General features: G+C 36.5%; 96 protein-coding genes, 2 long non-coding RNA genes, 10 other non-coding genes and 10 pseudogenes across 172 annotated transcripts; 64 read left to right on the forward strand and 54 right to left on the reverse strand.

The window, feature by feature from the left end:
• Nucleotides 1–499: 499 nt before the first annotated feature.
• LOC111811717 (putative beta-1,3-galactosyltransferase 2) lies at nt 500–4070 on the reverse strand. The gene is made up of 11 exons (XM_023698732.2): nt 3678–4070; nt 2917–3013; nt 2769–2842; nt 2480–2691; nt 2333–2396; nt 2183–2255; nt 1986–2106; nt 1475–1562; nt 1277–1402; nt 1074–1183; nt 500–950 (listed from the first exon to the last, which is right to left on the reverse strand). Exons 1-11 carry the CDS (start codon nt 3785–3787, stop codon nt 802–804), a joined length of 1224 nt encoding a protein of 407 aa, XP_023554500.1. The 5' UTR covers nt 3788–4070; the 3' UTR covers nt 500–801.
• Nucleotides 4071–6141: 2071 nt separating this feature from the next.
• Nucleotides 6142–10535, reverse strand: LOC111811856 (uncharacterized). The gene is made up of 5 exons (XR_015412010.1): nt 9961–10535; nt 9670–9798; nt 8677–8727; nt 8529–8593; nt 6142–8404 (listed from the first exon to the last, which is right to left on the reverse strand). It is a non-coding gene; the product is annotated as an uncharacterized LOC111811856 (long non-coding RNA).
• A 2052-nt stretch (nt 10536–12587) lies between these two features.
• Nucleotides 12588–13277, reverse strand: LOC111811831 (uncharacterized). The gene has a single exon (XM_023698873.2). The coding sequence runs from the start codon at nt 13144–13146 to the stop codon at nt 12772–12774; it is 375 nt and encodes a 124-aa protein (XP_023554641.2). The 5' UTR covers nt 13147–13277; the 3' UTR covers nt 12588–12771.
• Nucleotides 13278–15855: 2578 nt separating this feature from the next.
• LOC111811641 (aconitate hydratase, cytoplasmic) lies at nt 15856–23867 on the forward strand. Its single transcript, XM_023698593.2, has 20 exons — nt 15856–16336; nt 16734–16838; nt 16959–17119; nt 17216–17308; nt 17711–17896; nt 18083–18244; nt 18373–18517; nt 18605–18747; nt 18830–18886; nt 19004–19083; nt 19212–19287; nt 19419–19604; nt 19798–19865; nt 20390–20508; nt 20660–20781; nt 21633–21731; nt 21816–22295; nt 22956–23054; nt 23151–23393; nt 23503–23867. The coding sequence occupies exons 1-20, from the start codon at nt 16063–16065 to the stop codon at nt 23569–23571; spliced, it is 2967 nt and encodes a 988-aa protein (XP_023554361.2). The 5' UTR covers nt 15856–16062; the 3' UTR covers nt 23572–23867.
• A 3763-nt stretch (nt 23868–27630) lies between these two features.
• Nucleotides 27631–31041, forward strand: LOC111811687 (protein DETOXIFICATION 40). Its single transcript, XM_023698682.2, has 7 exons — nt 27631–28080; nt 28156–28787; nt 29936–29992; nt 30210–30448; nt 30525–30643; nt 30719–30805; nt 30904–31041. The coding sequence occupies exons 1-7, from the start codon at nt 27748–27750 to the stop codon at nt 30967–30969; spliced, it is 1533 nt and encodes a 510-aa protein (XP_023554450.2). The 5' UTR covers nt 27631–27747; the 3' UTR covers nt 30970–31041.
• Nucleotides 31042–32052: 1011 nt separating this feature from the next.
• Nucleotides 32053–35046, forward strand: LOC111811680 (protein DETOXIFICATION 40-like; annotated as a pseudogene). Its single transcript, XR_015411891.1, has 7 exons — nt 32053–32456; nt 32534–33165; nt 33994–34050; nt 34123–34361; nt 34425–34543; nt 34613–34699; nt 34816–35046. The product of XR_015411891.1 is annotated as a protein DETOXIFICATION 40-like (transcript).
• A 592-nt stretch (nt 35047–35638) lies between these two features.
• On the forward strand, nt 35639–37917 carry LOC111811691 (protein DETOXIFICATION 40-like; annotated as a pseudogene). Its single transcript, XR_015411907.1, has 7 exons — nt 35639–36018; nt 36100–36731; nt 36822–36878; nt 36978–37217; nt 37294–37412; nt 37664–37750; nt 37852–37917. The product of XR_015411907.1 is annotated as a protein DETOXIFICATION 40-like (transcript).
• Nucleotides 37918–40102: 2185 nt separating this feature from the next.
• LOC111811685 (protein DETOXIFICATION 40) lies at nt 40103–43409 on the forward strand. The gene is made up of 7 exons (XM_023698681.2): nt 40103–40622; nt 41498–42129; nt 42227–42283; nt 42363–42601; nt 42687–42805; nt 42888–42974; nt 43059–43409. The coding sequence occupies exons 1-7, from the start codon at nt 40278–40280 to the stop codon at nt 43116–43118; spliced, it is 1539 nt and encodes a 512-aa protein (XP_023554449.2). The 5' UTR covers nt 40103–40277; the 3' UTR covers nt 43119–43409.
• A 474-nt stretch (nt 43410–43883) lies between these two features.
• On the reverse strand, nt 43884–45780 carry LOC111811801 (large ribosomal subunit protein uL6c). Its single transcript, XM_023698835.2, has 3 exons — nt 45620–45780; nt 44616–44924; nt 43884–44332 (listed from the first exon to the last, which is right to left on the reverse strand). Exons 1-3 carry the CDS (start codon nt 45667–45669, stop codon nt 43996–43998), a joined length of 696 nt encoding a protein of 231 aa, XP_023554603.2. The 5' UTR covers nt 45670–45780; the 3' UTR covers nt 43884–43995.
• Nucleotides 45781–47190: 1410 nt separating this feature from the next.
• Nucleotides 47191–49173, forward strand: LOC111811848 (uncharacterized). Its single transcript, XM_087117880.1, has 2 exons — nt 47191–47679; nt 48690–49173. The coding sequence occupies exons 1-2, from the start codon at nt 47356–47358 to the stop codon at nt 48864–48866; spliced, it is 501 nt and encodes a 166-aa protein (XP_086974006.1). The 5' UTR covers nt 47191–47355; the 3' UTR covers nt 48867–49173.
• Nucleotides 49174–52196: 3023 nt separating this feature from the next.
• Nucleotides 52197–56842, forward strand: LOC111811655 (homeobox-leucine zipper protein HDG2). 2 transcript variants are annotated; one of them, XM_023698635.2, is made up of 11 exons: nt 52197–52394; nt 52463–52674; nt 52807–52924; nt 53025–53213; nt 53863–54315; nt 54405–54506; nt 54590–54790; nt 55066–55240; nt 55329–55600; nt 55857–55952; nt 56161–56842. In XM_023698635.2, exons 1-11 carry the CDS (start codon nt 52290–52292, stop codon nt 56533–56535), a joined length of 2298 nt encoding a protein of 765 aa, XP_023554403.2. In that variant the 5' UTR covers nt 52197–52289; the 3' UTR covers nt 56536–56842. The 2 variants fall into 2 exon arrangements, with proteins under 2 accessions (XP_023554403.2, XP_086974036.1); XM_087117910.1 differs by having other exon boundaries at nt 52197–52389.
• A 2328-nt stretch (nt 56843–59170) lies between these two features.
• Nucleotides 59171–61947, reverse strand: LOC111811834 (protein translation factor SUI1 homolog 2-like). 2 transcript variants are annotated; one of them, XM_023698876.2, is made up of 6 exons: nt 61829–61936; nt 61656–61727; nt 61059–61169; nt 60748–60953; nt 59620–59673; nt 59171–59528 (listed from the first exon to the last, which is right to left on the reverse strand). In XM_023698876.2, the coding sequence occupies exons 3-6, from the start codon at nt 61093–61095 to the stop codon at nt 59484–59486; spliced, it is 342 nt and encodes a 113-aa protein (XP_023554644.1). In that variant the 5' UTR covers nt 61096–61169; nt 61656–61727; nt 61829–61936; the 3' UTR covers nt 59171–59483. The 2 variants fall into 2 exon arrangements, with proteins under 2 accessions (XP_023554644.1, XP_023554645.1); XM_023698877.2 differs by lacking the exon at nt 61656–61727 and having other exon boundaries at nt 61829–61947.
• A 1544-nt stretch (nt 61948–63491) lies between these two features.
• On the reverse strand, nt 63492–65551 carry LOC111811833 (protein translation factor SUI1 homolog). The gene is made up of 5 exons (XM_023698875.2): nt 65394–65551; nt 64453–64569; nt 64153–64358; nt 63825–63878; nt 63492–63732 (listed from the first exon to the last, which is right to left on the reverse strand). Exons 2-5 carry the CDS (start codon nt 64487–64489, stop codon nt 63688–63690), a joined length of 342 nt encoding a protein of 113 aa, XP_023554643.1. The 5' UTR covers nt 64490–64569; nt 65394–65551; the 3' UTR covers nt 63492–63687.
• An 821-nt stretch (nt 65552–66372) lies between these two features.
• LOC111811794 (Ubiquitin-like superfamily protein) lies at nt 66373–67434 on the reverse strand. The gene has a single exon (XM_023698826.2). It carries the CDS (start codon nt 67181–67183, stop codon nt 66440–66442), a length of 744 nt encoding a protein of 247 aa, XP_023554594.2. The 5' UTR covers nt 67184–67434; the 3' UTR covers nt 66373–66439.
• A 1151-nt stretch (nt 67435–68585) lies between these two features.
• On the forward strand, nt 68586–74659 carry LOC111811845 (zinc finger CCCH domain-containing protein 13). Of its 3 annotated transcripts, XM_087118123.1 has the most exons (12): nt 68587–69033; nt 70422–70520; nt 70766–70799; nt 71252–71390; nt 71481–71537; nt 72133–72230; nt 72334–72405; nt 72491–72705; nt 72965–73158; nt 73452–73649; nt 73937–74031; nt 74453–74659. In XM_087118123.1, the coding sequence occupies exons 1-11, from the start codon at nt 68904–68906 to the stop codon at nt 74006–74008; spliced, it is 1308 nt and encodes a 435-aa protein (XP_086974249.1). In that variant the 5' UTR covers nt 68587–68903; the 3' UTR covers nt 74009–74031; nt 74453–74659. The 3 variants fall into 3 exon arrangements, with proteins under 3 accessions (XP_086974250.1, XP_086974249.1, XP_086974248.1); XM_087118124.1 differs by lacking the exon at nt 74453–74659 and having other exon boundaries at nt 68586–69033; nt 70422–70517; nt 73937–74212; XM_087118122.1 differs by lacking the exon at nt 74453–74659 and having other exon boundaries at nt 73937–74212.
• A 587-nt stretch (nt 74660–75246) lies between these two features.
• LOC111776446 (B-box domain protein 30 pseudogene) lies at nt 75247–76085 on the reverse strand (annotated as a pseudogene).
• Nucleotides 76086–77298: 1213 nt separating this feature from the next.
• Nucleotides 77299–80098, forward strand: LOC111811692 (glycosyltransferase (DUF604)). Its single transcript, XM_023698688.2, has 4 exons — nt 77299–78168; nt 78360–78890; nt 78998–79224; nt 79808–80098. The coding sequence occupies exons 1-3, from the start codon at nt 77350–77352 to the stop codon at nt 79106–79108; spliced, it is 1461 nt and encodes a 486-aa protein (XP_023554456.2). The 5' UTR covers nt 77299–77349; the 3' UTR covers nt 79109–79224; nt 79808–80098.
• A 1341-nt stretch (nt 80099–81439) lies between these two features.
• On the forward strand, nt 81440–82368 carry LOC111811787 (antimicrobial ginkbilobin-2-like protein). Its single transcript, XM_023698816.2, has one exon. It carries the CDS (start codon nt 81464–81466, stop codon nt 82226–82228), a length of 765 nt encoding a protein of 254 aa, XP_023554584.2. The 5' UTR covers nt 81440–81463; the 3' UTR covers nt 82229–82368.
• A 937-nt stretch (nt 82369–83305) lies between these two features.
• On the forward strand, nt 83306–84241 carry LOC111811791 (antimicrobial ginkbilobin-2-like protein). Its single transcript, XM_023698823.2, has one exon. It carries the CDS (start codon nt 83306–83308, stop codon nt 84053–84055), a length of 750 nt encoding a protein of 249 aa, XP_023554591.2. The 3' UTR covers nt 84056–84241.
• Nucleotides 84242–86515: 2274 nt separating this feature from the next.
• LOC111811792 (antimicrobial ginkbilobin-2-like protein pseudogene) lies at nt 86516–87423 on the forward strand (annotated as a pseudogene).
• Nucleotides 87424–88823: 1400 nt separating this feature from the next.
• LOC111776447 (proline-rich family protein) lies at nt 88824–89985 on the reverse strand. Its single transcript, XM_023655881.2, has one exon. The coding sequence runs from the start codon at nt 89690–89692 to the stop codon at nt 89099–89101; it is 594 nt and encodes a 197-aa protein (XP_023511649.2). The 5' UTR covers nt 89693–89985; the 3' UTR covers nt 88824–89098.
• Nucleotides 89986–90688: 703 nt separating this feature from the next.
• LOC111811656 (putative pentatricopeptide repeat-containing protein At3g11460, mitochondrial) lies at nt 90689–93102 on the reverse strand. Its single transcript, XM_023698636.2, has one exon. The coding sequence runs from the start codon at nt 92972–92974 to the stop codon at nt 90812–90814; it is 2163 nt and encodes a 720-aa protein (XP_023554404.2). The 5' UTR covers nt 92975–93102; the 3' UTR covers nt 90689–90811.
• A 75-nt stretch (nt 93103–93177) lies between these two features.
• On the reverse strand, nt 93178–93250 carry TRNAA-AGC (transfer RNA alanine (anticodon AGC)). The gene has a single exon. It is a non-coding gene; the product is annotated as a tRNA-Ala (tRNA).
• A 194-nt stretch (nt 93251–93444) lies between these two features.
• On the forward strand, nt 93445–94972 carry LOC111811720 (STOREKEEPER protein-like). Its single transcript, XM_023698735.2, has one exon. It carries the CDS (start codon nt 93496–93498, stop codon nt 94702–94704), a length of 1209 nt encoding a protein of 402 aa, XP_023554503.2. The 5' UTR covers nt 93445–93495; the 3' UTR covers nt 94705–94972.
• Nucleotides 94973–95494: 522 nt separating this feature from the next.
• Nucleotides 95495–97185, reverse strand: LOC111811757 (transcription factor bHLH117). Its single transcript, XM_023698783.2, has one exon. The coding sequence runs from the start codon at nt 96916–96918 to the stop codon at nt 95959–95961; it is 960 nt and encodes a 319-aa protein (XP_023554551.1). The 5' UTR covers nt 96919–97185; the 3' UTR covers nt 95495–95958.
• Nucleotides 97186–98240: 1055 nt separating this feature from the next.
• LOC111811629 (histone-lysine N-methyltransferase ATXR3) lies at nt 98241–110833 on the reverse strand. 2 transcript variants are annotated; one of them, XM_023698566.2, is made up of 20 exons: nt 110537–110832; nt 107952–110323; nt 107789–107845; nt 105842–106966; nt 105140–105510; nt 104502–105056; nt 104320–104420; nt 102594–103647; nt 102406–102477; nt 101896–102006; nt 101685–101785; nt 100924–101023; nt 100721–100816; nt 100337–100504; nt 100136–100261; nt 99825–99878; nt 99296–99543; nt 99107–99215; nt 98717–99019; nt 98241–98640 (listed from the first exon to the last, which is right to left on the reverse strand). In XM_023698566.2, exons 2-20 carry the CDS (start codon nt 110209–110211, stop codon nt 98464–98466), a joined length of 7188 nt encoding a protein of 2395 aa, XP_023554334.2. In that variant the 5' UTR covers nt 110212–110323; nt 110537–110832; the 3' UTR covers nt 98241–98463. The 2 variants fall into 2 exon arrangements, 1 of the variants encoding a protein (XP_023554334.2); XR_015411909.1 differs by lacking the exons at nt 98241–98640; nt 98717–99019; nt 99107–99215; ... (3 more) ...; nt 100337–100504; nt 100721–100816 and adding an exon at nt 102104–102192 and having other exon boundaries at nt 100985–101023; nt 110537–110833.
• Nucleotides 110834–111445: 612 nt separating this feature from the next.
• Nucleotides 111446–112149, reverse strand: LOC111811838 (uncharacterized). Its single transcript, XM_023698880.2, has 2 exons — nt 111865–112149; nt 111446–111697 (listed from the first exon to the last, which is right to left on the reverse strand). The coding sequence occupies exons 1-2, from the start codon at nt 112116–112118 to the stop codon at nt 111640–111642; spliced, it is 312 nt and encodes a 103-aa protein (XP_023554648.2). The 5' UTR covers nt 112119–112149; the 3' UTR covers nt 111446–111639.
• A 3113-nt stretch (nt 112150–115262) lies between these two features.
• Nucleotides 115263–116908, forward strand: LOC111811709 (scarecrow-like protein 32). The gene is made up of 2 exons (XM_023698720.2): nt 115263–115727; nt 115853–116908. Exons 1-2 carry the CDS (start codon nt 115339–115341, stop codon nt 116739–116741), a joined length of 1278 nt encoding a protein of 425 aa, XP_023554488.2. The 5' UTR covers nt 115263–115338; the 3' UTR covers nt 116742–116908.
• A 1118-nt stretch (nt 116909–118026) lies between these two features.
• TRNAS-CGA (transfer RNA serine (anticodon CGA)) lies at nt 118027–118108 on the reverse strand. Its single transcript has one exon. It is a non-coding gene; the product is annotated as a tRNA-Ser (tRNA).
• A 382-nt stretch (nt 118109–118490) lies between these two features.
• LOC111811704 (BTB/POZ domain-containing protein At3g22104) lies at nt 118491–120836 on the forward strand. Its single transcript, XM_023698713.2, has 3 exons — nt 118491–118749; nt 119220–120122; nt 120191–120836. The coding sequence occupies exons 2-3, from the start codon at nt 119241–119243 to the stop codon at nt 120632–120634; spliced, it is 1326 nt and encodes a 441-aa protein (XP_023554481.2). The 5' UTR covers nt 118491–118749; nt 119220–119240; the 3' UTR covers nt 120635–120836.
• A 667-nt stretch (nt 120837–121503) lies between these two features.
• LOC111811853 (uncharacterized) lies at nt 121504–141268 on the forward strand. Of its 3 annotated transcripts, none has more exons than XR_015412008.1 (8): nt 121504–121739; nt 121826–122011; nt 122355–122517; nt 123153–123230; nt 123757–134409; nt 134491–134716; nt 139402–139580; nt 140863–141268. It is a non-coding gene; the product is annotated as an uncharacterized LOC111811853 (long non-coding RNA). The 3 variants fall into 3 exon arrangements; XR_015412007.1 differs by having other exon boundaries at nt 140896–141268; XR_015412006.1 differs by lacking the exon at nt 140863–141268 and having other exon boundaries at nt 139402–139979.
• A 1385-nt stretch (nt 141269–142653) lies between these two features.
• Nucleotides 142654–144774, forward strand: LOC111811766 (xyloglucan endotransglucosylase protein 6). The gene is made up of 4 exons (XM_023698792.2): nt 142654–142884; nt 142958–143058; nt 143146–143339; nt 144249–144774. The coding sequence occupies exons 1-4, from the start codon at nt 142728–142730 to the stop codon at nt 144679–144681; spliced, it is 885 nt and encodes a 294-aa protein (XP_023554560.2). The 5' UTR covers nt 142654–142727; the 3' UTR covers nt 144682–144774.
• A 2866-nt stretch (nt 144775–147640) lies between these two features.
• On the forward strand, nt 147641–149496 carry FLA21 (FASCICLIN-like arabinogalactan protein 21 precursor). The gene has a single exon (XM_023698761.2). The coding sequence runs from the start codon at nt 148265–148267 to the stop codon at nt 149342–149344; it is 1080 nt and encodes a 359-aa protein (XP_023554529.1). The 5' UTR covers nt 147641–148264; the 3' UTR covers nt 149345–149496.
• On the reverse strand, nt 149497–150214 carry LOC111811803 (uncharacterized). Its single transcript, XM_023698838.2, has one exon. The coding sequence runs from the start codon at nt 150197–150199 to the stop codon at nt 149510–149512; it is 690 nt and encodes a 229-aa protein (XP_023554606.2). The 5' UTR covers nt 150200–150214; the 3' UTR covers nt 149497–149509.
• A 762-nt stretch (nt 150215–150976) lies between these two features.
• Nucleotides 150977–155389, reverse strand: LOC111811639 (G-type lectin S-receptor-like Serine/Threonine-kinase). 3 transcript variants are annotated; one of them, XM_023698589.2, is made up of 8 exons: nt 153491–155384; nt 152909–153412; nt 152643–152789; nt 152323–152534; nt 152032–152242; nt 151708–151945; nt 151471–151621; nt 150977–151390 (listed from the first exon to the last, which is right to left on the reverse strand). In XM_023698589.2, the coding sequence occupies exons 1-8, from the start codon at nt 154884–154886 to the stop codon at nt 151082–151084; spliced, it is 3168 nt and encodes a 1055-aa protein (XP_023554357.2). In that variant the 5' UTR covers nt 154887–155384; the 3' UTR covers nt 150977–151081. The 3 variants fall into 3 exon arrangements, with proteins under 3 accessions (XP_023554357.2, XP_086974116.1, XP_023554358.2); XM_023698590.2 differs by lacking the exon at nt 150977–151390 and having other exon boundaries at nt 151475–151621; nt 151719–151945; nt 153491–155389; XM_087117990.1 differs by lacking the exons at nt 152643–152789; nt 152909–153412; nt 153491–155384 and having other exon boundaries at nt 152032–152264; nt 152323–152502.
• Nucleotides 155390–156377: 988 nt separating this feature from the next.
• LOC111811668 (Outer arm dynein light chain 1 protein) lies at nt 156378–160162 on the forward strand. 2 transcript variants are annotated; one of them, XM_023698661.2, is made up of 5 exons: nt 156378–156574; nt 157316–157772; nt 157866–159084; nt 159169–159315; nt 159402–160162. In XM_023698661.2, the coding sequence occupies exons 2-5, from the start codon at nt 157722–157724 to the stop codon at nt 159998–160000; spliced, it is 2016 nt and encodes a 671-aa protein (XP_023554429.2). In that variant the 5' UTR covers nt 156378–156574; nt 157316–157721; the 3' UTR covers nt 160001–160162. The 2 variants fall into 2 exon arrangements, with proteins under 2 accessions (XP_023554429.2, XP_023554430.2); XM_023698662.2 differs by lacking the exon at nt 156378–156574 and adding an exon at nt 156590–157009.
• An 82-nt stretch (nt 160163–160244) lies between these two features.
• On the reverse strand, nt 160245–161259 carry LOC111811808 (universal stress protein PHOS32 pseudogene; annotated as a pseudogene).
• Nucleotides 161260–161269: 10 nt separating this feature from the next.
• TRNAD-GUC (transfer RNA aspartic acid (anticodon GUC)) lies at nt 161270–161341 on the reverse strand. Its single transcript has one exon. It is a non-coding gene; the product is annotated as a tRNA-Asp (tRNA).
• Nucleotides 161342–161433: 92 nt separating this feature from the next.
• Nucleotides 161434–165085, forward strand: LOC111811706 (uncharacterized). Of its 2 annotated transcripts, XM_087117992.1 has the most exons (5): nt 161434–161822; nt 162053–162261; nt 162728–162835; nt 163732–164463; nt 164956–165085. In XM_087117992.1, the coding sequence occupies exons 1-4, from the start codon at nt 161531–161533 to the stop codon at nt 164422–164424; spliced, it is 1302 nt and encodes a 433-aa protein (XP_086974118.1). In that variant the 5' UTR covers nt 161434–161530; the 3' UTR covers nt 164425–164463; nt 164956–165085. The 2 variants fall into 2 exon arrangements, with proteins under 2 accessions (XP_086974118.1, XP_023554483.2); XM_023698715.2 differs by lacking the exon at nt 164956–165085 and having other exon boundaries at nt 163732–164577.
• On the forward strand, nt 165014–169800 carry LOC111811648 (S-locus lectin protein kinase family protein). 2 transcript variants are annotated; one of them, XM_087117991.1, is made up of 3 exons: nt 165014–165150; nt 165393–165557; nt 166805–169800. In XM_087117991.1, the coding sequence occupies exon 3, from the start codon at nt 167159–167161 to the stop codon at nt 169634–169636; it is 2478 nt and encodes an 825-aa protein (XP_086974117.1). In that variant the 5' UTR covers nt 165014–165150; nt 165393–165557; nt 166805–167158; the 3' UTR covers nt 169637–169800. The 2 variants fall into 2 exon arrangements, with proteins under 2 accessions (XP_086974117.1, XP_023554387.2); XM_023698619.2 differs by having other exon boundaries at nt 166808–169800.
• A 1132-nt stretch (nt 169801–170932) lies between these two features.
• LOC111811793 (transcription factor MYB106) lies at nt 170933–172395 on the forward strand. Its single transcript, XM_023698825.2, has 3 exons — nt 170933–171229; nt 171628–171757; nt 171842–172395. The coding sequence occupies exons 1-3, from the start codon at nt 171097–171099 to the stop codon at nt 172320–172322; spliced, it is 744 nt and encodes a 247-aa protein (XP_023554593.2). The 5' UTR covers nt 170933–171096; the 3' UTR covers nt 172323–172395.
• A 1301-nt stretch (nt 172396–173696) lies between these two features.
• LOC111811805 (cytochrome b6-f complex iron-sulfur subunit, chloroplastic) lies at nt 173697–175848 on the forward strand. Its single transcript, XM_023698840.2, has 5 exons — nt 173697–173857; nt 173947–174188; nt 174454–174571; nt 175287–175469; nt 175584–175848. Exons 1-5 carry the CDS (start codon nt 173789–173791, stop codon nt 175683–175685), a joined length of 714 nt encoding a protein of 237 aa, XP_023554608.2. The 5' UTR covers nt 173697–173788; the 3' UTR covers nt 175686–175848.
• Nucleotides 175849–176875: 1027 nt separating this feature from the next.
• Nucleotides 176876–178573, reverse strand: LOC111811754 (putative GPI-anchored protein At4g28100). Its single transcript, XM_023698779.2, has 2 exons — nt 177682–178573; nt 176876–177392 (listed from the first exon to the last, which is right to left on the reverse strand). The coding sequence occupies exons 1-2, from the start codon at nt 178324–178326 to the stop codon at nt 177078–177080; spliced, it is 960 nt and encodes a 319-aa protein (XP_023554547.2). The 5' UTR covers nt 178327–178573; the 3' UTR covers nt 176876–177077.
• Nucleotides 178574–182538: 3965 nt separating this feature from the next.
• On the reverse strand, nt 182539–183884 carry LOC111811747 (transcription factor MYB41-like). Its single transcript, XM_023698771.2, has 3 exons — nt 183702–183884; nt 183476–183605; nt 182539–183396 (listed from the first exon to the last, which is right to left on the reverse strand). The coding sequence occupies exons 1-3, from the start codon at nt 183832–183834 to the stop codon at nt 182646–182648; spliced, it is 1014 nt and encodes a 337-aa protein (XP_023554539.2). The 5' UTR covers nt 183835–183884; the 3' UTR covers nt 182539–182645.
• Nucleotides 183885–189827: 5943 nt separating this feature from the next.
• LOC111811760 (protein THYLAKOID FORMATION1, chloroplastic) lies at nt 189828–192495 on the reverse strand. 2 transcript variants are annotated; one of them, XM_023698788.2, is made up of 5 exons: nt 192148–192495; nt 191589–191856; nt 191132–191348; nt 190461–190576; nt 189828–190157 (listed from the first exon to the last, which is right to left on the reverse strand). In XM_023698788.2, the coding sequence occupies exons 1-5, from the start codon at nt 192344–192346 to the stop codon at nt 190061–190063; spliced, it is 897 nt and encodes a 298-aa protein (XP_023554556.2). In that variant the 5' UTR covers nt 192347–192495; the 3' UTR covers nt 189828–190060. The 2 variants fall into 2 exon arrangements, with proteins under 2 accessions (XP_023554556.2, XP_023554555.2); XM_023698787.2 differs by having other exon boundaries at nt 191589–191862.
• Nucleotides 192496–195096: 2601 nt separating this feature from the next.
• LOC111811841 (uncharacterized) lies at nt 195097–195800 on the forward strand. Its single transcript, XM_023698885.2, has one exon. It carries the CDS (start codon nt 195313–195315, stop codon nt 195565–195567), a length of 255 nt encoding a protein of 84 aa, XP_023554653.1. The 5' UTR covers nt 195097–195312; the 3' UTR covers nt 195568–195800.
• A 1310-nt stretch (nt 195801–197110) lies between these two features.
• LOC111811840 (uncharacterized) lies at nt 197111–197512 on the forward strand. The gene has a single exon (XM_023698884.2). It carries the CDS (start codon nt 197193–197195, stop codon nt 197448–197450), a length of 258 nt encoding a protein of 85 aa, XP_023554652.1. The 5' UTR covers nt 197111–197192; the 3' UTR covers nt 197451–197512.
• Nucleotides 197513–200371: 2859 nt separating this feature from the next.
• LOC147789354 (uncharacterized) lies at nt 200372–201019 on the forward strand. Its single transcript, XM_087118016.1, has one exon. The coding sequence runs from the start codon at nt 200481–200483 to the stop codon at nt 200757–200759; it is 279 nt and encodes a 92-aa protein (XP_086974142.1). The 5' UTR covers nt 200372–200480; the 3' UTR covers nt 200760–201019.
• A 290-nt stretch (nt 201020–201309) lies between these two features.
• Nucleotides 201310–215071, reverse strand: LOC111776448 (zinc ion binding protein). Its single transcript, XM_087118015.1, has 23 exons — nt 214781–215071; nt 213886–214098; nt 213645–213784; nt 213127–213222; nt 211864–211931; nt 211633–211734; nt 211054–211198; nt 210597–210740; nt 210387–210506; nt 210206–210262; nt 209913–209972; nt 209247–209354; nt 208749–208891; nt 208434–208512; nt 207141–207203; nt 206905–207035; nt 206056–206161; nt 205327–205515; nt 204752–204979; nt 203225–203380; nt 202814–202975; nt 202458–202574; nt 201310–201740 (listed from the first exon to the last, which is right to left on the reverse strand). Exons 1-23 carry the CDS (start codon nt 214941–214943, stop codon nt 201567–201569), a joined length of 2964 nt encoding a protein of 987 aa, XP_086974141.1. The 5' UTR covers nt 214944–215071; the 3' UTR covers nt 201310–201566.
• Nucleotides 215072–215987: 916 nt separating this feature from the next.
• LOC111811674 (external alternative NAD(P)H-ubiquinone oxidoreductase B1, mitochondrial) lies at nt 215988–220786 on the reverse strand. 2 transcript variants are annotated; one of them, XM_023698669.2, is made up of 10 exons: nt 220598–220786; nt 219745–220006; nt 219137–219343; nt 218771–219021; nt 218404–218623; nt 218135–218239; nt 217590–217850; nt 217390–217511; nt 216525–216644; nt 215988–216430 (listed from the first exon to the last, which is right to left on the reverse strand). In XM_023698669.2, exons 1-10 carry the CDS (start codon nt 220684–220686, stop codon nt 216343–216345), a joined length of 1725 nt encoding a protein of 574 aa, XP_023554437.2. In that variant the 5' UTR covers nt 220687–220786; the 3' UTR covers nt 215988–216342. The 2 variants fall into 2 exon arrangements, with proteins under 2 accessions (XP_023554437.2, XP_086974354.1); XM_087118228.1 differs by lacking the exons at nt 215988–216430; nt 216525–216644 and adding an exon at nt 216684–216729.
• Nucleotides 220787–223203: 2417 nt separating this feature from the next.
• Nucleotides 223204–226315, forward strand: LOC111811750 (protein TIC 20-IV, chloroplastic). Of its 3 annotated transcripts, XM_087118103.1 has the most exons (4): nt 223313–223438; nt 223770–223930; nt 224346–225015; nt 226176–226315. In XM_087118103.1, exons 1-3 carry the CDS (start codon nt 223335–223337, stop codon nt 225002–225004), a joined length of 924 nt encoding a protein of 307 aa, XP_086974229.1. In that variant the 5' UTR covers nt 223313–223334; the 3' UTR covers nt 225005–225015; nt 226176–226315. The 3 variants fall into 3 exon arrangements, with proteins under 3 accessions (XP_023554543.2, XP_023554544.2, XP_086974229.1); XM_023698775.2 differs by lacking the exon at nt 226176–226315 and having other exon boundaries at nt 223204–223438; nt 224346–225283; XM_023698776.2 differs by lacking the exon at nt 226176–226315 and having other exon boundaries at nt 223204–223438; nt 223776–223930; nt 224346–225283.
• Nucleotides 225804–225875, forward strand: TRNAD-GUC (transfer RNA aspartic acid (anticodon GUC)). Its single transcript has one exon. It is a non-coding gene; the product is annotated as a tRNA-Asp (tRNA).
• LOC111811701 (Core-2/I-branching beta-1,6-N-acetylglucosaminyltransferase family protein) lies at nt 226042–229072 on the reverse strand. 3 transcript variants are annotated; one of them, XM_023698706.2, is made up of 5 exons: nt 228836–229072; nt 227719–228437; nt 227574–227649; nt 227365–227480; nt 226042–226655 (listed from the first exon to the last, which is right to left on the reverse strand). In XM_023698706.2, exons 2-5 carry the CDS (start codon nt 228350–228352, stop codon nt 226144–226146), a joined length of 1338 nt encoding a protein of 445 aa, XP_023554474.2. In that variant the 5' UTR covers nt 228353–228437; nt 228836–229072; the 3' UTR covers nt 226042–226143. The 3 variants fall into 3 exon arrangements, with proteins under 3 accessions (XP_023554474.2, XP_086974228.1, XP_023554473.2); XM_087118102.1 differs by having other exon boundaries at nt 227719–228525; XM_023698705.2 differs by having other exon boundaries at nt 227719–229072.
• Nucleotides 229073–230729: 1657 nt separating this feature from the next.
• Nucleotides 230730–234113, forward strand: LOC111811800 (protein ULTRAPETALA 1). Its single transcript, XM_023698834.2, has 3 exons — nt 230730–231328; nt 233364–233688; nt 233754–234113. The coding sequence occupies exons 1-3, from the start codon at nt 231121–231123 to the stop codon at nt 233926–233928; spliced, it is 708 nt and encodes a 235-aa protein (XP_023554602.1). The 5' UTR covers nt 230730–231120; the 3' UTR covers nt 233929–234113.
• A 1236-nt stretch (nt 234114–235349) lies between these two features.
• Nucleotides 235350–235734, reverse strand: LOC111811843 (uncharacterized). The gene has a single exon (XM_023698887.2). It carries the CDS (start codon nt 235671–235673, stop codon nt 235467–235469), a length of 207 nt encoding a protein of 68 aa, XP_023554655.1. The 5' UTR covers nt 235674–235734; the 3' UTR covers nt 235350–235466.
• A 1439-nt stretch (nt 235735–237173) lies between these two features.
• On the reverse strand, nt 237174–242168 carry LOC111811771 (secretory carrier-associated membrane protein 1). 2 transcript variants are annotated; one of them, XM_023698797.2, is made up of 12 exons: nt 241883–242164; nt 241067–241174; nt 240907–240969; nt 240517–240550; nt 240306–240428; nt 239455–239517; nt 239277–239370; nt 238430–238475; nt 238274–238341; nt 238111–238159; nt 237623–237688; nt 237174–237530 (listed from the first exon to the last, which is right to left on the reverse strand). In XM_023698797.2, exons 1-12 carry the CDS (start codon nt 241931–241933, stop codon nt 237444–237446), a joined length of 852 nt encoding a protein of 283 aa, XP_023554565.2. In that variant the 5' UTR covers nt 241934–242164; the 3' UTR covers nt 237174–237443. The 2 variants fall into 2 exon arrangements, with proteins under 2 accessions (XP_023554565.2, XP_086974352.1); XM_087118226.1 differs by lacking the exons at nt 238274–238341; nt 238430–238475 and having other exon boundaries at nt 241883–242168.
• Nucleotides 242169–242722: 554 nt separating this feature from the next.
• On the reverse strand, nt 242723–250999 carry LOC111811652 (protein STRUBBELIG-RECEPTOR FAMILY 3). Of its 5 annotated transcripts, none has more exons than XM_023698625.2 (17): nt 250876–250999; nt 250061–250240; nt 249428–249554; nt 249280–249351; nt 248101–248166; nt 247947–248018; nt 247787–247858; nt 247640–247711; nt 247500–247565; nt 246959–247024; nt 246378–246805; nt 245889–246295; nt 244566–244837; nt 244311–244449; nt 243663–243799; nt 243428–243584; nt 242723–243096 (listed from the first exon to the last, which is right to left on the reverse strand). In XM_023698625.2, exons 2-17 carry the CDS (start codon nt 250173–250175, stop codon nt 242998–243000), a joined length of 2367 nt encoding a protein of 788 aa, XP_023554393.2. In that variant the 5' UTR covers nt 250176–250240; nt 250876–250999; the 3' UTR covers nt 242723–242997. The 5 variants fall into 5 exon arrangements, with proteins under 5 accessions (XP_023554393.2, XP_023554394.2, XP_023554395.2 ...); XM_023698626.2 differs by lacking the exon at nt 250876–250999 and adding an exon at nt 250735–250869; XM_023698627.2 differs by lacking the exon at nt 250876–250999 and adding an exon at nt 250384–250859.
• Nucleotides 251000–253220: 2221 nt separating this feature from the next.
• Nucleotides 253221–253293, forward strand: TRNAA-AGC (transfer RNA alanine (anticodon AGC)). The gene has a single exon. It is a non-coding gene; the product is annotated as a tRNA-Ala (tRNA).
• A 1699-nt stretch (nt 253294–254992) lies between these two features.
• Nucleotides 254993–258779, forward strand: LOC111811728 (lipoyl synthase, mitochondrial). Of its 6 annotated transcripts, none has more exons than XM_023698748.2 (5): nt 254993–255501; nt 255662–255873; nt 256064–256443; nt 256879–256967; nt 257338–258779. In XM_023698748.2, the coding sequence occupies exons 1-5, from the start codon at nt 255071–255073 to the stop codon at nt 257348–257350; spliced, it is 1125 nt and encodes a 374-aa protein (XP_023554516.1). In that variant the 5' UTR covers nt 254993–255070; the 3' UTR covers nt 257351–258779. The 6 variants fall into 6 exon arrangements, 3 of the variants coding, with proteins under 3 accessions (XP_023554516.1, XP_086974183.1, XP_023554514.1); XR_002817590.2 differs by having other exon boundaries at nt 254994–255501; nt 256879–257066; XR_002817588.2 differs by having other exon boundaries at nt 254995–255501; nt 256879–257665; nt 257799–258779.
• A 1122-nt stretch (nt 258780–259901) lies between these two features.
• Nucleotides 259902–263281, reverse strand: LOC111811824 (uncharacterized). The gene is made up of 2 exons (XM_023698864.2): nt 262608–263281; nt 259902–260352 (listed from the first exon to the last, which is right to left on the reverse strand). The coding sequence occupies exons 1-2, from the start codon at nt 262884–262886 to the stop codon at nt 260176–260178; spliced, it is 456 nt and encodes a 151-aa protein (XP_023554632.1). The 5' UTR covers nt 262887–263281; the 3' UTR covers nt 259902–260175.
• Nucleotides 263282–265640: 2359 nt separating this feature from the next.
• Nucleotides 265641–267450, reverse strand: LOC111776453 (F-box/kelch-repeat protein At1g16250). The gene has a single exon (XM_023655887.2). It carries the CDS (start codon nt 266747–266749, stop codon nt 265697–265699), a length of 1053 nt encoding a protein of 350 aa, XP_023511655.2. The 5' UTR covers nt 266750–267450; the 3' UTR covers nt 265641–265696.
• A 154-nt stretch (nt 267451–267604) lies between these two features.
• On the reverse strand, nt 267605–269743 carry LOC111811669 (Pentatricopeptide repeat (PPR-like) superfamily protein). Its single transcript, XM_023698663.2, has one exon. The coding sequence runs from the start codon at nt 269734–269736 to the stop codon at nt 267763–267765; it is 1974 nt and encodes a 657-aa protein (XP_023554431.2). The 5' UTR covers nt 269737–269743; the 3' UTR covers nt 267605–267762.
• An 86-nt stretch (nt 269744–269829) lies between these two features.
• Nucleotides 269830–269901, forward strand: TRNAQ-CUG (transfer RNA glutamine (anticodon CUG)). The gene has a single exon. It is a non-coding gene; the product is annotated as a tRNA-Gln (tRNA).
• A 582-nt stretch (nt 269902–270483) lies between these two features.
• LOC111811695 (putative protein phosphatase 2C 52) lies at nt 270484–273458 on the reverse strand. Of its 7 annotated transcripts, none has more exons than XM_023698696.2 (7): nt 273282–273457; nt 272495–272538; nt 272097–272379; nt 271658–272008; nt 271463–271580; nt 271163–271386; nt 270484–271087 (listed from the first exon to the last, which is right to left on the reverse strand). In XM_023698696.2, the coding sequence occupies exons 3-7, from the start codon at nt 272346–272348 to the stop codon at nt 270617–270619; spliced, it is 1416 nt and encodes a 471-aa protein (XP_023554464.2). In that variant the 5' UTR covers nt 272349–272379; nt 272495–272538; nt 273282–273457; the 3' UTR covers nt 270484–270616. The 7 variants fall into 7 exon arrangements, with proteins under 7 accessions (XP_023554464.2, XP_023554467.2, XP_023554461.2 ...); XM_023698699.2 differs by having other exon boundaries at nt 273246–273457; XM_023698693.2 differs by having other exon boundaries at nt 273151–273457.
• Nucleotides 273459–276021: 2563 nt separating this feature from the next.
• On the forward strand, nt 276022–276645 carry LOC111811818 (photosystem II repair protein PSB27-H1, chloroplastic pseudogene; annotated as a pseudogene).
• A 1706-nt stretch (nt 276646–278351) lies between these two features.
• Nucleotides 278352–280557, forward strand: LOC111811759 (uncharacterized). Of its 2 annotated transcripts, none has more exons than XM_023698786.2 (6): nt 278352–278960; nt 279040–279242; nt 279326–279548; nt 279851–279936; nt 280035–280126; nt 280209–280557. In XM_023698786.2, the coding sequence occupies exons 1-6, from the start codon at nt 278892–278894 to the stop codon at nt 280445–280447; spliced, it is 912 nt and encodes a 303-aa protein (XP_023554554.2). In that variant the 5' UTR covers nt 278352–278891; the 3' UTR covers nt 280448–280557. The 2 variants fall into 2 exon arrangements, with proteins under 2 accessions (XP_023554554.2, XP_023554553.2); XM_023698785.2 differs by having other exon boundaries at nt 278353–278960; nt 280203–280557.
• A 1647-nt stretch (nt 280558–282204) lies between these two features.
• On the reverse strand, nt 282205–282866 carry EPF1 (epidermal patterning factor 1). Its single transcript, XM_087118285.1, has 2 exons — nt 282636–282866; nt 282205–282547 (listed from the first exon to the last, which is right to left on the reverse strand). The coding sequence occupies exons 1-2, from the start codon at nt 282727–282729 to the stop codon at nt 282315–282317; spliced, it is 327 nt and encodes a 108-aa protein (XP_086974411.1). The 5' UTR covers nt 282730–282866; the 3' UTR covers nt 282205–282314.
• An 833-nt stretch (nt 282867–283699) lies between these two features.
• Nucleotides 283700–284763, forward strand: LOC111811799 (NDR1/HIN1-like protein 6). Its single transcript, XM_023698833.2, has one exon. It carries the CDS (start codon nt 283841–283843, stop codon nt 284549–284551), a length of 711 nt encoding a protein of 236 aa, XP_023554601.2. The 5' UTR covers nt 283700–283840; the 3' UTR covers nt 284552–284763.
• Nucleotides 284764–285228: 465 nt separating this feature from the next.
• LOC111776455 (uncharacterized) lies at nt 285229–286653 on the forward strand. The gene is made up of 5 exons (XM_087117930.1): nt 285229–285293; nt 285359–285491; nt 285784–285887; nt 285931–286141; nt 286207–286653. Exons 1-5 carry the CDS (start codon nt 285229–285231, stop codon nt 286651–286653), a joined length of 960 nt encoding a protein of 319 aa, XP_086974056.1.
• Nucleotides 286654–289936: 3283 nt separating this feature from the next.
• Nucleotides 289937–291594, forward strand: LOC111811724 (ethylene-responsive transcription factor ERF053). The gene has a single exon (XM_023698740.2). It carries the CDS (start codon nt 290073–290075, stop codon nt 291231–291233), a length of 1161 nt encoding a protein of 386 aa, XP_023554508.1. The 5' UTR covers nt 289937–290072; the 3' UTR covers nt 291234–291594.
• Nucleotides 291595–293019: 1425 nt separating this feature from the next.
• On the forward strand, nt 293020–294762 carry LOC111811763 (CAAX amino terminal protease family protein). Of its 2 annotated transcripts, XM_023698789.2 has the most exons (4): nt 293022–293234; nt 293399–293557; nt 294099–294317; nt 294393–294762. In XM_023698789.2, the coding sequence occupies exons 1-4, from the start codon at nt 293061–293063 to the stop codon at nt 294732–294734; spliced, it is 894 nt and encodes a 297-aa protein (XP_023554557.1). In that variant the 5' UTR covers nt 293022–293060; the 3' UTR covers nt 294735–294762. The 2 variants fall into 2 exon arrangements, with proteins under 2 accessions (XP_086974125.1, XP_023554557.1); XM_087117999.1 differs by lacking the exon at nt 293399–293557 and having other exon boundaries at nt 293020–293234.
• A 2738-nt stretch (nt 294763–297500) lies between these two features.
• On the forward strand, nt 297501–299694 carry LOC111811688 (pentatricopeptide repeat-containing protein At2g20710, mitochondrial). The gene is made up of 2 exons (XM_023698683.2): nt 297501–297897; nt 298282–299694. Exons 1-2 carry the CDS (start codon nt 297598–297600, stop codon nt 299521–299523), a joined length of 1542 nt encoding a protein of 513 aa, XP_023554451.2. The 5' UTR covers nt 297501–297597; the 3' UTR covers nt 299524–299694.
• A 412-nt stretch (nt 299695–300106) lies between these two features.
• LOC111811806 (E3 ubiquitin-protein ligase RMA1H1) lies at nt 300107–302200 on the reverse strand. Of its 4 annotated transcripts, none has more exons than XM_023698842.2 (2): nt 301926–302200; nt 300107–301001 (listed from the first exon to the last, which is right to left on the reverse strand). In XM_023698842.2, exon 2 carries the CDS (start codon nt 300960–300962, stop codon nt 300297–300299), a length of 666 nt encoding a protein of 221 aa, XP_023554610.1. In that variant the 5' UTR covers nt 300963–301001; nt 301926–302200; the 3' UTR covers nt 300107–300296. The 4 variants fall into 4 exon arrangements, with proteins under 4 accessions (XP_023554610.1, XP_023554609.1, XP_023554611.1 ...); XM_023698841.2 differs by having other exon boundaries at nt 300107–301006; XM_023698843.2 differs by lacking the exon at nt 301926–302200 and adding an exon at nt 301146–301912.
• Nucleotides 302201–307240: 5040 nt separating this feature from the next.
• LOC111811842 (uncharacterized) lies at nt 307241–307805 on the reverse strand. Its single transcript, XM_023698886.2, has 2 exons — nt 307669–307805; nt 307241–307602 (listed from the first exon to the last, which is right to left on the reverse strand). The coding sequence occupies exons 1-2, from the start codon at nt 307780–307782 to the stop codon at nt 307471–307473; spliced, it is 246 nt and encodes an 81-aa protein (XP_023554654.2). The 5' UTR covers nt 307783–307805; the 3' UTR covers nt 307241–307470.
• A 1533-nt stretch (nt 307806–309338) lies between these two features.
• LOC111811815 (CASP-like protein 1C1) lies at nt 309339–310396 on the forward strand. Its single transcript, XM_023698855.2, has 3 exons — nt 309339–309783; nt 309872–309974; nt 310051–310396. The coding sequence occupies exons 1-3, from the start codon at nt 309629–309631 to the stop codon at nt 310282–310284; spliced, it is 492 nt and encodes a 163-aa protein (XP_023554623.2). The 5' UTR covers nt 309339–309628; the 3' UTR covers nt 310285–310396.
• A 718-nt stretch (nt 310397–311114) lies between these two features.
• On the forward strand, nt 311115–314544 carry LOC111811683 (uncharacterized). Its single transcript, XM_023698679.2, has 3 exons — nt 311115–311506; nt 312366–312647; nt 313306–314544. Exons 1-3 carry the CDS (start codon nt 311357–311359, stop codon nt 314428–314430), a joined length of 1557 nt encoding a protein of 518 aa, XP_023554447.2. The 5' UTR covers nt 311115–311356; the 3' UTR covers nt 314431–314544.
• A 786-nt stretch (nt 314545–315330) lies between these two features.
• LOC111811682 (uncharacterized) lies at nt 315331–318390 on the forward strand. Its single transcript, XM_023698678.2, has 3 exons — nt 315331–315596; nt 316412–316693; nt 317063–318390. Exons 1-3 carry the CDS (start codon nt 315444–315446, stop codon nt 318197–318199), a joined length of 1572 nt encoding a protein of 523 aa, XP_023554446.2. The 5' UTR covers nt 315331–315443; the 3' UTR covers nt 318200–318390.
• A 1088-nt stretch (nt 318391–319478) lies between these two features.
• On the forward strand, nt 319479–334613 carry LOC111811844 (two pore calcium channel protein 1A). Its single transcript, XM_087118274.1, has 24 exons — nt 319479–319717; nt 320699–320842; nt 320931–321038; nt 321715–321810; nt 323036–323166; nt 323816–323876; nt 324047–324213; nt 324917–325022; nt 325262–325339; nt 326425–326486; nt 326918–326990; nt 327675–327740; nt 327841–327984; nt 328380–328437; nt 328855–328962; nt 329078–329141; nt 330313–330481; nt 330857–330921; nt 331175–331265; nt 331940–332026; nt 332530–332607; nt 333421–333458; nt 333548–333643; nt 334075–334613. The coding sequence occupies exons 1-23, from the start codon at nt 319577–319579 to the stop codon at nt 333624–333626; spliced, it is 2214 nt and encodes a 737-aa protein (XP_086974400.1). The 5' UTR covers nt 319479–319576; the 3' UTR covers nt 333627–333643; nt 334075–334613.
• Nucleotides 334614–334862: 249 nt separating this feature from the next.
• Nucleotides 334863–335851, forward strand: LOC111811825 (MLP-like protein 423). Its single transcript, XM_023698866.2, has 2 exons — nt 334863–335034; nt 335273–335851. The coding sequence occupies exons 1-2, from the start codon at nt 334863–334865 to the stop codon at nt 335554–335556; spliced, it is 456 nt and encodes a 151-aa protein (XP_023554634.2). The 3' UTR covers nt 335557–335851.
• Nucleotides 335852–337462: 1611 nt separating this feature from the next.
• LOC111811804 (uncharacterized) lies at nt 337463–338415 on the forward strand. Its single transcript, XR_015412009.1, has one exon. It is a non-coding gene; the product is annotated as an uncharacterized LOC111811804 (transcript).
• A 1297-nt stretch (nt 338416–339712) lies between these two features.
• Nucleotides 339713–342463, forward strand: LOC111811665 (putative L-type lectin-domain containing receptor kinase VII.2 pseudogene; annotated as a pseudogene).
• A 166-nt stretch (nt 342464–342629) lies between these two features.
• TRNAF-GAA (transfer RNA phenylalanine (anticodon GAA)) lies at nt 342630–342702 on the forward strand. The gene has a single exon. It is a non-coding gene; the product is annotated as a tRNA-Phe (tRNA).
• A 4263-nt stretch (nt 342703–346965) lies between these two features.
• Nucleotides 346966–348208, forward strand: LOC111811767 (uncharacterized). Its single transcript, XM_023698793.2, has 3 exons — nt 346966–347220; nt 347305–347530; nt 347642–348208. Exons 1-3 carry the CDS (start codon nt 346990–346992, stop codon nt 348067–348069), a joined length of 885 nt encoding a protein of 294 aa, XP_023554561.2. The 5' UTR covers nt 346966–346989; the 3' UTR covers nt 348070–348208.
• Nucleotides 348209–349054: 846 nt separating this feature from the next.
• LOC111776457 (wax ester synthase/diacylglycerol acyltransferase 5-like) lies at nt 349055–352087 on the forward strand. Its single transcript, XM_087117931.1, has 5 exons — nt 349055–349251; nt 350074–350658; nt 350732–351088; nt 351183–351320; nt 351941–352087. Exons 1-5 carry the CDS (start codon nt 349069–349071, stop codon nt 352085–352087), a joined length of 1410 nt encoding a protein of 469 aa, XP_086974057.1. The 5' UTR covers nt 349055–349068.
• A 211-nt stretch (nt 352088–352298) lies between these two features.
• Nucleotides 352299–354617, reverse strand: LOC111811783 (wax ester synthase/diacylglycerol acyltransferase 4-like). Its single transcript, XM_087118293.1, has 4 exons — nt 354422–354617; nt 353735–354301; nt 352762–353118; nt 352299–352681 (listed from the first exon to the last, which is right to left on the reverse strand). Exons 1-4 carry the CDS (start codon nt 354602–354604, stop codon nt 352391–352393), a joined length of 1398 nt encoding a protein of 465 aa, XP_086974419.1. The 5' UTR covers nt 354605–354617; the 3' UTR covers nt 352299–352390.
• Nucleotides 354618–356026: 1409 nt separating this feature from the next.
• Nucleotides 356027–358647, reverse strand: LOC147789356 (wax ester synthase/diacylglycerol acyltransferase 4-like). The gene is made up of 5 exons (XM_087118294.1): nt 358439–358647; nt 357752–358318; nt 356742–357098; nt 356338–356475; nt 356027–356197 (listed from the first exon to the last, which is right to left on the reverse strand). The coding sequence occupies exons 1-5, from the start codon at nt 358619–358621 to the stop codon at nt 356042–356044; spliced, it is 1401 nt and encodes a 466-aa protein (XP_086974420.1). The 5' UTR covers nt 358622–358647; the 3' UTR covers nt 356027–356041.
• Nucleotides 358648–360012: 1365 nt separating this feature from the next.
• LOC111811697 (medium-chain-alcohol O-fatty-acyltransferase) lies at nt 360013–362759 on the reverse strand. The gene is made up of 5 exons (XM_023698701.2): nt 362520–362759; nt 361261–361827; nt 360642–360998; nt 360429–360566; nt 360013–360355 (listed from the first exon to the last, which is right to left on the reverse strand). Exons 1-5 carry the CDS (start codon nt 362700–362702, stop codon nt 360206–360208), a joined length of 1395 nt encoding a protein of 464 aa, XP_023554469.2. The 5' UTR covers nt 362703–362759; the 3' UTR covers nt 360013–360205.
• Nucleotides 362760–365364: 2605 nt separating this feature from the next.
• AAC3 (ADP/ATP carrier 3) lies at nt 365365–368789 on the reverse strand. Of its 2 annotated transcripts, none has more exons than XM_023698749.2 (4): nt 368631–368789; nt 366721–367212; nt 366168–366539; nt 365365–366002 (listed from the first exon to the last, which is right to left on the reverse strand). In XM_023698749.2, the coding sequence occupies exons 2-4, from the start codon at nt 367189–367191 to the stop codon at nt 365703–365705; spliced, it is 1143 nt and encodes a 380-aa protein (XP_023554517.2). In that variant the 5' UTR covers nt 367192–367212; nt 368631–368789; the 3' UTR covers nt 365365–365702. The 2 variants fall into 2 exon arrangements, with proteins under 2 accessions (XP_023554517.2, XP_086974380.1); XM_087118254.1 differs by lacking the exon at nt 368631–368789 and adding an exon at nt 367835–368173.
• A 1076-nt stretch (nt 368790–369865) lies between these two features.
• LOC111811653 (protein TPX2) lies at nt 369866–374638 on the reverse strand. Of its 2 annotated transcripts, none has more exons than XM_087118213.1 (19): nt 374316–374638; nt 373707–373792; nt 373500–373619; nt 373351–373415; nt 373032–373262; nt 372859–372955; nt 372565–372777; nt 372298–372471; nt 372120–372182; nt 371961–372041; nt 371716–371871; nt 371498–371632; nt 371335–371415; nt 371126–371245; nt 370867–371033; nt 370670–370778; nt 370533–370592; nt 370347–370441; nt 369866–370243 (listed from the first exon to the last, which is right to left on the reverse strand). In XM_087118213.1, the coding sequence occupies exons 1-19, from the start codon at nt 374476–374478 to the stop codon at nt 370126–370128; spliced, it is 2334 nt and encodes a 777-aa protein (XP_086974339.1). In that variant the 5' UTR covers nt 374479–374638; the 3' UTR covers nt 369866–370125. The 2 variants fall into 2 exon arrangements, with proteins under 2 accessions (XP_086974339.1, XP_086974338.1); XM_087118212.1 differs by having other exon boundaries at nt 373032–373265.
• Nucleotides 374639–375838: 1200 nt separating this feature from the next.
• LOC111811739 (zinc finger CCCH domain-containing protein 2-like) lies at nt 375839–377405 on the forward strand. Its single transcript, XM_023698760.2, has one exon. It carries the CDS (start codon nt 376016–376018, stop codon nt 377105–377107), a length of 1092 nt encoding a protein of 363 aa, XP_023554528.1. The 5' UTR covers nt 375839–376015; the 3' UTR covers nt 377108–377405.
• A 3626-nt stretch (nt 377406–381031) lies between these two features.
• LOC111811638 (phospholipid-transporting ATPase 2) lies at nt 381032–391351 on the reverse strand. 6 transcript variants are annotated; one of them, XM_023698586.2, is made up of 25 exons: nt 391148–391350; nt 390038–390238; nt 389325–389538; nt 388856–388972; nt 388092–388184; nt 387783–387957; nt 387231–387397; nt 386922–387026; nt 386435–386532; nt 386200–386342; nt 385398–385494; nt 385136–385245; nt 384890–385054; nt 384439–384593; nt 384266–384346; nt 384000–384120; nt 383772–383878; nt 383537–383668; nt 383286–383439; nt 383054–383171; nt 382774–382947; nt 382642–382693; nt 382235–382362; nt 381934–382084; nt 381032–381672 (listed from the first exon to the last, which is right to left on the reverse strand). In XM_023698586.2, the coding sequence occupies exons 2-25, from the start codon at nt 390163–390165 to the stop codon at nt 381346–381348; spliced, it is 3312 nt and encodes a 1103-aa protein (XP_023554354.2). In that variant the 5' UTR covers nt 390166–390238; nt 391148–391350; the 3' UTR covers nt 381032–381345. The 6 variants fall into 6 exon arrangements, with proteins under 6 accessions (XP_023554354.2, XP_023554353.2, XP_023554352.2 ...); XM_023698585.2 differs by having other exon boundaries at nt 390038–390241; XM_023698584.2 differs by having other exon boundaries at nt 390038–390267; nt 391148–391349.
• Nucleotides 391352–394037: 2686 nt separating this feature from the next.
• Nucleotides 394038–395050, reverse strand: LOC111811802 (ethylene-responsive transcription factor 9). The gene has a single exon (XM_023698837.2). It carries the CDS (start codon nt 394959–394961, stop codon nt 394266–394268), a length of 696 nt encoding a protein of 231 aa, XP_023554605.2. The 5' UTR covers nt 394962–395050; the 3' UTR covers nt 394038–394265.
• An 8713-nt stretch (nt 395051–403763) lies between these two features.
• On the forward strand, nt 403764–405066 carry LOC111776267 (putative pectinesterase/pectinesterase inhibitor 7). Its single transcript, XM_023655676.2, has 2 exons — nt 403764–404171; nt 404366–405066. The coding sequence occupies exons 1-2, from the start codon at nt 403847–403849 to the stop codon at nt 405049–405051; spliced, it is 1011 nt and encodes a 336-aa protein (XP_023511444.2). The 5' UTR covers nt 403764–403846; the 3' UTR covers nt 405052–405066.
• Nucleotides 405067–407356: 2290 nt separating this feature from the next.
• LOC111776459 (putative pectinesterase/pectinesterase inhibitor 41 pseudogene) lies at nt 407357–408540 on the forward strand (annotated as a pseudogene). Its single transcript, XR_015412002.1, has 2 exons — nt 407357–407612; nt 407810–408540. The product of XR_015412002.1 is annotated as a putative pectinesterase/pectinesterase inhibitor 41 pseudogene (transcript).
• A 2251-nt stretch (nt 408541–410791) lies between these two features.
• On the forward strand, nt 410792–414904 carry LOC111811493 (ATP-dependent zinc metalloprotease FTSH 2, chloroplastic). 2 transcript variants are annotated; one of them, XM_023698371.2, is made up of 6 exons: nt 410792–411005; nt 411372–411451; nt 411523–412718; nt 412833–413146; nt 414074–414314; nt 414431–414904. In XM_023698371.2, exons 3-6 carry the CDS (start codon nt 411525–411527, stop codon nt 414770–414772), a joined length of 2091 nt encoding a protein of 696 aa, XP_023554139.2. In that variant the 5' UTR covers nt 410792–411005; nt 411372–411451; nt 411523–411524; the 3' UTR covers nt 414773–414904. The 2 variants fall into 2 exon arrangements, with proteins under 2 accessions (XP_023554139.2, XP_023554138.2); XM_023698370.2 differs by lacking the exon at nt 411372–411451.
• A 188-nt stretch (nt 414905–415092) lies between these two features.
• Nucleotides 415093–417924, forward strand: LOC111811236 (pentatricopeptide (PPR) repeat protein). The gene has a single exon (XM_023697996.2). It carries the CDS (start codon nt 415873–415875, stop codon nt 417865–417867), a length of 1995 nt encoding a protein of 664 aa, XP_023553764.2. The 5' UTR covers nt 415093–415872; the 3' UTR covers nt 417868–417924.
• A 105-nt stretch (nt 417925–418029) lies between these two features.
• Nucleotides 418030–422804, reverse strand: LOC111811235 (putative alpha,alpha-trehalose-phosphate synthase [UDP-forming] 7). 2 transcript variants are annotated; one of them, XM_023697994.2, is made up of 5 exons: nt 422440–422804; nt 422027–422328; nt 419527–421586; nt 419117–419390; nt 418030–418907 (listed from the first exon to the last, which is right to left on the reverse strand). In XM_023697994.2, exons 3-5 carry the CDS (start codon nt 421506–421508, stop codon nt 418587–418589), a joined length of 2577 nt encoding a protein of 858 aa, XP_023553762.1. In that variant the 5' UTR covers nt 421509–421586; nt 422027–422328; nt 422440–422804; the 3' UTR covers nt 418030–418586. The 2 variants fall into 2 exon arrangements, with proteins under 2 accessions (XP_023553762.1, XP_086974076.1); XM_087117950.1 differs by having other exon boundaries at nt 419527–422328.
• Nucleotides 422805–423011: 207 nt separating this feature from the next.
• On the reverse strand, nt 423012–423162 carry LOC111776542 (U4 spliceosomal RNA). Its single transcript, XR_002812275.1, has one exon. It is a non-coding gene; the product is annotated as a U4 spliceosomal RNA (small nuclear RNA).
• A 258-nt stretch (nt 423163–423420) lies between these two features.
• On the forward strand, nt 423421–426503 carry LOC111811237 (ras-related protein Rab11D). The gene is made up of 2 exons (XM_023697997.2): nt 423421–423847; nt 425800–426503. The coding sequence occupies exons 1-2, from the start codon at nt 423627–423629 to the stop codon at nt 426236–426238; spliced, it is 660 nt and encodes a 219-aa protein (XP_023553765.2). The 5' UTR covers nt 423421–423626; the 3' UTR covers nt 426239–426503.
• A 170-nt stretch (nt 426504–426673) lies between these two features.
• On the reverse strand, nt 426674–429150 carry LOC111811225 (putative WRKY transcription factor 69). 2 transcript variants are annotated; one of them, XM_023697982.2, is made up of 3 exons: nt 428787–429150; nt 428559–428702; nt 426674–427566 (listed from the first exon to the last, which is right to left on the reverse strand). In XM_023697982.2, the coding sequence occupies exons 1-3, from the start codon at nt 428921–428923 to the stop codon at nt 426963–426965; spliced, it is 885 nt and encodes a 294-aa protein (XP_023553750.2). In that variant the 5' UTR covers nt 428924–429150; the 3' UTR covers nt 426674–426962. The 2 variants fall into 2 exon arrangements, with proteins under 2 accessions (XP_023553750.2, XP_023553749.2); XM_023697981.2 differs by having other exon boundaries at nt 428559–428705; nt 428787–429148.
• A 5251-nt stretch (nt 429151–434401) lies between these two features.
• LOC111811624 (uncharacterized) lies at nt 434402–435304 on the forward strand. The gene has a single exon (XM_023698561.2). It carries the CDS (start codon nt 434468–434470, stop codon nt 435128–435130), a length of 663 nt encoding a protein of 220 aa, XP_023554329.2. The 5' UTR covers nt 434402–434467; the 3' UTR covers nt 435131–435304.
• A 1084-nt stretch (nt 435305–436388) lies between these two features.
• On the reverse strand, nt 436389–440314 carry LOC111811180 (DNAJ heat shock N-terminal domain-containing protein). Of its 4 annotated transcripts, XM_023697933.2 has the most exons (10): nt 440020–440314; nt 439815–439943; nt 439600–439729; nt 438655–438775; nt 438245–438326; nt 437965–438018; nt 437182–437220; nt 436987–437089; nt 436648–436782; nt 436389–436554 (listed from the first exon to the last, which is right to left on the reverse strand). In XM_023697933.2, the coding sequence occupies exons 1-9, from the start codon at nt 440233–440235 to the stop codon at nt 436652–436654; spliced, it is 1005 nt and encodes a 334-aa protein (XP_023553701.2). In that variant the 5' UTR covers nt 440236–440314; the 3' UTR covers nt 436389–436554; nt 436648–436651. The 4 variants fall into 4 exon arrangements, with proteins under 4 accessions (XP_023553701.2, XP_023553700.2, XP_086974409.1 ...); XM_023697932.2 differs by having other exon boundaries at nt 436389–436782; XM_087118283.1 differs by lacking the exon at nt 437965–438018 and having other exon boundaries at nt 436389–436782.
• A 1516-nt stretch (nt 440315–441830) lies between these two features.
• On the reverse strand, nt 441831–443649 carry LOC111776479 (large ribosomal subunit protein uL5). 2 transcript variants are annotated; one of them, XM_023655931.2, is made up of 5 exons: nt 443502–443649; nt 443304–443411; nt 443176–443218; nt 442748–442943; nt 441831–442221 (listed from the first exon to the last, which is right to left on the reverse strand). In XM_023655931.2, exons 1-5 carry the CDS (start codon nt 443502–443504, stop codon nt 442026–442028), a joined length of 546 nt encoding a protein of 181 aa, XP_023511699.1. In that variant the 5' UTR covers nt 443505–443649; the 3' UTR covers nt 441831–442025. The 2 variants fall into 2 exon arrangements, with proteins under 2 accessions (XP_023511699.1, XP_023511698.1); XM_023655930.2 differs by lacking the exon at nt 443502–443649 and having other exon boundaries at nt 443304–443420.
• Nucleotides 443650–446085: 2436 nt separating this feature from the next.
• Nucleotides 446086–447279, forward strand: LOC111776460 (putative pectinesterase/pectinesterase inhibitor 7 pseudogene; annotated as a pseudogene).
• Nucleotides 447280–452529: 5250 nt separating this feature from the next.
• On the forward strand, nt 452530–458558 carry LOC111776287 (aspartate aminotransferase, mitochondrial). The gene is made up of 10 exons (XM_023655701.2): nt 452530–452888; nt 453869–453954; nt 454711–454917; nt 455028–455133; nt 455285–455389; nt 455473–455645; nt 456019–456178; nt 456583–456678; nt 456998–457092; nt 458206–458558. Exons 1-10 carry the CDS (start codon nt 452700–452702, stop codon nt 458276–458278), a joined length of 1290 nt encoding a protein of 429 aa, XP_023511469.1. The 5' UTR covers nt 452530–452699; the 3' UTR covers nt 458279–458558.
• A 2048-nt stretch (nt 458559–460606) lies between these two features.
• LOC111811903 (shaggy-related protein kinase zeta) lies at nt 460607–465211 on the reverse strand. The gene is made up of 12 exons (XM_023698956.2): nt 464937–465211; nt 463662–463754; nt 463346–463405; nt 462978–463250; nt 462815–462889; nt 462634–462690; nt 462142–462282; nt 462002–462052; nt 461815–461910; nt 461549–461632; nt 461270–461371; nt 460607–461126 (listed from the first exon to the last, which is right to left on the reverse strand). Exons 1-12 carry the CDS (start codon nt 464949–464951, stop codon nt 461013–461015), a joined length of 1161 nt encoding a protein of 386 aa, XP_023554724.1. The 5' UTR covers nt 464952–465211; the 3' UTR covers nt 460607–461012.
• Nucleotides 465212–466371: 1160 nt separating this feature from the next.
• On the reverse strand, nt 466372–466474 carry LOC111776524 (U6 spliceosomal RNA). The gene has a single exon (XR_002812260.2). It is a non-coding gene; the product is annotated as a U6 spliceosomal RNA (small nuclear RNA).
• A 70-nt stretch (nt 466475–466544) lies between these two features.
• LOC111811905 (peroxidase P7) lies at nt 466545–468587 on the reverse strand. The gene is made up of 3 exons (XM_023698959.2): nt 468344–468587; nt 468078–468269; nt 466545–467231 (listed from the first exon to the last, which is right to left on the reverse strand). Exons 1-3 carry the CDS (start codon nt 468545–468547, stop codon nt 466683–466685), a joined length of 945 nt encoding a protein of 314 aa, XP_023554727.1. The 5' UTR covers nt 468548–468587; the 3' UTR covers nt 466545–466682.
• A 5479-nt stretch (nt 468588–474066) lies between these two features.
• LOC111811904 (putative serine/threonine-protein kinase PBL7) lies at nt 474067–477243 on the reverse strand. Its single transcript, XM_023698957.2, has 6 exons — nt 476944–477243; nt 476137–476378; nt 475835–475970; nt 475029–475287; nt 474790–474922; nt 474067–474627 (listed from the first exon to the last, which is right to left on the reverse strand). Exons 1-6 carry the CDS (start codon nt 477095–477097, stop codon nt 474352–474354), a joined length of 1200 nt encoding a protein of 399 aa, XP_023554725.2. The 5' UTR covers nt 477098–477243; the 3' UTR covers nt 474067–474351.
• Nucleotides 477244–478017: 774 nt separating this feature from the next.
• Nucleotides 478018–483800, reverse strand: LOC111811492 (vesicle docking protein). Of its 2 annotated transcripts, none has more exons than XM_023698369.2 (8): nt 483617–483800; nt 482875–483063; nt 482407–482550; nt 481995–482138; nt 481311–481820; nt 479188–480705; nt 479036–479104; nt 478018–478313 (listed from the first exon to the last, which is right to left on the reverse strand). In XM_023698369.2, exons 2-8 carry the CDS (start codon nt 482920–482922, stop codon nt 478185–478187), a joined length of 2562 nt encoding a protein of 853 aa, XP_023554137.2. In that variant the 5' UTR covers nt 482923–483063; nt 483617–483800; the 3' UTR covers nt 478018–478184. The 2 variants fall into 2 exon arrangements, with proteins under 2 accessions (XP_023554137.2, XP_086974304.1); XM_087118178.1 differs by lacking the exon at nt 483617–483800 and adding an exon at nt 483422–483559.
• Nucleotides 483801–484373: 573 nt separating this feature from the next.
• LOC111811129 (multiprotein-bridging factor 1b) lies at nt 484374–486640 on the reverse strand. The gene is made up of 4 exons (XM_023697870.2): nt 486359–486640; nt 485561–485644; nt 484789–484871; nt 484374–484698 (listed from the first exon to the last, which is right to left on the reverse strand). The coding sequence occupies exons 1-4, from the start codon at nt 486498–486500 to the stop codon at nt 484579–484581; spliced, it is 429 nt and encodes a 142-aa protein (XP_023553638.1). The 5' UTR covers nt 486501–486640; the 3' UTR covers nt 484374–484578.
• A 4556-nt stretch (nt 486641–491196) lies between these two features.
• LOC111811628 (F-box protein MAX2 homolog A pseudogene) lies at nt 491197–494359 on the forward strand (annotated as a pseudogene).
• A 3573-nt stretch (nt 494360–497932) lies between these two features.
• On the forward strand, nt 497933–501401 carry LOC111776366 (uncharacterized). Of its 5 annotated transcripts, none has more exons than XM_023655797.2 (5): nt 497944–497998; nt 498199–498268; nt 498769–499696; nt 499784–501013; nt 501115–501401. In XM_023655797.2, the coding sequence occupies exons 3-5, from the start codon at nt 498779–498781 to the stop codon at nt 501142–501144; spliced, it is 2178 nt and encodes a 725-aa protein (XP_023511565.2). In that variant the 5' UTR covers nt 497944–497998; nt 498199–498268; nt 498769–498778; the 3' UTR covers nt 501145–501401. The 5 variants fall into 5 exon arrangements, with proteins under 5 accessions (XP_023511564.2, XP_023511565.2, XP_086974156.1 ...); XM_087118030.1 differs by having other exon boundaries at nt 497977–497998; nt 498175–498268; XM_087118031.1 differs by having other exon boundaries at nt 497983–497998; nt 498701–499696.
• Nucleotides 501402–502164: 763 nt separating this feature from the next.
• On the forward strand, nt 502165–506667 carry LOC111811950 (trihelix transcription factor ENAP1). Of its 2 annotated transcripts, none has more exons than XM_087118033.1 (2): nt 502165–503236; nt 505435–506667. In XM_087118033.1, the coding sequence occupies exons 1-2, from the start codon at nt 502348–502350 to the stop codon at nt 505545–505547; spliced, it is 1002 nt and encodes a 333-aa protein (XP_086974159.1). In that variant the 5' UTR covers nt 502165–502347; the 3' UTR covers nt 505548–506667. The 2 variants fall into 2 exon arrangements, with proteins under 2 accessions (XP_086974159.1, XP_023554794.1); XM_023699026.2 differs by having other exon boundaries at nt 502201–503236; nt 505351–506667.
• A 968-nt stretch (nt 506668–507635) lies between these two features.
• LOC111776461 (protein LIGHT-DEPENDENT SHORT HYPOCOTYLS 10) lies at nt 507636–509140 on the reverse strand. Its single transcript, XM_023655897.2, has 2 exons — nt 508359–509140; nt 507636–507915 (listed from the first exon to the last, which is right to left on the reverse strand). Exon 1 carries the CDS (start codon nt 508915–508917, stop codon nt 508387–508389), a length of 531 nt encoding a protein of 176 aa, XP_023511665.2. The 5' UTR covers nt 508918–509140; the 3' UTR covers nt 507636–507915; nt 508359–508386.
• Nucleotides 509141–515762: 6622 nt separating this feature from the next.
• Nucleotides 515763–520866, forward strand: LOC111811405 (phosphoenolpyruvate carboxylase 2). Of its 2 annotated transcripts, none has more exons than XM_023698223.2 (10): nt 515763–515911; nt 516069–516260; nt 516380–516768; nt 516918–517002; nt 517535–517757; nt 517862–517965; nt 518033–518120; nt 518299–518453; nt 518894–519892; nt 519964–520866. In XM_023698223.2, exons 2-10 carry the CDS (start codon nt 516090–516092, stop codon nt 520648–520650), a joined length of 2901 nt encoding a protein of 966 aa, XP_023553991.1. In that variant the 5' UTR covers nt 515763–515911; nt 516069–516089; the 3' UTR covers nt 520651–520866. The 2 variants fall into 2 exon arrangements, with proteins under 2 accessions (XP_023553991.1, XP_023553990.1); XM_023698222.2 differs by having other exon boundaries at nt 515781–515939.
• Nucleotides 520867–521650: 784 nt separating this feature from the next.
• On the forward strand, nt 521651–522550 carry LOC111776483 (Heavy metal transport/detoxification superfamily protein). The gene is made up of 3 exons (XM_023655936.2): nt 521651–521730; nt 521809–521884; nt 521995–522550. Exons 1-3 carry the CDS (start codon nt 521725–521727, stop codon nt 522351–522353), a joined length of 441 nt encoding a protein of 146 aa, XP_023511704.1. The 5' UTR covers nt 521651–521724; the 3' UTR covers nt 522354–522550.
• A 477-nt stretch (nt 522551–523027) lies between these two features.
• On the forward strand, nt 523028–526217 carry LOC111811586 (general regulatory factor 9). Of its 2 annotated transcripts, XM_023698512.2 has the most exons (8): nt 523050–523232; nt 523691–523713; nt 523856–524162; nt 524235–524322; nt 524922–525031; nt 525129–525277; nt 525688–525743; nt 525822–526217. In XM_023698512.2, the coding sequence occupies exons 3-8, from the start codon at nt 523858–523860 to the stop codon at nt 525822–525824; spliced, it is 711 nt and encodes a 236-aa protein (XP_023554280.1). In that variant the 5' UTR covers nt 523050–523232; nt 523691–523713; nt 523856–523857; the 3' UTR covers nt 525825–526217. The 2 variants fall into 2 exon arrangements, with proteins under 2 accessions (XP_023554279.1, XP_023554280.1); XM_023698511.2 differs by lacking the exon at nt 523691–523713 and having other exon boundaries at nt 523028–523232.
• Nucleotides 526218–532647: the final 6430 nt, after the last annotated feature.

The raw sequence follows: 532647 nt of genomic DNA on the forward strand, positions 1-532647 counted from the left end.
GGTAATTACTTGCACTAAAAATTGTCTATCCGTACATCTCTTTTAGTTATGCTCTAAGCATCATTATTAATGGCAATAATCATATTTAGTTGTTTTTTAGGCATTATATTCATTCAACACATTACTTTCGAAAAATAATTACTTATCAATTATCTTAAGAATCGCTTAACCGTAGCGGAAGTGCAAAAAACCCGAATATTTCTACTATTGGCCGAACAAAAGACATATAACTTGAGGAATATCTATGATCTACTGTCGTGAAAAGGGACCTAGCGCCACCTATAGGGGCCTTAGTCGATTGAGTAGTTCGCTATTGATCTTTCTCCTTATTCTGTTTTGGTTGAGGTGGAAACTTTTTTCGACCTTTTGTTGAGTACCCAATTTCCTATTCCTTCGATTTGAGATAGAATCAAGTCGATCGAGGGTTGACTTTGTGTATGCTGCTTAGCCTTTAGTTTAGTTCGGGTAATTTATAGGTTGAAATGAGAAAGGAGAAAAGTTTGGAAAACCTGAAAGTCTAGTTGGTATTGTATTTATTATGAGCTTTGAATACACCATACAATTCTGAGTGTCATCTAAAAGCCACAAAGAATGGTGGTGTTGAAGCCCTTCTCTTCCTCTTTCAGCTGCCTACTTAGGCTATACTCTCTGTTCTTACTTCTTTTTTGTTGTTTTGGTTCCTCTCTCTCTCTCTCTGTACTATGATAATAATACAATACAAATCCTATACGGTACAAAAACCGAACTTGCGAGCTCGTAAACCTTCCCGAGATCGGAAGGAGATGAAGCAAGCACTCTGTTTTAGAAGGTGGCGCTCCACAATGTATTCTCACCTTCTCCACATCGACGGTGGACTTCCTTAATCCTCTCGGCCGACCTGCATATCCCGCTGCAGCTCCAGTCGAATGAAGCGACGCAGATGTTGCCTGCTTGTGCCTTCCATTCACAATCTGCATTCAACAAACTTTTCAGAGTTGAGCATAACTCAAAGTGGACAATATCATACTATTGTGGAGGGTCGTGTTCCTAACTTACAGAAGAAAATATTCAGAAAAAGAAAAAAAGAAATTTACCCGGGGGAGTTCCACAACAAAGTCTCCGATCGTCGATGTGCTCGACGTCAAGTCCAATAAACCAAGATCCTAAGGAAACATCTTCATTGGCATACTTGTGAAGAAGATGCCTGAGAATTCCCACAAGTATAGCCACCATTCCCATCATGTTCATGTACAATTTGGCAATGCAAATGTGTGAGGTATAATAGATAGAAGCTTACTGGTTTATGAATATGTAGGTTGCTAAATCCTTTGAAATGGCATACAATTGGCCCGTTGCATGGCGGAAATACTTGTTGCCCGACTCTCCAAACTTCCAGTGTTCGGGTTCATGGTATCGAACTCCCCTGCAGTGTGTAGTTTGGTTAACACAACCTTAATTTTGTGACAGGACAGTGATAATGGTAAGGCAACCTTACTTTTGTGACAGGACAGGACCAGATTTCATGCAACCAATGTAAACCCGTGGTTTTGATCGATGTCTGACTAGAGTTTCTCCTAGTGTGGCTGCGACCAAAGTCAAGGACACAAGTTTAATGCATCATAATAACAACCCATGTATGACTCGAGTTTATCAATTCTTATTCGTGTTATAAAAAATATAACAGCCCAAGCTGTTTGCTAGAGAGAGGTTTCCACACTCGTATAAAGAATGTTTTGTTCCTCTCTCCAATCGATGTAGGATCTCACAATCCACCCCCCTTCGAGGCTCACCGTCCATGCTGGCACACCACCTTTCAGCTTTCTCTTTCGGGCTTCCTCTCAAGGTCTTTAAAACGTGTCTGCTAGGGAGCGGTTTCCACACCCCTATAAAGAATGGTTCATTCCCCTCTTCAATCGATATGGGATCTCACAATCCACTCCATTTGGGGTCAGCGTTCTCACTGCACTCGTTCCCCTCTCCAATCAATATAGAATGATTGTGCTTACCTATATTTACATGAACATCGTCGTCAACTTTGACATAGAAATCCGCATCCCACAATGCAACTGCTGTAGCAAAGTAAATCTTTGTCTTGGCAGACAATTCAAGGTAGCCTTCAACATGGTCCTGAGTAGATAACATGATACACTTCAAGATTTTCAGTTATGAGAAATGGAAGGTTTTTAAGAATGGTTATCGTTACCAGTCTAAGGAAATCTCCATGCTTCTTGTCCTCTGCTTCAATAGCTCTGTCAAGAATACCTCCAGATGTGGCACTGATCATCAAGAAGAACCTCATTCAAAATCTTGTTGCTAACACTTATTACCAAATGAAAGAAGATCACATACATACCTATGGCCAATGACAAAGCGAATTATAATCCCCTTCTCCTCCTCTAGTTTCTTTCTCTTTTCACCTGTTTTTCAAGTTTCAAGTAAGAACAAATGAACATACAAACATGGTTTGTTTCAGAAAAAGAATCATCACGAGCTACTTAACCTTGAGGCATCCATGTCGCACGAACCGAATCTCGTCGTTTCCTGCTACTAAAAGCAGTATTGATCCCTACAACCATTAAGTATCTTCTCTTCCCAGATGACTGAGTATTCTTTAGATCATCCGACGACGGCGAACCGTTCTGTATAGACTCCTGAGCTGCTTTGGCAGCAGCCAATTCCATCTCCAAATTTGAAATGGTCTTATCTAATGTTCTGTAGAGAACAACGTTAATGTAAATTTGCAGTTTGGATTCTTCATAATATGTTCATAACTTTTGGCTTTCACTCACTGTATAGCATTGTGAGTCTTAAAGACTTCTCCAAAAATGTCCTTTGACACACGCTTTACTTCCTTCTCATCCAACTAGAACACACAAACAGATCATAAAAAGCAGCAATGGACACACAAGTTATGAAAACAGCGTTGAATATGCTTACCAATTTTGGATCACATCCTTCTGAAACTAGCTTTAACTTTTCGGCTTCAAAGGCCGCTGTTCTAGTGATCCCTTTAGGTTCTGGAACAGTCCACATCCTGCAAGCAATTTCAAAAGTGATCTTCAGTTCTTTTGACTTTTAAGAACATCCATATCAGAATCTGTTTCTTTATAAAAAAAACCCGACAGAGCTGAATCTTAAGCTTCTCGAAACGACCTCTTTTTTGTCCCATAATTGACTGTAGGTGCTATGAGAATACTCATGATTACAATGAAATCAAACCCATAAATCCAAAAACAGTCCAAGTTTTGGGGATAAAAGTTGGGAAATGAATGCCAGATCTTGATTCATTGAAGAAATGGTGGAAGGAAACAGTTTTTCAAACACGAGACCCAATAAGAAGAAGGAGGACAAAAGATTTCTCTTAAGGCCATAACTGCTGGTAATGAATTTTTCAGAATAGATGCCTTTGATCAAATGTTTGAAAGCGACCAACGAAAATACACAAAAGCAATAACATAAATACTGTCGGCTGCATTTAATAAACGGAAAATGGGCAATGTTTCCCCAATAAACACAGACCCAGAAACAGAACAGCCAAATTAGAACCAAAAACCTCCGAATCCAAGAAAAACATTTCATTCATCGATCAAAATCCACTGCTGCGATTAGAACTCGGATAAGAACAAACCCCATCAAATATATTCAACATTCCTCAGCAGAAATTTACAGAAAATTTGAAGAAAAGGATGGATACGAACCTGTTGGTGAAGATCAACCCCAAACAGAAGCTGCCCAAGCAAAGAAGAACCAGCCATCTCTGCGAAACGACGCTTCGTGAAGATTGTTCGGGCTTAATTTTCCAGGACATCTTCTGCCCAGATGGTGTTTATGCTGCCCCTAACAACTTCTATCAACAAAACACCATAAGCATTGAATCAAACAGACCCAGTTGCAAGAATTTGAGGAACTGGGAAATTAGCAATAGAACAAGATTTGAATCACAGGATTCAGAAAAGAAAAGAAAAGAAAAGAAAAGATTGTTTCTATGTTCTTCAACTCTCTCTCTTCCTCCAGTAGAACTTCCCTGCAAGCTAAGGCAGTTGAGGAGAAGTGAGGGGCAGAGAAGGAAGGGGGGGGGAAGACGCATCAACTAACCTCTTACTTAATACCAAACCACCAAACTGTTTGGAAAAGTGACATAAATACCCTTTGTCAGCTCTTCAAATTTTGAAAATTATTTCTTACATTAAAAAAAATAAATAAATAAATAAAATAAAGGTTCTGCAGAGGGGCTCAGTCCCATCAATCATGGCGCCATGGAGATCATGTGGTACCATGTTCTTTCAAATTACATGCTCTTTTATTATTATTATTATTATTATTTATTCAACTTTCGAATGCAAAGAATCTAATCTCAAAAGATGAAAGAAAGATGCAAATTTTAGTATGAATGTTTGTGACTACACAACATATATCTCAAATTTACCTAACAAATTCATTCCCAAATTTTGTCTCCATTTATGTTGAGCGGGTATTACCTCGTATAGAATTGAAAAACTCATGTAATATTTAATATATTATATAAATTATGTTACTATAAAATCGAAAGTCACTTTTTCGGTGGCTCAATAATAAGAATTCCAAAGTTAAGTGTGTTTTGCTTAGAGCAATTCTATGTTGGATGATTTCCTGAGAATTTTTCTAGGATTCACGTGAGTGAGGACAATGTCGGCGCACAAGTGCTGAGTTTATAATTTGAATTCCAGGTATGTTTCGTTACATTTGTTTTTTTAAATTATTTGTACGCAAAAAAGTCAATTTTAGGAAACTATATTTTTAAATTATTAGATTCACGCTTCAAAAGGTTCTTAAAATGAAGCTTAAGAGTTGATTTGAGGAAATTCATGTACCTAACCATTAAAAGAAATTGTTGGGTTAAGAAATAGTGTATTGTTCCTGCTTGAATTAGATTATTTGATCTTATAATTAAATATTAAATAAAAATTAAACTAATTAAGGTGTTTTTTAAGATAACAATGAGAGATACTTTAGACCAAACTTGTGTGGCGTATAATAAGATTCAAAATTCTAAACATTAGAGTTTCATATTTCAAATAAATAATCAAAGTATAGAACTATAAAGTTGTGTGGGGACAACCAAACAAAAGGTCAAAACCAGAAGCTTGGCCAACAAAATAAATAGAAAAATCCTTTTACCAACAAAAGAAAAATAATAATCAATTGTGAATGCATTTAATAAATTAGAATAAACTTTTAATTTTATATCTAATAAATTATTAAATTTTAAAAAATAAAATTTTAATCATAAATCTTTTGTATAAATAGGCGGGAAATACAGAGTTCTAAAAAATAAACGACCTATTGTCACTACTCATAGTAAATAGTTTAGTGCCATTCTTGTTGGACGTATGAATTTATTGAACACAATTTTTCTTTTTGGAGTTCAATAAATGCAAGAAAATTGATATCTTGAATTATAGCTAGCTATTAAACATTACAAATTAAGAAAATGCACGTGGCAAAGGGTTAAAGAAAAGAAACGTGGCAGATGATAATTGGGTGGAAATAAAAAAAAAAAGTTACAATGGACCATTCAAGTACAAGGAATCACGTGACATGTCGCCCCCCGGTCACGTGGATGCTGCCAAAGTTTCAGCTAGAGATCTCCCCCATCTTATAAGCAAGCTGACACGTGTCATTATTCGAAGGAATTATACAGGGGCCATCCTCTCTGGCTTTCACGAACCCATTTTTTAAATAATTTATAATTCTCTCTCTGTTTCAGAATTTTATACCCAAAATTATTATTATTATTATTATTATTTATTTGCCTTTTTTTTTTCTTTGTATATATTTTTAATGGATAAATATTGTTGGATTTCCCCCATCATCAATTAATCAAATTACTTTATGTTTATATCTTATTATTAGAAAAAATGGATATTAAACAATTCTTTTCGTATTTTGCATTGATTCTTTTGGATGTCGAGCTTTTGTTGGTCGGTTTTGCATAATCGAGAAATTTTACTATAATTATTATTCAATTTTTATTAATAAATTTCTAATTTGTCTTATTATTATTTAATAAACCTTGTTTTATATAGTTGTCACCGACTTTTAATTGTTTAATTTTTTTTAGAATAGATTCAAATCGAGCAGAATTCGGCTAAATAGTACAAAAGCAAAAATAATACAATTCCATAAGTAAAATGTAATAAGATTAAAATAAACTCATCGTCAATAAAATGTAAAATAGAGTACAATTCCATTCGATGAATGAAGTTTCATACGTACCTTCATATAATTTGGTAAGATAATGTGTTCGGTTTTCAAACTTAAGATCGTGTTTTATGAAACTCTAATACGTTATTGTGAGATTCTACATCAATTGGAGAGGGAAATGAGTGTCAGCAACGGTCCCAAAGGGAGTGGATTGTAAGATCCCACGTCGGTTGGAGAGAGGAACAAAACATTTTTTATAAGGGTGTTAACAACCTCTCCTTAGAAGAGGCGTTTTAAAAATTTGAGGAGAAAGTCGAAAGGAAAAGTCTAAAGAGGACAATATCTAGTAGCAGTAGACTTGAGCTATTACAGTTATATTACGGGACAGACAACTAGGAGATGATTAAAATTATGTTACTAAGAAACCTCCCATACAACTCCATAATCTGAAGCAAAGGAGGGAATTAAGAATCCTGCAAAATTGGCTCGCAAGTTTAGGAGAAACCAATGGCTGTTTGGAAGAGAAGAAGAGTGTGGTGTGGTGTAGCATAGCGGAAAGAAAGATGCCTATCTTGCAATGGCAGTTTTGGTTTCACTTTAGAAAGCTTGACCAGCAACCCAAGGCTGCCATTTTCCAGCACCCACTCTCATTGCTTACGCCTTCTCTGCACACCCACCTACCCTTTCTCAGGCACCAACCCATATTAAGTTACCTATTTCTAAGCCTCTGCCTTTCCACTTTTTCTTCGTCTCTCACTCCTGGCTTGGATCTTAGAGATTTTGTCAGTTTGTAATAAGTGTTGATAACATAACAACAGAGGCAAGATTCTTGGTAACTTTTTTAATCATTTTTGTTTTACTGTTTGGTAAGATCTGAATTTTCATACGCAGCCAAGTTGTTTTGTAAATGATATCCAATCAAGATTAAGAAGAATGATGGCTTCTCCCACCATTCTTCTTAGTTGCTTTACCACGCAAATATCTGGTTCTTGTGGATTTATTAGATTAACTTTCAATGATAGCCACTAGTTTTTGTCAATCGACAACTTAATTAACAGTCCTTCTGTAGGGTATGCTTCTTGAAGCACCAATACAGAGTGAATTTATTGAATCAAACAAATTTGGACCCATTTGGCTCATGATTGGAAAAGATTTTTATTTCATACCTTCTTCATTTTAACTACATGCCTTATAACTGCACTATTTGAATCAGAGAAAGTGATTTTTTAGGACATATATGGATTAGGGAACAACAATAGGGCCACACAACGCACGAGCGTAGGCCCCCAACACAAAGGCAAAGGCCATTTCAATTCTTGCCGACAACCATGTGCCTTCCTTTCTACATCCCTTCTTCTAACTCTCACCTCCCATATGCCTTTCCATCTCACACTCTCTTTATAATCATATGTTTCCTACGTCTTTTATATCCTAAGACTTGGGAATAATGTGTCAGAAGGCTTCATGTGGAGTGGGACGGGGTGCCTTACCTACCATGATACCCCTATACACTTCTTCAATATATATGTTTTCTGAAAGATAGGCAAATTACAACTGGGAAATATTTATTAATGTAGGGAAACATATGAAGTGTTTTAATATGTTTTTGGCCTTTCAATACTTGATGAGTTTTGAAAGCTTGACTACGAGAAACCAAATTCATGGATCCAAAATCCTTGCCTCAAATTCTATCTTTAGATTTCTTCTTTTCGTTTGAGGACAATATCGGTTAGTAGTAGGTTTGGACCGTTACAAATGGTATTAGAGTCAAATACTGGGCGATGTGTCAGCAAAGACACTGGCCCCCAAGAGGGGTGGATTGTGAGATCCCACATCGATGGGAGAGGGGAACGAAACATTTCTTATAAGGGTGTGAAAACCTCTCCCTAGCAGATGCAGTTTAAAAACCTTGAGGGAAAGCCCGAAAGGAAAAGCCCAAAGAAGACAATATCTACTAGCGATAGATTTGAACCATTACATTCGATCTTTAGTCTTATAGTTTTTTTTATCCATCTATATTGCAATTTTGTCCACTGACTTTTAAAATATAATGACGCAAGTTTAAGATATTATGGACCAAAAAACTTGCATCATATATAAATAAAAATAATCAGAAGCTAGATTAATTAAAATAGTAATGTTTACCTGTATGAATGAGTCTTTGTTTAATTGGATTGATGCTGACCTTGTCAATATCAACCTTAGAGAAGGATGGGTAATAATGTGTAGGGCAGTAGCCATCCTGTCAATGCATGTTTATAGATAGTGGATGTGATTAAATTAGCAATTGATTTAAAATCTAAATCTCTTACACCACATGATTGCTCAGATACTTAATCATCGAAAACGGGAGGCTGATCGTTTACCTGGAAGTGAGTGCAGACATGAACTCCATAAATAGTAGTTAAGCTCCACTGCACTATAAGCTATGCTAAACAATTTAAGAACACTTTGTCAAAAAGATGCCAATCCAAACATGAAGTTTGATAGGGAATAAGGGAGTGAAAGGCTCACAAGAATGGGACAAAGACAAGGCCGCCATCTTAATCTTCAAATACAAAAGATCTGCACAAAGTTGAATAATAACTTCCTCAGCAAAGAGAAGTTTAGATAACAAAAATATAACGTGCAACATCAAAATGGAGTGATTTTACTTGTGGGAATGAACCCAAAAACAATCTGCTAGTTCCTAGCATAAAACGAGATGCTAGCATTGCATGCAACACGAGTACTTTTGCTAGTACTTCATATTACTCAACTCGTTCGTTAACGGGAGGAAGCCTATTAGGAATCACAGATCTCCAATAGCATGATATTACCCACTTTGAGCATAAGCTCTCGTAGCTTTGCTTTAGGCTTCCCCAAAATACCTCATACCAATTGAGATATATTCCTTATTTATAAATGCATGATCCTCCCCTAAGTTAGTCAAGGTGGGATTCCTTCCCAACAATCCTCAACAAAGCCTTCTACCGTGGAATGAAAAACAAGTTTGAAAATGTCCACAAATCAGACCATATAATCTGAACATAACAACACAACTTACTTAGATCAAGCAACTGGAGAAATCATTCAAAACAATTGTCTCCGTCTTTTCATATCAGTCAACAGTGCGACGAAATTTATATCAATATTTATAAAAAATGAAGACTAAAGTATGATTTGATCCACCAGCAGTTAAGAAGTAAAACCAGAGTCCTAAATATTCATGCTGTACAGTCGTTGATTTTCATGGTCAAAAGAGCTCAAATGATGATTAACATAGATCTGCATGCAGGGCTATGGGACCTATCACAAAACAAGTTGTCAACAGAAACGAGGTTTAACTAAAACATCTTACCATATGAACTTGATTCCTTAAAGACAACATCAACAGGATATAAACAACTTCATCTCCCTTAACTAAAACATCTTATCATGAGAACCCCCATTGCAAAATCTTTAACAAAAATGGTGGTTGAAGATTGACGAGAAGACAAATGATAGCCATTGATGAAGAGTTATTACCATCGAGCACTGATAACTCCATCGCTAGCTGTTCAACAAAAACTATATACATAAAATCTTCCAGATTTCCATTCCCCTATATCATGTTGCATCATGGAAAATATTCAGCTTAAAAAGCCCTGAAACCAACTTTTCCGAGACAAACAATGATAAATACAATTAAAAACTTGAATTATAGCTGCTTATCACAACATTCCATCACTAAACATTCCATTTGGTACTAATAACAACACACTTTCAGCAGCTAAACTCAATTATCATATTTGAAATAGGATAACGGGCAATCTCTACCTTTATTCATATTGAGCTTCAAGTGTTGAACGCAGAATAAGAATTGTCAGCCAAGACACGTTTTAAATGCGTACTGAGGCTTGTGATCATCATCTCGTAAATAACACGAACTACGAACGCTCCTCCGCTCCCTGCGCCATCCGACAGTAAATAAAATCGTAAGCGCTGCGAAAGACGCTACAAAATAGAGCGATTTTGACCTTGAGTTGAAGCTCCATTTGATTCATTGACCTCCGTTCTCGTTTGCCGTGTTTCTTCCATTTGGAGCTCGGCTTCGACTTCGGACTGAATGTTTACACCGTCCCGCAACGGTGTCGTGTTGTCCACGTCAGTGAGAGAATATTCTCGCATTATCGTATCTGTTAAAGGACGACAAATCGTTGGTGTATTCGTCTGCACCTCAAGAGCGTAGATCCGATATGTCGTATTAAATTCCATCGTTCATAAATTATTCTCAATTTAGTCTAGAATGAATTATCATATCGACATGGATTTGTAACTTTCAAGGATGAACAGAGATAAACAATGGCTTTTTTAATTCAATCAAATATTCATATTAAATTTTTTTTGGGAATTGGAAATGCACATGCTTTTTTGATATAGATAATTTGATTTGAAACTTTGTAGTCCCATAAAGTCGAATATGATATTAAACGACAAATTTGAATTTGACGTCTTAAAAAATATTGAAACATTTTGAAATGTCATCATATCATGTTCTAACTAGGTACATAATTTCAAATACTTGAAACTCAATCTAATTTTATGAAAACATAGAATATAATTCTACCATTTGCGTCTAGATGGTTCAAATCTCTACCCCACATTTAAAATACTAAAAATATTGATTGATCAACCTATCACCGACCCATATTTAAAGTACTAAAAGTATAACTGGAAACTTCATGTTGCAGGAAGATGCAATAAACATAATCCTTGAAAACAAATCGCGGCCTAACTGGCTAACATTATTGAATAAAGGAACATGAGATATGAGGAATTGCAAGGCAATTAAAGCAGGAAAGGAATTCTCAACATACTTGATTAGTTACTGCCACAAAATGATATTGAGGGATGAAACTTTGTTGCAGGAAGATGCAACAAAATTGATCCTTAATAAGGAAGCATGGCCAGAGTATCTAACATTGTTAAGCCAAGAAGCAATAAGAATTGGAAATATGTGCAAGGCAATTAAAGCAGGAGAGGAATTATCAACACAGATAACGATTAGCTACTGTCAAAAAAGGATACTGAGGGATGAAACTTTGTGCTGGAAGAAGATGAAATGGAAATGGTCAATAAGAACATATTATGGCCTAACTAGCAAACAATGACAATGTTAAACAAATGAGCATTAAGAAATGGGAAATTAAAGCAAGACAGGAATGATCAACATGGTTAAAATTTAGCTATTTCAGAGAATGATATTGGGGGATGAAACTTGATGTTGTTGGAAAATGCAATGGAAAGGGTCCCTAAAAACAGATCGTGGTCTAATAGCTCACATTGTTAAACAAAGAAGCACCAAAAAAACAAAAATGGAAATATATGCATGGCAATTAAAGCAAGATAAGAATTATCAACATAGTTAACGATTAGCTACTGCCAGACAAGGATATTGGGGGATGAAACTTGTTGTCTTTAAAACAAAATATGGCCTAACCAGCTAACATTGTTAAAGGATCATTGAGAAATGAAAATATAAGCAATCCAATGAAAGCAGAGAGATGCAATTAACACTGCCATAAAAGGAGAATGCTGCAGGAAGATGCAATGAAGATAATCATTAAGAACAAATGGGGGCTTAACTAGCCAACATTGTTAAACAAAGGAGCATTAAGAATAGGAAATAAATGCAAGGCAAGTGAAACGGGAAAGATAATATCAGAATCTCATTTAATTCTAATTGTAAAACTGAACATCCGAGGTATACCTGCAATGAAGAAGGCCACTATCCAAATAACGATACACCCTTTTGATCTTCCACAAAGAAAATCAATAACTCTAGAAGCCAGAAGCACAATCGGAATCTTTAATTACTATATATGATCTGATGAAAAGATCAATTGTCAATTGCATCACATTGATAATCGCAAACATCAGTACAAGCCAGCCATTAAAGAACATTGAACTCTGATTAGATTTGAAGTTAGAAAGAAACCGTTTAGATATGGTATTTGTTTATCTCAAGATAAACTTTGCGGACTACGAACTCGGTCAAAATGGAATAAATATCTTCGGACAATTTATAACATCATTAATGTAGAATCGACGGCGTAGATCCTTCAATTGCCAAAAACCCATGATCCACATACCATTGAGGGCTAATTCATAGTTATAAAGCATATAAGGAACAAACAAATGTTCAAGAGACAACAGACCCGCATTGTTAGTGAAATTGCTGGAAGGAGTTCGCTTCCAACGCTTACTATATCAGTCGTGAACCACATTTGACTTCGGATTGACGAGACTGCGTAGATTGGCCATAACTTCAACATAAACCCCAAGCTTTAAGGTCGCAAGTGAGCGTTAGATTAGAATAGTTCGATAGAGGGCAATATATGACCAAAATTAAGCACAACAGAAAAAAAAAAAAAAAAAAACCGACTCGATATCGTAAACGTTAATAGATCAAGAATCTGGTAGATCTTATTATTTCAAATCGGTTAAAATCAAGAAAGAAAAAAGATGCACACAAGTCATCAACTACTACTACAAAAGGTATCATGTATTCCAGATTGATATTAATTTCACAAAGAAAAAGGTCGATTCACAAGTTGAAAATATTCCGATCATCAACACTTGTACAATTCACCCCCCTAAGACTCCAATGACCGGATCAGGCGGAGAATCGGGTGTGAGATTGGTCGGGCTAGAAGCGAGGAACCACAAAGAAGACTTAGCAGCCAAAAGTTTTTTTCTCTGCAAGCAGAGGGGACCATACACCCTCCCAGCAAAACAAGGAGAAGCATCAGCAATGTTCACCTGAAGCAAACCGGAGCCCATCGGCGCAGTAGAAGGCGATAGCGATGAGGAACGAGTGGAGTAGATCTGAGAGACCAAATTAACCCGATTGAATCGGGCGATCATCCGCGAATTCCGAATTTGTGCTAGCGCACCAGGCTTTAGATACTTGTGAAACGTCTCGGAATGAGAGTTCCCGGATCTTCTGGATCTTCGATTCATGTCGCAGAGATGGAAGGAAGAGAGGGATGAGGACGATGGAAAATGGAGACGGGAGATTAGGGCTTTAATGAGTGGGGAGTGAGGAGTGGGCGGGAGAAGGAGAGGCGGGAAAGTGGTGGAGGGAAAATAAAATGGGAACAGAGAGAAAGAGAGGGATCATATTATTTTTGCGCTTTTGAATGACCGGCCAGTAAGGGGAGTTTTGTCGTTTCTGACCTAGTTACCATGTGAGCGTGACACGTGTCTTTGCTTCTCTTAGAGCCTTTCTCAAATTTGGTTTTCTTGCATGCGCATAAATTACTAAAGATGCCCCTGTAAATGGATGCTTATGCACTTTTCAACTTTGATTAATAATTATCCCATAAATTTTTAATTTTAAAAATAAATAATAATTATGATTTTTTTTTTTTTTTTTACAACCTTCTTCTGATAGATATTAATTTTAATTATGTATGCTATAAACAAAATTACTAATTTAGAGCGTTATTAAATACAAAAATTTAAATTTAGAAAGATATTTAAGAATGTTTAGACGTTAAATAACTATCACTTAAGAATAAATATGTAACTCCGTGAACATACAAAATTAAATAGTATAATTTGACATTTTCTTAAAATTTTTTGAAATTGTATTTTATATGTTCCCGAGCTTTAAAAATATAAATATTTACATATTTTGTCGTATATAATGAATCTCATCAAATTGATAAATATTTAATAAATTATTAAATTCATGTGGTGTATATCTTATTAAGTAATGTTTTAAAACGGATGAACATATCAGACAAGGAGATCATAGTCATGTTAAACATTAACTAATATATTAAAATATAAAAAATTATAAATTCATACTCATATATTTTTAGTTACATAATTTAAAGTTTTAAGATTTATTATACTTTTTTTAAGTTAGCGAGATTACTCAATTTTATTTCGAGATTAAATAACTGATATGAATCAAGAGACATCAATCATACAATATGCTTCAATGAATATGTAAAGAAAATATTGTTGAAATTATCAAAAGATATTTCAATTCATGCCACACTAAAGAAGAATGAAGTTTCATGTAATAAATGTAATCCACCCAAAATTTATAACATGAAACTTCATTATTCTTCCATGTGGCACGAATTGAAATATATTTTCATAATTTCAACAATATTTTATTCACATTTTCATTTAAGCATATTATTGAAGTATATTGTATGATTGATGTCTCTTGGTTTATATCAATAACAAAATATTTAATTATTCGTGTCAAAAATATATAATTTCATTTTGCATTTTCATCCCTACGAATAAAATAGTCTCATTTTTTACTTTATTAAATTAAAACTTTAATATGGGTTTGGTATTATTTTGCAATATATTTAATTTCGTGTCATTTGACGAGGGGAAATACTAAAATATCGAGGCCCATACGTAGGCCCACGTGGCGTGAGGAGAAGCCCAAATTGAAAGCCCTAAGCCGATTATTAGTCTAATCAAACGGCTATGATTAATTAATTAATTAATTAACACCGCAAGTTTAGCGGGATTTTTTTGTCGGAGACCCGCATGGCCTCCATATGATTGTTAACATAGAACAATGTTTCCAAATTAACGAATACAACTTACCAAAAATAAAACACTTTAAATTTTTAATCAAATTATAAAACACAGATAATTTTTAAAAAATATTTTGTAGTTTCTAAAAAGTAATTAACAAAACTAGAAATTGAAAAACGAAAACAGTATTTATTTAACTTATTTTTTAAAAAATGTTTTATGTAAAAAGTTTTTAACTATGTACTGTTATATTTAGAAAGTAAAGTGACAATATAATACGTGGCTCCAGTAGATATTTACAATTCCCCAAATTTCACGGGAGAACCGTATCCCTCTCAATTACAGAAAAATCCCAATTTTCGCGAATTGACCGAGCCCTCCGCCCTCCGCCCTAATATAACGGAAATTAAAAAGGAAACCTTTCCATGTGGTCATATTCATTTTCTTACGGTGTACCTCCACCCAAACTCCGCCACCTCATCATGGGAAGAAAACAACAACAATAATAATAAATAAATAAACAAAAAGAGAAAAGTCTACCTTTACACACCAAGTGGACATTTCTATAATCAAATTATTAATTCCATCTTAAATGCCACAATCATAGCAACAGAATAGCACTGTAAATTAAAGCATTTTTATATATTTACTTAATATTAAAAAAAATTTAAAATTATAATGTGTTTTTTTTTATATTTGAATTTGATAAGCCATAGAAATTGTAAATTTTTATTAAATTGGACACTAAACTTACATTATTATTACAAAATTTGTTGGTTTTAACCAAAAATTAATATAACAGATAAATTTGGGTAAAAAACTCGGACAAAAGATTGTTTTGTTAAAACACAATTTTAATTTTTGTTATAAAATTTCAAATTTAGTATATAGTTTGAATAAAGTTCAAGATTGATCTTAATTTATTGTAACAAAAATAATGAAAATTATCTAATCAATTTAAACAAATTTTGAAGGGTATAGATTCAATTAAAATGAAATTAAATATTAAATAATCAACGCCCTAATGATACCGTCATCAAAACGAAAGGCCGTTTTGAGATTGGACGAGTGGTGATGGTGAACGGTGCACCTCACTGTAGACGAGTAATTCTCTTGTCCCTCTTGGAGGCTCTTAATTAACTTTACCCGCCAGATCAGTTCCAAGAACAAAAGTGGCACGCAGCCCTAAGTGTTCATCCGTCTCCACACGCCCTCCACCTGCATTCTTCCTATCGCTGAGAACGACGACCACTACGTTCCTTTCTCACTGGTTCCTCCCATAACGGCTTCCATTTCCAGGCTCAACTCCCAATCCTTATCCCATAATTCTCTTATTGTCGTCATCCTGATAGCCATTTGTATATAATGGCTTCGGCCTCAGCATCTGCGCTGTTCAGAGCTTCAAGAGCAAGGTTATTATCACCTTCCTTTTGCTCCAGAGCCTTTCCCGGTTCTTCTCCGAAGCCGTCCTCGCTCTCGTTCGCTACCACTTATAGATCTCTCAGTGGTTCCTCTGCCTTTCGATCGGTTCCTCGCTGGAGTCACGGTGTCGACTGGCGTTCTCCTCTCAGTCTTCGTGCTCAGATCAGAGCCGCTGCTCCTGTGATTGAACGTCTTCATCGTAAATTCTCCTCCATGGGTATGGCCAAGAAAAGTTAGCTTGATTTTTTTATTTTTTTTCCATTTATTGTTTGTGCGGAACGATTTGTCTTTGATGTGATTGTTCGGTTACGATGTTTATTGAATGGAATATTTTCTGTCGTCTTAACGGATGTATGCAAGATAATATGGTTTATTCGCTTTGCTGAGCGATTAAAGGTAATAGGATGGAAGTAGTTTAATAGGCCTGTTTCTTTCTTTCTTTTTCTTTTTCTTTTCCTTTTCTTGGTTCACTCTTAGTTTATCTAGTTTATCAGGACCAGATATGCTGTGAGGACGAAATTTGATGCCGCGAGTTCATGACTTAATGTTGTACTTAGTTCTTTTTATTTTATGTATATCTCACTTATTCTGATCAAGCATTGTTATGGTTTCAGCTGCCCAAAATCCTTTCAAGGAAAATTTAACAAGTCTTCCAAAGCCTGGCGGTGGAGAATTTGGAAAGTATTACAGTCTACCATCTCTGAATGATCCGAGAATTGGTAACTTTTTCAAACTGACTACTGCAGAAGGATTGTTTTAATAGTTTTCGACAAAGCATTATCATTTCTTGTTTTGCTTCTTGTGAATACTCATTTTTATTTTACGTTTATGCCCGACAGATAAGTTGCCTTACTCCATCAAAATATTACTTGAATCTGCAATTCGGAACTGTGACAATTTCCAAGTGAAAAAGGAAGATGTGGAGAAAATTATTGATTGGGAAAATAGCTCTCCAAAGCAAGTTGAAATTCCTTTCAAACCTGCTCGTGTCCTACTGCAGGTACTGTTTGATAGACTGAGATTTTCCTGGATGATTTTGTTCTTTTCTGTCTTTATTTTTCAAATTGTGCCCTCCCTAACATTTCCACGATCACAGGATTTTACTGGGGTACCAGCGGTTGTTGATCTTGCCTGTATGCGTGATGCCATGAACAAACTTGGCAGTGATTCCAATAAAATAAATCCTCTGGTATGCATTTACTTCTTTAACACTTGTATGCTATGTCGGTGGTAAAATGTACTCTACATTATTGGGGTGTGAACACGTTCACTACTTTGACCAATGGTTTTACGTCATATGTTGATAGCCAAGATGTGAGAAATATGATGAGATGTTTCATGCTGATATTCAATTACTATCAAGAACTGTGACATTTAATCCTATTGCTTTTTTACTCCTGATCGTGATCATAATTTATAGATTTTTCTTGACCACTTATAGGGAATATAATCTGTAGTCACGATATCCTCTTTTCAAGTTATCATTTCTTTTGGTGCCGTTGCAGGTTACTGTAGATATCCTTGACCACCCAAATTTATGTCATCTAGTTTTTCCATAAATTTCTTACTGGAATTAGCATCTGTCGTGTAGGTTCCTGTAGACCTTGTAATTGACCATTCAGTTCAAGTTGATGTAGCAAAATCAGAAAATGCAGTCCAGGCCAATATGGAGCTTGAATTCCAAAGGAACAAGGAAAGATTTGCTTTCCTAAAATGGGGGTCTAATGCATTCCAGAATATGCTTGTTGTTCCTCCTGGATCTGGTATTGTGCATCAGGTACTAAATAGTGAGCTAGAAGGTTCTGGATTAAAAAAATTTACTTTTGAGAAGGTTTTCGTTGCTGCTAGCAGGACTGTATTAATTCAACACTACTTTTGGTCGAAAAATGTTATTAAATGAAATGAAAATAAGGAAAAGTGATAATAGCATTAAATCTTAAAACTGAGCGTTTGAATATTTCAGGTCAATTTGGAATATCTTGGAAGAGTGGTTTTCAACACTGGTGGTCTGCTCTATCCTGATAGTGTTGTTGGAACTGATTCTCACACAACAATGATTGATGGTTTGGGGGTTGCTGGTTGGGGTGTTGGAGGTATCGAGGCAGAGGCTGCAATGCTTGGACAGGTAATTGAGTTCTGACCTTTTGTTTTCAATTGATTTTTGTAGATTCAGTACACATTCTGCCTATTTTGAAGGCTTGGGTTGAGTTCTATACTTTCCAGAGTCTGATGTTTGAATTTTGTTATTGATAGCCAATGAGCATGGTATTGCCTGGTGTTGTTGGGTTCAAGTTATCTGGAAAATTACGAAATGGGGTCACTGCTACTGACTTGGTTTTGACTGTAACACAAATGTTGAGGAAGCATGGTGTTGTTGGAAAATTTGTAGAGTTCTACGGTAATTACATCCTGTGACCTATCAATGAGCTGTTTTTTTCCCAATTTTACTTTTCAGCCGATGGTTGTATGAAATGTGATTTTGTAGGGGATGGCATGGAGGAACTATCGTTAGCTGACCGAGCCACAATAGCAAATATGTCTCCCGAGTATGGTGCAACTATGGGGTTCTTCCCGGTGGATCATGTTACTTTGCAATATCTCAAGTTAACTGGAAGAAGCGATGAAACTGTGGGTGTTATCTCAGTGCATTGATAAATAAGTTGTACAGAAGAAGTGAAATCCTATATAACTTTTCTGTTTCTGACTGCAGGTGTCGATGATTGAAGCTTACCTCCGGGCAAATAAAATGTTTGTTGACTATAATGAGGTAAATTCCTGCATATTACTTTTTTAATTTCTGTTATGAGTGTTCACCTGCTGGTCTTCTGATTTTTAGATGTAGTAGTAGTGGTTTTCTTATGTTTGGTCAATTTTTGTTGTTCAGCCTCAACAAGAAAGAGTGTATTCATCTTACCTACAATTAGACCTTGCGGGTGTAGAGCCATGCATTTCAGGTCCAAAAAGGTATGCGTTCTTAGCTGCTTTGTCAATATCTTCTTTGCCCTTCATGTTTAGGTTCCTAGATTCAGGTTTTAATATTTTATATCAGAATCTTGGATCTAGTCTTATACTCTTATGTTGCATCTGTAAAGACCCCATGATCGCGTGCCTTTGAAAGAGATGAAGTCTGATTGGCATGCTTGCCTTGATAACAAAGTTGGGTTTAAGGTATGTGTGTTACTTCTATCACATATAGTGTGGCTAACATATATCTAATCATATTCTTTTTAAATTGACACCAGTCTTATCATAATTTATGTTTATTCTGTAAATATTTTTAATTCTTGCTTTAATTCTAGGGATTTGCTATACCAAAAGAAGCACAGGAAAAAGTGGCGAAGTTTTCATTTCATGGACAGCCAGCTGAGCTGAAACATGGTAGCGTTGTTATCGCAGCTATAACAAGCTGTACCAACACGTCAAACCCTAGTGTTATGTTAGGCGCTGCTCTTGTAGCGAAAAAGGCTTGTGAACTTGGTTTACAGGTACTCATGGACAAGGGTGTTCAATTCATTTAAGAGACTTCTTTTTCTATCCCTTCCTTTTCCAATGTTTAATAATTTCTTCAAACATTGTGATTTTAGCTCTTGTCACTTTAGTTCTGCTTTTATCCTTTTTGGCCTGGCTTGAGGGGCGAAAGTATAGTCTTTGCATGTCTTATTCTTAATGTTACACCAGGTGAAGCCATGGGTGAAAACAAGTCTTGCACCGGGCTCCGGAGTAGTGACAAAATACTTATTGAAGAGGTAATTAATCATCAAACCTAATTGTTATATATTACTGCATCTAGTCTAGTAATTTTCATATTTCTCATTTCTTGTTTCCCTGTCTTGTTTTTTCGAAAGAAAAAAAAAAGAGCAATTGAAACATGTTTGATAATTGTTCTTGTTCTTTTTTTCCTTTAAAAAAATAAAAGTGTTCTCTAGAGGCTTTAAGTTGAGAAAAGAAATTTACTTAAAAATAAAATATTCAAATTGTTTTTATTTCTATTTTTTATATTTACTTTATTTTATAAATAAAAATGATAAAATAAAAAATAAAAAATAAAAAATTTTATGTTTTGAGTTGAAGTCTTTGTACTGTAAAACAAAAAAGAACAGGAGGAATGCTAGCCTTTCCAGACATCAGTGAAAACTTACATTTTTTTTTAATTATAATTAAAAAGCAATAAGGAATGGAATATTACCAAATATTTCTTATCTAAAAAAATCACCTTTCTTTTATTTCGTAAGAACATGAAAAATAATAATTCTGTATGTGATTGATGCAGTGGACTACAGCCATATCTAAATCAGCAGGGCTTCCATATAGTTGGCTATGGTTGTACAACCTGTATCGGTAATTCTGGGGATTTGGATGAATCAGTATCTGCTGCTATATCCGAGAACGGTAATTTTAGAATGTGATAAGCTGATAAGATATTGTAATCAGGGCATGCGATTGTTACAAAATGGCCCGACTTTACTCGTTAAATAATATTTAACAGGTATACTGTTTCAGTTTCGCCTTGATTAATTTTTTAAGGACTTTGTTTATGCAGATATTGTTGCAGCTGCTGTGCTCTCTGGGAACCGGAATTTTGAGGGTCGTGTTCATCCACTGACCAGAGCGAACTACCTTGCTTCACCTCCCTTGGTGGTGGCTTATGCCTTAGCTGGCACGGTATGCACTGGCAGTTTTTATATCTACTTCTGGTCAATTTTGGGCTGTGGAATGATAAAATGTATTGGGTACTGTTTTGGTTCCTTTGATCATATTTAGTTGTAAGGTGGATTTCAGAGAGGTAGTGATATGAAAATCATCAAAACGTCTAGTCCAACCTTTCTTTAGTTTTTAATTCTTCTTTTGTGGTCTATGGTGGGGGATTGTTGGTTGAGAAATAGGACAATGTCCTTTTTACACAAGGTCTTACCTCAGCATAGCTTAACAGTAGATTTTTATTGGTTTATTGCCTTCTGACTGGTAGGATGTTAGTTTCACTCCATAAGAAAGTATAACATTTCAGTAACAATGTAGTTATTTGCAGAGGGCTGTTTTTACAACTCCATACGGTTTCAATACAATAGGCTATTTTGACACTCTTTGGTGGTATTCCAACTTATTTAGTGCATTTCTTGCTGCCCTTTGTTGGTTTACAGATAGAAAGTGGAGGTTCTTCTTGACATTCGAAAGGGCGTCACATGACCTTTTCCTTCTTTAGTTTGTAATAACTGTAGATCGTTTCTTAATAGAATATTCTGTCGCAACCTTTTTAACCAACCGGATGGTGTTTTTTAACCTCACTGGGACTGATTTCGGCGATGTGTTGTGTCAAGTCTTAATGTAGCAAATACATATTTTTTTAAAGAAGAATATGATTTTGGCGATGTCTCTGTCACCCTCTCGCAGTTGTAAAACTATTGAGTTAAATGGTGTCTCAATTTTGGAATAGTTGAGTGAAAATCATGAATTATGTTGTGGCTCTAATCTGGTACTATTTTATCTTCATGAGATAATTTGAATGAGTTTTCCAGGTTGATATCGACTTTGAGAAGGATCCAATTGGAAAAGGGAAGGATGGAAAGGATGTCTATTTCAGAGACATCTGGCCTTCTACAGAAGAAATAGCCGAGGTAGATAGTTTTTATATTGTGGAAGTGCAGTGAAATACGTTTTACAAGTAATAATTGATTTAACTGGTTTAAAATACATCTTAGGTTGTTCAATCCAGTGTATTGCCTGACATGTTCAAAAGTACTTATGAATCTATTACAAAAGGAAACCCAATGTGGAACCAACTTTCAGTACCTGCTGGCACCCTGTATTCATGGGACCCGAAGTCCACCTATATTCATGAACCACCCTACTTCAAGAATATGACCATGGACCCTCCAGGAGCACATGGTGTTAAGGATGCTTACTGCCTGTTGAACTTTGGAGATAGTATTACTACAGATCACATTTCCCCTGCAGGAAGCATCCACAAGGACAGTCCTGCGGCAAAATACCTTCTTGAGCGTGGAGTGGATCGTAAGGATTTCAATTCTTATGGAAGTAGGCGTGGCAATGATGAGGTGATGGCAAGGGGTACTTTTGCCAACATTCGCCTTGTTAACAAGCTTTTAAATGGTGAAGTTGGTCCCAAGACCGTTCATGTTCCCACTGGAGAGAAACTTTATGTCTTTGAAGCGGCAGAAGTAAGTATCTTCGTTCTCATATTTTGCGTACTGTTTCTTTCCTTAAGAAAGTAGTAGACGCATGCTATATCCCTCTATTCTTCTGTTTTGGTTTCTTTGCTTGCTCAAAAGTCACCTTAACTTCAGGTAGATGATATTTTGTTTCTGTGCTGTTTCTTCTTACCGTCGTTCTTTTATTTTTGTATGGAGTGAAGAAACACATCGTAATTAAAACAACAGTTTAAATTTCCTTGTTGCAAATTGGTTATATATTTTGTATTCCCTATGAATGTGTTATTTCCTTTTTGTACCTCTTTGGATAATTTCATTCGATCTATGAAATTGTTTCGTATCCAAAATAATAATAATAATTAAACAACAGTGGTATGATAGTGGGTTGAGCATTAATTTGGAAGGAATGTTGTTGAAAATTGGTTAGCTCTCTGTGAGGGGTGGTGCATCATTTTCGTTTTTCTTCGTGTTCTACGTTTTTTCTTTTCCTTGGTTGTAAATTTCATAATTCCCGCGAAAAAGACAAGTTAGGCGACCAACTTGTGATGGAAAAACTAGATCCATTGTCCCATCTTACATGATATTTTTTTGGCGCAATGTTATGGTTGATTTAGAATTTTCACCTTTTGTAATGCTGACTTAGTTGTCGTGATCTATTTTCTGTGTCAGAGATACAAGTCAGCTGGTCAAGACACCATTGTGCTGGCTGGGGCTGAGTACGGAAGTGGAAGCTCTCGGGATTGGGCTGCCAAGGGTCCAATGTTATTGGTGAGTGTTTCTAATTCATGAAAAATAGATTCTTCAGATTTTATTTTCGTTTATCGAACCTGGAATCGACCAACTTCTATACTTTATCGGCACCAGGGAGTTAAAGCTGTTATTGCCAAAAGCTTCGAGAGAATTCATCGTAGTAACCTGGTAGGAATGGGTATCATCCCACTTTGTTACAAGTCTGGTGAAGATGCTGATTCACTTGGCTTGACTGGACATGAGCGTTACACAATTGACCTCCCAACCAACATCAGTGAGATAAGGCCTGGCCAAGACGTGACTGTCACTACTGATTCTGGAAAATCTTTCACCTGCACTGTTCGCTTTGACACTGAGGTAAATTCCACTTTCTTTTCCTTTCACACCACCATCATCAGCTTGAAATGCTTTCGTTTTCCCTACTCGAAACCTCGAATTTGCCTCTAATTTCAATTCCTGTTTACAGGTGGAGCTGGCCTATTTCAATCATGGAGGTATCCTTCCGTATGTTATTCGAAATCTCATTAAGCAGTGAGCAACATGTGGAGTAGCTAGCTAATTTAGCAGCAGCAGCAGAAGCAGCAAGTGGCGTGACAACTCGTCCTTTTTGTATTCCCCATTTTCATTAATAAGAAAAACGAAACTCCCGTATGGGACTCAATTTTTTTAATAGAGAGCGATCTATAAAGCACACAGCAGGTTTGCCTGTCTAAAAACTGTCGAGGTTGTATTTATTAACGATTATTCTCATCTGGCAGCATCTATCTTGTCGCTGTATCATAATCACCCTTTTTTTTATTCTAATATGATCCTACTGGTGGTTGGGTACTACGCTGCAGATCCGAGTTGCTGGCACCCACATTGTTGTTAAGGATATAATAGAAATGAAGGTTAAACACCCTGATGGAATTACTTTAATATACTTGATGGATGAGGGGAAAAAGCCACTTCTTAGATTCTTGGAACCGTCAGCAAAAAGTAGTCAATATTTTTTACTGCCTAGGGAGAATAAATAAGAGATTTTGATGAGTTTCTTACATAATTTACTCCTCAATTATTTGCTCGATGTCAGTATGTCAATGGCATTAGGAACCTTTATTAAACAAGTATGATATGAATCAAACAACTCCAGTAAGATCGATGTCGTTGAAAATAAGACTTTTTTGTTTTTTTACAATGAAAAAATGACAATTATTTGGTTGATATTTCGTCAATAATTCATTTGGGCACTAAGCTCCAAAGGAATAAAACGACTCCATAGTCCACACCCATCACAATTAATGGGGATAAATTTCCATTCCAATTATGAAATCAATTCAGTACAACAAACAATGTAGATTCCTTTTAGTACCAAAAAAGACCCCTCAACAACTTTTGTTACAAGCTATTATTCCATATAGCCAAAAATAAATTATTCAAACTTTTGTCACAATTTTTGGTTGAGCTAAAATTTTGGGTGTGAGAGAGTCTTGGGTATTAATTAAATAAATGGAGTAGTTTATATTTTGTTCCTCATCTGAATGGAGTGTTGTCACCTACTACTACTAACCCACTTTAAAATTTAGCTGCATGATACTGATTCATTACTTTAATACAGGATTTGACTACATCAAATGATTCACATTTGTCTACATGATGATTAAATTATTTCACACGTTAATTAAAAAAATAGAGAAACGTGTTCCACGGCAAGTTCCAATATCTTAAAAAATACATGGTATCACATATTTTTATGATTTGTCAATCTCAATGTCCAATAGCTTTATACCTTCCATGATATTGTTCTTTAGAAAAGACCGACAGACAGAAAAAAACAGCAGTAGCTCAGGTTAGAAATTACATATATTATAGAGTATAAAGATAATAGTATTTGCAATCTGCCAAAAAAAAAAAAAAAAAAAAACAACAACAACTTTTTGCTTTTTTCAAAGAGATCATAATAATATTAATACAAAAAAAAAAAAAAAAAAAAAAGGGGGACAAAAGAAAAGGCAGATGGGAGTAGATGAAAATGAAACAACAGACGAGGCCTTTGGTGTTTTGTATGCTTCTAAAATCGCTGAAACTGACATGGGCTGCTGATGCATCCAGCCATACATGGGTTGGTCTATCACCTCATATACGACACCGACCACCTCATGGATCTTTCTCACCATCCTTTCAATCGCTCCAAAGTTGGTTTAACCAAAATTTCATTACTTCAACAATGCTATGTCATGTCCTACTCTTTACCCATTAGTGTTCACTAAAATTGTTATCTTTTTCGAGGGAAGGGAATCATTTTATATATTTATGTAGAGAAAACAAAGAAGAAGATAAACGTTTGTATTCATGAAAATTGTCATCGCCTACTTGATTCAACGTTACATTTTTAATTTCAACTTCAGGGTGTCTTCCCACTTATCTTCTAATGTCATAGTCGTATTTTTTTAATCGTGCGGCGTCGTGATCTTGACACGCTCACGACTAACCTTAAGGAGAATTCAAATACATATTCATTTTTTTTTTTGCACATCTCAAACATCCATTCATCCAGATTCTATTAAGACATTGGCCCTCATGTGCCCATGCCATGTTATTTACCGACTCCATACCAGACAACAAGTGCATAATCCAACCTCTAACACCTAGTTGGGGCACAATAAAAGCACACTCGTGCTGCCTAGTTACTATTATTGAAAGATCTATTTTAAAAAAAGTTTCTCAAAGACACTCGTCTCAAGACACTTATTGTGACATACACATGTGTCACATGATAGTACATATAGGCCACAAGGCTTAGGTGCAATGGAGAGCCGACACATATTTGAGATATTTTCAATCCTCTGTGTATCTATTATTTTGTTTACATTTTCAATCACATGTGATGGGGAAGGAAACAATTTTTTTTAAAAAAATTATTATTAAACACTTAATTTTTTTAGTTGCATAGTTGCAAAACATCCAGTCAGCAATGATATAAAAATTTGGAAATATTGCAATAAATAAATAATTTAAAATGATTTTGGTTGGCTATTTTTGGGTTGTGGAAGCGATAAGATATAGACTCCGTGATATGAGCCAATGAAGGGCTTGAATTAAATTCAATCCAACGGCCCTTATTCAATTTCATTGAGTTAATCAGATTTGTTTTCCTCTGACGTGTTCAAGTTGGCCTCGACGTACTTATTCTATTTTATTTTATATTTTTTAGACAAGCCGCTTTGAATATTACCACCATCGTTTTAATAAATTATCTTGAAGGATCTATTAAATTAAAATGCAACTACGAATAATATCGGACACATTAATTAAAGGTATGGTTATAATGACATGAGTGGGCCATGCTACCATTCTCCTCACATCATGGCCTTACCGTTTAACCATCCTATAAGTAGCTAGATAGAACTTTAGCTAAGGCCACCTAAAGAAGTGACCGATAGAATAAACTATAACTTGTATGAATTACAATTTATAATGTATGAGCTATATCGTATGATGCCGTATACTTATATATGATGATGTATGTGCATATGATGACGTATGAGTTATAATGCTTGATTATGTATGTAATATATGACGTACTTAATATGCTTGATGCACTTTATGATGATATGATGAGTATGATGATTGCATGACGTTTGTCTTAATATAAATAAAATTATTATCATTCATGGCTGTATTTTCTAGAGAATATGATATTTTAAATGTTTTCGACATTTATATTAGAGATGAAATTTTCTTTTAAGAGGTATATTCTAAAAACATGAGATGTTAGTAGTGACTTTAAATATATAAAAATTTATGGTCGTTAGAAAAAATATTTTTCTAGACTTGCTTAAAATATTTAAATGTATTATTAAATTTTTTGAAAGTTTAAGGATATTAATTTATCTATTTTATTTTCACCGTCATTTAAGCAAATACATTATATTAGGGTTTACGAGGACAATTATTTGTATAGGTTATATAAGTTTAACGACCATATAAATGTTAGTCGATGTGGGACTTTCATCATCCAACAATAAATATATAAATGGTTCAATAATTTCGAAGTTAAAAAAAATTATAAACTTTACTTAATTATTGTATTTGTTTATGTTCATTTTAAGTAGCTAACAAGTGTTTTATGAATGCCAAAATTTGCTGATTATGATCATTTTTGGATATCGTGATATATATTGAATGAAATTATTGACCAAAACTTCTACTATAATTGTAGTATTAAATTCCATAAAATCATTTTTGGTTTCAATGGAGCCTTCACTCATTAATTCTTTTTTGTTCCAATCCCACTTTCACAATAAAATAATAATAATAATAATTATTATTCAGCTCTTATGAACTTATTAACATTAATATCACTTCAATTTGTTTATCACTACTAAGCAAAAGAGACAGATTCGATTTGACTAAATATTAATCATTAAAATGGAAAGAAAAAAAAAAAAAAGACAATTTCATTTTGAACTCACAAGCTATTGCATTTTTTATTTTATCAAATAATTTAGAAAGAAACATTGACCAAATCTATAATTTTTTTTTTACGAATAAAAAAAAATAAAAAAAATAATAATGAGATACAGACAAGGGTCGAGTTTAAATAGGAGTAGGGAGCCATTAGAGGTAAGATCAAGCATTGAGAGGAGAGAGAAAAAGGCGGCCCCGCCGCTGCAAAAACCGTTCTAAGTGTCGACAGAGCAGAGGAAAAGAAAAACAGAGAGGTTCTAAGATGAGATCTGCTACCACTCAAGACGATGTTCTTGAACCGATGCTGCAGCCGACGCCCGATTCGCCGTTGCTGTCCGACAAGCAGGAAACCAACGACGAACTCGAAAACATATTATCCGACACTCAGATGCCTGTCGTCCACCGATACACTCGAGCTACTTGGATCGAGCTTAAGCTTATGTTCTATTTGGCTGCTCCGGCGGTTTTCGTCTACATGATTAACTACCTCATGTCCATGTCTACCCAAATCTTCTCCGGTCACCTCGGTAACCTCGAACTCGCCGCTTCCTCTCTCGGCAACAACGGCATTCAAATCTTCGCCTACGGCCTCATGGTATTCTGTTTTTAATGTCAATTTCAGATTATTATTGTTATTGTTATTAATTTCTAAATTAAAATTTCCAAACAGTTGGGGATGGGGAGTGCAGTGGAGACTCTATGCGGGCAAGCGTTCGGCGCCGAGAAATACGATATGCTTGGCGTTTATTTACAGAGATCAGCCATATTACTGACGCTAACGGGCGTGCTTTTAACGATTGTCTATATATTCTGTAAACCCATTTTAATATTTCTGGGTGAATCCAGGGAAATTGCATCGGCGGCTGAAATTTTCGTGTATGGATTGATTCCTCAAATCTTCGCATACGCTATAAACTTCCCAATCCAGAAGTTTCTTCAGGCACAGAGCATCGTGTTTCCGAGCGCGTACATATCGGCTGCGACGCTGGTGGTGCACGTGGTGTTGAGTTGGGTGGTTGCCTATAAAATTGGGCTGGGGCTGTTGGGAGTGTCGTTGGTTTTGAGCTTTTCGTGGTGGATAATTGTGGTGGGGCAATTTGTGTACATAGTGAAAAGCGAAAAGTGTAAAGAGACATGGAGAGGGTTCAGCTCGAAGGCGTTTTCGGGGTTGGGGGGTTTCTTTAAGCTGTCGGTGGCGTCGGCGGTGATGCTGTGCTTGGAGACTTGGTACTTCCAGATTTTGGTGTTGCTTGCTGGACTTCTCGACAATCCTGAGCTTGCTCTTAACTCCCTTTCTATCTGGTACCTTTTTCCTCTTCCACACTTTTCATTATCTTCTTCTCACTCAGGATAAGAATCATAAAGAAAAAACAAAAAAACCCGTGTCTTTTAAGTCACGAAATTGTTCTCGTTCATAGGTGGACATAGATATTAATTTTCATTTCATTCAAGTTTTTTTTTTTTTTTTTTATTATTATTATTATTATTATTCTCGACCTACCGACCTCACACTAGATTAATAACCAAATAAAAGGAAAAATTTTGATGGGTGACTCGGTTGAGAATTATTATTGGGAGTGAGTCTTGTTGGATGATGGAAGTCTCACCTCGGCTAACTTAGTAAATGATCATGGGTTTATAATTGAGGAATACTAACTCCATTGGTACGAGGCCTTTTGGGGAAGTCCAAATCAAAGCCATGAGAGCTTATGCTCAAAGTGGACAATATCATACCATTGTGGAGAGTCGTGTTCGTCTAACAAGTCTCATGTTGGTTAATTTAGTAGAAGATCATGAGTTTAATAGCTAAAAATACTATTTCCATTGGTTGATGCCTTTCAAGAAGTGCACAATATCATATCATTATGGAGACTCATTATTCCTAGTAGAGTCATTTTTTAAAAATGGGTATTAAATAGAAATAGAATTGTTTGATTGGTGAGTCTGTTGAGGATCATTGTTGGGAGCGAGTTTTACATGGACTAATTTAGTGAAGATCATGAGTTTAACAGTGATGAATACTATTCCATTGAGATGAAGTCTTTTGAGAAGCTCAAAATGTACAATATCATGTCATCGTGTAGATATGTTAAGAGTCATTTTTTAAAAATGAGTATTAAATAGAAATAGAATTGTCAAGGTGTAAAAAATTAAAATATAAAAACCTTGGAAGTATTTGATTGGAAATAATAAAGAAACGAGAACAGCGCCAGCTACCAAATACGGAACCCTTTTCTTTTACCATTTTAATTAAATATTCAAATTTCAAATTATTTTTTAAAATTAAATTTAAAGGAATTATTCAAAATTAGGCTTATTCTTCCATTTTTTTATTTTTATTTTTTTTTTTAGAATATAGTATCGGTACTAATTTATTTCGAATTCTATACCCTTCATTTAAATATTGATTATTTAATCTAATTTAATTTGACTATGCTCTGGTTTTACAGCACGACCATTTCTGGATGGGTTTTCATGATTTCAGTCGGCTTCAATGCAGCCGCAAGGTAACTTTTTCTCAAATTTTTTTTTAATGTTTATTTCTTCTGTTTTTAATCATTTCTTGTGTTCTTTGAAGGGATGTTTTCGTAACTTATCTCGATATAAAATCATGATTTTTATCAAAACTCATTAACATATCACTAATTTATACGTAATTCAACTCCTTTAAGTATATATTTTTACAATAAAGATGTCCAAAATATCACAAATTTTGTGTTGCAGTGTGAGAGTTAGCAACGAGCTGGGAAGTAGGCACCCAAAATCTGCAGCATTTTCCGTGGTGGTGGTGACTGCCATTGCCTTCATCATCTCTGCATTCTGTGCTGTAATTATACTCGCACTTCGCAATGTCATCAGCTACGTCTTTACAGATGGCCCCGTCGTGGCGGCCGCCGTCTCCGATCTCTGCCCACTCCTCGCCCTCACCCTCCTCCTCAACGGAATCCAGCCTGTGTTATCTGGTACTACTTCAATTTTCACTCACCTCCCTCAATTCCACACATATAATTCATGTTCATTTATTTTGATTTTGGGAAGGCGTGGCGGTTGGGTGCGGGTGGCAAGCTTTCGTCGCCTATGTAAATGTCGGTTGCTATTATGTCGTCGGAGTTCCCTTGGGTGCCCTTCTCGGTTTCTATTTCAAGCTAGGAGCAAAGGTACGATATATTTGTTCACTTAGAACATAAACTCTCCGACATCGATTAAGAGGGTGGAATGAATGAATTGTGCAGGGTATATGGCTGGGGATGATAGGTGGAACATGCATGCAGACAATGATTTTGATATGGGTCACATTTCGAACAGATTGGAATAAAGAGGTAATTAATTAATTAATTAATTAATTAACATAATTATAATTTTAAAAAAGGGTATAATAGTAAATTGAAATCTGATTTTTGTTTATAACCTTTTGAAGGTGGAAGAAGCAGTCAAAAGATTAAACAAGTGGGAAGACAACCCGCAAACTACTTTGAAGGGTTAAATTTCGCGGGTTCAATTCCTTCGGGTCGGGTACTCTCTTAAGAAAAGAAAAAAAGAAAAGAAAAAAAAGAAATATATAAATATATAAATATATATATATATATATATTTCTTTTTTCTTTTTTATTCTGCCATCTAGATTTTCAATTCCTACCATTTAGAAATAAAGATGCAATTGCTTACGTGGAAATTCTTGTTTGGTTGGTCCAAGTATTTGTTTTCAAAATTTTAGATCAAAATAATATTATTTCGGTAACTCATTATTCCACGTACTTTAGAACTAGTATTTAATTTAATTTAATTAATGTATTTTTTAATATATTTAAAAATTGGTTCACATAGTCATTCAGATAAAAGTAGTTCATTTGGGAGACAAGAAAAACTATCGAAGAATATATTAGTTAGAAAATATATCTTAAATATGTTAAATTTGAATAGCAGTATATTTTATTCTTAAGATTTAGTTAGTTTATATTTTAGGTATTAGTCAGTATCTTGTATGGAATATTAATGAAGATAGAACTTTCAAGCCGAATAATTTTTCTCATTCTTAAATCTGTATCCTCAGTTAAGTAATAATATTTTTAGATCAAACCTATTCACTATTTTGAGTGGTAAATATTGTGTCAGACATAAGTGTAGAATTGTTGGGAGAACAGTCCCATGTCGATTAATTAAGGATTTGATTATAAACTTATAAGTAAGGAATAGATTTCAGTATCTTAAGAAAATAAAAAACAAAACCATGAACTTATGTTCAAAGTGGACAATATTATACTAACTTATGTTGAAAGTGACAATATTATACCATTGTAAATTTATTAGTGGATGAAATTAATTTATTTTTTTAAAAGAAACCTACTAAAAAAACGTGCGGTACTAAAAAAGAAAAGGAAAAAAGTAAAAAGTACTTTTTGTATGTATGGTGGTGCCCCCATCGCAGCTCACTGCTCGCTGCGTCCTTGTTGAACACAGAACAGCCACAGATACCTCGCTCAACAAACAACAAGCTCAGAAACATTAATCTTTTTAAATAAATTAAAAAAAAAATACCCTTTTAAAATTTAAAATTATTGTTACAACTTTTAAAGAAGAGAGAAAAAAAAAAAAAAAAAAAAAAACTTTCAGTTTGGGAGTGAAGAAGATGGGATCTGCTTTCCAAGACGATGTTCAACAACCGTTGGTGGAACTACAGCAGTCCACAGCGGCATTGTCGTCGTCTCACTCAGTGTATGCCGTAACAAGCGACGAACTGGAGAGGATATTGTCGGACGACAATGGTTTGAGTGTCGTCCAGCGTTACAGTCGAGCTACTTGGATGGAGTTGAAGCTTCTCTTGTACCTGGCTGCTCCCATGGTTTTCGTGTACATGATCAGCTACCTCATGTCCATGTCCACCCAGATGTTCGCCGGGCATCTCGGAAACCTCCAGCTCGCCGCCGCGTCTCTCGGCAACACTGGCGTTCAACTCTTCGCCTACGGTCTCATGGTATTTACATTTCCCCCCTTTTCTCACTTTTTAGTTCACTGTTGTGAGAAATTTGAAATTGGGGTATATTAAAACAGCTAGGGATGGCCAGTGCTATGGAGACTTTGTGTGGGCAAGCGAACGGTGCTGCGAAGTACCATATGCTTGGCATTTACTTACAGAAATCAATGATCATTCTAACTCTAACGGGCATTCTGTTAACGGTAATTTACATCTTCTGCAAGCCCATCCTTATCTTTCTTGGTGAGCCAGAGGATATTGCTTCGGCAGCTGAAACTTTCGTGTACGGTTTGATTCCGCAAATCTTCGCCTATGCGTTGAACTTCCCCATCCTCAAGTTTCTCAACACTCAGAACATAGTGTTTCCGAGCGCTTGCATCTCGGCCACGATGCTGTTGGTACACGCGCTGCTGAGTTGGGTGGTTGTGTATAAAATTGGGATGGGGCTGTTGGAGGTGTCGTTGGTGCTGAGCTTGTCGTGGTGGATTATACTGGTCGCCCAATTTGTGTACGTAGTTAAGAGCGACAGGTGTAAAGAGACATGGACAGGGTTCAGCACGCAAGCCTTCTCTGGGTTGCTGGGATTCTTCAAGTTGTCCGTTGCGTCGGCGGTGATGCTCTGCTTGGAAACTTGCTATTTCCAGATTCTGGTTCTGCTTGCTGGATTGCTCGACAACCCTGAGCTCACTCTCGACTCCCTTTCCATCTGGTAATTTCCCTCCTACAAATAAGGATTTAATTGGCCCAATTTAGTTGAATTTGCATCCAGATCCAAAAATCTGTTGGAGGAGAAAAAAAAGAACATTATTTAGGGTGGGCAAACTTCTCTCGTAGATGGATTTTAAAATGTTGAGAAGAAGTTCCCGAGAGAGTTCAAAAAGGATAATATTAGATGAACACGACTCTCCACGATGGTATGATATTGTCCACTTTGAGCTTAAGCTCTCGTGTCTTTGCTTTGTGCTTCCCAAAAGGTCTCGTACCAATGGAGATAACATTCCTCGATTATAAACCCATGATCATTTCTTAAATTAGCTGATGTGGGACTTTCATCATCCAACATTTACAAATGGTATCAGAGCCAGATACTTGTTAGTATGCTAGTGAGGACACTGACCCCTACAAGTGTGGATTGTGAGATCCCACGTCTGTTGGAGAGAGGGAAATGAAACATTAGATATAAGGGTGTGGAAACCTCATATCACACATTGTTGGAGAAAGGTGCCAAAGTCTCGGATCCTACATCAGTTAAAAATGGGAAGAAACCTCACATCACACATCCGTTGGAGAGAGAAAATTTCTTATAAGCTTGTGGAAACCTCATATTCCATATCAATGGGAGAGGAGGACAAAGTATTGTTATAAGAGTGTGAAAATCTTTTTTTAGAGACGGTTTAAAAATCTTGAGAGAAAGTTAAGAAGAAAAAGCTTAAAGAAGATAATATCTGCTTCTGAGTGAGTGTGGTGTGAAGTTCAGTTATAACAATTTAACTTGTACTTGTTTCAATAAATTTAATTATGTTGTGGGGTTTTGCAGCATGGCCATATCTGGATGGGTATTCATGATTTACGTCGGCTTAGCCGTTGCAACTAGGTAAGTTTTTATAATACGAAACAAAAATGAAACGAACCAAAAACTACATTTGATGCATTGTATTGCAAGCAGTGTGAGAGTGAGCAACGAACTGGGAAGCAGGCATCCGAAATCTGCAGCCTTTTCTGCAGCGGTGGTGACTACCATCTCCATCATCATCTCCATAATGTGTGCTATAGCTGTCCTCGCACTTCGCAATGTCATCAGCTACGCCTTTACAGATGGCTCTGCCGTGGCCGCCGCCGTCTCCGATCTCTGCCCAATTCTTGCTCTCACCCTCCTCCTCAACGGAATCCAACCCATCTTATCCGGTAATTTCCGCAACTTGGTGTTTATAAATTAGCATTTATTCAATATTATTTGATTTTGCGAAGGCGTGGCGATCGGGTGTGGCTGGCAAGCGTTCGTCGCCTTTGTAAACGTCGGTGGCTATTATGTGGTCGGAGTTCCCTTGGGTGCTCTCCTGGGTTTCTATTTCAAATTTGGGGCTAAGGTACACAATTCTTGATTTTATTAGTTGGGAGTTTATAGAATTTAGTGGCTAATTATGTGCATTGTTTAGGGTATATGGTTGGGAATGCTAGGTGGGACTTTGGTGCAGACGGCCATTTTGATATGGACGACATGTCGGTTGGATTGGAATAATCAGGTAAGAAAATATGGATATGAACACTTGTTTTGTTCTTTTCTGTAGCATTTAGAATACATATTTTCAGAAATAATTTTAGGAGGGAGATTATTAATTAAATAATAATGAAAATGCAGGTGGAAGAAGCTGCCAAAAGATTAAACAAACAACTGGAATGACAGGAATCGATCTGAATCTTTGAATCAATACGAAGACAGCAAGTTATTCTGGCATTTTAAATCTTCTGTTGGTTTGTAGTAGAGCATCTCCAAGGCCTCCGATGCTAGTCTGTTAAGAACTACGGATCTCTATTTGTAGGACGATATTGTTTTTTATTTATATATGAATGCTCGACACTCCTTTAATTTCGTCATCTTTCTCTTAATTAACTAATGTGGGATTACTCCTAACAATAATCTTTCACTCAAAACTCCTTTAAATTCGTAATCTTTCTCTTAATTAACTAATGTGGGATTACTCATAATAATAATCTTTCACTCAAACCAAATGCACCTTAGAGACCTCAGTTTCTAGAGCTCTCGAACAACCTTCCCATAATAGAGGGTCCACTTCTTCTTTGAAGCCCTCGGACTAAGTACACTCTCTGTTTGACACTTCAGCTCCACAATAGTACCCTTTATTTGAAGCTTGAGCTCTATAATTGTATGATATTGTCTACTTTCAGAATTTCTCATCATAATTATACAAATTGAAAAGAAAAATGAAATTTAGTAGTGTATTAAAAAAAAAATAATAATAATAATTAAATCAACAAAATAGTATGATCAGAATTATAAATTGGAAACTAAAAATATGAATTTAAAATTTTTATAAACCATGTTTAGACAATTAATGTAGTTGTCGTTAACTCGCGGAGAGATGAGTGCTATACATTGTTATATAGTATGGACTTGTTGGTGTGATTTCTGTGGTGCTTTACGGTCCTCGCCAAAAATAAGAAATTTGAAAACAAAAATCGTGTTCAGGAGGGCTCGAAGATGGGATCAACTGCTGCAGACAATCATCATCAACCGCTGCTGCCGGCGACGGCGGCGTTGTTGTCGTCTCCGTCACTATTTTCGAATGAGCACGAAACTAGTGACGAACTGGAGAAGATATTATCGGACACCAAGTTGAGTGCCGTCCAGCGTTACAGTCGAGCTACTTGGACAGAGATGAAGCTTATGTCCCACTTGGCAGCTCCGGCCATTTTGGTGTTCGTCATTAACAACCTCCTCTCCATGTCTACACAGATCTTATCCGGCCACCTTGGCAACCTCGAGCTTGCCGCTTCCTCTCTCGGCAACAATGGCATTCAAATTTTCGCATACGGTCTCATGGTATTAATTATATATATAGTTTTTACACATTGATTAATTTAGAAAATGATCATGGATTTATAAGCAAAGAATTGATGACAGATGGGGATGGGAAGCGCGATCGAAACTCTATGTGGGCAAGCATATGGTGCGGAGAAGTACGCAATGCTTGGCATTTACTTACAGAGATCAGCCATATTGTTGACACTAACGGGCGTACTCTTAACAATTTTTTATATGTTTTGCAAGCCCATCTTAATCTTTGTGGGTGAACCCAAGGATATTGCTTCAGCAGCTGCAGCTTTCGTGTACGGTCTGATCCCTCAACTCTTCGCCTACGCTATAAACTTCCCATTCCAGAAGTTTCTTCAGGCTCAAAGCATAGTATTTCCCAGCGTATGTATATCGGCTGGGACGCTGGTGGTGCACGTGCTGCTGAGTTGGGTGGTTGCCTATAAAATTGGGTTAGGCCTGTTTGGAGCGTCGTTGGTGCTCAGCTTCTCTTGGTGGATAATAGTGGTCGCCCAATTTGTGTACATAATTAAGAGCGACAAGTGTCAAGCCACATGGATAGGGTTTAGCACGAAGGCGTTTTCGGGGTTGTCGGGATACTTCAAGCTGTCGCTGGCGTCGGCGGCGATGCAGTGCTTGGAGATTTGGTATTTTCCGATTATGGTATTGCTTGCTGGATTGCTTGAAAACCCTGAGCTTGCCCTCGACTCCCTTTCCATTTGGTATTACATGCAATTCTGTGCAGTTTTCATTGGCTACGCTAATGAATGATTATTTGATTAATTTTCAATTTTAATATTTTGGTTTTACAGCATGACTTTATCTGAATGGATTTTCATGATTTCAGTCGGCTTCAGTGCTGCCGTAAGGTAATTTTATACCAATGAAAATTATTCCTTACTTAAACTCATTATGATTTTCTAAATGTGTCGATGTGGGACTCAACATAGTGGTGGTTGTTTTTGAAGTGTGAGAGTGAGCAACGAACTGGGAAGCAGACATCCGAAATCGGCAGCATTTTGTGTGGTGGTGGTGACAGCCATTGTGTTCATCATATCTGTATTCTGGGCTGTAGTTGTACTCGCACTTCGCGATGTCATCAGCTACACCTTTACAGAAGGCCCCGTCGTGGCGGCCGTGGTGTCTGATCTCTGTCCACTTCTCGCCCTCACCCTCCCTCCTCAAAGGAATCCAGCCTGTGTTATCTGGTACTACTTCAATTTTCACTCACCTCCCTCAATTCCACACATATAATTCATGTTCATTTATTTTGGTTTTGCGAAGGCGTGGCGGTTGGGTGCGGGTGGCAAGCCTTCGTGGCCTATGTAAACGTGGGTTGCTTTTATGTGGTCGGAGTTCCGTTGGGTGCCTTCCTTGGTTTCTATTTCAAACTTGGTGTCAAGGTACGTATTCAAGGTAAACGTGGCTGTCGTGACTTTGTTTTGGGGGCATGATATTGTCCACCTTGAGTATAAGGGGGCTGTCGTGACTTTGTTTTGGGTTGGGCTTCCCAAAAGGCCTCATACGAAAGAAGATAGTATTCCTCACTTATAAACCCACAATCTTCCACTAAATTAACCAATGTGGGACTCACTTCCAATAATCCTTGATCCTCAACCATTTTATTAGGGTGTAATTGAGTGATTGTGTGCAGGGTATATGGGTGGGCATGATCGGTGGAACCTTTGTGCAGATAGTCCTTCTAATATGGCTCATATTTCGAACCGATTGGATTAAAGAGGTAAGCATGATATATATATCATGAAAATTAAATTAGGAATGCTTATCATGCTTTATTTAATTTAACCCAAGAAAATTAACTAAATTTTTATGAAATTGCAGGTGGATGAAGCAGCTAAAAGATTAAACAAGTGGGATGACAAGAACCAAATTATTTTGAAGAATTGATTTCTTTACAGTCCAATAATTTAAGAGATCACATCTTGAATGTAGAAATTAATTTTAAAATAATATGATTTCTTATTAAAATTGTTACTCCATGGCCCACAAAAGAAGTAGAAAATAATATATTTAGAAAGAAGTATGAAACAATTTAAAATATAATTCAACATTATTTTCGTCTTTCAATTTCATTATCTAAAAATCTCTACTATATATATATATATATATATATATATATATATATATATATATATATATATATATATATATATATATATATATATATTTTTTTTGCATTCCTCGTCTAGATGGAGAATCTCCAAATTGGTTTTCACCTCCCCAATTTCACAAATTATTAAATGGGTATCTTCTTTTTAATTAGCCAATGCCAATTTTTTTTTTTTAAATTTTGTGTTGAAAATTATTGAAATAAGTAGTTCTACCCTAGCCGAGAGGAAGATCCTGGATAAAAAAAAAAAAAAAATCATAAGAATTTATATTCAGAATTGACAAATATCACTGGTGGTTACTAATATTTTGGTGGCCAAATTATAATAAAAATACATAAATATCATAACATGAGGTATGTTATTTTTAATATTTTGGTCGTCAAATAATAATATGTGATGGGAGTGAAAGAAATGGGGGTACCCATCAAGTAAAATATGATTGTAAGGAATTGAACGGTGGAGGTTGTGGTAGCTGGCAGGAATGGACGAGATTCTTCAAACTCCCCCCCCCCCCCCCCCCCCCCCCCCCCCCCCTCCTAATAGATTTTTATTATTATTTTTATTATTATTTGTTTTTCAATCCCCTAAAAGTTGGATCACGCACAAAACAACTTTACCATGTGACCCCACGTGGCCGCTATACAATTGTGTCTAAAATATAAATATTTAATATATAAATGAAAGGAATTCTCACGTGGGAACGAGAAAATAGAGATTTTTTCAATTAATTAACTAATAGTAGTAATTATTTTTTGTCGCTATTGATGACTGATCAGCTTATCTTTAAGTGCTGGAAAACGTGATGTGGGTAGGTTGAATGAAAAGGAAAGCTTATGATATAAAAAAACATATATTTATTTCCTTTTATCTCTTAATTATTATTTTTTTTAAACCCCATAAATTCAGCATATATATATATATATATATATATATATATATATATATATATATATATATATATATAAATTTTATAGCTTATATGTTTTAACGACTGATATTAAATTTATAAAAAAAATAATATATCAGCTAATATTCCATTTAATCGAAAATAAAAATGTAATATATTGGAGCGATATTTAAAATTTAGAGCGGTTAGCAAAAGAATACAATAATTGCCCGGTGGTAGGTAAGGGCAGGATTAAGAATAAAATAATTTAGTGTCTTCATTCCCACGTCAATACTGTGGCTGAACGGCTTTTTACGGTGGGGTAAAAGTAAATCGTGAAAACTACCGCGGGGTGGACTCGGACTTCAAATTTGAATACACCAATTTTGATTAGGAGTTGGTACTGTTAGACGAACACGACTCTCCACAATGGTATGATATTGTCCACTTTGAGCATAAGCTCTCATGGCTTTGCTTTGGGCTTCCCCAAAAGGCCTCATACCAATGGAGTTAACATTCCTCACTTATAAACCCATGATCATTCCCTAAATTAGTCGATGTGGGACTTCCATCATCCAACACCTCCCCTCGAACAAAGTGCGCCTCCCCTTAATCGAGGCTCGACTCCTTTGGAGTCTTAGTCATTTTTGACTGCCTTCGAGGAGGGGCTTGACTCCTTTTCTTTAGGAGTTCTTTGTTCGATATTTGAGGATTTGAGGATTTACCAATTTATTGGCACGACTAAGTTTAGGGCATGGCTCTGATACCATGTTAGACGAACACGACTCTCCACAATGGTATGATATTGTCCACTTTGAGCATAAGCTCTCATGGCTTTGCTTTGGGCTTCCCCAAAAGGCCTCATACCAATGGAGTTAACATTCCTCACTTATAAACCCATGATCATTCCCTAAATTAGTCGATGTGGGACTTCCATCATCCAACAGGTACTACAAATTTTTAATTCAAAATATTTGCTTGCCCAAAAATAGCCAAATTAATTCATAAATATTAAAATTTAAGGAGCTATTTTTTATATAGTTTAACCATCTGTTTGGCGCAGTAAAAAGTAATATAAGTGGCGGACAATCGGCCAGCTCTCGCTGTTACCCGGAAGGCTCTTAGCTGACCTTGGTTCTTGGGCGAGAGAAGTTAAAACAGAGGGCCTCCGCCGCTACAAATACTTGGGCAACAACGAACAAGGGTGCCCGGGGACAACAAAACAAACCCCTTTCAGGTTGGGAGTAAAGATGGAATCCATCTCTGATGACGATGTTCGTCAAGCGTTGCTGCAGCCGGCGGCGGCGGCATTGTTGTCGTCTCAGTCACTGTGTTCGAATAAGCACGAAATTAGTGACGAGCTGGAGAGGATATTGTCGGACACGGAGATGCCAGTGGTGGAGCGTTACACTCGAGCTACTTGGATCGAGATTAAGCTTCTGCTGTACTTAGCTGCTCCGGCGGTTTTCGTGTATATGATTAACTATGCCATGTCCACCTCCACACAGATCTTTGCCGGCCACCTTGGCAACCTTGAGCTCGCAGCTTCCTCTCTTGGCAACAATGGTATCCAAGTTTTCGCCTACGGTCTCATGGTATTTCATCCGTCTCTCATTTTTTAGTTTCTTCAGCATCATTACAGCATGAAAACATGGTCTTACAATGTTCTTCTTTCTTTTTTTCCCCCCAAAAGGCATCAAAAAAGGTTTCTTGAGACTCCAAAGAACGGAGTGGAGCCTCAACTAAGTGTAGGCCTTTTGATGGCTCCATAGGCTTCAAGAGAGACTCTATGCTTTGGCTTCCTTGAGCCCTCGTACGAATGGAGATAGTTTCCTCACTTATAAATCCACGATCTTCATCTAAATTAACTAATGTGGGACTCACTTCTAATAATCCTCCAATCCTTCCCTTAATCAAGGCTCGACATGGCTAAGTTTAGGGTATGGCTTTGATACCATGTTAGGAATCACGACTCTCCACAATGTTATGATATTGTCCACTTTGAGCATAAGCTCTCTTTGCTTTGGGCTCCTCAAAAGCCCTCGTACCAATGGAGATAGTATTCGTCACTTATAAACCCATGATCTTTCACTAAATTAATCAATGTGTGACTGACTCCCAATCATCCTCAACATGGTATACTTTGTTTAGGTGAGAATTGTTGGGAGTAAGTCCCATTTGGACTAGTTAAGGAAATAATCATGGGTTTATAAGCAAGAACAAAAGCTTGGACCAGCCCAAACCGGGTGTAAGGTTATATTTTAATAGAAAATGAGTGTAAATTTATATATTTATACCACCTATCTTTGTATGGTTGAAGTATGTTGTAACATTAAAAATTTAATTATTTAGACCTATATGTCCATTGTGGAATGCCCCCCATGAAATTGGGTGTCATATCTTAACAATGGGTGGCATTTAATGCGATTGTTAAAGTTATGATTTTTATGAACTTCTATATATGAAACAGTTGGGGATGGGAAGTGCGGTGGAGACTCTATGCGGACAAGCATACGGTGCAGAGAAATACGATATGCTTGGCATTTATTTGCAGAGATCAGCAATATTGCTAACTTTCACGGGCGTTTTGTTAACAATCCCTTACGTCTTCTGCAAGCCCCTCCTAATCTTTCTGGGTGAATCCAAAGATATTGCTTCCGCAGCTGAAATATTCGTGTATGGTCTGATTCCTCAAATCTTCGCCTACTCCATCAATTTCCCAATCCAGAAGTTTCTTCAGGCTCAGAGCATTGTGTTTCCGAGCGCTTTCATATCGGCGGGGACGCTCGTAGTGCACATTCTTCTCAGCTGGTTGGCTGCGTATAAAATGGGGCTGGGCTTGTTGGGGGTGTCGCTGGTGCTGAGTTTGTCGTGGTGGATTATTGTGGTGGGCCAATTTGTTTACATACTTAAGAGCAGTAATTGTAAGAAGACATGGCGAGGGTTCAACGTGCAGGCGTTTTCTGGGTTGTTCGGATTCTTTAAATTGTCGGCGGCGTCGGCGGTGATGCTCTGTTTGGAAACTTGGTACTTCCAGATTCTGGTTTTGCTTGCTGGGTTGCTCGAGAACCCTGAGCTTGCTCTCGACTCCCTTTCCATTTGGTATTTTTCTTTTTTTCCTGAAATTTTTAACCATTAAGTTCATCTCAGAATTGGGGATAGAGTTTTGAGTAATTATAGTCGTGCTGTGATTTTGCAGTATGACAATATATGGATGCGTTTACATGATGTCGGTTGGCCTTAATGCTGCTGCCAGGTGTGTTTGAAGCTCCTTTTTGAACATATTTTGTATTGATTTTGCTGTATCTATAATTTCTCCACGCGTTGGTTTGCAGTGTGAGAGTGAGCAACGAACTGGGAGGTGGGAATCCAAAAGCCGCAGCATTTTCTGTGGTGGTGGTTGTTGCCATCTCCACCATCGTCTCTGCAATCTGTGCTGTAGCTGTACTTGCACTGCGAGACGTCATTAGCTACGCCTTTACCGGAGGCGCCACGGTTGCCGCTGCGGTCTCTGATCTTTGCCCACTTCTCGCCCTCACCCTTCTCCTAAACGGAGTACAGCCCATCTTAACTGGTAATTAAATTGAACTTCAAAAGCTTAGATTGATTGTTGATTTTAATGAAACTAGCCATTGATTGTTATGATTTGATCTGTAAAGGTGTGGCGGTTGGATGCGGGTGGCAATCGTTCGTCGCCTATGTAAACGTTGGGTCTTATTACGTTGTTGGAGTACCCTTGGGTGCCCTCCTCGGCTTCTATTTCAATTTTGGCGCCAAGGTATTGCAACATTCCGTTTTGGTTGGGTTAATTTGTATCAGGAAGCTTTGTTTATGTTAACGTGTAATGAATACATGTGCAGGGTATATGGGTAGGGTTGATGGGTGGAACTTTGATGCAGACCATAATTTTGGTGTGGGTGACATGGCGAACAGATTGGAATAAAGAGGTAAAGATAATATACGATGATGAAAGGTAATTATAAAAGTAGTGCTGGAGAGTAACAGAAGGTTTGAAATGAATTTGGTTGCAGGTGGAAGAAGCAATGAAAAGATTGAGCAAGTGGGATGACAGTAAGCGATTTGTTGAGTAGGCCAGGCAGGCAGGCAGGCAGGCAAGGCAAGGCAGGCAGGCAGGCAGGCAGTCTTTTAGAGTTTCTTTAGTTTTAATTGATGTCTTTTAGAGCTTAGGTGTTTGAGGACGAAAACAAGGGTCTGTTCAGAGAATATGAGTCAATATGAGCTTCTTCTCCTTGACTATCTTCTCTTCTCATTCAAAATATTGTTTTCCTTACTCCGAGTGTGTTCCTTAGTGGTTCTTCGATTTTGTTTGGTATTAGAGTGTTATGAAACTTTAGAAGAATAATACCTTTAGATTTAAATTACTCAAGAGCCCCAAAAACGACAAGGAATCAACCAAGGGGAAAGTTTAGAAACGAATTACTTTGATGATCAAGAGTAAAGAAAACTCGTGATCAAGACTACTTGAATTATTTTAACATGCAAATCTAAACACAAAAAATGTCAAGGAACAAAGGACATTCGTACTAAAGGAACAACATGAGTGACTATTTATAACTTCAAAAATAAACCTTATAATAACCTGTAGTTAATTGAATTATTGTAACTTCGTGTTCATCAATATCATAATAGCCACTAGTTCAAAGACAATTCTCTAAAACTTAAAAAATACAACAAAAGCTCTTTAAATCTAAACAAGAATCTTGTCATCAATCTTTGTGGCATGATTAAAGCACCTTATTTGGTATCTTTTTCGAGTTAGTGCCATTTACCCAACTGATAAAAATGTGGTGGAACTAATGATGATATTGAACCAAAAAATTATCAAGAAAAGGAAGGAGGTAAAAAAAGAACTCTCATAAAGTATGTTGCCAATAATCCTTTCTGATACTAAAAGAAACAAGCAAATGTTTCAAAAACAGAGAAAAACCAACAATGCATTATGAACCATCACTTCTTCTTCCCTGCTTTCCCCTCCTTTCTTCTAACAATTTCATCAGCATATTTCACTCCTTTACCCTTATACGGTTCTGGGGGCCTCCATTGTCTAATGGAAGCAGCAAACTGACCAATGGCACATTTATCATATCCACTGACTGTAATTCTGGTGTTTTCTTCCACCTTTACTTGAAGTCCTTCAGGAATGGCCATTCTAACAGGATGAGAGAACCCAAGATTTAATACCAAGTCTTTTCCTTCTAGCATCGCTCGATAACCAACACCGACCAATTGAAGTTTCTTTTCAAACCCCTTTGACACTCCTACCACCATATTGTCCGTAAGGGTCCTGAGGAAATCAATTTAAATACTCATGACACAATTACGTTAACTCCTTTTCCATCAGGGACCATTCATCTGGATTTCAAAAGAAGGACAATTGCTGGTTGTTTGCATTCATAACATGAACTCATCTTGGGGTTCAGAATTTGAAGAGCCACATAAAAACAAGTAACCCATGTAAACTAAAACTTAAGAGGAAGAGAAACAAAATCTAAATGTTTTAGAAGAGTAAACTGAGATTAAACTGATTGGTTTCTGTGATTGTAAAATAAAATCCATGATGAGCTTACCTGAAAAGGCCATGCATTTGGTTGGCTCTTCTTGTCTCCAGTGCCTTCTTAACCCTTAGGATCCCAGAATCTTCCCTCTCAATCTTCACTTCTCGTGGATAAAGAATTGAGAGTTCTCCCAAAGGACCCTTAACTTTCAAATCCTGACCCTGCAATGTGATGTTTACATTGGATGGCACTTGAATTGGTTGCTTGCCAATTCGTGATTCCTTGCATTCTATAGTCTTCCTCAAGATACCAGTATGACTTACAGGCATTGTAGAAATGGTGAATCCATTTTTCTCTCCCAAAAATGTAGACCGAAAATTGCTGAGCCACAACGACGAAAATGGTTAAAATTGTAGAATGTTTGTGCTCTGTTAATGCTCTTAGTTTACTGCAACAACTTAGGGAAAGTATAGACTGAGAAAATGCATAGTTAACCTAAAAATTAGATCAGCTAGTTCCTGGTGCCTTTCAGAATTCTTTTCCCTCACTTCGTCCTCCCACTAAGAATTGGTGTTAATTGCTGGCTTCTTTCGTAATCAATAAGACAACTCCATATTGAATCTTTCACCTTATCATGAAGATCTATCCAACCAAACTGTTAAGCTTGTTCCCTAAAGGAGAAGGCAGTCTTCCCCTTTTTTATATTGATTAAGATAATCTCCATAGATGATTAACTCTTCACTTAACTTCCATTATTGAAATACTAGGTTGCAATAAGTAAGCCGGAATGACCTATAAATTTCATCTACAAGCGAGCTCAAAATTCATCTCTGGATCCCCTAATGCAAAACAAATCATATGCAGATGCATAGCAAACCAGCATTACTACTACTACTACTAGTGTGTAGAATTATTGAAAATTCACGGTTCGTCACAAAGGTCCCGTAAAAGTATACTTGAAATAACTCGAATTATAGATATTTCTAATTCCTGATTATATCAAAATGGAAGACACGCCTCTAATCAGCAATGAGTTTCAAGAAACTCTCAAATTGACAAGAAAGGAAAAAACTTACTTAGCAATCAAACTTCGATGATGGAGACACGGAGTAGAAGAGACCGCCATTTTCAGTCGCCAATAGAACACCCAATACGAGAGAGAGAGAGAGAGACCCCTTCAGGGTCCGATTCCGAAGAAGATGACACAGCGCCTTGCAGACAAGGAGTTGCCGAGAAGGATAAGGTGCAGACAGAATTCTGAACTGGAACTTTTGGGCTTCAGTGAGAAACACTGGGCCGTAGTATGTATGATTAGTGGACTCTAATGAGGCCCATTTTGATTTTGATTTTTTTTATTTTATAGAAAACGAATTTGCAATTTTGGTCCACTAAAATTTTGAATGGTCCCAAAATTTTCTTTAATCTCAATTACACCCCCTCAATTTTGCAATATTTTGTATGGTTTTGCTCTTGAATTTTCAATAATTTTCAATTCGTCCCTAAATTTTCCAATATTACGATTATACTTTTAAATTTTCTTTAATCTTCAATTGGACCCTAAATTTTAAAATATTATAGTTTTACTCTTAAATTTTCTTTAATCTTCAATTGGTCCCTAAATTTTGTAATATTACGATTATGCTCTTAAATTTTCTTTAATCTTCCATTGGTCCCTAAATTTTGAAATATTACGGTTTTACTCTTAAATTTTCTTTAATCTTCAATTGGTCCCAACATTTTGCAATATTATGATTTTACTCTTAAATTTTCTTTAATCTTTCATTGGTCCCTAAATTTTGCAATATTATAGTTTTATTCTTAAATTTTCTTTAAATTTTCATTGGTCCCTAAACTTTGCAATATTATGGTTTTACTCTTAAATTTTCTTTAATCTTCCATTGGTCCCTAAATTTTGAAATATTATAGTTTTAATCTTAAACTTTCTTTAATCTTCAATTAGTCCATAAATTTTGCAATATTATAGTTTTACTCTTAAATTTTCTTTAATCTTCAATTGATCCCTAAATTTTGCAATATTGTAGTTTTACTCTTAAATTTTCTTTAATCTTGTATTGGCCCTAAACTTTTCAATATTATAGTTTTACTCTTAAATTTTCTTTAATCTTCCATTGGTCCATAAATTTTTCAATATTATGTTTTTACTTTTTTTTTTTTTAATCTTCAATTAGTCCCTAAATTTTGCAATATTATGGTTTTACTCTTAAATTTTCTTTAATCTTCAATTGGCCCCTAAATTTTTCAATATTATATTTTTACTCTTAATTTTTTTTTTAAATTCCATTAGTCCTAAAATTTTGCAATATTATAGTTTTACTCTTAAATATTTTTTAATCTTGAATATTATATAGTTTTATTCTTAAATTTTCTTTGTCTTCCATGGGTCCCTAAATTTTGCAACGTTACAGCTTTACTCTTCAATTTTCTTTAATCTTCATTTTGTCTCTAAATTTGGGGATATTATAGTTTTACCCATAAATTTTCTTTATTTTTCAATTGGTCCTTAAATAAATATAGTTTTACTCTTAATTTTTTCTTTAATTTTAAAGGAGTCGTGAACTAGACATTCGACCAAAAAAAAGTTGAAAAAATTCTTATTTAATTAATCAATGTTTGTTTAAAAAATGTCCGAATCCCTCAAATAATTAATTTACTAAAAAATGCCGGCTGTTGGCGAACTGCTCGGATTGAAAAAGCAGGTATAAGCTGAGGCTTGAAATTCACTATCCCTACCTCAAATCCCCATTTCGCCCAACAAAATCAATCACTCTTGGGAAGAAAGCTCTGTGGAAACATGGGCGCTCTTCTCAAGCTCGTCGACGCACTACTGTTCCTCGCCTTTCTCCTTCTCGCTTTGGTATCGCCTCTCATCGATTTCCAGGTCATATTTCCTCAAACCCTTTTCCCTGATTTTCTGATCGATCTCAAGGCCTGGTACATTCGCCAATCGGGGGACTATGTAATGGCCGACTCCCCTCACTTCGTCGTTGGCCTCGTTTGGCTCGAGCTTCTCTTTCAATGGCCTCTCCTGCTTCTCAATCTCTACGCTTTCTTGGCTGCCAAGCCATGGTACAACACCACTTGCTTGATATATGGCGTTTCTCTAGTGGCTTCCATGGTATTCTTCTACTTCACCTCCTACCAATTTGGCTGCTATTCAAATATATTGTTTGATTCAATCAATAAATACCTTTTTGCCTGCACATTGTGTTTCTGTTAATTGCACAATGGTTCTGTTGTGAGTTTAGTTTGTAATTGGCGCAAAAAAGAATGCCATTTCTTGATGCTTGATGTACTTAGTTTGGGGGTGTTGGATTCTGGATAGCCACGTGATAGAAGTTAATAGCTGTGATTTGAGATTTCCTCTGCTAATTTTCATGTTGTTTTTCAGAATTTTGGCAAAACTTGTCAATTAATAGCTTTTAAAAGACCGTCATTTCTTGATTCTCCTCCGTATATGTACTTGATCATCTTAATTAGTGTTTTTAAAAGAAGCATTGAAGAAATTTCTTATCAGGCTGGAAACTGATTTCTTGTCGATATACTCTGAGATCCCACGTTGGTTGAAGTTGAAGAAGGGAACGAAACATTATTAGTGCGAAAATCTCTTCTTAATGGATGCGTTTTAAACCCTTGAGGGGAAGCCTAGAAGAAATAACCCAAAGAGAACAATATCTAGTAGTGAGTTTGGGCTCTCACAAATGGTATCGGAGCCGGACACCAGGCGGTGTGCCAGCGAAGACGCTGGTCCCCTAGGGGGGGTGGATTGTGAGATCCCACATTGGTTGGAGAAGGGAACGAAACGTCTCTTATAAGGGTGTGGAAACCTCTTCCTAGGCAATCAACCTTGAGAGAAGTCCAAAAGGAAAATCTCAAAGAAGACAATATTTGTAACTGGCGAGGCTTCAACTTTATAAGGCGTTTAGATTAGTAGTGCATTTGGGATAAGGTTCAAATATCTTCCGAGTACTCCTTAGATATTTCAAACACTTTGATATTCTGCTTGAATACATGTTGCAAAGGATTTGTTCTGCTTCATTTGTTAACCTACCTGTAGAGATCCACTGGTTTCTGTTCCATTTCTTGTAGGGAAATGTTGCTTATTCTCTGTTTCTTCTGTAATTTCAGTCTGCCATATTGGGTGAAATGGTTGGATCTAACCGAGCATCTAATACTCTAATGACAATATACTACCCCTTCTTGGGTTTGGGAGTTTTGGCCATGCTACGTGGGCTCGTGGCGTGCTCGAGCAAGGCTACGATCACCGCCACCAGACCCTCAAATGGCAGGAAAAAGAGAGCTTGAAGAGCCATCCTATTTCGCCAAAAGAGACCCTTTTGAGCTGTATCCGTTTTGGTTTAGCACACTAGCTGATGATGTTAGTTCTTTAGGTATTGATGCAGCTCTGTCTATGGATCATTCAGCATTTGCCTCTTTGAACCATTATCAGTCATACAAAGGGACCCTTTTGAGCTTTGAATGAAAATAAGGTACTAACTTGATCGAATGTAGAGGAAAGCTGACCGAAATTGATCAACACTGACTTGATCGAACGATTTGTTCGTTTTAAAATCATGTTAAATCCTATTATTAAAGTTATTGAATTATTAAACTGTTGTTCTATTAAGATTCGACTTGTCCTAGTATGTCCAAGTGTCATGCATATGCATCTAAATATGTTAACAAAACAAAATTGGTAGTAAAAACGCCAATTTATGTATAACTCAACCGTTTAAGACTAAACCCAGCCATTAAATTACTTACTTACTAAGTAATATAAGAATGATTAAAACTTACTTACTAAGTAATATAAGAATGATTAAAGAGAAGTGAAAGAAGGCAAATGAAAGTGAAGTAGAGGAAGACGTCAAAGAAGATGCGGTGGCCACAAAGTCCAAACTTTGGAACGGGACAACACACAAGAACCCAACGTTGACCAAGTTTTCTGCGTTTGACTCCGTAAACAAAATCATCACTTCATGGAAGTCCGAATCGACGGCCAGCAGTGAGCCACGCAGGAGAGGAAGGGCCGCGACTGCGACAACTTGGCATTGCCTTTCGGGTGATGACAGCCCGAATGAGACCCTCAAGGTCGAATAACTCCACGACAAACCAACCTACGTCACCCTCTGGTCCACCTTTGCGTCCACGTGTCACATCGCTGAGGAATTCTACCTTTTTCAAACGCCAAACGAACCACTCTTTTTTTGTCTGCTGCGCGTTGCTGGACACGAATTCAATTATTATTATTTATTTCTTTTTTTTTTCTTGCATGCATAATTCACTTCCCATTTTGTCGTGTCGGTTCCTTTTTCCGTTATTGAAGTTCAAGCCTCTCTTTTAGCTTCATAGTTAGAGTTGTCGTGTTTATGTTGGATGCTTTTTTAGTTAAACCCAAAAGCAGGAATTAAGTTAAATTTTATTTTTAAAAAATCATTTTTATTCACTATTATATTAATAATTAAAACTCAAATATTAAGAACTTAATCACATATCTCCAGAATAATATGATATTGGACATGGTTAAGTACTTTTCATAATAGTATGATATTGTCCACTTTGAGCATAAGCTCTCGTGGCTATGCTTTGGGCTTTTCCAAAAAGCCTCGTACGGATGGAGATAACATTCCTCACTTAAAACTCATGATCTTTCACTAAATTAACCAATGTGGGACTCACTCCCAATAACACTTAACCGTTTGTGCATATTCATATTCATGGATTTGATGAAGGAGTTATTAAAGTAATTTAATTTAATTTAATGTTGAGTAAGGTCGCGTGATTGAAGGGTACTATGTCCCATTTGTCAAATCAGAAAGCTCAAATGAGCTATCCTCCTCAATACTCTAAACTCTTCTTGATTTGATATTTTTACACCAAAATTCAACAATTTTTATTTATTTATTATATATATATATATATATAATTTTCCTTCTACATTTAAGCAATTTCAAGTCAACTTGCATGGTCCCATAAACATTTATTCTCAAAATTTAATTTCTTTACATTTTTATTAGTTTCCCCCAAAAAAGAAAATCCCAAACTCTTCTATGACAACATATATATATTTTAGAACAAACATTACAATCTTAACCTTATAATTGGATTTTTGTCTCTTATAAATCTTCCATTCCAAAAAAAAAAAAAAAAAAAAAAAAAAAAAAAAAAAAAAAAAAAAAAAAGTTATTGATCTAGATGAGAGGAGGCTCAGTGACACTTTGTTTGAGTAGAAGATTATTGGGAGTACAACCAAAACACCAGGATAAGAGGAAGATCACGAGTATATAAGTATAACAGTTCAAGCCCACCGCTAGCAGATATTGTCTGCTTTTATTCTTTACGTATTGAAGTCAGCCTCACGATTTAAAAATATGTCTACTGGATAGACATTTCCACATCTTTATAAAGAATGATTCGTTCCCCTAGAATATCTTCAACTGGGGTTTGTTGTAAAAAAAAAAAAAAAAAAAAAAAAACATCTATATATATGCAAGTATTTGAACATTATTGAGATGTTATTAACATTTCATTTAATAGAATAAAGGTAAGCAATACTTATATTGATGAACATTACATATTAATTCACAAAAATTACGTTATTATTGAATGTATATCATTAATTTTTAGTATGTATTAATGATGGATTCGATCCTCAATTTAGCTCTCTTAAATTAGGAAATGACAAACCATCTTTTTCAAGAATTCATTCATTCATCTCTTACACATTATTATTGTCTATATCATAAATCATATTCCATTAACCAATTACCCCAAGAAAACTCCAATATTTCAAACATGGCTTCATTAAATCAAGTTATATAGCCTTTAAGTTTCATATTCACTAAAAAAAAAAAAACATCCCATTTGGTTTTAAAAATTTATAATATAGGTTGATAATGATGATACCCAAAACTTTATTAAAGATTGGGAATGCTTCCTTTCATTTATTGCAATGATTTATAAAGATTAGGGTGTAGTTATTGATTCATATTATAAATAATTATCCTCATAATATATGGTATCTTATGAAATAAATGGAATGTCAAATAAACTCCCATATATGTGTAAATGTGTATATGTGACAGAACATTTTGACTCCCATTTATTTTCCTTAAATGGGTTTGTGATAAACATTACATATTATTTTTAGTTTATAATATTTAAATTAAAAAATAAAAAATATATGATTGGAGAAGGAGTAGTTGGAAAAGGTAGGAGGTTGTTTGGGGAGAGTTTTTAAGACAATAAATGGGTAGAAATTGGAATGTTAAAAGTTTCCAAAGAATATTCATGAAAATAAAATAAAATAAAATAAAATAAAATATTGGTAGAGCGTTGTTTGGTAGCCGTCATTCATTGCACTAAAGCTCTACTACACCACCTAGGGCACAAGGAAATATAATTTAATTTAAAAATTTGTTCTTGATTTCTCTCATAATGCGTGTGGAGCAATTACGTCTGTTTCAGCCACCATTAAATGCAAACCCACCCTCTCAATACGCTCTGCAATTACTCCTCTTTCCCCCACTTTTCTTCCTCTCCACACCCACTTTGTCCTTCTATTTTCCTGGGCATCAACAGTCCACTCCCTCCTCCAACTCCATATCTCTCAAAATTAACCCCCCCCCCCCCCCCAAAAAAAAAAAAAAAAAAAAATCCCTTTTTGTGGTTTTGTTTCGTGAATTCCCATTTTGGTGATTTGGGTATTGAAGAAAGCGAGCTAAAAAAATGCCAGCCGGAATGATGATTCCAGCGAGAAACACTGCGCCGATGATCGGAAGGAATGGAAGTGTTGGGATTTTTGGGTCTCCGGCGAGTCTTCTTCTTGGTCAGGTCAGTGTTTAATTGGGTTTAGGCCTTGAAGTGGAATCTGTTAATGAATATTGGGTTTTGAATTGCAGGGGAGTATAATGGAGGGAGGAGGGCAGGTAGAGGGAGTGGAGTTTTCAGAGAGCGATTTTGGGAGAATGAGAGAAGGAGAAGAGTTTGAGAGTGCAACAAAATCAAGCAGCGAGAACCAGGAGGTGGGTTCTGGTGATGACCTTGACCATCAACCACCCAAAAAGAAGCGTTACCACCGCCATACTCAGAACCAGATCCAACAAATGGAGGCGTAACCCAATTCTTTTTTTTTATTATTATTATTTTTATTTTATAAACTACTACTTCGTTTTAATAATTTAATGGGCTATTAATTTATATACAAAATTGTTGAAATTTATGTGGGTTTTGTAAATTAAATTAGGTTCTTCAAGGAATGTCCACACCCAGATGATAAGCAGAGGAAGGAGCTGAGTAGGGAGTTGGGTTTGGAGCCGTTGCAAGTCAAGTTTTGGTTCCAAAACAAGAGAACCCAGATGAAGGTACACGAAATCCTTTTTTTTTTTTTTTTTTTTTTTTTTTTTTTTTTTTTTTAAATGGTGTTTTTTCAATTGATTTAAATCTTTGTTAAATTGTGTTTAGACCCATCATGAGCGACATGAGAACACCCAGCTCCGGACAGAAAATGAGAAGCTTCGAGCTGATAATATGAGGTACAGAGAAGCCCTCGGTAATGCTACGTGTCCTAATTGTGGAGGCCCCACCGCCATTGGAGAGATGTCCTTTGACGAACATCATCTCAGGCTTGAAAACGCCCGCTTGAGAGAAGAGGTACCTCGTCTTTTAGGGTTTTTATAGTTCTGATTGATATTGTCCACTTTGAGCATAAGCTCTAGTGGCAGGTCTCATACTCCTCACTTGTAAACACATGATCTTTCAACCGTACCGTATAAGCCTCCCCTGAAGCTTATGGAGCTCTCGAATAACCTCCTCTTAATCGAGGCTCGACTCCTTTCTTTGAGGAGCCCTTGAACAAAGTACACGAGCATAAGCTCGCTCTCATGGCTTTGCTTAGTCACTTTTGACTACAACCTTCGAGGCTCACAATTCTTTGTTCGATATTTGAGGATTCTATTTCATGACTAAGTTTAAGGTCATGGCTCTCAGACCATGTTAGGAATCACGACTCTCCACAATGGTATGATATTGTCCACTTTGAGCACAAGTGGATATCACACCTTTGCTTTGGGCTTTCCCAAAAGGCCTCATACCAATCGAGATAGTATTCCTTACTTATAAACGCATGATCTTCCACTAAATTAACCCATGTGAGACTCACCCCAATAATCTTCAAGCTAATTTAGGGAATGATTATGGATTTATAAATAAAGAATAATATTATACCACTGTAAAGAGTCGTGATTCCTAAGTTTCCGTTCATTCTTACATTTTTTTTTTCCCCCTCAAATTTGCATCACAGATCGATCGCATCTCAGCCATAGCAGCAAAATACGTAGGAAAGCCAGTATCGAGCTACCCGCTTCTTTCCACACCAATGACATCAAGTCCTCTAGAACTTGGAATTGGAAGCTATGGCGGCCACAATTCAGGCCTCGGAGCTGGTGGTGGGGACATGTATGGGGCGGTGGACCTTTTGAGGACTATAAGCGCGCCATCGGAGGCTGACAAGCCCATAATCATCGAGCTTGCAGTTGCAGCCATGGAGGAGCTGGTACGAATGGCTCAGATGGGTGAGCCCTTGTGGATGACTTCCCTCGATGGCTCCACGGCTGTACTTAATGAAGATGAATACGTTAGAACCTTCCCTAGAGGAATTGGACCTAAGCCCTCTGGGTTTAGCTGTGAAGCTTCTCGTGCCACTGCTGTTGTCATTATGAACCATATTAGCCTCGTTGAGATGCTCATGGATGTGGTAATTAAGCCCTTCGTAATCCCTTCTTAATCACTCTAAACATGAAATTAACATGCAAATTAGTGTTACTAAATGATTGTCAAATCCAGAATCAGTGGCCAACCGTATTCAGTGGGATTGTGTCAAGAGCTATGACATTAGAAGTATTGTCAACCGGCGTTGCCGGAAACTACAACGGAGCATTACAAGTGGTAAATTTAAATGCCCAAAATACAAATTAAGTACTTTCTTATACACACATGTTTATATTATGATCATCTTATGATTGATTCAGATGACATCGGAATTGCAAGTGCCTTCGCCACTCGTTCCGACTCGGGAGAGCTATTTCGTTCGGTACTGTAAACAGCACGGCGAGGGAACTTGGGCTGTGGTCGACGTTTCCTTGGACAATTTACGCCCGACTCCGGCGCTTAGATGCAGGAGAAGGCCATCCGGTTGTCTAATCCAAGACATGCCCAATGGCTATTCTAAGGTAATTAATTATGTTTATATCTTCACGTTGAGGATTATTCGGAGTGAGTCCCACGTTGGCTAATTTAGGGAATGATCATGGGTTTGTAAGTGAGGAATACTATCTCTATTTGTATGAGGCCTTTTGTGGAAGCCCAAAGCAAAGCCATGACAGCTTATGCTCAAAGTGGACAATATCATACCATTATGGAGATCTGTGATTCCTAACACTTCATTATTCTTAATTAATGTCACTCGGGATGTTAAGTTAATATATTTAGTTGTTTTTTTTAATAGGTTACGTGGGTTGAGCATGTTGAGGTGGATGATCGTGGGGTGCATAGTTTGTACAACCAGCTAGTTAGGTCTGGCCACGCGTTCGGTGCTAAGCGTTGGATTGCGACGTTGGATCGTCAATGTGAAAGGCTGGCCAGCGCCATGGCCACAAGTATTCCTACTGGTGATGCTGGTGGTAATTTCTCGGTTTCAAAATTCTATATTTATAATCATTTTTGGAATCAAATAAATTACAAAAGAAAATGACGTTAAATTGTTATCAGTGATAACCAATCAAGAAGGAAGAAAGAGCATGTTGAAGCTGGCAGAGAGAATGGTGATGAGCTTTTGTGGCGGAGTGAGCGCGTCCACCACACACACATGGACAACTCTGTCGGGAACCGGGGCGGATGATGTTCGAGTTATGACTAGAAAGAGTGTTGACGATCCCGGCAGACCACCCGGCATTGTCCTCAGCGCCGCCACTTCATTTTGGCTTCCTGTTCCTCCTAAAAGAGTGTTCGATTTTCTCAGAGATGAAAATTCTCGTAATGAGGTATGTGTTCTATATTAGGAATCACGACTTTTCACAATGGTATGAAATTGTCCACTTTGAGCATAAGCTCTCGTGACTTTGCTTTAGACTTTCCCAAAAGGTCTTATACCAATGGAGATAGTTAACTTCAAGATTAGGGGTTGAATTTTTAGTTGATTTTTCCATTACCTTTAATCGTATATAAACGTGTAGAAATTGATTGGATTTTTAGATGAAATTGAGATTAAAAATGACGATATTCAACCTCATGTTACAGTGGGATATTCTTTCGAACGGTGGAATTGTGCAAGAAATGGCTCACATTGCCAATGGACGCGACACAGGAAACTGTGTTTCATTGCTACGAGTAAACGTAAGTTCCACTTATAACTTTAGATTTTAAATTAGCGTGGGTGTGTAACAATCGTTTTATCGTGTTCTTAAAATATTTTTGTGAAATTTCAATTGCAATACTATATAAAATTTATACATGGTGTATATTGAAATAAAATATTTTATTAATTAGCTTTTTTTTTTTTTTTTTTTTTTTTTTTTTTTTTTTTTTTGTGTGTAAAATTTAGAGTGCAAATTCAAGCCAAAGCAACATGTTGATATTACAAGAGAGCAGCACAGATGAAACAGCCTCGTTTGTGGTGTATGCGCCGGTGGACATTGTGGCCATCAACGTGGTGCTAAACGGTGGAGATCCCGATTATGTCGCCCTTCTCCCGTCTGGATTTGCCATTCTTCCCGACGGAAGCACCACGTCGGACGGCGGCGCTAATGGCGTGGCGGAACATGGATCCGGCGGGTCGCTTTTAACAGTTGCATTTCAGATTTTGGTGGACTCGGTTCCGACAGCTAAACTTTCTCTTGGGTCAGTCGCAACAGTCAACAATCTGATTGCCTGTACCGTTGAGAGGATCAAAGCCTCTTTGTCATGCGAGAATCAGTGAGCCCTCACCCTCAACTCAATGGGGTTTGAATGAATTCAATTAGCAGAGAGGGAAGAAGTCAAGAACGCACCTCGAAGAAGAAGGATGGAGGTAAGGATTTAATGGTGGGGGTTCGGGTATTGACTTTGTCCATTATCATTATTGTTTGTGTAGCTAAGCTTGTGGGCATTATTTTAGGGTTCTTATGAGTTGAACTTGTTTATAGCATAATCCTGTGGTGTCTTTGTTTTAATGTTCTTTTCAATGTGGGGTACCCATACCCTATTGCCTATAAAACTATAATATAACCTTACCAACTTCTTTTTCATTTCAAATTTTATTCCACCAATCTATGGACTTGAAAAACTTGTCCTGCTTTTAAAATTTGATTTAAGAATTTAAATGAGAGAAATCTATACAAGGCGTTAGCTACTTCCCTCGATTTCAGTACTACTTTTCATCACCGAAGGATGAGATGTGTTAGTGCTTGTATGTTAGATTTTGTAGGTAGTTGTAACTCGAGGTTACATTTAATGGAATCGCGTACAACAATAGATTTCATCTCATTTTTCAAAAAGATTCGTCCTCAAATCTATGTCTTGTTGCAAAAAGACTTACTCACGTGCTTACGTTCAAGTAGTTTAAGTGGTGGGTGTATGTACTCAATTTTAAAACACTCTAATTCTCAATATCACCTCTAATTCTCAATTCACTCAATGTGGAAAAGCCAAGTCAATTTGTTATCTAATAAGTAGTAGTATGCTCGAACACAAACACACACACACGCAAAGAACCTATAGGCTTATGAAAATATTAAAAAATGAACCTAGCATGTTCACACACCCTTTAGGCTTAGCTAGTAAGGCTAGCAGTCGCTAACGAGCTCTATATCGAACACTATGAAAGGAAAAGACCCGTATAACATCATGGTGAATATATTGTCGTAAGCAAAATTGTTATCGAACCCGACTTTCAATTTTGAATGTGGGTTGAACACAAAGTTGGGTGTAGCCCAATAAGACAGGGCACTGTTAAAGTGGGCTGAAATTTAGAAGTCCAAAGGAAGGTGGTCGGCAGAATTAGCGGGGAAGAAGTCAAAGTTATAATATCTAATCTAAAATCCACAAAGGTCAACGCCCTTGGCCTTAGCATTTATGTCATTTTTGTTTCTGTTGGAAGAACAGTTAGTTTTAACTTCCCCACTGGTCCACACCACCGATTCAACCTCATGGACGACCCTTTTTCCTCCATTTTTTCACCAAACTCTCATCTCTATCCCTCCTCTCTTCTTTTCATGGAGAAGAACGCCGCCGCTGACGGTGTTGATCCCCCGCTGGAAGATTCCTCCGCCGGAGCTCAACAGCAAGAACAGAGTGGTTGGACTGATTACTTGGTGGATTATTCCTCGCCGGAAAATGCTGTATGTTCGAGTACTGGGAGCTGTTCTTGGGATCCCAATTCTGTTGGGAAAGCGCTTTTTGAGGATGATGATGATGCCTTAGAAGACACGGCTACTTCTCCCATTCACAGTACAAAAGTCAGCACATGATTTTTTATCCCATATATTTTGGAGTTATTAGTAGTATATTTTATTTTAGATTGGATTAAATGTATGTATGTTTTATTTATTTACAAGATTTCGTTTGTTATATATTTTTCCTATTTTTAGATATTAGTTGATAATTTGTATCCTATTTAAACGTGTTAAACATGAATGAAGATCATACTTTTGATGAAGATGATGAGTCTTTTGAAACCCTAACCAAGATTATGTTTGAAGTTATGAAAGCAAACCCATGCAAACAATCATGGTTTTCTTTGTCATTTTCATGCCATTTTAGTTTACAACAAACTTGAAAGTCAAGCCTCAAGAACTTCTGATTACCGCATGTGAACTTGGAACCAAATTTTCAAAACTTATCATGTGTCTAATAAATGCGGACATGTTATTTTATATGATCTAATAATTATAATTTATAATTATAAGAGAAAAAAACATATTCAATCAATCTTATATAAGTCTGTGTCACATCGGTCCATCGAATAATATTTAATGATCAACACCATTTTTGTTTTCTTGTTGGAACATCAAGTCCAAGAGAAGAAAAAAGAAAAATCAGTCAAATATTTATTAGCGGATTATGTAGGGTGTGGGGACAAAACATTTCTTACAACTGTGAAAACCTCTCTCTAGTAGACACATTTTAGAATCGTGAGACTGACGACAATATGTAACGGGTCGAAACATGCAATATCTACGAATGGTGTGATTGAGTTTATTCAAACATCTTTGAAAAGATAAAAGGTTTGGACCCAAAAAAAAATGGTACTAACAAAAGAAGAAAAAGAAAAGCACAAAAGTAACGTTTTCACATGGAAGTTTAAAGCTTGTTGATTGATGAATGGATTGCATATATTCTTCTTTTCACTCAATAACTTCTTAGATAGGGAAAGAGACTTTAGGTCAATTTTTCTTGTTGCCTTTCTTCTATTCATATGAACCACTCAAAACTTTTTTTTATTTTCTAATCTTAAATTATTTAAGTCTCATTTAATAACCATTTAATTTTTCAAAATTAAGCATACATATACATACATAGATATATATATAGAGAGAGAGAGAGAGAGAGAAAGAGAGAGAGAAAGAGAGAGATCGTATCATGGATATTGAGTTAGATTTGAAGGACTCATGAATGAACAATGCTCTACACATATAATAACTGGATCATGTTACAAACAAATTAGAAAAAACAGGTCTAAACTTGGCGCTGAGATGAGAAAGCAGGGAACATGTAATCAACTAAAAGGGTCCAGTAATACATAACTTGGTCTGCATAACAAAGCATAGCAAACGTACATTTCTCCAGAGTTGTAGCAAGCACTCCTACGTTCTACAAATAGTTAAATTGTGTCCACTACTATCACTTACAGCTGCTGTAAACAGTAATAGAATTCAATCTTGATGCTCTTTAAAATCCGTGAATCTTGATATTTTCCTTCTTCACAATGCCAGCCTATCAATGCCGAAAACAGAGAAGAGTGTATATAAAAAATGATAACCGAGTAAATATTAGTGGCCACGAAGTATAAACAGTCTACCATTACCTGCACAAGGAAGGTAGACACATTCTTTCTTTGGTCTCCCTGAAGTTGTATAACCTGCAGGGTAACCATTACAAATGATGTTATTGGTTGGCATGGTATGCCTGTCGTGTTGTATGTTAAGTACCAATAGCACCCCTCTAAATTCTACTTCATGTTTTACCAATCCACAACCCATAAACATCCCCGCCCGCAGCTTTTGTAACAGTCCATACTAACAGATATTGTCTGCTTTGGCCTGTTACGTATCGCTGTCAGCCTCGTGGTTCTAAAATGCGTCTGCTAGAGAGAAGTTTCAACACCCTTATAAGGAATGTTTCGTTCCCCTCTCCAACTGATGTGGGATCTCACAATCCACCCCCCTTAGGGGCTAGCATTCTCGCTAGCACATTGCCTGATGTCTAACTTTGATATCATTTGTAACAATCCAAGCCCACCGCTAACAAATGTTGTCCACTTTGGCTCGTTACCAATCACCATAAGCCTCACGAAATGCGTCTGCTAAGGTGTGATGTCCCACATTTGGGGAGGAGAACAGAACACTATTTATAAGGGTGTGGGAACCTTACCCTAGTAGACGCGTTTTAAAACCTTGAAGGGAAAGCCCAAAGAGGACAATATCTGCTAGCGGTGGGCCTAGGCCATTACAAATGGTATCAGAGCCAGACACCGGACGATGTGCCAGCCTTCTCACTGTTCTCCGAAAGGGGGTAGACATGAGGCGGTGTGCCAGTAAGGACGCTGGCCTCAAAGGGGATGGATTATGATGTGCCACATTGGTTGGGGAGGAGAACAAAACACCCTTTATAAGGGTGTGGAACCTTCCCCTAGCAGACGCGTTTTAAAGCCTTGAGGGGAAGCCCGAAAGGAAAAGCCCAAAGAGTACAATATCTGCTAGCGGTGAGCCTAGGTCGTTACATAAGGAGAGGTTTTCACACCCTTATAAGGAATGTTTCGTTCTCCTCTCCAACTGACGTAGGATTGAAAGAAACCAATTGACAGCTAAATGACAGGCAGAGCAAACCTCCCAGAGCCTTATTTACACAAGAGTGGCAGGAGGGAAGCTAGTGAGGGAGAGTAAGCCGCTGGCCTAGCTCTCCCATACAAATCATGTAGGGTGGGAGAACAAACCTGGCCTAGCTCAGGATCTTGCACAACTGTGCCATTACAGCAAAATTCCTTCTTCAGGTCCTTAAGAATCTTGTTATAACTAAATTCCTTCTTCAATCCTTGGACAGTAGTAAGACTTTTTCTCCCGTTACGTTGCTGTATGCGCACATGAACATACTCTTTTCCCCCGGCTCCCGAGTCCTCAGCATTTGCATCAGCAAATGGGTCTAACCATCAAACAAAATTAATTATCTTTAAAATGAACATAAAGGCTTCTTATGCAGTACAACACAATAAAAAGTAAAACCAAGAACAGGGGCTTGTGAAGCTACCAAAAGCAGATGGAATCTGCACGTTGAATTCAGACATGAAACTTTGCTGTCCGGAGTAGAACACAGGTAACCAGCAAATAAATTATGGGCTCTCAATTAAGCTACTCAAAACTGCAAAACATAACAGATCCAGATATGAAACCCCACAGTGTTCAAAATAAGAAGTATAATCCACCCCTCATCCATGCCCCAAGTCCTGCTTTCAGTCTTTGATCCACTTCTTAAACAAAGATTCAAGTACATTAAAACGTAGATTATGAATAAAAAAATCAAAGTTGAGGGTCTTTTACAGCACTACTTGTTTCTTTTCTCCAAATCAAGGACCAAACAAATTGAAGAAAATTAAACGATCTAAAAGGAAACAAACAATTTAAGGAAAAACAATCATTAATCAGCAACTCTTCCCAAATGAGATAACCAACCAATCATGTCTTCGTAACCTAAAGCATCTAAACCCTTCATTTCTTAAAATTAAATGGAAATCATCTTGTCTAGCCAAGAACACCGAAAAAACACACAATCCATAAGCAGCTCACTCCGAGAATGGAAATAATGCGAATAAATTAAACAAAAGACAGAAAACATCAAAACACTTACATCGCAGAAAACAAACGGATGCTGCGATTCGATACAAGAACAGAAAAGACAACGCAGGCACAAAAAGAAACCCTAACCCAGAAGGATGAAGAAGAAATTAGTGAAAGAAGAACAAAAAGAATGAAATTATGGATGAATGAGAAGGAAAGCGAGAGCGATAAACAAGGATTTACCAGGAGAAAAATGTGTGAATTGGGAGAGGAAGAGACGTGAAAATAAGGCCAACCAGTCAAAATGAAGCTGTTATACGCGGGAGAGAGAGAAATTAGAAGCCACGCAAACCTCCAAGTATAATAGTCGGTTTCGGATTTTCTTCTATTTATTTTTTAACGGTGGAGATGAGAGATTCTAGTTGATTAACGGCTCATGAATGTCTCACCAAAAACGACGTCACTCGGGTTCTTTTAATCTTACCTGGATTATTGCGTGGAACGGAGTTTAGGACCATCCGTTCCCGTGAAGAGAGGGATAATTGTGTACTCTCACTCACACTTTAACGCTTCCTTTTTAAGGGGCCCACCGAATCCCATTAGACCAAATAGTCAACGCCAGAACATTGTTGGTCTTTATGGAGTGTGTTCGTTGTCGGCATGGCATCAGTTTTGAATAAAAATCGAGTTCCGTCACAGACCGCTCAGTTTCCGATTAATTGTATTACTTTTCTTAATAACAAAAAAATTCGGCAAATAAAGGAAGAGATTGAATATAAATTAATCTTATATTTTTTTTATATCTTTTATAAAAATTCATAAAACATTAAAAGAATTCATACATTAATTACCGCATCTAAAAAAACTTTATATCAATATCTATTGATATACCTATAAAATTAAGATATTAAAAGGAGAGAAAGATGAGATGGAGAAAAGGAAAAGGAAATATTGTCACTCTGATTAATATTTACTTTTATTAATTCTATTATCTTTTATCCATTAAAAACAATGATTATCTTATATAAAATAAAAAAAAATAAAAAAAATAAAAAAAAAAACATATAAAATCCAACTTTATGAATTGTTTATTAATATACCCTAAAAGTGTGATAGAAATGTATTCATAATTATTGGTTGCATTCTAAAACAAAGTTAGTCGATGCATTTATATTTTCTTTAACAAATCAACCTTGGCTTGTAAATTGGTAAGAATTTAAATTGTAATCATTCCTTTGCATATGGTAAGAAACACGTTACTGCAAGCATAATTTAATTTGGTAACGAGATAGAATCGGGTAACTATTACTATTTTTTATTTTTCGTTCTTGAAGAACATTTCCAAAATTCAGTTATGATAACAACAAAATAAAATTTAATTTTTTTTTATTTATTAATCTCTATTTACAATTTTTTCCAATCAACCTTGGCTTGTAAATTGGATAATGAATATTTAAAAGTAAAGATTACATAAAAAAAAATTAATATTTAACACTCCATTCATTTATTTATTTTGTTGACGAACCCATTTAAGAACATAACAAGTCCTCCAACTGAAGTAAGATTGGCGACGGCCTAGCTCTGGTCTGGAAAAAGACTCCAAGAAAGCTAAAAGTACTACACAACGCCAACAGTGGAGGACCCACATTCCTTATGGATATCTCAAGGGATGCTCCCTCATATCTCTTTGAGAGGGACTCCTCCACAAAAAAATAGAAAGCAAAGGAATAAGTTATGGCCGAATCTCTATTTACAACCTCCCCTTTACTCGGTGGCTCTTTTCTTTGTGTTTCCTAGTTATTCGTTGTAAAGGAAAAATGCAGTTCAATGGATGAGTGATGCTCAGCAATCTCGTATCTAGTGCTTGTTCCATCATTCAACCTATGGGTTAAATGTCGCAATGGGGTTGAGAAAGCAGGAAACGTATCATTAATTAAAAGGGTCCAATGATCCATAACAAGGTCTGCATAATGAAGCAAAGAAAACATACATGGACCAAGAGTTGTAACACGCACTCTTCAAATTCTAAAAACAAAAGCTATATAATGTCCACTAGTTAAGCTGCTGTAAATAGCAATTGAATTCGATCCTGCTGATGATCTTCAGAAACCGTGAATCTTGATGTTCTCCTTCTTCACAATGCCAGCCTATCGATCCAGAAAAACGGTGAACATATCAAAAACTGTTGCCGAAAACATAAATCATTGACACAAACTACTTATAGACCTTGGTTACTTACCTGCACAAGGAAGGTGGACACATTCTTTCTTTGGTCTCCCTGAAGTTGTATAACCTGAAGCCAATTACAACAACCGATGATATTAATTGTGGCATTGTATGTTTCTCTCAAATTGAAAATAACCCAATAAAACCCTCTAGGTTCTTGTTAATAATACCCTAATCAAACATAAATATACAATCGACCAGCAGCTTTACACAGAAAACAACTGCTAAAATGCATATCACCATATCGCCACCAGTAAAATAGTTTTCGAACAAATGATAAGTACATCAACAACGAAAAAAGGAGGGCCTCAATGCTATTCATTTAGGGTGAGAGAACTGACCTGTCCTAGTTCAGGATCTTGCACAACTGTGCCATTACAGCAGAATTCCTTCTTCAGATCCTTGAGTATCTTGTTATAACTAAACTCCTTCTTCAATCCTTGGACAGTCGTCAGGCTTTTTCTCCCGTTACGTTGCTGTATGCGCACATGAACGTACTCTTTAGCCCCAGCTCCTGAGTCCTCAGCATTTGCATCAGCAAATGGGTCTAACCACCAAATAAATTGATTAATTTTGAAACAAATATATAGGCTTTTACTGCAACACAAGTTACGAAATCGATTGGGGACTTGACAAGTTACCAAAAGCAGATGGAATCTGCACGTTGAATTCAGACATGAAACTTGGCTGTCCGGAGTAGAACACAGGTAACCAACCAGCAAATAAGATATTTGCTCTCAATTAAGCTGTGCTCGAATCTGCAAGACACAATAGATCCAGAGTTGAAACCACAAGGTACAGAGGCATCGATTTGTTAAAAATACTAATAATAAATAGTAATCAACCCCTCGTCCTCATATAGCTACAAGTCCCACGTTTAATCTATGATCCTCTCAATACTTCTTGATCAACGATCAAGATACCGAATACTAAAAAATTCACCATATAGAAAAGATAGAAAAATAACAAACGAACAAAAACTGTAGATTATGAAAAGAATACAATCATTAAGGGTTTTTTTACAATTACACATTCTGTTTCTCCAAACCCATGGCCGAACAATTAGACAATTAAATGTTCTTCTATGGGATCAAACAATTATGAAAGGATAGTATCTATCTGCTTTTTCTCCACGAACGAAAGAACCAACTCTGTCTTTGGAACATAAATCATATATCTTTTGTTTCTTTAAATTAGATAGCAGTTATCATGTCAATATCTTTCCAAGAACACAGACCCCCACCCCCCCCAAACAAAAAACAGAGACACAATATCAAAGCAGCCGCAACGGGGAGAGAGAGTAGACTCGGGATTCAAATATTGGGATCAGTTAATTAAAAGACTGAAACACGCTTGATCAGAGAGAATAACAATCAAACAACGAAACTTTTACATCCCAAAACACTAACAGATCTAGCGCTTCGATCCGGGCACAAAAAAAAAAAAATACACGCAGAAAAAGAAACCCTAACCCAGATAGATAAATCGAAAATGCTCGAGAAGAAATAAATAAATAAAGAAACGGAAAAGAAAATTATTGCATCGATTAACATGAAAGAAACAGAGATGAACAAAAATTTACCGGCAGAAAAAGCTGTGAATCCAAAGACGAAGAGACCTGAAACAGCAAGGTTTCAAGGTCAATGAAGTTTTAATGCGAGAGAGAAATTATGCAAGCCACACAAAGCTCTATTATATCGATTACAGTCGGTTTTGGTTTTTCTCCTATTTATTTTTTTACGGTGGAGATAAAATTTCGTAGTTGATCCGATGGTCCATGGTTGTTGCTAAAACGACGTCGCTTGCTTCCTTTTTTATCTGGTTTAAGACCTTCCCTGCCCGTAAATTACACTGGCATCGGATAGGATATAGCGAGAGCGGTAATTCTCTACGATCGCTCACACTTTAACGCCTTTTTAACGGGTCCCAACTAATCCTAATTGACCACTTGGTCAACGCCAAAAATGTTCACCAATTTTCCTGAATTTCGCGGGAATTTCCAATTTGTTTAATGCAAATAATTGTAATTAATAATCGATTTAATTATCCATAAAATAAATAATTAATATAACTTTAAATATCATAATCATGTATTTTAAATTTTAATTTATCATTATTTCAAATAAAAATAGTTTATATTGTTTTAATTTAAATTTATAGAAAAGTCTATGTCAAGAGCTTAATTTCACGTTGAAGACGATACCACCATTCTTGATCTTAGAACCCAGATTCACTGCTCAGCAGAACGTCCCTTATCATCGTCTCATCTTCATCCTTGACCACAATATTGTTTCATTTCATTTTAAATTTTTTAAAAATCTCTTCCATTCAACAATTAATTGCTTCATTTTCAAATTCAAAAATATTTTTTTAACTATTTAAGTTAAATATATAAATGGGAAAACTCACGAAGTTCAATTCCTTTCAAATAAATTATCGATATTTTAAAAAATAAAAAAAATAATATTGGAGTATTTCTTGTTATGGATAAAATCATTAATTTAATATTTTCTTTTTTCACACAAAATATAAATATAATACAAAAGTAGTAAATAGGAATTTTTATTATTTTATTATTTTAATTTTGCGATCTCATGTCATACGGCGATTTTTTCTTATCAATAGCGATCAGAATTCACCACAGCTAACGGTGCCTTTAAAAACGTAGAGAAAATCGCCATTTTGAACTCCATGCCATCTTAAACTACACTTATCTCTCATAATCCTCTGTTTGTGGATAAACAGATAATCGTCGTCGGGAAGAATTTTTCCGGCCAAAAGCAATTCTCTGACGTCGCCGACGGTGCTCGAATCCTTCATTTCCATCGGAATACACGCTGCATTAAGCAAGCTCGAGGACGTCTTCACCACGAAACTTACCTTCCTCCATGGACAATCGCTCAAACGACTCGTTGTTTTAAGAAACACGGTGACTTCCGAAGATTCACCGATTCCGAAATCGCTCAGATTCCGGTAATCTTCAACTAATTCCACGCCGGAGTGAAATAAAGACATTGATTGAATCGGTGTGCCGTAGATTATCTGGATTTTCTGCTTTAAACTGTGAACCGTCTCTGTTTTGTCGATGTCGATGTTTATTTGTCGGCCGGAGAATTCGACGGAGATCGGAAAGTTGCTTGGCGGTGCGGTGACCTGGTCGATTGAGAGATCGATTCGCGAACCTTCTGAGATGAATTGATAATCCTCCATGTCGAGTCCGTCGACTAATTCGCAACCGTAAACAGAGAGAGTCTGGGATTGGATGGGGATGCCGATGAACTGTTGGATTTTTCTCTTGATTTCAAGAACTCGTTCTTGATTGCTTATTTCTATGGCGAATTCATGTCCCAGTGTGACTACGAAAATCTCCATTGTTGTCGTCGCAATTGGGGTTCTCTAGCTAGCGATTTTCGTTTTAGAAATTTTGGTGAATTCCTTGTGGAAAGTGAAGATTTATTGTTCGAATTCATGCAGAAACGGTGCTCCATTCTTTTGAAGAGCGTGATCGATTCCAACTGACAGCAGATCGATTCTTGTGATGATGGGAGCAAAAACGAGAAACGCTTCTAAATAAAATACAAATATTGATAATTTCTTCCAATAATCTTTGGTTTCTTTTCATCCTCCACATATATATATAGAAAAAAATAAAAAAATAAAAAATAGAGAGAAGAAGAAATAAATGCCAGTTGATAACGTTGATTATATATATATATAATTGTTTCTTCTTTCTAAAAAATCAGTAAAATTTTGTATGGAAATTAATTTTAAATAAAAGATTCAAAATTTTTAGGTTATTCTTAATTTTAAATATTTATCATTTTATAAAAAGAATTAAAACCATTATTTTATGAGGGCGAATGAATTAGATGTGTTAGATGAACACACTCTCCACAAGTAGATGAACACACTCTCCACAAGTATGATATTGTCAGCATAAGCTCTATTGCTTTGCTTTTGGTTTTCTCAGAATGCCTAATTATAATGGAGAGAGTATTCTGGTGACGAGGGACTTTCATCCTCCAACAAGATGATGTAGAGATACTTTGTTATAATGTTGAGTTTTTATTGTTTATTCGAATGAGATATTTTATATTTTTTAGATAGATTATAAATGGAAATGGGTGTGTATGGTGACGTAGGGTGGTCCATTATGGAGGGTTCTAACGGGAAGAAGAGACAGTTTAATCTCAAAATTCTTGAAAGCTTTGACGAACATATCAACTCTCCAACGACTCTTAGCCAATTAGGGTCTTGATCTTAAAGACTTGATTTTACTTCCAGGGAGAACTAAACTTGATTTTGTTCATGTTAAGTTCTACTTGACTATGCTCCAAGTTAATTCTCTTAAAAGTCACCATGGCCTTCATCACCGACCAGCTCAACGGCTCCACTTAGAATTTCTTCGCCCAGTTTGGGTTGGTCATGGAGAAGATGGGCTGGATCGGGGTCAACAATGAGGTTTGTTGGATGATGAAAGTCTCACATCGGCGAATTTAGGGAATGATCATGAGTTTCTAATAAAGAATACCCTCTCCTTTGGTGTGAGGCCAGCAGATCTTATGCTATTAATATGAATGGGGCAATTTCATTTTAATTTTTATTGACCCATTTCAATAAAAATTAATTATGAAATATTAAATTTAAAGTTTATGAATATATATACTGTAAATATATATAAACTAATTCTCCAATTGACACGTATTACAGAAAGGGCCAAAAAAAAAACAAAAGGGGGAAAATTGCTACAATTAAAAGCCCGCCATTGCTTTGCGCGGAAGAAAAAAAGAAGCAGCAAAATAGAGGAGAAAATAAAACCCCTCATCACGGTGTTCATCCAAGCGGTCGGCGTTTTGCTTCGGATAGCTCACAAAGTTCAAACTCTGGAAATTTACGAGCCGTCGAATCTGTTCTATTGTACTATTTTTGCATATTTTCTGATTATTGGCAATCTTTAGAAGCGGATTCTATTGTCGCAACTACTCTCCAATTCGGTTCTACATTTATTCTGTCTAATTTGTCTGCAAATACAAACGGCGATTACTGCGACTTCGAATATATACTTCTTCTCCGTTATTGTTCATGTTCATCCATGATGATTGGGCGCAAACTCTTCAAAACAAAGTTATGCGTTCTTTATCAGAAAGGACACTGTTCTCGCCCAAGTTGCTCGTTCGCTCACGGGAACGCTGAACTCAGGCGATTTGCTGGTGCTTCTTCCGGTAATTTACCCTTTATATCTCTAATTTTTGTAATATGTTTTTTATGTGGGGCTTAGGGTTGATGAAATGGAAGTTTGTAGTCGCTAAAGTACATATGTGGCTGCCAATTGTTGTTGTATGTGATTCTTTTCTCGATCTCCCAATCTTGTTGGGATTGGGTTTGGATATTTGTTGCTGACTATTCTTACATTCAACGCTAAACAGTGGTGTTTCTTTCTTCCATTATGGTCTTCTTGATATAGTCAATGCTGAGACTTAATTTACAGCATTTTTTATCCTATCAGTGTCTGGCTTCCGTACTCTTTCTTCTTTCTGTTCACGATTCTTGCTGTATGCCATTTTTGTAATGTGTATGTTTTATTTCTTAGTTATACGTAATATTTCCCGAACGTTCCTTATGGTAAAGTATATATGTCTGCTGTCTTATAAAAAAAGAAACTATTCTTTCTGCTGTGTATGAATAGCTATACGAACACAATTTCCCTCATTTATGCTCTGTGGTTTGCGTATGTTGTTGGTCTATCTTCGATATTTTAATTGGTTCTGCACAAGCTGTCACATGAGACACCACGCCTCTACCAATGGATATTTATAATAGATGAGTTGAATGATTCCAATAATGCGAGATATATAAAAATTTCTTCAAACTTGCATGGTCACTGAAGTGGCTTGTCAAAAATATTATCCGGATCGGATTTTTTTCATTGGAATGGATATGGTGGATTTTTCTCTATGTGAGCTGCCTGTGATATATCCCTGGAGATGTTTATGGCTCTTGTGCTGCATCAGCTAAACCAGAAAGTACTCATTGAAGATTATAATTGTTTTCCTTAATTTATATATCTCCCACTGCCTTTGTTTACTTATCCAATTCCGATCTTCTGGGTTACGCTATAGTGGTTCATGGGGCTTCACTTTTATTAGGAGAGGTTCTTCATTGGTTTATGCCTCCTGAGTATGCCAAATGGACTTCCTGTTGGAGTAATGCAATTTTAATGGGAATTGCATGAAGAATCGAAATTGAGAATCTATGTCATTGGACTGTTCTTGTATCATTATGTGGAATCCCAGAGATATCTTCTATTTGGATCAAAGTTATGCGAACTTACTGTTCATCGAGGTCACAGGAGTATAATCTTCGTTCTATTCTCAATATGAAGGTTATTCCATGGTTTAATCCTGGGCATGGATTTTTCATTATCTTTTCGTTATTTCTATTGATCTTTTGGAACTGGCATGGCGGCACTACTACTGTTCCTTATTTTGTTTCTCATCTTTTCCATGTAATGGTAAGATAAGCCTTGTATGATCTTCATTGCTTCATTAACCATTCTTTAGAAAGAATATCTGAAATTGACTAAACTTGTTAAATTTTCCCATCTGTGCAGGTAGACAGGAATATAGAGAAAATGATTTACGGCATAAGCTTGACAGCAGGCACTCTCCCCTGCAGGAAAGGGATTCCAGAGGGCGACATGGACCTCGTGGTAGTAAAGTCATATGTTTTTCTTTTTGTTTTTCTCTCTCACCCCCCAAGTAGAGCCTATGCTGCAATCCTCAGTTTATATGATGTTTCCTTTTTACATTTTCTAATCAAGGAATGTAAGAAGCTAGGTTCTTAATGCACATGCACACACATATAGTTTAAAAGAATATGTGGACTACATATTTTTTTACATGTTGTAATAGCTAAGTTCTTTCCTGATTTCTCTTATCTGAATTGAAATTGCAGAGTATAGCTCATCCTGGTCACTTGAACGAAATAGGTAAATTGTCACAATTTTTATTGTGTTGTATTTTCAAATCCATTAGTTCAAGCGAAGGAAAGGTAGGATTTGATCCTGTGATGGAAATATCTAGTGAGGGATAAATTTTTATTTAAAGTCATCACGAGGTATATTTATGAGATTTTTCTCATTCGAGAGTGGTCATATGATATCAACGACTTTGTTCCTACCAGAGTACTTCCAGGTCCTTGTATATCTTTATTCTTATTTTAATAAGAGAGAACTTCCAGTTCCTGATTCCATTATTTCTTGAGCCATACTTGAGTTATAAAGTTTCTGTTACTTTTAGCCTTTAGGTTTGAAGGTCTTATGTGCCACGATATTAGTATGATCTGAGTTCATTCTTCAACACACGATTATCTTTTCATAAGTACTGGCATATTAGTAATTCACTGGTGGATACTTTGAAATGGTACACAATCTTGTTTCAGTGACCATAAAAGAAGAAAAAAGGATCATGGGGATTCCCGTACTGATTATGCTGGAAATTTGAGGATTACAGATAGGAGTGAAGAACGAGATCGGGAAGGGAAAATCTCATCTTCTTCTAGAGACACTCTTGAGGGGCAGGTATATAAAACAATTGTTTTATAACTTGACCTTCTTTTTATTAGAAACTGCTACTCTGGAATCTTGGTTGATCATCTTTGTATTACACAGTTAAACAAGATGCAGGCTGATATTGAGATGGCTGAGCACCACAGACACCAAGCTGAAGTTAGTATTATCTCTTTCTTTTAGTTGCTTTCTGCCTCTAATTTTGTGCAGGCAATAGGCAATAGGCAATAGGTCATGCATATTTCCTTTTTTCAATTGTCATTAACATACCAGCTCATCCCCTTGGTTAGTGTTAGCTTGTAGGTGAATGAGTGAGCTTGTTGGTCAGTTTTGGGATTGAAGTATTCAATAGAGGGTTAGGGATTTGTAAGGTAGGTAGATTATGAAAACAGTTTTGAGGAGAGAACTCAGCATCTTGAATGCATAGTAAATATTTGTAATTCCTATTTAGTTTCAGTAATGTGGATTCATACTTCCCAGAGATTATTTTAATGTCTAGTAGTTGCAAACATTGTAATCAGGTTGACCTAAGATTGGTTATTAGAGCTCGTAATTAGTCCCTTAATTCTTCTGATGGTTAAAAGTGAAACTCTATTAGAAGCGAAGGTACTTTTAGCTGTCTCAAGTGTCATATGTTTTGATTTGTATTTTGATTGAGCAATATTTTCTGGATAATGTATATTTAAATCTATCGATTAAATGATTCTATAAATATATATTGAAGACATTAGCAATTTTTTCTTTGTTTTTGAAGGTCTACCTGGACGAGAAAATCCAAGAAGTGGATAGTTTGACTTCTAGAATTCAGGAGCTAGAATCTCAATTATATAATGAGAGGGAGGAGTGTCGAAGGTACAAGTAATTGTCTTTTTGATACATTATTCGTTGTCATGTTTCCTGCTGAAGATTGACACCAGCTTCATCTTCCTATTTTTCTTGGATCTTTAATATTCAGGATCAAATCAAAAATCAAGAAGTTTGTCAAAGCACATAATCGTTACTCAGGGATACAAGATGAACTGAAGCGGCAAGTATACTTGTCCAATTCTTTTGATTGCATTTTTTAATGCCGATAATTTCAGGAAATTATGGTAACTTTTCTAAACGTGTAGGTCGCAATTCCGACTTCAACAGTTGGGAGATCAGCTGGGGTCAGATGTAAATAAAATTGGTGCCAATGAAGAAGACTCAAGTGTCAACATTGTAAGCGATGGGGAGGACCCCGGTTACCATGCAGCCGGTCCTCTTCATCACCTGCATAAGGACGCTTCTGCAAGCAAGAGGAAGTTGCATGTTGATCAAGATATTGCGGGAAACTCAAAACGAGGTGCCTTTTGAAACTTAATAATTTCTTCATGTGGATGTGTCATTTAAAAAATATTATATGGTTTGAAATCTCTTAATATGTCCTCAGCCCTAGTAAGCTCTCACATTTTGAAGATGTTTATATGCATTTTTCTTCTTTTTTCTTTATTATGTTTTTTTTTGGGGGGGGTGGTTAAGGTGGGCCGTGATAATTTTTAATTATGATGTTCTTCATGCTGGAGTTTTCCCTTCATACTTATTGTGTGTGCATTCTACATTAGCTGATTTACACAAAGGAAGTAAAGAGGCAGTGGGAAGATTGAGAAGGATTTCTCGGTGGAATGCCCATCCTGCTAAATCGATGTATAGCAAAATTGAGGCAGTTCGCAATGAAAACAATGACTATATACCTAAAGCAAATGAAAGCAGGCAGAAGAGGGGAAAGGCATCTAATAGTGTTTCTACTGCAGACAAGGTGACTTCGATAGTTTTTCTATTCAATTTTATTTGTTTGTTCAATTTACTATGTGCTGCGCTTGGATGTCTGATTACTTGTGACATATAGAGTACAAAGCCTATAGGTTATGGTAGCTTGAAGTGTGCTACTATCTGTTTGATTGTTCTTTCATAGTTTTTTAACATCGTTGTTTTCTAGACCTAGGATAACATCCCCCCTCCTCTCTGTCGTGCAATGTCAATTTGAAACCTTTCGTACATTGTAAATTCTATTGTTTGTTCATGTACCTAATTTTCAACTAAGATTCGCAGGTTAGGAGTCTAGATGCAGGTGTTGTAGTGCCATTAACCAGCATGGCTGCCCATGCGGTTAATGAGGAAGTTGATATTGAATTGGAAGTTAACAATGAAGTGAGCGATCGGAGGGAAAGTACTAAGGAGGCTGCGTCGGGCAGTGTGCCTCTCCTGCCCCCTCCGCCATCTCCAATCCACGAAATCAACCATTCAAGGGTTAGCAAGTTCTCAAAATTTCACTCCTCTTCAGTTTTGTCTTGCAAAATTGTCGATTACTTAAGAAAGTTCACCTTTCATTTTTCTCGTTCAATCTATAGATATAGTTGAAACTTTTCTACTCCCCAAATCAAATCAAATTTCTTTCGTGAACATGAAAAAGTTCGAACCAAAAAGACATAGAAAGCCATTAGTCTTATTAAATATGGTTTTGTTTCTTTCAAAAAAGAACAATAATACCTTGTCACCTCTTGCTTATAGCATCTAACGTGGGATTTGGATTGCAGTATGAGGGTGAAGATCAAAATATAGACGTGGAGGTGGTTGATGATGAAAGCGCGGGGTTGGACGATGCTTAACTTTGGATCCTGCTGCTTTAGAGGTTAGAACAATTGTTAGACCCTAGTCTAGTAAAATTGGTTCCGTGGAGTTCGCAGGATGGGGTTTTTATGGGTTATTGTTAAACTCGTTTGTAATTTCCAGTTTTGTTTGCATATCAGATATCGGCGACCTCCCTCCATTTTACTTTTTTATGGCAGATTTTGATTGTCATTTTCATATTACCTAGACAATTTAAAATGTATAGACCTATTAGATGCCATATTAAAATTTTATAGATCTATAAGACAATTAAAAAAAATTCATGAACTAATAAAACTAAAGGTGTGATTTAACGTCTAATATTATTTTGATTTCAATAAGCTGAATTAGGCTTCAATATTAAAATTGGACTAAAACTTTTTGTTTATCTTTGCTTTCTCACAATTTCTTTACAATCATCTTCTTTTTTTTTTTTTTATCAGGAGATAACAAAGTAAAGAAGCATTCAGGGTAATAAGTTTAATTTTCAAAAAGTCAAAAACTAAAATAGTTACTAGTAAATTATATGGAACATTGTGCTTGTTGAGAAGTGATCATTGTGCTAGTTTTTGGAAGTGATCTGAGGATCTGTGTCAATATGCCAATCATGTTCTAGGTGAGATCAGGTATTAAAAGAAGCACTTGAAATAGCCGTGAAACATACTTTATCTAGCTTCTCTTTGATGCTATCGAGTGCTCACCAATACCGTAGGATGTCATCGAGCTTTATTACGCATTTAGGTGCACTAACAAAGAATCCGTTCATGGGTCATTTCTACTTGCTGAGAGGCCCTTCAGGCATCTATCCATCTAGACATCATTGAGGTATCGTGACACTTGCATTCTAAACTTGTCCATGGAACATACTATCTCAAAGTATGGCCGACATGACAACCTCTCAAAAAGACAGAATGTCAAATACCCTTTTGTACCATTGTCGCTATCTTTAGATTTTCATCGTCATTTGAGATACTCCTTTTGTAACGTTTGCCCACGTTAAGTTCCACAGTTCCACACAGGTGTCATAGAGTGGCATCTTAATACAAAGCCACTTAAGGTGCTCCTTTTGTAACATTTGTTAAGTTCTACCAGGTGTCGTACTATGCATGGTGTCATACTATGCATCACATCATGACCCAAGATGGTGTGCCTACCCTAATATACATTTATGACATTTAGAATAAATTCATGCACATCAAACATGGTGAGGGCTCGTGTAGCGTTCATTTGAACTCTAATTGACACGAAACCTCGGAAGCTTTCATCTTTCACTAAGCTCGACACTTCAACACTTTTCTCTTTTGGCCGGTGAGTTAGACACGCATATGTCAATATACTTGCTTGATGTTTGTTGGCTCGGTGGGCATCTCAACCCACTCTAGTATGGTACTTGTGAATAAACGATATTGTACAAGTGCATGAAGGGTTCTAAAGGTAAATATCTCCCAATATATATATACATATATATATTTGTAAAGATAAGAGTACAGTGTAAATAAAGGAAATATGAGATTCCAAGGTGGTAGAAACTTCGGGTGTCGGCTTCAGTGCCTCCAACACCAAGTGAAATCAAAATCCTAAACTAAAGAAATGAAGAAGAGATTAAAGAAAGAGACAAGGAGTTTTCAGAAGTTGGGAGGAATTTTGATCATAATCATCTGAACCACAGTGGTAATTTTGGAAATTCCTCTCCATCGATGAACTGCTCACAATACTCGGAAGCACAACCTCCATCGACGCTCCCAACACATACCTCCGCGTCGCCCTCTGGCACGTGTTGCACAGCAGGCACCGTACGTGTCGCAGCGCCAAGAAGTTCGCGCTATGAACCATTTTGTCGCACTTTTGGCACAGATACGCCTCGTCCGCTTGGCAATACAGCGACGCCCTCGAACCGCAGAGCTCGCACGGTTCTGGATCGCCTCCACCGCCCTTCGCCCTCGCCATCTCGGTAGTCCGCCGCCGCTGGACGGTGGCTTGGGTATCTTCCTGTCCTACTCCTTTGCACATCTGTCCTCCTTTCTTTGTTCTTTCTTGGATGCTAATTCGATTGAGGGTAGCGAATTACATATAAATAGAAGATTTTAGAAGAGGAAAAGAAGAAAAAGAAAGATTCATGATTGGAATCAATCACGCTGGTTTTATTATTTAGATGAATGTTAAATGTTTCTAATTAATAAAGTAGGATTTAATGTAATAATTGAGTTTTTTTGTTATTGTTTTTCTTCTTGAAAACTATTATTCAAAATTAATTAATTTAGTTTTTTTTTCCACCCATTAGTTTTTAGGTTGAATTATAAAAAAAAGAATCCTGTCAATTTGTCATATACGTGTTGGCATAACTAATAAAAAAAATTCAACGACATAAATGAAAATTTTTAAAATTAAAAAGAAAAAAATTACGGTTCTTTTGATAATAATTTTATGTTTATTTTCTCCCAAATTATGTATTCTAATTTTCATATTGTCTTAGCTAAATTTCTTTTAAAAAGAGTTTGAAAAGTTTAGAAGATTATTATTTTTAAAAAAACGACAAAAACTGAAATAATAAACTATAATCTTTTAGAATTGAAATAAATAAATAAATAAATCAATAAAACAATATTTAAAAATTACTTTTGGACGGTGGATAATGTCCCAAAATTTGTATGGCTAAAAATGAAAGGCGCAGCCTTTGTGACACAATCAGATTGAGTGAGTGGAATTAAAAGCTCTAGAATTTAGGATGATTTTTTTGATAATATCAATGTTTTTTTATGGTAGTTCCACGTGACACGCTTGTGACGTGTTCGTATTGAAATGTGTTACTATTATAAAGCGGGCCCTGTGTCTTTCTTAAGACTCAAGAATATTGCCACGTGTATGTACACGTGGCAAACACGTTGTCCTATTCATGTTTAAATCATACGCCTGTCTTATCTCAATCATCACTATAAAATTGTTTTGAATAGAAATGCGAATAAAACTGAAAAAAAAAAAAAGTGAAATATAAAGGAAAATGATAAATGTACGATTCAGCCTGGCCCAAAAAGTCACAGTGGGCCCAATAGGCCATAAAGTCACTGTGAGCCCAGTAGGCCCATAATAAAAATGATAAATGTAGGATTCAGCCGGCCCAAAAAGTGGCGGTGAGCCCAATAGGCCCATTAGGAAAATGATAAATGTATGCTTCAGCCCGGCCCATAAAGTCACAGTGAGCCCAGTAGGCCCAAAATTGTAGTGGGCCTCCACCGTCGATATATAAACAAGAACAGTAGCAGGGAAAGAGATTCGTTTCTGTGTCATTAGTTATCTTTTCTGGAAACTTCTCGACGTTCTTTAATATCATTTTCAGTTTCAAATGTTGCAGAAAAAGAAGTACAAGCAAACCGCTGCTTTTCGCCATAGACTCACTTCTCTCTTTCCCAGAATGCCCCTCAGGCTCCTCAAGACCCCGAGTCTATCCACCGCCAAAACCGTCCTCCTCCTCCTCTCCGCCGCCTTCATCATCTACACTCTCTTCTTCAACTCCTCGCCCCACGCGCCGTCGCTCTTATGTTCTCGTTCTACTCTCTCTCCCACTACACGCCGCCACATTCTCTTTGCCATCGCTACTTCTTCTCTGTCCTGGTCTCGCCGCAAGCCCTATGTTCGTCTCTGGTACCAGCGTAATTCGACGCGTGCTTTCGCCTTTGTTGATCGCATTGCGCCTGATTTCGCCTTTGCCGATCCTTCCGTTCCGCCGGTGATTGTTTCGAACGACACCTCTAGGTTTCCGTACACCTTCCGTGGAGGTCTCCGATCGGCGATCAGAGTGGCGCGAGTGGTTAAGGAAATTGTTGAACTGAATGAGCCGGATGTGCGGTGGTATGTGTTTGGGGATGACGATACTTTGTTCTTTGTGGATAATCTGGTCAAGACGTTGGGGAAATATGACCATGAGCGGTGGTATTATATTGGGAGCAATTCGGAGAGTTATGGACAGAATTTGAAAAACTCGTTCGATATGGCGTTTGGTGGCGGAGGCTTTGCGATCAGCCATTCGCTGGCTAGGGTTTTGGCTGGGGTTTTGGACTCGTGCTTGACCAGATACGGGCATTTGTATGGAAGTGATGCTAGGATATGGTCCTGCTTGGTGGAGCTTGGAGTTGGCTTAACACACGAACCTGGATTTCATCAGGTAAGATATTTGAGTATTTTATCGCATTCATTTGGTGAAATTTCTCAAATGACATCATTTTATCAAAATCTGTATCATTTGGTGAAATTTCATTCTTTCGACCAGCTTTACTGGAATTGGGGCAAACGATCTAGAACACAATTAGGTTGGCTGCCAATTTATTGCTTATTTGCTTTGCGTATTTCCCTTAGGTCGATATGCGGGGAAATCTGTTTGGATTGCTATCTGCACATGCATTGTCACCGATAGTTTCACTACATCATTTGGATGCCACGGATCCGATATTCCCAGACATGAATAATTCTCAGGCCGTGCACCATCTCTTTGAAGCAGTGAATGTGGATCCTGGCAGGATTTTCCAGCAAATTGTGTGCTATGATCGTTCTCATTCATTGACTATTTCCGTATCTTGGGGATTTGCTATTCAGGTCTTTGAAGGCAATCAGCTTCTCCCCGACCTACTTTCACTGCAAAGAACTTTTATGCCATGGAGGAGGGCTGCTACCGTTGATGCAAATCGATACATGTTTAATATGAGAGGCTACCCTAAAGATCCTTGTAAAAGAAATATCTTCTATCTGCAGAATTTAAGATCTAGTAAAAATAATGCCTTGACTAACTATACTAGGAAGATGGTCACTGATTGTCCAGCGTCTGGTGCAATGAAGAACCTAAAACAGATTCGAGTTTTCTCCCAGAAGTTGGAACTTGATGTGGAAGAGGTTTTCTAACCGTCTTTAACTGGTTTTGTTTTGATCATATCTTATAATTGCAATCTTCATAATTGCCCTTATGGTTTACTTTCGTACTGAAATTTCCCCTGTTTCAGATGAAGGCCCCACGTAGACAATGCTGTGATGTCATTTCTTCTTCCAAGGAATCGATGCTTCTTGAAGTCGGACAATGTGGAGTTGAGGAATTAATATCTATGTATTCCTAACAATTTTTGTTAGTTTGGTTGGGAAGGACAGAGTTATATAAAATTTCACCAATGGTTTCTTCAGCAGTTTAAAGCCATGTGAACTTTGTTGTGCAGCCCTGCCTTCTTAATTTAAGGTAATTTTGCGTTTTTGTTACTATGTGTTGATTGAAACATATCAGTAATGTTAATTTCAGGAACAAGAACTTCTACGCATTGACGTGCTAATTTGACCCTTGTTTTTTTAACGTTCGGAGCGTGAATGCTCTTTGGAGGTGTGTTCTTGTGGGATCTGTGTAAATATGTCTATTGATATGAATTTCTCTGCAGATGTTGGAAATTACTTTCTTCTGAACTTTGATTTATACAATTATTTATCCATTCTATTCCTTCATTTCACCCAATGACACTGCCTGACAAAACAAGCTAGGAAATCTGTATGTTCAATTCTCTATTTGTTTGAACTCTCAAGGATTTAGTCATTCTATTCCTTGACTTCATTTAATGCACTGCCTAGCAAAACTAGATAGGAGTTCTGTATGATGACTCTGTAATCTTAAGAAAGGGAGACAGTTACTCCTCTACTCCATTTGACCTCATTTGACTCGTAGTCGAAATGTGTTGACATTGTATACTTGAACTTAATTTTCAACATAGTTTTCTGAAAAGCTTGGGTGGTTTTGTGTGTCTTCTAACAGATTTTGTGTCTTGTAATCCCAGGCAAGGGAGAAAGTAATAGGAGGGGGGAGATATACGTAAAAAGAACACAGTTTGGAGTTCCTTCTGGTTTTTTTGAATTGGCAGCGGAGGTTGGTCATCTTCTGAGGTACAAGTTTTCATTTTCTGTTTAACAGGTTGGCTGATGTTTTGGATGAAGATGTTTTCTGGTTAGCCATGTAAATATTTCTCCTGTTTAGCCCCTTTTTTAACCATCAATAAGAATGTATAATAATGCGCCATTTTCAACGCTAAAGCACATCAACATAACTTATGCTAGAAGAGATTCTGATCTTTTTCTTTTTCTTCTCTCTTTTTTCTGTATTTTGTATTTTTAGAAACTGCCGTTCATAGAAATTCATTAGAATAAACTATATAATAAAATGATTTAGATAAAGAAGAGTGCATGAATTTTATGAATTAATGGGGCTGCTTGTGCATATATACCTTGAATTAGGCATACCAACATTAAACCCACTACATTATGAGACTAATCAACATTATACAACTTGAGATTTTGATTGCTTGTTCCTCAATTAAGAACAATGTTTATAAATATAAAAATTTCTCATTTTGGATGAGTTCAAAATAGATCGACAGATCCATATTTCCACCATATCCTTTGCTTGAAAAGTAAGAAATAGTCGGATTGGGATTAATTTAAGTTTTAAGAGAATAATACTCTTTCAAATTTCTCAACTTTTGCTCTAGATTAACAATTCTTTTACCCAAATCTTTCATCTTTCGTTGAGTTGATTAAATCAATCTTATGGTTGGTTGAGTCAGGTTTGATAGGTGCAAAATATCATTTGAAATTATATAAACTTCACTTTATATTTTTTCAATATATCATATCATTTATTTTGAGCCTAATGGACTTTATCCTTGATAGACCAATATTTATAATGAGTATAGTCTTATAAATTGATTTTGGATATAATTGTATAAATGTTTAATCAAGTTTGGTTCTTAATGTTCGTAATAGTTTGTAATAGTTTATAAGTTGTACAAAATATGTAATAGGTTGGAGCCTTAGAAATAAGACGAATTTAATAATGTTTTTACAGCCGTATCGAGATAAAATGTTAATTCTTAATTTTTTCAAAATTTTTCTAGAATGTTTGACTCCGCTTTCTCTTTAAGTTTTATTGTCGTAGTTTGCACTATTCTCTTTTTGTCTCTTTTAACCTTGTTCCGGATTGAGAGAGAAAAACGTGTCGGAAGATTTTTATATAAGTTTTTATCATTAATGTAGAAAAATCTTAACCTCATTTTTTCTGAAATTTTATCAATTTTATTACGTGTGTTAGTTCATTAAACATCGATAACTTTGTTTAACGATACTTTTTAAAATTTAAGGTGGAATAGTATTCCATAAAATTGATAGTTTAGAATAAAAATGAATATACATTAGTATAATTTGGTTATGAAAATGAAAATGATAGTAGTGACTTGGAAAAGTATGCCCTATAATTGTTCAATCTCATTCTAACACACCCAATTAATTCCTAAAGTCAACAATTTCAGCTATATATATATATATATATATTAGAATTATATTAAAATGACTTTTGAGGTAAAAAAACCTCTATAAATAGTGGATAATTTAGGACACAAATACCAAGCAAACCACTCACCATTTTACTTCCTTTTCAAACAATGAGGCATTCAAAATCAAGCATTTCCATTACCCTCCTCCTATGCCTCTTTCTCCTCTCCCCACAAGCATTTGCCGATTCAAACGCTGTCACTGACAGTGCTTTTCTCTTCCATACATGTTCCAGCCTCGAAAATTACACAGCCAATACCCCTTATGCTTCCAACTTGAAACAAGCCTTCTATCAATTGGCCACAAACGCCCCTCCCTCCGGCTTCGGCCTCAGCTCCGTCGGCGACGACATACAGAGCCAAGTCAACGCGTTGGCTCTATGCCGCGGCGACATCTCGCCCGCCAATTGCAAAGCCTGCATCGACACGGCGAGTAACGAGATTCAACAACGATGCCCAAATGGCAAGGGTGCATCCATATGGTATGACTTTTGTCTGCTGAAATACTCCAACACCAAATTCTTTGGGAAAATTGATAATGGGGTAAGGCTATACATGTGGAATGTTCAAAAAGCAGAAAACCCAGCAACGTTTAATGAACAAGTCAAGAACTTGCTGAGTGGTTTGGTTGAAAAAGTGGAAGCCACGCCCAAGTTGTATGTGATTGGAGAACAGGGGATTGAAGGGCCTTCGAACAAGTTGTATGGATTGGTCCAATGCACAAGAGACCTGTCTGGCGCCGCTTGCAAGAAGTGCCTTAGTGACGCTGTTGCTGAGCTTCCCAATTGCTGTGATGCTAAGATTGGTGGAAGAGTGATTGGTGGGAGCTGTAACTTCAGATATGAAATTTACCCCATCGTTGATGACCAGAAATAAATTTAAAATATCTCCTAAGCTAAATAATTTAATATATGGAATAAAAACTCATGATTTAAGGTCACATGCTTCTCTATCTCTATGTGGATTCGTTGGAATGCGTTCAAGTCACGATCCTAATAAAATAGAGTTATCAAGTCGATTAATTTCTCTATGATGGGTACGTGGATTTTGAAATCTCTCTATTTTATCACTTCCATACATGTGGACAAGAGAGATTACAATACTTGGTTGAGGAGGTTCGATGACTACTTAATCTCCATATAGTATCTTGAAGTCATTCATATCTGACAGGCTTAGACATGACTTCGCTTAATAATCATGCAAACAAAAAATACAATAGGAAAAAAACAAATAAAGAGTTCGACATTGTATAGACATGCAGCCACGAGCAACATACTTTAGATAAGCATAACTGTGATACTATAGAGCGCATGAGATTCCATTCAAAAAGTTGTTCTATATCGTTGGTATATAAGTGAGAGACAATATATTTATATTACGAGGTTTTTTGAAAAATCCAAAAAGTAAAATCTATAGTAAAAGAAAAATATTAAATTAACAATTTTTTTAATCATTATAAAGATTAATGGGTAGTGATATTTTTCAATTTCCTTCTAGAAGGTTGACTCCACGTTCTCTTAGATTGATTGGAATCAGAACATGTGGCCAGAATATCATCTTGAAGTAGCAAAAAATAAAAAAATAAAATAAAATAAAATAAAATAAAAATAAAAGTTAGGTTTTATTTTCGAAAATTAAACATTTTAATTAAAGATAAAAGTTTTAACATTTATGATTTTAAGCTACTAGAAATATTATAATCTAATTAACGAGACAAAAATATTCATCAAAATTATGACTAATCAAAGTCAACAATTTCGACACCATTTTTGACCAAATACAACATTCGTTGACCAAATAGTTTTATTATTTCATATATTTATATATTTAGTTGACCAAATAATGAATCTTTCACTACTTTCAATTTGGACTGCGGTAATCCAATTTTTCTTTTCATATTAAAAAGAAAATAAATATTATATATAATGGATAATAGCTCAAACCTCTCAAACCATGAAGCAATCAACACCAACCATCTTTCTCGCCCTCTTTCTCGTTCTTCCCTTAGCCTTTGGCGATGACATCGTCACTGACAGTGCATTTCTCTTCCATATATGCTCAAGCTTCGACAATTACACAGCCCACACCCCCTATGCTTCTAACTTAAACCAAGCCTTGGATCAATTGGCCTCCAACGCCCCTCCCTCCGGCTTCGGCCTCAGCTCCGTTGGCAAGGGCGATTTACAAAACCAAGTCAACGGGTTGGCTCTATGTCGTGGCGATGTCTCATCCGCCGATTGTACGAATTGCATCGCCACGGCGAGCCAAGAGATTCATGAACGATGCCCTTATAGAAAAGGAGCTGCCATTTGGTATGATTTTTGTGGGTTGAAATATTCTAACACCAAATTCTTTGGGAAGATAGATAATAGGAACAAGTTTTATATGTGGAATCTAGAAGAAAGAGATGATCCGGCGCCGTTTAATGAACAAGTCAAGAGATTGTTGACTAGTTTGTCTGAAAAAGTTGAAGCTACCAAGAATTTGTATGTGATTGGCGATGTGGAGATAAAGCCATCGGAGAAGTTGTATGGATTGGTTCAATGCACTAGAGACCTACCGAGTGGTGCTTGTAAGAAGTGTCTTGACATTGCCATTGGTGAGCTTCCAAGTTGTTGTGATGCTAAAATTGGTGGAAGAGTGGTTGGTGGAAGCTGTAACTTTAGATATGAACTTTACCCAATTGTTGATGCCCAAAAATAAGTTAAAGAGTTCATTACAAACTTGATGTTAAAGATAATGTATCGCTCTATATGATATATATGATAGTGTTATATGCAATATTTTCGATTGAGAACTATAAGATTTATAGTATATTAAGACAAAATTTAATTGTGGGTGTAAATCGTATTTGTAAGAGTCTCACTCAATTGATGCGATTGAATTGATTTTATTGGATTTGAAGATGATCTTAGTCGTTGTGGATGATGATGTTGAGGATACAAACCGTGAGACTTCACGTTGGTTGGATTGGGAAACAAAGCATACTTTATAAGGGTGTGGAAACCTCTATGTAATAGATATGTTTTAAATTTTTGAGGTAAGCCCTGGAAGGGAAAGCTCCAAAAGGACAATATTTGCTAGCGATGGACTTGAGATGTCATAGATGGTATCAGAGCCAGGTTTCTGATAGTGGGCCAACGAAGATGCTGGGCTAGGAAATCTTTACATAACAGACGTGTTTTAAACCCTTGAGTATGGGCTACCTTGTGAGGGTGTGGAAACCTCTTCCTAACAAACGCATTTTAAAACCTTGAGTGAAGGAAGCCCTTGAAGGGAAATCCCAAAGAGGACAATATAGGCTAGTCATGAGCTTGGGTAACCTTGAGCCAAGAAGCCTTCAGCGGAAAGTCCTTTGAAGAGAAATCCCAAAGAGGAGAATACAGGCTAGTCGTGGGCTTGGGTAACCTTGAGCCAAGAAGCCTTCAACAGAAAGTCCAAAGAAGACAATATCCGTTAGTCGTGGACTTGAACTGTTTCACAAACATAAAATTAGTGATTGCATATAAAATAGAGACGGGTTCTAACCAACATCAACTATTGAGTTGATGAGGTTGCTATCAAAATATAGACATTTGATCATGGACTGATATGATATGAGGATGCCATAGTTAAATTGGTGAAGATCCAACGACATTCTAGTAATATTTTTTCATATAAATTTAAATTTGAAGTATGAACTTTCCGATCGAAGTTACCATGTTTTAACTAGTTAGGTTAAACTTTATTCCATAAAATATATAATTAGAAAGAAAAATATTTATTAACATGGGGTAATTAATATCCAATTGTACTAAAATTATATTCATTGATGAAAGTGCAATTCATCTAAGTCTCCATTAAATTTCTCCATCCACTTATAATCCAATATTCATTGTGCTCCATATCCATCTTTAATAAATTCAGTGAAAAAGTCATATACGTAAATATAGTGCACACCATACTAAATCCATTCAAAATTATTATATTAATTAAGCTAATTAAGTGTATCATCCATTAATCCATATACATATATTTATTTAATATACTAAATTCTCCTTAATCATATACATATATGTTAGTGCAATCGAAGTGGGGCTTATCATATATCATTACGCTACATTCTTAAATTAGTGGACCAATAAATATATATATATATATATATATATATATATATATATATATATATATATATATATAGTACACATGATAGAGGAAGAATTAAGAGTTTTACGGAGATATGGTAATGTGATGTCCCATGTTGGTTAGGGAGGGGAACAAATCACCATTTATAAGAGTGTGGAAATTTTTCCCTAGCAGACGCGTTTTAAAGCCTTGAGGGGAAGCCCGAAAGGGAAAGCCTAGCGCTGGATCTGGTTCGTTACAAATGGTATTAGAGCCAGACATTAGACGATGTGTCAGCCTTCTCGCTGTTCCCTAAAGGAGGGTAGACACGAGGCGGTGTGCAAGGACGTTGGGACCCAAATGGGGGTGGATTTGGGGGCGGTCTCACATCGATTGGAGGAAGGAAATAGTGTTAGCGAGGACGTTGGGCCCTGAAGGGGGGTGGATTGTGATGTTAGACGCGTTTTAAAGCCTTGAGGGGAAGCTCGAAAGGGCAAGCCCAAAGAGGACAATATCTGCTTGCAGTGGATCTGAGTCGTTACAGGTAAATTTGTGAACATCTTGTGGATTTGAGATTTTAGCACGTTTGCTTCTTTTGAGCTTCTTTTCAAGATTTTAAAATGTGTCTACTGTGAAGAGGGTTGTGTCTAGACCCTCTTCTGATCAATTTATAATAGCCCAAATATTGTCTTGTACCGTCTAGTGATGAACTCTTATACCATTTGTAACAGCCTAAACCCACTGTTAGTAGATATTGTTCATTTTGTCTCGTTGCATATCGCCATCAGCCTCACGATTTTAAGATGCATCTACTAGGAAGAGACTTTCATACGTTTGTTTCGTTCCTCTCTCCAATCGACATGAAATCTAACCATTTATTTAGGTCATTACGGATTAGCATTGAATAAACAACGTCTTGAAATCTAATTCTTTTGAAAAGGTAGTAACACTTTTTCAATTTATTACTAAGCCTATAATATAATCCAAACCTATAATTATTTTTTAAGGATTAATATCTCCTATGACAACTCCCCCTCTATTTATATCAACTTTCAAAACATAATAATCATCCATTTCAAAGCATGAGCGGATCAAAGCCATATCTTCCCATTCTCCTCCTATTTCTTGCCACCATAGGCAATACCATAACCACAACCAATGGTGGATATCTCTACCATACATGTTCAAGCTCCGACAACTACACAATGAATAGTCTCTATGCTTCCAACTTAAAACAAGCTCTCGATAGATTGACCAATAGTGCTCCACCCTCTGGCTTCGGCCTCAGCTCAACTGGAGGCAAAGACTTAAAAAACCAAGTCAATGGCTTGGCTCTATGTCGGGGGGATGCCTCGCCCGCCGATTGCAAGAATTGTGTTGCGACGGCCGGACAAGACATCCAACAGCGATGTCCTTATAAGAAAGGGGCGGCCATATGGTATGATTCATGCCTTTTGAAATACTCCAATGCCAAATTCTTTGGGAAGAATCAAAATGGGGGGTTTAGATTCTACTTGAGGAATGTCAGAGACGCGGAGGATCCGACGTCGTTTGGGGAACAAGTTAAGAACTTGCTCAGTGGGTTGTCTGAAAAGGTTAAGACGTCGAGGAATTTGTATGCGATTGGAGAGTTGGAGATTGGGGGGTCCAAGAAGGTGTATGGGTTGGTTCAGTGTACCAGAGATCTGTGGACTGCGGATTGCAAGAAGTGCCTTGATGATGCCATTGCTGAACTGCCTTATTGCTGTGCTAATGGAGCTAAAGTTGGTGGAAGAGTGGTCGGTGGGAGCTGCAACTTTAGATATGAAACTTACCCCTTCTTTACTGCCTAAAACTGGAACAACTTGTAATTTCTGAGCTATGTTTTCGTCAATGACTCCATATTCTACATGTTTATGTATGGCTCAAGATATCGAACATCAATATCATTGATGAAATATTAATCAAAGTATTGAGTTAACTTATAAGTACGATCTTTGAAGTTTGTGTTATCTAATAAGTCTTTAAACTTTTAGTTTTGTTCAAATATACTCCACTACTTAGTGATAATATAACGATCTAGACCCACCGCTAGCAGATATCATCCTCTTTGGGCTTTCTCTTACAGGCTTCCCCTCTTCCCCTCAAGGCTTTAAAACGTGTCTACTAGGGGAAGGTTTTTACACCCTTATAAAGGGTGTTTTCTTCTCCTCCCCAACTAATGTGGGCCCGAAACGGGGTGGATTGTGATGTCTCACATTGGTTGGGGAAGAGAACAAAACATCATTTATAAGGGTGTGGAAACCTTCCCCTACTAAATGCGTTTTAAAGCCTTGAGGGGAACACCGAAAGAGAAAACCTAAAGGGGACAATATCTGCTAGCGGTAGATCTGGGTCGTTATAAATGGTATCAAAGCTAGACATCGGATGATGTGTCAGCCTTCTCGCTATTACCCGAAGGGGAGTAGACACAAAGCGGTGTGCTAGTAAGGACGCTGGGCCCGAAGGGGGTGGATTTGGTGGCGGTCCCACATCAATTGGAGAAAAGAACGAGTGCCAGCGAGTATGCTGGGCTCCGAAGGGGGATGGATTGTGATGTCCCACGTGATCGTCCTCCAATCACTCAAGTGTCCAACCTAATCAAGAACCTCGCCGCCCTCCGCCGCAGAAGCCGACCGAATTTCGGTGACCGGACACCGATCCTCGTGCATGACATGAATTACAACACCGCAGCAGTATAGAAATTCCAAACCTTATTATAATGTTTACAGTTGGCAGAGTACCACGCAACGTGCCCTCCAAATTTAACCCTTGTCCTTTAGCTTATAGGGTATCTACCCTAAATGCAAGGGTCAATAGCCTTCAAAACTTTTTTGTGGCCACCCACCCTACAACCACCGGTTTAAGACAAAGTTTCGCAGTTAAACACAAAGGCCTCAGCCGCTTGATGGAAGATCAGTTGCTTCTACCCATAGCTTTCAATCCGACCCTTAAAGACATTATCTTAAAAAGAAAAAAGAAAAAAAAAGAAAAAAAAAAAGAAACTGTCTTGAAGGCATGCGAGGATGTTGCTGCGAAAATTCTGCAGATATGAACATGGGACTCTGCAAAAATCTGTACTTTGCGTAAAGAAGCTAAAAAGAAAGCTTCGTGTTCCTCGGAGACACCAAATTTGTCTGAAAATGGCTCAGTTCAGATAGTGTAAAAGAAAATTTCAAGAACAATTATACAAACAAAACATCAACAATTATACAGATCCACTTCAAAACCCGACCCATTTCCGACATTTTAGGTTTTTTAGCTGAAAAGAAGTGGATTTTTTGTGGAGGATTAGCGAAATTTGGACTGATAATGTCATTGGGAGTAGTGTAGACACTGTAGACGACAATGGTCAAAGAAGGAACTGTGAAACTGATACACTAAAAAGAAACGAAAAAGAAAAGGAATCACGGCTGATTCCTCTGCTTTTTCTGTGAAAATTCAGTAAAATGGAACTGAAAATCCGTCATGAACAAGCAGGCAACACCTGAAGATTGGATCGACCCATCGCTCGAATCTAATACAACTCACATTTCATCCTCATTCTCTACAAACCTATCTAAGAATTCAAGACAATTTTTTTTTTTTTGAAAGTAATGAGCTTAATCAATGAATAAATCGACCTCAGAACTTCTTATTGGTCTTACGAATCGACGATCGTAGCTGAACATGCATTGGACCTGGACTCACTGGCGTCGTATTGGGTGGAGTTAATGGTGGCGACGCTTCGGTTTCTGGGGGAGGTGGAGATTGAGATGCTGGCAGCAGCGGCGGCGGCGGTGGTAAGGGATTCGGGATGGTATCAGGCGGAGGTGGGGAAGTCGGAATAACGTCAGGCGGAGGTGGGGTAGTCGGAATAACGTCAGGCGGAGGCGGAGAAGCCGGAGTAGCGTCAGATGGAGGTGGAAAAGCCGGAGTAGCGTCAGATGGAGGAGGAAAAGCCGGAATCGGATTTTGAGGTGGTGGGTTGGGATTGGAATCTGGTGGGTTTGGTGGGTTCTGCGGTTGATTGGAAGCCGAGATGGGGGCGGCGCCGCCAGGAGTGGCGGAATTGGGATTGGGAAAGACAACCGGAGGGGAAAAACAGGAGTTGCCGGAGCACTTGTGGGATTTTTGGAGGCCATGACGCATAAATCCAAAGCCAAGAACTAGACCAAGAACCACCAAAACGGTAACAATGAAGATGAAGATCTTAGTAGCTTTGCCAACATAACACATTTTCGATTATCCAGAGTTCCAAATTCAGATTCCGAGAAACACACAGCTTCACAAGAAAAAGATTTGGGGTTTGATTCTTTTTCGTCTTTTTCTCATGGCGGGTGAAGAAGATGAGCAAAATGAGAGAGATAGGGAGTAAGGGAGTGGAGTGGACTGGGCTACTCACAGAGTTGTAGCTTGAAAGGGCATCGGACCCACGTGAAGACCAATGAAACCGTCACCGTTCCTTTTCACTTTTAACCTTTGGCAAGTGAATGACAGGTAAGATTTTTACTTTTTTACAGTCCGTACATGGATCTAAGAGATGGATAGTTTTAATGTAATTAATAAAAGTTAAGCAGGCAGACCCAAAAGCTAAATTTCAATCTCAGAGGATTGGTGAGCAATGGCGGTCGGTGAGCAATAAAAGTTAAGCAGGCAGACCCAAGAGGTGGAAGTGGGGCACTAATGATATATGGAAAATTCGGTTAAAAAATGAAAAGAGATTTTGTTTTGTTATTACATACCTGTTACCTGTTGAAAAGACATCAAGAATCGAGCCAACCAAGCATGTCTGCCAAGTCATTCCTCTTTGAGATAGGGGTTAACCTCATAAATGTGGCTCTCAGTTAGCTGAACTCTGCATCATAGATTTTGACTGTTTGTAAATAAACATAAATTCTTCCAAGCTGCCACTATCCGTAAAAACCTGTCTCAGCAACAGGACAACCAATCAAGCATAAACTTACACATCGTCTTCCTCATCTTTTATCAATCAAGGAATTATTAGCCAAAAGTGGACCTGAGGAACTAGTTCAGCAGGTAAGTATAAAACAGATTAAGAACGAGATCAACTCTATTGGTATGAGGTCTCTCGGAGAAGCCCAAAACACATACACGAGAGTTTAAGTTTAAAGTGGACAATATCATACTATTGTGAAGAGTCGTGATTCCTAACAATTCTCATGGTATAAAGAAACTGATACTCGTGAAACCTATATCTCCACCCACATGATACTAAATATAATCATCTACATATTTAATTGCTAACTATAAACGATTGCTGAACAGTTAGCATATAAGAAATGCCATACCTGTTGTTATTGAATAAATTTGACATGAAACAAAGTTACAGAGTAATTACCAAAAATCCCCACAAGAACAAATGCCATTGATAAAATGGTGAAACCTGTGGTTATCACGCATGACGATTTCTCGATCCATGAGTTTCGATATTAATTTCGTTACCGTGTGGCAATCTGCACATACTCGAAGATTCTTAGTAATCCTAATTTTGGTCCCTGGAGGGGTATTTAGAAGAGCAAAAGCAATTGCCAATCGCTCACTATGATCCCAAAGCATCTTCTCCTTTTGTTCTTCACTGACATCATATAAAATTGAACTAGTATCGGGCTTGTGCCCTTTCTCCTTGAGTCGCCAACTTATGTCCTTCAGTTTAGCATTGATATCTTTTGTTTGTTGGTGTGACTTGTCTCCAACAAAGAACATATGAACCTGGCTATCAAGCTCAATTAAGCTGTACCCCGCTGGTTTTTTCAATCCATAATTCCTCATTGTAGTTCTCACTTTTTCCACAGCAGTCCATTGTTTCATAGCAGCATAAATATTGGAAAGACAGATGTAGCTACTAACCCTTGTTGGATTCGTTCTGAAAATATTTTGAGCTGAAATCTCTGCCAACACGACGTTTCGATGAAGCCTACAAGCAGAAAGGAGTGCAGCCCATATATCAGCGGATGGTTCGACTTCCATACGCTTTACCAGTTCGTATGCTTCATTCAGTAGCCCTGCTCTGCCAAGAAGATCTACAAAACATAAGTAATGAGCAGGTCCCGGTCTGATATCATACTTAATGGTCATTTCATTGAAAATCCTTTTGCCCTCATCAACCAAGCCTGAATGGCTACATGCTGATAGAACAGAAGTTAGAACACCCTCATCTGGACTAATGCCATTTGCTGTCATTTCATTGAAAACGGATATAGCCTCTTTTCCCCTCCCATGAATTCCATAAGCTGCAATCATAGCACTCCAAGCAACCATATTCTTCTGAGTCATCTCACAAAAGACGTGGTAAGAGCAAGATAATTCTCCACACTTAGCATACATGTCTATAAGGGCAGTTCCTAAAAAGGAATTTAAGAAAATCCCTATCTTAGTCAGATATGAATGGACTGACTTCCCAAATTGCAGGGCTGTAATCTTTTCACAAGCACCTAGGACAGCCACGAGAGTTATCTCATCCGGAGCTGCTGTTTCTTCGATTAGCATTTGACAGAAAAGTCTTAAACTTTCAAAAGCATCTCCACTTCGTTGATAGCATGAAATTATAGAATTCCATGATACAGTATCTTTAATTTTCAACTCCTCGAATAATTGCCTAGCATCAGCAATAGAGCTGCAATTTGAGTACATATCAATCAGCGAGTTCATCAGGAACTCATTCGAAGAAACATAATTATTGCGTATAGCATAACAATGGATCTCCTTCCCCTGCTTAATGGCAGCCAAATCAACACAAGCAGAGAGGAGTGCAAGCAAAGTAGTCCCATCTGCTTTCAACCCAGCCTTTCCCATTAGATAAAAAATCATTAAAGCTTCCATTGCATTGTTGTTCCTCACGTAACCCGAAATCAGAGTATTCCAAGAAGTTGTATCCCTGTCGGGCATTTTATCAAACACCTTCCTTGCAACATCCAAATTTCCAAACTTCAGGTACATTGCTAGAAGAGAATTGTTCACATAAATATCTGAATCCCACCCATAAACCTCCACATGAGTATGAATTTCCTTTCCCATTTCACTAAGACCCAGATCACCACACGCTTTTAGAACAAAAGGGAAAGTAAAATTGTCAACAATTCCTAATCTTAGCATTTTACGATACATAGCAAGGGCCTTGTAAGCAATAATACCACCAGAAGCATAACCTCTAATCATAAAATTCCACAGGAAGGAATTTTTCAAAGCAACCCCATCGAATATCACTTGGGCTTCTATCATGCGACCACAAGCCGCATAAAATGCAGCAAGTTTGGAGCTGAGATAGGTATTGTTTTGAAGATTTCCACATGTGAGCATACAGGCATGGAGTTTCCGGCCTTGTGCAGTTGATTTGGTGTTGGTGAGTGATTGCAAAATGGCTCCACATTGTAGAGAAGTAAGTGGGAATCTCAGAGCGGACTTGGGATTGGTTATAGTATTTGTATGTAGAGATTTCTTGCAAATGTTTGCGTTATGCAGTATGAATGGTTTAAGAGTAGCTGTAGCAATGGCAATCATGGGAAGAAACTAGAATTATAGGTTACCATTCACAAAACCTGGTTGAACACTATAATTCTAGTCACAACTAAAGATCATCTTCATATAAATATTGAGGATGAAAATCTTACCCTCATCAAGTTATAAGCCTGCGATGAGTGTAAAAAAATTAATAAATAAAAACTGGGAATAGAAAATATGAAAAAATATAAAAGAAAAAAGAGTGGAGATGCGGGGTATCGATCCCCGTACCTCTCGCATGCTAAGCGAGCGCTCTACCATCTGAGCTACATCCCCATTTGAATAAAATATGAAAATTAAATAATTAGGTTCCATGTTTGTATTTATTTTTTGAATAAAATATTAAAGTTATATACTTACCTTCCACGTATGGCGTATCCTTTTCCCTTTCGGAGTTTGCCGAATCAATGCCACGTCAGAAACCCCAATGTGTCAAAAACCCTACTCCAATACTATAAATTAAATTTCTGACGCCCTCTCCCTTACAAACCAAACCAACCTTTTTCTTCCCTTCTATTCCGATGGCACCAAAGCGGCTCGTCGAAGATCTTCCGTCCGCGCATGCCTTTTCAGATTCCGAAGAAGAATCCGATTATGAGACTCATGAAGAGGATCGGGAAATTGATAATCTAATGCAGAACTCCGAGGACGAAATCGATGAACACACCCGCGAAGATGAAGAGGAAGAACAACAAGAAGAACAAGAACAAGCAATCCCCTCTCCTGTCATCCCTAGACGTGAAAATTCTCTCGAAAAGGATTCTGGGTTCGTCTCAGATTCCGATTCTGAGAAAACCCAATCCTCCCCAAGTGCTTCTGCTTTCACCATTAAACCGATTCTTCGGAAATTGGCCTGTGGGTCTTCTAAACCTAACAAGGATTCACACAAGTCGAGCATAGATTGTGCTACTGTGAAGCCACCTTTTAGTTCATGCTTAAAGCGCCCGATTGAGAATAACTTTCAAGGGAATGAGTCGAATAAGAAGAAGATGAAGAGGGTAATGAATGGCGAAGATATTGAAGAAGGGAAAAAGGTGTGTGGGTCCGGCATTAACAGGCTGTGGAGTGAGGATGATGAGATTTCGATACTACAGGGGATGATTGATTTTCAATCGGCAAAGGGGTCTGATCCTTATACCGATATGAGCCAATTTCTAGAGTTCATAAAGAAAAATCTAAGCGTTAATGTTTCGAAGAATCAATTGATCGATAAAGTGAGGAGGCTGAAGAAGAAGTACAAGAACAACTCGGAGAAGGGCAGGAATGGGGACGACCCTGTATTTTTGAAACAACATGAGCACAATTCGTTTGTGCTGTCGAAGAAAATATGGGGCAATGAAGCAAAGAATAAGCCGAGGAAGCATAGTGTGAAAGCTAGCAATTCAGTGTCTATAAGCTCGCCGAGAGTGGATGTGGAAGCAGCAAAGAAAGAGACTGTGAACAATAATAATGTTGAGAGTAAGATTTTGGCAGAGGAGTTTCTATCTGAATATCCATGGCTGAAGGCTTCTTTCATGGTGGAGAATGGTAAATTCTGTTCAGAAGGGCTAATGCGGCTTGTTAGGGAAAGAATGCCATCAATTGGGAATGAAAAAGCGAAGGAATTGGATGACAAATGGAGGATGTTGGGAGAAAACGAACTGGAATTGTATGTGAAGAAGGTTGAATTAGTTAGGGAACAATGTAAACTAATATTGGATTCAATGGGGAAGGCAAAGAGAGCTTCCTAAGCCAATCAAGGTAACTAATAGACTCTCTTCGGGAAGTTTTTTTTTTCTTTCTTTTTTCTTTTTTCTTTTTTCTTTTTTGGGTCTGAAATTCTTTGAACTATGAGCATTCTGGAGTGGTGCTTGTCCACAACATGGCAGAGAAATAGTTGCTTCTGTATTTTTCTGAGTTATAATATATAATAGGTGATATTCCTTTTTAGTGTTTCTACACATTTCCCTTTGTTTCTAAGATGGAAAATTCAAGAGAATGTTCATAATATTTGAGATATATTCTTTCAATTGTCCAGAATTTTATGATTTGATATATACTTTACAAATGGTGTATCATCTCTGTAAGAAGATTTCAAGTCTTTGCTTATGAACTTTGAACTATCAGATGGCATCAATGTGTGTGTTAGGATACATTAACATGTAAATTCTATGTTGTTTTCAGGATTTCTTGCTTTTGGGGTTGGGTTTTCTTTTAGTTAGAACTTTGGTACAATTATTGCCTCTTCATGGACTTGGTGATGGTTGATTTAAGAAATTACTAGTGGGGTTCTCAAAAGATCAGAACTCAAATGAATTGTTCTGATCATCATGGCTATTCAGTCTATGATGGAGCTTCAAGATCAGTATAACAAATATGTAGATGATAATCTATCTGTAGTTTCTATAGTTCTTCAACGTAAACATGCATTATTGAAGTATCAATTGAACCAAGGATTGAAACGAGTTCCAATAGATAAAGGGCAAAGAAGAAAGTTTGAAAACAAAATGCTGATCAAGATATACTTTCATAATTTGACCTCTACGTGTTATATTATTACTTGGGCAACAAAAAATACTCAGTCTGAGTGTTCAGTTGCGACAAAATTCTGACCACAAGGACAGTTTGTTTTCTGGGTGTTTTCACGAACTCACTCAGAATGGTAAAGCAATAAATGGTAGGCAGAAAATGGAGTGCTCTGAAAATTATCTGCATTCATTACTGAAAATTTTGTACCTCATTTTCATGATCACTAGGAGTCATAACACTAAGGTAGCTGTTCTTTTGTACTTTCACCTAAAAGCATTTTCGCAACATTCCAACATTCCAAATTGTGACTACAAAAATTGTTCCCAAAATACCAAAAATGGGGAATGGATAGTCTAATTTCTATCATGCTTTCTAATGACCTAAAACGCAAACACATAAAGAAATATTGTAGTACCGGACGCGCAGCCTCGCCGTTCCGTCGGTCTGAATCACGAACGGCGGAACTCGATCGGAAACTAGGGCTTGGGACGGAATGTCGACATTTGCTGCAGCAGAACTCTTTTCTCCGCGATCTTCTGGATAAGCCCCAACTGTTCTGCCGAGAAAACGCAACAACTCTGAGAACAAAGCATGGTCTGAGCCACCGGCGAGTTAACTAAAACTTGCAATAGTTGGTTTCGATTCAGCCTCTCCAATCCACCAAACATACCGGTGATGTAATGATTATTTGAATAACTAGAAATGGCCGATTCACGGGGCATGGATTGAAGCGCGAGGAGTTGTGCCTGAAGGAACTTGACGTACTTGCACGCTTCTTCAAGCATTGTAGCGATGTCCATTTTTTTGTCCCATGGCAGTAGTTTCTGCAAGCAACGCGTCTTGTCGCTCAATTTCTGACGACGCTGTCGAGCCAAAGCACTGCGAGGGATTTGAACAGCGGGAGACACAGCAGCAGAAGTGGTTAAATCCGGCGAGAGTTTGTACTCGTACGGCACAAAAAAGTTCTGGAAACCCTCACATGTTCGCACCATCGGCTCCACCATCTGCAACGGATTCATCACAGAATCGACTCGAGCACGCTTGTTAAACGACGACGAACATTGCTCCAAGGAACGGAGATCGGGCAAGTGAGGAAACGACGTCGAATCATGAAAAAGGAACGAGGATTCTTGAGTCTCCGTTTGTTCATACACACTCATCGGCTCGGATTTAGGCAACTTGAAGAAGGGACCATCGGAAGAGGCGGTACTTTCAGCGACGAAGTTAGAGCTTACCTGAGGATACAACGACGTCATACCGTCAGGAAAAGTAAGAGAATCGGCAACATAGCATCCTCCGAACAGAGACGGCAACAATGTGTGGCTCTGGCTACCACCCGCAAGAAACGACTGGAGACTGACGCCAGAAAACATGGCGTCGAAGCAAGCATCATCCCAAACAGTGGAGGAAGCATCGTCGCCAGCAGAAGTCTCCATGAGCAAAGCAAAAACCAGAGAACAAGGGATTATATTTGTAATTGTTGTGTATATCTAGAGTCTGCAAATTAACGTAATGGCGTAATGGGTTATTTGTAATGGTGAGGAAGAAGAAGACAAAAGGAAACAGAGGGAATGATGATGCGGATTGGGTCCGTACAAGGAGGATGTAACCGACAGGTGTAGGTGGCGGGGGGGGACTGTACAGCTTCTTCCGGTACGCTTTTTTGTCGACCATTTGTCTTTATCTTCCGCCGTTTCAAATAATCCACTGGGACAGCAACCAATTTTTTTTTTTTTTTTTTCTAGATATTTATAAGTTAATTTAATTTATTCTTAATTTCGTTCTTAACTCTATGGGTTTGAAATTCATACTTATTTCCTTCCAATTTTCGTGGTTCTTAATAAATACTTGAATTTTTAATATATATATATATATATATATATATATTTTTTTTTTTTTTTTTTTTTTTTTTGATATTACAAAAATTGACTTCATTTTTATATCATTGATAGAAAATAGATAACAAAAAGAGAAGTAAGAAAACAAAATTTGAAATTAAAATTTGATGATCAAATCATTCTTAAAACCGAAGTCTTCATTTTATGATTAAATTTTGATGGCGATAGGGCGTGTGCTTAGCACGTGGGAATCTTTTCAAGTACATTATGGTTGCGGTGGATGAGCATAAATGCTGATAAGTCCGGAAATTTTGGTAAAATGACGGTTTTAGCCTCGTAGGAAGGGTATGGATTTTGGCTCGTGGAAGGGTGACAGTGTACTTTCGCATGCAACTCTGAGAGACGGATATGCTTGAAGCGGAAAGGTTGGGCACGTGCCACGTAATGGTTGGTACAGCAAAGACGTATAATACTTTTGACTTTTTTTTATATAAAAAAATGTTTAATTAAATATTCAAATTTAATTTCAGAAAATTATTTTTTTAAGCTCAATTAAATATTATGAAATCAACATTTTGTTTAAACTCTTCTTAAACATGAAGCCAAATGCGGACTCAACCAGGCTAATAAAACATTTATAGAGTGAAAGAATAAAAAGACATTTTTGCCCATTAAAAAATTTAGGAATTTTTATAGATATTTTAAAGATATTTTTACTCTTAAAAGCATTTTCTTCAAAATTCATCTTCATTTTTAATGAAGCACACACAAAATATCATCGGTAGGGGACCAATACTCATCTTAGTATATATGTGCGTGCACAAGTATACATACATATACGTATATATGTATATGTATACGTATATGTAACTCCACATTGCGTCTTTTTCTAACCATTTCTTCTACTTCCATTGCTCCAATTGGAGGGAATAATAGTGATTTACTGATCAAATATGAACTACAATATAACAAAATGTGAGGAATAAGAAAAAAAACTGTACACAAGAATGGGAATGGAAGAAGCTACACTAGTAATGATGCTCTGGAATGATGAACTAAAAATGGAGAAATCATTCCAAAACAATATACAGAGGAGGAGGAGGTTTGGCTAATGTTCCTACCTGCTAGCCCTACAAAAGTTGTTTACCTATCCCACATGGCCTGAAATATGGGCGTTCTGTGCTTTAGCCAATGTACCAAATCCTTCTCTAGGGGTGAGTTGTTCAACACCGCGTCCAGCATTGGGCTGCCAATCACTTTGGGACAGTTCTTGAATGACCATATCCGATCCTTTGGCCATGGTCTCTGCGGCTGCTTCTCCTGAGGGAAAATCAAAATAATGAATTAAGACAACAAAGCCAATGGCATTGATTACAGAACCAAAATAGACTCTCACCATCCTTGACAGCATAAATTTAACAGTCTTTGGGCCATATACACGCTGCCGTGAAGGCTTCTGAACTCTGGCGTAGAAGGATCCCATCTCTGGCAAAGATATGCAACCCATGCTGGCCTTAGCCAGGCTACAATCTGGGTCGGTATTTTGCTGGTTGTGCCAAAAAATTAGTTGCCCTAAGCAATAATTCTGACCATATGTCTTGCGGTACTCTTGAAAACCTGTCCCTAACTTATCCACATACTTGGGACCCAGGTCAAGTGAACTAATGTAAACTGGTGGGGAAGTTACAGCTTTGTATTCCTGCAAACAAAAGTAAACATTGCCTTAATATCGTGCTCAAACGGGCGTAAGAGAATTTGGAAGTTGTGAAATTATATAAGTTGGTACCTGTATTCTAAAAAAATTCTTAGTAAAAGCATAAATATGAATCAAATCTGCAGCAGCATCATTCCGGGACTTGTATGTACAAGGAATGTTACGAACTTCGTCTCTCAACCTACACAGAAGAAATGAAATGAATCAACTAAACATCCGAGTACATTGGATTTTGAAGCAGAGGAGTACAAATCTACTCACCACAATAGAGATTGTTGAAGTTCCTTTTGAATGTCACCAGAGCCTAATGGATCATGGGCACGAATATTGGCTTTGAGATCACTTATCAAGTCTTCTTCAACATGAGGAGCCATGCTCTGAAGCAGCTCCTCAACAAGTGATCCCTCTCCTTTCCATAGATAAGTTACGGCTTCTTCAGGACTAAGCCTTTTTAATGGAGGTGGAGCATTCTTTGGGTCGCCAAAAATGCATCTCATTACATATCTCACCTTCAGACAGAATTTAAAATGTGATTTGAAGATGAGTAAATAAAAAGTTTCCACATCTTAAAATGAAAGGAAAGGAAAAGATTACTCTATTCTAGAACCAAATATCACCACTGACAAACATGCGAACCAAACTTAGAACAATGCTCCCCGTTATAGTATATATCATTCCAGACCAACACGAAAATGTGGAATAGGAAATAACAATGATGAAACCAACCCAATAACATTCACCTGATAAACAGACCAAAACTAGAAGAGAACAGGGAAGTGAAGGTATTCACCTTGTCGAGAGTAATGGCCAAATTTTGTAGCCTTTGGTTGTAAACACCTTCAGCCTGTCAAGACCACAAAAGAAATTATTTTTTAAAAAATAAAATTGATGCATTTAAACTAAAAGCATATGCATGAGAAAATATATACAAGTCAACTTCTGCACACCTCGACTATACTCCAGGAATAACTATCTGACCCTAATATATTTGATTGACTAAGTAACTCGTAAGATATTAAATCTTGGGCAGCGATCACCCTGGCTTGAACTTATTCCCTCTAACTCGGATATTAAACCATATGCATGCCATATTCTTATTACCTGAACTTCGGCGTCACTCTTCTCAACATCAAGACAGATATCTGAGAAGTATTTCCTTTTCTCTTCCAAATTGTGAGTCAGAATCTCCTCGGGAAGCTTTGTTCTTTCAAAATTAATGAACCTCACCTGGAACAAACTCCAAGGGTTGAGAAAATATAAATATCAGATACACATATGTGCCATAAGCACCAAGGCACTTACCACACGAGCTGAATAAGCCACCAACCAATCAGGTAAACCACCGAGTAAACAACTGCCTAATCCAGCCCTACCCAAGTCAAGATAATCGTCTTCTGACACTGAATTTAATTCACAGGCTTCTAGCATCAGTTGATGACAATCTAGAACGCCATGCCATTCCTCCAGTACCTGGTGGATAGATAACTCATCTTGTTTAACTAGTACTAAGGCCACACAAAAGATCAAGGCAGGGAACAAGTAGACTAAACAACCACAATAACCAATATATCCATAAATTGTGGGAACATGAAAACAAAAGATCTTTTAGCAGATGAAAACAAACAAAAACTAAAACCAAGGTGGCACACCATGCCTTTTCCTAAAAGAGTTCACTCCAAATATTACCTTAAGAAAGGCTCCATCACCGGTCAAATTCAAGTAGCTACCTCGGCAGACATGGCTTCCACATAAACAGACTGATGCTTCGTATTCTTCCTTACTCTGATGGAGTAAAAAGTAATATTATAGAAAAAGAAAAGAAAAAAAAAAAAAAAAAAAAAAAAGAGCCCCAGTGAGCACTATCAGAAAAGAACTGCAAAAAGACATACCTCCGTAACAGAATTATAATCAAATGTGATTTCCTCACCATACTGTATTTTGCGTAAGCTATAAATTCCAATCTGGTAATGACCATCAACAGCAGTAACTCTGTTTTAAAACAATATGTTGAATGATCTATGATTAGTAAAAAAGAGGGAGATATTATGGCCATATCACAAAGCAATACACAACTAAGAGAAGAAGCAAAAGCAAATGCAGATGATTATGGGGCAAGGTTCATCAAACTTATTATTCAAAAAACATGATTTGAAATCAAAGCAATAATCTCCCCACATCTTTTTTTTCCTTTTTTTTTTTTTTTCATTTTCCTTTAATATCAAGTATAAAGGTGAATCATGAGACACGTTAAATTCATTCTAACATAATATTTCTTTTTTAAGTTAGAATGGAGATTCGACCTACAATATACTAGGGAAGATAATAGGTACCTCAAATTCCATAGTACTACATAAAAAATAATTAAACATGCATATTTTTGTCAACAATTATTACTTAAAGAATTCGCAACTGGGTTTTCCTTTGGTATATTTGGGTGCAAAATGAATACAAGGGATTCACTCTTTTTCATGCTATGTACTGGTATAAATGTAAACACCCTTTTTCATTCATCAATGAAATTGTTTCCCTTCCCCAAAAAAGAATATACAAAATGCTGAAACGTGCAAACATAATGCTCCATAGAATAACCATATAAACCATGAACAGCGAACAAGAGAGATGAAAAACCTAGGCTTTTAAAAGAACTTACTTTGCTTCACAATTAGGTCGGCATGAATGGCAAATGCGGCTAGCATAGTTTGCTTTGTGCATGGCATCAACTACCACTAAATCATAACCATCCCCATCACCCTGCCCGAGAGAGGAGATTGAGTACTCAGAAGTATGTGGAACAAAGAATTATAAACTATATATAGTGAAACATGCATATAAATATAAATACAACAGAGTTAAGTAGGCACCTTTGGTCTTTCTAAATAGATGTTATAAAATTCGGGAGCTGGGTCCTTGTCATTTTTTTGTAACGACCTAATTCCATCCTGTTTCTCGAACCATTTCCAAACAGGATAAACCTAAACAAGAGAAGAATGATAAACATGTAACTGCTATCACATATATGAGAATTTCATTTCAAAAAACCAAGCAAGAACACAAATTGAGAAAACTAACCTCAAAAGCAGATAATAAAGACGTGCCAAAAATGAAGATATCAAGGACATAGGATTACTATCTGGCAACTTAATTAAATCCGACCCAGTCTATACATAAAATAATTATATTAAAACATATATACAGTTTTAGTATGATTCCCTCAAATCAATTAACGAAAAGTGAAGAAATAGAATCTCTTTATTACTACCTTAACACAATAAAATCACAAACAATATGCATTTAGCAACCGTATTGATTTACATTATGTTTATTATCAAAATAATCTCGATCCAAAATGCTAAGAAGAACTGCAGCCATACCTCTCCCAAAAATTCAACAATGAAATCGTCTTCTCCAAAACCTTCTTGTTTGTTGCATACAACACCTAGCCCCTAATTACACAATTAGTAAACAAACAAAGAACAAAAAGTGGCATCAGAAAAATTGCAAACTAAGTCATGAAAGATGGATAAAAGTTTTAAAAGGGTAAATCGATAGGAAGGTATACCTTCCTATAAGCAACATATTTGTCTTCAGGTCGACTATGTATGGCCTTCAAGATACCTTGACACAGCCTCATTGTTCGGATATCACATTCTTCTGCAGCAACCTTCTCAATTTCTTCAATAACGGGCTGTAAAGGATGCATCATGGGAGTGTTTCCTGACCCAGTGAAATGTATGGCCTGCTTATTCAAAGTGCGAAGCAGCACATCTTCAATAAACAAATGTTTATCCATTAGAGGCCAATCCAATTCTTCAGGCACTGAGTCAAGCAAAAGATTGTGTGTATAAGGGTCAATTCCATAAACTTCCTGCTCTAAGACCTCATCCCCAATTTTCTTTCGAGGCTTGTAGTCCTTCACTTCAGGAAGTTCCATATCTAACTCCTCAACACCATTCTTCTGAGCATTTAATTTCTCAACATAGTCATCTGGTAAAGATACCCTCATCTTGCGTCGAACTTCCTCCTCGTCTGCTATGACAACATATTCGTCAATCAACTCGTACTTCCTTGTGACAGGAGGAACAAGGCTTACTTTCGTCATGCGAGCACCCCATTCACGGTCATCCATAGTAGAATCAAATGCCTCATCAATAATAAAGCATTTATCCCCTCTTGATTCCCCAAGTCGACCTGATGAAAACTCCAAATCGCTTTCTGTATCTGAGACACTGTTCTCACTATCACTCTTGCCATCTCCAGAAGACCTATCAAACTCATCAGATGTTTCACTCTCAGATCCAATTGCTTTCTTATTCAATCGAGATAAGCGCCTCCTGATTTCTCGATCGGATGCATACTCTCCATGATCTAAGGCACCATTTCCAAAGATGGAACCATTGCTCCTATTTGTGTATTTCCTTTCAGTAGCCATTTTACCAAGCCGCCTTTTGAATTTTGAAGCAGAAGAAGAACCAAGTCTTGAAGAAGAGTCATCTTCCCAAGAGCTCACTTCATCCTTCTCCAGATGTACCTTTGATTTCTTCTCCAAACGGGTGGCAAGTTGAATGAACTGCGTAATAATGTGATTCGCATCTCCATCACCCCGGCTCTTTGCTCTGCAAGAACATAAAGGTATAAATTTTATCGCAGAAAATGCATAATCTGAACGACTAAAAGCTCCAGAAACTGAAAGAAGAAAGGGATTATATTGAAATGAAAAAAAAAAAAAAAAAAAAAAAATTACAAGAAAAAAGGAACCGCAAGCATATAGAAATAATTCACAAAACATAATATTTATTGGATTCACAAAATTCCATCCACAGACAAAAACCAAAATAAAAATCATTTAATAACATTCACAAAGCTAAAAACAAAACAAAAATTTTACTGCTTGTTTAGAAATGAGATTCAAGAAAAGATATATGCTTTTAGAAATAGAAATCATTTTAATAGATACTATTCAGAAACAGTATCCTTCCAACCCTCAGTACACAATTAATTGTTGTAATTTTTTTAAAAAAATAATAATAACAACAACAACAATAACAATTACATCCTGTCATTTTCCAAGTTTAAATAAATCTTTTTTCATGAAGATACACCAAAATGCCTTCAGTTGACCCTTTCATCGGATAAGGGTTGTACAAAACACATTTTCTTTCCTCATAATCCATGTTATCCTTTCTAGAGGGATTTGCAATAATTACTCAAGAGACTCAAATTAGTCCAATGCCATGTAAACCTGTCGCAAAAGCAGGAAAGATAAACGGTATCCAAATAAAACATACTTTATTGCATCCCTACACATTCGACGGATGTCTTCCTTGACAGAACCAAGCCCCCGCTTAATGTAATAACCATTTCTAATTCTATCCTGAATTTCAGCAACCTGCAAAGAACACAGATCAGAAACAGTGATAAATTTCAGAACAAAAAGCAGCCCTGGTATACTAAAATGGGTGTGAAGTACCTTGGGTACAAAGAACTCAAACGTATTGTCCTTCATGATCTCCTTCAGACTGGAAGCAAGAAACTCAACCATCCTCTTATATCCAACTTCTGATTTCTTAATGGACCATTGTCTCATGCGGGCATCTCTAGAAACAATTGATGAGGACTTTCTAGCATCAAATACTTTTGAACGCTTGTATAAGCTTCTGCGGAATAACTGATTTGCTGACTCTCTCTTATCCACGCTCTCAAAATACTCCTTCAGCTCACCAAAATCATCCATGTTAGAACTGACGCCCTTAATTTTAGAAAGAGAAGAGGACTTTTCAGTTATATGCCTGAGGCTCCTCATTTTAGAGTGTGTTTCTTCATTGTTTCTTATGCCATTTAGACTTCTTTTCACCCTATTTATATTCGGGTACTTAGAGGACAAATCATCGAACTGACTGCAGCCTCGAACATTTATGTAGGCTAACTGAGGAAACATGCCAACAACCTCTTCAAGTACAACTGGGGAAATGTTGGTGCAGCCAACTAGAATTATAGAATTGACCTTTTCTTTATTGTAAGTACTCTGCAATCACAGACATATAATAAGGTTAAACTGAGATTAAATAGATAACCCCATATGACATAAGCCTTTGTATTAACACTTACCATGATGTTCATGAATGTGGAATTTGTACAGTTTGAACCCAAAGTTGATAAATCAACCTGCCTAGAGATATCCTTGTAAAACCTAACAGCAGCTCTCCAGTGCTTACAAGTTACAGAAGCGAAAGACAAGGATTTTAGGTCAGACTGCAGAAAATGAAATATCCGTGCCAGAATATGACCATCAAGGAAACCCCAAGATTCAACCTCCAAACTTGTACTCCCTTCTCCATGGAAAGTAGCATCACCACACAAATCCTCAAATGCAATTTCATCATTTTGATGTTGATGCAGGAAATCTTCATCCACTTCATAATCATCTTCACTTTCGTCAACCAGAAATCTGGCTCTTTTAGCAGCACGTGCACTGCCATCTGTAGTTCACAAAATCCAGCAGCCCCCAATGTGAAATCAGAAAAATGACCAGAACTCATGAGAAATAATTGAGGAAAATACTCATAAGGAATAAAAGCCAATTACTGTACTTGGTACAAAAAGATGCCTAGAGTTCAAGCAATAAGGATAGATCAATCATAAAAATTTTAGGAAAAAAATAATAACAAATAAGTGCAGCTTAATCAATTCTTGACAACCCTACCCCATTCATCAAGCAAATGCTCAAAAAGGAGGAGGTAGAAAGGCCTACAGCATTCTGAAAATGAAAAGACAGAATGCCTTCAAACTCAAAAATGACTTCACCAATACCTGATTTCCAGTACATGGTCTTCTCCATCTCCTTCTTTGGTTGTTTTGCATTGATCCAAGGATCTAAGACATCATTTATTGCTGCAGCAAACTCCCGGCTCTTGTAAAACTTCATAACTAATTCATGTAACTTTCCTCGAGTATATCCAATAAACTGAGGATGTAGTTCATGAAATGCATTTGAATCTTTTACGAGTCCACCAAAGGAATTGGTCCCAGATACTGAAACTGAATTTTTTGTTGTTTCACCTAATAATGGAGTTTTCTCCCTCTGAGTATTTTTAGTCAATTCAGAACATTCTGCAAAGGAGGTTACTGGAACCCATACCCTATCAAATTTCCTGAAAACACTACTGTTCTTTTGAATGACACCCTGATCTACTAATAACTGTAGCTCTGAAAATGATGAAGGCCCACATTCATGTCCAGCACCATCAAGGTAATACCAAACACCTAAATGCAATTGCAAGTCATCATATGAGCAAAGACGATCTTTAGGGATGCTAACCAAACCAGTAGTCTTCAAAGACCTCTCTAAGCTTACATCTCTAGCAATCTTCAAATGAAAATCTCCATCGGCTGATCGCTTCCCATCACTATTGGAAGACCATAGCCTAGACCTTGAATGCCCCTTACCCCTGACCTTCATACGAGGCTCAGAGACAAATGAACCGTGATCCTTTACCACACAAGCATTTATCCTGATAACGGGTAGCATAGTTCCCTTCGTCCCCCTTACTGTTAATGTTGGCCTATCATCAAGACAGGTAAATGCCCAAGGAGGCAGATCAAGTCGTCTACTTTGGGAAGGATAATACAATTCATCTTTCTGATGCCATCTAGGATCCTCATAACCTGATTTGGACATCTGACATAGTGGAAAACCGTCATTCAGAACAAGCTTCTTTCTAGCATTTCTTTCTTGGGAAGATTCATCATTTCTCCTCCAGTCACCACCCTTGCAAGACCATGGTCCAGAAGTCAAATCACCATCATCAATGCCAAAATCCTTATCAGATGATACATATGTTTTGGAGCCAGAATCCACTGATGTTGCAAAGTCTGTAAATTCCAAAATATCATCAGCAATTTCATCGAGCTGTTCACCAACATGATCTGAGAAACCTGTGAAGACAAAGATTAAACATTGGACTATTTCACCCAGAACTGAGTCCGAAGTATCAAAATGACAAATTACTTTATTTAAAAAAGAAAAAAAATTAAAAACTACAGAAAAAACTCTTGTTACCCCATAAATGTAGATGTGCAAAAATGCAGTAAAAAACCCTAAGAACACATTTGTCAATTGTCAATTTGCTTGTGTGATTTAGTAAAAAACTTAAAAGAAAAAACAACTGAGTTCGAGTATCAAAATGATAAATTACTTTTACTCCAAGAAGTGGAGAGAAAAAAAACTAAAAGCCCTCTGTGATCCCAGAAATGTGTGATATTTGACAATGCAGTAGAGAACCCTAAAGAACCCATTTATCAATTGTCATTTGCTAATGCAAATTTAGTGGTCCTTGTCTTATATTTTTAAGATCAGGTAGTACAAAATTCGGCGAGGATTACACAATTGATGCTAAGATGCTGTTTTGTAGGCAAAGGTCAAAGACTGGAAGTTATCTTCCTCAACGTTGTTTACATGCTAGGACATTTGATTTGAGAAGCCAGAGAGAGTTCTTTCTCCAAGACGCCATAATTACTCTCCTTTTTCTTAATTAATGCAAGCCTTTTTTTGGTGCTTTATAAATACACGCTTCTTTTTATTAATGACAATTGGAAAGTATATTGCGTTCACGCTTGCCATTTGGCTTCTAGCTTTTGGCTTCTGGGTTAGGATTTTGGATTATGTCTTTTGTTCTCCACACAATTCTTTTTCTTTCTATTTCTCAAATTTAATATCCTAAAAATAAAATGAAAAATTATAGAAGAATTAACCTATACCTTCGGAGATGGCCAATCTTTCCCATTGTTCACCATCCAAAGTCATCTGCAAAACTTCTGCAACAAAACAAATAAACGGGGAAAGTCAAGAAATCTCCATGAATGAGGCAAGGAGGGATTTGCCAGAAATTTTTGAGAGAGTGAAAAGGATAAGAACAAATACCTGCAATTGTTTCAAGTTCTCTGCCAGGAACAACAGTAATATCCTCTAATAAAATGCTGATCCTTTCATCAATGTGAAGATCTCTTAACGGCTCAGAAGTATCCGCACCTTCATGAGAACATAAAGTTGGTCCACCACTTGTAATTTGAGAATGATCACTTTGAATGTTCAATTTTCCAGAATCTATGGTATCTGCCAATACATTGCCTGGAGCTTCAGGAGGGCTCACCAACTGAGTTACAGAGTCTGGTACAACGGATGGAAAATTAATTGTGGCCAAAGGAGAAACAGCATTCTCAACAGTCACCCATCTATCACTATCCAAATGCTTGATAAAGTGATCCGACATTAAAGAACCTTCTTCAACAAGTGTCTTCAAATCATACAGTCTAGTAGGTCCACGCTCCACACCATAATAATCAAGATAAAACCATTTTCCTGTTGATGTATCAGTCACCAGGGGAGCATGTGGCGGTGTATCACAAATATCCATATCCTCCTCCATAGAAGGCAGTTCTTCAGGAACTCCATCCACATGAGACAGCTCTAGACAAGTTTGGTTAGGACTCTTAGACTTCTCCCCTTCATAAAACCTGCAGTCACCAACAGTCTCAATAGACCCATTGGTATTCTGCTCTTTGATCTCGTCACAGGATTCTTTCGCTATCACAATTGATTCTTTCCCATCAGGGTCCCTTGGTGTAGTTTTATCTTCCCTAGTTCTGATTTCATTGTGAGAACTATGCTTTTCGATTCCATTGCTTCTTCGGTTTGTTTCTCTGTGGTTATTGGTCCTACTCCGGTCAAGAGGTGATCTATCCAAATAGTTTGGTGTTTGAGCTCTACGGCCATGACATCGAGCTCGATCTTGTGGGGACCGCTCGGCATGAGGACTACGATGACGATGGTCATAGTGCCGACTCCGATCATGCGGTGATTTATCACGACCATACGGTGATTTATCACGACCATACGGTGATCTATCACGACCATACGGTGATCTATCACGACCATATGGTGATCTATCACGACCATACGGTGATCTATCACGACCATATGGTGATCTATCCCGAGGAGCAGGGCTGCGATCATTGTGATCATGATATCGAGCTTTTTCGAGAGGTGACCTGTCAGAATGACCAGGACTATACCCATGTCTGTTGTAAGCTTCCCGAGAAGAAGTAGAAGAAGATTCATAATGCCTTGTAGAGAACTTATCAGATGAAGATACTCGAGAAGAAGAAGAAGAATTTTTACCAGACCTTTCCATTGGACGGGTCGAATAATGGTCAGAGTGAGCGGTTCTGCTGCTATCCTCTGAAAGTTTCCTGCTTTTTGAACCAGCATAATCCCCATAATCACTATAGCGCTTCAAACGGTTGCTAGAAGAATAATCTTTCCCAAAGTTCTTACCATCATTGTAGTCGTTCCTATGAGAAACTTCGTCGTTCAAAAGTTTTGAACTATACCTCGAACCTCTGTCTTGGCCACTCTCCCATCTGGGCGTACCTTTACCGTGCTGATTCCCACTTCTATTGAGCTCTTTCCTTCTAACATCATCAGTTGAGTACTTAACAAGAGGTGGCGTTGACTCATGCACACTTCTCCACCCTCTGTCCTTCTCAGACTCGTATCTGCGTGTTCTTGAATAACGAAAGTCATCCTTCACAATATCACCCTTTTCCCATCTATCTGGAATGAACTCTCCTCTCTCAATTTCATCCTTTGCCAATCTCCGTGATCTATCCTCACCCTTTCTACTCCTGTCTGGAACTATCTCCCCTTTCTCTATATCCCCTCTCCGCCACTTTCCCCGTACATGCTCTTCTTTTTCATTCTCCGCTTTCCGCCATTTTTCATTGTTTTCAATTCCACCTCTTTTTGACTTCTCAGGCACGAATTCCCCGTTCTCTACTTCAACTCTCGACCACTTCAAGGTTCCCAATTCACCCTCTTCAACTTCATCTTTCTCTGCACTATCAACGCCATTTTCAGCATGCCCAACATCTCTGCTGCTCTTCCCAGGTTTATCCGATCCTGATTCTGTTCTTCCCAATTCAACATCCTTCGCTACGACCTCTTCTTTCTTCACCTTCATCGTCTGCTTCCGTTCTGCCTCACTGAATTTGGCTGAAGACTTTGAATTGAACCCATTATTCTTACCTGCACAAAGCATTTTCTCTGAAGGAATTGGAAAGGTCTCCATAATATGCTGCTGTTGTTGTTGCAAAGGTATGCATGCGACGCCTCCATCGCCCATGGAAATCCCACCTATGTCACTTAAACTCAAAACCCTAGCTCTCCCCTTCGCCGGGGCTCTCGATGCTCATACTGCGATATCTTCGAATCCCTGAATCGTCCAATTCAAGACCCTGCTTTTCCAAAAGAGAAAAACCAACACCAGAGTCAAGCCCAAGCAATGTAGGGTTTAAAAAACCAAATAAAACGAAGAAGTCGCGAAATTCGCGAAACAAGTAATCATCCCCCCGAAGAGCAAGCACGCTCTCAATACCAAAACCTATCAATTGAATTCCATAAATGTAAAAAAAGAAGCCCAAAGAAAAGCAACAGAACCAAAATTATACCAGAAAAACAAAATTGAACGAAGACTGAATAGATCCGGAATGAAAAATTGTAGCTGCGACAGACCGTAGAGCGCGCGAGAGACTGAGTAAGCGATGTACGATCGAGAGAACTCAATTAATTACAAGTTCTGAATTCAATCTCTCTGAAAATTTTCCTTCTTTTAAACCTCGTGAAATTCTTTCCAATCTTTCTTGCCTTTAATCGCAATATCTTTGAGTCGCTCTTTGGTTGCGTTCTATGTTGGTCTGAAAGAGGAAGCTTTCTTGTTCCTTTTTTTTTTTTCGCTTCAACGTTTCCGATCGTTGCCCTTTGGTGAATTTATCGGGGTCGTGCAAGTAAATGACTGAAATTACGAAAATGGACATAGGTTTTTTTTACTGCGAAGGTGGGTTGATTCGATAGGTTTCTTGAAGTCGAAGATGGGTTGATTCGGGTTTTCACGTCTAATTTATTTTTTATGAAAACTATAAATCTGAATATTCTCACAATTTTGTATGTTATTATTTTTCTATTGAAAACATATCATAATCTATTCAGTTATTAATGTTAAAGTAATTATCTAATTTTCGTCATTTTCATCTTAGTCATGTGAAGTTACTTAAATACCCCGGTACGGGTAAAGCTGTACACAAGATATTTACTTTCGTCAATACGCCGGCCTTTTCCGGGTGGGACGGTAAAAGGAGAGAGAGGCGTAGGGGTATTTTGGTAAATGTGTGATGGTTTTGGCGCTCAAGTTTTCGGGGTTGAAAAAGGAGGGATTCACGAAGTCGTCGTGATTTCGAGTTGGGCTATAAAATTGGGCCCAAACGAGTCGTTGTGATTTCGAATTGGGCTATGAAATTGGGCCCAACACTGTGGGCTTGTATTCGTTTCCTTATTTCGGCCGTATGACCCAAATTTTCAAATGTTGGGTAATTGGTATTTTGTATTCAAGACGAAATTGGGCCACCAAACATACGCTATTCCATATATATATACACCAATTACATATTAAAAAAAAAAAAAAAAAAAAAGTACAAAATTGATATTTATATTTATATTAATTTCGGCGACGGCTTCGATCCTCCGCCGGCGAACTGTGTATTACCAAATTTGGCCTTCAAAACATGAACGGCATCGGCGCAAAGAACGGCATCGCCACCATTGTTGAGCTCCTCCTGATGAGTTCAAACAACATTCTTAATTTTCATTGTTTTTACAATAATTTAAATGATTTTAAAAAAACCTAAAAATTGATTTTCAGAAACACTTCCAAAACCGCAAATTTCACAAAATTAAGGATAATTAAATCACTTTGGCCACTGTTTTTAATTTGTTTCATTACCAGTAACCATCTCTTCCGTACGATTTGGCCACAGATCGGACTTGCCGGCTGGACGTTTTCTTCTTTTCGCCGGATTTCTTCACCGGCAACCGAGCCCCTTTACTATCCTCCAATATAGGCGGCAGCGCCGGCCGCCAATGAGAAGCAGATTCCGACTTCGAACTCGTCACTCTCTCCAAACTCTGCTCCTGGTAGACGCGTCGCGCGTCCACTGCTCGGCGCAAACGAGATCCCAACTTTGAAAAGAGAGGCATAATCGCATAAAACAAAGGGAAAACAGGAAACTTACAGATTTGCACAAGAAAGCGGCTACCTACGTTTCCTATTTATAGATAAAAAAAAGGCGAATTTTAATTTTTTATTTTTAAATTGAGGTTTTTTTTTTTTTTTTTATGATTAGTTAAAAAAATACTCAAAATAATTACTAGTTAAAAAATAACTTACGTTCATAATTTGATTATATACCAAATTTAGAATTTTAATTATAATATAAATTTAGGCGTTTCGGACAGCATTGGTTCCCTTTTGGGGAGTGGATGAGGTGATCCATTGCGTTTTCATAAAACAGTCTATTAAACTACAAAGTTTTAGAGAAGCCCATAGAATTGCTAAACTCCTTTCGGGTAATTATAGGTTTAAAGTTGTGGGCGCTACCAATATTGCATACGCAACGTTCTTCGTTGTCTCCAATACAAGTTTCTTCTTTCTGGACTAGGTCATGGTGGGCCCTACATTGGGCTTCCTACTTCACCGCCCACAACGAACGTTTTGGGCCCAGGCCCAATACTTTGACGTAGACCCACTGTTTAATTCCCCATATGGTAATATTGTAATTATTTTTCCAATTTCATCTATAAATTTTAAAATTTTTAATTATATATTTTATTTACGGTGTGTAGATATATAATGGCAGTTACCATATTTAAAATTTCTGATACCGAATTTGATTTTAAAGTAATTCGTTTTATAATTATTAAATTTGTAGCTATCCAGCTTCTTCGCGTATATATATATATATATAAATTATTAAGTTTTTATTTTATTTTTTAATATTCAAAACTCGAGTTTTAAATAATAATTCATTTTTAGTAAAAAAAATGTAAATGGTGTTATTATTATTATTATTATTATTATTATTAAGTAGGAGGAGACAAAAAAAAAAAAACGATTCCATTAGATTTTCATGATAGGTACAAAGAAACAATGCCTTACTCAGGATTCTTTTTCATTTTTTAAAAAAATAGCATTTAATAGTTTTTTTTTTTTTTCTATAATCAATATTCTTATATGGATTTATGCATATATAAAATGTTCATAAATTGGTATATATTCTTCCTTAAATAGTTTGAAAAAATCCAAATATTAAACAGAATATAGGTATTTTAACGTTGTGAAATATGGTACAAACCTGTCCTTGTCCTCCTTATATTAAGTAGAGACAAAAGGGCTAAATATATCATTGTAATTAGAATAATTAAAAGATAGGCCATATAATAATATGTGGTGTGTGAACTTTACAATGTTAATTATTAGCTCCATGCTCTCAATTCTTAGGTTAAATTCAGCCATTAAATGACAAACATATTCAAATCCTATGTTGTAAGATCTCATGTCAGTTGAATGTGAAAATCTCTATCTACTAGATACGTTTTAAAAACCTTGAAGAAAAGTCCAAAAGGAAAAATCCAAAGAGAACAATATCTGCTAACGACGGGCTTGGGCTATTACAAATAGTACTAGAATTAGGCACTGGGCGGCTTAGGCTTTCGAGCAGGGTGAATTTTGAGATCTCACATCGATTGGAGAGAAGAACGAAACATTTTTTTTATAAATGTATGGAAATCTCCCCCTAACAGACGCGTTTTAAAAATCGTTAGGGACAACTCGAAGAGGACAATGTCTGCTAGCGATTTTTCCTAGGAAACATGTAAGTGAAAACAAATTATGTTAAACGAACCCGTATTAGTTTGTGAATATAGAGATACACTGACATATGTTATTCATTATAAACTCAAGGATCCAAGAGAGTGAGAGTAGAGGAGTGAGTAGTGAAACATGCTAAATTGTCTTCTTATTTGTCGTGTCTTGTGTCTTCACATGGGACATAAAAGAAATTAAAGAATCCAAAAGGCAACCAAATTCATCTACGTATGTGGAAAGATGGGCATGAAAAGTAGCTATCAATAATACACAAATAAATAAATAAAAAGTGTATAAACCAAATAAAAAGGCAAAACGTTAATTAAAATATTGCATATTTCGTTGTCTAAACACATTCCTTAAGCAAAAATTAGACAAAACAGTGGCCGGCTAAGACAGCTTCTTAACCTACTCTTTACCCTTTTATTGAATATGTTGGCCGTATTATTATCCTATTTCAAACACATCCATAGTGAACTTGCACTCGAGTGGCTTAAAATTCATATCAAAGGATTGTCTTTTTAGTTCAACAAAGGTCGGGTTGTAGGAATGACCCAAAGCTAATCTCAAACAACAACGCAACTTCATAGGCTCCTCTTGTCTAGATACTGGCAGCTGCATCTCCATGAATGATTCTCCCTTAAATAATCTATATCATTCCCGCTTCATTAACATTTATGGATTATTCAATCTTTATGTAATAAAATCATGTCTACTCCTGTTAAACAAAAAAAATCACGTATTTTAAGAGAGACATGATGTCGGCTTTCCACAACTTTAGGTCTTGTGACCTAAGCGAGCTATCATGTGACGCATACGTGTGTCACAATATGGATGAGTGTTGCAAGACGAGCATCTCGAACAACTTCTTTTGAAATAAGTTTTTCAAAGACACAACAAAGTTTTGTGACCCAAGCGAGCTACCATGTGACACATATGTGTGCCACAATATGGGTGAGTGTTGCAAGACGAGCATCTCGAACGACTTCCTTTGAAATAGGTTTTTCAAAGACACAACAATTTTAAGTGTTAATAAGGATTTGGTCGCATTTACACACCATAAAACATGTTAAAGAGAAATATGTATCCTCTAATCATTTTCATATTTTCTTATATATGCAAACCCACAAATATGTTGTTAGACGAACACAATTCTCTACAATGATATGATATTGTTCACTTTGAGCATAAGCTCTCATAGTTTTGCTTTTCTGGATTATAAATCCATGACCATTCTCTAAATTAGCCGATGTGGGACTTTTATCATCAAACCGATAGTACTTTAAAAAAATATATAATCTTTTTCATATTTCCATTCATATAGAAAAAAGAAAAAAGAAAAAAGAAAAAAAAGACATTATCTACTATATGTCATCAACATGTTAGTCGTTGTATACATGTGGAAGCCATTATTGGTGAGAATAAATATGGATAATATTTATATACAGAAACCAAAAATTCCATCTTTTACAGAAAATATAAACCACTTCTTCTCTCTCTAAAATCTGAGATGTTTATGTATGAAGTGTAACAATTATCCTTTTTACTGAAAAAATGAGGGCAGAATTGAAGGGGAAAACGAGTTCAATTTCAGTGCATAATTCAACGATTTTGAACACCCCTCATACTTCTCTTTCTGGTGCGCTAAAGGGGTGCCTTGGGAGCCTAGACGGTGGCTGTATTGAGAAGCTTCTGCTTCACTGCGCCGGTGCCCTCGAGAGCCACGATGTCACTCTTGCTCAGCAGGTTATGTGGGTTCTCAATAACGTCGCCTCCCCGGTTGGCGACCCCAACCAACGCCTCACTTGTTGGTTTTTGAGGGCTTTGATTTCTAGAGCCTCTAGGGTTTGTCCAACCCCGACTCTGACACCGACACCGATGAATTTTAATGGAAGTAGTACCCGTATTGACACGAGGTTCATGTCAGTGACCGAGCTCGCCAGGTGAGATTCATACCACTGAAAACTTAAGTTACTTATGTTATCTGCTAGCGGTGTGATTGAGCTATTACAATTGAGCTATGTTGGTGTTAATACTAACTTTATGTTTCGGAATTTTCTTCAAACAGATACGTAGATTTGATTCCGTGGTATCGGTTCGGGTTTTGTGCAGCGAACATCGCGATTTACAAGGCAATTCAAAGGTGCCCAAAAGTTCACATATTAGATTTCAGCATTTCTCATTGCATGCAATGGCCAACCCTAATAGACGCCTTATCCAAAAGGCCACAAGGGCCTCCTTCCCTTCGCATCACTGTCCCATCTTTTAGGCCATCCGTTCCTCCTTTACTCAATATCTCCACACAACAAATTGGCCTTTGTTTAAGCAAATTCGCCAACTCCAAAAACATCCCATTTCAATTCAATGTCATTGATAACCACAATACTTCCATTGATCCTTCAAGTTTAAGCCTCGAAGAGGACGAGGCCTTGGTCATAAATTGTCAACATTGGCTAAGATACATGTTGAACGACGACGAAGAAGAAGAAGAAGACGATTTTATTAACGCGACGAAAAGCCTCAACCCACGAATCATGGTGGTGGTTGACGAAGACTCCGACATGAGTGACTCGAGTCTCGCCTCGAGAATTACAACATGTTTTAACTATTTTTGGATACCCTTTGACGCGCTCGAAACTTTCTTGCCAAAAGATAGCGCGCAGAGGCTCGAGTATGAGGCTGACATCGGGCAACGAATCCAAAACATTATTGGCTTTGAAGGGCAACAAAGAGTTGAGAGATTGGAAAGTTGTGTGAAGGTTTCGGAGAGAATGAGGAATGGTGGGTACTTAAACGTACCGTTTTGTGATGACGTGGAAGCTGAGCTGAAGGCCTTGTTGGCAGAGCAGGCCAGTGGATGGGGGATGAAGAGGGAAGAAGATACATTGGTGCTGACGTGGAAGGGCCACAATTCTGTGTTTGTCACAGCTTGGGTTACTGATGAGTTGGCTAGATAAAGTTGGTGTGGCTCGAAGGTTTTGGTTCTAGTTCTAGTGGTCCAGTGATCTTAGAGGCTATCTTTAGGAACAGTGTATCCCGAGTCTAAAAAGGCTACTTCAATTAATATGGTTAGCCACATTGTTGTAGCAGTCTCTTCAAATAAATTTATTTTTATTTTCCTGTCTAGCGTTTCTTAAATTTATAGGATACATAAATTTTACATAATTATTATGTATATATAAAGTTTAAATCAAAACACAATTAATGTATTAATCTCACAAAATGAATTTTACTCTTTAAAATTGGGAGCAAGAGAATATGAAAAAGTCAAAACTGATTGAAACAGAAGATAGGAAATCTGTGGTTGTGCAATTTAAAATTCAAATTGGTGGAGCTATGTCTGGGATTATGTGTGGCCGACGGTGGCTATGAAATGTCGCCGTCGTGGGGCGGCGGCGATTTCCAGGTTTCAGAAAAAAAAAAAAAAAAAAAAAAAGAATATAACGAATCGGATCCAATAAAATAAGACAATATCTACTGATTATACTGTTTATTCCCTGTGGACCTGCTAGATTGCCCATCCCTTGACTTTTTGTTTTGTAGGCTTATTATTATTATTATTATTATTATTAAAAATATTCTTCTGTTAAATAATAATAAATAATTATAAAAACTATTAAACTTATATAAACGTTTAATAACTTATAAATTTCAATTTTTAATTCATAACATATTAATAAAGAAAGTTTACAACTGGTTTTCAAATTAGCAGAAATTATCCACCGAGCCCAACAAATTTCGAGTTGTCTCTTTAAACACTTGATATGGACATATTTAAATTCTTTTATAATTTAAAATAAAATTTCTATTTTTATATATCATTTAAAGTTTTCTCCACTTTTCTAACTTTGGGTCGAAGTTTGACCCTCAAAAGATTAGAGTATCTATACGTATAAAATTGAAGTGTTTGATATTGATATTTAGAATTAATCAACAAATATATTTTATAAATATTTATAAAACATACAAATAAAGAAATCCATCCAAGTAAAATAAAATTTAAAATACAAAAACTTCAGAAATTAGCATGTAAACCATAAGTAAAATAAAAATTTGCATAAAAAAGGATAATTAAAATAATTAAAATCATAAGTAAAATAAAAATTTGCATAAAAAAGGATAATTAAAATAATTAAAATAAATTTTAAAATACAAAAACTTCAATTAGCATGTAAACCGTAAGTAAAATAAAACCGTAAAAAAAAGGAAGTGAATCATGGAATACAAAAAGAAAGGAAAAACCGTCGACAGCAGGATTCGAACCTGCGCAGGCAAAGCCCAACAGATTTCGAGTCTGTCTCCTTAACCACTCGGACATATCGACTTTTGTTTCAACCTCGACAACTAAATATAAAAATAATATTACCTCATTTCGTTTTCTGCAAAAATCGTTTTTTTTTTCTGGCTAGACACGATTCTGCTCTTGCATTTGCATTCGGAAAAACACAAAATTATAATGGAAAACAAATGTTTAAACCCCTGAAATGTTGGGTTTTTCCAGAATGACATGTCTAACGAGAAAGCCACCAGCAAGACAAGACAATAAAGTTTTGAAGTTTTAGTGGTTTCAAAAGATTATTATAAATGGTTACATTGTAATAATACAAAAATCATGAAGAATAAATTTTATCTTTTGCAGGAATGTCAGATTGAGTTTCTAATTCCTCCTTTGTGTCCCCTCTTTTTGGCATTGGCATTGGCATCGCCCATCGAGGAACTGTTTGACGTACCCTGTTCTCCTGTCTCGCTAAAAAAACAAATATTCTTCTTGTTGGCTAATGCCTATCAACGACGCCATTTCAAACCCTCATTCACATTCTTCTCGTTCCCAGTTTTGTTGATGCAATTCTCAGAAACCCCACTTCATTTTTGCTCTTCTTCCTCCATTGACCTTGTCTACGTGCCCCTTTCCGCCAGTGTTCATGTGGGTCATGCCCACATCTCCTTGTTCTTCTACTTCAGGAGGTTTCTTCTCGTGACCATTCATTTCCTCTTCTTCATTTAATGCTTTTTGTCTTCCAATTCAATCAACTATGCCACTGCCTTCTGATGGGTATCATGGGGCATTCATTGGTTTTCTTTGCTTAGATGATTAAGGGACATGTTTCTTGTGCCATTTATTGCTTTCAACGATCATTCATACTTCTCTTTCTGCTTTGCTGTATATACTTCACACTTCCACCTCCACTTTTTTGTTGCTCTCAATTCATTGTGTTCATTGTTTATTTATTTCATTCTATGTTTGTAATAAAGTTACATTAGAGAAGAACTTTTCCCCCTTTTGGGTGGCCTTTTCTTTTGATTTCCTTATCTTCTGTTCATGAACAGTGTAATGTTTCTTTGTTTCTATGCAACTTTAAGGCACTGTACTTTCTTTCTCTCCTTCTTGTTCTTCGCTTCTGAACTTGTTCGTTACATTAATGCTTCGTATTCAGACTGATTGAGCTGCAGAATTCATGGAAAAGGCTACACAATTCGTTGATCTTGTAAAAACCCAGAAATCTTTTGAGGAGATCAAGTACTGGACATGGTCAGAGCTTCTGATTGCTTTGAAGCAATGTCAAGAATCATTAGCAAACTCATCCACTATGCTGAAAAAATGCATGGATTTGCTTTGCCAAAAGATCAGTTTGGCTGATAATGGTGCAAGTTCATCTGCTTCATCTGTTAATAGTTCAAGATTTCGTTTATCTTGTGATAGCAAAAGCACTGAAAGCTTAAAGACAAATTCTGCTTCCACAACTTGGTGGTTTGATGATCTATTGGTTTTCACCACTGAATCTCTTGAAATCTTTGTTCAATCCATGATCTTGCTCGAGTTCGACCAAATTCTTCTAAGCAAATTCCTCATTCATTTCCAGAAATCCAAGTTCCTTACTGCAGCTACTGATGAAAAGAGGAAAGTAATCGAGTCTGTCGTCGATATGCTCGACACGCTCGATGAAAACGTGCTGTCTTTGAAGGCGTTATTCGACATTCTGCGAGTTTCCTTAGGCTTGAACATAAATAAAGACAGCAAGAATAGGTTGGAGGCCATGATTGGTTCAAGGTTGAGTCATGCTACATTGGACAATTTGCTTGTTCCTTCCCCATGTGGAGCAAACTACCTATATGATGTCAAACTTGTTCTTAGACTGTTCAAGGCATTTTTATCAGGAGGACTCAATCAAGCATCTCAATTAAGTAAAGCTGCTAATTTGATGGACTTATACATGGCTGAGGTCGCACCCGATCCGTGTCTTAAGTCGTCGAGGTTCCTCGCTCTTGCATTAGCCGTTCCTGACTCGGCCAGGAAGTCCTATGATGAAATGTACCATGCCATAGATCTGTACTTTGAGGTATTAACTTAGCTCATGTAGTTTGTTTAAATTCGTAGCTTGGAACTAAAGTTGTTTAGTTTTGGTAGATGCATGCAGGAATGACAGAAGAGGAGAAGGAGAAAATAAGCTGTGCATTGAACCACAAGAAGCTCTCCTATGAAGTTGGTATTCATTTCTCTAAGAACACGAAATTCCGATCGAGATCGACTCGGTCGATACCCGAAAGTCCGAAACCAGAGACGGAAAGCTTACTTGAAAACATAAACTACTCAAAATCTCTGATAAACTGGCCTCATAATCTCACAAAAGAAGAGAAATCTTCAGAACAAATTGTGCTGTATCATGGGAAGTTTGATGTTGTTCCTGCTGATAATGAGAGATTCAAAGTTCAATTGGAAGGAATGCAATGGAGAGTGGTGGAATTGGAGAAGCTGTGTAGAAAAATGCAGACCCAAATGAGAAAGATTTTGAAGTCTCGTGTGGCTTCGAGTCATTGTCAAGTTAAATCATTGCCTAAGCTATGTTCATAGTGAAATATGTGCTCTGTTCTTCTGCTGTTCTTACAGCTTTCTCTGTGTGTTTAGCAGATTGAGTTTGGTTGTAAAGTTAGAACAAGAACAAGGAAGGTGATGATGGGTTTATCCACAAACCCAATTATTCTCGTGAATTATTGCTGCAAAGTTATGGTGTGAACGAGATTGAAAGCTGATGGTCGAGTCTTTTTCGATGTCACTCTCGTTTTGAGGCCTCTTTTTATTGAAAGTTGCAACTTGACAAAAGCTACAATCCAATGCATCAAAATTGTAATAGCTTTTAAACTGAAACCTGTTACCTATCGTCGTTAGTCTCATGATTTTAAAGTGCGTCTATTAGGGAGAGGTTTTCACACCCTTATAACGAATGTTTCGTTCTCCTCTTTAACCGATGCGAGATCTCACAATCCACCCCCTTGAGGCCCATATCCTCATTGGCACATTGCTAGATGTGGGATCTCACAATCTACTTCCTTATGTGTCCAATGTCCTCATTTAGTATTTGGCTCTGATGCCATTTGTAATGGCTCAAACCCATGCTTAGCCGATATTGTTCACTTTGGTCAGTTATGTATAGCTGTCAACCTCACAGTTTTAAAACCCGTCTCCTAAGAAGATATTTCTATACTCTTGTAAAGAAATGCAAAAATATATAAAAATAGTTTTAATTTTTTAATTTTTTTTTTATTTCTAGAATTCTAAGAGAAATGCAAGTGTTTTTTTTTTTAAAAAAAAAATGGTAAAAACACAAACCTAAATATTAAAAATGGAAAAATAAGAAGAAAATGCTAATTTTAATTTTATATTTTAGTAACGGGCCTAACGGGTATCTAAATAGATAATAAATGCTAATTATTAGCGGTAGCGGGGCAAAATCAACGGACATATTTCGTTGTGTAGCTCCCTCGTGGCCAAGGCATCTGGAGTGGCTTGCTTATGGCTTTCCCGCGAGAATCAGAGCGCTCCATCAACGGCCTCTTCTCTTTTTAGTGTTCGTTGCCGAAATCAAACGCTAGATCATTACCAGGCAATCGGAGGAAGAGAGAGAGAGAGAAGAATCGAAAGAAGTTTCTCGACTCGTCTCGGTGATGAAAAAATAGAGGTAATGTACGGCTGGCTATTCTGTTCGTCACGGGATTCGCATTCGTTCCACTCGAGCCTCACTCGCACTCTGTTTTCTGTTGGCAGGGTATTTTCTTCGACAAGTTCGTGATCCAAGCGGGGGCGGATTTTTCAGAAGTGGCGACTGATCTGGCGATGATGAATGCGACGGTGAAGTTCATATTTCGAAATACGGCCTCGTTTTTCGGCGTTCATGTCACTTCCACTCCGCTTCAGCTTTCGTATTCTCAGCTCACACTTGCCTCTGGAATTGTATGTAATCGCTATCCTAAACTCTTTGATTAAGCATAGGTAGTTCGATCTTGACTATTCTGTCCTGGGTTTGAAAATTTAAGTGTACGGCTGGCTATTCCGATTTCGGGGTTCCTTGGAGAACTTCAGAGGTTAATCAAGGGATTTTTCGTTTTTATCGACACTCTTTGTATTTTTCGTGGTTTCGATTACGGAGGATTAGGGCGTTTTTAGTAGGTTCATTGCTCCTATGGTTACGTGATTATTATCTTGGACTCTTCGTTTCATTCTCCGTCATCTTCTATCTCTTCATTGTGTGAGGAGCCAAGGGACAAACCTGATATTAAAATTTATGTGTTGGCAGAAGAGAGCAGGACGACGAACTCTTATGTCAGTGAGATCTGTTCCAGTAACAGAGAGGGGAAGAACAATGCAGTTGCTCTTGATGAAGTGATTGCTTGGACAACAGAAAAGCAGTTGGTCTTGTCATTGAGTCGGTTGGATTTTCGCATCTGCTAGGAATACTGGTATGATTCCCAGCCCAAGCCTGTGAAGTTGAATTTAAGTTTTCGGGGGGCGTGGGAAGTAATTGTTGTTTTGAAGTTTTATTTTATTTTATTTTATGTATTATTTGTTGGCTGTGAAGTTGTGTATTGTAGCTTTAGCTTCTTTAGATGTTACCTCTGTTTGGATTATGTCAAGTAAGAAGGGATCACAAAATATTGCTTGAAACATGTCTGGCAATGCTACTAATTCTTAGGTTTCAGCTGGCAACAAGGATGTTGACCTACCAACTAGATAAGAAAAATGGAAAGCCAAGCTAAAAATGTTTTACCACAGCATTTGGAAGGCTTCCTCTCCCTTTTGTGTACATTTCATTACTTCAATTAAACTCAGTTTCTCTTCCCCCTCCCAAAAACATCATCTGATTAAGTTATATGACACGATAACATCCTCTGATTAAGTTATCAAGTGTAATATATGCAGATTCTTCCATAGACAAATGTTTTACCAATTTGAACAACATTCAGTTTTCGCTGTTTTATATTTTCAATGTGTGAATTAGCCCTGCAAAATGAAGGACAAATTTTGTTTTATTTTCTATTAAGTTTACGAGTTAAAACTTTTTGACATTTTCTGTACCTTATTATTTCTTTTAAAGGTAGAAGAAAGAGTTTGATCAGCTGAAGAGGAAAATGGAAAAGTCTAAGAGAGAATTTGGTCTGCTGAAGAGGAAAAGGTAGAGTCTAAAAAAGATACAAGCATCTGATGTGAGTGAATTTAAAACGATGAAATTTCCAGAAAGTATGTTTTATGTTGTTGCTTAAGAATTTTTTGTCTCTTACTAGCTTGCTTCATTGGAAATTATATGACTGCAAGTCACCTAACAAAGTGCAAAAATGTTTGAATGAGATTTGGCAATTGAATAACACTAGAAATTATTCACGATCAACCATGTTGATTTTATGCATATGCAATAAAATGATTTAATTCTTGATGAAAAATTTTCAAAGTTGATATTTGGTGCTTATTTAACTATGTGCACAAAAATTATAGATAGGCATACCAAGTTTGGCTAATGCAAATATTATCTAAGATTATTCCTAAGACAAGCTAGAATCAGTGGGTTAAACTTCTACAAAAAAAAACGGTTAATGTTCACTCACAATGGTTTCAAATTATCCATATCTCATTGGTTTGGCATTATTGCTCGTATTTCCTTTGCTAATGGAGAAGATTTTGATTGGTAACTATGAAAATTTCAGATGGAGGTGGAGCACATGGATGGAGATAATAAAGATGAGGGCATTCTACAAGGTATCCAACTCCGGTTGCTACTTTCAACACTCCTTCACGTAAGAAATTTCAAATTATACATCATGAACTACAATATGTGCAACCTAGTTCTCACAGGAATTACTTTTTTGGCAATGTTGTGGCTCTAATAAGGTTAGTTTCCTATTTTTACTTTTTATTATATCTTTTTTTTTCTTTTTTCTTTTCTGATGTTCCTGGTGCTATACTGGTATCATGTTTTTTGTTTCAAGAGTAAATGGTTAAACTACAACAAAGAATTGTAATGAATGTTAAAGTTGAAAGAGGTTCATGAGTAAAGAATTAAATGACATCTTTTGTTTTATGAGTGTTTTAGGTAGTTGGGAATAGTTTTTTTAAAAGAAAAATGAAGCTTTCATTGAGATCAAATGAAAGAATACAAGAGGAACACACAAAAAAAAGAAAAAAAAAAACCATCCGAAGAGGAGCCCAGTTGACCTATTTTTAGTTTGTTAATGGACAATCTTTTGGATATTTTTAGTTTGTGATGGTTATGTATGCAAGGAAGGAAGGAAGATAAGTTTGGATAAGAGAATTATGGGTAAAAGTATGAGAATGGTGGATAACGGACTATTCAAAAGGTTAAGAACCGAAAATGGAAGTTTGTTCAAATTGGAGATTCGAAAAGCTTATTTTGGAACCAAGAATTAGGATGTCATATGCCATGAGAAGTAGGAAAGAATTTATATCAAGGATATGGAAAAGTGAAGAATTGTTGGAATCTAGGAATAAGAGATTTCAAAAGAAAGTTTGTGGAATTTTAGAGGAAGGAAGCACTCGAATAAAAGATTTGCTTAATTGGTTGGTGATAAGGAAAAGTTAAATTGTATTTGGTCTATAAGTTCGTTAATGGTTATGATGGTTATGTATGGAAGGAAGAAAGATAAGTTTGGATAAGAGAATTGTGGGTAAAAGTATGAGAATGGTGGATAAAGGACTATTCAAAATGTTAGAATCGAAAATGGAAGTTTGTTCAAATTGGAGATTCGAAAAGCTTATTTTGGAACCAAGAAATAGGAGTTAATATGCCATGAGAAGTATGAAAGAATTTACATCAAGGATATGGAAAAGTGAAGAATTGTTGGAATCAAGGAATAAGGGATTTCAAAAAAAAGTTTTTGGAATTTTAGAGGAAGGAAGCACTCGAATAAAAGGATTTGCTTAATTGGTTGGTGATAAGGAAATGTTAAATTCTATTTGGTCTATAAGTTCGTTAATGCACAATCTTTTGGATATTTTTAGTTTGTGATGGTTATGTATGCAAGGAAGCAAGGAAGATAAGTTTGGATAAGAGAATTATGGGTAAAAGTATGAGAATGGTGGTTATAGGACTATTCAAAAGGTTAAGAACCGAAAATAGAAGTTGGTTCAAATTGGAGATTCGAAAAGCTTCTTTTGAAACCAAGAAATAGAATGTCATATGCCATGAGAAGTAGGAAAGGATTTATGTCAAAGATATGGAAAAGTGAAAGTTTGTGGAATTTTAGAGGAAGGAAGCACTCGAATAAAAGGATTTGCTTAATTGGTTGGTGATAAAGAAAAGTTAAATTCAATTTGGTCTATAAGTTCGTTAATGTACAATCTTTTGGATATTTTTAGTTTGTGATGGTTATGTATGTAAGGAAGGAAGATAAGTTTGGATAAGATTATTGTGGGTAAAAGTATGAGAATGGTGGATATAGGACTATTCAAAAGGTGAAGAACCGAAAATGGAAGTTTGTTCAAATTGGAGATTCAAAAAGCTTATTTTGGAACCTAGAAATAAGATGTCATATGCCATGAGAAGTAGGAAAGAATTTATATCAAGGATATGGAAAAGTGAAGAATTGTTGGAATCGAGGAATAAGGGATCTCAAAAGAAAGTTTGTGGAATTTTAGAGGAAGGAAGCCCTCGAATAAAAGGATTTGCTTAATTGGTTGGTGATAAAGAAAAGTTAAATTCGATTTGGTCTATAAGTTCGTTAATGTACAATCTTTTGGATATTTTTAGTTTGTGATGGTTATGTATGTATGGAAGGAAGAAAGATAAGTTTGGATAAGATTATTGTGGGTAAAAGTATGAGAATGGTGGATATAGGACTATTCAAAAGGTTAAGAACCGAAAATGGTAGTTTGTTCAAATTGGAGATTCAAAAAGCTTATTTTGGAACCTAGAAATAGGATGTCATATGCCATGAGAAGTAGGAAAGAATTTATATAAAGGATATGGAAAAGTGAAGAGTTGTTGGAATCAAGGAATAAGGGATCTCTGAAGAAAGATTGTGGAATTTTAGAGGAAGGAAACACTCGAATAAAAGGATATGCTAAATTGGTTGGTGATATGAAAAAGTTAAATTTGATTTGGTCTATAAGTTCGTTAATGGACAATCTTTTGGATATTTTTAGTTTCGGATGGTTATGTATGTAAGGAAGGAAGGAAGATAAGTTTGGATAAGATTATTGTGGGTAAAGGTATGAGAATGGTGGATATAGGACTATTCAAAAGGTGAAGAACCGAAAATGGAAGTTTGTTCAAATTGGAGATTCGAAAAGCTTATTTTGGAACCTAGAAATAAGATGTCATATGCCATGAGAAGTGGGAAAGAATTTATATCAAGGATATGGAAAAGTGAAGAATTGTTGGAATCAAGGAATAAGGGATCTCAAAAGAAAGTTTGTGGAATTTTAGACGAAGGAAGCATTCGAATAAAAGGATTTGCTTAATTGGTTGGTGATAAGGAAAAGTTAAATTCTATTTGGTCTATAAGTTCGTTAATGGACAATCTTTTGGATATTTTTAGTTTGTGATGGATATGTATGTAAGAAAGGAAGAAAGATAAGTTTGGATAAGATTATTGTGGGTAAAAGTATGAGAATGGTGGATATAGGACTATTCAAAAGGTTAAGAACCGAAAATGAAAGTTTGTTCAAATTGAAAATTCGAAAAGCTTATTTTGGAACCTAAAAATAGGTTGTCATATGCCATGAGAAGTAGGAAAGAATTTATATCAAGGAAAAGGAAAAGTGAAGAATTGTTGGAATCAAGAAATAAGGGATCTCAAAAGAAAGTTTGTGGAATTTTAGAGGAAGGAAGCACTCGAATAAAAGGATTTGCTTAATTGGTTGGTGATAAGGAAAAGTTAAATTCTATTTTGTCTATAAGTTCGTTAATGCACAATCTTTTGGATATTTTTAGTTTGTGATGGTTATGTATGCAAGGAAGCAAGGAAGATAAGTTTGGATAAGAGAATTGTGTGTAAAAGTATGAGAATGGTGGATATAGGACTATTCAAAAGGTTAAGAACTGAAAATGGAAATTTGTTCAAATTGGAGATTCGAAAAGCTTATTTTGGAACCTAGAAATAGGATGTCATATGCCATGAGAAGTAGGAAAGAATTAATATAAAGGATGTGGAGAAGTGTAGAATTGTGGGAATCAAGGAATAAGGGATCTCAAAAGAAAGTTTGTGGAATTAAGAGGAAGGAATCACTAGAATAAAAGGATTTGCTTAATTGGTTGGTGATAAGGAAAAGTTAAATTCTATTTGGTCTATAAGTTCGTTAATGAACAATCTTTTCGATATTTTTAGTTTGGGATGGTTATGTATGCAAGGAAAGAAGGAAGATAAGTTTGGATAAGAGAATTGTGGGTAAAAGTATGAGAATGGTGGATAAAAGACGATCCAAAATGTTAGAACCGAAAATGGAAGTTTGTTCGAATTGGAGATTCGAAAAACTTATTTTGGAACCAAGAAATAGGACGTCATATGCCATGAGAAGTAGGAAATGATTTATGTCAAGGATATGGAAAAGTGAAGAATTGTTGGAATCAAGGAATAAGGGATCTCAAAAGAAAGTTTGTGGAATTTTAGAGGAAGGAAGCACTCGAATAAAAGGATTTTTGCTTAATTGGTTGGTGATAAAGGAAAAGTTAAATTCTATTTGGTCTATCAGTTCGTTAATGGACAATCTTTTGGATATTTTTAGTTTGTGATGGTTATGTATGCAAGGAAGGAAGATAAGTTTGAATAAGAGAATTGTGGGAGAAAGTATGAGAATGGTTGATAAAAGACGATCCAAAATGTTAGAACCGAAAATGGAAGTTTGTTCGAATTGGAGATTCGAAAAACTTATTTTGGAACCAAGAAATAGGACGTCATATGCCATGAGAAGTAGGAAAGAATTTATATCAAGGATATGGAAAAGTGAAGAATTGTTGGAATCGAGGAATAAGGGATCTCAAAAGAAAGTTTGTGGAATTTTAGAGGAAGGAAGCCCTCGAATAAAAGGATTTGCTTAATTGGTTGGTGATAAAGAAAAGTTAAATTCGATTTGGTCTATAAGTTCGTTAATGTACAATCTTTTGGATATTTTTAGTTTGTGATGGTTATGTATGTATGGAAGGAAGAAAGATAAGTTTGGATAAGATTATTGTGGGTAAAAGTATGAGAATGGTGGATATAGGACTATTCAAAAGGTGAAGAACCGAAAATGGAAGTTTGTTCAAATTGGAGATTCGAAAAGCTTATTTTGGAACCTAGAAATAGAATGTCATATGCCATGAGAAGTAGGAAAGAATTATATCAAGGATATGGAAAAGTGAAGAATTGTTGGAATCAAGGAATAAGGGATCTCAAAAGAAAGTTTGTGGAATTTTAGAGGAAGGAAGCACTCGAATAAAAGGATTTGCTTAATTGGTTGGTGATAAAGAAAAGTTAAATTCGATTTGGTCTATAAGTTCGTTAATGTACTATCTTTTGGATATTTTTAGTTTGTGATGGTTATGTATGCAAGGAAGCAAGGAAGATAAGTTTGGATAAGAGAATTGTGTGTAAAAGTATGAGAATGGTGGATATAGGACTATTCAAAAGGTTAAGAACTGAAAATGGAAATTTGTTCAAATTGGAGATTCGAAAAGCTTATTTTGGAACCTAGAAATAGGATGTCATATGCCATGAGAAGTAGGAAAGAATTAATATAAAGGATGTGGAGAAGTGTAGAATTGTGGGAATCAAGGAATAAGGGATCTCAAAAGAAAGTTTGTGGAATTAAGAGGAAGGAATCACTAGAATAAAAGGATTTGCTTAATTGGTTGGTGATAAGGAAAAGTTAAATTCTATTTGGTCTATAAGTTCGTTAATGAACAATCTTTTCGATATTTTTAGTTTGGGATGGTTATGTATGCAAGGAAGGAAGGAAGATAAGTTTGGATAAGAGAATTGTGGGTAAAAGTATGAGAATGGTGGATAAAAGACGATCCAAAATGTTAGAACCGAAAATGGAAGTTTGTTCGAATTGGAGATTCGAAAAACTTATTTTGGAACCAAGAAATAGGACGTCATATGCCATGAGAAGTAGGAAATGATTTATGTCAAGGATATGGAAAAGTGAAGAATTGTTGGAATCAAGGAATAAGGGATCTCAAAAGAAAGTTTGTGGAATTTTAGAGGAAGGAAGCACTCGAATAAAAGGATTTTTGCTTAATTGGTTGGTGATAAAGGAAAAGTTAAATTCTATTTGGTCTATCAGTTCGTTAATGGACAATCTTTTGGATATTTTTAGTTTGTGATGGTTATGTATGCAAGGAAGGAAGATAAGTTTGAATAAGAGAATTGTGGGAGAAAGTATGAGAATGGTTGATAAAAGACGATCCAAAATGTTAGAACCGAAAATGGAAGTTTGTTCGAATTGGAGATTCGAAAAACTTATTTTGGAACCAAGAAATAGGACGTCATATGCCATGAGAAGTAGGAAAGAATTTATATCAAGGATATGGAAAAGTGAAGAATTGTTGGAATCGAGGAATAAGGGATCTCAAAAGAAAGTTTGTGGAATTTTAGAGGAAGGAAGCCCTCGAATAAAAGGATTTGCTTAATTGGTTGGTGATAAAGAAAAGTTAAATTCGATTTGGTCTATAAGTTCGTTAATGTACAATCTTTTGGATATTTTTAGTTTGTGATGGTTATGTATGTATGGAAGGAAGAAAGATAAGTTTGGATAAGATTATTGTGGGTAAAAGTATGAGAATGGTGGATATAGGACTATTCAAAAGGGTAAGAACCGAAAATGGAAGTTTGTTCAAATTGGGGATTCGAAAAGCTTATTTTGGAACCAAGAAATAGGATGTCATATGCCATGAGAAGTAGGAAAGAATTTATATCAAGGATATGGAAAAGTGAAGAATTGTTGGAATCAATGTACAAGGGATCTCAAAAAAAAGTTTTTGGAATTTTAGAGGAAGGAAGCACTCGAATAAAAGGATTTGCTTAATTGGTTGGTGATAAGGAAAAGTTAAATTCTATTTGGTCTATAAGTTCGTTAATGCACAATCTTCTGGATATTTTTAGTTTGTGATGGTTATGTATGCAAGGAAGCAAGGAAGATAAGTTTGGATAAGAGAATTATGGGTAAAAGTATGAGAATGGTGGATATAGGACTATTCAAAAGGTTAAGAACCGAAAATGGAAGTTGGTTCAAATTGGAGATTCGAAAAGCTTATTTTGGAACCAAGAAATAGGATGTCATATGCCATGAGAAGTAGGAAAGGTTTATGTCAAGGATATGGAAAAGCGAAGAATTGTTGGAATCAAGGAATAAGGGATCTCAAAAGAAAGTTGGTGGAATTTTAGAGGAAGGAAGCACTCGAATAAAAGGATTTTTGCTTAATTGGTTGGTGATAAGGAAAAGTTAAATTCTATTGGTCTATCAGTTCGTTAATGGACAATCTTTTGGATATTTTTAGTTTGTGATGGTTATGTATGTAAGGAAGGAAGAAAGATAAGTTTGGATAAGATTATTGTGGGTAAAAGTATGAGAATTGTGGATATAGGACTATTCAAAAGGTTAAGATCCGAAAATGGAAGTTTATTCATATTGGAGATTCGAAAAGCTTATTTTGGAACCAAGAAATAGGATGTTATATGCCATGAGAAGTAGGATAGAATTTATATCAAGGAAAAGGAAAAGTGAAGAATTGTTGGAATCAAGGAATAAGGGATCTCAAATGAAAGTTTGTGGAATTTTAGTGGAAGGAACCACTTGAATAAAAGGATTTACTTAATTGGTTGGTGATAAGGAAAAGTTAAATTCTATTTGTTCTATCAGTTCGTTAATGGACAATCTTTTGGATAGTTTTAGTTTGTGATGGTTATGTATGTAAGGAAGGAAGAAATTTAAGTTTGGATAAGATTATTGTGGGTAAAAGTATGAGAATGGTGTATATAGGACTATTCAAAAGGTTAAGATCCGAAAATGGAAGTTTGTTCATATTGGAGATTCGAAAAGCTTATTTTGGAACCAAAAAATAGGATGTCATATGCCATGAGAAGTAGGAAAGAATTTATATCAAGTATATGGAAAAGTGAAGAATTGAATTTTAGAGGAAGGAAGCACTCGAATAAAAGGATTTGCTTAATTGGTTGGTGATAAGGAAAATTTAAATTCTATTTGGTCTATAAGTTCGTTAATGCACAATAAACTAATGGTTATGTATGTAAGGAAGGAAGAAAGATAAGTTTGGATAAGATTATTGTGGGTAAAAGTATGAGAATGGTGGATATAGGACTATTCAAAAGGTTAAGAACTGAAAATGGAAGTTTGTTCAAATTGGAGATTCGAAAAGCTTATTTTGGAACCTAGAAATAGGATGTCATATGCCATGAGAAGTAGGAATGAATTTATATCCAGGATAAGGAAAAGTGAAGAATTGTTGGAACCAAGAAATAAGGGATCTCAAAAGAAAGTTTGTGGAATTTTAGAAGAAGGAAGCACTCGAATAAAAGGATTTGCTTAATTGGTTGGTGATAAGGAAAAGTTAAATTCTATTTGGTCTAGAAATTCGTTAATGCACAATCTTTTGGATATTTTTAGTTTGTGATGGTTATGTAGGTAAGGAAGGAAGATAAGTTTGGATAAGAAAATGGTGGGTAAAAGTATGAGAAAGGTGGATAAAAGACTATTCAAAACGTTGGAACCGAAAATGGAAGTTTGTTTAAATTGGAGATTCGAAAAGCTTATTTTGGAACCAAGATATAGGATGTCATATGCCATGAGAAGTAGGAAAGAATTTATATCAAGAATATAGAAAAGCGAAGAATTGTTGGAATCAAGGAATAATGGATCTCAAAAGAAAATTTGTGGAATTTTATAGGAAGCCCACGAATAAAAAGATTTGCTTAATTTGTTGGTGATAAAGGAAAGTTTAATTGTATTTGGTCTATTAGTTCGATAATGGACAATCTTTTGGTTATTTTTAGTTCGTAATGGTTACGTATGTAAGGAAGGAAGGAAATTAAGTTTGGATAAGAAAATTGTGGGTAAAAGTATGAGAAAGGTGGATGAAGGACTATTCACTTTCATAAATGTTAGAATTGAAAACGTATGTTTGTTCAAATTAGAGATTTGAAAAGCTTATTTTGGAACCAAAAAATAGGATGTCATATGCCATGAGAAGTAGGAAAGAATTTAAATGAAGGATTTGACAAACTGAAGAATTATTGGAATCAAGAAATAAAGGATAGCAAAACGACGTTTGTGGAATTTTAGAGGAAAGAAGCACTGGAATATGTGGATTTGCTTTATTGGTTGGTGATAAAGTAAAGTTAAATTGTATTTGGTCTATAAGTTCGTCAATGAACAATTTTTTGGATATTTTTAGTTTTTGATTGTTATGTATGTATGTAATGAAGGAAGAATGATAAATTTGGATTAGGGAATTTTGGGCAACAGTATGAAAATGGTAGATGAAGGACTATTCGCTTTCATAAACGTTAGAGTCGAAAACGGAAATTTATTTAAATTTGATATTTGAAAAGTTTGTTTTGGAACCAAGAAAGAGGATGTCATATGCCATGAGAAGTAGGAAAGAATTTGAATCAAGAGCATGAAAAAGTGAAGAATTGTTGGAATCATGGAATAAGGGATAACAAAACGAAGTTTGTGAAATTTTAGAGAAAGGAAGGACTAGAATAGGAGGATTTGCTTAATTGGTTGGTGATAAAGAATTATTAAATTGTATTTGGTCTATAAGTTCGTTAATGGACAATCTTTTGGACATTTTTTTAGTGTGGCGTGGTTATGTATGTCAAGAAGGAAGGAGATCAGTTTGGATAAGTTAATTGTCGGTAAATGTATGAGAATGGTGGATAAATGACTGTTCACTTTCATAAACGTTAAACCGGGAACGGAAGTTTATTCAAATTGAAAATTTGAAAAGCTTATTTTGGAACCAAGAAATAGGATGTCATATGCCATGAGAGTAGGAAAGAATTGAATCAAGGACATGGAAAAGTGAAGAATTTTTGGAATGAGGAACAAGGGATCGAAAAACGCTGTGTGTGAAATTGTAGAGGAAGGAAGCACTAGAATAAAAGGGTTTGCTTAATTGGTTCTTAATTGGTTGGTGATAAAGAAATGTTAAATTGTATTTATTTATAAGTTCGTTAATGGACAATCTTTTGGACATATTTAATTTGTGATAGTCATGTATATAAGGAAGGAAGATAAGTTTTGATAAGAGAATTGTGGGTAAAGGTATGAGAATGGTGATGAAGAACTATTCACTTTCATAAACGTTAGAGCCGAAAACGGAAGTTTGGTCAAATTGGAGATTTGAAAAGCTTATTTTTGAACCAACAAAAAAGGATGCCATATGCCATGAGAAGTAGGAAAAAATTTGAGTCAAGGACACGGAAAAGTGTAGAATTGTTGGAATCAATGAATAAGGGATAAAAAAACGAAGTGTGAAATTTTATATGAAAGAAGCATTAAAACAAAAGGATTTGCTTAAATAGTTGGTGATAAAGAAAAGTTAAATTGTATTTGTTCTATAAGTTTGTTAATGGACAATCTGGTTGGATATTTTTGTTTGTGATGGTTATGTATGTAAGAATGGAAGGAAGATAAGTTTGGATAAGAGAATTGTGGTTAAAGTATGAGAATGGTGGATAAAAAACTATTCACTTTCATAAACGTTAAAATCGAAAACGGAAGTTTGTTCAAATTGGAGATTTGAAAAACTTATATTTGAACCAACAAAAAGGATGTCATCATGAGAAGTAGGAAAGAATTTGAATAAAAAGAATTTGAATGAAGGGGAAAAGTGAAGAATCCAGAAATAAGGTACAGAAAAAAAAAAAGTTTGGTGAAATTTTTTCAAAAGTGAAGAATCCAGAAATAAGGTACAGCAAAAATAAAGTTGGTGAAATTTTAGTGGAAGTAAGCACTGGTCGGTGATAAAGACAGCCAAAGCTTGATATAGTTCAACTTTGGAACCACCAACCAAATACCGATGTTTCCGTTATCTTTATATTCCTAATTTTCTTTAGGAGTTGTGTTTATGATCTGGAGTGTTGCTTATGCTCTGTGATATTTTTCTTCTGCGAGTTATGATTTGCTTTTGTCCATCTCTCTGAATAGAAGCAACTTGATGGTGCTGGTATCGAGCTATCGAGTCTCTTCAAGCAAATTGAGAGTCAGGCTTCTTATGGTTGCTATACTACTGAAGCTTGGAAAAAGAGGATACACTAGATGGGGTCTCAAGTAACTGGCGATCTTCTTGCATCAGTATCTGAAGCAGAGAACCCTTCACAAAGGCCTGTAAGGAGGTACAGCATGCCCTTATGGTATTGTGAAGCTTGTAGAAACTGAGATTTTCATTTCACATATGCATATAATGTCTGCTTTAGGTGTAGACGACATGGTAAACTTTTGGAGGAGGGCGCAAGTGGATATCTGTAGAAGAAATTCTCCAGTCATGAGGTTGAGGGAATTGGAACATAAAATTTGGAAGTTGATGGGTGCTCTCTTAATAAAGTAACATTATTCGGCAGCAAGAACTAGGCTTCTATTTACTTGGCCAGCACTCCGCAGCTAGCTGCTGAAATGGGACTCAAATTTCCTGGAGTTGTTGAGGTACGTTTCGTTTTGTTTTGTAATTGTTGTTCTTTCTGTTCACATGCGATGTTCGGATTCTTTTGCGTCCCTCTTTGCACTTGCATTTTCATTTGCTTTGGGTCAATTTAGCAATAGCTTTGATTGCCTTTGGTTGGAAATTGTTGTGCAAAAACTCACTACACAACACTACACAAACGTACATAATCCTAGGTAGTAAATGATAAAAATTCGATCCCACTTGGACATTTTTATGAAAATTTGATGAAACTAAGCAAAACTTTGGTGCACAAATAGACTTTCAAATCTAAAATAATTAACACGGAAAAGACTTAAAAGAGGACAAAACATGCATAAAAATTATAAAACGCATTAGATAACACAATGTTACACCAGGGAAATTTCACAGGACGCCAATCTGAAAGCTTATGGAATTCACTTTTCTTGCCTTTAAGGCTAAGTTTCTGCCCTGTCAAAGTAACGCATTAGATAACACAATGTTGCACAAGGGAAGTTTCACATGATGCCAATCTGAAAGCTTATGGAACTCACTTTTCTAATGTCAAGTTAAACATTTCTTTGAAAACTCAATGCTAATGAACACTAATAAAATCCAAATTCTCTAAAATCATAAGCTTGGAACGTGTAACGACCCTAGATTTGTATTAATCTAAAGTCGCTACCGTTACCATCATCTACACTCTTATGCGGAATTAAATATTTAAAACTTTATCTTAAAACACATACTTCATCTTAAAATACTTTCATGGACTTAGGTGTTCGAAAACATCTTAAAATAACATAAAGGAATACTCAATAAAACAAGTAAACCATTAAAGGTGAAAACACCCTGTATTAACCCAAGACTAAGAAATAAAATGCTACTATCCTATGCATGTGCCATGGTCTCTGATTGCGATGTCGTCATCAACCGTACAACGCCTTGCCTTCACCTCAAATAGAAGAGCACACGGCTTGAGTATTTTAAGAAATACTCAGTAAGTGACCCCACTATTGGGGTCAGGAAAATACAAACACATACAACTCATGATCTAGGGACTTATCGTTAGAACCATCATAGGGGTGGCCTCCAATCCGGACAAAATTGGATGTGTTGTACTTTCCTACACACAACCCACGTGCAAGTGTGGATCTCCAAGTAGTTCGCACCCTCCTTGGACCCATCATAGTTGAGCTAGCTCTGTCCGTAGCAACATCCAGAGGTCAGCAGACCCTTGAGTGTCATGCGAGGTGTCACAATCGCACTCTTGCGATAGTGGGACATCAATTGTGTAGCACTCACGACTGACTTGTTCGCTATCGCAAGAGTGCGATTGTGATACCTCACATGACACTCAGGGGTCTACTGACCTCCGGACGTCGCTACGGGCAGCTAGCTCGACTATGATGGGTCCAAGGAGGGTGCGAACCGCCTGGGGATCGATCCACACTCGCACGTGGGTTGTGTGTAGGGAAGTACTACACATTCAATTTTGTCCGGACTAGAGGCCACCTCTATGATAGTTTTAACGATAGATAGGTTCCTAAATCATGAGTTGTATGTGTTTGCATTTTCTTGACCCCAATAGTGGGGTCACTTACTGAGTATTTCTTAAAATACTCAAGCCGTGCGCTACTTCTATTTAAGGTAAAAGCAAGGCACCCCTGTACGGTTGATGACGACATCGCAATCAGAGACCATGGCACATGCATAGGTTGGTAGCATTTTATTTTCTTAGTCTTAAGTTAGTAGAGGGTATTTTCACTTTTAATGATTTACTTGTTTTATTTAGTATTCCTTTATGTTGTTTTAAGATGTTTTCGAACACGCAAGTCCATGACAATGTTTTAAGATGAAGTATGTGTTTTAAGATAAAATTTTAAATATTTAATTCCGCATAAGAGTATAGATGATGGTGATGGTAGCGACTTTAGATTAATAGAAATCTAGGTTGTTACACATTCCAAGCTTATGATTTTGGAGAATTTGGGTTTTATTAGTGTTCTTGCATTGAGTTTTCAAAGACGTTTAACTTAGCGTTAAAGGCAAGAAAAGTGAGTTCTATAAGCTTTTAGATTGGCATCATGAAACTTCCCTTGTGTAACCTTGTGTTACCTAATGCATTACTTTGACGGGGCAAAAACAGCTGCTGGTTCCTAAATTTCACCGTTAAAGGCAAGAAAAGTGATTGCGCGGCACTTTTTTTAACCAAGCAAACAAGTCAGTCGTGAGAAATTCAGACGTCGCGGACAACGTCGGCTTATGTTTGGACCTCGAGTCACATTGCGAAAAAAGGTTTAGAAAACGTGAGCGAGGAAATACATTTGAAAACGAATTGAAGAAAGCAACGTTATATGACTATAAGCAAATAAATAAATACCATATAACTTAGGGTAGGAAGAAGTGACAACTAGTCATATCCCCTTATAGTATTGGAACATTTTACCCTTGGCGAGTGTAGACATGGTTTTGGTGAATTGTCATACACCTCCGTATTGACCCAATGTGAAATGGTCAAGGTCTATCTAGGATGAAAGCATATAAAAGGGGTTTAGAATGGGCATGCAACCATGGACAACACGTTCTGGATAAGCAAGACCGAGACATCTGCCATGCGGCTATAGGCAACACACCTTGGACAAGCATGATCGTGACCCACTCAATTGGTTGATGTCTCTATCAACCGATTCTTTACAACTCGGTGTTGTAGGTTGAGGCTGACTTTACCTTGGACAAGCATGACTGTGACCCACTCAATTGGTTGACATCTCTATCAACTGACTCTTTACAACTCGGTGTTGTAGGTTGAGGCTGACTTTAAGTCTCTTCGACGTGCTTCCAGTTGATCTTAGTGTTGTGGAGTCTCTTCCAATCTGTAAGGAACTGTCGAAAACTACTTGGTTTGTTGACTCTTGGCGTCTCCTGAGTCGAAGTTTCTCCTACTTCCTTTGCTTGGGGATTATTCTTCTTTGTGTGAGGTCGTATCGCCTCTCTGTGCTTGACGTCTTCTAGGTCGAGAGAGTAATGTTTTATGTTATTGACGTGGACAATAAGGGCTAGTCTGCATCCATGGGCGCAATTGGATCCTATATGATGCCTTTCCGATCTTGTGGATAACTTCGACTGATCCATAGTATTTTCGCACCCGTCTTTGACTTTTGTTGCTTTGATCTTGGAGTTGATCTGACCTCAACTTAATCAGAACTCTCTCTTCTTCTTGAAATTGTCGTGGTTGATGCTTTCGACCAACCCTTCTCTTTCTCTGTCTGGATGGTACTTATATGCCCATGTGTTGTTACAGAGGTATGTATCTATCTCCCTCCTTCGATGGAGATGTTGGCTTGGTGTCTCTCCCCAGCCCTTGGGTGATCACTAACAATGGTATTTGTGGGCCTAATGAACCCAACTGACAAATCATTTAGCTGCTGCCCGTAGAATTCAGCTAGCTCGGATTAAGCCGTATGACATTCATTCGTGGTAGGCGATTTTGCCCCCGATAGGACATCAACCTTGCTATTTATCTGCCTAGGTGGAGATAAATACTTTAACTGACTTCCTTGTCTCGTGTCGCGATGTTTCTGAATTGACCACGAGGCTTCGACATTCCCTGTGAAGAACTGAGAGCGGAGTTCTTGTTTCAAGCTATCCCAAGTGTCCACAATACATCGACCATCTTGAATGTCCATGTACAAACCTCCACCATAATTTTGCATCGTCGCCAGCATGACCTTCGCTTCCTCTGACATGGGTATTTGTGGCTCGAAAGTATTGTTCGAGGTAGAAGATAAATTTCTCTAGAGCCCTGGGACCTTTATCTTGTTAAATTGTGCTACACTTCCAGTCAGGGTTTGGTCCCCCACCGCTTTCCAAGTGAAGTTCTTGTTTGTAAATTATCTCTTTCCTCTTAAATTTACTGAGTTTTGGTGAGGCCATACCCAGTTTTTTTAAAGTTGTCGTGCCTATATAATTCCATATGGATATCGTCGTCATCACGCAGGGATTAGATGCTGCATGTCATGGGCGGATTTTAAGTACACATTGATTTGGACACCAACTTCATATTTATTTATTTGTTAGTTTGTTTGTTTCACCTAGTTTCTCTATGCATGCATGCCTGTTTATCGTAGATTTGGTGAATTAGAATACAGCAAGTGTCCTTGTGATTGTGCAAGGCTTAATATAGGATGAGTCATTTTATATGTAGCAGTTCAATATTAAAGTTTATTTACAATAAAGAAATGAAAACGGGAAGACTTATTTGCCCTATGAGATCTTCTTTAGATATTAATTAAGATTTTTCAACCTGCTCCTTTGAAAAAGTGTCACTTGTCCAAAATTAGACTAAAGTTCATAGTGCGAGTTGCAAAAAAGTTCTAACATTACTCACATTGAATGTCGCTTAGTTGCACAATTCTAGTATCAGTCACGTTTTCCTGTCACTCGTGTCTGGTGGCGTCGATCTAGCCACAAAATTGCAGCGATAGTTGACAAGGATCCGTAGCCCTGCAATGAGGATTCATACAAAATCAGCTGATCACCCCGGTGATCATTGTTATTTTGATGGATGAACTATAAAATTTGTTCATGAAGTACATATAAAATTTATATGCTGTGTGCTCTGTTTGTAGAGATTTTCTGTTCCTAATATGCAGTGATAAATTTAAGACAATATTCACGTGAAAACTTTGGATTGTTTTTGATGCAGTACTGGGTAATCCAGAGTGATGTCCAAGGGAAAGGAACAGAACATCCATTAATTGGTGTTGTCTGTGGACACTTATTTGGTCTGAAGTTAGAGCATTATACAATTAATAGGCAGAGCCGGTAAGCTCCTGAACGAAGCGTCCACTGACTTTGAGAGTGCCATCATCATCATTAAGCACGGTAAGTCATCATCCCTTCTCCATGCCGATGCCTGTACTTACTCTCCTGCTTTACGCCGCCCCCCCTGTTTTTTAAAAGAGAAAATAAGTATATCTAGGATTATACTCAAAATTTGAATACATTGATTGGATTAAAAAGATTAATTTCACAATCTCAAAAAACACAAAAGCCAAAACGAATATCTTTGAAATGCCTCAAACTTAGCAATGTGATTGGATTTTTGTGAAGCTTGAGATGCCAAAATTTGAACACATCCCTTCCATTATAAACAACTGCACATAATCCAATCTCTATTAAACAATGGAGATCTACACAACATAATTAATGAATAATGTTGTACTAAAAGAATTAATGAATAATGTAAAATAATTCAAATAAAAAAAATCTGATGTTTATTGATATTTAGTCTATTCAGCAAAGGGGAACTGCTCACAGCCTAAAAGCCTGTTTCTACTGCAGTCTGTAGCTTTACCAACTTCTCTGTCACATCGTCCTTTTTCCCTCTTTCTTCATAGGTTATCCCTCAGATATTTTCTATCTATTTTTCAGATAAATCTTACTGGTTTAAATTACAATTTTTATATATGCATTTTTATATTTATGTTTATTTAATCTTTCATTTTTCAAAATTACTAATTTTTTTAAAATTTTGATTTTTTGCAAATTTCACAGATTTATGAACACAAATTTCAAAATTTTGAGTTTTTAAACATAAAATTTAAATTTATAAAAAATTTAAAATTGTCATTAATTAAACATTTTTAAAAGCATTTCATAATATATATAATATTTTTTATAAGACATTACTGACAAAAAGAAAATTTAAGGATTTGAACCATTACTTTCCAATTTTCTTGAACTTAATAAAAACAATTACAAATTAAGTTTTTTTTTTTTTTTTTTTCAACCTATTCAATTTAGTTTAACATCTAAAAAATCATAAAAATTAAGGAGAGGTATTTTAGTAATTATAACATATCTAATTTCAAAGAAATTTCTATTTTTATTGCGTTCCCATAGCCTGTATTTATCCGTTACATCTACTATGTAATTAAACCATTAATAATTGAAAATAATATAACACCCTTTAGTAAAATAATAAATCACGTGCAGGTGAATACAATTATCAGTAATATGAAATTATTAAAGTTTCTTGATATCTTACCTCCATTTGCGGCTACGGGATTTTTATAAAGAAAAAGCTATCTAATTTCCTTATTTCTTTTTATTTATTTTATTTTCCAAAGATAATTTCGTACAATGCAATAAATATATTTTCTAGTCCATGACACGTCAGTAGCCATCAACATGCCAGACTGTCCAAATAAAGGCAAAATTTTGAATTGGGTCATACGGGATTGGCTTTTGCCGAAGTTACCTAAAAGTTTAGGGCTGTACCTATAATCCAAAGGGCAAGGGAGTTTCTCTTCCACGTGGCGATCTTTTATTGGTCTGTGACGGAGAGAGAGAATTTTGGGTGGAGCATAATGTTTCTTCTTTTTGTGGGTCATGGAATAGTATTTTTTTTTCTCTCCAGCTTGCATGATTAAAGTTATTTCACATTATGTTTGGGACAGTAACAGTTGTAAAGTCACTCTCCTAAATGATTCCTTCAAATCTTGTGTACATTAAATAAATGTTCAACATTTTTTTCTATTTTTTTATACCATATGATAATGCAAATCCAATCCGTACACTCCCCTCACCCTTAAATATCCATACTTTCATATTTTTCTTATTTTATATTGATTTTCTTTTCAATATTTAAATTAATGTTTTTTTCTTTTAGCTCAACTCTCGGGATGGAAGAATTTGAACGTTTGTACTCTTGACCGAAGGTACATATCTTAACTAGTTTAGTTATATTCAAACTGATACTCGATTTTTTGGTAGATTAGTTTATATTTTATATGTTAATTTGTATAACCTTTTTGTTGTCTATTTCATTCGTCACCCTTAATTAATGTCTATTTTATAGGTTTGTTGATTTTTTGTTTGTTTAAAATCATTAACATTTTCACAAACATTTTTTTCGTTTTTGGATAATTGGAAAAAGAGCCAAAAAATTTATGAAGATGAACTAAAATGATACATACAATTTAGAAGAAGAAATTAAAAGAGAAAAATTTAAAACAACTTTTTGGTAAGCTTTTTTAAAGTAAGACAAGCCAAGAGGGGACCTTCTCATTTTCCTCCTTCTGTCTATTGTTGCTGTCATATTTATAATATTGGATGCAGATTTAAAATTTTTAATGTTTCTTAATATCTATATACAAATCTGAAACAATATTATAATTTCTTTGATTTAATGGTACAGAAGTGTTAAGACATTAAAAGACTCGTCCAATAATTTCTGGCGAAAATGTGGAGGATGTTGTTTGATTAAAAAATTGAAACTGGGGAGGGGATAGGGTAAGGGAAGGTACAAGGGGTAGTACCATTCCAGCTAGCACTTACCTTACACTCATGCACCTACGTAAACACACAAAAGACAAATACGTGAAGACAATGTCTCCCCCCACTCCGTTTTTGTTTTAATTTGTTTATTTTCACCCAGCTGTACTCAACTTTCTTCTTCATTTTTACTATGGTTTCTTAGTAAATAATTTTTAATCTTATATTGTTCTTAGATATTTGTTGATATAACAGGTAATGAACGAGAAGTATCTTTACTAACTATGAGTATTTGTGAGACGGTTGTTGAGAATTTTTGAGAGGGAGTTGAGTTTATAAAGTAATAATAATCTCCACTGCTATAATGATTTTTGGCGAGCCAAAAGCAAACCCATGAGAGTTTATGTTCAAAGTAGACGATATTATACCATGTGTGAGGTTTTCAAGTGGTTATATGGTAGTTTAGGGATTAAGTGTGAGGTTTAATTAAACGTTAAAAACTAATCAGAAACTTGTAAAACCAACCCAAATTAAAAGTATGTCCATTAGGCAAAATTTGTAAAAGTAATCTTCTTTTTACTCTTTTTTATTTGAATTCCACATCGGAAATGATGTGGAACTGTAAATTTAATGATGTGAGTAAGGTCGCTCCGCACTGGAAATGGCTATAAAAACATCTCTTTCTGACAAGTTTACTTGAACATCCACACTGTGAACTCTTCCCTTCACTCTGTTTATACTTCTCTAGCTCCCATGGCTTCTTCTGTGTTCTTGGGACTATGGGTTTCTCTTCTAATGCTTGGTTTTGCTTCTTCTGCTAAGTTCGACGAGCTTTTTCAGCCGAGTTGGGCTTTTGATCACTTCAATTACGAAGGAGATGTCCTCGATCTTAAACTTGACAATTACTCTGGTAAAAACCCATCCCATTTTTATGGCACTTTCCTCATTCTCTCTACAATGCTTAATTTTGAAGTCGATTTCAGGAGCTGGGTTTTCATCTAAATCCAAGTACATGTTTGGCAAAGTGACCATTCAAATCAAGCTTGTAGCTGGAGACTCTGCAGGAACTGTCACAGCATTTTATGTAAGTAAAAAAAAGAAAAACTTAACCAAATGAATGTTACATTGGAATGAAAACTTGTAGGGTTCTTATCTTGTTTTTCTGGTGTAGATGTCATCGGACGGTCCAAATCACAATGAGTTTGATTTTGAGTTTCTGGGCAACACAAGTGGAGAGCCATATACAGTACAGACCAACATTTATGTGAATGGTGTGGGAAATAGAGAGCAAAGATTGAAACTTTGGTTCGACCCAACTACAGATTTTCATTCCTACTCCATTTTTTGGAATCGCCGTCAAGTCATGTAAGCAACTCCTCCTTCACTCCATTTACATTATTAGCTGAGTTTTTATTTCAAGCCACTGTTTTCATATATATATATATGTATGTATTTATTGTACTAAAAATGGGCATTGTAATGTAGATTTGACCCATCAGGAGAGTAGATATTGTATGAAATTTATAGAACAGAATAGATTTGTTTTAGAACAGGACATTACATGTGGAAGAAATGAATCCAAGCTTTCATTAGAAAATGAGAAATAATTCACAACCAGGAACATTCTTCATGTATTAGAATACCCATTTCGAGAATTATTATAAAAATGGCCATGTTTTTTCTATAGTTTAAATACTAAACCAAACCTTGGAAAAGTTTGAAATTCAAAAACAAAAATGGAATAGACTCCAAAACTTAGAAACCCACAAGATTTTAGCCTTTATGTGAATCAGTGCCCGTTAATGCGTGGCTCTGTACGAGCAGCTACCCGATCGGTGTCAATGGGCCAATGGCTCTGACAAAGCCATTGAGCCCTTCCAAACAAGGCACCACAATATTCCTCTTGGCCCCCTTTCTGATCACATGCATGTGCCATCAATTTGGCCCCATTTCAATTCTTGAATTATTAAAACATTACTATTCTTTCAAAATGTTTTGTTTCTCTTGAATTTTGATTTTGATTTTTTTATTTAAGATTTAATTAAGAATGAGTTGATAACTGTTGAAGGGTTAGAAATTACTACTCTCAGACTTAGTTAGAAATTCTCCAAAAAAAAAAAAAAAAAAAAAAAAAAAAAAAAAAATGTACTAGAGTTATGTACTAATATATATAGATCTCTATTTTATAAATTTATGATCATCTTCTAAATTAGCTCTCAATCATCTTCCACGTATTTAAAATAGTTTCATAATAATTTTTTCTGGTTCGTGTAGATTTCTTGTGGACGAAACCCCAGTTCGAGCCCACACGAATATGGAAGACAAGGGTGTGCCATTTCCTCGAGACCAATCCATGGGAGTTTACAGCTCTATTTGGAACGCAGATGATTGGGCCACACAGGGCGGCCGAGTTAAGACAGATTGGTCCCACTCCCCCTTCATTGCCTCTTATAAGGGCTTCCAAATCGACGCCTGCGAGTGCTCCTCCGCCACCGGAGCCACTGCCAACGCCACCTGTTGTAGCGGTAGCGGTAGCGGCGACAACGGCAAGAAGTTCTGGTGGGACGAGCCAGTGCTTTCAGAGTTGAATGTACATCAAAGCCATCAGTTGCTCTGGGTTCGGGCCAACCATATGATTTACGATTACTGTACTGATACTGCTAGATTTGCAGTTACGCCTGTTGAATGTATTCACCACCGCCACTAGCGGCGGTGGCTATAGATCAGTGCTTTTGTTGGTCGTCGATGGTGTCTCTTTTGTGTAAAATAACATTAATTTTTTTTAAATTTCTTTTTCATATCTTGCTTTGCTTCATTGCCCCGTTCCATCCGTAGCAGATTTTGTCCATTTTAATTTGTTATTTATTTTCATCAATCTAATAGTTTTAAAATCTTTCTATTATAGAAAGATTTATACACCTTTATAAAAAATATGTTCAATTTTTCTTCGAGGGATCTCATAAACACTTTCTATAATCCATGATAACTTTTATTATTATTATTTTGTTTAATCAAATCCATCTTAGATTGATCTCGGTTAAAATTGGTATATATATGTCAACTTTAAACATTATATTTTACAAAATTAGGGATAGTTAAGATATGATTCAAAAAAAATAAAATATGAATTAAAATTAACATAAGTCTTTTTTTTTCTAAGCCCATGATCACATTTTTCTTTAATTTACATGAATTTAATCAAGTCTTGAACATTTGTAAAATTATAAACTAATGAAATTTGAACGGTTTTAATCGATAAGGGGTATAGATTAACTTGTTTTTTTCTTTCACATATTTATAAATAATTTCACATATTTATAAATAAATAAATAAATATATATATATATATATATATAATATATATATATATATATTCGTACAAATAAGTTACTTTTTTCTAGTTCTTGGTACAATACAAAGTTATATAAAATTATGAAGTTGGTGGAACCTATTCCCATTCGGCTGAAAAGCAAGCGAATGGCTATCCAATTGGAGTCCCATTATTCAACTTTTTTATTTTTATTTTTTAAATAACATTATTATAAGGTATCACCTAAAGTATGGTCCATTATTATCCAAAAAGTATGGTCCCTTGTTGAATTATGGAGGTCCAAAAAAGTCTGCCTCGTACATTGGAAATCGAACATTTCATAGAAGTTCTTCATTTTCGTAGCCTCAACATTATTAAGATTTTTTTTAAAAAAATAGTTCATTAAACATTAGAATATCGTTTTATTTAACATTTGACACATTACTAAACGACTAATCGATATACATACATTATTTTAAAAAATTCTAAAAAACGGAATTGTGGTAAAAAAAAAAAAAAAAAAAAAAAACTAAATAATCATCCAAATCTTAAAACTTTTAAAATATAATTCTTTGAGCTGTTAAAGATTTAAGTTTTGAACTTTGACAAAGTAATTATTTTAGTCATTTTTTTAAAATAAAAATAAAAATACCAAATTTTTTATTTTTCTATATTTGAAGGGCTAAAATAGATATTTTAAACAAAGCCGAGATATTTTCCATAATTCACTCCTCTTGCTTACGGCTTGTAATTGGACTACTGAAAGAGAGCCCATTGGGCCATCTAAATATGTCAGCCAAGATCTATATGGGCCTATCTTTGGGCTTGATTAGGGCAACAAACAAGCCCACAAGCAAGCCCGTTCCGAGGAAAAGGAAACCCAAAGTCGTTCCCCTTTCATGGTTGATTTTTTTAAATGCCATTTTCATGGTTAAAATTAAAATAGTAATTTTAAAATTACAAAAACAACTTTAACTATTTTAAAAGGATTTAACTTTATTTTAAATGAACGGACAATTTTTTTTTTTTTTTTTTTTTGAAGAGATCATCTCTCGATCGAGACGTATAGACAATGTTTTCACCAATTGAGTCGAGCATGATGTCTCGATCTAGGACTTTTTTTTGACCCATTAGGAATAATTAAAGCTATAATAGAAGTGGGTTAGGTTGGTAGGGTACTAGAAACGATTAATGATATAATATAATTAGTTAGGTTATTAAATAAAGAACGGTATGTGAGACCGACCATAAATGATAAAATCTTGGGGAATTAAAAAATCCAGCTCTGAAATTGTTTGCATTTATTCACATAAATAAATAACCTCCAATAATCGCCAGCTGTATTCCTTTTCGCTTCTGCTACCAATTCCCACGCGGCTTTTTTCCCTTTTTTTCTTTTTTTTTTTTTCACTTTTTCTTTGCTTCCAACTTTATATTCATTTTCAAAACTTTTTTTTTTCTTTTTTAATTCTTTTCTAATAAAAATAAAAAGATTTGCACGAAGATTCATGCGACCATATCAAAATTAAATAAAAAATAATAAAATTTCATGATTTTCTTTAAAAGTCACTGATGTAGTGATATAGTGTGACGTGTCTACTTTTTCTTTAGAAAAATTAACTTTTCAATTTTTTTATAAAGATTTGAGCGTCAATGTTTTCACATATCATTATATTATCAAATTTTTTATGATTTATGTGATTTCTCACATTGATCGGGAAAGAGAACAAATCACCCTTTATAAGGGTGTGGAAACCTTCTCCTAGAAGACGCGGTCTTGAGGGGAAGCCCAGAAGGGAAAGTCCAAAAAGGACAATATCTACTAACGGTGGATCTGGGTCGTTACAAATGGTATCAGAGCCAGACACCGGACGCTGGGCCCCAAAGGGGAGTCAGTGTGCCAGTAAGGACGTTGGGCCTCAAAAGGGAGTGGATTTGGGGCAGTCCCACATCGATTGGAGGAAGGAAAGAGTGCCAGCGAGGACGTTGTGCCCTAAAGGGGGGTCGATTAGAGGAAGAAAAGAGTGCCAAGAGTGCTAGCGAAGACGCTGGGCCTTGAAGGGGGTAGATTGTGATAGGTTTTAGAAACCTTCCCTTACCACGAGTTTTAAAACAATTTAAAAAAGAATCATTAAAAGACAAAATTGAAAATTTTAAATTATAGGAGCAAAAGTCCAAACAATTTTATAATAAACAGCTACTCTACTCCACGCGTATTGCTTTGGTTGTAAGTAAACAGCCTCACCAAATGAACTAATGAAGGTCCCTATACCAATTATGATGCATACTTTACTTCAAACTACTTTTAAAACATAAAAACAAAACCTAGAACACAGGACCCACCTCCCCCAATTCTCAACATACATACAACACATACTTCACCAGATCCAAACTTTCTGTATTTAACGCCCAAACCCTCCAATCCCCTTCACATTCAAAAACCCATATTCATAAACCTCTTTAATTCAAGTAAAGCTTCCTCATTTCCAAATCCCATGGCCAAAATTTCCCTTCTTTGCCTCATTTTGGCCCAGATCTTGCTGATTCAAGCAATGGCTTCGACTGCCACAACCACGACTCGCCATGTGTCGGCGGCCCCGGAGCCATCGGAGACCGACAACATAGAAGGACCTGGACTGGCGGAGGCGCCGGAGATCCGACGCCTAGGAAAACACCACGGCGATAAGTCCGTGGCCGGCGGGGGTGTCATCATTGGCGGCCTTGTTACGGCAGTTTTTGCAGCTGTTTTTTGTTACATTCGGGTTACTAGAAAAAGAGATGGGGTTGATTCGGTTCATTGAGATTTTTTTTTTTTTTTATAATTCTTTTTTTTATTACTGATATTGAAGTGAATAGTGAAGTGGGTTAGTTTTTGGTTATAAAATCTCTTGCGAGAATATTCTAATTCGTTTTGTAAAGCAAAAGTTTCATTCGTTTTGAAGCCTAAAAACGCTGAAAGATTTTGAGCATTTGGAAGCCAATGGGTAAATGTTCATTCGAATGGTGGCATGCACCCATCTACTTCGCCGTCTCTGTAGTCTTAGCCTTCTTCGCCATCTCCACAGCTCTGAACTCCACGGCTACTTCCCACTCTGCAACTCCGCCGATCAAAGCCGTCGCCGACGAACTCTCCATAAACGCATCACGAGCCTTAAGAAGAGCCGGTTTCAACACCATTGCCACGCTCCTTCAGGTCTCCCCTGAACACTTCTTCTCCCCTCAAAACTCCACCATTTTCGCCATTAAAGATTCCGCCATCTCCAACACCTCTCTACCTCCATGGCTCCTCAAGAATCTTGTTCAATACCACACTTCCCCTTCTAAGCTTTCTATGGCTGACTTGTTAAAGAAGCCTCAAGGAGTCTGTCTACCGACCCTTTTGGCGCCAAAGAAAATTGCTATTACTAGAATGGATTCCACTGCTAGATTGGTTGAGATCAATCATGTTCTTGTTACAGACCCTGATATTTTTCTTGGTGGAAATGTTTCCATTCATGGCGTTCTTGGGCCATTTTCTCCTTTGGATCCTCTCGATGTTCATCAGGGATGGAGCTTTATTCAAGCGCCGTTCTGTGATTCAACCGCTACTTTAATTTCAGATTCTCTTGAAAACAAGAAGGGGGTTGAAGTTGAATGGAGAAGAATCATACGGTGGCTCAGTGCAAATGGGTTTGTTTCTTACGCAATCGGATTGCAATCTGTTCTCGAAGGGATTCTTCAAGATTTCGAAGGATTGAGATCGATTACCGTTTTTGCACCGCCGAATTTGGCCTCTGTGGCATCTTCATCGCCTGTTCTGACGCGAGCAGTGAGGCTTCACATTGTTCCTCGAATGGTTACATACAAATTCCTCGCTTCGTTGCCGGCCAGAACTTCGTTCAAGACGCTCGTCTCCGGCCAAGATCTTCAGGTCCTCGGAGGTGTTCGGGTTCCGAGAGGAACGGTGGTCGTTAATGGCGTGGAGATTGTCTCGCCGGAGATTTTCCGGTCAAGGAACTGTGTGATCCATGGGATTTCCCGGTCGCTTGAGACCGCCAGTTTACCTCATTTATCAAGGTGACATCTGTTCTGATTCAGAATTCAGATTTTATTGACATGATGAAGAACATACAAATACATAGGAAGGAAATTCTGACCTGCAAGTTCTGTACATTAGGTTTTCGTTTCGGAAAAGAATAAAACAAATTGAAATCGAAAAAGGAGATTAAGAAATCGAACGAACGTTCTATCGAGAAATTCTTGTCATTAGAATGCGAGTCATTTTCAACCCTGTTAGCGTCACATTGATCGAATTTACAAATCGCGATTTCGTAAACAAACCTACAATCTCCCTAACTTCAGCATCTCCACATTCCTCCACGACGATCACACAGGCACCATTCGGACGAACAGCTCTCTCCATTTCCGAGACAAATTGAGACGGAAACAAGGCCTCAGACAAATGAGGAGTAAACGCTAAATCAAAAACATGATCAAAAAAGGGCAAATTATGTGGATCAGCACGACTGACCAAGGGCGGTGAATCGACCAATTCGACGCCGGTGACATCGAGGACTCCTATCTGAGAGAGCGCCATGACCTCGTGACCTGCTCCGGCAGAAATACAGACGACTTTGGTGTGGTTATGGAGAAGCCCTAGATCGCGAATGGTGTGGAAGAATTGGACGAAGGAGGAGACCTTTTTCTGCCAATCTTTGGTGGACCAGAGGCGCTTGTTCTTCTTGTCGACGGAAACGAGCTCGCGAGGAGTGGAATCGCAGGAGGATTTGGGGAATCTGAGATGGGGTTTTGAAGGGGAATTTGGGGGAACGCAGGTTTCTGGGGTTTGGAGGATGAGCAAGAGGAGGATGAATGTGGCTATGGCAACGGAAGCAAGCGAGAGCCTGTTAAGAAAAACGCGTACGTGCCGTTCCATTGTTGATTTCCGATCGAAGATTGTCGTCCTCTTCGTCTTTTTGTCCTTGTTGTGAAACCAAATACCTTCTTTCGTGGTTGAAGATAAAAGAAAAGCAAACTATCTATTATTTTAATCACACGAACCATAGAACCATATGTACGTTTAAAATCGAACTAAGCCTCATGTATAGACCAAACACGGTTCAATAAGGTTCATATATAGACCGAACCCTGTTCAATAAGACTCATGTATAGACCGAACCCTGTTCAATAAGACTCATGTATAGACCGAACCCTGTTTAATAAAACTCATGTATAGACCGAACCCTGTTTAATAAAACTCATGTATAGACCGAACCCTGTTTAATAATGGACCGAACCCTGTTCAATAAAACTCATGTATGGACCGAACCCTGTTCAATAAAATTCATGTATGGACCGAACCCTGTTCAATAAAATTCATGTATGGACCGAACCCTGTTCAATAAAACTCATGTATAGACCGAACCCTGTTCAATAAAACTCATGTATAGATCGAACCCTGTTCAATAAAACTCATGTATAAACCGAGTCTTGTTCAATAAGGCTCATGCATAGATTTGAATCTCTAGAAGAAGATTTAAAGGTCTCTGTTTTAATAATGACAAAAAAAAAAAAAAAAAAAAATTCAAATAGAGAAGTTATAATAATGACAGTAGATGCATGTTTAATATTAAATGTTAGTCTTAAGATTAACATCACATTAATTTGTTATTCTCTTCAACAATCATCTCAACAAGTTAAACTGGAAAGTACATTCTAAATATCAAATAGCATAAATCAGCAGAAATATAATATGAATAAATGTGAAGTTCAACATCAATAATATTCATAAATCATATAGAAAGGACCTTCCTTTCTGCTATCTACCTTCTTGTAAGGTGACTGTCAACTCATTATGGGAGAAAGTTTCTGGCTTGGTGGAGGAAGAAGCTCTGCTTGAGGGGCACCGCCGCACGACGAATGCCGGTGGTTTCGGAGATGGAAGAGTTGCGGTTTCGCTGCCGAGCATGAAGACCACATTTGACATGGTGGGTCGATCCCATGGATCTTCCTGCACGCACAACAGCCCCACGTTTAAACATTTCAAATATTCTTCTCTTTTGCAATTCTCACTCAGTGTTGGCTCCATTAATTCCAAGCCTTCGTCTTTCATCCATAAATCCCAAGCCTGAGAACAACGTAAAGACTCAGATTGTTGAATCTGGGACGTGCTCAAGAAGTGCTGATATTCAGAAAGTTATAACTTACATAGCCTAGAAGACTCAAAGCTTTCTCTGAGTGATAGAATCCTGTGTTCCTTTTTCCACTAATGATCTCGACTACGACTACACCGAAGCTAAAGACATCAGATTTTACAGAAAATATGCCGTCCAATGCGTATTCAGGTGACATGTAACCACTGTTAACAAACAGAAAAATCAAGGAAATTATGTGACATTATAATATGAATATGGTTTTCGATGATTTTTATTGCACGAGACTTACTAAGTCCCTACCACCCTTCTGGTATTCGTCGCAGTTTCTTTCCCTCCAAATATCCTCGCCAAGCCAAAGTCAGATATTTTGGGATTCATCTCCTCATCTAGAAGAATGTTGCTCGTCTTCAAATCTCTATGAATAATCCTCAACCTCGAATCTTGATGTAGATAAAGAAGGCCACGAGCGATTCCCAAAATGACATTGAAGCGCACGTCCCAATCCAATGCCACACTCAGCTTTTGATCTGGCAAAAAGTCGAGTAAATCCAGAATTCAGCATATAAATGATCAAGGAAAATAAGAGAATTAAGGAAAGATAATAGTGACAAACCGAATATAAAGGCGTCTAAGCTTTTGTTTGGCATGTATTCATAAAGCAACATCTTTTCATCTCCTTCAACACAGTAGCCCAAAAGTCTAACGAGATTTCGATGCTGAAGTTTCGCAATTAATAAAACCTCGTTCTTAAACTCCTCAAAGCCTTGTCCTGAACCTCTCGAGAGCCTCTTTACAGCAATCTCCTGCCCACTAGGAAACTTGCCCTGAAAATGCAGTGATTCCAATCTATTCTTAAACCAGGACATGTTTAAAACGACCATCAATGTGTTTCAAGGATCTGTACCTTGTAAACTGGCCCAAAACCTCCCTGTCCAAGCTTATTTGCATTTGAGAAATTCCCTGTCGCAATTAGAATTGTTTCCAAGTCAAAAAATGGAATGTCTATTCCATTTGTATCATCTTCCTTGAACCGACCCGATTCAATCATGTCTTTGACACGTCTCTCGTTGTCATACAAGTGAAGTATTAGATCTTTTTGGCTATTTCCCCTGCTTTCTGAGTCCAAAGAGGATTGACTGTATTTAGATTTAAAGGAAAGAGATGAAATAGAGAAAAAAAATTATTCAGTGTATAAGCGGCTGTATTAAATTGGACTTGAATTACCTTGTCTTTCAATGAGCCCAGTTTTGGAGAAGTAAATATAAAACACAGTACATGAGAGAATAATCAGAAGGACTATACATATGGTTGTTGCAACAATAATCACAGAGATGCTCGTTTTGCCTCTTCCATCCTTTTCTTTGTTGTGATCTATGGAAACATCAATAAGGGACTCTTGGTATAAGAAAATTTTATGTAGCTAATGGTTCCCAGCATCAATGCCATTACGAATGAACATAACCAGAAACATTACATGCAATGATTCTAACCTGTAGTGCAATTCAAGCTCCAGCCGTTCCAATGGAAGTTTGTAATGCAAAGGCATCTTTTCTTTCCATCTTTACTCATGTTGCAAGTTGAGTAAGGCCAGTCTTTGCAGTCTGTAGTTGAAGAACAAGTTGGCTCTAATGGAGGCTCCCAACCGATTTCAACTTCATTGCTGGTTTTCAGAGAAAAAATCTCTGGATTGGTCTCCTTAAAGTTGCACCAGCTGGTTACATGGAAAGGAGATGACTGGTTCAGCTCAAGGGCTTTGTTTATCCAATTTTTATCACCACAATCACCAGCTTCCTTGGTTTGAATGATAAATTTCCGCGCTTCTGAATCAATGAATTTAACCTTGTACGTTCCACCTGCTGCTTCAAAGTTAACCTGGCCAGTAGCCACATTGCAGTTAAAATTGAAGTACATTGGGTCACCACATTCAGGTCCTGTGCTAAGCGGATAAGGAATGAGGTTTGTGCCACATGTTCCACAATTTCTGACAGTCAACTCTGCAGAAGTGCAAACTCCAGAACTTTAAAAACACAACTGAAAAAATTCATCGTTTTGAAAGACATACACAAACGTACCTAGATCTCGAACTGCTACTCGAACGTTGAGGTCACGGCCATTATCAAATTCATCCTGAAGATTGTTGAGATCTCCAGACCAAATCCAACAAGCAGAATTATCAATCCCACCCTGTCCAGTGATATTAGCTTCAAAATATGAGTAAGCCTGACACCGGCAGTTGTTAAGGCACTCCAATTTGCAATCAAAGACATCCTTTGCATTAAACTGGAAGTCTGGGTTTCCAGCTTTCATCATCTTTAGACTCAAAAAAGTGTCACTTTCATTGTCGACACTGCATATTGGTGATTTCCTGATGCATCCACCAGAATAATCTCCAATATTCCAACTCTCTAGAGAGGTGGGCTCAAAACCAGGCAGGCATTTGCAAGCCATACCACCCTCACTATTACAGCTAGCAAAATCGCCACACGCATTATACACACTGCATCTATCCCTCGGCTCTACCCAAATCTGAGACCAGACTTTGTGATCATCCCAGTTTAGATATAGAAGCTGACCTGTGCTGTTCAATACTAACCTTGTATCACTATACAATGATGATGTGAGATGTGGCACGGAGAAGTTTGGGACAGTTTTCGATGAGAAATTTGACAAAAGGTATAACAATGCAGCAGGCATCTTATCAGTGGTAATAAACTTACCTGAAACTCCACTTTTCCAGTATTTAACTGATCTCTTCCAAATGACATATTGACTTCCATCTTGATCTAGCTGAAAAGTGAAGTTCCCTTGAGCCGGATCATCATAGCTCTTCCATGAAGTCAGCACTAAGTTATCATCCATTACCATGCCAGGAAGAAATGTATCAGTTGGGTAATCAAAACTCTGCCAGAGGATGTGCTCAGACAAGTCTTCCTGATCTACATAGCTCAAAACCAGATTTCCATTATCCATTAGTTTCAGGGTCCTGTGATCGAGTACAGAACTTCCAATGTTTGTTGACCAATAAACATTCTGATTTCCATTATATACTTTGAGGTTGCCATCATCCTCAATCATAAAGACACCATCTGAACCAGCAAGTGGCCTGTCTCGATTGGCAACCCAAACAACCGTACTTGGATTTGATTTGTAATACCATATTCCCAAGTATCTTCTGCCATCAGAGCTGCCATACGGCGTAAAAAATCCAAGTTCGAATCTGGATCCTGCGGATACAAGAGTATCCCCTCGCTCATCAGTTATGCAACTCTTAAACTCTAAGATATCTTTAGCAAAACAATTAACGACAGAAATTAAGAACACAAATGAGTACAAAAGAAAATAAGACATCAACTCCTCTGCAAACCAGCTGCTGATGACCAAGTTCTTGACACTTCTTCTTTTGGCTACCAATTCACCACTTCTGCTATGTAATAAACATGTTCCCTCTCCTCTATTTCCTTCATCCATTTGTTCTCGTAATTTTCAAAATAGAAGTAACCATAAGAATAACGAAAAAGATCATACTCGTGAGGAACACCTTTCTTTTTGGTTTCAACAACAATACAAAAATGTCGCTTTCCCACCTGACCCACATGATCAAGCCATTTACCAATAAACACTGTGCATGATTTTGCAATTATAATAATAGTGTAAAAAAAATACTAACCAAGTGAATGATTATATAAATAATTCAAACATGAATGTCTAAAATAGTAGTTCGTTTGGAATAAATGACACATATCCTTCAAAGAAAGCCATTTTTTCAGAGTCAAATTCACAAGAAAACATTCATTCTTGGTTCAGATTCTAAACCCAGATATTGAGCAATTGTAATCTAAACAGCACTAATGTACAACTTTTTCCCCCCACTTGCAAGTGCAAATTGATAATAAGAAAGTGTAATTGGGTGTTTGTGTTTGTCTAAGCTGAATTATTGGAAGGAAAATTGGGCAACCAAGGTCAAGATTCACTGTTCTTGTCAATTTCACCTTTCCATTAGTGGACCCATTACTCTAAACTTTTTCTCCTCATCTTTATGAGAGAGAGAGAGAGGGAGAGAGAGACTAAAGGCGTAGCCTACACAATTTGATCAACCCTAACTTTGCTTTCATCTTCATTTGGGCGGGCGTTTCTAATGCATTAAAATCGTCTACATCTTTCACTTTTTAAAATCGAAGAAGAGAGGCCCACAGAGAAGACTTTCGTCGATTGCACGTTCTTTAATGGCACAGATGGTGCGATTCTATAGCCTGAGACAAAGCAAAGCCATCGAGCAGTACAATTCACAAAAGAGTCAAATCCCCAATTTACAGAACCCTAGGCAAGCTCTACAGATGTTCGAAATTTCGCAGAAGACTAGAAGTGGAAGTTAAGCAACTATGGCCTACAAACAAAAGACGTTGAAAAGAAACGAACACATACCGATGATCCACACCCTTCTGCTTTCTGATACCCCATTTTTGACCTTCACTTCACTTCTGCAACTTCCACTGTGGAAACGATGACGTCCAGCAGACGAGAGTATGAGCAACGACAAATCAATTATACAAATTTCGCGGTTTCAAATTTAAATTTGTTAATTAGGGAAATAATGAATTATTTTCTATTGGTATTATAATATAATAAAATTGTTGAAATTAATTTATTTATATAAAACTTTAGTTTTAATAATAAAAAATGATTAAATTAAAATTTTATAGACCAAATAAATCTATTTTACAAGATTTCGATGATTAATAATGTACTTTCTTTTATAGAAAAAATGATATTATGTCGATTTTAAGTTATAATCTTAATTTTCTTCGAACAATATAAATATTTTTATTATAATTTATTTATTAAATGTAAATATATTGTGTCTTTGAAAAATATATTCTTTTTTTTATTATATATATATATTTCCATTGGTTTTATAATTTCATGTTCTTATCCAAGAAGAAAAAAATATGTTGCTATCCACAAATGGGGAATCCGTATAAAAATTTCATATAAATTATGCATTTTTATTGGCCACACGAATGAAAATAATAATTTTTTCAGGGAAAAATGTAAATATAATGATTTTAGGTGTAAAATAGTGGTGGAGGCGGCAAGCTTTGCGGCTAATTCAAGGTAAAGGAGGACTATCAAATCAAATTAGGGAGAGAAGGAAACGGGTAAGCTGTTCTAAATTCTTTTGGTTCTTGTTGATCTGTGGACTAGAATTTTGTTTGGTTAGGGAATAATTAAAGTTAATTACGTGTGTTAGTGATGAATTTTGTTTGCCGACAGGAATCAAATTCCAATTTCTTCTTCCTTCACCGATTGTTTTATTATTCCCTCTTAATTTGTCCTTAATTCTTGTCTCCTTTTCTGTAATTTTAACGGAATTAGTTTCCAGAAAATATGATTAGAAATCTGTGGCCGTCGATTTTTGCTCTTAAATCATGGTTGAAAGCGTAGGGTTATCGTTCATGTATCAGTCGAGCGTTGATTGCGACAATATAAACCTAAGGGGGCCTTCATTTTCATTGCCTGAATAAACAGGAGAAGGGCCTTCTTTCTCTTCCATGAGATTGAAGTTTCTTTCATGATTATGTTGGGTCAGAAAGGTTAGATCATCAATTCTTCCATTTCTTTCATGATTTTGTTGGATTGTAACTCTTCGTTTAAGCTGAATCGCCGCGATAGAAGTTGCAGAAATCTTGTTGTTGTTATTGCCTGAATTGTGAAATCGGATTTGGAAAGATAATCATTTCCATGTTGCTGAAATCTTGCTGTTGTTATTGCCTGAATTGTTATATCGGATTTGGGAAAGATAATCATTTCCCGTATCATCTTTGGATTGTTCTATATGTGGATGGTTGTTCATATCATGTATGAATCTGTATTTATGTGTTCTTCTGGTTGTTTATCAGGTCTGCATCTCTTCTACATGTATTGGTTCAGGTTCCCTTAGTGGGCAAAAAAATTCTCTTCACTCTGGCAGCTGCAACTAGCTCAAATTCTTCTCGCACCTTCAAATGGGTGTGGGATAATGGAGTGATATCTCTTGGTGTTTTGAGGAAGTCAAGATCGTCATACATTTGGAGATTGTGTCGTGTTTTAGAGGGTCTGTCGCTCGATTATGGTTAAGGTTATTATTGCCTAAAAACTATTGACCTATCCATATAATTGTCTGCTGTTCGTCCTCGTCGTCTTGTAAAGATTAAGATTAGACCGTTGTTTTAGGCTTGTCATTAACGAGCAAGTTGGATATCGATTAGCGTTTTGTACACCAAATCTAGGCTGTCTGTGGATGTAGTTTTCAGTTGGTTCTCTACAATGGTTAGGTTTTCTTGTTTCCATGCTCACGTCCATAACCACAAACTAAAGGTAAATGGAAGATCTCTTCTGGAATTGATCGATATCGCCTTCTATTAATACAGGTTGTATATAATTGATTTCATCTGTCCGTGTCATATACAGAAAACGGGCCAACTGTCTGCTGAGGCAATGCATAAATCACTTGAAGATCTTTCTCGAAGTAAGGTCCCGAAGGATTCCCCTCGGAGTACAGGTCCTGATCAATTATTGATAAAAACAGAGAATGCCAAACAAGATACTAACAGAGCAGATCACATGGCTTCCATCATTGAGAATAGCAGATTGGCTAGTGAGACGACGGATGGTCTTAAGAAAAGTCGGTCCCTAGGAAGCATGCCATATGGTGATGGTTCAGCTGCTGTAGACAATGATAGTGAAGATGGCAGAGTATTTTCCTGTAACAGTTCCCAATTTAAGCTTGAAATTTCAGATTCTGGGAAGGCTCAAGGACTGAGCATGTCCGATCGGTTTAAAGACATCGAAGCCCCAGACTCTCTTTGTGCAAGTTCTGGTCCTGTTATTACAAAAGAAATCTTCTCTACTGATGACCCAGCACGTAGAGAAATGGAAGGTGATGAAAACGCTGGTTCATCGTTATTTTGTGATGGTGATACTGGGAGTCATACACCAGGCACCACACAAGGGATTGTAAAATCATGTTCAATGCCGAACTTTGATGCCTCATCACCTGTTTCTGGTGGTTCTCCTTCTAACGATTTCCTACCTCCATCGAGATCTTCCGAAGATCTCCAACTCTTGGATCCACAGCATGGAGAGATGTCACTTCATGAGATGGAAATGCCGGTAAATGAATGCGAATCAGGAGAAGATATTGTAGATGAGAATCAGGAGACTGAGAAAATTGATTATGAAAATTTTTTGGATGATGGGAATGATTCATGCCACGATGTAATGCGGGACTGGAGAACATCGGTTGTAGATGAGGTAAACCCAAGGGAAACTCTAGACGAAGAATCCATGGTACAGCATTCCATTGAATTGCCAGGGAACGACTTCAAGTTTAAGCGTATCGAGGAGTGGGTCAGTGATCTTCAACTTTGTAGCCCGCCTGTTGAAACAACCGAAGTCTATGAATCGGATGCTAATGAAGTGAAAAGAGATTCTAGTATCGAAACTGGTTCCAGTGCTGGACGAATCGATTCCAAAGCAACTGCAGGCATGGAAGCTGCTAAGAGATATATATCTTCAATGTCTGCAGCAGCCTCTACTGCGCAGTTGGCAAACCATGGATTGGTTGTGATCCCATTTCTTAGTGCATTCGTAAGCTTAAAGGTGCTCAATCTATCAGCAAATTCCATAGGTTTGTAAGCTTAAGCTCTGCTGTTCAGAATTGATTTCTTTCTTAACATTTTATGTTGATCAGTTATATACATCATCTTTATAGGAAAGATCACTGCCGGTGCTCTACCACGGGGTTTACATAGCCTGAATTTGTCTAGAAATAACATCTCGACCATTGAAGGGTTAAGAGAACTGACACGACTCCGGGTGCTGGATTTGAGCTATAACAGAATAAGCCGAATTGGACACGGTACGTTCCAAACTTCATTTTGCTTGCAGACTGAAAAAGTTATGTTAGTCTTGCCTCTGATCCCTCCTTTTAACATATTGATGAAGGCTTGGCTTCCTGCTCGTCATTGAAGGAGTTGTATTTAGCTGGAAATAAAATTAGCGAGGTAGAGGGTCTTCATCGGCTCTTAAAACTGTGCGTACTCGACGTGTGCTTTAACAAGATCTCAACGACCAAGAGTCTCGGCCAACTCGCTGCCAACTACAATTCTTTGCAGGCCATCAGCTTGGGAGGCAACCCAGCACAGAAGAATGTTGGAGATGACCAGCTGAAGAAACACCTGCAGGGCCTTCTTCCACATCTGGTTTACTACAACCGGCGGCCCACCAAAGGCAGTACCCTGAAGGATGGTACAGACAGGTCAGTCCGCCTAGGCATAAGTGGCCATCAGTTCGAGCATGGCTCTAGACTAGACCACAAGGGCACGAGGAAGACCACTCACAGCCACAGAGGTCAGGGGTTAGTCTTGCCTAGACGATCCAAGCTTCGGCAAGGGCATGCCCCTGCTCTGCCCCCTTCTGGAAGTAAAGTAGACGGTAGTAGTCGATATCACCATCATTTTGACATCAGCAACAGGCAGCTCGAGTATAAATCAAACTCCCGTATGCGGCGGAGTCGAAGTGAGGGAACCTTGGCACATCTTTGAGTTATTATTCATTACTGTTCTCACTGAATGAGTTTTGAAGGAACCTTATGAGTTTTGTGGTCGGTGTCTTTTGAACTATGTTGTTTAGTATTGAATAATCTCTCAAATCCAATGACATCAAAGTTTTATTTTACATAATGATGATCTAATGGATTTACTTCATTTGAGTTTCCAGAGTATGATATTTATTCCAGAGGATTGCTCAAAACTTCCAAGAGTAGGAACAGAAAAAACACGAGATGAATATGCAACATATGTATTATTTATACGAAAAGATGTGTAAAACTTTTTGTTCTTCAAACAAAAGATGCGTAAAATCCTCAAGAAAACAGCCCGCCACAAGATCGAGGGACATAATTCCAAGAACTCGAACCTTTGACCTTCTCGTCAGCATCATGATACTCCTGCTTGTCCTCACGCACATAATTTCAAGAACTCGACATTCGATCAAGTTCATCTTTCTCCCCACAAGTACTCTTCGTCGAGTCACTGGCGCTTCCCTCATGATCAGCATCCAGATATCTGATGATCACCAACGGGCATACACAATGGTGAACGCAGTAGTGACTGACACTGCCAAGTCGGCCCTTAGTGGCTCGCTTGGAGGCGCCAATGCCACGGCTCCCCATAACAACAGCGCTGAGCTCTAGTCTTTTAATCTCCAAGCACAGCCTCTCTTTCATGTCGTGATCTTTGACTATGTGAATCTTGAAAGGAATATTGGCCTCCACTAAAGGTTGAGCCAATTCAGTAGCCTTGGTTGTCGTGAGGTCGTCAAAATCCATCTCGAGCTTTAGTGGCGATTCCCCATCGCTATTCTTTTGTGGAAGGTCAATCGATCCCCAGTCGGCTCCATAGAGAACGTTGGTGGGTTGCACGTGAAGAAAAAACACCAAATCGCGGGGACGGAGATAGTTCTGAACGGCCCAACGGACGGCGTATGCACTCTCATCGCTCAAATCAATAGCGATTGCGATTTTCCGCTGGCAATCCGATGGAAGGGTCCTCGGCGACGGTGTTTGACCGATGGCATTAGGATTCACGCCGTGGAGAGCAACAGATTTGGAGTCTGATTGCGTAGGCTGAAGACTCATGCTGGAAAATGTGGAATTACAGATGAAATATGCAAGAAAAATGCAGGAGGAAGATGGCAAATAACCTGCAAACTGGAATTGGTTATATAGGCGTTGGGAACTAACCCACCATTTCTTGATCATTATTTCCCGCCAGCAACAAAAATAATAATAGAAAAAGGAAAAGGAAAAAAAACGCCGTTGCCGGGGATCGAACCCGGGTCACCCGCGTGACAGGCGGGAATACTTACCACTATACTACAACGACTTTGTTTTTAAACATTTTTCTTTTTTAATTTAATTCCATTAGCTTGAACTCTTAGTCAGATTTTTTTTTAACCGCCTATAATTTCGAGTTCTAAGGAGAATAAATATTCGCCCCGCCAAAATCCGACGATTCCTTTCGGAAATTTGAATCGAACTCCGTCCTCTGCAGATACCACGGCGCTGGCAGCGGATGGAGAATGGCCTGATTTCGGTGGACCGATGGTCGGATGGTAGCCAGATCTATTTTCTTACTCACCTGCACTCCGACCACACCAAGGGATTGTCTTCACAATGGTCTAGAGGCCCACTTTTCTGCTCTCGCCTCACCGCCAAACTGTTTTCCTTAAAATTCCCCGATTTCAACCTCTCCTTGCTCCGCGTCCTTGAAATCGGATTATGGCACTCTATCTCACTGATTTCTCCTTCATCTGGTTCTCGGAAAACTATCAAGGTCATGGCAATCGACGCTCACCATTGTCCTGGTAACCAAAGCTTTCATCTCATTGTTTGACGAGTTGCTTAGCTATTGTTTGTATATGTTCTGAAGGATTAGATTCTTTATCTAATTGTATGATAGGCGATTTTAAGATTTTCTTAGGTAGGAAGAGTTGTTACATTTCGGTATTTGGATTATGTTTTTGTTCTGGTTAGTTGCTAGAGCGCATTGGTTGATCAAGCTTTTGCTGCGATGTTTACTTTTTGCTACCACTAGGTGCTGTTATGCTCTTGTTTCGTGGAGACTTTGGCTGTTTGCTTTACACGGGGGATTTTCGGTGGGAAATGAGTAGTGAAAGGGCGAATAAAGGAAGGATCGCGCTTCTAAATGCGCTGGAGGAGAACACTGTCGATATACTTTACTTGGATAACACCTACTGTAATCCTTATTATGCCTTCCCTTCTCGACAAATTGCTGCACAGCAGGTTAAGACTTTCCCCGATACTTCGGTGTAATTTTTTCTTGATTATTTATTCTACACTTTTGGTACGTGCCTTCATATTGTTGTAAGAATTAACTGTCGTTATACTTAGGTAATTGATGGATGCATGGCTGTGATGGTATCAGCCATGAGAATCAAACGCTATTTGATGACTTCTGTGATACTATTCTCCTAGCTTTTCACTGAATTACTTGAAAGACGTTTTTGAACCATAACATTTATGTTGACACGGGTTGTCTGGCGGGAGACATAAAGAAGCATTTCTGATCTGATAGTATGCGCTGTGGAAAAACATTCGGGATTTGAGTTTCTGTTCATGATTGGAGTTTCTTTAATTCTTCTATTTAAGTTAAACGACGGGAACTGACAACCAGCACCACATAGTTTTTCTTAAACGTTTTCTTTTACTACTTTCCTACCTTTTCTTAAACGTTTGATTTTGGTTGCAGATTGTTGATATCGTTGCCTCCCATCCAGAACATGATATCATCATTGGAATCGATTCTCTGGGCAAGGAAGATCTTTTGCTTCACATTTCTCGCATGCTTAAAATAAAGGTTCGTTATATTGTTTATTATTGGGAGAATATCTTCTGTTGTGATTAGTTGTATATGTCTCTGTTTAGAGACTGTTAATTAGTCTTTAGATGCACTCTTAATGCAATCTGTTTCTGTTTAGAGACTTTTAATTAGTGAGATAACTCTTTCACAGTATTCAGCTGACGTTTACACGTTCTTAATGAAGATGTGATTATACAGCTCACTAATGCGTTTTGGACACAATATTTCTTTCAATAATGAAATGACGGAAGTGATTTGGAAAATATTTAGAAAGGTCATTGAGCATGATCTTCATAATCTTCTATACATCCGGAGTCATTTATGTTAGGAATCACGACTCACCTGGTATGATATTGTCCACTTTGAGCATAAGCTCTCATGGTTTTGCTTTGGGCTTCCCTAAAAGGCCTCATACCAATGGTGGTAGTATTCTTCACTTATAAACCCATGATCTTCCACTAAATTAATAAATGTGGGACTCACTCCCAATAATCCTCAACAATTTATACAAATGAGACTGGTTCAGCGTGAAGATCTATTAGTTTGATGTAAACAGTACTGCCTCTTCTCTATGCAATATTGTTTATGAGGGATAAAAGATTCCATTTAGCCTCTATCTAATTCTTTCTCAATTCAATAGTTTGTGAGTTGGTATAAAATGTAGAAGGGGAGGTTGATAATATTTCATTTTAGGGCTGAAGTATATAGTAACCACCTTGGTTTGAGCTATTAGAGCTAAAGAGCAAGTTAAAAATGTAAGCAGAATATGGCAATGTCCAGTTCAAACCGATGTGGCCAACAGCCTTGAATACTAAAATCCTACGCATTTTGCCATGTCAAACGGCTGTCGTACTGATTTTTTCTCTTTTTATTTTTCCTTTTTGTTCTTGAAGATTTGGGTGTGGCCAGAACGCTTGCAGACGATGCATCTTCTTGGTTTCAATGAAAGGTTCACTACGAAGACGAATCTGACTAGAGTTCGAGCTGTTCCTCGCTACAGCTTTAGCATAGATACTCTGGAGGGATTAAACCAGATGCGCCCAACCATTGGAATCATGCCGTCCGGTCTTCCTTGGGTGGTGAGACCCGGTAAAGGTGATGATATTCTTTCTGGTTCTCTTCTGACCACACTTTACCGCAGAAGCAAGTTGAATGAAAATGCTGGCGTCTTGATTGAGGAGAAAATTGGAAAAGCAGAAACAGTTAAGAGGTTGCACAAGTACATATTTTCAGTTCCATACTCCGACCATGCTTGCTTCTCAGAGATACAAGAGTTCATAAAGCTTGTCCGTCCAACAAACATCAAAGGCATCGTTTCTTCATCTTCTTGTTACGTCGAACCCCTTTACTACTTCGGTCGTCTCTGCGGAGAAAAGCAACCTGAAAACAATTTCCATCACAAGAAAAGAAGAACAAGGAAAGGTGAAAAAGGCGCTGTTGACATTAATTTTGTTTACTCGGAGAAAAGACGAGGGAAAGGTACAAATGTTGGCATTCTTAATGTGAGCGTTCATGGGGGACGAGTGAGTGCATTGAGACGAGTCCAGCGTGGTGCGCGTCTTGCCGGAAGTGATTGTGCTGATTGATTTCGATGAAGGATAACTGGCTTTGAGTTGATCAGAAAGGTACGCTTCTCATGCTTTCTTGTATAGCTTGATTTGAAATACTGTAAAGTTCCACTTTTATTGTTAATCTTCAAATGAGCAGGAAATGGAAGAGTAATTTGAATTTCCCTCTTACTCTTATTGAAGTCCCAAGTGTCGTTTGCCATTATAATCCCTACTCGTTTCTCTATTCAACCAGCTGAATTTTTTTGAAAAACTTTTACCCCGTACCTCACTCATTAAACCTTGTATTACTAAAAACAGAATGGTTGATGATAAGATTCTATTATATAAAACAAAAAAGAAATTAAATGTTAATAACCCCGTACCTCACTCACTAAAGACATTTCTCTCGGCTTTGCTTTTAGTTTCTCAAAAAGCTTGAAAGATGTATTTCTTACTTATATACTCAGGATCATTCTTTAGTCAGTCATCCTGAGACTACTCTTTTCAATAATCTCCCAAATTAGATTCGTAAAAATAGTATACACATGTGACTGGATGTCCAACCAGTGCTGGATGTCCATTGAAAGCTGTTCGCGACGGAGACCATCTCCGGCGAACAGCCGATATAAGATTTGAAGGAGGCGAAAATTCAATGCGACTGTTCACTTCTGTAAGCCTTCATTTTCTTTGTTCTCTCTCTTGGAACATATTCCACAGTTGGATGGCGAATTCGATTCATTCCCTCCAGAAGAAGGCACACAGGTCAGTTTCTTCTGTCTTTTTACAGCTCTAAACATTTAATAATTGAAGATATCTTCATGTTTTTTTGTGGTGCTTCATGTTTTTTTGTGGTGCGGTTTGTGGGAAGATATTTTCCCAGTGGGCATTTTATTTATTGGGTGAAATCATGTTAGGAAGAAAAGTAAGGCATTATGGATGACCAATGATGTTTATGGCGTTTGATTTAATTTATTTGACTGACTGATCAATTTCTATCAAGGCAGCTGAAAAGTGCTCCCAATTCGGCGAGATAATGGCGTCGCGCATACGGTAGTCCAGCCAGGTTTTGATTTTTTAGGAATAATGCTTGGGAATTTTGAAGTAGAAACGACAAGTCGTCCAGCAGTCTCATTCTTCCAACTCGGTCCTCGTGACTGAGTCTAGTTAAGGTATGCGTCTTCATTCCATTAAACTACAGGTATTTTTCAAAATTGGGATATTGAATTGAAAAGTCTTTCTACTGCTCAAGATGAATTTTTAAAATGTACTCATTTTTCCAAAATGTGATTCGATTAAGTGTTGCTTATTTAAATTTCTCAAAAAAAATATATTTAAATTAATAAATATATTTCATGAATTTTTTATTATATGATGGAAATATCGATTTACTTCTAATCACATGTGAATATTGATAGAAATGTCTTTATCTCTGAATATTTAATTTCTTTGATTCAACTTCTACATCACCATTTTGCTATCTTAAATATTTGAACCAAATAGGCATTTCTGTTTATTTTAATAAATAATTAATTCAATTCTAAGTTTACTCTTTCAGTTTTATATTTTGTGTTTATTCAATCTTTAATTTCAGGAGTGTTTTAGGTTTCTAATTTTTAATGTCATAAACAAATTAATTTTTTTTAAAATAATTAATTGATAAGTTTAAATTTTATATCTAATTTGAAATCTAAACTTTTAATTTTGTCTCAAGATTTAAATTTTGAAAAATATATTAAGTTTGTAATTTTGAAGCTTCACAACTAAATTTTATCATTTAACTCTAATAATTAATACGGTTTAAAAAGTTTTTGTTGTCAAAAGTTTAAAAAGTGATTTCAGAAAGAAAGAAAAAATTCTAGAAGAGCGTTTCCTTTAACTTGTGAACATCAATTTATGTTAGAAAATATAATTGGAGAGATTTTTATAACCAAATTTCAAGTTTAGTCTAAAATTTATTTCTATTTGATTTTTAGATTTTTAAAAATAAAAAATTTAATGATTGAGTTTTGATATTTTTTAAAAGCAACTGGTATTAAATACAAAATTGAAAATTTAAGGTTTTTTTAAAATTTGTTTTAATTTATTAAAAATATTTTTAACACAAAATAAAAATAAAAAAAGTTTACGTGATTATATAGATCCAAAATAGTTTAATATTTGAAGACTAAAGTTGTAATTTAACAATTAACAAAACTACATCTATTTTCTTAATAATCCTCAAATAATGGACAATAGATCTTTTATGAGACTGATGAGGAAGTTGGTGCACGTTTCATCACACGCCAACACCCACTAATTAAATAAAAGTTTCTCAAAGGGCCCTCGAATTAAATTTATTTGTCCCGTAGTTCAACTATTTTTGATCTAAGATATTTTGTTGACAGACAGTTGCTGAATTTATTGCGATTATTTATAGCAGGAGAGAGCCTTCCTTGTACTTGTTTCTGGTCTCTCTAGGGAGCTCGGGTGAAAAATGGTGAAAATTTGATTAAGCCGCCACGTTTGGAGCAGGACTGGTTTAGCAAACTTGTTGAACCCAGTTGGAATATTTGAACTTTGAACAAGTCCAAGTTAATCCATTGAGGTCACCATGGGAACATTGACTTTTCAGCAGATTAAACGCGTGGACAACTTGACGCCATATTCATCATTTGATTAATCCTCTGCTGCTTCTGGAGCTGCTGCTGCTGCTGCTGCTCTCTCTCTCTCTCTCTCTCTCTCTCTCTCTCTCTCTCTCGTGTTTCCCTTGTCTGCAAATTTCTCTGCTGCTATGGAAACCAGAGACGGCGTGTGGTTGATGCCTTGTGCTTTGTTGTTCCTCATCTTGTCGCTCGTTTCCCAACCATCTATGGCAGCGGATTCCATCTCTGTAAATGAGACCATCTCTGGAGACAAAACTATTGTTTCTTCTGGAGAGGTGTTCAGGCTTGGTTTCTTCCGCCCAGGTAAAGCTACTTCTTCCAAGCATTACATTGGCATCTGGTATAACAAAGTCTCTGTACAGACAGTAGTTTGGGTTGCAAACAGAGATGCACCCATTTCCGATCCATCTGCTTCTGCCTTGAAATTCTCAAATGGTAATTTAGTTCTCTTGAACGAGTCTAGAATCCCAGTTTGGTCCACCAATATAAATTCTACGCCGTTGGGATCTTTACGAGCTACCATTCAAGATGATGGGAATTTTGTGCTGAAGAATGGTCCTAATTCGTCTAAACCCTTGTGGCAAAGTTTTGATTTTCCAACTGATACGTGGCTTCCTGGGAGTAAGCTGGGACGTAATGATACTACTAACCAGACCCAAAGTCTGACCGCCTGGAAGAACCCAGAGGATCCTGGATCGGGCCTCTTCTCTCTGGAGCTTGATCCTAAAGGAACCAGCGCGTATTTCATTATGTGGAACAGAACTAGACAGTATTGGAGCAGTGGACCTTGGGTTGACAACATGTTTAGCTTGGTTCCTGAGATGAGGCTCAATTACATATATAATTTCAGCTTTGTAACAGCCAATAACGAAAGCTATTTCACTTACTCCATGTATAACGCTTCTGTCATATCCCGGTTTGTGATGGATGTGTCTGGGCAGGCAAAGCAATTCACATGGCTGGAGAGCTCAAAGCAGTGGAATCTGTTCTGGGGTCAACCAAGGCAGCAGTGTGAAGTCTATGCTCTTTGTGGAGCATTTGGCAGCTGCACCGAGAACTCCTCACCCATATGTAGTTGTGTGACTGGGTTCGAGCCAAAGTCGAGTCTTGAATGGGATTTGAAAGAATATTCTGGTGGGTGTAGACGAAAAACTAAACTGGCATGCGAGAATCCGGTTCCTAGTGGTGGTGCGGACAGGTTCTTACTGGAGCCTTATATGAAGCTGCCTGATCCTTCACAGTCTATGGCAGTTGCAAATGATAGAGACTGTGAATCATTATGCTTACGAAATTGCTCTTGTATTGCTTATTCATATGAGAATCGTCAATGTGAAATTTGGAGCGGAGATCTCTTGCATATGCGGAAACAGTCACCAAGTGATCCGGGTACGAGATCACTGTATCTCAGGCTTGCAGCTTCTGAGTTTTCAAGTAGAAAGAGGAACACAGGAATGATCATTGGTATTGTTGTTGGGTCAGCTGCTGTTTCAGCAACTGTGCTGGCTGTACTCTTTCTTCTTCTGAGGAGGAGGAGAATTGTAGGAAAAGGGAAAACGGTGGAGGGTTCATTGGTGGCTTTTGAGTACAGAGATCTGCAAAATGCAACGAAGAATTTCTCACATAAACTTGGGGGAGGAGGCTTTGGTTCTGTCTTTAAGGGGTCTCTGGCTGATTCAACGATTGTGGCAGTGAAGAAGTTAGAGAGTGTTAGCCAAGGAGAGAAGCAATTCAGGACAGAAGTCAGCACAATCGGGACAATTCAACATGTTAACTTGATTCGGCTTCGTGGGTTTTGCTCAGAAGGCAGTAAAAAACTGTTGGTATATGATTACATGCCTAATGGTTCTTTAGATGCTCATCTTTTCCATGACAAGGTTTTGGACTGGAAAACAAGATACCAAATTGCTCTTGGGACTGCAAGAGGGTTGGCTTATCTGCACGAGAAGTGCCGTGAATGCATCGTACATTGTGACATCAAGCCCGAAAACATTCTCTTGGATGCTCAATTTTGTCCCAAAGTGGCTGACTTCGGCCTGGCCAAGCTGTTTGGACGAGAGTTCAGCAGAGTCCTGACAACCATGAGAGGCACCCGAGGCTATCTAGCGCCGGAGTGGATCTCGGGGGTGGCAATAACAGCTAAAGCCGACGTTTTCAGCTACGGGATGATGCTTTTCGAGTTCGTGTCGGGAAGAAGGAACTCGGAGCAATCTGAAGACGGAACAATCAAGTTTTTCCCAAGTTTGGTTGCAAACACAATATCTGAAGAAGGAGACATCCTTAGCTTGTTGGACTCAAAGCTACAAGGAAATGCTGATGTAGAAGAGCTGAAGAAGCTGTGTAATGTAGCCTGTTGGTGCATCCAAGACGAAGAAGTCCAGAGACCATCAATGAGTAATATTGTCCAAATACTTGAAGGCGTTTTGGAAGTAAACAAACCGCCGATGCCGAGATCCCTACTCGCATTTAACGACAGCCACGAGCATCTCATCTTCTTCACTGAATCGTCTTCGTCATCGTCTTCAAACCGGAATTCCAAGACCAGCTCGTTGACTTCATCATCTCAGGTCAAAAGCAGCACATCCACAACGAGCTCCAATGCGGCCTGAAGTTTGCTGAATTTCAAGGCGTTGCTCTTGCACACTCTTTTCATCCAATTCAGTATATATTCTGTCTCTTTGATTCCCCTTTTAACGTCTTACTCTATGAGGGATTTTCATTTGCATTTCCAGTAAGATAACCATATAATATATGTCCTAAAAGTTTTTTTTTTTTTTTTTTTTTTTTTTTTGGGCTTATGGAGAGAGTTTTTATTCTACAAAGCTGCAGCCCAAGGCCCAAGGCCCAAGGCCCAAATCAAAATCATTATATATAAGAGCAGTCAAATATAATTGAAGGAACCATATCAAAACCAGATATATTCTTCCTTTGAAAATAGTTTATAAAGAATGAAATTTGCACTACAAATTACAAGGTTTGTATTAACTATATTCAAAACTAAAAAAATAAATAATAAATAATAAAAAATAGGAAAACTATAATTAAAGATATAGTATACATATATGTCCAAACATTTGTTGTTGGAAAAATCAAATTCCATGATTCCAAAAAATCTTATCTTTTTCAACGCTTCTTTCCAAATCTAAAAAATTCCCCTATTCTTTTTTTTCCTTTTTTTTATTTTTTTTCATAATAAAAGATCCTCCTTTTATCATTACTTTCGTTTGATTTTTAATAAAAAAAAAAAAAAAAAAAAAAAAAAAAAAAAAAAATCAAAATTTAATAATTTATATACATGAAAAAAATATAATAAATAAAGTTTATATGTACGAGAATATCAGATACACTAACACTTTACAGATAAATAAAATGAAATTTATTTCTGGGAACAAAACTAAAGGACTAAATTTTATTTTAAAAGTTTGGTGTGAACGAATATAGGAGTAATAATAGAGCGTGTGAGTGTGAATGGAAATGTGTGAGTGAGAGTTGAAAAAAAAAAACGTGAAATTGAAAGGAGGAAGGTAAGGAAGTTGAGTGGGAGCTTTGGATTCTGTTGTGTTTGGACACAAGACTTGAAAGCCACGTCAATATTCCTTTCCATTCAGAGGCATTAATAAACACTTTTCCCTGTTTCTTTGGGTTCTATATTTATTATCCACACAAAATTATAGTCTCTAATTCTTTCTTAGACTTAAATATTATAAAATCCTTTCAAGTAAAATTATTGGTTTTTAATGACATCACTCCACATACGTCATCTCTTGTAATTATTTTTCAAAATATTTATAAGAAAAAAAAAAACAATACTTGAAATGTCGACACTACCCCTGGGTTTGATTCGTCAATTCACAGGATGCTTCTTGAGTGCAGTTCGATTATAGTCGTCTGCTTTTTGTGTCTTGGTGAAACACGATGGAGCTTTCATGGCATCTTCTTCCCTCTTTTGGGTCCCTCTCTGTCGTCTCGAACCAGCAGTAATTTCTACAATTTTTTAGTCAGAGATATATAAATTGTTGGTGGACTCTGAGTCTTCTTCTTCATCAGACCAAACTTGGAGCTCACAGCCATGGTTCGAGCCCCATATTTTGATGAAAATGGACTCAAAAAAGGTGCATGGAGTCCTGATGAAGATGAGAAGCTCAAAGCTTACGTTCATAAACATGGCCATTGCAATTGGCGAGAGCTCCCTAGATTTGCAGGTAATTTCAACCCTAAATTTCCCCTTTCTTCTTTCTTTCAACCTTATTATGTAAAAACACAAATAACCCATTTCAAAAAATGCCTTCTTTTACTGAATTTTGTGAATTTTAGTGAATACAAATACAAATACAAATAACCCATTTCAAAAAATGCCTTATTTTACTGAATTTTGTGAATTTTAGTGAATACAAATACAAATACAAATAACCCATTTCAAAAAATGCCTTCTTTTACTGAATTTTGTGAATTTTAGTGAATACAAATACAAATACAAATAACCCATCACTCATTTTACTGAATTTTACCTTGAAGAACATGAATAATTGAGAGATGGGTCCGATTATATGAATGATTTTGAATTGAAATATTGAGGTGGGGTTATGATTTTCATAATTAGGTTTGTCGAGGTGTGGCAAAAGTTGCCGATTACGTTGGATCAATTACCTTTGTCCAGACGTGAAGAGAGGAAACTACACGAAAGAAGAAGAACGATTAATCCTTCAATTGCATCAAGAACATGGAAACAAGTATGTCTCGATTCTTTCTATGTATTCATCAAATCTCTATTCGAAGGTTAAATATTGATATCATATGTTGGTTCAATTCGTCAGATGGTCACTAATGGCTACAAAATTACCGGGACGAACGGATAACGAAATAAAGAATTATTGGCATACCCATTTGAAGAAGGTAAAAGCTAGCAAGGTTAAAAAGAAGCAACAAAACGAGGCAATTTCCATGAAGGAAAGAGAGCCAGAAATGAAAGCCAATTTGATAAGCGAAGTTCCCTCTCATGAAATCTTGGAAAGCTCTCCATTTTCGCCGCTGTCCTCTGAAATCTCCACTGTCTGTTCCAACCAAGAATCGACACAAGACAGCCCTCCAACGACATTCAAGTTTCAAGAAGCAAGTAATAACAACAATGGAGATTTCTGGGATGTTCCATTTTTAGTAGACAATTTGGAAGCTCAAAGTCAAAACCCAATGTTCTTCCATGTTAACTACGATTTCGAGTTCGATCAAGCCGACTTGTTCTATCAAGTAATGAAGGAATTGCCCGAGAATTATCAACCCTACTTGTATCCCTCCTGAAAAAACGTCATGTATCTGTATCTATATCCAAATCTATCTCTATATAGTAATAATGATAGAATTTTACTATATCTATCTATGCCCACATTTCTTTCGTAACTCCAATTTTCGAGGTTAAGGATTCAAGACCCTATTCAGACCTTATCTTACTTATGTCTCGAATTCTTTCCATGCCCACTTTGTGTAGTGTGTTAGATGACGCACTGTCCTCTTCGGTCCCATCATGACACTCGTCTAGGCCCTTGCCTGACCAGATAGACGCCACTTGATGGAATGTGAGGCTCTGTTCATAGACAGTTAGATCATTGTTTGATGATTTACTTGGGCACAACTATGGTTAGGTTGTGACGTTCTCACTCGCTTAAACCACCTAAAATTGAAAACCACCTAAAATTGAAAGATTTTGAATGGGTAGGTTGAAAATACATCAAAAAGATTAAATTTTTTTTTTTACTGTGTTGTAGGAAAAGGTGGAAGCAAAGGAAGATTAAAGATAAAAATTATGAGGTAGAGAGGAATTATTCATGTCCTCGTGGAACACGTGTTCTCAAAAGAAAGCATAAAAGAATGATGGGCATCAATTATGATGTTTCGACCACTAATCTTTTTCATTTTTTGTGTTAGCGTAAATGGAAGTGGAATCTCCAAAAACCACACATGAATCAATTCATTTTTATTTACTTTAAAACATTATATTAAAATTATTAATAAAATACACACAATTTTTAAAAATTAATCAACTTCTTAGTGGATTTTGGAGTTGTAAAGGGCTTTACAATTTTTCCCAACCACTTACCCTTTCATCGCATCTTAATCGCATCTTTTTACATCTTTAAATCTCTCTTTAATATTATTATTATTGTTCCCAATTATACTAAAATAGTACGATATTATTCATTTTAAATGGTAATTTAGCACGATTTTGTTTTGGGATTATCCCACGAGCTATACTAGTAGAGACTTGTTGACTTGAGTTGACTTGAATGTAGGTCAACTGATTATGATCTCCGTAGTTTCACAAGTGTGTCAAAATAAGTCTCCAGACATATTTAATAATTTTTTTAACTTTTTTTAAAAAAAATTATTTCATTTGGTCAAAGTCTTTGGTCTTCGAAAATAATGTTACAAAATTATTAAATGACTAAAGCAAGTCTAAGTCTAGGTGGAAAATAAAGGTTTATAATCTTTTGATTTATTTGGATTTTCTTTAAAGAAAAAAAGACATTAATTAGTTTCTTTACATTTACCTTTTGGGCCGGATCTTACTGAAAATGAATTGGGCTTCAAAATTATATCTCGGCCCAAGTAAATTGTGGCCTCGTTGGCCCATTTTCGTTGAAATTTGTGGCCATTTGGAACCGATGTGGCTAATTGCCTTATCTAGTCCCTTTTGTGGTCATCAAAATTCAGCTCACAATCTCTCAAATCTCAGCGCCACTCACTGATATAGCGTTAGTTATTGAGAAATGCCCTCCACTCTTTGCTGTGATCCATCCATGGCGTCCTCCACTCTATCTTCTGCAACTCCGTCACAGGTAGGTAGCGGTAATTAGTTGATTGAAGTTCCATTATGTTGTAAGGAACTTGAAATTTGTTGCCCATTATTGATGATGTTGTTGTTCAGCTATGCGCCAGTAGAAGTGCTTTGTTCTGTCCCTCGCAAGCGCTGTTGAGGAAACCCAAGAGCGCTCAAATGGGGGCGAAGGGAAAGGGCGTTAAGATCTGTTGTCAAGCCACTAGTATTCCGGCTGATCGAGTGCCGGATATGGGTAAAAGGAAGACCATGAATTTGCTTCTGTTGGGTGCTATTGGCCTTCCCACTGCTACCATGTTGTATCCTTACACCTATTTCTTTGTCCCTCCTGGGTAATTCTCCTTTCTTCTGCTGGATTATCAAGAACTAGCATGATCTTGAGAATGATCTTGAGATGTCTGATTAGGGGAAAATTGTGTCAATGATGGGAATTAGATGGAGTTTAGTAATATTAGTGTTGATAATAGCCAATTTTTCATCTCAGTGTGTGCTGCTATGTCTATACAATTGAGGTTAAAGAACTGAGATTCTGTACTTGCTGTGCATTCTAATTGTTGATTTGGTAACTTTTTGAACATGTTCTGTATACAATTACAGTACTGGAGGTGCTGGTGGTGGAATTGTTGCCAAGGATGCTTTTGGAAATGATGTTCTTGCAGATGAATGGCTGAAGGCACATGGCCCTGGAGACCGAACCCTCACACAGGGGCTCAAGGTACTATAACTCTCTCAGGGCATGTTTGGATGTGGCTGTGAAATAGTTAAAATCATTTTTTTATGGCGTTGATAATCTACAACCGTTCAAGCCCACCACTATTAGATATTGTCTTCTTTGGACTTTCCCTTTCAGGTTTCCCTTCAAGGTATTTAAAATATGTATGCTACGGAGATGCACCCTTAGAAAGAGTACTTTGTCCCCTCTTCAATCGACGTACAATCTCACATTCCATCCCCCTTTGAGGCCCAATGTCCTCGTTGACATTTATTCCCTTCTCCAATCAATGTGAGACCCTCCAATTCACCCTCCTTCGAGGTTCAGTGTCCTTGCTGACACACTATCTCGTGTCCATCCCCGTTTGGGGCTCAACCTCCTAACTAGCAAATCGCCAAGTGTCTAACTCTGTTACCATTTGTAACAGCTCAAATCCACCACTAAGAGATATTGTCTGTTTTGGCTTGTTACGTACCGTCATCAGCTTCACAGGTTTAAAATCCGTCTGTGAAGGAGAAGTATCCACACCCTTGTAAAAAAATGCTTTGTTTCACTCTCCAATCGATGTGGGATCTTACAAAATCACACTTCGAAACCTTGTGAATGATTAAAGCATATTTCAAATTCATTTTGAATATGATAAAAGCTCCAAAACATGCCTAATGAATGTTATTATTATGCTTGGGAAGATGAACGAGTAGTATATGATGGATTTCAGGGAGACCCTACCTACCTTGTAGTGGAGAAGGATAAAACACTTGCGACGTTTGGAATCAACGCCGTATGCACTCACCTTGGATGCGTGGTGCCATGGAATGCAGCTGAGAACAAATTCATCTGCCCTTGCCATGGATCCCAATACAACGATCAAGGCAGGGTGGTCAGAGGCCCTGCACCTCTAGTAATACTTCTTCAAACCCTTTGCTCATTTCAAGCCTTTAAACAACCAACAAACTTCAGATTATATGTTGATGCCATTAACTAAACAGAGTTCAAATTTTGTTTGTTGGGACAGTCTCTTGCATTGGTTCATGCTGATATAGACGACGGGAAGGTCGTGTTCGTTCCTTGGGTCGAAACCGATTTCAGAACTGGCGAAAATCCATGGTGGGCTTAAGCCTCCTCCTCCATGTAACATCTTTCCACATCCATCCATATTCTCCTGTTGTATATTTTGGTTTCAATTCATATACAAGACAACTCAATCTTAGGATTGTATCGATAAGCTTTGATAAGTACCACCCTGGTGTTCTACTTTATGAATCACGACTATTTACAAAGGTATGATATTGTCCCCTTTAAGCATAAAAATCCCAAAAAGCCTCGTATCAAAGATGTATTCTTTACTTTCGTATTCATGATTAACCCCTTAATTAGTTGATGTGGGACTCCTCTCCCAACAATCCTCCCTCGAACAAAACACACCATAGAGTCTCCCATGAGGTCTATGAAGCCCTCGAATAAAGTACACCCTTAGTTCGACACTTGAAAATTCTATTAACATGACTATTTTAAGGTTATGGCCGCGATTCTCCATAATGGTATGATGTTGTCTCATTTAAGCATAAGCTCCCATGACTTTGCTTTTCGTTTCCCAAAAGGCTTCATACCAATGAAGATATATTCCTTACTTATAAACTCACGATTAACCCCTTAATTAGTCGATGTGCGACTCCTCTCCCAATAATTCTCAACATTCTCTTCGGTCCATGAATGCAGGACGGATTAGCTGCTACAAATGACACTAATTAACCCTTTCAAATGGTCAATAATTAGTGTTGGAAGTGTCAAATTGTTTAAGTGAAATAGGCAGAAATCAATATTAGAAGACAAACATTCAACCGCAAATCTCTCCTATGCCTTAGAACATTTTGTAATGTCTTGGAATTTGGTGTTTTTTTTTCACTATTCAATTTCCGACATACTCGTTTCGGTTCCATAGCCAGTTTTCTCGACACCTCCGATCCAATTATATATCTCATTTTAAATATATAACCAGTAGTTCTTCACATGCGTTGCTTCCTCCAACATAACATATTATATTGCCTCAATATTAATATACACATAGGATAATCTTAATCAAATCATGTGCCATCAAAAGTTTTAATCATTAAGCTTTTAAATGCTTCAATTTAATATTACAAATTTTATCCTATAGTTTACCCAATAATAAACGTTATTTGTTATAAATTATTTTAAATATATATATTTTTTATTTTTTATTTTTTGAAAGCGTGATGATGTTTAAAGAACTGCAAGTTTACTTTCTGGTTCCAATGAAAGCCCCAAGGAAAACATTGGAAGAGAGAGAGAAAATGGCCATCTGATCAGAAAAAGAAAACAACCCAGATTTGACATTTACAGTGTGGCGAAAAGACAAAAAAGCCCCTCAATCATCGCTCTTTTTGTCTACTAGCATCACGTGACCCCGACAAGGGCATCCTCTCCTTTCTTCCTCCAAAAATAACAAAACAAACAGATTCCAACCGGTAATGATCCCGTATCGCCACTACCAAGCAAGCCAATAAACAGAAATCAGTAGGGGTATAATCGGAATCAGAGAAATGGACGGTGGCGATGACGACTGTGCCTTTTCCATCTGCAAGGAATCGACGGCCAGCGGCATGTTCTCTTGGTCCGGACTACACGTAGATTGGTGCGGAGGGTGAGCGCTGTACATGATGGCTCGGAGTACGGCCGAAACGGTGGGAATGTATGTCGTTTTGTTTCGAGCCAATAGCCACGTCAGACCCATGAGTTGGCAGTCTCTGTTGAACATTTTACTGGCCCTATCGTTGCTGGCGTTCTTCTTCGTTCCCGTAACCTGGATTTATCAATCCCGACAAAGGATATTATATCTTTATGTCCAAACACACTTAGGTGCTGATTTGCAAATGTGAAGAATATTGGGGTAAAGAAAAAATTAGAATAGTGAATCGGCACATGGGTAGGGTTTCAAAAGTTCAATAATTCCAGGGCGGAAATTAAAATTCTTTAAATTTTATAAATAAAAAATATATATCAGAAACAAAATTTTTTTTTTTTTTTTTTTTTGTTAAATTATATACAAATTACTAATTTTCACAAGAAAAAAAAAATTAATTCAAGATTACCTTTTGAAGGGCGCCAAGGCATTTGGTGCAACCGGAATACGAGGAGTTCCGGCAACTCTTTTCAAGATTACGAACGGCGGCCGTCGGAGTGGCGTTACGGTTACCGCTACCACCGCCGCCAGAGACATTGAAGGCGGCGGGACAAGACAACGAACTAATTTGATGAAGCCGAATCCCACAAAAGCATAAAACGGCGTCGCAGCTGGCATTCGGCTGCGGAATCTTAATGTTTCTACTCAAGAGTGAGGTTTGCAACGAGTTGACGCATTTCTGTGAGTCGTCCGGCATCATGGGGAGGTCTCCGGCTGCTTCCGGCGTCGAGGTCGAAGCAGTAATTTTAAGGGCGGCCCGTGCATGAGCGGCGAAAAGCCACGCGGCCAGAACAGGACAGCATCGACTCCGGTCGAGATTCCGACCGCAAGCCTCTCTAACGCCGCCGAAAAGCTCGTCGGAAAGATCGAGGTGGCAAATTTGCATCTGGGTTTGAACGGGAAATGCAGGAACGGTGTTGGGGGAGGAATATTCGCCGGGATTTAGCGGTTGGCTTTGGCCGGAAACTGGTTCGACGAGGAAACCAGCTGAAGTGAAATGAAAATTAAGGCATAATAAAACGAAAGAAATAAAGAGAAAGGTAAAAGAAGGCATTTTGTTAAACCCCTTTATGGTAATCAAGAAAAATATGATTAGAAGGGGAGAAGATTCTGAAATATTCTCCAAAGAAAAAGAAGAGAAGAACAATGGCGAGTGATGGAAATGAAAGAGACAGGGAAATCTGGTTGGGTTTTTTTTTTACGTTGTATCATAGTATTATGGTCTATATATGAATTTCCCTCAATTATTTTGCACTGTTTCAAAGGAATGGTTTTTTTTTTTTTTTTTTTTTTTTTTGTGGGTTTTGTAAAAGAAGAGAGAAACGGGTAGTGGGTGTCTGAGAGCGGGACGAAAGATTCGTGTGAGTGAAGGAGAGAGGGAAAATTAAGTAAAAAAGAAGAAGAGAGAGTACAAAATATTTGTCAGGTTGTGGTGTCGTTTTCTTGGTCCTTCTTTTTTTTATGTCAATGGTAGTGTGAGGGAGAGGGAGAAGGTGAGATATGAAATAAAGAAACCATATAATAAACCCACTTTTAAATTTGATATCTATAAGCTGAAATGGTTCAATGTTTGGGAGTACCCTCTGCCCATCTATCTTCATCTCACTTACCTAATTTCTTAAGGGTAGAGAATTATTAAAAAAAAAAGTAGTCTATAATGGTTAATTAACATAAACATTATAGTTTGTAAGTAAAGATATCGACAAAAGACCCACACCCAAGTTTCATAGCTTTGGGTCCGCTATCCCGATCATGATTTTCCTACCCCCAGAAGGAAAAGTTCTTCCTTTTTTGGCCAGTTGTGGGTGATGAGGGATTCGAACCCCCGACATTGTGGTTCGTAGCCACGTGCTCTAATCCTCTGAGCTACAGACCCCACCCCGTCTCTACTAGATCTATTCTCGAGAGTGCCCTAAAAAAAGGAAGTTTTCCTCTCCCTAGCCATTTGCCATTTTGTGTTAAGAATATGTGAAAGCATTGGTACGAGCTCTTTTATGGAAACTAAAAGCAAAATTATGAGAGCTTATGTTAAAAGTGGATAATATCATGACATGGTGGAGGTCATGATTCGGTATTAGAGTCATGCCCTTAACTTAGTCATGTTAATAGAATCCTTAAGTATTGAACAAAAAGATTGTGAGTCTCGAAAGTGTAGTTAAAGGTAACTCAAGTGTACGAACAAATTGTGTACTTTATTCTATGGCTCTAGAGAAGAAGTTGAGAATTAATTTAGGGAAGACTATTCGATAGCTCTAAAGAAGGAGGCTCTAGAGTGTATTTTGTTCGAGGGAAGAGTTGTTGGGGATTATTGAGAGAGTAGTCCCACATTAGCTAATTAAGAGGAAAATCATCGGCATAAAAAGTAAGGAATACTATCATCCTTGGTACGAGGTCTTTTTAGATATGATTGAGAGGAGTAGTCTCACATTGGCTAATTAACACGAAGATCGTGAGTTTACAAGTGCAATATCATACTATTGTGGAAGTCGTGAGGTTAAGGATGATTTATTTTGGTACATGTGTTATGGTCCGTCATTCAAGCTCTTTTTCCCTTGAAATCATCAATGTGGTGATGTCTTTTCTAAAACTCATCTTTTTTTACAAGACCACAGATAGGATCAGCAAGATTCAAATATGATATTTCAAATCAATTTACTTTACCAATTGAATAACACCACACATGATTTTTAATTTTGGTACAAAGTGGCATAAGGTTTTTAAATCAAAATTATCAGTACTTATTAAACTCAATATTAAAAGATTAAATAATTTATTTAATACAAAAGATATCTAGTAAATATTTTATAAAACATAAAGTTGAAGTATTTTTATAAAAATACAAACCTAAAAGTGGGATTAAAAAGCATACATTATATAAATGAACCTTTTGTTATGGGAAAACGATGTGGGACAGTAAGAAGGATAGGGAAGAGTGAGAGATGAGAAGGCATCTTTAAGGCGTTTGACATTTTCTCTGTTCATCTCATTCCACTCAACTATTTTCTTCCTGACTTTAGCCCTTATTATTATTTTGCGTGCGTTACAGCCATTTCAGAATGAAACCCACTTTTTCTCTCACATCTCTAGAGAGAGACAGAAAATAAAATTTAAAAAAGGTTCACATGGAGTGCCGACCCACGTCCCACTTTACTATAACATACACTCGAAAGTAAACCAGGACTCTTTGCAATAGTATGATATCGTTTATTTTGAGCTATTTGAGCTAAATGGGTATGTTCGTAAAGGCGGCAATAATCAGCCAAAAATGATTCAAACGAAATGTTAAGCAAAAATGAATGATTTTTTTTTTTTTTTTACATTCAGCTTTGTTTATGGGTCCCTTCCATTTGTTTCTCAACTTTCAATCCAACAACTCAATAATGTCTTAGAAAGCAAAAAAAAAAAAAAGACAAAGGCCCCAACTTTTGCATCACTTCTATAAAACACACCAATTATTCAATCAATACTACAATATCATACATTACATGCATCATCATAGAGACAAGAGAGAGAGGGGGGTCTTTCTTTTTCTCTGCAGCTAAGGCGTTGGTAATTGAGGTAGGGAAATGTGTTTTTGAATGGTACGATTGTCGCAGGCTATAGCCCCCACACCTGGAAACGCCGTATTCTACTTCTTTCGCGCCCCACAGCGGCGGCGACGGCGACGGCGACGGCTAAGTGGGAGCTATGGATGGATGGGTGGTGGGGCAAATAATAGGAAAAAACGGTGTATTGGAATGGTGGTTAGATTGCTTGAAGCCCCCTCGAGACCCATCTAGATTGGATGGGGCTAAATGGGCTGAGTCCACGTGGCAAATGTACGGAGGCCCAATGAAAGTTTAAAAATATATTTTTAGATAAAAAGTATAATTAAATATTAATTTAGCGGTTGCATAAAAACATGATGCTTAAAAAAGCTAAAGGAGTCAAGTAAAACGACAAAAGCAATAAGACATACGCGTCACCGACAGTAGAAAATGTGTCCAAGTACAAAAAATTGACTTTGGTCCAATTTTAAACCAACGGGAAGAGTCAAAGAGCAAACTGTTCCGCAGTCGCACGCAATTGCTTCCATTCAAATTTCTATTTTATATATTTATTCCTTTTTTTTTTTTTAATTTTTAATTTTATTTGGCTCTCCTTTTGGCATGACCCCATTTTCCTTTTCTTATTTGTGAATTATTTGGTTGGACCACCGCCCACCTTATCACCTTATCCATTTCAAGTGTAATATATTGTTCTCTTTGAGCATAATCTCTCGTAATTTTGTTTTTTATTTTTTGAAAATGTCTCATACCAATGGAGATAATGTTCTTTACTTATAAATTCATGATATTTCTTGTAATAATTATTTATATTTATGAATAGAAAGAAGAAAATTGTGGGGGAGATGATTAATATGGATGGTGAGATCCTCAAATAATTTGTATTGATAGTTCATGATAGCTATCATTTGGTTTGGTCAATAAGCGGTTGTTTTTGATGTCCATAAAGATAGGAGAAGATAGAAAAGTGGAAGAGGAATTATGAGGAAGCTTTCCCACACAATGTTTCAGTTTCACACCCAAAACAGTGGTGGGTTATATACATATATGGACAAAACCACACTTTTTAGGGTTGAAATTCTTGTGTGAACCGATGCCTATTAATTGATTTGAGACAAATGATCGCTTTTTTTTGGAATGGAAAACTGCTTTCATGGCGTGGACCATTCAGAATTTGAGAATCTAATGTCTCGAAAATTTAAGGGTTCATCTATAGAGGGTGAGTCACGGCTTAAGATTAGACTGAAAAGCATAGTCGATGGACAATAGGTGAATATTGTTGTACAACCCCTTGTTGGCCTCAAGAAACGGAGGCTAGATTAGCCGATGTCCCTGCTTTTTTAGGGTAAGAAGGAGTAAAGAAAATACCTCGAGTCAATGTTCGAGTACCAACACTGTAGTGCCAAAGTAACTCATGTCATATTTTTAGGAAAAGCTCGAACGACCTTCGACAAAAGGGTATCTATACCCGAAAGAAATATCTTTAGTAGTGTCCTTGAAATTGAAGATTGAGACAATTTTTAAAGTGTAAATAGACGGCATAATTTTATTACTAACCATTTTCATCTCAAATTAATTATAATTATATTTTTAAAATTCACAAAATAACTTACCTTATATCCATCTTTCAATACTTTTTAATTTCCCACTATATTTGCATCGATTTTGTGGAAAAAAAAAAAAAGGACAATAAAAGGATGAATGCAGATATTGGTATAATAATCAATCTTCTTTATGGTAACAAAACAACGATATGGGGGAGTCTAAAAGAATACATAAAATACACCCAAAAAAGCTTACAAAATACCCCAAAATAATATCCAAATATTTACATCAAATCTGCGAAGTCTAAACCTTCAGGAATTTCAAACTGTAAAAAGTTACTGCAGTAACTATCTCTCTCATCCTCGTTGCTGCTGCTGTTGTTAACGCAAGTAGATGAAGAATTCAACGGCGTGGGGCTTGATTTTGGCGTCGATATTCCACAATCAAACCCTAAATTCTGAACATCGTCATTCCAGATTTCTGGTAAATTCGAAGCCGTAGGATTCGAGCCATTCTCACCGTACACGTAATTGGGTTGGTTCACCAAAACATCCCCACCGCTCAAATTTGACGGCAAAAAATTTAGATTCTCTTGTGAATTTGGGCACTCAACAAACGTAGTAGAAATTGGCATCGAAGAAGCATTTGCGTTATTAACGTTATCATTCGGCTGTAACAGCTGCGATAATGTATCCATTTGAGCTTGAAGCTGAGCCTGAGCCTGAGCTTGGAGAAGGAAACGATTGTCATTTGGGTCTTCTTGTTTGATGGCTAACAGTGTAGAAATCAGCCTTAGAGATTCAGAATTTAAGCCGGCGGCTTGGTTGTTGTTCAATAACGTTGAGAGGCTCAAGAGTGGGTGGCTGCAGATGGCCGCCGTGAGAATCGACGGTAAGTCGAGAAGATCGATCCGTGGAGTATGAGTCACCGGGTCAATTCCCATTCGTAGGAGCCTTTTTCTTATGTGGGTGTTCCAGTAATTCTTAATCTCGTTATCCGTTCTTCCCGGCAAACGAGCAGCTATCGCTGACCATCTGAAATCCAAAACATTCCTAATTAGAAAATGTAAATAAAAGAAAAAAAAGAGTAAAATATTATTATTACTATTCTTACTTGTTTCCTAGAACACTATGCAATTGGATTATGGTTTCTTCTTCTTCGAAAGCAAATCTCCCTCGTTTAATATCAGGTCTAAGATAATTAGTCCATCGAAGCCGACAACTTTTTCCACATCGTCGAAGTCCTGTAAATATCAAGAACAAAACCCAATTCTTAATTTTTATCATTATTTAGCCGGAAAAAAAAAAAAAAAAAAAAAAAAAAAAAAAAAAAAAAGTACCAGCATTTTTAGGAAGATTACGCCAATTCCCGGGTCCGTGAATTTGAATATAGCTAACGAGCTTTTGATCCTCCTCGGGAGTCCAGGGACCTTTTTTAAGGCCATTTTTATCACAGCATGGAGCTCTCCCCATTTGGCTTGCAAAGTTGTTGAGACTAAGAGTGTTTGAGAAAAAGCGTAAAAGTGTTTGTTTTTCTGCTGCGGAGTCGTATAGAGGAGATGACTTTATATACACCTTCAAGGTGGAAGCCGAAGTCAAACTTATTTGGTGCCGTCCTAGATGCCACGTGTTCATTTTCTATGCGTATGTATGTATGGATGTATGTATGTATACATGTATGATGATGTGTATATGCGCATGAGTTGACATGGGAAGTCCGTAAAATATTGTCGACATAGAATTTCTTTTTTTTTTTTTTTTTAATTTACGTGGTGTATTTTTAGTGGTTAAAAAAAATTTAATGGGTCCCACTAGTTTATTAAAATATAATATAAATATGTCACATTAAAAGTATGTAAAAGATTCTAGAAAGTTATAATATCATCATAAGACCTCTCCTATTTGGAAACGTAATCACCACTAGATCTAAATCAGCTTTGATTTTTGAATTTTCACGAGGTAAGGTGAGAACGGAAGTTAATCATGTTTTTATTCTCCCTCAAATTATGATACTTTTTTATTTTATTTTAAAATTAAATTCAATGCTTCTTTCGACAATTTTAATTAGATAATAAATCTGCTTCTCGAAAATATTCATTTAAATGATTAATTCTCCACTTAAAGATTTGTTTTAAAAGATTTTAGCGTGGGAGTAATTTCAAATATGAATTTGGATTGTGTTGTTGGATGATGAAAGTCTCACATCGACTAATTTAGTGGAAGATCGTGGGTTTATAAGTGAGGATACTATCTTCATTGGTTCAGGCCTTTTGAGGAAGCCCAAAGCAAAACCATGAGAGTTTATGCTCAAAGTGGACAATATCATACCATTGTGGAGAGTCGTGTTCATTTAACATGGTATCAGAGTCACGACCTAAACTTAGTCATGCCCTAAACTTAGTCGTGTCAATAGATTGGTAAATCCTCACATATCGAACAAATGACTCCAAAAAAAAAAAAGGAGTCAAGCCTCTTCAAAGGCAATAAAAAATGACTAGGACTCCAAAGGAGTAGAGCCTCGATTATGGGAGGTGTACTTTGTTCGAGGGGAGGTGTTAGATGATGAAGTCCCACATCGGCATATGAGACAATATATTGTCTTCTTCACCCAAAAACTTTTCCTCCCTCGACAAGGATCGAAACCCTGGTGGAGGACGAATAGAAACGTAATCATGGAGGTCTCCATAAAAGAAAGCCTTTTTGACATCGAGATAATGCAATGACCCAGATCTATTAGCTGCAACTACCAAGGGTTAAAAGCGTACTTTTTTAAGTGTCAAAAAAACAAATAAACACCCATTTCAAATATTAAAAATAAAAAAGTGTCGGAAAACTCTAAAGCGATTATAATTAGTTGACTTCAATATGTAAGAGGAGTTGGAAGGATGATTCATTAATACATACATTATTATTATGATATAGACGCACATGAGTTGACATGAAAATTGGGAGCTAAGTTAAGAGGGCTAAAAGCTATGTTTTGATATGGGGGAGTTGACTTTACAGGAATGATTGGGCGGTCAGGGTAGTTAAGTTCTCTCATCAATATTGAAGAAAAAACATGTTTTATTTTTTTACCGATTGCTTGTTCTAAGCCATTTCGTATTACATTACTTGTGGACTTTACCCAACAACTAATTACGACATTACATTTCTATAACAAGACTTAGGAAGTTACTTGTGGTTGTTTTATTTAATTTGTTTGTTCTATGTTACCAATGTGAATATAATCTCATAAGAATTTAAGCTTCAAAATTGGATTAAAAAAAAAATAATAATAAATTAAGAATAGGATGCCCTTTTATCTATTTTTTTAAAATAAAATAAATGGGATTATGAGACTTGAACCTCCGACACCAAAGATTTATGCTCGTATAATGACTAATATTGGCAACCTCAATAATTTATGCTCGTATTTTTAATTTTCAATTAAAGTTAAATAATAAATTCTATAAAATTAAGTGGGAGACTAGTTTTTTTTTTTTTTTTTTTTTTAATGATTCTTAGCTTGATCATAAAATAAAACGATAACTCGTAAATGTTTAGGTATCATTTGATAATCGTTTAGTATTTTTTTAAAAAAATAAAGCTTCTAAACCCTAAATGGCTCTTTAATTACTAAGTTCAATTTTTAAAATTTAATAAATGGCTCTTTAGTTCTTTTACGTTATCTCTATCATATACACATACATATACATATACGAGAGTATATACATATACGAGAGTACATAACGTTGATGCCTTCATTTTTACTATTACCTAAGAAGTCAACTTTTAAAAAGTCAAAATAACAGAGAACTAAATTGAAAATTTTAAAATGATATGGATTAAATTAAAATAAAAATAAAAATAAAAAAACATGGCAATTTTCCCTAATTTTTAAAGAAACTTTTCAAATGTTGATCAAATTCGTTAAAAGAAGAAAAGCTTTATGAACTCATCCCTTTTACTTTTGAAATGTTGATTCAAACTTGGAAAATAATAATAAATTGAAACCTTTTTTTTTTTTTTTTTTTTTTTATAATTATTAATCTCACTTTTTATATTATATGAAATTACAAACTCCACAAATAAAAAATAAAAAAAAAAATCAAATTTTGTATAATTAATAAAAAAAAAAAAATTATGAGTCATAAAATCTGTGTGATGAAGCATTCAAATATGCACCTTGAATTTAAATTAAAATAATAGAAAACAGAACCTAACTTGGTTGAGCAACAAAATATTATTAAAATGAGTGAATATTTATTTTACACATTTTTTCCCTTAAAATGCATAATCAGCTAAACCATGGCGTGTAAGCGTCACATGTTCACCTAGAAATTTCCAAACTTTCCAAGCTGGAGCCTTAGCTGTATGAAACAGACCACTATAATCCCTCCACGTAGCACACAAGTCAAAAGTCAACCAATCAACTAAAAAGAGCTCATCTTCTGTTTGACATTTGTCTAATCACCAAAATCATGTGGCTAAAAATGCCTGTGAGGATTTGGGTTTAGGAACCCAAATCAAAGTCATCGAAAATCAGGTGCCATATTTCATCCACTCCTATCTAACCCATAAATCTCACTCAATTCCTTTTTTATTCCTTCACTTTTACACCACAATTTTTGGTTCCACCCGCCCTCCATCCATGCTAGTATACTGTCCAGTGTATAGCTCCGACACCATTTATAACAATCTAAACATACTACTAGTAGATATTGTCCGTTTTGGCTCATTACGTATTCGAAATAAACCCTTATAAAGAACGTTTTATGCATTGAACCCATATGAAATTTTTAGTGGGGTGTGCTATTTTTTTTTTTTTTTTTTAAAATGAAGGTTTGGAAATAATATTTATATCATGAAATAGATACACTATTAATCATTGATCCCCAAAAGATTATTTAATCAATTGTTGGTGAAGGGAAGATCCATTTATTCAATATATTAAAGTTAAAGCCATGCTTTGTGTTTGGTTGGCCTTCGTCCACATTGCCACGTCTCATTCAACCAACGTTATGAACCATTTTTCTATTATTGGTCGGATTCAAATCTTCATTGAGATTTCATAGGCTTCTATACCATATTAAATAATATATAGTTTACATCTCAAAATCAATTAAAAATGTAAACATATTTGTATTTTATAAATTAATCCTCTCGATCATTTAGTAAGCGAGTATATTAAGTTCACTACACGATTTCTTAATGGTAGAGGCATAGGTTTAGAAGCATGAAAGGTATAATGTGAATAATATAGTTAAGTTAAATGTTTTATTTTTGTTCATAGCATATGATACGGTGCACATATTATATAGTTATAATTAAATGGAAATGATAAAATATGGGACACTGTAGAGTAGAACAGGTTGCGTAAGTGGAAATGGATTTAGGGTTGTAACTCACGCGTGTAACACCACAGTCATACGTGTCTTGTGTCTTGTGCCTTTGTGTTTTGCATTCAAACATTGAGGCTAACTAGTTCTTATTTTTTATTTTTATAAGGACGATAAATATGATAGGAAGATTGAAACGTAAGCCTCCCACTAGTGAAGATCGCATTCTTGACTTATAAATCCATGACCAATTAGCTAATGTGGAACTCTTCTCCCAACAATCATTCCTTCCAACAAATTACACTATAGAGCTTCTCCTGAGGCCTATAGAGCCCTCAAACAGCCTCCCTTTAATCGAGGCTCAACTCCTTCACTGGAACCTTCGAACAAAGTACACCATTTGTTCAAAACTTTAGTCACATTTGACTACACCTTCGAGGCTCACAATTCTTTATTCCACATTTGAGGATTCTATTAACGTAGCTAAGTTTAAGGCATGATTCTGATATCATTTTAGGAATCACAACTCTCTCCCATATATAGACCCAATTAATAGATGGGTATCCAATTATAGGCCCATTAATGAAGAGTCCAAAAGGATCCATCGGCCCAATGAGTCGATGGGTATCCAATTTCAGGCTCATTTCTGAGGAGTCCAACAAGGATCCATGGGCCGAATTAATCGATGGGTATCAAATTGTAAGCCCATTTATAAATAGTCCACAAGGAATCATCGGCGCAATGAATTGATGGGTATCCAATTTTAGGTCCATTTCTGAAGATTCCAACAAGGATCCAACGGCCCAATGAATCGATAGGTATCCAATTGTAGGCCCATTTATGAAGTCCAACCAGGAGACATAGGCCCAATAAATCGACGGGTATCCAATAAGAGGCCCATTTCTGATAACTCCAACAAGGATCCAACCAAATCAATCGATGGCTATACAATTGTAGGCCCATTTATGAAGAGTCCAACAAGGATACACGGGCCCAATGAATTGATGGGTATCCAATTTTTAGCCCAATTCTGAAGAGTCCAACGAGGATCCATCGGCCCAATGAATCAATAGGTATCCAATTATAGGCCCATTTATGAAGAGTCCGACAAAGATCCTTCTCCAATTATAGGCCCATAAATTTATTGGGCCTATGGTCCTTGTTAAACTTCATAAATGGGCCTACAATTGGATACTAATCTATTCATTGGGCCAATGGATCCTTCTCGGACTCTTCAAAAATGGGCCTTAAATTGGATACCCATAAATTAATTGGGCCTATGGATCCTTGTTGGACTCTATAAATGGGCCTACAATTTGTTACCAATCGACTAATTCGGCCCATCACCCTCGTTGGACTCATCAAAAATGGGCCTAAATTGGATACCCACCAATTAATTCGGCCCATGGATCCTTGTTGGACTCTTCAGAAATGGACCTAATATTGGATATTTATGGATTCATTGGGCCTATCGCTCCTAATTGGACTTTCGAAATGGACCTAAAATTGAATACGTATAAAATTATTGGGCCCAGAGATCCTTGTTGAACTCTTCCTAAATTGGCCTACAATTTGTTACCCATCGATTCATTCGGCCCATGTATCCTTGTTGGACTCCTCATAAATGGGCCTACAATTAGAAACCCATTAATTCATTGGGCCGATGTATCCTTGTTGGACTCTTTATAAATGGGTCTCATATATGGGCCCATCGAACATTGGGCCGATGGATCCTTGTTGGACTCTTAATAAATGGGCCTAAAATTGGATACCCATCAATTTATTGGGCCAATGGATCCTTGTTGGACTTTGCTAAATGGGCCTAGAATTTGTAACCCATCGATTAATTCAGCCGTTGGATCCTTGTTGGACTCTTCAGAAATGGGCCTACAGTTCGACTCATTAATTGATTGGGCCGATGGATCCTTGTTGGACTCTTCATAAATGGGCCTATTATTGGATACTCATCGATTCATTGGGCCGATGGATCCTCGTTGGACTCTTCATAAATGGGCCTACAATTTGTTACCCATCGATTAATTCGGCCCATGGATCACCCATATTTTGAAAATCTAAATTTAACCCAAAAAAAAAAAAAAAAAAAAAAAAAAAGATTGTATAAACAAAAGCTAATGGTCAAATATCTGTGCAAAAGCATTTGTATGACAATTGCAATCAAAATATGTAATACAGATGATTAAAAAATAGCTTGAGGTGGTTATATCAAATGAGAATAAAGGTAGTGCCTGACTGAATACAAAATTCACCAATTGAGTAAATACCCAACAATACATTACAGACGCAGTTCTATCAGGTACTTTAGAATATTGCTATAACTCTCAAGTCTATCTGAAATTAGGCAGTGCTCCAATCAGCTCTCATAACCCAGTCTGCATGCTGTATTCTCCCAAGCATTTCGTTATGGCCTCACTAGCCGTCTGTGATCCTGCCCTCTCATCTCTTTTCTTCTTCTCTCTGTACAATTGAAATGCACCACTGGTTAATCATACAACTTTTATCCTTAAAGCCTGACTCTTAGAACCACCCAATTCTACCTCATTTAGGCCTCAGCCAAGGTCCATGGATTCGATATGGCAAGATGTAGAATCAAGGATTGATATCCAATAAATATAAATGCTACGAGGGAGGGTGACTTCCAGGAGATTCAACAAATACAAGATTGACAGTTTTCCAATCGATTATAGATTCATAAAATCTATGAAAGAATGATGGTTTGATAGCGCATATTAATCTACCATGAACTTAGCAGTCTCTTACCTATCGACATATTCCTTTAGGAGCTCTTTCGCCTGAACTAACTTCGAAAGCAGGTTACGGTATACATCAAGGTCTCGGTCCACGCCTTTTTTGTCAACATTTAAAGCGGCACATAGCTGTTCAGAAGTAGCAAGAAGTTAGATGCCAATACTCGGTCAAAACTCCATCACATGGCTTCAGCTATGTAAAAGAAACTGTTCAATTATATAGCTTTAGCTGATGTAAAAGAACAGAAGTATCGTATCTTCAGTGATAGACACGATAAATAAAGTTGGCCTTCACAAGAGTGAAAGGAAATCTCAAGAAAGCATTGTACGTGTGTGTGTGTGTGTGGGGCCGGGAATACCGCAAATAGACTGATGTTAGCTACAAATAAAATGCAGCCTAATGCAGGAAAGAATTCTTGACCTTAATTCTTTCGGACAGAATAAGGTTAGGCAATATTTCACTAACTTCCAATTTCTATAACGACTAAAAAGGTAACTAATGAGGAAGAAACACAATAATAATTTACAAATGGTAGCACTCAGAGAAAGAATATAATCTATCAGTAAAAGTCCTTTGAGAGGGGCTAGCTATCATTCAATTTAGCAATAATGAGCTCAATAAACTGTCACAGCAAAATGTTCATCTACTTAAAAGCTATATCACAAAAAGGAATATGAAATAACCTTTTCCAAGATACTGGGTTCAGAAGCATTTGCCAATTCAAGGAGTCGAAATAGCCCAATAGCAAAAAATCGGCTGTAGCTGAAATTCCCCTTGCCCCCAGCTCGTTCTGCAATGTCCTTCAAAATACTTTCGACTTCTCCTTCTCTTGATGCAAACTCAACCAATGAAGCTGCAGTCTGAGACCGAGCCCACTCTTCCAATTTTTGGGCATCAATTCTTGACAGTACAAAAAAAGTATATATATGTATTTTAAACAAAGAAAGACATTCTTGAAATTATTGGAAGAATGATCGAAGGTTGGAATTAATATACAGGGAAGAACTTAGACTCTTGGAGTAATTGAACAGAGAATAAACGTTCGTAAAATTTGATTGCCAGCTACAAATAAAAGAAAAGGGGAATACATGAAGATAGACATCGGGGATGGTAAAAGAAAAGGGGAATACATGGCCAAACCTATATTGCTCTGGATCCTCATTCAATGCGTTAATGTATGCTTGGAAGATGGCATCACGATCCTCATCGCTAGGGTACCCTTCCATAAGTCGATCATACACAGTAACAAAACCAAGGGCGAAAACAGGGTCATAACGGTATGTCTTCTTATACCTCATCAAATGCTGTTGGACAATCAATTCTTGCACAACGGTGTTGTAAATGCTAGGGATAGGCCGTTTATACGCCTTGAGGAAGTTCGCTTTAGTCTCGGCTACGGTTGTTACATCTGAGCCTTCAAAATAACGCATCAGTTACTAGACTCAAGTAGCAAGAAAGCAAACTAGAGAAATCTCAACACACTACAGATAGTTTAGAAATGATCCAACAGAACTACTGAAAGCCTAATTCTCACTTAAAACTTCTAATTCCCTCCATAATGTTCAATCTCCACAATTAAGGAAAAAACAAATCAAACTCAATCGGAATCAGCGAAACGAGCCTCTTTTCTTCTGCTACCATTTTCTGACAATTTGACAATCTAGTAAGCGAGCAAGGAAAACAAATCACCAGAAGCTACCTGTTCCAGATGCCATGCAATGAATAACCATGCGAGAACTGAAGCTAGATGTCCGAACTCCGGAATAATGACAGAAAACGCTCTTACGAAAACGAAACCCGTCGAAATGCGAGGCGAGTGAACGAGCCGAGGGAATCGGTAATCGTCTATCAGAACATTGACTTAATGCCGAGAATGATACGGAATTTACAGCCGCCATTGAAGAAGAATGAGAAAAAACTTGCGAAGATTACGAACTCCCGGAGGAAATGGATTTCATATCTAAGAAGAAGAGTGAGAGAAAAGTCGTAGAGAAGACACAAAAGTCCAAGAAATTTTCTCGGGAAAAAGAAGGAACAGAGAGTGTGACTGAGAGGTCATAACAGAGAGGCTTATCCAAGTGTAAGTTTCTATACCTTCACAAAGAAGCCAGTAGAGTATCGACACGTGGCAGATTTTCCATTTGTATGGACAGATCTTTCGACCTCTCTTGTCCGCTTGGAGAAAAGCTATTTTTTAGCCAAGAGTTGTGGAAAATTGGACCCGAATTGGGCTTCGTTTTCTGTGGGCTTGCTTAAGATTGAGCCCAAACATTGTCCCTAAATGGGCTTCACAAACAATCAAATAAGCCCAAAATAATATTATAATTCAAATATATAGTTTAAAAATATTAATAGAAATAAATAAAGGCTGAGTTGGAGGGAAGTGAAAAGAAGAAGGGAGACAAGATCTGGAAGTACCAAATTTGCTATATAAATTGGGTTTGATCTTATCCAATTCATCCAAACGTGTCCTTCCTATCCTTCATTCCACATGCCTATATGCTTTCTCCCCAAATATTATTTCATCCTAAACCAGCTTTATTCTTAATACAACAAAAAAGTTAACGAAACGTTCCTTATAAGGGTGTGGAAACCTCTCTCTAGTAGACACGTTTTAAAACTGTGTGACTGATGACGATATGTAGTGAGTCAAAGCGGACAATATTTGTTTGCGGTGGGCGGACTTGGAAAGTATATATTGAAGGCTTCTTTCAGGGGGAGTATCTTATATCTTATCGTTGAAATGAAAGTGTCAGTATGGAGAGACAAATTGATCGGATATCTCTTTTAACGAATTTCCTGATTGCGACAACTTATCGAAACTTGAGCTTAAAGAGGGCTGAAGTTTAAGGAAAATAGACGACATAAAACTAGTTTTAAACTCGGATAGATTGAATACTGGAATCATCTTTCACTACCCAGTAAAATTATCGAGGATGTGACTGTATTTAGTTTATGGCTAAGTTTTTACTATTAACGAGAAGGAGTAGCGAATAAAAATAACGTAAGAATCGGATTGGTCTGCCTGTTGTTTGGCCTTGTGCTAAGCCTTTTTCTTCATCGGGACATGGGAAAGATGTCTTCCTATGTAGACATTGGGGTTGGTCTTAAGGCCTTTACTTAAAAAATATTTGAATGGCTTTGGTTTAATACAAGTGGAAGCTTAAGACAGATGCCTTTACTTTAAAAAGCCCTTTTGGGTCTATAAATAGGACCTCAAGTTGTTTAGTTCATCATAATCCAACCAGTTTTGTGGTATTGTTTCATGATGGCTGCAGAAACTGGCGAGAAACGATACACAAACTATAGCTCAGATCATTCTACTTCTTCCTCTGCTAAGTTTTCTTCTTCTGCTTCTTCAAAGCAGACTATCACATTTTCCCGCGATGGCTCTGGCTCGGGCTCGGGCTCGGGCTCGGGCGCCAAACACGGCGGTGAGAGGGAAAGATCAAGAAAGGCTGAAGAATCGCTTCGAACCGTCATGTATTTAAGTTGTTGGGGCCCTAATTCATGACTTCCGAACAATTCATTTCTTCCTTGAAATTACTCGAAACAATCATATTGTGACGGTTTCATTACTGTAAACAAGGCTTCTACCTAAAAAGTGTCATCATGGGTTAGATAAAAGGAAGGCTATTACTGTAATCATTCATAGTCAAAGTTTTTGTAGTCATTAATTTTAAATTAGACATCTTTGCATTTGTAATGAACTTATATTTTACTACTCAAATCGTGTGTTTGTCTTGTTTTGACATAAGAAATCTATTGAAGTCGGTAGAAATCTAGCCTATCAAGGAATTTAAATCTCGAACACTAAGAAATTATACAAAATTCAATTATCAACGTTAAAAATCATGTCAAAACTCCATTTCTTTTAAACAAAGTGGAACTGAGAAGTTTGGTTCGGTTTTTGCCTAAAACTAGACATAGAGTCTAAAATTCGAAAAAGTTGAACCAAACTGAAGGTATATATATTACCGTAAAAAGCTCTAAAACCCTAATTCACGTTGATGAATAAGAAAATCAAACTAATCTATGATGTGTTTTATTATGGAAATACAAATATTGTGAATTAAAATGTGAGATCCCATATTGGTGGGAGAGGGGAAAGAAGCCTTCTTTATCAAAGTGTGAAAACTTGTTCCGAGTAGACACGTTTTAAAACCGTGATATTGATGACGATACGTAACGGGCTAAAATAGACAATATCTACTAACAGTGAGCTTGGACTGTTATAATGGTATCAGAGCCAACCACCAAGTGGTGTGCCAGCAAGGATGCTGGCCCCCAAGGGATAGATTGTGAGATTACATATTATTTGGGAAGGGTAACACATTTCTTACAAGGGTGTGAAAATCTCTCACTAATATAAACGTGTTTTAAAATTATAAAGTTGACGGTGATACGTAACAAGCCGGACAATATCTACCAGCAATGATCTCGGTTGGTTAACAAAAATAAAAAATAATAATAATTTTAACAAAAAAAAAAAAAAAAAAAAAAAGGAATTTTGAGAAATGACAGCAATAATCCTTTATTTTTAATTCCGCTGTTTTCCCATAATACAGGGGAAGAAATACCGAGGCTATATTCCAACTTAACAGGATATGTAGCTCGTTTTGGAATCTTGCTCCAAAACCCAATTCTACCCCTCCACTTCTAAACCCAAAACGCAATTTCAAGGGGCAACTAAGTCCACTTCGAACAAAAAGCGTGGGTCCCGTCCCGTCCCATACACCACTGGAATAAAACAAGCAAGCAAAACCAGGGGCTCCTATTCCACAGCTGCGGCGGTCTTTCTATATATAAACCAGCAAAAACTTCAACTCAGAAACCAAAATATTCAGAGACTTAGAGAGAAAAAATGAGTTCTTCAACAAGAGCGTTGATTGTGGCGGCCAGCGTCGGCGTTGTGGAGGCCCTCAAGGATCAAGGAATCTGCCGGTGGAACCACCTCATAAGATCCGCTCACCACTACGCCAAAAACCATGTTGGGTCTATTTCTCAGGCCAAGAAGTTTTCCTCCGCCGTGGCTCCCGCTCCCGGCAAGCAGCTGCATCAGTCCGAGGAATCTCTGAGAACGGTCATGTACCTTAGCTGTTGGGGTCCTAATAACTGAACCGCCCAGATCCGCATTGAGATTGCGGTTGGACCAGGGGCGGTTCGAGCGAAGTGAATTCCAAAAAGACATCGCCGGCCGGTGTTGGATCAGTCGAGCTAATAGTATATGATTCATTTTTGCCTTCTTCTTCCTCCCTTCATCAGTTTGTAATTGTAATTAATGGGAGATGTCTGATTCTTTCAAGAATTGTAATTTCAATTTAAAAATAATAGAGATTAATTAGAATAATATATATATGGCTTTAGAAAATATTGAGCTTTTAATAATTTATCCAAAAAGGTGTGAATTGACGTAATTACCCTCATGTATACTTATCCTGTTTCACCGAGAGCGGCACAATTTTGTCACTCTATAAGTCCAACTCCTCCGGTTTAGAAAGGCGGTTTCGGCCTTAGAATTCCACGTTCACACCGTGCAAACCGGTCCTTGGAAGCTACCTAAAAACCCCACTCTACCCTTCCACTCCGCTAAAAGAATCCGGTTTCGAAGGGTAATCTCGTCCAGGGGAAAAAACATACAAATCCAGCCCGACCACCGTAACAAAAAACCAGGGGCAGTTTCGAAATACAAAATAACCAGCCGCATTACTCCATATCGGCGCATCATTACGCCAGAAACCCTGTCCGACCGGTGACTCAGGCCACGAGAATAACCAGTTCATCGGCCGCCGTTGTTTCCGGCAAGCATCCACAAAAGCAACCGGAAGAATCTTTCAGAATCAGAACTGTCATGCATTTGAACTGAACCCCGCCGCCGGAGAGGCTCTCGGGCGAGCTCACTAATTCCTCCTTGCACCGCCGTGGGGATTTGTATTATAGCGTGTGTATTGAATTGAGGTCCATCCCAATTGGGTAACTTGAATATGATATTAATATCGATGTTAGTTCTCTTAATCATGAATTATCCGTTTAAATTAAAAGCCTAAAATAATTAATTTTTAAATATATGAGTCATAATTAAATCTCCGTTAGCGGTATTCTCTAGGTATAAAAATAAAATAAAAACAAATAAATAATATGGGACAAAGTAATTGTAAAATATATCCAGATACAATGAATGGGGAGAAAATAAAATTTAATTACGAATATGTTATTTGTTCATATTGATCCTCTTTTGTTAATTCGTCACTTAATAAAATTAATTAAAAAAAGAAATAAATACAAAAAAATTACCAAAATTACTTTATTAATCCATTTAAAACCGAATAAAAAAGAATTAACTAAAGTAATTAGAATTTTAAGACCACTTAAATTAAATACCTTTTATTTATTTAATTAATTTTTAATGTCAAATTGTTTCTCGCAGCGGTTTAGTCTCCTATACTCCTGGATTCCAAATGTGTAACCAAGTTCAAAACCGGGTGCCGGCTGGCGGCTACACTAATTCGTGGCAAACCCAAAAACCCAAATCTACCCCTCCCCTCTCTTACCCGACACGTGGCTTCCCGAGGGCATTTATGTCCACTTTCGACCACGGGAAAGAAAGAAAACCAGGGGCTCTTTTTCCCGGAACAATCTAATCTCTGTCTATATATATAACCACCATCCCCAGTTTATTAGCAGCGTTGAAGATTCACAAGAAGCAATACAAACACTCAAATCTGAGATTTGAAAAGAGCTGAAATGAGTTCGTCGAGAAGAGCTTGGGTTGTAGCGGCTAGTGTCGGAGTGGTGGAGGCCTTAAAAGATCAAGGGGTTTGCCGGTGGAATCACACGATTAAATCGGTTCAGCAGTACGCCAAAAACCACGTTAGATCGGTTTCTCAGGCGAAGAAGCTTTCTTCTCCGTCGACTGCGGCGGTTTCCGATCAGAAATGGAAGCAGTCGGAGGAGTCGTTGAGGACTGTCATGTACTTGAGCTGTTGGGGGCCCAATAACTGAGTTAATTAGTACATATATTGTATATATTCACTCCAAATCAATGGAAGAGCTAATTTCACATATATTTCTGTGTCTCTCTTTTAGATTTAGATTTTAATAAATTAAATTATATGTGATTAATCTTGTTTTAATTCCAAATGGGAATTTGTTTATGAATCTGAGGGTATTTACGACTTTTCAACCTACTGGTTTTTTTCTTTTTGGGTTAAATTCAAACTAAGAAAATCACAACCCCACTTCCAATTTATCTAATTTTTTTACGTCTCAATTAAATTAAATTAATTTAATTAATGTTTTATTGTTTTTGGCTGGTAATAAAATATTTTACATAAATTAATTATTAACAAGAGTTTACTTTTTAATTGGTTGTATTGCATTTAAGATAAATTTTGGACTCAATTAAAATTTTGGTTGGAATATTCCAGAACTCAATATTTTAATTTTAAGGTACAAAGTCTAAATTAATAATTAAAGCCAAAAGTCCGTTTCACTAATTAAATTAAAACTCGATTAGTTTATTAATTTGAGAAGTATACCCATATTTCTCAATTTTACCCCCACCATTCACCTAACCTACCCATCACAGCAAGGGCAATACAGTCAATTTTTTATCACCCCCTTCCCCGCTGTACTCACTACGGCAAACAGCAAAACCTGCCGTCATTTTAGACCTTAGTTTTTCAATGACTAGCCTGAGGTTTTGGTTATTCTGTAGGCCAAGTAACAAAAACCCATCTTACCTTTCCTTTACCTTAATTTCATCAAAAACAGTTATGAAACAAGAAAAATGTGTGCCGGAAAACGTTGGACGACGGCGGCGGCGCTGGAGGCATTAAAAGACCACGGCCATTTGTGGCGGTGGAATTCTGCCGGAAGGGCTCTCTCTCAGCTGCTGTCACGGCGGATAAATCAAATAACAACCATCCCTTCCAATTAAAATTAATAGAAATCCCCCAAAACATCTCATAATTAATTTAATACCCTCATTCAAAATAAAACAATTTTGTTTCTTTTTTTAGAAATTAGAGTATGGGTTGGGAATTAAGATGCACCGTTGTAGATCCATCCAATTCCATTTCCATCTCCCTTATCCTAATGTCCTTTTTTTTCCCTTAATAAAGACAACATAATGTCTTATTATTATCCACATTTTTATATACGACAAAACTTGTATATTATTCTATTATATTAAATAAAACACTCGAGTAAATGAGAAATACATAAAATAAATTAAAATTAACGTCAAAATAGGATTATTAAAAAAATAAAAAAAAAATTAGAAGTTAATATATATATACCAACAAATTACACTTTTTTTTATATATAAATATTTATTTATTTATTTATTATTATTATGGCTACTGTAAATTGGGCTCCATTACATTGATTGACATGACCACTGAAGTTTTGTTTGATCCCTTTCCATTAACTTTTTCATTTTTATTTTTCTATAAATTAAGTAAAGTATAAAATTAGGTTGTGGACAATGACAATTTTTTTAAAAAGCAAAAAAATATTTTAAAAAAGTAAATTTAGCTGAAGGCACCAAGAGCCAAAATGTCTTTTTCGCCCACTAAAGGCCAGCTTAATAAGGGGACCAGGCAAGGGCAAATAAGTCATAATTTGAATACACCCAGCAAAACCACAGGCATGGGGTTTCGGATTTTCCGAAATTCCATCGGCCAATCAACAAATCCCAATATTATTCGTAAAAAAATAAATAATAAATAAAAAAAAATATTTTATTTTGTATGAGGGTATTAAACATGCTAGAAGGACTCTGTTGAACTATGGGGATAGTTTTCGATCTTAAGGAACAATGAATGTTGTAAGGGATGCAGGAGAATGTCGAGACCATTGAGTACCAAATTCGAATTTTGAATCTTGATCTGAATCCTGAGCACATATCCTTACAAAAATAATAGAGGACTGTGTTCAAAATGAATAATATCATATTGTTATAAAAAAAATGTAAAATGATATGTAATACTAATAATAACTTTATAACCCGTTTAAATCGTGTATATATAAAAAATGAAAAAGTTTATTATAAAAGTTCATTTATAAACATATAATATTATATGTTTATAAAGATCTTCATTAGTGGGAGAATCAAGACTTTGTGGTTATTATTACATAAAGAGTAAAAAATTGAAACAATGTTTAATCATCTTTGTTGTCTGCCATCTTATTTGAATGTTTTATTTATCTTAATAAAATAAGAAAAATTAATTTAAAAAAGTAAAAAGAAAAAAAAAAAAAAAAGTCATGGGGGCACGGGATGCCCATCTCTCGTCACGTGACAGACCTCCCTTTGTTCAGAAGTTAATTGGTCCTACAGTAGCACCAAGCCTCTCCATACTACCATATCATTTTAACATATAGTCCTCTTAGGTGGGACCCACATTATTTTTAATATTAATTTAATATGGTAGTATGGAGCTTCCATGCTATCTTAGGAATGGGGAAATTTTCCCTCTTTAAATTAATCTAACCGTATAGGTACAGTCAGCATGAATAGGCCACCAGTTGAATTATAACCAACACGTACCCTCTCTTCTATGTTCTTTTCCTAAAAATTAAACCACCACGTCACGACAAAATATTTACCTCGGGGATTGGATTGGAGGCGTAATTAGTGGGGCCTGCCATTTTAAACTTGGCGCTGTCTGATTGGCTATTAATGGATTAGTCATCTGACATTGTATGGATAAGTGACACGTAACACCTACCTGTTGGTTTGATTAAAATATTAATATCTGCAAATGATCTCCGTTAGTGTCAGAGGTGAATGCGTTTAGTTAGTTAACTTAGTTTCTGATTGCTGTTAAATCAAACGGAGGTAAACCCGGCGGTTTTCTAAACCTGTTTCCGGTTTAAGTACCGAACCAACCGGTTCCTTCTATAAATACACTGCAATTCCTTCCATTTTTCAATCAACGCATTACCGGTGAACGAGTTGAGTGACTCAATTACAGAGGATTTTTTTTCTTTCCAATAACTTGTTTTAAGAAGTACTCGAGGTTGAAGATGAGTTACCTGAACAGAGTTGGAATGGCGGCGAGCGTGGCAGTGGCTCAAGGCCACACGGAGATCGGACACAAGTGGAAATCTGGACTCAAATCTCTTCGACAAGGTCGGAGACTTTTGTCTTCCGGTGAAAATCCGGCAGATCTCCGGCCTCTTTCCAGTTTAGTCGGATCGGAAGGTCCCGGAGCCGTCCGGAACTTAGACGCCGACGAGAGGATGGCACAAACGGAGGATTCTCTCCGGCGAGTCATGTACTTGAACTGTTGGGGCCAGGGATGATTTGGCCGCAAGGTTACTTTCGGTGATATATGAAGGGATCTGATCGCCGATCGTCGACCGGGATCGGATATAGGGCTACTCAAGCGAGATGAAATCCAAGGTATTTGATCTGGAATTGACGCGATGAAGATCGAGACGAAGATCGATAACTTGAAAATTATTTGGAAGGATCGCTTTGTAGCTTTGAAATAATTGTTCAGGAAAGGGAAATGAAACGGTTTCGTTGAATAATAGAAAATCTCGATTCTGTTTCCTTTGCATATCTTGGATGTTTATGTGCAACTAATTGAGCTTAAATTTAACTGAACTGAAGCAACTTGTGGAGTTAGAAGCATCAGATCCAGATCTGTGTGTAAATTAGCTTTGATGAACCGAAAACTCTTGGGTCTGAACAAATTTCAGTGTTTAGAAGCTCCATCTTTCAAATCTGTCACAGTCGACAGGAAATTTCAGGAACTAGAAACAAAGAAGACTGTTCATCAGCAGTAGAAGATCAAGCAACCAACAGTTCAAGCTGTCTGGGGAAGATAATTCCATATGAATCTTTAGATGATTTGTAATCCAGTTATTTCGATTGAATCAATCTCAAACTTTACTTCCAAGAATTTCCTTCGCAGTCTTTCTAGACTTGTATTAATCTCAAACATTACTTTCAAGATTACAACTTAGAACCAAAACAGAGAAAAATGTTGAGTTCAATAACTTAAGAAGGGAACAGTAAATCAGACAATGCAGGGGAAGGCTCAAGAACACACCACAAAGGACCTGGAATCCATGTCCAATCTGAAGATTAAAAGCAAGAAAGAATCATGCAGGTAAAGAAAAGCTACGCTGTCCTCCAAGGTTATGCGGTCTAATTTCCCATGAACTAACTTGTTGCGCTTCCTCTGATGAAATAAAAGGCAAAGAGATCTCACGGATCATTAACTCACCACAAAATGGGCATTCTCCAGCTATCGCGTCGTCCAACTGTGTTCGGAGCTGTTGGCGAATAAACATTAACGAGTTAGATACATAAAAACACAAGTCGAAAGCCAATGCAAAATCCGGGATAGAGCTTGCATCCAACGAGTAAAACAAAATGCATTACCTTTTACTATGAAATATAAAGTAAAGGGGAACAATGATCTCCTAAACTCAGGGAAAAGATAAGTCCCCATCGACATTCACAAGCATTCACAAGCAAAGAGTAACTTTTTCGCCTTGGCAATATGTTGACATCTCTAGCCCAAGGAAGTGGGATCAATAGCAACTTAGTGCGCTAGTAGGAGAGTTTCTTCATGGGGTAAGGGGTCACAAATAGAGAGGGTTCAAGAATTTAAGAGGCTAGATGTGAGATTCCACATCGATTGGGGAGGAGAATGAAACATTCTTTATAATAACGATGTAGAAACCTCTCTTTAGTAGATGCATTTTACAAACCTTGAGGAAACACCCGAAAGGGAAAGTCCAAAGAGGACAATATCTACTAGTGGTGGGGTTTGACTATTATACTAGATATACTTTTGAGAAATGTGGGAGGGGTTTTCAAAGAGCCATCGACCATTATTCGTCTTTTTCTTCAATATTCTAATAGAACCACCCTTAGCTAGAGCACCCTAATGAAGAACAATGCATCATCAAGCAGCATACATATGAAAATGGTATATTTCCACTCAAACATTCCAAAATGCTGATTGAAAATGCCCAACAAATAACCTTATCTGCAGGAGTAATGCTAGAGATGGAATCTTCAGCAAAGCTTCCATTCGATTCCCTTCTTGTCTCACCACCCAATAGAGTAATTTGTTTTTGCAGATCCAGTATATACTCTGCCTGCAAAGTTAGATGCAATTATCATGTCCTAACCCCGTCTGTGACTATGGACCGAGCGTTTAACATATTGATAAAGAAGCTATACTTCATAAATGCAATGAGTAATAGACAACTTCATGAAATGATGCCATCACTATTCTAAGCAAAGGAGAATTAAATATTAAACAAAATAAAAATTTCACCACAACTTTGATCATTGAGTACGTATAAACTCGAATAAATTTTTATCGCAGACTTACTTGAGCTTCATCCGTACAACGTGTGACATGTGCAATCAAACATTGAGCATGGAATCCATGCCCACATGGAAAGACATAGAAAGGAGCCATCTGTGCTACTGATGTGTAACTTGAAGCCATCAGGTAGTCTCTGCCCACAGTTAATATTTTACGCTTGCAGACCTGGTGAAACACAAATTTAGGCATTATGTATCAAATGAAGAAATGAAGCTCGTTCTAAACTACAAACATCAAATAGAGATGTATTTGATGCACTCCCAACTCGTAATCTTGTATAAAGTTTTATGCTCGTCTTAAGCTAAAGGAAACCATGATAGTGTTTAAACTAGGAAGTTCTAGCTAAGCTATGTGCTTGGCAACTGCATATTAAAAACTGAAAGCAAGGTCAGGTAGCACCAGAACGATCAATACCCCACAATCTTCATCTCTATCAATTATAGCGTATCTTTGAGCAAGAGCATTTATATCTTTCCTAATATTGTCAGCACCATGAGTTGCATCATTCATCTCCTGTTTCAGCTGATCAATTTGCTTGTTGTAATCTTCTAATGATGAGCAAATTGCCTCCTACATACATATTTCAAGAATGTTTAAGTAGCTGCTAGAGGTTATTGAAACACCAAATATACAAGTAGAGATTTTAGGCTTCCAGCAATAATATATTACATGCACGGTCACCATCGCTTTATAAATAGTTAAAAAGAAATAGAGTTCATTCAATTTCATTTACCCACCTATACATTGATAATATCTCGTATCAGGACCATTTTCTTACCCCCAGGACCAAATGGCCCTATATATAATAAGTGTAGATTGATCATGACCCTCTTACAAAAGCCACTTCACTATCCTAAACATAATGTAATGGTGTCATTCATTTAACTAGCCACAAATACCATTTTTTTCATAAGAAACAAGCAACCTAGAGAACAAAGGGACAGGATGTCCCTTTTCCAAAGGAGAGCTTACATAAAAACCCTCCAATCTAAGTCGATGGTATGCATCGAGTAGTTACAAAAAAGCTTGTCTAGAACTCCAATTAGAGACTATAAACTGTACAAGGTCACAAGAAGTATACAAAAGAATTGGACTTCTCTGGAATTACTCTAGCATTCATTTTCTTCCATAGAAAACAACTCATTTTTGTAACTTTTGAATTGAAAAACACAATCAAACAGAAACAACTATTGTTGAAATCGGAAAAAGACCCAGCAGCAAAGAAATGCTAAATTGTATCAAATAGAGAAATGTCCAGCAAGTTCAGAAAAATCGCTTGAAGCCGCCCTATGGGACAAGGTCGACACAAACTTCTCACAGTTAACCCACTATTTCATCCATCACTCTCACAATTTATAATGCTCCAGGCGAAAAAGTAATGAACTTTCTCTTCTAATAATAGTCTGCCACTTACAAAATGAAACTCAACTCGATTAATGACACATTAGCAAATGTTGACCCCTCACTATTACCAAAAGTTGACCCACCAATTAACAGTTTCTTTTTCTCAAATGACATGGCATCGTGTGGCATACCCTCATGTCCAAATATGTTAATAGAACAATAATTTAATGACACGTTAGCCTTATGTTAACAAAGTTTAGATAAGGATTAAGGACCAAATTGAGAATTGACCAAATGATAAAGGACCAAATTGAGAATTGACTAAAAGATGAAGGACATGGAGTATATTTGGTCTTCCAGAAAACTAGAAGCCTCCCTACAAGCCAAGCTCAACACAGATTCCTCATTATCCCAATCCCCTCTCTCACTCCCTCAATTTATCATGCTCCAAACTAAAACTAAACCATTTGTGTTGTTAACCTTGATATCTAACAAAATATTATTTTTAAGATATTAAGAATGTTGGGAAAGAGAAAAAAGAAATCAACATGATCCTTAAAACTTGAAACAGGAGTTTGTTAAAAATAATAATTGCACCTTGAAGTCATCAATTAGAGCAAAGTCTGGAAAGAAGGGTAAAATATCCTCAATCTTTAGTAGACCATCCGTTTCCTTCAGAAAAGCTATTGCTTTTCTTATGTTCTCCCTTTTAGTTCCTTTTTCCAGTTCAATAACATGCTTGGCGATCATGAGCCAAAGCTTCTTTCTTAAGTCTTCATCATCCTCAACCTTGTCAGCTTCAGCCATAGCAAGCTCAGTATCAACCTAATGCACCAAAATATCAAATGAAATTTGATTTAATATGCATGTAGAGGTATGAATAAGAAATTGATCAAGAACATGTAAGCATTCTAAAAGGGAGACTAAATTTCTCAGGTTGTAAAGCTTTCTGGTGAGTATTCATGTTCCAGTTTCCCAGGTGCTAATCTTAAAATAATTAAATAAACAATCAACCAGGAAATAGTAGGCATTGTTGATGTCTGGTTCTACTAACCTTTTCTACTTCCTTCGCCAGAAATAATTAGAAATTCAACATCACAGATTTTTTTGGCCATGATATATAACAAAACAAGCAGTATGGATTAGTAGAACAACTTCGCAGTGAATATGACCTGTAGGGCAAGAGCAACTGCTTCTTCATGCATGGCCATCATGCTGTATATATGAACACAGGCTCGCATTCGTTTTTCCTTGAGACAGAGACGCAAAGCATACTTTGGATCATAGAAGAAGTCGGGGCCATTTTCGAGCCCTTTTCCAAACTTGCATTGCAGGAAACGTAAAAGTGCACTGTCATCTTCCTATTGTAATAAAAAGAAAGCCAACAAATGAATTTGTGTATAAACTTCCAACACAATCAATAGAAACAGTAAATAAAAATATATGCAAAAGTAAGAATCAAAAGTTGTTTATTAGTTTTCCAATTAGAGAGCCTTTCTGAAATCTCTTGCAGTCTCCTTTGTTACATTTCATATTATCAATGAAAAATTTTAGTTTCTTATCAAAAGAAGAATTAGAAATTCAAATTACTCACAAATTTTCAGCCACAATAAATAAAAAATTAGCCAGTTGTAAGTTTCTTGAATAAAATTCACATTGTTTATAACTAGTTCTCCTACACGAGTCTAGTAATTTTGCTCACTCCAAACATCACCGTCAGTTATTCCTTTAAACTGAAAGTACAAAACAACAGTTTAACTACATTTTGTACGGAATTCCTTGGAATAAATGAACAAAAAAAAAAAGAAAAAAAAATCATGGAGTAGAACTCTCTTTAATCGAGCTATTAACAGGAAAAAGAGAATCCCAAGTTCTATTTTTACTACGATATGTGAATCAACCTGCTTGGCATACAAAGACAGCAGCAAGTTGTGAACTCCAGGATCCTCATTGTGTAATCGATGAACACAGTACTCCAAATATTTGATGACTTCATGAGTTTCATTCCTGAAAGTATAAAACAAACAAAGGATGGGCAGTTGGCTAGGTCAACAACCATTTCTGAACTTTTTCCCCCACTGGATTCCAGAAATACACAGATCTTGGGTTATCTCCCAAAGGAAAGCCCAGTTAAGTAGCTTCACAATATACCAAAGAGGCTCAATAATTTAACGTGATAGGAATATAATATCATTGTCACATATTAATTGCCCCCATCCCTTCATATTTTTAACTTTAAATCTTGAGTAGATCTCCAACTATAATTATGACAGATTGCTGATACACTAATTGAGCATTAAAAGTAATTAGCACCCATACACTAACTGTTGATAATTATGGGCATCTAGTCTACTTCTATTTATCTCATGGGACAACTACCTAATTATGCAACATTCCAGTAACAGATAGAATGCCTATTTTCTAGGCGACCATCCTTGTTTGAACTCATAACTTCAAATATATCTAGATCTGCAATTTGTCCCTTGGACCACTAGGTCATCCGAGGAATTTATTTCTATCTAATTCATATAGTTAAAATCTGGGTGAGTTTGAAAACACTCCTCATTGAAATAAAATATAAATTTTGGAAAAGGAAACAAAGTTCATACTATTCGGAAAAAAAAAAATATTTATCAAATTGGTTCAGGCTTTCCCCAAAATCATAACTAAAAACAGAAAACTAGTAAGATCAGATCAGAAAGGAGTGTAGCATGTTAATGAACTCAAAGTTGAAGATAAATTCAAATTACTTTGCATGAGGTTCCCCTGAGTAACGCATCATCGCAGGAATCAACTTCCTTGGGTTAAGGTTGCTTGTGATCATCCATGACTCGACAGTTTCATATGCATCGAGCATGATAAGCTCTGGGGCAAACTTGTACTACAGCACATAAATTCCATACCTTGATTTCAATGAATATAGTGATAAAGAATGAAAAATATAAATAATAAAGCAGCACACTGAATAAAAAAATTCGACTAATACCTGAAGGTCAGCAGGCACTCCAGGTTTCTGAAGCACTTCCAATGCTTTCTTTGCTTCTCCTTGCTACATTGAAAAGCCAAGGAGAAAGTAAGTATAAAATATATATACAGTTATATGGAAAGAAAAAAAAAAAGTAATATGAATAACAATGAGATGCTAAAAGTTTAAGAAATGAGGCTACTATAGTCGATTATTTAGAGAATGAAACTTAAATATGAGGTTGATAACCCAGCGAAGTAAAAAAAAAAAAAAAAAAAAAAAACTTCAATAGTAAGAATTTTTTAGTTTCGTGAGTTGATATTGCAAAAAGAAAACTAAAGATTTCTTTGAACAAGGCGACTTCTTTAAGACTGATAATTGGTGGAGAGGCTTAAATTTTGGACCAATGCTTGCTTGCAAGATCCTTCTTCTCAGAGCCAGCTTTTCCAAAACATTTTTTCTATTTCTAAGGTTAAAGATTGTTTGTTAGGGAGTGATAGAATGAGAGCAATTTAAATGTAAGTTGTAAGAAGAAACCTCTTTGATTGAGAGTTGGAAGAATGGTTGCTCTTCATATAACAGATAGAAAATGTTCACCTAAATCATTATGAGAATAATTTTCTTTTCTTTTGGAAGTTCTAAATATCTTGCCTCCTACTTGCAAATCTGCCACTTTCCAGTTGAATAATAGAGGTAGCAGGTCGCACAGCTCCCATGCTAAACAGATTTTGGGGAGGTAAGAACCCCGATAAGACCAAGCTCTTTTTTTTTTTTTTTTTTCCATGGCTTAATTGGTCTTCATTTGTTCTTGGCTTACAAGAGTTCCAACACTTGAAATAGGATTCAAAGTAAATCCCTCCATGGTTTTATTGCCTGCTGTTTCTTGATTGAAATTCCCTTGCCGGTGGTTCCAAGGGAAAGCAAGAATTTGTGGCTAATGTTTCAAGAGGTAGTAGCGTTGGAAAGGAGGGAACGACAGAATTCTCAGAGACAAGTACAGGCTTTTTAAAGACTTTTTGAGAATAGTACAATTTAATGCCTCTAACTGGTTGGGGTTCTTTTTAAGAACTTTGGAATTGCAATTATTCTTCAATAAAATCTAGATTGGGGTTCTTTTGTCTGATTCCGCTCTTTTAAGCAATGGAGCAACGTCTCCTTGGCTTTTAAGTTGTTTTTCGTTTTCATAAAAGTCTCAGCTTTTTAAATAATTAGTAATAAAAAAGAAGTGCCAAGAGGATGGTCAACACATCATTTAAAGATGAGAAGAATCATAACATTTGATCAGAAATTTCATATTGGTGGTAAATATGGCACCTGAATGTAATGGTGGACGACAATTTCATACTGCTCCTTTAGACCGGCAAAAAACACTAATTCCTCAACCCGACCATAACTGCAAGATATCATCTTGAAGACAATTAAACTTACGCTAATGAAAATTAAAAAGAAAATTTTGATAATAATTATGAGAAGTCTGTTTTCTCCTTAAAAAAAAAAAAAAAAAAAAAAAAAAAAAGAGAGAGAGAGAGAGAGAGAAAGAAAGAAAGAAAGGAAGAAAGAAAGAAGAAGAAACAGAAGATGAATACATCCATAAAACAATAATTTTTGGCAGATAACAAGATTGAGCACCTTTCTAAGAGTTTCATTGTGGTGACTTCATCCAATACATCTTTGCTATCACTAAGAAAAGCACGAAATTCTTTAATGATTGATTGGTAATCCGTACTATGCCCATCAGATGCAATGTCATCATCCAAGAGTAGACGGTTTATCTAAGATCAATGAACAAGAGAAATAATTGAAACCTGGAAAAATGGACTTCATCTTAACACGGAACAAATAGTATTACAATTTCCTTTGAACTGGTTGTCCACCAACATTATTCCATCAGATGAAAATTGAGGTAGAAAATTTTCATTCCATGGTATCATAGAGAAAATTAAAAACAGCCAGAATTTATATCAGACAAAATTGACAACATTGCAGACTGTTTATATGATGTTGTATATCATTCGACCTTTCACTTGTTGCACTTAAAGAGCCAAAAGTTTATGGAAAATTTTTCAGATTGAATTAGTGTCACTATTTTTCATCCAGAAGTCACATGTCTAGGACAAGAGCAAGTACCTTATCCAAATACAGCTCAGTTGCCCATGTGGAAATCATTGTTATTTGGCACTTATCATCCTTTGTAAGATTATCAAGCTTCCGCAACAGAAAAGTTCTCAAAGCATCCTGCAAGTGAGATATCAGAAAAGAAATCTGCTGTACAATGCAAGAAATTGAAACCAAGTCGATATACAAAGCTTTGCAAGAAAAATACAATCTTATGTAGGTTTGTGATGAATGTTTTAGCACAACAATGATTAAGAGTATACCTAAGATTTAATTAAATGTAGCTATAATTACATTTCTATTTTTTTAGGGTGGCAGCTAGGAAACAGTCTATCAAGCATTATGCATCCCCACAAACCAACCAGGTTAAGTTTAACAATATGGCAACTTCGTCAAAGATTTGCCAATTGGAAATAATATGAAAATAGGAAAAAGAAATCAAATTTACATGACAGGATCAAGAAATCAAAACATAAAAAAGATCATGGTTCAAAAAATGTATAACTAGAGTACAAGGGGGGGGGGGGGGGGGGGGGATTCTAAAAAAATAAAAGGACTGCAGGACAAAGCACGTGTAATTTGTGCAACTAACAAAAATTAGATGATGCACACAAATCATTAAGTTACCGTGCACAGTCATTAAGTTGCAAAGATTAAGTGAACAAATGTTTTTCTTACTTGTTCGCTTGCACTTATAAATTTCAGAGTGATCTCCTCAAAGGATAAAATGTAGTTGATCTGCACAAAAATTCCGTCTTAGTAACAACACACATCTACATGAAAGCCAAAGAAAACTATTAACCTACAAAATCTCCAATAGTAAGTTGCAGAAACTTGATTGATATGACAACAATTTCTAATGATCAGTTTGGTATCAAGTAAATCACTTGGCATAACAACAACCATTTAGGAAGACAGATACAACCAATAAGTAAATAGGCAAACTAAATAGAATAAGAGAGAGATTTCACTTTGGCATAGAAGGATGCTGCTCTGAGGTAATCCCTCGATGCTAATGCCTCTTCAGCCTGCATCATAGAAACAAATCAACCTCCAAATTGGCAGCGCTAGAAATTTTACAATATTATGATAAGAAAGTAGAATATTAAAAAAAATAGCTTTCACAATGCACACAAGCTATCTAGCCAGTACCTGAGCCAGATAGACTTGATCTCTCTGAAGAGAATCACGGCAATGGGCTAGTGATGCAGTGTACTCTTTCATGTCCAAATAAACCTTCCACATATCTCGGCCTTCATCGTTAACAGAGACCTATGTTAAAGGGAATAAATTCTATTATCATTACAATGTGGAATGAAACCCAAAGAAAAGGAAAGAAGAAGGAAGAAGTAGAAGACATACCTGAAAAATGGAGTTTTGGTCATAAGCATAAAATAAACCTGCAGTCGCATCACTACATAGTCCAAGGATACCCCTTGGGATTGCCTCTGCTGTCTGATCAAACTGGAGTTCCTCAACGATTTGCTCATTAATTCTATTTACAACCTAGAAATAATTAAGAATTCAAGATGCATTGAAAGCTAGAACAAAAGAATTCATAAACAAAAGAAATAAAGAAAAATGCATCAGATAGGAAACCTTGTGAGAAGGTCAAGAAACCTCGTCAAAATCTCAAGGACATGAATTCCCATACATACCAACTTATTAAACACATACACAAGAAAATCAAACTCCCTTTATTGAGTTCAAAAAATATTCCGAAAGGTTGCATGTGGTACAAGTAAAAATAAAGCTTTATTATAAAAATAAATAAAATAAAATAAAAAATGAACTAACATGAGTAGCTTAGTCAACTCACCTTAACCTTGTTACCAATTAGAAGCAAGAAATGAAATTCAGACACTGCCAAGGAACTTGGTTTAACAGATCCAGAATTTTCAGTTAACTTTGAATAATCCAAAAGAGCCTTGTTTTCAACAAAATTTTCATCCCCATTTGACGAACTGCAAAAAGGTTAGCATGAAAGGCTTATTAACAAAACAGTGTAATCGATTATATCGTTCATAGCTATGCTGATACATTAAGGACATTTGATAAACACTCTCATGTGTTTTTAATTCCTTCTTTTTTCTTTTTTTCTTTTTTTTTTCGGGGCTATCTATTTTTAAAAGAGTAAACAAAGGACTACTCATTGGATTAATAAAAAAAAAAGGGGAAAAACAATTTCCATTATCAACTTGTGTAGGTTCATATAATCTTCATTTAACTAAAACTTGCTACACCACTTGAATTTAATTCTTCTTCATTTTCCTTAAGAAAAAAAATGCCAAATGGAATTAAGGAATTAATAAAATATTTTTAAATCTTTGGAATTGGCCAGCAATAAGTAATTAAATTAATACTCTCAAAGATAAAATCAGAATATACCAACTCTTACCTATGCTGTGATCCAAAATTTAACTCTCCATGATAAATGCCAGCTCCAGAAAGCCATGCAAAATGCATCGCTCTTCTTTGCTTTATGTAGAAATGCAGTTCACTGAAATGATTAAACGTACCAATTTATAACGGCATTGTTCATCAATTTGTAGCAGTATGGATTACCAACTATAAGATGGTAAAAAGAAAATGATAGGCTAATGAATAAAAGATTCCAAGCGTCACTTGCCTATTAGGTATGTCACCAGGAAGCTCCATGAAATGCACTGCACGTTCTAAATAAGTAGAGAAGACAGTCTGGATATACATAAATTTAAGCAAACAGCATTGTTAACAAAAATACAATGTAGACCACTTATAATAGATTGGAACTTCTTTTTTGATGATTAAAAAGAATGGAACTAATTTATACTTGGTAGAGCTAGATTGCTAAGGGAAGGAAAATGGACATTCAAATAACTTCTGTAGGAGCTCCATGCATAACTATCTGAGAACTGACCACTGCTGGAAGAGGCAGGACTGCCAAGGATATAGTAGAGAAGTGGGAAGCAATTGACAAGTAAGAGACCCTAGACAAGACATCATATTTCCATGCTCTTTTAGATGGACCTTATATCTAGCCCTACGAATACCATGGGGATAAAGCAAAGTGAAAAAGAAGCCATCTTTATAATTACATAGCATACACTCATTTAATTTCTGGCCTTCAAATGCAAATTTTTATTTATTCATAATAACCACACAATTCTTCAACTCATCGTTCTACATCACTTCTAAACATTTTCTTCCTATTATATCTAACCCTAAATTCTCTGCTCAGATAATATGGAAACGAACTGTGGATAGGAAGAAAATTTGAGAACAGGGTGCTTCAGGGAGGGAAAATAGTGAAATGCAATATCAATCAAAATTTCAAGATCAATATGGATAGAAGATTAGTTCGTCACTTGAGCAACTACAAGAATTACAAAACTCAAAATGATAACATAAGAAGCCAAAATATGTATGTATGTATTTTATTTCACTGAAGAATGGAGAAAAGAAAGACACAAACTTCTGCAGCTACCATTAAGCTGAAGTCATGACAAGAGGTCTTGGTTAACAAAATATTAAATGCATTGATTTTAGTTGGTAGCCATTAATTAGTATAGAAATTTTATAACTACAGAAAATAATTATTAATGTGCAAACTTATTTTAGGACCAATATAACATTTTGGAAACGTTTGTACATAGAACAAAGCAATCTGAGCTAACTACAGAAACCTAGAAGGTAGATAAGGAGCATAATGTTCTAATGACGTATACAAGCCCATCTACATAATTAAAACATAAACTTGGCGTTTACAGCCAATGAAGTAAAGCATAAATAGCAGAATAAAATTGACTCAATTTGGCTCATTAATACAATAAACACTATCAAAGGCCGGGTGAGAAACGCACCATAAAATAACATTTTTTTTAAGGAATCAGGGATTAGAAAATTAAATTACCTCCAACGATCCTATTCCAGTAAAAGAGTACAGTCGTGTTGGAGTAACAGCCATTACATAAAATCTCATTCCATTCAGTACGCTAGTTGTTTCCATCTGCAGAAAAAACCAAGCCAAGTAAGAGTTGACAGAATTGAAGTTGTGAACAGACAATTGTGTGCTAACAATCCATGATGACAAAATGAATTGTAGACAAGGATGCGGAAAGTGAATAAAATAGAAAACAAATTAATAGGGGAGGTATTTTTTCAACCTTCAACTAGTACTTTGTAAAGTTTGCAAAGTTATTCAACGTTAAACTCATAGAATAGTCAGCTAATTAGTCTTAATGGATAATCGAGACAAAATTTTGAAATTCCCAGCAAAAAGGGATAGAGTGCTCGTCTGAACAGAAATTTTATAATTCTTCTGACATTCACTAAAATTTTAAATAATCATATCAGGAGGTCAAGTAGGAAGAAAGAAAAAAGATTGAAAACTACGATATGGAAAGGAAGAGACAAATGAACATGATGTACCTGTAAATCCATAAAAGCTTCTGGAAGCTCTGCTAATTCGAAAAGAAACTTTACATACTTTTCCTTTTTTTCCTTCTCATCCACCGCAAGTTCAAATAGTTGTCCATTGTCAGTACCAAGAATGACCTCCTTTGTAGAAGCTGCTCTTGAAAGTGAAGCGTGTATTAGCAATAGTACATTAAATAGAGCCAACTATAATGCAAATTTCAACCAGTGAACAAAAGTAGGATTTGAAATCAACCTTCAGTAATATGTTGCCTATTCCAGGCAACAGTATTTACAACAAGACCTTTCAATCTGGGTAAAATTCGAGGTTTAGACCACTTTGCGTGCATGTAAAAAGTATCGGCACCAGCAGCACCAACAATTGTCGTGATACAATGACTACCTCCTGGATCAACAAATATTCTGTGGATGGATTGTTCTCCAGGCCGACCCACAGAAAGATCATAGTCTGTATTTCCAAATATGAAGTGTCATGCAATGTTCATTCATGTTATACTGAAAGATTTATGTCACAAAAGCACGATTCAGATAAAAGTAAATAAAAAGAAAGAACGAAAGGAAAAAAAAAAAAGAAAAAGGCCCGATTCTGATTTAAAGGACGTCCTGATCAATTTTTTTTGTAATATATTTACACATTTGAGCTAAAAACACAATAAAGGGTTGTAAATGTGAGCTCCAACTATATCAGAAATTACTCTTAACATTTTTTTACAAATGGGTCATGACTAAATTGAGATAAGACTACAGGACATCACTTTCCCTAAAGCTCAAGTATTATGAAGCTGAAAGCTACTTGAATTCAGTTTCAATTTCTAAATGCACCGCCCTCGAAACAGAAAAATATAGATTTCGATTGAGTCAGCTAAATGAACAACTTGATAGGAATGCATTCAGTTTGCAGCTCTTGCTCCACATCAATTCTACTAGCAATATCACTCAGTACACGAGCCATCATACCCATTTAGGCGAATGATATTTAAAGACAAAAACATAACTGATCGAGCTGTTCGTCGTTGTTACTTAATTCCTGAATGAAATTGTTCCTTATCTAAAAAAAAAAATTCGTCATTGCTCAAATGTAATTAGATTAGATCGCATACAAGTAATTAGGTGAAGATGGAGAATCATACCGATCGAATCTCCCATTCCAAAGTCATAGCGGGTGACCCAACCTTTGCTGGTGCCTAACAAAATGACATCATTCCCAGCAGACATGCAGCTGATAACTCCCCTCCCTTTGGCCGCATACCTTTCCAGAAGATCGACGGTAAAAGCCGGCCTCCCTGGATCCATTTCTCAAAGCCTAGAGAGTTCAAGTGCCGAACCAGAAAATTGCCGGGAAATTCTACTCCGAGGAGCAGTTCGTCGGGGATCGCACGGGTAATTTGCGGGAAGGAGTTTACGCTCTTGGAAGTTGTGGAAACGCACCGTATTATTGCTTCCGGTTTGTTCAATTCGATTTGCAACAGATGCGAACCGAGTGGTTCTATTTTGTTTTAGGAACCGGTTTAACGACCCAGTTCGGTTGGTTTAGACCATCGGATTAAACCGTAAACGGTTTATTATTTAATTAACCGAACGCACGGGCGGTAAAAATATCGGAATGGATAACTCTATCCCTCAAACAACTCATATATATTGGGATTTCTTTTGACTTTTAAATTATGTGAACTTACGATCTTACCCTTATTGTTTTAAAAGATTTTAAATTATTCCTAAATATCAATATATATAAAATCATAACAAATAAGGAAAAAATATTAATTAAACTTCCACTCATAAAAATGTCAATTTTCCTTCTAAATTTGCAATTTTATGAAAGTCGACAATGTATAGCTTACCCTCTATTCACCCTTCACTCATTATTATTACTATTATTATACGACATTTTTATATATTTTTATTTAGCTCGGTCAATCCGAGGATTTTATCCCATGAACCCGAAACCGAATCGAGTCAGTTCGGGTTCAGAAAAATGAACCCAACTCAACCCAAAAGACTAATCCAACCTAACCCTTATAGTTTGGGTTGAGTAATTTCAATAATATAAATTCCAAAAGGCTAATCCAACCCACCTTATAGTTTGGGTCGGGTAATTTCAATAATATAAATTTGTATTTTCCATTGAAATACAAAAAGTTAGCTCTCAGAGTAATTGGACGAGGGCAAAATTGTAATATTTTTCAAGTTGAAGGTTTAAACTGCAAGATTGACTAAAGTTTCAAGTACATGTTTATGGTAAAATTGATCCAAACTAATATCAATTTGATATAGAAAGATATATATGACAGTGATCATTTGTGTTACTCTAAATGAGAGTGAGAGAGAGAGAGAGAGTTTGGAATTTAAATTTTATATCTACGTATATCATATGATTCAAGGACTAACACATCACCTTATTATACAAGTATTAAAAGTAATTTCCTTTGTAGTCTGCTATGAACAATTACACTCAAAGCAAGCATGGAAACCACGAAAAAAAAACACAACATAGACTATTTATATAAACTGGAAAGCACACAATAAAGCAAGTTTCTTAAAAGAAAAAGGAAAACTATTTATATAAACTGGAAAACATTTTGTGGTATTTCTAGCAATTATCCAAAATGGTGAGGGCCACTGGAGATTGAGCGAGCAGGCAGAACTCAGGAGTGGTTCTTTGAAAGCCTGAAACTTGAAGATATGGTCAGCTTCAGATGCCGCTCGAGTCTCTTCCAAATACAAACTTCCTTGTCCAGTCTGATACCACTAAATACCTCGTGCGCCAGCTGACCTGCTTGCTGAGTGTACCAAACCAGAAGGATTCAGATCAAGCGTTGAGTTACAACTAAATTGTGTAAGAAAGTTGAAATCTTCTAATGAAGAGAAAATCACCTTGCATATACAGAATACCAGAGCCACTGGGTGCTGCGACCCATGGAAACCCAGTCTCCAGGGAGTTCTGCAGCGGCCTGTTCTCCCCCTAAAGGAGCGAACTGTCCCAAGTGCTTGTACCTTTAAACAGGGAATAATTTTTTTTTTTTTTTTTGGCCTCAGATGCTGGTGGAATTATATATGAACTTTCTCATAATCTAATCTTCTACAACCAAGGAAAATAAGGGTAGAATGATGCACCATGAGATAGCAATACAAAATCTCTTTATTCCATGTCAAAGAAGGTACTAAACAGTAGTTTGAATCAGAAGTACAAATGTGAAGGAACCAAAGTTTTTTGGGTGTTTCGAATCAGAAGTACAGATGTGAAGGAACCAAAGTTTTTTGGGTGTTTCTTAACTGGATTTATTGGACTCCTCAGACATGAATTGGAACTAACTTTTACCATATGTATATGTCGCACAGCTAAAAACTAGCACTTACGGCATCTCGTTGCTAGCACTTGAGATTTAAAACATAGTGCATAGTCCTTCTTCCATATTTGTCATTTTGTTTTGAAAATCTGGCATAGATTTCTTCCGATATTCATTGAGATTTCTTCGATGGAGGTTTAGAGTGCAGCTCAAATCAGTGCCTATTTTCTTGGTACTTATCATTTATCAAAGATTCTAAACAATTGAAGATTCTTAATGAACTTTTGATCTAGTTCTGTCTTTTTTTTCTTTTCTTTTTTTGGTTTTGGTTCCATGGGGCACTTTTTCATAGCTGTTTTATCACACAAAGACATTTAAAGATGTTTGCTTAAACTGAGAGTACTCTTCATTCGGTATGGAACATGGAATAGAAAGGATTGCAGCAGACATACCGGAAGGGAAGAAACTGATAACGTCCAGAACTCTTAAAACGTCGAGGGCCTTCAGGGTTCTCAGTGCACTGCTCCCTACGGTTGAAGCACCTGCTAAGATACGCACCTTGTTGGGCAGCAACCTGAACATGAAAGCATTAATTAAATACTGAGAGCTGAGTTGAACATGCAATTTTACATCAATGAAGATGTGCAATTACCTGTGCAGTAGCTGGTAGATTTTTCATCTGCGTGTCAGCATGAGAAAGAGCCGACTTAAATCCTTCAATATCTACTTCGTCCTCATGTCCCTGAGAATCTTTCAATAGATCTTTTACATCACGTAGATGTTTGCTCCTCAAATATATTTCTACTTGAGGATACCTAATGAGGATATCATCTATAACATCTTGAAATTCTGTAACTGTCAGGGTTCCAGAGTTATCTTTGTCTGCAGCTTCAAATATGGCGGCAATATCTTTCTGGTGAAAATACCATATTGCAATTGATAAGCAATCAAAAACTATAGTAGTTGATTCTAAACTAATGCGAAAAATCCCTCCGCAGCCCAAGAGAATCCTAAAAGTCAAATTCTTGAAAACTGAACAGAATTTTACAACTTCAATAAAGTGGTAAAATGGATGAAAATCTAGGATCTTCAAGAACATCGATCAAATTTGATTGCTGTACGAAAATGCCCCATCAAAATCAGTTTTCCAGACATACATGTACTAAAATATAATCAAGCAGCTATAGCATCATATACCATAATTTTGCGTTGGTCAATTGTAGCACAATCACCAATGGCATACACATTTTGAGTGCCCTTCACTCGAAGCCATTCATCAGTGGTTAGAATGCGTCTACTACCCTATATGTCAGAAATAACTAATAGTTAAGAATAGAATAACAGCCCATGGAAAGAATTAGTGCATCATGAGAAAAATATACGACAAGATAGAATGAACTTTTGTTTAATCCATTCTTCCTGGCCGTACTTAATACTTACAAACACATAAATCTTAACCAACAAACCTGGCCAATTTGCTCCATGAAATCCTTCACAACAGGACGAGTCATGATGCCTGTAGACCACACAATTAATCCATGCGGTATTGAACAGACTTCTCCAGATGATTTCACCTTCATCTTAATTTCCTTATCAGATACACTGATAACTCGACATCCTGTGTGCACATCAATACCATCTCTTTGGAATTTTTGTTCGGCAAATGAACTAATTCTTTCATCAAACCTGCATTAAGCAACCAAGATTTCATCAATTTGTCAAACCAATAAATCAATATAAAACGTTGGTGAGATTGCCAGGAGAGAGCCTTGAATTAGTTTCTTCGGGTGACAAAAAAAGCAGGCTTAGTTTGAACTCTCAGTTCTTCCTTACGCATTCAAGATGTGATCTCCTGATTGAATCACTGAAATTTTCACCAGATCTTTAACCGTAGGATATAAATAAACCAAATCTTCTTTAAAGAAGTCGTGAAGCTCGGCAGCAAATTCAACCCCGGTGGGACCCCCTCCAACAATAACGAAATGAAGATTTCTCCTTCGCTCTTCGTCACTTAGACTAGGAATCACAGCCATTTCAAAGCAATCTATCACACTTTTGCGGATCTTCTGAGCATCTTGCACTTCCTGAAATGGTTACCCAAATCATAACATGGGAATTTACGGGACAGACAAACTGCCTAATGTCAAATGGCTAACCCCAAAGAGATGTATATCAAACTATGAAAATAGATCTGCTTACCTTGAGAAAATGGCAGTTCTCCTTGACACCAGGAGTATTAAAAGTATTAACTTGCGCTCCCATTGCTATTACCAAATAGTCATATTCTAAAGCAAACTCCCTATTTCCAACCAAGTTATTGTCAACTAATGACCGGCAGAAAACCTTTTTGTTTGCAGCATCAATCTTAGTGCATTCAGCTTCCCAGAATTTAACTTCACCTTTTCTCTATTGCAGAAGGAATATTGTTGTAATTAGGCAGCTTCATAATTTCGATTAAATACTAACAGAAGACACTATTCTTCACAAAATTAAACAACAACTATACTCTTCTCCTAGCGAATTCTTTTTTCTTTTGTGAAAATGTACAGTTTACAGCTTATTCATGTGGTGCTTCACACAATTCTTTCTGTAATACACAATTTTATTGATTAATTTAGATTGGAAGTCTTTTGAATTAACCCTTAGAATCAAGCTTAGGGACCCCTAGGCTGTGTTCTTCCTCTCTTTTTTGACGATTACATGGTGTCAAGTTTCCTATAAAAAAAAGAAAAACCATACTCTTCTCCTAATTCATTACTTGCATAATATGATGCTATTGATCAAATTGAGCATATGACACAAATTACCTTCTTCACGATGTTTCGAACAGGTTCGACAATGCTCCGTGCTTCAACTGTTCCACATGTAACGCTAGGCAATAAAGGAGTAAATGAGAAATAATTCTGAGGCGAAACAACCTGAACATCATATTTCGATGCATCCAGATCCTTGAGGAAACTGGTACCGGCCCATCCTGTTCCAAGCACCAGAACTCTCTTTTTTGGGCACTCCTCAATAGGACTGCTAGCGTCTGATTGTGAATCTGCATATGCCAATAGACCTCCGCTACTGAAGCCAAAACAAACCATTTCAGAGTCAGCTACTTTAACAAATACAAAACTAAAGATTTGATTAGTCCCCTTGAGATTCTTCCATTTAGTACTACAAACTACTGAAAGAAAACAGAACTGAATCAAACGAAATGAGAGGTTAGCGCTCAATAGAATTTTATAGATTTCATCAATTTTTAACCATCACAACCGACGATTAGTAAACTACTTCCATTTTGAGAATGTAAAATATGAGCAAGCCAGTCGGGGATGGAGAAACTGAGAGCTATAACATGAAAATCAGAGCTTAAAGTTTCGAGATCTACGCCATGGTTTCAGTGACCATCCATTACCGCCACTCCATCATTACACAAACTTAAATAATCTATTCCCAGACCTATAGTCGATCATCCATGATTCTTGCAACTCGTAACAAAACAATTTTAAAGCTGTTGAAAGTTAAAGCAACAAATCTCAAATCAGGTAGAAGAAGGAAAGGCATTTTCCTCGATTATTTCTTCCATCTCAAATTAAGAGTGAGAAAAATACTGTTAGATATGTGAATTTAGGAAGAATCAATGAAAAATAGAACGCGAGGAGAAGCAGAAACCTGAGGGTGCTGATGACCAGAAGCTTTGAGTATGTAGGGGAGCCATGAAAAGCTCTCGAAGCTCTAGTGAAGAAGGAGAAAAATCTCATCTCAGCCAAGAACACAATGAGAACTCGGACAAACAGAGTGGGTACAGAATTCTGTCGAAGAAGAGCTCTTTTGATTGTATGACAAACAGAACGGCGTAAACGCGCTAGATAATTTGCACATAATATAAATATATAATTTAAATTATACATAATTTATAAATAAATTTGATATTAAATCTCAGGAACTGGATAATTATAATTATTTTTAATTATATTATATATAAAAATTAAAAATTAAAAAAAAATAATAATAAGTATCCTCGTCATTTTGTCCACGTAAGCATTATAATTAGTTGCTACTTATGCCACGTGGGCAAAATTTTGTATAATTGGATGAGGCCTTTGGCTTTGACGCCAAAACATGCGGATCTACACTTACCAAATCCCGACATCTGTACTATTTTCGTTTTACCGTTTATATATATATATATATATATATATATATATATATATATATATATATATATATTTTTTTTTTTCCCTTTTTTAAGTCAATGATTGATTCCCGAGTCCTAAAGTTATGATCCTTAAAAAAAGACTTTTAATTAAGAAAATAAATAAATGGAAATTGATGTCAACTCTTCACATGTAATGATATGTAATTAATTGAAATTATTTTGTGTATAATTTAGGAGATAAGACTGTTTAGCGTGATTAATATTAATCAACCTTAAGTTAATATTAATCTATTTTGAGTAAGTATTAATTCATCTTAAACTTACCTTGGTTTGGACAAAAGAAAGTTTTCTCTCTTTTAAAGTTATTCTCCCTTCTTTAATTTTTATCATTCTTGGAAAAAGAATATGTGTCACAAATAATTTCATTTTTTTTTCTAATTTCTATATAAATGATATACATACTATGCTCGTTTCATTTCCTCATATCGAGATAGAAGATGGAATCCAGGTGGTTGGAGTCCCGAGCTAAAACTGTTAGGAATCACGATTCTTCGTAATGGTATGATATTGTCCACTTTGTGCATAAGCTCTCATGACTTTGCTTCGGGCTTCCCCAAAATGCCTCATACCAATAGAGATAGTATTCCTCACTTATAAACCCATAATCTTTCATTAAATTGACCAACGTGGGACTCACTGCCAATAATCCTCACTCGCTTACTCTTCTAAGTCCAATAACGATCATGAGAAGTAATCCTTCCATAACCCACTATTCTTCCATTCACTTCTTCTAATGTTTCTGATACTAACTAATTCATTCGGACAGACCTTTTGATCCTGAATCTGAGTCTCGCATTAAATTAAGCGAAAATCAAATTAAAAGTATAAGTTGCGATATTTATGAACGTTCATGATATAAATCAATTGGATTAGAAAAGGAACGTCTCATAAATTTATAAACTATACATAATTTTAAAATAACGTAAAGTTATTGCAATAAATAGTAGGACGAGACATCAAAACACAAAGGCGTAAAGTGAAGTTCTAAAATGGCTGTCTTATTCTTAGTTCCAACAAAAATGTTCCAAGCTATTACCAACAAGGCTTTACCTTTTCTTGCTCCTTTTTGGATTTACACCCTTTATTGGATTGTTTGCCAAGAATAGTATCAACATATATCTTAAACCTATTAAAAAATAATTATTGATTTTTTTATTTTTTAAAAATTCAAAAACATCTTTAAAATATTTTAAAAATTAAATAATATAATTTTTTAAGGCCCAATAATAATATTATTAAACTATAAAATTAAAAAAATATATATTTTAATTAATTTAGAAGCCAATAAAATATCAAAATATGAAATATTTATAGTCACCTCGTTGTTACGTGCAATGAAAAGGACATGATAGATTGCTTGAGGGTATTTTTAAATCAGGTCCGAGGGAATTGACACATAGAATTAAACAAGCGCCAATCCACAACCTATCAATAACAATAGTGGGGGCAGTTACAAAGATTCTTGTAAAAGCATTGAACTAATTCTTTACATGGGTCTTTGTTAAAGATGGGGTTCCCAATTGGCAGTTTATACTGGTTGTCTGGTATAACGCTATACCATATAGAACAAGCAATACCGAGAATGCGATGACATGTAGTGTCTTGATTGACAAGTAGAGTGAACTTCGATGATAAGACGTTCACTCGAATTGCTGTAAAATGAAGAAACGGGTGGAGGAGAAATTCCGGCAATTAATTCATTGCAATGGTTCACTCCTACCCAATTATACATATTAAAAACATTTATTATAATAAATTAGATAAAAATAAAAATAAAAACCAAAAACAAAATAAGATTTAAATTAAAAATTATATTATAGTTTCTAAATTTAAAATGTTTGAAATTTCTTCTAAGACATATAAATAATTTTGAAAAATATTTAATTTGTTAAATTTTGTGTTTAATAAAATTTAGTTTCACCTAAAATCCGAAATTAACATTATTATTCCCAAAAAGTCTCTAATAACCCTCGCCGTCATTCCACCGTGCAAAATGCCTCACTCAACGACCCCAAAAGTTTCTGGTATTTTCTATAAAGTGCCCAATAAAATATGAAATTAGAGACGTGCCCAATAAAATATGAAATTAGAGACGTGCCCTATTCTTGCATGCCAAGTATCACTGCACTGTCCACCGCCTCACTTTTTCTTTGTTGCGCGGAAACAGGAAAGATCGGAAAGATAGGAAAGATGTTTGCCGTTGCTCCGAGCAGCGGCGCCCGACTCCGCTGCAACTCACCGAACCCGCTCCTCGCGATGCCGGCGACGACGATGGCGACGGCATCATCCGTACGGTATGTTGTCTTCATCGATTGTTGACGCTCTGTTAATAACTGAAAATAGAGTCTGTGTTTTGTATCCGGTATTTTTTTCCTCATTTCGTTTTTGTTTGCATTTAGATCAAATGTTTTGGACTATATATCTGGGGGAAAACTATTGAAGTATTTGGTCGTCTTCCTGAAATAGTTAGGTCAATCGTTTTAATTTCTCAGTCGAACTACTTCAAGCATTGGGAATTTGGCATTATTGATATTCCTCTTCCTGTTACGGCCTCTGTTGATCTCCATGTAAATTTTAATCGATTGCCTTTCTGAGGATTTTGGTTCTGATTTGATCTTGATTTAGGTACAGGGATGTGGTTCTGAAAGGATGTTTCAAGCCCAGCCAAGTGGTTGTGCCCCAATGTCGCCGATTGGGTTGTGCTAATTTGGGCACAAATCTTGTTTTATCTATTAGCAATACTAAACAGGAACCTTGTAAAGAACTGAAGTTTTCCTCCTCTAGAGGTATGAAAATTTTTAACTGTCGAGTTTCTGTTTTGGTCTGAACATTTGCACAGATATTGTTAAGTCCTGAAGTGTACACAAATTGTGATGATAGATTATAGAACATCTCCCTTTTTGTTTACTCTGTCTGGGGATTATACTCTTGATTCTTGATTTAAATTCAATAGGATAAGCTTATCTTTGGAAATCGGTGTATGAACAACCCAAAACCTTGCTCTGTAGTACATACTGATAACTGGTCTCTTTGGTATTCTTTTGGAAGAGTGCATTGATCATATCATTCAGTCAGGATTTTTACTGCATTGTTCTCGTGTCACATGATACTTTAACCAACTTTTGGTATTTGATTCAATGCCATAATATTTGTAGTTGGAGAAGAGATAATAATGTTCATTCCAAATATTATGATTTCCAGGAATGCTCATATCACACCTTTCTGCAGCAGCATCCCCAACTCTATGTGGGGAACAAGGTAGTCTATTCCACAAACTTCCACTTCTACCTCCACGAAAGTATGCTGGAAAGAGTCCTCAAGCATTCAGAGACGACTCTTACGGTGTAAAACGCCACTCTATGGTCACCAAAAAACCAGAATGGTGGTGGAGGACTTTGGCTTGTGTTCCATACTTGATGGCTTTGCAGATGTCTAGTACAGCATATTATCTCTTGCCCTTGTTGGAACACTTGAATGTTGATAATCTTATATTCTATGTCCCCGGAGCTGTTCAGAACTTACCGTGGTGGTTCCCCATGTTGTACTTCAACCTTGCATACTTCGGAGTCGTGAGGAACAAGGAATTGCCTCATTTCATTAGGTTCCATGTCATGATGGGGATGCTATTAGGAACCGCGCTTGACATCTTATGGTATACAAGCAACTTCATGCCACTCATACATTACAATGGTACATACTCAATGCAATATTGGGCAGCAGTGGGGTTCATCTACATTTCCATCCTGTCCTTGTGCATAAGGAGTTCTCTCTTAGGGACTTATGCTAAAATACCATTCATTTCTGAAAATGCTCTTATCCATACCTTTTTCAGTACAGGGCGATATTTTCGACCGTTCTAGACTGCAGTGAGGTATGTATATGAGTTAAGAGTCGTAGAGGTAGATTAATAAAGAACCATATTAGGCTTTTGATCAGATGTTGTTTGGGGATTAATAGAGAGCCAGATTAGGCCTTTGATCTTATGTTGTTAAATCATGTGAGCAAAACTGGGTTTAAGATCTTATACTCTTTTAACGGTGACTGCCAATTTTCATGGCTATAATTGTTGGTCATCTATCTGAATTCTCTCAAAGCTTTTTTCTTCTTATCCCTCTACGTTAAAATGAAATTCTTCAGAACTTGCTGAATTCTTGTGGTTCGATTCATAATCAATAAGCAGTTGATGAACAACTATGTAATGAATTAGGGGTACTTTTTTTTGGAGTGAAGCTCTCCTTTTATGAATTATGAGTACTTTCGAAAGCAGCGGTAGATATGTTCTTTCTTTTAAGGCACTTTAGTATATTTAGAACTTTTAGTTTTTTTTTTTTTTTTTTTTTTTACTTGATCACAAAGGTCCCATTTTATGACCATAATTTGTTTTCAGATTTCAAGGTATAAAAATAATTTTAAAATTTTATTTTTGCTTTTGGAATTTGGCTATAAATTCAAATGCTCTCTCAAAAAAGAGGAAAATCATTGTTAAATAAATACAAAACATCAACTACCTATTAATTTGGTTCAAAATTATTTAAATTTTTTTCTTTTTGGGTATTGTTTCATCAAATCAGAACTCAACTAAGATGCAATAGGAGGAAAGCAGTAGTTTCAGTTTTTGATAGCGTTTTATAAATAGATAGAAGGGAGACCAACAACAAGGTCGTTGTAGTATAGTGGTAAGTATTCCCGCCTGTCACGCGGGTGACCCGGGTTCGATCCCCGGCAACGGCGTTTTTTCTTTTTGTTTTTATCTGCTCATATACGATAATAGCCATTGCCAAAATCTTGACTTTTTGGCCATTTACGGATAGGGTAATTTGAATTCTTTTTGTAATTATTTGGGCATTGCCTTTGATTTTGATTTGGATATTTCAAGAAATTTCTTCTGAACTCAGAGAACAAAAAATTTGTCATATTTAATCAGCCTGATATTTGGATGGATGCATTAATATACACTTGGTTTAGATGTAAAACTGTGAACTTTTAGTTTACCTATTTCTCATGTACACTGTTCTTTCAAAATTTCTTCAGACAACAGTGAGTGAACGAGTTCTTGCAACCTGCCAGCACCAGGGCCTGGCCTGAACACCGAATCGTTTCCACGCACCGAGCACGGGTCAGCTCCTCCTTCCGAGCTCCCAATACACCATGCCCCTGGTGAAAATCTGTTTTTTGTTCGAGCAAGCAGCTCTTTATCTATCTTGTCCAACACTGGATCATCCTTGGCAAACTTCCGAGCAAACGGAGCATTGCTGTTCACCATTTTATTGAAGTCCTTCATTGTCAAAGACAGTGGATGCTGCTTTGGAGGATTGTCCCAAGCAATGTAATGGAGGTCGTGACTTACTGCAGTGCGACGAAATTCTTCATTGTTGCAGATTACCGTGTGAAAATAGCCCTCTGGCGACGAGAGAAAATTCGTGTAATACATCAGGATGGTTCGTGGGAGATTATCCCATCCCCAAATGCAATACTCGACGAACGATCGTGTTAGCATTACCCATGCCGAACCTACAAATAGGGAACAAGTCACAATTTTTAACGTAAGAAACATTGTTCTTAGACCGATAAGTTTATACCAAAGAAATATTAGAAACGACTACAAACAAGAGAATGTCGAACTGAAATACAGCCCAAGCCCACTCCTAGTAGATATTGTCTCTTTGGGCTTTCCCTTTCGGCCTTTTGGGCTTCCCATCAAGGTTTTAAAACGCATATGTCAGGGACAGGTTTCCACACCCTTATAAAGAATGTTTCGTTCTCTTATCCAACCGATGCGGGATTTTACAATCTACCCCTTCGGAGCCCAGCATCCTCGATGACACTTGTTCCTCTTTCCAATCGATGTGGGATCTCTCAATCCACCCTCCTTCGGGACCTAGCGTCCTCGAGGACACTCATTCCTCTCTCTAATTGACGTGGGATCTCACAATCCACCCCCTTTGGGGCCTAGCGTCCTCGCTGGCACACTGGCCGGTACTGGTTCTGATATCATTTGTAACAACTCAAGCCCACCGCTAGCAGATATTGTCCTTTTTGGGCTTTCCTTTATGGGTTTCCTCTCAAGGTTTTAAGACACGTCTGTTAGGGAGAGGTTTCAACACTCTTGTAAAAATGCTTCGTTCTCCTCTCCAACCGATGTGGGATCTCACAAATAGATAAGAGAACAAATGCACCAACATTTGGATTACTGCAGGAAAGAACTGGAATACATACTAACCTGTAAACAACTGGAACGATGTCGGAAGCGAGCGTCTTTGAGTTGTCCAAGAAAGTTCCGATTTTCTGGACAAGTAAAGACCTGGATCAACGATGATCGGTTTCGCTCGATGACTCCTGAAACGATACATAGAAGTTAGTTCTCATAACATGAAAATACTTAGAATTACAAGATCAAAACAAAACTTCAAGGCATTAACTATTACTTACAATTTCCACCCCGCAATCTGTGAATGCTCAATAAAATTGAAATTTCTAGTCAAGTTGGAGAACACATAAAGCAAATCTGCAATGTTGAAGAACACTTTAATCACATTGAAATACATTCATCAATAGGAACTGGAAGTGTACTAACCATCTTGTGTCATCAATGGATAATCTGAAGCACTTAAGTTTATAAACCAGTCCCAATCCAAACTCTCTCTCAACAAAATCGCTATCGCTTGAAGCGTGCAAGCGATCATCGTAGGTCCTTTATAAGTAACCAAATTGGACTGAGCCATTACACGCACATTTTCGACCTCATTGAACGTTGAATCAGCCTTTACAAGATTAGTCAGCTCCAATCTTTCACGAGGCGGAGCCTCGAGATCCATGTGCAGAACATATTGATTCCTTGGGTGATATACAGCCTGCAATGTCCTCATCATTCTGCGGCTATCCCCCTTTGTACCTGAAATTAGATAGGCCAATCTTGGAGGTTCCATTTTCAAAACACCACTAGCTTCTTCCAATGATCTTTTTAGTTCAGGCTCAATGAAATACCCACTAGAATCCTCCTCTTTTGGGAAAGGTATAGCATAAAATGGCAATTGATTATCACTTTGTGAAGGAATAAACAGCCCAAAAGTAGCTGTTAGAAGCAGGGAAACTGAAATGAGCAGACTGGCAAAGAATGGGACAATCCATTTTCTATCACGAGAATTCATGTTCTTCCTCATCCATTGCTGATTTAAAAAGCTACCCACATTGGCTTTACGCCCAATCATTCCGGATAATGCTATTAACCACAGATTGATATCTCACAAAGTTACAAGTTCTATCACTCACTGCTCTGCCAAAACCTCCAATGGCCTTAGAAGAAGAGGAAATAAAGAAAATCATTGCTCAGAAACAACCATCACAAGCTCAAAAGTGAAACCCATTTCATAAAAACATCGATCTGTCCACAAACCGACGGGGTAAATTAAAGAGAAGTAACTCAAGATTGAAATGTAGGAAGAACAAAACGGCAACGAAGTAAATGCAATTAAGTCGAATCACCCAATTAATCAAAGAACAAATAACAGCTAGATTTCCGCAATGTAAAAACACCAACAACGGCGCGTTGTTCCAACAAATTCAGATCTAAATCAATCGAAGTAAATTACAGAGCAAGTGCCAGAAAACACTCCGTCTGTGAGCTCCACAGAGCTCATAAGAGAAAGAACAAAGAAACCCAACAAAAGGGGGGAAACAGAGAAAATCCTTACTGGGTATTCAGATAACGAATCAAAGCCCCATTTGGAGAGCTCAAATGAAATGGGGCTGAAGAAACTTAGAAGCAAAGACTTTTGGGCTGGTTTTTGAGTTGGTTCGATGGGTCAGGAACAGTAGGTGATCGGCCGAAGGAAGAAAGGGAAAAGTAGAGCGTAAGAAAAGAGAGTGGAAATGGAGAAGAAAGCGCTCCCTGTGCGGACATGGCCGACTGAGCGGATTTGGTTTTGCTTCAAATGTTGGCAAAATAATAAATAAATCAATATTCAATAAAAATTGTAATATTATTTGTTTTATCTTTCTCCGACTTTCCCACGCTACACTTTGGCGCGTTTACTTCACTCACTAATAAACCCAATTATAAAATTGTAATATTTAAATGATTAGTTTAAAAAAATTGTTTCTTCCAACCCATAATTTAAATATTGAAATCTATTGTCCACTACGAAAGGATCACCGGTTAGCAAATTCTTCTCATTTGAATAACTTTTTAAATTGGGTCGATTCCACATTCCAATCAATACAAGAACAACAACGTGCGACTCAAAATTATTCAAATCGTGCATAGCCCTACACCAAAGAGACATAACTCAACGAATAAGGAGTTCAACAGTGTTACCGAAACACTACTTAGAGAATATACCCAGGTTCAACAATACAAGACGTACAGTGAAGAGGTTAAATCTTACCCCTCACTACCGTAACAATGTTGTCCCTATCTTACCATTCATGCAAGACCCATTTGAACTGATATTTGGGTTGAATACCGTGCCATTATATGTGAGGAAGGACACCCAAATTTTATCTCTACTCTTATGTCATTTTAACCACGCCGATTAGGTATATACATACATCTATCGTTGTCTGTCCACCGTTTTCTATTTTTCACTATGGAATATTGACTTTGATAATGCTGAATACCAAATTTTTTCATTGTAGATAACATTTTTTAGTTACGGGTCATAATTTTCCATTATTAAAAGTGGGTTGAAATAATAGTAAATAATACAAATAATAAATTTATAGGTATTTAAAGATAATAGTAAAAAAAAAAAATGTGTGCTAAATTATTAGAAGTTAGGCGCCGTCCAAATTGGTTTCCACTAAGGCTGTTGAGGAATGGAAAATGAAGATCAAAGAAACAACATTTTAATTTGGTAACTTGTTTCATTATTCACATTAATTGCACTGTGAATAAACGGAAAAGTTGGACGATAATGGCTAATAATTGAATATAATCATTTATTTGGAACAGAAATGTTTAAATTTTTCGAGCTACACGTTAGCTTCTTTAGCTTGTTCGTCAACTACCCAAAAGTTCACGAAAGCACACTTCAGCATAGCCTCCTGTGCCTCGGACACGAAAGATGCCTCGACAAAACCCAATAAGATTCTTTCAAGGAGCATCATAGGAAAGAAAGTCCCTGAAGGTAGCCTACACCTCGATCCTACTTACCCAACAATTCTTCTCGACCTAGATGGCCTCCTTGACTGCCTTGGCTTTCTCTTTGACCCCTAGTTTTCGTCCCTCAACCCTCCGCCTCGAGCACTCTCCTCTAACGTGAACCCTAAGAAAGTGTCGGGTGGGGTCAATATAATAGAGGATATCCCACCTTCAAAAGTATACAATCCTCTTATGCTTAGAGCTCGACACCACTAAAGGTAGGAGGGTATCACAAATATTTAAATCATGTACAAAAATAATGCAATTGAATGGCATCAACCAACAAAAGTGCTTTTCATACCATTTTTATGCATAAATAAATTATCCATTCAAAAAAAATAACAATAAAATATGTCCTACTTGTATAAATAAATTTTTGAAAATTAAATGATTAGAATAAAATATTTATAAATATTATGATTAAAAAAAAAAAGCGAAGAATTAGCAAAGCAAAGGCATGACGGCCCCCGAGTTTCTCTCTCTCGCTGTGTGTTGTGTCCAATGTCATATCATATCATGCAAGAAGGGCATAAGAATAAGCCCCTCCCGCACACGTCATTGCCTTCCCTTATACCCAGGTCGCTCATTTCTTCATTCAAATTCATTCATCCCTCCATCCCTCCAACGCCCCCAACCCTTTAATTTTCCACGAGATCTATCGCAACGCTTTCAATATGAGCATCTATCGAGATTCTTTCTATTTCCAATAAAACCCCATGTTTTTTAGTTGAATTTTTTTGGGTTTTCTTTTTGTTTTCCGCGATTTCTCTCCGATATCGTTTCTGGGTTCAATCTGGATTTGTGATTTACAGAGTTAATCGGAGATTAGAGAGGGAAATGGGTAGTGGGGTGGATGAAAATGGGGTCGTGTTGTTTTCTTGTGAGGAGTTGAGTGAGATGAGTGGGGTTAAGTTCGGTGGAGACTTTGTGGAGGTCACTTGTGGCTGTACCAGTCATCGATATGGCGATTCTGTTGGAAGGTTGAGGGTTTTTGTTAATGGTGAACTTGAAATCACCTGTGAATGCACTCCTGGTTGTCATGAAGGTTTCTCTCTCTCCCTCTCTCATATTCAATATTCATTAACATATCTTGAATGTATGATAGCTGACTTCTTTACTCGATTTTTATGGGGTTTTTTGTGATGAGATTCAAGATATAGTTCTTCGTTCTTTGTTCTTCTCAGTTCTGTTTTGATTTTTATGCATGCTTTGGTGGGTTTGTCCTTGTGTTTGTCTTGTCATGGATTTGAAAAATGAGGTTTGACGTTAATGGCTGTCACTTTCTGTCCCTGCATTCATTGGGGTTGTGGATAGGGTTAGGGTCTTAAGAGGATAAGAGAGGTAGTACTACGGATGGGGAGTTTAACGTTTCAAGTGTGTTTTGTTCATCAATTTTTGACAGTGGAGAGCAAGAAACACGTATGGTTTCATTTTTACCAATTTTCAATGATTCATGTGCCAGTTCTTGAGAATTTCTTGTTAAAACTTGTTAGAATTTGTTTGGAATGATTATCCTAAGTTCTTAATAAAAAAGAAAAAGTGTTTAAAAAGTCATCCCAATCTTACTCTCTTGGTAGCTTGAAGTCGGTATTTTCAAATCCATTATGAAATAATGGAAATGCTGTCTAGTTGTAACCGTCCAAGCCCACCGCTTACGGATATTGTCTTTTTGGGTTTTTCCTTCAAGGTTTTAAAACGCGTCTAGTCGGGAGAGGTTTCCACATCCTTATAAGGGATGCTTCGTTCCCTTCTCCAACCAATATGGGATCTCACAATCCACCCCCCTTAGGGGCCTAGCATCCTCGCAAGCACACTGCCCGGTATCTAGCTCTGATACCATTTGTAACCGCCTAAGCCCACTGCTAGCAGAAGTTGTCCTCTTTGGACTTTCCCTTTCGGGCTTCCCATCAAGGTTTTAGAACGCGTCTGTTAGGGAGAGGTTTCCATACCCTCATAAGGAATGTTTCGTTCTCCTCACCAACCGATGTGGGATCTCACACTAGTTTATGGTCTATGGTCTGGAGTTCTCTACAGTTGCTTCTTGTATTAGGTTTTTGGTACTAAGGTTCTGTTTTTTACTTTCTTGTTGGGTAGATCAATCATAGTAGCACGCTACTTTTTTTGGTTATCCATGGCTGCTTTTATTTTATGATATTGTATTTGGTGAAACTTATTTTTTCATCTTGTCTTGAAACAATAATGCGTTCCACTTAAGGATATGAGAGCTTCGTTCTTGTTCATGATTGTGTATCTGGTCGTCAAGGACATGAACAGGCAAACACTGGAGGAAAGTCCTTAAATAGCTCATTATGTCAAGATCTATCCAGATATAGAACACACAGCATAAGCTTGTAAAGATCCACTATCTCTCGGGTTGGTTCGTTATACAATTTTGATCTGTTGGTTGTTAACCTTCCTATGAAGGAAGGATCAAATGAACTAAAGATAGTGTGAGATTCCACATCGGTTGGAGAGGGGAACGAAGAATTCTTTATAAGTGTGTGGAAACCCCTCCTTAGTAGACGCGTTTTAAAACCATGAGACTAGCAACGATACGTTACGGGTCAAAGCGGACAATATCTGCTAGTAGTGAGTTTGGGCTGTTACAAATGGGAGCCAGACACCAGGTGATGTGTCAGCGAGGACGTTGGGCCCCTAAGAGGAGTGGATTGTGAGATCCCACATCGGTTGGAGAGTGGAACGAAACATTCCTTATAAGGGTGTGGAAACCTCTCCCTATCAAACGCGCTTTAAAACTGTGAGGCTGACGGCAATACGTAACGAGCCAACACGGACAATATCGGCTAGCGGTGGGCTTGGGTTGTTAAAGATAGTTAGTGGTACATTAGTGATGCCGCTCTCATGTGGAAATTCTGAAAGTCCTTGCATGGATTTGTTATCTTATCGGTATAAATCAGAATGGTTCTAAATGATGGCAAACGGGCATGTTTTTCTTATTTGATTACTCTGCTTTATGGATGAGGTAATATTTGAGATGATCCTCGTAAGTCTTAATATTTGTTGTATGATCTTAATTCTTGTTCCTTAATTCTTAATATGAATTATAACATGACGACTAGACAAGTTGAGTCCTGCTGCATTTGAGAAGCACTCCGGACGAGAAACGGCTCGAAAATGGAAGAACAATGTTTGGGTCATAGTTGATGGAGATAAGGTTCCACTCTACAAGACTGTGCTCCTCAAGTACTACAACCAGGCGCTAAAAAGCAGCAATGGATCCAGTAGATCCCAAAGCGGACGAGTCTGTCATCGTGATGAGTTTGTTCGATGTAGTAGATGCAACAAGGAACGCAGATTTCGACTTAGAACAGAAGAGGAATGCCGAATACACCATGATGCATTGGCTGATAGTAATTGGACTTGTGCTGATCTACCATATGACAGGTACGTTTAACCTCGAGAGCTGGTCTTAAAAAACATCATATGTATTACTCCTTTTTGTTTTGCAGAATAACATGCGACACCGATGAAGAACGAGCAAGTCGGAGGGTTTATAGGGGATGCAGCCGTTCGCCAACGTGCAAGGGCTGCACTTCCTGCGTCTGCTTCGGGTGTGATATCTGTCGTTTTTCAGAATGCAGCTGCCAGACTTGCATCGACTTCACAAGGAACGCAAACGCTTGATTCTGCAGAACAATTCTTCTGCTCTGATTATTCCCATTTCATTTCTTTGTATGATGCTCTTCTCATACAACATTTCAAGGACATCCAAGAAGAGAAATATCAGGTTAAACTCTGCCTTATTTAATGTCTTTACTGACCATTACAGCAGTACATTTAGATTCAGTAGTTCTACTGCCTTTCTATGATGAGTTTGTGTGATATTAACATAACAACGTATTGGCATGCAATTTTCATGGTCTGTTTCGTGTGTCTTAACGGGGATCGTTAATGGCAATTAGAACACGAAAACAAGTCGAAGTCACTGCAATATGCAGAGCTTTGAAGTTGTGATCAAAAGGCAGAGTGAGTATAAGAGTGAAGTGGTTGAATAGAGGTGGGAATATTGAATGCACAGTGGTTGGGTAGGAAATGAGGGTGTTGAAGCAAAGTGAAAGGTATAGCGCAGAAAACATGTTTCTTCTTTCTGTGCTAAAACGACCAATTCATCATAAATGAGAGGCAGCTGGAAGCTGGAATTCTCTTTGGCCAGCTGCCTACTTTTACAAATAGGAATGGAATATTCTTTATGTGGATAAGAGCTTTCTCACTTTTGATTCTTCCTATATAAACTATGTTGTGGGTCAAAAGTATGTGACATTCCATGAATAAGTAACACACAAAGCCTTCAATTCTCTGCTAACAAAGACTTCCATTCTCCGTTAGCAGATACTGTCTACTTTGACCCGTTACGTGTCGCGGTCAGTCTCACGATTTTAAAATGCGTCTATTAGGGAGAGGTTTTTACACCCTTTTCCCTCGAAGAAGGGAGAGGTTTTTACACCCTTTTCCCTCGAAGAAGGGAGAGGTTTCTATACCCTCATTGGTTGGAGAGGAGAGCGAAACATTCCTTATAAAGAGGTGAAAACATCTTTCTAGCAAACATGTTTTAAAATCGTGAGGCTAATGGCGATATGTAACAAGTCAAAGCAGATAATGTTTGTGCTAGTTATGAGTTTGGACTCTTAAGGAACATGACATTGATTTATAGACAGCAGCAGAAAATTCTGAATTTGGTCAGTAAAAAAGTGATATTTTGGAGAAAATATTGATTACTTGTACCCACCAAATTTACCCAAATAAATGTAGAAAGCTGAAATCTTTATAAATTTCATTAATTTCTGGTCGCCCTTACCATTATTACATTTCAATTTTTTGTATCCGACAGAACTTTGAACATATATTGAATTATCAATCTCTGTTCTTCCATTTTCAGCACCACATTCATTGAGATCTTCCTCCAAAATTGCAGCTTGATTCAAAATTTACAACTTTTAATATCCTTCTCGTGTATTCAATCCATCCATTACTCAAATTTTTAATTAATTTTGAATCATTCTTCCTGTTTAAAGGGGGGAAATCCACGTGGGTATGGGTCTAAACAGTAGAAAAATCAAAAGGAATATGAACACCATTGAAATCATAGCTAAGAAATGTTAATCAGACATTAGACAAGCTTTAAGCTAAGTTTTGATAATAATCTAAATCACATTAGAGGCGCTTCAGCGATATGATCTGATAATAGCTCCACAGAAAGTGCAAATAATGGCTCTCCAAGACCTCCAATAAAACGGGACGGAACAGAATCTAGTGGCGGTCTTCATGTCGGCGACGCTGGCCCCGCCGCCGCACCGGGAACAAAATCCTGCCGCCGGTTTGCTCCGCCGCACCTGACGAGTCTGATCCACCAGAAAACAGAAGCAAACCATTGCAGAGAGAGAGAGAGAGAGAGAGAGAGAGAGAGAGAGAGAGAGAGAGAGAGAAGAGAGAGAGATGGGAGTTCGAAGTGCATGAGAGGCGATAAAGGTCGACCCTTTATATAAAGATTTTTCATCTTCCCCCACTTGCAATACCCACAAAAATTAATTACGAGAAAAAAGAAAAAAATCAATATAATTAAATTTATAACTCATTTTCTTTCAAAATAAGTATTAAAACATTAGGACATGGAAGCAAATGCGTGTTTATATTTATAATTTATTTTTTTACAAACAAGAAAAATAGGGTTTTTTTTCTTTCTTAATAATAAAAAAAGGTTAAGAAGAAGAATAGTGTGAAAGTACGAAATAGTACATGGAAGTTAGTTAAGTCACACGAGATGAGGTTTTGGCAAGAAGAGAGATGGGTATGGGCATTAATGGTAGGGTGCGTGTCATTTTGGTCGGTCATTAGAAAACAGTTGGAGGGTAAATGTTGGGATCAAATACTGGCCGTACAGCTGGAACGGATGGATTTGGGTATTAATTAATTAATTATGGAGCTGCCCCTGTTTAGATTAGATGCACTGTATGTGAATGGCGGCTTCTGATTGGTCGCTTTTTCATGTTATGGGCATTCCCACTACTTGCACTTGCACTTCTACCCTCCAATCTTTCCACTCAGCTACCCTACTACATTTACCAATAATATACCAACTCTAGAGGAATATTATGGTGCCTTATTTTCCAATCACACGACTAAGGGTACGTTCACAAGAATCAAATTCAAAGAAATCGACGGGTACTGATGCAAATGGAAGAACTTTATTAAGGCTTGACATGTTGCAAACCTACACGAAGAACACATTCACAGGTGACGCATGATCATCGTAAGCTCGTGCCAATATACGCCTAGTCCCGCAGTGAGGACACCCCATATGTTTAGTTACAAACCGTCAAAGGACAAAGAAGGTATTAATAATCTATAATATTTTTTTAGGTGTAAGTGTAAAAAGTAGTTCGAGATAACACTATAATAGGTAATCAATTAAAGAGTATTAAAAAGGAGTTAGGAAAGTAACAAAATTAACCAATGAGATTCAATATGGTTATGCAAATAAGGGAAAAGAAAATCCCACTTTCTCATGTTGTACAATACAAAATTGTGAAAGTCAAAGCACAATGAATTTATAGAAATCTCATTTAACACCATTAAATTAGATTAGCAACCAAAATTAAGGGAACTTGAAAAGTCAAACAGCCCAATAAATCATTTCTAGGGATTTTCAAAACTCCCACCTAGACGCTAAGAAAAATAAATAAAAAAAAAAGGAAGAAGAAACTTGCATAACCTGTAAAAACTCTGCCAAAGAAGATGATAGAGCTTGTGTGCCTAAACACCCTTTAAGCTCTGTTCTGCTGCTTGTAAAACATCAAGGTTGTGGCCTTCAAATGAACCTGAACTCAAGGCTCATAATGGCTACTATTCTAAGTCTCAATTCCCATCCAAAATTATAAAAGATTCATCCTCCAATAGTAGTTTAGAAACAAAAATGGTAGCTTTTGAAAATATACAAATACTTTTGAATAAAGGGTCAAGCGTATTTTTTTATAATTTAACCCCAAAAAACAGTAACAATAAAATACAAGGATCTCACTATATGCAAAGAATAACAATGAAGGGTCAAGCGGTAAGGGACCTCACTATATGTAAACTGTTGGTGTAATGAAGGTTATCAAAATAATGGATTTTCCTTGCGCAGACCAGTTTGGATGTTCATATCAAAAGGCTGCCCTCAGGGTCCCCATGGCGGCTGCACGTTTCATTTCTGCGGCCTTACCGCTACCTCGGAAATACATGTAAACTTGCTGCAAATTGGATGCATGAAGTTTTTCAGTGGGAATCAAAACAAATTGAAGGCATACGAGGAAGATGTTACACTTCTTCGTGAGATACAAACCTGGATAACCCATATGCTGATCAGTGATTCAATGCAGAAGAATGCAAAACCAATGAAGTAGAATGTCTGTGACAAGTGTCATTAATCATTAAGTAGCAGACTTCAAACCGAAACCAATATACGAACTGAGAAAATCACTATGTTCATAGGAGTAGAAGATCAAATAATAACTGACATGGTTACTTTTGTAGTTGGATACTTGACAGTACAAACATTCATATGCTTAAATGCAAAAGTCCAATTTTGTTATATATATAAGTTGAGTAGCAAGAGAGCCAAATTGGAAAAGATATCGGGTGCCTTAATACAGGGGTTCACACATAAAATCAAGCCATGTACTAGCATTCTAACTTTTAACATGGGATTTAAAACTTGAAACTCAAGAGAGAGGGAGGTTATAATCCAGAATACCTATATTTGTTGATCTTAGCACAATAGATAGCATTTCAAAGCATATACACAGACATGCAATCTCGAGTAGAACTTACCCCAACCACAGCATTAGTACTCAACAAGTCTATAGCAGGTAAGATCCCTCTGAAAAAAAAACACATCAAACAAACATCAACTTCTCTCAAGAAAATTAAGATAAAATATTAGTTGTTCAACAAGTATAACCCTCTATTTTCATATAAGGGCATCAAAACTTACGTAAGAGACTTCCCCCTAAATATAATGGGAGGAGCAATTGAAGAAAATACGCAGAAACCAATATGAATCTGGAAGAACAAATTTGTTAACTTGGGAAACAAAGCAAAACATCTTCATAGCTGGAAAAGTAACTGAAATGCAAAGTTGTGAGGTTACCGAGTAAACTAGAAAAAACCACCCAAACTTCAGAGCACTATCGGTCCTGTAAATGTAAATAATCTAACTTGTCATAAGTGCCACAAACCAACCAAACCAACATACAGATCGCTTGTCATAAGAGCTAAATTTCTACTACTCACAAATAAGTTATGAATCAATATACCAGTTCAGAAATATGACCTCGGCGAAGATGACCAAGTTTGAGATGAGTGTGCATATGTTTTCAAGACTCGTATTGGACGTGAAATTGAGGGGGCCTAACAACTTGTTGTGGGCTTCTGCTACTCGAATTATGAGTTTTGCTTAATTCTTTTCGACTGAAGACCCTTCTTTGATTGGACTCCTCTAGTTGGGCTGTTGTTTTTGTGTTACCATGTTATGTACTTCCATGTTTCCCAATAGAAGTGTGGTTTCTTTAAAAAAGAAAAAAAAAAAACTAATTTTCAAACTAAGAGGGCCAACCACGGTGTTTTAAATGTGAGACACCAAATCGAACTATATCTCAAACTAAATGGAACAAGAGAGTACTTTTCCTCAAATAAATTTGTTGAATACTACCTATTCATCAGCTCCACACCAAAGCAACTTCTTTGGACAAACGAATGTTCCTTCTCTCCAGAGAAACAACATGCTCTCTGGCCTAATTTAGTACATATCTTAAGGTATTTTCCTATCAGTTATCACATAATACAGGTTCTTGCAGCTTCCTCGACTCATATAAGAGTAATATTGATTTCTCTATTGAAAAAATCCCATAAAGTACAATTAACACTAAGGGCTGTGATTTGAGGGGATTCTTCTTTCAAGGTAGAGAAGGAAACGACACAGTTCCCTTGGGTTATACCTTGTAGCACGATAGAGAGGCCGATACCACCCAACATATGCTCCAGGTACACCAGATATGAAGTAGATGATCGCAAGAAACCATATTGTTGGACCTACATGAGGAATAACTATAGTAACAACCCATAGAAGACAACATATTTTGAAGGATAACTGGCATATACTGGGGATCAACTTACCTTCCCCTTTGATCCAAGCAACCGTAACTGCTACAATGTTCCACAAAAGGCACACAACCAAACCTAGACAATAAATAAATTCAAACGTGAATCAAACTGTCATAACTGATTCACATGGAACAGAGGGAAACTGCACTAGATTTAGCTACATAATCCACGTTATAAAAAGTCAATCATTCCTGGAAAGATGGAAAGTGCTATGCATCTGAATTCTCCCTTTTGTGTATAGTGAGGGCTGAAGAGGGAAAGGGAAGGGTGTTCCAGGATGGTGTAGTGTGGAATGAGGGCAGATGCGAAAGTTACACAAGTAGACTAATCCTTTTCACTACTGAATAATTGGAAAGATGCTTCCTTAACCCACAATTTAACTAATCAATAATGTCAAAAAGCACTAATGATTTTGCTTCCATTACATAATTGCTAGACATACTGATTAATCAAAAGAACTTGAGCTGTCTATTTTGAGAAGATCAAGTCTGATGGTGGTTGTAAGGGTCATACCACAAGTTGAGGGTTGGCAGCTAAAATTTGACGACAACAAAATATCATGGGCATGAGATTTCTCGTTAAGCTGACAGACCTCAAAACCTCAACTCCAAGTGCATCCACGTGAGTTAAAAAATATGATATTCAGATAGAATAAACAGTATCAAAAACCATAATATTGGGAAATGATTTGATAAATAATATGGCATCACCATATTAAGGTTTTATTTGCCATTTAAATTTCAACTTTTAACATTACTGTCATATAAAGTTAGCTAAACTATCATGAGAAACCAGCAAACAACTAGCATCCGGACTTTCAAACAAGAATGTAACTTTCATGACTGAGCATCACGTCCACTCACCCAACAACGTTGTGAAGGCAACATACTGAATGTGTTGTAGATGGATGGGTATTTCATTTGTAATATCATGATGGATAAGAGGAAAAAATGGTGGCCAATTTTTCTCCTCAATAATAATTCCAGCTGCCAAAGTTAATTGAAAAATTTTAGTTTAGAGAGGGAAGAATTACGATTCACTTGTTTTCTAATGCAATCACACAATTATACATACCTCTTGAAATGGCATCTTCCCGCCGTTTTAAAGCCTGAGCATCAATTAAGGACAAAGTCATTTATAAAGAAATCTTTCTTTCAAACACAAGGGATCAGCTAACTCATATTACCCTTGCAACAATGAAACAAAAATATGAAAATCTAGAATAAGTGTCGAAACAATTAATGACTGGTACAAGAAAAACACAGTATATTCTTCAAAACAAATGACTGGATGAGAAAGAATGGCCAATAGTTATTTTGTAACTCATATTTCTTGTGAACTGATAATTATCATTCAATAAGTAGCCAATTAGGACAAGCCACATTTTGAATACACTATTGACATGAAATATGTCCTTTGGAGGTAGGATTTTATGATGCATATGTCACATGGTAAAGCGATTACCTGCTCCCTTTTCTTTAATTCAGCTTCTTTAGCTTGAAGTGCCTTCTCCTTAGCTTGCAACTCCTAAAAGTTCAAAAGAAAAGTAAAAACAAGTGACTCCATAACGTTTCAAATAATAAAAATCCATAAGAAAGGAAATTTTTTGAAGTATTCAATGCACCTTCATAGTATCAAGAGGAATATCAATTGTTGCACCACGATCATAAGTTTCAGGGGGGAGAGGTGAGAGCCTCGAGTTTGCAGGTGGAACATTTCCAACTCCAGGATTCTAGATATAGGGAAAACATGTAAAATAATGCAAAAAATAGGTCAAAACTACTAATTGAACAAACTAAGTAACATCGCATTACTGCATTAGACAAACGTATCGGATTGCTTTGATGAAGGACATGGAACTCAAACCGACAAACTCCTTCAAAAAGATGGAGGGGGCAAGCATTTCACTTATTATCATAAATCACTAATATGCCATAGTTATTCAATAAACTAAGAAAGAATACAAAATCAACTCGATCATATTGAGGTCTCCTGAATCCCATTCCCAGAAAACAAATCACAGCAGTTTAAACACCACAAAATTTCACAATAATCACATTTACGTCTGATCATCAGAAAATAGCGCACATGCACGAAAAATCTCAAACGAACAAGGTTAGGCGAGGTAGTTAATAGAAAAATGAACCAACAAAAGCCCACTGGGAATTTATTTTATTTTTGTCCTCCATAGACGACTTTATTTAACAAATTTCAATATAACAATGAACTAAAAAAACCACTTGCAGATCCGAGAGTCCTTTGTACGAAAGAGAAAGCCATAAACAACACATTACGACGACGGAATGAAGCAACAAACATCCGAGAAATGAAAATGCTCATTACACAGATCGCCAAAATACAAATATCAACATATCAGAAACTGCAATCTCTAATCCGAATGCAACAAACACAAAAGCAGAGGCAGAGGAAGATAACTTACAGAAAAGGGATTGACGTCTTCGTCGAAAGGATTGTTATCGTACCGACTCATTAGGAAGATCTAAACGTATTGTCTGAATGCACAATAAAAACTTACGAAGAAATGTGATTGAAACCCGAGCTTCCTTACAGAAATGTAGATTCAGGAAGAAGATAACAGAGAATGAATCTCAAAATCCTTTTCGTTTTTGCCTTTTGATCGGTTCTGGTTTTTGGCTTTTCGGCTTTCGGTCTGTTCTGTTCGTGTTTGTTATCCCACAAAAATTTAAGCCAACAATGTTCGCGCGTGAAAATAATTAATGTAATTAAAACACCACGCAAGAGGGGCCTCCTCGTAATTAGCTATTTTACTCATAAATTAGTAAATATAATTTTGGCTAAATTAATAAAAATATTCGCATCAAAACTTTAATATTTCAGAATTAAAAAGAAAATAGATAAAAATCGTTAATACTTTATTTCAAAAATACTCTTAAACTTTAATAGTATTTTAAAAAAAGACCCTTGAAAACGTTTTTTTCACAGTTTAAAAATAATTTTACCTTTAATGTTATATTTTAAAAAAAAATTAAAAAATTATACGTTAATATATGGACGAAAATCGTCTATCAACAACTTATAGATTATCTCTAAACTTTTTAATATACTCTTCAAAGTTTATGAATATTTTTTTAAACATGGTATTGACAATAATATTTTTTATTTTTAAATTTTTACAAAAATTAAAAACATTTTTTAACGTTTAAAAGTATTTTTAAGATTTTAAAAAAAAAATTAAGAGTATTAAAGACATTGCTTAGTTTCTGCCAGTAAGCATAAGAACCTGCCTGCACGTCGTAGCTCACCAAAACCCATCTGATAAGCATAATGGAAATGCAGCCAACAACGGGTTAGCATATATTTCTTCAGAATACACATTGCTATCTAGTTTAATAAACAATGGAATGATTACAAATGATTCACCACAAGAATTGGAGCTCTGTTGCTACATAAGTGTTCTATTAGACAAACCCGAAGGAAGACGACGAATGGCTCGAGCGATCGGTTGGCGAAACTCGAGCATGCTACCATGGGAATTTGCTCCGAGTTCTTGGCTAGCTTGAGTTAAAAACTATATCAATATTCACTTGAACCGCTGCCATGAGGTTCTCTCCTTATCATGTTGAGCAAGTCCTGAACAACCGTCGACATTGGTGGCCGGAATTCAGGTTCCGACTGCAAAATGTAAACAAGGTTTCGTGAAGATGAAAAGAATCAACAACTATATCACAAGGGTACAATCCAACTCTTTAAAGTTGTAGCATAAACGTAACGGCCCAAGCTCATTGTTAGCCGATAGTGTTCTTTTTGGGCTTTCTCTCAAGGTTTTTAAAACACGTCTACTAAGTAGAGGCTTCCACACCCTTACCAAGAATGTTTCGTTCTCCTCCTCAACCGGTGTGGGATCTCACAATAAACCTATTACGACGGTAAGATACTATTTGGCGAATCAATAGGAGTACATGAAGAACAATATTTCCAACACCAATGTCATGCAGCTACTCACCTGAACACATTTTGATATGATATCGACAAAGTACGATAACGACTTGGCAGGGTATCGACCGTTGAGTGAAGGATCGACCATGCTTGTCAATGCCTCTATGTCGTGAAGCTGAGGAATCGCCCATCTGACTAGAAACTGCTCGCCTCGGGACCTCGTTCTATACAAACAGTGGAAAGAAAATGAATCAACTAGAAATGTGCCATTAATCATCAGTCATTTTCTTTCAACTACTTACCTGTCATAAGACATCCGACCAGTTAGAAGTTCCAGCATAACCACACCGAAGCTGTAAACGTCACTCTCAAGTGTATAAACTCCTGATTCAAATTCTGGTGCTCCGTAACCGTATTTCGTTAGAAGCTGACCAGATAGCTGGGAAGTATCGAAAATGACGTGTCAAAACAATTTAAGCTTTACTTGACACAAGTAAATGTTTAGAGTCTGAAATATTGAAGGACTAGGAAGAGTCCGACGCATTTTCACATTGCATGTGTGTGTGTAACAACTCAAGCCCACCGCTAGCAGATATTGTCCGCTTTATCCCGTTATGTGTCGCCGTCAGCCTCATGATTTTAAAACGTGTCTAGGAGAGGTTTCCACACCCTATAAGGAATGTTTCGTTTCCCTCTCCAACTGATGTGGGATCTCACAATCCACCCCCTTGGGGGTCCAGTGTCCTTGCTGGTACACCGTCCAGTGTCTATCTCTGATACCATTTGTAACGGTCTAATATTAAGTGTCGGTAAATCACTAAACTATTCCAAGAATCTCAGTCAAAAAACAGACATCAGAGCAGATTTCCAACATAAATTTCAGGTTGTGTCATATTTGCATTCAGAAATAGAAAATTTCGACTACGAGAAGGTTAACGGTAATGGCGTACCTGACTAACCGCTCCTTTCGATATCAATGGAGCCAGACCACAATCTGAAACGCGCACGGAAAGATCATCATCAAGCAGGACATTTGCAGACTTGAAATTCCTATGAACTACAGGCGGCTGACAGACCTCGTGTAGATACCTTCAAACAAAAATGAAGAACAAATGAATATAGAAGTATACACATTTCCCCTTTACACTCAGTCAGTGGCAAAGCTTAAACTTGCATAAAAGAGGTCATATGAACAGCTTACTTACTCCAAGGCTCTTGCAGCGCCAAGAGCAATTCTAATGCGAGCATTCCATGAAAGTTTCTTTCTGAACTCTTCATCTAAGTGCAGGGCATCCTGCAATGTTCCACCACTGCAATACTCGAAGATAAGAAGCCTTTCACCATGCTCTGCACAGTAACCACTGAGCTCAACCACATTAGCGTGCCGAATTCTATCGATATTATTCACTAACTCCAGAAATTCATCGTCCTTTTGCTGACTGAATGCTCTCTTATCCAGTTTCTTGACGGCCAGTAACTTCGAAATTGTTAGAATGAGTAAACGTTAGATATGGGTCATTAGAGCTTAAACATAGCAATGCATATCAATAAGGAGAAAATTGGGCTGGGATGATTAAATTGTTTGTATACACATTCAATCATATAAAGAGACTGCGCCCCCACACTCGTTTTATCCTCGTTTCTAGTCAACATGTAATAGCCCAAACCCACCGCTAGCAGATATTGCCTTCTTTAGGCTTTCCCTTTTGGGCTTCCCCTCGAGGTTTTAAAGTGCGTTAACTGGGGAAAGGTTTCCACACCCTTATAAAGAATGCTTCGTTCCCCTCTCCAACCAATGTGGGATCTCACAATCCACCCCCTTGAGAGCCCAGCATCCTCGATGCACACCGCCCGATGTCTGGCTCTGATACCATTTGTAACAATCCAAGCCCACCGTTAGCAGATATTGTCATCTTTGGGCTTTCCCTTCTGAACTTCCCCTTAAAAGTCTACTAGGGAGAGGTTTTCACACCCGTATAAGCAATGCTTCGTTCTCCTCTCCAACCAATGTGGGATCTAACAATCCACCCCTGAGGGCACAACGTATTCACTGGCACACTGCCCGATGTCTGACTCTGATACCATTTGTAACAGCCCAAGCTTTTTGGGATTTCCCTTCCGAGCTTCCCCTCAAGGTTTTAAAACGCGACTACCAGAGAGAGGTTTCCACACCCTAATAAGGAATGCTTCGTTCCCCTCTCCAACCGATGTGTGATCTCACACAACAACTACTGAAAAACAAGATTAAGTGGCTGCGTATGTGGTCAAATACAAGTAATCAACATCGACTTCACATTTTAGCCCAACTGAAACTAAATTTGATCCCTCAATCTGAGCATGGTGAATATCAATATATCTTCAGTTCTTACTATATATATACTTCATATGCTGAGCACAGATAACAATCAGTAAAATTATCGAGACACAGAAATGTTCTAGGAAAGAGACTACGGAAACATTTTCATTCAACAAAAGGGATTAACAAAAATTTACAAACAAAATGACATTATTGACAGCAGTAAACTTACCTTCCCACTGGGAAGCTGTGCTCTATATACACTCCCAAGCATTCCTTCTCCCAGAAGATTCTCTTGCGAAAAGCTGTTTGTATATTGCTGAAGGGAAGCAATGGTAAAAGATTTTGCAAAAGTTGAGGTAATTTTATGTTTAGTGGGAGGCTTCAAGGGAGGAACTTCAGCTGGAACAATGGGCACGGCAGAGACCACTTCAACAGGAGGTGGTGGTGGTGGTGGTGGTGGGGGAGGGGGAGGCCTTAGATAGACATCGAGTGTGTTCATATCTACTTCATGATGATCCTTCTTTGGAACAGCGCTGATTCTTGGCATATTTTTCTGTGTTTCTTCATGAGCTTTTGGGACCTTCTGAGCCACTGGTTGAGGTTCCTGCTTTGGCCTCACAACTGCTGCTTTTGGAACTGTTGATAAGTTTTAACGTTTCAGTTCAAATAAGGAATAATTTTCTAGGACAAAAACAAGTGCTAAATAGGATGTATTAACCATTTGGTATCTGATCAATTGAATGGTGCATGGATCCCTGATTTCCAGCATTCTCTCTCTCGCCCCTATAAGCACCTATCTGATGTTGCTTGGAACTACTATCAACTCTTCTCCTTCTGCACCTCGGCATAAACAGCACACATGCCAAAACCAAAATTATGAATGACAAAATTACTGCAATTGTTATCAAAACAACCCTTTTAGTGTTTTTCTTGTTTCTTCCAGAACTGGATTCCTCTGGGGCTGATGGTCCATCAGCCTGTTTCTTTGGGTTTCGTTTAGAGGACGGCGGAGCTCCAGAAACTGGCGGTGCACCTGAAACGGGCGGTGCTCCTGAAACTCGTGGTACTGGTGCTGGCTTTAATGGGGGAGATACAGAAGGAGTTGGCGCCGGAGTAACAGAAGAATTAAATGGATTTCCATCCTTTCTGTGACAGATATGGTAATGCCAAAATGAGATCTAAGTAGTTCACACGAGAGCTTCCAAGTAACAGCTAGTGAGACATACACTTGGTCTTATGTTCAGAATAGCTCAGTTCAAAACATACAATAAAAGAGAAATAGCATCTCCTCCCACTCACCTAAAATTAGGGATACTCAACACCTTCTCAGGTATGGGTCCAGAGAAAAGGTTGTTCTCTATATTCCTGCACAAAGACAAGGAATAAATATTAAGGAAGCAAGCAAAAATGTAACCGCCCAAGTCCACCACCAGTAGATATTGTCTGTTTTGGCCCATTATGTATCGTCGTCAACTTCACGGTTTTAAAACGCGTCTGCTAGGAAAACGTTTCCACACCCTTATAAGGAATGTTTCGTTCTCCTCTCCAACCGGTGTGGGATCACACAATCCACTCCCTTAGGGGTCCAGCATCCTCGCTGGCATGCCGCTCGGTGTCTAGCCCTGATACCATTTGTAACAACTCAAGTCCACCGCTAGCAAATATTGTCCATTTTGACCCGTTACGTACACCATCAACTTCACGATTTTAAAACGTATCTGCTAGGAAGAGGTTTCCACACTCTTATAAGGAATGTTTCACTCTCCTCTCCAACTAGTGTAGGATCTCACCAAAAGAAAAAATAGCATACACAAATGAAAAGAATAGCTGAGGCAAGTACAAGTTTCTTAGTGGAAGGTCTTGCAGAACATCGAGGGTTCCCGACAGCTGATTGTTCTGCAAATTCCTGCAAACTAAAAATAATTAGTACACAAATGAAGATATCTAGTTCTCATTGGGGCAGTGCAACAAGATACTCACAGGGTGGTCAGTGCCAATAAGTTGCTAGCAGATGGAGGCAGTGGCCCACTCAAGTTGTTATTGGATAAGTCCCTACAGAAACGACGGCTTCAGTCATCAAACCAAGAACTAAAGCATAAACACAAAAGCTAAGAGCTGGGGACATACAAATTCACCAATTGAGAAATGGCTTGAAAGGAATCTGGTATTTGTCCACTTAATTTGTTATCATTCAACGACCTATAAGGTAGAAAAAGCATGAGATTCATAAGCTAAGTAAAAATAATAACAATCATACTAAAATCACAAACAGGGAACATTGGCTTACATTGCTGTCAGATGAATCAAAGACGATAATGAACTCGGAATAGTTCCAGTGAACGCGTTAGCTGAAAGAAAACTGGGAAAGGTAAAGATGATTAAAGATTTTGCAATTCATGCACGAGTAGTAAAGCATTTAGCTATAGAGAATAGGAGCTTACAAGTTCTGCATGGTAATGGGTAAACTGGATGGAATACTTCCCCCTATATGATTGTTGCTTAAATCACTGCCAGCAAGCATAGGCTGTGTGAATGTCAGAGACTAACGTAGCAAGAGAAAGCAATGTAGCAAATGATTTTACATGTCATCTTTGAATGTTGATGAAGAATTTCTTCCTTCTAAGTATAAAAGTCAAGAATAGTGCAAGATGAAATAAATATACAAGTAATGCGAGCTTTGGCAGGTCATGGTTTCTGTAATAGCCCAAGCCCACCGCTAGCAAATATTGTTCGCTTTGGCTCGTTACTTATCGCCCTTAGCCTCATAATTTTAAAACGCGTCTATTAGGGAGAGGTTTCCACACCCTATAAGGAATGTTTCGTTCTCCTCTCCAACTAACCCTGTAAGGAATGTTTCATTCTCCTCTCCAACCGATGTGTGATCTCATAATCCACCCCCCTTGGGGGCCAGCGTCCTCGCTAGCACACCGTTCAGTGTCTGCTTCTAATACCATTTGTAACAGTCCAAGCTCACCACTAGCAAATATTGTCCGCTTTGGGTCGTTACGTATCGTTGTCAGCCTCACAGTTTGAAAATCCGTCTATTAGGGAGAGATTTTCAAACCCTATAAAGGATGTTTCGTTCTCTTCTCTAACCGATGTGGGATCTCATAATCCAACCCCCTTGGGGCCAGTCTCCTCACTAGCATACTGTTTAGTGTCTGGTTCTGATACCATTTGTAACAGCTCAAGCTCACCACTAGCAGATATTGTCCGCTTTGACTCGTTACGTATCGCTGTCAGCCTCACGTTTTTAAAACGTGTCTATTAGGGAGAAATTTCCACACCCTATAAAGAATGTTTCATTTTCTTCTCCAACCGATGTGGGATCTCATAATCCACCCCCCTTAGGGCCAGCATCCTCACTAGCACACCGTTCAGTGTCTGGTTCTGATACCATTTGTAACAGCCCAAGCTCACCACTAGCAAATATTGTCCGCTTTGGCTCGCTACGTATCGTTGTCAACCTCACGGTTTTAAAACACGTATATTAGGGAGAGATTTCCACACCTTATAAAGAATGCTTCGTTCTCTTCTCCAACCGTTGGGATCGAATAAGTCGGGATTATTTGAATCAAGAATTTATGCATTCATATGCAGAGACAAGCACAATAACTTACATTGTTTGGATCGAAGCAAACAATCCCAAGTCGTCACCCAGTTCACCTCCCAAATTAGCAGCATTAACAATTCTATATCATAAAGTTGTCAGTTAACTGTAGTTTGAGAAACACGCATTAAAATATTCCAGAAAGGATACTAACATACATTTTAATGATGCTTGAATCATTACATACAACACCTTGCCATGCGTCACCGCACGGATCTTGCCCAATGCCCCATCCAGGAAGACTGGGGAGTCCCAGTGCAGTATGTAAGCTACTAATAGCAGCAACTATCAACAAGAAATAATACATATAATCAGCTATAGTGTAACAGTCCAAGCCCACCACTAACAAATATTGTCCACTTCAGTCCGTTACATATCGCCATCAGCCTCACGATTTTAAAACGCGTCTACTTGAGAGAGATTTCCACACCCTCATAAGCAAGCTTTGTTCCCTTCTCCAACCGACATGGGAGCTCACAATCCACTCCATCGGGGGTCAGCATCCTTGCTGACACACTACCTAGTGTCTGGCTCGATACTATTGTGAGATCCCACATCGGTTGGAGAGGGGAACGAATCATTTCGTATAAGGGTGTGGAAACCATGAACCTGACGTCGATAGTAACGAGCCGAATCGTACAATATATCCGAGAACTGGGCTTGGGAAACAAGGTATGTACAAAAACACAACCCAACAAGAGGAGCCAAGCCAAGACTAACTTCACAAAAAAGGATCAAGTGACTAAATTATATGATAAAACTAGAAAGTTAAAGTTAAAATGAAGCGTTACCATCCCCAGGATTCGTAATTCCGACAAGAACATGAGCTGAACAGATAACGAATCCGACTAAAACTTGCACGCAGATCCTCAAATTGTCATTCCTCGAGGATCTCTTCCAACCCATTGATGCAAAACCCACCTCTATGTCTTCTTATTGAAAAAGCCCAACCCCTGCAAGCATCCTCCAACCTGAAATCACCATAGAACAAATCATAAACTCAATACCCAGAAAACCCAAGGATTAAACTCACTCTAAGCTCAACATTCCATAGAACAAAGATTAAACTCAATCTAAGCTCAACATTCCCTAGAACAAAGATTAAACTCAATACCCAGAAAACCCAAGTCAAGAATTGAACACACAGCAGAGTGGCGCCGACCAAACCCAAACGCTCAAAGTCCGATAACTACTACAAATCTGAATCCATCAAGAAAATGGTTTCCAAAAATAGAAATACAAATTTGCAGTGAAGTTCGAGGAGCATAAAACTTAGCAAAATGCAGAGAAAATTTGACGCTGGAAAGCGAACTGCTGAGAAAAAGAAGAACAAAAAGCTGGAAGCCGCTTTCTACAAGCTCGAGTTCTTAATTATATTAAACATCGAACACCCAAATGAAATGAAGATAGGAAGAAACTGGGATTCATTGCATCAAGCAAGAGAAGTAGAACACGGCAAACTTACATTAAACAAATCAAAAAACAGAAACGAAAACTTCGAATTCAAATCAATTCAATTCAATTTCAGCTCAAATCGACGAACACCTTATAAGCTAAGAATCTTGAAAAATAAGTAAAAAGAAGCTGGAAATGTAGAAAGCAGTACGGTAAAGGCCTGAAATTCTTTTAAACTTTGCTGCTTTTTCTCTCTCGTTCTCAATGTTCTGTTTCTCTCTCTACAACTTTTTAATAATAGAAATTATAAAAAATTTCGGTGTATGAATTTATTGAATGGATTTGTAGTGCTATGGTTTTTTAGATGAAGCATGCAGAACGTGTACCACGCGCTCTAGAGCGCGTGTGATATCCCCTACTTGCTCGAGAAGGCATGATGTTCCCCATTCCACTTTCCTTTTTTATCTCAATTTTCTAAATAATATAATGTCGACCTTTTTTATATTATTATTTATTTCATTTTAAGAAATTATTCTAGAAAGATATAGTTTTATAGATATATTGAATATATAATACGGCATCAATAATATACATGTTGTGGTCACAAATTTTTATATTTAAATATTAAAAAGAAGCTGAATATCAACTTGAGCATAGTTCAATTGGTTTTTCTGTCTATAGGGAAATAATATTGCTATGGTCACAAAATCACAATTTTATATTTAAATATGAGCATAGTTCAATTGGTTTTTCTATCTACAGGAGAATAATATTGCTATGGTCACAAAATTTTATATTTAAATATTAAAAAGAGCTAAATGACAACATGATTATAATTCAACTAGTTTCTTGTCTATAGGGATAATATTAATGTGGTCACAAAATTTTATATTTAAATATTAAAAAGAAGCTGAATATCAACTTGAGTATAGTTCAATTGATTTTCCTGTCTATAGGGAAATAATATTGCTATGGTCACAAAATCACAATTTTATATTTAAATATGAGCATAGTTCAATTGGTTTTTCTATCTACAGGAGAATAATATTGCTATGGTCACAAAATTTTATATTTAAATATTAAAAAGAGCTAAATGACAACATGATTATAATTCAACTAGTTTCTTGTCTATAGGGATAATATTAATGTGGTCACAAAATTTTATATTTAAATATTAAAAAGGAGCTGAATGTCAACATGAGCATAGTTCAACTAATTTCTCTATAGAGTTGAAGGTTTGTATAAGAGTCGGAGATAGGAAAGTGAAACGCACGCGCATAAGATGGGCGCGTGAGGAAGCTTTAACCGTCACAAAGGAACTACGCCGGAAGCTGGAGTATACTAGGGGCCATCACGTGGTCGGTCGACTGTGACATGGGCTCTCTGTCAGAACCCTACGGCTCACCACCCCCTAACAAAAACGTCAAAAATTTTACCTCATTTTTTCAATTAAATAATATTTTCAAATACCAGCCAATTACAATTCAGAACAACAATAATTCCGTAATTAATTTAATTTAAAATTTTTAATTTAGTTTCCCTAAGTTTATGATTTAAAAATTTTCAATTCGTACTATATTGACAATGACATGAATTAATAAAGTTTAAATAAATGGTAAAATTAAAATTATACCAAAGTTGAAAATAATAATATTAACAAAATTTTGGGGTCAAATTATGGAATTTTTCCTAAGATGTCGGGGAGAAAACAAACATTCAATCAGTGCCCTTTTGAAAAAATAATTATAAAAAAAACCCCAAAAAGTCTAAACAAATAATAACCAAATTTGTTTAATTAATTAATTAATTAATTAATATTAACAATTGCCTTCCAGTAAGATGATTTTTGAGAATATTCCAATTTTCAGCAGCCACGTGACTTTCTTGCTTTTTTTATTTTTATTTTTAGAGAGAATAAAGATGGAAAATAGGAAGAACTTTCTAGTAATGGGCGAAGATTGGGGAGTTTTTGTAATTTAGTTATCCAGATGGGGCAAAAGTTGATTTGCTAATACTAAAAGGAGCTTCCGGATATAATTAATTAATCAAGACAAAGAACTTTTATTTTTAGAAAAGGAATTGCAGAAATAGGCTCCGCATACTTTTTTCTTTACTTTTTATCCTTGCCCTATCCTTTCACTTCCTTTGTTACAGAATCTAGAAGGTGAAATTACATAAAAGTCCCTGCTTTTTTTTTTTTTTTTTCTTTATATTTTACTCAAAAAATTTATTATCGTAGGAATGAAAATCAATTGTTTTTATGGGATAGGTGGCGTATAATTGGACGTGAAGGTTATTTATTTATTTATTTATTATTATTATTATATATGTTAAAATCAAATATATGAAGTTTTGATTCAATTTAAAAAAAAAAATTTGTCCAAATAAAATATAACGATTCTGCTCGTTGCTAATAGATATTGTTCTCTTTGGGTTATCTCTTTTAGATTTCCCTTTAATGTTTTAAAACGTCTGCTAAGGATAAGTTTTCACACATTTATAAGAAATATTTTCTCTCTCTCTTAATTTCATATCATTTTCATTGATCTTTCATGTGGGGATGTAGCTCATATGGTAGAGCGCTCGCTTAGCATGCGAGAGGTACGGGGATCGATACCCCGCATCTCCAAAATAAGTTTTCTATTTCCTTTTTTTAATATTTACGAAATTTTGATAAAAAATAATGAAGTATTAATTGCAAGCGGGTAAAGATTTAAGTATTAATTTTATATCAAGTGGGATCTCACATAGTCGCATCGTCTAGAGATCTCTTCCTAATTGTCTAGTGATACTCCATTCGTTATTTCTCTCAATTCTTTCACCTCTCTAGCGTAATAAGCCATAAATTAATAGATTAAATTGAAGAAAATTGATCGATCCAAATAAAAATTTAATCAAGAGAACGAGACGTATCCTTACATTTAACACTATTACTTTACATGTTCGAACGAAACAAATAAAATAAAAGTGGGTATTTTTCTAAATGAGGAAATGAAAATTAAATTAAGATGGTGTTTGCCCAAGTCACCTTAATATCTACATCATGGTCTAATTTAGAAACGAAATAACACGACAAGCAACAAAAAAGGAGGGTAGGGAAAGGTATTGGAAGTGGGTTTTAATGATGTTTTAATTGTAGCTCGAGTCTTATTAGCTAAGTAACCTTTTTTATGTTTTTTTTTTGGGCTAGTTTGTGTGTTCGTCAAGTAATCTTTTTCGTGGAAGGATCTAGAAGAAACAAATAGCTAATATGTTACTTTCTATTCTCGTAGATAAATAGAAGAGATTCATTCATTGAGAAGAATCAGAAGTTAGAAACTTTCGACTAAAATTCAAAAGAAAAATCAAAAGACAGGATTCTTTAAAAATAAGTATAAGACTTTAAAAATAAGTATAAGAGGTTTCTAATCAATAAACTAGAGATCAGCAAGTCAATGCTCAATTTAAGTCAACCAACAAGCTAGAGGTTGGTCCTAAACAAGCTCGAGGCTGATCCAACCTATCATTAAGCTCAAACAGACCGATGACAAATCATTCAAGAACGATGAACGAGCCAAAAGAATCTATCACCTAAAAAGATTAAAAAAAAGAAAAAAGATTGAAGGGTGATTGAGTGAAGGAAAATATGGAAGTTTGGTAAGGAAAGCAACATGTTCTTAACGAAGTTCTAACTTAGGATAAGGTTTGGTTTGATTAATATTATAAGATAAAGACATTTTTGGATAATCATAGAACCAATGTCCAGTCAGCAACCCAAATTTGGCGGCTGAGGTTCCATTCAACATGTCTCAATTGGGTCACCTCCATCAAAAGCTTACATCATTTGATCTGAAAGTATGTCTTTTATAATTTTGTTTCGATGGCGATTACGACATCATATTTTAAAAAAATTATTATTTTACTTTTTTATTTATTTATTATATAATATTCTTAAAATATCTAGCTATCTAATATGACATCGATATGCATTTTGTTCTCTTTTATGAAACTAGAATCATCCGATGTCTTGTGGTGTACCTGAATGATATATTAATTTGGAGCTCAAGATCTAGCATCGGTTAGGAGGCCGATGACAGCTTCAGCTCATTGCAATCTTGCGACTCTCTAGGTGAATTTTTTTCAAGATCTATAAACTGAGTTGGAACCATCTGATGCTCGACCACGAACGGCGGCCGTAACAAATCCTATTATAAAATTTGAAAAAAATAAGGTGGATATTATTATTTTTTTTAATTATATATTTTTTGTAATTAAATGAAGCTACTAGAGGGTTTTTTGGGCTTTTAAATTGGGCCAAAATATATCCATCATCAAGCCCAATTCCTATGGGATTTGGCGGGAAAACGCCTTACCAACGAACGTCCTTCATCTGTCCTGAGGTTCTCTACGGGGTCGCCAATCTCACGATGAACAGCCATGGCAGAAGCTTAGCTCGACTCCTAGAATCCATTGGCAGATCTTTCTCTTCTTCATCTTCCTCAACCGCCGCCTCTGAGACCTTCTCCCAATTCCCTCGAACTTTAACCGGTCTCCGTGAACGACTCGCCGCCGAGTCCCCTTCACTTTCCGACTTCATTGACCTGCAATCTTCTGAGTCGTATTCGGTGGAGGTTGGTACGAAGAAGAAGCCCCTTTCTAAGCCTAAATGGATGAAGGAATCCGTGCCTGGTGGCGAGAAGTATGTTCAAATCAAGAAGAAGCTCCGCGAATTGAAGCTTCATACGGTTTGTGAGGAGGCTAGGTGCCCTAATTTGGGGGAATGCTGGTCTGGTGGAGAAACGGGCACTGCCACTGCTACGATTATGATACTTGGTGACACTTGTACCCGTGGTTGCAGGCTAGTGTTAATTCAATTTATTCATTCCATTTCGTTTTGACTATTTAATTACCAATGTGGTTTTGTCATATAAATGGCCGTGTTGATTACTTTGATATCATCTCAGTGCCTCTGAACTTCTATTCATTCCATCGCTGTTTTGGGATTGTTTGTAGTCCAGGTTCTGTAACGTCAAGACATCACGAACTCCGCCTCCACCAGACCCAAATGAGCCGAAAAATGTTGCTGAGGCAATCGCATCATGGGGCTTGGATTATGTGGTCATCACTAGTGTGGATCGCGACGATTTACCTGATCAAGGGAGTGGTCATTTTGCAGAGACTGTGCAGAAACTTAAGGTGTTGAAGCCAAATATGCTGATCGAGGCATTGGGTACTAATTCCCTAGATTCCTTTTCGTATCACAATGTCACTTTCATTGTTGCACTTAAGGATCCTTGACGTGACGCTTGATTTTAACGAGCCTTCTTTTATCTGGTTTCTATCAAACTAAGGAATTAAGTGAAAGCCACTTCCATTGTTACATTTTTTTTTTGATGTTGCTTAACTAATTGATTTTGCAGTTCCTGATTTTCGAGGAGACCCCGGCTGTGTAGAAAATGTTGCGAAGTCAGGCCTCGACGTCTTTGCTCATAATATAGAGACAGTTGAAGAGCTTCAGGGAGCAGTTAGGGATCATCGTGCTAATTTTAAGCCATCATTAGATGTTCTAGTTATGGCCAAAGAGTTTGCCCCTTCTGGAACACTTACGAAGACTTCCATTATGTTAGGCTGTGGGGAGACACCAGATCAAGTCGTGCAAACAATGGAGAAGGTGAGAGCAGCTGGAGTTGATGTGATAACGTTTGGTCAGTACATGAGACCTTCAAAGCGCCACATGCCTGTATCAGAATACATCACTCCTGAGGCTTTCGAGAAGTATCAAAATCTTGGCATGAAAATGGTAGTCTCTTTCTTATTATTTGAACATTTTGGTTGTGTCCTGTCTTCTTTGTTCTGCAAGAGATTGTTTAATCAAGCCCTTAAACCCTTTTTAAATCCCGCTTTAAAACATTTTTTTTCGTTCACCTAAACAATTTTAAGCCCTCAGATAATCAATCCAATCAGGCTCGTAATCTGGTATGCTCCTTCTCTAGGATTTGTATCGTTGTAATTTTATGTGTAATTGTGTTTTGATTGTTCGAGGGAGTCCATGATTTACCTTAAAGTATATACTAGTTCACACTGTGCTGCAGAGCCCTTATTTCTAAATTTATAGGAAATCTCCACCATCAAGTATCACATGATCAATAGTTTTTTAATGGATGGGGAGTTTGTTGCCATGTCTTGAGGGTGCAAGAATTATCTGAAAAATCCATTTTTTGTTTGGTTGTGACAGGGTTTTCGGTATGTGGCATCTGGCCCAATGGTTAGGTCCTCATACAAAGCAGGAGAATTCTATATCAAATCAATGATTGAATCAGATCGGTCAGCTTCTAGTTCACACCCTACCCAGCCTTGATTATTGCTACCATTTCTATTGGTCATTTGTCTCCAACCATCCCAACATAATTAACCACGTTGCATGTATGTTGACGTGTTGCCAAATTGCACTTTTGTTCAGTCATTTGTCAAATTTCTGTGCTCCTGATCCGTTGCAGATGCCATTGAGTCTGCTTTGCTATGTTATATGATATGTCCCCTTCCTCCTGTTCTTGCCGATCAGCATGGGAATATTGTTATTCTTGTAATGTTGAAATTGGACTTTCATTCATTTGCTATTTGTATAGGTTTACTTCTTTACCATTTAGCTCGTTCATTCAAATGCTTCACTTATTGGATTCTAATGAAAAAGCAGGTTCAACTGTTAACGAGTTGACATAAAGGCTCTGCTCATTTTCTTCTCTAGCCATCATCCGGTGATGGGAAAAGCTGTGGAGTGCTCTGTTGAGTGGTAAAATATTTTTGTTTAGAAGGAAGTTAAAAAGGAAAGTCAGGTGAATACATTATACATCTTTTTACGATACCCTGTCTGACTTATAACTTGAACCAATCCCATGCCCCGTATTAAACACGCCATCGACAGTCAGTATCTTCTCCATTGGTACTGGGCGTCGAGCCATTTCCCTGCCAACTCTGCCACAGCTCCTCTCTTCCCCTCTCTGTTTCTGGAGTGTCACGCCCAGGTGCTTTTCTTTCCCACCCAAATTTAGTACCCTCAACCCTTAATTCAAATTTTCAAATTCAATTATCTCACTACATTTAGCTTCCATCTCCATTACTTCTCCACATTCACCACTCTATGGGTTGTTGCTGCAGCAGAATCTTGGAAACAGGTCAGCCTCATATCCTGGACAAGGATCGTGGTTCAGCGAAAACTCCGTCACCGGGATGCGCCATCACCGATGTTGGAAACATCCCTGGCACTGGAACCCCGGAAGAGGAAACCGTCAAAGAAGTCCTCTCAGAGACTCCCATTGCCAAGCCATGTAACATACAGCAAACATCCCCAAAGAACAAGTCTTCCGAGCTGAAAGTAAAATCAAGTGAAATGGATGGTTCACTCAACAAAGTGGAGGAAGGTACACTTTCAGTTTCAGAGGTATCTCAGGTTACAGAATGGTGCAGCAATATGAGCGAAAGCGTGTCAATGGCAACCACCATTTCGGAGCAAAGAGAAGGGGATGAAGCATCAAGTAAACAGAGCAGAGAAATGGGTCGGAATCCAAAACCGAAAATTCGAAGAAAGCGTCCATATTCCGGCGACCCATCATACCGAAGAGAACAGAGAGACAAATGTGCAACAAAGAGACCTGCTGAACTGTTATCAGAGAAGAAGTCGCGTGTTACTTGCAGATACACACATGGAACGATAGAATCAAGAGAGGCGAGGACCAGGAAACTGAATGGAGGGCAAGAACAAAAATCTGGAGTCAACCATGGCCGCCGTTCGAGGTCACCAGCTACTCGAACAGTTAGAGAAACGAATAAGACAGGGAATATGAAAAGCAGTGCCTTGAAAGTGACTGGACAAGCCGGTGAGCAGCCAGAGGCAGTGACCACCGAGAAAAGAGACGAAGGAAAGGTGGATAAGGTAATGGATGGTTCAGCAACTCAGCCCCCAAATGAATCCATTGAAAACCCTCTTGTCTCACTTGAATGTTTCATCTTTCTGTAGATTTTAGAACATATTAGTGTATTGGGTAGGAGTTGGTTGGCTTGTATGTCAAAATTCTGGATATGTGTTGTATACAAGACTTGGGTAGTGATTGCTGTAGTTATTTGATTGCTTGTTGTTCACTTGGACCGCCCCTTTTTTTCCAAATCTCAAGTGGAATCATGGTTGTTTAGACTCTAAATACAGGAAGAAATTAGTATTTCTCGTGTTTTGAGATTCCAACTTGGTTTTGGGGATTTGCAATTCAAATGGTCCTCCAAGTTGGCATCTTTCTTTATTGTTCTTGGGAAAAGTGAAGTCTTTTCTCTTTGGGCTGGTATTGAATATGCATGGAGTACAGGCTATGTCTTCTCTGGTGGGGCTAACGCTCAACGTTTCTCTTTTTCTTTTCTCTATGTGTTGCATTGTGGACTGCGCTGTCCCGAGCACTCCAGACAAAGGAGTCAACTAAAGCAGCGTGGAGTCCAAGGAGAATTTGCACCAAGATTTCCGTTAATATTTTGAGTCATCATCTCTGTTAATTGCTGTTAATGCCATTTCTGGAAGAAAAAAATGCAAGATCAAGCCTGGTGTTTTTTGGGTTTTTTTTTTTAGCTTTCCCTCCCGGTCTAAAAACACCACTGCGAAGTAAAGTTTTCATATTTTTTATAAGAAATGTTCGGTTCATTCTCCAAGTAATGTCAAGAAAGTTTTCATACTCTTATAGATAATGTTTTCACAATCTATCCCTTGGGAGCTAGCATACCGCAGGTTTTCAGACCCTTATAAGAAATGGTTCGTGGGGTGAGATCTCATAACCCACCCCCTTGGAGCCCAGCGTCCTCGACACACCCCGTGGTAACTGGTTCTAATACTATTTATAGCAGTCCAAGTCCACCGCTAACAAATATTATCATCTTTGAACTCCCTCCTGAGCTTTCCTTCAAGGTTTTAAAACACGTCTGCTAGGGAGAGGTTACTACACCGAAATGTTTTGTTCTCCTCTCGAACCAATATGAGATCTCACAAGATCCCATACAAACCCAGGATAATTCTTTTGCAAATGCTGTCATGGCATCGAGTTTTTCTCTGTGATATGATAACAATGGCATTATGTGAGATAAGATGATGCAGTATTATTGAGAACTTTAAATAAATGATATCATCTGTTCCTTTTCTTCTTTAATTCGTGTTTTGGATGCACATGTTTCACCTCATTTCTGGATTGACAGTAGAATCATGTAGACAATTAACAATGTTGCAACTTTGATGTGAGTGAAAGAGGCATGGGATTCATTATGAACAAACAATCAGAGTAATAATCAGCTTACAACAATCATTCATTTCCATCCTCTCTTTAATTTGGTGGGGGCAGGAGAAACCCCCAATCCACATCTTCAAATATAACCTACACGGCTCCAAGTTAGAGACTGAAGTTGATGTGACTTCCACCATGTTTTCAACTTTAGAATGTCAAGTTGTAAGCTGAAATTTCAAGTGTGGGACAACCCTTGTTCTGTAGTGATGTTATTTTTCAGGTCAACTAATGTTGGAGCTTGATGTAACGCTTGTTGATTGACAAAGGCTCAAGTTATGTTGATGCAAAGGCTTTAAAATGGGTTCTGGAGGACATGGTGCAGGAGCCGGGTGAGCTATGTAGGTAGGGATTTCTTCACCAGGCATCAGTACTGATACTCCCCGGGCATAAACTGTCATCTACATAAATCAAGTAATAAAGAATCAACCAATCAATCCAACTAAGCATGCCGCCAATAGATATTGTACTCTTTGAGTTTTTCCTTTAGGCTTTAAAAAGTATATGCTAAGAAGAGGTTTCTACACCTTTATAAAGAATGTTTCGTTCCTCTCCAACCGATGTGGGATCTCACAATCCACCTCCCTTAAGAGTCTAGCGTCATCGCTGGTACACTACCCAGTAACTGGCTCTGATACCATTTGTAACAACCCAAGCTCACTGCTAACATATATTATCCACTTTAACCAGTTACGTATCGCCAGCAACCTCACGATTCTAAAACGCGTATATTAGAAAAAGGTTTTCATATCCTTATAAAGAATGTTTCGTTCTACTCTCTAACTTACGTTGAATCTTAAAGGAATCATCTAGCTAATAGTATCATGGTTCTCAAAATGTTACAAGAATTCAGCAGTGGTACAAAAGAAGGTCATAGTCAGAAATGATTAAGCATGTTCGACAGACGCAATAAAGTAGTAGTTTTTTGTTTGATTGTTGTCACAAATTTATGCATGACAGTTCTGTAGCATGTTGTTCATCATAGAGAGAGAGATAGGTATATTAATGGCTTGAGCACTGTACAGCCACTGTTGAAAACAGTACAGAATTATAAATTTGCTTAAAAAACAGATGAATCAAAACCTCACTCCAACAGAACATTAATGCTTGTCTGAACCTTTTTCCCCTTTTTCTTTTGGCTTTCCCTCCCTTATTAAGAGAAAAAACAGCCACATGATCAAACATGATGGTCACTAAAAGCAAATGTCCTCAAACAACAAAGATAACTCATAATAATCATAACTATTCTGATTTTCAGTTGAAAATAGCTGTCCTATGAGCAAAAAGGAGGACAACTTTATCATCCTTGAGATGCAAGAATAGAACACAAACTAGTGGAAGTAGATTCAGATTGATCCCAGGACCTCCTATTTCAATACCCTTATACTCTGCTACTATATTTTCCAACACAATAAAGCTGAAAGTATCACTCAAATCTTTGAATACATGCTTGTATGCTACAAGTATACCTCATAGAATGTAGGAAAAGTATTGAAAATGGTGCCAGATGAGAGACTTTGAGACACTTTATAAAGCTACAAATACTTTAAAATATGTGCACATTACTATACTGTAATCAGAAAGGGGAACAGAGCATGTGATTATGTTTGAAATTAACTTGCTACTGCACCTAAGGTTTATGAACAGTTGTGCTATATCTTGCTTGATATGAACAATGCATTTAATGGTGTAGGATCGATTTGTTGACTAAGCGTGAGATCGATCCTTCATCGGTTGGAGAGGGGAACGAAACATTCTTATAAAGGTGTGTAAACATCTCCCTAACAAACATGTTTTAAAGAAAAATCCAAAAAAATACAATATGTGCTAGCGGTGGGCTTAGACGGTATGCCAACGAGGACGCTAGGCTCCCAAAAGAGGTGAATTGTGAGATCTCACACCGGTTGGAGAGGGGAACGAAATATTCCTAATAGACGCAGTGGTTTGGACTGTTACACTAAGTTTGTTGGATCGAGATGACTTTGAATAATCTATTCTTTAAAATGCCATCTGCTACAGTTTCACAAGCAACTAATGCTTAAAAAACGAAGAGCAGCTTCCACATTTTAATGCCTTATGAACATGTTTTTCCCATCAAATTCTATACTGGTTTGGATTGCTTTGACAATTGAGACAAAAACACATGCTACCTACATGCTGTGGACCCTTATCCTTAAAATCTAGAAGGAAGAAGACTATTGTATTAACGTTATCAAACAGAGGTAATGTAGAAATTTCCAGAAGAGAACTGTTTGAAAATAGTTTAAACATTATTAATTGTCACCAAAAGAGATAGAACTATGATTCAGGTTAGTAACACCATAAGATAATCACAAGGCCACGACAAACTTCCATAAACAAACAGATATTATCAGCAACATCAAGGAGGGCGTTGATCTAAACCTCTAAAGATTAAGAACAAAAGAGTTTCATGGTTTGATGTGAAATTGAACAAAACAGTGATTAGATAGGCCAATAATGCAGCCCACTAGAGGAACTAAGTGCCAACAAGTTATGCCATTATTCTTGAAGATAATGAAATTTCATAAGATTCACAGGCTACCCATCAAGCCTTAAACCAGCTAAAACAAAGCACAAACAACTAAAAAGACCAAACAAAATGTAGGGTAAATTGAAGAAAAGAGAAGACAAAAACCTTGGGAGATGGGTAACGAGGCTTTCCATCGAGCATCATCTGGGCTTCAAGATCAGAAGGCGGCCGGCCAATAGCCGCCGGCGATCTAGGTCTGAGAAACCTCTCAAAAATGGCCATAACAAGGAACATAGAGATGAGAATGGCAGTAGCCACAAACCCAAATGACACGGCATTAACCGAATCATCAAAACGGCTCCAATACTCATCTCTTTCTGGGTTCAACGGTGACACAGCCGGCAGCGCCGGCGCTATCGCCTCCCATTTTTGGTCACTGCCCATTAAAACCAAACCCAAGTAACAAGAAGCAACCCACTCTGTTTTTTCTCTCTCGTGCTAGAACTTCTAATAATGGCGAAGGGCCATGGCTGCAGAGAATTGGGTGTTTTTTAGAGAGAGCGGAATTGGGTTCAAAAAGAAGATGAAGTTAAAGGGAGGGATGGCTACAATGATTACATCAAGACCAGTGATTCAAAGGCCATGTGCCATGAAAGAGTGGAGATATTGCAGAAGAGAAGATCGTTTGCAGGCTTTATTAACAAAATGCGAGAGTGTTTGTGTGCGTCTCAACTCAATTGCTATATCAGTATTGCAGAGCAAGGGCTCTTTTAACGTTGCTTTCAGAAAGAAAAACAAAAACAAAACACTTTTTGTTGGGCTGAGTGATGATTTCTTTAGAACATAATGGAAAAAGGAAGAGATTTGTTTAAAAAAATATAGTTATGTTGATGGAATGAAGAGAATGTTTAGAGATTTATACAAGTTTAGTTGAATCAAAAGGAAGATTAAATATGTTAATTGATTGGGAATGGCATGCTTAATTGATTGCATTGAGAATTGAACTTGTTTATTTTATTTGTTACGATAATGTAATCACTTAACATATGGATTATGATCTTTTAATTCTGCTCTAAGTGATGATGTTCATGTTTGACTCTTAATAGGTTACTTATAATGATGTTTTAATAATCATTACATTTTAAACCATACCAGTTTAACCTTGCAGCTTTTTCACATGTGAAAATAGTACACAAATTTTGAAAAAAATAAAAAAGATTTGAAACCTCGTTACATAGAATGAACGATCATAAGAATAAAATGTTTAAAAATGGCTTAAAAGAATCGAAAATTACCATCCAACTGTGGTGCTTGGGGCGTTACAAATGGTTTTAGAGCTAGACACTGGGTAGTGTGCTAACGAGGACGTTGAGCTCCCAAGGAGGAGTAGATTGTGATATCCCACATGTCCGTGTGTTAGTAGAGTCAAACACAAGACTAAGTGCTAGTGAGGATGTTGGGTCACGAGAGGGTGGATTGTGAGATCCCACATGCCTGTTTGCTATTAGAGTCAGACACGGGACAATATGCTAACGAGGACGTTGAGTCCTCAAGGGGGTGGATTGTGAGATTCCACATGCCCATGTGTTAGTAGAGCCAGACATGGGACGATGTGCCAACGAAGACGTTGAGCCCTCAAGAGAGTGAATTATGAAATCCCACCTGCTCGTGTGCTAATAGATCCATAGAAATGGTATTAGAGCCAGACATTTAACGGTGTCCTAACGAAGACGTTGGGTCCCCAATGGAGGTAGATTATGAGATCCTACGTGCTCGTGTGCTAGTAGACTTATTATAATGAGTCAAAGTAGATAATATCTATCGGTAATTGGTAACTCTAGATAAAAAAAAGTGTTAAAAGTGATTTTGAAATAATTTTTTTTTAAAAAGTATTTTTACCCATAATTCCACCCATATGGCCAGCCATATGAGTATAAATAAGAATTTAGAGATCTGGAGGGCCAATGGCACGTGCTACCAAATACGTGTCAGCAGCAGTCACCTTGCTTTCAGTCTTTCACGTGCCCTCTGCGTACGACACATCGAAAAAGCACCGTACCCAACCTGACCCCGGGGACCGCATCGCCAACGTGGATACGCACAACCTCCAGCCTATCACCTCTCGCCACGTCGCATTTCTCATTGGCCGGAACACATGACTCAGCATGCGGCGGAAGCACGAGAAGCTTAATGGACGGTGAAGATTTATCGGACGCGGAACTGATAAGGACCGTCAATTTTTTGAGGTGGGCGTTGGAAGTTGACTGTTTGGTTACAGTAATAATGATATCCGGGTCGAGAAAGGGTAAGGAGTGGAGCAGGTGTGGGTCAGAAAAGTGGACCATGTGAAAAAGTGGACCCGGGTCAGAAAGTTAGGACTCACGTGAATGTACCAACTTTCTGTGCACCTTTTTCTCTCTCTCACGCTCGTTTTACAAGTTGGGCTTCATGTTACTCTCACCTTCATAATTGGGCCCACTTAACGCTTATCATTTGGCCCATTTTTTAAAATTATATATATATATATATTCTTTTTACTTATGGATTAATTTTTTTTTACTTTTACAGCCTAAAAATGTAAATTTGGTGAGTATTTTAAGGGTTGAAAAATACTTTTGGCCCATTTTTTACCTTTTAGTTTTCTAGAAAGAAAGTGTCTAGTCCTATTCGAACCAGTGTCAATCACCGGACGGTGCGAGTAGAGCTAGACCCTCTTCATAGTAGACACGTTTTAAGAATCGTGTGGCTGACAACGATATGTAATGAGTTAAAGGGGATAATATCTGTTAGTGATGAGCTTAGACGGTTACATTTTGATCTCTCTCATTTGTTGACCACACCACAACAATATATGCGTTTTGTCACTTACTAATTCTAGATCTCTTATTCTTCACCCATGTCACGATTGTAGGCTTGTGCCCTTCTAATGTTGACATTATGTCGATGATGTTACTTATCATAGCTAGATCTTTCACTCACTATACTACAATGGTCGATTTTAATCATTCTTTATGTTGTCAAATCAATCAGCAAAGTTATTCATCGGGTTGTCTTCAAATCGACATGCTCAACTCGACACACACACACAAAAAAAGTTGGGTCGCCCTTGCTACATGGATTACGAAATTTTAAAATTTTAACACAATTTAGTTAAATTTAAGTTGTTGTTTAAATATTTATTCAAGTTATATTTTAAATAGATGAAATTAAAATTTTAATGTAAAAAATTGAGTACAAAGATAAATAATTATGTATTATTTTGTAATTACCACGCAGCAATGGCTGCAAAGCTCCTTTTCGCCCTCCTCTTCAATGGGCTCCATACTCCTCCATGCGTCACCATTTGCCAACGTATCAAACACGTGGACAACCGACGTCATCCTAGAAGGATGATTTGGCATCTTACGTCCTGCAAGGAAGTACAAGTCAGCTCCAGCTGGCGCCATCGTGACGAATTTAGTGGCTGACAGAGCCTCGAATTGAGATCCTTCCACCTCATTCCAAATATTCAAATTCCAATCATATGCTTCAATCTGCCCTTTCCATGAATTTAAACAATCGCCGGAGCTGAACAACTTATCATCGACGGCGACGATCTGATACGGTGGAATGTCCAGCTGCCACATTCCAATTATCAAATTCCAACGGGATTCTTCGCCGTCGTACACTTCAGCAGAACTTCTCTCCATATTGCCGATGTAATCGTTGTTTCCGGCGAATCCGCCGATGACGTGAAATTTTCCTTGCCACGTCACCCCGACACACTTATGTCGGGAAGTACTCATATCTGGTAGCGATTGCCACTCGTCCAGTGCTGGATCGTATACTTCTGAAGACGCCATTCCAGTAGCTGTGCAGAGCTGGCATTTCCCTCCAGCGACGTAAATCTTGTCGTTGATAACAGCGCAGGCAAAGTCGAATCGAGGGACGATGAGCAGTGCACATTTATACCATTTATTCTCACGCACGTTGTAACGCCAAACCTGTCGTCGAACTTCCAATTCGCTTCGGATTTGGTTGTCGACTGGAGCTATATTCTCGCAGAGGCGACCGCCAATGACGTATATGAATTCTCCGATTGAAACCATGGAAAATCCTTTGAGAGCGTGGTTTTCCAGAAGGCCAGGGATTGTAGTGACTCTGTTCCATGAGTTGTCTTGTGGGTTGTAACAATCAATCCAATTAGAGAGGGTGGTGCCTTGTGAAGCATCTTTGCCGCAATAGGAAACACAGATCTTGAAATTGGCCGACGGGTTTCCTGCAGGGGGCCGAGACGGGGACGCGGAAGCAGTCGAAACCGAACCCATATGGGGTTGATCAGTTTAAGGTGATGGCGGGGGAATTGAACAATGAGGATCGATGGAGGTTAAATAGGCAGGAAACAGTCGGATAATTCTAAGGACAGTAATTTGTTTGCATCGAAGGTCATAAATTGGGTGAAAAAAGAGAGGGGATTCATTAAACTGGTGACAAAAACTAAGTAAATTTCTTGTTCGTTCTTAGCCAATAAAGATTCGTCTACCTTTTCTAGTGTTGTTTCTTTGAAGCAGTGTGGTTTGAAGAAAACAAGGATGTCCCCTTGGCTAGTGAATTCAAAAAGATAAAACGTTGACAGAAGCGACCTGTCATTAAGAAATATGAACACTGATTTCCTTCAGGCACAATGGAAGACCGGGATAACGGGTAAGATACCGAAGATCAATGCAACAACCCACGCCTACTTCTAATAGATATTGTTCGTTTTGGCCCGTTGCGTATAGCCATCAGCCTCACGGTTTTTAAAATATGTCTATTAGGGAGAGGTTTCCACATCTTTATAAGGAGTATTTCGTTCTCCTCTCCAATTAATGTAGGATCTCACAATCCACCCTCCTTAGGGGGGGGCCTAGCATCCTCGCTGGCACACTATTCAATGTCTAACTCTGATACCATTTGTAACAGCCTAAGCCTACCGCTAACAGATATTGTCCGCTTTGGCCCGTTATGAATCACCGTAAGCCTCACGGATTTTAAAACACGTCTATTAGAGAGAGGTTTCCACAATCTTGTAAGGACTCTTTCGTTTACCTCTTGAACCGATGTGGGATCTCATAGGTACGAGAAACTTTTGTCTGAAAAAGAGGCATCTATGTCAAAAAAAACAAGAAAATGAGCCATGGCTATGTATGGAAGGATTGGTATTCAAGAAATAAAACCAGACAGCCAAAACAGAGCGTCCCTAGAACTCTGTTCACTACAATCAGTATTCAAGCCATGAAGTAGGCCAAAGCATGAATAACAAAATAAAACCGAGTATATAGGCATCAGAGCAGAGAAAAACTCAGTTTTCAGTAAGTGTTCTAAACTTGACACGCCTTTTAATACTACCCATCCGATCATATCCTATGCCAATCTTGCTATGCATTAGTTTGATAGCTAAATCAGAGTTACCTGCCTTTCTCAAGCCATTGATAAGAACGGTACGTATTCTTCCTGGTATTTCCCGGCCCCGATCCACGATTCCATCTGCCAATTTGCAGGCTTCCTTGACGCGTCGGGCTTTGCACAATACGTTGATCATATCCTCGAATGCTGTCTCCGGAATGACACCCATAGGGGCAAGGTCATCCAAGATTTTGCAAGCCCTGGCTACCTTGCCACAAAGACACAGCCCTATGGCAAGAGCTCTGAAAGAAGCTACCGTTGGGGTGATTCCTTTGTCGATCATCGTGTCCCATAGCTTTATCGCCTCTTCATTTCTGTGCTCCTTGAACAGCCCGTCGATAAGAATTGTGTATGTATAAACTGTTTGATCACAGCCTTCTTCTTCCATCCTCCCAAAAAGTGTTAAAGCTTGATCAATCTTCCCATGCTTGGCTAGTGCATCTATAATGGCGTTATAACAATACGAATCTCGAGCGCAACCCTTTTCGAACATTTCTTCGAAAAGATTTTCTGCTTCTACAATTCTCCCAGCCTTTCCAAGTCCATCAATCATACTAGCATAGAACATTGCATTGATCCCCACTCCTTTATTTCTGCAGAAATCAAAATATTCCATTGCTTCCTCCAATCTACCACTCTTGCACAATCCATTAACGACGACACTGTACGTAACAGCATCCGGTTCAAGCCCCTCATTTTTCATCCTCTCAAACAGCCTCATGGCCTCTCCCATGCTCCCACTTTTCGAGTACGAATCGATCAAAGCTGTATAAATTGCAACGTTCGCTCTACAATCTTTCTGATTCATCTTCTCGAAAACAGCATAAGCTTCCATACATTTTCCTTGCTTACAGAGCCCACCAATAACTAAACTATAAGAATGAGAAGGAATTTCCAGTCCCCTTTCTTCCATTTCAAGGTAAAGACTCAGACAAGTATCGAAATCTCCTTCGGAATAACACGCCTGGATCAATGTCATGTACGTAATCTTATCCGGGTTCACGTTCTTCATCTCCATAGCTCTAAATTTCTCCATTGCCTTATGCATTTTCCCAGCCTTGCAATATCCTTTGATCATAACATTATATGTCACAGTGTCGGGCACAATCTTCCCACCATCCATAACCTCAAAAACCCTCTCAGCAGACTCAATAAACATTGAATTCACCAACCCATTAACCAAAAAATTATAAGTATACAAACTCGGCTCAATCCCATTTTCCTTCATTCGACGCCAAACCCACAACAATTCCTCAACAAGCCCATGATTCCCAAAGCTCTTAATCAAAGAGTTAGCCGCTGATAGAGTCATTAACAGACCCTCACCTTTAAGTTCACAGAATATCAGTCTGATTTTCACCAAATCGGCCGAAAAAGTTAAGAGTTCAATCAAAGATACGTAACATTCGATCTTATGAACATATTTCTTCTGCTTACCCGCCCAATAAAAGAACCGAATAGCAATTTCAGGAACGTCACGAAGTTCAACAGATTGTAAAACAAATGCAACAAAATTTGGCGATAACTTAATCAAAAACTTCCGACAAAAAGAATCTAAATTAACTTCCATGCTCGAAGACCCATCCAGAAGATTCAAAATTTGAGCCACCCATGGAGATGGATCTGGGCGTTGAGAGCTCGAAACTACATCAGAGACATCCACAAAGGGTTCTATCCATTCGGGAGGAGGGAGAAGAGTGTTCGTAAAGACAAACCTGAAATTCTCGCCGAAACCGCGAGTGACATTGCAATCTGAACTATTAGGTGATAATTTCCCATTTCGATACAAAGAATATGATTTAGGATCGAGTAAAGGAAGGGAACGAGATGAAGAGCAGAGGAATGAAGGCCTCAGTAGGGTTCTTCTCATTGGAGCTTTGCGCTACAAGGCGCGCAAGGGGATTAAAATTGAAGTATTTATAATTTATTATTAAAATATAATAAATCAAACTGGCCATCAAATGGTCCCATGGTCTAGTGGTCAGGACATTGGACTCTGAATCCAATAACCCGAGTTCAAATCTCGGTGGGACCTTTTCTTCAAATCTTCTTTTTTTTTTTTTTTTTTTTTTTTTTTGATATTTATGATGAACTGAAGTTGACATTTTGGCCAATGCTTACGGTATGAAACTTCTCTTGCCTTTGTCTAGCATCAATGTTAAGAGTTTGTTCCTTCTATTGCTGTTTAAACAAGCATGTTCATGTTGTAATATGCCTATCTTCAAATCGTAGTTTTTAAACAAACGTTTAGCATTGGCTGGAAACGTGGTAATCATATCGTTACATGATAGGCAAGTTGGAAACTCTGGCCATTTGCTCATCTCACAACGTATGGTGCTATTCCTGTTGAGCAAAGGCTTCTCTGGGTGGAAGCGTGCCATCGAAGACGTTGGGCCTCCAAAAGAGTAGATTGTGAGATATCACATTGGTTGGAGAGAGGAACGAAGCATTACTTATAAGAGTGTGGAAACATCTCCCTAATAGATATGTTACACAACCAGACAACCAGACACGACAATTTCTTGGTTGGTAATAGAACACAAAAGTTGAAAGCCTGAGTTTTTAGCACATTATAGAAATCCATTTGATTGCAATGTGAGTGAGCTTTGAAGATTAGTTGATCTATGAAAGCAGTTCACTTTTGTGCAATTCATCATATGGTGGTGGCAAAAATGTGTACCTGCACAAACCTGTAACCTTGCAGCAGTTTGAAACATTTTTTAGTTCACAATTCTAGAATTCTATAAATCCTAAGACACTGGACTTTTGTCGGAAAATCTAGGAAGTTGAACGAGCGAGTTCACTCGAGTGACGCCTTCCAAACCCGACCAGTTTTGATCTTCCGCAGGTACAGCTTCACCAATCTCTCTGTCACCATCAGCTAATCCCCCATAAGTTTTGTTGTCCTCAGATGATCTGACAGTGTTATTCCTTTGCAGACATGGCTCAGACTTCTGGCCATCATCGGATTCGATAGCAGCACCCGAATGGATACTACGCGACGTTGCAGACGAGAAGCCTTGCTCATCACAATCGGATTCGGAGTCCATCATCCCATCCAAAAATAAGCAGACAACAGCACAATCATCCATTTTCGAGGTCGGGTATTTTAGTTTCCATTCACGAGCAGCAGAGTCCACCACGGATCTCGCAGCTGATGCCCGGGATGAGGCCGAGGACACTATGTCAACCACCTCTTCATTGCTCAACACATCCCACACCTGCAACAATACTAAATCATCCCCCATCCATAACATACACTCTTCTAAGTATCAAGTTCTTCAAAAAAAACTTACCCCGTCTGATGCAAGAACGACGAACTGATCAGCGTCGGTGAGGGTTCGATGTGAGAATTCAGGTATAGAGATAACTCCATATTCTTTCAAACAGAAGTCTCCAAAAGCACGAGCCATGGCTAAACCGGGCGCATCGTCGAAAGGTAACCACACCCTTGGCACTTCAGGCTCATCTTGCAATGCAAACACCCTACCTTTACACCGTTTTATTCTTTCAGCTTCTCCTATAGAATGATACTCAACAATCATAACTTAGCTCATAAATCAAACAATGAATGAACAAAACAGCAACAAACATACTTGGCAAATCTGGCTTAAGATCCACAGTCAACTGGACCGCCACTGTCGAATCATTGGCGTCCTTCGAGGCAAGGATTGCTCGAGAGTCCCCGATGTACCCCATGAACAGATTTGACCCCTAAACACGACCAAATAAGAAACAAAGACGACACAAGAAAACCCGAATGATTGGAAAGGAAATCCTTCATCTCAAACCTGTTTAACTATGGTGACTGCTGTACTACCACTACAAAAGCAGTCCAGATTAGGATGTGATCTCAACTCCTTATCCATAGCTTTATACGAGTTCAAAAACGCATCTCGCCATACCAAATTCTGCGAGTCCTCGATAAAACAATCCTTCTCAGAATCGTCACATTCTCGAGATGTCTTCAAATTCCTCTGGAAACAGGTTTTACCAGAGACATTCTGCTTCAACTGAGGAGACTGAAAAAACGACAGCAACTTTATAGGCAATGTATCCCTCACTCGTCGAGAAACAAGGTGACCGTAAGGTCCATGACCATCAAAAACACCACAAAAGATCGTGTCGTCCGACATGAAATCCTATAAAAACAAGTAAGAATGAACCTCTAACAACAATTCAACTAACTATGTGTCGAAGAACAGAAACAGAAACAGAACAAGAACATACTTCCCACACAACCATGGCGTCCTGGTTTACGCCCTTGCGACCTTGTTGCGTGAAAATACAAGAAGAATTACTCTTTCCATTCAAGAAGATCCTGTTGGGAGCTGAAGGAAGATTCTGAAGAACATAAACATGGTCGGAGTTTGATTGCTTTCGACCTCGAAATCTAATTCCCATACATGAAGAAGAAACTGATTCACCATTGCTCTGGCTACTACAAGTACTATGGCTGCTTGTAGAGACACAACCACCCATTTTGATATCTTGGGATTCAACAGAACATCATCTAATGTAAATAAGAATGACAAGATTCCCCTTTTAGGCTAGATCTCAAATGAACACATTCAAACACTCAAAGAACAGAGAGAGACAGAGAGACAGAGAGAAGCTTTTGTTCATACCGCAATATGTTAAGACTTTGAATGTTTTTTTGCAGTCAAACAAGCTGAACAAAACAAGAAACGGCTGATTAAACAAATGATTTTAAGCCATAGTTTATAGCGAATCAAGAAAGTGATGCATGAGGGAAAGTAAAATAAAAGGCAAGAACAGGTCATTAAATAAGCTGCCATGTGAGGCAGGAATAGAAAACAATAAAAAAGAAATCCTTGTCCTCATGATCCTGCGAGCGGTGACTTGTCCATCGTCAGACCCACGTTGGAAAAAACTAAGTGCACTGTGTCCACCATTGTCAAAGACAGTTTTTTAATATCATTTGAGAAAACCCCACTTGTTCAAAAGATCCATGGACGAACGAGAATCAAACAAAAAGCTATGATTTTCACTTGGTTTCAAGCTTAAAAATGGCTGAAACCAGTGAAATGAACACTTACAGGTTCGAATTTCCATGGTTTTCAAACCATTTCAGTGAAGAGAAATGAAAGAGAATCAAGAGAACTTGTAAAAGTATAATAAAGCAAGGAACATGAAAGCAGAAAAGGAGTAGAAAAGGTATGATGTTGGCAAAGGGAAGAGCCCCAATTAGCAAAAACAATGATAATATATAACACACAAAGCAGAAAACAGTCACAGTTACAGAACTCAGAAAGAAAAAAACCTCTTCTGATTCAAAGCTCTGCATACTCTCACTCAAACAGATACATAATGTAGAGACGATTTGTGATTCTTTGTTGATAAGGATGGAAAACAAACCAGAAAACACCAAAATTCAAGCAAATGAAAGCATACCCATCAACCAATATTGCACAAATGGCTAAAGAAACAGGAAAAGAGGAGGCTTTAACAACTGAATGAAGAAAGGAGCGAGTAAAAGCGCCTATGAGAAATGAGAGAAAATTTGAGGAAAAGCCAAAATTGGGTGTGGGGTTTTGCTTTTAGGTCAAATGGGTGAGTTTTTTTCACATTTGATGAGTCAGAGAGAGAGAGAGAGAGAGAGGAGAGAGAGAGAGAGTTGGCAATTAACAGATAATAAAGCTTTATTAGTTGAATGCACCACCATTTTGGATAAGGTTAGAACCCAGAAGAGTGCTTCTCCATTTTTAACCGTTCTTATCGACATTCCAACATTATCCTCCCAAATCTTTAAGATGGTATTCGTATTATAATGTAAACAAAAACCAGAAATGAAGAACAGATCCAACGGATGAAAATGTTTGTGACAGAGTTAATCCAAACCTATTGCCCATTTGGGCATTGCTTGGTTCAAAGTGGCTTCCTTTCTTGTTCTTTATCTGAATTGCTATCACTCTATGGTACAGTTTAGGGAGTTGGGTCGAAGAGATAGCTTGATGGGTCTTAAAAAAATGGTCTTTTCTATGCAATTCTTTGTTTTGAGTATCATTTTGATAGCAAAAACAGAGAATAAGGAGATGAGATGAGATGAGATTAGATTAGGCAAAAGCTCACATCATTTCACATTATTGCAGTGAGTTTGAGGGCATTTGACTTAGAGAATGTGCATAGTTCTCGTGTGTAAGAGAAAGAAGAGTCCAATCCAAGTTGGGGGCCAAAGGGTGTGGGATGAAATAATGCAACCGACCAAAGTCAATGGGATCTTCGATTGCCCCAAATTGATTCAATTCAATACCCATTTCAATCCCCCAACTGCCAGTTGCTATCAATGATGGGTGACACTTTTAAATGCCTTCACACGTCCTCTTTCAATCCAACCTACTCTCCCCTTGCTTGCTTTTATCACAAGCCATCTCTTTCTTCTCTAACCTTTCCAACTCAACAACTCAATCCCTCCTTACATCCTACCCTAGCTTCACAGTCTTAAAACGTGTTTGCTAGAGAGAGTTTTCTACACTCTTCTAAAAGATACTTCGTTTATTTTTCCAACCGATGTGGAATCTCACAATCCACCCCTCTTGGGGACAGCATCTATCGCTAGCACACAGCCCAGTGTCTGACTCTAATACCATTTGTATGAATCCAATCCCCCACTAGCAGACACCTTGGCTAGTTACGTAAGGCCGTTACAGTTACTTTCACGTCGTTTTACCTCACCATTTTATCGATCTTTTATTTAACATTCTAAATGATTTCTACGTAGTTTTAAAACGTTTACAGTAGATAGAGTTTAGTTTGTTGATCGGTTTTTGCTCAACCTGAGAAAGGGGGAAAGGGAAAGATAAGCAAAAGGAGGGGAAACTTATGAAATACGTTTTGATGAAGTACAGAGGTTGCCTCACTCAAAAAAAGAGATTGAACCAACTTTTTGTTGTCACTTTTGGTTGCTTTTGCTTTTCATTATTTATGTGATACAATAAGAACAACCCCATCAGAAAAGACTGTCATTCATTTGTGTGGTCAATGTTTTGGTTCATTTTCTAAGTCAATTGTTACTCTCTTTAATGTAGTTGAACCCGCGTCGATATCGACATAGCTAACAACCAATCTAAGTCGTATCCATAATCTCATGATACTCAAATAAGAGTTATCTTCGAGGAAAATTCTCCTCACTCTCTACATTTTGTTGAGTTGTATGTGGTGCAAGTGAGGTTAGGTAGGGAAGATGATGCCTCAACCGGTTGCCATAATAATTATTAATCTATGACCCACTCCACGAGAGGACATTCGATGGATCAGATGGTGGTGACAAAGGAAACCCATGTCTCGTCCTCATACTTAAGACTAGCGGAAATGAGAGGGTCAAAAAGGTAAAAGAAAGAAATACATATATTAGCTTGTAGCAATCATACCCAGAATTCAGATTTATCATGGCCTCGACATTCCCCTACATCCCTTGCAGCACTGTCACGATACCTACATCCCAATTCTACATCTCTCATTCGAATGTAGTGTCGGTTCAATAATGTAACTCTCACTTACTTAGGTGTCAGTGTATGAAGTAAGTAGGTCAACTATATAATTGGCAGTGATGAGTGAAGTAAAGTGATAAAATTAGGTCAACAAAATTGGAATAAAGTGAAAGAGTCCCTATTCTAAATTAATAAGATTAGGTAGTGTTGGTTTGACTGAAGGAGGTACCAACTAAAACAATAATGGAGTTCGGGTCAATACTTTTCTATACTATATGATTGGTGTGTCGAATTAGATGTATAAATGATTTGTTTTTAATGTATTTCGTGGTTTCAGCTCAGACTAGGTCCTAGTCTAAGGTTGATTTCAGACATTTTTTAAACTCAATCCACTCAACCCAACTATTAAACATTTGGTCGGACGGTTCGAGTTATTTATTCAAATTTTTATTTAAAAAATTATTATTTACAAATACTCAAAAATATTGGGCTTAGAGTTGGGCCTAACAAATATGGGCTTCATGTTAAAGCCCACTATTCTCTCTATGAACAAGAAATGGAAGATCTGAACCTTATATCTCATTGGTCCATCCCTCATCCATAAGTCCCAACAAATAGGATAAGATGATAAGTACACGTGGCAAACACCCAATTCCCCAAATTTCTCTACTAAATTTCACTTTCACATTTCAGATCCAAATTCCAGTTGTCTCAAAATCATGGCTTCCCCGACACTGATAACCCCATCTACTTCCAAATCTCAGCCTCTCATCATCACTCTCAAACCCAAATCCTCCATTACCGCCGCTGTAACAACCACCACCACCCACCATTACTCCCGCCGCCGCGAGTTCCTGTCTTTGACGGCCTCTGTTCTAGCGCCGTCGTGGGTTCTGTTCCCTCCAGCTCCGGCACTAGCGTCGTCTGACGAGGAGTACGTGAAGGACACAACCGAGGTGATAGGCAAGGTGAGAACGACGATCACCATGGATAAAAACGACCCGAATGTGGCGGCGGCGGTGGCGGAGCTTCGAGAAAGTTCCAATTCTTGGGTGGCCAAGTACAGGAAGGAGAAGTCTCTGTTGGGACGAGCTTCGTTTAGGGATATGTATTCGGCTTTGAATGCGGTTTCCGGCCATTACATTAGCTTTGGGCCGACGGCGCCGATTCCGGCCAAGAGGAAGGCCAGGATCTTGGAAGAGATGGCCACCGCCGAGAAGGCTCTGTTAAGAGGGAGATGAAAAATCATGTGAGGGATCTTTCATCATTTTTTTTTTTTTTTCTTTTCCCTAAAATTCGGTAATAATAATATTTAATATTTGAATTTAGTTCATATTTTTCGAACAATATTTTCACAATTCATATCCAATTATTAAATTTTAATAATTTAATTTATTTTAGAAATTATTTTCAGGAAGAAATTCCATTATTATATTGAAATAAAGCCCAGAATTTCCTGATGGGCTCCATTCTAAGTTGGGCCTCAACTTCTGCAATAAGCTAACGATACGGCCCAATAACATTGGGCCATTACCACAATTTCCGTTCTCTTAATTTTCAGGAGATATTGTTTCCAACGACGTCGTTTCAGACTTTTGTTTTTTTAATTTTAGCTTGAAATATTAAAAAAATATTTTTAATGAAATATTATAATTACTATTAATAATAATTTAATTAAATGCTCTATAGACCTTACCATAATCTTAATTAGATATATATATCTTAAAATTATAATAAAACATTTGTAATATTTATAAAAAAATCTATCTCAAATATGGTTATTATTAATTCAAATATTTTAAATAAAATTTTGACCATTCAATAGAATATATTATTTTTTTAAAATATTTCAAAGATGGTAATACAAAAATCTGTTACCAAACTTTCATTTGTATTTTTCCTTTTTTCTTTATTTAGAAAGCGAGTAATTCTCAATAAATATTATTTGACAAAAGTCAACCCTTTTTAAATTTCAATAAAATTCAGCTCGATCAATTTATTTCTAGATTAAAAAAAGATGAAAACCACCGAGACTTTGTCCTTATTAAAATTTTTACAAAAAATGTTGTCATCGACGAAAAGCAAGTGAATCTCGACCATGCTCGACCTTGACTTGAAAACGATATTCTTCGGGGTCTGATCCAACAAAGACTAATTATATCACCGATTCTCGATTCGGAAAACAAACGAGAGGGTATTTGAATATTCATCGTCTACTTTTATTATATCCCATATCCCCCAACCACCCTTGAAGAAAAAAAGGGGAAGTGAAATTAAAGGGCACAACACTTGGCATTCAAGAATTTGGTCCTTTGTGAGTAAATAGTGAAGAGTTTAGGGACCAAAAAGCAAATAAACTCCCCACCAAAACCATTTAATATCAGGGGTCTCAATTATCCATATTTCCATAATCTCTCTCTATCATTCTCTTCTGGATTTCATCATTGACCCCATCTAAGATTGCCTTCCATTATTTGATGTTACATTAGCCCCTTGATTTATTACTTCCCAATATCAATATATATTATATGATATGATAATATATAATAAGCTTTTACACTTAATCAACCCGCCACGTATATTAATATATAAAATTGATTATTTATACAATTATTAATCGAAGTGGGTGAGAAAAGATAAGATAACATCGCTTCCATTTACCTTATAATAAAATATAATTTTTTTTTCATGTATTTTTAGTCAAAATAAATAATTAAAAAATTTATTGAAAATCTTTATTTTAAATTATCCAAAAAATAATAATCGAATAATCTTTTAATTAATTCAATAAATATGGAATAATTAATTTAGTCTAGAAATAAAGACATGCAATTGTGTAATAAAATATATGTATTGTAATTTTTTTAATTAATAAAAAAGAAAAGTCAATAAATGAAAAGGACGTCATGAACAAATTTATAATGCGCTCCCTTTTCTTCAGAGGTACAGAGGACAGAGACACGTTCTGCTCTTCGACGGATTAGAATTTAGAATATAAATCAGAAATCTTTAACCGAATTCTTCTTCTTCTTCTGAGTCTGAGTCTGAGTCTGAGTCTGAGTCTGAAACGATTGAGAAAAGGAGGATCTGCTTTTGCAGTTCTGTTCTTCCTTCCCCTGTTTTTCTGTGTGTCTCGCCATACTCTGTTTTTGCTCTGCCTTTTCTTGTCCCCTTTTTCTGTTGGGTTTACTGCCTTCATTTCGTCATTTTTCTATACCCGAAAAAACTAATCATTAGTCCAGGAATTATGGGTTTCTGTTGAGAAAATTAAAGGAAAGTAATCCGTTCTTGGTTGCGTAGCGTATCCTCATTTCCTCCTTCTAGTTTTAGCCTCTGTTCTTCATTGAAACCCGTTTCGGGTTTGGGTGTTTTCTCTGTTTTGGCTGTTTTTCTTTCTGGGTTGTTTCCTTTTTGGATCAAAAAGGGTTAAAATCTGAAGGATTGAAGAAACGAATTGGGGTTTCCGCATTACCAGCGAGGAATCTGAGTGAATAAAAGAAGAAGAAGAGAAGAATCCGTAAGAACACAGTTTGTTCACTCAAATCCCGACAATATTTCTGCTCTGTTTTCTGGAATGGCGTCGAATTTGGATTGTTTTCTTCATTGCACAACACCAGTGGTTCAATCCCAATTCCTCCCAAAGGTACGAAGTTCTTTAACCTCTTTCACTTCATTTCATTTCATCAATTTTTAATGGGTTTCAATGTTTTTACAATTTACAGACAGAAATCAGGAATCTCAATCGAGTATGGCATCCATGGGAGAGAGAAAAAATGGAATATTTCACTCTGAGTGATATCTGGAACTGCTACGATGAATGGAGTGTTTATGGAGCCAAAGTTCCAATCACTTTAAGCAATGGAGAAACATTAACTCAATATTACGTCCCTTATCTCTCCGCCATCCAAATCTTCACTGGTTTTAGGTATCTCTTTCAATCCCAATCTGATCATTTCAAATGGGAACAGAGTCCGGCATTGATTTTTAAGAGTTCCTCTGTTTTCTCAGGGTGGAAACAGAGTCCGGCGACGGAGATTCTTACAGCGATTGTTGCAGTGAAGAAAGTGATAGCGATAAACTATGGAGATGGGATGGAACTGCAAGCAGTTCCTCTGAAGATGGTGGATCCGAACAAGAATCGCTTCTGCATCAAAATGATCGATTGGGTTACCTTTACTTTCAATTCTTTGAGAAATCAACTCCATATGGAAGAGTCCCTTTACTGGATAAGGTGCCTTCAAATCATTTCAATAGTTCTTTACTCAGACAGTCTTACCCATAAAAAAAGAAGAAAAAAAAAGCTGTAGAAACAGAATCTTTTCTTCTTCTTTTTTATTTTTGTGCTGAATACTAATCTCTGTATTGGGAATGTTTTATAATGTTTTGTTGTTCTTCTTCCTGAGGAAGTGGAAATGTTCTTGCCTTATGTTCTGTCTAATCCATCAGAACTGTAAAGGAAGGGACAAATCTTAGATTCTTGATTTTTATGTTTTCCATTTGATTTCGAACTTGTTATTATTCGACCCTTTTCAGATCAATGGATTAGCTCGAAGATTCCCAGGTTTGATGACATTGAGGAGTGTGGATCTGTCGCCAGCAAGCTGGATGGCTGTGTCTTGGTATTAGTCTACTCTGTTCCCTCTGTTTCTCTGTTTTTCGAGCGTTGTTCTTGTAATGATAATGAATAGTTTCTGATCATTTTGAGAGCATTTTTTAGGTACCCAATTTATCATATTCCCATGGGAAAAACTATCAAGGACTTGTCCACTTGCTTCCTCACTTATCATACTCTGTCGTCTTCATTTCAAGGTACTCTGTTTTTCTCCTCACAGAGCATGCTCTGTTTTTTGAAGCTGTTATTCATGTTCTGAGCTATGTGTGGTAGATATAGAGATGGAGGAGGAGGGAGAGATGAAGCGTCGGCTGCGGAGGGAAGCCGGGGAAGGGATAGCGGTGGCGGCGTTTGGGGTGGCGACTTACAAGATGCAAGGGAGTCTGTGGGTGGCGGGTAACGGCGGTCGGGACCAGGAGAGGCTGGTGGCGCTGTCGAGTGTGGCGGCGTCATGGCTAAAGCAGCTGAGAGTCCAGCATCATGACTTCAATTACTTCACTGGCCTTCGCCATGGCTAACACAACGAGTCAATCATATATCATTTTCTTCTGCTTAAAAACCCATCAATTTCATACTCTTAATGTATTCAAAGTTTTAATCAAATATACCGGTTTGGTTTAACGTCTAATTCTATACCTAATCGATGATACTACGTGGAAGGATAAAAATTGTTTTAGAGTTGACGTCTGACTAACTATCACAGTCGTACTTCGTCAACTGTGCAGCATTGTGATTTTAACACGCTCACAACAACCCTTAAGTGGGAACTCAAACCTCATTTTTCACGATCACATACGTTACTCATACATGCATGTTCAATTGTTGTGACACAACATCGTCGCATCGTGATGTTGTCTCATGTCTTGGGACACGTATGTTAGAAACTAACCCATGTTCGGATGTACGAAGATATGAGTAGTTATTAAATATTGGTATTCCATTGAACGGTGAATGTTGATGTAGTTGACTATGAACCGAGCTTAATACCAAGACCTACCACCATAGTATAGGAATTATAGAGGTCCAATAATTAATTAAATTATGTAAATACATCTGCTATTTGCCACAAATTTAATTAATTAATTTGAGAATAATGCTTAATAGTTAATTTTTGAATTAACAATTGAACTATTAATCCCCATAAAATTAATTTGATAGTCAACCATCCTTTATAATCATTTAATTTTTGTTATATTTTTTTTAAATTTTCTAAATTTGATTATCCGTGGAAGTTGTGTTCATGAGCTGAACCGTTGACGGTTTATATATATGCCGCTATTTATTTAATTTATAAATTAAAAGGTAAATCTCGCAAATTATATCCTTCTACTTTTCTACGACTATTATGATCATTAAATTTTGCTTAAGTAATTGAAAGATAGCTTAGAGTTTTATATTTGGCAAGAAATCAACTTTGAGACATGACTTTTAACGCGTAAACAACTTATTGATGTAGTGAAGTATTAGAACAACGTTATATTATAATTTGTCAGTTTTATCAGTACCGTAACTTTAGTTTGGAATGGAAGGTTAGTATTTGTTTCAAAAATACTTTTGAACTTTCAAAATTTTCATTAATAGCAATAAATTTTTTAAATTTTTTAAAAAAATTATTATTATTATATTAAAAAAAAAAAAATTAACATGTGAAAAATTGGAAGGTTAGGTGACAATAATAAATTTTATTTTAATAATATCTTTTGAAAATAATATTTTAAAATATATGGAAATTTTTTTTTTTTTTTTTTATTTTTTATAAAAGTCAAAGGAGAGTTGTTGAGTTTGTGCATGTTCCCTTGGTGGGCCCCACTTGTATGAGATCTTGGTCATGGATGGTCTTTTTTTTATTATTATTATTTTCCCTTCATAAATATTTTTCTCATTTCAATAAGCCATTTAATTAATTTTGATGTGTGAAATTAGACTTATTATTATTATTATTATTTTTAATTTTCAAGGACAATATTAAAATAAGTAAATTAATATGTACTTTTTCAATAATAAATAAATAAATATAGTACTGCAATCAGCTAATCGTTTTCAATGATTGTTGAATTTTATTATTAATGTACTGTTAGTAATTATTGCAGATTAAAATTACCAATATATTATATAAATTTATATATATTTGATTCGGATTTGGTGAATCTTAGGAATCATGTCAGTAAAGACAAAACATGTTGAAGAAACTCGATATGTTGTACGGACGATATGACCATCACATTGTATAGAGAGGAAAATAAAACATTCCGTCTCTCTAAATCTTGAAGGGAATGCTCAAAGAGAACAATATCTGCCTAACACATAGTATTTTAAAAACCGTGAGACTAACAACTGCTATACGTAACGGGCTAAAACGGATGATATCTTTGGGAAGAGTTTGGATTAAGGAAGAGGATAGGACTTGTTATTGCACATGCATCTGTAAGCCATTGGACATGTTTCAGCCTCCTGAAGTGAAGCACAAACAAAACTTATCATCACTAGTCTGCACGGCGAGCACGAGGCACACGCATGCGAGCAGTCCGGCAACCTCGACCCTGCTACTTCAACTGTCTCCACCCCTTTTCTCCCCATCGCCGCCTCTTCTGCCGCCATCTTGCGGTGGTGGACATGACCTGCACATAAGTCATGAAGGTTAGTTCATGGCGGAAGGAAGAAAAGCATTGAAGACATGAAATGGGTGTTGAAGGTATGAGTGATTACGTGAGTTTTGGTGAGAAATGCGTTGCGAGGAAATGGGTGTTGGGAAAAGTAAGAAAGCAATGAAGATAATAGAAAACCAAGTCGAACCCTTCATGGTTTTGGAGTAGAAGTTCAAGAAAAGAGGTTCCTTTTTTAGAGGGTTTGTAGAGAAAAAACAGAGAACCGTGTAAAGAAACAGAGGAAATGAAGGGGTTATATAAAGCCATAGTGTGATACTGTCCACTTTGAGCGAGGCTCGACTATGTCTATGGAGCCCTCGAAATTCTTCCCTCTAACAAAATACATCATAGAGGCTCGACTTAATCGAGAGCTGTCAAATCCCCTTAATCGAGACTCGACTTCCTCTCCAAAGCCCTCTAACAAAGTACACCATTTGTTTCACACTTGAGGATTCTATTGGCTTGACATGACTATAATATCATGTTAGAAACTACGAACCTCCACAATTGAACGATATTGTCTACTTAGACTATAAGTCCTCGCTTAGTGTTCCATACATGGAATCCAAGCTTGCCAAAACATCGTTAAACATGAAGAGCCATCAATGCCTCTATTATTCGATGAGTCCGCTACGAACCCGAGCACTCAATTTGAAGTGTTTAGAAAAGAGGGGAATCAATAAATTTGTATCCTCAGTGTAATGTGAATGCCATTAATATTGTTATGAAAACTTATGGATCTTTGTCTCTATCATAAATAGGCTGCGCCATGGACCATCTCTCTGTGTATACTCTGTTTTTTTTTTCATTTCCAATGTATTTGTACTGCCGTGGCTATGGTACTCCATGAACAATTAAACATTGAATTCTATTATATTTTTAAGGTTTCACCAAGGTGGTACCTTTGAGACAGCCACATGTTTGTCATAAGGTTTCATTAATGGCGTTGTGGAGACTCTCTGTCTGTCTCACACGACACCCATAACTCTGTTTTATTTAAAAATAGACATGGAACAGAGAAACCAACGAAAACATACATCAAAAACCTCAATGGTTTGTGTTCCATTCATTAATGTCCACAAACACATAACAGTCCCCTAAAACAGAGCAATGGGAACCCAAAAGAACCAAAACCCTTCAATCATCTTCTCTCAATTTGTGACCTTAGCTCCAAATTTGGGCAATTTGGGCTAAGGCAAAAGAGACAAACACGAAAAACACAACAGACAAACTATTTGTTTAACGAGCAATGCCCATCAAACAGTCATGGATACCGCACCAAAACCCAAATATGTTATGCTCTCCGACAACCACCAAGGCAGCCTCCGTCCTCCGCCCTACCGCCGTCACGTCCCGAGATACCATTCCAAGGCACACGGCGGAGGCGGCGGCTGCGCTGGTTGTTGTTTGAAATGCATTTGTTGCTGTTACTGTTTCCTCTTATTCCTCATCTTTTCTCTGTTCGGCCTCGCCTATGTCCTCTTCTCATATTACAATCCCCAAATCCCTTCTTACAAAGTCTCTAGTTTCAATGTCCGTGTCTTCGACGTTAAGCCCGATTTCAGCCTCTACACCGAATTCATCGTCATCGTCACCGCCGACAACCCAAATCAAAACATCGACTTTGTCTACGGCAAAGGCAGCTATGTCTCTGTTCTCTACAATCAATCGGTGCTCTGCACCGGAGATATCCCCAATTTCCGACAGCCCTCCAAGAATGTCACCGACATAAGCATTTCGTTAACTGGGAAGAGCGAATTTGGATCTGGGCTTCAGGAGGCGCTGATGCAGAACAGACACAGCGGCAGAATTCCTTTGCTGGTCGTGGTGAAAGTGCCGGTCACCATCGTGATTGGAAGGTTGTCGTTGAAGAAGGTTAATGTGTTCGTTAATTGTTCGTTGATCGTTGATAATTTGTCCCCCGACAAGAAGGTTGGGATTTTGTCGAATAATTATACTTACGGTGCTGCCTTGTAAACTGTAAAGCTCTGGGCATCATTTTACCCTTTCATTGCTCTCATCATTCTTAATCTTTTTTCTATGTAAATACATTGTGTTTTTCACTTTCTTGTCATAGATGGGTGGAAAATAGGTAATTAAGAAGCACCCCTTTTTTTCTTTTGTAAGTGCTATGGATGTTCATTCTTTTGCTTCAATGTGTATCTTATAAAGATTATGAGGTTTTTTCATCTAAGATTCTCGCCTTATCCCTTGACATCGTGACGAAATATGATCAAAGTTCGTAACTTTATTGATATTTCTGCTAACCCTTTTGGCAAATGATGCATTTCCATTAACCGTCCAAGCTCAAGCCCTGTTAGCATATATTGTTCTCTGGGTCTTTATAAAGAGTGTTTCGTTCTCCTCTATAACTAAGGTGGGATTTTACAATTCACTCTCTTGGGGGTTGAGCGTTCTTGGGGGTTGAGCGTACTTGGTGGCACACCGATCGGGCTCTGACACCATTTCCCACAATGTGGGATCTGACAAGTTCTAAAAAAGATGGCTTTTTTTTGCAGCGTTTAGTAAGCCTAGAATTTCGGCTAAGTCCATCCCACGTCCCCTCTCTGTGCTCTCTTTCTCTAAATTTTCAAACCCACTTCTGCTTAATAACTCCCAACAGTTATCATGAAATGATACTCAGTTTCATTGCCATGGTTCTCAAGTGTAAGTTCAGACATGTTTGGGATTCTTTTGGGTGGAGAAAAGCTTCAAAATGGTGGGTTCATTGCTACATGTTCTTATTTTTTAAAGGATTTGATCTTTATTTGTGATTTTATACAGTAAGAAGCTGATCGAACAAGCTCTGTGCCGGCTTAAGATGCTCAAGAAGAAGAGATATTCAATTGCTAGGCAATTACGTGAAGATTTGTTTGAGCTGATTAGCAATGGCTATCAACAGATCGCCTTCAACAGGGTATGTCAAAACCCGCGAGATCCCACATTGGTTGGAGACGTGAATGAACCATTCCTTTTAAGTGTGAGAAAAGTCCAAAGAAGACAATATCTGAGCCCCGGTGTTACAAATGGTATCAGAGCCAGACACCGGGCGGTAAGCCAGCGAGGACGCTGGACGCCCAAGGAGTGGATTGTAAGATCCCACATCAGTTGGAGAGGGAAACGAAGCATTCCTTTTAAGGGTGTAGAAACCTCTCCCTAGCAGACACGTTTTAAAAACGTACCATTTCTTTTGATTGTTTGTATATCAGGTGGAGCAGCTTGTTAGAGATGAAAGCTTGATGGAGGCATATGATTTGATTGAGAACTTCTGTGAATTCATCCTGGTGAAGTTCTCCCATGTCAGGAAGAACAAGTAGGCCTAATTGTTCCCATTTTTCAGGAGGTTTTGATCTGAGAAAAACATCCTTAAAAAATGTCTTTGTCGGTGGTTTCAGGACATGCCCAGATGATCTTATGGAAGCAATTTCAAGTCTCATATATGCCTCTGCAAGATGTGGGGATTTTCCTGAGCTTAAACCGGTTCGAAAGTTCTTCGACGAGCGTTACGGACAGCGTTTCGCCATGGCTGCTGTGGAATTGCATCCTGGAAACCTTGTGAATCCACAGGTATTAGAATCCTGTTCATAGATTGTTGGGTTTTGAATATTGAAACATTCATTACTTTTGTACAGATCAAAGAGAAGCTTGTAATGAAGGCTGTTTCAGATGATGAGAAGCAAAGATTAATGAATGAAATAGCTAGAGATTGCTTTCATCCAGCAATTCTGGCTCTTGAATACTGTCCAGATTGGTATCAAGAACATGGCTTAGACAGAACAAACGATCGCTTATCTTATGAAGTAACTATCGGTTATCTCATCGACAAACAGCAGCCATGTTATGTTCGTTCCAAGTGTAGAACGGATGATCATGTCGATTCTATTCAGTCTCCGACGATTAACCATTTAGATTATGATTGGAACGACGAAATCGTTTTCGATTCGTATTCGATTGGAAGTGTGGTTTATGATGTTTTTGTGTATCCGAGGCACGTTCATCCGAAGCTGCCCGATTACGACGAAATCGCAGGGAAATTCATAGGGATGAAGAGAGAATATGTGAAAAAAGTTGCTTTATGAACTTGTTTAGCTCCACTAAACAGTTGATGAAAGAATAAATTGGTGAAGCAAATGGTGGAAGAATGGAAATCCCACTTAGGAGAATATCCATTCTGTGTTAACAAAGAGTTTGGAAAGCAAAGATCAGATATTTTAGGAAGAGATAAGAGCTGAAGAACTATTCAAAGTTTATGCCTTTTTTTTTTTTTTGTCAGTTTTTGTCAACCCACGACACAAACTAGTGGAACAAACTGTTTAAAAATTAGCAAACAAAAACAATGTTTATGCCTTTCATCCGTTTAGTATCGTTGTTAACCTCACAGTTTTAAAAATATGTCGGTTAAAGAGAGGTTTCCACATCCTTATATCGATGTGAGATCTCACAATCCACTTTCTCGAGAGTCCAACGTCCTTGTTGACACACTGCTCAGTGTCTAACTCTAATATCATTTGCAACCGCTCAAACCCACCACGAGTGGAAATTATCTGCTTTGCCCCGTTACGTATTGTCGTCAGCCTTACGGTTTTAAAAACGCGTATGCTAGTGAGAGGTTTTCACACCTTTATAAGAAATGTTTTGTTTCCGTCTCTAACCGACGTGGGATCTCACAAACACCCTTTTTGAAGGCTTAGCATCCTTGCTAGCACATTAATCAGTGTCTGGCTCTGATACCAAGTCCACCACTTGTAGAATAGTTTTCCACATCTTTATAAAGAATGTTTCATTCCCCTCTCTAACCGATGTGAGATTTCACACAAACTACAAGCTTCTTTGAAGTAGAAAGAGAAAGAAAGACGGCCAATGACAAGATAACTATATATATTAATGGCGTTGTTTATGATGGATTAAAGTTGAAGCTTCCCAGCTGAAATGGAGTTGACTTGGACTGTGTTTTTTTTAAAATTGAATTTGGTGTTCTAAGGAAGATTCATATTTTAATGGGTTTGTTTCTAGCAACTTGTTTGGAATGATAAGAGGAATGCCATTGGATTCCGCCATTAACTCTAAGATGCCAAAGTTTAGATATTTTTGTATATTCATACTTGTTCATCAACACTCGTTCTAATCAAGCAACACAAACAACGACACTCTCAATAATAATATAATATTATATATATTGTTTTTTTAGACAAAAATTAAATTAGTTTCTAAAATATATATTTATTTTCGTGAAATAATAAAAATTAATTTTGAGCATTGAATTTGTTTTATTTATTTATTTATTATTTATTTTTGGAAAAATCTTGCTCCATTTTGATAGAGATTTATGCACGCGGCTTATGGTCTCATTCACGAGTTTTGATATTTTGCAAATACTTATTATTTTCTCTTATTTGAAAAGGATGGAATTTGGCTTTTTCAAAATTCTCTATTTTTTTTTATTAAAATAAAATAACAAAACAAAAACAAATAAATTCTCTTTTTGGCTGTTGCAATTAATTTGTAAAGGCATACTATGGCTATCAAATATATATTTTAATGTAAAATATTTATATTATAAATTTAAATATTTTGAAATATATATATTTATTAAATTTTTTTTAGTAAAATCGTTTAGGTATGACGTGTTGTGTTCGAGAAGGAGAAGACTTATAAAGAAATTTTGAATTGAAATTATCACGTTTGAACGTTTCTATAGTGTTCTTTTTTTCTAACAACCTGTTAATATTACCGTATTCTACCTCTTCGTATACCTTACACCACATTTGACTTTTGGAAAGTCTATTTAATTCAAGGAGATCCATTTTCAACGAGGTGAGTAATCCCCATTAGCTAAATGAAGCTGATGAAAAAGATTATATTTCTCCGTCTATGTTCCTACCCTCAATCTTGTTCGAATTATGTTGAATATTATATTATATTATTATATTTTACGTCTTTGAAATGAATATTTGTTTAAAAAATATACACCTATTCCAACGAATTCCGCTCGGGAAATTCCTATCCCGATTAAAGTAGGAGATAGGAGATATGTATGAGAAAGGCTTCTCCTTTATCACCCTTTCCGGTCAACGTCTATATTGTTGGCAATAGCAAATATTTTAATTGTTAGTCAAATATAAAATATTATTTATTTAAGTTTTTAAAGATAACATTTGTACGTAAGTCAAAGCACTAAATTTGATTAAAAAATAAAACCATACTTATCGAATATATGGCAAGAACACAAAGAGACAAGGATAGAGCAAGATATTTTGTAGTTAGTTAGCCCGGAAGAAAAAGTCAAGAATGAATGACCGACACGTGTCCGTAAACACCGACATAGTTTGTAATGTTGTTGACTTTTGGGCTCCACAAAGAACACCCATTTGACTTTGTATTTTTAAATTATTATTTTTATGAGAGAGAGAAAGACGGAATCACCGAAAGTAGCATAGGGGGCGGGGCGCGTGGGAGCACTTCCATCACACATTAAATATTTACTCTTTCAAAACCCCGTTTTATTTTCAAATTAATTTAACTTATCTAATTTCATATTTAACTATTTTTGTTAATTTTACAATTTTTTTTAATATAAACTAAATTAAAAAAAATTAAAAATATACTTTAGTCACTCATTATTTAATTTTCTAATTTAATTTATACCCAATCAGCTTTCAACCTTGTAATTCATATAATTTAAATTTGTAATGATTTTTATAAGATAATTTAATCATCTTTTAAAATAAAATAAACATAATTCAATAGATAAAAAGTAATTACTTAATTAAAAAAATTCTAAAAAATTACAAAATATTAGATTTACTTTAAATTCTTTATCCAAAATTCAAAACTATTTCCGCCCCATTTCAAAAATATTAATAAACTTTTAAAATTAACATTAAAAAATTTAGATATAATTTATGAAGTGTCAATAGACAATTTTCATCAATAAATTTTTTCAATATTTTTTTTAACATAATATATTTAATTTTTTTTAAAAAATGGAAGGATATTAATGAATTTATTATTATTATTATTATTGGTGGATGAATATTGTTTTATAGAGAAAATAGAGTAAATTAATCTATGATTAAAAAAAAAAAAAAAATAGGAAAAGAATTGAAGTGCAAGGAAAGACACTTGGGAATTGGAATAAATGGGTTTGTGGGGCCGCCTCGTAGCTGACCAACCACAACACTTAAACATATTCTCTCTCTTCCATTCACCAGAAAAACACAAACTTCAAATCTTTTTCTCTTCTCTCATTCAACTTATAAACTTACCCCATTTCTTCTTCTACTCACATTCCCAACACGCCACCGCATCCGCCGCCGTCTACTTCCATATCACCGCCCCCGCTCCGCCGCTCGCTTGCTCTTTTGCTTCCTTATATGGGTTGCTCATCCGACTCTGTTTTTTCTTAATCCGATTCAATTCCATTTCACTCTCGAATTCTCTGTTTCCTGCAAGTTTGCGAGCGGGAGGTGTGAGCTTAGAAACTGCTCTGTTTCCATCCATGGCGGAGGATAAGAAAACAGGGAAATCGAAGATGGTTCTTGATGAAAGAACCCCACAACTGAAATTTTCAAAGAAGAAGATCGACAAAGGTAAAGAACAATGGAAGCCTGTTTTAGATGATGCTTTCTTGTCCAGAAGACCTCTCAAGAAATTCTGTAGTTCAGATTTTCAAAACCCATTTCTTCAATCCCCTGTTTCTGTTTCTCCTCCTTCTAAGATCCAATTTCCTTTTGATTTTCAAGCATCTCAGCAATCAACAACAACAACCCAGTTCATTTCTTCTTCCTCTTCTTCTTCTTCTTCTTCTTCCTCTCATTTTCCGGCGTTTGGGTCGCCGGAGCAGCAGATGATTTCTTTTAGTTCCAATCAACAACAGGGGATCGGTTATCCACCGTACTTCCTCGGTGGCGGCGACCCGGTGGCTACCCAGCAGAGACTTTTCAAGTATTGGAGTGATGCTTTTCATTTGAGTCCGAGAGGGAGAGCTATGATGATGAGCAGAATGGGGCCAGATGGGTGTCATTTGTTTGGACCGCCGGTGCAGCCCTTAAGCGCCACCAAGCTTTACAGAGGAGTTAGGCAGCGGCATTGGGGGAAATGGGTGGCTGAAATTCGTCTCCCTCGTAATCGAACTCGCCTTTGGCTAGGAACCTTCGACACCGCCGAAGACGCCGCCATGGCTTACGATCGCGAGGCCTTCAAATTACGAGGCGAAAATGCTCGACTCAATTTCCCCGAACGTTTCCTCAACAAAAACAATCCAAAAACAGAGCCGAAAACAGAGCACACTAATCCAATTACAGAGGAGGCTCATGAAGACAGCGCTGTCGTTCTTCCGCCGTCGGAGGAAGAGAAACCGGATGAGCAGTTGGCTGAGAGCGGTGGCGCATCGGAGGCGCCGGAGATGGTTTGGGGAGAAATGGAAGAGGCTTGGTTTAATGCAATTCCGGCAGGGTGGGGTCCGGGAAGCGCTGTTTGGGATCATTTAGACCCAACAAACAATTTGGTTCTTCAATCACAATTCCCTTTTGGTTCATCAAATCAGCCACAGATTAAGGACTCCGATGATAATCAGAACAAGGTAGAGAATTCTGAATCGGCTTCGTCATCGTCTTCCTCCGCTCCGATGAAGCTGTTCTTATGGAAAGATCAAGATTGAAAATTTAGATTTCTTCTTCTTCTTCTTCTATGAATTTTTAGTCCATTGGATCTGTCGGGGGTAGCAGTCCGACACGGTCGCATGTTTTTGGAAGACCAATCCAATGGTTTAGGCATCATAAAGATGGAATCTTTGTTAGGGTTCTTGATTTTATGTTTGTTTGTTTGTCTTAGTGCATTTCGAAGAACCAGCTAACGAGGGGCTTTGAGACGCTATTTTGATCTCTTTCCCCTTCCTAGTTTGGTGCGTCTTTCTTCCATGGAAACCCTTTGTTTTTGGGCTTTCCATGGTGCCTTTTAGGGTTTTCCTTGTATTTTATGTTCCCTCTCTTTTTATACACCATCTCTACCCTCTCCATTTATGTCCCGTCTAATTCTTCTCGTCAGTTGTTGGGTGAACTTGCCTCAACTTTGGCTTGGTACTACTATCTACGGCTATCCCCCTTCAAACCTATTTATGTTGTTCGCCCATCTTGGACTCGCCCACCGAGACTCGCAACGTAGACGTGGCTATTCAGTGTTTGCCATAGCTGTGGGTGAGGCTGACTCTCTCTGCAGACACTCACCAAACGACTATGGACTTAAAAGAGGCACTTTGCCCTGTTGTGGCCAACTTGGCCTCAATGTGTGTGTCCTCGGAAAATCACACAAACTGGTGCACCCCTCTGGGTGGGACTTGCAAGCCCAGCTGCGACACTCTTTCGTCGCGACCACTCCTTCTATTGAACAAAGTCAAAAACTTTGTAAAATAGAATAGAGTTAGGTTGGGCTGTACTCCTATTTTTAGGTTGGTTGAGTTGACCTGACCAAAGAATTATCAACCCACAAAGTGGCCCGAGTTTTTTGTTTTAAAAAAATTCAACCCAATTCTAAACCGAAAAAGATCTTAACCCAACTCAACTTGTATGGTTCGAGTTGGGTAAGTCAAATTGGTCAAGTTATCACGTAATATTGAGAAACTCGGATCTTAATCTTTGTCCTTTTGTTACCTGTAATTTTCTTACTTCATTGTCGAATTTTCATAAATGTATTCCAGAAGCGAAAAAGAAATCAAAGAATTATAATAAATAAATATAATTTTAAAAAATAAAATAGTTAAAAATTTAACTATTAATAAATAAAAAAATGTTTTAGAACATTTTCTTGGTTTTATGTTTGGGTATATTAATTACTTTATTCTCCTCGGATGTTGTCGTTGCATGACTTCCATCACGAAAAATTGTGACTAATAATTTATTATAAATATTTAATAAATAATAATTCAACGAATTAAAATAAGGTGGAAATGTTTAGGGCATGCTGTGAAAGGGACGGGTGGGACCCGAAACGCCGTCCATTGACGGCATAATTAATGATATTGTTAGCAGATAGTATAAGTATTATTTATTTAATTAAACCTAATCCATTTCTTAATCCTCTTGCTTATCAATAATCTTTATTATTATTATTATTATTATTATTATTATTATTAATTTTCTCCATTTCCTCAGTTGGAATGGCGGCCTCCGCCTCCCCCTCAAGTAGTGGACAACTTTTTGCATTTAAGAAAATAAATATAAAATATTATTATTTTTAAAATATGTATTTTCATTTTTTAAATTCGTTTAAATTTTTAAACCTAAATACGGTTCTGAGGCCCAAGTAAGTGCAGCAGAGTCAGGCCCAGGCCCTAATAGTTGGACCGATGCGAGGGCCCATTTTGAATGGGCCGTATGTGAAATGACTCTTTTATCCTTCAAGATATAGAAATGATATTTCGTTCTTCGGGTACCAAATTCCAAATATATTGGATAAAAAGACCAAAAGGGGCTCAATTTCTACAAGCGCAATGATAGTGTTGATACAGGAACTGCCTCAGCTTCATTCTACAAGCGCCAAGCGGGAAGGATTCGGCTATTCAAGTTTACGCTCCATTCCCCATCAATGGAATTTCAAATTCAATTCTAAAGCCTCGTGGAAGTGCTTTTGCAACAAGAACGAAACTATCCATGAAGCTTCTCAGGTGAATCCGATAATTTCTTTATGTTTCTACTTTTGAGGATCTCTGATTGTCATGAAATTCTTATTGAAATGTTTTGTTTTCAATTCGATGCGTTGTTTGTGTGTGCGTGTGTGTGTGCGTGTGTTCATTTCGAAGTCCGACTGCGATTTTCTGATTTGATTTAGGGTTTTTCTGCTCTGCCACCGGATGCCCCTTGGGATAATGCTACTGCTTGGAGTACAATGGCTCTTTACATTTTCAGCTTGCATATTCCTTTGAGCTTTGGAAGCTTGTCTTTCGTTTCCCAATTAATGCGTATACCTGTTCTTGATCCTCAAACTAAGGTTAGTGCTTATTTGGATTGCATGTTTCTAAACTATGTGGAACGAAGTAATTCTTTATAACTGTGTGGAAATCTCTCCCTATCTTTAGTAGACACGTTTTAAAATCTTGAGGGGAAGTATGGAAGGAAATGCCAAAAGAGGACAAAACCATGACTCAATGCATGACTCAATCTTTAGTGCATTTTGGAAGATGGGTTTGGCTTGAATTTCAAAATGCTTGAGGTTTATATCATTGGTAGCCTTTGTGATTATGTTTAACATTACCGGAGGCTAGCGTTGTTGAGGATTATTGAAAGAAGTAGTTTCACATTGGCTAATTAAGAGGAAGATCATGGGTTTATAAGCAAGGAACACTATCTTCATTGGTACGAGGCCTTTTGGGAAACCAAAGGGGAAGCCATGAAAACTTATGCTCAAAGTGGACAATATCATATCATTGTGAAGAGTCGTGATTTCTAACCGGCGTTTGGTCTGTTTCTGATTGCGTTTGGTCATTGGTACCCTTGTTGGCTCACTTCTAGCTTGTTCATTCGCAATGCAGGCGCTCTCAAGGCTTGGAATTCAAACAGTTGAGTTCATTGTGACCCTTCTTCTACTAAAGGTCACTGCTAAACCAAACTACAGATTCAGAAACTTCTTTAGAGCTCATAACTTAGGCGGCAAAAGGAATTGGCTGTTTGCATCAGCTTTTGGATTTGGGTTCCTCGTGTCATTAGTTTTCCTTACATCAATTCTTGCAGAAACAGTGGTTGGACCGAAGGTTAGCATTGTTCTGTATCCATAATTTACCGTTCAAAAGATGTGATTTCTTATTTACAGTTCCACTGAATTGCAGGCTGTAAACAGCCCTGTGCTGAAGGAGATTCTTGACAGCAGCAACATCTCAAGAGCGGCATGCTTCATAGCGTACTGTGTTGTGACACCCTTCTTGGAAGAGACTGTTTACAGAGGCTTTCTATTGGCATCAATATCATCAGAGATGCAATGGCAGCAAGCAGTTCTCGTCAGCTCCGCGGTCTTCAGTGCAGCTCACTTGTCTGGTGAAAATTCTTTACAACTCTTCATCATTGGGTGTGTCCTAGGATGCTCGTACTGTTGGACTGGCAATTTAAGGTCTTCAATCCTCATACATTCCTTGTACAATGCAATGACCCTTCTTTTAACTTACCTATCCTAATGACTACATACATTTCTTCCTAGTTCTACTTCACGTTTGACTTGTGCTGGCTTTATATAACCTTGTCATCATTTGTTACTACGTTCCCTTGTCATCCTGTGATACTAGGTCGCTTGTAACAGCCTAAGCTCACCGCTAACAAATATTGTTCTTGTTGGCCTTTTCCTTCCCCTCAAGGTTTTTAAAATGCCTCTACTAGGGAGAAGTTTCTACACTCTTATAAATAATGCTTCGTTCTCTTCCCCATTGTACTTGTTGGCACTCGTTTCCTTCTCTAATCGATGTGGGAATTCCAATCCACCCCCTTCGGTGCCCAGCGTCTTTGCTGGCATAAGGCCTCGTGTCCACCCCCTTTTGGGGCTCAGCCTCCTCGCTGGCACATCGCTCGGTTTCTGGCTCTAATGCCATTTGTAACAGCTCAAGCCCACCGCTAACAGATATTGTCCTCTTTGGATTTTTATTTTCGGACTTCCTTTCAAGGCTTTTAAAATGCGTCTATTAAGAAAAAGTTTTCACATTGCCAGTGAGTGACATTTAGATGGAAGTTAAAGTAATGGAGTTGTTGCATTCACCTCGAGATCTTTTCAGGTTAATGCTGAAATTCACACTTGAAAGAGGGAGAATTACTTACTGTTCTAAACTTCATTTCCTTGTTAAGATGCTTGAGTTGATGATATTAAAGTTGCAAACTTTTTAGTTGCCACCATCAATGCTTTCAACCTTTCAACCTTTCAACCGACACCAAGGGGGCCATTGGAGAGTCGAGGAAATGACTACCAATTATGTTACTAGGCCTTAGCCCCCACCTGTCTCTGTTCTTCACCTCTGGCTTCCTATGCAATTATGCTTTCAAATTTATGGGCAACACCCCAAATGGCCATAAATTCAAATAAAATTATGATGTTTTTGATTTTTCACATGTAAAAGTCATTCCCTATTCTTGTTTTTCCACACGTAATAATTTGCCTAGATCTAATTGCCTCCCACAAACGACCATAAAGAATGTTTTCACACCTTTATAAAGAATGTTTGGTTCTCTTCTTCAACTGATGTGAGATCTCACAGTCCACCTCCTTTCGAACTCAGCATCCTCACTAGTACTTGTTCCCCTCTCCAATCGATGTGCCCTTAGAGGCCCAACGTCCTCGCTGTCACACTGTTTGTCTGGTTGTGATACCATTTGTAACAGTTTAATCCTACTTAGCAAATATTGACCTCTTTGGGTGCTTCCTCTCAAGGTTTTTGGAGATATTGTCCTCTTTGAGTTTTCCCTTTTACGCTTCCCCTCAAGGCTTTTGGAGATACAGTCCTCTCTGAGTTTTCCCTTTTAGGTTTTTCCTCAAAGTTAAAACACGTCAAGGCTTTTGGAGATACTGTCCTCTCTGAGTTTTCCATTTTAGGTTTTTCCTCAAAGTTTTAAAACACGTCTGCTAATGAAAGATTTTCACACGAATGTTTCGTTCTACTCCCGAACCAGTGTGAGATTTCGCAGAAAGTACAATGCCAAGATGAATATTTTCTGAGCATAGATACCAAAACGAACCAACTTAAAAGAACCTTTGAGATATTATTATTATTATTATTATTATTTTTTTTTTTTTTTTTTTTGAAGGCGAAAGAATCAGATTCGCCCCCAAAAAAAAGAAAAGAAAAAAAAAAAAGTAAAAAATGCTTGGCCTGGACTCTTGGATTCGTGGATTCCTGGATTCCTGGAATTCTAAATTTCAATTCAAAACAACTTAGAACTTAGGCATATTGCCACACTGGTCCAATCAAAAAGCTGTTTCTTTTGTCCCCTCCTCCTGATCAAACCCACAATCATTTCCACCCCTTGGATGCGGGACACGTGGCTATCGACGTCTCCAACTCCCGTTGTTCAAAATCTAGGCATCTATCTCGTTTTGATTGGCCCAGCAAAGCACAGCCAATACCAGCCCCAATTATTCCTTCAGTGTTTCTTTTATAAGAACCCCACTTGCTGCCGCTGAATCCTCCTCCTCCTACTACTGATACCCAAAACAGAGAAACAGAGTAAAAATCCCATAAATAAACACACAGACACATATTGAAGCAGGTGAAGAAGCATGGGCGGATTCGAGAAGCAGGTGAAGGAGAGGGCCAAGGAATTGAAGACCATCTTCAAGAAAGGGGTGAAGATTGTGGGCGAAACCTGCAAGAAAGGCTGGCACAAACTCAAGCACTTCAAACGCTAACCATCATCAACAACATCATCATCAACAACATCATACCTAAACTCCTTCCAGCTTCAATCTTTCTGTTCTTTCTTTCAGGATTTGTGTTTCTCAGAAACTTCATTTTGATTCAGTAGGGCTCTGTTTTTTGGTATTAAATTTGGTATCTTTCTGGGTTTGTTCATTTTGATCTGGGTTTCATTCATGTCCTCTTTCAATAATGTATCCCAATTCCTTCATGTTCATTAAATTTAACTTCTTTTTGTTCATAAGATTGCAAATTTGGGTTTTTTTGTATGACTAAAATAAATAAATTTGTTTTTTTTTAAAAAAGAAAAAATATATAATTATGCAAAATATCTCAATTTTGTGACAAGCGTCAATTTCTTATGAGTTTTGGATAATGTACACAATTCGATTGCATAAATTTTGGCTAATTTCGATAGAAAATAATTGAAAATTTGACATTATTGTTAGGAATTTCATGAATCCTCACAAATTTTGATCGAAAAATATTTAAAACAAATTAAAATACGGCGAAAAAAAAAAAAAAAAAACTATAAATATAATATTTAAAAAAATAAAATTGAAATTGAAAAAGAAAAAATGAGGACCCAATAATCCAGAATCGAAGTGCAGAAGGTGGAGTCCCTAATCTTTGAATCAAGAGGATGATGATGAAGCTTCGAAGCTGGAACAAGCCCATACCCAATCTCCTTCAGAGACCTCAACGATCTATGCCATTACCTTGCCTCTTCTGTACCAAAAGCCCTTCCCCGCTCTTCTCTTCCACTCCTCCGCCCACATCGCCTGCTCTTCTTGACAAAATCTTAACCATACGAGACCCTAAAATCTCTGTTATTCCGGTACTGGAAAAGTGGGTCGGCGACGGACGAGCGATTGGGAAACAGGAACTTCAGTCGCTTGTTCGCCTCATGAAGAGCTTCCGCCGCTTCAATCACGCTCTAGAGGTTCGCTTTCCCGCTTCAATCACTGTTTAGCTTATTGTTTTCTATTCCTGAATTGAGTTTCAATGTTCTCTGGTTTTTCTCTCTGAGATCAGTTCGTAGCATTTGGTTATCTCTTCTTGCCCTAATTTTGGAAATGGTGTTCGTTTAGTACATGTTCATAACTGAAAACTTGAGATATTGCTAGAACGGAATGTTAGAATCACGACTCTTCACTATGATATGATATACACTCTCGTGGTTTTGCTTTTGGTTTCTCGGAAATGCCTCGTACCAATAGAGATGTATTCCGAACGATCCTCATCAGAAGAAAACATTAAGAGTTGCTGTGATAAGAACATTTTTTCAAGTGAGTGTTGAGTTTCATACTGTCTTGATTTTGTCCAGATATCTCGATGGATGACGGATCGAAGATACTTTAATTTATCGTCGAGCGATGCTGCGATGAGGCTGGATTTAATCCGTATAGTTCATGGTCTGGAACACGCAGAACATTACTTCAATAGTATATCATCCCAGCTGAGAACTTCTAATGCTTATGGCGCTCTTCTCTGTAGTTATGTGCGAGAGAGATCAGTTGAGAAAGCTGAAGCCATTATGCAAGAAATGAGAAACTTGGGGTTTGCTACTACGTCGTTTCCGTATAACGTGCTAATTAACCTCTACGCTCAGGTCGGGCAGCATCATAAGATTGATCTATTGATTCAAGAAATGGAAATGAAGGGAATACCTCAAGATATCTACACTGTTAGAAATCTTAGTGCAGCTTATGTTGCTAATGCAGACATTTCTGGTATGGAAAAGATCCTCAAAAGGATTGAGGAGAATTCTGAATTCAGAGCTGATTGGAGAATTTATTCAATTGCTGCTAGTGGATATCTATCAGCTGGGTTGGAAACAGAGGCTCTCTCCATGCTGAAGAAAATGGAGGAGAAGATTCCACCGCGTAAAAACAAATCGGCGTTTGAGTTTCTACTGTCGCTTTATGAACGAGCAGGTCGTAAGGACGAACTTTACAGGGTTTGGAGTACGTTCAAGTCAACAATTAAACAAATAGATGTGCCATATGCTTTAATGATCACATCTCTAGTGAAACTTGATGATATTGAAGGGGCTGAAAGGATTTTCCAGGAGTGGGAATCAAAGTGCACATTCTATGATTTCCGAGTATTGAATCGACTTCTGGTTGCTTATTGCAGAAAAGGTCTTTTTGATAAGGCGGAATCGCTCGTTAACCGAGCAGTGATGGGAAGAACTCCATATGCTAGCACGTGGAGCGTGTTAGCTATGGGATACGTCGAACACGGGCTCATGAGCAAAGCAGTTGAGATGTTGAAGAGAGCTATGTTAGTTGGAAGGCAGGATTGGAAACCAAACCAAGAGATTTTGGAAGCCTGTCTGAATTACTTGGAAGAGCAAGGAGATGCAGAAACAATGGAAGAAATGATACGACTATGCAGAAGCTCGGGATCGATAACGAAGGAGATGTACTACAGATCGCTGAGGACTTCCATTGCAGGTGGAAAACCAGTGCTCAGCATTCTAAACCAGATGGAGATGGATGGTTTTTGTGCTGATGAAGAAGTGCACAAAATCCTGGGAACTAAGACCTCTTGTAGTGATTGGTAAAATTCTTTTAGGCTCATCGCAAGTCTCAGCACTATAAAATCGTTGACAGAGGCTATGGTTGAAACACAATACCAGCTCTTCTCGTGATTGGTAAAATTCCACTTGTTTTGGGTCCTTAAAGAATTTCAAATGTAAATTTGGATTGTCACTGCAAATCCTCTTCATTTTCTATCTTGTTAGTAGAACAGGCGAATCCAAGAACGGTCAAGAGTGTAACAGCTCGAGTCCACCACTAGCCGGTATTTTCTTATTTGAGCTTTCTCTTCTAGGCTTTCCTTCAAGGTTTTAAAACGTGGCTGTTAGGAAGAGGTTTTCACATTCTTATAAAGAATGTTTTGTTCCCCTATTCAATCGATGTGGGATCTCACAATCCACTTCCTTGGGGGCCCAATATCCTTGCTGGCATACCGCCTAGTGATTGACTCTAATACCACTTGTAACAACTCAACCCCACTGCCAGCAGATATTATCTTCTTTGAGTTTCTACTTCTAGGTTTTAAAACACGTTTGCTAGAGGGAGACTTCTACACTCTTATAAGGAATGTTTTGTTTCTCTCCAACCGATGTGAAATCTCACAAAGAGTAATAGAAGGCCATATAACGAGGCTGTAAACAAAATTATTATTTACATCAACTACATAAGGGCGAGCCAAGGGGCAACATCGCCACCAACGCTCAGCCACACCTACATAACACAATCTGCATATCATTTAAGTGTTCTTCTGACTCAAAATTTTTACAATGGATTAGAGAGTAAAGGGAAAATCTATGGCTCAGAACAAAAGAAGACAGATAACTAAGAAACAGAAAAGAAAAATACAGATTCTGTTGAGTGATTCATCAGTCTGCAAAATATGCCTTCTGATCCTTGGGCTACTGCTCCACACAAGAGGGTATGCATTGGGATATGCATATAGATTCGTTATTGCACCGAACATTCTTGCATAAACCACTTCTCCAAACACTCCTGTCACTTGAGCATAGCAAATGTTTGATTGATTAGAGGAATTTCCTTGCCTAGATTGAGGAACTGGGTGAGAGGTTGGGTGAGAAGTTGGCGTTGGTAACTCAAAGCAAGCAGGACCGTTAGGCCTGCGAGGGACGACGATTCCAAGCTGCGAATTCTTGCTTTCGAACGGGTCTTGAGTTCCACCTTTGCCATAGAGTGGCACTAGAGTAGCATCAGAAACTTCTGCCTTACAAACTGGACATTGCTGGAGTCGCCGGCCATGTTTTTCTTTAGAGCTGTCCTGAAAGTGAAGCCATTTGTAAAGGCAGGGCCAACAAAAGAGATGGCCACAAAGTGTAACAACAGGATCTTTCACAGTCTCTAAGCATATGTTACAGTCGAATAGCCCAGAGGCATCACCATGAGTGTCAGCCATGGCATCCAAAACAGACTTCCAAGACTTGTTCTCTCCAAATGAGTTAATCTCCATCTCCAAATGCTCTGTTGTAACACAACCCTTCTGAGAAGCCTAAACTACCAAATCATAAAAACTTAGATCAATATTGGATCGAAAGATCGAACAACCACAAGATCTTTGAAGAAACAGAGAAAATATATGTTTACATGCAGAGATGAACTTATTTTGGTTCTCTCAGATTACAAAAATCATTACCTTGAATCCCAAGGAAAGATAAGAGCAAGGAGATAAGAGGTAGAGTTATGTGCTTTCAGAATATTATAAAGAGAAACCCTTGGTTAATGCTGCAGGCCAATCAGATATTTAAATCTTATTTGCAAGTTGACCTTCTGGAAAGTTTTTTGGGGCTAGAAACTATCCATATCCAGATCCAAAATAAATAAATCTTGAGCTATACCGAAAATTAATTAAACAAACATGGTAGTGTCGGCTCAAGCTAATCTCGAGTACAGGCGCATGAATCAGCTGATAAAGACATAAGATTAGAACTGTTCATCATAAATTATAAAAAATTCTTTTGAATTTTGTTCAATCTTTAAAAAATACTACATTTTAAAACTACTCCAACAAGAAATCTCTTAGAACATTCAACAAAAATTTTGAATTAAAAAAGTAGGATAGCTATCCAAAATTCTGTTCGAAGTCACTCTCATACGATTCTAAACTAAATTACCTCTTCTTAAACATGTTTATCCATATCTAAACCAGTTTTCTAAAATATTTCCAACAATCTAAAACGGATTTCAAAAGCTAATCACACAGAAATCAAGTGAATATGCAATTAGAACACGAAATGACTGATCCAATCTTCTTCCGATGAAATTTTGTTAGAAATTCGTTAAGATGAAAACTAATGCTTCAATTCGAAAGGAAAAAAAACCCTATTCTGTCAAGAATCAGACATGAGCCGATAATTATTCCACAGAAGAAGAAAACACAAGTTCAACATTCAAAATCCTGAAGTTCAAAGCGTACCAAAATTCGAACAGGAATTAATCGCTTCGATTCAGAGAGGCACGGGAGTCTAGAAGAAGGTTGCCAATAACAGGGAGTACGCAAAATTTAGGGATATGAAACTTCGTACCGCAAAATCACAGAGCTCCAACGGAAAATTATCAGAAACAATAAAAAAAAAAAGAACGAGAACGAAATGTGAGATCGAAGAAGAAGAAGAAGAAACTGAAGAACATAAAAAATGAGAGAGACGTAACGTTGACGCCGAGATTTAAAGGCGCCAACTCTTAACACCGTCATTCTTCTAATCTTCTTTTAATTTTCAACAAAATATAAACAAATAAATAAAATAAATTCAAAAAAAAAAAAAAAAAAAAAGGAAAATCTCACTGCTACGTGTCGTTACGATAGCAGCAGGAAGTTTCTATACCTTTTCCCCTAATTTTGTTGATATATTTTATCAAGGAAATTAAAATTAGATAAATAGGATTATTTTAATTATTTCTTCATACAAAAATTAGATTAAAAATAATAATAGATCAAATTGTGACAAATAAATTTTAAAGTATCTATTTAATTTCAAATAATTATTAATTGGCCATAATTAGAATCTGAATCTAAGAAAGCTAATTGAAAAATGGAAGAGAGTGGTAATTAATTTCACTAAAAAAATGTTGGCTTCTAGAAGATTTCTATTCTTACAAAAATAAAAATAAAAACTAATTATTGAAATTGATTCCTGTCTAGAAGATTAAGTAAAATATATATATATATATATATATATATATATATATATATAAAAAAAAGATCGAACATGTCAATGGTGTGAGTTACGGGTCTATTTGATATTTAAATTTTTAATTGTATTCTTCTTTTTTTTTAATTCAAAATTAAAATTTATATAAATAAATTCATTTTTAAAATGTGAAAATCCAATAAAATAAAGGGTTTCTGGAAGATTTTGTATAGAAAATACCTAATATTCTAAGCTTATTATTAAATAACCCCAAAATTTCTCCTAAATTTATGAATTACTTTTATAAGAAAATGGCCCAATAAATTCCTTTTTCTTTTCTTGATTGGATATTCCATTTTTAGCAAAATTAAATTGACCGTTGATTATTTTTATTGTGATTTAAGCAAAATTATGACATCATTTTAAAATAATAAGTAGTTATGACCATGTCATAAAAAATAATTTTTAATGCGATTCTTGAATTTATTGGTTAAAAAAATTAGTGATTTTAAAAATAAAATGTTTATTTATTAAATGAGGAATTGAAAGTTTGAATAAGGTGTTACTAATTTATGTACAACTTTCAGAGTGACATTAGTAAATTAAGGAAGAATGTTGGATTATTAATATAATTAATTGAATTTACCATAATTTATTGTGTTAGGTATTTGAACATATGTCAAAACAAAAAAAAATTATTGAAATTGGTTAAATAATAATAAATTTGAAGTGAAAACCTTATAAATAATAAAAATATTTTTAAATGATTATTAATAAATTAGCGGTTAAGAATATTTAGTAATAAATTACAGTTTACCATATATATCATATTTGATATTTTATTATAAGGCAAATATAGATATTTGTTGTTATTTTCATTTATTATTATTTTTTTTATATTTTTATAATTTATTTGATTATGGAACTAAATTAAAATTTTTTTTTTTAAATACACAAACTAAAATGAGACATTTAAAATAATAGCCTAGAATTGAATTAAATTTAATGTATTTTACACAAATGTTAATTCAAATGGATTAAATTATGAATTTATTTAGTAAATTTTAAGTTTGTGCTTCTAAATTTTTATTGTTATTAAAAAAGAATTATATATTTAGTATACAAAATTAAAAATTCTAATTCTATTAAATATATGATCTATAAATTATTTTTGAAAAGTTTAAAAATTTGTAAATTTATTGAAAATTTAAAAGAAAGTTGAAAATGTAAGAAAAAATTCATAATAATCATCCGAATTATTTTAATCGTTTTTTTTATTTTTTTATTCTGTGTCTTGACTTTTGTTTTATTTTCTATTCCTATAAAAATATACATTTAAGTTTCATTTTAATTTAAATTATTCAACAAATGGCATTTTTTAAAAAATAGCTCTGAATTAGTATATAAAATTATTATTTTGTTATTAATAATGGTATATACTAAAGTTTATGAAAAACATAATTTTTTTTGTGACGGACAAGTTGTTTTATTTTATATGTTAAAGTCGGTTATCATTTAGCTGTTTTATATGTTTTCATGTCATGCTATTATTAAATAACAATAATAATTTGAAGGTTAAATAATATATCATCCCTCAAAATTTAATTTTTTTACTTTTAAATTTAAAAGAAAAACATAAATTTTATTAAGAAAAAAAATTACATTATTAGACCATAAAATATAGGTTGGACATCATCAATTTTCCATTATCATTGCAATCGAAGGCTATCGCTAACTGTCAAGTATGACCACCGCCTCGAAGTTGTTACCACTGTCGACTCAACTAAACCAATCAAGTTAAATGATGTTATATACAACTATATTTATATATACAACATATCATTTACGACCGGACAAGTTTTGCTATTTAATATCTATTTTACCCTTGTTATTATTTAACTAGTTTATATATATATTTTAAAGTCATGATGACGTTAATTTTTTCTTTTTTATAAATAAATAAATATTTTTTCTAATATCTTGATAATTAGAATATTATTGTTTAGAAATATAGAGATGGAACGTTTGTAAATATCACTCACACAATTTTATATACAATGTCGTCACATGTGATTGAGAACGTAAACAATTTAAATTACTTTTATCTTATATTACTCGATTAAAAAAAAATGCGTGTATTTATTTTTCTTTAAAAATTATTTTGAAAAATACACACCCTATTAGATTCCAATTTGCAAATTGGGTGGGTGGATTATGAGCTACTAATAGTTAGTTAGTTGACCAACCAAAAATTTATGAACAGTTGACTTTAAGATCAGCTAATAACAATCCAATTAGACAAAAGTCAACTTTCGTATTATTATTTTTTTAATTAAAAGAAATGGATAATGTTGAATTACATAACCGTTATAAAGTGGTTGCCCTTAAATATCGTGTGAAACAAGAAGAAAACTAGGTGAAGGTTAGATTGGTTGGTGAGTTGACTTTAAGAGCTTAAAATGTTTTTTTTTTATAAAAAATATAATAAAATAAAAACATAAATTAATCACTAATTTGTTGTTTGTTATGGGATTTAATTTTTATAAATTGTGAGATGAAAGGATAAGATTTGGTGAAATGGAATCTTATTACCAAAATTTTGATATTGAAAGTTTGAATTATGAAAAATAAATAAATAAATAAACAAACAATCTTATCTCCAAAAATATAAATTATGTAAAAAAAAAAAAAATGAAAAGAAATAGAAAAATTCATATTAAAACGCATATAAAAGAGATAAACAAAGAATGTAATTGAGAGATGATGATGATATGCTGTGTATCGATATTTGGATGGAAGAAATTTAAAGCTTTATCAAGAAGTTAATCAGGTTGCTTGTTAAAAACAAATGATATGAAGACGAGAATCGAGATGGGACAATATTGCATGTCTTCGTTCTCATCCCTGTTTATGTCTCGAGAATAAATTTTCCACGCACGCTCTCATTCTCCACTTTATTTGGAGATTGATCTCCACTTCATTTAGAACATCTTTTCAAGCTCTATTTTTCGATCTCCATCGAGTTTAAAGTTTTAGGGTTCCTCGACTCTAAACCATGTTGGAAAAAATGACCGAAATGCCCCTTTTTTAACCTAATGATCTACCTTATGCTAAAGCAACCATTAACATTCTATGACCGAAAAAAGTAAAGCCCTTTAGCAGTGTTCAACCAAAAGAAAACCCATTTCCAGTTTTGGGCTTTGGTTTGTGTTCAATTGCTGCTTCAACCCATTAAAAAATGATCTAATCATTTTAAATTTAGTTTTTGTGTTTACGTGATCTAATCATTCGACCCACCTAACCCATCGTTAAAATAAAAGATTGAGCTGAGTTGAATTGAATTGTATACTCTTTTGAAGTCGAACGAGTATCTCTTTACGTCAAATCATTCATAAAAGGGTGTCCTAACAAGCAATGCAAGGGGCCGCAAATACCCACCAGCACTCTGCTGCGGCTTTGTAGATGAATTACACGACATGTCCAACAACTGCGCCCACACAATGTTCCCTCCTTGCCTCTTTGCCCATCAATGCAAAGAGGGACAAGAAGGCCTATCTTGTGAGAAAGGTGATATCAAAGTCTCTTCTACTGCTTCGCCCCTTCAAACTCGACATCGACTCAGCTCTCTCGCTCTGCTCGGTCCGTTGTTTTAGAACACGAACATAACCCGTCCAGATGATCTTTCTTATCTTTTTTTTTTTTTTTTTGCATGAATTGCAAATGGATAGAATTAAGATTTAGAATGGCGGCTGTTTCTTGGTTGTTTGTTAATGGCTGTCAGATGAGATGGATAATCTTCCTTCTTTTTGTTTGCTAATGCAACATCAAATTCCAATAAATTATAAATTTAGTCCCAAATTTTTGAAAATTTATTGATTTAGTCCATATATTTTTAAAGTTCCTAATAAATTTATAAATTTCTATAACAATATTTATCTCAAATATTTAAGTTTATAAATACGACCGCCACATATTAAGTCATTATCAAACAAGACCTTAAATATTTAATGGCGGGTTGATTTTAGACAAGTTGACGACACTTGATGGTACTCATAATCCTATTAAAATTAATTGGTCTATTTCAAATTATGCATTTAAATATTCTATTTCAATTTGATTATATGAGCCCGCTCTAAATAAGATTACAAAAAAAAAAAGTATAAATAAAAATGTTGTGTGGTTCATTTTCGTCGTGTCGAAATAAAAGATAAGTATGAACCAACATACCCCATAGTCGAGAAGAAGACTCAACAATAATGGCAATTACCATAATTCTCTTGAACCTCAGCCACATTTTGGGTGCGACCCCATTAACGAAAAAGACTCAAACTTTTTGCCTCAAAGATGCTCTTTAAAAATTTAAATTTGAATCTTGTTCGCCATATTTGACTTACTCCTAACGTTAATTCTGACCCGTTTCGTTTTTCGTTTTGATGATGAGAATGGTCGAACTGATATCCACTTTAGATGGAAAGTTGAAAGTTGTGTTGTCAATTTGTCATTACCAAAAACAGAGCACTAGAAGTAGTGATATCTAGATAAGGAGTGACTGTCATTTTTTTTTTAATCATATCATTAAAAAAAATGTACAAAATTACCATATAAAAAGTATATATTATGTCATTACATTAAATATATTATATGGTCGCGTTACGAGAAGGAACAAAACGAAACCCACCACTTGGAATACATGCTTGGGGATCATTCCTCACTGTGATTGATCTTTTTTTTTTTTTTTTTTTTTTTTTTTTTTTTTTTAATAATAATAATAATAATACAAAAAAAGAAAAGAAAAAGATATGGGCCATTTATCGTCAGTTCCCAAGCTTATCATCTATGAGCAGTGACCAGAGTTTCAATGAATCGCAGCCCATCGAATCTCGGAGCGAATTGATCCGCCGCCGTCGACGGCGGCGATATTCTCGACGGACTAGTTTCTCCATCTCTGCTGATGACCTTTTCCTGAAATTCCCAAGAATTTTGTTTTCAGATGAACTTTGAATTGAAATGAGAATTTGGGTATTTTACCTGATGGGAAAAGGTGGTTTTGAGGACGCCGGTGGAGGACGACGGAGCAGAGAGGGCGGTGGCGGAGGCAGCGGCGACGGAGGCGGCGAACAGCCCTGTTTTCTTCATAGGCATGAGGTGGCCTTTTCTTCTTTTCTTTGTTGAAGGGAAATTGAGAGGAAATTTCTGGGGGCAAAGACTTGCCGTTTATATAGCAATGTGAAAGCTACGGTTCAGTGGTCATGTCACTACAAACAAAGTTTTACCTATACTTGTCTGTTTGTGAATTTACGCTCATACCCCTGGCTGATTTTTTTTTTCTTCATAATTTTGTATTTTTATGAATTTATTATTAAAACGAAAAATACAAACATAAATTTAAATTAGAGAATTTATAATTCAAATTTATACTCTTGCCTTTTATTTTCCTTATTTTGGAAGGTACAACGTAGATAAAAATAAAAGGGCAATTTGGTAAATAGAAGAAATGGGGGATTGTTTTCATGGGCAATCAGGTAATTTAAGCTTGAGGCATGAATCCTGAGAATAACACGTGGCAAAGAATGGGTGAGTTGGAAATTCAAGTTGACAGCCTGCAATTTGCCGGCAATTGAAATTTAATGCACTGTTTTCTATCCCCACCAATTGAAATATTTAATTCCCAATTAATTGCACCAAGTAAAAGATATTATAAAAATCTCCCTTAAAAATCTTCTAAAAACAGTATTATTATTATTATTTTTTTAAAATTAATATTAATACTTTTGGTTTGAGCTAATTTTATATTTAATAGATTTTTAAATTTTAAAAATATTTGATAATTTTTAACCGTATATTTAAAAAGTTTAAACTTAATTGAAGTATAAATTTTAATTTTTAAATTTAAAAAATTATAATAAAGTATATTGATTAATGATTTGTTCAAATTTTTTTTATTTTTGTTAGACTTAGGTTTATAAAATGTAACGTTTATAATTTGAATGTGGTTTCTACCAAATAATGTAAGTGGGTGATTTAGGTTTGCATACATATATTTGATTTGAGAAAAACTTTGGTTTATTAGATAAATACTTCCAAAAATGATATTTATTTTAAAATTAAGATTTAAAGCATAGTTTGGTATATGGTACTTTTGTGAAGTTCACCTATTTTGATATATATTATATACTTTTAAATCCGTTATATTTATGTCTTTTTTTTTTAAATTAAGCTAATAAATATTATTTTTTTTATGAATTTCTTTATTTTATTATTTAAAATAATTAAAAAAAATTAGTTGAATTAAATTCAGAAAGCATTTGAACCACTAAATTTTAAATTATTAGGTTCATTCTAACATTTATTTAGGAATAAAGATACCAATAAGTATCCAAAATTTGTTAAATTAAAAAAATTAAACAAATCATTATTGACTTTTCAGGTTGATCTCTAATGTTTCATTACCTGTGTTATTGTCTCATATCATTTTTTAATGATGTTTTTTTCGTGTGAGTTATACATAAATCGAGAGAGAATTTTTATTACCACGAGAACACTAAATGGTTCTTATTTACTAGTGAATTTCATCTCATTTTATTTTTAAAATGATATTGTCGATACAAAAAGAACACGTCGTTAAAGTAAGAGCGTTTTTTAACCCATAGGAAGAAAAAAATGACAACTAGAAGCAACCAAATGTGTTGAAAGAATTTGAACAAAATGAGGAATGGGGGGAAGAATTAGGTGAAAAACAGCCGAACAGAACCATCTGTCTCACCTCGAGTGTAGCAAACGCCCAAATCTCCAAATCTCTGGCAGTTCGTCAAAATCCAAACCCAATACGCCATTGTTCACCAACCCTTTTAATTTCCTTCCCCACACCTCACCATTTTGGCTCCCAAATGGGCGGTGGCGATGACAGTTGAGAATCCTCAACGACCCATTTTTAAAATCACTTCAAAAACAGAGCACCCATCTCCCACAATCACCTCCCATTTCTTCAATGGGCAAGCCCAAGAGAATTTGCTTGCTTCTATTGAGGCTTCTTGCTTTGGGCTCGACTCTTTCTGCCGCCATTGTTATGGCCGCAAGTCATGAAGAAGCCAGGTTTTTTAGCCTGTCTTTTGAAGCCAAATACACTCATACACCAGCCTTCAAGTGAGATTCCATCTCTTTTTCTTGTGTTCTTGGATTATGGGTCTTTTTTTTCCTCTCTGAATCGAGTTTTTTTGTTTTTGTTCTTGAGGTACTTCGTGATTGCAAATGCTATTGCGAGCGTTTATGGGTTTTTCGTGCTGTTTCTTCCGGCGGAGAGCTTGCTCTGGCGATTAGTGCTCTGTTTCGATGCGGTAACTCTCAAAACAGGGGACCCTTTTCTTCTTCCACCCTGTTTCGATGGCTAATTTGACGCTATTTTTCAAGTAGATATTGACGATGTTGCTGACTTCGAGCATCGCGGCGGCGCTGGCGGTGGCGCAAATAGGAAAGAATGGGAATTCATACGCGGGATGGCTTCCAATATGCGACCAAGTGGCGAGTTATTGTAGGCAAGTCAGTGGAGCTCTGGCTTTAGGCCTCCTTGGACTCCTTGTTTACCTCTTGCTTCTTCTCTATTCTCTTCACTCTCTTTTGGATCCTCTTCTTTTGAAAAAGACTTGACACAAACCACACACAATTTTCAACTTGGTCTCTCTTTAGGCCATGTTTTGTAAAAGGGTTAGCCCTTTTCGAGCTTTTTCTATACCGAAATAAACCCCGATTGATTTGATCAGTTAGAATCTTGTTTTTTGAGTCGCTCAATTGAGTTGTACAAATTCTATCTATTCAAGCTTCTAGAAGTCCATTTTAAGAAAAAAAAATTAGATAATGTATACTACGAGGCATGTTATAGTTGAAACACGTGAACATGATTGACGTTGAACGATAATTGACATATACTTCGAAGATTTTTATGGTTTTTCGAGCATAATGAGAACGACTCTAGTTTACTTTAAGGATACAAGGTTTTCGATATAGTTGCACATGTTTTTTTTTTTTTTTTTTTTTTTTTTTTAAACTTTTTTTAGGTCGGTAAAATGGTTAAAATCACCTTTTTATTTTTAGAATTATTCGGATAATTCGAATAAGAATTTGGCATCTGGAGCGTGTACCATTTTTTATATATAGATTAAAAAAATAAATAATAACAAAAGTCGAAATAAAATTTAATGAAAAATCCAAACTTTATAAAATATAATTATAGTTAGGTTATGGGTGGACAGAAAATTAGAAGATATTAAAAAAAAAATCAAGTGCAAAACCACAGAATAATTAAGCTTGATTATTGATTAATCAACAATAATTTAAACAAAGGCAACAATTGGAAATGAACCAAAATAGAAGGACTGATCTGCAAAATCGGAAGATGGTCGGCGAGCCCATATCACTAATTTCATATCTGGCCGTACACTTCAAAAAATATTATAACAAAGTCATCTCCCCATGCCTTTAACGTTTCTTCGATTTTTTCATTTTTATTTGTAATTTAATTTATTTTTAAAATCGAAATTCGTTTCTATAAGATTACTCTGAATCAAATCCATGGGGAGTTCATTCGCGGAAAGAGCCATAAGGAGAACTTTCCTTCTCGATAATCGCAAAGAAAAAGAAAAAAAAATTCATCTCTTTCTTTTGTCGTTCTTTGAATCGGTCCCCGTTTTACTTCCGTCTTTCCGATTTCCCACTGCGATCCATGGCGTCTGGTTCAGCTGGTCGCCCTAATTCGGGCTCTAAGGGGTTTGATTTTGGTACCGATGATGTTCTTTGTTCTTATGAGGACTACGGCAACCAGGAATCTTCCAACGGTAGCCATAGCGATCTCTCCGTCGCGAATTCTAGCAAGGTAGGTCGGAGTTAGTTGTTTTCATATTGCTGTGGTTGGTTTTTTGGTTGTGGTTATGTCTTGTTGGATGTTTGAAATTAAATTCTCGAGTTCTTATTGTTGAGTGTTCGATTAGGGTTTTGGATTGTTGAGTTACGTTTTTATAGTCGACGGGAATAACTCGCTATTAAACAATGATTTGTATTGGGTTAGGAAATGAGTGATTGAGGCTGGGGATAAACATTCGTGCAGTGACCTTTCCGGATTGTAATGATGTATGCTTTCAATTATTGGTTTTAATTTGTGTATTACGGCTGAGTCGATCCATTTTGAAGTAACTTTGAATCTGATCCTGATTGTCAATAGTGTTGGTAGTACTGTCCAATCTGTAGAGTGGTTCAATCTTGCTTGAGCTGTGTAAAACTTGGTCCGGAGTGTAATGAGCATTTCCCCCTAAGATTTTGAAAATTTCATTGTGTGCTCAGAAATGTTCTTACGATCCTCCTTTGCGAGAAATTGAATCTTTTCTATAATAGTCGGTTCGTGAACAGACAATTGATATATCAGTGTTCGGTATATCTGTTCGTGAACAGACATAGTGAGAAGTGAGCTGAACACTGTTATATTTTCTGTCTGATATTGACTCTCATTGTTGAAATTGAAATTACAGAGGAAGAACATCCATGAGATTATTTGGCTGCATTGATTATTATTTCTTTTTGATGTTTCTGGGTTCTATCCTAAGTTGTCTCATTGTATTAAGTTTTATAATTATCGGTTTCATTGAATTGATTAACCGAGTTTTGTGTCTTATCCAACAATAGTGGATTCATTGTGTATTATTGGATGAATAATTGAGTTTTGATGTTTGTTTGAGCAGGATTTTCACAAAAGTAGAGTATCTACTGTATATCCTGCTTCTGTTTATGGTCAGCCAGAAGATTCCATGAAACAAGATGTGATTTCTACTGTTGAGAACAGCATGAAAAAGTATTCTGATAACATTTTGCGTTTTCTCGAGGGAATAAGCTCGCGCCTATCACAACTTGAACTGAATTACTACAACCTTGATAAATCTGTTGGAGAAATGCGATCTGACTTGATTCGTGACCACGAAGAGGCAGATTTGAAGCTTAAATCTCTTGAGAAGCATCTACAAGAAGTAAGCTATGCACTACTTCGAGCAATATGTAGAAATATTATTTACTTTGCAACTTAAACTCAACACTAATCTGTTGAATCTGGAAATTTGTGCACTTGTTGTGAACAATGACGGCCCCCAAGCTCTTTTTTTTGTTATTACCTTTTGTGAAATCTCACATGGTTGGAGGGGGAACGAAACATTCCTTATAAGGATGTGGAAATCTCTCTCTAGTAAGACACGTTTTAAAACCGTGAGGCTGACAGCGATACGTAACGAGTCAAAGCGGGCAATATCTACTAGTGGTGGGCTTGGGCTAGGGCTGTTACAAATGGCATCAGAGCTAGACACCGAGTGGTGTGCCAGCATTGGGGGTGGACTGTGAGATTCCACATTGGTTGGAGAGGGGAGCGAAACATTCCTTATAAAGGTGTAGAAACCTCTCCCTAGTAGACGCGTTTAAAACTGTGAGGCTGACGTTGATACGTAACGGGCCAAAGGGGACAATATCTAGTAGTAGTAGCGGTGGGCATGGGCTTTTACACCATTTTAGTTTTGTTTAAGTTGATACTGATTCTGCTGTATGGGACGATCAGTATATGAAATATGATTTGAAGTTGTCAGCCTCTGCTCTTATCAGTTTCATCTTAATTAAAATTTTCCTTGATGTCCTCCGTAGGTCCACAGGTCTGTGCAGATTATAAGAGACAAGCAAGAGCTCGCCGAGACTCAGAAAGACTTAGCCAAACTTCATCTTCTGCAGAAAGAGTCGTCTTTGTCGAGCCATTCGCATTCAAACGAGGAGAGAGCTTCACCTGGTGCCTTTGATCCTAAGAAGAATGAAATTCCGTCCAAGAATCACAATCAGCAACTAGCTCTTGCCCTGCCGCACCAGATTGTCCCACAGCAACATCCACCTCCTCCAGCAGCTTTGCCGGAGAATGTGCCCCAACAGCAATCTTATTACATCCAGCATCCTCAGAGCCAACATCAAATGACCAATGCCCATGCCCAGCTAAGTCAAACTCCACCACCACCACCACAACAGTTCAGTCAGTATCAACAACAATGGACGCAGCAGCCACCTCAACAGGCACAACCACCACAACAGCATCCTTCTATGCAACCTCAGATCAGGCTGCCGCCTACTTCAGTCTACTCTTCTTATTCGATGAATCAACCGACTTCTATGCCAGAGACTCCGCCTATGCAAGTGTCATTTTCACCTATTCCTCAACCGGGTTCGAGCCGCATAGACACCGTGCAATATGGATATGTTGGAAGTGCTGGTACTATGCCCCAGCAACCTCCTCAAGTCAAAAATGCTTTTGGTGGAGGACCACAAGCCGGAGAAGGATATTTACCTTCTGGACCACAATCTGGGCTTTCCTCGGGAGGTGCATATATGATATATGATAGGGAAAGTGGAAGACCACCGCACCATCCTCCGCAACCTCAGCAACAACCACACCATCCTCCACAACCACAACAACCGCCACACCATCCTCCTCAGCCCCAACAACCACACTTCAACCAAAGTGGATACCCTCCGGCCAACGTTCAGATTCCTCAGCATCCATCAGGTCCGCACGTTATGGCCAGGAATCATCCGAATCAGTCGCATTTTATACGTAACCAGAACCATCCTTATGGCGAAATAGTTGATAAACTTGTTGGGATGGGTTTCAGGAGTGACCACATTGGCAGTGTAATTCATAGGATGGAGGAGAGCGGGCAACCTATCGACTTCAACGCTGTTCTAGACGGGTTGAGTAATTCTGGAGGTCCTCAGCGGGCATGGTGACAGTAATTTCAGTAGCAGTCGCCTATTTGTATGTTGAAAGCTCATATCGGCCATGACCAGCCTAGCCATTGCGTCTTTTTAATGCATTGAATAAAAGACTGGTTTAGGATTCCACTGTGTTCTTCCTTCTCGTATATATATATATATATATATATGGTTTGCGAGATATAAAAGAAGTTGATTGTATCTTATGTTATGAATATTTCTACCCTCAGTCCCAAATCTTATGTTATGAATATTCCTTAGCTTTCCACCTAAAAACAAGGAAAAATGTGAAGGTTCATATGGTGTGTAATGCAATGCTATTTGTTTGCAATTATTCACACAAATATTTTGAGTCAAAGTTTTTAACTTGAGTCAAAGTTTTTAACTTTATTCAACTCAGATCAATCTCTTGATAACTCAGCTCATATTATAACAAAACATCATTTATAAGGGTCAAAACATCATTTATAAGGGTGTGGAGACATTCTCCTAGCAGACACGTTTTAAAGCCTTGAGGGGAAGCTCGTAAGAAAACCCCCTAAGGGAAAGCTCGTAAGCCTAAATACTGCTAACAGTGGACGGTCGTTACATTTTTTATTTTAAACACCCCTAGTTTATACTTTAATCTTAAACTCATTGATTATTGAATACTAATAAAGACCGAAGAATAAGATCAAAGTATATAAGTTTACTAAAAACAACAAATTTTTTAATTTTTTCTGGTCATCTTGATCTTATATTATTGTTTTAATTTATATGCTTCATTTTGAAGCATATTAATCATTTATCATATTAAATAATTTTTCTAAAATAAAAAGAATATTAGACACGCATCTTTTGTAATTGTTTTTTCTTTTAAGAAAAAAAAAATATATCGAAAACCTTATTCATGTCTATATAAACACAGTCTTGGATTAGAAGTCATCCCAAGATAATTTTGGTCTCGATTATCGGAAACCCCCATCTCTCTCTATTTCCTAAAAAATCTCAGCCTTCACCCCCATTCCTTCGATTTCGCACTGCGATCTATGGCGTCTGGTTCCGCAGGTCGCCCTAATTCCGCCCCCAAAACGTTTGATTTTGGTTCTGATAATATCCTCTGCTCATTTGAGGACTACACTAAACAGGAACCTTCAAACGGTAGCCATAGCGATCCAGTCTCCGTTGCCAATTCTAGCAAGGTTCGTGGGGGATATTACTTGTTCCTACGTTTCTTTGGCTAGTTTTCTGTCCTGGGTTATGGATGTCTGAAAGTAATTTTCGATTTTTCATTGTTGGGTGCGATTAGGGTTTGTGATTTTTTATATTAACATTCTAGTTTTGATCGTAGTTTAATTGTGCGGTGTTTATTCTTGGCTTAAGAAACGAGTACTCGACTGTTAAGGGTAGAGATGATGATCCATGACAATCCATTTTTGCATTAGCTGAGTTCTAGGCCTTATGCTTGTCTGGTTTCTTGTTGAGCGAACGTTGTTGGTGCTTTCCAGTCTCCAGAAGGAAGTTAGTTGTTCAATTTCAATTGGAGTTCGATATAATTGTGAATAATCATCCTAGACGAAAGGAACATTTGTTTTTACGTGGTCTTGGGTTTTGTATCTTATCCGCCTTGCATCTTTTATTTGTTCTTGTAAATAATGGGTTCATGAACTGATAGAGTGGAACATTTAACGCAATTATTATTGTTAGTATTTTCCGTTCATAAGCAAGTCTCATTAATGGTTAAAGTTGGAATTACTGATGGAGAATCCCATAGGATTATGAAGCTGCAATAGCAGCTTGCAGTGGCAGCAAGTATTGTTGCTAGTCGTATTGTGGCTCGAGCATCCCTGACGATTTTATGTACTTTTTAATTGCCTTGGATTTATATAAACCATTCTATCAATTTTACTATACATGCAGCATCTCTCAGTTTATGTCTTCTGGAATCATATTAAATTAGGAATTCAATGTGTATTATTTTGTGAACGATTAAAGTTGTGCATATTTATATGGGCAGGATTTTCACAAGAGTAGAATGTCTACTGTATTCCCTGGTGCTGCATATGGTCAACCAGATGATTCCATTAATCAAGATGTGATTACTACTGTTGAGAACAGCATGAAAAAGCATTCCGATAACCTTTTGCGTTTTCTCGAGGGAATAAGTTCACGCCTATCACAGCTTGAACTATATTGCTACAACCTTGATAAATCTGTTGGAGAAATGCGGTCTGACTTAGCCCGTGACCATGAAGAGGCAGATTCAAAGCTTAAATCTATTGAGAAGCATGTACAAGAGGTGAGCCACGACTTTAGAACTTTGAAGAGTTTGTCAGTAGTATCTTATCAAAAAGAGTTTGGAAGTGGTACAATGAAGATCTTCTTTGATCCTTTATGATCTTGAAAAAGTAACATTGTTTTCATTCATATTATACGATCATTTGTAGACACAATAAATGAACTGTTTCTAATGATTCCGTAGAAAGTAAGATTAATTTGCAACGTAAACCTATCACTTGTTGACTCTTGAATCGTGCACTTGATGTGAAAAGCGACTGTGCTTTCCAAGCTGTGTATTGTTATCGTCATTTTTATTTCTTAAATTTTGGTACTGACCAAGAGGATTAGTAACATTTGAATTGAATTTGTACTTGATGCATTTCTGTAGGTTCACAGATCTGTACAGATTATCAGAGACAAGCAAGAGCTTGCTGAGACTCAAAAAGACTTGGCTAAACTTCAGGTCCCACAGAAAGAGCCATCTTTGTCGAGCCATTCGCAGACAAATGAGGAGAGGGTTTCAACCGATCCTAAAAAGAACGAAAATCCATCTGAGATTCACAACCAGCAATTAGCTTTGGCCTTGCCACATCAGATCGTCCCGCAGCAAAATCCTATTACACCCCCTTCAGCAGCTTTGCCTCAGAATGTGCCTCAACAACAGCAATCTTACTACATTTCTTCATCCCAATTGCCTGGTCAACAACCATCCCATATCCAGCACGCTCAGAACCAGTATATCTCATCCGACTCCCAACACCGGGCATCACAACCTCAAGATGTTTCGCAGATGACCAATCCCCAGCTAAGTCAAACTCCACAACCATTTAATCAGTATCAACAACAGTGGGCGCAGCCACCATCTCAGCCGGCACAACCACCACAACAGGCTTCTATGCAACCTCAGATCAGACCACCGCCTACTTCAGTCTACCCTTCTCCTTACCCACCAAATCAACCAACTTCTATGCCAGAGACTCTGTCAAGCAGCATGCCTATGCAAATGTCTTTTGCATCTATTCCTCAACCTGGTTCAAGCCGTGCGGACGCAGTGCCTTATGGGTATGCTGCTTCAAGTGGTGGTTCTGCTCCGCAGCAACCTCCTCAAGTGAAAAATGCTTATGGACCAGCAACAGGCGAGGGCTATATGCCTCCTGGACAACAGCCTGCGCTATCCTCTGGAGGAGCATATATGATGTATGATAGGGAAAGCGGAAGACCGCCACACCATCTCCCTCAACAGCCACATCATCCGTCTCAGCAATCCCACTTCAATCAAAGTGGATATCCTCCGGCCAATGCACCTCATCAGGTTCCTCCTCAAGCTCCAACAGGCCCCCGTGTCTCAGCCAGGAATCCAAGCCATTCACATTTAATCGAAAAACTGGTTGGCATGGGTTTCAGGGGCGACCATGTTGCCAGTATAATTCAGAGAATGGAGGACAGTGGGCAAACTGTTGACTTCAACGCAGTTCTAGACAGATTGAGTACTCCGGCAGGTCCAGGGCCCCAAAGAGCGTGGTGAGTAATTTAATCAACCCCTGTTTGCGGCCCATCCTGGGCATGACCAGCCTCGTAAATTGCATCGTTTTAATGCATTGAATAAATTTTATCCTCGTACATATATTGTTATGGTTTGTGAGATTTAAAAATGTCGGCTGTATGATTTAAACATTGTGTGAATATCTTCTACCTGCTATTTCAAATCTTTTCATATGACTCCCTCTTAATGTTTGTATGCACGTTTAGTAGTCAAAGACATCATTGCTGTTAGCTTGTTAGTGCTAGTTTCCTACTTCCCCAAATCCTTTTCGAAGCTTGTGTTGTGCATTGGAATTCCACTCGAGACTTGGGAATAGGTTTGGTTTGGAATGGACATACAGCCATGGTAATAGATAATAGGTTTGGAATGGACATGCGGCCCTGGTCATATGACCGACGATTATGACATCGTGTTTCCAAAGAACATAAAAGAAGAAAGAATGTATTCATGCCGACACCTAACACCACAAGAAAAGGAGAAAGAATGCAGTCTTGCCGACGCCCTGTGGGGGGTGGGGGTGTCCATTGCTACGATTCAATGAAACAGCAGTGTTGAAAATGTGCATAGCTATTGCCTGCTGGCTATGATTCAATTTACATTTACTTCCAGACAAACACGTCGTTGAGTTGTCCCTTTCTTCTGGGTCGCAGGCCCCACAGACATCAATGGATAATTTTAGTGCATTCTTTTCCGTGGCGTTTATTTGCTTCCTTATCTTATAAGCTTAAAAGCTTGTTTTTGGAACACTCCAGTCCCTATCTTACAAACTCAAACCTTCATATTTGTCAACTAAACTTGCAAGCTATTGATTAAACTCACTAAATTTCTTAAAATTTATCAATTATTTAACAAAATATTCACTTTTAAAACATTATTATTCGAGTATAAATCATAATGAAAACCTATATAGTTAACCGAGTAATTTTGAATATCCCATACAGTCAACCGAGTAATTTTGAATATCCCATATAAATTTGTTGTCAAGGATAAAGTTGTAATTTTTTAAAGATTAATAAATCAAAATTTTTGTATCTTTTCTATAATTTAACCATAAAGTAAGATCACACTACAATATTCATCCTGTTGCAGAGGTAACTAAATGTTTATGGTGGAGATGCTTACACCGAATTCAGCCCTAATATCCCGGGGATCCAATTACGTGGCATGCCACATGTCTCTGCCATGTCACTATCCTTTCAATTAGATGGCAATCCCGTAAATTCCAAAATTCAACGTCCATTAATTGAGTTTCTTAATATTTCATGTCAAAATTGAAGCTCCCTCACCAACTTCCCATCTCCCTCCTTTTGTTACCTCTGCTGTGAGTTTCAGTTTGTTGTGAAGTCTCCAACGAAGGACATGGAGGAATCTCTGCTGGGAGGAGAAGGTAGCAGTAGCTCCAGCTCTAGACGTCAGATTCCGCATGTCAGGTTTAGGCGCCGCTCCGATGCCATCGCTTATGGCTCGGCGTACCAAAGAGCAGCTGCTCTTGTGGATCTGGTTAGACTCTTTTGCCGCATTTGATTCTCGCGCGCGTTTTTTTTTTCTTCTTTCATTGGTGATGGAAATGTGTTCTGATCTTTTATCACTTCACTGAACATTGTGATCCTTGTTTCTCTACCTTTGCTGGAGCTGTGTCTTTTTAAGTATGATGAGTTTTGAATCTTATTTGGATTGTTTCGACGGATTTTTGGTTTGCGGAATCTTTATCTTGTGCCTGGCCTTTTCAGATATGGATTTGTGACTATGGAGAAATGACCTTGGTATTGGAGTGGTTTAGCGGTGGAATGTCTTGGAACTGGTCGTAGTTTTGCATAGAAGATTATTTTTACTGTACTTCCAGCTTAATATATTGTTTTTAAATTCAACGTTCATCGATAATCTATCTCCCTCTGAGCTCTAATCCTATTTCCAATTCTCATCATTCTCTGCGAGAATAGATGGTTTTACTTTTCTAGATTTTCAAAACTGAGCATAATTTCTGTTTGACGTCTCTATGTTTCATTAGTATAGCTGAAGGTATATGCTACTTATTTTGCTTGTGGCTACATATGCTCTGCTATATTTTCTCAATAACAATAATAAACAAAAAGCTCTATTAATGAGAAATTTTGTGTTCTTTCAACTTCAACTCAATAATTTTCTATATTCATTCGACAACTGATAAGTGCTAGAATGGAAAGAGCAAAATGGAAGTTTTTCTAAAATGGCGGTCCCCTACCTTTATTTTGTTTCCCTGACTCTGCTTTTTTTTTTTTTTTTTTTGTTAGTGTCTGTGCTCATCTTTATTTTTATGCCAAGAAATGGTACAAACGTGTGTGGAATATTGATTAATTAAGCTCAAGATTTGTGCTAACAATTAACTTTGTCAATGAAACAAGGATTCTCTCATAGAGTTTATGGAAAAAAGGATTTAGTTTTACTTTAAACCTTGGCCAACGGAACATTTTTGTCATTGCTGATAGAGACTGAATTTTGCAGGCTGAAGATGGCATTGGTATACCCGAGAAAATTCTTGATCAGTCAAACTTTCAGAGTGCTGCAAGACTCTACTTCATTTTCATTAGATTTGATTTTCTTTGGTCCTTAAATTTCTTTGCGCTGATAATTCTAAATTTCTTTGAGGTTTGTTCTTCCATTTTTTTGACATTCCTTTTGTTTTCAGTCGTAAAAAGAAGTTTTTATTCATTTTTTAATATATTAACATCTACAGAAACCTTTGTGGTGCTCCAAATACGAGACGCATTCTTGTAATGATAGGGAGTATTTCTTTCTTGGGCAGTTGCCGTACTTAACAGCTGTTGAATCTCTTATATATGAGGTAAGAAAAAACTAAATAAATTCCGTTATTATTATCTTTAAATTTTTTTTTTTTTTTATTTCTACTTCAGTCAAGTTGGAGTTACTCATGTTATGGCTTCGCCAGAATAGATTATGTGATGGAATAGTTTTACTGCGTTCTCACGGCAGTTTCAATGCATACTTGTCCTAGTACTTGTTACTATAAATTATATATATGAATGCTACTGTACATAAGCACGGAAGCAAAACTGAGTTATTATATTGGAGGAGGATGAGATGCTTTATATACTCAAATATAATTTGCAGGAGCATGCTGCTTGTAGATGCTGTATACTCCACTGTTTACAGAATCTCATTCATTGAAAGTGTAATATGTATAGTAACCTTCGATACAAGTGGCTGTGTGAGATTAAATAGCATTACATGTAGAAATCTGTCATTTAGAGATTTTTAATTGTTTCATGTTTTAATTGAACTGGTTATGAAGTTTCTTGGTTTCCTCAAACGATATTCACAAAAAATTCAGTGGGAAAGCTATTTCACCAATGATGGATGTTAATTTTCCAGATTATCTACATTTCTAAGTATCATCATGCATCCAGAAACTAATCTTGTGAAGTTTTCAGTCTTGTTTATTTCCCACTTTCAACTTTAGTCATTGTCTGTTTCATTGAATCTCTACCGTCTAAATGCAGGCCACGACTCTCATAATACTCACGATACACACTTTTTTCCCAATTTCATATGAAGGTGCTCAGCTTTATTGGAAAAATCCCTTGAACCAATTGAAGGTACTTGTCCAGCGTCTCTTTTGTTGATAGGTATCCAAATTAGTTTGAACTTTAAATGAACTTGAAGTAATTTGAACTATAAATGAAGTTGAAGTAATTTGAATTATGAATGATTTTGAAGGCTCGATACTTGGTAATTGGAAAACATTCACTTTTCATGTTTCGAGTAATTTGAGCATAAAGACAACTTCCTTATGCCCTTAATGTCAAAAGTGCACATATAAATTATTTTCTTTCCTATGGAAGTTATTGTTGATGATTTAAGAGTAGTCCAACATTGGCTAATTAAGGGGAGATTATGAGTTTGTAAGTAAGGACACCATCTCCGCTAGAATGAAGCCTTTTGGGGAAACCAAAAGTAAAGCAATGAAAGCTTATGCTCAAAGTGGACAATATCATACCATTGTGGAGGTTCATTGTTCCTAATATGGTATCAAAGCCATGCCCTTAACTTAGTAATGTCGATAGAATCCTCAAGTGTCGAACAAAGAAGTTGTGAGCCTCGATGGTGTAGTCAAAGTGACTCACTACAGAGAAGAGCTGTTCCAAGGGTTCCAGAGAAGGAGACCTTAGGGGAGGCTTTATGGTGTATTTTTTCGAGTGGAGGATTGTTGAGGATTATTGGGAAGAGTTGTCCCACATTGGCGAATTAAGGGGAAGATCGTGGGTTTATAAGTAAAAGACGCCATCTCTATTGGAATGAGGCTTTGTGGAGAAACCAAAAGTAAAGCGATGATAGCTTATGTTCAAAGTGGATAATATCATACCATTGTGGAGGTTGGTTGTTTCTAACCATTATCCGTACAAGAGATTAGCAATAATTAGATGGATGTCTTCTAGGAAACGAAAAAAGTTTGTTAAGTGACTAAAAAGCTTCAGCAGAAATGCAAGATTTATTGCTTTCACTGAATTATTTTTGATATGTTGAACTTGAACATACAACCAGAGCCTACCGAAATGATGAAGTGTTTGGTTATCATATTTTATTATCTTATGAATTATACATTTTGTTTACATCGCACTTCATCTTAAGATTATAATCATTGCTGTATATTTTTCTTGTACCCTTGGTTAAAGGTAGTTTTATAAATTTTCTAGAATGGGCAAGTCAACATTCTAATAATTGGAATCGCTTCCTTATGAATTGTCAATACCCTATCAGGTTTTGGTGGCTATGATGTAGTAGTTTTTATGTAATTGATTCTATATCTTCCCCATTTTCCAGGTCGTTTGCACAATTATTTTGGTTGCCGATTTTGTCATTTATACCCTATATTTGTCGCCAGTGGCCTTTGATTATCTTCCATTCAGAGTTGCACCATATATAAGGGTTGTCTTTTTCATCATGAATATCAGGTATATCTTTTTCTTGACAAGATTCTTATTTTGCTTGTCATACGTGAATCACACCTTATGTACTTAAAGATATTTGTAGCATCTAATTCAAAGAAGCTTGTTTCATCTACCCTTGTATCAGCAAGTAATTTAATTCTAAGAAACGAGTTTGCTTATACTACTATTAGCAAATGATTGTTTCGAGATGGCCATTTTAGTGGGTTAACATGGACTAGTTAGCTCATATTAATTGCCAGGTAATTATCCAAGATAAAAACAAGCATTTAACATGGCGGATGTGTTGCGGAGATTTAAGACAAGGGAGCTTCATACATTTCATTTAAAGATAAAATTTCTGTGTAATATTAATTTTTGCCGTTGTTGGGTCTCTTGATATTTGAAATGACCATCAATAGTACTCTCTCCTTCTAATGATTGAAGAAAGTCGGCTTGAGATAATGTATTAGAGGTAAAAGGTTAAGTTTTGATGGGGCCTTAACATTTTATCTTCATTAATTGCTGATGTAAACTCAAATGTTCTGATTTTGACTTACCTCTTTCCTTGATATCTGATACTTGTTCCTTATTGGTGGGAGTCGATCCTATTTATGATTTAACTGTTTACTCTAAAGAAAACCCAACAAATTTAATCATTTCATTTGGTCCTTAGGCATCTCCGGGAGAGCATCATCATCCTGGCTGGAATGCTTGGCACATACTTGAATGTCTTGGTTCGTATATAATTTTGGCATAATAAATACTCTGTTTAGGCAGAATTTACAATATACCTATATCACATCTTATATTTTCCTTTGCTCGAAAAGTTGAAGAACTGAGCCTAACATTATATTATGCCAATTATTATACCAATTCTTACTACGTTATTTTCATTTTCTTGCAGGCTCTAGGGCTTTTGTTTCTTCTGTTTTCCAGCTGGTTGGCATATGTTATATTTGAGGATACACAGCAGGGAAAAATAGTATTTACTTCTTTTGGAGCCACATTATATCAAATGTTTATTTTGTTCACTACATCCAATAGTCCAGATGTTTGGATACCTGCCTACAAGTAAGTGGGTAATTTAGCACGATTAAGACACTGTTAGTGGCTTTTTATTGATATATTTTTCTATCAGTTAGACTTGTATTCGTTTTCTTCTTCATTCCCTTTGAAGTGAATTGATAACCCTTTGAAGTTTGTAAATTTTGGAAATGGTTGTTAACTTGTCATTCTGCTATACAATCCAAGATACAAGTTTAGGAAACTATGTTGCCTGTGGTAGCAAGAAGCACTGTATACGAGCTATGTGCAAGGATATCCCAGTTTTCTGATTAGAGGGAAAATTATTCCCCCTTCTCAATCACTATCACATTCCTGAATTTTGTACTGGTTGGTGGGCGTTTAATGATGGTGTAGCATACATTCATACATTTTGTGATATTCAAAATAGTAGCAAATCATTTGAACTTTCAATTTGAACGCTAACATTGCACAGTGCCACTAGTTTACTATATTAGTTCTAGAGATAGAATTACTTGATTTTGATAGAATTCATGTCCTTGAGATGTTAATGGTATTTTAAGGTTACATTAATTAATGAATTATGAGTGGTATGAAGTATCATTGTTATTAATTTCCATCAAATGTAAAAGAGTTATAATAGAATTTTGTTGATGCATTATTGAAGTTATTAACTGTAGAATGCATGTTCAAAGACGTTTCTCCAACATTCTAAAGTAAGCATTACTTTGACTTATATTGTCTTTTACAGGGCATCTCGTTGGTATTGTCTCTTTTTTGTTCTTTACGTGCTGTTGGGAGTTTACTTCGTTACAAACTTGATTCTTGCTGTTGTATACGATAGCTTTAAAAGTCAGGTAAATACTATTTTACCATGCTCTGCCAGTGCAAATAGTTATCGAAGGCTTCAATTGGCTTTAGTACTCAATTTTGTCGGCCCGTTTCTTGCTTCATCCACAGATCCTTTTCCCGTCTCCAGATACTTACTTCATTCGTAGTTCATCAACGAAAGTTGATTTACTTACTTTATTATTTTTTTAATATGGATACAAAAGCTCACGTTTTTTCTAATTTTTATTGTTTATGAATTTTTTAGCTTGCTAAACAAATTTCCGAGATGGACCGCTTGAGGAAAAGTATATTGGCCAAAGCTTTTGGTCTTATGGATACTAATGTAAGAATTGTGACCATTTACCATCTAGCTTGCATCTTCAAAGTTTTAAATGGGTGGCTCATAGATCCTATTTAATTTTGATGAAAGAATCTTGTCATACTTTTACATTGGGGGCAAGTATCTGTCTTGTTCTTGTTCAGTTTTTATTTCCTGGTTTCTTCTTGTTTGTGTACTAGAAATTTCTCATGGTAAATTTTCTATTAAACATAAAAAAACATTAAGATAGGGGAGGACACTGTTTTTAATTATCTGAATTGAGATAGGTCGGGCTTGTAACTATATAGAAATGACTGAAAAATGATGGTATTAGTTTTTGAGCATTTGAGCATTGCTATTATTATTGATAGTTGTATAGAAATTATTAGTGTTTCTTATGCTTTTTCATTGGGTATCAACGTGTAAAAGCCAGGGTGAAAACATTCAGCAGATAATTTTATGGAAGGTAGAGCTATATGGAGAGTTTTTCGTTGTTGGAAGAAAATAATAAGATGTCCCTTTTGGGATATGTATATGGGTATCATCTACGCTTTAATGAAGGACATGACTTAGTTAGAGTTATGTTTTTAAGAAGGACATCTAAGCTTCATTTATGTAGTGGACTTGTATCATGACGTCAAACTTGGTTAGGTAGTGTTTATCCAAAAAAAAAAAAAAACTTAGGTAGTGTCAATTTTGATTTAGAGAATGGAGGACTTGATTAAAATCCCATTTGATGCCGTGCTACTATTTTTTGGTTTACCCTTCATACCTATAACCATGCCACTAAGTATTTGGCTAAATGGATGTACTTGCGTTCGTTCCCCTTCCACAACTCTATTTCCAATTCACTTTTCATATTAGAGTCTGTCCGCTGCTGGTTTATTAAAATTCTTGTATGTGATCATTCAATGTTGCATTGTCGTGGATAAAGGTTCTGCTGAGTGTCCCCATTTTACCTTGAGTTGTTGGTTCTGTGCCTTTTCGATTTTATTTGTTGACTAGAATAACGAGGTAAATATGGTCCACGTTACCATCCAACATCTTGTTTTCTTCAAAAGTTCATGGTGAAGATACTGCATGTTGATTACCTCCTCATGTCTTTACAGAACGTTGGGTTTATCAATAAAGAGCAATGCCTTGCACTTTTAGAAGAACTTAACAGATACAGGTGTTTGTACCTTCTCTACCTTTCTTTCGTTTGCCAGTTTTGGAAGTTAATTTGTTACAGCGAAGTCAGAAATACTTGCAAAAGTGCTTGATGAAAAACTAATAATCCTTCATAGTGGCATCCTGTGTATCTCTCAAGTTTTTATAATTCTTTCTGTTGGTTATTATTTGTTTTTTTTTTAATTTTACGATCAAACACCTGCTGAAATTTGTATTCTTGCTTCTTATGATCATATTTCATGATCATCTTATTTTCGCTGATTGCATGTGGAATTAGGCAGTGAATACAAAGGCATAAAGTACAGAGTTTTATCTTTCAGACTAAGGCTAAAATTTCAATTTTGTAGTTTGCCTGGTGTAGAAGAAATCTTAGTTTTAGCTTTTGCCCGTTGACTAGTCTTACATTTTCAAGATTGTAACATTTATGCTCAGGTCTTTGCCGAAAGTATCAAGGGATGATTATGAGTTAATATTTGATGAGCTGGATGACAGTCGTGATTTTAAGGTACATTAGTTCCTCAAAATTGTTAAACTAAATAATTTTTTTGGATTCTTGTTCTCAAAATAACTTATATTCATCCTTACAAGTTACAACCTAGCTAGTATTGGATGAGGGTGGTAGTGATAAGTTAAGGCACATTAGTTACTTGAATTTGTGAAAGTGTGTCGGTACGGGACCTTGAACGCAATTTTATTTGTTTATTATTTAAAAAAAAAAAAAACAAAAACAAAAACTTCTATTGATATGGTAAAAAGTTGCATACAAAAACCTATTCTCTGAAGGAGCTTACGAAAAGACTCCCATATTAAGGTTAAATACAAAGGAAGAACAATTAAAAAAAGAAAAGAAAAGAGGAACACCACTGAAACAATAACCTTTACTTATAGGAAACCTATGCCCTGAAAGAAGCTTATGAAAAGTCTCCCCAGTTATGGTTAATTACTGAGGCTTGATTGCATATTCAATTTGTGATTATAATAAACATACTGATGGATTATATCTTCAGTTATGTACAGACGAACATACCAGGTTTTTCTTCTTTTTGGGGATGGGTTCTCTCTACCCCTGGCCCTTAAGCTGTTTTTCTTGTTGACATGAATACACACACACACACGCACACATATAAGCAATTAAAAACAATTTTCTTTATCTTCCTTGATTTTATTTGGATTCCTTCCTCATATGTAGATTAATATGAATGAGTTCGCTGATCTTTGCAATGCTATAGCCTTGAAGTTCCAGAAGGAGGACATTGTAAGTCTTTATAGTTTTATCCATGAATTTTTGAAACTACTGAGGAGTGAACAGAATGAATAAGGGCTTAATTTGCTTATCGGAATTACTATGATTGCAGCCTTCATGGTTTGAAGGGTATCCTTCGATCTACCATTCAGTTTTCTCAAAAAAGTTGAAAGCATTTGTGCGGAGCCCCACATTTGGATATGCTGTATCTTTTATCCTCATACTGAACCTGGTTGCTGTTATTATTGAAACAACTGTAAGACTTGCTTAAATAATAATTTTATTTATGTAATTAACTTCGTCATGTTATCGTGAATGGAAATTTAATCAACTTTGTCACATTATCATGGATGGAAATCTTATTGATCTTTCAAACATAGAGTTTATTATCTCTTGTGATTTATGTTGCTCTCATATGGAGGATTCGATTAATTGATTTTGTCTAGATTATATAAAGTACTTTCACCTTTATTTTCCTTTGTTTGCACAATTTTTGGATTCTGATACAAATATATTAAGCGATGATCTTAATTGATATTTATGTGTTTGTTGAAGAAATATCGAAATAATTGGTAGCAGCTCCATTCAATTTAATTAAAAAAAATTTAATGCAGCTTATAAGGCATTTAACTTCTGGTATTCGTGTTTCAGCTTGATATAGCAAACAATGCAGGTCAGAAAGCATGGCAAGAACTCGAGTTTGTATTTGGTAAGGTCTTGATAAGGAAATATTTTATTTTCTTCAAATAACTATGTAGTAGTTTCCAACTTCTTACAATTTTCTTTTTATTAAGTATTCCTGGTTGAAATTTCAATAATGGTTATTTTGCTTTGAAGAACCTGTATCATTTTTTGGTAGGAAAAAACAATGCAACATAGCATTTAAGAGATTGAACTTCAATAGAACTTGAGCGAAGATTTTGTTTATTATTCAAAAGCATTATACGAGAAACTATCCAATAGGATGCAAATCCCCTAAGTAAGAATAAATTACTCACGAAACAACCAACTAACGAAGTAATTCAACAACAATGAACAATTATGTGAAAGCAATTATGTGATTGATTGTTACCATGGTTATCTTTTTCTTATTTTACACAAAATATCCTTTTTTTTTTCCCAACAGGTTGGATATATGTAGTTGAAATGGCTCTAAAAATCTACTCGTTTGGATTTTTGAACTATTGGAGAGATGGCCAAAATCAGTTTGATTTCCTTGTCACGTGGATTATAGGTAAATAGTATCTGTGTGTGTGAGAGAGAGGGGGGGAGGGGGGTCAATTTTTTTATTTTTCATTGTGTTAATATTTTCTTTATCAATCTTTTTAGTATCACTTTTACTTTGACAGTGATTGGAGAAACTATAACTTTCGTTGCACCCAGTGGACTAACTTTTCTTTCAAATGGAGAATGGTAAGAGTAATTTTGTCCATCCTGTGTAAACCAAAATGTTCTCTATTCTTTCATAAAGATATTCTCTTGCTGTCTAATTCCCTTACGGAATGAGTGAAAAAATTGATGGCTCCTTTGCTTTTGAATGCTGCTCTTTTCAGTGGCGCCTAAAACTTCTATGTTTTGATTTAACATTTCAAAAGTTAAATGATAACGGTAGAGTTGGGTGAGATGGGTGAGATACTGTACATGATGCATTTCTGTTCAACTTCTTCTTTAGATCCTTTGAATCCACAAGAAGTTAAAATACAATAAAGCATTAGAAAAAAAAAAAAAAAAAAAAGGCCTTTAGGAGCAAAAGTAATTACCCGGATCCATTTACATATTTAAGTATCACAGATTCACAAAATTAAAGTATTGTGATAAAGTAGTATAACCAAAATGTTTTTAAGGTAATAAGTTCAAACTATGGCTAATCTTGGTCACCTACCTAGGATGTTTATATTATGCATTTTTTTTTATGGCAGAAATTGCAGGGTCAAATTATTGTTTCATAGGATTAGCTTAGGTGCGCACAAGCTATCACAAATATCCACAAATAGTTAAATAAATAGATCATAATAGAAAACTATTTAGTTTTTATCAAAGAAAATGGTTAAATCAGAACATGCTGTATATTTTGGTATTATCAATTATAGTTGACATGGCTTGCATCATATTTTAGGCCCACTCTTCCTTTCTTTGTTTTTTATTTGTCTGAGGGGAGAGTGGTGGAATCTGTTTATTGAAGTCGGCTTGTTTTGAGATTAACGAAGCATGTATCAATTAACTGGAGAAATGTATATGTGTAGCAATCAACACCTGTCTTTCTCACATGAAATAAGATTCTCTTTCATTGTATTGGTAACATAGACCCTGCATAGGTTGAATGTTTATCCAAATGGCTGTAAACTAATATAGGGGCATGTTGTTAGCAAAGGGTTTCACATGCCTATCCTTTCTCACTATTTAACTTTAGTCTTGTTCATACCGGATATGGACATTATAGAAGTGAAACCATGGAATTCTATACTACATTGACTCAGCTTTATTAAAATCAAGCGTAATACCTTCTCTTCTAATGTATAGCATGTAGTTCTTTTTTAATCTTTGCTAAAATAAACAATTTTGTTTTTCTCTTCTTTGCCTACAGGATTCGCTACCTTCTGATAGCAAGAATGTTACGCTTGATAAGGCTCCTAATGCATGTCCGGCAATATCGAGCTTTTCTAGCTACCTTTTTAACTCTCATCCCTAGTTTGATGCCATATCTAGGAACCATTTTCTGTGTCCTCTGTCTTTATTGCAATCTTGGTGTGCAGGTAAATACGTTGATCGATATGAACTATTTATGAAAATAGAAGAATGAAATGAATCTTATAAGATACACTTTTATTAGCTTTTCCTGTCATAAATTGCATCTTGTTGCAACATATAAACTGACTAATTTAGGTCCTTAGATGATCATAAACTTTGATCATCTAAACTTTAATCCTAAGGTTTGTATCATGTCTCCTGATTTGTATTATTATATATTTTACTCTTTAGTAATTGTATCTTTTTATGTCGGTCGGTCATTCTAGATTTTGAACTATTTTCGGTGCATGTTTCTAGTCATTGTAATATAATGTAGTCAAATATCTTTACTTTTTGCTGTCTTCACTAATGCCCTTGCTTTTGTCTCAATCGTTTTTAAGGTCTTTGGAGGACTTGTTAATGCTGGAAATGCCACTTTGTCTAAGACTGATCTGGATGAGGATGAGTATCCTTAGATGTTTTACTTCTTCTTCTTCTTCTTCTTCTTCTTCTTATTTTTTATTTTTTATTATTATTTTTTTTGGCTAGATACTTCTAAATACTTTGATAGTGGATTCTGAATTTTTATAGGCTTCTAAGTAGGGATTCATTGTGGCTGCAGGAGCTTTCTTTGAAAATTTGTTGAAACCAGTTTAACCTTTTTCTGTATTGTCCTTGTGAAGAACGTTTTCTGTTTAGATTTCCCTTGACTGAGTCAGCTACCTACTTTTCAATTTCAACGACTATCCTAATGGCATGGTGACACTGTTCAATTTGCTAGTTATGGGAAACTGGCAAGCTTGGATGCAGGTACCTTCTTTTATTATCAGTTTCCTCTTCTTTTCTTTTTTTTTTTTTTTTTTTTTTTTTGTGCTTCTGGCTCCTGTAAACCTAAAGCGGTATATCTGTTATATTCTCCTTTGGGGGTATGGTTATATGCATCTAAAAGTGAAAATTGAAATATTTAGATTATATGTTATATGCAAATAGTTAGAATGGGTATCAAATTTTATTTGTAATTTCTTGAAACATACCTTGATATGTCCATTGAATGTTGACGGTTTTGGTATTTGGTTCAGTATGAAGGAAAACAAAAACTAAAAGAAATTAAGCTTAATCTTGGAACAAAATTCTGAAGAAAGAAGGGTACTGCAATGTCATACTAACTTTTCCCTTCACGAAAATCAGATGCTTCAAACTTCCGTTTATTCTAGTTGTCATTGTCCTTTTCCTAATTTCTGTGGCTTTGTTGATTGCTGCATTATTTTCTGGCTACAAGATTAGAATTTCTGCTTTATGCTAATAAGATTATCCCTATGACATACGAAGTAGTATTTATTTATATGTACTCTAGCCTCATAAGTTGGATTTCACAGATGCCTCATTCTTGTGTTTCAAGTAATTATTTTCATTTTCCCTTCCTACTATAACTTTTCTTTACCATCTCTGGAATTTGTCGCTGAATTTAATATTTATCTTCTCAGAGCTACAAGGAATTAACAGGAAGCATTTGGACCCTCGTTTATTTTATCAGTTTCTACCTAATAACCGTTTTGCTGCTCTTAAATTTGGTAAGTTATCTTTTGTGCTTTTATGCAATGCCCGTACCTTATCGTTTACATCTTTACTATGATGATAGCTGCAAATAAATGGGCTTCCTTGCTGAGAAGTGCTGCATGAATAAAACGGAATCTGATTACACCAGGAATTTTTTTTCCTTTAAGATTACATGCTAGACTGTTTTCTTAATTGGACACAATACCTTCATAAATAACGAGGAGATTGATACTGTTGAAAAGAAATGTTAATATTGGAGTTCAAATAAATGGAGGGTTCATGTTCTTTACTTCATCTTTTCTTCTCCTTTTTTCCACTAACGACAAAATCCAAAATAACCTTCTTTAATTGGTAATTACCAACGGCTTATTGCACTCACCGCTACATGGTGATTGACATGATTGTCAGTTATTAGTTAAGTTTCCAGTGTTCTCGTCAAAGTTATGATGAATGCATATCATATTTGATATAATGGCGTTATAAATTAAAAAACTTAAAATATTGTGATATGATTCAGGTTGTAGCCTTTGTCTTGGAGGCATTCTTTGCTGAATTGGATATTGAATCTTCAGAAAATGGCGAAGAACAGGATCAGGTCAGTATCTTCTGATCCTTGAGAAGGATGGGTATTGTGAACTACTGGACTTCAATTGATAGTAGAAATTGAGACCTCATGCAAATTAATGATTTATATTAACTCTTACTATAACTGAAAAAAAAAGTATGTGATTGAAACACATATATTAAGACTAGATATTTGGATTTAGAGATGTACGTTGTTCTTCTGATTGATATTGCTGAACTTTTATTCTAGCAATTAGACATCAGTTTTGGGGAGAAAATTTGTTGCCTTTTCTTTTGAATGCTTGAGTGTATATCTTTAGTTATTGCGATTATTTATCCACAAAATCTCAAACCTTTGCAATTAAATTCTAGTCTACAAATCTACAATAGTTGTTGAAGTACTAATCATTAAAAAAAAGAAATACTTGTTTAGTTTCTGATTTTTTTTTTTTTTTTTGATATCCATAATCAACACCTTGAAACTTTTAAATTTTGTTTTTGATTACTCACAAGATATTTAATCTTTCAGATTCTAAAAAAATTAGAGACGATAAATTAGACACGCAATGTTAAAATCTTGTACTTTTATACACTTCTTTTTTTCTAATTGCCTCCTCTGCTCCACTCCTAGTTTTTCAGATTAACGTTGCTGGTTCTGCCATTTTATTGTGTTTATTCCGGTACTTTAGGTTACACTGACAATCAAAAAAAAAAAAAAAAAAAAAGAAGGATAAAGAAACAATCATTAAGCTTGCCTATTTATCCAACATTTGTGCTTTTTTCACTGTGGGATAACATGAAGGTCCAACTAACTGTACTTGCGAATCTAAATTCTGTGGTTCAGGACGGAGATAGTAGAAAGGATCGTCGACGTTTTGTTGGGTACGACAATAAGTAGTTTTAATATGCATCCATCCTCTCCATTTGTCTTGAAATGTTGACGTGACAAATTTTTATGGTTTTTTTTCCAGCACTAAAACTCGGAGTCGCAAAGTTGACATTCTTCTCCATCATATGTTGAGTGCAGAACTGGATAAGGATTCCGATTAGTACTGTTTCTTTTCCAGGTTAGCAGCCAACCCTTGTTCCCAAATAATTGATTAGTTGAACGCTCTCTGCATTGTTGCTGCATCATCCCACTTGTCTTTTGATATTTTGATTACATTTCCCTCACATTAAGAGCGTTGAGAATTTAGACACATTCGCCAGAATTCATTTCTCTCATACTTATTTTTATCTTTCAATCCGAGTGCTTCGTTTGGTTCATCTATCTGCTACGCGCCCATCGATTTGATAATCTGGTAACGTTGATGTTACCTAATAACGTGGAAAAGGAGAATAGATACAAAATATCACGGTACTCAAAGAACCAATAGCACCAAAGACGCAAACTTACTCCATGAGAAAATAGCTCTTATTTAATTGTAAATGTTCCCTCCGTGACAAGCACCTGCAGACACTCACCATATATTTCTGTGCCTGTGTAAACAATCTGCAGATGAGGAATTTTTCGTCAAATGAAGCTCCCAGTTTCAGTTCGTCCGTTCCCCGTGATGCGAGAATTCCAAATGAACCAAAAAAACGTGTATAAATGATCCCTACACATCATACTTCCTGTAATCCTGATGTCAGTGGATAGTTTTGAAGGGGGTAACCTTAAAGATGGGGAGTCTGCATGAACATTATTGTAGTTTGTTATCTGAATTGCGTAGACAGCAGGTGACTTTCCAAAGTTTTATTTACTTGATCTCCATTAGGAGAGAGAGAGCTTAGCTATACAGTCTGCTAGTTTGATTTCAGTTGGATTACTGTACTCTTGATTTTTAAACTATGGAATCCTCTCGCCTCATCGTTTACCACTCCATTCACAAAGTCCGAGATGATTGCTGGTAATAAAATAATGCGACGTGTGAGGAATCAAGCATCTCCACTTTTGTAATGGGCCATTTTTTTTTTAAAATTCATACGCACGTTGGATTATTGTTGTTTATTTTATACATGATTTTGTAATTGAAAATTTTACAGGCGTCTCCAATAGAGTGCTAGGGTCTTATCGACGAATAACTTTTCTAGTGGAGATTTTTCCATATAAAATTTTTATGCGTGATGAGTAAATTTTTTTATTATATTTATCTGTGGAGTCAATTATGGTTGTTTATTAAAACACTCCTCCCTCGACTCTGAAAGAAGGCATATACATTCAGCTTGCTTCCTTATTTATATTCTCCCTGTCTAGCAAAGGTAAGCAGAAAGCCAAAAACCAGGTGGTCACATAGAGACGGAGAAATGAGGAGCATGAAAGGAGAGGTGTCATTGAACCTGCCCGCCGAGAAAGCATGGCAGATGTACAGAGACAACGAGGTTATCAGTAAAATCAATCCTGAGCTGCTTTCTCGAGCTGAATATGTTCAAGGAGATGGCGGCCCTGGAACTCTCAGGCTCTTCAAGCTTGGCCCTGGTACCTCTCTCTCTCTCTCTCTCTAGATATTCTTGTTTTAAATATCTTCTTAATTTTTTTGTTTCCATATACAAATCCATGAAAACCATAGCTGAATTCTTAGTTTTTAATTCTAGACACTGCTTGTTGGGTGGATTTTAAACACCGTCAGGATATCTAACATCTTTGTTTACAAGGGAAAAAAAGTGATAGCGTAGTGTAATAAATGAGTTATTATTGATTATGATGAGACGTGTAGCCTTGAGAAGCTACGTGGGGGAGTCGGTGGAGAAGATAGAGAAGGTGGAGACAGGTCGATCAGTGAGCTACGACGTGGTGGGAGGAGAGCTAATGAAGATGTATGATCCATACAAAGTGACCTTCACGTTCACTCCCGTGGAAGGAAAAGAGACGGAAATGTGCACCGCTCAGTGGCAAGCTGAATACGAGCCACTGTCTCCCACCATCCCTCCACCGGACAAGGCTAGGGATGCTGCCTTGCGGTTCCTCCAGTGCTTTGACAAGTTTGACCTCAGCTTCTAGAGCCCTCAACACAATCCTTCCTCTATATTTCAGTGTATGGAATAAGTTTGGAAAGGGTAGAGCAGTCCATGCTCTCTCTCTCTCTCTCTCTGTCTTGTGAAAATCTAGTTGGGTCATGTCAATCCTGTGTGAGAAACTTCTCTAGTTCTGGATTAGGTGCCATCTCTGAATTTATGTATGTGATGTTAACGAAGTGCAAAGCCCAACGGGGAAGTCAAGAACAGTTGGGTGACTTTTAGGCACGAATCTAGTTTTTTTTTTTTTTTTTTTTTTTTTTTTTTTTTTTTTTTGCTTCCTTATTTGAAAGAAAAATAAATTATATTAAAGTAGTGAAAGAGTATTGTTGTTTCAATATGCGACATAGAAATAACTTATTGATATTTGATATACGGAAAAGTGGAAAGGAAAAGTTGCTACGCCAATGCTACAAAAAAAAAAAAAAAAAAAAAAAAGAGTATGAAAATGGGTCAACTAAGTGCTTTTAAGCAAGTTTCATGATATGAAGTAAATTGGTATTTGGTAAATTTTATATTTAAATCTGAAAAGGTCAGTTACCATGTTTAGTAAATGAATCTTGATTAAAGATTATATATTATAATTTAATAATTGCTTAAATTTGTATATGTTTTGAACTTTATTCTAATTTTGTTTGTAAAATCTAATGTGATTTTCTTTTTAAAAAATTTGCATTGAAGTGACACTGATAAATGTAATTTTCTTTTTAAAATCCGTTTTTTGATTAATTTATAATTACTTTTAATACAAATTCAAACGTAGCCAAATGGTATTATACATAATTGCACTAATTTCATGCTTGGCTGATTAGTTGGGATTAGGACGTTGTTAATCTAATTTAGTTGTTTACTTAAGCTATGCCTTTCAAGCAATTCAACTTGATTACCATAATTGAGGTTTTATATTCATCACTCATTATAATTATTCGGAGTATTATTCATTAATGACATCAAGAAATATACTTCTTTTACATTGATGTCCATTTGCCTCACATCATTAGCAAAGCATGTTTTAAATAATCCAACTTGAGGTGCCTTTTTAATAATGATATTAAGTGATTAAGTTTATGTGGCTGACATCTCTTGATGCAACAGTAACACAAAGTTAAATTCAATTTCAAGATCCTCTAATGTTGAGAAGTAAAATCGCTTTTCACACTCGAAGCTATATTAGTTTGTGTGCGAAGTAAGATTGTGACGTAACATATTATTAACACACAACATGAATGTAAAATTATGAACGAAACTCTATATGTGCTTGTGTTTGATCTTATCACTAATCAATTGTGTCTCCCTGGTGGGTTTGTCCCAATAGTTGCTTCCGTACGATCAAAGCATACATTTTAGTTTGAAAAGGAAAATGGTCACGCATCAAGCACAAGATGGATTCCTTCACGCAATTTCGCTTCTTCAATCAACACAACTGATCCAAGAACAACCCTTAAAGTTGATGCTGCAAGCATCGTGACTTTTTGGTAATCTTTGACACTAACCTCAGTTCTACTGTAATTTCGATCATAATAGACTTAAACGAACTTGTGATAGGTGGTTTCTATTTGGTCACATATATTGGAGATGGACTAGCATAATACAATTCTATTTTTTAACGATATTATTTTTACAACAGTAAAAAAGGAATTTGGACCACTTAATTTTTTTTTTTTTTTTTTTTATGGTCAAAAGTTGCATATTAATGCTTAAATCTATTAAATTAATAAAAGAAAATCTTAAAAGACCAAAAAGAAAATTTTTAAAAGCAAAAAAAAAAAAAAAAAAAAAAAACAACAATGGAGTTTCTTATACAAAGGACAGCGCGTGTAACGTGACTTCCCAAATCCGTGAATCAATCGATAGGTTGGTAAAAGCGAAGGCATTATATATTCTGGCGCCATAACCTTCGCGCCAAAAGCAACTCTTCCCGCCAATTCCCTCTCTACATAAACCCTAAAACATCTCTACAATTTTCATCGAATCCTAATTCCACTTTCTCTACAAATCTTCACCATGGTGGTTCCTCTCGGCCCTGGCAAGTTCTACGGCAGCAGCCTCCCTCGTCCACGCTATTACACCGATGTCAAGCTCAACAACGAGCGTATTGATCCACCTACGCCGGTCCTCGATCCGCTTCTCTCATGGGCAAACGAGGCTCATTGGTCTATGGGTGGCCTCAGCTTTAATCGCCTGAGGCTTCAAGGTCGAATCGAAGGTAATGTCCACAAACTTCGAGCCGAGCGCGAGAAGGTTGTTAAGCTGGACTCTGCGCCAAAGAGATCTAACCCTGACGACGAAGCTGCGGGCGATCGCCAATTCAAGAAGTCGAAATCTGTATCTCCACCGCCGGCGCCGATGGCAGCAAAGAGACGGCGATTTATGGCTCTGTTTGACGACGACGATGATGATGTTGGCGTGTACAAGGAAGAGACTGGGGTTGTGAAGAGGAGGTTGGTGAAGAAGCTGGGAGATGATTTTGATCGAGTGGCTGCAGAGAGTTAGGGAAATCAATTAAAGAGGGATAGAAGCTCGGAAATCAATGGGGTTTGTGAATCTGTAATGAAGATCGTTGAAGAGATTAACGATGAAAATACAAGGGGGGAAAAGGTCAACACTGAAAGAAAACGGAAGAGTGGTGGAAGAGTGGAGACTGGTTCTGTTTCTGGGACAAGAACATCTCCCAGATTGGCTAAATTGATTTGATATATGGATATAGTATAGGGTGTTAGCTTTTGTTTTTTTCTTCTCTTAATTCTTTCTTGGTTTCTGGTATTCATAACTGGGCCAAGTTCTGTAATGTTGCTGCTTTCTTTGTTTGGCTGTGGAAATGTGATAATGGAATGTGGTTCTGCAATTTAAAGGTCCATATGATTGGTGCATAACACAATTGATATCTTATCTTTTGGATGAAATTATCTGAAGATTGCCTCCTGAGTTCAAGGGGGAAAACCATCAATCTAACCCCTTTGATCTTATCTTATGGGAAAAAACTCGTTTTCCCGGGGGAAGCATTGTGTAAGGAGCTGAAATTGAAACTAAACTTACTGCGGATAAGGCGTTTGAAAGAATTCTGCAATGATATATTAAGCTGTTATGTCTTCAAGGCTCGTTCTACTTTTTCTAAGACTCTTAGTGCCCCTCTGCAAGCTTTTTTCATTGCAAAAGCCTTTTGCTCTTGGCTGTTTTGCTCCAATTTGATGTAAGCCTTCTGGCCTTCATTTCATTACAAAGACAAACAGTTTCTTGATCTCTCTGAACTGTTCAATCATTTTTCACCATGTTCTTCAACTAAGGGAACATTTTTTTTCATTTCTGGGTTTTCATTTAATTGAATTGTTTGTTGTGTTGCCACAGGCCATGGGGACTTCACTTTTTTACAAAACGAAAGAACTGTTTTGACTTCTCAGTCAGGCCAGGTATGCTCCTTGTTCGTTCATTTTCACCATATTTTTGGATCCAGTTAGTAGTTTAGTGATGAACATCAGAACAAGTTGAGACCACCCTTCAAAAAATCCAGTAAATTCCCTGTATTTCTTCCAACCATTACAAAAAAAAAAAAAAAAATAGAACTGTAAATCTCTTATTAAGAAGCCTTCTGGAGAAACGAGCTCAATTCCAAAAGAACAGAAGAGAAAGTAATAATTCATATAAACCCATCAACCCATGGGATGTGTATCAAGAAGCAGAAAAGCATAAATTTGGATGATAAAAATTTCACCTCCGCTAATTTAGAGAATGATTCTGGGTTTATAAACAAAGAATATTCTCTCTATTGACCTGAGGTCTTTTGGGGAAGCCCAAAGCAAAACTAATTTAGAGAAGGATACTCTCTCTATTGACATGAGGCCTTTTGGGGAAGCCCAAAGCAAAGTCATGAAAGCGTGTTCGTCTAACATAAATCTCCGGCCACCCAAATGAAGAAGAAGAAGTTCCCACTTAAGGATGGGAATCAAGACTGTATATATGCAAGTAAATTCCACGAAGATGACAAAACGAAGGGCATAAACCAGAACAAAAAGACATACCCCTGTTCTTCTTTTGCTCATCACCCTCATGATCAGCGAGTACGACTGGGATGTTGCTTGTGGTGGGTTGTTTCTGGGTCTTATTCCTTATTGTCAGCCATTGCCAAAACAGCTCGATTTTCAAATCTGTTAGTCTGTGATTTCAGGGCTTTCTGTGGGCTCTCTGCTTTTGTGTTTTTCCTTTGTTTCCTTCCTCTTTCGGTGTTAAGGGCAGTGAGAGAAAATGAAAAACTTTCCTGTGGATTGATTCAATGGGCAGATCCAAAGGATTTATACATGCCAAGACATAGATGATGGGTAAGCCAAATGATTGTCTGGAATAACAGTTTGGCTTAGGCTCTGTTTTGACCTTCTCTCTGCTCATCTCTATGTGTTCATGAACTTCAAGAATATTTCCTTTTTGGGTTTGCATTTAATTGACTTTTGTATGTATGAATGATGAGTTTCCAAAGATATTGTTCCTAATCATACTCGAACAAGAATTAGTTTTATCTCCTCATAATAGATGCAAATGGCATATGGGTGCCCCTATGGCCCTACCCATGAAAATGAACATGGGGACAGATAATTAATGGATGCCTTCTTTGACAATAATCTCACGACCTCTTTTTTTGACTCGCTCATCCTTCTGGTTGAATCCATGTCAATCCCTCATTTATTCCTCTACTGTAGCTTATGAACAATTCTTTGCTTTTCCCAGTTTCATCCTCTTCAAAATTCTCTCCCGCTTCCGATCCAAACAGTTCTTTTGATCATGTCTTCTTCTTCTTCTTCTTCTTCACGCAGTTTCTTCTGCGCTGTATTTTCGATTCTAATCTCCATTCCCATCTCAGTCTCGGCTACAGAGTTCGTCTTCAACACCAATTTCACTTCCACTAATACTTTGCTCTTCGGCAACGCCACAGTTGAGTCTTCTGTTCTTATTCTCACTAGAGATACCCCTTTCTCCATCGGCCGTGCCCTTTACCCCTTTAAGATTCCCATCTTTTCCTCCAATTCTTCATTTTCCTTTGCAACTTCTTTCATCTTTTCTGTCACCCCTCAGCCAAATCTTCTCCCGGGCCATGGATTTGCCTTCCTCTTCACACCCTCTACTGGAATCAACGGCACCAGCTCGGCTCAGCATTTGGGGATTTTCAATTTCACCAATAATGGCAACCCCAATAACCATGTCTTCGCTGTTGAGTTCGACACTTTCCAAAATCAAGAGTTCAATGACACCAATGATAACCATGTGGGCGTGGATTTGAATTCTCTCCAGTCCACTGTTTCCGCTGCAGCAGGGTTTTGGAGTGGACCAGATGATGGAGAATTCAAGCAGCTGGAGATCAATAATGGAGAAACTTATCAGGTTTGGATTGAATGTCTAGATTCTTTGCTTAATATTACAATGGCTGAAGTGGGAGTGAAAAAACCTAGAAAGCCATTGATTTCTCTGTCTGTTAATTTTTCTGGATTGCTTTTGGATAAGATGTATGTGGGATTTACAGCAGCCACAGGGCAATTAGTTCAAAGCCATAAGATATTATCTTGGAGCTTTAGTTCCACTAACTTTTCTATTGCTGATGCTTTAGTGATAACGAATTTGCCATCTTTTGCTCCTCAAAAGCTGGCCTCCATTTTCGAGTCGATATCTTTCATATTGGGGATAACTGTGGGTGGTGCTGGACTTGTAATTCTATGTAGTGTTGTTGTTGTTATTACCAAAAGAAGGGGACGAAAGAAACCAAAGGATGATGAAATTGAAGAGTGGGAGTTAGAATATTGGCCGCATCGGTTTGCTTATGAAGATGTTTATGAAGCAACTGAGGGGTTCTCAGAAGGCAATGTGATTGGGTTTGGGCGCAACGGGAAGGTCTATAAAGGGACCTTAGGGAGATCAAAAGTTGCTGTGAAGAGAATCTGTGTTGAAGGTGAGAGTGGGATGAGGGAGTTTGTGGCTGAGATTTCAAGCCTGGGAAGATTACAGCATAGAAATCTTGTGAAGCTTATTGGATGGTGTAAGAAGGAGAAAGGAAGCTTATTCTTAATGTATGATTACATGGAAAATGGAAGTCTAGACAAGAAGCTATTCGAGTGTGATGAGAATGCAATGCTGAGTTGGGGGGAAAGGATGAAGGTTTTGAGAGATGTAGCCACTGGGCTGCTATATCTGCACCAAGGTTGGGATTACAAGGTTCTACATAGAGATATAAAGCCCAACAACGTGCTACTCGACAAGGACATGAATGCAAAGTTAGGAGACTTTGGGTTGGCTCGAATGCAACCCCATGAGAAAACGGCAGACACAACTCAAGTGATGGGAACCGTTGGGTATATGGCACCAGAGGTGGTTCGAACAGGTCGAGTATCGGCACAGGCAGACGTTTTCGGGTTTGGGGTGTTGGTTTTGGAGGTGATTTGTGGGAGGAGAGCAATAGAAGAGGGGAAGCCATGGTTGATAGATTGGGTAATGGAGAGGAATGAGGTTGGATTTGTAGTTGATGAGAGATTGAAAGTTGGTGGGAATGAGATTGATGAAATGGAGAGAATGGTTTGTTTGGGGTTATTGTGTGCGCAGCCTGAGGCTGGTTCAAGGCCAACAATGCAACAAGTTGTGAACATTTTGTGTGAGGGAAATGGAAATGGAAATGGTTCAAATGATGGATTGTTGAACAGATTAAGATCAACAAGAACACTGTCTGAGATTTATGGAGGCAACCATTGCCAGCAGCATCCAACGTTTGAACAAATCAAAACATCTTCCTCTTCAACATCGCTCGTTGATTCGGATATTTTAAGGATTGGCCGCTAGTAGAAGTTTTGATTGTTTGGATGCAAGTTGGTTTTGTAAATTCAGTATAAATAGTCTTTAATTCATCTTATTATTTTACTTAATTGTTACATTTTCTAATATATATACATATATATATAATGATACTAGAGTCGACGATTTTAATTAGGGACTGGATATCAGAATTTTAAACAACGAAATAAAATTGTGAATGAAAAATATGACAAAACAATGAATATATAAAGCACGTATGAAATAAACTTCAACAATGCGGGGATAGCTCAGTTGGGAGAGCGTCAGACTGAAGATCTGAAGGTCGCGTGTTCGATCCACGCTCACCGCATTAAATTATTTCTTTTTTCTTGTATGGAAATGGGCCTCCTACATCGAGTTAACGGGCCTGTATTGGGCATGAAAAACAAAAACTGGAACGATGGGCCTACTATATCAAGTTAACAGGCCTATATTGGGCTGAAAAGTAAAAACTAACTGGCCCGATGGGCCTACTCTATCAAGTTAACGGGCCTAAATTCGGCTGTGAAAAGAAAAAAGATGGCCATGTAAGATATAAGTGGGCCTAGTGTTTTTTTACAGAAATGGGCCTAAAGCTGGCCCATGTTTGATATAAGTGGGCCTACTGTTTTTTTAGAAATGGGCCTACTATATCGAGTTAACGGGCCTTTTGGCTATGAAAAGCAAAAACTCGTCCAATGGGCCACTATATCAAGTTAACGGGCCTTTGTTGGGCTGTGAAAAGCAAAAATACTGGCCCATGTTTGATAGAAGCGGGCCTGATGCTTTTAAACAAATGGGCCTCGTATATCGAGTGAACGGGCCTTTGTTGGGCAAAAACTGGCCCAATGGGCCTACTATATCAAGTTAACGTGCCTGTATTGGCTGCGCAAAGCAAAAAACTTGCCTACTATATCGAGTTAACGGGCCGATATTTGGCTATGAAAGGCAAAAAAAACTGGCTTAATGGGCCTTCTATATGAAGTTAACGGGCCTGTATTGGGCTGTGAAAAGCAAAAATACTGGCCCATATTGGATAGAAGTGGGCCTACTTTTTTTTATATAAATGGGCCTACTATATGGCCTGTATTGGGCTATAAAAAAGCAAAAACTGGCCCATTTTTTTATATAAGTGGGGTATGGAAATGGGCATATACTATATTGAGTTTACGAGCTTATATTGGTCTATGAAAACGCAAAAAACTGGTCCATGTTTTTTATAGAAGTGTTTCTACTGCATGGAGCTTATGGGCCTGTACCAACGTGATAATCTGGATAAGGGTGGGACGACCACCCAAATGAACCGATCGAAGGGATTTGACTTATTTGAGTTGAATGATAGCGATCGAATTAAATGCAATGAGCTCATCTCATTGAAGAAAAGGCCAAACCTAAATTGTAGTCTTGAAATCGTAAAATAAAATTTGATATTAATTTCGAAACTTGTAAGTATATGATCAATTTAATTAAATGTTTTTAAATGAATATGAATCCTATAAAAAAAAAATACATATGAGGGCCCTTAATTATAGAAGATTCCTCGCTTAATCATAATTAACTCGTAATTCCGTTAGGGTCTTAATCATAATTAACTCGTAATTCCGTCAGGGTTGCAATAAGTTGATTAATTTAAAAATAAATGATAATTGTGATTAGGGCTTTGAGATATTGAGATAAAATATGAAAGAAAAAGAGCAAAAGATTGAAAACGTGAAAGGGCATTATTTTGTATTGATTTAGCCAATACTTTTATATAAAGTTATATTTGCTCCAAAAGTGATTCAAGCTTATCCCATATCCCCAAATCCCACATGCTTTCACTAATTTGTAGGCCTACTATCATTATTTTATGAGACCCACATCGAAATGGATTAAGATTTTCCCGCAATTTAAATAGGAGCATGACTCATGTCTATATCATAATTATATTAATTTGGTATAATTTTGATAATATTTTTTAAATTATTAATTATTCAAATTAATAAAAATAATTTATACTTTTCCCTTTCTTTCAAAAATTTATATCAAGCTCGAATTTAGGCCACACTTGGTACTTACCAATGTGCTTCGAGCTAGGTCTCAAACACGTGTCTGATGCTTTTCCATCGGTCTTTTTCAATATGAATGCAAAGAGTTGTTGAAAAAGAAATGGATAGGAGATATGTATGTCCGGTTGTTATAACTAATAATTTATTATATTATATGCTAAATAATAATAATCTAATTATAGCATGAATGATTCAAATGTTAATTATTAATCAGCTTCATATTATCAATTTTTAATTGTGTTCGATAGCCATACAAAAAAACGTTTTTCATTTGTTTAATACTATGCTATAATATTTTATTTCATAATTGAATACTTTTTCGTACTCCTACTTTGAATTCAAATTTCAATTCTTTATAATAAAAAAATATCTTAAAATTAAGATTTATAGCGTAATTATAAAATTTTGGTAATTTTTTTAAAATTTTAAAATTTATTAACTTTCTATTGAAGAGCGAGCAAATTAGGAAGAAATTTTAAAATCGTTGACTTTTTACTTATATATATATATATATTATCTCTTTCCTTTTTTGCCCCAATTTTACCTGTTTGGAAGTGTATATCACATTAAATTTTATAAGGAAAACACTTCAACTTTCTTTTTTTACCCTTTTATTAACATTATTTCTTTTACCAATTTACTACATTCTCATCCCAAAGAATTACCATTTATCTTATGATGGGCATGGTAAAATTCAGTGAGCTGAATTGATCGTGCATAATGTACGCCGTCCATCAATGATGGTTCATTAATATCCATAGACTCTTTCCCCCTTCCTAACTATAAATAAGATCGAATGAAGCTCGAACCAAGAATAAAACGAATTCCATTCTCTCTTAAATAAAAGAATTTCTTTAAGCTTTTAATAGTCAGGAAGCAGGTCGGGTGGGTTTTCTCCTATAATTCTGTTCCCGCCTTGAGAAAGACATACATAAGAGGTATATCTAACGTGTGGAGGATCTATTGAGACTGTATTTATTTTGTTTATGTTTTTTTTAATCGATTATTTCTTAATATTGGAATTTAATTTTGAAATTATGAATTAATTTGACACAAATTCTAAGAGTCAAAATCTTATGAAAATTGGAGTTTATGGAAATTTAATTTATAGAATAATATGTCGGGGAATAATTGTCTTGTAGCGCAGTGGCTTCCCACCAGGTCTAAGGTTTTGTCGACGGCCACGTCAGCCTATGAGAAAAGGATGAAAAATTTTAAAAAATAAAAATAAAATGGATTTAGTGTTTTACGTGATTGGTTCCCTTGGGACAAGGAGATCGGTGGCAAAAAGACAAAAACAATAATGTAGTACCGGAAATGACAATATTACCCCTCAACATTACCCATAACCTTATTATATGTTAAAAAGTACATGTTTTTTTTCAGGGAAAAAAGTACATGGATGGTCAGAAACATACTAGGTCGATTTTTCATGTACTTTCAATTTGTATTTCATATCCACATTTTAAAAATATTCATTTTAGTATATGATTTTTTTTTAAAAAATATTTTAATTTCATAATTAATTGGTTACAATTTATTTAAAAAGGTCTCTATATGAAAATGTATTATAGCCGCAAAAAAAAAAAAAAAAAAAAAAATATAGACTTTCCATTTTAGAGGCCAGTTTAAAAAATAATTCTAAAATGATTTCGTGATATATTTTCTTAATACCCTTGTAGCACTTGTTCTTTGAAACATATTTTCTAATTAAATATTATAAGAGATTTAAGAAATTGTTAGTTCGAATTTAGTGTAACTTAGTACTGCAAAAGGTCTCACACCAATGGAGTTAGCATTCCTCACTTATAAACCCATAATCATTCCCTAAATAGACTTCCATCCTCCAACACTTTGAAATCACACCGATAAGTGCACATATTGTAAAATATTATAATTAATTTATTAAAATAAACAACAATTGGGTGAATTATCCTCTGGTTGGCGTAGAAATTTCTTTCCAAAAACCAATGAGTTTTTTCTTTCCAAAAACCAATGAGTTTCTGTTTGGACAACCACGCTGAGTTTGGATAAAGCTCACACATCAACGCTTACACACAAATCCACGTGTCGCCTATACTGCCACCTGTCGTTGATAACTGGGCCAGATTGCTGAATGTCGCCACGTTTCACTCGTGATTCACACAAATCTTTTTGAAATAGTTTCCATTTTCCAATTCTTTTATGCATCATTCTATTATCAGATAAAGTGTAACTTTTGGATAAGATGAAGACAAAAAATAAAAGAAAAAAAGGTTTAGCTAATTAGAATTGGTTTGTTTTTTTGACTAATTAAAAAAAAAAAAAAAAGGATATTCGAGAGTTATCCGAACTATTTTGTAATAATATTGCAGCATGGCAATTAGTTCAGCTGACGTGGAATTAGCTGTCTAATCCACAATGCAGTGGACCCGGCATTATCTTTGACGCGGCGGCTCGTTTATCAGCTAGTATGGGTCAACCCGACCCGAAAAGTTTGCTATAAATAATTTCAATTTTCCTATCGGGAATTTCATTCGAATTCCAAATACACGTGAATCAAGTTTCTACTTCAACATCTGCTTTGAGCCATGGTGAAGATCCCGGTAAATGTACGGAATACCGGTGAGGATGACTTGTTGTGTGGAACGGCGAGCTTTTCCGATGTATTTTTTAGGTTTCTAGAGGACGGTGAGATGTCGTCGGGAAATTACTGTACATCTGGTGACCGGAATGGTTACCCTGACGACGAAGAGGATGGAAACTCCTGCGATTTGGAAGAGAGTAGGGCGTTTTGGATCTCTCACGATGAACTTCTTCAGGTAAGATCCAGTAATTACGATTTTAATTAGGCCGTAAACAGAGGAGCGATTTCTGTAAATTGATTGTTGAATTTGATTTTTCAGGCGACGTTACGGAGAACGAGTTCGATTGAGTCGAGAATCCGCCGAGCGACGGCGGAGATTCTGAGGGAAATGAACATAGAGTCGACGATATGTAAGTGCGGGACGTCGCCGGCAGGAGGCTGCCGGAGTTGTTGGCAGAGAGAGATCTGTAATCGGATGCGAATCGCCGGTTTCAATTGCGCGGTGTGCAAATCGAAATGGAAAAGCGCATCTGACATTCCATCAGGTAAACAGAAACAACAAATTGATGATTGACCTAACCGATCAACAGAACTGAAAATCAACCAAAAAATGGAATCGAATTAGGAATCTAATTGGAAGAATCCCTAATTTTCAGGCGAACATTCGTATTTGGAAGTTGTGGACAATTCGAGTTCGAGAAGAGGCGAAATTCGCGTGGTGATCGAGCTCAATTTTAGGGCAGAGTTCGAGATGGCGAGAGCGAGTGAAGAATACAACAAATTAATCAGGCGATTACCGGAGGTGTTCGTCGGGAAATCAGAGAGATTATGGTCTCTGATTAAGATCCTATGCGCGGCGGCGAAGAGGTGCACTAAGGAGAAGAAGATGCATCTGGCTCCATGGAGGAAACAGAAATACATGCAATCGAAGTGGCTAGGGAGGAGGGAGAGGGCGGCGGAGACGTCGGCGTATCTGCCGGTGAATTTCTCGGACCGGCCGGCAAAGTCGAAGGCGTCGATGCTAACATTCGATCTGCTAGACAATTTGGCTGGCCTGCATTGCAGCGCAGTTGAAGTTGTTTGAGGCTGAATTTTTGGGGGTTAGGTTTTGTTAGAATGTGTTCATAAATCAAATTGATTATGCTCTCTTTTAATGCCCAGAGTTGTTATGAATTTGGTAGGTTTAAATTTTATATAAATAATATACTTCCGATTTTAATTCATTTTTATCCTCTTTCAGACAATTTTGGTAATCAATTGAAGTTGTTGCACAATTCTATTTCTAATATAATCTTCTTTTTAGCAAATTAAATACAATGCAATTAAAAATATAAATTTGCTATATTTTAAAACAAAAGAGAAATTATAGATATAATATCTTCTTACCACTATACCTCTAAAAAAAATTATATTATATTTACTTTCAAAAACTTTTTTTTTTAGATAAGTTTACTTTATTTATTTATTTATTATTATTATTATTATTTTGAGTTTAAATTCAAATATTTTTCACGACAAGGAAACCGCATCTGGATCCATATTAGTTAAAGTGGTGGAATGCTTTTATGAGTTAAAACAATTCTCTTAAAAATACCATTCAGTATCACAACACGCACACGTACAGTTTACCTTAAACTCGAGAATACGTTCCGTCTTTGCAACTACAGGTTCTACCATGACAGAGAGTAAAAAAGGTCTTCATATTGATACCGTAAATAATTCTTCAAATAAACAAACAAGAGGATTGTATAATTAAAAGACATTAAAATATAAGAGTTAATACTCACGTACGTATGTGTTGACTTCAAACGTAAAATCAAATCAATGTCACACACGTCTCCACAAAAAAAACATGTTAATTTTAATCAAATCAATTTCATCATTTCTGGATGAAAAACATGTTTAAGTTTAATCAAATCAATTTCATCATCATGTCTGCATGAAAAACAGGTTAATTTTGGAGTGTTCTTGGAGCCCACGAGCGGCTGCCAAACTTGAGTTGAATTTTAAACCATAAAAGGGGAAGCAATTCCGTTGATTATTATTACAAATCAAGGTTTTGTTTGTTTTGTTCTTTAAAACAATGGAGATTTTGGAAGATTCAGCAGCTCCCATGAGCCCTTTGAGCCAATACTTCAACACCTCTGCAATGTGTGTTTCTGTTTTGGGTTTCATTGAGCTCGAAGCTCCAATTTCTGCCTCCCACGCTGTGTCCATTGGCACTCATGTTCTCATCCCTGCTAACCCACGTTTCAGTTCCATCGTGGTTCCCTTTCTCTCTTCTTCCACTAATAATATTATTAAATTTGTCGTAATTCATCCTTTAGTTTTATGATATGTTTGTTGCATATTATGTGTGTTACGAATCACGACTCTCCACAATGACATGATATTGTCTACTTTGAGCTTACCAAAAGGCCTCCTCTCGAACAAAGTACACTATAAACCTCTCCTAAGGCTTACGGAGCTCTCGAATTCGACTCTTCTTTTTGGAGCCCTCGAACAAAGTACACCATTTGTTTGACACTTTAGTCACAACTCTTTGTTCGATATTTAAGAATTATATTTCATGGCTAAGTTTAGGGTCATGACTCTAATACCATGTTAGGAATCACAACCCTCTTATGATCTTGTTCACTTTGAGTATAAGCTCTCATTGCTTTGCTTTGGGCTTCCCCAAAAGGCCTTATCTCAATGGAGATAGTATTCCTCACTTATAAACTCATGTGCGAATGAGTAGGCTTAGCCCTGAAGGGAGTAGACACTAGGCAGTGTGCCAGCAAGGACACTGGACATCTAAGGGAGGTGGATTGGGGGGTCCCACCGATTGGAGAAGGGAATGATTGCCAGCGAGGACGCTGACTCTGAAGGGAGGTGGATTGTGAGATCCCACATCGGTTGGGGAGGAGAACGAAACATTCTTTATAAGGGTGTAAAAACCTCTTCCCTAACAAATGAGTTTTAAAAACTCTCACGGGAATCCTGAAATAGAAAGCTGAGAGAGGATAATATATCTATTGATGTTGATTAAAAATTAAATTTACGATAACCTATCAACTTCATTTTTACGATCAGAATTGACGTGCAGGTGAAGGAAAAGTGGTTCGGGGAGAGAAAATGGAAGATGGTTGAGGTTAACTTAGAAGACCACATTTATACACCAAAATTTCCGGTGGATCTCTCACCATATGAATATGATGCTTACTTTGATGAATATGCTACAAACACAGCCACCAAACCCTTTAATCAAAGCATTCCTTTGTGGGAAATTCACGTTTTCAACTACCCTACAAGCCATGCACCATGCACTCTAATTTTCAAGGTTCATCACTCTATAGCCGATGGCTTTTGTCTTATGAACACCCTTTTAAGTTTCCTTAAGAGAGCCGATGATCCTTCTCTTCCTCTCACTTTCCCGTCTCGAAAACGCTCAAAACAACTCGAATATGCACACGATTTTGGTCGTCTTAGCCATTTCCCAGCTCGTCTTTTCTTATCTCTTTGCAACTTCATCTCGAACTTTGGATATAGTATCGCGAACACTTTTACTGAAGATGATCCAACGCCCATCAAACGAGAAGGAGATTCCATGCAACTCGTTAAGCCAATTGCCATATCCACCATGACTTTTTCCCTCGATCAAATCAAACAGATCAAGACTAAGCTTAACGCGGTATATATCTTTCATATTATAAATTATATGTTTCGTTCTTAAACTTTCTTAAACCTCTATCATATATTAACAGAGCGTTAATGATGTGATTACGGGAATCATATTCTTGGGAATTCGACTATACATGCAAGAACATAGCCCCGATTCAAGGGAGGCAAATTCAAGTGCATTGATTCTACTCAACACGAGAAAGGCTAAGGCTTACAAATCGGTTCAAGAGATGGTCGAAACCGACACGGACGCACCGTGGGGAAATAGAATCGCCTTTTTGCCAGTGCCAATCCCTAAACTCATGGATTCTACTCTTTCAACTGCCCCTTTGGAGTTTGTGAAGGAAGCCAAAAAGAACATCATGTTGCAAAGAAGCCCTCTCTCTGTGTTCATGGCTGCTCAAGTTTTTGATATGTTGAAGCATGTGACAGGCCCTGAGGTGAATCAAAACTTACCCCATTTTTACCTTTTTATAAATATATATATATATAATTTCTTGGATATGAATTTTATATATGTACTTCGAGTGTTAGATGGGAGCAAAGTTGTTCAAGAGGAAGCTAAACAATTCAAGCACTATGATATCAAATATGATTGGTCCTACGGAGAAAATGGCTTTGGTCAATCGTCCCGTTAAAGGCTTATACTTCACTGTTCCTGGTGTGCCTCAGGTATCGTCTATTGTCTAGTTTTGAAACGCTTTAAAAAGATTAAACTGTGATGTCCCACATTGGTTGGGAAGGAGAACAAACCACCATTTATAATAAGGGTGTGGAAACCTTTCCCTAGCAGATGCGTTTTAAAGCTTTGAGGGAAAGTCTAAAGAGGACAATATCTGCTAGCGGTGGATCTAGGTTGTTACAAATAGTATTAGAGCCAGGTTCCGGACGATGTGTCAGCCTTCTTGTTGTTCCCCGAAGGGGGTAGACACGAGGCGGTGTGCCAGTAAAGACACGAGGCGGTCCCACATCGGTTGGAGGAAGGAAAGAGTGCCAGCGAGGACGCTGGGCTCCGAAGGGGGTGGATTGTGATGTCTCACATTGGTTGGGAGGATAATAAACCACCATTTATAAGGGTGTGGAAACCTTCCCCTAGCCTTGAGGGAAGCCCGAAAGGGAAAGCTTCCCTCAAGGGAAAGTCCAAAGAGGACAATATCTGCTAGCGGTGGATAGGTCGTTACATAAACGAACTGTGCAACTTTTGAAATAATATGAATCCCATAATGTTTAAAGGTTTAAATATAATTATTACTCATAAATATTGAGATTAACGTTTCTAATTTGAATTGTAGAGTCTAATTATAACAATTGTGAGTTACATGGGAGACTTGAGGATTGTGTTTGGAGGTGAGAAGTGCTTCATAGATCTACACAAGTTGAAAGCATGCGTTGAAGATGCCTTCCAAAGGACGCTGATCGAAGCTCGTTTAAAAAATTAAAGTGATTTTAAACTTTTCCAAATTTTAGTTTTCATAAGCATAAACCCTAAACCCTACGCGGTGCGCTATTAGTATGATCAAACAAGATACAACTATGTCTTTCTTTTATATATACATTTATGTTGGTTTGAGTTTGTCTTGTCATGTTTCATACTTCAAATAAGTTAATTCGACCGTTCTATTTCTGTCTGAAAAAGTCTCATAAAACAAATATATTCAGTGTTATGGTCATACTTTTCAAATCACGGGGTGTTATGACATACACACAATCATGATCAACCTTAAGGAAAACTCAAAACCCTATTAATTAAGAAAAAGCTCCATGGAAGCCTCGTGTATGTTCCCGAAAGCCTTTTCCATGCAAGACGTGAGTTTCTCCTCATCTATAAATTCTTTCTCGCTCAGAATGGTAATTCTCAATTGTTCCATGTAGCTTATCACTGTTATCATCAAACTCTGAGGTATACCAACGACGGTAAAGTAGACTCCTTTTACTGGGTGACCACACATAGCCATTTTCTCCCTTGGCCCCATCATGTTAGATATGCTTAAGCTTGTATTTTGCGCCGTCTTGTACATAAATTTGGCTGCTACCTATCAAAAATTGCATACACGTGCATGGTCAGTACTTGTAAAGAAAAAGGGTTAGTTTTTAGGAGTATTTGTGGACATACCTCTGGGCCCCTCAGCTTGTGTATCATCTCCATTAGCTTGCCAACAAGGTAAACAGCTGAAGAATATCTCTTTCTCTTAATCATTTTTTGTGCGGCTTTGATGAATTGGAGTGGGTTTGAAAGCTCATACTCAGTGGCTTTGGGAATGTCTATATGCAAGAACGCAAATCGATTCCCCCATGGAGCATTTGAGTTATTGGGCTTCAACATGTCTTGCACAGACTTGTAATTTTCAACCATCCTTGTGTTGATCAAAACCAATGCTGTCGAGTTTGAGTTGGTTGAGTCGGGACGAGTCTCTTGCATATATAATCGAAGTCCTAAGAAGATCATTCCCGTAATCACATCGTTGATCGTCTACTATACCATTAGTTCGTTAGAAGAATTAGAATATGATAAGTCGTTTATATGAGTTGAAATGTAGAGAAATATATTGTAACAGCTCAAGCCCACAACTCATAGATATTGTCTGCTTTGACCCGTTATGTGTCGTCATCAACCTCAATGTGAGATCCCACATCGATTGGAGAGGAGAATAAAATATTCTTTATAATGTTTTAAAAGGAAAGTCCGACAGGGAAAACTCAAAAAATGACAATATCTGCTAGTGGTTGGCTTGGACCGTTACGAATGATATCAGAGCCAGACATTGGACAATATGCCAGCGAGGAGGTTGAGTTTTGAGGGGGTGGACAAGAGGTGGTGTGCCAGCAAGGACACTGGGCCTTGAAGGGGGTGGATTGTGAGATCTCACATCGGTCGGGGAGAAGAACGAACCATTTTTTATAAGAGTATGAAAACCTCTCCCTAGTAAACCGGTTTTAAAAACTTTGAGAAATATTTTGTTCTCCTCTCCAACTGACGTGGGATCTAGTAGTAGATGCATTTTAAGATGGTGAGGCCGACGACAATTTGTAACGGGTCAAAACAGAAAATATCTATTAACAGTGGACTAAGGCCGTGAAAATCATACCACTCCGAGTTTGGTTTTGATTTGCTTGATTTGATGAAGAGAGAATGTGATTGTTCGTATTGCAAATGTCCTAAACTCCACACCATCACCGCCAGATCTAATGGGTGTCAAGTGGTCTTCAAGGACACTGCTTTTCATCATGTTCCCACCAAAATCCAACACAGTATTCATAGATGAGAACAAAAACTGAGACACACGACCTAGAATGTGGCCTGATTGCTCTGCCTTAATTGTCCTTGAAGGAAAGGTTAAGGGAAGAGATGGGTTATGTGCTCTTGTCATGCCGGAGATAAGAAGACCCATCAAGGAATAGCCATCGCCAAGTGAATGGTGAATCTTGAAAACTAGGTTTCCAGCTGCATTACTGGTTGGACAGTTTATGATATGAATTTCCCACAACGGTTTATTTTGAGACAACTCTTGTAGAGCGTAATTGGTCATATATTCATTGAAATAAGCATCGAAGAGTTGAAGTGTCAAGTTGGAGGGTGGAGTATGCACAATAATATGCTCTTCAATATTCACTTCAACTTCCTTCCATTTTCTCTCCCCATTTACGTCATTCACCTGTTTTCAAAACACGTTAATTTTCAAAGCAAAATCGAGAAACTAAGCTTATAATTTAACACAATATCGGGTCGAGAGTCGTATGTTAGGATAGTTGAAGTAGAGAGGTTGAGAGTATACCATAATCGAAGTAAAGAGCGGGTTGAGATGGATGAGATCCTTAGCGAAGGACATAAATTTGAGTTCATCAATGGCGATTTCAAATTCCAAAACAGCAATAAGAGAAATGGAGCGTACAAAGCTGTTCATGCACTGCGCTGTCGGGCTGACTGGCTGAAGCAACTCATCTTCCTTCATCTCCATCGCCAATGCTCTAGATTTCAAACTCTTATTTTACCGACCAAACTTCTATACTATATATATATATATTTTTTTTTTTTCTTTAATCGGGTACGAATTTTCAAACAAACGATAAGTTCTAGTAAAAACTACTATTTCTCTAAAATAAATGGGGTCTACGGATCATATTAATGAGTATCCGACTTTTGTATGTCTTATTGAATGTACCAATCAATTCGTAGAGGAGGGAGAAAGAAATTTAAGAGAAACGTTCATGTAAAAGATTGGATTAGACTATAAAAAATAGACCAGATTAATCTCGCGAATATAGTTTAGCAATAATTGATATTGAATGGTTAAAATCTTCCCAAAGAGGGAACAGGAATATTATTTCACAGTCACAATAAAGGCACTTAAATGCATTTTGCAGCTAAGATGAGGATAGAAAATTTTAAAGTTGTGTGGTCAGTTGTAAATTTTGAAATTTTGGTTGAGAATTTAAGAGTATGTCTCTTCTATAAACAAACATATAAAATTTCAAATACAATTTCATTTTTGTGACATCCTATTAGTTGGAGAGGGAAACGAAACAAAACATTTTTTTATAAAAATGTGCAAATCTCTCCCTAATAGACGGGTTCTAAAATTGTGAGGTTGACTGGGCTTGGACTGTTACAAATGGTATCAGAGCAATCATCGGACGGTATGAGGCACTGATCGGAGTAGGGCTAGACCCTTTCCATAGTAGACGCACAGTGCGAGACACTAATTGGACGTGTTTTAAAATTATGAGACTGACGACGATATGTAACCGACCAAAGCCGACAATATTGGCTAACAGTAGACTGTAGAAGCGTTTTAAAATCGTGAGGCTGACGACCATATGTAATGGGTCAAAGTGGACAATATCTGCTAACAATGGACGGTAGATACGTTTTAAAATCGTGAAACTGACGGTGATATGTAATGAGTTAAAACGGACTATATCTGCTAGCGGTGGGTAGTAGACACATTAGGCCAAAGTAACGGTGGGCTTGGGTTGTAGACACTTATTATAACCATAAGGCTGACAGTGGTGGCCAAAACATATTATATCTACTAGCAGTAGAAATAGACCAAAACAAACAATATTTATTAGGACGACAAAATAGACCATACCCGGATGTGATACGGTTACGATTTGTTTTTAATTGATTTAATGCTCATAAATAGTCGGCACTATCCTTACCGACCAAAATTAATAATATTTAAATTGTGACTAAAAATATTAATTTCTTTTTTTCTTTAATAAATTTAAGGATATTATTAACTTCAGTTTTGGTCATAATTAAATTTAACAAAACGTGGTATTAGAGTAAACCAACTCCTCAATGTAATTTTCTATTTTTACTTGTTCAATATTCTACAAATAAACATCAAATATAACTTTTATTTATTTATTTTATACATAATTTTAGTAAATTATGTATAAACGGAAATCTCCATAGAAGCCTTGTGTATGTTCTCGAAAGCCTTTCTCATGCACGATGTGAGTTTCTTCTCATCTATAAATTCTTTCTTGCTTCGAAAGGTAATTCTCAAATGTTCCGTATAACTAATCACTGTTACCATCAAGCTCTGCAAATAACGGATCATTAAATTTTAATATAATAAGATATTAAACCAACTACTCGTATCATCCAACTCTTACATATTGACATTCCCAAAGTGACTAAGAGATTAGGTTAAAGCTAAGCTTGTAAAAGTAAGCATAGTACCTGAGGGACACCAACGATGGTAAAGTAGACTCCTTTTACCGGGTGGCCATACACAGCCATTTTCTCCCTTGGCCCCATCATGTTCGATATCAATAAGCTTGTGTTTTTCAACGTCTTGTTTACAAATTTGGCTGCTACCTATCAAAAATTTCATACACCTTTATACTTGTAAAAAAAAAATAAAAAATGTTAGTTTTTAGGAGTATTTGTCGTCAAGGATATTTAGTATTAAATTATAGTTTATTTTATATATATATATATATATCATATTTTATATTTTATTATAAGATAGATATATGCATTCTTACCCTCTTTTCATTTATTACTCATTTCATATCCTTGTAATTTATTTGATTATAAATAGATAATTCTCGGGGTTAAGTAAACATTTTGGGTGGACATACCTCTGGGCCCCTCAGTTTGTGTATCATCTCCATTAGCTTGTCCACGAGGAAAACAGCTGAAGAATATCTCTTCCTTTTGATCATTTTTTGTGCGGCTCTGATGAATTGGAGTGGGTTTGAAAGCTCACAGTCAGTGGCTTTGGGAATGTCAATATGCAAGAACCCAAATCGATTCCCCCATGGAGCATTTGAGTTAGTGGGCTTCAACATGTCTTGCACAGACTTGTAATTTTCAACCATCCTTGTGTTGATCAAAACCAATGCTGTCGAGTTTGAGTTGGTTGAGTCGGGACGAGTCTCTTGCATATATAATCGAATTCCCAAGAAGATCATTCCCGTAATCACATCGTTGATCGTCTATCATATCATCATTTCGTTAGAAGAATTAGAATACGATAAGTGGTTTAAATGTGCTGAAATGTAGAGAAATATATTGTGAGAGCCCAAGTCCACCGTTAGTAGATATTGTCTATTTTGGCTGACATATCGTCGTTAGCCTTATTGTGAGATCCTACATCAGCTGGGCAGGAGAACGAAACATTCTTTATAAGTGTGTGAAAACCTCTCCCTAGTAGATTAAAACCTTGAGGAGAAGTTCAGAATGGAAAGCTCAAAGAATACAATACCTTCTAGCGATGGGTTTGAACTGTTTCAAATAGTATTAGAGTTAGACACAGGGCAATGTGCTAGCAAGGAGGCTGAGCCCCAAGAGGGTGGACACGAGACGGTATGCCAGCAAGAATGTTGGGCCCCAAAGGATGGTGGATTGTGAGATCCTATATCGGTTGGAGAAAAAAACGAAACATTATTTATAATGGTGTGAAAACCTTAAGGAGAAGCTTGAAAGGAAAGCCCAGTGAGGACAATAATTGCTAATGGTGAGCTTGGGCTGTTACACTCACGGTTTTAAAACATGTCTACTATGGATAATCGTGAGGCTGACGACAATACGTAACGGGTCAAAACAGATTACATCTATTAGCAGTGGACTAAAATCGTGAAAATCATACCACTCGGAGTTTGGTTTTGATTTGCTTGATTTGATGAAGAGAGAATGTGATTGTTCGTATTGCAAATGTCCTAAACTCCACATCATCACGACCAGATCTAATGGGTGTCAAGTGGTCTTCAAGAACACTGCTTTTCATCATATTCCCACAAAAATCCAACACAGTATTCATAGATGACAACAAAAACTGCGACACGCAACCTAGAATGTGCCCTGATTGCTCTGCCTTAATTGTCCTTGAAGGAAAGGTCAAGGGAAGAGAAGGATTATGTGCTCTTGTCATGATGGAAATAAGAACACCCATCAAAGAATAGCCATCGCCAAGTGAATGGTGAATCTTGAAAATTAGATTTCCAACTGCATTACTGGTCGGACAGTTGATGATATGAATTTCCCACAACGGTTTATTTTGAGACAACTCTTGTAGAGCGTAATTGGTCATATATTCATTGAAATAAGCATCGAAGAGTTGAAGTGACAAGTTTGAGGGTGGAGTATGCACAATAATATGCTCTTCAATATTCACTTCAACTTTCTTCCATTTTCTCTCCCCATTTACGTCATTCACCTGTTTTCTAAACACGTTAATTTTCAAAGCAAAATCGAGAAACTAAGCTTATAATTTAACACAATATCAGGTCGAGAGTCGTATGTTAGGATAGTTGAAGTAAAGAGGTTGAGAGTGTACCATAATGGAAGTAAAGAGCGGGTTGAGATGGATGAGATGGTTAGGGAAGGACATAAATTTGAGTTCATCAATGGCCATTTCAAATTCCAAAACAGCAATAATAGAAACGGATAGTACTGAGCTGTTCATGTGCTGGGCAATAGGGCTAACTGGCTCAAGCAACTCATCTTCCTTCATCTCCATCGCCAATTCTCTAGATTTCAACTCTTTTTTTTCCCAACCAAATTTCAATATATATATTGTAAAAACCACCATTCCCTTTAAATAAATGGGGTCTATTGATCATATTAATGGGTATCACAACTACTCTTCTATGTCTTATTGAATGTATTATTAACATATCTGTTCCAACGATACCGAAAATGGGAGTGTAAGAGAAACCACAGAACAAAAAAATTGGATTAAACTAAAATTGATATGTATTCATTTCATTTTGTGAGATCTTGTGGTTGGAGAGTGAAACGAAACATTTCTTATAAGGTGTGGAAATCTTTCACTAGTAGACAGTTTTAAAATTGTGAGGCTGGTTAGACTTGGCCGGTTGCAAATGATATCAAAGCAATCACCGGACGAGGCGAGACTCTAATCAAAGTAGGGCTAGACCCTCTCCTCCATAGTAGATGCGTTAATGCACTGTGCTGTGGGACTAACTGGCTTACGACAATCTCCTTCCTTATCCTTATCCTCGCCTCATATTGCAATTTTCATCGTGCAAAATTTTCTATTTATTTTTGCATGGATCAAGCCAAGAATGTTATGAATTCGAATCTTCAAATTTACTTGATTTTTTTTTTTTAATATCTTTAAAAAACAAAAGACTTTCTTTTATAATTGAAATGAAATATATATTTTTTAAAATGTAAATTATATTATGTGATGACTTGTATAATAACAATAGTAGGGGTAAATAATTCTTGTCTCATCTCATACAAGTCTTTTATTAATGTCTTACCAAACTCTGTAGAAAAATTTTGGGTCTACTTGATGAGGTAATTAAGTTATTGCATAAATAATTTTTTTAATTATAAAATTGAAGCAAGAAAATAGAAGTTAATAATTAAGAACGTCTAATAAAATGGGAGAATTTGATTAGCGTGGTTGGTAATTGGTATTAATTGGTATTAATTAATCCATTTTTTAAAAATCTTTTGTTGCCTAATTTTGCTGTCCCCTTTTATGCCTCTTGTTTCTTTGCTAGATTTTGTTAGTTAATTTAGTTGGAGGTTAAAAACCCTAGTGTTTGGTTAGAGGTGACACGGGTAGGAATTTTGTCAAGGACCCAGACCTAATGTAGAGACGGTGTAGCCTTCCTCGTCTCACATTCTATTTCATTTTCCATCCTTACAAATTTTTTCATTTATTTTTGTATGAACAAGAGACAAGATTCCCTTCAAACACTTCAGAACTCTAATGATGTTTTTGATAGCTGTGATTTCAAGTGACGACTCTCCAGACACTGAATGAAACACATTCGTCCAATCACATAAGCTCTTTTAACCGCCACTACGAGAACCATTTTTCTTGTCAAAGAACAAACTTCCCTCAAACAAAATATGTCATACTAATCAAAGCGATTCAACATAAACATAATTATGATATTGTTTACTTTAAACATAGGTTCTCCTGATACAATCTCATTCTAAACTAATAAAGATAGTATTCCTTATTTATAAACTTATGACCTTCTCCTTAAGTAGCCAACGTGGGATTACCCCTCAACCATGTTACTACGAGAAAAAAAAGATGCATAGCTTTAGTAGATAATGTCTAAATGGAAACCTCCATGGAAGCCGTATATATGTTCTCGAAAGCCTTGTTCATGCAAGAGGTGAGTTTCTCGTCATCTATAAATTCTTTCTCGCTCCGAAACGTAATTCTCAAATCATCCATATAACTTATCATTGTTATCACCAAACTCTGCAAATAACAAATCATTAAATTCTTATATAACAACATATCAAACTCTTGCCTATTGACATTCCTAAATTACCTGAGCTACACCAACCACGGTAAAGTAAACTCCTTTTACCGGATGACCACACACAGCCATTTTCTCCCTTGGCCCGATCATGTTTGATATCACTAAGCTTGTATTTCTAAACGTCTTGTACATAAATTTGGCTGCTACCTATCAAATATTTCATACACGTTTGTACTTGTAAAACAAAAAAGTGTTAGTTTTTAGGAGTATTTGTGGACATACCTCTGGGCCTCTCAGCTTGTGTATCATCTCCATTAGCTTGCCAACAAGGTAAACAGCTGAAGAATATCTCTTTCTCTTGATCATTTCTTGTGCGGCTTTGATGAATTGGAGTGGGTTTGAAAGCTCATACTCAGTGGCTTTGGGAATGTCTATATGCAAGAACCCAAATCGATTCCCCCATGAAGTATTTGAATTATTGGCCTTCAACATGTCTTGCAAAGACTTGTAATTTCCAATCATCCTTGTGTTGATCAAAACCAATGCTGTCGAGTTTGAGTTGGTTGAGTCGGGACGAGTCTCTTGCATATATAATCGAATTCCCAAGAAGATCATTCCCGTAATCACATCATTGATCGTCTATTATATCATCATTTCGTTAGAAGAATTAGAAATATATTATAACAACCCAAGTTCACTGATAATAGATATTGTTTGTTTTGACCTCTTATGTATCGCGGTCAGCCTCAGGGTTTTAAAAACATGAGATTTTCACACCCTTACAAAGAATGTTTCGGTTCTCCTCTCCAACAGATGTGGGATTTACTAGTAGTATGAGGCTGACGATGATACGTAACGGGCCAGAGCGGACAATATCTATTGAGTAGAAAGGAAATCATACCACTCCAAGTTTGGTTTTGATTTGTTTGATTTGAGGAAGAGAGAATGTGATTGTCCGTATTGCAAATGTCCTAAACTCCACATCATCACGACCAGATCTAATGGGTGTCAAGTGGTCTTCGAGAACACTGCTTTTCATTATGTTCCAACCAAAATCCAACATAGTATTCATAGATGACAACAAAAACTGAGACACACGACCTAGAATGTGGCCTGATTGCTCTGCCTTAATTGTCCTTGAAGGAAAGGTTAAGGGAAGAGATGGGTTATGTGCTCTTGTCATGCCGGAGATAAGAAGACCCATCAAGGAATAGCCATCGCCAAGTGAATGGTGAATCTTGAAAACTAGGTTTCCAGCTGCATTACTGGTTGGACAGTTGATGATATGAATTTCCCACAACGGTTTATTTTGAGACAACTCTTGTAGAGCGTAATTGGTCATATATTCATTGAAATAAGCATCGAAGAGTTGAAGTGACAAGTTGGAGGGTGGAGTATGCACAATAATATGCTCTTCAATATTCACTTCAACTTCCTTCCATTTTCTCTCCCCATTTGTATCATTCACCTGTTTTCCGTTTTGGCCCGTTAACGTATCTTTCAACTTTAAAATTTATCTAATAAATTGTAACAGTCACGGCCCATTACGTATAGCCATTAGCGAGACAGAGGTTTCCACACCCTTATAAGGAATGCTTGATTCCCCTCTCTAATAAATGTAAGATCTCACAATCCACCTCTTGGAGGCCAACGTCCTCGCTGACACACTCCTTGGTATTTGGTTCTGATACTATTTGTAACCGCTCAAGCTCATCGCTAGATATTGTTCATTTTAGCTCGTTACATATCGTCGTCAGCTTCACAGTTTTAAAATACGTTTGTTGGGGAAAAATTTTCACATCCTTAAAAGAAATGCTTCGTTACTCTCTCTAACTGACGTGGGATCTCCCATCAACTCTCTTAAACGTTTAATATTATATGTAATATAAGTCATTGAATTTCGAAAAGTGTCTCACAAATTTCTTATATCTAACGGATCATGATATTTCCTTTTTGCTTAAATCCGTGATTTACTAGAGAGTTTTTAAAATAGGTGGTTTTGTTTATTTTAAAATCATTTTCAAACATGTGGACGATAAAAATAAAATCGAGACTAAACTTATAGTTTAACACAATGTTGAATCTGAGAGTAGGATGAACCTAACTTCGAATGTTAGAACAGTAGAAGCATTGTATGATAGTAGAGATTAAAGAGAGTACCATAATAGAAGTAAAGAGCGGGTTGAGATGGATGAAATGCTTTGCAAACGACATAAATTGTAGTTCATCAATGCCCATTTCTAGTTCCAAAACGACAATAAGAGAAATGGATTGTACTGAGCTGTTCATGTGCTGCGCTGTAGGGCTAACAGGCTGAACCAACTCATCTTCCTTCATCTCCATCGCCAATGCTCTAGATTTCAACTCTTTCTTTACCCAACCAAACTTCAATAATACATTATATATATATATCTTCAATGGAGTACGGTGAATCTCACTCTAGTAAAAATCTCCGTTCTCTTGAATTTAATGGGATTTACTGATCATATTAATAGATATCTGAACGGTTCGTCTATGTCTTATTGAATATACTATAACATTATTATTCCAACGCTACTCAAAATGGAAGTTTAAAAAAAATAGATTATATTCTCTTATCGATGATTTTTTTTTTTTTTTTTTAGAGGGAACAACGAGTACCTTTCACATTCATGGGCACTTTATTGCATTTTGCAGCTAAGAGGTTAAGAAAATTTTGAAGTTGTGGTCAAGAATTTTCGAGTTTGAAAATTTTGAAATTTAGGTTAAAAATTTAAGAGTATGTCTCCGCTAAAAACAAATAAATAAACTTCACGTACAATTGTATTTTTGTCAGATCTCACATGGAGGAGAGAGAAAATCAAATATTTTTTTTAGAAGGTGTGAATAACTCTCTCTAGCAGACTAGTTTTAAAACTGTGAGGTTAACTTGGGCTTGGATTGTTACAAATAGTATAAGAGCAATCATTGGACGAGGTGAAAGAATGATCAGATTAGGGCTAGACTATTTCCATACTAGACACGTTTTAAAACCGTGAGACTCAGGGGCTTGGACTGTTACAAATTGTATCAAAGCAATCACGGACGATGCAAGAAACTGATTGGAGTAGGGTTAAACCATTTCTATAGTAGACGCGTTTTAAAATCGTGAGGCTTAGGAGATTGGCCTGTTACAAATGGTATTAGAGCAATCACCGGACGGTACTAGTCGAAGTAGGGCTAAATCTTTTCCATAGTAAACGTGTATTAAAACCGTGAGGCTGATTAAGCTTGGACTATTACAAATGGTATTAGAGCAATCGTCGGACAGTGCGAGGCACAGGTCGAAGTAGGGCTAGACCCTTTCCATAGTAGACGAGCTTTAAAACCATGAAGCTCGTGAGCTTAGACGGTTACAAATGGTATCAAAGCAATCACCAAACGATGCAAGACACTAGCCGGAGTAGGACTAAACCCTTTCCACAGTAGACGCGTTTTAAAACCGTGAGACTGACTGCGCTTGAACTATTACAAAATGGTATAAGAGCAATCATCGGACAATGCGAGACACTAGTTAGAGTAGGGCTAAATCTTTTTCATAGCATACGCGTTTTAAAATCGTGATGTTGATAGCGATATGTAACGGGTCAAAATAAACAATATGTACAAGTGATGGACCGATGGACCCGTAGTTTTGATTTATTTTCAATTGATTTGGCTCTCATAAATAGTTAGTACTATCCTACCTACTAGATTTAATTTCATACCTACTAGAATTAATTTCGTATCTAATAACATTTATACCGTAACTAAAAATATTATTTTTATTTTTTTCGAAAATATATTTTAAGGATATTATTAACTTCAGTTTTGGTTAAAGAATAGTTAAGTATAAGAGAACCAACCCCTCTTCCTTCTTTTTTTTTTTTTTTTTTTTTTCCATTTTTACAATTTTTTTTATTCATTTTTGTAAGGATGGGACGAGATTCCCTGTAAAGAATTTGCGGAGATTTTTTTTTTTTTTTTTTTTTTTTTGTTCGAAAACTTTGTTGAACAGTGATTTTCCAATTCGTTTAGGGTGGATCCCTACAAGCTAAATGACATTTGTTGTCCTACAACGTAACATTAGGGACACTTTAGAAGTATTGTTTTAAGTTCGAGTTTATGACAATTGATATTGTCTACTTTAAACATAAACTCTCATAATTTTACTTTTAATTTTTTTAAAAGTCGGTGGAACAGAAAATTGTGGTATATAAAATCTAAGAAACTACATGGTGAAGGATAGCAATTCATGTGCAAAGGTTCAAACCCTGAGAGCTGTATTGAAAGCTGTATTAATTGAATGGAGTGAATATGAATTATTAGAGTTGAGAGAATTTATTACTCAGATCTATATTATGAACATGACTCCAAATATCGATCTTGTTCAAATTAGATTTCACCTAAAAATTTTCATATTACTAAATATAGTCGTTCTTAGTTAATATACCAATAATCTTTCTCTTAAATTACAACGATTTTTACATTATCGAAACCGTTATTAACTGCTGCAAGACATTTTCTAGAGGTTTAACAACCAGATCACAGGATGGTCAACCACGACACTACACTCCTTACTCCTCTATAACGGCTTCTCCAGAAAACAATTCCGACAATTATCAGAAGCGATCCCTTTCGCCGCCAAATTCCTTCTTCCTCACAAAAGTAATGGTAAGAAACTGTTAGGCTGCAAAGATCTTCTGTGAGATCCCACATCGGTTGTAGGGGATCAAAAAAAACATTTCTTATAAGATTGAAAATCTCTCTCTAATGGACGCATTAGAAAATCTCTCTCTAATTGACGCATTTTGGCGATATATTTGGGATATTAGACCTCTTTGTACAAATACCTAATGGGCCAAATTCAAATGCTTCAATTGAGCCAGCCCAGCTAAACTATAAGGCCTCATCTGATTTGTAAGAACTCACATCCAAAACTTTCAATTTGTACAAATTCCCAACTTGTGGCAAAAATCCCGATAAATTAGTGTTGATCAACAAAACCTGAAACCAAACTTGAACGATATTATAAAAGAAGCTATACTAAACAGTATCTGAGACGTATATTCTGCTAAAAACAGAGTGCCCGTGTTCTTTACGATATACGAAACAAACAAGCAATGCTCGAAATACAAACATTTCTGCACACGATGGACGTAATCTAAAGGCAATTGCTATGTTAAGAGTAGTTCTTAAATGACCAACATCACATTTTCAAGCTCAAGCTCAAGCCACAAACAACAAACACTCAGAACTCTGGTGATACTTTTCATAACAGATTATTCAACTTACTTGAGAGAAGCTACACAACCTTCACTCATCCATGCAGTCACATAAGCTCTTTTAACCGCCACCACCAGAACCATATTTCTTGCCAAGAACAAGGAGCTGAAGCTTATCATACCCAGCCAACACACCAGCACCGGCAACAGCACGCAAGATGTTTGCCCCAGCACCCTTGAAGAGAGATTTTGTACCCTCATTCTTAATGATCTGTTTGAATGCGTCCAAGGAGCTATTGTACTTGACTGCTTCACCTGAGGTCATCATCATTCTTCTTCGGACAGTATCAATAGGGTACGACGCCAAACCAGCTCCTATTGTGATACACCATCCAAGCAAGAAACTAGCAAGGAAACTATCCTGCCAACATTGCATGAAATCCCTTGTTAATACACACATACATAGGGATGACTCCGGATCTTGTAGCCACTTATCCAGGTGAGGTCACATGTGAATAAAAATTTGATCTATCTTGTAACAGGCAGAACACAATTGTATTCAAGTATGATTAATGAAATTACTGACCTGCAACTCACCAACCAGAACCACGGGCTTCAACGAGTCATACATTCCGAAGTAAAGACCACGATACACGATAATTCCAACACAAGAGATGTTAAATCCACGATACAGCCCAGCAATGCCATCAGATTTAAGGGTTTTCTTGTAAACATCAACAAGACCATTAAACTGTCTCTCACCACCCTTTTTAGCGGCCTTAGCATCATTGGCTAAACGAGTTCTAGCATAATCAAGAGAATAAACGAATAAAAGAGATGAAGCACCAGCAGCACCACCAGAGGCCAAATTCCCAGCAAACCATTTCCAGTAACCATCTCTGTCTTTCTTGAAGTTGAACAGCCTCTTGAAGTAATCCTTGAAGGCAAAATTCAAAGCCTAGTGCACCAAATTTTTTTAAATATTTAGCATAATTATTCTAATGGTAAACAAGGGGCACAGAAAAACAGGAACAGATTCAAAACAAAAAAATCAAGAAAAATAAGAGAATTGATAATTTTAAATTAAAAATAAAAGGAAAAAAAGGATTGAAAAAATTATCATATCAAAGGAAACGGACTTGTGTGGGGAAGTATCGGATGACATTTGCTGTGTTTCCCCTCCATAGGGCAATGACTCCTTCATCTTTAATTGTTCGGGCAAAGCAGTCAGTAATTCCTTTGTATGGCTCAGATAGCCTACCAGTTTTAAGCATCTCATCCTGATTTTGTATCAGCAGTTTGACACGCTCAATTGGAGCAGCAGCAGTTTTCGAAACAGCAGCAGATACTCCTCCCATGAGAAAATCCACAGCAAACCCAGCTGCACCTTTCTCAGAAGGAGCTTGTACAAGAAACGGAGAAGAAGGTGAAACTCCAGCCAAGCCAGTACCATGATAAGATGTCTTTAAGAGATTCTCCAAAACTCCATTAGCATGTACACCTGTTGTACTATAACGTATGGACTGAAAGCCAGGGGAAAGCCCAGAAGTGAGGTGAGAATGGCCACATATCTTCTGAAACACCGATGAATGGTGTGATGTGTCTGCCATCGTAAGGACTCAGATAGGGACCTATGTAGGGGCAAGATAAACATGGCTAAGTTTTTCGTTTTAAAAAATTGCAAGATGACACCAAGTTTTAAGCATAGAAAGCATAACTAATTAAGATCAGTTAGTTAAAGCCTTATATTCCAGTCATACACAGAAGTGCAAACTGCAGACCACTAAATAATGAACTTGAATAGATGCAGCAGAAAATATAATGTAAATTATGAATTCTAAAGTATATCGTTCCTACTGTCAGAAAAAATTGTAAGGCTTCTCCGATCAATACCAGGGTGTGACCAGCCAATGTGAATTGCAATTTAAGATATGTCAAAATCGAAGTGTACAGATGGAACCTCACTATACCTATCCTAGTTATATCTTACAAATCGTCCACACCAATAATTTCTCTCCTCCAAAAGGAGAAAAAAAACACAATGCTACTTTGCTGAAAGATGGATGCAGAAATTGGGGGTGGTCTTTTAGGCACACGTAGTGGCAGTTACTAGCGCAAGTCGGGTGAGAAGGAGGACTTTCTCTCTCTCGCCCCCCTATCTAGTCTAGTAAGTAAGGCTTTGGCAGCGGGGGGAAGTAGGGAACAAAAAACATTAAAAAAATAATAATAAATAAATAACCCAGCTCGAGCTACCTTAGCTGAGGAGATCGCTCCCTGTGATCTCAGTCGGTTTGGCTGCATCTGGCCCTTCTCTTCAACTTCTTTACCCGCGGGATAACCAAATTCAAAATTTGGGCCCATGTATCACATACAAGCCAAAAATAAAGAGCACTGGAAACTAGAAGAAAATGCAACTATAAATTAAGTGACACCCAAATGATAACCCTTGTACCAGATACGAGGAAGAACCCCACTCTTCACTATCTCTGGATTCTTTCAGTATACCATTTTTGCCACAAAACTAATGCTTGAGATAGTAATATTTGTGGATATCTTTCTCCCTTGACTTCAAAATAGGATGACTACAACCACACAATTGTGATTCTGACCCTTGAGATTCCCCACTAGGCATCAACCACACCATTACCACAGAATATTATTGCAAGGAATATACCAAAAAGCATATAATACGCTCGAGTGTAGATACACAACATATTATCAAATTATCCACAAGACTAAAAGGAGCAGAAATTTTACATTTCGGAAATATCAGGAACACTACAGCACGCAAATCGGACCAAAAACTTTCTGAAGCTAGGAATAGAAATTATCTCCGACAACAAACAAAATACCTTATGCCTCAAACAAGTTCTCAGTAGAGCCAGAGACAGAACATGACGAACACAACCAGCTAGTAGAATTAAGCTAAGATCTCCATTAAGGAGCAAAACCGAACATAAATCCTTTCCAATAAGCTTGAATATTCTCAGTAAGTACAGATCATAAAAGAGTGAAATAATGCACGAGATCAAACAAAAAAGACACCAACCTGTTAAGGCCGCCGGAAGTGAAATAGACAGAAATGGTGAGAGATCACCAAGTAGGTGCCTCGCGAAATGCTAGTTCATGCAGAAATGAAGTCGGAGAACTCGCGGAGACTAGGGTTTGAACCATAATGACAGATTCACCCTTCCATGTACCTGTAAATAACAACTATGCCACTCTCTGTTTCAAACGATTAACGATATGTAACTGTTACTGAATGACCGTGGCGGCGCCGTTGGTGAGAGTGGGCCTAAAGTGGGCCTTCGATCAAATGGGCTAGAAACGACAAGGTAAAAGCCCAAACTTACTAGCTTATTGGGCTTGATTTGGTCAATTGGGCCACAAATGGGACGGTCAAGAGCCCAAATTTACTCGGTAGTTGAAAATTTTCCTTTTTATTTTTATTTTCTTAATTTTTGAACTTACATTAATTAAAAAAAATAACCAAATAATGAAAATTTGATGAAATTGAGATATTAGTGTAAGTTAGATATCCCTGTAGAGTAGTCTACTTCGACCAAGTTATAGTGGTGGCCTTTTGAGAAGCTCAAAGCAAAGCCACGAGAGCTTATACTCAAAGTCGATAATATCATGTGGAGAGTCGTGTTCGTCTAACACCTATCACAGAGCCTCTGTCGCTGTTTATGTGTGGTGTTCGTGGTCCATTGCTTTTGGAATCTTCTCTTCTCTTCTCTACCACTCCCACACCAACTGGTCTTTGTAGGCAAAATTGAAACAAAAAACCATCATCAGCAGAAACAATGGGAGAGGTTTATGGAGAAGGAAAGGGTGAAGGAGGAGGCTGTGGTGGTGGTGGCGGCTCCGGGAACAAGGCGGCGGGGTATGCGGTGTTGTCTAGCTGAGAAGTGTATGACTGATTTGAGAGAAGCCAAACGGTACCACAGGAGGCACAAGGTCTGTGAGGTTCATGCCAAAGCTCAGGTTGTGCTTGTGGGTGGTCTAATCATCTGATGATACCATTTATAACAAAATTTAAGTCTACCACTCGCATGTATTGTTATCTTTGAATTCTATATTACAGGTAGGGCCTACTAAAAGAGAGGTATACAAATAAAGAATGTTTAGTTTTCCTCTCCCACCAATTTTTGGAGATGATGGTGTCCGCATAACTAATTGATCCAACGAGATTTATAAGAACATTTTTCTAACCACGATTTGAGGTGTTTTATATAACTCTAAATTCGGCTGGCTACAGCCTACAAAACTTCGCACTTGTGAAAAAATAAAAAAATGGCGGGCCCAGATACTCATAAAATTTCATCCACATTTTACAAACAACCATCGGCTGGGAGGAGCTTGTGTCCTCCCCCACCTCTAATATCCCCTAAGCTAATTCTTCTTTACATGGTGCCACTAAAACATTGGTACACTAATATAAACTGAATCTCATTCATACAGCCATTGGGCGGGGAGGGGTTCAAGAGTTCTTGAACATACACATTGGTCGGTTCGTGTCCGGCCCCTCTTGTGGGATTCAATCACCTTAAATGAGCTGCGGGGCTGGACATTGCAACTTTAATCAAAGTTTGCCTCTCCTTTCTTCTCTGAAGGACACGCAAGTTTGGCGACTTGGCCTTTGTTGTTTCCTTAACACTCCTATTTTTTTACATGGGAAGAAGATGATACTCAAAATCAATCAAAAGAAGATGTGAAATAACACAAGAAGAAGTTTGACTCTTAATTGGTATTGTTTTCCAACCTTTGTGGGTGAAATGGATGGTCGAATTTGGGCACTGGTCGAGCATGGTGAACCAATGTTCTTCTCAGTTGTTTCAATGCTTTCTCTTCCTCCACCTGCAAATATTTTTTACATAGCTTAGTTGGGAACAGATTTGGCATATACAACAACAATGAAATGCAAAAGATCTGAAAAGAATAAACCAACCATTCTTGCTGCGTCGCTCTCTTCTCTGTATCTCTTATACATCATCTCTTTCTCCTTGACCTGTCAAAGCTCTTTCAAACTTAGCAAAAACAAGAACTATCTTTGAAATATTCAGAAAATCTGAAAAGAGCATGCACCTTTTCGTCAAACTCTGATCTATCCACAGCCCGATTATCAACATGAAGATTGAATTTTTGAATTTGTGTGAGGGGTTTCCGTGATTTCTCTGGTAGTGGAATTGGGTCCCTGCCAAATTGAATGCAGACATTGATTATTGTCCCTATTCTGGCTTTAATATTTCTATCTTGATATGTGTAATAAATGTGGCACTTACTCCTTTAGAACCGGTTGAGCCTTGAAATTTCTCATTCTGGCCTCTTCTTCCTCTATTTTCCGCCTTTCTTCCATTTCCCTTTCCATTTCTTCCTCATGCCTCACCAGACTTTCCAGCTGGAAAGGCTCAGGTTTGGTGCACTGCTTGGGCTCTGGTTTTGGTGGCATCTGCTCAAACAACAGTTATTCATTAGCATGATGGTTCTATCTCCCATAGCACGCATAGTTTTTTACAGGAAGTTGTTGTTGGTCATACATACCACGGGATAATCGGTGGTGTAAGGGTATGGCTTAGCCCTTGGAATGGCGGCTCTTTCCTCTTCCAATTGCTTGTGCACAAGTCCCATGAAGAATTTTCTTTCTTTCTCTGCCCCTCTTTCCTGATGCCATCCAAGAAGCAAAGGGTGAGAAAAATTGAACTTCAATTATGCTCTTGTTGCTTATGAAGATAGGCTGGCTGGCCACTTACCTCTGTGTAAAGATGGAAGGGGTTTGGCTTAGTGTTTCTTGGCAATGGATTCTCGCTTCGAGTTTCCGAACTTATTGAGAGCTGCAAGGGGAAAATAAACGAGGATGATAACGTATTTGAAATCATTTACTCTTACAACTTTAAGGACTTGAGAAGCTGCTACCTTGTCGAACAGATCAGCAACAACAGTTGGTGGCGGAGGAATTCTCTCATTTGTAGCAAAATGAAATTCTTGCGGTTTAGTTACATGTTTTTTCAAGTTACAGAACACCCCCAACTCTCCCTTACTTTCAAATATCTGCAGCAGATCATGAAGACAAATTATCCTATTGGACATAAGAATAAACTGTTGATTTCATGTAGCCAAGGCCAAGTACACACCTTTTTATCTAATGGCCTTGCTTTAAACTTGGGAATTTTCTCCAGTGCCTCCTGCTCAATTTCAAGGAAACTCTTCGCCCGCGGTGGACGAGCCCTTAGTGATGTGTGCAGAACAGGGGTCTTTGGTTCGGTAAGATAAGATTTCCATTGATTATTCTGAAGAGAATTCAAAAAGCCACTATAAATTTAGCTGATTGAAAAGGGTGTGGGAGGGGAATATAGTACTAAAATGGACTTCTAATTACCTGACGAGACGATTCTGTAGAGATTACTGAAGCTGAGTCGGAATGTTGGTTCGCTCTAGCCATTGTCTCAAGGTGAAATTCCTGCAACAATCATTACCCGATTAGTCAATTGAAATGAAGCTCTAAATTTCACCATCGCTGGCTGGCTGGCTGGCTCACCTGGAATTCAGGAGTCTGGGGTGTAGTCCTCGGTACTACAGGTAATTTGGGAGCTTCCAAGATCTATAAAGCATAACATAACGAGCAGGTAAATTATATTCAGCATGCCTCTATCATCAATCGACTAGACTAAGTAAGAAAACAAGAAGAATGGTTGCAAATGTCAAGCTTTATTTACCTTTTTGTTTAGTGGTCTAGCTTTGAACTTTGGAATTTTGGCCATCATCTCCTCCTCTAGCTCAGCTGAACTCTTCATCTTGGTAGAACGAACTCTTTGCGCCGTTTCAAATTCAGGATCCTTTGGCCTAGTCAAAGTTAGCTTGGGCTTCATTTGTGTAAAACTTCCAGCATCCTGTAAAGAAAAGTGATTAATTACATACAATCAACGAAACCCAGATCAGATGAGGCATGGGGAGGATAGAAAAATAGGATTTAAGTCATTTACATTAGAACGAGCGTTGTTGACATGAGGCAATGATAAACCTCTGGTACTTGACTGGAACTTCCTCATCATTTCAGCCATTGAAACAAATGGTGCAGGCTCTCGAACATAAATCTTCCTATCTTCTTTCTTAGATTTGTCAGCAACCGAAGAACACAAGCTAGAGGCGCCAACTTTTGACTTGTGGGGCAAATTATGGGGTTTGACATTGAGAATCTGAAACAAAGAGAGGGTTAATGGAAATTATGCCAGTCGCCTAAGGATCAGAGAGAAACTATGTAACCAACAGACAGTCACCTGTCTAGACAGACCACCATCCAACTTTTGCCGCTTAATTGCCTGATTCTCTTGAGCTAAAGACGAAGTTCCACATGTATTTTTCACGTTAGTTTCCCTGTAGAATCATTTAGTCAGTACACTTCCTACCACGGAGTTTGATATAAGAGAGAAAATGAACAGAAAAATCTAACCTCTTCACACTATTTGGTTTAACGTTTTTAATTTGTGATAACTTCAACTGACTTCTGGCTTTCAGAGCCGATGGGTTCTTTACCATACTGGCAATCTTTCTTGCTGCCTCGTGCTTCTTAGAAGTGGCACCTCTAGTTCGTTGTTCGCCCTTGCAAGTACTCAAAGTTGGAAGTGGAGTACAAGCATCATTTTGTTCAGTATCTCTTAGTTCGATTCCACCATTTGGAGTTCTTCTAAATGAAGCAGAAAAGTTAGCCAAAAGAAGAGGACCTCTTTGAGTGAAAGATAAGAGAAACCAATCAGACAAAATTAACGAACCGTCCATCTTCACGAGCAATGTCTAGTTTTTTAGCCTTTTCCGTTGCTTCGTTTTGGGTAGACGCCTGAAAAAGATACCATAATATCAGAACCGAAGAACAAGTAACGAGATGCTCAATGACTCATACTACCATTACAAGATTTCAAACCTTTTCTTCTCTGAGTTCGCTAGGATTCAACTCTTTGTTATTTTCACTAGCCACGATTACAGTTTGAGATGTGGTTGGATCGACGGTATCGACCGAATTTGTACCGGATTGCTCTGAATTCTGTGTAAAGGATTTAATGTTCATAAGAACCTTAGAAAATAAGCTCACGGGATACCGTGAGGAATACACAATGAAAGAAATCGCTACCTTCTGCATTTCTTCTGCTTGGTTGAAATCACACAATAAGCTATCAACCTTAATCGATCTAGCAGTCTTGATTTTGGGCATACAAGCTGCAAAGATAGATCAAAATTCAATTTTGTCTCCGTAGTTTGAACTATGATTGGAGGATTGATTCAATGCCCTAAGGGGATGGTGGCTTGATTAGCTTAGAGTTTTGCGAGCGTTACTCCAAATTTCACTGTTACTTTCTTTTTCACTAATTCAAGCCAAAAGATGCGCATAACATAATTTCTTTCGAAGTCAAAAAGCAGATCTATTAAACGTTCGTAACTGTCTAATCTGGCAAAAGAAATGTTCAATTTCCTGAACTTCCTTTCGAAATCAAATTTCACCCTAACTCCAAGGCCATATAACCTCCATCATTTGTGAAGAAAAACTAGTCGAATCTCATCATAATCACACAATTCTAGATCCACACTTCACAGAAGCCACCAAAGACCTAGAAATTTTTCCAGAAAAACTTATATTCCCTAAGATCTACTCAACTGTTCGATTCCACTTCAAGAAACCAAAAAGAATCGTCGAAAAGAAAATGAAGAAGGATTGAGTTAAAAGTGAGAGATAGAAACATACGTGAAGGGGCATAGGTGAGAGCGGTGTCGAACCATAGTTCAGCTTGGCACTTATCCTCCTCGGACTCGCCATTGACGAAATCGAAGAAGCGAGGAGCAGAGAATTCATACATTTCGTCGATCATAATCGACAGATCGCTACTCGAATCATCAACCGTGGCCATGGATGAAATCCAATTTCCTTCCAGAACAGAGATAATTTAGGAGGTCAACCGGAGAAAATGAAGAAAAATATTGAATTCCTCCTATCTTGGAGGAGAAAGAGGAGGAGGTATTAGTGTCGTCGAGAAGAAGCACAAGTGAAATGGATAAATGAGGAGAAAAAAGGAGTATAAACGTTTATCGATAAATGAGGAGAAAAAAGGAGTATAAACGTTTATCGACATCTCTAACGGTTGGAAATTTCAAATATTAGGACTGTACAACGGCCATATTAGGGAGCTCTTTAGTAATATACTGTAAGCTCTAACGGCTATATTTCATCACCCTACGCTTTAGTGCAGGCTGCCCCTAATCATCAATCCGGCGTCGTTTTGAAGCGGAAAATATTCTACTGCAACAAAAGTCATCAAAACGACGACGTTTGATGCGATTTCTGCCGAATGGATTTGGGTCGGCCCAACTACAATGGATTACAAGCCCGTAATACATGGCAGGGCCCATATGACTAATTTTAAAATGATTAAATATTGATTAGATTTTGTGCAATTAATATGCATTCCATAAATGAGATAATATTAGCAAATATTGACTAAAAAAATTGTATTAACATTTCTCTTTTATGCTTCTAATGTTATAATTCAAATAATTTTTTCAAATTTTCGTGATGTCTTAAAAGAGTCAAACCACTTTATGGGCTATGGGCTTGAGTTTTGTTTAATTGATGGGCCGGGATCATTATGGGCTTTATGCAAGGCTTGGTATGATTGGGCTCGAATAGTGGGCCTATTAATTATGGGAAGTGGATCGACGGCCCATGGAACAACATTAAGAACACGTATTGTATTCATGAGATTAAATGCAGATTGCTTATAAAAAAAACAATATAAACGTGAGACAACTAACCCACAAAAGTAAAAGTGAAATGTGTTTCATTAAAATTATAGATTATCTAAGTGAATAAATAAATAAATAAATAAATAGCTAATTAAGTAATAATAAACCATTTTAAAAAAATTGGAGATTAAAATATGGGAAGAAAAAAACTATTCGAATAATTTGAAGTAAAAATAGTTATAAATGTAAAACATATTATCTAAATTAATTAGATAATGTTGGGTAAATCACCGGCACAAGCGCTTATTATAACTATAAATTAAATACATTAATTAAATTATAAAGAAAAATGGTGCAAGATCTTAAGAAAAAATCCAAAACAACTTTGGTCAGATGGAATAATTAGCACAACAATAATTTAATTAGTTTTTCTTTATTTAGAAAAAAAAACAATTAAATAATTCGTATAATAATGAATAAGGACAAAATAATTTCATTAGAGCCTAAAGGTAATGCCACGTACCCTTTTTTTGCATGCTTCCCCAAATGTTATGAAGCCACGCAATTTCTGCTCCATACCGTCTTTCTCTCTCCTTTAAAATTTTCGTTTTTCTCTCTCCTCTGTTTCCGCCATTATATAACTTCATCTTCTCTGTTCTTCTTCTCCTACCCTTTTTTCACTTGCCTTATTTCTACAGTGATTCAATGAGCAGTGTTTGTGCTGAGCAACAGAAATTTCAGTTTCAATTTCAACTGCCTTCTTCTTGTTCTAAGATTCTTGAGGACATTAACGGTGAAATGTGCTCTGATTCGCCGCGATTTTCGTTTGCTGTTGAATCTCTTTTGCAGAAATTTTTGCCGTTCAACGGCGAGGATGTAGCGGAGGAAGACGGTGATCCGTATTCGTCCGATCATTTTCGGATGTATGAGTTTAAGGTGTGGAGGTGTACTCGTAGTCGGAGCCATGACTGGACGGATTGTCCGTTTGCTCATCCTGGAGAGAAGGCGCGGCGACGAGATCCTCGTCGGTTTCATTACTCTGGCACGATGTGTCCGGATTTTCGACGCGGCGGTTGTGACCGTGGTGATGGATGTGAGTTCGCTCATGGAGTTTTCGAGTGTTGGCTTCATCCAGCGAGATATCGGACTGAGGCTTGTAAAGATGGAAAGAACTGTAAGAGGAAGGTTTGTTTCTTTGCTCATTCGCCTCGGGAGCTTCGTCTTTTACCGCCGGTGAGTAATTTTCAAGGCGGCTCTTGTTCTTCGCCGAATAAGAGGAGTTCTACTCTCAGATCGGCCGCCGCTGGTTCGAACCACGGCTGTTTATTTTGCCATTGCGGCGGAGCCGCCACTTCCTCGCCGACATCGACGCTTATCGGAATGTCTCATCTCTCTCCGCCACTCTCTCCGCCACTCTCGCCTGTAAAACCTCAGTCGCTAAATGGATTTTCACCGATTTCAAGGTACAATCCAGATCCGTCTAAGTTAAATGGAGTAATAAGCTATAAAGATTCAATGACCGAGCTCATGAACTCAATTGAATCCATGAATATCGACGAATTGAACGCCGCTTTAGCCGCCTCCGCCTCAAGACAGACGATTCCTTGGATCGACGTTTCGTCTCTCAACACTGAAGATCAACTCCAGTTTGTTCTCTCACCTTCCACTCCAAATGTCTCCGCCGCATCGGTTAACTTTTCCGTCAATAACAAAGGTAACGCCGACAATGGCTGGGCCTCCGCCTCTGCCTCCGCCTCCGATCCAGATCTCGGATGGGTTAACGATCTTCTGATGTAAACTAAGAAGAAGAAGAAGAAGAAGAAGAAGAAGAAGAACTGTAAATATTACACCATCCGTATATATATTTGGGTATCATATATATGTATGGTGATTAGGTGTAAAAAAAATATGGCATTAATAATTATTGTGAATTATTATTTTGCAAATTGTTGGGGAAAAAAGCGGCTGATTTTCCATTTACAATTTATGTGTTTGTTGGTTGTCTGTATTATTAGGAACTGAGATCGCTGTCCTGTATTGTATTCTCATTTCTCTCAAATGTAGTATTATTATTTTAATGCATTTCCCTTTTTTATTTAATGTGTTCTAATTTTGTAATTTCCTGAAAGTTTGGGGGCTCAAATTAAAATTAAATCCAACCCTAAACTAATTAAGCAAGATTTTTGGGGTGATTATAAAATCATGCTTTTGATATTTTAGGGTTCTGTTGGGGTAAGGTCGTGAAGGACACGTTTTTTGTGTTGCTGTGGTGTGGCAGGTTGGGGGATTGGCTTTCCTTCGGAAGAAAATTATCAATTTCTTTTATTTTTAAAATTTTGTGGAATGCGCTACAATTTATTTTGATATTAGAAAACGTATTAATTATCAAAATATAATAATGATAATAAGAGTCAAATTGTTACCTTTTGTATTTTTCTAAGCCAAAATTTTAAATTTCTTTTTAATTAGTTAAAATAGTAATTTATTTATACATTTAAATATTTAATTTGATCTTTTTACATTTTTTTTTTTAATACTGCATAAGTTTTTGTCCGAATATGTTTTTAGAAAAACTAATAGAAATATTTTCGACCATCGTAATATTTGAAAATAGAGAAACGTTATTAATTTGCAAAGTATCATATGAGAATGTTCGCTTAATTCACCACATCTAAGCAGTGTGAAAGTCATCTATTTATAATCAAACAAATTATAAAAATATGAGAAGAGTAATAAATGAAAAGATATATATGGTAAGGAAGACAAATATCTAGATATTTAATTTATAATAAAATATAAAATATGATATATATGATAAACTATAATATAGTATTAAACATCCTTAAAATCATCGATAAACTCTCGATTAAATTAAGTTGGATATTTGGCTTAGATTAAATGTGAAATTCAAATTTATGTTTAATATATTTTAATTTTTTAAAAATTTGAATTTTACTTTTAAATATTTTGAAACCAAATAAATAAATATTAAAATTTAGCATTTACTCGGTTACTGAACAAACGCATACACTCAATTCAATTGTTTGTCGCGTCCCAACTGCATAAAACTTAATAAAGAAATAAAATAATAATTTAAAAAATAAAGGGTATTTTTTGAAATTTTAATAATTCAGGCCTAATTTTATTTTTATATATATATATATATTAATGTAAGCTTAATTTTATTAAGGAAGGCATTTTAAGCGCGCTCTTATCGCAGGTTACTTTCGGTGATTTTGCTCTCGCGCTCTCTCCCCTCTCAGACGCAAAGGTAAGGAACTCCATCTTGTTCTTTGATTTCGATTCTTGTTGAATGTTGACGATCATTTTCTCTGATTATTGAGCCTCTGTTAGCAAAACTATATCTCCCTCTCGGACATTTTATTCATGATCTTCTTTCTTTTTCTTGTATTCTTGAAATCGATAGCCAATTTTGCTTTCAAACGAGTTCAATTTCTCAGTTCGCGCCATTTCCGAGTAAGGTTTTTAGATTAGAAACTCACTACTCTTTCGTTTTTCGTTTTCGAGGAGCAACTAGTTATTTATTATAGTACTCGATCGCCTTCTTTTAATCAACTTCTTAAGCGATGAAATCGAGATTCGTGGCGCCTGGACTGTTGATCAATGCGCATCGGTTTCATCAGTTTCGATTGAATCTTTCACGATTTCTTTTAAATCTGTCTGGATTGGTTAGTTCAATGTATTGAACATGGTTTGTGGATTTTCTAGCACTTCATTCACATTTTACACTTTATTTCCTTTAAAATATTTCGCGTGTGGATCCTAAATGCATTCATCAGTCATCACCAACCACAGAAGATTTTTTAGGTTAAAATTTGAAGTTCGTTTTAAAAAAAGGAGCGGTTTCCAAAACTCCATTTCTAAACAAATTCGTTCAGTAATTTTTTTGTCGGTGCCTAACAAATTTTCCTCATAGATTATTGGTTTCCAAACCTCCATTTCTAAACAAATTCGTTTAGTAATTTTTTGGTCGGTGCCTAACAAATTTTATATTTTCAAATATTAAGTATTTTCGAAAAATTACAAGTTTAGCGGTGTCTATTTAATTTGAATTTATCAAATAGGTCTTTAAACGTCCAATTTTGTTTTCGATAGATTTTCAACTTCAAAAACATCTTGCATATATTCAACTTTTAACTATGTGTTTGATAGATGATTAAGGTATTCAATGTAATTTAAATTAATTTTATTGATATTAAGTTAAATTTTATGATCAATTTTGTGTTTAGTAACTCAAATGTTGGTGTCTATTTAATTTGAACATATCAAATAGATCTTTGAACGTTCAATTTTGTGTTCAAAAAATTTTCATCAATAGATAACTAAAATATTCGATGCATGTTAAATTAATTTAATTGATATTCAATTTAATTTTATAATAAATTTTGTATTTAGTATATTTATGAATTAAAAAATATTAAATAGGCAAATGATACACCAACTAAACTTTTTTAGATATCTAAGGGACAATTTAAAAAGTTCGTTAGATTACTTTAGAAGTTAGAACTGTTCTATTAGAAACTTTAAAGTCGGATTAGCTGAAGTTTTTCTTATGCTTATTCCTTTTACTAAAACTTAATCTAATATTAACCTCTCCTCCCTCTCATGCTTGAAAAAGTAACCTAAAAAGGTCATTGGTAGATGCAATATATAGCAAATAAGAATCTTATCTCCTCTTGTTGATTATGAGAGAAGGTAGATGTGCTTATAGTGGATGGATGTTCATTTATATCAAATAAAAATTTAAATTAGAATATTCTTAGGACATTTTTTTGCGTAGGATTAAACAATATGATGTATGCCTTCTAACTTCTCTATGTATATATTGAATGTTATTTTTTTTTTTATCATTTATTTTAAGTAAAAAAAGATAGTTGTTGAAACAATTTTAGAGTTAAAATTAAAAATATCAAAGTTTAAATATATTTGAATAGTTTTACCACATTTTCGTGAGCTATGGGTCCAAGAACTCCATAAAAAGAGGGAGGTAAAACAAAGAATCAAATAAAGATGTCGAGAAAAGAGATCACAAAAGGTAATGATGGCTCGAACTCATTGGAGATGGAATCAAAAGACTAGGGTACAGGGATGATGTACCAACTCAATTATGGAATATAATTTGTTTCCTAGGAGGGAAACTTATCTGAAAGACAGCTTGGATGGTGGGGAAAAGACCCATTAGGACTTGTTTGGAATTAAACTAAAATGGTAGGGTTTTTTTTGTAGAATAGGTTCAGAGCAGTGCTGGGTTAGGTGGTGGCTGTCACATTTGAAATGGTGTGGGCCTGCCTGTAGGGTGGGGCGCAACAAGCCCATGCTAAAATATGACCATTTGATATGGCTCAGGGTCCCCCTCACCCTCCACTCCACCAGCTTGACTTTTTTGAGGTCCCCTTTGTTTTTTATAATGTCTTGCAGGTTCAGCTCATTTATTGGAAGCGTTTTAGTTGTGTACAATTATGGAGCAAGAACCCCCATACTTCTGTAATGCCTGTGACATACTTCATGTAAGGTATGCCTGACAGCTCAAGAATATGTACATTTTTCCGTTAGCCCCACTTCTTTCTATATAAATCCATCCCCATATGCTCAACAGTTAAAAGGCATTAGACCTCCAAGACTGCATTATTTCCAATATAAGGACCACGCCCTAGCATCATCATATAATTGAAAGTAGGGCATAAGAGAAGAATGTTACTGTTTCTCATCCAAGGTTGAAACCAAATTTCTTATCATCTACTGGTCAATGTGTTGATAATCAATAGTTACTTACAAAAGAAAGGGAAAGAAGAGTGAAACAGGAGAAACAAAATTGTGCAAATTGGCTTCGAAGTGTAAGCATCTGCAAGGTCTCTAAGTTTCACTATAGATGTGAAAATGGGAACGAACCGACCCGTTTGAGTAAATATAAATGTAGGTAGCATTAAATTAAGAACAAATGAGCTAACTCAGTTACTATGTGGAGAGAATCTGTACAACATATTACCATTCCGACTCTCTATCTTTACCTGAGTTCACTTATCCTTATTTATTGAATAACTGGGCGGTGTCTGAAAGAAATCAAAGGACGATCTTGAAGCAAGAGATCTTCTAGAGGCAGCTGTTGGAGAGTCTGATAATAGAGGTTCGAAAACTGTATTTCTGTTATTGGGCTGGGATATTAACAGTGGAGAATCTTCTTTCTCATCAATGGGCCGAGGCTGGTGCTCAATGTTTTTGAGCGACAGGATCGGCCCACCTAAACGTTCAGCCTGCTGAAGAGCGTTGATTTTGCTTGGTCTGTATGTATATCTGAAGTATTTGATGCCTAAAAGTGGTCCCATTCCCACGCCTACTATTAGCTGTGAACATAATAACAAGCTTTTCAATCAGTACCCAAACAAATATCAATAAACAAGACAAAAGATAAAATTACTCTTTTAGTCCCACAACTTTTAAGTTTGTGTTAAGAACTCATACGCTTTAAAAGGATTTAATAGATCTTTAGAACTTTTGAGAGACTTTAAATTTTTGTGTTTCATAGATTTCTAACATACTTGGTCATTTTTTAAATATTTGAATTTTGATTTCGCATGAAGAAATATTGGGCAAGGGAGACTTACAAATATGGTTATCCAATAAGATGGCTGTCCGCATAAGCGGAACATTATTGTATACATCCCAGATGAAGGAATGGCGCAGAAGATCCAATTGATTACGTAGAAAGCAGCTAAATTCCCCCATATGGCAATAAGTTGCAACATTGTGAATGAACTGCAAGAATCAATCAAATCTCAGATGGTACGAGAAAAACGCGAGTCAAGGCATGAGATTTCGGCTCAATAATCTTCAAACTTTGTCAATGAAACTCGTAACAAAATGGAGTCGCAACGTTTAACCTATAGCAAAAAGATGAGAGCTTACTTGGTCTCCAAAGTCACTACAAAAGCCTGTAACCAAATGCACCCAGATAGTGCCACCATTGAAACCTCCACCATTTCACTCTTTTCATTAGCGTAGGCATGTATGCTAATTACAAACACGACAACAGCCTGCAAAATATCACCCCATAAGGGAGATGAGACCTTTTTCATTTTTAAAACAAACGTGATTTCTTGCTCAAGGAAACATTCTTTCGATGTTATCAGCATTGATATTTTTATCAATCGACATCGAAACTTCTCTTTAAATGGTAAGAAAAGCAGGATACTCCATCATCGGAGGATCAATTCCAAAACAGATCCAAATGGTCATCTTTGAACTGCAATTTGAATTACTTCACGAAAACAAATCAGTGTTCGCTGAAGAAACATACAAATATAGTCACTTACATGAAATAGAGATCGACCAAACCATCCAGCAAATGTGCTGGGATTTAAGAGCCTGTTTTAGACGACATGGATAAAGTCAATAAACCATCAAAATAAAAAAATAAAAAAACATGAAAGATTTGAGATCCGAACCTCCCAGCTTGGCAGTAAAATAAAATCTGAGGATGTTGCATCACAGTTTCTTCGCTGAGATCCTTGTCGAGAACGCTAACTAATACAGGGATACTGGTGTAGAAAACATTGTAAGCCATCAAGCTAACAGAATTAAAGAGACTGGTCCCAGAGACACCTGAGATGAAAGAGAAACTGAACATATCCGAAAGTCAGTGCTACTTGTACATGGGTGTCCAAAAAATAAAAAAAGCACGTCGATTTGTTATCTTCGAGTGACACTGAATTTAGAAACACTTACGAGATCTGGATAAAACATATCAACAAGGATTTATAGAAAGAATATTGTGACAAAAATGCTGTACGGTTGTATGAGTATCGTCCATGAACTAGAATCAATCTTTTCAGAAACCTGAACTCTGCAAACAAGAAGAAACCAATGGAACTTGGGTGTTCGCCAAAATAACAAATCACTCCGTTCACCAGAAATGAGGACTATCGAGGAAATTTTGCAATTAATAAGTATTACTTACTTCCAATACTATAATCAGCTGCCCTAGCTGCCTGCAGTCCTTCTCTTCCACTAATGCCAACTCCAATGTCAGCTTGCTGAATCATCCTCACATCATTCCCACCATCTCCAATCGCCAGTGTTCGATAATCACATGATTTTAAGAGTTCCACAAGCTGCATAATACCGATTATACGATGCTTAACAACCCACGGGACAAAAAAGAACGAGCAACCACCTAATAAATAAAAGAACTAGAAATTAGAGGACCACCTGAGCCTTCTGTGATGGAGTCACACGACAACATATTGCGGTTCTTGATACTATTGCTAATTCAGTGAAAGCCCTACGATGATTCTTCAGAGCAATTTCCAGAGCCAAGCCATCAACAACGAAAGCAACATCCTATTAAAAGAAGAAGCCCAGAGAAAAAATGAAAGGTCTTCTTACATTTCCAGGGGGTTTTCAAAAGGAGATGTATATCAAATGATTGAACAATGAGCATTACCTTGGGTTCTGAGGTTGTGGTCTTCATAGTTAGAACAACTCGCTCCAAACTTCTACAAACTTCGTCCTCCGTTTTTCCATCAATTAACAGTAACTGTCCTTTGGGCTCTATGACATAGTAAATGCAATTGAAAAAGAAGACTAGGAGGAATTGCAAGCAAAATGACGTAATGAAAAATAATGATCATAATACCGAGCTACAAGATAATTTTGTTACATCGATGTCTACCTGGTGAAATAAAGTTGCATAGAAGAGCTATCTGAATGGCAGTGTTCTGCTTGTCTCCGGTCAGCATCCAGAAATTTATTCCTGCTCTTCTTAATGTTTCAATTGTTTCAGGGACTCCATCCTGAAAGGTAAGATATGATAAAAAGAGTAAACATAGCAGTTCCTGATCTCAACAATAATATTCCCATAAGCGTTTTATTATCATCTTTCAATACCATTTTCACCTATAACAGTTTGAAATTAGCTATGCAACTACTAACATTTACCTGTAGCCTATCTTCTATAGCAGTAACTCCAAGAACTTCAAAATTGCGCTCGATTCTTAGGCAAACTTCAGCTAACCTCCACTACAAAAGAAGCAGCAGCCAAGCCACATAAAAATACAACATACAGAAAAAATGTGCATTCATATAATGCATAGACGAAGTGTACCAATTACCTCCCTATCAACCAATGTGTTATTAGCCTCCTTAAACATAAGAGCCCATTCTCGATACTCATCTTCCTCTAGTTCACGCCAAGTCAGACATAATGTGCGGAGACCCAGTTGTGCATACTGATCCACGGCTTCCATAAATGTTCTTGTTTGCTGGCCTGAAGTAAAATTATAAGTAATAATCACATCAACATACCTTGTGATAAAAGGCAAAAGAATTCTCCAATTTGACGTCATCAAATATAAAAAGGGTACCAATCTTGAAGCAGTGGCCAGATTTTTTTAAACAAAGGGAAACGGCGCAACAATTTCACATTTTTTCTGTTTTTTATTCAAAGGGCAACGGTACACCAATTTCTGTCAAGTATTCTAACGGAATAAAGTTCAAAATAGACAGATGGATAAAATTATTTACTTATTCAATCTTCAGAACGCAACTGAATTTTAGGGTTACCAGAATAAGCATGAGGAAGTATAGCCTCATCTGCTCCTTTAGACAGAAGGACAATCTTCCCATTCTGACAATCTTTAACGACCACAGACATTCTTTTTCGTTCAGATGTGAACTCAAGTGTATCTAGGAGCTCGTATCTATTTAGCATCCCATTAAACTGAATTTCTGCAACCACAATTAAACAAGGGCATTATTTTAGCGGTTCATCTATCTGAATAACTTTGCCTTAAGAAAGATGGCTCTCACCCAGAACATTAGCATTCTTATTGACAAATACCATATTCAAATAAGCAGCAGCATTCACGAGAGCCTCCTCATCCTGTGATTGTGCCTTGTACACGATATTTCCACATTTGCTGAAAATAACAGAAAGATGCTAGAAAATTATATTTCAAAACGGAAATACACACATGCAGGAATATATATTAACCTACTTGACCAAGAAATTATCGATGAATTTTTAAATCCAACCAGCTTCCAGTTAAAAAAGGTTTGAACATAAAATCACCTTTTTGTAGGCACCACTGTATTACATATTGCCATAATTGTGAGAAACCTTATAACATCTGGAGAGCTGCTTGCAATAGCATCGAGCAACTTTTCATCTGCATGCAACTGAAAGTGGTCAAATATGAACTACTATATAATGAAGGATGGCAAACGATATGTACCAATTACACTTAAATAGGAAGAATTTTAACTAATAAAGGGAAGTCTACCTTACCTATCAGAGAAATAATTACAGCTAAGCAAAGAAACAGTAATTGAAGTTGTCTAAAAAACTAGTAATTAAGGGAAAATTACAATAGGGCAAGACATAAATATATGATCTAAGTATGAATACTGTCATAATATTTCACCGGATTCCTGAAACCCCTGCTAGATTTAATACATAATTATGTAATTAACGCAGAACAAATAACTAAAGTCAACTTCGCAAATAAATTGAAGTATAAACAGTATCAAACTCGTGATCTTATATAATGAATAAGGAAAATGCTCCAGTCAAGTGAAACCAAAAGAGTTTGTCTGATGCCTTTGCTAAACCATTGTAGCAATTGCTTTTGGGGGGCTTGAACCACTTTTAGATTTTGATAGAAAGCAACCAGCGAAATATTTTTCCTTGGCTAGTTCAAGAATTATTTTGAAACAAATACATACAACTAAGAATTGACAGTTCAGGTTACTGACAATAATAATCTATCCCATCTTTAAAATCCTACATCCCTATCTGTGAAAAACAAATTGTATAAAGGTGACAGAAAACAATGCAATGAGAAGAATTCTTGACAACAATCAGAGAGCCAAACCTCTCAAGGCATCGCCATTTTCATTTCCATAAAAAATGCCACTGATACAACATCTCCTGAAGATCATCTTATTTTCAGTGATGGTACCAGTTTTATCGGTCAAAATGTATTCGACTTGTCCCAGGTCCTCGCTTATTGCTGTACTGCCACATGTAAAATACACCTCTAAGAAAATATGCAACATATACACGGAAGCCACAATAATTTTTTGTGGTTTAATTCCAACTTCCCTTACTTCGTAGCATGGGAAGGAATACCAGACTCATAGTCGATCATATCATAGTCCCAATCAATAAATTTTGCATATAAGCTCTTTACAAGATCCAGAGACACCTGACAAAAGCAAATGTTTTAGTCAATAGCATCACAGTCAACTTTTCCCAACTTCTATCTACCACTTCAAGAAGATAAAGATGAACCAAATAATTAAAGCAAATATGCAGTAATCAAATGCACAAGGCATCCAAATAAGCAGTAATCCACTTCTGAAGTCATCTAAACTAGTCACTTCAATAACCAATTTTTAACTTGATCCTACGATCATCATCCTAAGCAATTATTCAACAGAGAAATTGCAACTACTAAAACATCCAGCATTCATTTGTGCTAATTAACTGCAAGCACAGGGAGGGGAATACTTTCATTTACCTGACTAAACGTAGGCATGGAGAAGTATGATAACGAAAGTGGAGAAAGTTCAATAACATGCACCCTCAACATACCTTAATTGAAATGGGTATCATGATGGAACAAAGAAGCTCAAACCGAAGAGGGATAACCAGTAGCTCATACCATGGACCTTCCTCTGGATGTTGCACATACCATAGCTACATAGTACCAAAAGATCACCTTAGAATCAACAGGAATACAAAAGCATATGTAACTAATATGAGTCTTCACTCAGATGGGGAGAAAGAGAGACATTAAAAACTAAGTAGAAACAAACAACAGACAGCTTCATGCTAATTTCGAAAGTATAGAATCAAGATGCCAAACAAACAAGCTTTGGAAACAAAGAGATTATACTGAACCTTTCGGGCTTCAGAATCCTTCCACACATTACCAGCTATACCTAGAACAACCACCACCACAAGTTGAAAAACAAATATAGCACCAGTTAACATGTCGATCATTGCATCCATAGCCGTAAGTTTTGGTTCTGGGACACCCCTGCTCATTCCAAGCTTGGTTTCATTGCCTGAAAAGATCAAACATACAAAGTAAACTGCAAGAGAATTGAATAGAGCAGTTTTGGCTCAAACATTTAAGCCATTCTGCAAAATGTCATCCATTGCTACATCTTAAATCCACCCAAAAAAGAGAGGAGAAACACTAGCAAATAATTAAAATTTTCCAACAAGAATTTTAAAATTCAAAAAGGCTAAAGTAGCTTTTAAGCAAGTCTGATCGTTGTGTAAATTCTAGATCCTGGCTTTACAAACATATTTGTATCCAGAGAAGGCATCAACTGAAAAGGTTGCTCCTTGTTATCCTTCTCGACCCTTTTTCTTAACCATGAAGAACACAATAATTATTTGGTGAATAGTTTATATGAACTTGGAATCTCATGCAGATGCACTTGCCTGTGTAGACGGCTACTCCACAGACCCACTCTGTGTTCCGCAAGTAACATGATTGAAGAATTGTGTTTTTTATTGTCAAAGGGCACACATCATTGTCGATGAAAGGAGGAAATAACCGTATGTTTGCATCAAATCTTGTAATATCCTTATCTGGTATAGGACACTCTATAACTCCCTGCCAAATGAAGGTGAATAACAAATGTTGTCATTTTCAAGCTGAAGATTCCTACAAATGTGCCATCTGCTTCACCCAAATTAAAACCCTGTAATAAATCTCGAATGTTGATGATTGGACAGGAAAATCCAAACCTTGATCTTGTTTAATAGATCAAAATCTATTCCCATGCAAGCTGAGGGTATGACCCTTGTCTTCAAGTCAGTTTCTCCATCAAGGGCAGATGTCTGTAACATGTCAAATTTTTATCTATTTATTTAATAAGAAAGGCATGAACAAGAAAGAACGAGAAAGTATTTAATGGTGCTTGGATTCTAAATTACCGTATAGAAGTATATGAAAAGGTAAATGTGCGTTTAGTTAGTGATCTGAAATCAAAGATGTGAAAACAAGGGATTCAATGAAAAACAAAGTTGGTAGCAGATTTAGAAACTAAATTCCAATGTAAACAAAAGTTCCAAATGTGTTTGGTAACATAAGTATAAAAAAAATTAATTGTAGCAACTAACCAGTAGGTTGAATCTCAACTACTAATTTATGAACATATTTTATGCTATAATTTTGCAATATCATATAATTTATAATATATTATATTGTACATAATTTAATTTAACAAAAAATAAAATAAGTTTATAACAATGAAATACTATAATTATTAAAGTTTTAACTCTATTTTTTTATGTAATTATGCAACTTAAAATTGCAAATTCAAAATATGGATACACTAAAAACATAAAAATGTTCTTTTCAAAATTTTCATTTTTTGGATCACATAATCCAAAAATAGTTTTCAAAAACATATCTGCCAAATGGTTATTCATTGAATCCATTTGACTCAGTGAATCTGAAAATGAAAAACAAAATTCAATTAAGCAAATGCATGAACCTCCCTACCAACCTCTATATAGCAAATTCCTTGAGGATCAGAGGTACCAATCAAAACAAGATCAGAAGGCACTTCATCATTCTCCCGGAGCCATACTAAATTACCAACATGAATATCTTGTGCTTGAATCTACAAGTAAAAGCCATGAAGTTAAGAAAATTCAATAAAGTTACAAAGGAACAGAAGTTAGAAGAAACAGATCATATTTTACTTGACAATAAGGAAGTTACACTATCTCCACAACTATGATAGAATCCTAATTTCAAGCTCTGTTATATAACAATTTGCTATTTAACTCCATAAATGATCCAACTACTAGGGAACATGATGTAAAAATATATTTGCAAATCTTCAACGACAATAATTGTTGATTAATAAAAAAAAAAAACTACTAGAAGAAACGCAACAAATTAATAATTTGTTCTCTTTCAAATATGAAAAGGAAGTAATACTAGATCAAAATATTGAGAGAGATTCCTACAGTTTTTCTGGTACCCTGCTTCACAACCCAAACTTCTTTCTCATTAGCCTTTTTGTCTGATAAATATCTATTGTAATCATCCCATGCCTCTTTTGTTGCAGACACGGAAAAAATGAAAATAAGTGGACCCCACGTACTGGCAGGGTTAACTGGAGTTATAAGCGGCCACAACTGTAGGCATGCAATTAACAAAAAGTATTGGTTCATGAAGCGGCTGAAAACAAACAAAAATGACATTTGTTAGGAATGAGAAATGCATGTATAATTGAAAGCATCCACAAGCTAGGTATAATGGCACACAATTGTAAAAGAGAAAAACTCAAAGTAACTTCATATTAAATCAATAGTGAAACTCTAAAAGATTATGAAGACTTAGCAGGTTGTTCATACTAGAATGACGCAAAAAAGTATAGATTGTAACATATAGTTAGTTTTGACCACACGCCTTGGCAGTAGCTAATTAAAGACACAATAACAGAATTTTAAAGAATGGACAAATGAAAATAAAAGAGCAATAAAGTTAACTCCAAAAAGTAGTATAAAGAGGAAAGGTAGGGCCAATCAGAAAGAAAATGAAATATCCATGGTTTTTCTTAACCATTTGCATAAGATATTCTTGAGATCATGCATCATATGTTATGTGAAACATAATTCAACGAGAACAACAGAAATTCTGGTAAGATCTAATAAGAACTACTACAAAGAAAAGTTACCTGAACTGTTCCCATAAATTTTTAGGGAGAAAGTTCAATAATGTATATTTCCGGTTCGAGATGCGGTTATCGCAAAAAAGATCATTTGATGGTTCATCGTCGTTGATGTAAACATAACGCTTCATCATTTATCTTTAAGAACACGATCAAATGCAATTTTTGTTTCAAGTCCAGTGCTGTCCTTATCTATGTCGATAAGCTCTGCTGCAGTAATTTATGAATTTGTTATGCTGCGATGGAGAGAGTAAATATTTAATTTCATATATTTTTGTCATTCATAAAAGTGCAGCATAGAACGATCAAACAGAAAATTAAGCAAATATGAAACGAATAACCAAGCATTTCCATTGCATACGCACAACACCACATGTATAACATAAATGTTGGACAATTCAAAATCTCTCTCTCATACACACATATACACGCACAAAAAGTTTATATACGCAAGAGTTTGAATGTAAATTTAAAAAGAAAAAGGAGAAATATAGAGAAAAGAAAGAAAAAACTGACGCGAAGCCAAATCGAACTTGCTAACAGTTATCGATACCAACAAAGTTCATGGATGAACTAACTTGTTGTTCAACAGGAACTGAGCGCCAATGAGTTTAACTAATTCTCTGATAAAAACTACGTACCAATATTTTTTGAATGAAATGAAAATAGCTTTTAGTTAAGCTTAATAAAAGTTGCCTCTATCAAAAGGCAAGTTCAGCTCTCTAAAACGTTAACGTTGTAGTTTTTCTTGGAGCAGATATTAATCAATGGCATTACAATTTCCTAACAGAGACTGATTAAGAAACTGCTGAATACTCATTAGAGACCTCGAGTATGGCTCGACCAAAGCAACACAAAAATGTCATTACCTATTATCTAACAACAGAGCTTTCTGAAAATCAAACGATACGAATTCAAGAGTAGAATCCTTAATTAGAGAGGTATTACACTGTAAACAATAAACGAATCGAAAAGCGCAGACGCACTGATAATACAAAGAACTCGTCAACCGAAAGAAACAGAAGAGATTCGATCCAAATTTGAGAAAAAATCGAAGGAAACAGAAACAAATCGTCTCGGTTACAGATTCATAAGAATAAACAACATCACTCGTACCTCAATCGCCATGTATTGGAAATCACTTGATTCTAACGCATCCAGTTCTTCTAGTCGCCGCGTTCATTTCTCTCTCACACACTCTTAAGATTGAAGAACTTCCATGAGAGCTCAAAATAAACAATGAAATGCACATCTTCTGTATTGTACATGAGAAAACGGTGCTAGCGAATTGCGCACCGTCCGATTTTCTTTTCGCGCCGTATCAGAGCAAAACAACGGCCGAGATGACTCTTTGTCCTCTCTTTTTAAATCTCGCTTCCAGTTTCGAATGATTCCACGAATATCTTAATGTTTTAATCTAAAACAGTTACCGGTAATTGATCTAAATGCTCTTTTAAATTAATTTATTTTGTGAAATTCTAAATTTATATTTATTTCGTCGCTAAATAACTAAATCACTCCAAGTTGGTATTTATAATATAAGAAAAATGGGCCGTGCCAAAGCCCAAATAATTTATATTGGGCCTTTCGTGTCGGGGAATGGCCCATGTTAATTAATTATTTATTTGCAATTTAGTAATATGTTCAAATAATAACCTAAAAAAAAAAATTAAAATACTAATAAAATTGGATGTCTTATCTTAATAACACTATTGATACGATCTATTTTATAATCATGACAAATGATTTGATCTAAAACTGTAATAGGGATATATGCGAGTTTGTATATGATTAAATTAAAAAATATTTAGTATTTTCTTTATAAATTTGTTATATTAAAAAATTAATATTTAATAAACTAATCATTATGTAATTCAATCTTAATTAATTATAAACTCTTGATTTAATTATTTATTAATAAAATAATTTATTATTTTATATTGTGCATATCATTAACCTCTAATTTGTTAATGGAATAAAAGTCTCAAAATAAGTATATTTTAAATCTCAATTAAACCATAAACTATTAAGCTAAAAAAATGTATTCATCTCTTAAATTTTAATTTATTTAAAAAATATTAAATTAGAAATGAAATGCTTCCATAAAATTTAAAAAGATAAAAATTCGTTGGAAGGAGGAAAGAGGTGAGCCGGGGACAAGGAATGACATGTTGGGGACACGTGTCAGGCGTTGGAATATGTGTAATAAATTAATTAATATGGTGGGTCCAATGACAATAATCCAAGGGAATAGTTTTATACGTCCGCCTTGGCGGCGGAGTTTTTCGGCTGCCCATTACATTACAAAGATAACGCTAAAGTAAAGTAAAGTAAAGTAAAGGTCATGAACCGATCCAAATCTCAAATTCGATACGACGCCGTTCTCTTTCCACACGGCTTCTCTACAACGTTCCGTACGCAGCCGGGCTCCCCCCCCTTGTAATCGTGTAGTACCTGTCACGACTTTGGACTTGTGGCATCCCTTCAACCTTCCACTTGGACCTTTACGCCTGGCCCATGCTCCTCTCACCACTCGCCAACCTTTATTCTTCTTCTTATTATTCTTTTTTAATTAAATAAATTATAAAATGTTTACTTATAATAATAATAATTAAATTAAAAAGATTAGTTAAATTTAATGCTAATTAAAGTGTTATAAAATTGGCGTGCCTTACAACTTTTTGATGTGTGGCATCTCTCAATTTTCCACGTGGATATCTAGGCATGTCCGATGCGCGTGACCCACTTGTGAATATTTTCCCCTACCGAAAAAGGAAAATAAGTTATTTATTTATTGTTATTATTATTATTTGCGTATTTACCTGAGTTTAATTTAATTTTAATTTTATTCACTAAAAGAATATAATAAGAGGTAGCATCAGTACATGTCTGTGTGCTATGATCCATTATATATTATTCTGATTCGATTTACAGTGTTATGTTTCCCAGCGAATAAAAGCTACTCCTCCTTCATTGAATTTGAGTGAATTTGAAAAGGCTGCTTCCCAAAAATTCCCCCTATATTATTTCTATTGAATGAAATTAATTTATTTTAGAGAAGGGATCAATATTTGAGAAGCATTAAAAATTATTAGCAAACAAACAAAAATATTTATTTAATTATTTGACTTTTAAAATTAAAAATTTAGAGACATAACAATATCAGTTTTCTTTTTGAACTTATAAAACATTAAAAAAAATAATAATAATAAAAAATAACAGTCGTCCACAGGTAAATAACTGGGTGCTTTTATTTTAGGGAGGGACAAAAATGTAATTTTGCAGAAAATAAAATAAAAAGGGAATTTCGGTTTGGAGTTGATGATGATAATGATGCCAATAAAGTCCATATTTTCATCATGCATGCATCCCGATGCGTTACGTGTTTCCAAGAAAAGAAAAATAAATAAATAAATAAATAAAAGAGAACGAAATCATCTCCACAGATTCCGCCGACGCAGATATTACCGGTCCCACCACCTGAAACCGCCACCTCACGGCACTGTTTCAAAAATCAACAGGCGGTTGCCGTCTCAATCCTCCGTTGGGCCCCACCACTGTCGCTTACAATTTCTCATCACTTACTTGGAAACCACAGACTTCTGAAAAAATTTAGAAACAAAAAAAAAAAAGAAAATTAATTAATTTATTGGGTCGGCAGGAATTCAGAAAGTACACGTGCCGTCCACCACGATTGTGACATTTAACACCGCCAACACGGAATTCTTTAACCGGATACCTTTATTCATTTAAATAAATAAATAAATAAATAAATAAATGCACTTCCCTTGTCGGCGCCGGGCGGCTCCTGCTACCCACGAACGCACACGTGTCGGTCACTTAGCCGATGAAAAAGCCAGGAACTTTTTTCTTAAATATATGATTTAAAGAAATTATGATTAAAATGCGAAATTTTCATGGAATTAAGAATGAAATGATGAAATAGTAGAAATTGAAGGATTAAATTAGTATTAATTTTATGGATAATGAACAATTAAATTCAGAGTATATGAATAAGGCAAGGTTTCATTAGCCCCAGCTTTGATATTGAAGGTTACAGTGTTCTTACAGCACCTACGAGATCCAGTTTGATAATTGTTCTCAAGCTGCCACAAAAAAAAAAAAAAAAAAAAAAAAAAAAAAAAAAGACCCTAATACGTTTTCTTTACAACACGTCAATTTCCCTCATCCTTCAAAAAACAATTAATTTTAAGAAACTAAATTAGTGGAGAAATCAAGCGTCCACCGGAGGGGCGAGATTGAGATCGAGATTCAGAATTTCCTTCACCGGCCGGCAGTCAACAACCGACGATGAGTCCGAATCGCTGTGGGACCCGCCGGAGAACCTAGCAGTCAAATCCACCGTCGCCGGATCGAAACGTATGGGATAGCCATGAGCCACAAACTCCGGTCTACCAAAAGCGTCCATCAACAAAACAGGACGAACGCCGCCGCCGCTGGCGGCGGCGGCGGCGGCGGAGACATTGCAACCGACCTGATGCAAAAACTGAGGCTGAAGGAAGGGAGAAGTTCGTCCAACACCGATAGTCGCGCCGTAGTTCCGGGCGATTTCCGGCGAGGGGGTTTTTTCTTGGCTGGAGGAGGAAGAGGACTCGACAGTACTACTAGGGCTAGGGCTTTGATTAATCTTCTGAGGAGAAACGTCGATCAGCTCCTCCTCCAGAGGGAAATTGGTTTTCGCTTTAGCGCCGCGGAACTGACGGGCGGCGGTGTCGTACGCACGCGCCGCTTCCTCGGCCGTGTCGAAGGTACCGAGCCAGACGCGGCTCTTCTTGCCGGGATCTCGGATCTCGGCAGCGTATCGGCCCCAAGGCCTCTTTCGAACGCCTCGGAAATGGAGTTCTTTAGCATAGGTGTTGTTGCAGAGCGAAGGGAGGCTCTTGGCGGCGGATTTTTCCTTGGCAACCATGGCGGCCGTTGTACTTCGTTCTTCAAGTCGGCGAGAGATGGAAGTACCTGTAAGTTGTTTGGATTACACTGATTTGAGGATAAAATTAGGTGCGGTGGAGCGGCCTTTTATAGTAGCGCGAACCCATGGAGGCCCCGGGGATCGATCCGTTATTTATTTATTTATTATTATTATTATTTTAAATGATAAAAATTCAAAATAAAAGCCTAAAATTTTAAAATCTAGAGACAGTAACAAATGAGAAATTTTCAATTTATTTTGAAGAACACGAACTAAAACAAAAATATTAAAGATTTTCAAATAAAAAATTAAAAAAAAAAAAATAAATTAACAAAAGTAAATTTAAAGTAAAAAGATAAAAGGGGGGTAATAAAGTAAAAGAGGAAAGGTGGTGGGTCAAGGGGAGATTTGACTGAGCGGAGGGGGCGCCGCCCAAACCACGAGAAAAGGACGAGGAAACATCAAAAGGGTAAAGAGGAAAATTGTAATAATAATAAATAATAATTTATTATTATTATAATAAAGGGTATATAGGAGTAACGTGGCACGCGGAAATTTCAAGACTGGTCGCTTTGCAGCTACAGGTTTGTTTGTATGTTTTTTTTTTCCTGCCGCCTGCCGGCTTATCGCCTAACGAGCCGTTATTACGCCCTTTCCTTTGGGCCCTCATCTCTCACGCTTTTCTTCAGAGCGTCTACCACACGCCTCTTTATTTTCCACCCATTAATTTTTTTTAAAAGGATTCTCAAATTACTAATTTAGTGCATGACGTTGACAGATATAAATATTTATTTGATTTATAATTTTTTTTGAAATTTTATAAATTCTATTAGACTAAAAAAATTCAAATTGATATTCAACATAGATTAAATATAAGACTATTTTTAATTACAAATTTTCTTTTATTTTTTTAAAAATTGTACTTATAATAAAAAAAAAACGTGGTCCCACGCGCCATGAATGGATTTAGCGCTTTAAACAAATCTGAAAGTAATGGTTCGGCTGCCGATTTCATACAATACAACTGTCACCACACTCACCAATTTTTTTTTTTTTTTTCTCTCTCTCTCTCTGGGAAGGGAAATGCCGGTTAGATTGACAGTTCGTAAACAGTATCATCACCACCATTAAGATACCACCACGTGTCCACCGCTACTCTTTACGCGTCTTTAAGAGCGAGCCGTGTCGTACGCGCTCTTATTTATTTGTTTCGGTGCAATCGCCTCATTACGTCTGTGTTTCCGTAATTTATCTCACCTTTTTATTAAATTAAATTTTTTCTCAGAACTTTAAACTTCCAAAATTAATTCTATTTTATGAGAAATGAAATTAAAAATTAAAAGTTTTATTAAAAACAAAATGAATAATTAATTTTTAATTTTTTTAAAATTTGACAATTTATTAAAGATAAATTTGAAACTTTAAACATAAAAATAAATAAACTTCTAATTTAAATCTATTTAATTACACTTATTCTTTCCTCGTTCCTTATCCCAGGTTATTTATTTATTTTCTTTTTTGTATTTTTTTAGTCAACGTGTGAGACATAATGTACTCGTTGTGATTCTGCGAAGGTGACGTCTTTCTTCTTATAATTCAATGTAATTGAAGCTACGTGGAAATTGCCATGAATTTCGGTCCATTTTACAACATTAGCCTTGCCGCTTCCATTATACATATTAATTAATCAATTTCACACATCAAATATATATATATATATACGGTTTCTAGTAATTTTGTAGACTATTTTATTTACTTCTAAAATCTAATTAAAAGTGTTTGTGGCACATTGAACTATTCATGTGACCGAGAGCTCTCACAGTCCAGGCACAACCGACGCAATTAACAGAGGCGCGCTCTACTACTGAGCTAATAACCCATCGTGCAGACCTCCTGCTGGGGCTCGTTGTGCCAAAAGCGAGAGAAATCCCATCCCTCTCTTTCCTTTTTTCGCCACATGGGAGGGACACGGGGACGTAAAAAAGAGATCCTATCAACTTATTCCGACCTAGGATAATAAGTTCATGAGCTTAGTCTTAATTCACCGTCGAAAAACGAAAGAAGACTTTCATCTCTTATTCAAAACAGAACTCTTTTTAGATTTATCTAAGAAGAGGGAAGAGGAGTCACAAGCGTCTTCTCCAGAATTGTGCTGCGCAAGTTAGGTCCAGACGGCTACAAGTGGCCATCATTCCGCGCCAACCCTTACCCCTTTCGCCGCCCTTTTTTTTTTGCAGATTCAATTTAGGTAAGCATTTTTAATACGATACTAATGGAGATGCCACGTGGCCAGCAAAAGTCTCAAATCTCAGTAATAGCCCTTAGTTTAAAGGCAACTTTGGGGTCTCCACACTGGGCCTGCTTCAATTGGGCTCGATTAAACCATAAAAAAGAGAGTACAATAAAGAAAAAAAAATTAAAAATTATAGGAATTTTAGGAGTTTTATTTGTGAAGGTGACGTAATAATCAAGGGATACATGAGGCTACACGATTACATGTAATGAGATTAGTCGTTTCTGCCACGAGACTTATTAAATTCCATGAAGTATTGTAACGAGACTGCCACTCTGGTGGAATAGGGTCATCTTCAAAATCATCGAAACACACGCCTACATGTTTATCAACACTCATCGTCGGTAAATCATACACGTTTGCACCTGGTTGGGTCAATAATATGTGCATTGACTCTTGCAAATCAGTGTATCCCATTCCAAAAGATTCTGAACACTTGTTATACATCAATTTTGTTTCAGCATCTAGCTTTCCGGACTTTATCTCTTTTTGAAGGAAAACAAGGTTGTCATTGAAATTGCTGATGGTATGATTCACTAATATAATTAGAATACCTGTCATTCACTAATATAATTAGAATACCTGTCAAATTTGATTTCAAATCTTCATGAGGATCTGAATCAATAACAGGAAAGCAAAGCTTATACAATTCATCGTATTGAAATTTGTTGCAAGTATCACGAACAAACTTATCGTTGCTACTTCTATTCTCTTCTGCCATGACAATCATAGAGGGGTTGAAAATAGATAGCAAAAGAAGGGTAAAAACAGCGAGAAGCGGGAGGGAAGAAGACATGTTCTTCATCTTTAACAATAATAATATTTAGAAATGGTAGGAATTTATAACCAATGAATTCCTAAACTTTATTTGGAAATTAGTTAAAGGTACAGGATTCCTTCCACATAATAATTCATAACCTTCCATATATCAATTCATAACGGAAATTTTAATAAATTAAAAAATGGTCGGTTATTATTTTCCATATGTCAATGGTAGCCATAAATATTTTCTTTAATTAAATAATATTTTTGTATAATTGAATAAAAAAATAATTGTATATATTTTAAATGCATGTTACCTCCAAATCATAATTAATTATTAATTATGATGAAAGAAAGAAAAAAAAGCACATCAATTCTTACTTACATAAAAAATATAATAAATTTGATTTCTTAATCGGTTCAAAAAAAAAATATTTAAAACAAAGAGAAAAATTAAGTTAGAAAACATTTTTTTGTGGTTTACGGCCAAAACATGGAAATAATACCAATTTATTTATAATATAGTTGGTTTGGTTAAATTGTGTAGTGACAGTAAACATTATTTTTTTTCCCACATATGTTCAGTATACGTTGTAGTTTACTGGTTTAGATCAATTAAGTGTTTTCTATTGATAAAAACATACCAAGCCAAGCCAATTTCATTAACCATCCAGTCCAGTTCTAAAGGGTACATGAGTTTCGGGCAACCAATCTAACCCATTGATAAAAATTCTACAGTAAAGTTTTTTGCTAACTGTTTATTAAGTACATGAAAAGTTGGCCAATTAACTCGGTGTGTTGTGTCAGCACCAGGACCTCGATTATTGAACTCAGCATAAAAGGGGTGGTTTATCGGTACCCCTTCCCACAATACCCATCCTGCTGGTTGCACATTGTCATCCAAAAATGACTCCATGAACACAACCGCTGAATACTGTCTCCATGGCCGACCAAGATAGATTTTGACTTCGGCCTTTCTGGAAGCTATTTCCGGAGAAATTGTGACGGTACAGTTTTGAAAGGAGAAGCCGCTTTGGGACTCCGATTTTTCCTTGGACTGTGCGGTGATTGTGATTTCATCGCTCTTCGTAGCCGAGCATATATGTTACAGTCTTGAAACATAGCAAGTCCATATCCAAAAATAAAATCTCTTCAAAATTGGATTTCATTGGGCTTAAAATCTTTAATTGATCTTAAAAAACGTAGAGAAAAAGTCAATATTAAAGCAGACAGACTTTTATTTTGAATAAGAATATAAGTAAAAATTAAGGGGTACACGAGGCTTCACGATTACAAGTAATAAGATTAGACGTTTCTACCATGAGAGCCACTAAATTCCATGAAGTGTTGTAACGAGACTGCCACTCTGGTGGAATAGGCTCTCCATCAAAATCATCCACACATGTGCTTATACGTTTATCAACATCCATCGTCGGTAATTCATAAACGTTTGTACCTGGTTGGGTCAATAATATGTGCATTGACTCTTGCAAATTGCTATATCCCATTCCAAAAGCTTTCAAACACGTGTTATACATCAATTTTGTTTCAGCATTTAGCTTTCTTGACTGTATCTCTCTTTGAAGGAATACAATGTTGTCATTGAAATTGCTGATGGTATGATTCACGAATATAATTAGAAAACCTGTCAAATTTGACTTCAAATCTTCACGAGGATTTGAATCAATCACGGGAATGCATACCTTATACAATTCATCGTATTGAAATTTGTTGCAAGTATCATGGACAAAATGACCGTTTTTGCTTCTATAATCTTCTGCCATGGCAAACATAGAGGGGTCGAAAATGGACAGAAAAAGAAGGGTAAAAACACCCAGAAGTCGGGAGGAAGAAGACATGTTCTTCATCTTTGACAATAATCAAATCATGGTTAGATATAGTTGGAATTTATAGAAGAAACTAATGAATTCTTAAACTTTATTTGGAAATTAGTTAATGTACATTTAATTCCTTCCATGTATAATGTCAAACGGAAATTTGAATAAATTCAAAAAATTGACTCTTATTATTTCCATATATCAATAATAGCCATAAATATTTTCTTTAATTAAATAATAACTGATACCAATTTATTTATGATAGAGTTGGTTTGGTTAAATTGTATAGTGACAGTAAACATTATTTTTTTCCCACATATGTTCACAGTATACATTATAGTCTACTGGTTTAGATCAATTAAGAGTTTTCTATTGATAAAAACATACCCAACCAAGCCAATTTCATTAACCATTTAGTCCAGTTCTGAAGGGTACATGTGTTTCAGGCAACCAATCTGACCCATTGATAAAATTTTCTACAGTAAAATTTTTTGCTAACTGTTTATTGAGTACATGAAAAGTTGGCCAATTAACTCGGTGTGTTGTGTCAGCACCAGGACCTCGATTATTGAACTCAGCATAAAAGAGGTTGTTTATTGGTACCCCTTCCCACAATACCCATCCTTCTGGTTGCACGTTGTCATCCAAAAATGACTCCATGAACACAACAGTTGAATACTGTCTCCATGGTCGACCAAGAAAGATTTGGACATCAGCCTTTCTGGAAGCTATATCCGGAGAAACTGTGATGGTACAATTCTGGAAGGAGAAGCCGCTTTTCACCCATGATTGTTCCTTGGACTGTGCGGTGACTGTGATTTCATTGCTCCGTAACCGAGCATATATGTTACAGTCTTGAAACATAGCAAGTCCATTTCCAAAAATAAAATCTACGGTTCCGTAGATGTCACACTCCCTAAAGAATTGGTATGCTCCCTTTAAATATAGGGTATCTTGAAAACTCAAGAATCTACACTTGTAGTAAGTAGTGAATTTCGCGTGGTTAAGGACAGCAACTGCTTGGCCGTTTTGATGTTTGGCAGAATTCTCAAAGCTTAAATGTTGGGCCAATGGTCACCATTCACCACTGCATCAAATAAAAATAAAGAAATTAGTTAAATATTATTATATAAACGACTGTATAAAAAGAAAGCCTAATTTAAAAGCAAAAATGAATTGAAAGATGGGTTCAAGTTTTTAAGTTAAATATTAACGTCAATAGGTAAAATTTATTTTGCTCAAATAAATTATAGAACACGAGTAATTACCTAAGGTTGCAGAGTCAGTAGTCGAGAATCCAGTACCGTGGCTTCTATTGTCGACGATAATGGTTGTGAGTGCATTATCGCCGATCAAAGCAATAAATTTCTTGTTCGGTGGAATTTCAAGATGTCCACGGTAAGTGCCAGGGGTTACACGAATGTAAAATCGTGTATTGGAGTTGTCCGGAGCGGCTGCTATTGCTTCACTAATACTTTTAAAATCCCCCGATCCGTCTAATGATACAACCGCATTAAAACGGGTGTGATCAACGCGTGCCAAAACGTTGGTGAAGAAGAAAAATAAACATGCAGCAAAGGATAGAAATGCCATGTTCAAAGTAGGAGGAGAAGAAAACAGAGAGCAAGCAAATTGAGAGAACAAAGGAGAGTTGTATGAACTCAAAAAGAACAAGAAAGAGCTTCGTAAGTTTGTGTGTTTTTCACAGTCTCATGGAAGCAGCATTTTATAGAGTGAGCTGTGATTAATAATGTAACTGTGGAGCTAATCTCTTGTGGTTAGTGTATTAATGGTCAATTAACATCAGTTTCAAGTGGTCTTATTTAGCAGTTGACAACGTTAGTGTAAATGAGTAAGTGAGGAAAGCTGATATGCCATAAACAAGTTGATGAAGTAGGAGAGAATCAGAAGTGAATCATAGAGTATATGAAAATGGAAAGTTCTTACATAAACAGTCTGCACAATATTCTAAATCCAGCGCCGATCATTTTCAGTGTGTTTATGTAATGTTATCAAACAATATTTGACCGTTTTGGTTAGGATTCCGGTGAATGGCCGATGATCATGGCCGGAGGGGTAATTCATATTTATGATAAATAATTTTTTTTATTCCGGTAAAAATAGTTATTTTATTTTTTATTTTTTGATTTTGTTTTATAATTCATATTTATGATAAATAATTTTTATGATAAAATTTAAAAGAAAAACGTAACAAAGGGTGGAAACTTCAACAGTTTTATTGGCGACAATTTTATTTACATTTTTTAAAAATAGAAGTTAATTCATAAAAAAAATATTTTTGTACCTATATTTATTTTATTAGCTTTAAATTTTTTTTAAAAAATAAAATAAATGGGGATTTTTTTTTGGAGGTAATTCCTTCTATCAAGGTAAACTGTCAATGTCTGAGAAATATATAACCAAAAACAAAAAAAGGCTTTGACACGTGGCGAGGAAAACCCACGTGACACAGGAAAGAAGAGAGTTGGGTGCCCCTTGTTTTTTGGGCACTCCCCATTCAAGAAAATAGAAGGAATTGCCTCCAATAAAAATCCCCATTTATTTTATTTTTAAAAAAATTTAAGGCTAATAAATTAAATATAGGTATTTTTTTTATGAACTTAACTTCTATTTTTTTAAAATTTAAATAAAATTGTCGCCAATAATGTTGAATTTTCCACCCTTTGTTACGTTTTTCTTTCAAATTTTATCATAAAAATTATTTTGCATAAATATATTTTCAATGAATTATAAAACAAAATCGAATATTTTTTTCCTTTTGTTATATACAACATAAATATCGGTAATTATGGATTGTCATAAATTTAAAAATTAAAAATTACAAATTAAAAATCAATAATTACTTTTAAAATAATGAAAAAAAAAAAAGATTTATATCATTTGTTTTTAATAGAACGGTAGTAATTACAAATTTAGTTTTTTTTTAACTTTCAAATTAATGAAATGCACATGGTTTGTGACAATGACAATTATGATCAAAGACTACGCTCAAACTCTAATTCTTATAGTAAGTTATTATCATTTATTAAATAAAAATGACGATGAGAGTTAGTTGGATTTCAAAAAGATAAAAGTAAGAATATTCCAATGAAAAAGACACGAGATAGGGATGGAAAACTATAAAAAAAAATTAAATAAATAAAAAAGAGGGGAGAATGAATAAATAAAGGCTTAGAGGTGTATTAAAAGAAAACAATATTATTCCTTTCACTAATGAGAGGATATATTTAGAATACTCCTTACAATGTTTAGGCCAAAAACCATCCTTTTTCATATTCTTTTATTATATCAACTCTTCTGCCGTTGGAAATGGAAATGGAAAGTTTATAACAGCACAATATTCTAAATGAGACCTTAGGATTCACCCACCAATGATTATCACTTTTGTCCTTGTTCATCCACACACACCCACCACTCCCCCGACCAAGCTGGCATGCTACCCTTTGCCGCCGCCACTCACCCAACAAGTTCAAGACAGCAGTTTCAGAACCCCTCCGGCCATGATCATCGGCCATTCACCGGAATCCTAACCAAAACGGTCAACTATTGTTTGATAACATTACATAAACACACTGAAAATGATCGGCGCTGGATTTAGAATATTGTGCAGACTGTTTATGTAAGAACTCACCATTTTCATATACTCTATGATTCACTTCTGATTCTCTCCTACTTCATCAACTTGTTTATGGCATATCAGCTTTCCTCACTTACTCATTTACACTGACGTTGTCAACTGCTAAATAAGACCACTTGAAACTGATGTTAATTGACCATTATTACACTAACCACAAGAGATTAGCTCCACAGTTACATTATTAATCACAGCTCACTCTATAAAATGCTGCTTCCATGAGACTGTGAAAAACACACAAACTTACGCAGCTCTTTCTTGTTCTTTTGAGTTCATACAACTCTCCTTTGTTCTCTCAATTTGCTTGTCTTTGTTTTCTTCTTCTCCTACTTTGAACATGGCATTTCTATCCTTTGCTGCGTGTTTATTTTTCTTCTTCGCCAACGTTTTGGCACTCATTGATCCAACCCGTTTTAATGCGGTCGTATCATTAGACGGATCGGGGGATTTTAAAAGTATCAGTGAAGCTGTAGCAGCCGCTCCGAACAACTCCAATACACGATTTTACATTCGTGTAGCCCCTGGCACTTATCGTGGACATCTTGAAATTCCACCAAACAAGAAATTTATTGCTTTGATTGGCGATAATGCACTCACAACCATTATCGTCGACAATAGAAGCCACGGTACTGGATTCAAGACTTTTGACTCAGCAACCTTAGGTAATTACTCGTGTTCGTAAGAATTTATTTCAGCAAAATCAATTTTACCCTCCAATGTTAATATTTAACTAAAAAAACTTTGAACCCATGTCACAGTTAATTTTTTCTTTTAAATGAGTCTTTTGTTGACATAATAGTTTATATAATAATATTGTTTAAATCCTTACTAATTTCTTTATTTTTATTTGATGCAGTGGTGAAGGGTGACAATTTTATGGCCCAAAATTTAAGTTTTGAGAATTCTGCCGAACCTCAAAACGGTCAAGCAGTTGCTATCCTTGACCGAGCCAAATTCACTACTTACTTCCAGTGTAGATTCTTGAGTTTCCAAGACACCCTATATACAAAGGGAATAAACCAATTTTTCAAGAACTGCGATATATACGGAACCGTAGATTTTATTTTTGGAGATGGACTTGCTGTGTTTCAAGACTGTAACATATATGCTCGGTTACCGTTGAATGAAATCACAGTCACCGCACAGTCCAAAGATCAATCATGGTTGAAAAGCGGCTTCTCCTTTCAGAACTGTACCGTCACAGTTTCTCCAGAAATAGCTTCCAGAAAGGCCGATGTCAAAATTTTTCTTGGTCGACCCTGGAGACAGTATTCAACGGTTGTGTTCATGGAGTCATTTTTGGATGACAACGTGCAACCACAAGGATGGGAATTGTGGGAAGGAGTACCAGTAAACAACCTCTTTTATGCTGAGTTCAATAATCGAGGTCCTGGTGCCGACACAACCCATCGAGTTAATTGGCCAACTTTTCATATACTCAATAAACAATTAGCAAGAAATTTTACCGTAGAAAATTTTATCAACGGGTCAGATTGGTTGCCCGAAACACATGTACCCTTTAGAACTGGACTTGATGGTTAATGAAATTGGCTTGGTTTGGTATGTTTTTAACAATACAAAACTCTTAATTGATCTAAACCAGTAGACTATAATGTATACTGTGAACATATGTGGGAAAAAAAATAATGTTTACTGTGACTACACAATTTAACCAAACCAACTCTATCATAAATAAATTGGTATTATTTCCATGTTTTGGCCGTAAGCCACAAAAAATGTTTTTTAACTTAATTTTTCTCTTTGTTTTAAATATTATTTTGAACCGATTAAAAAATCAAATTTATTATATTTTTATGTAAGAAAGAATGGATATGTTTTCTTTTTCTTTCTTTCCTGAGAATAATTAATTATGATTTTGATGTAACATGCATTTAAAATATATACAATGATTTTTTTATTCAATTATACAGAAATATTATTTAATTAAAAAAAATATTTGTGGCTACCATTGATATATGGAAAACAATAACCGACAATTTTTTAATTTATTAAAATTTCGGTTATGAATTGATATATGGAAGGTTATGAATTATTATATATGGAAGGAATCCTGTACCTTTAACTAATTTCCAAATAAAGTTTAGAAATTCATTGGTTATAAATTCCTACCATTTCTAAATATGATTATTGTTAAAAGATGAAGAACATGTCTTCTTCCCTCCCGCTTCTGGCTGTTTCTACCCTTCTTTTGCTATCTATTTTCAACCCCTCTATGATCGTCATGGCAGAAGAGAATAGTAGTAGCAACGATAAGTTTGTCCGTGATACTTGCAACAGATTTCAATACGATGAATTGTATAAGGTATGCATTCCCGTAATTGATTCAGATCCTCGTGAAGATTTGAAGTCAAATTTGACAGGTTTTCTAATTATATTCATGAATCATACCATGAGCAATTTCAATGACAACATTGTATTCCTTCAAAGAGAGATACAGTCAGGAAAGCTAAACGCTGAAACAAAATTGGTTTATAGCACGTGTTTGGAATCTTTTAGAATGGGATATAGTGATTTGGAAGAGGCAATGCACATATTACTGACCCAACCAGGTACAAATGTGTATGATTTATCAACGATGATGGTTGATAAACATATTAGCACATGTATTGAGGATTTTGAAGATGACCCTATTCCACCTGAGTGGCAGTCTCGTTACAACACTTCATGGGATTTAGTGGCTCTCACGGTTGAAACGACTAATCTCATTACATGTAATCGTGAAGCCTCATGTACCCCTTGATTATTACTCATATTTTTATTCAAAATAAAAGTTTGTCGCTTCCGCATTTTACTCTTATCTCATTTTAGTTCATCCAATTTTCATATTGGTTTAGAAATTTACTTAAAATTAATTTTATTTTTATTATTCTCTTTCTAATTAAAATAAGTAAAAGAGTAACCTTACCATAGTTGATCATCTAATATGATATCTTCATTATGAAGTCAGACCGACCCAAAAATATACCGCTCCAACCCCAATTTTAGACACTACTTGAGCCTAAATCTTTTCAAGTTTTAGGCCGATGACCTAGTTCTTAGACATGATCCATTCAACCAACGTTCTGAGTTGAATTTGATTACACATTTGTTATGGTTGACTAAGAATTATAACGAAGATATCTACAATATTCAAGAAGATAAGTTTATTCTAAACAAGAATATGAATAGTAATCAACCAATACATGCGTAACGAGAGAGCCACTCAGGTGGGATAGGGTCACCTTCAAAATCATCGACGCAGTCCTGTACATAATTAGGAATATTGATGATTGGCAAATTATATACGTCTATCCCCGTTTGGGTAAATAGTATATGTATTGTCTCTTGCAAATCATCATTTCCTCTTTCAAAATTTTTCAAACACGTGTTGAACATCAATTTTGTCTCACCATTTAAGTTTCCTGACTTTATCTCTCCTTGAAGGAATTCAATGTTGTCGCTGAAACTGCTGATGCTATGATTCACGAATATAATGAAAAGACCTGTCAAATTTGACTTTAAATCTTCACGAGGATCCGAATTAATCTCGAGAATGCACAACTTATACAGTTCATCATATTGAAATCTGTTGCAAGTATCACGTCGATAAATTCGTCCGTGATTCGGGACTATGATTGACACCGAAATTTCTATGTGTGACTAAACGACTAAATTTGTAACTTGTAATTTTAAATGACTAAATAAATAAAAACTTTCAATTTAATTTGAGTGGTAAAAAAAAAAAAATAAATAAATAAAAAGAAATTATCGGGAAGTGAATGGAAACAGCCCAACCACGAAGAGAGGAACACGTATCCATTTCTCAAACCACATCCGTTCTCTTTAAGAACTCCGGCGTCATCTTCCGTCGGATCCCAGTCGTAGAATCCTCTCTGGCCTCCACCCTCCGATCTCAGAGGCGGCCATTAAATTGAATCACTCATATTACATTCGTGTAACCCCTGGTACTTACCGTGGACATCTTGAAATTCCACCGACCAAGAAATTCATTGCTTTAATTGGCGATAATGCCCTCACAACCATTATCGTCGACAATAGAAGCCATGGCAGTGGATTCAAGACTTTTGACTCTGCAACTTTAGGTAATTCTTCGTGTTCTATACTTTATACTTTAATGTAAGAATTTATTTGATTAACAAAATCAATTTTACCTCTCAAATGGGTAGGATGTTAATATTTAACTAAAAAAACATGAACCCATGTCATAGTAGCTTTCTTTTACGTTTATATAACAAATTGTTTAAATCCTTATTAATTTGTTTATTCTTATTTGATGCAGTGGTCAAGGGTGACAATTTCATGGCCCACCATTTAAGTTTTGAGAATTCTGCAGGACCTCAAAACGGCCAAGCAGTTGCTGTCCTTGACTACGCGAACCACACTGTTTATTACGATTGCAGATTTATAAGTTTTCAAGATACCCTATATTCAAGGGGACAATGCCAATTCTTTAGGGAGTGCGACGTCTACGGAACTGTAGACTTCATTTTTGGAGATGGACTTGCTGTTTTTCAAGACAGTAACATATATGCTCGGTTACCGATGGATGAAATCACTGTCACCGCACAGTCCAAGGATCAATCGTGGTTGAAAAGCGGCTTCTCCTTTCAGAACTGTACCGTCACAGTTTCTCCGGAAATAGCTTCCAGCAAGGCCAAAGCTAAAATCTATCTTGGTCAGCCATGGAGACAATATTCAACTGTCGTGTTCATGGAGTCATTTTTGGATGACAATGTGCAACCTGCAGGATGGGAATTGTGGAAAGGGGTACCGATAAACAACCTCTTTTATGCTGAGTTCAATAATCGAGGTCCTGGTGCCGACACAACACACCGAGTTAATTGGGCAACTTTTCATGTACTCAATAAACAGTTAGCGAAAAATTTTACTGTAGAAAATTTTATCAACGGGTCAGATTGGTTGCCTGAAACACATGTACCCTTCAGAACTGGACTAAATGGTTAATGAAATTGGCTTGGTTGGGTATGTTTTTATCAATAGAAAACTCTTAATTGATCTAAACCAGTAGACTATAATGTATACTGTGAACATATGTGGGAAAAAAATAATGTTTACTGTCACTATACAATTTAACCAAACCAACTATATTATAAATAAATTAGTATTATTTTCATGTTTTGGCCGTAAGCCACAAAAAGATGTTTTCTAACTTAATTTTTCTCTTTGTTTTAAATATTTTTTTTGAACCGATTAAGAAATCAAATTTATTATATTTTTTATGTAAGTAAGAATTGATGTGCTTTTTTTTCTTTCTTTCATCATAATTAATAATTAATTATGATTTGGATGTAACATGCATTTAAAATATATACAAAAATATTATTTAATTAAAGAAAATATTTATGGCTACCATTGACATATGGAAAATAATAACCGACAATTTTTGAATTTATTAAAATTTCCGTTATGAATTGATATATGGAAGGTTATGAATTATTATATGGAAGGAATCCTGTACCTTTAACTAATTTCCAAATAAAGTTTAGGAATTCATTGGTTATAAATTCCTACCATTTCTAAATATTATTATTGTTAAAGATGAAGAACATGTCTTCTTCCCTCCCGCTTCTCGCTGTTTTTACCTTTCTTTTGCTATCTATTTTCAACCCCTCTATGGTCGTCATGGCAGAAGAGAATAGAAGTAGCAACGATAAGTTTGTTCGTGATACTTGCAACAGATTTCAATATGATGAATTGTATAAGCTTTGTTTTTCCGTGATTGATTCAGATCCTCGTGAAGATTTGAAGTCAAATTTAACAGGTTTTCTAATTATATTCGTGAATCATACCATCAGTAATTTCAATGACAACCTTGTTTTCCTTCAAAGAGAGATAAAGTCAGGAAAGCTAAATGCTGAAACAAAATTGATGTATGACACGTGTTTAGAATCTTTTGGAATGGGATACACTGATTTGCAAGAGTCAATGCATATATTATTGACCCAACCAGGTACAAACGTGTATGAATTACCGACAATGAGTGTTGCTGGCCATATAGGCGTGTGTTTTGATGATTTTGAAGATGACCCTATTCCACCAGAGTGGCAATCTCGTTACAACACTTCATGGAATTTTTTGGGTCTCACGGTAGAAACGTCTAATCTCATTACGTGTAATCGTGAAGCCTCATGTACCCCTTGATTATTACTCATATTCTTATTCAAAATAAAAGTTTGTCGCTTCTATATCAAGTTATTTTTCACAATGTTTTGAAGATCAATTACACGTTTTATTCATATCTTATTTTAGTTCATCCAATTTTCATATTGGTTTAGAAATTTACTTAAAATTAAATTTATTTTTATTATTCTCTTATAAGTCTTCTCTTTATAATTAAAATAAGTAAAAGAGTAAAGAAGAGATCGAATGACACCGCACCTTCTATAGTTGATCATCTAATATGATATCTTCATTATGAAGTCAGACCGAACCAAAAATATACAGCTCCAACTCCAATTTTAGACATTACTTGAGCCTAAATCTGTTTAAGTTTCTGGCCGATGACCTAGTTCTTAGACCCGATTCATTCAACCAACGTTCTGAGTTGAATTTGATTACACATTTGTTATGGTTGACTAAGAATTATAACGAAGATATCTACAATATTCAAGAAGATAAGTTTATTCTAAACAAGAATATGAATAGTAATCAACCAATACATGCGTAACGAGAGAGTCACTCAGGTGGGATAGGGTCACCTTCAAAATCATCGACGCAGTCCTGTACATAATTAGGAATATTGATGATTGGCAAATTATATACGTCTATCCCCGTTTGGGTAAATAGTATATGTATTGTCTCTTGCAAATCATCATTTCCTCTTTCAAAATTTTTCAAACAGTGTTGAACATCAATTTTGTCTCACCATTTAGGTTTCCTGACTTTATCTCTCCTTGAAGGAATTCAATGTTGTCGCTGAAGCTGCTGATGCTATGATTCACGAATATAATGAAAAGACCTGTCAAATTTGACTTTAAATCTTCACGAGGATCCGAATTAATCTCGAGAATGCACAACTTATACAGTTCATCATATTGAAATCTGTTGCAAGTATCACGTCGATAAATTCGTCCGTGATTCGGGACTATGATTGACACAGAAATTTCTATGTGTGACTAAACGACTAAATTTGTAACTTGTAATTTTAAATGACTAAATAAATAAAAACTTTCAATTTAATTTGAGTGGTAAAAAATAAAAAAATAAAAAATAAAAAGAAATTATCGGGAAGTGAATGGAAACAGCCCAACCACGAAGAGAGGAACACGTATCCATTTCTCAAACCACATCCGTTCTCTTTAAGAACTCCGGCGTCATCTTCCGTCGGATCCCAGTCGTAGAATCCTCTCTGGCCTCCGCCCTCCGATCTCAGAGGCGGCCATTAAATTGAATCATTCATATTACTTCTCTATTATCCATTTCCCCCAAAATCCTGCTCTGTGAAGGGTAGTAAGGTACGCTTCTCCTCTTTAGTTTCGTCCTTCAATGGTTTTGCCGTGTTTTCTCTCGAGCTGAAAGCTTGTGTAATCATTTTCGACGCCTAGTTAGTGGTTAGCAGTGGCTGAAGTAATTTTTGGACTCAATTTTCTGGCATTCACCTTGAAATCGTTGTATTGGTCGAAATACTAATTACTTTGAGTGTTTGAGATTCGAACTCGAAGTTATGGTTGCTAGGTCTCGGTACCGTGTTTGAAGTGTTGAGTTCTATGTTATTCTTTTGATTTTACAGTTGCTTTTTTGCTGTTTTGAGTTCTGTGAAATTTGCATCATCATATTTCATGAGCTAAGCTTCTACCTTCGTTTTTTGATTTGATAATTAGCGCTGGAGAGGCGATTTTATGATGAATTCATTTATTGTGAAATGTGAATGGCTCAGTATGAGGAAATAGCAGGAGCTAGAGTATGTGAAGTTCTAATCAACCATCTTTATTTTGGTTTTATAGTTTGATGCTTCCTTTTTTCTGTTCTTAGATATGGCTGCCTCTTCTGCATCTGCATGTCTTGTGGGAAACGGCACGTCCACCCACTGTTCCAAATCAAATCTACTCAAGTTTTTATATAGCAGACGATTAGTCCCTTCTACAAGCCTCCAATCATTGGGTAAAAGGGCTAGAGCCGGTGTGGTAAAAGCATCTGTGGAACCAAGGCAGAATGATGGAAGAAGAGACTTCCTTAAGTTATTGTTTGGAAATGTTGGACTTGGTACATCCGCTTTATTGGGAAATGAGAGGGCCAATGCTGAAGAACAAGGGGTATCTTCATCTAGGATGTCTTATTCTAGGTTTTTGGAGTATCTGGACAAGGATAGAGTGAAGAAAGTAGATCTATTTGACAATGGAACTATAGCAATTGTGGAGGCTGTCTCCCCTGAATTGGGTAACCGGGTGCAGCGTGTTCGTGTACAGCTTCCTGGACTCAGCCAGGAGCTTCTTCAGAAGTTTAGGGAGAAAAACATTGATTTTGCTGCACACAATGCTCAAGAGGATTCTGGCTCTCTGTTATTCAACTTAATTGGGAACCTAGCCTTCCCCCTAATTTTAATTGGAGGGCTATTCCTACTATCAAGGCGTTCATCTGGAGGGATGGGTGGCCCCGGAGGGCCTGGGTTCCCTCTAGGATTTGGTCAATCTAAGGCAAAATTCCAAATGGAGCCAAACACTGGTGTGACCTTTGACGACGTTGCTGGAGTCGATGAAGCCAAGCAGGATTTCATGGAGGTGGTGGAGTTCCTTAAGAAGCCTGAGAGGTTCACTGCTGTTGGAGCTCGCATTCCTAAAGGTGTTCTTCTCGTTGGTCCTCCAGGAACTGGGAAGACTTTGCTAGCCAAGGCCATTGCTGGTGAAGCAGGAGTCCCATTTTTTTCTATTTCAGGGTCTGAGTTTGTTGAGATGTTTGTTGGTATTGGTGCTTCTCGAGTTAGGGATCTCTTCAAGAAGGCCAAGGAAAATGCACCTTGCATTGTGTTTGTCGATGAAATCGACGCTGTTGGACGTCAAAGAGGCACCGGAATTGGTGGTGGGAATGACGAACGAGAACAAACACTTAACCAGCTTCTAACTGAAATGGATGGTTTTGAGGGAAACACTGGCATTATTGTCATTGCTGCCACGAACAGGGCAGACATTCTTGACTCTGCTTTATTGAGGCCTGGTCGTTTCGATAGACAGGTGAGAATCATTTCATTCGCTGTAGGAAAATTTCTAACATTAAAGATTGTGTTTGAGTGAGTTAATACTTATTAGAAGACAAGATTTTTGAGTATGGTACTCTAATGCCTACAGGTCAGTGTTGATGTCCCTGACGTAAAGGGGAGGACAGAAATCTTAAAAGTTCATGCTAGTAACAAGAAGTTTGATTCTGATGTTTCTCTCGATGTTATAGCCATGAGAACTCCTGGTTTTAGTGGAGCTGATCTTGCAAACCTCTTGAATGAGGCTGCCATATTGGCTGGACGGCGTGGTAAGATTGCTATTTCATCGAAAGAGATCGACGATTCAATTGATCGGATTGTAGCTGGTATGGAAGGAACAGTAATGACCGATGGGAAGAGCAAAAGTCTTGTAGCATATCATGAAGTTGGACACGCCATTTGTGGGTATGTTATCCGTTGCATTGTTTTGATAATGAAAACAGCTTTTCAAATGGCTTTGCTAATTGCATAATCCTTAGTTTTTAACAATCTCATCGAGTATGCTCTTCCATTTAATCTTATCTGCTTGACTTCAAGTAGTTCTTTACTATTTCGACCAAAAGCAATATCTTAAACCATGAGAATTGAGCTTAAGATACCATCTGGAGTTTTATTTGAGCTTTGTTTAGTTTAAACAGCCAAATAGAGTTCTATAAGTTTTCTCCGCTTTATTTACCAGACATTGCTAAAGAGATTTGCAGGGCTTAACAAGTCTTGTGTACATATTCTTACTGCTCTGCACGTTAATTTATTATAATTAGTATTCCATTCAGTATCCTCACCATTCGATGACAATATATTTAACATGTTTTTTTCAACCAGACCATGACTATGACTAGTAATTTAATGGTCCAAGCCTACCATTAGCAAATTTTGTCCTCCTTCGGCTTTCTCTCAAGGTTTTAAAACGTCTCTGCTAGGGAGAGGTTTCCACACTCTTATAAGAAATGTTTCGTTCTCCTCTCCAACCGATGTGGGATCTCGCAATACACCTCCCTTGGAGGCCCAGCGTCCTCGCTGACACACTGCCTGGTGTCTGGCTCTGATACCATTTGTAATGGCCCAAACGCACCATTAGCAAATTTTGTCCTTTTTAGGCTTCCCCTCAAGGTTTTAAAACGTCTCTGCTAGGGAGAGGTTTTCACACCCATATAAGGAATGTTTCGTTCCCCTCCATTCGCTGATGCTTGCATTTCATGTAGAACTACAGTATTCCCTCCCTCCTGCTCAATTTCTTTTCCCTCAACCTATTTCATGTTCTTCAATGAAAGGTTTGTTGCTCGTAAAAGGAAAAAAAAAATGTTAGTAACTTTTATCACCTCGTCCTTGCAGAACTTTGACTCCAGGACATGATCCCGTTCAAAAGGTTACCTTAGTTCCTCGTGGTCAGGCCCGTGGTCTTACCTGGTTTATTCCTTCCGATGATCCAACCTTGATCTCCAAGCAGCAACTCTTTGCAAGAATCGTTGGTGGACTAGGCGGCAGGGCGGCCGAGGAAGTGATCTTTGGCGAGCCGGAGGTGACAACAGGTGCAGCAGGTGACCTGCAGCAGATCACCGGGTTAGCCAAACAGGCAAGTTTGACACATTCACAATATTGGCAACGCACCATTTTTCAGTTCCTAAAGTCATTTTCTGGTCTGCTCCATGAAAAATGCAATGAACATGGCTTTGCTTCATTTGCTTGCAGATGGTTGTAACATTTGGGATGTCTGAAATAGGTCCATGGTCTCTCATGGACTCTTCAGCTCAGAGCGATGTTATCATGAGAATGATGGCTAGGAACTCCATGTCGGAAAAGCTTGCCGAGGACATCGATGCAGCCATCAAGAGATTATCCGACGAAGCCTACGAAATCGCATTGGCTCACATTAGGAACAACCGTGAGGCCATTGACAAGATTGTTGAAGTCCTACTTGAGAAGGAGACAATTTCAGGACACGAATTCCGGGCTATTCTCTCAGAATTTGTCGAAATCCCAGTTGAAAACAGGGTTGCTCCTTCTTCAGCATCCACACCTGTTGCTGTTTAAACAAACTTCAAAGCATACTGTATTTACCATTCACAAGTATTTGTACGTATTGAAGTGTACTATAGTCTTTGCTCACATGTAATTATGTTAGTTGAAATAGCGATTTGATCTAAAAACTTAGCTTTTGAGTTTTTTTTTTTTTTTTTTTTTTTTCCTAGAGTTACTAAATATAAGTTAAAAAATTTAAGATTTTATTAGAGTCCAAGCTCACTTTTTTTTTTTTTTACTAAATATTATTCACTTTAGCCGAGTATGTATCGTTGTCAACCTTACGATTTTTAAAACGTGTCTATTAGGGAGTGAGAAAAAACGTGTCTATTAGGGAGAGGTTTCTCACTTACAACTTGGGGGCCAGTGTTCTCACTTACACACTGTTCGGTGTCTGGCTCTGATACTATTTGTGACAGCCCAAGCCCACTGCTAATAGATATTGTCCATTGTAGCCCTCGACCTTACTGTTTTAAAACGCGTCTATTAAGACAACCTTATAAGAAATGTTTCGTTCCCTTTTCTAATCAATGTGAGATCTCACAGTATTTGCTCAAAGAGGACAATATGTGTAGCGGTGGACTTGGACTGTTACAAATGGTATCAAAGCTAGACACCGAGCAGTGTGCCAGTGAGGACGCTGGCCTCCAAAGGAGTGGATTATGAGATTCCACATCAGTTAGAGAGGATAACGAAGACACTGAGTGGTGTGCCATTGAGAATGCTAGACCCCCAAGGGGGTGGATTGTAAGATCCCACGTCGGTTAGAGAAGAGAATGAAGACATCGAACGGTGTGCCAGTGAGGGACGCTAGACCCTCAAAGGGGTAGATTGTGAGATCTCACATCTGTTGTAGAGGAGAACAAAATATTTCTTACAAGGGTGTGGAAACTCTTCCTTAGTAGATGAATTTTAAAATCGTGAGACCGACGTCAATGAGCATCCACAATCGACAATCGTGAATAGCTGGAGGAAACAGGGGAAGGAAAATCCAATCGAATCGTATACTTTAAATCCTCAGCTTTGCCATTTCCTTCAGAACTTTGGGCAACTAAATTCTCTCGTTCCCCCCTCTTTAGCATTACCATAAGCCACCAAAGACAAGCTGATGCATGGGCAAGCCCAGTCGCAGTTTCGACGCCTTCTTCAGCCCCTTACATGCACTTGCTGTGCGATCGCTCTCCACGAAGACTTCTTCTGCTTCTTTACAAGAATTTACCAGCCTCTGCAGTGGCGGACGCATAACACAAGCCTATGAGAGGTTCAAATCCGAGATATGGTCAGACCCATCTCTTTTTTCTCATCTGCTCCAATCGTGCATAAAACTAGGCTCACTTTTTGGAGGAGAACAGGTCCATTCTTTGGTCATTACATCTGGGTGTGCCAATGACAAGTTCATTTCCAATCACCTTCTGAACTTGTACTCCAAATTAGGAAATTTGAAGTCTTCTTTGGTGCTGTTTAGTCATATGCCACGAAGAAATATAATGTCATATAACATTTTGATTAATGGGTACTTGCAGCTTGGGGATTTGGAAAGTGCCCAGAAGCTGTTTGATGAAATGTCTGAAAGAAACATTGCCACATGGAATGCGATGATCACAGGTCTAACTCAGTTTGAATATAACGAGCAGGCTTTAGGTTTGTTTAGAGAAATGTATGGATTGGGTATTTTGCCTGATGAGTTCACACTAGGCAGTGTACTTAGAGGGTGCGCTGGTTTAAGATCTTTACTTGCAGGTCAAGAGGTTCATGCTTGTCTGATGAAATGTGGATTTGAACTGAATTTGGTCGTGGGCAGCTCTCTAGCTCATATGTATATGAAGTCTGGTAGTTTATCTGATGGAGAGAAGTTAATTAAATCAATGCCAATTCGCAATGTAGTTGCTTGGAATACTCTTATAGCTGGAAAAGCTCAAAACGGGTGTTCAGAGGAAGTCTTGAACCAGTACAATATGATGAAAATGGCAGGCTTTCGACCCGATAAAATTACATTTGTGAGTGTAATAAGCGCGTGTTCGGAGCTTGCGACGTTAGGACAAGGCCAGCAGATCCATGCTGAAGTGATCAAAGCCGGAGCTGGTTCAGTTGTAGCAGTTGTCAGCTCCTTGATTAGCATGTATTCACGGTCTGGATGTCTAGAGGACTCTGTGAAAACCTTTGTGGATCGTGAAGATGCTGATGTTGTGTTATGGAGTGCTATGATTGCAGCTTATGGATTCCATGGGAGGGGAGAGGAAGCTATTGAGCTTTTTCACCAAATGGAAGAGTTGAAAATGGAGGCTAATGAAGTGACCTTCTTGAGTCTCCTTTATGCTTGTAGTCACTGTGGATTGAAGGAGAAAGGAACTGAGTATTTAGATTTGATGGTGGAGCAGTATAAACTCAAGCCTAGAATCGAACACTACACGTGTGTGGTCGATCTGCTCGGTCGGGCTGGCCGTTTGGAGGAAGCAGAGGGTATGATAAGATCAATGCCTGTAAAAGCAGATGGCATCATATGGAAAACTTTATTATCAGCCTGCAAACTCCACAAGAACGCAGAAATGGCAAAACGAATTTCTGAAGAAATTCTGAAGCTTGATCCTCTGGATGCTGCTTCCTACGTGCTGCTTTCGAACATCCATGCCTCTGCTAGAAATTGGCCCGACGTTTCCGAGATTAGGAAAGCCATGAGAGATCGGAACGTCAAGAAGGAGCCCGGCATAAGTTGGCTAGAACTCAAAAACTCGGTTCACCAATTTAGTATGGGTGACAAATCTCATCCACAGTACCTCGAGATCGACTCGTATTTGAAAGAACTAATGTCTGAAATGAAACTACACGGTTACGTGCCAGACATAGGCTCGGTTTTGCATGACATGGACAACGAAGAAAAGGAATACAATTTAGCTCATCACAGTGAGAAGTTTGCCATTGCTTTTGCACTGATGAACATTCCCGAGGGTGTCCCAATAAGAGTGATGAAGAACTTGCGGGTCTGCAACGACTGTCATGAAGCCATTAAGTGCATATCAAAGATCAGAAACAGAGAGATTATTGTAAGAGATACAAGTAGATTTCACCATTTCAAGGACGGTGAATGTTCTTGTGGTAACTATTGGTAGTAAGATTTAACCTTCTGCTTTAACAATCGAGGTAATTTCTTGTCCGTTTCATTGCCATACAGACCTCGAGTCGATTCAATTAATAAGAAGCATTCATTCATTTATACACCGTGTCACACGAGCCAGGGCATGAACATGTTCATCATTTAGGACAGGAGCAAATGTATGAAGATGACAAGGTTTACATTAGAAAATCAACATAAGAATATAACTGTAAACAGCAACACAAGGAAGAAAAGAAATACATGTACAAAATGAAATTATATTCTTCATATTAGAAACCCTCTCGAATAAGCCGAGCGAGCTCGGCCTCATTAGCCTATCCTAACACAACGACGCAGCTAAATTAGCTACTTATTCTCGCATCTTAACTATCCACATTATATTTCCAAAGTCAGTACAGTCAACAGAGCATTCCAATCCGACGAGTTCTTCCCGTTCAGTAGTTCGAAGTTCAAAGCCACGCTGATCGACTTCTTTTAACAGAACTCTTCCACCGTCTTGAAAAAGCTCGTCGGTTTGAAACCAGGGTCAATGATTTCTTCTTTTTAGTTAAAAACTAACATGAAAAGCTGAAAGGAAAATGGGACTATAGAAAGTAAATAAAGTATCCAATTCATCATCACCACCCAGCTTCTTCTTGTACAAAATTTCCCACTTGATCTTCGATCTTCATGTCCCAAAACAGCGACATGGATATGGGGTTTGGTTTCAAACTTTCAAGAAGCGTTTTGACCTTCTTCTTCATCTTCAGAGGATGGCAATGGGCTAGAAGCTTCGGCCAGGTATTCAAGCATGCTTATTACTTCAGCTGTGTCGTCCAAGTAATATTTGGCTTTGCTTGGCTTTTGCCCAACAGTGCAGGCAAAAACTGACGCCGTTGGAGAAAGAATATTATTACTGGACAACGCATTGCCAATTATTTCAAACATGTCCTCGTCCGATCTGTCGTCGCCAATACACAACACGAAGTCGGCGTGATTCCCATCCTCCGCCATTGATGAGAAGATTTTTTCAGCCACTAGGCCTTTGGTAACCCCCTGGAGAAAATACAAAGAGATCAGCAATCAAAATCAGTTCGTACCGAGCTGGGAGGTAGTTCAGTTATATATATATATTGCAGGAGAAAGTATGTCAGGAGTGTCACAATCGCACTTTTCATGTCTAGGACAAGCATGACCGTTTATCATAGAAAAGCTAAGGTGTTATCAACTACGCACCTCATCAAGATAAATGAATAAGAACATACCTGTGGTTTCACTTCTACAATAAATTGGCCGCTTTTGACTGCAACAGGTTCGTTTGCCAAAACACTCTCTAAATGATCCAACATCTCCTTCGCCTGGGACGATCCGAAGCCAGGATCAGCATCTCGATACTGCCAAACCAAAGCACTTTCCTTTCGTTCGATTGATGAACCATCAGTAGCCTCGGTGTATAATTTCATAACAGGTTCGGCTATCTGCATCCATCCGAAATCAGAATTTTGGCCGCAGATCTTCCACTCCTCATTTTGTGACTGCCTGGCCATTTTGAACAGAATCGATGATAGAATTAGAATAGAAGAAAAGAGTTCTCAGGAATACGACCAAAAAATGAAAACTTTGCAGCCAGTAACTTGGCCTTTAAAAATGATTCGGTATTCTTTTATAACCAAACCTCAAGAAATATCCATGTTCTGCTGCAATTCCAAGCTTCTTGCATGGGCGAAACCACTTGCTTAAGCTGTCCCTTCCTCGTCCACTCACAATGAAGACGACATTTTTTGCATCTGCACAAAGCGTGTTAAGGATAGAGATAACCTGTTCGCTCGGTGACTTGTTTATGGAGTTTTGGGGCATCACAGTGCCATCATAGTCCAAAAGAATGGCCCGACTATCGGCCCGACTGTAAGATGATACAATGGCATCTACTGAAAGTTTTCTGAAATTGGGATCAAGAGCTACAACCCTGAATCCGAAACTAAAACCAATTCCCCAACATCGTCTCCTGAAATGTTCTGAGCAAGTTCTCTCCATGTCTTGCAAGAAACTACGAGACCAATAAGCCACGTCGTGTGTAGCAACATAACGATAATGCTTCTCATGTCGCAGCTGCTTCTCTGAATCAGCCATTGAGATTGCTTCATTAAAAGCCTCTGATGTACTTTCAACATTCCATGGGTTGACACGAAATGCTCCGCTCAGTGATGGAGTACACCCGATAAATTCGGATATGACGAGCATGCTCTTTTTTGGTCCGCTGAAGTTCAAGCATTTTTGAGAGGTGGATATTCCCTGCCTACAGACAACATACTCATAAGGAGTTAAGTTCATGCCATCTCTAACAGCAGTGACTGCTACGCACTCAGCAATGCTATAATAAGCAACCCTTTCAGTAATTGGCACGTGCCGGTCGAGAAGTACTATCGGCTCATAACCAGGATGCCCATACTCCTTATTGATCCTTCTGCAGCTTTCTTTTATTTCATCTTCTATTTCCTGTAAATCTCTTCCCTTGCCTCTGACAGGGTTTACAATTTGGATCAGTACAGCCTTTCCCTGCCACTTTGGATGTTGCTTTAGCATCTGTTCCATGGCTAACAATTTCAAGTTAATACCTTTGAAAATGTCCATATCATCAACACCAAGCACCACCGTCTTCCCTGCAAATTGCTGCGTGAGTTCCCTAGTCTTAGCATCCTCGTCTGCAAGTTTCATCACCGATTCAATCCGATTCATATGAATACCAACGGGCATTATCTTTATTCCAATCGTCCTACCGTAGTATTCCAATCCAAGATAGCCCCTTTTTGACTGGTATTCCAAACCCAACATTCGGCTGCAACAAGAAAGGAAATGGCGAGCATAATCGAAAGTGTGAAATCCGATGATATCAGAGTTAAGTAATGCCTTGAGAATCTCTTCTCTGACAGGAAGGGTGCGGTAGATCTCAGATGAAGGAAATGGACTATGAAGGAAAAACCCCATTTTAACTCTGTTAAAACGTCTTCTCAAGAAAGTAGGCAATACCATCAAATGGTAATCATGGATCCAGATATAGTCATCATCAGGGTTGATGACTTCTACAACTTTCTGGAAAAATAACTTATTTGCTGATACATATGCTTCCCACATCGAGCGATCAAATCGACCCTTCTGATCAGCAGAATATGGCAGCATATAATGAAAAAGAGGCCACAAATTCCTCTTGCAGAAACCATCATAAAAATTTTCCAAAATATCAGGAGGCAAAAATGTAGGAATACACCTAAATTTCTCCAACAAAATCTGGGATACCTCATCTTGCTCGTCCGGTTGGATATCGACTTTCAGAGAACCGACATAAAGAACCTCCATATCTTCTGGTAACCCATCTTTAAGCTGCAAAAGCAACGAATCTTCATTCCAACTGAAACTCCAGGAATTATCATCCTCCCTTCGCTTTGCTCTTAAAGGAAGCTGGTTTGCTACAATTATCATCCGATCTGAGGAAATTGACGACGGGTTTTCAGATGTCACACTGTAGGCCTGATCGTCGTCAAGCTCAGCTACATTACCCGGAACAGTCATGACCCGCGGGAACCGCTTCCTTTTCACTTCCATTGCTGGAAAATTTCCAGAAGCCAAATCTAAAAGATTTGTGTAAGACCTTGAAATCATGTTTCTCCCCTTTATCCGCCAGATGAACGCTAATTCTTCAAATCAGAGGCAATTCGAACAACGCAACAAGCGCAGCGCCTAGCAATTCCGTAATACGAAACAAAAACAATCAAACCCTAAGCGTTCCGAAGCGCCATAAAGTTACAAAAAAGTATAACGAATATGCGAGGGTTAATAAAGTAGCAGATTATCCCCCAATCAAGCAATTAAGCCAATTTTATAACAGAAAAAACCCTGTTTAAGAGAAACACGAAGAGAAACCGATTCCCATCCAATGTACATGTAATCTTTCCTATTATTCTTATCCTATCTAGCCCGAAACCTCAGAAATTCTCTTTAATCCATATCAGAATCCAACCTCCAAGAAAAAGCAGCAGCAACCAATGCCCTCATTCCCAGAATTACGGAATTAGATCCATTCTTTAATCGAAACCGACATGGTACAACATTGAAAGAAAGATCAAATGCCAATCAAAAACACAACGAACAAATCTGAACCAATGAAATTCGACGCGTACCGGTTAAAACTGAGCAACGACCAGATCCCGAACGGTAACAAGAAGAAGAGAATGAACCAAACCCTAAAAAACGAAAAATGCTGCACAATTCGTAGTTCTTCGGAGCGCAAGAATTGGTTTCAATTCAAAGATTTGAAGCTGACCTCCCTCTAAGCTAATCGATCATTTCGATCCTTTCTGTGAAAACGGATTGTGAAACGGCTTAAATATCATTACCAATGACCTCCTCCAACGTCTACAGTGTATGATCCAGGAGCAAAATGAGGCGTTCGTTGGACTCACGACGCAATATAAATCATTTTCTACGGAACGTAAAATTGAAAATTAAATATAAAAAAAAAAAACAAAAAATGAAAATAATCTTCTGATATAGAAGGAAATATAGCGTGAAATTAACGATGAGGTTTTGATACCTTTACCAACGGGTGATAAAGTTACGTAGTTACCCAATGAGAGGCAGCATTGGCACATGCATGGGTCGGTAAAAAGAGGGCCTCTCCTACAGACTACAGCATGTTAAATTCACAGCCAATAATATATCACAGGCCTGTCACTATTACGTTAAAATATAACATTCATTAAAGAAATTGGATAAGATTCAGCCAGCCCGAGTCTGAATCAGCAGAAGCTGGCATCGTTTGGCAGCACACGCGCTTACCACGCGTTATTATGTCAACACTTTCTGCCACGGCCGGAAGCTTTTTCGACGGCGACGATTATCTAATTACGACACGTGTACGACCCGATTGAATCTCCCAGACGTGCTTCGACGTTTAAGTATACTGTAAAGAGCGTTGAAGTATTTACATTACCGTTTTTAATTGTCAACAAAAATATTCACTTCAGAAAATACTTTTTTAAGTTAAACTACGAATAATAAAAATACGATTCCAAGGGCTCTAAATGGGCTCAACTTGGGCCTGCGTTACATGAACCGGCCCAATGGGCCGGTTGAAGAATAAAATTTTTGGGCTTGATATTGTAGGGCTTTACCCCGAAGGGAGCCCTTCCAGAAATTCTCGAAGGCCTGGGCCAAACCCAGGCCTAAGAGGGGGTTTGGAAATAGTTTTCAACCAGCAATTGACGCGCCTCGGTTAGAACCTCACTAGCTGCGTCATTGCCCCAAGCGCAAAGATATCTACAAAGTAGAGATAGTCTTCCGTTTTATAATGCTCCACCACAACTTAGCTTTGATTTCTTCCGATGTGGGACTAGGTAGCTCTTCAAAAGTGAATCAAAATTAGTTCACCTTCGTCAAAACGTTAAATTGAGGGTTATAACTCAAAATTAGCCAGATTTTTATACAGTTTTTTGTTAAAATTAGTGACGAATTCATTAATATTAAACGGAGATTAAAAATTTAAGAGTTATTTAAGGTTTTTATGTTCTAAATGGATGAAAGTTTCAGGTACGGTGCAAAATTCAAATTCACTGTTCTATGCTTTACTTTTCCATGGCTCCCGACCAAAGAACTCCATTAAAACGGAGGGAATAGTTTTATCTTATATATATATAAATGCTTTTGGCTTACTCTCCTTCTTGGAGTTCCAAATTTTCTTCGGTTCGAAGAACGAAGTGGGAGGCCTAGAGGAAGAGTCTTATGGCGGGTTATAAGGGCCATGATGAATATGATTACTTGTTTAAGCTGGTTTTGATCGGTGATTCTGGGGTAGGGAAATCAAACCTGCTCTCGAGGTTTACCAGGAACCAATTTAATTTAGAATCGAAGTCTACGATTGGGGTTGAGTTTGCTACCAAGAGTTTGGATATTGATGGGAAGGTAATCAAGGCTCAGATTTGGGATACTGCGGGACAAGAAAGGTTTGCTTCTTCGTTGTTCTTTCTCGAAGTTTCAATCGATTTCAGTTTTAAGTCAACTTCCGATTATAGTTGCATGATTTCCTTGCTTCTAATCAATCGATTCTTTGCCAGAATATTGTTTGTGTCAATCGATATATCTTACAGTTGCTTGAAATTTCTGGAGTTGATTCGTTTTAGACAGCTTTTTTACCTTTAATTTGTGATTAAAGAAAGGGGAAGGGTTGGATTATATGTCGACAAAATCGTAGGATATGAGGCAAAAGAAGGCCTACCTTGATTTTATTGCTATTGTGTAGAATCTGATGCTCATGTTCAACCTGGTTCAATAAACAGAAAAATCGATATTCACCGAGTGCTCTGTTTTCCCCTCCACTACTTGTTTCTATGCTTGCAGCTCGATTGTGATTACTGTAGCTTAAGGCTAGAGTTCTGGTTTTGAATCTGTTAGCACTGATTGAAAATTAGCCTTTATCTTTGGAAATCTGATGGCTTCAAATGTTTAGTTTATCTTTTTTATCGTAACTCATCGGCTTAAGTTTGGGGTTCACTAGTGATTTAACATGGTATCAGAGCTATGAACGTTCTATGGTTGAACCTCTATAATGTCATTTCTTCCCCAAATTAATATCGATTTCTACTTGTTGAGCCTTCTACAAAATTCTAAGCCCACAGGTTAGAGAAAGCGTTGAAATATTAATATACTTAAATTTTGCGTAACGCATCAACTTAAGCTTTTGAATTCGTTGTTGGTTTAACGATTTCCATAGGGAATGATTGTGTTTCTGGCTTTTGTAGCGCTTGTTCTAGTTTTTATTTGCTTGTCCATTCGAAGAGCTTGTGGTAATAAGTCTGCATCGTTGCAAAATGAAACGGAGATTTTCTGATAAATTTTCGAGGTTGGTATTCGGAGGTCATAATGTTCGGATCATATGATGGTGCTTAGACTACTTTTCTTGTGTCCCTGGAAAATGATCCCCATCGGTTCGGCATTCATACTGCCTTCCTGGTAGTTATGGTCAAAATACATGCAATGGTCTGGTGTGATATTAAGAATTGTAGCCTAGTTCAAGCTTCAAGGCTTGTCTTTACTGATACAATGGTCTGGTTTGATATTAAGAATCAGAGACCATTTATTGAAATGTGCATAAGCTGGCATCCAATGGTTCCTTTATTTGTGCAAAGGCTCCGTAGGCTGCGTAAGTACAACGAGCATAATTTGTCGCGTGAACTGTTTACGATATACTTGATATATCGAATAATTCAGGAATGTTTCTTGTTATGGACATGCTGAAGCTAGCAGCTAAAGACTAGTTATTTCATTAGTATGAACCATAGGAGTATTGAATACTCGTAGTTGTTTGAGCTCTGATATTTTCGAATTGCCTTATGTATCAAATGAATCATAGGACATGTGTTGCTGCGCTCAACTTTCCGTTGTTAGTCATTTGTTGTTTTCTTGTAATAGCTCAACCTCACCGCTAGCAGATATTGTCCTCTTTGGACTTTTCCTTCCGGACTTCCTCTCAAGGTTTTAAAACGTGTCTGCTAGGGAGAGATTTCCACATCCTGTTTCGTTCCCCTCTCGAACCGATTTGGGATCTCACAATCCACCCCCCTCGGGGCCCAACGTCCTCGCTGGCACTCGTTCCTCTCTCCAATTGACGTGGGATCTCACAATCCACCCCTCTGTAGGACCCAGTGTCCTTGCTAGCACTTGTTCCTATCTCCAAACGATGTGGGATGTTACGTTTCTTTTCTACCTCAAATTTTCCCATTTGAGGTTTAAAATTCTTTTTGTTCATAATGATTGTCATTTTTTTCATTTTTCCATGGTTTTTTTTTTTTTTTCTTTTCTTCTTTTTGGATAAGATTGTTTTGCCATGGTGAGGACATTATGCTGTGGTCATACTCTTATTTGCTTCCTTAGATTCAGATCAGCTCTATCTGTGTAGGTACCGAGCGATAACCAGCGCTTACTACCGAGGAGCAGTAGGTGCTTTGCTCGTGTACGATGTCACTCGACGTTCAACATTTGAAAATGCAGCAAGATGGTTAAAGGAATTGAGGGATCACACAGATCCAAACATGGTAGTGATGCTCATTGGCAACAAATGTGATTTACGCCACCTTATTCTTGTTCCAACAGAAGATGGACAATCCTTTGCTGAGAGGGAGTCTTTGTACTTCATGGAGACCTCTGCACTCGATGCAACAAACGTCGAAACCGCTTTTACCGAGGTGCTCTCTCAAATATATCGAATCGTAAGCAAGAGATCAGTCGAGGCAAGCGATAGCAGAAGTGCTTCAATGACCCTCCCATCGAAAGGCCAGACAATAGATGTCAAGGACGACTCATCAATTCTGAGGAGGATCGGATGTTGCTCCAGCTAAGATAAATAAGCTTTGAGCCTGACTCGGAATTACAGCAAGCGACATTTCTTCTGTATATAGTTGTATTGTATCACTTTCTGTAGAGTAAGAGCTCGGTCGTTCGTGATGGTTGTTTCAAAGGCGCCTTCCATATAAGTGTGGAGTTTGCTCTTCTTTCAATTCGAACATTTGAAACCTGAAATTTACCGTTGTCGTGTTTACTCTTTGGTATCAAACCTCCAAAGCGAAAAAGAAATTAATAATTTCGTATATATCTTTGTAAATATTCTTCGATTTCAACTATGTTCTTAAACTTTATGTTGAAACTTTTAATTTCTCGTAAAATAATTATCTTTATCAACGTATTTTTTTAATAAAAATGCTCATCATTTTTTTGTCTTTACTTTAAAAGAAAAATATTTTTTAAAAAATAAAAATAAAAAATAATTTTGGTAGTAGATGCTCAACTAAAAAACATTTCATTATTTCTCAACAATCTTGGCTAGCTTTCACTGTACAAACGCAAACCCACCGAACCCATTTTAAAACTAAATTAAAAAAAAAAAAAAAAAAAAAAAAAAAGTAATTATAATTCTCTCTCTCTCTCTTCTTCTTTCATCTTCTTCTCTGTTTGTAAAGTGTCCAAAGCAATGACCAATTGGCAATTGCCAAGTGGAGCTATAAAAGCGAAAGAAAGTGTCGGTCTTGTTCCTGTAAAACAAACGAACTAAAGCCTAAAAAAATCCTAGCAGTCTAATACTCTGCCACGTGTCCGGTTCGGTCCGTCCGGTTGGACCGCTCGCCGTCGCCCGAAAACCATAGAGACTTCGGGTAACTCCCCAAGGTCAGCAAATAACGATTCGTCCTCGTCATCTCCTCTTGTGGACAAAACCATTACATCGGCGTCGTCGAATATGTCGCCTCCCCCGCAAATTGGGCCCTCCAGGATTCTATCATATGCCACGTCAGCCAACCATCCAAAATCGCCGATGCATGGTTTTATCATCAGCGAATCGCCGCCGAGTTCTAGTTCAGGCTGACTCGCGAAAACCGCAGCCGCCTCCTCGAATTTCGCCGCTGCCGGCAATGAGAGATCGGTGTTCGTATGGTCGCCGGAGGAAGTTGACGACGACGTCGTAGTGCTCCCCGGGGATGAGGAGTCGGGTGCAGCGGCGATCGCGGCGGAGGACGGCGAGGAATTGTGGTGGTGGTGGTGAGATTTGGTTGCCGGTAGTTGGTGGTTGTGGTCGAAAGCGTAGGTAATAACGAGCTTGGTGGGGTCCACACGGCTTCTCTCTACTTGCTTTCTGGCTGGGCAGCCCTTGGAGCTACTACATCGATAATATCCCCTATAATAAAAAATATATATAAACAATAATTAAAAAAATAACGTGAGATTAATATAAATATTCCAAAAGTAAAAAAAAAAAAAAAAAAAAAAAAAATCAATAGCAATAACGAAGCTAAGAAAGATAAAATTAAAAAAAAAATTAAACTTTCATTAAAAAAAATTAACTTATTTAAATTTATATTAAAACGGGAATAAATATGAAATTTTGACTTTTTTCTTTTTTTGACTCAAAACAATTTGACAATTTGATTTATATATGCCGACCAAAAACAATAATATGTTTTTTTTTTTCTAAAAAAAGCAATTAAATAATATTTTATCCAAAGAAATTTCAGTATGCCTTCGATGTGAAAGGCACCTTGGAAAATGTCGTAATTTCCGTTTGTAGAAAATTAATTAAAATTCAAAGACCGTTTAAAATATTCAATTTCAGAAATAATTAAAAATCGTGCAATAATTAGGTAAATAAGAAAATAAATAGAGCCATAATTAAAATTTGAAGACTATTTTATAAAAAAAAATATTTTTAATACAGCCAGATTGAATTCGGCGTAATTAGGGCAATAATTAGGTAAAAGAAAAAGGAAAAAAAAAAGGTGAAGAAAGTGAGCGTGTTGTACACGCTACTGTGAGAGCGATTGGATAATGAGTATGATCCCAATTCCCAACTAGACAAATAAAAAAAATCAAGCGCTTAATAGCAAAAGCCGCCTTTAAGCTAAAATGCGCCAATCTTTATCCAGATCCCGTAGAAGCCGGCCGGCAGCCGGCGGCGGCGGCCAACAAAGTCCAGAATTGAAATCTCAACCATTTTTTCAACTACTCAATTAAATGAGCTCAAATTAATATCGAAATGCACCAAAATAAATGCAATTCCATCTACGACTAGAACTTAATTAATGAAATAAATAGATATTAATCATCCAAAAAAAAAAAAAACCCCGGAATTACCGAAAATGCCCCTCGAGTTTGTATACTATATTGGTGTACCTGGGATAAGGAGAGCCTTTGATTGGCTTTTGGCCGTATTTCCTCCATGCCCATGAATCGGACGGTGGATATGCTTCCCCTTTGCTCTTAGATCCCTCCACGTCGCCGATCGGTACGGACACTACTCTCTTCTGAACTCCCCTTCTACTGTATACAACAAAACCCCCAAACAACAAAAACAATCAAATTATAATTATTAAAAATAAAATTAAAAAAATTCAAACTGACCTCTTTTTGGGAGGGGGGCCGGCGGCGGGTTTTGAATCATTGTCGTCGGAGGGTGACTCCGGTAGGCCGTCGTCCGACGTGGCTTCTGGATCTTCTTGCTCTGAGACAAATGGGTTCGTACGAACACGGCGGTCCATGGCCGGAACAACAACAAACAATCAAAGAGAGAGACAGAGAGAGAGAAACCCGGTGGCCGGAATTTGTATGATGACGATGAATCCTGCGGCTGAGAGTAGAGAGAGAAAAAGGAATTGGGATTTGGGCGGAGAGATTGGGTAAGGAGAGGAGTGAGAGAATTAGATGAGGTTTAATACAAAGAGCAGTCATGGTGACAGATTGGCAGACTATGTTTGTTTATTAGGGACGTGCAAGCAAATACGCACTAAATTATAATGTTTTAGTTGAGGATTAAGGCTAAGGGGTTTAGCTTCTATACGCTCAGTTGCACTGTAAGGTTATGTACAATTATTCAATTATTAGATACATTAAAATTTAATTACCCAAACTTTTTATATTATATTTAATAAAAACTTTAAAAAATATCATTTTTATTTATCTCTAATAAATAAATACTTTTAAATATTGTATTTGTTAATTTCATTTTATAGTTTGAAACCTAATGGGAATCCGGATTACACACTCCCTAAAAGTTCACACCGTGACGTGACGGAGGGAGTTGTAATTAATGTTAATAAATATATTTAGAAGAATAAATATTGGGATAATTATTTTAATTTGATGGCTTAATTAATAGGAAATAATATTTTATTGTTATTTGGTAAAAGTTTTATCTGTTTATTTAGAGAGTAGTTCAAACATTGTTGATTTGCGGCGTTGTTTCTCCATGCAAGAATCAAATCCCAAAGGCAAGATGGTTAGGTACAGGCGATAAGGATGAGGACATAATTTCATTTCTTTTTTTTTTTTTATTATTCGATAAAAATTAAAAATTTGAATACTACCTCTCAATTTTTATAATATATATATTTGTTAATTTATACCAATAAATTTAAATCAATATCCAAATTTTAAAAAATAAAAATTCTTTTTTTTTTTATTGTTCTAAAAAATTTAGTCCAATTTTTAAGTCAATTCAAAAGTTACAAAAATAAATAAATAGATTTTAAGTAAAATAAAATAGTTATCTGACCAAGTTCAATTAGAAGTATCTATAGATGGTTAAAAATGATAGGCGAGAGAGTCGAACAACAACGAAGGGTGACAAAAAATGGTATGAGAGTCGAGAGACATGAGGATGATGGTAGAATGCAATGAAACAAGAGAGAGAGAGGAGTTGTAGATGACTAAAATGAACAAATATATATATATATATATATATATACTTGACTGTAGAGGATGGAATGAATTTACTCGACTGTCAAGTTCAAGATTGAGTTCCATTGCATTAATGAATCCGGTTGGGAAGACTGAAAGAGGATAGGGGAAACTGATTCGCTCGTGAACCTATTAAGTCAGGTTTAAGGAAGGAAAGGGAAAACTGATTCCCTCCTGAACCTCTATATTTTTATTTATTTATTTATATTTATATTTATATTGGTCCAATTTAAATTGAACTGAAAATTTATGTTTTAAACTCGCAAATCGCACCGAACTAGTCTAGTGAGCTACTGCATATATAAGAAGTTAGAGTAAAAGTAAAAAAAAAAATTTATTTAATAACGAAATAGAAATTAATAAATAATATTTTAAAATTGAAACTAAAATGATATTTAAAAAATATATATATATATATAAAAGTTTGAGAGCCCCACACGTTAAGTTAATTTGACGTTAGTGTTGGGTTAATGTCAAGCGGCATGCAAATGTGCCTAACTTAATTGGAAAATTTCGAACTCAAATAAAAATAATAATTTTAAAAAATAAAATTAATGAGAATTTTTGAAGGGGGGGGAAGAGATCAATGGTGGCGACCAACGAAAAAAATTGGAAATTTGTCGTTTAGCTTTGGACGTCACCAGCTTGCAAATTATTGTTCAAACTTCTACAAAAACTACGTTTGAACGGTTGGCCAATGAGAGAGGAATCTTGGCACATGTTGACTTTTAATAAAAACAAATAAAATAAATTATTTTTAATCATAGGGCAACCATTAATTAATTAATTAATTATTGTATAAAAATCTCAAAATAATGAAATTCAAGCAGCCAGCTCGAGTTGGGGTTGCCCAGTAGAACTACAATATTTATTACCATTCACACGTATCAAATTTACTTTTTTTTATCGAGTATCATCTTTTTTTACCTGCATTCTCGAGACAACGAGGTAAAATTTGTTACTAAAGCTTAGACGAGCTCTCGTAAGGGAGTACAGTAAATTCTTTTTTTTAATGGTTTTACTGAAGATCCTATAAGCTCGCTATCACATTATTAATGTTTTAATGTTACAAAGTTATATATATTTTTAAATATGTATTTATTAGCAAATTTAGAAACTAAAACTCGACTAATTTTGCATGACGAATATACCCTTTAGGGAGACAACTGCCCCCCATGCCTTCCATTTTTGGTTCGCCCATTTCCAAAATTATAAGGAGAGGCAGATTTTTATTCGAGGTTAAAAGAGTCGAGTATTTTTTGCCCATATTAATTATACGCGCTGTTTATTTCCTTTCCATTTATGATTATACCAAAACGACGCCGTTCAAATAAAAGATTCCGAGAAAATTATAAATAAATAAATAGACAAAAGTGGAGTAAAAGAGGAGCTGGGTTTTAAAAATTAAGAATAATATTATTTTAATTTCTATATATTATCAAATAAAACTATTATCTGTCTGACTTCTTCCACGGCTTATTTAATGCTCGTCAATTATTGGTAATATATAATTATTATTAATTAATTACAACAGATCGAATGGATATTTACTATCCAAATGGAAATGATAAAGAAATAACGGGATATATAGATAATTTAATTTAATTCCGTAATATAATTTTAATATTTTGGTCAAAGAAATACGTTGACCAATTCTTATATTAAGTTTACTTCTTTGTTTCTTTTAAATAAATGGCCATTCTTACGTTTGAGCTGTTGAAAAATACAACCAATCAAGTGACTATTTATAACCTATGCTTTATTTCGACATAATTAATGTTATCCGAGTTAGAATAATTCAACTTTTTTGGGTTAACGTGGATCTTAAGCCTATGTCTGTTTCAAAAAAAATAACCAAAAATAACTTTCAATTTTTTCTAAAATTTACAAAATAATATTACTTTTTCCGGTCAAATTGAATTGGATGAGTTTTAATGATATTTTTCGTTAAACTTTACAAAGTTATCTTCCCGCTTCCCGCTTCAACATTGTCTTTGTCCCTTGCTCTAGGTTTCCCCTTCTACTTTTTGGGTTAAGACATATTCTTGCCGGAGCCAAGGGCAGCATCGTCGCTGAGCGACAGTCCCTCTTCATGGGTTAGACATCTTCACGAAAAGTGTTTCTCGACCTCTTTTTGAATTTTTCAGATCCAAGCTTCACGTTTGTTCAAATCCGACACTCAGCTTGCGGGGTGTTAAGGATATTTAATACTAAATTATAGTTTACCATATATATCATATTTAATATTTTATTATAAGGCAAATATGTAGATATCTTCCTATTTATTGTTATTTCCATATATTACTCTTCCCATATTTTTGTAATTTGTTTGTTTATAAATAGATAACTTTCACACCATTTAGTCTCGCTGGATTAAGCAAACATCCTCCGAAAATATTTAAGATGAAAAAATTAAATAAAAATTATTTTTATGAAAGTTTATGGGAGAATCAAAAGCTATTAAATTGTAAAATATACTTAATGGCATGTTCAATTGAGTGAAGCCCTACAAAGACAAGAAAGTTTTGTGTCTCTTAAGGTAATGGCAACAATGTTTTTGTATAATCTTAAAAAATAAATATGTTTTTTTTTTTTTTTTTTTTTTTTTTTTACATAAATGGTCACATGACTAAGCAATGCACTAGTCAAAATAAAGTTGAGTTTTAATTATGAGGATTTAATATATTTTTATTTATAATATTTTAATAACTGTCTTATAGATTCTTCCTATTTTTCTTTTAAATTTATGAATATATTATGCCATATAAAATTGTAATTTTTTAATTTATTTTTAGGGATCCTCATAATTTCCCATTAATTAATCTATGCTTCTAAATTAAGAAAAATAATAAATTGGAAAAGAGAGAAAAGCATGACTAAAGTGAAATGGGCTTTTTGTTGCATCCATAATGTGATTGTGGCGTGCAATGGGCTTTAATGGGCTCAAGGAAAGTACTCTTGGAAACATCACTTTCTCCTTCATATCTCATCATCACATCCCCTCGTCCTTCACGTGGACCTAATTTCCCATTTATTATTTGTCGTCAAATAAGTATTTAATAATTGTCTATAAAACAAAATATTCGACTAATTTAAGGTCGTATTTTTACTATATACATTACATAAAAACATTATACGTTTTCATGAATATTATTTATTATTCAAATAAAAACATATTCGATCATATTATAAAGATGACATTCCCTTTGAGACAAGTCTGTTGGGAGTTTGTTGGATCCTTCTGATGTTTGGTTTTTATTTATTTATTTATTTATTTATTTTTTAAAACAAGTCTGTTGGGAGTTTGTTTACCCATCTTTTTCGGGAAATTAATTTTAAAGTTCGTTTGTTTAGTTATTTTTGGATTAATACTTTTAAAATTAAAAAAAAAATCATAAACTTTGTATATAATCTATTAGAATATATATATTTGTTTTATTAATATTCTTCAATTTAATAAATAAATAAATAAATAAAGACAAAGGTATATTTTTTTTATATACTTTTTAGGTTAATGATAGTACAAGATTAAAAGTGGTTTTTATAATTTGTTTTTTTGTTTTTGGATTAAACAAAAACGTGTGGATCACGTGCCCACTTTTAATATTAGTGCGGGGGACCAGTCGGCATTGCCCTTAAAAATTCACTACAAAAAGTTAATGCCTTCCCATTGGTTGCCAAAACTTTTAAAAAAAATTATAATAAATAATAAATAATTAAAAAGTAGATAATTAGAATAATTAATTAGATGTCGTTTTCTTTGTCCAATCACATAATTTCCACGTCATTTAATCTTTCACAATATATATAATTAGCCAATATTAAATCCATAATTCGTATTATTACACAATTTATTATTTTATTAATGGAGAATATAGAAAGAAAAAAAAAACTGAAAAGAAATTGTCATATGCATTGTGATTGCCCATTGCCAATATTCGCTCTCAATTTCTCACGGGGCAAACAATTGGCAACACGTGCCATTGACCAATAGATTCGAATAAATAGAATCGGCTCCAGGTGATAATTTCCACGTAAATCGGAAATTTTTGTATAATTACCAATAAGTCCCTCATGGGGGATGGCCCTTAACCATATATTATACTTTTGATACCCTCCAATGATTGTAGCTTTGAATGCAAAACATTAATAATTGAAGAAACGTGCTTCATTATTACACCCGTAAATATGACCAAATTCAAGGGCATTAATGTAACGCAACAAACAACCATTTCTCTATTTTTTTTTAAAAAAAAGGACCACTTTTCCGTTTCTTCCTTATCTATATAACTGTTTAAACCCTTAATTTCGTCCTCAAAAAACCTCTCTGAATTTTCCCACTAGCAATGGCGGCCGAAGAAATCCTCCCTCTTTTTGATCTATTCTGGTTTCAGAGCGCGGTTTTCACCGGGAAACCGCTTTTACCGACTCGCTTCGAGTCGCCGGAAAACCGCTTACAGAGTCCCGTAATGCAAGTGGTAAAGGTGAGATCTCAAAGCGAGTATCCGCTGAGCTCGAACTTCGCACCTCCGGAGACCGTTTATTACTCCGCCAATCAAAAGCTTCAGCCCATTCTCTCCGGGAAGGTGACGGAATTTGCCGGCGAGGGAGAGGGGAAACCGGCGAAGAAGAAACCGGAAGGGAGTGAAAAGGAGAGAAGAAGAAAAAGGGGGAGGGGGTTGAGTAAGAGCTTATCGGACCTTGAATTTGAAGAATTAAAAGGTTTTATGGATTTGGGATTCGTGTTCAGTGAGGAAGATAAGAAGAATTCGAGTTTAGCTTCGATAATTCCAGGGTTGCAGAGATTGGGGAAGAAAACAGAGGAAGAAGAAGGGATTGAAAGTGGGGTTTCGAGGCCGTATTTATCTGAAGCTTGGAAGGCGGTTGAGGAAGAAGAAGAGAAGAGGAGTCTGATGAAATGGAGAGTTCCGGATTTGGGTGCGACGGAAATGGACATGAAAGATCATCTCAAGTTCTGGGCTCATACAGTTGCTTCCACTGTCAGATAACACCAACTTTTTTTTTTTTTTTTCTTCATTTTCGAGTGTAATTTTGTGTGTTTTTTTTTTTTCAATTTTAAATTTGGAAAGTCCTAGCCTTTTATATACTTGAAAATTGTACTAAAAACTAAAATCCAAAAAAATAATAAAATTTCTAGCATTGTATGCTAGATATTAGACCCATTATAATCATAAAGAAATATTAAAAACATGAATTAAAACATACAAATTATGGGTGATCTCGCATTGATTAGAAAGAGGAACAAGTGTCAGTTACCCGAAATTCGAACAAGGTGGATTGTAAAATCCCACATCGATTGAAGAGAAGAACAGAATATTCTTTCTAAGAATGTGAAAATCAGCTCGTGGGAACCAAACATTGTTGATAAGAGTGAGAGAACCTCTAAAAACTTTAAGGAGAAATCCGAAAGAAAAGCTGAAAGAGAACAATATTTGACATGGGTACTAGCGAAGAAATACCAAAAAATTTTATTGATAATTTTTTAGTTCGATTATTTAAAAAATAAATTTGTTGATAATTATTATGAAGCTCTAATACCAATTGTCACAGTCGTAATTTTTCAATTGTGTGATCTTGACACGCTCACACCAATCTTAGAGGGGAACTCAGGCTCCCAGGCCCCATATATATTTTTCACTTAGACAAAGTTTATATGCAAAATCAAAACTTATTCGACCACACATGACATTTGCGCATCTGACTTGTTTCTACAGTAGACCAAGTTATTCAGCTCGACCTTGGCTCTACTCGAAATCAAGGTCTCTCAGCCCAATGTGGTCTTTACATTAATTAGCATTACTTAACACGGTTTAGAAAATAAATAAAACTCCTCAATTGGCCACTATAAAATTAGTATATTTTTATTTCTTTTAAAAAAAAGAATAAAAATAATTCTTGTGGGCAAATTTTCTCCCATTTTTGAAGCAAGTGGAAATACAATACGAGCTGCAATTTGTTCATAATAGTGGAATTAATTAATTAAAAGGATCTACTTAAAATAAAAGGATTCCCATATTCTCCAATGCATTAAAAAAACATGGACCAAACACTTCCACTAAAAGTAAAAAATTAAATAATAATAATAATTCCCATTTCCATTATTTTACTTTTCCTATCATGCCTTCTCTTTTTTTTCTCTTTCTAATCATAACCCATTTCCATTCAACAATAATTCAGTTGACTTTCAACTAAAATATTATCCCAGGCCGCAGAACAAGCAGGACATCAACATATGAAATGTACATATTGTCAACGCAAAGAAGAAAATAAATACATCCCAGCCCGCTCCACTAATCCGTTTATCGATCAACGTTCTTATAATAATTACATGAGACGAGATTTAAACTCGTGACTCTTAAGGTCGAGAAGCTTCTCGATCGATCATGGTTGATTTTTGTTTTTAGTTTCATAGCTACAAGGAAGGATTGAGGAAATGGGACATTTTTTAAGGAAATGATTTGATTAATTATGTACGACTATAATAAGGCTATAAATTTATATGTACCAAGTCAATTGTCGTTGCTGGAGATCAACTCGGGAAGTTTGAACGTCGGAGGCTTGTCAACGCCCCGTCGAGAGTACTCTCTCCATCGTCGAGCAGCAGCTGCAGCTCGCTTTGCCCGTTCGTTCGTTTCCTCTTCTGCATCAATGTAAAGCTAGTTATAGATTTAAACAGGGGAATTATATGTCGATTAACATATCGATATTGATATTTCAATAAACCGAACGTTCATCCAATGTCGAGCATTTCAGTTTATTGAGATATCGATATCGACATGTTATAAATTATTTAACACGTTGATTCGACATTAATATATAATGAAGATTACTTATCAATGGTTACCTGAATTTCTTTGATCTTTAGGGCTGCTCCCCCAAAGATTGCTCCAATATGAATCATCGCCATCGGAACTCTTCTTCTTCGTCATCCTCACCTTTGCTTGTTCCTGCAAAAGAACAAGGTCTATAAAGCTCCAGATATTACAAACAGAAATTATGAGCCAAAGAATCATGTGCTCGTCGTCGGCGTAAAACCCACCAAGACTTTTGATTGCCGCTTTTCCCATCGAGAACTTGCCTGCAACATTAGTAGCCACTTTTAATAGCAATAAAGGAAGAGATTTGAACTTCCGACCTCAAAAAAAAGAGTACGTATCAATTGCGGTTGAGGCAAGGAAGTTCAAGTCTAGTACTGTAACAGCTCAAGTTTCATCTATATCTACCGTTGTAATAGCTCGAGCCCACTACTAGCAAATATTGTCCTTTTTAGGCTTACCCTTCTAGATTTTCCCTCAAGGTTTTAACACGCGTCTACTGTGGAGAGGGTCTAGCCTACTCCGACCAGTGCCCTGCACCATACGGACTCTGATACTATTTGTAACAACTCAAGTTCACCGCTAACAATATATTGTCTCTTAGGTGTGGAAACTTCCCCCTAATAGACGCATTTTAAAACCTTTTGAAGGGAAGCACAGCTAACTATGAGTTTGGGCTACCATTGTAATAGCTCAAGCCCACCGCTAGCAAATATTGTCCTCTTTGGGCTTACCTTTTGGGCTTTCCCTCAAGGTTTTAAAATGCGTTTACTATGGAGAGGGTCTAGCCCTACTCCGACCAGTGTCCCACACCGTTTGGTAACTGGCTCTGATACTATTTGTAACAGCTCAAGCTCACCGCTAGCAGATATTGTCTTTTGGGTGTGGAAACTTCCCCTAATAGACGCTCTTTAAAACCTTGAAGGGAAGCACAGCTAGCGGTGAGTTTGGGCAGTTACAACCACTACGAGAGAGGTTTAAAGAACAGGGATTTAAAATGTTCATACCAGTCTAAAAACATCTACAGCTGATGATCCCATTCCAGAGAGCATAAACGCAACCTGGCCATAAACATTACAATTAGAAATCTTGATTTCTATGAAGAAGAAACGAGCATTAATCCTTCCTCTAGAAACTGCACATTACTTGACGGAGAATCAAACTTAAAAGTTGAAAATGAGAGGAAGGAATTGATGATTTGTTCAAACTTTCAATTCAAGAACAGTCCAATTATATATTAAGAATCTAGGACAAACAAAGATATGAATATTGCTCTTCATTACATACATTCACTCTTTCGACCCGACGCATTTCATCTTCGAGCAGAGATAACTGTGCAGCTGAAGTCCAATGGATGCAATCGACTGGACTGGCAAGAGATGAGAAAATAATAATCAATAGTACCATCAGGTAGATTTATAGCCATGAATATGAAAAATCGGTACTCAAATTAGCTTGACGAATGCCCGATAAAAGAACTCGTGCTAAGAACGACGAACATCGAGGAAATAAATTGGTCAAAGCATATGATCTCGAGCATAGTTTTCAACAATCAGTTTCTAAGCCAAATTATAACATGAATGCTTGTAATCATCATAAATCTAATAAAAAGTTCTAACAATTCCCAAGCTATGAACAGCAAGATTTGGTGAATGAAAACATTCAGTTCAGATTCAATCATCATTAAGTGAACTTACCAACTATCAATTGCTTCTTGAACTCGTTGTTGATTCCCGCACTGGTTGTACACACGAGCTCGTCCGAAATCTTCTTCAATCCCGAAGACGTCTGGGGCCACATTGGCACAACTTTTGCAGCCTGGAAGTAAGTTAAGCATAAAGAAATGACAACGGATAAATCATTGCAACTTCAAGACACATAACCGTTAGTTTGGAATAAATTTTGAAAAAAAGTGGAATGAAAGCACTTTTCACTAATGGGAAGAAGCACTAGAGAACATCGTATTAGGAACAACAATCCTCCACAATCGTACAATATTATCCACTTTGAGCTTTTAGTTTCCCAAAAAGACTCGTACCAATGAAGATAGTATTCCTTACTTATTAACCCAAGATCTTTCTATTGATTAGCCAATGTGGACTCCACTCCTAACAATCCTCTCTTCGAACTAAATACACCATAAAACCTCCCCTTAAGTCTATGGGGCCCTCGAACAGCCTCCCCCTTAATCGAGGCTCGACTCCTTCTTTGGAAACCTCAACAAAGTACATACTTTGTTCGACACTCGAGTCACTTTTGACTCCTTTAAAGCTCACAACTTCTTTGTTCGACACTTGAAGATTCTATTGACATAGCTAAGTTAAGGACATGACTCCGATACCATGTTGAAATCACGAACCTCCACAATAGTATGATATTATCCACTTCGAGCATTCTATTGACATGACTAAGTTAGGGATATGACAATGATACCATGTTAGGAATCACGGACCTCCACAATGGTATGATATTGTCCACTTCGAGCATAAACTCTCGTGGATTTACTTTTGGTTTCTCCAAAATGACTCATACCAATGGAGATAGTATTCCTTACCTACCTATAAACACATGATCTTTCCCTTAATCGTGGACTCCTCTCCCATCAATCCTCAACTCATCAAGCAGACAAAACTCTCACATACCTATACAGCTGAATTCATCAACAAACGCAAGATCCTTTGTGCTTGAATCATCGAAAAAAGGGTTGATTGCAGTCAAAGCATATCCATGAATTTCATCATAAACCATCCGCTGAACTGGATCACTAAGCACCTGCAATGAAGCATTTTATCTAAGACAAATGTCGGGAAACAATAGATCATCTGAATTCTTCATAGCTCGATTCGAGAAGCCCAACCTCATAGACTTCATTAATGAACATGCAGAAATTGGTGGTATCTGGATCATCGCCACTCAAGTCTGGATGGCACTCTTTCATGCAATTATAATACGCCTTCTTGATCTGTTCCGGGCTCGCATCTGGAAGCTATAAACGACAAATAGAACCATAATTTAAGACTTCAACAACTGAACGCAATCCAGATCGAAATCGAACGGCTTACCAGTCCCAAAACAGCATAATAATCATCGGCAACGGCCTCTGTTGATGCCGAATCCCTTGCTGTGACCTTCAAACTGCCGCAGTTCCGTCTCCCAGCGCCGCGGGCAATCGCGCCGCAAGAACCGCTAGGCTTAGAAAAGGAGCGCCATGGGCTTAGAAGAATCGGAGGTTGGAGTTTGATGGCGTCTGTGCAAACAGGAGAGAGCAACTGAGCCATTGGAGAGTAAGGTACTTGAAAATGGAGCGAAAAATTGAAGAGGAATCAGGGGAAGAGCGGGGGGTAAAAATGGAAAGGAAATGGAGTTTATGTGGGGCGTTGAGGAGATATTTGGAAATTCTGAGGAGGAAGAAAATTTGACGTGGAAGGGTTGGTGATGACGTGGCGAATTTTCAGCCACTCGAGTCCAATGAGTGTGGACCAAAATAGATAAATCTAGTGGGAGAAGAGGCGGGAGTGTACATTACGCAGAAGCAAAGCACGTGTCGGCTTGTGGATTATTGTTGTCTCACGTGCTAGGATGCCGTCTGGAATTGTCGAGCACAACGCTAGAGACTACTCTTTTGTCCCAAAATCCGATTTTCAAATTATTAGCAAATATGATAATTATTTTATAGGTTAACTTATAAGTTTATTTTAAATTCTTATGTTTTTGGGCAATAAATGAAAATAAGCTAATATAACTTTCAACTTTATTTTGTATAATCAATTTAAAAATTATTAATTAGTTCTCCAAATTTTTTAATTTTATATCTAATATTTTCATGATATATTAGAATTTTTTAAATTAAAGATTAAACATAATACTTAATTTATTGTTTATCAAATTATTTATAAACATATAGCCAGATGTATTATTTAGATTCAAATTAGAATTGTATTATATTTATAAATTTTGCTTATTTTATACCATATTATTTTGAGCCAAAGTATTATATGTGCAACCTAAATACATGAATTTATAGAAAAATATAGATTAAATTTATTTATTTGCCAAGATTTACCTAATAAATTCATGTAACTCTCGAGCAAATAATATAAATAATAATTGAATTAGTTGATCATCTTGTACCAGTATTCACCGATCTCGTTGTGAAAGACCAATTACTAACTGATTTATGGGTCCGAGGAGGATGAGAGCCCAATCCGAGAGAACGAAAGAACAAAGAGATAAAGTAATATAGCTTATTTGAAAAGTACATATCGCATTGCATACCAAACATCTTATACTCACTTGATATCGAAGACACCTGCCCTTAGCCTATCCTATCTAAGAAAACGAAATCATAAGAAAACACACTTGAGGATAATATTAAACTTCATAAATTCTTGCAATTTTAACCCTCCAATAAATCATCAACCATTTTAAAAACATGTTTATGCTATGAAATTAAATATATATATGATTTTGCCAATTAAAAAATAGAATTTTTAGTAAATTTATTTAATTGTTAATTTGTTAGACTTTTTGCACAAAATTTTAGTTTATTGAAATTAGTAATTCCATGAAGAAAAAAAATCAATATTTTCCACTCAAATCAAAAGCAGAATAATAAACTAAATGAAAATGAAATCTAAATTAAATCTATATGTAATTAAATTTAATTACATATACTACTTTAACTATAAAAGAAAATAAAAGTTCGTAAATGTAATTGAGGCTGTGTCAATCACATTAATTTTATGAAAATCTTTAGATTAAAAAAATATAAAGAAATTGGAAATACAAGATTTAAATCCAACGATGAAAACAAAGCTAAATAATGATAGTTTAAAATCCAATACTTATGAATGGAACAAATCAAGAACTCACCTTTTTGTGACAAAATAAAAACCAGGTAGATTGATAGCTTAATTCTCAGGTCACAAAGGATATAACTAATCAAGCATATGACTAACAGAGTTCTCCAAATTTATCCTAAAAATCTCCATTAAATCCCAAAAACATTCAAAGGAAACAAAACAAAGAGCTTCAGTCAGGCTTACAAAACCACAAAATTTTATAACTCTTAGACTATTTGCTGTGACTTGTTAAGAATCACACCCTCATATTTCACCTGGAACCACTTCATGGCATCTTCCTTTGTGACTCTGTGCTGGATCCCGACACGAGACTTGCACCTCCTGCGACGTCCAACACGGTATCCTGGTCGCTCCAAGACCACAAAGAAATCCATACCATAGATACCAGTGGATGGATCGTACCTGAAATGTCATTGTAGCATACATAAACACGAGATTGGTAACAGCGAAACTTCATACATAGTGATGATAGACTCATCATTGCAAGATCACGTATACCCCTACTCCTCAACATCCTCCAAAAAATTTCAATCTCGAAAGCCACGAGAGATCGATTTACACGTTTGGCATGAATTCATTCAGAACAAGGTAAGGACTGCCTTCCCTACTCATTATTCCAAATACCCAGAAAATTTCTAACCCTGACCTATAGAGATATCGATAACATCGTTCACAACGGGTCGGGAGATCTCCCCAAGCCAGAACCCTGTAGGGATTTGCAATCCCAGTCTCTTCTTCAACCATAGAACCAAGCACCTCATTTCAATTAACATACACCTCATTTCAATTAATGTTTCATTTCAAGTTAACCACATTCATACACAACACATAACAGAATCGCTTCAGTCGACCCAACTGAGGACCAAGCAGTAAGTTTCATTGAAATTTAGGCTCATAACATAAGGGATTAAGATAAATAATGGCTTACTTGATCCCAAGATCAATGTGCTCCTGAATACCAAAGCCAAAGCAACCAGTGTCACTGAAGTTCCTGCGAAGCAACTCGTACTCCTTAACCTTCAGCCCACTTTCCAAAAGCTGCATCGCCTTGTCGCCTCTAACGGTGACATAGCAAGCAATCTTCTCATTACGTCTGATTCCAAACGATCGTACAGTGTATCTCGCTATTGACCGCAAGAACAAGAGAATCGAAAATAAAAAAACACGAGAAATAACATGGCCTATCAGATCCAATATAAAGCTATGACTATCAAAAGATAACATCAGTTTCAATTCTACGAATGGATTGTAGAGGTTCGATACTAAATTTCTCGTTGTTTATAGATTTTCTTATTTTCCTACGGACCATTTCAGAATCGAAGTCAAGAGACTTCAAGGTGAGAGAAAAACATGTACCTTTGGAGAACACGGGGCTCTGGCCGCTGAGTTGCTCAAGCACCTGAGCAAAAGGAATCGTTAATGGCGGAAACAGAAATGAGAAGCGATCAAAAGGAAGAAAGAAAATGCACGGAACAAAGTAATACCTTAGCAGCTCTGGTGAGCCGATCTCCACTCTCACCGACTGAGATATTGAGGACGAGTTTCTGCACCTTAATATCCCTCATGGGGTTCGACAACTTCTTCTCCGAAGCCTGCGCCATATGAACAAACGAAAAGGATTAAGGAGCAGGAAGAAAAAATTAGCTATAGAAGCTTTCAGGATCGAGAGCGAAAATAAACACCATTGGAGTCTTCAGGCGGGCTGCTGCGGCTGGGGTGTTGCTGTTGCTGATGCAGATACTCAATCCAAGGGAGGGGGCGAAGAAACCCTAATATGGGATGAAGTAGCCGAAGCTAGGGTTTCAAATTGGCCGAGTTTATGGGCTTTAGATGTGGGCCTCTAAATTGTTGGGTTATGGGCCTGAAGTTGAAATTTTGTTGCAGTGGCCCAACACCTCCAACGTAATTTCAATCATTTTCTTTTCCGTTTTTCGTTCGAGAACTTATTCTCCACGAGGGGTGCCGACGAAATCGAAATAACTGAGAAATTGAATTGAAACTTAGTTAAAAAAATAATAATAATAATAATTAAAAAATTGCTTTATTTTCAAAACCAACTCAAATTTTGAGAAAAATAAAATATATAGTTTTAGACTTAATTTTATTATTGAATTTGATTTAAATTTAAGTATTTTTTAAACTACAAAAATCTTATAAAAAACTTTATGGTTGGTGTGGATTTATTTTCTAAATTTTTAAAAGTGTCTAACAAATAAATAAAAAATTAATTTTGTACATAATATGTTAAATGAATTTTTTAATTCATACATGGTCATATATAAATTTTAATTTTAATTTTGTGTTTAATGAAACACTAAATTAAAAAAAAAAAAAAAAAAAAAAAAAAAAAAAAAAAACTTTAAAAAATGAATAGTGGCGAACTTATTGCATTCGTAAGCGCAGTGAAATTCGTGTTCTTCTAATAGGCTGAAGTGAAATTTTAGGTAAGTTTTCAGCGATAGGATTGTAATTGTCTTTTAATCTCAACAATAGTTTTGCTGAAAATTGATTCGACTCTCAAAGTTGATTCAGCTTATTCTATTCTATATAGAATGAGGGGAGGGAAGCCGATATGAGTCGAGAATGTGGCTACTTATAATTCTTTGATAGCGGATGGAACTAGGAACTGCTAATTAAAATTGTCCCTCGATCTTATTCTAAATGCATAATCTCATTAATGAAAGGAAGAATATTGACAATGATAGGTTTAAGAATATTAAAAAATCCAACCATAGAAAAAATTGCACACATTTATATCATTTATATGTATTTAAAACAAGCAATGACTCTAAGAATATTCAGAAAATAGGATTTATATAATTCATTTTTTAATGGAACTCTATAGTAATTATAAATTTAGTTTTTTTTTTTTTTTTTTTTAAAATGAAAAGTAACGTGATCTCATTGAAGAAGACAAATGATAGCGATGGAAAACTATAAACAAATAAAAGGAAAATAAATAAAAGAAGAGGAGAAAGTGAATAAATAAACCCGTAGAGGTGCCCTAAAAGAAAACAATATTCTACCTTCATTGATGATCCATCGTCTTCAATAACCTTCTTTTTCGTGTAGTCTATGAGTTGATCCTCTCCTCTCCTACTTACTTTACTATATCAACTCTTCTGCAGATGGAAATGGAAATGGAAAGATTATAGCAGCACAATATTCTAAATGAGACCTTAGGATTCACCCAACAATCATGATCACTTTGGCTTTGTTCATACACCATACGCTCGGTCTGTTGGATGATGAAAGTCCCACATCGGTTAATTTAGGGAATGATCATGAGTTTATAAGTGAGTAATACTAACTTCATTTGTATGAGGTCTTTTCGGGAAGCCCAAAGCAAAGCCACTAGAGCTTATGCTCAAAGTGGACAATATCATACCATGGTGGAGAGTCGTGTTCGTCTAACATGGTATCCGAGTCATGCCCTAAACTTAGTCGTGCCAATAGAATGGTAAATCCTCAAATATCGAACAAAGAACTCCAAAAGAAAAAGGAGGAGCCCCTCCTCGAAGGCAGTAAAAAATGACTACGATTCCAAAAGAGGCGCACTTTGTTCGAGGGGAGGTGTTGGATGATGGAAGTCCCATGGGTTTATAAGTGAGGTTTTCCCCTTGGGGAAGCCCAAAGCAAAGCCACGAGACTTTATGCTCAAAGTGGACAATATCACACCATGGTGGAGAGTCGTGTTCGTCTAACACCGTCCACACATTGCCGCCGCCACTCACCCAACCATCGCCCACACCCAACAAGTTCAAGACAGCAGTTTCAGAACCCCTCCGGCCATGATCATCGGCCATTCACCGGAATCCTAACCAAAACGGTCAAATATTGTTTGATAACATTACATAAACACACTGAAAATGATCGGCGCTGGATTTAGAATATTGTGCAGGCTGTTTATGTAAGAACTCACCATTTTCATATACTCTATGATTCACTTCTGATTCTCTCCTACTTCATCAACTTGTTTATGGCATATCAGCTCTCCTCACTTGTTCATTTACACTGACGTTGTCAACTGCTAAATAAGACAACATGAAACTGATGTTAATTAATAACAATTAATTCACTAACAAAGAGAGATTAAACTAAACGTAATTGCGTTAAGCTCCCATTAACCCAAAGATCGTAAATGACAGCTCCCTCTATAAAATGTTGGTTCCATCAGGCTGTAAAAGACACACAAATTTAAGTAGCTCTGTCTCGTTCTTTTGAGTTCATACAACTCTTGTTTGTTATTTGTTTTCTTTTTTGAAGATGGCATTTTTACAGCTTGTTGCATGTTTATTTTTCTTCTTCGCCAACGTTTTGGCACTCGTTGATCCCATCCGTTTTAATGCTACTGTATCATTAGACGGATCGGGGGACTTCAAAAGCATTAGTGAAGCAATAGCAGCCGCTCCAAACAACTCCAATACACGATTTTACATTCGTGTAACTCCCGGCATTTACCGTGGACATCTTGAAATTCCACCGGCCAAGAAATTCATTGCTTTGATTGGCGATAATGCACTCACAACCATTATCGTCGACAATAGAAGCCACGGCACTGGATTCAAGACTTCTGAATCTGCAACTTTAGGTAATTACTCGTGTCCTATACTCTAATGTAAGAAGTGATTGAGTTGAGTAGTTGCTCATATAAAATTATTGAAGCCATGTCACAGATAATTTTTCCTTTTAAATTAGGCTTTCTTTTCGACTGTAGTTTGTATAATAATATGGTTTAAATCTTGACTACTTTCTTTGTTCTTATTTGATGCAGTGGTCAACGGTGACAATTTTATGGCCCAACATTTAAGCTTTGAGAATTCTGCAGAACCTCAAAACGGCCAAGCAGTTGCTGTTCTTGACTACGCAAAACACACCGTTTATTACGATTGCAAATTTCTAAGTTTTCAAGATACCCTGTATTCAAAAGGAGAATTCCAATTCTTTAGGGAGTGCGACATCTACGGAACGGTAGACTTCATTTTTGGAAATGGACTTGCTGTGTTTCAAGACTGTAACATATATGCTCGGTTACCGATGGATGAAATCACAGTCACTGCACAGTCCAAAGAACAATCGATGTCCCAAAGCGGCTTCTCCTTTCAGAACTGTACCGTCACAGTTTCGCCAGAAATAACAGCCAATAAGACTAACGTAAAAATCTATCTTGGTCGACCATGGAGAGAATATTCAACTGTTGTGTTCATGGAGTCATTTTTGGATGACAACGTGCAACCACAAGGATGGATATCGTGGGGAGGGGTACCAATAAACAACCTCTTTTATGCTGAGTTCGATAATCGAGGTCCTGGTGCTGACACAACACACCGAGTTAATTGGCCAACTTTTCATGTACTCGATAAACTGTTAGCGAAAAACTTTATCGTAGAAAATTTTATCAACGGGTCAGATTGGTTGCCCGAAACACATGTACCCTTTAGAACTGGACTTGATGCTTAATGAAATTAGCTTGGTTGGGTATGTTTTTATCAATACAAAACTCTTAATTGATCTAAACGAGTAGACTATAACGTACATAAGTGGGTTAAAAATAATGTTTACTGTCACCGCACAATTTAACCAAACCAACTATATCATAAATAAATTGGTATTAGTTCCATGTTTTGGCCGTAAACCACAAAAATTGTTTTCTAACTTAATTTTTCTCTTTATTTTAAATATTTTTTTGAACCGATTAAAAAATCAAATTTATTATATTTTTATGTAAGTAAGAACGGATATGTTTTCTTTTTCTTTCTTTCCTTGAATATTTAATTATGATTTTGATGTAATATGCATTTAAAAAAATTACAATGATTTTTGTATTCAATTATACAAAAATATTATTTAATTAAAGAAAATATTTATGGCTACCATTCATATATGGAAAATAATAACAGACAATTTTTTAATTTATTAAAATTTCGGTTATGAATTGATATATGGAAGGAATCCTGTATCTTTAACTGATTTCCAAATAAAGTTTAGGAATTCATTGGTTATAAATTCCGACCATTTCTAAATATGATTATTGTCAAAGATGAATAACATGTCTTCTTCCCTCTCGCTTCTGGGTGTTTTTACCATTCTTTTGTTATCCATTTTCAACCCCTCTATGTTCGTCATGGCAGAAGAGAATAGAAGCAACATCGATAAGTTTGTCCATGATACTTGCAACAGATTTCCAGATAACGAACTGTATAAGCTTTGCATTTCTGAGATTGATTCAGATTCTCGTGAAGATTTGAAGTCAAATTTGACAGGTTTTCTAACTATATTCGTGAATCGTACCATCAACAATTTCAATGACAATCTTGTGTTCCTTCAAAAAGAGATAAAGTCAGGAAAGCTAGATGCTGAAACAAAATTGATGTATAACAAGTGTTCGGAATCTTTTGGAATGGGATACACTGATTTGCAAGAGTCTTTGCACATATTATTGACCCAACCAGGTACAAACGTGTATGATTTACCGACGATGAGTGTTGATAAACATGTAGGTGTGTGTTTCGATGATTTCGAAGATGACCCTATTCCACCAGAGTGGAAGTCTCGTTACAACCGTTCATGGAATTTAGTGTCTCTCATTTTAGGAACGTCTAATCTCATTAAATGTAATCGTGAAGCTTCATGTATCCCTTGATTATTACTTGTGTTCTTATTCAAAATAAAAGTTTGTGTGATTGAGTATATATATTATTTTCTATATATTTTGAATATCAATTAAAGGTTTTAAACATTTTATTAATGATTTGATCATAAAAATTTCAAAATTAAACATATTTGACGGTAGCAACCGTGACAATTTAAAAAATTTCATTAGCCAGATATAAAACGTGCTAAAAAAACATTATTGATTCTAACCCAACAATCTCCAAACCTTAAAGTTCGCGAATTTTGTCTCTTTTGACATGTTATGCATAGCGGCCAGCCTCAAAATTTTAAAACACGTCTGCTAGGAGGAAACTTACATGCATTTGTAAAGAATGTTTTGTTCCTTTCTCCAACCGACGTGGGATCTCAAACATATCATAGAATTTCAAATCGCCATTACCATCCGAACCAAACAGTGAAAACGATTATGGGATTCTAACAAAAATATTCTCTAATTTTTTTTTTCTCTCTTTGTTTTAAATATTTTGTTGAACCGATTAAGAAATCAAATTTATTATATTTTTTATGTAAGTAAGAATTGATGTGCTTTCTTTTTTCTTTCTTTCCTCATAATTAATAATTAATTATGGTTTGGATGTAACATGCATTTAAAATATATACAATGATTTTTTTATTCAATTATACAAAAATATTATTTAATTAAAGAAAATATTTATGGCTACCATTGACATATGGAAAATAATAACCGACCATTTTTTAATTTATTAAAATTTCCGTTACGAATTGATATATGGAAGGTTATGAATTATTATATGGAAGGAATCCTGTACCTTTAACTAATTTCCAAATAAAGTTTAGGAATTCATTGGTTATAAATTCCTACCATTTCTAAATATGATTATTGCCAAAGATGAAGAACATGTCTTTTTCCCTCCTGCTTTTGGGTGTTTTTACCCTTCTTTTGCTATCCATTTTCAACCCCTCTATGATCGTCATGGCAGAAGAGGATAAAAGTACCGATGATACGTTTGTCCATGATACTTGCAACAGATTTCAATACAACGAACTGTATAAGCTTTGCATTCCTGAGATTGATTCGGATCCTCGTGAAGATTTGAAGTCAAATTTAACAGGTTTTCTAACTATATTCGTGAATCATACCATCAACAATTTCAATGACAACCTTATATTCCTTCAAAGAGAGATAAAGTCAGGAAAGCTAGATGCTGAAACAAAATTGATGTATGACAAGTGTTCAGAATCTTTTGGAATGGGATACACCAAATTGCAAGAGTCAATGCATATATTACTGACCCAACCAGGTACAAACGTGTATGATTTACCAACGATGAGTGTTGATAAACGTATAAGTGTGTGTTTTGATGATTTTGAAGATGACCCTATTCCACCAGAATGGCAGTCTCGATACAAGACTTCGTGGAATTTAGTGTCTCTCATTTTAGGAACGTCTAATCTTATTAAATGTAATCGTGAAGCTTCATGTATTCCTTGATTATTACTCATATACTTAATTAAAATAAAAGTTTGTTGGATTGAATATTGACTATATAATAACTATATTTTGTCTTGTCTCGGCAAACAAACTTATATATTGTAACAATTCAAGTTATCGCTACTAAATATTATTTTCTTTAGACTTTTTATTTCGTACTTTCCCTCAAGATTTTAAAACGCGTCTACTAGGAAGATGTTTCCATGCTAGGAATGTTTAGTTCCCCACTCTAATGGATGTGGGATCTCACGATCCACCCTCCTTGGAGGCCACTATCCTCGTTGGCACACTGCCCAATGTCTATTCAATCCACCCTCTTTGAGGCCAGCGCCCTTGCTAGCACACCGCCCGATATCTAGCTCTAATACCATTTGTAATAGCTCAAGCTCCTTGCTAGCGAATTTTGTCTCTTTTGGTTCGTTACGTATAGACGTCAGCCTCAAAGTTTTAAAACGCGTCTACTAGGAAGAGATTTACATGCATTTATAAAAAAATGTTTTATTTTTTCCTCCAACTATTGTGGGATCTCGAACATATCATAAAATTTTAAATCGCCATATCATCGGAACGAAACAGCGAAGATGAAGGAAGTTCTAAGGTAATTGCTGCTTACAATGCTTCAGTGAGCTTCAGGTATTTTTGGCATCGGAGAGTGTAAAATTAAATATAAAATTAATTTTAAAAGGTAAACTATTTTAAATATTTTAAAATTACTCTCAAACATATTTTTTTTAGTTACATAAAATATATATATATATAAAATGAAGTGTCGGATTTTGGTGATAAAGGAAATAGAATAATTGAATAACCACTTTAGGACCGATGCCGAAGACAGCTGCCTAGAGACCCGGCGTTTGAGTCCTGAAAGTCGAGTACTCTCTTTTTCTTTTTGAATTCACATTAAATATATATATATATATATATATATATATATATATATATATATATATATATATATATATAATATATATATATATAATAATAATAATAATAATAATAATAATTCAAATGACGTGGACATATTTAAATGCCCCGAAATAAAGTTAGATATGAAAAATAAATTCACTACTATAGTCAATTTCTAGAATTTAATATTATTAAAAAAAGCAATAAGTTAAGACTATATCTTTTTTTTATATATTTAGTCTCTGTCACACATGGTCAAAATAGACGGAGTAATGATACCATATTATTTTTCCTAAATAAATTATATATAAAAAAAAAATCACAAAAGAAAAAAGAAAAAAAAAAAAGGAAAACTTTCAATTTCATAAATATTACAAAATTTCCATCTTTATTACTAATTTTAATTAAAAAAGTGTAAAATTCTTAATAAATTTATTAATTTTAATAAAATTGCAAAATAATAACTTTGACTAGACAAATTTAATATTGAAAATGGTTTTAACTTACTTTTATAATAAAGCGAACGGTTATGGTTTAATAATGCCTTTTTGTCCATATCTTATTGTCAAACTATTTAAATTTTAAAATTAAAAAAGAAAACTCCTTTGGTCCTGCAAAAAAAAAAAAAAAAAAAAAAAAAAAAAAAAGCGGATGTATGAATTGTTAATGTTTTATCCCCTAGAATAAAATATCCACGTGTAGAAATATTAATAAAATAAGAATATATTCAGCTTGGACGTCTCCCGTTGTGCCACCGACAAATATGATTTTGATGCCTATCATTTCCAAGTCATTTCCTGGTTTTTTTTATTTATTTATTTAATTTTAATTTTAATTTTACTTTTTAATATAAGCTTCCTAAATTACATATTAATGTATTTTTTCATAATTAATTATTTAAATATTTACTTTATTTATCATTGTATTCGTACAAATAGATAAACAATAGATAAATTAAGGAATATGTAAGTCTTTTAACATACCGACTATTATAGATGTAACTATGATCAACATTTTAGAGTTGATCTATCGAACACATAGTCATAAGTGAATTACGAGTTATAGTTAGAAGTCATGAATAAATAAATACAAGATTTAAATTTATTATTATTTTAAAGTTAATTCATTACTAATTAAAATAAATGTTTTAAAAGTTTAAAATAAATATATATATATATAAAGTAAAAGCTTAAAAGAATATAGTCGAAAAACAAAAGAACCCAATGTTTTTTTTTTTTTTTTTAATTTGAAAAAAGTTAATTTAATATATTTATCACAGTTTTAATATTTTCTAATGCAATTCTGGCTTTTGAAAATTCACTTTGGGATAAAATAAAAAAACAAAATTTAAACCAATGGTATTGATTTTTTAAAATATTTAAAGAGAATTTTATTTATTTATTTAGAAATTAAATTCAAAATCAACAGATTTATACAAAGAATTTATTTTTTAAAAGAAAATATAAAATGTTTGTCGTAAAGAGAACGCTATTTACGTCATGCTGACGACCTGACCCGACGCCGTGGTAAAATCACCTCCTCGTAGTTCTGGTTACGATTACAAAATTGAAAATTAAAGGGGAAAAAAAAAGGAAAAAGGAAAAAGGAAAAAAGCGCGGTTACGTAAACGTCCGTCCTAAAAAGTTCGGCTGAATATATTTAAAGCTCTCTGGGCTGCGCATTTCGAGGTTCGCATGTCCATTTCTTCTGTTGGAGCCTGAAACCTGAAACCTGAAACCACTCTGTTTTTGCGCCTTCTCAAGAATCTCCGCCACTTTTCGTCTCCCATTTCTGTCGGAGTTTTGCAGAGAGAAATCGAGGGAGGGAGAGCTACAGTGTATTGTTGATGTTCATGGCGTTACAAGCAGCTGTTTCGAGGAAGGCGATAGACCGGAGCCTGAGATGCTTCTGCGTCGGAGTTAGATCCATGTCGTCTTGGTGGAAGAGCGTGGAACCGGCTCCGAAAGATCCGATTCTAGGCGTTACTGAAGCTTTCTTGGCCGATCCGAGTCCTAGCAAAGTCAATGTCGGAGTAGTGAGTTTCTTCTTCCTCCTGTCTTGTTCGCCTTGGATTTTGCTTTGTTTACTGTTTGATTGCTGGTGCAGTGTTATTTTTAAATAATTTTGTGCATGTTTTGCTTCTCTTGACCTTTTAACATCGAAGATCACGACGTCGGAATGAGAATTTTGATGTTTCTGATACGAGTGATGCGAAATTTTCATGATCGGAGTGGAAATCGTATTCCATATGTTGATGTACTGTTTGCTTCAGCCGTCTTCTGTATATTTCTTGATTTATGCTTGTTGATGTATAAGTTTTGACGTTTCTGATACATGACATTACGTTGTTAGGATCTCTCTCATATAGTCCTTTATGACCCTGGCTGAGAGCGCGCATGCGATTAGCTTCCGAATTAAGCTTGTAGTTCGTCAAGTCCTTAAATATTGGGGAATTCCATGTGTGAGAACTGTTTAGGTTTGTTGAATCTAGAAATAGGAGATTTGTCTCTGTCAGCTATTATTTTAATGATTCTGCTGCCCGAGATATTAGTTCAAAATTTTGATGGCCATCTCGTATGATTCAAAACATTCTTCAAGTTCCTAATATTTGTTAATTATTATTTTATTGGCAAATTAGTATATCTTTTGATCGTGTAATGCCTTTTTCAGTGTTTAGCTTCTGGTACGAGAGCGCGCATGCGATTAGCTTTAGAATTAAGCTTGTAGTTCCCCAAGTCGTTAAATATTGGGGGATTCCATGTGTGAGAACTGTTTAGGTTTGTTTGTTGAATCTAGAAACAGGAGATTTGTCTCTGTCAGCTATTATTTTAATGATTCTGCTGCCCGAGATATTAGTTCAAAATTTTTATGTCTATCTGGTATGATTCAAAACATTCTTCAAGTTCCTAATATTTGTTAATTATTATTTTATTGGCAAATTAGTATATCTTTTGATCGTGTACTGCCTTTTTCAGTGGAATCTTTAGATTTATCATTACGTTTCCTCCACTTCAGGGTGCATATCGAGATGATAACGGAAAGCCGGTGGTCCTCGAATGTGTCAGGGAAGCTGAACGGAGGATCGCAGGAAACCTGAATATGTAAGATGGCGTCTCATATATCGTAGTTTTTTTTTATATAGAACTTATTTATCGTAGTTTGGATACACTCGTATAATCGTATTTTCATGTTATAATTTAATTAACAACTTGCTGTTGTGATTGCAATCTTTTACTGTCGTCTCACCGAGTTTATTGTTCTATCCTCGCCAACTAGATGGATTCCTTTTATATTCCCTGGAATTGGACCATGGTCCATACATTGCGGAATTTTTGCATTTGATACCCGTACTTTTTCACTTTCCATTATTTTCTTGTGGATTCAGATTTTGACATTTCAATGTAAGTGAGCTGAAATGTCGTGCTTAAATAACTGTTGGAATTATCTTGCTCAACATCATTAGACTGTTGGATTAAGTTAGCACTTGTGAATAGAAGTGATTATAGTAAGCCATGAATTGGCATCAGGTTTGCTAGAGTAATTGACGAATAGGTTTAACTTCGAAGGTTCTTAATTCGTTTTTACCTAATAATGCATTAGGTTCTGCTTCTGCATTCTAAAACTTGAAGGGAATAGGCATTCCACGAAACTTTTATTTGGAAATCTACCTGTTTGTGAGAATAATCGGAAGGAAAATTGGACGACATTTATCTGAGTGTTTGGTTAATTTTTACTGCATACATCTTGATTTTTTTGTGCACAAAACAAGGCATGTCACCTGCTTGAGCGCCACACTTGAAATTAATTTATTTATTTGAGGCCTTTCAATAATGGTGACATTTTGTCTATTCTACCAGGGAGTATCTTCCAATGGGAGGGAGTACAAATATGGTGGAAGAAACACTGAAGCTGGCTTATGGAGATAATTCTGACTTTGTCAAAGATAAGAGGATAGCAGCTATACAATCTCTTTCTGGAACTGGAGCATGTCGTATTTTTGCTGACTTTCAAAAGCGTTTCCGTCCAGATTCCCAAATCTATATACCAGTCCCTACATGGTCCAAGTAAGAATTGTTGCTGAATCTGCATGCAAGTCATTTAAATTACTCCAATTCCATAGGGAAAATATACTACTTCATTGGTATGCTGTTTCTTACATGAAGATTTTCAACAGCCACCATAACATCTGGAGAGATGCACAAGTTCCTCAAAGGACATACCATTACTATCATGCAGAGTCTAGGGGATTAGACTTTGCAGCACTCATGGATGACATAAAGGTATTGAAGCATGTCAACATATCCATGCCGTCTTATCTAACCCTAGAACTCTAATATTCACGTTAATAGTGCCTCATGGGCACCCTGTATTATGTTGATTTCATTTTTCTAATGCTTTTTTTTCTTTGTTAATTTGAATGACCCTGTTCAGAATGCTCCCAATGGTTCATTCTTTCTACTTCACGCATGTGCTCACAATCCTACTGGAGTGGATCCCACGGAGGAACAATGGAGAGAGATATCGTACCAGTTTAAGGTCAGACCTTTTGGGATGATTATTCATACTTACCTGGCTGTCACTACTTCTTTGCCAGATATTGAGCATTGTGATCTTTTCAGGTTAAAGGTCATTTTGCCTTCTTTGACATGGCATACCAAGGTTTTGCTAGCGGTGACCCAGAAAAAGATGCAAAGTCCATCAGGATCTTTCTCGAGGATGGCCATCATATTGGAATTTCTCAGTCATACGCTAAAAATATGGGACTCTATGGCCAGAGAGTGGGATGTCTAAGGTATGTGCCTCTGGACATCCAAGGTTCCATCTCCATTTCCATTTGTTCTTCGGTGTAGTTTTGTTTAGATGTGAAGTTTGATGTGATTTTAATTACCAATAGCTATAAATTCCTTGGCCAGACGTAGTGTAGTGGTCATTAGATCTTATGGTTATGCATTACCGATTTGAAGATGCACAAATGAAGTCATTAAAAGCCAAGCATATGACAAGTTTGTTGAATAATATATTAATAGAGTTCACAAAGAATTCCTCGTTTAATAGATTTGTGTCTTTAAGCTGATAAACTGATCATTTTACTTTGCTTTATATTTTTAGCTATCTAGTTCATATGTTATTTGCTGGCATTAATTCTATATGGAAATTGATTGCAGTGTACTCTGCGAAGACGAAAAACAAGCAGTGGCTGTGAAAAGTCAGCTGCAGCAGCTTGCCCGACCCATGTACAGTAATCCACCTGTTCATGGAGCATTGGTAGTTTCAATCATCCTTGGGGATCCAGACTTGAAGAAGTTATGGCTGAAGGAAGTTAAGGTAACTATGCATGATTGATTGACAATATCCATATATTTATGCTCTATGTCGTCATAGAACTTCTCTGTATTCTGCTTCGTTTTTGTCGTCAAAAGAAAATCAGAGTGCATAAGTTTTTTTAAATTTGAGATAAACATATAGGTGCTGATTTTCATTTTCTTATTGAACAAATTGGAACGGCAAATTTCAATAATATTTTCTTGTTTGGTTATTTAGTACAAATCTTCAGAGATGGAAGATTTTCATTCAGATGAAACTTAACTGTCTTGAGAAATCTTGTGGCTGAGGCCAATCTATTCAATTATTAAAATTAAAAAAAAAAAAAAAAAAAAAAATCAGTTCAACAATTATTCCCTCCCCGAATTGATAGGTGTCCTCATCCTCACCTTATTTTCTGTATTCAGGTAATGGCAGATCGAATAATTGGTATGCGAACTGCTCTACGAGAAAACCTTGAAAAGTTGGGATCACCATTACCATGGGAACATATAACCAAACAGGTACTTAACATTTTCCATTTCCCAATTCTAATGCCTTCTATTTGCTTCGTCTAGGTACGTGTCCGGGTGCACCTCTTTTCTTTTCCTTTTTTTTTTTTTTTTTTTTTTTTTTTTTTTTTTTTTTTTTTTGCAGTCAACTCCAACCTCACAGTATAATAACTTGTAAATATTTAAAGAAAACTGAAAGAAGAATTTGTGATTCGGTGATTAGTCGCAAGAAGGATGGGTGTGGTGGAAGATGCAGTCTTAAGTATGTTTCTTATTATATTTTTATCTATTTGCTAATCTTTATTGGTTTTTTGGTGTTCCATTGCAACAGATTGGCATGTTCTGTTACAGTGGATTGACTCCCGAACAGGTCGACCGTTTGACAAATGAATATCACATTTACATGACTCGAAATGGCCGCATAAGGTAATTTTATAAATGAATTAGACACATGCATTGGATTGATAATCGTTTTTTTTTTAAATTTTTTTTAATTTTTAAAATTTTTAATTAATTAATTATTATTATTATTATTATTATTTTATGTCTTGGTTTGTAGCGTTTTGCTTCTTCATAATTTCTTTGGTAAAATCAAATCCAAGTCAATTTTCAAATTTGCTAATTAGTTTTTTTAGTTTTCAAATTTTGGTTTAGTATTTGAAAAATGTTGGACTTTTGTTGATAACCATTTGAGTTTTTGATTTTTGAGAATTAAGCTTATAAATGCGGCAATCATATATTGGTTTTTTTCATAATTCAAGCTAAATTTTGAACATTAAAAAAAAAAAAAAAAAAAAAAAGTTTTTAGAAATGTGTTTTTGTTTTTAGAATTTAGTTAAGAATTCAAACCTTTACTTAGAAAGAAGATGAAAACTGCATTTAACAATTTGTGAGAACAAACACAATTTTCAAAAATAAAAAATCGAATGGTTATCTAACTTAAGCTTAGTTTTTAGTTTTTAGTTTTTTTTAGTCTTTTTTTAGTTTTTTTTTTGTTAAAGTGAAAGTGGAAGTGGTATTTACGGTCTTAATTTTCAAAAAATAGAGAACCAAAAAATAAAGTGAGTTGGTTTGATTATGTCTTTCATTTTTAGTTTCATGTGTTTGGATATAATGTTTATTCGTTTCTTCATATTTTTTTTTTCGTGAAAAAAAATAGAACTAAACCCACGGCCGTCGAGTTGGACTTCTATTAAGTCTACCGACAGCTACTTCTGAAAATAGGTTTAAAGAACTTTTAAACAGGAAAAATGGGGCGGCGTTAGTTTATGTTTTGGGCTCCTCATTATTTAACAAACACTACTAAAATATCTTTATTTTATTATCTACCTTCTAATTTATGTTTTCAAAATCTTTGCAAAATGCTCAAATTTTATAAACTTAAAAATATGATTTCAAATGTTCCTTTATCTTAAAAATGGAAATCAGAATAAATAAATGAGAAAACCCGTCTGAGTTTCAAAAACGGAAAACTAAAAACGATGTATTAAAATGGGGGCATGAGTGGTCTGTTTGCTCACGAAATCAGTGTCTAAACAGTATGGCAGGTGTTACAAGCGGGAACGTATCATATCTGGCAAACGCCATTCATGAGGTGACAAAATCTGCTTGATTGCGACTCACAAATTTTGTTCGTAACGACACTACAGGGGAGTCTCTGCTTGGTGAATAAAAAGGTACTACAATCCTTCCATCTTCCTTTTCTAACTGGGGAAGGGAGGGCGGCCACACAGATTAAACATTGATTTTTGTCCTCGTAATTCATGTTAATTTTGGATTTCCAAGTTTTTGAGTATGATAATGTCAGTTTGGATTGTCAAATTGGTCAGAATATACCTTAATTTTCCATTGCCGGCTAAATAATTAAATAATTGATCCATTTGCTTTTCCTATATGACTTTATGGAGGGTTTCGTAGACATGTTAGGGTCTTCGAGTTCAGTTTCCATCATCTGTCACGCTTTTCATTTTTTCAATTTCTGATGGCCTTTTCATGTTAAATATTGTTCTATCTTTAGTTCATATGAATTCGAACGGAAGATCGTCGGATGCCATTAGGGGTCTCGATTCCTAATGTTATTTTTTTCGTTTGTGTTAAGATTTTCTATTTTTTAAAATTTAAAACCAAATGTATTTGATGATTACTTCTGAAGATTTTAAGATTTTCTATTTTTTAAAATTTAAAACCAAATGTATTTGATGATTACTTCTGAAGATTTATCAATGAGTCATCTCTTTTAATGCATTTCCACGTATCTAACCTACTTTTCTCTTTCTAAATTCATGTTTCTAAACATTTCTTTAAATCTTCTTTTTCCACTAACGTTTACTCTAAAAGTTCTTCCTCTATTTACTCTTTATAGTCGTTGGATTGATTTTCCAAGTGCTTAAAAAGTTTAATTTAATGTATGTCTGGATTGAGTATAGAAGTGTTTAAAAACTTATTAAATATCACATCAAAACCTGCTTTAATCATTCAAAATAAATTTAATTTCTGTTGGATTAATTTTCTAAGTTCTTAAAAGTTAAGTTTAATGTTTGTTTGGATTGTCTAAAAGTGTTTAAAAACTTTATGCACTTAGAAAAATACATTTTTTATATAATCAAAATGGATTTTAAATATCAAATTCATATTTTAAAGTAATTTTAAAAATGACAAATGTGATTTAAACGATTTCAAAATCACTCAAACCATACCGTTAATCTTCTTTTTTGAGATACAATCTAGCATTTTCTCTCTTTTTCCTCTTTAAAAACAAATAATAATGCTGGCAAAAATTAGTCTTACTTTAGAAGATTATTTTTTAAAGAACGCAAAATCCTCAGTTTTCCGTTAATAAGATAGACAAGTGCTTCCTTTATTAAAAAAGGAAATCAAAATATGTTTTCTCAACGATCTTAATTATTTAAAAGTAAAATTTATTTTATTATTTTTTATATTGGAGTGCGAAAACTTGGAGAGAGAAAATATAGGAGTGAGAAAAAGGTAGGAGAAATAAAAGATGCATAAGACCGAAAATGGAAAGATCGTGCGAGGATGCGAGGAGTAAAAAAGTAAATTTGAATGCAAAAATCTCTATATATATATTTTTTGAATATTTTGCATCTCAATCTCAACTTCGCAATTTTAAAACCAATTTCAAAATAAAAAAATTCATAAAATTGGACAGGCTATTAATGTTTTATTTTAAAATTGACAACCTAAAACTAGAAATCGAAATCAAAATCAAAATCAAAATGGCAATCCAACAAATCTAATCTCAACTTTGCAATTTTAAAACCATTTTCAAAATAAAAAATTCATAAAATTGGTAGGCTATTAATGTTTATTTTAAAAGTGAAAACCTAAAACTAGAAATGGAATTCAAAATCAAAATGCAAATACAACAAATCTAATCTCAACTATGCAATTTTCAAAATAAAAAATTCATAAAATTGGACAGGATATAAAGATTTATTTTAAAAGTGAAAACCTAAAACTAAAAATCGAAATCGAAATCAAAATGGCAATCCAACAAATCTAGATATTTTAAATTTTGAGATATAAAATCTCAAGATTTTGAAAAATTCCATGCCTCGAGAGGAGAAGAGGATACTAGACTGGAGACGTATCTTTAAACCCAAATTTTTGGTGAAAAATGGCCAAATGAAAAACAAAAAAATTTAAAAATCCAAAATCTAAATCCACTCCTTGCTTAACCTAACCTACTGCAAATTTTCGTTAGTGAGATGTATGGGATGATGACGAACCTTGAAGAATAGAATGGAAGTGGCAAATTACTAATGCAAATGTCGGCCGTCAACTTTGTTGGCATATTATTGGCTCGTCGGGAGATCCCCAGTCATTTGATTGCTTTTCTTCTCAGCCTGCAAAGTAAAACAATGCCATTTTCTTTTTCCTCTTTTTCCCCCCCTCCGGCAACAAATCTACAGTCAAAAGCTTAAAAATGATACACACTTATATATGATTATAAGCTTCCATACTAAAATAAATACAAACAAGGGCATAATTTTAAGACACGACGATTATTAGCTACGTGTATTACAATCTATAATAAGCTACTTTAGCTCGTAATGGGATTTTGTATCCCCTGATACCTAGCAAGGCGTGATACAATACAAATACCATTTATATACTCCTAGCTATCTATAATTTGTGCGGTAAAAATAATGTACATACGTACCAAATATTATATGTTATCATATCAGCAAATGTTAAAGTAATTGATATTTTACCACTTCCACGATGGCGCTGGATGGCCCCGTATGTATAATTTTCCAGAATGGTTGGATTTTCAGAGACGCAGGCCTCTCAAGCTACTTTTTATAAAGACGAACTTGGTCCTTTCATGGCCTCGAGTTAATGTTTGTACCTGCTTGATGAGGTAACGCTAGTCCAGTCTGCCGCCGGACATGCTCTGGTATGAGCCTCTTTATCAATTCAGGTGATGCTCCAGAAAGCTGAAAGATATATTTAATTATGGAAAATTAATCGACGAAAATATCTAGGAGAAATGAACTATATTTATTAATCTTGGATGCAGCTAGATGGAAAGGCTAAATCTACTGCTGAAAAAAAAAATGTAAACGAATTATAGACATACTTCCTGTTTAAAATCGAAGAGCGGGGGCAACGGACGACCATTAGGGAGGCGGGCATTAGGCTCCCGAAGTTCATCAAAGAAGGGATGCGCACATGCTTCAAGCTGCCCATGGTGGATTAAAGTTGGTCAGAAATAACAAACTAAATTACATGTAATAATGTACAGATCAAAATGGTAGAAAATTGGAGAATTCAGCCCATTGCGTTTCTGGATATAGGTATCATAATATATTACTAGATTATAGATATCAACAGTAGAGTATGAAAAGTTTGAACTCACTGCAGTGGATCGGAGGCCGGGAGAATATTGAAGAACCCTTGAAGCAAGGTCAATAGCTTCGGGTGGCATTCGTTTGTGAAAGACCTAAATGGGATTTACGTAAATGTATCAATTAATATAGAAGCAGAGAAAATTGCAGAGAGAGACAAATCAATCACAAATGGATCCATTCAGACAAAAATTTATGCACGAGTGATATATATTCAAAATAGGACTGCATGAGTACTTTGACAGAACCTTGAAACATGCACGTGCTAATAAAATACCTTGTGCCACGGATGGGCTTTGATCTGAGGAAACCTAAAATCTGTATAATTTGGATTCATGCATCGAATTTCTTCTCGAGTTGGAGTGCCAAGAACCTGGAAGTTGGTAAAAGGAAAATTAAGTTACAACAATCATACCTTCATGGCCGTGAGAAATATGTTCAGTGAACCAGAAATTAGGCTTCACCTTGATTATCTCAACCAGTTGATCTACGGCACTTTCCCCAGGAAACAATGGCTACAAGGAGATAAGAAATTAAATTGAATGAATTTCATAACCTCTCTGTCATAGATAGTAATAATCGGAAACTGCCACAAGATGTCAACCTGGCCTAGAAGCAGCTCGGCAAGAACACAACCAGCGGACCATATATCGATGGATGTAGAGTACTCTGTTGCACCAAATATGAGCTCTGGAGCTCGATAGTAACGGGAGCATATGTAAGAGATGTTTGCTTCACCTTTAACCTGATGATAAAAATATTATAATAATGATATTGTGGACATAAAATGGTCTATAAAACAAAGAGCAATAAATTAATAGTGAACCAATTGTCAATACTATTACTTGAATGCTCAACATATTAGCAAATCCGGAAATCAGATGCCATAATTTTAGACCACTTTCTGAGTAACTACGCACATCCAGAAATAAAATCATTTGGCTAATTTGATTATTTGGCTAATTTGATAGCCTACATCTTCACCAAAATAAAATCATTTCTTTTTCAACACTAGGGTCTTCATCAACGACCATTAAACTTAGAGTAGCCTTGTTCAACATTTAAAGATATAAGATAGAAATAACGATAGCTATACCAGGACTTTTGCGCTTCCAAAATCACAAAGCTTGACCTGATGCGTGAGAGGATCAACCTGCAAAGTTTATTCTACATTAGAAGGAAACTTCAATATGCAAATTGTAAGGGGCTAATCTATTAGAAAACGTGCTAAACTATTTTTTAGCTCACAAATAATAAGAGACGAATAGGTTATATACCAAGATATTATGAGGCTTCACATCGCGATGACAAACTCCAGGAACAGTGTGTATATAAGCTAGTCCCCTGAAGATCTAATAAACACATAAATTTAGTTTAAAAAATGAAGATGGAAGGACAAAGAAAAAATGTTGAATAGTCTTTGTGTGTGTGAGTTCATACTTGATAAGTATAAAGTTTCACATAGATGAGTGGCATCCTCTGGTTCATATTGCAGTAGTGCTTCAGTACTCGATACATAGTCTCGGGAACGTATTCCATGACCAGATTTAAGAAGAGTTCATCCTTACTAGTTGTAGAAAAAAAACAATGCTTCAAGGAAACAACATTTGGATGATCCATCAAGCGCATTAACTGCAGCTCACGATTCTTATAACGTCTGTCCTGCAAGACTTTCTTTATTGCAAAAGTCTCCCCAGTTTCCAAGCATTTAGCCTAATAAAAGTATAAAAAAAAATAGAACAAATGAAATGACAGGAAAGGAAAGGAAAGGAAATTTCAATAGATGTTTTATTAGTTTTTTTATATACCTGGAAAACAATTCCAAACGATCCGGAACCAACAACACGTTCCGCCATGTAGCTAATAGTCTAAAGCAATGTGAAAATCAAGGAAACAAAAGTAAACAGTTTAGCCACTCAAAATATTGGAGAACAATAAAATGCTAGAAGTGTGTCTGAGCACCAAGTGATAAGTCTTGGTCGTCGTACAAGAAGCAAAAAATGACCAACCAAAATTTTATTATAAAAACTAAGTTGATAAAAATGGAGCTAATAATCGAAATTGAAACACTCTAGAGATCCGTATGTGAATAACAGTAAGTTGAGTAAAAAATTAAATTATAACCTGTTTTGGCTCGCCATTTTCCCCTCCAATAGTAGTGGAGATTATGTGACCAGTTACTGCATCCTTACTTTCTACAATAGTCGATGACATTTCCTGCAATTTCGTAGCGATAAATAACAAAAGATGAGTTAAGTGCCTAAGCAATAAGGATGACCAGCATTTGAACACTTGGAAAATAACACCTCAAAACTTGAATGGATATTAGGAACCGTTGAAAGGCGTTAATAAAAACCAAAAGACATCAACAGTGCCTCTCGATATATATTTATTTTTTTAATCAGAGACTGACTATTTCGCTGATCATATTTCGTATCAGGTCTCTATTTTTCAGTGAAATGATTTGTTGCCAAGGATTTGGAACTATCCGCGATGCTAGTATTAGGAATGTTTGTCAATATTAGGATGTGTTAGGAAAGCTATGAAAAGAGAAAAGCAAGTTCAAAATGAAAAAAAAAAAAATCGACGTCTTCAAAAATAGAATAATGAAAAGTATAGAGAATCAAGTATCATCAACATTCTCAAGCAAACTGCAAGCGTTTAGAACACAAGCACCAAAAGTTAAAGCCTCAAATAGTTGAAATATTACCTACCGTACTACCTGAACGCAAAAATCAAGTGAAACAATACTCAAACAAGTTCATGATCGAACGCAGCCTAACTAAGAAACTGCAGGTCGTGTTAGATTGAGATTTCATTATAACAGTATAAACTCGAGGAACGGAAAGAGAACGAAGCACCTTCAGTGACTAAGGAAGACAAAATTTGAAAGAAAAAAATACGCAAGGAAATCTGTACGCGGTTTTGGACAACGAACATTTACTGTTCTTCGACGAGATCAAGAGAAACAAAAGGAGCAAACAAGATAAATGAGCGATTTATTTACTCTTAATTTTAGCAGTTTAACTAAAAGAACCTAAGCGGAGAAGATTAAGCTCGTAATCAGGATCGTGATCTCGGCCAAACGTTCCGAAATGGAAGAATGCAGCATCAATAGCATACAGTTTCGAATAGACATAAAAGTAGTTCAAGAAACAAAATCTCTCCGATCGCAAACTCAGTCAGAAACAGACCACAAGAACATCAGTCGAAATGCTCCGATCAGAAACCATAAGCATTATAAAACCAGCAAGATCGCTTACGAATTCTTCAGAGACGAACAAAAAACACGAGATCGCTTACGATTCATGAACCGTCGCGAGACAAACCACAACAGACACGAAAACGAACAAGATAGAAAAAAACAACTCGAAACAAACTAATGAAAGCAAAAATCACCTTATCGAAGTCCATTCCAGAATCAGAGTGTAGCCTGAAGAGATTCAGAGGATCATTCCAAAGCCAAGGCCGTCGCCGCAGAAACTCCAGTAGCCGACGGTGAATAGCAGAGCACTAAGAATCAGGAGACAATGCGAGAGTGAGAGAAGATTGAGCCATCGCCATTTCGATTTCTACATAGAATTTCGCGGGCTGTTCATCGTCTTTCAACTACAGTGAAAAGAGAGAGAGAAAGCGGGAGAGAGTGACGAATGGTCCAGTCAGATGGCTTTATGGAATTGGTATCTTATAATCTTATCTACGTCCGGAGTCAATGCCGGTGGTTCAGTGTATGAGGCCACATGCTAACTAAGGTGGACCTGCGCCCGAAGAGACAGATTCCACAACCATCACATGATGTGGACCCCAATGATTCACCTTTTTAAAGCAAAGTCTTTTTCACTTATTGTTATTACTATCAAAATAAATTAACATATAATTAGAAAGTCATCTCTGTTGGTATAAGACTTTTTAAAAAATTTAAAGATAAAAGCATCAAAATGAAAAATATACCATAAAAAAATAAAAAATAAAATTATATATATATAAACGTGGAGGGTAAGATTCTAATATATATTTTAGATTTTAAAAAGTTACAAAATTAAATTTCGTATATAATATGATTTTAAATTTTAAAAAAATATAAACAAATAAATAAATAAAAACATTAAAAACTATCCAAAATGAAATATTTTATATTTAAAATTTGAAACGATTTAGCATTAGCATTTTTTAAATTAACTATTTACCATAATCATTAGTGTTCCCTTTTTCCCTATGAAATGTAACATTTAAATGACTTTTTGTCAATAAAAGAAAAATAAATATATATTTTATAAGAATTAATGAAAAGTTTAAATTACTTTTTATATAAAATTACAGAGCGAAGCACGAGTCCAACAGTTAAAATATAATTTAAACCAATTTATAAGAGTTTAATTTAGACTAGAAGTTCTTTATTTAAAGTCGTCAAAGATTCACCCGCGAGCAGCAACTTAAAAAGGCGCCACAAGAATTTGTGCAGAAACTATGGGCCGAAAGGCAAATTTTGAAAAGGCTAGCCAGTTATACCCTTACAAATGGTACGTCTTCTAGAGAAAGGTTTCTACACTCTTTTAAAAAATACTTCATTTTCCTTTCCAACCAACGTCAGATATCACAGTTTATCTCTTTGGGACCCCAGCGTCCATGCTAGCACATCGCTCAGTGACTAGCTCTGATACTATTTGTAATGACCCAAGCTCACCGCTAACATGTATTGTCTGTTTTGACACGTTACATATCATCGTTAGTCTCACAGTTTTAAAACGCATCTATTAGGGAGAGGTTTCTACACCCTTGTAACGAATGTTTCGTTCCTCTCTCCAACTAAGGTGGGATATCAGGATATCACAATATAAATTTGGATCATTTCTCGATTTGAGCGTGTCATCCTTGTGCAAGAGTCATGCTAATTTCTCTGTATCGTTCCAACTTTATCGAATTTTCCCGATTGATTATTAATATTAAATTGCATATGTATGTATATATAGGGAAATTAAAAAATAATAATAAAGAGGGACCAAGGACTATAAAGCAAAATTAAATTTCATTGAAGGGCATTAATCCTTTGAAAGGAGGAAACAACTAATTTCATTCTATAGTAAAAGCATCTTTCTTATTTTGTATATTGTTTTTAGTTCTTAATTAATAATTAATTAAGATTAATTAATTAACCACCCTGCAATTTAGTCTAATCTCACTGGCGGCTCCAGCTGGAGGACCGAGATTCCCCATCTTGATCATGGCGCTAACAAAATCCGCTCTAAAGGTTGCGGGACTCGTACTGTAAGTCCGAACCAACGCGTCCTGTGAGCCGCCGTTGAACAGTACTTGGTCCGAATGGAACAGCCCGCGCTTGTTCGTCAAGTCCACGAAATACTTGTTGTCGAACATATTGTTGGTCGAGTCGAGAGGGGCTAAGTTCGTGTCACCGCCCGAGAACGGACAGTTGGCTTGCCGTTGGGTGGCGAAGGCGGGATCGATATTGGTCTCGTTGTAGATTCGAGTTCGGAAGAATTGACATTTAGCCACGCCTATGGTGTGACCGCCCGAGAGGGCTGTCATGTCGCGAGCATTGAGCCCTTGGTCAGCAAACATCGAGATGAGCGTCGAGAGGTCGGAGGCTGGCCCTGGAAGGTTGCTGTTTGCTCCACTCTCGCTTGCAGTCCTCGAGTCCTTTCGTCCTAGCGGTACAGCCCAACTCGGCCCTCCGAGCTATAAATAAAAATATTTAATAGTGAGTTTAAAATGAATAATATACAAAAATGTATGATCTTTGCATATAAAATAATCATGCAGGAAAAATTCAACAAGGAATTTGTTAGACGAACACGACTCTCCACAATGGTATGATATTGTCCACTTTGAGCATAAGCTCTCATGGCTTTGCTTTGGGTTTCCCCAAAAGGCCTCAAGCCATGAGAGCTTATGCTCAAAGTGGACAATATCATACCATTGTGGAGAGTCGTGTTCGTCTAACATGGTATCAGAGCCATGCCCTAAACTTAGTCGTGCCAATAGATTGATAAATCCTCAAATCCTCAAATATCGAACAAAGAACTCCTAAAGAAAAGGAGCCAAGCCCCTCCTTGAAGGCAGTCAAAAATGACTAAGACTCCAAAGGAGTCGAGCCTCGATTAAGGGGAGGCGCACTTTGTTCGAGGGGAGGTGTTGGATGAGTCCCACATCGACTAATTTAGGGAATGATCATGGGTTTATAAGTGAGGAATACTAACTCCATTGGGTTGAGGCCTTTTGGGGAAACCCAAAGCAAAGCCATGAGAGCTTATGCTCAAAGTGGACAATATCATACCATTGTGGAGAGTCAAATAAGACGATTAATTAAATTACGTCGGAAAAAAAAAAATTTGATTAAAATATTCCACGTATATAGACAAAGGAAAAGGTTAACATGTTTTTTAAAATATTTTTACAACTTACTATAATAAATTATATAAATAAAATAAAATAAAATAAAAACCATGATCTTACGTAGAAGGGTTTTACGTAAGATTACAGCTCATAATTAAAAGAAACTAAAAAAAAAAGGGTCAAAATTACCAAAGCGACCCCGTCACGAGTAGCAAGAGCGAGAATATCAGCACAGGAAACGGTGGCTTTACAAGCAGCTTCGACCTGAGTTTTAATATCGTCAATCACTTCGAATCCTCTAGCTGAGTTTCTATTTGGAAATGCATTTTTTTCGCTTGTAAATGCTGGACTATCATCAAGCAATATAGAACCATCACAACCCTGCATTAAAAGACGGATTAAGAATCCATTTTGAAGTATTTTGTTATCGTTAAGATGTTTTTTTTGTATCGTACATTTACGAAGCAGTCGTGGAAGAACAAGCGAAGGATTGAAGCTGCGAGACGTTTTTCTCTATTAACGGCTTTGATCATACCCGAACGAACGATTCCTTCGAGTCGGGGACAGCTTTTGGCGTAGAAGCTGGGCGAGAGCTGAGCATTGGCGGAGAAGGCGAAAAGGGAAAGAGCAATGAAAAGATGAGAAATAATGGATGCCATTAGAAGAAGTAGAAGAAGGTTGGAGTGTGAGGGTTTGGTTTGCAGAGTCGAATTATTTATAGACGAGAAATATTGGATTTATTATTATTATTATTATTATTATTATTTAAATTAAAAAAAAAAAAAAAAAAAAAAAAAAAAAAAAAAAGGAAATAAAAATGGTGAGGCATGTGAGAAAGACGTGGGTTTGTGAGGGAATAAAATTCAAAGTTTGCTGCTGCTAATAAAACGCGGTTCTCCACTTAGCTGAGTTGTTTGGTTGTGCGGGCAAGCTGCAGGGCAAGAGAGAATCTTTCAATCACGGGGAAGCGAAGAATATCAGTATCAGCCAAGGGAACCAGCTTGAATGTTGACTTATATTTTATTTTTTATTTTTTATTTTTTATTTTTAACAAAATCAAAGTTTGGCATGAGGAAACCCTAATCTACCTATATTTTTCGTCAACTCCAAAAATATAAATTATTTTAAATATATATATTATTATTCGGGTATATAAATTTAGCCCGAGTCTAAATGGATTCTATCAATTAGTTAAATACCCAAAAATTAGATTGTGTTTCACCGCTGAAATACATGAATATGATAAACCAACAAATTTATGGCAAAGCCACTTTGCGACCCACTCTCACTAAATCACACCTCCAAGTCAAATTGGTGCATGTTTTGTTGCAGGGAGGCGTTATACTAGGTGCACCATAAGTGGCTTTATTGATGTAGTGGTTGGTATTGTTATGTGCTCCTCCTTGCTCACTGATTTCAGAATTTGAAAGTGACATTTGGATGTTTGTCGTAATATATTGGTTCAGAAGATTTAGTCAACGAAAATCCAACTCAATCAATATCAACAACATGTCGTGACTAGTTATGCTTGGTTGATTTTGTAGAGAAGAAAGCAGGTTTCGGGGGTTCATTGATTAGTAAACCTCCGATACTAATAAAGTTGGGACCGTGATCGTCCGTTTCCAATTTACCAGCTGGGTTAATTTAACTCTTTCTTTCTATTGAAAATGAGTCAATGTCGTGAATAAGTGATTCGACTAATTAAAATTAAAATTTAAAAGTATTTTAAATCACACACTTTTTTTTATTTCTCAGCATGATTTTGACATTAATATTTGAAATTAACATATTTTCTGTATAATACAAGAAGAGTTAATATAATCCCAAGTGGCAAAAATACTTTTGGTAATGTTTAAAATGATTGGAGCAGCTGTCTTGAACGAACTTTGCTAGTTAGTCCCTCCATTTATGTCAAATCATTTTTAGTCTATCGATTTCGGTGTAATTATAAAACAGGCTATTTTCCTTTTTTTTATATATAATTTTAATTTTTTTTTTCGCATTTACCAATATTCTATTCACATTCTCTCAAAAACCTATCACAAGGATCCACGTGTACAAATTAAGAAAAATAATAATAAATTTATTTAGGATTAGAGAATGATTAGCCTCAGAAAATTGCGTGGAGAGAGAAAGAGTGGGTTTAATGGGGTTAGTTACTTGTGCTGACTTGTTTCATGCAAAACAACAAATTAAGTATCAAAGAAAGGGGCATTTACGAAATATATAGGGACAAATGAACAGCCCTTATCTCAAACATTAGGTCAATTTGGATTATTATTCTTATTTTTGTCGTAAGCTTTTATAATTTAAACCCGTAGAAAATTTATTGGATATAAAATTAAAAATTTATAGATAATTTAAAATATTTTTTAGAATTTTATTATGTTTACTGGTTAGGATTAAATTAAATTTATAATTTAACCTGTAACTAAATTTTTATTAATTTATTAATTTTGTGTAATGAATAAGATAATCAATCGTACCTAATTTCACTAATTATTGTGAATTAGTTAGAGGATAACTATTGAGTTCTTTTTTAAATTGGGTTATTTGGTTTATCTTGTAATTTAAATATTTTTTAAGAGAATTTTGTTTTTAATCAAAGCATCCTATGTTTGGTTCTCTAAAAATATTTTAATTATTAATTTCATTTGTTGGACTGATTATAGACAAATCAATTTATTTACATTATTTTTTATCAAATATTTTAAATTAACGTGATTTTTAAAATTAATTTTGAACTCGTTTAATTATTTCGATTTTTTTTTCACACTCTAAATTTTAATAAAATAAATTTTTTTTTTTGGGGAACAGTCAAATTTGCATTTAAATTGTTAGATTTATTGGACGTAATTAATGTAAGATTATTAATAATTTTATATGGTCTAAAAATATAATGTTTTGAAATTTAAATCTCTTTAATATATATTTTTAAAAATATATTAGGATTTTTTAAAGAACAGAATAGACTTATTTATTTATTTAATGGAAGGAAGTCGGAAAGAAATGAGATGCTTGTTGTCTTCGACAAATCGCAAAGCTCCAAATTAACAGAAAAAAATATAAAGAATAAAAATGTGAAAAATAATATAGTAATACAATTTAACCATTTTTTTCGGTATTTTTAATTAGAAAAATCCCCCATATCCAGATGGCAGTATTTTAATATATTTAACCAACGTGATATATATATATATATATATATATATATAATTTCACCTACACCTTTAAATGATTATCTAAATTGTCACTTAATTTTGTTTTGTCTCTTTATAATAATTAAAGTAAGACTTTCTTAATTTTGTATCCTTAAAAAAAACACTTTTTTTTATTTTGCTTTGCCTCTCTCTAATTGGACAAAAATTTCCTGGATCAAGTTATAGGAACTTTATGGTTAAACATGCTTTCCTTAGATCAATTCTACTACGATATAAGAATTTTTTTTGACATGTATGTGTGTGGGGACCAAATATATTGGAAGGATTCAGAGATAGTATGTAAGTAACTTAATTGTGTTGCGGGAAAATGTTAGAGCCAATCTGAATTATGGATTTTTGACGGGATATTACAAACATAGTATTTAAATATTAAATAATTAGATAATTCCCTTCATTGATTGGGGGAGGCAAAGACTTTATTCATTAATAAATAATAGCATTGACAATTATTATGCTTCATAAAAATTGGATAAAAGTGGGCGAAAAAGTCTTAAATTTGTGCTAACTTTATTCAAATATATCCATTGTAGAGTGAGTTGTAATGTGTAATTCTTCCAGGAATTATCTAAAATAACAAGTCTTCCATTTTGTTGATGGAAACTAGAAAGTTGACCATATAATTTAATTAGTTTTTTCTCATCCAGTTTGACCAAGCCCATATCTTTAAATCAAAATAGAAAGCTAATTGATTTTAAAAATGTCTCATAAATAAATATATATATATATATATATATATATATATATATATATATATATATTGTTTAATATGATCATAATTTTAGAAAATTAATAGATTTGTTTGATATAAATTACTATAAAGTTTTTTTTTTTTTTTTAATAAGTTTTGAGGGCTAATTGTTAAGAATGAGAAATAGAAATAGAATTGGAATGAAAGGTGTGTATTCTCATTCATATTCATAACGTTTAAATAGGATACAAGCTACCAACTAATATAAATTAATTAAATATTGAAAATAAAATAAAATATTATACGGATGAAATTATAAAAAAAAGAATATTAAAATATAACATCTAAGATATATTTCATAACTAATAAATTGTCTAAATATTATATCTCAACTAATTTTATAATTTAAGATCAGAAATATAAAATAAAATAATTGAAAATTAGAATGGGAGATGGGGTGAAACGTGGCAGTTTCTCCCAATTTTGAAGCAAGTGGATAATTTATTTTTTATTTTTATTAATTTTTATTTATTTCGTTCTTCAAATTGGTCGTAGGATGCAGGCTGGAATCGTGGATTGGAAAAGAGCATAAAATGAGGAGGAAAGGTTCCAATTTGGATTCAACTAAATGGAAGATACGAAGGCGAAAGACCCGGTTAACAATAATAATATTTATATACTTTTTTCCTTCTTATTTTTATTTTTATTTTTTAAAAATCGAATCCAAATTTTAAATTAATAATTAAACCAATTAAATAAAAATTGGTTTAAAATGGTTAATACACGATTTTTTTTTACTTTTTTTTTTATAAAAAAAATGTTGGAATTAAATGTGGGTTTTTCTTATCTTTATTGAATATTTTGTTTAAATATTATACATATTAGTCAAATATTTTATAAATATTTACATACGCCTATTTGTGTAATTTATATTCATCATTCAATATTTTAATATATGTACCTATATTTATATAATATTTATTTAATTTTATATTTGAGTGATGGAAAGTTATTGTAATTTAATATTAATGGTTTGAATAGTTTGATTTAAGACGGTCGCACATTATTATTTTAAACAACTTAAATAGTAGTTTAAGATGAAATTATTATTATCTTAAATTTAATTTTTATTTATTTTTGTCTTTGTGATATTTTTAATGTAAAATTGACACAATTAATTGATTTGAAAAGAATTTTCCACAAAATGGATAATTAAACAAAAAGAGGACAAAATGGCTATCAAATCACCATTTTTGAAATTGTCATTGGTTTATTTTCAAAATAAATTATACTAGCCTGATGTTGATGAAATGAGCAAAAGCAAAAGCACTAATAGACAGAGTTCATTTATTAGTGGCAGTTAGTCTTACACCAATTTGAATTAAATTTTTTTTTATAAAAAATAGTCTGCGGTCGAATGATTGATCAAGACGGCTAGTTCAACGAGATTGAATGTTTAATGGAGAACCTCAAATAGGTTTAGAAAAATCAATATTATTAAAGATTTTCTTTAAATTTTTAGAAAATGTAAAGCAAAACTAAAATTTTAAACATTTCAAATAATTAAATATATATTTAGTCCACAATAAAAATAATGATAATAATGAAAAGAGGTTTACGTAATGGATCTGAATTTGAAAGTTTTGCATTGCAACGTCAGAGTCAAAGCTGAAGCAGTTAGGGGGCGGTGGTTGCTTCTACATCCTCGCACGATCTCCGGCTGTGCATCGGTGTGATGCGGATGCAATGCACTTGATTCATGCAAGTTTGCAAGCTGCTTATGCTTAGGGCACTGGCAGCCAAGGGCTGCCGTCTCCTCGGCATTTACTTTTGACCAATATCTTCCTAAGAAAACCCCTCTTCGGAGGGAAACGTAGGGTCGTTGTTTGGGACGTCAATAGTTTGACGGGTCAAATCGATATCAACAAGGTATACTTTTTCGAGTATGCTTTTCTTTTCGGTGACTCTATTATCAAAATTTAAAGTTAATTGAATTTAACTTCTGGTGATAATCGACAATAGGAAGCATATGAGCGAGAATAAAACATTTTAAAAAGACTGTGTATTGTTGTTCTACGGAGATGGTACGGAATTCTAGTAAAAAACTGCCAAATCCATGCATATTCCAAATCCTAATGTGAATCTTGAACGCTATAGTTCGATAAATATTCAATAAATATAAAGTTAGAGATTCGATTTGTAAATATATTTTGAAGTTTCTTACGAAAAAAACATTTTAAAAAAATTAATAAATAGGTTTGTGCACATATTAAAAAAGATAGAAAAATATCATATTATTAGTATTTAGGTTTATTTTGGTGGTCTTATATAACGTTAATTACAGCCCTTCCCCATTTTCAAAACGTTAATTACATCACAAAAACTACTGGGGAATCAATTGCACATCCTATGAATTCGGATTCTTCCACAAGAGACACCAACAAGATAATAAACAGTTGGCATATGAACAACAACTTCTTACAACAGCTCAAACTGGTCTAAAATCTATGGTAGATAACAAGAGGCAATCATCGAGAGACGACCTGTTCTTTTATCAATTTCTCAAACTAGCCTTCTCGTGCGCTGTAGGCGACTTGGAAGCTCTGGAACTCGAACTGCTACCGATCTTTGAAGTTGTCTGGTAACTTCTCACCAGTGGAACCAGTGACTGGACAACATCGACCATCAGCGGCCTGTAATCTGCCTCCGGTTGAACACACATTGCTGCGATTGCTGCCACTTGAACAACGTCCTTCATGGAGTACTGACCCTCCAATGCAGGGTCCATTATATGCATCACTCCCTCCCTATCAGTCAGCCTCGGCAGAGCCTGTCGGACGACATCGTCCGAATATAACGAGAAATAGTTATTGAAATTTAAGACATCAGAAGCCAAGATTCCGAGTCGTCGAGGCTAGTTCGAGAACTTCGATCATATATATATCTACTTCTTCTTTGGTCATAAGCAAATTGAAATGGTTAAGAAGCTCACCCAAGAAACAAGGGAAGCTTCCCCAGGAGCTCTCTTTATATCAACTGGCACTCTGCCTGTGAGCAGCTCCAGGAGGACAACCCCATAACTATAGACATCTGACTTAGTTGTTAAATGCCCTGTTAGAGCATACCTGCAAGAAAAAGTGACCTTGAAACGATGAAATGCAAAACAACCTATAAAAAGGCATTTCACTTGTGCTGGTAAAAGAATCAAACGTTTTCGTGAAAAGTTCTCACTCTGGGGCAACATATCCTTGTGTCCCCAATACTCGAGTGGAGACGTGACCACCGGCTTTGTCTGAGCCGATCTTTGCCAATCCAAAATCAGAAACCTTAGCATGAAGATTTTTGTCCAGCAGGACATTGCTGCTCTTGAAATCCCTATGAATTACAGGGGGGCTTACATGTTCATGTAAATACTCCAAACCTTTGGCAGCTTCCAGAGAAACTCTCAGCCGTGTTTCCCAGTCCAACTTAAAGCTGACGGAATTTGATCCTGAACTTGAAATTTCATGAATTAAAACACAAAAAGAAAATTCATGTGCTACATTAGCAACAAAACTCCAAGGTCTATGTGCTCAACTCAAGAAAGGGAAGCATCTTTCCCTTTGAAGGTGTGTGGGAAGGACAACTAACGGATAGGTCCAATTAAATTGAGCTTATGTTGTCTTTTGGATAACCATGAGTCGAGCTTTGCTCCCCTATACCTGAGGCACCGGCGCCTACCTCAAGGTCTAGACCCAAAAGACATAATGTAACCGTCCAAGCCCACCACTAGCAGATATTGTCCTCTTTGGGCTTTCCCTCAAGGTTTTTAAAACGCATCTGCTAGGGAGAGGTTTCCACACTCTTATAAAGGGTGTTTCGTTCTCCTCCCCAACCGATGTGGGATCTCACATATAAGGCTTTTGGTATTAAGCTCACCCGAAGGTTCAAACTTAGGACCTCTCTAAGCCAATATGACCAAGAGACCCCAAGCCCTTGCCAACCGTGCCAATTGAGCTAATAGAATCAATTTTCCAAATAAATCTTCTACTACTTACTCCTAACAGGGTATAAATGTTCTTGCAGACCGCCATTCACCATGAACTCGTAAACCAGCACTTTATGATTGTTATCTGAGCAATACCCAAGCAATGCCAACAAATATGGCGAATGAAGCCGACTTAACAAGTCCACCTATTGACAATGTTATCAACTATTCAATAATCAACTTCTAAAAAGGCCTACACGTCTTGTTTAATGTACTAAAAGCACGTCACAACAGTCCTTTTGAGTGAAAACTAAGCCCATTTCTACAAAACAAAAAGAGCCAGAAGCATACAAAATGAGACTATGGAATTACCTCCACTTTAAATTCCTCCTCTCCCTGCTTCCCGGCTTGATCCATAAGCTTAATCGCAACCTTTCGCCCATCGTTAAGGACTCCCCGATATACACACCCAAAGCTACCATGCCCAACCACATTTGACTTGCTGAAACCACCGGTCGCTGAGTATAGCTGCTTGAAGGTGAACACTTGGAGACCTTTCTCAGTGGAATTTTTTTCAACATTTTCAAAACTACCTTCGTCTTCAAGATCAACCCCTTCAAGAATTGAATTACCAGCACATATCAACTAATACCTCATCAATTTTCTGATATATGCAGAAAAACCAAAAGTTTAAAAGCTTATGCCAAGTTAAACTAGGAATCAAATCATTTGAAGCATAGAAGCCTATAGTAGGCGACAAAGTACTAGTGATTTCAATGGCTTGCATTATTTTCTTGTTTTGATAAGGAATAAAGTTCCAAGAATATGGGACAGTATCACGATTTCTTGATCCAGCCCAATCAATTTATTACATGGGAAAGGAAAACTATAAAACTTCAATCTCCAAGCATTTTCACATAATAAGACTAAATTATATACTTCAGAAGCTTGAATTTCCTTACACTACAATAGCTAGATCATAACAATCCTAGCAATTAATGAACAGCGTTAAAGGAAGTATAGAATTAATTCACTAACTACACAACATCACACAATATCCTCCTTAGTCAATAGTCATTACTGTTGTGCCGACAAGTTTTGTTCATATGGAAGAAGAAATTTCAGAAACATAAAAGAAAAAGGCCATAGGAGCAGGAAATGATAGGAAATGAGGCGTACTTTTGCGGATCTTGAGGCGCTTGGAGACCTTGTTGCTGATATAGCAGTAATAGCTGAAAGCGACGAGCAACGAAACGAGAGAGAGGGAAGCAAGTACAACGATTACCACAAGAACGAGTAGCTCTTTTCTTCCGTGATCGTCTTCAACTTCCATTTCTCAGATCCAAACACCGAACCCCGGCCCCTCGAGCAAGCGAGATTTAAGAATTTGGAGGAATGGCGGTGAAGCAATGATTCAGTTTTGGAGGTTTTCGTATTTTAGAGAGACTCTTCTCACCCACTCTCGTTCCGTGCCGTTTTGTGTTCTTTTGTTTTATGGCGCGGAGAATAGTAATTTTTCAGAGGTTTTTGCAATGAGGTCCCTGTTTTTCTCTGATATTACCGCTAAGCCCTACCTTTTTTTTTTTCTTTTTCTTTTTTCTGAACTTATATAATTTGGCCAATTAAATTCATGCATAACTTAAAATAATGCTAGAAAAAAGCTTGGATCAATGAATAATTTTATTTTATTTAAGTTAATTTTTAAACTTAGTTTAAATGAAATCAAATAAAAATAATTAATAATCAATAATATATAATCTAAGTTAATTTATTGGTGAAAGTTTATATTATAACTTTAATTTTTTTGTGCCTATAACAACTAAGAGCATAGAATTTGAAGATGCATTAACTATTAACTATAGTTATTTAAGGGTTACAATGTTTATATATCTTTATTTTAATCATAATATGAAAATTCTATTCCTAAAGTTGAAAGAATATTCGAAAGAATATTTCAAATAGTTTATTTATATCATTACAATAATATTAGAAATAAAAATCAAATTTAACTACTAATTAACCTATAATTAACAACTAAATTAATACAAATAATCCATAATAACTATCTAACATCTTGCTAAATCTCGTCTTTCGTCTAATATCTTGGTACTCCAAAGGGAACCCCTTTTTACCTAGAGAGAAAATTTTCATTCAACAGATATCAAAATATACTTAAATAAGTGAAACGTCCTAAGAGACCTGACTAACAAAAATAAATAAATAAAACTTAAAAATATCTAATAGGGACGAAAATAAATTCTAATCCGTTAGTTCTTATGTGTAAGTAATTCGAAGTTCGTAAATAGTCTTAGAGATACGAAAACCTGAAAGAGAATGTAAGTGCAAGAAAAGGACCCTAAGCTATGAGAAATTTGACAAAAATGGGAAGGGAAGGTTCAAAGCCTCAAAATTCAAAGGGATCAAACGTAGGCCGACTCTCCAAGCAATAAATCAAACATATCATCGGGAGTAAGGAAGGTTGTTCCACCAACAATGAGTTCTATATCTGGCCTTCCACTGTCAGACAATGCCTCCTGAGCTTCACGAACCTGATAAAGAGTATAAACATCATCATTCAATCCGATATTATAAATTTATCCGACTTTTCAATAAACAGATGATGGGTAGTTGATGCGTGTGTTAGTGAGACTAAGGGAGACAGCGTGTCGTGTGTTCGAGAGAAGTGCACATAAGGGAGGAAATTATTCAAGGTGGCTACGCTTCCTTGTCGAAGGTAGTCTCAAATTTTCAAGTTTCTATGATTTGTGTCAATTTGGTCGTTGAATCGTAAAAAGTACTTAAGAACCTTCTTATAAAGTGTCTAATAGATCCTCAAACTTTTAATTTTGTAATATATTCGTAAATTTTAAATTTGGTGTCTAATAGATGTTTGACTAAGAAGTTACAGAGACCAATTAAATAAAAAATTGAAAGTTAAGTACTAAACTAACACAAATCTAAAGTTCGGGAACAAAATTTGTAATTTAACCTACAATCTCTCTCTTTTATGCATCTACAATATGAGACTGCCTGTTATATTATTTCAGCCCCTCTTTGTAACAACTCAAGCTCACCGCTAGCACACATTGTTCTCTTTGGGCTTTTTCTTTCGGGCTTCTCCTCAAGGTTTTTAAAATGCGTCTGCTAGGGAAAGGTTTCTACACCCTTAGAAAGTTCGTTCTCTTCTCCAACCGACGTGGGATGTCACAATGAATAATTTCTCATAGGTGAGGAGAAGAGAGAGTGTACGAGTGAGGGAAAGAGATGGTACCTCAAGACCATTGATGCCCCCAAGAACAAAAACCAGAATGACGTTTTGATCAGCAAGGCTGGGTTTTGCCTGAAAAAACAAATAAACTTAAACATTCAGCTCATTTGTATAAGAAAGCTTTAGTTTTAATGATTCCGCGAACCAAAACTCACTTGTCCAAGACCAAATCTTCCGAACCCACTTTTGAAAAGTCTCCCCATCGTGGAGGAATGGTATTCCAAATTAGGCAAATCATGCTTATTTAAGATCCTAGCCAGAAGCTTATAAAGTACTCCTTTATTTGCAAACTGATCACCATTTAAGATATTTTCCGAATTTAACGTCTCCTTCAACAGTAAATTTCTCGTCTTCGTACCGGACAACTTGTGAAGCGTCTTGAAAAGACTATCCACCCGATCGCGCAACTCTAACTTCAGCTGCATATCATCATATACTTCCTCATTAGTAGTGTTATTATCAGCATCTTCATCACCCCAGCTCTCCCACTGATCATCGAAGTCGTCGTCTTTTATTTCGCTCAATGACGTCTCTTTTGTTCCCTTCGATTTGATCCTATCTCGGTTCGTCTGAAGCTCTTCTGTTAAACCATGGAGAAACTTCAATTCTCCACCCACTGGATTTTCCAAAATTGCATCAGTAATAGCTTCTTTCATGAAATGCTCCTCTTGCCAAGAGAAAGGACCATCAGACCCAGATGTTGGGAAATTCTCTCCAGCCAGTATATAACCAGTAATTGTAAGAAGCAAAGCGTCTTGAAATGAAAGAACGCCCTTTGAAGATTCAGATTTACCCACCAAAACACTTTTGTTTATAAGATCAACAATTTGTGCAGCCAGACCCTGGATAGTATCTTCAGCACTTGCTCGCAATACTTTTTCGGCACTTCGAAAGGCATCCCACCGTGTTCTGTTTGATTCCTCGATCGCAACTGTTGCGGCAGCTGCTAGCTGAAGAACACCTTTATTTCTCAACAAACAACTCTGGCTTTTAGCCAATGCCTTGATCATAGATTCCAACTCCAATTTGGTAGGAAATCCAGCACGAATTTTCCCATTCACAACAACGCTTTCCTTGCGCATAGTTTCTTGTAGCCACTTCTTAATCAGCACAGTTGCATCTTTTATTTTCCTATCTAGTATCGCTTCCAGGAACGGAGTTCCTCGAAAATTCTCGGAAGAGACGAAACAACCACTAAGTAGTTCAGGGTCATAAATTGGTGATTGCAGATTTTGATCTCTGTTGCTTTCACCACTCTTATCAAAATTTTGGGTTCCAGAATTCCAACCGGACAGAAAAGCTTCAATCCTTGCTCCAAGCCGAAATTTATCAGCTTTACCTCCATCTTCAGTAAGAATTTCTGCAAATGGTATCCGAACATCAAGAGGTGCTCGTCTACAGATACGTGGTTCGTGTTTGAGGGACACTTCTGGACCTTTGGCATGGGTAACAGGTGCCATTCTTTTTCTGCGTGGCAATGACAAAAACATGCTGTCTACAAGTGAGTCTCCATGACAACAGGGAGTAAGAAGATCAAGAGTGCGATCGACTAATAGGAGACCAGCTGATTTCTTGCGTCGGCCTACATCATAAAGACTAGACATATCCGTCAAAAGCTTTCCAACGGTTTTTGACATATCACCAATGGAAAATATTTCCATCTTCAAGTCCATCTACATTATTCAGAAAGAAGAATCATGGCCACTATTATAAGGAAAAACATAAACTGATCCTCCACGTCCATGTAATAATTAACCAAAAATTACTTATCTGGTAAATTTGTTGAATTTCTATTATAGATTAGTCAAATTTTACTTCCTCCACTTTGCAATCACAGAAATTCTCTTATAGCAATGAAGAGAAATATCAAGCTGGAAATCCATGATTAAAAAAAAAAATCCCTCAATCTGGTAAAAGGGCCAAAGAACTCGTTGAATCTTCGAATATGAATCAATGGTTTTAATCTATTCATTCAAGGACCGAAGACAACTATGTCGGGAAGGAACCAATACACTACATATTCGAAATGAAATAGATATCAGATGGAAAATACCATTGGTGCTGACAAAATTCCAGTTCAAGTCTAGTTCTAAACTTCAAAAGTTTAGGCACAAATGATAAACACAAAATTCAGTTGGATGTAAGCAAGGAGGGCCTTTTTAACGTTGTTTGCGAAAGAGGGATAAAACATACTTTCATAGAAGCTCAGGACATAAAAGCCATAAAGATGAACAAGAATAGGGAACATTTTTCACTCAACCATGAACAGAGTTATTACCTTGGCAGCAAAATGGTAAAGAAAATGTGCAGTAAGAGTTGCCCCAGGAGGAATATCATCGGCATCAGGAGGCATCCCAGTATATAAGGGTGGCAAACCAGGACTAAGGGAATCCACACTTTCTGCTGATAAGCATGCTTCAGCAACTAATCCCTCTGAAGGCAAGACAAAAACTCTGGGTGAAAACGGACACAAAATCATTGGGAAGTGATGCACAGAAACAACGAGCTTTTGCCCTACATCTTCTCGGTGACTCGTCAGAATGCCTTCGTATGAATTTCTTCCACTTGAACTAGCTTCTACGTGAGTGATGTCCTCTTCACTTGAAGTGAGTCGCGACCATCCTTCATCCTCCGAGGATATATATTTTTCCGAGTTCCTGTCCTCCGACACCACAACTTTTTTTTCACCTTTCTTAACAAGTTCCTCATAGTCCTGAACAAGTAAAGATTCATACTCATGGAATGCATCTGGTCCCAGAGGTGAATCGGGGTATGCCGAGTGTGCAACCTGCAAAGTATTTCATTGATTGAACAACAGCTATAAATCAAAATTACTCATTTGGATCCGATTGTGTGTTCAAAGTCTTCACAGTTATAGCACCCTAGTTCTACCTCACATTCAAAGCAAATACAAGTTTGGCGTAAGGGAAATGAATCACAATAAGCAGTTTAAAAGAAGCACCTCTGAGATAGATGTAAATATGGTACAATGACGAACACCTTGATGTGCAGTCAGGCAGCGTAATATATAACGATGTGCATCACTCAGAAGCCGGGATGTAAACACCACAAGTTTCTTTGCAGAAGCCAGGTTCCAACCAATCACCTTAAAAAGGTTCTCAAGATCAAGATTTATGATAAAACTACATTGGGATATCAGAATATTTTACACAATCAAATAAATGCAATCAATTGAACCATGAATAGTCTATTTGCATCAACCACTAAGTTCCTATTTGTTAAATTATTAATCTTGTAAGTTGTATGCCTACCTTTTGATTTCAGGATGATATAATAATAAGAATAATAACTATCAATAAAACAAGATGAGCAATATTTAACCTTTTGTAAAACCTCAAGAACAACTATCTTACAGCATCAAGAGAAGTCATATTTTCCAAGCTGCAGACAACTTGGACACCATGGTCAAGTAATAACGGGAATCCCCCAAGAATTTGGAAACTCTCCACACACCCAGCATCAAGATACAGTATGGAACCCTCAAGGTGATCTGATATCTGTCAAAACAGTGGGACAAAGTTATATAAACTGGTAGAAAGAGGACACATAGAACTCGATCAACCATGGTTAATCAACAAACAAAAAACTCCTTTTTGTAACTTTCACAGCCTGGCAAACAATCCTTAAATGCTGGTATCAAAAAGTATCATTTAATTCAGTTGTATGGACTGAGCAAGAAGGGGGATGATATAATGACACTCGGCCAGAAATATGGGGAGCTGAAACAGCATCAACGACTGAAAAATTACTAGACATGAAGGGTTTGCAGAAGTTAGAACTTTAAAAAAGGAAAAAAAAGTATTTATTCAATTAAACTTTACCTGGCTAATGGAATCAAGACATGACCTTGTGACATCAAGCAAAGCCATGCGTCAGGCTACAAGTCTTCAGCAGAGGATGCAAAACCACAGGAACGATATTCGGCCAAACAGATATTTAGCTTACAGCCATGCCGACAGAACAGAAGTCGATAAGCTGCCCACTCGGTTGATTCTCAGTCGGATAAAATCCTGCACATCAAAATCAGCCAAAAAAAAATGAGCTCAAATTTTTAGCTCGACTTTAAAAATCACAAGAAATTATATTTCTGATAGACTTCTCCGATTTTTTCCCTAATTCAACACAAAATCACAAGAAATTTCAGCAAAAAAACAAGGAAGAGCGCGATCGATTGGAGAATTAGGAAAATTTTAAAGTAGAACCAGATTTGAGTACGCTATTGAAAAGGAACCAATTATTTATGCAATTCTCCGGCATCACAGATGAGGTTCTCCAAACATTTAGAAGGTAAAATTTAGAATAATACAGAACATTCAGCAATTATTTCGAATTCTCCAAAGGAATTGAGCAAAATTCAGTCCTAGAAACCTTAGAAAGAGAAATGAAATTCAGCAGATTCAATCAAACAAGTTTTGAAACCAGCAGGATCCAAAATCTTCGATTACTCTTGTTCCGTCTTCATTGCATACATTCTATAACAAGGAATCGAGCAAAGTCTTCCTACAATATAATCGAATTGCGCGCCAAAAAAAAGAACTTAAAGAATCCACGACGGACGAGTACCTGCGGTTCAGCTTCCGATCGGAAAGAGATTGATTCGAAGAAAACCCAGGTAAAGTCTCTGTAGTTAGAGCTTCGAAGTTGAAACTGGATCGGGACCAGGATGATCCGTACCTCTCTATACGGTACTCGGGTATTCGGGCACTCGGGCTATCTGTGGTATCTCTCTTTCTATTTTATTTGAAGGGAAAATCTAAACCACCTTCAAATATATTTATTCACATAAATATTTACACGCTGTTTTTTTTAAAAGAAAAATAGAAGAATATTTGACATTTTTCTTATTCTTTTTTATCATAATTATTACTTTACTTAATTAATAATTATTTTAGATTGATTTCGGTCATCACTCCAAATACTTTTATTTTTCTTTTTTTTTTAAAAAAAAAAAAAAGAGTTTTTAGTATTAATTTTAGAGTAGAAACTAATTATAATTAGAATATTGAATAAAACTGGAATATATAATATTGGGGTAGTAAGAGTCATAATTTTCAACTAAAATCGAACATATTTTTAATTCTCCATGTTTATGAAATGTCAATAATACAAAATGTCAATAATAAGAGTACAAATTCATATTTGACTTGTGAATGACTTGCCTTTCAATGGGCTGACTTTGAAAAATCAAAAAAATCAAAAAATTATTAAAAATTTATCTATTCGAGTAAAAGAAGCATATACCTTAATCAATTAAACTACACTAAAACTTAAAATAAATTCAATTATTATGTAAATAATAAGGATTAATCCAAAAACGACAGACTCGAAAATATAAGTGTTCATTAGAATAGAAAAGTCAAAGTAGATAGATACAAGAGACAAACAAGCTAAACTAATTCACAGTACATACTCGGATCACAACCCAAGAGCAAGGACGCATCATCATAAGTTATTATCTGAAGCCAAGCCAAAGCTCTTTTATACCCAAATTCACCACTTACATTACCATTACCAAAGGAGGGCTCCTACTTTTTCCCACGAAGCTTGGTTCCAAGAGCTCTCTCAAGCTTGGTGATAATTTGTTGATTTGGAATGGCCTTCCCAGATTCATACTCCTGAATGATTTGTGGCTTCTCATTGATCAACTAGTAGTAAAAAACCAACCAAAAGTTTGTCATGTCTCCGTCAAAAAAGAATAATATGGGTAAAAAGCATGTAAACACAAAGATACATACTTGAGCAAGCTGCGACTGTGTAAGTTTCTTTTCAGTACGGGCTTGCATAATTGCCTTCTTCAGCTCAGTTGGCACCCGGTCATCTGAGGTTGAAATACACCAGAAGTTGGATAAAAAACATACAAATATTGTCAAACTTAGCTCTTATCATTTATTTCATTAGATAGATAGATATATATCTTAATTGAATCACAGAACCATGGAGGGAAGCTTCGTCACCGACATTATCCCAACTTACGACGAAGATAACAAACAATTGCTTCTTCTCATAGAATAGATAGTATTCAAAGGGCTACATGGATTAGATCTTCTCATATCTACTCACATTAGTTGACTGTTAGTTCGTTCGCTAACCGTTTCGGCTTCGACTCACTAGTATAAATACCGGTGTTGCAATATACTTTGGATTATTATTGAATTATAGAATAATTTCTCTTTAGTCATATACTAGTAAAGCAGTATAGTAACTTCCAAACCAATGCCTTTACAAAGCTAATAATACTCCTACATATTATCCTAGTAGTGCTCCTAACGACTTGAAATTCACATAATGCTCTGTTCTTCCTATGCACATATTAAATGTTCTTTTGAATACACCAACATACTTACATAATAAACTCAATAAAAATAATGAGATCAAAAAAATATGAACACTAGCATGAAATAGTATTGTTAAAGAATAAACCGCAAGTTTCAAAGTTGATTCATTATATGCCATTTAGAAACTGCCTAAATTTATCTCCACAATGAAGTAGGGATCTGAAGTACTCACGAGTGAGGTTTTCTGTCTCATCATCCAACTTCCTGGTATTCAAACTGGTACTGCTGGAAGCAGCTTTGTTCGTTCCGGCATTTGCTACAGAAAAGGGGAGAAATCAGAAAACATTCAAAGATACATTCAAAGAATTTGCTCATTTCAGATTAATGTCGATTACAAATCCCATAAAGAAATTAATCTGAAATGAACAAATTGATTTTCTTTTCTTTTTTCAATTCTTTCTGGAACATATGTGAAATGAATTCATACTACAATGTTTATAATATTTCCTTCAATAAGAAGTTTGGGCACATGAAGACGAAGGAAGGACGGGACTTAGAGCATTCAAGAAATGAAGTAATTAGTCAATTAATTTCATGAGCACCACATAGATAAAGAAAGAAAGAACTAAATGGCCCAAAAATGAAAAACATATAATCATTATTTAAACAAGAAAGACAGCATCAAATTTCAACAAACAAAGCAACACAGTACGAGTTCATCATCTATGAATTCGAACAAACATCTGAACACGATAAACAAATGATCATTTGGATTCCTTAAGATATCATATAACTATATTCCACGGTCTCGTACTTCAATAATCCTGTTAAGGCAACGCTTCCATATGTCAACTACAGTCGAATACCGTTTCAGTAAAAAAGAACACGATAATGACATCTCAAACTCAAGATCAAGAACCATGCCAGAAACATAAAAGAAAAAAAAAAAAACTGTTGCAGGATTAACGTTCTTGATAGCGTATTAATATGAGAAAGACAACAGAAGAGAGAGATGGAAATAGAAACAAACATTTCCTTGAGGTTTCGATCTCAGCACCGGCCCGACGGGCGGCGTTTACGGCTTTCTCGTCCTTTTTGGCGGCGGCATTGGGTGCCTTCTTCCTGATGACAACCGGTTCCCAATCCTGCGAAATCGGTCCAATCCCAGCCATTTCCCTCTCCTCTACGTGCTCCTGCAACAGCTGCTGTCGAGAACGATTTGCCGCGGGAACTTAGGGTTCGGAGATATGTGGAAAAACTAAATAGAGATGAAAACTCGATATTCCCGCACGCCCGGCTGGCGGTAATAAAATATAGACTTCCAGATATCGTCACCCTCATCCAAAATGCTAAACTATTAATTAAAAAAAAAAAACAAAAAAACAAAAAAACAAAAAAACAAAAAACAATATTTTTTAATGATAAAAAAAATGAAAAAAAAAAAAAGCAATTACAAGAATAAACATTATTTATAATTTTAAACCTTATTTCAATAATATTCTTAAACTTTAAATATTTTATAAAAAATTTTAAACTTTATTTCAATACTACCTTACTCGATCGAATAATATAAAAATCAATCTAACGGGTAAATTTTTCCATTTATATATTAACCATCATTTTTTTAAAAGTAAGAGAATTAATGCAACTAATTATTTCCATTCATAAAGCTATTATTTATTTATTATTGTTGTTATTGTTTAATATTGTATTAGTGAAACTTTAAAATTATTATAAAAGTTAAAAGTTATTTCTTATTTAGCCTTTTAAATATTTTATCTGAAAAGATCATTAAATGTATCCTCCTCTGCAATATTAAATGTTTTCCTTCAAGGTTTTAAAACGCATCCAGATATTACATTTTTTAGGTTCTTACCTGAATATGATCACGTTGTGTGGTGATCAAGATTACATTATTTGGTATCTGGTCTTTATACGATAGCCCACCACTAATATCTCATTTTTGGGTTTTCCCTCGTAGGTTTTCCCTTGTAGGCTTCCCCTCGAGGTTTTAAAACACATCTAGTGGGGAGAGATTTTCACACTCTTAATGCTTCGTTCTTGACGATGTAGGATCTTAGAATCTACCCCCTTAGAGGCCAGCGTCCTCGCTGGCACACATCCAATGGAGAGAGATTTCTACATCCTTAATGCTTCGTTCATAATCGACGTGGGATCTTAGAATCCACACCCTTAATGCTTCATTCTTAATTGGCACAATGCACGATGTCTAGTTTTGATATCATTTGTAATCATTCAAGTCCACCGCTAGCAAATATTATACTCTTTGGACTTTCTCTACTAGACTTCCCCCCAAGATTTAAAAAAATGCGTCCACTAGAAAGAGGTTTTTCCACTGTTGCAAAGAATGGTTTGTTCCCCTCTCTAACCGATGTGGGATCTCGCAACAGATAATTAATTACAATAACATAAATCTAAATTGCTTTATTTGGGCCAATCCGATCCATAGCTTTCATGTTAGTATTCATATAAATACTAACAGCAAAATTGACGCACAAAAGCAACTTTATTTGGGCCAATCCAAATGCTACGAGAGGCAAGAAGGTGTGGCAGTATGGACTTGGGAGCAAGAAAGTCATTTTAGAATTCACATATTGCAAAACAAGACGGCCTTTGGGAAAGTCATTTCAGAATTCAGAGATATGGCAAAACAAAATGGCCTTTGGGAGTAATTGATACCGACACTTCATTCTGTCCTCCATCCCAATTTGCCAATGGACGAATATGTCGTTTTACCAGAATATACAGTATTCCTATTCTACCACCTCCTAAAATATACATTATTCTTATTCTACCACCTACCAAGTCCCAAATCTAAACCAATTCTTTACCAATCCATATCGGGTCCCAAACAATTCCAAGAACCTAATCCTAATAGAATCCCACGCTCCACAGGATAAGGTTGCAAAAGTTTCTCCCAAGATCCAACTACCCATTAAAAGCAATGTTTCATGAATGAATGTCATTTTTCAATTATATATGTCCGATATTGGACCACGTGTCACGAGATGATTTACTATAAGTTGAAGTAGATTGGATAAGTATAATGAAATGTACACACCGATTATAACGTAAAGAAACAAGTAGCTTATGCCAATTTGAGTTTAGTTCAACCGAAATTCATACGTTTTGGGGGAGAAAGAGCCACGTCAATGCGATGTCAAATTTCCAATCCTGAGAAGTGAAGATGAACTTTTTACCAATTCAAGTACAAAAAGAAAATATAAATATAACAATGAATATGTTAACTCCATTTATTCAAATTTAATCATCATTAAATTTCCAGGATCTTCATAATAATAATAATTCGCTCGATCATGACATCACTAGACACGACCATGACTCGAGCTGAGTAAATATCAGGAAGTTGGGTACTATAAGCAATATGGGGACTGAATTTTCAACGTCAGACAAAATCACAGAGCCCATTGGGGGAGGTGTTAACAAACCAGTGGGAGACCTGCTCACGTATCACGTCTGTTACATCAGTCGCAGGACCCCTGTGTGTGTGTGTCTAATCTTGTCCTATCCCATCTCACTAACCATTGACAAAAAGAAGAAAAAAAGAAGATATAGTTTCCAATTTCCAGACTTATCTTATTCTTAATAACAACATCTGCAAATAAAATCGAAAACTATTTTGCCCGAACAATCAGTTACTCAATTAATAACGTATTTTTTACATCAAAATTTAAAATAATAATAAAGTATCAATTGTAAGGGCAAGCTTAGCAGCATAAAATAGATAATCCAATCCAATCCACAGAAAGATGTGTAAGGCCCACACCCTTATCTGGAGGAGCACAAAATCAACTTAAGTGGTCAATTTCCGCAAGGATGCTCACAAAACATAGATCACAAACATATCCACATATTGTCAGTTGGATAACATAAAATAATATAAAGAACCCAGCAATGACCACCCAACATGAAATTTATTCGAATGATCGTCCCAATTTAGTCTACGCTAAAAGGCAATCATTCAAATAACTTTTCCCTGTTATGGATGAGTATAGAATTCACTATGTGACCTGTTAAGATGCTTTATAAAGAGAACTACTTTAGGTGCTCCGCTCCTCCTAGGGCAAAGCACCTTTTTAGTCCATGATCTCTTATACTACGCATTCCATCAGACACATACAGATATTAAAGTCCGTACGTCAAACAAAATGCCAACATAGGTATAGTACTAAAGTATGATACATGCGAGTATATTTAAATGTCTATCGTTCTTGCCAATCCAATGCTATTCTTGTAAAGTTTCACCAATAAGAACCGTAAATTTTTAAAAGTTCAGCGTTTCATCACGTATCCAGTTACCAACAATTTTCTGCTAATTAGGCAAGCATAGTTGCTGCTTCATTTTGTCCTCTAGCCATTTGTATCCCAATTTATCAATAAATGTAAAGAGTTCTTGGTTTTTCGTACAGGCACAATAACCACTATATATTAAAAAAAATTATTTTTTTTATGGCAGAGGGATGCTCTCAATTTAGAAAAAAAATGGTGGGGGAGGGAGAGGGATGAATGGAGGTGAGAAATAGAGAATGTGTCGTTGTCGAGAAATAAATCAATCAAAACTAATCAGAAGTTTAAGAATGATTTCATTGCAACCATCGCGGGTCAAGAGATGAAGTAAAAAAAAAGTGTGGATTCAAATTTCATCACATCTACCTGTCTAATATTTTAAAAGCATTTTTTTTCCACAACTAAATTAGTGGTAGCAGTTGTATCATGAAATGAAACAAACTGTACATAAACTGGCCCAATACTAAAAAGGGTTGAGAATTATTTGATTGCAAAATTTTGAAATATGAAAATTAATTTACAAAAAATACTCTTCTAATACTCTTTTATTCTCTCAATATAATCCTTAACCATTTATAAATATTTCAAAACTATCACTAGATTTGGTGTTTCTAGATTTGTTACCATGTTTAATGGAAATGGAATTTGAAACATATGTAGCAATGATCTAAAATAGTGTGACTATGTTCAAGTCCCAATTTTAGTTCTAGGTCGCTGCCACACAATTCCAAGCCCCATTTTCCATCCTATAGTCTAATGAATTTGTACTCCAAAATGTTTTTGAAATCCATATAGTTTTTTTTAAAACAAAATACAAAGTTCAATTTTTTTTTTTTTTGGTCAAATATGCACTATAACCAATCAATAATTGGCATGTTTAACTTCTCCAAGACAATTCACAGTAGTATTATATAATCTCTATCCCTTCTATTTTTAGACTACACATGTCATGCATAGACATCAATTTCCCACTAACTAGGGGCACAAGAACCTATGCTTCCAAATATGAGCCACTTCTGAGTTTGTTGGAATTAGAGATTTTGACATTTTCAAATTATGTATACAAAACTAAATTATGTTAACTTTGAATTAGCAAGATTAACAAGATACTATTTGACGGCAATTTTAATGACAGTAAAAGAAAGGGAAACGGACAATTTACAAGCTCGTGAAGGGACAAGGAATAAAAATCCAAATGACTTACCATCAGCAGATGGCTCATGTGCTGCTCCTCCACTTGGTTGACCAACACGTACGGAATAAATTAATGTTGGAATTTTCCAGAGTTTCTGAAAGCAGAATTATATGGCTTCTAAATAGTGAATTTCTTCATTAACATGTAAAAGCTAGTTTCAAGAGTAACTTTGGACTTACTACATCAGATGCTTGCTACCCGTTGCCCGTTCCATGCAATTGCCCAATGACAGGAGAGCAATACAAATCCTAGAAGACAATAGCAAACGGGCCTTTCCCGAACCTGCTGTTTCAAATGAAATCAAGTAGTAAAAAAGAACGAAAAAAAGGGCATCAAATTCAAAAGTAGTAGTTGGAAGCAACGGAAGGATTCGAAGTTCCAGGCAAGAAAAAGAATGAGAAATTGGAAGCGCGGTATCAAATTTTGTAAGTAACGTTTTTCTAGAAAAGTGAACGACTTTTCCCTCAAAAGGTATATGTTTAGGCACCAAAAAACAAAGAAAGTGGGCGATCCTGACTGTGAAAGATCAAGATCATGAGTTTAAGTTACAGTTGGGTATTAAAACTTGTTTTCAAGCTAGAAATTACTCTTAAAGCAAAAATTTCAAGACAACGGAACTAAGTTCCAATTTCCACCACAAATTATGCAAAGCACTTTACACAAGCATAGCCCATAAGTTCATTAAAATGTCAGATGTGGTCAGAGTAAGACTAAGGACTCAGAGGGATTTAAAAAAAAAAAAAAAAGTAAAATTTATATTTAAAACAATTATTTCGTTTCAAACTTCAAGGTCTGATTCAGGAGAGTCGGTGACACGGAGGTCTAATCCAAACCTGAGTACAGAGGAGGCGCGACCATAGTTCACGGACGCGCCAAGGAAGATCGTGAAGAACCACTTCCTGATCCTGATACATCGTATTCACGTGGCTCTCCGTTGCAAGACAAATCTACCAGTTTCGATTACTTTATCTTCTTTCGTCTCTCCTTCCAAACGGAGGAGGGAAAAGGGGGAAACTGCGATAAAATCGTCGAGCTCAGCAATCAAGAAGGGATGCTACGGTAAACGAACTGCAGCAATATCAGCGAGAGGGAGTCGAAAGCACGCGACCCGGAAAACCCATCGACTGAAATGGCCGGGACTTCGTTAAATGACTTGCCGGACGTTCTCCTATCGAACATACTGGCGTTGGTCTCCGATACCCGGACAAGGAACTCGCTATCTCTTGTCTGCCGGAAATTCTTGTCTTTAGAGAGAGCGACGCGCTTTTCACTCTCGCTGAGGGGGAACGCTCAAGACCTCTATCGGATCCCGACGTGCTTCAGATCTGTAACCCACTTGGACCTCTCGCTTCTCTCGCCGTGGGGACACGCGTTCCTCTGCTCGTTGCCTGATCCCCGTCTCCACGCCCACCGTCTTCGCGGCCTCTTTCCATTAGTCACCTCTCTCACCGTCTATGCGCGATCCCCAACTACCCTTCAGATTCTCGCCTGTCAGTGGCCAGGATTGCGCCATATTAAGCTGGTTCGGTGGCATCAACGGCCTCAATCCGCCCCCGGGGAGGACCTGGCCCCCATATTTGAACATTGTCAATCTCTATCCACACTGGACCTATCGGAATTCTACTACTGGATTGAGGACATTCCTCCGGTTCTCCTAGCCAATCCCCTGACAGCCAGATCAATTTCAAAGCTGAATTTGATGACGACGTCGCTCACTGATGGTTTCAAATCGACGGATATACAAACCATTACCGAAGCTTGCCCCAACCTCAGCCAGCTTCTCATAGCGTGTGCGTTTGATCCCAGGTATTTCGGGTTTGTAGGAGATGAAACTTTGTCTGCTTTAGCTACTAACTGTCCAAGACTCACCCTTCTTCACCTTGCCGATACTTCCACATTGGCGAGTGCCCGAGGAGACCCTTCCGCCGATGGCTTCACGCCCGAAGACGCGAGGATTAGCACAGCTACGCTAATAGAGCTATTCTCAGGGTTGCCATTGCTCGAGGACTTAGTTCTGGATGTTGCCAAGAATGTTAAGGATACTGGGCCGGCACTAGAGGTTCTTAACACTAGGTGCCGGAGATTAAGGAGTCTTAAGCTTGGGCAGTTCCACGGAATCTGTATGGCGGTCGGCTCACGGCTCGATGGAATTGCCCTTTGTCAAGGGATTGAAGCGCTTTCGATTAAGAACTGTGCGGATTTGACTGATATGGGGTTGATAGAAATTGGCAGGGGGTGTGTGAGGTTATCCAAGTTTGAAGTGGAGGGATGCAAGAAAATTACACTGAAGGGTTTGCGGACAATGGTGAGTTTGCTTAAGAAGACTCTCGTGGATGTAAAAATTTCTTGCTGTGAGAATCTTCATACCAAAGCGTCTTTGCGAGCTCTAGAGCCAATTCAAGATAGGATTACTCGTCTTCATGTTGACTGTGTGTGGGAAGGTGGAGAAGATTGGGAACTTGAAAACCAAGCTGCAAGTGATTGGAATTTCGACCTCGACGAAGTCGATGAAATTACCATGCCAAGCCATAATGCTGACACTAGTTGTTCCACGGATGGTCTCTTTGAGGGCGAAAACTGTGGTGGATATACAAGGAAGAGGAAGAGATCCAAATTCTCCACAGGCACTGATTGTTCCATGTCCATGCAGTGCAATGGTAGTGATCTGTGGGGCAAGAGATGGGATCGTTTGGAGTACCTGTCTCTTTGGATTGCAGTCGGTGATTTTCTAAGTCCATTGCAATCAGTTGGTCTAGATGATTGCCCAGTTCTGCAAGAGATTCAGATCAAAGTCGAGGGAGATTGTAGGGGCCGGCACAAGCCGTTGGATACATTTGGTTTAAGCATTCTTGGGCAATATCCTCAGCTAACTAAGATGAAGTTGGATTGCAGTGACACAATAGGCTATGCGCTAACCTGCCCATCCGGCCAGATGGATCTCACCTTGTGGGAGAGGTTCTTTCTGAATGGAATAGGTAGCCTAGGACTAACTGAGCTTGATTATTGGCCACCACAGGACCGGAGTTTTAATCAGAGGAGCCTATCGCATCCAGCCGCAGGGTTGTTAGCAGAGTTACTCACTCTGAGGAAGCTATTTATACACGGAACAGCTTATGAGCACTTCATGACTTTTCTGCTTAACATTCCTTATCTGCGTGACGTTCAACTGAGATCAGATTACTACCCAGCACCGGAGAATGAAATGACTACAGAGATGAGAGCTGGATCCTGCAGTCGCTTTGAAGCTGCACTTAACAATCGCCTAATCCCAGATTGATATCAACATGTGGCCGGTGCCTTCTCTAGTTCCTGTTTTAGGAATCACTTTTTTCTCATCACTGCTTACTTCGAGATTAGCTGTATCACTTGTGATTTCCCAATCTTTCATCTGAGGAATCCATTAAACTTAGTGCTAATGTAGATCTGTGAGCAATAAACAAACCCCTTTGCCAAAAGATGTGGACTTTTTAATTCTGCACTAATGAATAAAGATGTGAAATTGTAATACCGGAAGTGAATCACTAGATAATGTCCTCTTTAGGCTTTCCTTTCAAGCTTTCTCTCAAAGTTTTAAAACTCGTCGGTTAGGAAGAGGTTTCCACCACTCTTATAAGAAATGCTTCGTTCTCCTCTCGATGTGGGGTCTCACAGAGATAGATTAATAAACGAATTGTTGTTGGAACTGAACTAGTTTAATCTAGAAACTTCTACCATGATGTCTGTAAAAACATGTCTCGTGTCTCGTGGGAAGTCAAAACGAGACTATCTAATCATCTTCAGCAATCTGTGAGGTTGTTCTAGTTCTACAAAGCCGAAGATTCCATGTCCATATAAGCCAACAATAATCAAGATTTCATTGTACAACGTGACCTTACCGAACCTTTGAGGTTGCGTAGTGTCTACCCAGATTCCTTAATTGCCGGCAGACTAACTCGCCTAGACAGAGAATTCGGGCATTATTCACATGCAAACCTGCTCTCTTTAGTAGCCACTCTAAGTGTTCCTGCTACGTCGCTGCTCTAGAAAAGAATTCATCTTGAACTGGAAATAGCTCAAGACAATCATTCAATTGTTAGCACATTCTTAGAGACCCAGCACTATAAAAGAGAATAAAAGTCGAATAATAATGACATGACCAATTATAATAATTTTCTATCAGAAAAAACCAAAAGAAAAATAACATAAGACTGATCCGAGCTCCATACTGCTATAATACTAGAAGTTCAATGATTTTACAGATGTATGATTAACAAGTCGACTAGCAGTTAATGGTATTTCCTACAAAAACAGAAGCCACAAATCAAAACAAAAGTCAAGCTCCAACTGAGAAAATCAGATGCTGCGCAAAATAAAGAGGGGAGAAAAAATCTTACTGTTTAGCTAATGATATGAATCAGAAGCACAGGATGTTGATTTTACGCATTCTAGAGCCATTTACAACAATGACTTCATTCAAACACAGATAAAAATTAACTTCAGAAGGCAGAATGAATCGGTAAACCGATTGAAGTAGGAGCCAACGCAAATTTTTAGTTACATCCACAACGTCGAAACTATGAGTATAATATATACATATATATACACACACACACTCCTAGAACTCAGCTCTTGAATGGTTATCCTTCAGAAATTGCAGGATAACCATCAATTGAGCACCTCTACAATAAATATATGGAAGAAAACAGCTATGACTTCCGATAAGGGGAACTCGCAGTGAGAATGAATTATATGACGAGAAGCAACATACATGAGGCACCAAATCAGAAAAACTTGCACGAATCGGAGAAGTAAAGATACAAGATGGCAAACGTTCAGAGTCGCTAGACAGATGACATACCCTTACATGGATGCGTATCACAAAAATCTTCAATGCTTTGATGAGATATTCCCGAAGGAAAAAATTGTTCAAGTTTCAACCTCTTTACCAGTTGTTCAAGGTTTCTCGTTTCAGGGTGAGCATGAGTATAGTGGACCAGTTATTCCTTCCCTTTTTGAATTCCAATGGTAACGACACATAATAAACAGCGACAGTCACCAACATTTCAAACAAAAATATGAATGCCGATAAACTTCAATCACATAAAATTTTGGGAAACTTCTCAACTTCAAATCTAGCTACCTGGCATCGCCTTTAATTCTCGAATGGTAAAATCCGTAATCAATATTAACAAGATGATTTGACTCTTCGAAGTACAAGATTTCAAACTCATACCTCCAGCCATATTGAAGATTCCGCAAGTGCCGCCGATTCTGAAGTTTGCCGCCACCAACTCAGCATCAATGGATTGATACTTCTGAATCAGAATCCTCTCCTCAATGCAAAATAGTGAATTGAACAAAACATTAAACCTCTCTCATCCCCAGCCTCGATCGTCACTCTAGTCGTATCCCTCATGCTTCGGACGAAGTCGCTGATCGACGCCTATGGCAATGCTTTTCACTCGCAGTGACCAGAGAGACAGAGAATACAGTTCTTCGCGCTTTTTTTTCCCTCCGCAATCCAAAAGTACTGTTAAATTTCGTTAAATTACAAATTTAGCACTCCCTCTATCCATTTCATCTCTAAATTTTAAATTTTAGTTTATAAATTTTTTAAATTTTTTTAAAATTTATAAAAATACAGAACACAAAACTTAAAATTTTCAAATTTAAATAAATATAAATTTTAAATTTTATCTACGACACCAATTCATTTAAAAAATTAAAAATTTTTGAGAACTAATTAAACACAAAATAAAAAATAAAAAAAAATAATTATTTGATTTGAAAGTTCCAATAATAAATGAACACATATCACTAAATTGAGGGATTAACTTGTAATTTAATTTATAAATTTCAATTTGAGTAGTGTTCTACTTATCAGTCTTAGTTGTTGTCGTTAGCTGATTTTTACTGTGCTGTCTTCCTTTTATACCGTAGATAGAACGTATTTATATTAACTTAATTCAAATTTAAGAAACGAACCCGTTCGTTCGTATATGCAGTGAACGACATTCATCAAAAGTTGAAGAAATGTTTATCTTCGTGTATACGAAATTAGCGATTTGTTCATATTTGATGCGAACACATTCCATTTGTAGGGAGCAACTGAACTATTTGCTCCAGAACAAACAACGACAGTGACATGACGAAGAATAATGGTCAGACACAACGATCAGTACCGACAACATCTACTAGATGAAAAGAGAGAAGGAGATGACCGTGCCAATAGTCCAACAAAAAAAAAAAAAAAACCATTTTAACTCGTATATCAACCCTTCACTAGGTTAGCTACCGAATAAGGTTATAATCTAACTATTTTTCAAACTTTCATAGACTAGGCCGTCTCTTTCAAACATTTAAAGACTTAATAAATATAAGTTTCAAACATTAATAAAAAATAAAAAATGTGATGCTACGTTTTTCGATGATACTAAAGTCAAACATATATTAATGACAAATTATATGAAAAAAAACAAACAATATATATCATTGTAAGGTGAATAATCTTATGTTTTTTTATTAATTATTAATTATTAGTCTCTTTTGTTATATATATATATAATTGTTTTTATAATAAATCCTTTTTTAAAATAAAAATTTTAATAGTTTTGAAATTAATATTCATAAGGTATGGACCCAAAATTATATTTTGTATTTTAAATGTTGGTTATATAATAAGATATTTAATTTATTTATTGTGAAATGAAATTACAGAGGACCTTGACTTTAGAGCTCTTGGTCTTTGTTCAAACTTCACACGAGCACATTCCAAATCCCAATGAGAGCATGTGAGAAGTGACCTCTCAAACGCGTCTCTCTCTCTTTTTAATATTGTACGAATTAATTGTCATCACATGATAGCGAGCAACTTGCTCTTCAAAATATCCTCAAAATAAAAAATAAATAAAGTATACATTATACCAAATATCAAACGATTTTAAAATATTTTTTTTAATGAATTGATATTTTATTTAAAAATTATATATATATATTCTTAATTTTTTTAAAAAAATTAAAATTATTTATACCGTTATTTTTTAATGGTCGATTTTTAATTCCACGTGGAAAAGAAAGTTTCCCCACACAAAAATTTAAAGCTGTTCTTCTTCCTTCATTTACGAACAAATTGTCTTCTTCCATTAAACTCTGCCATGGCCGTCTCCTGTAAGTTTCACACTGATCCACATACCAATTTCTCTCTCTATCTGTCCCTTTCTCTTTATTATCGTATTTTTTTGTTTTAAAAATTTAATGCATGGTTTGGTTCAAGATTCGTGGACAAAATCTCTCTCTCTCTCTCTCTCTCTCTCTCTGTCATTTCATTTCTTTTGCAAATCCAGCTTGTATTCTTTCACTGTCTGCAGGGAGTAGATCGAACTGGTTTTTAGGTCGGTGCAAACTTAAGAGGCTTCAATATCTTCATCTGTAATTACGGTTAGTTTGTTTTGCTATTCTGTAGCTTCTTTAATTCGAAATAGATGAATAGGAGTGCGGGACTTGTTTGTTAACTGCGTTTTATGTTTGATGTTACTGTTCTTGTGCAATCTGGATCAAATATCTAATTCAAGTTGTGTATGTGATTCTTGATTCGAAATTTCATTTGCTGGGTGAGTGTTATTTTGATCGTTATGTTATTTAGAGGGTTGATTGAAGGGTGCGTTCAGACTGAACGGAAGGTGTTTGTTGAAATGATTCAGTGAGTTTCATGTTTATTTGGAAGTTGTTTTTTGATGGGTATCGAATTAGTGATGAAAGTGCATCTTACAAGTTCTAAATCTCTCTCCCCTCAACCTCTGTTTCTGTTTATTTTCATTAGAACATTGAGATTAGACAGAATCTTTACCTTTTTCGTATCGAATTGATTAGTAGATCAGATAAAGATCTTAGCTGGGGTTGTTTTTGAACACCTTCAACACAACCGTGGTCTTCTTCAGGAACAACCACATGATTTCATTGAGGAATTTGATGGAAGAGAAACAGCTGGATTTGAATCAACCTCTTCTTTCTGTGAGGCGTTTTACATCCACAGGAACATCATCCAAGACTAATGAAAAAACCAGACCCGAACCTGAAATTCCTCGTCCTCCTGTATATAAATCAGAATTGAAATCTGGTCCAGTGAGGAATCCTGGAACTGTTCCTTTTGTATGGGAGCAAACTCCTGGAAAACCCAAGGATGAAAGCACTGTGAAAACTCAGATTTCCAAACGGCCTCCACTTGTCCCAAAACTCCCACCTGGAAGAGCCCAAAAAATGAATCAAGAAGTTCCTACTTCTATAAATGCTTCATTAGATGAAAATGCCAGAGAAACAGTTGAAGAGATGACCAGTTGTAAGTCAGGAAATGACGACGACGACGAAGAAGATGATGAGGTTTACAGGGATGCAAACAATATATTTTCTCGATCCGAATCGTTCTTCTTGAATTGTAGTATTAGTGGAGTGAGTGGATTGGATGATTCTGAAATTAAACCTTCAGGAGTCTCCTCCATGGATCCCCACACTCGGGATTTCATGATGGACAGGTTTCTACCTGCAGCGAAGGCAATGGCATCAGAAACACCTCCACATACTATTAGAAAACAAACTGTCGAGCGACCGAGGGAAATAAAATTGGTGACAAATGGGGATAGGCAGAGTCGGCCAAACCTGCACGTTCAGACACAACATGTAAAAGAAATATTCAGGGAAGAAAGTGATGATGAAGATGATGATTTTGATGAGTCCGGATATGCTTCCACTCGGGGATGTGGTTTTCTTCCTCGGTTTTGCTTAAAAGGTTCACTTGTTCTTTTAAATCCAGTACCTGGAATGAGAATGCAGGCCACTTCAGTGCGCCGAGTTCGTAATAGCTCAACTGGGGTATTGTCTTCTTCTCTAATCATTTTCATTTGCCTTTGACCATGTCAACTTTCTAACTGGAGAATCTGTACTACTCATAATCCACAGAGTTCCAAGGATGCTGTAAATGAGAGACGATCAAGTCATGGTCAAGGAATAACTCGGCAGAAGCTCGAAGAAAATGCAAGTAATATTCAGGAGATCGATACATTTCCTTTATACAGACATTTGCAGGGCGAGGGCATATCCAAATACCCATATGAACCTTCCCAGGCTGTTCATGGAAATGTAAATCCTTCTCTTGGTTACACTGTAAAGGCTACCGATTCTGTGACGAATGAATACGACGAACCACGTCGAAGAAGCCTAAATAGCTTTCATGCATTACTGGGTGACGAGTCGGGTTCAGCTAGTCCTGTAGAGAAAACTCTGTACATAGACTCTGTTCATAAAATTACATCTCCTGACTCAAGTTCAAATTCTTTGGATAGGAAGGGGATAAGTTACAGTGGAGATATGATTGATGATGCTTCGATAAAAAGCACCGAAATTAAAGAACTGTGTAAACTGGATTCTGCAACCCAAGATGTCAAGAATTTGAATGATGTTGGTTTAAAAAATACTCTGAGACCTGACAGTTTGAAATCTATGGATTCCTGCTTGCTCACTTGCTCGAATAGATCATTGTTTGAGGTAAAAGTAGATTCAAATTTCTCCAGGCTCAAACCAGAACATACTCAGGATGCTGCGAAGTCGACAAGCTCACAATTCGCTAACAACAAGAAGTTTAATCTGGAAAACCAATTTCCCTTGAAGCCGAGCAGCCGAGGCGATGCGAATGGTCTCGCTAAAGATAACACTACATTGGTATCCTCATATGAAATTCACAGTGAGAAGGTTAATTTAGACAGGAAACAACCTGAGAAGTCTGTTTATGGAAGGAATAACGTAATTGTTCCAGAATATGGCAAGAAGCACGAGTCGGATGGCGAAAAGCTTGCTCCTGTTGAGGACTCCCCTGGTCTGAGAACTTCAGAACGTGCTACCAATGGAGAGAAGGATTCAAGAAATCAACATCTCAAGAGGGTAGGTAATGAAGATGGTTCTCGCCGTGGCTACTCACAGTCACGGCTGCGTTTCGCTCCGCCTCCGCCAAAATCTCCATCAGAATCTTGGTTGAAACGTACTTTGCCAACTTCTTCAAGAAACACAGTTTTTTTGCAGTCTTCTTTTGCAATGCAGGTTAACCCTGTTTCCACGACCGCGTCTCCGGATCGAAAGACACCGTCTACTGTTAAAAGCTCCGATCCAAACCATCTGCATCTGCAGTTTTCAAAGGTAATGGAGAACACTACCTCTAATGCCTCTAATGTTTCAAACATGTTAGTTAGCTGCCTGAGAGTTGTAAACTATAATGTTCATAATTTTGTATGCATCAGGAACTGCTGTCATCTATACCTGAAGTTTAGGCCTCCAAATTCCATCACTTGGGTATCAACTGGGTTTGATAGGTATCAAGGTTCCAGACTACACCTTCCTTCTCTTGAGTCCTTGTGTTTTTTCCTTCTTTGCATGCTTTAGAATCAGTGTAGAAAATAACTGTAAATGGGCATTTTCACTGGTAGGCAAAACGAATCGGTTGCATGCTGTAAATGTTACTCATTCCTGTAAAGAAACGATGATGATCCATGATTTATATGGAGAATAAAGGAGCCATTTGTTATTATTTTTTTTTAGTTTATTAGTATTTTTTAAAACAGATTATATATTTTCGAAGCTTTTAAGGTTTTTTTTTTTTTTTTTTTTTTTTTTTTTTTTTTTTTTTTTTTTTTTTACAAAGGTATTAATAAAATTTTTAAAAGTTTAATAGTATTTTTGAGATATTTTTACTACTCTTTCTTCAAAAAATTTTTTTTTGTCCACTTTTAGTATAAGCTCTCATTTGATATTGTCCACTTTTATCCACTTTTAGTATAAGCTCTCCTCTGATATTGTCCACTTTTATCCACTTCTAGTATAAGCTCTCATATGATATTGTCCACTTTTATCCACTTTTAGTATAAGCTCTCATATGATATTGTCCACTTTTAGTATAAGCTCTGACAATTTTGCTTTAATCATTCTTTAAATTAGTCTCTAAATTAGTCAACTGGAACTTTCATCCAACACCTCCCAACAATAACTACCATTACAATTAGACTTTCATCCAACTCCTCCCAACAAACTACCATTAGAATAAGGGAGTGATACTGATTAAATAAATAAAAAATATAAAAAAAAAAAGTCAAATCGGTAGTAATATAGAATTTAACTTCATTTGGTTGAAAACGAAATTAAAAAGAGTTACTTGAAGGTCATATTCAAAGTTTTTTTTTTTTTCAATATAAAAATTTCGATTAAATTAGCAAAAAATTAAATAATTTTCCAAAAGGAAAGGAAGTGGAATATTGTAGTAAAAAAAAAAAAGAAAAAAGAAAAAAAAAAGGGGTGTACAGTTCAAACATTCACTGCAGCGCGCCCGAGGCCCAAAAACCAAACAAAGCAATAAGCATGCGGAAGGGAGATCCCGCCAATGGTTCCAAGTGCCGCCTAAACGAATTCCTTGGACACGTTCGCTTTCCACCACTCCTCACCGCTTTCCTTTCTCCCCATTGCACTGCCTTCCTTCCCGCATGCAAAGCCCAAGTCGGCAACACCCCATTCCAACCCCCCTCCCTACTCTTACCGGTCATACTCTCCGCCGGCAACCCTCTGGACTCACCGTCGCCCTCATGGCTCTGTCACTGCCGTCGCCGGCTCCAGTTCGTGAAGACTGTTGGACTTTGGACAATACTTCCACTCTCATCGAGGCCTGGGGTGAACGTCATATCGACTTGAACCGCGGCAGTCTTAGGCACAAACACTGGCAAGAAATCGCCAACGCTGTCAACTCCAGTCACGGTCATGAGAGGAAGTCCATTCGTACGGCTATTCAGTGCAAAAACCGCATCGACACGCTTAAGAGAAAGTATAAAATCGAGAAGGCGAGAATTCAAGAATCCGGTGGCTCGTACGTCTGCGCTTGGCCGTTCTTCTCGTGCCTCGACGATCTTATAGGCAACAACCACAAGGCTTCCACACCGGTCGCCGTATCTAATTGTAAAGCCGCGCCAGTAACGACTCCAAGGTTGTCGCTGTTCTCAAAGGTCCCCGTTGCCCCTCGATCCGGAACTAAGAAGCGTCGTTCAACTCACGTCTATAGGAGCTTTCGCGACTCGTACTTTCGCCGGGATGTAATCTCGAATGAAAATGAAGGAAAAAATAGTATGGAATCCGATAATTCGCTCTCGAGTTCGAGGTTCAAGGACAGAGAGGCAGGTTATAGAAAACTGGCCGAGGCAATAGGGACGATCAGTGATATATATGAGAGAGTGGAGGTAGCAAAACAGAGGCACATGATAGAATTGGAGATGCAACGGATGCAGTTCGTGAAGGATTTAGAGTATCAGAGAATGCAACTACTTATGGAGATGCAACTTCAGATTCAAAAGATCAAGCGCGCCAGGCGAGCATCTGGAGCCGGTGAGTCCTTAGCTTCTAACTCCTTTTATTACTTTCTCTATTCTTTCCTGCTTTAGTCGTCGTCGTCGTTGTTTACTGAGGGTACCTTAGATTGAGACGATTTCCCATTTGGTTTGGATCTTCTTATGTTTGCTCGATTTCTTTAGATTAGAATTAACACATATTCGGATATATTTCTGATGAAAGAGCAGTATGTTCTTCGGCGTAATACTTGTAGTATACGCATAGGTGGATCAGATCATTCCTTGGCTATATAGAGCTCGCATTAGAGGAGAAATAGTTGTTTGATCAAAGTTTTTGAAGAGAATCGTTTCACATGATTGATTATTAGGAGGAAATCGAATCGAAATTTGACATCACTTGCTCATAAACTTTGAGTTTGGCAGTGTTTATGAGGCCGTAACAAAGAATGGAACCATGACTGAGGGTAAGTTAAGTTCGTGTTCTTTTTGAAGCGGGAGAAATTGTCCTCCATTTTACACTTAAATCATCTTGGTTTGAGTCTCAAGCTTCCATGAAACCTTTGATTGTTGAGGTTAAACTTTATCATGTAAAATTTTTGTCAAGTCGAACTGTAGGAACTTATTGGTGCGAGCAAATGAGTCATTTATGTTAACTTGAAGGATCAAATAGAACATTGGAGATTAGAGATTTAAAGTGACTTAAACTCACTATCCACAGCCCAGGGATGCAATAATGATGAAAATTTTGTATTTAGGAGAATGGAGGTGTCTTTTTGGAACTCTGTACAAGAATTCGTGATACCCCCAATATGCATTAGTTCAATCCATTTCGTTTTATCATCTAATGGCCTAGTAGTTAAAATAAATTTCATGCCTCTACGTGGGAGCTTAACCTGCTGCGTATCCATGTCTGCTCAGAGGGGACGAAGGAATTCCTATGGTGTAACATTCCAAGCCCACCACTAGCAAATATTGTCCTCTTTGAGCTTTCCCTCAAGGTTTTAAAACGCGTCTAAAGGAAGAGGTTTCCACACCCTTATAAGGAATGTTTCGTTCTCCTCTCGAATCAATATGGGATCTCACATATGGTCTCCTGATTTAAGAATATCTGAGCGAGTTAGTTTGGAAGAAATAGGGTATATGTTAATACAGCCACGTTTCTAAGTATTACTAGAGTGTGCCTTCTCCCTGTAACTGCCAAAAGGAGAAAGTGAGAGCTGCCCTTTCTGCGCAGCTCAGCTTTGTCACGTTTCCAATCTGGGAGTGTGAGGAGAAGACACATTGCATCGCTGCAATGGAAACTTGTTTGGGTGTCTCTTGACATATGTCAGGTTAATTATCTACCTCGATAAGACCTAGTGGGAGGAGGAGATGTTTTTGGTTTGGCTCAGAATAAACTTTGCCATCTGGATTGTAAGTTTTGGCCTTTATGATTAAACAAGAGAAACCACTACATTTCAAGTGTTATGTGCTGTTCTTACATGACAGATGAGTCTGCATCAAGCATGTCACAAGAACATTAGCAAGGAAAAAATGTTGAATATTATCTATTATGAGCCTCTATTGGTAAAGCCTCATTGCTAAATTGTTGATGCTTGAATGAGCAACAATTGCTGGATGCCTTCAACTGATCCTAATTTCTTCTAGTTGAATAATTACATGTTTAATATCGAATTGTAGATTTTCTTTCCATTCCGTCTTTTGATATCAGATGCAGACGTCGATTATTTTATTGTTCATTCTTAATATGTTCTCTACGAATATCAAAATTATGCATATTATTGGTGAAAAGGCGTATTGAGTGTGAGATCCCATGTCAGTTGGAGAGGAGAACAAAACATTTTCTACAAGGATGTCAAAACCTTTCCCTAGCAAACGCATTTTAAAACCTTGAGGGAAGCTCCGAAGGGAAAGCCCAAAAAGGACAGTATCTACTAGCGGTGATTTGTTACAATAAGACACTTAGTTGCTTCTCCTTGGACCTCGAAACAGGAGGAAAGAGAGAGAGAACACAGTAAGCTGCACGCCACAGAAGTTGCTCATGTCATGACAATTCAAATTTAGTGCTAATGTTCTGATTTCATGACTTGCTTTTATATACATATCATACAACGAGGTTAACTAATCTTGTGTCCGTCCATTTTTTAACAGATTGTTACTCGTAACCAACAAAGTAGTAAAGACTTGGCGGTTTATCTCTTTTTTGAAAAGCACACATGGACGCCTTCGATGCAGGTACCCGAACTCACGATTTCAGCTGGTTTTGGCTGGAGTATCTGATGGGGGCCGTCTGGAAGTGGATTGGAACAAGTTTTTGGATTGACCAGGCATTTCCTCCCTTTTTGTGAAGCTTCCAACAGTTTACGTGTGAGTAACTACCAATCTAATAACCTGTTTTTTTTGTTCATCTCAATCAGCTGTCGAAATATATATATATATATATATATATATATATATATATATATATATAGTTGTGTTTATTTGTTAGTGAGTATTCTATATTTCTCCCAATAAGTCCTGTGTCATATTTTATATTTGATATTATCTCCATGGAAGTTCTAAACGAAGGAAAAAGAAAATGATAGTACGAATATAGCCTCCTGTTGCACGTGCAAATACAGGGCATTATTGTAAATTCAGGAAATATTCTCACGTGGGAAAGTGTCATGTGTTATGTTTTGCCTTTGACCTGTTCATGCATGCTAGAGAGATAGAGATAGAGATAGAGAGAGAGAGACCATTATTGCTCTGTTGAAACATTTTGTTGGAATATAGACAGAAATCATGCATTCAGGTTTCCAGTCGCCACGTTACACTAGCACATTTAATATGCATCGATTAAGATATGATATTTGGAGAATATATTTTAATAATTAGTTATGGAGTATACCTTAGATATCCATAATCAATTAATATTTTTTTTCTTTATTTTTGGGAGCCGTTAATAGTATATTTTATCTTAAGAATTTGATTAGCAGTATATTTTATCTTATTTACAAGATTTAGTTAGATATATATTTTCCTTCATTTTTAGGTATTAGTGGATAGTTTGTATCCTATTTAAACGTTCTAAACATTAATGAAGATCATATTTTCGATTCCAATTCTATTTCTATTTCTCATCTTTAATAGCATCTAAGGGTCTCGTGGGATAATGTTTTTATTTTTAAGACACTCATTATGTTTACTGGTTTAAATAACTCTGGATTTGCCTGACATATTGCTCTAATAGATTCCTTGTTCAGCTATTATAAATTTGGTATTAGGAATGATTCAGACTTTCAGGGCTTACAGAAGAACATACTGAAGAGAATAAATGGGAACAGAAAAGAAATGTTTGGTTCATTGGTGGGTAAGTACACAAATTTTCATTATATTCACTGATTAATTCCATTAATAAACTTAAATATTTGTGGATATGTTGATATATTTGTCGATAATAAGCATTCGTTGTTGTTATTATTATTATTTTTATAAATGAGATTGAATACTAAGATCATTTTCATAATTTTTATGAATTTATTCATGTAAATAAAATATTTATATATTCATTGAATTAACCATATTAGTGGGTTAATGTATATTAATTTTGAGTCGTTTTCAACGAAAAGCCTAAAATGCTTTAGGCTTCAAAGTCCAATTTGTTGGTTTCCGAAGGCCTCAATCTCTTTACCAGAAAGCTTTATTGGAGACGAGACAGCAACATTTTTAATTTTATTTATATATAAGCTGAACTAAAAAGAGCTGCATATATATATTTTTAAAAAATGTAATAAATAATTTATATAATTGAAACCCTAAATTTTTATATATGTTTCAATTTCTTCTTTTACATGCAAATAAACCTGATTATAAATCAAATGAATATTGATGGTTTTCATTGATATTAGTGTTATTTCTCAATTTATTTAATAAAATTATGACATTTTTTCTTTTGTTACTTGGGTAGTTGGATTGAGATTTTTAATTAATATAATCAATTTTTAAAAAAAATTAAAAAGAAAAACGTGATTAAAAACCAATTTTTCTTCAACTTTTTACTTCCAAAATTTTGTTTTGAAGGATGGAAATGATTGTTTTTTTTTTTTTTTTCTTTCAAAATTTTTAGTTTTTATGTCTAAGATGATCGTAAAATTTATAAATTTATTAGACACATAATTAAAAGTCACAATTTGGTTGTAATTGAAAGACTTTCCCGACATTTTTTAAATTTACAGAAACTTATTAGAAGTTAATGAATCAAATAAACACAAATTTCAAAATTATTCACTACCTTAACTACAAGTAAAGGTATTGAAGTTGGTAGAAAGAGAAGGACAAAGCACATATTGAAGGAAAAAGTAGCAGAATCAAGTTACGTACATTTAGAGTTCTGTGATATCTCAAAGACTTCAAAAGCTGAAAATTCAAAAGACAAAAGGGAAATGAAAACTCTCTGATCATAAAGACTAATGCCTTTAATGGAATTTCATGCAGATTCAATCCCCCTCGACAATATATATATATATATATATATATATATATATATATATATATATATATATATATATATATATATATATATATATATATATATATATATATATATATATATATAGAGAACTTGAAAGGATAATAAAAATAGCCAAACCAGGGATGATTATCAATTCACTCATTCATCTTGTCCACTTTCTCTTATTTCTTCACATTGTTTGGTCCCTTCATCCACTCTAGTCCCTGCAAAATTACATATCATAATAATCAAGTAGTTAGATAGCTCAAAAAACGTTAGCTACCCGAAAAAAACGCTTCCCAAAATGGTTAAAAATCACTCCGAAACATATTCTTCATGTTTTAAAAGTGTATAATGATTTTATAAGATGAAAAAGACTTGTTTTGAAGTGAAATGATACGAACAAAGGTCGTTAAATATTTATTTGAAATACGTTCATAATTCAACCCGCTAAAGTATAATATCATCAACTTTTTAGGGTCTCGTTGAAATAAAGTGGTAACATTTTTATGACACGGGAACGAGTGTAGAGACGAGAAAACTTAAACTCGGGTACATGGGTTTTGCATTCAATTAAAAAAGAAACCCTAATTCTAACCCTAGTTGTTTTCTTTAATACCAATTTTTTTTTTTGAAAGGAATCCAAGAAAATTAAGCTTAAATTTACCATATATAAATCTTTTTGGCTTAATTGCTCAAGGCACAAAGTGGATGGTGGAGGAGCTTGAGCTTGATTCTTCAGCTCCTTTGCTTTGAACAGAAGAAGTAACATTCTTCTTATTCTTCTTCTTCTTCTTGTAAGGAATCCCTCTTGCTTTAGCTTGACATTCCCTAACATCCCTAAGATAAACCCTAATTGCAGCAGAAGCAAAAGGGTTACTCTGTGGGGCGCCACCATGTTCTTCATAGGCAGCTCTCAGTCTCCCAATAAGAGCATCCAAGCTGCCCCAAGCTTGCCTTAGCGGACAAGTGCAAGGGGCAGGCGGCTCAGGGTGCCCATAGAACATGCACCCTTGAACATGAACTTTGGTCTTACCAAATTGGTCTAGATATCTTAGAAACTCCAACACTTGGCTGCAGCTGCACTGTGAAAGAGGAACTGGGGGCCTTTGATTCTTCAAATATTGGCAAAATGTGTTCCAATCCCTTCGCTTTTGGGACTCATATCTACTTGGGGTTGGGTGAGGTGAAGAACTTGAGGAAGATCCTCCTTCAACAATTGACATTATTTCTTCTTCTTTTGGTGATTCAATTCAGAATTGAGCTTGATTTTGAGGGAAAGCTTTCAATTTTGGTGGTGAAATGAATAGGGAACAAGAGTGGTAGAGGATGCAAATCAAATCATGGAGCTATTGAGTAGACATCTTATGGCCCATATTGCTTGCTTTTTCTCTCTTATTATTCATATCGCTCCATTCTCTTATCATATAACGTTTAAGACTAATTGGGTTTTTGTATTTCGACATTTATTTTATTTTTGTTTCAAAATTTTCAAATGTTGGGGCTTTTTTATCCCCTAATCTCTGTCTCTGTAATTCATGGGTGTGAGCTGAGTTCAGAACGTCGTGAGACAGTTTGGTCCATATCTGGTGTGGGCATTACAGTATTGAGAGGACCTTTCCCTAATACGAAAAGACCGGAAACGACATACTTCTAGTGTATCAATTATCGTGCCCACGAATTCTTGATTGGCATGATTTGGGGGGAGAAAAAAACCCTAAAAATTGGAGGTCATGTTGATGGAGATAATTAATGGGCAACCAGTCTCATCTGGACCCACCATCAAGGATACTTGTGCAAGTTTAATCTCATCATAAGATCTCAACCGTCAAACGGCTACCTGATCGTACGATTTTATTCCGACCAAATTGACCTCACTCCAACACCCCATCTATGTTTCTACCACCTTCCTTCAAAACTGTACCCTATATTTAAGGTAACTTTTTCCTTCAAAAAAAAAAAAAAAAAAAAAAATTAACCCTAACAATTCTTTCCTCTAATCAAATGGTAATTTATCTGTCTAAATAGTTACATGTCAGCGAATTTACGATTGCGTGGCACTCACTTCCCAACAACGAGTGAGTTAAACTTATTCGTTCTTGCGTGGTCTTCGGCCAAACGACGTATACTCGAACTTCTGGTCCCGATTCAAGAAGAAAGTTTTAGAAAACAGAAGTAGAGAGATCTCGAAAGAGAGTTTTGAAAGCAAGATCGGAGAAATGGAAATGTAAGCAAAATGCAACAACAACGGCTTACTGCATATAACTATCGGGTAGGGGAAGAGTCAAATAAAAGCTTCAACCACATATTTGATATCTCCTTATGACGATATCATCGAGACCCACCATCTTATGTTTAGCACACCGAAATTTTACCGCCACAACTAATATCAAGACATGGGATGATATAATTCGTCCACTTTCGTCATAAGCTCTCACGACTCGACTTTTTTTTCACGTAAAGGGTTTTTATATACGTACGATTTTTTAGTTTTGTAGCTAACGTAGCGCTACGGTCGCATTCCAACGAAATAAAACAGTCACGAGCTAAGATCCGTTTCATTTTGGTACTCAAATTGGGTGAATGGTAAAAAAAAAAAAAAAAAAAAAATAGAGTTGGAAAATATGAGAAATTACAAAACAAAAGGGATTGTACGGATTTCCATGTTTGATCAATCATCCTTGAAAGCCACTTATAATACTTTACCAATGTCCTTTATTTATATATACATGTTAAGTCAATGTCCCATTATTCACAAAACACCAATTCTACTATATTTTTCACTCAAGTAATCATTTTCCATTTTTTTTTATTATTTTTTTCCTTTGAGAAATGGAGAATCATTTTTTTTTTAATCTTTATATTTAAAATTAATTAAACTTATAAACGTTTTCATAAGTACAATATGAAGAACATAAGCACGGGTTTATCTACGATGTTCGATCTCGCATCCTACTTAGTTATAAGTACAATAAGTAGGGTTTGAGGATTTGAACCTTCGGTCTCAAGAAAACGTAAAATATGAAGAACAAAAAGAAAAAAAATGAATTTGGATACAAGAATTTTCAGAAAGATAAATCCTAGCATTCTTTGGTAGCTAAATAAATCTCATACACGATCGCCTTTCTTATCGAGTTCTACTGTGAGATCTCACATCAGTTGGAGAAGGGAACGAAACATTTCTTATAAGGGTGTGAAAATCTTTCCCTAACGGGTGCATTTTAAAATCGTGAGGCTAAAGGACAAAGCTGATAATATTTGCTAGAGGTGGGCTTGAACTGTTACAGTGGTACCAGAGCCAGGGATCAGGCAGTGTGCCAGCGCTTGGACCTCAAGAGGGTGAATTGTGAAATCTCACATCGATTGTAGAGGGGAATGAAACATTTCTTATAAGGACGTGGAAATCTCTACCTAATAGACACGTTTTAAAACTGTGAGACTAAGGGTCAAAGTGGATAATATTTAGTAGCGGTGGACGATTTACATACGGATTTTAAAACTGTGAGACTGAGGGTCAAAGTGAACAATATTTAGTAGCGGTGGACGATTTAGATCTACAGTAAACGTATCACGATAATGTGGGTAGGAGAGATTTTACGAAGACGTGCATGGTAACATATCAAATCAAGTATGAATAGAGTATATAGATTATTGAAGAGGCATGATAAACTTAGTGAAAAAGAAGCAAATAATGTTAGTGGTTCATGTTGCAAATCCCTTGAAGAAGGGTGCCACCAGATTCTTCCTCAATTTACTCAATGCTATTTCGATTCACATTTTGAAGGGCCGATTGAATATCAATATGCCTTTGTTTTGAAGGGTTTTGAGGACACAATTAGATTCCTTCAAAAAGAAGAACAAAATGAAGGGGCCTCCATCTCTTCAAATAATGCACACCTTCTTCCTTCACAAGGGACGTTGAAGGACGTATGCAAATTATTCGAGACGTGTTGGCTGTTTAGGTCACACCAAAACGTGCAATTTCATGGTACTGTTGAATTCTTTTACCGAAAATATATGTCTTAACTACTTGAATTATACTCCGACTGCTTGTCCCTAATTGGTATGGGTGTCTTTTGAAATATTTAAGTCTATGGCAATTCTAGGATAGAATTGATCCTCGTGAACGAAGGTTAGTGGTTGGAGAGGGGAACGAAACATTCTTTATAAAAGTGTGAAGGGAAAGCCTAAAGAGGACAATGTTTGTTAGTGGTGAGCTTAGCCTGTTACAAATGGTATCAGAACCAGACACCGGATGATGTGTCAGTGAGGACGTTGGACCCCAAGGGGGTGGAATGTGAGATTTCACATTGGTTGGAGAGAGGAACGAAACATTCCTTTAGGTGTGGAAACCTCTCCGCAGCATACACATTTTAAAATCTTGAGGAGAAGCTCAAGAGGGAAAGCCCAAAGGAGACAATATCTGCTAGCTAGCGGTGGATTTGGGTTCTTACATTGTATGACTTAAAGTTCGGGAGGAGTGCCTCCTCACAAAAGATGTTGTAGTGACTAGGCTCGAGCGACTGTTTACCGAACATACGTTTTCAACAATGAATTGAGGGCAGACATTTTGACTAGAACCCTAAACGTTAACTCTTTAGATTGATTTCGTGAGTCAATATAGAAAACAAAATCACAAGGGTTAAGAAGAAGATACGTAGGACAAAGAAAAACACTTGTTCGGTTTTATATTGTTCTTAGTAATCTTAGATCTGGATGTTGATTAGGAAATCAGGACTCACATGTGGACTAAACCCTAAACCCTAAACTCGAGGTGTTTATATTGATATCAATATAGAAAACAAAATGAGAAGGTAGGGTTATTGTCCTTCAATTGAAGGCCATTTGGGTATTGGAAGGGAGGTTTGGTGAAGGACAGCCAACCCCACAAATCTCTGCCCTTCCCTTCCCAATTGATCTCTTCCCAATTTAAACCCAATAAATCAATCCTTCCTTTTTGCTTTTCTTTTTCTCAGTTTTTTCCCTCTCCTTTGTCTTCTTCCCTCTAGGGTTTTTCTCCTCCCTTTTCCATTCCCATCTCTTCAACATTATCAATTAGGGTTTCTTTCCTTTCAAATTTCTACGTAAATATTTTCTGCTTTGGCCCGTTACGTATCGTCGTCAACCTCACAATTTTAAAATCCGTTCGTTAGCAAGAGCAGAAATATTTCGTTCCCCTTTCAAACCAATGAAGCATTTCTTGTAAGGGTGTGAAAATCTCTCTTCAGTAGACGCGTTTCTTAACGGGCCAAAACAAATATATTTGTTAGCAGTGGGGTTGAACTGTTACAAAAGGTACAAGAGGCAGACACCGAGGACGTTGGTCCCCCAAGAGAGGTAGATTATGAGATCCCACATTGGTTGGAGACGGGAACGAAGCAAAACCTTAGACAATTGCAACTATTGCAAAAGTAGGTGCCCCATGTAAAGAAAAAAAACCAATGCATCAATCTAATAATCCAAATATAAATTTTGTCCTTTAATATTTAGACAAATTCAGGGACATTTCAATCATGTCACTTGTTTGGAACTTAGGATACGATACCAGTCTGCTTCATAAAAAGTAAAAAGTAAAATATATATATATATAATAATATAATATGTTTATATTGTCGTTTCTATGTGGACAGTCACGGTAAAAACTTTCGGTCAGAGTTAATTTCTTAAAGTTACTTTTTTATGCTTGAGGTAAACTTTCCATATATCCGTACATATGTAATTTGTCGGGACATGGAAGAGGCACAGAAACTGTGACGACATGTCGATAATATAGTGTGACGATTGCCATGAAACAGCCCAAAAAAAAAGATGGACAAGTGATCGACTTTGGTCATTGGGCTTTACAATTATTTTGTTGACGGCCCAAACGTTTCCTACGAATCGGCCCATTGGGCCGGCCCATCTTAGTCAAGGAAGCCTCAACCCGTTTTTAATAAATAATTCTTTAGAAAAACCTTAAAATGAAGGGAAATCATATAACCCTCTTTTGAGTTATTCCAGTTGAGTCCCATGGTGGTAGGTAAGGCACAAACTCCACGAACGTTTGATGCCCTCTTTACTAATCAAGGAAAGAAAGCCTCAACCCGAACCACATTCCTTTTGGGTGCGTCTAACTACATTAGTCAAGGAATCACCGGGTAAAGTCAAGAGTCTCGCCTAAAGGACCAGCAACCTATTTGACCAATAATAAAAAAATAGGGTGCACCCCATAATAAAGAGTGAGCGCTCACTCTTTCGGGGAGAACCGCATTGAGACAAAATCAATTTTTTGAATCCGAATGCCCAAAAAACCTATTGGTCGACCACTGTTTGTTACGAATCACGAATCTCCACAATGGTACGATATTGTCCCCAAAACGCCTCATACCCATGGAGATCTATTATCATTCCCTAAATTAGCCAACGTGGGACTCACTCCCAACAATCTTCAACACTGTTGCCTATGACCCTAGGAAGACAATATCGAAAAATGTTATAGAACTGTTAAGCGGTCTCGGTTGATTTCCCTTCCTTTAGCTACTCAGATGTAATTTTTTCAGGCTCGACATCCGAAAGTGGGTATTAGGTCAAAATAGCATGTAAATCACTAAGAAAAGTTACTTTTTAAAAGTTGATAGATTAAGTAATAAAATAAGTGGTTTTTACTGAAATCCAGAGGAAAGGTACCCACCAAAAATTAGTTTAATGGAACAAATAAAACAAGCCTTAAAGTACAAGCGTTAATTAACTAACTAATTGCTCACTAAAATGTTTTTTTTTTTTTTTGTTAATTAATATTAAAGGCAATAAAGTATAGAGTTCGTGAACTAAAAAAAGTTGGAAAAGTAAGAATTAAAATAGATTTATATATTTTATTGAATGAATTTTAAAATTTAAAATTTAAAATTTAAAATTAAATTAATTTAATGGGCGATTCAGATTTATAAATTAGATCCTACGTAATTATACACGTAAAGTTCATATTTATATATTTGATTGAATGATATTAAAAAATTAAATTAATGATTAAATTAATTTAATGGATGATCCAGACACTCTCGAATAAATTATTTGGAAAGAGTGTGTGATTTGTTACCATTTGAACCAAACCATGGGCGCCGTCTGACTTGGCCATTGGCATTTAGTGACTGAGTGACGAACCGCACACAGACAGTGTTTGGCGCGTGCTTCATGGCCCAACACCAATATTATTTACACGTATTTTTAAATTAGCTTCAATTTTTTAATTTCCACATTTGTTTAAATTTTACTTATAAATAACTAAAATTATAAAATTTATTTTCCTACAAATACCCGTGTCTAATAAATTAATTTAAATGATTTAGTTTACCATTTATTATAATTATTTTAAATTAATTTATTATATTAAAGGTCAAACATACATAAAATGTACTGATGTAATTATTCTGTTTGATTCGCGCACAAGTACAAAATCTCTAATAAATACTTATTCGACAAAAAATTTAATAACTTCAATTTTTTGACAAAAAATTTAATAACTTCAATTGATAGCGACATTTTTTAACAGGAAAGTTAATAATTAAATTGATATAATTAATTTAACAAAGTAAAATATTTTATTTCTAAGGGGCTGCAAGTTGATTGAGATTAATGATAAATATGAAATAAAAATAATTATAATTCAATTCATCAATTTTTTTTTATAAATTTTTTATAGTAAGTTGGGTTGGAATATCTCACCATAATTAAGAAAATTTAATTTTAAATCAAAACTGAAAAAGGTAAAATTAAAAAATTAAAAATATTGTACGGAATCATAAAAATTAATTTAGGGAGCATCCAACTAGTGTGAATCCGTATATTCGTTTCCGTAATGAAAGTAAATGCTACGTGGCAGAATTCTAGGAACCTTCGAAAATATAAAATGATACTTTTTAAAAAATTGGTTCAAAAGCCAGGTCACTCTGACACGTGGCAATTGAGAGTTGTGTTGACTGATATTTACCAACAAAATTAATTTTTTCGAGCAAAAAGAAAAAATGAAGAAAACATTTAGAAAATTATTTTCGTGGAAGAAAAATAAATAGTAGATGTCGTTATTCATCGGTTTAATTGTAATATGAAACAAAAACAGAAAGGATTTGGATGTCTATAAATTGATGCTCTAATCTTTTTCGTTACTTACTTTTCTCTGTTCGTGATTGAGGCATTTCGAAGTTCTTCAACTTTTCCGCCTCTTTCTCTTGTGAAGATCATCAGGTTGTTCTTTCTTTCTTTTTCGTCTGAGGTGAGGGATTTTCTTCAGATTTGTATTGTTGATCATTACGTTTTTTTTTTGGTGTCATTGGTTTTGATGTTTGGTTGTTTGGTTACATTGTGTTGCTTTGTGATTTTGGCGATTGGTTTGTGAATAAAGGACGGATCGGCGGAGAAGTAAATGGCGGCGCCTAAGAACTTGGAGAAAATGGCTTCGATTGACGCTCAATTGAGGCTTCTTGCTCCGAGTAAGGTCTCGGAGGATGATAAGCTAGTGGAATATGATGCTTTGTTGTTGGATCGGTTTTTGGATATTCTTCAGGATTTACATGGGGAGGATCTCAGAGAAACTGTAATATGCTAACTCGTTAACTAATTTTGAGATTATCGTATTTGGTTTTTGCGATTTTTGATTGATTGAATTTGATTATGAATGTGAAGAGCAACTTGAATTCGATTTTCGTGGAATAGGTTCAAGAGTGTTATGAATTCTCTGCTGAGTATGAGAGGAACCGTGACCCTAAAAAATTGGAGGAACTTGGGAATGCCTTGACAAGTTTGGATCCGGGGGACTCTATCGTAGTAGCGAAATCCTTTTCTCATATGCTTAATTTGGCTAATTTAGCCGAGGAAGTTCAGATTGCGTATAGGAGGAGAATAAAGTTGAAGAAAGGTGGCTTTGCTGATGAGGCCAATGCTACAACCGAATCAGATATTGAAGAAACCTTCAAGAGGCTCCTGCAGTTGAATAATTCCCCTCAAGAAGTGTTTGATGCTTTGAAAAACCAGACTGTAGATTTGGTCTTTACAGCCCATCCTACTCAGTCTGTTCGTAGATCTCTGCTTCAAAAGCATGGCAGGTTCATACCTTTTTTAACTTCATGTTTAGTCATTAGTTCACTTGCAAGAAAGAGAAACGAATCCTAGAGATAACAGTTTGAAGTATTTTTCGAACTGGGGAGATTGTTTGTTGTTCTAAGATTGTTCTTGGTTTTATATGTTTTTCCAGGATTAGAAATTGCTTGACTCAATTGTATGCAAAAGATATTACTCCTGATGACAAACAGGAGCTTGATGAAGCTCTGCAACGGGAGGTATGTTCATGCCCTTACTAGGAAAGGGATTCCTTATATTCTATTTAGTTATTGATTGTGAGATCCCACGTTGGTTGGAGAGGAGAATGAAGCATTCCTTAAAAGAGTGTGGAAACCTCTCCCTAGTAGACGCGTTTTAAAACCGTGAGGCTGATGGTGATATGTAACGGGCCAAAGCGGATAATATCCGCTAGTGGTGGGCTTGAGCTGTTATAAATGGTATCAGAGCCAGACACCGGGCGGTGTGTCAGCGAAGACGCTGGCCCCCAAGGGGGTGGATTGTGAGATCCCACATCGGTTGGAGAGGAGAACGAAACATTCCTTATAAGAGTGGGAAAACCTCTCCCTAGTAGATGCATTTTAAAACCGTGAGGCTGACGGTGATACGTAACAGGCCAAAACGGACAATATCTGCTAGTGGTGGGCTTGAACTGTTACATTGATCAATGTAGAAATTCAACACTTTTGAAAGTAGGCAGATGATTCCTTGTGGAAGTAATTTCTGACGTCCCATTTGTCTCCTCTCATACAGATTCAAGCTGCATTTCGTACAGATGAAATCCGACGAACTCCTCCAACGCCACAGGACGAAATGAGAGCTGGAATGAGCTACTTTCATGAGACAATCTGGAAAGGTGTACCTAAATTCTTGCGTCGAGTGGATACTGCTTTGAAGAACATAGGAATCGATGAACGTGTTCCTTATAATGCTCCTCTTATTCAGTTTTCATCCTGGATGGGCGGGGATCGTGATGGTATGTTTATCACAGCAAAGACTTAAATCTAGTCACCCTTTCATTAGATCATTCATTATGTAAGAGTGCATGCTGAATCACACCATGCTTTGAGTTCTCTACAGGAAACCCCAGGGTTACACCAGAAGTTACAAGGGATGTCTGCTTATTGGCTAGAATGATGGCGGCTAACTTATACTTTTCCCAGATAGAAGATCTTATGTTTGAGGTATAAGCAAGTAAAAAGTGAATTAAAATTTTCAGGTTCAGGTATAAGCAATTCCTCTGTTTTCCAGTTATCTATGTGGAGATGCAGCGACGAGTTACAAAGCCGTGCCGAAGAACTTCATAGTTCCTTAAGAAAAGATGCAAAGCACTTTATAGGTAAATAGGATTATGTTTTAAGAATGAACACATTTAGGTTTTGATTTAGATATCAATATGCTACAAAAAGTTGACCATATTCTTTAATATTACGTCTTGGCATGGTTTTGATTGGACTAATATCTGGCCTCATGAGTTTACTAATCTTGGGTGTCTTTTCTTGCTTTCTGGGTCGCAGAGTTTTGGAAACAAGTTCCTCCAAATGAGCCCTACCGTGTTGTTCTTGGTTATGTACGCGACAAGTTATACAATACACGTGAACGTGCTCGTCATTTATTAGCCAAAGGAATGTCTGAGATTCCCGAGGATACAACTTTCACTGATCTTGAGCAGGTTTTTCCTTGCCCTAATAGAATAACTTTTTAAGTGCTTAAAAATATTTTTTAAATGTTACAAGTACTTTTAATCACCTCGAAAGTCTTTTCAAACTTACCCTAAAATAATCCTAGTGTTTTTACCCTTTCCATTCAACATATATTGTCCTCTTTGGGTTTTTCCTCAGGTTTTAAAACGCCTCTGCTACAGAGAGGTTTCCAAACTCTTATAAGGAATGTTTTGTTCCTCTCTCCAACCGATGTGGGATCTCACCCCACATCGGCTAATTAAGGGGTTGATCATGAGTTTATAAGTAAGGAATACATCTCCATTGGTACGAGGTATTTTGGGGAAACCAAAATCTAAGCCATGAGAGCTTATGCTCAAAATAGACTATTATATCATTGTAGAGGTTCGTGGTTCCTAACAGTCCTGACATACTTTCTTTTTCCCTACAGTTCCTCGAGCCTCTCGAACTCTGCTACAGGTCGCTTTGCGCTTGTGGTGATAGGCCAATTGCAGATGGGAGCCTTCTTGATTTCTTACGGCAAGTTTCTACATTTGGGCTTTCACTTGTAAGACTGGATATCCGACAAGAATCAGACAGACACACTGATGTCATTGATGCTATCACTAATTACCTAGGCATTGGTTCATACAAAGAATGGTCAGAACTACAAAAGCAAGAATGGCTACTATCTGAACTCAGTGGCAAACGCCCTCTTTTCGGTCCCGATCTTCCGAAGACGGAAGAAATTGCTGATGTTCTGGACACCTTCAATGTCATTGCAGAGCTTCCTTCAGATAACTTCGGTGCCTACATTATCTCAATGGCAACAGCACCATCTGATGTGCTTGCTGTTGAGCTTTTACAACGTGAATGTCATGTAAAGAAGCCATTGAGGGTTGTACCATTGTTTGAAAAACTTGGTGATCTTGAGGCTGCTCCTTCTGCAATGGCTCGTCTCTTTTCAATCGACTGGTACAGAAACCGCATCAATGGTAAGCAAGAAGTCATGATCGGGTACTCGGATTCAGGGAAGGATGCTGGCCGTCTCTCTGCTGCTTGGCATCTATATAAGGCCCAAGAAGAACTCATCAAAGTGGCAAAACAGTATGGAGTTAAGCTCACAATGTTCCATGGCCGAGGAGGAACTGTTGGCAGAGGAGGCGGACCGACCCACCTGGCTATATTATCTCAGCCCCCGGATACAATTCACGGTTCACTACGAGTCACAGTTCAAGGTGAAGTTATTGAACAATCTTTTGGGGAGGAGCACTTATGCTTTAGAACACTTCAGCGTTTTACCGCTGCAACGCTCGAGCATGGCATGAATCCACCTGTTTCTCCGAAGCCCGAATGGCGTGCTCTCATGGATGCAATGGCTGTTGTTGCTACGGAGAAATATCGCTCCATAGTTTTCCAGGAACCCCGTTTTGTCGAATACTTCCGCCTTGTAAGTGTTCTTAGCCATATAATTGATTCACGGATTTATTGCCTTGTGTCCTCATTTCTTTAAATATGCAGGCAACCCCAGAGTTAGAATATGGTAGAATGAATATTGGAAGTCGTCCATCAAAGAGGAAGCCAAGTGGAGGAATTGAATCACTCCGTGCAATTCCATGGATCTTTGCTTGGACGCAGACAAGGTTTCATCTACCAGTCTGGCTTGGCTTTGGAGCAGCATTTAAATATGCCATTGAAAAGGATGTGAAGAATCTTCACATGCTGCAGGAGATGTACAGTCAATGGCCTTTCTTCAGAGTCACCATTGACTTGGTTGAAATGGTGTTTGCCAAAGGAGACCCTGGCATTGCTGCTCTGTATGACAAGCTTCTCGTGTCCGAAGATCTATGGTCGTTCGGCGACCGATTGAGGGCTACCTATGAAGAAACTAAGCACCTTCTCCTTCAGGTAGCTAAACACAAGGATCTTCTTGAAGGCGACCCCTACTTGAGGCAGCGACTTCGTCTCCGTGATTCTTACATAACTACCCTTAACGTCTGCCAAGCGTACACATTGAAGCGAATCCGTGATCCGAACTACAACGTGGAAGTTAGACCTCACCTGTCAAAGGATTACCACCTTGAATCAAGCAAATCTGCTGCAGAACTTGTGAAGCTCAATCCTAAGAGTGACTACGCCCCTGGTTTGGAGGACACCCTCATCTTAACGATGAAGGGTATTGCTGCTGGTATGCAGAACACCGGCTAAGGCGAGGCCATTCCCATGCTGCTGGGATGCAGAACACCGGCTAAGGCGAGGCCATCCCCATGGTCGGTGCGACGTGGACGCCCGTTTTCCTTCGTAGACATATGTATTGGCTGTGCTACTGAGCTTTAAGGCCATCCTCTTTATAATAACTTGTGCAACAAGAACTTTCGGTTTTATAACTGTTGAAATGCATCAGAAGATCAGTCTTTTTTTTTCCATCTGTTATGTGTTTCCACTCCTTTTCCATTAGTCCTTTCACAATGGTGATTTCGCCAATGATCCAAAATCGATCCATATTTCATTATAGCATGAAACACGGGCTAAATAGCTCCAAAATCAACGTGGAGTGAACATAAAACCACGAACGAAACCTGTTGCTGTGGGTAGAGAGTCATAACTGGTTCAACATATGTCCAAATAATACGAAGACTTTCCTTCTATTTTAAGAATAGCAATGATCGTCAAATTTATAGTTGTATGAAAATTTAGAAAAGGTTCTTCTATCCTGAAATTCGATATCTCGTAACCATTGCTTCGAAGAGCTTAGAAAGCCACTCAGTCATTTATCATAATCAAATAATAGAAATGACATTTATAAAAAATAAAAAAATAATAAAAAATAAAAAAAATAAATAAATAAAGTAACATGATCCACCAATGCCGCTTTGCCATGTGGATCCATTTGCCCATGTCGTTCCATCTCCAACATATTATAGAATAATACAACAATGATCAAATAAATAATAATATACATTAAGTCAACCCATTATTCATAAAAATTAATAAATGATATATAAATAAAATAATTTAAATTTGTTTTCTTATTTTTCACTCTATTTGCAATAAACAGCCCATTAATTCTGTCACTTGAAATAAATTATTAAAAAAATAAAAAAGTCGGTGCCTGGAATTTATAAATTATAAAATAAAAAGGACAGCTTTTTGTGCATACTAAATAAGCAACGTTACCTATATAAACTCAACCTTGGTTCAGCTTCTCATACCAAATTTCCATATCTTCAAATAAATATTTTACATTTATTTTATTTTATTTTCTCCCATTTTCCCCAGAATATGACGGTATGCATCCTACCATCCCTCTTTTCTTATTTTATTTAATTTTAATTTTAATTTTAATTTTCCTCTTAATTTCTTCAGACTTTGGAGCTCCGAGTCCATATGGATTGCCCCGGTTGCGAAAGCAAAGTCCGGAGCTCGCTCCAAAAATTAAAAGGTTAGAGGTTTTAATTATAAATAAAAAATAAAAAATAAATTATTTATTGAATATGAAATCACGAAATTTATAATCATTTTATACGATTAATTATTTATTAAATGTTTCAGGTGTCGACAACGTTGAAATCGACATGTCGTTACAGAAAGTGACGGTAACCGGGTGGGCGGAGCAAAAGAAGGTTCTGAAAGCGGTTCGGAAAACCGGTCGTCGAGCGGAGCTGTGGCAGTTACCGTACAACCCGGAGCACGGTAACGAGAGTGATCCGTACCCACAGCACCATTTAAATGGGCCCGTCCCAAATTTCTATGGGCCCCAGCCCACATCGACTTACAACTATTACAAACATGGGTACGATAATCATGACCAGGCCCATCACCAAAACTTCTCCACACATTCCAACATCTTCGGCCGCCAGACTGGCTCCGTGTTTAGTGACGACAATGTCAATAATTGCTCTATTATGTAATCATTACTCTCTTAATCTTCTGCTTAAGGATCTAAAAATGACTCTTTGTTTGACAATAATAATAATATTGTACAATGTTGGGCCGGGTCTTAACGTTAAGTGGGCCCAGCATTTATGGAGTTGGGCCTTGATTGCAACCCATGACCAAGAAATATTCACCAGTTTTTTCTTTAATTGTATACCCTTGAGATATATATATATATTATATACTGAAAAAATATTAATTAAAATCAATTTATTTTTTATTTAAATTGTAGACTTTATCGATTTCAAAAAGTCAAGAATAATACACTTGAAGCAATTATTGGTGTGGGATAGAATTGAAATTTTAATAAATTACGAGGGTATTTCCGGAAATTAATTTTATTTATTTTCTAATAGTCTCTGCAAAATTTAAGACCGTCGATAGGCTGTTGGTGGACTGTGAAACGTGGCAATCGTTAATTGGTTGAAGGGAGGAAGGATTTTTCTTTTTGCTTATTAACAAAAAAATTATGATGGTATACGTGGCATGCGACTATTGGGGAGAATTTTCCGGGAATTATCTCTAATACGCGGCAAATTTGGATGTCAATTTTATTGAGACCGGAATCTTTTTGAACAGCGAAGAAGAACAAATATTTTGACATAATAATAATAAATAAATATATAATTAACAATAAGAGCAATTTCAAGGTTTTATTCTTCTGATATTGTTGGTTTCTTCGTTTCTGTGGGTCTGACTCGGTCTCTCTCCTTTTCGAGCCAGAACCACCGAAAAACCCACACTGTATAGCAAACCCTAATTCTTTGGTCTCAGATCGGCCATGGCTTCCAGTAAAGAACGCGAGAACTTTGTTTACGTCGCTAAGCTCGCCGAGCAGGCCGAGCGTTATGATGGTTTGCGGCATCTTCTTATTTTCTTCCATTTCCGTTTGATTTGTTTGCTTATGCTTTCTTATCTGTGTTTTACTTTTGACTGCCTGCTCAGATCGCATTCCTTGTGGTCGCGTGCTATGTTTTTATTTTTTCTGCCCTCTGTATTTATGCTTTTCGTGCATGGATTTGTGGCGCGATCGCTTGCCTATGTGTGTAGTGTTTCCCGGGTTTTTGTAGATTGAAGTGTTGTTATGTTCCTTTGTTTACACGATCTGTGTGAAACATGAGGAGATTTCATTTGCCTAAAATTCTGCTAAATTTCTTTGATTTAGCTTTTCGAGCAGCATTTTTTTTCTTGATCTATTGTTTTCTGTCTGATCTGTTTGATTTAATAGAAAATACTCTCTTTTTTTTTTTTTTGCAAGTGTTTTGATCTATTCCTTAGCTTGGTAGCTAATTATTAACTCTTACTTACACAGAAAACTTGGACATCGTTTTATCTGTAAGCTCAAAGCAGATTGAAGTTTCTGCCTGTTCTGTCTTTGCTTGTCCCGACGGCAAATCTCTGATTGTGGTTGGTTTTGGATGATAGATGATGATTCTGATTTTAACTTGCGTTTTTTTCATCCATTTTTGTTAAATAGAAATGGTGGAAGCAATGAAGAATGTTGCAAAGCTTGAGGTTGAATTGACAGTTGAGGAAAGAAACTTACTTTCTGTTGGATACAAGAATGTGGTTGGAGCACGGAGAGCATCATGGAGGATCTTATCATCAATAGAGCAGAAAGAAGAAGCTAAAGGAAATGAAGCAAATGCTAAACGCATCAAGGAATACAGACAAAAGGTTGAAACAGAGCTCTCTGGTATTTGTGATGATATCATGACAGTGATTGACGAGCACCTAATTCCATTGGCTTCAGCTGGGGAATCGACAGTGTTCTACTATAAGATGTGAGTATATGCTTTGATGGATAGGTGCATGACTACTCGACACTGGTGAAATTTAATCATCCTTCATTGCAGGAAAGGAGATTATTATCGTTACCTTGCTGAATTTAAATCTGGTAATGAGAAGAAAGAAGCAGCTGATCAATCGATGAAGGCATATGAGGTGGGCATTTACTTTTCCCCTTTATTTTCATATGAATCACGTGCTTCTATTCTACTCTTTATCTTGCTGTTTTCTTCTTCATTTATTAAAATTTGATCATACTTGACTTTCTCTGTCTCTCTGTTTCTAAATTTGTTGATTGTTTGTATTGCCGCTTATATCATACTGAACAAGTTTTGTATTTTGCTGAAATGTTTGGTATGTGTCTGGTTTATCATATAGATATATGCACGTTCATTTTCTTGGGATTACGACTATTTACATTCTTCCAGCAGTTGTCTGGATGATAGTTGAGAAAATTACGTGCATTTGTTCCTTTGAGAGGACAATTAAATTAAGATTTTCTTTTGCTTGTGGTACTACTTTCCCGTTTCTGATCATCAAAGAAAATTCAACTACGAATCTTCTCTTTTCTGGGGTAATACTTGTTCAAAATAAGATTTACAGGAAGAGAGTTGCCAGAAAGTTTTTGATTGGATTACTGGGAACCCGTAGGTCAAACATTTTGATTGAGAAGCAATATTGTTAACTGTACTCTCTCTTCTATCTATACATTTCCTAGCCTTTACATTTGTTCTGCTTTATCCTGTTTGTTACAGGCTGCAACCAGCTCAGCCGAATCTGAATTACCCCCTACACATCCTATCCGTTTGGGTTTGGCATTAAATTTCTCAGTCTTCTATTATGAAATCCTGAATTCACCCGAAAGGTATGATTAATGTAATATTGTCAGTAAATCTAGCTGAGTGTTGTCCTCTTCGGAGCTTTGTTGACATTGATGGTACATTGTGCTTTTTGTTGTTTAGGGCCTGCCACCTTGCAAAGCAAGCTTTTGATGAAGCCATCTCCGAACTTGACACCCTTAACGAGGAGTCATACAAAGATAGCACCTTAATCATGCAGCTTCTTAGGGACAACCTTACATTATGGACTTCTGACATCCCAGAGGATGGAGGTAATGGTGAAAATCTTTAAGTGGACTTAGCCTATATGCATTTTTGGACTCTTTTTTTTTGGGGGGGGGGGGGGGGGGGGGGGGTGTCATTTAAGCTAACTATTCTTCTGGCGAGAGTTCTCTGTTGGGGTTGTTTAAGAGAGTGAGTGTAAAAAAAAAAACCGAGGATATCATAAGCATTCAGATGATGATGGGAATGAGTCGCTAAAGACAGCTGTTGTACATGAACCCGCTCAAGATATGCACAAATTGGGTGTGTAGTATATTTGGTTGAAAGTTGAAATCCAGGATGTCCTTCATTTAGAATGAATTTCTCCTTCTCCATACTCTGTCTATAGGGATGATGGCAAATAGCAATGACTTGGTCATTTGTTTTTCTGTGTTTTAACGTGCATTACTCATTGCTACAGATGATGCCCAAAAGATCAATGGAACTGCCAAGATTTCTGGTGGTGACGATGCCGAGGTGAGTTGCTCAATCCTTGGTTGCAGTTAGTCAGTCATGTTTGAATTATTATGCCTAACCATTCTTCATTTGCTGCAGTGAAGCGGATAGCATCATAAGTGGCAGAATCACTACTCTGGAGATGATGGATGTGACTCGATAATTGCTCTTGGTGTTTAGCATAAGGAGGGTTCCTTTTATTATCTTCCCTTTGTTCTTCTCCTTTTCCCCCCCTCCCCCTTTTCTGATGCCCATTATGGTGTGGTTTTATTTTTGAGTATGATGTCTGGACACTTGTTTGGTCTATAATCTTGCATTCGCACAAGCTTTCCCTTCTCAGTGGATGGTCTCGATAGGTTGTAGGGGGATCGACTTGAATGTTTATCCATCCTGTTTAGATGAAAAATGGCATTGCCCAAATGGAGGCTTTCTGTTGAAGCATTATATATATGTTCTGTGTCAAATCTTATAAATATATCTTTCCTACCTTCCTCATGCTCTTACTCACAGCTTCTCTCTCTCTCTCTCTCTCTCTCTCTCTCTCTCTCTCTCTCCTGACGAAATATAATGTGAGTGTACAGGACACTAGGACTACTTTGCAGATCGAGGAATGCTTAAAGGTGATCCTATTCTCATCTTACTTCAGTGTATTAATTACTTTTAATTAAAAAATTGTTTTTGAGTAATTGTAGAGATGAATAAATTAGAATATGGTCAGTTTTAGTGGTTGGTTTTGCCTAGGATCTCTAAGCAAGTTTTTGAAGTTTTTGAAGTGGAAACTGGCATTATAAATGCATGGTGTGTGTCATTATGTGAACAGAAATGTAAGAAATGCTTTAAAACATTCTGTACTGTACAGCGTGTGGAGGTCACTATTTGATTGATGTGACTATGGTTCTAAGGTGCCTCCCACTTTCTTGTTGTTGCATTGGCCCATTTACATTGGAATAAACTGTGGAATTATTCCTTTATGCTTTCCATTTCACTTCATGGCATTAGCTTTTTGTTCGAAGTAACACCACCACATTGGAATAAACTGTGGAAGTGTTTGTATTATGAAATTTAGTTTTAGAATTAGATTTCAATTAATTTTTTTTTTTTAATTTTTAGGGTTTTTTTAAAAATATTTTTTTATCTTCTAAAGTTTGAACTTTATTTTTTACTTTTGTCAAATGAAAATTAAATAAAGTTTTGAATATTTGTTTTTGTTTTTAGAATTTGATTTAAATTTAAATTAATTGATTAAAAGTTAAGATTTAAAGGTGAAAGTGTAATATCTTGACTCGAAGACATGTTTAGTTGGCGGTTGGCAAATTGAAAGGAAACCAAACTCGACACTAAAAAACAAACGTAATATTTTGAAAAAAGGAACAGTAAAAATCCGAATGATGCAAATATGAATATCGAATGATGCTTGAAGTTCGAGACAGCAGAAATTGGTTGAACCAGCATCTTGCAGTTGGCTTACATTAAGCATTGTACGCACCCAAAACAATGGTTGAAACCCGCCATTTTCGTCCTTTCTAATTGTTCAATCTCCACGAAGAACAGAGCAAAGCGGAAACAAATCAGATTTCGAACTGTCAAATTCAATCTGTTTCGCATCCTGATTTGATTCTCAAGCTTTATAACAGCGTTACGCTTCTCATTTCCATGCTTGCTTATTCACTAATCTATTTCGTGCTCTGGTAGACTCGGTTTCTTTCAGTCTGAATTTAGTAGAGTTCTGATCTGTAATTTCTCGTTTTAGTTGTATGAGAACGCAGGTACACTGCTGTATTATGTGCGAGGGCGACAAAGGATGTATTGAATGCTATTCTTTTTGGCAAAATATTGGAAAGTTTGGGACAAGAAGAGGGAAGAGGAGAAGAAATTGGGCATGACCTAGAAAGAATCTGCAGCTGCAGTTGCAGTTGTTACGGATTATGGCCTTTAATTTTTAAGAAATTTACCGTAACATTCTTATATTGCAGGAAGAAAAAAGTGGCACAGGGGGATCGGCTAGGCTCAACTTGGCCAGGGTATTGTTTTCTTGAAGATCAAAAAGGTTAGATGTTTTTATGTTAATATTTGATGAAGGTAGTACTGTGCTGCAATGGATAATGGATCCCTTTCGAATTTAATTTTTTCTGGGTATTAAGTGAGGAGGTTTGGCAGATAAGGACATGCAAATCCACCAAACACAGCCAAAGGATGAATGCATGTGATGGTTCCTTTTCTGATGCTTCGTGTGGGGTTTAGCATACTCCTTTGTCCTCCTTTTCCAATCATACCATATGATTAAACTCCCCCCACATTGTAGGGTCATATTCTCCTGATTGCTTTTCAGAAAACCACATGTATATGTAATAAATGTTATTAGTTTTCTTCTTTTCTTCTTTCTTTTCAGGTTATCTATGATGTGCTGAACAGATCATTCTCAGTTTGACCTGTTATAGCTAATGTTGTTTTCCTTCTTCCCCTGTAATTGCATGTCTGACAGCTTTCTTCAGTCTTCTGCTATCGTAACTCATTTTCATATGGAAGAATTTAGGAAGTAATACAGGTTTTTCTGAGTCCCTATTGGTAGTTGGAGTGAACAATCTTCACTGTGTAGACTAGTGGGATTGACGTTAGTTATTTGTGTAACGGCCCAAGCCCACCGCTATAAGATATTGTCCTCTTTGAGCTTTTTTTTTTAGCTTTCCCTCAAGGTTTTTAAAACGCGTGTACTATGGAGATGTTTCCACATCTTTATAAAGAATTTTTTGTTCCCCTCTCCAACTGATATGGGATCTCACAATCCACCCCCTTCGGGACCCAGCGTCCTCGCTAGCACACTGCCCTGTGTCCACCCCCCTTTGGGGCTCAGTGTCTTTGCTGGCACACCGCCCGATGTCTAGCTCAGATACCATTTGTAATTGCTCAAGCGTACTGCTAGTAGATATTGTCCGTTTTAGCCCGTTACGTAACACCGTCAGTCTCATGGTTTTAAAATACGTCTGCTAGGGAGAGGTTTATATATGCTAGCGGTGGGCTTGGACCGTTACAAATGGTATCAAAGCTAGTCACTGGGTGGTATGCCAACAAGGACTCTGGGCCCCAAAGAGGTGGATTGTGAGATCTCACATTGGTTGGAGGGGGGAATGAACCATTTCTTATAAGGGGGTGGAAACCTCTCCCTAGTAGACGCATTTTAAAAACTATGAGGCTGATAGCGATACGCAACGAGCCAAAGCGGACAATATCTGTTGGCAGTGAGATTGGACTCTTCCTTACTTTTATGGCTTTTGTCTTTATTTAGTAATTATTGTTCTCTCGTTACATATCATCCTATTATTGGTCTAGTACCATGTGCAACGTTGGCCTGTTCATACTGTCCCCATTTTGGTTTCGTAACTGCATGATGTATGTTCTTGTATGCAGGTTGAAAGGACTGGTTTGCTGTGATTCTTGGTAGTGACCAGGTTGTTAAAGGGAAACCTGCTTCTTATCTGTAAGGCTTTTTTTGTTTTGTTTTTGCATGAACCGTCTCGATGAAGATAAGATTCTGTCTCATTCCATCTTTTCATGACATAAACTCGGTGCATACTAAAACCTTACTTCTGATCATGTGGAAATGGAAGTGTAAGGAACTTTATGTTCAATATTGCATTCTGAAATCAAAGCCATACAGATTTAATGATATCAATGTAAGTTAGGAACAAGATTGTCTTGTGGATTATCGAAATCTTTAAACCCAAACGCTGAAGGAAATGGAAACAACTAAATTCTTGGGTGATGGATTAAGCCAAATCCATGAAAAATGAGGGAAGTGTCTCAAAATGAGAGATAATAGAATAGCTTCCTACCAAGGCCTTATGTACCTTACAAAATGAAGAACATATAGCCAGCAAACTTACAAAGCTACTGGGCTTAAAATAGAATGGTGGCCATAAGTCAAGTCCAGATGTCAATTTCTGACTGCGTTTATACTGCTTTTCAAAGCTACTGGGCTTTCTAAAAAAAATTGCATGTGAAATCTGCTCACTAAATTGCTTGGTTTAACTATGGGATCTGAAAAGTTCATGTGTTGGTTTGGCTTTTCACAATGTTGTGGTTCATGATGAGTTTAATGCATGGTTTCAGAGGATGGCATCATTGCCTGACTAAGCTTTTGGAACGTTCTTCAATTGGGCTGGAATTGGTACGGCTTAGACCATCAAGGTTGTGGTTAACATAGGATGGAATTGCAGTTCCTGCACGAAAAAGAGAAGGATTTAGGTACCTTTGCAGTCTTTCATGGATTTGAAATTTTTATTATTTCAAGTTTGTGTTGATTCCTGAGTTGAGTTTGTGAGATCTCACGTTGGTTGGAGAGAGGAATGAAACATGTCTTATAAGGGTGTGGAAACCTCTCTCTAGTAGACGCGTTTTAAAACCGTGAGGTTGATGGCGATACGTAACGGGCCAAAGTGGACAATGTCTGCTAGTGGTAGGATTTGGCTGTTACAAATGGTATTAAAGTCAATCACCGGACAGTGCGTGACACTGGTCGAAGTAGGGCTAGACCCTCTCCATAGTAGACGCATTTTAAAACCACGAGGTTGACGGCGATACGTATTGGGCCAAACCAGACAATATCTCCAAGTGGTGGGCTTGGACGGTTACAAATGGTATTAGAGTCAGACAGCAGGCGTTGTGTTAGTGGGGACACTGGCCCCCAAGGGAGAGATTGTGAGATCTCACGTCAATTGGAGAGGGGGAACAAAACATTCTTTATAAGAGTGAAAAACTCTCCCTAACATACGAGTTTTAAAATTGTAAGGCTGACAACAACACGTAACAGGCCAAAGTGGACAATATCAAGCTTGTCACATCCCCTTCATAATTAAACAGTATTGAAAAGTTTTTTCTCGCTTTTGGCAGAAACTACGGTAAGCGGACGAATGTGATAGCAAAATATTTGAGCAGCAGATGCAACTCATGCTTATTGGCTACATCTGCAGACTGAATAGCAAGGTAAAGAATAGAACAAAGCCCTAAACAATAAGTGACACAACGTGTTATTTGATCGGCATCGACATCAACGTCAACATCGACCCACCAGTAGTATAGAAACACTTCTTTGTTTGCAATGTTTTATATTGTGCTTTTGCCTTCATGGTGAGTTCTAAGTTTAGATATATGTTATTACAACAACTCTGGATTCGGGGGTGCATGAACATGAACGAACTCTAATCAAGTCCAGTGATGGCCAGCCAACTCTGCGGCGTTTTCCTTGGAACAGACAGATTAAAACGACGTCGTTTCAGCCCTCCCAACACATCAATCTACCTAAATAATCACTCTTAGCACTCTGCTTTATAAATTTTGAAATATTTATATATTATATTTTTTTTTTTGCATGAAAATTATTATGATTATTTTATGAAGTGAAGTCATGGTAGGAAAAGGACAATGATGGAGATGAAGGGAGGCAAGTGAAGTCGGTGAGTGACAGACAACCAATTCCAGCGGTTTCCATGAACAGAAGAAGATCAAAACGACATGATGGTGCTGGGAGAGCAGCTTACATTTCAATAGAGGACAAAGCAGTACCATCCCCCGCCTTCCCTTTCACCAAAACTTCCAACATTTTGCAGTGGCAGCAGATGGGGTATGCCCAAACCCAGCCCTCCTTTCAATTACCTGTCATTTCACCACAAAACACATGCCCTACGTGCAAAGCACAAGGCCCATGGCCCAGCCCATTAGGGGCCCATAATCCTGATTCCATTTCTCCATGTCCCACACACACACATCATGACAAACTAACCCTAGAAAAAAAAAAAAAATAGAAATATTACTCTTAACCTTACTTTACGCCCACTTACTCCCGAGTTACTTCCTCTCTATCAATTCATTCGTTTAGGCTTCCTCTCTATCAATTCATTCGTTTAGGGTGAGAGCGAAAGCCAGAGTTCAACTGTCGTTGCCTAACCAATTGGCTCAGACACATTCGTTTAGGGTGAGAGCGAAAGCCAGAGTTCAACTGTCGTTGCCTGACCAATTGGCTCAGACACCAGACTGCTCATGCCCACCCCCATAACCACTCTTGTCCCCTGTCGGTGGAGAATCCACTCTCGAGTTGTCGCTCTATTGCGTCTAGCCCGTCTTCAAGATTTTCCTCTACGGGGGCCTTGTGCAATAAACCCCCTACGAGCGAATTGTTTGTCGTCGAAAAGTAGTCTTTGTGGGTTCACGCTTAAGTTTGATTCTAAACAATTTGAAGCATAAGCTAGTGATGCTTTTACACTCTTCCCATCTCATCTTGAACTTTGGATGGAACTTGAGATCTTGAATGAGTGTGGTAGTGACCTAAGAACAATGATGCTTTACACTGTTCGAATCACCGCCACACTATTCCACCTAACTTTAGTCAAGCATTCTTATAGATTTCTACTCCAAGTCGCATTTAAAACGATAATGAATGTACAAGATTAAGTTTAAAAGAATATGGGTTCAAAAACAATGCACCAAAAAACATACAGGACAAATGATGGTGGTGATATCCAAAGGCAAACACACCCACCCAGCTATGTTTTTTCACCAAAATCAGTCATTTTTGTAATACCCACTCCTAGACTACCCTGTGTGGAGGCATCACTTTTGGTAAAGTTGTGAAATGAGAAAAGCAAAATAATGCATTGTGGTGAAAAAGCTGAGGCATTGGTCAACAAGTACACCATGACATTACCAGTAGAGCATTGTACAAAGTACAGAGATATTTCAGTGTTCAGTGCACACAGGACAGGTTGTTTAATCAAGAAGATCAAAAAACAAAGTGCAGATCTCCCTGTCGGTTCTGCTCTCATCTACCAGTTGAGTTTGAGTTTAGGGTTTAGGGTTTTGAAGCACGGAAATGAAATGAACAGTCCAATTCAAAGCTACAGCAGTTTTCAGGGTGTTCAGAAGTGTCTGCATT

The sequence above is a fragment of the Cucurbita pepo genome, chromosome 15 (genome assembly GCF_057944985.1).
Source record: "Cucurbita pepo subsp. pepo isolate OVF chromosome 15, ASM5794498v1, whole genome shotgun sequence".
Taxonomy (NCBI): domain Eukaryota; kingdom Viridiplantae; phylum Streptophyta; class Magnoliopsida; order Cucurbitales; family Cucurbitaceae; genus Cucurbita; species Cucurbita pepo.

Excerpts from the sequence above, each read along its gene's own strand:
- LOC111811697 (XM_023698701.2), bottom strand. The coding sequence starts at position 362,702 with ATGGAGATGAAGGAAGATGAGTTGGTTCAGCCTGTTAGCCCTACAGCG. Across the intron at positions 360,567-360,641 it reads ACAAGCTGAGAGGCCCAGAG|GTAGCAGCCAAATTTATGTA; the intron begins GTATGTCCACAA and ends AATATTTGATAG. Across the intron at positions 360,356-360,428 it reads CCGTGGTTGGTGTAGCTCAG|AGTTTGGTGATAACAATGAT; the intron begins GTAATTTAGGAA and ends TGTTATTTGCAG.
- LOC111811848 (XM_087117880.1), top strand. The coding sequence starts at position 47,356 with ATGGGCGCTCTTCTCAAGCTCGTCGACGCACTACTGTTCCTCGCCTTT. Across the intron at positions 47,680-48,689 it reads TTTCTCTAGTGGCTTCCATG|TCTGCCATATTGGGTGAAAT; the intron begins GTATTCTTCTAC and ends CTGTAATTTCAG.
- LOC111811695 (XM_023698700.2), bottom strand. The coding sequence starts at position 272,348 with ATGGGTGGTTGTGTCTCTACAAGCAGCCATAGTACTTGTAGTAGCCAG. Across the intron at positions 272,009-272,096 it reads ACGCCATGGTTGTGTGGGAA|GATTTCATGTCGGACGACAC; the intron begins GTATGTTCTTGT and ends TTGTTTTTATAG. Across the intron at positions 271,581-271,657 it reads CAGTCACCATAGTTAAACAG|GGGTCAAATCTGTTCATGGG; the intron begins GTTTGAGATGAA and ends GGTCGTGTTTAG.
- LOC111811750 (XM_023698775.2), top strand. The coding sequence starts at position 223,254 with ATGCCAAGTATCACTGCACTGTCCACCGCCTCACTTTTTCTTTGTTGC. Across the intron at positions 223,439-223,769 it reads GCGACGGCATCATCCGTACG|GTACAGGGATGTGGTTCTGA; the intron begins GTATGTTGTCTT and ends ATCTTGATTTAG. Across the intron at positions 223,931-224,345 it reads GAAGTTTTCCTCCTCTAGAG|GAATGCTCATATCACACCTT; the intron begins GTATGAAAATTT and ends TATGATTTCCAG.
- LOC111811833 (XM_023698875.2), bottom strand. The coding sequence starts at position 64,489 with ATGTCTGAATTCAACGTGCAGATTCCATCTGCTTTTG. Across the intron at positions 64,359-64,452 it reads GCAGATTCCATCTGCTTTTG|ACCCATTTGCTGATGCAAAT; the intron begins GTAACTTGTCAA and ends TTTGGTGGTTAG. Across the intron at positions 63,879-64,152 it reads AAGATCCTGAACTAGGACAG|GTTATACAACTTCAGGGAGA; the intron begins GTCAGTTCTCTC and ends AATTGGCTTCAG.
- LOC111811831 (XM_023698873.2), bottom strand. The coding sequence starts at position 13,146 with ATGAATCGAAGATCCAGAAGATCCGGGAACTCTCATTCCGAGACGTTT.
- LOC111811771 (XM_023698797.2), bottom strand. The coding sequence starts at position 241,933 with ATGAGTCGGTACGATAACAATCCTTTCGACGAAGACGTCAATCCCTTT. Across the intron at positions 240,551-240,906 it reads AATTAAAGAAAAGGGAGCAG|GCTTTAAAACGGCGGGAAGA; the intron begins GTAATCGCTTTA and ends ATTGATGCTCAG. Across the intron at positions 239,518-240,305 it reads TGCCTTCACAACGTTGTTGG|GTTTGGTTGTGTGCCTTTTG; the intron begins GTGAGTGGACGT and ends TTTATTGTCTAG.
- LOC111811653 (XM_087118212.1), bottom strand. The coding sequence starts at position 374,478 with ATGGCCACGGTTGATGATTCGAGTAGCGATCTGTCGATTATGATCGAC. Across the intron at positions 372,956-373,031 it reads AAACCAAATAGTGTGAAGAG|GGAAACTAACGTGAAAAATA; the intron begins GTTAGATTTTTC and ends ATGATTCTACAG. Across the intron at positions 372,472-372,564 it reads TCAACAACGCTCGTTCTAAT|GATGCTGGAAGTTTTACACA; the intron begins GTAAATGACTTA and ends TTTTCTTTACAG.
- LOC111811803 (XM_023698838.2), bottom strand. The coding sequence starts at position 150,199 with ATGGAACGGCACGTACGCGTTTTTCTTAACAGGCTCTCGCTTGCTTCC.
- LOC111811905 (XM_023698959.2), bottom strand. The coding sequence starts at position 468,547 with ATGGCATCCATTATTTCTCATCTTTTCATTGCTCTTTCCCTTTTCGCC. Across the intron at positions 468,270-468,343 it reads TCCACGACTGCTTCGTAAAT|GGTTGTGATGGTTCTATATT; the intron begins GTACGATACAAA and ends CTTTTAATGCAG. Across the intron at positions 467,232-468,077 it reads CTCGTGACGGGGTCGCTTTG|CTCGGAGGGCCGAGTTGGGC; the intron begins GTAATTTTGACC and ends TTTTATTTATAG.
- LOC111811682 (XM_023698678.2), top strand. The coding sequence starts at position 315,444 with ATGGCGTCTGGTTCCGCAGGTCGCCCTAATTCCGCCCCCAAAACGTTT. Across the intron at positions 315,597-316,411 it reads CCGTTGCCAATTCTAGCAAG|GATTTTCACAAGAGTAGAAT; the intron begins GTTCGTGGGGGA and ends TTATATGGGCAG. Across the intron at positions 316,694-317,062 it reads TTGAGAAGCATGTACAAGAG|GTTCACAGATCTGTACAGAT; the intron begins GTGAGCCACGAC and ends GCATTTCTGTAG.
- LOC111776447 (XM_023655881.2), bottom strand. The coding sequence starts at position 89,692 with ATGTGTTATGTTGGCAAAGCTACTAAGATCTTCATCTTCATTGTTACC.
- LOC111811950 (XM_087118033.1), top strand. The coding sequence starts at position 502,348 with ATGCAAAGCCCAAGTCGGCAACACCCCATTCCAACCCCCCTCCCTACT. Across the intron at positions 503,237-505,434 it reads CAGGCGAGCATCTGGAGCCG|GTACCCGAACTCACGATTTC; the intron begins GTGAGTCCTTAG and ends CCTTCGATGCAG.
- LOC111811838 (XM_023698880.2), bottom strand. The coding sequence starts at position 112,118 with ATGCCTCTCTTTTCAAAGTTGGGATCTCGTTTGCGCCGAGCAGTGGAC. Across the intron at positions 111,698-111,864 it reads TACGGAAGAGATGGTTACTG|GAGGAGCTCAACAATGGTGG; the intron begins GTAATGAAACAA and ends TGAACTCATCAG.
- LOC111811747 (XM_023698771.2), bottom strand. The coding sequence starts at position 183,834 with ATGGGGAGAGCTCCATGCTGTGATAAAAATGGCCTTAAAAAAGGTCCC. Across the intron at positions 183,606-183,701 it reads TAATCTTCCTAAAAATGCTG|GACTTCGACGATGTGGAAAA; the intron begins GTACTTTTTTTT and ends TGATATTTACAG. Across the intron at positions 183,397-183,475 it reads CATAGTGTTCTAGGAAACAA|ATGGTCAGCGATAGCTGCTC; the intron begins GTAAGAATAGTA and ends TTTGGATTTCAG.
- LOC111811841 (XM_023698885.2), top strand. The coding sequence starts at position 195,313 with ATGAGTTCTTCAACAAGAGCGTTGATTGTGGCGGCCAGCGTCGGCGTT.
- LOC111811834 (XM_023698877.2), bottom strand. The coding sequence starts at position 61,095 with ATGTCTGAATTCAACGTGCAGATTCCATCTGCTTTTG. Across the intron at positions 60,954-61,058 it reads GCAGATTCCATCTGCTTTTG|ACCCATTTGCTGATGCAAAT; the intron begins GTAGCTTCACAA and ends TTTGATGGTTAG. Across the intron at positions 59,529-59,619 it reads TGTCTACCTTCCTTGTGCAG|GCTGGCATTGTGAAGAAGGA; the intron begins GTAATGGTAGAC and ends CGGCATTGATAG.
- LOC111811760 (XM_023698787.2), bottom strand. The coding sequence starts at position 192,346 with ATGGCGGCTGTAAATTCCGTATCATTCTCGGCATTAAGTCAATGTTCT. Across the intron at positions 190,577-191,131 it reads AACCCAGTATCTTGGAAAAG|CTATGTGCCGCTTTAAATGT; the intron begins GTTATTTCATAT and ends ACTTCTGAACAG. Across the intron at positions 190,158-190,460 it reads CTAAAGGAATATGTCGATAG|AGAGAAGAAGAAAAGAGATG; the intron begins GTAAGAGACTGC and ends TCAATTGTACAG.
- LOC111811492 (XM_023698369.2), bottom strand. The coding sequence starts at position 482,922 with ATGGCTTTGCTTGATGTCACAAGGTCATGTCTTGATTCCATTAGCCAG. Across the intron at positions 482,139-482,406 it reads ATATGACTTCTCTTGATGCT|GTGATTGGTTGGAACCTGGC; the intron begins GTAAGATAGTTG and ends AACCTTTTTAAG. Across the intron at positions 480,706-481,310 it reads TTTACCATTTTGCTGCCAAG|ATGGACTTGAAGATGGAAAT; the intron begins GTAATAACTCTG and ends TGAATAATGTAG.
- LOC111776448 (XM_087118015.1), bottom strand. The coding sequence starts at position 214,943 with ATGGATCCAGGGAGGCCGGCTTTTACCGTCGATCTTCTGGAAAGGTAT. Across the intron at positions 211,932-213,126 it reads CTGGAATAGGATCGTTGGAG|ACTGTCTTCTCTACTTATTT; the intron begins GTAATTTAATTT and ends ATGTATATCCAG. Across the intron at positions 202,575-202,813 it reads GTTGTACGGATGAAGCTCAA|GCAGAGTATATACTGGATCT; the intron begins GTAAGTCTGCGA and ends CTAACTTTGCAG.
- LOC111811840 (XM_023698884.2), top strand. The coding sequence starts at position 197,193 with ATGAGTTCGTCGAGAAGAGCTTGGGTTGTAGCGGCTAGTGTCGGAGTG.
- LOC111811692 (XM_023698688.2), top strand. The coding sequence starts at position 77,350 with ATGTTGCAGAAAAAGAAGTACAAGCAAACCGCTGCTTTTCGCCATAGA. Across the intron at positions 78,169-78,359 it reads ACGAACCTGGATTTCATCAG|GTCGATATGCGGGGAAATCT; the intron begins GTAAGATATTTG and ends TATTTCCCTTAG. Across the intron at positions 78,891-78,997 it reads TGGAACTTGATGTGGAAGAG|ATGAAGGCCCCACGTAGACA; the intron begins GTTTTCTAACCG and ends CCCCTGTTTCAG.
- LOC111811825 (XM_023698866.2), top strand. The coding sequence starts at position 334,863 with ATGAGGAGCATGAAAGGAGAGGTGTCATTGAACCTGCCCGCCGAGAAA. Across the intron at positions 335,035-335,272 it reads GCTCTTCAAGCTTGGCCCTG|CCTTGAGAAGCTACGTGGGG; the intron begins GTACCTCTCTCT and ends TGAGACGTGTAG.
- LOC111811791 (XM_023698823.2), top strand. The coding sequence starts at position 83,306 with ATGAAGCAATCAACACCAACCATCTTTCTCGCCCTCTTTCTCGTTCTT.
- LOC111776461 (XM_023655897.2), bottom strand. The coding sequence starts at position 508,917 with ATGTCAATTGTTGAAGGAGGATCTTCCTCAAGTTCTTCACCTCACCCA.
- LOC111811629 (XM_023698566.2), bottom strand. The coding sequence starts at position 110,211 with ATGGGCGATGGAGGCGTCGCATGCATACCTTTGCAACAACAACAGCAG. Across the intron at positions 105,057-105,139 it reads CCACATTCATGAACATCATG|AGTACTTACAATAAAGAAAA; the intron begins GTAAGTGTTAAT and ends CTGTGATTGCAG. Across the intron at positions 98,641-98,716 it reads AATTTATGCTGTCAAGGATG|GAGAAGCAGCCGCAGAGACC; the intron begins GTGAGAGTCTAT and ends ATTTTCCCTCAG.
- LOC111811129 (XM_023697870.2), bottom strand. The coding sequence starts at position 486,500 with ATGGCTGGGATTGGACCGATTTCGCAGGATTGGGAACCGGTTGTCATC. Across the intron at positions 485,645-486,358 it reads GATCGAAACCTCAAGGAAAT|CAAATGCCGGAACGAACAAA; the intron begins GTTTGTTTCTAT and ends CCTTTTCTGTAG. Across the intron at positions 484,699-484,788 it reads CACAGTCGCAGCTTGCTCAA|TTGATCAATGAGAAGCCACA; the intron begins GTATGTATCTTT and ends TTTTACTACTAG.
- LOC111811688 (XM_023698683.2), top strand. The coding sequence starts at position 297,598 with ATGATGATGAAGCTTCGAAGCTGGAACAAGCCCATACCCAATCTCCTT. Across the intron at positions 297,898-298,281 it reads GCTTCAATCACGCTCTAGAG|ATATCTCGATGGATGACGGA; the intron begins GTTCGCTTTCCC and ends GATTTTGTCCAG.
- LOC111811717 (XM_023698732.2), bottom strand. The coding sequence starts at position 3,787 with ATGTCCTGGAAAATTAAGCCCGAACAATCTTCACGAAGCGTCGTTTCG. Across the intron at positions 2,107-2,182 it reads ATGGAGATTTCCTTAGACTG|GACCATGTTGAAGGCTACCT; the intron begins GTAACGATAACC and ends TTATCTACTCAG. Across the intron at positions 1,403-1,474 it reads GGTCCTGTCCTGTCACAAAA|GGGAGTTCGATACCATGAAC; the intron begins GTAAGGTTGCCT and ends TACACACTGCAG.
- LOC111811759 (XM_023698785.2), top strand. The coding sequence starts at position 278,892 with ATGGCGTCGAATTTGGATTGTTTTCTTCATTGCACAACACCAGTGGTT. Across the intron at positions 278,961-279,039 it reads AATCCCAATTCCTCCCAAAG|ACAGAAATCAGGAATCTCAA; the intron begins GTACGAAGTTCT and ends TACAATTTACAG. Across the intron at positions 279,549-279,850 it reads GAGTCCCTTTACTGGATAAG|ATCAATGGATTAGCTCGAAG; the intron begins GTGCCTTCAAAT and ends GACCCTTTTCAG.
- LOC111811903 (XM_023698956.2), bottom strand. Across the intron at positions 463,251-463,345 it reads CGTTTGGAATTGTTTTCCAG|GCTAAATGCTTGGAAACTGG; the intron begins GTATATAAAAAA and ends TACTTTTATTAG. Across the intron at positions 462,691-462,814 it reads TGAAGCCTCATAATATCTTG|GTTGATCCTCTCACGCATCA; the intron begins GTATATAACCTA and ends TAAACTTTGCAG.
- LOC111811586 (XM_023698511.2), top strand. The coding sequence starts at position 523,160 with ATGGCTTCCAGTAAAGAACGCGAGAACTTTGTTTACGTCGCTAAGCTC. Across the intron at positions 524,163-524,234 it reads ACAGTGTTCTACTATAAGAT|GAAAGGAGATTATTATCGTT; the intron begins GTGAGTATATGC and ends CCTTCATTGCAG. Across the intron at positions 524,323-524,921 it reads AATCGATGAAGGCATATGAG|GCTGCAACCAGCTCAGCCGA; the intron begins GTGGGCATTTAC and ends TGTTTGTTACAG.
- LOC111811669 (XM_023698663.2), bottom strand. The coding sequence starts at position 269,736 with ATGAGAAGAACCCTACTGAGGCCTTCATTCCTCTGCTCTTCATCTCGT.
- LOC111811801 (XM_023698835.2), bottom strand. The coding sequence starts at position 45,669 with ATGGCGGTCTCTTCTACTCCGTGTCTCCATCATCGAAGTTTGATTGCT. Across the intron at positions 44,925-45,619 it reads CATCGAAGTTTGATTGCTAA|CAATTTTCGGTCTACATTTT; the intron begins GTAAGTTTTTTC and ends GTTGTGGCTCAG. Across the intron at positions 44,333-44,615 it reads CAAATGCATGGCCTTTTCAG|GACCCTTACGGACAATATGG; the intron begins GTAAGCTCATCA and ends TGATTTCCTCAG.
- LOC111811793 (XM_023698825.2), top strand. The coding sequence starts at position 171,097 with ATGGTTCGAGCCCCATATTTTGATGAAAATGGACTCAAAAAAGGTGCA. Across the intron at positions 171,230-171,627 it reads AGAGCTCCCTAGATTTGCAG|GTTTGTCGAGGTGTGGCAAA; the intron begins GTAATTTCAACC and ends TTTCATAATTAG. Across the intron at positions 171,758-171,841 it reads CATCAAGAACATGGAAACAA|ATGGTCACTAATGGCTACAA; the intron begins GTATGTCTCGAT and ends TCAATTCGTCAG.
- LOC111811235 (XM_023697994.2), bottom strand. The coding sequence starts at position 421,508 with ATGATTTCAAGGTCTTACACAAATCTTTTAGATTTGGCTTCTGGAAAT. Across the intron at positions 419,391-419,526 it reads GAACATGGATATTTCTTGAG|GCAGTCACAAAATGAGGAGT; the intron begins GTTTGGTTATAA and ends CAAAATGGCCAG. Across the intron at positions 418,908-419,116 it reads TTGTAGAAGTGAAACCACAG|GGGGTTACCAAAGGCCTAGT; the intron begins GTATGTTCTTAT and ends TATTTTCTCCAG.
- LOC111811805 (XM_023698840.2), top strand. The coding sequence starts at position 173,789 with ATGCCCTCCACTCTTTGCTGTGATCCATCCATGGCGTCCTCCACTCTA. Across the intron at positions 174,189-174,453 it reads TATTTCTTTGTCCCTCCTGG|TACTGGAGGTGCTGGTGGTG; the intron begins GTAATTCTCCTT and ends ATACAATTACAG. Across the intron at positions 174,572-175,286 it reads CCCTCACACAGGGGCTCAAG|GGAGACCCTACCTACCTTGT; the intron begins GTACTATAACTC and ends GATGGATTTCAG.
- LOC111811493 (XM_023698371.2), top strand. The coding sequence starts at position 411,525 with ATGGCTGCCTCTTCTGCATCTGCATGTCTTGTGGGAAACGGCACGTCC. Across the intron at positions 413,147-414,073 it reads GTTGGACACGCCATTTGTGG|AACTTTGACTCCAGGACATG; the intron begins GTATGTTATCCG and ends TCGTCCTTGCAG. Across the intron at positions 414,315-414,430 it reads TCACCGGGTTAGCCAAACAG|ATGGTTGTAACATTTGGGAT; the intron begins GCAAGTTTGACA and ends ATTTGCTTGCAG.
- LOC111776267 (XM_023655676.2), top strand. The coding sequence starts at position 403,847 with ATGGCATTTCTATCCTTTGCTGCGTGTTTATTTTTCTTCTTCGCCAAC. Across the intron at positions 404,172-404,365 it reads TTTTGACTCAGCAACCTTAG|TGGTGAAGGGTGACAATTTT; the intron begins GTAATTACTCGT and ends TATTTGATGCAG.
- LOC111811763 (XM_023698789.2), top strand. The coding sequence starts at position 293,061 with ATGATAGTGTTGATACAGGAACTGCCTCAGCTTCATTCTACAAGCGCC. Across the intron at positions 293,235-293,398 it reads CTATCCATGAAGCTTCTCAG|GGTTTTTCTGCTCTGCCACC; the intron begins GTGAATCCGATA and ends GATTTGATTTAG. Across the intron at positions 293,558-294,098 it reads TTCTTGATCCTCAAACTAAG|GCGCTCTCAAGGCTTGGAAT; the intron begins GTTAGTGCTTAT and ends TTCGCAATGCAG.
- LOC147789354 (XM_087118016.1), top strand. The coding sequence starts at position 200,481 with ATGAGTTACCTGAACAGAGTTGGAATGGCGGCGAGCGTGGCAGTGGCT.
- LOC111811704 (XM_023698713.2), top strand. The coding sequence starts at position 119,241 with ATGGAAAAGGCTACACAATTCGTTGATCTTGTAAAAACCCAGAAATCT. Across the intron at positions 120,123-120,190 it reads CCATAGATCTGTACTTTGAG|ATGCATGCAGGAATGACAGA; the intron begins GTATTAACTTAG and ends TAGTTTTGGTAG.
- LOC111811638 (XM_023698586.2), bottom strand. The coding sequence starts at position 390,165 with ATGATGAAGCGTTATGTTTACATCAACGACGATGAACCATCAAATGAT. Across the intron at positions 386,343-386,434 it reads ATTCCTTCCCATGCTACGAA|TACAGCAATAAGCGAGGACC; the intron begins GTAAGGGAAGTT and ends TACATGTGGCAG. Across the intron at positions 381,673-381,933 it reads CTTATTGGATAACCATATTT|CTAATAGTAGGCGTGGGAAT; the intron begins GTAAGTCTCCCT and ends TTATGTTCACAG.
- LOC111811706 (XM_087117992.1), top strand. The coding sequence starts at position 161,531 with ATGGAGAATGGCCTGATTTCGGTGGACCGATGGTCGGATGGTAGCCAG. Across the intron at positions 161,823-162,052 it reads CGACGCTCACCATTGTCCTG|GTGCTGTTATGCTCTTGTTT; the intron begins GTAACCAAAGCT and ends TGCTACCACTAG. Across the intron at positions 162,836-163,731 it reads CTCGCATGCTTAAAATAAAG|ATTTGGGTGTGGCCAGAACG; the intron begins GTTCGTTATATT and ends TTGTTCTTGAAG.
- LOC111776483 (XM_023655936.2), top strand. Across the intron at positions 521,885-521,994 it reads CTCGCTCCAAAAATTAAAAG|GTGTCGACAACGTTGAAATC; the intron begins GTTAGAGGTTTT and ends TAAATGTTTCAG.
- LOC111811843 (XM_023698887.2), bottom strand. The coding sequence starts at position 235,673 with ATGGTTTGCTTCTGTTTTCTGGTGGATCAGACTCGTCAGGTGCGGCGG.
- FLA21 (XM_023698761.2), top strand. The coding sequence starts at position 148,265 with ATGGGTAAATGTTCATTCGAATGGTGGCATGCACCCATCTACTTCGCC.
- LOC111811624 (XM_023698561.2), top strand. The coding sequence starts at position 434,468 with ATGGCGGCCGAAGAAATCCTCCCTCTTTTTGATCTATTCTGGTTTCAG.
- LOC111811800 (XM_023698834.2), top strand. The coding sequence starts at position 231,121 with ATGGGTAGTGGGGTGGATGAAAATGGGGTCGTGTTGTTTTCTTGTGAG. Across the intron at positions 231,329-233,363 it reads CACTCCTGGTTGTCATGAAG|ACAAGTTGAGTCCTGCTGCA; the intron begins GTTTCTCTCTCT and ends CATGACGACTAG. Across the intron at positions 233,689-233,753 it reads GCTGATCTACCATATGACAG|AATAACATGCGACACCGATG; the intron begins GTACGTTTAACC and ends TTTGTTTTGCAG.
- LOC111776287 (XM_023655701.2), top strand. The coding sequence starts at position 452,700 with ATGTTCATGGCGTTACAAGCAGCTGTTTCGAGGAAGGCGATAGACCGG. Across the intron at positions 454,918-455,027 it reads CCAGTCCCTACATGGTCCAA|CCACCATAACATCTGGAGAG; the intron begins GTAAGAATTGTT and ends GATTTTCAACAG. Across the intron at positions 455,390-455,472 it reads AGATATCGTACCAGTTTAAG|GTTAAAGGTCATTTTGCCTT; the intron begins GTCAGACCTTTT and ends TGATCTTTTCAG.
- LOC147789356 (XM_087118294.1), bottom strand. The coding sequence starts at position 358,621 with ATGGAGATGAAGGAAGATGAGTTGCTTGAGCCAGTTAGCCCTATTGCC. Across the intron at positions 358,319-358,438 it reads CGCTCTTTACTTCCATTATG|GTGAATGACGTAAATGGGGA; the intron begins GTACACTCTCAA and ends TTTAGAAAACAG. Across the intron at positions 357,099-357,751 it reads TCAAAACCAAACTCCGAGTG|ACGATCAACGATGTGATTAC; the intron begins GTATGATTTTCA and ends ATGATATGATAG.
- LOC111776453 (XM_023655887.2), bottom strand. The coding sequence starts at position 266,749 with ATGGGTTCGGTTTCGACTGCTTCCGCGTCCCCGTCTCGGCCCCCTGCA.
- LOC111811844 (XM_087118274.1), top strand. The coding sequence starts at position 319,577 with ATGGAGGAATCTCTGCTGGGAGGAGAAGGTAGCAGTAGCTCCAGCTCT. Across the intron at positions 320,843-320,930 it reads TAATTCTAAATTTCTTTGAG|AAACCTTTGTGGTGCTCCAA; the intron begins GTTTGTTCTTCC and ends TAACATCTACAG. Across the intron at positions 327,985-328,379 it reads CTGTTATTATTGAAACAACT|CTTGATATAGCAAACAATGC; the intron begins GTAAGACTTGCT and ends TTCGTGTTTCAG.
- LOC111811237 (XM_023697997.2), top strand. The coding sequence starts at position 423,627 with ATGGCGGGTTATAAGGGCCATGATGAATATGATTACTTGTTTAAGCTG. Across the intron at positions 423,848-425,799 it reads GATACTGCGGGACAAGAAAG|GTACCGAGCGATAACCAGCG; the intron begins GTTTGCTTCTTC and ends CTATCTGTGTAG.
- LOC111811767 (XM_023698793.2), top strand. The coding sequence starts at position 346,990 with ATGGTGAAGATCCCGGTAAATGTACGGAATACCGGTGAGGATGACTTG. Across the intron at positions 347,221-347,304 it reads CTCACGATGAACTTCTTCAG|GCGACGTTACGGAGAACGAG; the intron begins GTAAGATCCAGT and ends TTGATTTTTCAG. Across the intron at positions 347,531-347,641 it reads CGCATCTGACATTCCATCAG|GCGAACATTCGTATTTGGAA; the intron begins GTAAACAGAAAC and ends CCTAATTTTCAG.
- LOC111811180 (XM_023697933.2), bottom strand. The coding sequence starts at position 440,235 with ATGGCTCAGTTGCTCTCTCCTGTTTGCACAGACGCCATCAAACTCCAA. Across the intron at positions 439,730-439,814 it reads TCATTAATGAAGTCTATGAG|GTGCTTAGTGATCCAGTTCA; the intron begins GTTGGGCTTCTC and ends GCTTCATTGCAG. Across the intron at positions 438,776-439,599 it reads TGATGAATTCAGCTGTATAG|GCTGCAAAAGTTGTGCCAAT; the intron begins GTATGTGAGAGT and ends ACTTACTTCCAG.
- EPF1 (XM_087118285.1), bottom strand. The coding sequence starts at position 282,729 with ATGAAGGGTTCGACTTGGTTTTCTATTATCTTCATTGCTTTCTTACTT. Across the intron at positions 282,548-282,635 it reads CATTTCTCACCAAAACTCAC|GTCATGTCCACCACCGCAAG; the intron begins GTAATCACTCAT and ends ACTTATGTGCAG.
- LOC111811685 (XM_023698681.2), top strand. The coding sequence starts at position 40,278 with ATGGAATCCATCTCTGATGACGATGTTCGTCAAGCGTTGCTGCAGCCG. Across the intron at positions 40,623-41,497 it reads TTTTCGCCTACGGTCTCATG|TTGGGGATGGGAAGTGCGGT; the intron begins GTATTTCATCCG and ends TATATGAAACAG. Across the intron at positions 42,602-42,686 it reads AGTACAGCCCATCTTAACTG|GTGTGGCGGTTGGATGCGGG; the intron begins GTAATTAAATTG and ends TGATCTGTAAAG.
- LOC111811815 (XM_023698855.2), top strand. The coding sequence starts at position 309,629 with ATGGGCAAGCCCAAGAGAATTTGCTTGCTTCTATTGAGGCTTCTTGCT. Across the intron at positions 309,784-309,871 it reads ACTCATACACCAGCCTTCAA|GTACTTCGTGATTGCAAATG; the intron begins GTGAGATTCCAT and ends TTTGTTCTTGAG. Across the intron at positions 309,975-310,050 it reads TAGTGCTCTGTTTCGATGCG|ATATTGACGATGTTGCTGAC; the intron begins GTAACTCTCAAA and ends TTTTTCAAGTAG.
- LOC111776455 (XM_087117930.1), top strand. The coding sequence starts at position 285,229 with ATGGTTCTCAAGTGTAAGTTCAGACATGTTTGGGATTCTTTTGGGTGG. Across the intron at positions 285,888-285,930 it reads TCCCATGTCAGGAAGAACAA|AAAAACATCCTTAAAAAATG; the intron begins GTAGGCCTAATT and ends TTTTGATCTGAG. Across the intron at positions 286,142-286,206 it reads GAAACCTTGTGAATCCACAG|ATCAAAGAGAAGCTTGTAAT; the intron begins GTATTAGAATCC and ends ACTTTTGTACAG.
- LOC111776366 (XM_023655796.2), top strand. The coding sequence starts at position 498,779 with ATGATTTCATTGAGGAATTTGATGGAAGAGAAACAGCTGGATTTGAAT. Across the intron at positions 499,697-499,783 it reads TTCGTAATAGCTCAACTGGG|AGTTCCAAGGATGCTGTAAA; the intron begins GTATTGTCTTCT and ends CATAATCCACAG. Across the intron at positions 501,014-501,114 it reads TGCATCTGCAGTTTTCAAAG|GAACTGCTGTCATCTATACC; the intron begins GTAATGGAGAAC and ends TGTATGCATCAG.
- LOC111811904 (XM_023698957.2), bottom strand. The coding sequence starts at position 477,097 with ATGGAAGTTGAAGACGATCACGGAAGAAAAGAGCTACTCGTTCTTGTG. Across the intron at positions 476,379-476,943 it reads GCGCCTCAAGATCCGCAAAA|GGGTTGATCTTGAAGACGAA; the intron begins GTACGCCTCATT and ends CAATTCTTGAAG. Across the intron at positions 475,288-475,834 it reads ACATTTATACCCTGTTAGGA|GATCAAATTCCGTCAGCTTT; the intron begins GTAAGTAGTAGA and ends TTTCAAGTTCAG.
- LOC111811701 (XM_023698706.2), bottom strand. The coding sequence starts at position 228,352 with ATGATTGGGCGTAAAGCCAATGTGGGTAGCTTTTTAAATCAGCAATGG. Across the intron at positions 227,650-227,718 it reads TCCATTGATGACACAAGATG|ATTTGCTTTATGTGTTCTCC; the intron begins GTTAGTACACTT and ends TCAACATTGCAG. Across the intron at positions 227,481-227,573 it reads CAGATTGCGGGGTGGAAATT|GAGTCATCGAGCGAAACCGA; the intron begins GTAAGTAATAGT and ends GTATCGTTTCAG.
- LOC111811766 (XM_023698792.2), top strand. The coding sequence starts at position 142,728 with ATGGCTTCTTCTGTGTTCTTGGGACTATGGGTTTCTCTTCTAATGCTT. Across the intron at positions 143,059-143,145 it reads GAACTGTCACAGCATTTTAT|ATGTCATCGGACGGTCCAAA; the intron begins GTAAGTAAAAAA and ends TTTCTGGTGTAG. Across the intron at positions 143,340-144,248 it reads TGGAATCGCCGTCAAGTCAT|ATTTCTTGTGGACGAAACCC; the intron begins GTAAGCAACTCC and ends TGGTTCGTGTAG.
- LOC111811783 (XM_087118293.1), bottom strand. The coding sequence starts at position 354,604 with ATGGAGATGAAGGAAGATGAGTTGCTTCAGCCAGTCAGCCCGACAGCG. Across the intron at positions 354,302-354,421 it reads CGCTCTTTACTTCGATTATG|GTGAATGACGTAAATGGGGA; the intron begins GTATACTCTCAA and ends TTTTGAAAACAG. Across the intron at positions 352,682-352,761 it reads ACAAGCTGAGGGGCCCAGAG|GTAGCAGCCAAATTTATGTA; the intron begins GTATGTCCACAA and ends AATTTTTGATAG.
- LOC111811656 (XM_023698636.2), bottom strand. The coding sequence starts at position 92,974 with ATGATTGCCATTGCTACAGCTACTCTTAAACCATTCATACTGCATAAC.
- LOC111811802 (XM_023698837.2), bottom strand. The coding sequence starts at position 394,961 with ATGGTTGCCAAGGAAAAATCCGCCGCCAAGAGCCTCCCTTCGCTCTGC.
- LOC111811720 (XM_023698735.2), top strand. The coding sequence starts at position 93,496 with ATGGCACCAAAGCGGCTCGTCGAAGATCTTCCGTCCGCGCATGCCTTT.
- LOC111811687 (XM_023698682.2), top strand. The coding sequence starts at position 27,748 with ATGAGATCTGCTACCACTCAAGACGATGTTCTTGAACCGATGCTGCAG. Across the intron at positions 30,644-30,718 it reads ATTTCAAGCTAGGAGCAAAG|GGTATATGGCTGGGGATGAT; the intron begins GTACGATATATT and ends TGAATTGTGCAG. Across the intron at positions 30,806-30,903 it reads GAACAGATTGGAATAAAGAG|GTGGAAGAAGCAGTCAAAAG; the intron begins GTAATTAATTAA and ends AACCTTTTGAAG.
- LOC111811655 (XM_023698635.2), top strand. The coding sequence starts at position 52,290 with ATGCCAGCCGGAATGATGATTCCAGCGAGAAACACTGCGCCGATGATC. Across the intron at positions 54,791-55,065 it reads TGCCCAATGGCTATTCTAAG|GTTACGTGGGTTGAGCATGT; the intron begins GTAATTAATTAT and ends TTTTTTTAATAG. Across the intron at positions 55,241-55,328 it reads TCCTACTGGTGATGCTGGTG|TGATAACCAATCAAGAAGGA; the intron begins GTAATTTCTCGG and ends AATTGTTATCAG.
- LOC111811739 (XM_023698760.2), top strand. The coding sequence starts at position 376,016 with ATGAGCAGTGTTTGTGCTGAGCAACAGAAATTTCAGTTTCAATTTCAA.
- LOC111811806 (XM_023698842.2), bottom strand. The coding sequence starts at position 300,962 with ATGGAGATTAACTCATTTGGAGAGAACAAGTCTTGGAAGTCTGTTTTG.
- LOC111811674 (XM_023698669.2), bottom strand. The coding sequence starts at position 220,686 with ATGAGATTTTTCTCCTTCTTCACTAGAGCTTCGAGAGCTTTTCATGGC. Across the intron at positions 220,007-220,597 it reads CTGGTCATCAGCACCCTCAG|TAGCGGAGGTCTATTGGCAT; the intron begins GTTTCTGCTTCT and ends TTTTGGCTTCAG. Across the intron at positions 218,240-218,403 it reads TCATGGAGCAAATTGGCCAG|GGTAGTAGACGCATTCTAAC; the intron begins GTTTGTTGGTTA and ends TCTGACATATAG.
- LOC111811845 (XM_087118123.1), top strand. The coding sequence starts at position 68,904 with ATGATGATTGGGCGCAAACTCTTCAAAACAAAGTTATGCGTTCTTTAT. Across the intron at positions 71,391-71,480 it reads GAGACACTCTTGAGGGGCAG|TTAAACAAGATGCAGGCTGA; the intron begins GTATATAAAACA and ends TGTATTACACAG. Across the intron at positions 73,650-73,936 it reads ACGAAATCAACCATTCAAGG|TATGAGGGTGAAGATCAAAA; the intron begins GTTAGCAAGTTC and ends TTTGGATTGCAG.
- LOC111811648 (XM_087117991.1), top strand. The coding sequence starts at position 167,159 with ATGGAAACCAGAGACGGCGTGTGGTTGATGCCTTGTGCTTTGTTGTTC.
- LOC111811824 (XM_023698864.2), bottom strand. The coding sequence starts at position 262,886 with ATGGGCAGTGACCAAAAATGGGAGGCGATAGCGCCGGCGCTGCCGGCT. Across the intron at positions 260,353-262,607 it reads CTCGTTACCCATCTCCCAAG|ATGACAGTTTATGCCCGGGG; the intron begins GTTTTTGTCTTC and ends TGATTTATGTAG.
- AAC3 (XM_023698749.2), bottom strand. The coding sequence starts at position 367,191 with ATGGCAGACACATCACACCATTCATCGGTGTTTCAGAAGATATGTGGC. Across the intron at positions 366,540-366,720 it reads TCCGATACTTCCCCACACAA|GCTTTGAATTTTGCCTTCAA; the intron begins GTCCGTTTCCTT and ends TTGGTGCACTAG. Across the intron at positions 366,003-366,167 it reads TTCTGGTTGGTGAGTTGCAG|GATAGTTTCCTTGCTAGTTT; the intron begins GTCAGTAATTTC and ends CAATGTTGGCAG.
- LOC111811728 (XM_023698746.2), top strand. The coding sequence starts at position 255,071 with ATGAACAGCCATGGCAGAAGCTTAGCTCGACTCCTAGAATCCATTGGC. Across the intron at positions 255,502-255,661 it reads ACTTGTACCCGTGGTTGCAG|GTTCTGTAACGTCAAGACAT; the intron begins GCTAGTGTTAAT and ends TTTGTAGTCCAG. Across the intron at positions 256,444-256,878 it reads AAAATCTTGGCATGAAAATG|GGTTTTCGGTATGTGGCATC; the intron begins GTAGTCTCTTTC and ends TGGTTGTGACAG.
- LOC111811842 (XM_023698886.2), bottom strand. The coding sequence starts at position 307,782 with ATGCCTATGAAGAAAACAGGGCTGTTCGCCGCCTCCGTCGCCGCTGCC. Across the intron at positions 307,603-307,668 it reads AAACCACCTTTTCCCATCAG|GAAAAGGTCATCAGCAGAGA; the intron begins GTAAAATACCCA and ends TGGGAATTTCAG.
- LOC111811754 (XM_023698779.2), bottom strand. The coding sequence starts at position 178,326 with ATGCCTTCTTTTACCTTTCTCTTTATTTCTTTCGTTTTATTATGCCTT. Across the intron at positions 177,393-177,681 it reads GCCTTGGCGCCCTTCAAAAG|GTTACGGGAACGAAGAAGAA; the intron begins GTAATCTTGAAT and ends TGATAAATCCAG.
- LOC111811724 (XM_023698740.2), top strand. The coding sequence starts at position 290,073 with ATGGCGGAGGATAAGAAAACAGGGAAATCGAAGATGGTTCTTGATGAA.
- LOC111811787 (XM_023698816.2), top strand. The coding sequence starts at position 81,464 with ATGAGGCATTCAAAATCAAGCATTTCCATTACCCTCCTCCTATGCCTC.
- LOC111811683 (XM_023698679.2), top strand. The coding sequence starts at position 311,357 with ATGGCGTCTGGTTCAGCTGGTCGCCCTAATTCGGGCTCTAAGGGGTTT. Across the intron at positions 311,507-312,365 it reads CCGTCGCGAATTCTAGCAAG|GATTTTCACAAAAGTAGAGT; the intron begins GTAGGTCGGAGT and ends TTGTTTGAGCAG. Across the intron at positions 312,648-313,305 it reads TTGAGAAGCATCTACAAGAA|GTCCACAGGTCTGTGCAGAT; the intron begins GTAAGCTATGCA and ends TGTCCTCCGTAG.
- LOC111811639 (XM_023698589.2), bottom strand. The coding sequence starts at position 154,886 with ATGGATGAAGGAAATAGAGGAGAGGGAACATGTTTATTACATAGCAGA. Across the intron at positions 152,790-152,908 it reads GAGCTTGAATTGCACTACAG|ATCACAACAAAGAAAAGGAT; the intron begins GTTAGAATCATT and ends ATGTTTCCATAG. Across the intron at positions 151,622-151,707 it reads AGAAGGGTGGTAGGGACTTA|TGGTTACATGTCACCTGAAT; the intron begins GTAAGTCTCGTG and ends GTTTGTTAACAG.
- LOC111811799 (XM_023698833.2), top strand. The coding sequence starts at position 283,841 with ATGGATACCGCACCAAAACCCAAATATGTTATGCTCTCCGACAACCAC.
- LOC111811668 (XM_023698661.2), top strand. The coding sequence starts at position 157,722 with ATGGTTAGGTTTTCTTGTTTCCATGCTCACGTCCATAACCACAAACTA. Across the intron at positions 157,773-157,865 it reads TCCATAACCACAAACTAAAG|AAAACGGGCCAACTGTCTGC; the intron begins GTAAATGGAAGA and ends TGTCATATACAG. Across the intron at positions 159,085-159,168 it reads TCTATCAGCAAATTCCATAG|GAAAGATCACTGCCGGTGCT; the intron begins GTTTGTAAGCTT and ends TCATCTTTATAG.
- LOC111811225 (XM_023697981.2), bottom strand. The coding sequence starts at position 428,923 with ATGGACCGCCGTGTTCGTACGAACCCATTTGTCTCAGAGCAAGAAGAT. Across the intron at positions 428,706-428,786 it reads GGCCCCCCTCCCAAAAAGAG|TAGAAGGGGAGTTCAGAAGA; the intron begins GTCAGTTTGAAT and ends TGTTGTATACAG. Across the intron at positions 427,567-428,558 it reads AAAGGCTCTCCTTATCCCAG|GGGATATTATCGATGTAGTA; the intron begins GTACACCAATAT and ends TTTTTATTATAG.
- LOC111811652 (XM_023698625.2), bottom strand. The coding sequence starts at position 250,175 with ATGGGTTGGAAGAGATCCTCGAGGAATGACAATTTGAGGATCTGCGTG. Across the intron at positions 244,450-244,565 it reads GGCGCTGCAAGAGCCTTGGA|GTATCTACACGAGGTCTGTC; the intron begins GTAAGTAAGCTG and ends TTTTGTTTGAAG. Across the intron at positions 243,800-244,310 it reads CGAAAGGAGCGGTTAGTCAG|CTATCTGGTCAGCTTCTAAC; the intron begins GTACGCCATTAC and ends GATACTTCCCAG.
- LOC111811709 (XM_023698720.2), top strand. The coding sequence starts at position 115,339 with ATGAGGGCAGAATTGAAGGGGAAAACGAGTTCAATTTCAGTGCATAAT. Across the intron at positions 115,728-115,852 it reads TCAGTGACCGAGCTCGCCAG|ATACGTAGATTTGATTCCGT; the intron begins GTGAGATTCATA and ends TTCTTCAAACAG.
- LOC111811757 (XM_023698783.2), bottom strand. The coding sequence starts at position 96,918 with ATGGAGACTTCTGCTGGCGACGATGCTTCCTCCACTGTTTGGGATGAT.
- LOC111776479 (XM_023655930.2), bottom strand. The coding sequence starts at position 443,420 with ATGGCGCAGGCTTCGGAGAAGAAGTTGTCGAACCCCATGAGGGATATT. Across the intron at positions 442,944-443,175 it reads GAGCCCCGTGTTCTCCAAAG|CGAGATACACTGTACGATCG; the intron begins GTACATGTTTTT and ends TGCGGTCAATAG. Across the intron at positions 442,222-442,747 it reads CACATTGATCTTGGGATCAA|GTACGATCCATCCACTGGTA; the intron begins GTAAGCCATTAT and ends ATGACATTTCAG.
- LOC111811405 (XM_023698223.2), top strand. The coding sequence starts at position 516,090 with ATGGCGGCGCCTAAGAACTTGGAGAAAATGGCTTCGATTGACGCTCAA. Across the intron at positions 516,769-516,917 it reads CTGCTTCAAAAGCATGGCAG|GATTAGAAATTGCTTGACTC; the intron begins GTTCATACCTTT and ends ATGTTTTTCCAG. Across the intron at positions 517,003-517,534 it reads ATGAAGCTCTGCAACGGGAG|ATTCAAGCTGCATTTCGTAC; the intron begins GTATGTTCATGC and ends CCTCTCATACAG.
- LOC111811641 (XM_023698593.2), top strand. The coding sequence starts at position 16,063 with ATGGCTTCGGCCTCAGCATCTGCGCTGTTCAGAGCTTCAAGAGCAAGG. Across the intron at positions 20,509-20,659 it reads TGCTGCTATATCCGAGAACG|ATATTGTTGCAGCTGCTGTG; the intron begins GTAATTTTAGAA and ends TTGTTTATGCAG. Across the intron at positions 20,782-21,632 it reads CTTATGCCTTAGCTGGCACG|GTTGATATCGACTTTGAGAA; the intron begins GTATGCACTGGC and ends TGAGTTTTCCAG.
- LOC111776457 (XM_087117931.1), top strand. The coding sequence starts at position 349,069 with ATGGAGATTTTGGAAGATTCAGCAGCTCCCATGAGCCCTTTGAGCCAA. Across the intron at positions 351,089-351,182 it reads AGCATGTGACAGGCCCTGAG|ATGGGAGCAAAGTTGTTCAA; the intron begins GTGAATCAAAAC and ends TTCGAGTGTTAG. Across the intron at positions 351,321-351,940 it reads CTGTTCCTGGTGTGCCTCAG|AGTCTAATTATAACAATTGT; the intron begins GTATCGTCTATT and ends TTTGAATTGTAG.
- LOC111811236 (XM_023697996.2), top strand. The coding sequence starts at position 415,873 with ATGGGCAAGCCCAGTCGCAGTTTCGACGCCTTCTTCAGCCCCTTACAT.
- LOC111811794 (XM_023698826.2), bottom strand. The coding sequence starts at position 67,183 with ATGGAGATTTTCGTAGTCACACTGGGACATGAATTCGCCATAGAAATA.